Here is a 576,716-nt window from a genome sequence, read left to right as displayed (position 1 = left end):
TGTCAGGGGTCACAAAGTGTGTGAAGTTACCGTAACTAGAAAGAAGGTTCTTGGTAAACTGAAAAATCTGAAGGTAGATGCTCTTAGTCACCAGGATCTCATGATGTACACTCCAGGCTTCTGAAGGAGGTGGTTGGAGAGTTTGTGGAGGGTTTAGTAATGATCTTTCAAGAATCACCGGACTCTGGAATGGTTTCAGAAGACTGGAAAATTGCAAATGTCACTCCACTCTTCAAGAAGGGAGAGAGGCAGAAGGAAAGAAACTATAGGCCAGTTAGTTTGACCTCAGTGTTTGGGAAGATGTTGGAGTTGATTATTCAGGATGAGGTCTCAGGGTACTTGGAGGCACATGATAAAATAGGTTGTAGTCAGCATGGTTTCCTGAAAGGAAAATCCTGTCTGACAAATCTGTTGGAATTTTTTGACGAAATAACAAGCAGGATAGACAAAGGATAATAGGTTGATGTTGTGTACATGGATTTTCAGAAGGCCTTTGACAAGGTGCCGCACATGAGGCTGCTGAACAAGCTATGAGCCCATAGTATTACAGGAAAGATTTCAGCATGGATAAAGCAGTGGCTGATTGGCAGGAGGCAAAAAGTGGGAATAAAGGGAGCCTTCTCTGATTGACTGCCGGTGACTAATAGAGTTCCACAGGGAGCGGTGTTGGGACCGATTCTTTTTACGTTATTTGTCAGTGATTTGGGTGATGAAATTCACGGCTTTGTTGAAAAATTTGCAGAAGATGTAAAGGTAGGCGGAGGGGCAGTAGTGTTGAGGAAGTAAGGAGGCTACAGAAGGACTTAGACAGATTGGGAGAATGGGCAAAGAAATAGCAGGTGGAATATAGTGCCAGGAAGTGTATGGTCATGCACTTTGGTGGAAGAAATGAAAGGGTTGACTGTTTTCTAAGTGGAGAGAAAATACAACAAAACTGAGGCACAAAAGGATTTAAAGGTTAATTTGCAGGTTGAGTCTGTGGTGAGGAAGGCAAACGCAATGTTAGCATTCATTTCAAGAAGACTAGAATATAAAAGCAAGGACGTAAAGCATTATAAAGCATTGGTGAGGCCTCACTTGGAGTATTGTGAGCGGGTTTGCGTCCCTTATCTTAGAAAGGATGTGCTGACACTGGAGAAGGTTCAAAGGAGGTTCATGAAAATGATTCCACGATTGAATGGCCTGTCATATAAAGAGTGTTCAATAGCTCTGGGCCTGTATTCACTGAAATTCAGATGAATGAGGGGTGACCTCATTGAAACTTATTGAATGGTGAAAGGCCTTGATAGAGTGGATGTCGGGAGGATGTTTCCTCTGGTGGCAGAGTGTAAGACCAGAGGACAGAGCCTCAGAACAGAGGGGAGTCTTTTAGAACAAAGATGAGGAGTAATTTCTTTAGCCAGAGAGTGGTGAATCTGTGGATTTTTTTTTTGCCACAGACAGCTGTGGAGGCCAAGTCTTTATATACATTTAAGGCAGAGGTTGATAGATTCTTGATTGGTCAGGGCATGAAGGGATATGGGGAGAAGGCAGGAGATTGGGGCTGAGGAGAAAATTGGATCAGTCATGATGAAATGGCAAAGCAGACTCAATGGGCCAAATGGCCTAATTCTGCTCCTGTATGTTATGGTCTTATGGCATTTATTACGAAGACAAACATTTAGAGTGCTCCATAGTTTTCATGCAGTGTAAAAATTTCCTGGTCAGAGAATGGTTGGTCCATACAGCTGTTAGAAAATATCAGCGGGAATGTTGACCACCACCCCTGGGTGGCATCCATACACCCACCGCTTTCTGTGTAAAGAACTTACCCCTGAGATTCTCCCTAAATGTTCCTCCAATCACCTTACAGATATATTCCCTCATACCAGTCACACAGACAAGACTCGAGCAACTGCCCACAGATGTATGGTGGAGAGCGTTCTCACTGATTGTATTACTCTGTGGTTTGGACACGACAGTGTGCAGAATCAAACAAGCTTGCAGTGAGTTGTAAACTCAGCCAGCTCCATCACGGGCACAAGTCTAGGCTAGAATATAAAAGCAAGGCTTTATAAGGCATTGGTCAGACCACACTTGGAGTATTGTGAGCAAGGATATGCTGGCATTGGAGAGGGTTCGGAGGAGGTTTACGTGAATGATCCCAGGTGGACATATGGGGAGCATTTGATGGCTCCAGAGCTGTATTGCTGGAGTTCAGGGGAATTGGGTGGGGTGGGAACTCATTGAAATATATCAAATATTGAAAAGCCTAGATGAGAGTGGCCATGGAGAGGATATTTCCAACAGTGGGAGAGTCAAGGACCAGAGGGCACAGCCTCAGAATGGAAGAGAGTCCCTTTAAAATGGAGAGGAGAAGAAATTTCATTAGCCAGAGGGTGGTGAACCTGTGGAATTCATTGCCACAGGCAATGCTGTGGAGGCCAAGCCAATGGGTATAGTTAAAGTGGAGGCTGATAGATTCTTGATTAGTAAGGGCATTAAAGGTTATTGGGAGAAGGCAGGAGAACGGGGTGGAACGGAATATAAATCCGCCACGGTTGAATAGCGGAGCAGACTCGAAGGCTAATTCTGCTTCTACGTCTTGTGGTCTAAGCCTCCCCACCATCAAAAGGCAGTGCTTCAAGAAGTTGCCATCCATCATTAAGAACCCTCATCATCCAGGACATGCCCTCTCCTCATTAGTACTATTGGGGCAGAGGTACAGGATCCTGAAGACCCCTCAGTCAATGTTTTAGGAACAGCTTCTTCCCTCTGCCGTTAGAGTACTGAACGGACAATGAGCACATGAACACTACCTCACCAGTCCACTTTTGCACTCTTATGTTATTTAATTTTTGCAACTGAAAGCCATTTTTAGGTTTTGCACCGTGCTGTTGCCACAAAGCAACATCTCAGCAATAAGAAACATGATCCTGATTCTGATATAAATTCATTGGCTTTTGTCTACACCTGCATTTGAAACACTCCTATCAAAAGATCCCCAGTGACTGTGTGGAAAGAGGAGGCTGATGTGCTCCAGTGATAGCAGCTGGAAGGATTCTACTTCTTGGCAAGGAGTGCAAAAACAGTGCATCAACAACACTTTTATTTAAAAAAATAAATTCAGTGTGCTCCAGCACAGATAGATGGTTTGTCCTGAGCGAAACCTGGCAGAAATGCGAGGCTCAGAGTACAGAGAGGTCAGTGGTTGAAAAGGATGCTTCAGATGATTGTTCCCATTGATGCAAATGTTTTCAAGTTAGAAGAGATTGCTTGCTTATAGCAAAAAATCTATTCAGCAATATTGTCACCATTGTACGGCAGGAAGCACAGTAGCCAGTTTGCACACAACAAGCTCCTACAAGCACTGGGATCAGGGATCAAGGGTCAAAAATCAACTTTATTTGCCATATACACCATATAAAAAATAAACTTAGAGGTTAAAGTTCGGATATGGAATGAAAAATGCAGAAACACATAAATAACAGCATGTATACTGAAGCACCTTCAATAACTCCAAAAGACTGAAGTAGGGTAAATACTGAAAGGCTTTTATTCGCAGTAAAATATGACTTCCATGCTGAGTGTCTGCCCCTTGACTGAGGAGGAGGAGCAAGGCAAAATCACCTTTATTCAGGGGTCTGTGGGAGGAGTCATAGGGGCAGTCAGCAGAGGGGCGCGTCCAGACAGTTAACCCAGTTACAACATATATATGGTTTACCACATATACTCACTGGCAACTTTATTAGGTACAAGACGTACCTAATAAAGTGGTCACTGAGTGCACGTTCCTGGTCTTCTCCCACTGTAGCCCATCCATTTCAAGGGTGGACGTGTTGTGTGCTCTTCTGCACACCAGTGTTAGAATGCATGGTTATTTGAGTTTCTGTCACCTTCCAGAAGGATTTGGAAGCTTTAAAAAGGACGCAGAAGAGATTTATCAGGATGTTCCCTGGATAAGAGATTTATCTGGATGTTCCCTGGATTAGAGAGCATGTGTTATGGGAGCAAGGGCTTTTCTCTTTGGACAACAATGTTAAGAGGCCGAGACAGAGTGGGTTAGCCAGAGACTTTCTCTCAGGGTGGAAATGGCCAATACAAGGGGGCATCATTTTAAGGTATTGAGAGATGTCAGAGGTAGGTTATTTTTACACAGAGTGGTGGTGAAGGCAGATACTTTAAGGATATTTAAGAGACTCATGGATAGGCAAATAGATGAAAGAAAATGGAATATAATGCAGGAGGGAAGGGTTAGATTGATCTTAGAGTGAAGTTAAAAGGATGGCACAACATAGTGGGCCGAATGCCCTGGACTACACTGTAGAGATATTCTATCTCTTTGTTGACTAATACTTCGCTATATCCTGCAGGTTCTTTGTTATCCCAAGAGGTTTCTTTTAATCTGTTCAAGACGTTAGACAGTAGACTTAAACACAAGAAAGCCTGCTGACGCTGGAAATCCAGAGCAACACCCACAAAATGCTGGAGGAGCTCAGCAAGTCAGGCAGCATCTATGGAAATGAACAGACAGCTGAAGTTTCGGGCCGAGACCCTTCTTCAGGTCTGGAAAGGAATGGGGAAGACCCCAGAATTAAAAGGTGGGGGGAGGGGGAAGGGTGACAGCGGGAAGGTGACAGGTGGAGCCAGGTGATTAGGAAAGATAAAGGGCTGGAGAGGAAGGAATCTGATCAGAGATGAGAATGGATTATAGGGGAATGGGAAGGAGGAGAGGACCCAGGGGGAGGTGATAGGCAAATAAGAAGAGGTGAGAGGCTAGAGTGGGAATAGAAGAGGAGGAGGGGGGAGGGAATTTTTTTTAAATGAGAAGGAGAAATCAATACTTATGCCATCAGGCTGGAGACTATCAAGACGGAATTTAGGTGTTGCTCCTCCATCCTGAGGGTGGCTTCATCTTGGCACAAGTGAAGGCCATGGAGCGACATGTCAGAACAGGAATGGGAATTGGAATTAAAATGTTTGGCCTCCAGGACGGAGTGCCAAGACGGTGGATAGTTGAACAACTCATCTAAAAGCCAGCATTTCAACATTGCTGCATACCCTTAGCCATACCAGATTTTCTTGCTCAAGGTTCCTGGGTGGGTCTTGAACCCACAGTTCTCTGTTTCAGAAGCAAGAGTTCTGTTCCAGTGAGCCACAGCTGCAAGAGGAAACTACTCCCCACGTTAAAGCAAACCTGCTCCTTCAGCCCAGTGATGGAACTAGGGAGCTCCAGTTCCATGGGTCCATGGTGCAGCACACAATCCCATGGAACTAGTGGATGGTGAGCAACATGGACATTGTAGTTCACCATATCATTAGAACACATCTATTGATCTAAATGCTCTGATGAACTACCAGCTAGCTTCTCACTCTTCTGGTGTTACTCCCCAGTGTAGGAAGGTGTTTAGAGCTGGGCAATGACTTAAGCGTTTTCAAAAGTCACAAGTTCACACACTAACTCACAAATACACACCGATGTACAGAGGTAGGCAGGCTCCCAATGTCTTCACATACATAGTACAAAGACACCCTTGAAGTGAGACTTACAGAGATAGACATGCACAGACACAAAAAGAGATACAAAGACACACACATACATAATAGCAATGACTAGAAAAAGCTGGAAATAAGGTGAGAGAAAAAGAGGCAAAGTATTAGTTGATGGTCATTCATAACTTAAAGATTTAAAGATTAGCTTTATTTATCTCCCTCCAAGAGGACCGCAACCTCGTTGTGGTTTAGAGGCTTGCGTGCCTCAATGACCTGGAGAGCTATGCTGACTGGAGTCAGGACTCCATGCTTTGTCTCTTGGTAGGGTCACCCATGCCAAACAGGTCAAAGGGTAGAGGTTAGATTAAGATTGCTCCACTAGTCCTCCAGGTTCAGGGTCTCAGCTGAGGACTAACAACCCTGACTGGTAAAACAAAATTGTTACAAAAACAGCAGTGAAGAATCCTTCTACATCTGAGTGCAATGGTATTCCTGAGCCTCCACCCGGGACTTGCATAATTGAGAGTAGTGAAAACGGAGAGGAAGCTACAGACATGATGAAGGAAGCCCTGAACACCGCCAGAGCTGGAGGACCTTCACTGCTGCCCCAAATGCCAGCGCCTTAACGGACAGTAAGTTTACTTATCACATGTACATCAAAACATACAGTGAAATGCGTTGTTTGTGTAAATGACCACCACAGTCCGAATATGTGTGAATACCTGCAAGCGTCATATATTGGCGCCATCATTGCATGCCCACAACTTACTAACCCTAACCATACGTCTTTGGAATGTGGGAGGAAACCACAGCACCCGGAGGTAACCCACACGGTCGCAGGGAGAATTTATAAACTCTTTACAGATAGCAGTGGGAATTGAGCCCTAATTGCTAGTGCTATGAAGCATTTCACTGACTGCTGGCTACCATGCTGTTGTTAGTTCATAATTACGGAAAACAGAGATGTACAAGGACTCCTGATGCATAGATGAGGAAGGAGGGAATTAAAGATGACTTGTGAGAAGGTAGAAGGCAGGAAAGATTTCCTACCCACCTGGCTTCATCTATCACCTTACAGCTATCCTCCTTCCCCTTCCCCAACCTTTTTAGTCTGGCATCTTTCCCCTTCCTTTCCAGTCCTGAAGAAAGGTATCAGCCCAAAACGTCAACTGTTTATTTATTTCCATAGATACTGCCTGACCTGCTGAGTTCCCCCAGCATTTTGTGTGTTCACAGTATTATAATATTGTTTTAGAGAGACGATGATCTAAATTACCCAGGGCTGCCAGAATGATTTACTATTTCTTTTTATTAACCTTTGATTAACTAGGCAGGGGCTCTCTTTAATTTATAAAGGATGGTTAGGTGCGTTTCATATATTTATTAAACTATGTTTGATTAACTACACAGGGATCTTCTCTAAATTATAAAGAGTAGGTAGGTGTGATCCATGTATTGAAATAGGATAGGAACGGCAGTGGTCGGCACTCCCAAAATCCAGTTTTACCTTAACTCAGGAAAACTAGGTTTGTCTTCATGAAGGGATCGTTGAGATATCAGAAGGACCAGAATCAGAACCGGGTTTAATACCAACATACTGTATCTTGTGAAATTTGTTGTTTTGCAGCATCAGTCCGTTGCAATACATAATAATTTAAAGAACTATAAACTACAATATAAAAATAAATTAAATAGGTTGTGCGAAAAGAGAGGAAGAAATAGTGAGTTCTCGGGTTCATTGTCCACTCAGAAATTGGATGGCTGAGGGGAAGAAGCTGTTCCCGAATTGATGGTAGCAGTGAGAAGGGGGCATGGCCTGAGTGATGGAGTTCCTTGCATCTTTTTTGAGGTAATGTCTTTTGAAGAAGTTCTCGATGTTGGAGAGGCTATTGCCCATGATCGAGCTGGCTGAGTTTCTGCAGCTTTTACCGATCCTGTGCAGTGACCTTTCCTTACCAGATGGTGATGCAACCATCTCTCTCTATAATACTGTAGAAATTTGTACTAATCTGCAGTAACATACCAAGTCTTCTCAAAGTCCTAATGAAATGTAGCTGCTGTTGTGCTTTCTTTGTAATCGCATCAATACGTTGGGCCCAAAATAGACCTTCAGAAATGTTGACACCTAGGAACGTGAAAATGCTCATCTTTTCCACTGCTGATCCTTTGATGAGGATTGGTGTGTGTTCTCATGACTTCCCATTCCTAAAGTCCACAATCAATTCCTTGGTCTTAATGACACTGAGTGCAAGGTTGCTGTTGCAACACTACTCAACCAGCTGATCTATCTCACTCCTGTACGCCTCATCACCATCCAAAATTCTACCAATAATTGTTGTGTCATCAGCAAATTTATAGATGTCATTTGAGCTGTGCTTGGCCACACAGTCATGGGTGTAGAGAGAGTAGAACAATGGGCTAAGCACACATCTTGATGTGTGCCAGTGTTGATTATCAGCGAGTAGGAGATGTTATTTCCAATCTGCACTGACTCTGGTCTCCCAGTGAGGAAGTCAAGGATCCAGATGCAGGAGGAGGTACAGGGGCCCAGGTTTTGGAGCTTTCTGATTAGAAATGAGGGTATGATGTTGTTGAACACTGAGCTGTAATCAATAAACAGCAGCCTGACCTGGGTATTACTATTGTCCAGGTGACCCAAGGCCACATGGAGAGATGGTGAGATTGCACCTGCTGTAGACCTATTGTGGCGATAGACAAATTGCAGTGGGTCCAGGTCCTTGCTTAGGTTGGAGTTGACTCTAGCCATGACCAACCACACAAAGCACTTCATCACAGTAGATGTGAGTGCAACTGGGTGATAGTTGAGGCAGCTCACCCTGCTTGTCTTGAGCACTGGTATGATTGTGGCCCTTTTGAAGCAGGTGGGAACCTCCGATTGCAGCAGTGAGAGACTGACAATTCCCTGAACACTCCTGCCAGTTAGTTGGCACAGGTTTTCAGAGCCCTACCAGGTACACCATCAAGGCTTCACCCCTTGTGAGGGTTCACCTTCTTGAAAGATGTTTCGATGTCATCCTCTGAGCCAGAGATCACAGGGTCATCACATGCTGCAAAGATTTTCACAGCTGTAGTTTTATTCTCCATTTCAAAGCGTGCATAAGAGGCATTGAGCTCATCAGGGAGTGAAGCATCATGCCCATTCATGATGTTAGGTTTCACTTTGTAGGAAGTATTGGCCTATGCAGCGGGTTCCCCCTCTTCACGTCACTGATGTTGTCCAAGGGAAGGGCAAGTGCTGATACAGCTCGGCACCAGTGTTGTCGCAGAGGTTGCCAGAGTGAAGTTGCAAACAACATCAAACTGCCTTAGGGACCCTGGCTCCAGGTTTCTTCCTCAGGATTTACTCCTGAAGACTTTCCCGTAGGTGAGTGTGGCCACAAGGCAGTGGAGGTTTAAAATCAGAGTTTTCCTTCTCCTAGGCGGGCTAACGAGCCCCACCTGCCTGAAGCAACTGATTTTGAGGCACCAGTGGTCCACCTTTACCCCTTCTCTTGTCAGTAGAAACAGTTCCACCAGGCCAAGTAACTAAGCCACACGTGAAGGCCAAGAGTTGGACTTGGTTGTCAGAGGCTGTTGGAGACGCACGCCATTTGGAGTACTTTATAGGTAGTGGGAGCTTGTCCCCTCTACCACCCCCGGCTGTGAAAACCTTAGGGACCATGACTGCTCCAACAATGGCCATTCCGCTTGAGCCTACCCTCCTTTTATTTGCAGCTGTTTAAGACTTTGACGCCGACACTTTCAGCACCTGCGCAGCCCAAGAAGACTGGCCTTGCCCAAATCTGCTCCTTTTGTCCTCTCTCTCCTGAGTTCCATAGGGCTCTGACTATGACACACACACGCCTTGCACCTGAGCTGCCGAGAAAAGGAATATTTGATGATTCCGATCGGAGCTGCGTCGTGACTTATCGGCCCCACCTTCGGAATGGGATCCGTATCCCTCCATTCCCTGCATATTCATGTGCCTTACTAAAAGCCTCTTAAACACCACTATCTATTACCATCCCTGACAGTGCACACCACGCACCAATCACTCACTCTGCAAAGACGACATTTATGCCTTTGTATTTACTCCTCTGTATGTAATTCTGATCTTGGCCAGAACATAGATAGTTCTGCTGCATTGTGGCTGCATTTTACAATGTATATTTGCTTTGCCGATAGAAGAGGGAAGCCAAGTCAATTGATTTTACTGTGAACCACAGAGGAGAAAAGGGAACAGCACAGGGAATAGAGAGCTCCTGCTGCAGTGCTGGCGAGAAAACTTAATACTGAGCATTTCCTGGTATTTATTACATATCTGACGAGGGGTGATTGATCATTTTGTGGCCTAAGGTAGAAGGAGATGAGTTATTAACTTCAAACTTTCTGCATAATCACTCAAAAGAGTTGAACTGCATGTGCATGTGACGTGAGCTGTATAACTCATCTCCTTCTACCTTAGGCCACAAACTTATCAATCACCCCTGCTGTGGACACTTTCTGAAGGTCCAAGATCCGTATGCTCCACGACCGCTGGACTGAGTGTGTAAATGTAGGAGGGGACTATATTGAAAAATAAATGTGCTAGGTTCTCTAAAATTGACTCCTTCTACCTTAGGCCACGAACTTATCAATTACCCCTCGTATCTAAGTCTCTCTGCAGTCTCTTTGTTTCCTCAACACTACCCACTCCTCCAACTAAGCTCAATCACCCCTTGTATTTTGAAAATGCAGTACTAAGCTCTGTAGGGTTTTGAATGGTGTGGGGAAAAAGTAGGATGAAATCTATTTTTGAGAAGATACTGCAAAAAGGAGAATAATTTAGAAATATAATGGAAACATTACTCATAGAAGGTGAAGCTAACTGGTGGGGAACAATTTAAAGATGAAAAGATTAGAGATTAGTTTTATTTGTCACATATACATTGAAACACATTGGTGAAAAGTGTCATTTGCCTCAATGACCACTGTCCCAGAAGGTGCTGGGGGCAGTGTGCAAGTGTAATCATGCTACCAGCGCCAACATAGCATGCCCGTGACTTCCTAACCCTAACCCTACGCCCTTGGAATACGAGAGGAAAGCAAACCACCTGGAGGGGACGCACATGGAAACGGGAAGAAACAGGAGAAAATCTGCAGCTGCCAGAAACCCGAGACACACACAAAACTCCGGAGGAACTCATCCGAAGGGTTTCGGCCCGGAATGTGGACTGTACTCTTTTCATAGATGCTGCGTGGCCTGCTGAGTTCCTCCAGCATTTTGTGTGTGTTGCTCTTGAAAACGTACTCTGCTTGAAGGGCTCCCGTCAAAGCCTTTGACAATTCAAAGTTTGTCAGTCTGTGTGTAGGATTCGGTGGAAGATTATTTTAAGTCCAAATGACAACTGGCATTGAAACGCCAGATTTCTAATTTAGTTGTGCCTTTTCAACACTTCCCCATCTTCTTTGCGTTGTGTTTCAGTGTTCTGACAGCTCGCGGGGAACTACGCAAAGACACACTGCAATGTGCTGATGAAAGTTGGAAGCTCTGAAAACTGTTAGCACATTACAGAGCTCTGCTCTTTGATGTAAAGTTCAAAAAAGTTGCAGTGGGTGTTGTGGAAAATTTTCCAGCACAGCCTGAGGCCCCTGTGCGCTCTTCTTAGCATTAAAAATTTGTTCAGAAGGACCCCGTTTCTCTGTTTCCTTGTTGTCACCTATTGATTTTTCCCAGGTTACCTCTGTGCAGGAGGTAGTTTTACCAGCACTCATCGTCATTACATGCTGTATCATCATCTACAAGACCATGACTGTTCTCGGCAAATTTTTCTACCGAAGTGTTTTGCCATTGCACTCTTCTGGGCAGTGTCTTTACAAGACAAGTGACCCACAGCCATTATCAATAATTTTTTTTAAGAGATTATCTGCCTAGCATCAGGAGTCGCATAGCCAGGAGTTGTGATATGCACCAGCTGCTCACCCGACCAGGAGAAAAAGTAAGAAACAATAAAATTGAATAAGGGGAATTTCACTTATTACAAAGTTACTACAGTAACCTTAATACAAGAGATTCTGCAGATGCCGGAAGTCTTCAGCAACGCACACAAATTGCTGGGGGAGCTCAGCAGGCCAGGCAGCATCTATGGACAGGAATAAACAGTTGACATTTCATGCTGAGACCCTTCATCGGGAGCGGAAACGAAGATGAGAAGTCAGAGTAAGAAGGTGCGGGTGGTGGGAGAAGAAGTACAAGGTGGTAGGTGATAGGTACAACTGGGAAAGGGGGAGGGGATGAAATAAAGAGCTGGGAAGTTGATTGGTGAAAGGGCTGGAGAAGAGACAGTCTGACAGGAGAGGGTGGAAGACCATGAAAAAAGGGAAGGAGGAGGAGCACCAGAGGGAGGTGATGGGCACATAAGGAGATAAGATGAGAGAGGGAAACAGGAGTGAGGAATGGTAAAGGGGGGAGGGGCAAACATTGACTGTTTACTCTTTTCCATAGATGCTGCCTGACCTGCTGAACTCTTCCAGCACTTTGTGTGCATTGCTTTGGATTTCCAGTATCTGCAGATTTTGTGTTTCTGACAAATTTCATGTTATAGGTCAGTGATAATAAATCGGATTCTTATTCCGAATCCCTTCTCTGTGCTCTGCAATACTACCTCCTGCACGCAGCATCAGAACTTGTTAGAACTAAGTGTGGTCTAACCAGTCTTTTGAACATTGGCAAGTTCAAAGTAAAATCTATTATCAGAGTACATACATGTCACCACATACAACCCTGCATTTTTTTTCTGCAGGGATACTTATTATATTTCTATGATGGATCCAGAACAGGTCATCTGAGATGGTGACACACAGCAATTTAAAGTTAAAGAACATGCTTCACTGATGCATTATGGGTCATTCCTGGCACCCAAGGTCACTTTGTTAATGGAAGCTGTTTTCGTTGGAACCAATTTTCTTAATACGAGGACTCATTCATTGATAATTCTTCCAGGGAAAATGGCCACTGATTTAATTCCAGAGCTGAAAGAGACCCACTACTTCCGAGTTTTGGAAATGCAAATTTATTATGTCATAAGGACATGTGTACTAATTTTCCACGACATATATAGAACTTCTCAGTGTGGTTGAAAATATTATCTCTGTGACAATTCCATAATCCTCTGCAAATCCATTAAACAAGTAACTTAATCTAGCTGTCCTATGTATCATCAAAATCTAGATGCAAATATGCTCCGTGCAAAATGGTTATTCTCAGTAGAAATACTATTACTTTCATCTATCCCACTTCTTTTGAGGATCGTCACCTTGTCTTCGTGGGGATACTCGCGAGATCCTGAGACCCGAAGAGTGATGCTGCGTGGAGATTACCACGGTGGTAAGGTCAAAGGGGAGATTACCACGGTGGTAAGGTCAAAGGGGAGATTCCAGACGAAGTGCGATCCGACCAAGACTTCAGCAGTGGAGCTGGCAGAAGATGATGACAGTTGCAAAATGTAGAGCTGTAGGACTTCCTTGTGGATCTAATGTGTTGGCCCTGGAGAGGGTCCTGAAGATATTCACAAGAATAATCCTGGGAATGAAAGACTTAATGTTTTATGGCACTGGGCCTATACTTGATGGAATTCAGAAAGGTAAAGGTGGATCTCTTGAAACTTACCGAATATTAAAAGACCAGGAAGTGAGGAGGAGGCGATTTACTTATTGGTAAAAGAGTCTAGGATCCGAGGGCACAGCCGTAGTAGTAGTAGTAGATGAACCTTTAGAACTGAGAATTTCTTTAGCCAGTGGGTGGAGATTCTATGGAATTTGTTACCACAATCGGCTGTGGAGGTCCAGTTGCTGGGTATATTTAAGGCAGAGATTGATAGGTTCTTGATTGGCATCAGTTAAGGGTTACGTGGAGAATGGGGTTGAAGACAAAAATCAGCCATGGTTAAATGGCAGAGCAGACTCAATGGACTGAATGGCTTAATTCTGCTCCTATATCTTATGGTCTTATGATTTCAGGAGGGAGAGAAAACCAGTTCAACATCATACACAAAGTACTGGAGGAACTCAGCAGGTCAAGCAGCATCCACGGAGGTGAATAAATGTTTTGTGCTGAGACCTTTCATCAACATCACAAATGGATGACATAAAGCAGACTGATCAGGTCTGACACAGACAAGGAAAGTGAGTAACTTAAAGTTGCAGAATTAAATATCGAAGACTGAAACCAGTCCAGACAGAAGATGTTTCTCAGCCTCACACTGGGCCTCATTGTGATTCTCGCTACCTGCTACCATCTTGAAATCTCCCTTACTGTTTTCAAATAATGAGATGCTTGTAGTCTCAATTAAAACTTGAGCTCAGACAGCACAAACTGTAGAAGGAATAAAGCCAAAACATTCCTTGTGCGTGACAGTTATTTCGAGCAGGTATGCTGTACTATTTTTGAAATTGGCCAATTACTGGGACACGACTGTTGACAACTTGAAGCAAATAACTACTGTTTTGCAGCTGTTTGGATGAATTCCAAGAGGCAGAGGAGTAACAGAGATGCTAGCTTACATGGCCAGGATAGAAACAGGGAGCGACAAGCAGGCATGGGTTTTCTGCATAGCACCTCTGGCTCCCAGCCTTGTACATCCAATGTTCACTGAAAATCCAGGGTAATGCGTGTCCAGCGCCCTGGAACAATATCACCAAAAGGTCCTAATGAAAGATTTTGAGGATCAGCTGGAAGCACAGATGTACTAACACCATTATGACTAGCTCCATCATTGGCAATAGCCTCCCCAGCATCGAAAGGACCTTCTTAAGGTGATGCCTCAAAAAGACGTCATCCATAATTAACAACCCCCATCACTCAGAACAAGTTCCCTTCTTATTACTACCATCAAGGAGGTGGTACAGGAGCCTGATGACATACACTCAAATGTCTTAGGAACACCTTCTACCCCTCTGTGGCCAGATTTCTGAATGGGCAATGAATCAACCCATGAACACTAGCTCACTGTTTTTGTTATCTTTTAGATTTTTTTTAGATTATGAGAACACTCAGTCCTTTTATTGTCATTTAGAAATGCATACATCATTTCTTAATGTATACAATGTTTCTCCAGAGTGATATCACAGAAAACAAGACAGACCAAAGACTAACACTGACAAAACCACGTAATTATAATAACATACAGTTACAGCAGTGCAAAGCAATACCATAATTTGATAAAGAACAGACCATAGGTACAGTAAAAAAAAAGTTCTCAAAGTCCCGAGTCGATTGACTCCCAGGTCCCCGATTAGCAGGCGGCAAAAGGGAGAAACTCCCTGCCATAAACCTCCAGGCACCGTCAACTTGCCGATACCTTGGAAGCAGCCGACCCCAGCTGACCCCGAGTCCATCTGTCTGAAAACTCCGAGCTTCCGAGCAGCCTCTCCAATACAGCCTCCCGAGCGCCATCAACCCCTCCCTGGCCACTGAAACGTGCAAAGCCGAGGATTTCTGGGCCTTCAGCTCCAGAGATTCCGGTTACCACACAGTAGCAGCGGCAGCAAAGTGGGCATTTCAGAAGTTTTCCAGATGTTCCTCTGTGCTCTCACGTCCATCTCCATCAAATCAGAATTGTGCACGGTCCCCTACTTGACAGATAACAGATATTCATCACCGAAGTGGCAGTGTACGCTGTCGTCGCGCCGCCATCTTCTCCCCCCTCCCGGGAGGAATTTACACTACTTATCAAATATATTTTATCTACTTATTATAATTTATAATTTTTAATACAAAGATTCATAGCTTCAATGTATATTGATTATCCAAGTATATTTACAGAATACAACTCTGAAATTTGTCCTCCTGCAGGCAGCCACGCAACTAGGAAACACGTTGGAATCCACTCGAAAAAATATCGAACATCCAACGCACGAGAAAAGAACAGATTGCGCAAATGGCAAAAGGTAAGTGGAATATCAAACATCAAACCAGTAATCCAGTAGTATTCAGTTCAGTTCAGTCCAGCGTATTACACGGTACCATGGCTATGCTCTCTTCTTGCTGCTGCCATCAGGAAGGAGGTACAGGAGCCTCAGGATCAAATCACCAGGTTCAGGTACAGTTATTAACTCTCAACCAGAGGGGACAACTTCACTCACCCCAACACCAAACTGTTCCCATAACCTTTGGACTCAGGGCTTTCAAGTAGCCTTTCAATTACTCTATTTCCTTGTTTTACTTTGAATGCCCATAAGAAAATGAATCTCAGGGTAGTATATGGTGACATATTGTGTATGTACTTTGATAATACATTAGCTTTAAACTTTGAATAAAACAACAAATTTCATGACAAATGTCAGTGACATTAAACCTGCGCCAGTGCAATACGAGACCAACATGAACAGAATGTCCACCAAGATAAAGCCACACCAACTCCAACAGATAGGTCCTGTCATCTGGATGTCTAACTCACGACTTCTCTAACAGATCCTTTAGTCCCAGTTGAAGGCTAGCGAACCTCTGGTGGGCAAAGGAAACATTTCAAAGATAATATCAAAATCAGCCCGAGGAAATTCAACATTACAGCTAAAAACTGGGACGACATTGCGCTCAATAGAAGCACCTGAGGGAAATCTGTTCGAGAGGGAGCTGTGCTACATGACAGCAACCTCCGCTGTGCTGCAGAGAACAAGTGGCAGCTGTGAAAAGAGGAGACTGAACAACCAAAAGACCCAAACAGTGACCACAGCCACCACCTAATCATGTCCACATTGCACCAGAACTTGTGGATCCTGGATCCGCCTCTACAGACACCTGAGGACCCAACAATAGACATCCCTTCAGGAAAACATCGTACTCTACCCAAGTGATCATCCAACAACTACTACTACTACACAGATATTTCAGAAGCAATTTGTTTTCTCTGAATTAGTGTTGAACACTGAGAGGAGGACCAGCAGTTCCAAACACAAAATGCTACAGGAACACAGCAAACCTATGGAGAGGAATAAACAGTCAACGTTTCGGGCTGAGACCCTTCACCAGGACCTGGTGAATGTAGTGGAGTACTTAAACACAGAACACGGGCCATTATAGTACAGTATTGACCCTTCAGCCCAAGATATTATGCCAACCTTTTAATCCAACCCCACCCCCTCCACAGCCTTCCATTTTTCTTTCAAAATGGTGCCGCAGTAGTGGCAGCTTGTTGCAGTAGCTCCTGTGTTTTTAACGTTAAAGAATTTACGACTGTGGATCAATAAAGTACTTATTAGTATTTTTCTATCATCCATGTGCCTATCTAAGAGTTTCTTAAATGTCCGTAATGTATCTGTCTCTATCACAACCCCTGGTAGGGTGTTCCACACAGCCACCACTCTCTGTGTAAAGAACTTACCTCTAACATTCCCCCCAGTCACCTTAAAATTATGACCCTTTTTTTTTTAAAATTAGCAATTTCTACCCCTGCAAAAAAGTCTCTGGCTCTACTCGATCTACGCCTCTTATCATTTTGTATATCTCTAGCAAGTCTCCTCTCATCCTCCTTCGCTCCAAAGTGGAAAAACTGTACCTCACTCAACCTATCCTCATTGAACATGCCCTGTAATTCAGGCAGCATCCTGGTAAATCTCCTCTATCTTCTTGAAACTCTTGACTCTGAGTTTGGTAGTGAATTAGCAACTAAATGACGTATGGTGAAGGCGAATGTGAAAGAAAGAAATCAATGTTGATAGATTCAGAGAATCATTGAGCTATATGGTGTAACAGGCCCTTCAGCCCCACTTGACTCCGCTGACCAGGTATTGGTATTGGCTCAGTATTATCACATGTACCAAGATGCTGTGAAAAGCTTATTTTGCACATACAGATCAAATCATTGCACAGTCCATTGAGGTAGCCTCACTGAGTTCATCCAATTGCTTGCTTTTAGCCCATATCATTCTAAACCTTTCTTTTCCATGTAACTATCCTTAATGGTGTGTGTCAGAGAGAGGAAGAGTCTAAAGAAATAAGGATTGCAAGAAAGGGGCACAACTGATGTTCTCAATATTTTTCATTTCTTTATTATTATACTTGCACAGTTTGCCTTCTTTTACACAGTGGTCGTCAGTGTTTATGGAGGTTTTTTTTCCCATTGACTCCATCACATTTCTTTGTAGCTACTGTGAATGCCCACAAGAAAATGAATCTCAGCGTAGTATATGGTGATGTATACACACTTTTATAATAAATTTACCTTGAACCATTCTACTTTTATGAATAACATATCTCTTCTATGAACTAGTATAGTTTAGATGGACTGAATATCCTCATTCTGTATCTGTCATGAGCCCTGCAGGCATGTGTGATGAGTCGTGTAGCATTGAGCTCTGAGGCTTCCAGAGCACCTGTATTTGTTAATTGTTCCAAGGTTCTCTAGGTTGAAAAGGTTTGGAAGGTCTCCCACGGTAGTCAATGTTTCCCATGTTATATTCTATGAGCCTGAGTTATATGCAATGTTCCCGAGTTTACTAGCCCTGTCTTGAGAACATTAGCTCTGTCTCATTTATCAGCCTGGTCTCGAGACCTTCTGGTCAGTCTCAAGTTTACCAGCTGTGTCAAGAGACTATCAGGTCTGTCTTGAGTTTACTAGCCCTGATTTAAGTTCCCCAAGGCTCTCTTGGGACATCTGATACCAGCCATAGGGAGGGAGGTACTGTCATGTGCCCTGTAGGCCTGTGTGGTAAGTCATGTAGTGTTGGCTTTGAGGTTTCAAGAGCACTTGTTAATTGTCAAGTTAATTGCTGTCTTCACTTGAGTTGTTAAGCCTTTGTGCTTTCTGTTTAATCTTGTCAAGTTTATTGTGACTGGCATGGGTTTTCCCTGTACTGTGGTTATTTAAAGTGGACTCCAGATTAGCACTAATCGTTGGGGTCTTTGTTTTGAGAATGTTTTTCTCGTGGTGTTGCTTGGTCAAGCTACTGCTGTTCTGTTGGAATTTCTATGTAAAAACTCTCATTTCTGTCTCTACATGGGAGTCTATCTTTCCTCTGCACCTGAATTCAGTCATTGCCACGCACACTGTGATAGTATCATTATAACGATATTCACCACGTTCCTCTATAAGTGAATAAAAATCCATGAATCTCAGTCCAGGAAGCTCTAAATAACCCTCAAACATTGTTGGGTGAAAACTTCAGACATTTGTTTTCCCTCCTATTGAAAAATAATCCCGAATTTTAAGATTACATCCACGTAAATTTAACTTGCCTGCCAGAGGAAACACTTGTTATCTAAAACTTTGACAAACTTGTATGGATTCACAGTGGAGAGTATCCTGACTGGTTGCAACACGACCTGGTATGGAAACACCAATGTCCAAGAATAGAAACACCTGCAAAAAGTGGTAGATACAGCCCTCCCCACCATTGAGCACATCTACAAGTTGATGGAAAGCAACATCAATCACCAAGGAGCCCCACCATCCAGGCTATGCTCTCTTCTTGCTGCATCCATTGGGAAGGAGGTACAGGAGCCTCAGGTCCCATACCACCAGGTTCAGGAACAATTATTATTCTTCTTCACCCATCCAGCTCCTGAACCAGGGTGAACAACTTCACTAAATATGCCGCTAAACTGATTATTGAACACAACCAATGCACTCACTTTCAAGGATGTACAACTCATGCTCTCAGTATCATGCATCTATTTATTATTAGTTTCTTTTTTTATTTGCATAGCATGCCTTCCCTTGCACATTGGATGTTTGTCAGTCATTGTGTGTAGTTTTTCATTGATTCTATTATATTACTTTTTTCTACTGTGAATGCCTGAAAGAAAGAATCTTCGGGTAGTATTTGGTGACGTATATCATACATACTTTGATATCAAATTTAGTTTGAACTTGATCTACATTTGTTCCTCACATTTTAAGCACCTTGATCATGTCAGCCCCCATGAAGTGCCGTGCAGTTGCTAGATAAGAGGAATAGATAGAGTGGATAGACAGCGCCTCTTCCCCAGGGCACCACTGCTCAATACAAGAGGACATGGCTTTAAGGTAAGGGGTGGGAAGTTCAAGGGGGATATTAGAGGAAGGTTTTTTACTCAGAGAGTGGTTGGTGCGTGGAATGCACTGCCTGAGTCAGTGGTGGAAGCAGATACACTCGTGAAGTTTAGGAGACTACTAGACAGGTATATGGAGGAATTTAAGGTGGGGGGGGGGTTATATGGGAGGCAGGGTTTGAGGGTCGGCACAACATTGTGGGCCAAAGGGCCTGTAATGTGCTGTACAGCTCTCTGTTCTAAGTATCATTCACCTCCCTGCCCTGTCACTTTGAACATCAACCACATCTACACCAGACACAGACAGACGGTTCACATCTGTGCTTGTGAGCCATCTAACTGAACGTCTCCCTTTATAAAGCAAAGGTCTGGATATCCATTTTAGGAAATCTTGCAGGCGACTTGATGCGGAATGGAAAACAATGAAAATATTTGGATTGTCTACTGTAAATCTATAGCATTCAAAAACATTATTGCTTCCGGAAGATAATAACTTTGTTCAAATTCCCAAATTATCCGTGTTCTTTATATCTGAGAATATGCAGGCAGTTGTATAATGAGCGCTGTGAAATGCAGCTCAGTCTCTTGCAACCTTGTTCTCTCTGTCACTGAGCTGAGTGTCAAAGTCCCTTTCTAATAGCTTATTACAGAGTATCTCTTACACTGTTAAGTCAAATCTACCCAGCTTTCTCTTCACCTATTGGCTTATCTGAATATATCGTGTATTTAAAAGCAATTTAGTCAATCACAGATGACATCCACTGAGGAACAGAATGCATTGAGTCCTATTAAAAGCAAATTTTTTTTCTGTGTATTCAAGTGAATTTTTTTTCCCAAGAAGTATATCTTGCTTTGACTTTACATTCAAAATTATTTAATGTCACATCTAGGTACACAACTGTAAAGAAGAACAAATAATTGTTACTCTGGATCTGATGCAGCAGGAAAAAACCAATAAGATAAAGAACATGATAATAAAAAACAATAAATATAAATACAGATTGATTGTATGTCCATAAAGTGATGATAGCCACAGGAGTTCTGTACACAAGCTAACTCTGACAGGAAATGATAAAGCAGTGGTGGTTGGGGGTGTGGAGGGGTGGGTTAGTTGGAGGAGGTGTTGATCAGTTTATTGCTAGGGGAAAGCCACTGTATTTTCAGTCTGGTTGTTCTGGCGTGGATGCTATTTAGCATCTTCCCCGATGGGAGTGGGACTAACAGTCCATGAGCATTGTTGAGTGGGATCCTTCATGATATTACTGGCCTATTTCTGTATACACGTCCTTGAAGGTGGGTAGGCTGGTGCTGCGTTGCACAATTTTCACTGCTGGTTGTAGGGGCTTCCTATCTGCCGCAATACAGTCTTCGCACCACGCGGTGATGCAGCCATTAGAAAGCTCTCTACTGTGCACCTGTGGAATGACATGTGTATGTGTGCGTAGAGTCCAGCCTCTTGGAAAGGTAGAGGCATTGGTGAGGTTTCTTGACTATGTAGGATGTGTTCTGGGACCATGAGAGGTTGTGAGTGACATGCAGTCACAGGAGTTTGAAACTGCTTGCAGTTTCTACTGCTGTGCTGCTGATGTCAAAAGGGATGTGAGTGGTGCGACTTCTTCTACGTTGATAACTATCTCCTTTATCTCATTGACATTAAGGAAGAGGTTTTCTTTCCCCCTGGCACCAGGCCTCAAGCTCTTCCACCTCCTCTCTGTAGGCCATCTCATCATTGTTGGTGATAAGCCCCACCACCGTCGTGCCATCGGTGAACTTGACAATCTGATTCTTCAGCTTACATCGAAGAGCAGAAATGCATAGACAGAAAGTAATAATGCTAAACATGAAAAATTCTGCAGAGGATGGAAATCCAAAGCAACACACATAAAATGCTGGAGGAACTCAGCAGGTCAGGCAGCATCGATGGAAATGAGTAAACAGTTGATGTTTTGGGCCGAGACCCTTCTTCAGGACTGGAAAGGAAGGGGGAAGATGCCAGAATATAAAGGTGGGGAGAGGGGAAGGAGGCAGTAATAGTTTTGCAAGGGTGGACAAGGGGCATCCTATCAAGGGGCTGAGGAGTCATACCTAGGCCCTTCAGCCATCGAGCCTATGCTGACCTACTTACAGTACATCTATCTTATACTACCCCCATTTTATTCTCACCACGTTTACAGTATGGAGTCAGACAGCATGAGAACAGGCCTTTCAGCCCAACTGGTCCATGCTAACCATTTAATTAGTCCCATTTGTCCTTGTTTGGTCAATATCCATCTGAACCTTTCCTGTCCATGTGCTTTTAGAATGATGCTCATGTATCTGCCTCAACCACTTTGATCTGACACACACACAGGCACAGACACAAAATGCTGGAGGAACTCAGCAGGTCAGGCAGCATCGATGGCGAGGAATAAGCAGTTGACGCTTCAGGCTGAGACCCTGTGGTCAGCAGCAGAATCTCCTATCTAACTGGTATTGTATTTCCTATTCTTTGACTGTTCGTTGAAGGTCAGGGAAAACTTAGTAGGTGTGCACACAAGTATTTGGTTGTGTAAGTTCAAGTGCTCTTCCACTGAGACAGTAAAGGTATTTATCAGTATTTACAGATTCCCTCTGTGCCTCTCCAGCTCATTATTCCAAAGGGTGATTCTTGTAATGGAGGTATACAAAATGATGAGTGTTATAGACAAGGTAAATGCAAGCAGGCTCCCCCCCACCCCCCCACTGAGATTGGGGGAGACTAGAACTAGAGGTCATGGGTCAAGCATGAGAAGTAAAATATTTAAGGAGAACACAAGGGTGGCGGGAGTGCAGAACGAGCTGCTAGTGGAAGTGATAGATGCCGGTTCGACTGCAACATTTCAGAGAAGTTTGGATAGGGTCATGGATGGGAGGGTGTAGGCCAGGAGCATAGCTGTGGGACTAGGCAGAATAATAATTCAGCATGGACTAGATGGGCTGAAGGGCCTGTTTCTGTGCTAGGACTCCAAGTCCTGTTCTGGAGTTGTAGTTCCTGTCAGGCTCTGGCAGAATCAGGAAATGTCCTCCAGAGCAGAACTCTGCGGCACAATGAACAGGATTGTAAAGGCAAGAGGGGGGTAAAGCAATCTGCAGAGGGACGTGCCAAGAACAATCTTCCTGAACCATAAAGAATGTCCTTGCTAGCTCTTTTAAAAAGCCAAACAGTCAGCTCCCAGAGGGCGAAGACTGTCTCCTTTCCCAGCGGGTTGTAGCGTTTGACTCTGCTCACTGTCACTTGGCAGCACATTCCAGGGACATTATGTCCCTGCATTAACAAACACTTATTTTACCACCGCCTCGTTTGCCAAACAACTTGAATTTGTTTCACAAACTCAGACTGTTCACCCTTCTGTCAGAAAGGGCAGTTTGTTCCAATGTATTCAAAGCCCTCATGATTTTGACTGCCTCTTTTAAATCTCCTCTGCTTAAAAGCAGAACCCCCAGAATCCACATTGCCCACACCCTGCATTTCCTGAGATTGTATTTATCGTCAGAACTGCCTGGAGAAAGCTGTTAACATCCAGAGGAAGGTCAGAGAGAAGGAAAAAACAAAAATACAAAAGGGCGGAAAGGACAAGAACTTAGACGAGACAAGGGATGAAGGCAAGAAGGGACACCAAGAGATGATTGGGGGGGGGGGGGAGAGAGAGTAAAGTGGGAATAATTGGAATTTAAAACTGCTGAGCACTGCGTATGGATACAAAATGTTCAGTTGGAACATATATCCGAAAATGATAGCGAACTCTCAGGACAGCAGAAGAAAGGCCATTGGCTGCAGTCCACCATCACTTGTACGTATCCAGGTCAAAAAAATGAGGAGGAAAAGTCACTGTATGATGTTCAAAGTAAATTTATTATCTAAGTACATACAGTGCCTATAAAAAGTATTCACCCTTCTTGGAAGTTTTAACAGTTTTATTCTTTTACAACATTCAATCACAATGGATTCAATTTGACTTTTTTGACACTGATCAACAGAAAAGACTCTTTCATGTCAAAGTGAAAACAAATTTCTACAAATTATTCTAAACTTATTACAGTTATTAAACACAAAATGATTGATTGCATAATTACTCACCCCCTTCAAGTCAGTGTTCAGTAGATGCACCTCTGGCAGCAGTTACAGCCTTGAGTCTTGTCAACTTTGCACATCTGGATTCTTCTTTACAAAACTGCTCAAGCTCTGTCAGATTGCATGGAGATTGTGAGTGAACAGCCCTTTTCAAATCCAGCCACAAATTCTCAATTGGATTGAGGTCTGGACTCTGACTTAGCCATTCCAGGACATTAATTTTGTTGTTTTTTAAGTTAGTCCTGTGTAGCTTTGGCTTTACGCTTGGGTCATTGTCTTGCTGGAAAACAAATCTTCTCCCAAGTTGCAGTTCTCTTGCAGACTGCATCAGGGTTTCCTCCAGGATTTCCCTGTATTTTACTGCATTCATTTTACCCTCTACATTCAGAAGCCTCCCAAGGCCTGCTGCAGTGAAGCATCCCCACAGAATGATGCAGCCACCACCATGCTTCATGGTAGGAATGGTGTGTGTTTGATGATGTGTGGTGTTTGGCTTACACCAAACATAGCGTTTAGGCTGATGGCCAAAATGCTCAATTTTGGTTTCATCAGACAATAAAACCTTCTTCCAGCTGACTTCAGGGTCTTGTACATGCTTTCTAGCAAACTCTAGCTGATATTTCATGTGAGTTTTTTTTCCAACAATGGCTTTCTCTTTGCCACTCTCTCATAAAGCTGCAGCAGGTGAAACACTCAGGCAACAGTTGTTGTTGGTGTAGCCTCTCCCATCTCAGCCACTGAAGCATGACAATTCTCTTTCCTCACTGGTCTTGCACGGTCATTCAGTTTTTGAAGATGGCCTGTTCTAGGCAGATTTACAACTGTGTCATATTCTTTCCATTTCTTGGTGATTGACTTAACTGTACTCCAAGGGATATTCAGTGACTTGGAAATTTTCTTGTATCCATCTCCTGACTTGTGCTTTTCAATAACCTTTTCACAGAGTGGCTTGGAGTGTTCTTTTGTCTTCATGCTGTAGTTTTTGCCAGGATACTGACTCACCAGCAGTTGGACCTTCCAGCTACTGGTGTATTTTTACTACAATCAATTCAAACACCTTGACTGCACCCAGGTGATCTCCATTTAACTAATTATGTGACTTCTAAAACCAACTGGCTGCACCAGTGATGATTTGATGTGTCATATTAAAGAGGGTGAATATTTATGCAATCAATCATTTTGTATTTGATATTTGTAATTAATTTAGATCACCTTGTAGAGATGTTTTCACTTTGACATGAAAGAGTCTTTTTCTGTTGATCAGTGTCAAAAAAAACAAATTAAATCCACTGTGATTCAATGTTGTAAAACAATAAAACATGAAAACTTCCAAGGGGTGTGAATACTTTCTATAGGCTTTGTATATGGCACCATATACAACCCGGAGATTCATTTTCCTGTGGGTATACTCAATAAATAAATAACCACGATAGAATCAATGAAAGACCACACCAACCAGGTAGACAACCAGTATACAAAAGACAACACAAAAAGAAAGAAAAAAATAATAACAAATAAATAAATAAGCAATAAATATCGAGAAAATGTGAGTCAGTAAAGTACATTATGGGAACGGTTCAGGGACAGGGCAAATGAAGTTCAGTGACGTATCCCCTCTGGTTCAAGAAGCTGATGGTTGAGGGGTAATAACTATTCCTAAACCTGGTGGAGTGAGCTCTGAGACTCTTGTACCTTCTTCCTGATGGCAACAGTAAGAAGAGAGCATGAATTGGGTGTTAAGGGTCCCTGATAATGGATGCTGCTTTTGTGCTACAATACGTGTAGGTGTGCTCAATGGTGGGGAGGGCTTTATCTGTGATAGACTGGGCCATATCCACAACTTCTTGTAGGATTTTCTGTTGTAAGGCACTGGTGTTCCCATACTAGGTTGTGATGCAGCCAGTTAATATACTCTTCACAACACAGCTATAGATAGATTGTCAAAGTTTTAGATGTCATGCTGAATCTTCACAAATTCCTAAGGAAGTATGGGCACAGCCATGCTTTCTTCGTATTTGCACTTATGTGCTGGGCCCAGAACAGGCCCTCTGAAATGATACCATAGAGGAATTTAAAGTTGCTGATCCTCTCCACCTCTCTTCCCTTGATGAGGACTGGCTCGCGGACCTCTGGCTTCCTCCTCCTGAGGTCAATAATCAGGTAGTAAAACAAAAACTTCACACCATTTTTAAAGTTCCTTTCCCCCAGGCATTTAATCTGAACAACCATTCCAGTTAGTTCCCCACCCACCCATCCATATCCCCTGACACTGCAGTACAGTGTAACCACATTAAACCATTTTTTATAATGCTGTATACATTGCAAATACATGCTGGTATCTATATATTTACGCACATTTTATTCCATACAGTATTTGTATTTCTAATTTTAATTTTATATAATTCTTTATTTTTTATAATTGTGGAATGTGGCTGTTTTTTGTTGCTTGTCGTGCCAACACACTACAGCAAATTCCTAGTACACTCAGACCCCACATAACACCGTTTTTCAATTCTTTATTGAAATTTTTAAAAATGACAAAAATTCATTCTATGCAACACTTAAAACTTCTCAAGAGTGGCTGTCATTACAGTAAACATTCAATCAGCCAATGAGAGCTCTTTACATACGCTCCGAGCCACTCACAGCCAATCATGTATTAGTTCATACTCCGCCACCCGGGCGTGCGTAAACGTTCTTGCTCCCCCGCCAATTGATTCCATTTTTTTTCTCACGTAATGTCTGGAAAAGAGCCTGCAACTTCCAGTGAGGGTAGTACATCTAAGAATTCAGAATCAGGTTTATTATCACCAGCATGTGACATGAAATTTGTTAACTTAGCAGCAGCAGTTCAATACAATACATAATCTAGCAGATAAAGAAAAATAATAATCAATAAACAATAGAATAAGTTACTTATATTGAACAGATTTTTAAAAAAATGTGCAAAACAGAAATACTGTATATTAAAAAAAATGAGGTAGAGCCCAAAGGTTCAATGTCCATTTAGGAATTGGATGGCGGAGGGGAAGAAGCTGCTCCTGAATCGCTGAGTGTGTGCCTTCAGGCTTCTGTACCTCCTACCTGATGGTAACAGTGAGAAAAGGGCATGTCCTGTGTGCTGGAGGTCCTTAATAATGGACACTGCCTTTCTGGGACACCGCTCCCTAAAGATGTCCTGGTTTCTTTGTAGGTTAGTACCCAAGATGGAGCGGACTAGATTTACAACCTTCTGCAGCTTCTTTCAGTCCTGTACAGTAGCCTCTCCATACCAGACAGTGATGCAGCCTGTCAGAATGCTCTCCACGGTACAACTATAGAAGTTTTTGAGTGTATTTGTTGACATGCCAAATCTCTTCAAACTCCTAGTAAAGTATAGCTGCTATCTTGCCTTCTTTATAACTACACCAATATGTTGGGACCAGGTTAGATCCTCAGAGGTCATGATACCCAGGAACTTGAAGCTACTCACTCTCTCCACTTCTGATCCCTCTATGAGGATTGGTATGTGCTCCTTCATCTTACCCTTCCTGATGTCCACAATCAGCTCTTTTGCCTTACTGGCATTGAGTGCCAGCTTGTTGCTGCAGCACCACTCCACTAGTTGGCATATCTCACTCCTGTATGCCCTCTTGTCACCACCTGAGATTTCACCAACAATGGTAGTATGGTCAGCCGTTTTATAGATGGTATTTGAGCTATGCCTAGCCACACAATCATGTGTATATAGAGAGTAGAGCAGTGGGCTAAGCACACACCCCTGTGGTGCGCCAGTGTTGATCGTCAGCGAGGAGGATATGTTATCACCAATCTGCACAGATTGTGGTCTTCTAGTTAGGATATCTAGGAAAAGCATTAGCATGGATGTGAAACTGCAGGTGATATGGTGTTTGGAAGCTGGTGAGCATCAGGTTGAGGTAGGTGCCTCTTTGAAACTGGCTACATCGACAATCAGAACAATGATAAATAATGCGGACAAGAGAAAAGCTTCTGCAATAATGATCTCAAAGCTATCATCAATGATATTTGACTTCCTCAAGAAGCCACTTGCTTGAAAATAAAGGAAAATAGACTAGATATAAGGGTAGATGACCAAACACAATGAAACATGCCCCTAAGCCAACTGATAATAATGGAAAAGGCAAAAAGCATCTTCAGTCATATTCACGAAGAAGAAGAAGATATTTTTCTGCAAAAATTGGTTTGATAGATTTAAACAGTGCAGTAACCTGCATAGCATATGTATCTCTGGTGAAGCGGCTAGTGCAGACAGCAAGACAGTCCCAGAATTTTCCTGCAGCACTGAAGGTCGTAATCAAAAAGGACAATTATCCTTCTGAGCTTGTAATCAATGTGGATGAAACAGGCCTATTTTGGAAAAGAATGCCTTCTCGTACTTTCATCTCCTGAGAAGAGCAATAGGCATCTGTGTTCAAGGCCGCAAAGGATCGTTTAACTCTTTTGCTAGGAGGCAATGCTAAAGGTGACTTTAAGTTAAAGCCTATGATTGTGTATCTCTTTGAAACATCACGAGCAATGAAAGGCATTTTAAAGTCAAGCCTACTAGTGATTTGGAAATCAAACAAGACAGCCTGGGTGAGTATTGACATTTTCCAAAATTGGTTTGTTTCACATTTTTGTCCAGCAGTGAAGTGGTATTGACCTTGAGCATGACTTGAACCTAAAACATTGTTGGTGCTTGATAATGCCCAGGCCACCATGAGAACCATGACACGCTTTGGACCTGCATTCCTGTAGAAGTGGTTTACCTCCCACCCAACACCACTTCAACACTCCAACCAATGGATCAAGGAATAATATCGAATTTTAAAGCCTACTACATTTGTCGCACATTCAAGCAACTTGTAGAGGAAACAAAAGGTCAAGACAAACGATCCATTAGATAGTTTTGGAACAAACTACAATGTCATGAAAGCTGTAGATAATATCAGAGCAGCCTGGGACGAAGTTACTTCAAACTGCATGAACGGAGTGTGGAAGAAGCGATGGCCAGAAGCATACAACGACATCCTAGGATTTCGGGTGGAACCAGTCTTCCAAAACATCGTTGAACTGGCAAATGAAGCGGTAATAGAGCATGTTAATGATGGCAAAGTTGAAGAGTTACTGCATTCTCATGGTTAGAGCCTTAATAACGAAGAGCTTTGAGAATTGGCAGAGCAACGTATCCTGGGTGAATCTGAGGACATGGATGGAGAAGAGGAAACACCAGCAAGAAACCTCACCACAAAATTCCTCAGCACTAGCATCACATCACCACGCAAATCACGGACCAGTCCATCGATAATGACCCTGACTGGAAGCAAAGCAAGAAGGCAAAGAGAGGAGTTCTTGACATGATTTCCTGCTACCGAGAACTGCTTCATGAGAGGAAACTTGAGAAGAGGCAGTCAAATCCAAAGAAGCCAAAGTCAGAGGAGGACCCTCAGCCTCTAAGATGGAACCACTACCCGCTTCCCTTCTCTGGCGCTGCAATGTGTTGCCGGTCCACTGCTATACAGGTTAGGCCTACTTGCGTGTTTGTTACTCCACGAACTGCTGTGTAGACATAAAATAATATATCATATATCCTGGGGTTGATTGTTTTTATCAGGCACACACGTCCATGTACGTAACATTATAATGACCCCACATAGCGCTGATTTACATAGCGTTCTACCTCCAAGGGACACATCCTCAGCGTTAAGCGGGGTCTGAGTGTACGTGTAAATGAATATGTCTAGTGGTTCTTGGTTCTTGATAGGATGCTTTTCATTGAAATGATAGGATAAACCAAAGAAGAGGGAAGTTGGAGTGGGAATGAGACAGAGAATTAAACTTAAAGCCTGGATGTACCAGCTAGTTGAGTGGTGTTTCAGCAATAACCTGGCACTGAACGTCAGTAGGACCAAAGAGCTGATTGTTGTCTTCGGGAAGGGTAAGATGAGGGAACACGAACCAATCCTCATAGAGGGATCAGGAGTGGAGAGAGTGAGCAATCTCGGGTTCCTGGGCGTCAAGATCGCTGAGGATCTAACCTGATCCCAATATATCGAAGCTGCTATAAAGAAGGCAAGACAGCAGCTATACTTCACCTGAAGAGATTTGGTTTGCCACCTAAAACACTTGAAAACTTCTACAGATGTACCATGGTGAGTATCATGACAGGCTGCATCATTGTCTGGTATTGGGGGTTGCAGTTGGGGGTCCTACTGCACAGGTTTGAAAGAAGCTACAGAAAGTTGTAAAATTAGTCAGCTCCATCATGGATACTAGCGTCCGTAGCATCCAAGACATCTTCATGGAGCGATGTCTCAGAAAGGCGACATTCATTATTAAGGACCACAATCACCCAGGACATGCCCTCTTCTCATTGTTACTGTCAGGAAAGAGGCACAGAAATCTGAAGGCACACACCCAACAATTCAGGAGCAGCATCTTCCCCTCTGCCATCTGATTTCTAAATGGACACGGAGCCCATGACCACTACACTTTCTAATTATTTCTGTTTTTGTACTATTTTTAATTTAACTATTTAATATACATATATACATATTTACTGTCATTTACTTATTCTATATTATCATGTATTGCATCATACTGCTGCTGCTAAGTTAACAAATTTCACCACATACCCTGGTGATATTCAACCTGATTCTGACTCTCATTCTCAACTGTGTTGAGTTACAAAGCAAGCACTTAATTTAAGGACCCCATGCGCAAGTCATCCCATCTTGAAAGAAATAAAAACAATCTGATCGCCCCAATGAAGGGTTTTGGGTGAAAACATTGATTCTTTACTCCCCTCCATAGATGCTGCCTGACCTGCTGAGTTCTTTGTGTGTGATGCTGCAGATTTCCAGCATTTGCAGAATCTCTTGTGAGTATAAACCGTCGTCTGTTTAGTATGAGAGGAAAAGGGTTAAACTCAGATGAACAGCAAACAACCTTCTGGAGGAACTCAGTGGGTTGAGCATCAACTCTGGGGATGTGGGGGGTTAGTTTACTTGCCGGTCGAAATCTGCCTGTACTGTGCCGGTCATCGATTGGCCTGTTTGAAGGATGCAACAGCTCTTCCCATTGGTTGCCTTGTGTGTCACAGCACCAGTGTCCGATTTCAGGCACCTCTGGGGTATAAGAATAGGAAGTGTGGGAGATGGTCTTTTCCTTTCATCCCCAGGCACTCACTTTCACACCGAGGTCGCTGAAGAACATTGGGAAGGTCTGCTGCAGATATAGGGGAGCACAAACACACTCTTAGCAAAGTATCTGTTCGTCGAATACTTGGTTTTGTAGCTGTGGAACTTGGGGGGAATTAGATGCCTGGTGAATGCTTTACTGTTTGCAAATAAATGATTAATGTGCTTGTTCGTAATCAGTGTCTTCCGTCTTACTTAACAAGCCTGTGGACCAGCTTCCTTGTAACAGGGTGCTGAAGGAATTGTCGATGCTTTGGGTTGAAATCCTGCACGAGGAAGGGATTTCCATCCGAAATGTCAACAATTCATTACCTCCTCCAGATGCTGCTCAACATTCTGAGATCCTCCATCTGATTTTTTGATATTCCTCATCCCAGCATCTGCTGTCTCCTGCGTGTCAGTCGATGAACTCTTTTAGGAGCTTCCTAGTGAAGAGATGAGCAGATCTTAATTGGCAGGTGAATGTGGTGTGTTTGCTGGTTTGGGACATAGAGCGTAGAACGGTACAGCACAGGAAGAGGCCCTTTGTCCCATAGTGTTGTGCCGAAACAGCTAAAAATAAATCAAAAACTAGTCCCTCCTACCTACACAACATCCATATCCCTCCATCTTCTTCACATTTATGTGCCTATCTAAACATTTCTTAAAAGCCTCCGATATATTTGCATTTACCACCATACCAGGCAGTGCATTCCAGGCATCCACCACTCTCTGAGTAAAAAAACTCATCCCTCACATCCCCTTTGAACCTACCTCCTCTCACCTTCAATGCCCTCTGGTATTAGACATTTCTACCCTGGGAAACAGATCCTCCCCGTCTACTCTGCCTATGCCTCTCATAATCTAATAAACCTCATACAGATCTCCCCTCAGTCTCCGCCACTCTAAAGAAAACAACTGAAGTTTGTCCAGCCTCGCATAATAGCACATGCTCTTTAAACCGGGCAGCATCCTGGAGAACTTCTTCTGCACCCTCTCCAAAGCCTCAATGACTGTAGTCACCCTCTGAGTTATCTACCATCGGTAACTGTTATTGTTACATCATTCATGGCCAGTGTAGGTACTGTTGGATGCTGGTCATTGGCATTGAGGGAAGCCAAATTCAAGGAGCTTGTTCAGGTTTCAGGTGACGAGATATTTGGGAGGGGAGGAGAAGATGGCAGCGTGACGCAGCACGCGCGGCTGCTCCGAATTGATATCGTATTTGTGAAGTAGGATGCCATGCACAATCCTGATTTGATGGAGACAGCCATGAGAAGCACGGAGGAACATCTGGAGAAACTTCTGAAATGCCTGCTTCGCTGCTGCTGCTACTGTGCGATCAAGGATCTCCAGAGACGAAGGCCCCAAATTCTTGGCTTTGTCTTTTGTCTTTTGCCTGTTGCCGGGGTCAAAGCGCTCGGCAGAGATGGTGCTCGGTGCTCGGTGTCGGAGGGCTGGTTGGAGGCTCAAAGCTTTCGGACGGACTCAGAGTTGGACTGTGGTCGGGTGCTTCCAGGGTGCTGCATCGGCAAGTTCATGGCAGGAAGAGTTTTCTTCCTTCAACCGTCTGCGTGAGATGATGGGACTTTCAAGAGACTTTGAGACTTACTTTACCGTCCCCATGTTCTGTTCTTTATCAAATTATGGTATTGCTTTGCACTGTTGTAACTATATGTTATAATTATGTGGTTTTTGTCAGTTTTTTTAGCCTTGGTTTGTCTTGTGTTTCTGTGATATCATTCTGGAGGAACAAATTGTATCATTTCTTAACGCATGCATTACTAAATGACAATAAAAGAGGACTGCGTGTCCTCATAATGTAATCTAATTTGTTCCTTGAATTGGAAGTGGCCCGCAGTTCCCTTCATCTGGATATACCAGATATGTCTCCACACCACGGATATTTTCCCAGAACCGTGTGTGTACTTAAACCACAGTACTGGTGGTTTTGGCAAGTCTTTGATCAAGGATCAACTTTATTCACTATATATCATTACATGTGGTAGGAATTTGCTGTGATGTGTTGGCCAGGGCGTGACATTCAACAAAAAAAAACCAACACTCAACAATTATAAAGTATTATATGAAAAATAAACTTAGAGGTTAAAGTGCAGATATGGAATAAAATGTGCATAAATACCAGCATGTATTTACAATGCAAATAGCATTATGAAAAGTGGCTGAGGTAATAGATGAGGGGGCGGAGGTGGCTAACGAGAATGGTTGATCAGATTAATTGCCTTGGGGAAGATGCTTTTAAAATGGTGTGAAGTTTTCATTTTAATGACCCTATGGTGCTTTCCAGACGGGAGCTTTTGGGAAAGGCAGTTTGCAGTGTCTGCAGTAATTTTTTCCTATCCATCGCTTTGTCCCGGATGCCTAGAATTCCTGCAGTGACAATAGGCTGCCGCAATGGCCTCTCCTGCTGACCTGACAGTTCACTGTAGTTTCTGTACACTGTGAGAGGATGCTGCACCAAACCAGACAGTAATGGCTGATGTGAGGATGCTCTCTCTGAGGGCAGTGTAGAATCACCTGTGTTAGTTGCCTGTGGCTGGTGAACGGACTTGGAATCGCAATGAAGGGCAGGTGGGGTGAAATAGGACTAGTCAATCAGAACGGGCTTAAGGGTCAATCAAGGATCAATATACACTCATCCGGCACTATATTAAATGCCTCGTCTATCCAATAAAGTATCCACTGAGTGTATGCTCATGGCCTTCTGCTGCTGTAGCCCGTCCAACTTCAAGGTTTGGCCTAACACACGGTTATTTGAGTTACTGTTGCCTTCCTGTCAGTTTGAACCAGTCTGGCCATTCTCCTCTGAGCTCTCTCATTAACGAGGCGTTTTTGCCTGCAGAACTGTCACTCACTGGATTATTTTTTTGTCTCCCCAGAGATTGTTGTGTGTGAAAATCCCATGAGATCAGCATTTTCCTGGGATATTTATTTACTTATTTAATTTCTTAAGATACAGCAGGGAGTGGGCCGTTCGAGCTGTGCGGCCCAGCAAACCCCGATTTAACCCTAGTCTAACCACAGGGCAATTTACAATGACCAATTAACCGACCCACCAGTATGTCTTTGGACTGTGGGAGGAAACTGGAGCACCCGGAGGAAACCCATGCGATCACTCCTTACGGGCAGCAGCGACGGGAAATGAACCTGGGTCGCTAATTACTGTAGCGCGTCGTGCTAACCACTGTGCTGCCGTGCCACCCTACTCCAACCACCCCGCCTGGCACCAGCCATCATTCCACAGTCAAAGTCACTTAAATCACTTTTCCTCCCCCATTCTGCTGTTTGGTCTGAACAAGAACTGAACCTCTGGACCACGTCGGTGTGCTTTTCTGCACTGAGCTGCTGCCACATGATTGGCTGATTAGATATTTGCATTAACGAGCAGGTGGACCTGACAAAGTGCCCACTGAGTGCAGCTAAACCAACTCTCCTCCTGGAAAGGGATTCTGAATACTGATGTCATCTTTTTTCTTGACAGCCGTTTTGTTAACTGCAGGGCATCCTCTTTCCCTTTAGCTTATTTCAGTTTCAATAACATCAACAACCGACTGAGCGTGAAAATTGCCAGCACTAAAGAAACTGAGCGAAGCATGAAGGACTGGTGCATTAGCGAGCGAACCAGTTTGTGTGCACTGCAGTAATGATTCTAATGAGGCCTGCTTCCCGCTGCAGCCAATTACCGCATAAAGGCAATAGCCTTCGCAGCCTGTGGTTTTATAGCACCACTCTCTAATGAAGGTAGGACATGAAATACAGGGCGCAGGGAGGAGAGGTACACTGTGGGGAATTCAGAGAGCCAAAGAGCAGAGAAAAGGTCACTGGAGGCTAGAACTAGATTGGAGATGGGTGGAAATGGATCAGCATTGGTAATAATGCTTTAAAATTAGAACTGTGCTCATTGAGTACGTAAAGCTCCTTGCTTTCTTACTAGTTATCTACAAAATTTCTACAGAGCCTCCGATATTTCACTTTGTTGCAGAATTCCTAGGGTTATTTATTTAATTTTTTTACAGCTCCACACATATGGATAATGAAATGGGTTTAGAATTGGTCCAAGTTCAGAGCCTGGGAGGACGCGATTGCAGCCCAAGTTTGCAGAGATGCCTGGGGTCAAATTCTAATTGAAGCCCCGGGGATATCCCATTCTCTTTCACCGTCTTGTGCATGCAGTCCCTGTGTGAAGGAGCCAGCTGGAATGGAAACGCCAATGCCCAGGAGCAGAAAAGCCTCCACAAAGTAGTGGATGCAGCCCAGGCCATCACAGGAAAAGCCCTCCCCACCACTCGGCATATGACACCATAAGACCATAAGATATAGGAGCAGAAGTAGGCCATTCGGCCCATCAAGCCTGCTCCTCCATTCAATCATGGCCTGATCCAATTCTTCCAGTCATTCCCACTCCCCTGCCTTCTCCTCATAGCCTTTGATGCCCTGGCTAATCAAGAACCTATCTATCTCTGCCTTAAATGCACCCAATGACTTGGCCTCCACAGCCACTCGTAGCAACAAATTCCACAGATTTACCACCCTCTGACTAAAGTAATTTCTCCGCATCTCTGTTCTCAATGGATGTCCTTCAATCCTGAAGTCGTGCTCTGTTGTCCTAGACTCCCCTACCATGGGAAATAACTTTGCCATATCTAACCTGTTCAGGCCTTTTGACATTCGGAATGTTTCTATGAGATCCCCCCCCCCCCCCATTCTCCTGAACTCCAGGGAATACAGCCCAATAGCTGCCAGACATGCCTCATACGGTAACCCTTTCATTCCTGGAATCATTCTCGTGAATCTTCTCTGAACCATCTCCAATGTCAGTATATCCTTTCTAAAATAAGGAGCCCAAAACTGCACACAATACTCCAAGTGCGGTCTCACGAGTGCCTTGTAGAGCCTCAATATCACATCCCTGCTCTTATATTCTGTACCTCTAGAAATTAATGCCAACATTGCATTCGCCTTTTGCACCACCGATTCAACCTGGAGGTTAACTTTTAGGGTATCCTGCATAAGGACTCCCAAGTCCCTTTGCATCTCTGCATTTTGAATTCTCTCCCCATCTAAATAATAGTCTGCCCGTTTATTTTTTCCACCAAAGTGCGTGACAATACACTTTCCAACATTGTATTTCATTTGCCACTTCTTTGCCCATTCCCCTAAACGACGAGGGGTGATTGATAAGTTTGTGGCCTAAGGTAGAAGGAGTTAATTTTAGAAAACCTAGCACAGTTATTTTTCCTACATGTACACACTTAGTCCAGCGGTCGTGGAGCATACAGATCCCTTCTTTGTAGAAGTCGGTGGCTTGGACCTCCAGGAAGTGGTCCACAGCAGGGGTGATTGAGAAGTTTGTGGCCTAAGGTAGAAGGAGATGAGTCATTAACTTCAAACTTTCTGCATAATCACTCAAAGAGTTGAACTGCAGGTGCATGTAACAAGAGCTGTATAACTCATCTCCTTCTACCTTAGGCCATGAACTTGTCAATCACCCCTGCTGCGAACCACTTCTACAAAGAAGGGATCCGTATGCTCCAAGACCACTGGACTAAGTGTATAGATGTAGGAGGGGACTATGTTGAAAAATAAATATGCTAGGTTTTCTAAAATTGATTTCTTCTACCGTAGGCCACAAACTTATCAATCACCCCTCGTATCTAAGTCTCTCTGCAGGCTCTTTGTTTCCTCAACACTACCCACTCCTCCACCTATTTTTGTATCATCCGCAAATTTAGCCACAATTTCATTAATCCCATAGTCCAAATCATTGACATACATCGTAACAAGCAGCGGTCCCAACACCAACCCCTGTGGAATTCTACTGGTAACTGGCAGTCAGCCAGAATAGGATCCCTTTATTCCCACTCTCTGTTTTCTGCTGATCAGCCAATACTCCACCCATGCTAGTAACTCCCCTGTAATTCCATGGGCTCTTATTTTGCTAAGCAGCCTCATGTGCGGCACCTTGTCAAAGGCCTTCTGAAAATCCAAGTACACCACATCTACTGCATCTCCTTTGTCTACCCTGCTTGTAATTTCCTCAAAAAATTGCAGTAGGTTAGTCAGGCAGGATTTTCCTTTCAGGAAACCATGCTGGCTATATTTCTTATACACAGGGCCCCACCAACCCCTTTGCCTACTAACCTATCTTTCCAATAAGCCGTATATCCTTGGATGTTCAGCACCCAATGCCAGCCATCCTTTAGCCAAGTTTTAGAGATGGCCACAATGTCATACTTGCCAATCTGTAGCTGAATTTCAAGATCGTCCATTTTATTTCTTATGCTGCGTGCATTCAAATATAATACTTTCAGTCCAGTACTTGTTGCTTTCTGTTTTAACTGCACCGCGCCTGTATTGCCCTGTAACTCATCCCACTGACTGTGATTATGCCACATCTCCTGCCTGTCTTTTCTATCATCTCTGTTGCATGCTATCTTTGATTTATTTCAGTTTTCCTATTCCTCAGCCCTATCACTCCAGTTCCCATCCCCCTGCCAAATTAGTTTAAACTCTCCCTAACAGCTCTCGTAAACCTGCCTGCTAGGATATTGGACCCTTTTGGGTTCAGGTGTAACCCATCCTTTTTGTACAGGTCATACCTTCCCCTTTAAGAGGCCCCAATGATCCAGGAACCCGAAGCCCTGCCCCCCCATGCCAATCTCTCAGCCACGCATTAATATGCCTGATCTTGCTATTCTTGCGCTCATTAGCATGTGGCACAGACAGCAATCATGAGATTACTACACTGGAGATCCTGCTTTTCAGCTTCCTACCCAACTCCCTGAATTCTCTCTTCAGGACCTCCTCCCTTTTTCTACCTATGTCATTGGTACCAAGGTGTACCAAGACTTCCGCCTGTTCACCCTCTCCCTTCAGAATACTCTGCACCCAGTCCGAGACATCCCGTATCCTGGCACCCGTGAGGCAACTTACCATGCAGGTACCTCTATCAGGCTGGCAGAATCTCCTATCCGTTCCCCTCACTGTAGAATCCTCTATGACTACTGCATTCCTCATCTTCTTCTCTCCCTTCTGCACCACAGAACCAGGCTTAGTGCCAGAGACCTGATCGCCGTGGTTGTCCTCTGTCAGGTCACTCCCCCAACAGTATCCAAAACAAGATAACGATTACTGAGGGGATGGCCACAGGGGTGCTCTCTACTATCTGAGATCTTCCCATCCCTTCCCTGACAGTCATTCACTTAACTCCTGCAGCCTCGGGGTGACTAACTCCTTGTAGCTCCTGTCTAACTCCTGTTCACTCTCCCCAATAAGCTGTAGGTCATCAAGCTGCAGTTCCAGATCCCTAACACAGTCTCTCAGGAGCTGCATCTCGGTGCACCTGCCGCAGATGTGGACATCTGGGAGATTGGAAGATTCCCAGGATTCCCACACCTGACACCCAGAGCAAAGTATTAACCCTACAGACATGCTGTCTATTCCTCCAGAAAAAAAAATGCAAGGAGAAAACGTAGTCCACCTGCCCACTTACCTCGCCGAAGCCTGAATGAGCCAAAGCCCTACCACTCTGACTCAGACCACTCTGTCGATGACCGCTCCACTAGGCAGTGTCTTCCATTTTATCCCTGGATCTTCCCTGCTCTCCAACTCACAACTGGGTGCTCCTGGTTGTAGCCGAGTTCCCACGAAGCTTTCCCCCTTTAAACTTCACTCCTGGACCTGTACGCCGCCTCCTCTATGGTTCTCTCTCCATATCTACATGGAGTGCTGCCACAAGAAAGCAGCATCCATCATCAAAGATGCCCACCATCCAGGCTATGCTCTCTTCTCAATGCTGCCATCGGGAAGGAGGTACAGGAGATTTAGGTCCCACACCACCAGGTTCAGGAACAGTTATTACCCTTCAACCATTAGGCTCCCGAATCAGCATAAATACATGATTCTACAACTTTAAGATTCGCTTTCAACAGTCGAAGTGGAAAAATGTGTCTTCAAAGTCTTCCTGGTCCCCGTATTTTTGACCTTCCATCCCTCAGATCTGAGACTAACAGTGGCTGCATTCTGTTTGCTTTTAGTGTCAACTGTGACTCAACGCTGACGTACTCACCCTTGAGTCAGAAGGCTTTGTATTCAAGTCGCACTCTATATACTCACGACCAACTTTTAGGTTGGTGACGTCAAAGGACTCTGACACTGCAAAAGGGCTGCATTCTAGATGATGTGATGAACTCAGCTGTATCCTGTAACACACTCATTCCAGCACAGAATTGGCCACTATCGCCCTCTTTCTTTCTGGTGCAGATGGAGGGTCTGGACCTGATACATTCCCTTCACAGACGCTGCCTGACCTGCTGAGTTCTTCCAGCAAACACGAGGAAATCTGGAAATGCTGGAATTTCAAGCAACACACATAAAAATTGCTGGTGAATGCAGCAGGCCAGGCAGCATCTCTAGAAAGAGGTACAGTCGACGTTTCGGGCCGAGACCCTTCGTCAGGACTAACTGAAAGAAGAGGTAGTAAGAGATTTGAAAGTGGGAGGGGGAGGGGAAGATCCAAAATGATAGGAGAAGACAGGAGGGGGAGGGATGGAGCCAAGAGCTGGAAAGCTGATTGGCAAAAAGGGATATGAGAGGATCATGGGATGGGAGGCCTAGGGAGAAAGTAAGGGGGAGGGGGGAAGCCCAGAGGATGGGCAAGGAGTATAGTGAGAGGGACAGATGGAGAAAAAGGAAAGAGAAAAAAAAATAATAATAAATAAATAATGGATGGGGTATGAAGGGGAGGTGGGGCATTAATGGAAGTTAGAGAAGTCAATGTTTTCCAGCACCTTGCCCCAGTCTCTTGTGCCACTTTTGTCCTTTTGAGTTCAATAAGCCCCCATGTATATTAGACTCTTTATATTTCCTGCAGACTTCCATCAACTATTCTCAGATTCTACCACTTATCAACATACAATGGTCAATTAACCTTGCAACTAAAGAGAGATTAGCTTTATTTGTCACATGCACATTGGAACGCGCAGTGAAATGCATCGTTTGCGAGGATTATGCTGGTCAGCCCACAAGTGTTTCCATGCTTCTGGCACCAGCACAGCATGCCCACAACCCACTTAACCCTAACCATACATCCTTGGAATGTGTGGGAAGAAACCCACGTGGTCACGGGGAGAACGTACAAACTCCTTATGGGCTTCGGCGGGAATTCTTACAGAAGGTGCAGTAAAGCATTGCGCTAACTGCTACACCACCATGCTGCCTCAACTCAAAACATTTTTGGAAGGTGGGAAGAAAATGGAGTGCCAGAGGAAACGCGTGCATTCATCAGGAGTGCGTGCCAAATGTGGAAGTTGCAGCGCAGCAAGGATTAACATAATGTCCAGGCAAGGATAGATTGCAGATAGTGTGCAGGCAATCCTGGCATGAATGGCCTTTGAAGAGCTTCGCCTCCCTTTGCACAGCAGAGGGCCTGAGCCATCTGGCTTACCAAGATGAGATGAGAACATAATGGAAAGATTCAAGGAACACTCACCAAAATGAAGGGACAATTACTTTAATGACTTCAAAGTACCATTGTTTGTTAGCTTGTAGTTTTCATTTGACTTTTAACACCTGTATCGTGAATGATAATCAATCTTGCAAATAAGGAATTTGTACATACACAAGGTTAACAACTAGTCAATATCTGTAACCGCTAATCAATTCTGTTTAAAACAGCACTTCTGTTTAGAGAGTGCAGTGCTTTTTCCCTTGTGCACAAGTAAAATCAAGTGTGGTTGAGGAAAGAGTGTGAGTTTTCCGAGTCCAGCTGATGAACGATGACACACTGCACAGACAGCGCTGGCGGTCTGGATGGAACCCGGATCACTGGAGTTGTAAGGCAACACAACACAAGTTTCATGACTGTTCTGCATGTCTCAGGTGGTATCACTGACAGTGATGTTGGCATTATTTGAAAAAGAACAAGGAAACTCTCCCTGGATTCTTGGTCAATACTTCACCCTCAAACAATATCACTAAAAATAGTTGCTCAGTTTAGTTTCACATTGCAGTTTGTGGGATCCTGCTGTGCAGGGATAAGTGGGTAGCAAAGACCTTTGAGGTTGCTGGAAATTCTACACAGCACACATTAAAACCTTGCAACAGGTGCATTGGAATAAGTGGACTATTTCATCAACTCCAAACATTGTCCATTCTGGCAGCCTCCTTCACCACTTCTGAATCAGAGTCAGAATCTGGCTACAAAAATCCCACTGTGAACTACCTGAAAGGCAGGAAAAGCAGATTGGGATGTTTGGGACCTGACATCCTGTGGAAAAGTACGTTTGTTTGATTAGTAACCTCAAATAGGCACTCTGACAATTTAGGAAACAAGTGGTTAAAGTAATTGTAAAATAATTTGAGCAGCAATTTGAAGTCAAGGAAACATGCTGGTTGGATAAGGATTGGAATCAGGGTTATTGAAAGGCAATACATAACTGACCAATGTTTGGAAGGTATGCAGACAAATGTATAAAAATGAGCCTCGTGAGATAAGCAGCACCAAAACTTTGGACACCAACAACCGCAGAAGGAAGTGAGTCCTGTACCCTGCCACGATCAAGCCCCAGTCAGGTTCTTCGAGAAAGGCTAATATCGGAATACAAGTAACAGATTTTCAAAGTAACTACAAGAGTTGTGAAACTAAACAATGAATTAAGCGTTTGAAACTGTGCAGTGAATCTTTGAGTTGCCTGAAGTATGGACACTTACCTCTGCACGATCTGGTGGTTCTCCAGACGGTCTTGGATGCTCCCTCTCCACATATGGTAGTCAACGGGGCCAAGATTCCCAGGAGTCAGTGCAAAACTTTGCTGTTTTGCAAGGAGGGGCTTTGGGTCATCTTGGATATTTCGCCCTATCTTCCCGGTAGCCACTTGCCAGGAGAGAACTTGGATCGGAGCGCCTTTTGGGATTCTGGTGTGGGGTATAATCCTGCGAACGAAAGGGTTAAGTTTGAGGAGCGTCTGATACCTCGGAGCCTGTACTTGCTGGAGTTTAGAAGAATGAGAGGGGATCTCACTGAAACCAATCGAATATTGAAAGGCTTAGATAGAGTGGACGTACGGAGGATGTTTCCTTTCTTTGGGGGGAGGGGGTGGTCTCAGACCGAAGGTTCAAAGGTCAGGTTTAATGTCCGAGAAATGTATACAATATACATCCTGAAATGCTTTTCCTTCGCGAAACATCCACGAAAACAGAAAAGTGCCCCAAAGAATGAAAGGCGGTTAAACGTGAGAACCCCAAAGTCCGCCCCCCAGCTCCCCCCTCCCGCGCGTAAGCGGCAGCGAGCAGCGATTCCCGCTCCCCCCACCATCGGTACCGTCACTGAACCCAAGCGTGTGCTAAGCGATAGCAAAGACACAGATCTTGCAGTTACCTCAGGAGTTTAGCATTTCGTCTGAAATTCGACAACCCACAGGTTCTCTCCCTGGTAAGGGAGAGGGAGGTGTCCCCCATTGCTCAGAATAGAAGGATGTCCCTTTAGATTCGAGATGAGTAAGACTTTATTTATATATTTATTTATTGAGATACAGTGTGGAATAGCCCCTTCCGGCCCAGCCATCCCCCGACTTAACCCAAGCCTAATCACGGGACAATTTACAATGACCAGTTAACCTACCAACCAGTACGGCTTTGGACTGGGAGGCAACTGGTGCACCCAGTGGAAACCCACGTGGTCTCAGGGAGAATGTACAAACTCCTTACGGGCAGAGACGGGAATTGAACCTGGGACACCTGCATTGCCAAGTGTTGTGCTCCTGGGTTGCCCCGTTAGCTGGAGGATGGTGAAGCTGTGGAATTCATTACCACAAATGTCACTGGGTATACTTAAGGCAGAGGTGTATAGGCTCTTAGTTAGTCAGGGCGTGAAAGCTTATAGGGAGAAAGCAGGAGAGCTGTGTGAGAGGGATAATAAATCAGACATGGTGGAACGTTGGAGAAGATGCAATGGCTTAATTCTGCTCCTATGTCTTATGGTCTTTCACAAGTTAACATGGCCCTGACTGATACCACACCGGAGAAAGTGGTGCTATTGCCTTTTCAAATTGTTGCAGTTTGTGTGGTTAAAAGTGGTTGGATGCTGTTGTTTGGGTAGACTGGTCAATATTTTTACTCCTCCTCTCGTAGCTATCTCTCCAGACCTTTTATTTGAAGTGAACTTGAATGTTCAGTCTACAAACCCACATCACACTCACTCCTGTGAATTTTTAAAAGGATTTCTCAAGTTAAAAGACAAAGATCAGGAGCTCCTGATTTTCATTATTAAACAATGCTTTTTTCATTAGTGTATGTCTAGGAATAAAGAGGGAAAGTCCGGTGAAAAATTCTCAGTCTGCTCTACTTTGGCTGGAATTCTTAGAAACACCCTCCAAGAGTACCACGACCTTGCCGTAGGGTTTGGAGGTTAGCATGCCTCAATGACCCGGAGAGTTATGCTGGCTGGAGTCAGGGATTTATGATTTGGCTCTTGGTAGGTTCACGTATGCCAAACAGATCAAAAAGTAGAGGACAGACTAAGAGTGGTCCACTGGTCCTCCAGGTTCAAAGGTCCAGCTCAGGGCTAATATCCCTGACTGGTAAAACAAAATTATTAAGGAAACAGGAATGAAAAATCCTTGTACATCTGAGTGGCCAAGGACAGAGAGAAATGGAGGACCTTCATTGCTGCTTGAAACTCTAACAACGTAATGGGCAATAAGTAAGCAAGACTTAGGAACCTGATACAATCATATAGCTGGGAATCAGGTCTTTCTGAATCTGTGCTATCCCATCTCCAGTAATCTCATGTTCATTCATTCATTACTTGCCGTGTCATATGACATATGCGATCATGGTTTCCATGACCTGGATTATTCTTGGCAAATTTTTCTACAGAAGTGGTTTGCCATTGCCTTCTTCTGGGCAGTGTCTTTACAGGATGGGTGATCCCAGCCATTATCAATACACTTGTCTGCCTCGACTCAGTGGTCACACAACCAGGACTTGTGATCTGCATTATCTACTCACGTAACCATCTACCACCTGCTCCCATGGCTTCACGTGACCCTGATCCGGGGGCTAAGCAGGTGCTACTCCTTGCCCAAGGGAGACCTGTGGGCTAGCGGAGGGAAGGAGAATGTTACACCTCCTTTGGTAGAGACGTATCTCCACACCGCCACCCAAATCTCACTTTACTCTTCTCAAATCCACATCAATTGATCCCGGATTCTGCAACTCAGTCGGTGCTACATAGAGGGTAGTTATGTTGGTACATAGATTGGAAAGACTTAGAGGGATAAAGGCTAAATTCAGGGATACGTCAAGGTTGACAACTCAAGCGGCATAAACAAGTTGGGTCAAGGAAGCTGCTTCTATGCATTGGAACTCTACGATTTACCTAGACACTAGAGGTATTAGCTAATTTACATTAGCCCATTAATCTACTAATCTGTACATTTTTTTGGAAAGGGGCAGAGAAAGACAGCACTAGAAGTTAGGATTGAATCCAGTTTCCAGAGGTCTAGAATATAAGAGCAAGGATGTAAGGCTGAGGCTTTAGAAGGCATTGGTCAGACTGCATTTGGAGATTCATGAGCAGTTTTGGGCCCCTTATCTAAGAAAGGATGTGCTGGCATTGGAGAGGGTCTAGAGGTTTATGAGAACGATCCCTGGGATGGGAAGGGTTAACATACGAGGAGCATTTGATGGCTGAGGGCCTGTACTCGCTGATATCCCTGGGAATGAAAGGGTTAACATACGAGGAGCATTTGATGGCTCAGGGCCTGTACTCGCTGATATCCCTGGGAATGAAAGGGTTAACATACGAAGAGCATTTGATGGCTCAGGGCCTGTACTCGCTGAAGCGATGAGTTCAGCACAGGGAAACGGTAGTGCGATCACGCAAGTCGAGTATGATGTGCGCCTAAGGGGTCGTCTGCTGTTGGGAGTTCAGGTGGCTGGAGAGTTCGATCCAGGATCCACATATTCTAGTGCAGTGTGGGCAGAGTAAGCGGCTGTGGTTAGCAGTTGGGCCTTTTAGTTATTTCAGTCTCTCCTTTCGTAGCTCCGCTTGTTCTCTGCGGCAGAGCGGAGGTTGTTCTCGTGCAACACAGCTCTCTACTGAACAGATCAGCATATGGATATTAAGCTGTTTAACGATCCTTGAATGCCCGCCTTTGTGGTGAAGTGCACAGCTGTGCCTAGCTTGAAGGTTTTCTGTTTCATCATCCATAACAAGCAAACACACAAGCATCTGTTCCGTAATAGATCTGATCTCCCCACTGCTGGTCTCTCTGGACTCTTCCATTCCCTTTTACTCGCCCCCGTGCCTTACCCATTGCCACTCAGGCTCTTCTGCCTGATGCCCGTGAGTCTTAGAGTCCGGGGCCAAGGACTGGAGGCCTGGGGACGGCCTGTCCTGAGGTTGGAGATCCTGAATGTGTGTGTGTGTGGGTGGGAGGGTGGGAAAGGGCTTGTTTTGTTGTTGTTGCTGCATGTGTTGTTCTGCTGAGCATGGTGGGGAAGCAGTGTTAGCGCTGGAACGTGTGGTAAATCTTGCTGGCTGCCCCCAGCAATTCCTTGGGTGTGTGGCTTGGACTTCAACTACTGCACAGCGTCTTGCCATTTTCAGAAGTTTTCTGATGACTCTGCCATAGTTGGATGCATCATCAAGGGAGATGAGGCTGAGTACAGGGCTACGGTGGGAAACTTTGTCACATGGTGTGAGCAGAATTATCTGCAACTTAATGTGAAACAGACCAAGGAGCTGGTGGTGGACCTGAGGAGGGCTAAGGCACTGGTGACCCCTGTTTCCATCCATGGGGTCAGTGTGGACATGGCGGAGGATTACAGATACCTGAGGATACGAATTGACAATAAACTAGACTGGTTAAAGAACACTGAGGCTGTCTACAAGAAGGGTCAGAGCCGTCTCTATTTCCTGAGGAGACTGAAGTCCTTTAACATCTGTCGGATGATGCTGAGGATGTTCTACGAGTCTGTGGTGGTCAGTGCTATCACGTTTGCTGTTGTGTGCTGGGGCAGCAGACACCAACAGAATCAACAAACTCATTCGTAAGGCCAGTGATGTTGTGGGGATGGAACTGGACTCTCTGACGGTGGTGTCTGAAAAGAGGATGCTGTCCAAGTTGCATGCCATCTTGGACAATGTCTCCCATCCACTACATAATGTACTGGTTGGGCACAGGAGTACATTCAGCCAGAGGCTCATTCCACCGAGATGCAGCACAGAGCGTCATAGGAAGTCATTCCTGCCTGTGGCCATCAAACTTTACAACTCCTCCCTTGGAGGGTCAGACACCCTGAGCCAATAGGCTGGTCCTGGACTTATTTCCATCTGGCATAATTTACATATTATTTAATTATGTATGGTTTTATATTGCTATATTTATACTCTATTCTTGGGTGGTGCAACTGTAACGAAACCCAATTTCCTTCGGAATCAATAAAGTATGTCTATCTATCTATCTAACGCAGATGACACATTTCACTGTATGTTTCAATGTACATGTAATAAATAAATCAGAATCTGAATCTGTCTCCCACCTTGTTCGTTCATTTCTTCCCCCCATCCCTCTTCCATTCCTCATACTGTTTAAAACCCCTTACATCTTTTGAAGTCACTTTGAAGAACTCTTCATCTCATATTCTTGATACTTATTGATTATTTATTTATTTATTTTTTTACTCTCTCTTGTATTTGCAGTTTGTTGTCTTTTGCACATTGGTTGATTGTCAGTCCTGTTGGGCGTGGTCTTTCATTGATTCTATTGTGTTTCTTGTACTTACTGTGTATGCCTGCAAGAAAATGAATCTCAGGGTTGTATACGGTGACATATGTACTTTAGATAATAAATTTATTTTGAATTTTGAACATACACACAGTTTTCCAATTCTAATAAAAGAGCATGAAACAGGAACCTAGATAATACATTTACTTCGAACTTTGAACACCTTCACATTTTTCCATTTTAATTAAAGAGCATGGAACGAGAACTTAGATTCTCCCTTCTCTGATGCTGCCCGACCTGTTGAGCATTTCCAGCATTTTCTGTTTGTTATTTCAGATTTACAGCATGTACGATCTTTTGCTTTTGTTTTTCTAGCACCTTCTGTTTCTAATTACATGTAATTAGTAATTAACTGTAACTAGATTAACTGGTCATTTGTTTCTGCGCTACTGTGGCATCTTGCCATGTATTAGATTGATGTTGTGCTAGGCTCCTTGGCAACTGTTACTCTTTTCAAAGTTATTCATTGTCTGGGAAACTCTTCAGAGATTTGGTAAGAGCTTATATAAGTGCAAGCTTTTCAACACTTTCTCTACAGATGTAGCGGCCATATAACCAGGGGCTGGTTTCCAATGGCAACATGACATTATCCCTGCTTGGTTATATAGATTTTTATCTTTAACAATGTTGTGAACCATTTAAACGCACAATAAAAGCTTGGCAACAAAAACCCAAGATATGAATATTGAGGCATATGTTATCAGCTCTGATGTACTTTTCCTATTCAGATGCATTATTCAATGCACAAATCCAATTTTCAGCCTCACAAAGTAACTGAAAACAGAAGGCTAGGCTCTTGTTCACAGATATAAGAGGTGCTGGAAATCCACAGTAATATACAAATAATGCTGGAAGAACTCAACAAGTCAGGCAGCATCTATGGAGATGGCTTAACAAGTCTATGTTTCAGGCCAAGACCTTTCATCAGGACCGGAAAGGAAACATAAAAACATAGAAAGCCTACAGCACAATACAGGCCCTTCTGCCCACAATGCTCTGCCGAACATGTACTTACTTTAGAAATTACCTGGGGTTACCCATAGCCCTCACCTTTTCTAAGCTCCATGTAACTATCCATGAGTCTCTTAAAAGATCCTATCATATCTGCCTCCACCACCGTCGCTGGCAGCCTGTTCCACGCATTCACCACCCTTTGCATAAAAAAACCTACCCCTGACGTCTCCTCTGTTCCTGCTTCCAAGCACCTTAAAACTGTGCCATTTAGGCCCGGGAAAAAGCCTCTGACTATCCATATAATCAATGCCCACCATCACCTTATACACCTCTATCAAGTCACCTCTCATCCTCCATCGCTCCAAGGAGAAAAGGCCGAGTTCACTCAATCTATTCTCATAAGGCATGCTCCCCAATCCAGGCAACATCCTTGTAAATCTCCTCTGCACCCTTTCTATTGTTTCCACATCCTTCCTGTAGTGAGGTGACCAGAATTGAGCACAGTACTCCAAGTGGGGTCTGACCAGGGTCCTATATAGCTGTAACATTACCTCTCAGCTCTTATACTCAATCCCACGGTTGATGAAGGCCAATGCACCACATGCCTTTTTAACCACAGTGTCAACCTGCATAGCAGCTTTGAGTGTCCTATGGACTCGGACCCCAAGATTGCTTTGATCCTCCACACTCTCAAGAGTCTTACCATTAATGCTATATTCTGCCATCATATTTGACCTACCAAAATTAACCATCTCACACTTATTTGAGTTGAACTCCATCTGCCGCTTCTCAGCCCAGTTTTGCATCCTATCCATGTCCTGCTGTAAGTTCTGGCAGCCCTCCACACTATCCACAACACCCCCAACCTTTGTATCATCAGCAAGTTTACTAATCCATTCCTCCACTTCCTCATACAGGTATAAAAATCACGAAGAGAAGGGGTCCCAGAACAGATCCGAGGCACACCACTGGTCACCGGCCTCCATGCAGAATATGACCCGTCTACAACTACTCTTTGTCTTCTGTGGGTAAGCCAATTCTAGATTCACAAAGCAAGGTCCCCTTGGATCCTATGCCTCCTTACTTTCTCAATAAGCCTTGCATGGGGTATCTTATCAAATGCCTTGCTGAAACCCATATACACTACATTCTACTACTCTACCTTCATCAACGTGTTTAGTCACATCCTCAAAAAATTCAATCAGGCTCGTAAGGCACGGCTTACTTTTGACAAAGCCATGCTAACTATTCCTGATCATATTATGCCCCTCCAAATGTTCAAAAAACCTGCCTCTCAGGATCTTTTCCATTAACTTACCAACCACTGATGTAAAACTCACTGGTCTATAATTTCCTGGGCCATCTCTACTCCCTTTCTCTAAGGAGGGAACAACATCTGCAACCCTCCAATCCTCTGGAACCTCTCCTGTCCCCATCGATGATGCAGGAGGCTCAGCAATCTCCTCCCTCGCCTCCCATAGTATCCTGGGGTACATCTCGTCCAGTCCTGGAGACTTATCCAACTTCATGCTTTCAAAAAGCTCCTGTACATCCTCTTTCTTAATGTCTATATGCTCAAGCTTTTCAATGTACTTTAAGTCATCCCTACAATTGCCAAGATCCTTTTCCATAGTGAATACTGAAATAAGGTATTCATTAAGAACCTCTGCTATCTCCTCTGGTTCCATACACACTTTCACACTTGATTGGTCCTATTCTCTCACGTCTTAGCCTCTTGCTCTTCACATACTTGTAGAATGCCTTGGGGTTTTCTTTAATCCTGCTCATCAAGCCCCTTCTGGCTCTCCTAATTTCATTCTTAAGCTCCTTCCTGCTCGCTTTATAATCTTCTAGATCGCCAAGAGGTGAAGAAATCAGAATAAGAAGTGGAAGGAAGGAAAGGAGTACAAACTAGAAGGTGATTGGTGAATCCAGGTGTGGGGCAAGGTGAGTGGGTGTGGGGGGGGGATGAAGTGAGAAGCTGGAAGGTGGAAGAGGTAAAGCACTGGAGTCGAAGGAATCTGATAGGAGAGGAGAGTGGACCATGAGCGAAAGGGAAGGAGGCGAGGCACCAGAGGATTCCGTGTGTATTACCCTTGTTCACACAGCTTCTTAGAGGAGGAAAGAGGAGCAGCAGAAAGGTGTGGGGTTGGGGGGGGGGTGGTGCAGCGGCATAGGTAGTCGCCCGGCGGACTCACAGTACCAGAGATGCAGGTTCAATCTGTGTACAGTTTCCATGTTCCAATGTGAGTGTGTGGCATCAGTTTAAGGCAATCGGAGAAGAGTATAAGGGAGATGTCAGAGGTAGTTTTTTACATAGAGTAGGTAAACGTAGGTGCAGGGGGAACGTGCTGCTCGGGGTGTTGGTTGAGGCAGGTACATTAGAGACATTTAAAAGACTCTTTGATAGGCAGATGGATGACAGAAAAATGGAGAGCTATGTGAGAGGGAAGCATTAGATTGATTGTAGAGTAGGTTAAAAGGTCAACAAATGTTCAGGAACAGTTATTACCCTTCATCCATCAGGCTCCTGAACCACCATGAATAACTTCACTCATTTCAACTGATTCTACACAGCAATAACCTCTTACTCAATGTCAGCAAGACCAAAGAAATGATTATCGACTTCAGGAGGAAGAAACCAGAGATCCATGAGTCATTCCTCATCAGAGGTGGAGAGGGTCAGTAACTTTAAATTCCTTGGTGTTATCATTTCAGAAGATCTGTTCTGAGTCCAGCATGTAAGTTCCATTACAAAAAAAGCACAGCAGTGCCTCTACTTTCTGAGAAGTTTGTGAGGATTTGGCATGTCACCTAAAACTTTGACAGAAATCTATAGGTGTGTGGTGGAGAGTATATTGACTGGTTGCACCACAGACTTGACTGGAAACACCAATGCCCTTGTACGGAAAAGTCTACAAAAAGTAGAGGATATAACCCAGCCCATCACAGGTAAAGCCTTCCCCACCACTGAGCACATCTATGTGGAGTATAGTCACAGGAAAGCAGCATCCATCATCGGGGACCCCATCACCCAGGACATGCTCTCTTCTCACCGCTGCCATCAGGAAGAAGGTACAGGAGCTGCAGGACCCACACCACCAGGTTCAGGAACAGTTATTACTGCTCCACCATCAGGCCCTTGAACTAGAGGTGGAGGGGAGTTAGTGGGAAATTAGAGGACTGGGAAGCTCTTAAAAACCAACAGAAGGCAACTAAAAAGAGTCATTTGGAAGAAAAAGATGGAATACGAAAGTCAGCAATCCAATAATATTAAAGAGGTAGTCAAAACTTTCTTCAGATACATAAAACGTAAAAGAGAGGTGAAAGATAGTATTGGACTACTGGAAAATGATGCTGGAGAAGTAGTAGATAGGGGACAAGGAAATGGTGGATGAACTGAATAAATATTTTGCATCAGTCTTCACTGTGGAAGACACTAGCAGTATGTTGGATATTCAGGAGTGTCAGGAGTCAGAAGTGTGTGAAGTTGCCATTACTAGGGAGAAGATTCTTGGGAAACTGAATGGTCTGAAGGTAAATAAGTCACCTGGACCAGATGGTGTACACCCCAGGGTTCTGGAAGAGGTGGCTGAAGAGATTGTGGAAGCATTAGTAATGATCTTCCAAGAATCACTAGCTTCTGGAATGGTTCCAGAAGACTGGAAGATTGCAAATGTCACTCTACTCTTCAAGATTTGAGGGAGGTAGAGAAAAGGGAATTATAGGCCAGTTAGTTTGACCTCAGTGGTTGGGAGATGTTGGAGTCGATTATTCAGGATGAGGTCTCAGGGTACTTGGAGGCACATGATAAAATAGGCCGTAGTCAGCATGGTTTCCTCAAAGGGAAATCTTCCCTGACAAATCTGTTGGAATTCTTTGAAGAATTAACAAGCAGGATAGACAAAGAGAATTGGTAGATGTCGTGCACTTGGATGTTCAGAAGAGCCTTTGACAAGGTGCCACACATAAGGCTGCTTAACAAGATAAGAGCCCATGGTATTACAGGAAAGATTCTAGCATGGTTAAAGCAACGGCTGATTGGCATGAGACAAAGAGTGAAAATAAATGGAGTCTTTTCTGGTTGGGTGTCAGTGACTAGTGTTGTCCCATGGGGTCTGTTTTGGAACCACTTCTTTTTACGTTATATGTTAATTACTTGGAACTGATGGCTTTCTTGCAAAATTTACAGACAACACAAATATAGGTGGAAGGGCAACTCACACAAGATACTAGAGGAACTCAGCAGGCCAGGCAGCATCTACGGAAAAAAGTACGGTCGATGTTTCAGGCTGAGACTCCTTGACAGTCCTTTCAAGGACTCTACAACTCATATTCTCAGTATTATTTATTTGTTGTTATTTTTACTTGTACAGTTTGTCTTCTTTTGCATAATGGTTGTTTGTCAGTCTTTGTGTGTAATTTTTCGTTGATTCTATTGTATTTCTTTGTTCTACTGTGAATGCTTGCAGAAAATGAATTTAAGGTAGTATATGGTTACATACGTATTTGAGATACACTCTTTTCTGAAGATCATCACTTTGACGTGGTGAAAAGACACATAAGTTCCTAAGTTCCCGACAGCAATGCTGTCTGGAGTTTGGCCATCTGGTGCATAGCTCCTGGTAATGCTGGTAAGGTCAAAGGGGAGGTTCTAGACAAAGAACAATCCAACCAGGACCTCAACCGTGGAGCTGGTGGAAGGTTGTGACTCATTACAACAGCAGTGAAAGCGGAGGAAAGCTGTAGCAGTGAAGGGTCCCCAGTCACCTTGCATTCCAGGCCACTGGACCCTGACCCTCTGTCAAGGACCATGTGATGGCTACCCATGCATCAGCCTCCCCACATTAAACTGAGTCAAGCACAGGAATTCTCCATGAATGGAATCCAGAATGTATGGGTTCCCGAGCAGCCACTATAGCCACCTGAGGACTCACCAAACGACAACCCGTCAGGAGAACATCACACTCAACCCAAGTGACTGCACTACTACTACTACTACTACTTTGGCAATAAATTTACTTCAAACTTTCTCCTGGGTGATCTGGTTCCTCCCACAACCCAGTGACATGAGAATTGGTGGATCAGTAGTCCAGTATAAATAGCACCTTGTATGTAGGAGAGTGGTAGAAACTGGGATGAGCTGAGGGGAAAGTGGGAAGAACATAACCTATAAGACCATAAGACAGGAGCAGAATTGGGCAATTTGGCCCATCAAGTGTGTTCCACTCTTCCATCGTGGCTGACTTATTATCCCTCTCAACCCTGTTCTCCTGCCCTCTCCCCATAATCTTTGATGCCCTCACGAATCAAGAACCTATCAGCCTCTGCTTAAAATTTGACTTGGCCTCCACAGCCTTCTCAGTTGTGGTCTCCTGCCTTCTCCACGTAATCTTTAACACCCTTACTAATCAAGAACCAATTAATCTCCACTTGAAATTTGACTTACCTCCACAGCCACCTGTGGCAATGAATTCCACAGACTCACCACCCTCTGGCTAAGGAAATTTCTCTTCATCTATATGGACGTCCTTCTATTTTGAGGCTGTGCCCTCTGGTGCTTGACTCCCCCACTATAAGAAACATCCTTTCCACATCCACTCTACCTGGGGCTTTCAATATTCGATAGGTTTAAATGAGGTCCCCTTCTTTCTTCTTAGCTCCAGCGAGCACAGGCCAGAGATATCAAATTAGGTAAAGGAAGGATTAATGCGAGTAGGTGGTTGATGTTCAACATGGGCTCGATGGGCTGAAGGGCCTGTTTCCAAGCTGTGTTTCTCTGTGATTAAGTGCAGTTCCGGAGCTTTGTGTTGGGCACGTGTCCAAGTGGTTAAAGCGTTCGTCTAGTTATCTCAAGGTCGCTAGTTCGAGCCTCAGCTGTGGCAGCATGTTTGTGCCCTTGAGCAAGGCACTTAATCACACATTGCTCTAGTCTGTGCGAAGAGTGGCGCCCCACACAGGCTTCCAATCTGCGCCTTGTAAGGCATGAAAATGCCCAACGCAGGCCTCTCATGGTCTGAGTTGACGTTCCCTTCCCTCCGGAGCTTAGAGGCTTTGGGACTGAAAGAACAGTTGAAAAAGGATCTAGTGCTTTCCCGGCTTTTATGACAAATAAACTTTTCCTCGGGCTTCCAGCTGGGATACACGTATCAACTTTAATTGGTGAAGTTGCCTGTGGTGGTGTGATTGAAGTCAATAATGAGCTGAAGACCAGAACTGGTGGGTTGCAGACACCTCTGGAGCTTCTGAAGCTGAGGGATATGGCAGTGAAGTGGTTAGCATGACACTATTATGGCTTGGGGGGCGTTCTGGAGTTAAATTCCTGTGCATTCCTGTTTGTACATTCTCCTCATGAACATGTAGGTTTCCCCAGGTGCTCTGGTTTTCTCCCACCACCCAAATTACTAGGTTAATTGGTCATTGTAAATTGTCCTGTGATTAGGCTAGTGTTAAATAGGTAGGTTGCAACATTGGGTGGGAAGGGCCTGTGATGGATGGATGGATGGGTGGATGGATGGATGGATGGATGGATGGATATCAGACAATTGTGGAGAAATTAGCCAGTGTGCCGATTGGAAGCAGTCTTCCAAGATAAGACCTAAACATGCACTTATCACTGGGGCAGGTGAACAGAAATTCAGTGATTTGGTTGACATGACCAGCCTTTCATTGTCTCGAGTACGTAATGAGCAGCTGTTTGAAGCAAGTAGCAGCCGTCGCAGGCAGCTCTTGACTACCTTGAATAATTACCATCAACGGGGCCTCCAAGGTCTTTTATGATACAGCAGTGACATGTAGAATTACATCCAGTGTTGGTCACAGGAACATTTAATTCACCAATTTGCTGTCAACAGTAATTCATCCACACCGAGTTGCTAACACTGCAACCTTCCACCAAAAGCTGTAGTTATTCCGTTCAAATTCAGAGCATTTTCTTTTGTAGTGAAAAATATTTACTCAGGATCAGTGAGGTAAGATTTTTTTTATCGTTCAGAGGGCAATCTTCATCCTATATGTACAGCGTGTCAGTGGAAGACAATTGATTACTGGCTTGTTCGTTTTCTAAGATGGGCTGTTCAACTTGGCACAAACCAGTTTTGGAAAGAACTCTGATCATTCGATGCAAGACCCCACAAGCAAGAGATTGTCAACTGCGGTGTTAACATGGCAAAAGTGAGCAGTGTGGGTTAAATGAGCGGCCATCACTTATCCTGTATCTCGGTGGACTGTGTCAATAGTATGAGTAAAAATGAACATACCCAACCAAATTAGATTAAAGATAAATTAGAATTGCTAATTAAAAGAAAGACCTGGATTTAGATGGTGAGGGACTGAGTTACTGGGTGAGTTTGGGCAGGCTAAGACTTTGTTTCTTGGACCATATGGAGGTTGAAGGATAGTCTTATGGAGGTATGTAAAATCATGAGGGAGCATAAATGGGATGAAACACAAAGTCTTTTTCCCAGGGTCAGGTAATCAAGAACTGGAGGGCACAGGTTTAAGTTGAGAGGGGAAAGAACCAATAGGAGCTTGATGCAATTATTTCCACAGAGAACGTGGCACATACTGTACATAGAACAAGCTTCCATAAGAGCATAGTAGCGTAATGCTATTAGAGCACCAGTGACCCGGGTTCAGTTCGGCTGCTCTCTGCAAGGAATTTGTATGTTCTTCCCATGACTGCTTGGATTTCCTCCGGGTGCTCCGGTTTCCTCACACATTCCAAAGTCATACATGGTGGTAATTGGGTACCACGGGCTCGCTGGGCCAGAAGGGCTTGTTATCATTATTGTATCTCTAAATAAGTGGATGGATAGATAGATAGAAAGATAATAGACAAATAGATAGGTAGATAATAGATAAATAGAAATAGACAGATAGATACATACATATATAGGCAGATATATAAATGGCCAAGGCAGGCACAATAACAACATTTAAAAGTCCATCAGGCATGTCCATGAGTAGGAAAGGTATAGAGTAGGGGTCCCAACCTGGGTGCCCAAGGACCTCTCAGTTAACGGTAGGGGTCCATTGCATAAAAAGGTTGGGAGTCTGGTATAGAAGGATATGAATGAGATGTGGGCCAATGGGACTAGCTTAGATGGGCATCTTGGTCAGTATGGGTGAGTTGGGACGAAGGGTCTGTTTCTGTGCTTTGAGACTCCATGACTGAAAATAACAAATTCAGCATCCCTCAGAATATTTTCTCAGAATGTTCCCTGCTGCAAAGTTCTGCGTATCACAAGTTTCTGTGCGCAGCAATGTGAGAACAAGATACGTTGTTTTTGGGTTGCTTGTTTGAGGTATAAATGTGGGGTGTGGTAGTATCACAGTTAACTCACTGGGCTTGTAGGAGAGAACCCCCAGTGCTGGCAGGGGAATATAAACTCAAGTAACTAAACAAATGTGCATTTTTTTAAAGAAGTAAAGGTTCAGACTGTCATAAAATCCAGGGAAGAAAATCTGCCGGTAGATGAAAACTTCTTTAAAAAATTGCGGTTGGTGGTAATCTGAAATAAAAACAGACAATTCTGTAAATACTCAGCAGGTCAAGCAGCTGCAGGAAAACAGAGTTAACGTTATCAGGTCAGAACAGAGTAAGAGAGATAAAATATATAATTTGATGTGAAAGAGAAGACGGCAGGAGGAATGGAGAGGACAAAGGCAATATCTGCGATAGGGTGAGACCAGGTCAAATGAGTCCAGATTCAGGAAGAGTTATTATCCTACATCCATCAGGCTCCAGAACTAACTTCTTACCTGAATGTTCAACTGATTTCACAAACTTGCACTCACTTTCATGGACTCTACAACTTAAGTTCTTCAGTATTAATTATTTACTCCTTTATTATTATTTGAACAATTTGTCTTCTGCACATTGGTTGTTTGTCAGTCTTATTTTATATAAATTCTATTGTTTTTCTATATTTTCCTGTGATTGCCTGCAAGAACATGAATCTCAAGATAGTATATGGTAATATATAAGAATTTTGATAATAAATTTACTTTGATGTTTGACAATTCTTATTAAGCAGCCCAACAGAAGTTTGTCCTCTGAGTGTAGGAGACACAGCAACATTTCACTTGAACTCCACTTCTGGAATTCAGCTACAGTATTTGTCAACGTGGAGTGGAGTGGAGAGCGAGTTTGTAAATCAAGCAGGAGTAAAGGATGTTGAGAATGGTGAGGGTGGTGTGCCACGGGAGGGGTGTGGGACAGGTGGCAGAGAAGGAGTGCCAGGGGCGAAGGTAGTGTGGGTGCAGACACACCCAGCCCTGAGACACCAGGCAAGGTTATTTGACTCCAAAAAATTAGTTTATTGGTCATTACAGAATGTCCTTCTGGTGCTTCCTTCTCCATCCCCTCTCCCTTCCCCTTTTCCCAACCATGATTCCCCTCACCCTGCCCCCTTCCCACTCTCAGTCCACAATGGAGACCCAGATCAGAATCAGGTTTATCATCTCTCACACATGTCATGAATTTTTTTTTTTGTGGCAGCTGTAGAGTGCCTAGGATTCTTTGGCCATTGTTGGTATATGAAGTTTCAATTTCCACTGTCGAGAATCTAGAGAGGTCTGCAACTTTCTCCGAAGGTGGCTGGGATTGCCTGGGATGCTCAGCCACAGCAGCCTCTATGGAAAGAACACCAAACTGCGGCTGCCCTTGAAATCCTGGGAGGAAGAGTTCAAGGCGACAAGAGCTAGAGAGGTGATGCAGTACAGGGAGTCCAGCGACCCAAAGGTGGCCCAGGCAGCGGTCATGGTGAAGACCGGGAAGAAGAGGAGAGTGGAAGAGGCCATGCAGCAAGCTGAATCTCAGCTGTGCCACAATATCCTGGTGGGAGCGGTGACCCAAGGAAGAGCTGGCCGGGGAAGCTTCCCAGTCCCCAGGAGGAAGTTAGAGAAGCTGTGGATGAACTGAGGTCCACCAAAGCAGTGAGCAGAGCCACACCAAGTCAAGTTCCCCGTCCGGGCGGCGTATGACATTTTGCCCAGCCCAACCAATCTGTATGGCTGGGGGAAGGTTGATGCCCCAGCCCGTCTGTTGTGTGAGTCATGTCGTGGAAGCAATCTTCTTAAGAGTCAGTAACAGCAAATGAACTCAACCCTCCAATCGAGCTCCCATGATTGTGAGAGCTGGAGAGCAACCAGAAGCAAGAGAAATTACTTTAGTCAGTGGGTGGTAAATCTGTGGAATTTGTTGCCACGAGCGGCTGTGGAGGCCAAGTCATTGGGTGTATTTAAGGCAGAGATTGATAGGTCCTTGATTAGTGAGGGCATCAAAGGGTATGGGGTGAAAGCAGGGGAGTGGGGATGACTGGAAGAATTGGATCAGCCCATGATTGTATGGTGGAGCAGACTTGATGGGCCAAATGGCCTACTTCTCTTCCTATATCTTATGTTCTAAGCGTGAAGCCACTCATGACTGGCAGCTCATGACTGACTTGGAGAACCAATTAAAGTTCCCACAGCACATCGTCACGACCACCTTGAGACCAGACATCCTCCTGGTCTCGGAGGCAGCAAAACACTGCATCTTGCTGGAGCTGACAGTGTTGTGGGAGGAGGCCCATGAGTGGAAGCTTGCCAGATACAAGTGACCATTGGGGGCAGGGCTGGAAGGCAAAGTGTATTCCCGTTGAAAGGGCTTTGCTGGACAGTCTCTTCCCAGAGCCCTCGGCGCATTAGACTCAACTGGTACAAGGAGGCAGAGAAACATCAGCAACATTACCAAGGCAGCAGAGAAAGCCTGATAGTGTCTCTGGTTGGAGAAAGCAAGCCCATGGGGATCTGCAGCACATGCTACGTGAACACAAGTCGCGGTTTGATCAATCGTGGCTGGGTCGACTGGGTGAGGGTGTCTGATGTTAAAGCCCCGAAACACCCGATGACCTCAGGTTACATCGCTGATGACGTGTTTAGAGCATTGTGAGATGTATGGTTCAAATCAGTACAATACATAAAATGACTCTCTAGGTTGACATCCGTTGAAGGGAATATCAGCTGAATTGTTGAGATGCACTGTAAGGAGTTGGGACCAAAGTACCAAGCCCAATTGTACCCCCCACCACATCACATAGGTAGTCTATTTAACAATGGATTTCTACACTCAGCTAATTTTTGAACTTAAGAAAGGTTTGAGGGAATGCATGAGGAATAATATTTCCCCTGGTTGGTAACAAGGAACCATCAATATAAAAGAATAAAATTGCTGAGGATGAGCAAAGTTATAAATGAAATGGAAGCAGCCGTAGACTATTCAGCTTCTCCACCGCCTCTATGTTCTTTGATTCCCTTATTAAATAATATTATTAAGACAGACATCCTATACTTTATAAAGTGGCCACTGAGTATATGCTTGTGGTCTTCTGTTGCTGTAGCCCATCCACTTCAAGATGCATTCAGAGATGCTCGGTTGCACGCCACTGTTGTATTTCATTGTTATACGAGTTACTCTTGCTTTCCTGTCAGCTTGAACCAGTCTGGCCATTCTCCTCTGACCGCTCCCATTAATAAGGCATTTTGCCCACAGAACTGCCACTCACTGGATATTTTTTTGTTTTTCACACCGTTCTCAGTAAACTCTAGTGGCAGTTCTGCATGGAAATCCCAGGAGATCAGCGGTTTCTGAGATACTCAAAATACCCCATCTGGCACCAACAATAATTCCGTGGTCAGAGTCATTTCTTCCCCGTTCTGATATTTGGTCTGAACAACAAATGAACCTCTTGACCATCTCTACATACTTTTAAAGCACTGAGTTGCTGCCACATGATTGGCTGATTAGATACTTGAATTAACTAGTAGGTGTACAGGTGTACCCAATAAAGTGGCCACTGAGCATAGAAATCTGACGATCTTTGTTGTAAATTAACTTGATGACTGAACCTTTAAAGCCCTCTGGAATAGAGAATCCGAAAGATTCACCACTCTCCGCCTGAAGAAACTCCTCCGCTCAGCCCTAAATGTCCGACCCTGTATTCTGTGATTGTGATCCCTCCTTCTAGACTCCTCAGCCACATGAAACACTCTCTCTGCATCCACCCAGTCAAGCCCCGAAGAAACTTTATAAGTTTTAATGATATCTCCCTCCTTTCACTTTTATAAACTCTAGAGAATGTAGGCCCCGCCTACTCGGTTTCTCCTCATACATCAAACTAACCATTCCTGAAACAAGTCCAATGTATCTTCATTGCCTTTATGACAAGTACATCCTTTCCATGGGCATTATTATCATTCGGCCGCTCTGAATTGATATCATATTTGTTAAATAGGGGCCGTGCACAATCCTGATTTGATGGAGACGGATGTGAGAAGCACAGAGGAACATCTGGAGAAACTTCTGAAATGTCTGCTTCACTGCCGCTGCTACTGTGTGATCAAGAATCTCCAAAGGGGAAGGCCCCAAATCCTTGGCTTTGCCTATTGCCTGTTGCCGGGGCTGGGGTTGAAGCGCTCAGCAGAGATGGTGCTCGGTGCTCGGTGTCGGAGGGCTGGTCGGAGGCTCGAAGTTTTCGGACAGACTCAGAAATCAGACTGTGGTCGGGTGCTTCCAGGATGCTGCATTGGCAAGTTTGCAGTGCTGGAAGCTCATGGTAGGGAGAGTTTCTCCCTTCAACCGTCTGTGTGAGACGATGGGACTTTCGAGAGACCTGAGACTTTTTTTTACCGTGCCCATGGTCTGTTCTTCATCAGATTACGGTATTGCTTTGCACTGTTGTAACTACATGTTATAATTACGTGTTTTTTTTGTCAGTTTTTTTAAGTCTTGGTTTGTGTTGTGTTTCTGTGATATCATTCTGGAGGAACAAATTGTATCATTTCTTAATGCATGCATTACTAAATGACAATAAAAGAGGACTGCGTGTCCTCATAATCTAATCTAATCTAATGTGCCATGGTGAATGACATGGGCAATGATGGGCTCATGGCCATGATTGCTCTTAGCAAACTTTTCTACAGAAGTAGTTTGCCATTGCCTTTTTCTGGGCAGTGTCTTTACAAGACGGGTGACCCTCAGCCATTGTCAATACTCGTCAGAGATTGTCTGCCTGGCGTCAGTGGTCACATAACCAGGACTTGTGATATACACCCCAGCTGCTCACATGACCATCCACTACCTGCTCCCGTGGCTTCATATGACCCTGATCAGTGGGGGGGGGGCTAAGCGGGTGTTACAGAGGGAAGGAGCACCGTACACCTCCTTTGCTAGAGACGTATCACCACTCCGCCACCTGGGGTGGAAGTAAGGAGTCCAAAGACGTGCAAAGTATTAAGATAAGTCTCCCTAAGACCCAGTAAGATTGCCTTACTCCACAGAACTCTTTATACTCCTTAAAATTCCATGAAGCTCCTTTCTCAATAAAGGGAAACAAACCATTTGTCTTTCCAGTTGCTTGTTGCTGCAGAATATTGGATTTCAGTCATTTATGCACATATACTCCCAGGTCCCTTTTAACGTCTACACCAGTTTCTCACCTGTTTACAAGTTCATGGTCTGTTTTGTGCACCCAAGTGAAAGAACAGCTTTCATATCCATACCCACTATGTCCCTCTGAAGATTTTTTCTATATCCTCTCCTTATTTACAATTCCACCAAACCTGTGGCATCCCGTTCATCACCGTGAACTGGCAAGGGTCTGTTTGTTGTCTCTCAGTTCTCAATCTATGTCAGTGTATGCCCACCTAACCTTGCTTGACCAATCTCCTGTGTAGATCTTTGCTGAAAGCTTTCTGAGATTTCAAATATAACATACAGCAAAAGTTTGGGCACCCCAAGAGATTTGAGCTCTCAGATAACTTTTACCAAGGTCTCAGACCTTAATTAGCGTGTTAGACTATGGCTTGTTCACAGTCATCATTAGGAAAGGCCAGGTGATGCAAATTTCAAAGCTTTATAAATACCCTTGGAAGATCAAGAAAAGTTTCCGAGAGAACTGCTTGTAGGATCGCTAGAAAGGCAAATCAAAACCCCATTTGACTGCAAAAGACCTTCAGGAAGATTTAGCAGACTCTGGAGTGGTGGTGCACTGTTCTACTGTGCAGCGACACCTGCACAGATATGACCTTCATGGAAGAGTCATCAGTAGAAAACCTTTCCTGTGTCCTCACCACAAAATTCAGCGTCAGAAGTTTGCAAAGGAACATCTAAACAAGCCTGATGTATTTTGGAAACAAGTCCTGTGGACTGATGAAGTTAAAACAGAACTTTTTGGCCGCAATGAGCAAAGGTATGCTTGGAGAAAAAAGGGTGCAGAATTTCATGAATAGAACCCCTCTCCAACTGCTAAGCATGGGGGTGGATCGATCATGCTTTGGGCTTGTGTTGCAGCCAGTGGCATGGGGAACATTTCACTGGTAGAGGGAAGAATGAATTCAATTAAATACCAGCAAATTCTGGAAGCAAACATCACACCGTCTGTAAAAAAGCCGAAGATGAAAAGAGGATGGCTTCTACAACAGGATAATGATCCTAAACACACCTCAAAATCCACAATGGACTATCTCAAGAGGAGCAAGCTGAAGGTTTTGCCATGGCTCTCACAGTCCCCTGACCTAAACATCATCGAGAATCTGTGGATAGACCTCAAAAGAGCAGTGCATGCAAGACGGCCCAAGAATCTCACAGAACTAGAAGCCTTTTGCAAGGAAGATGGGCGAAAATCCTCCAAACAAGAATTGAAAGACTAAGCTGGCTACAGAAAGTGTTTACAGGCTGTAATACTTACCAAAGGGGGTGTTACTAAGAACTGACCATGCAGGGTGCCCAAACGTTTGCTTCGGGCCCTTTTCCTTTTTTGTTATTTTGAAACTGTAAAAGATGGAAATAAAAAAGTAATCTTGCTTAAAATATTAAAGAGATGTGTCATCTTTAACTTTATGCCTTTTGGAAATCAATTCATCTTTTACTCGCTTAGCTATTCACAGTAACAGAAATTTTGACTGGGGTGCCCAAACTTTTGCTTGCCACTTTGTATATTATTTCTGTTTTTTGCAGGATTTTTAATCTATTCAATATACATACAGTATACAGTACTGTAATTGATTTATTTATTATTATTATTATTATTTATTTTTCTTCTATATTATGTATTGCATTGAACTGATGCTGCTCAGTTAACAAATTTCACATCACGTGCCGGTGATAATAAATCTGATTCTGATTCTGAGCTTTGGGGATCTGTAATGTCACCCTGCTATTTGAATAACACACACCAAAGTTGCTGGTGAATGCAGTAGGCCAAGCAGCATCTCTAGGAAGAGATGCTGCCTGGCCTGCTGCGTTCACCAGCAACTTTGATGTGTGTTGCTTGAATTTCCAGCATCTGCAGAATTCCTCGTGTCTGCTATTTGAATGTCTCCTTTCCTCACATTGGCAGAATCGCCTTGTTTCATATTTCCAGTGTGTGTATTTGCTTTTGATCTTGAATGGTCTGTCACTCTCAGATTTATTTTTATTGTTTATTTAGAGATACAACACGGAACAGGCCCTTCTGGATCACCCAGAAACCCAGCTTAATCACAGGTTCCTAAGGTTGTTATGACCAGGGATGGTGGTGGGGATAAGCTTCCACTATCTATTAAATGCTCCCTATGGCTTGTGTCTCAAATAACCTCTGACAACCAAGTCCAGCTCTTGGCCTTCATGTGTGACCTAGCTACTAAGCCCGGTGGAACCATTTCTACTGACAGGAAATGGGGGAAAGAGAGGTTTTCTGTTCCTTTAAAACCAGTTGCTTCAGGCAGATCGGGTTTGTTAGCCATGGTTGGCTGTTCATTTAGGTCAGGGGTCCCCAACCTTTTTTGCACCGCAGACGGGTTTAATATTGACAATATTCTTGTGGACCGGCCGACCGGGGGTGGGGGTGGGGTGGATGCTGGGGGTGGTGGTAAACACGACCGGAATGTAGGTGCTAAGTCTACTATAAGTCACTTATAGCAACACTCACAACATGTTGGAGGAACTCAGCAGGCCGGGCAGCATCCGTGGAAAAGATCAGTCGATGGTTTGGGCCGGAGCCCTTCGACAGGACTGTTATAAGTCACTTATAAGTGGCTAATACACTCAATTTCATTTCTAAAGGGGTTTATCTAACGAACTTAATATTAAGCTCACAGCACATATTTTCCTTGCGTGAATATAGTGATAATTATAACAGTGGTCCCAAACCTCGGGGTCACAGACCGATACGGATGCGTCTTGGGTCACCGATGACCTCGTGTGCGTTAAAGTTCAATAGTGGACGTGACAGGGAATGAGGAAAGGTGTAGCTGACTCATATCGTTTCGTATCGCCGAATCATGTTGTTTCCTCGTGGCCCGGTGGTTGGGGACCACTGATCTAGGAGAAGGAGAACTCTGATGTTAAATTTCCACGGCCTTGAGGCTATACCCACTCACGGGGAAGGCTTTGGGAGTAAATCCTTGAGGAAAAATCCGCAGCTGGAGTCCCTAAGGCTGTCCAACTTTGAGTCAGTGCTGACTGGCAATTCTTGTGACGCCGCTGGAGCCAAACTGCATCAGTTCTCTGCTGTTCCTTGGGATTCATCAGCTGTGTGGAGTGGGGGAGCCTGCTATATGGGCAACAGCTTGCTCTCCATACTGTACTGCCCTGACTTGCGTATCAGGTAGACAACATCTATGGTCAGCCCCGACCGAAAGAGGGCCTCAGGAATTTACAATGACTAACCTGTGCGAGGAAACCGGAGCACTTGGAGGAAACGTATGCGGTCACAGGAAGAACGTACGATCTCCTTACAGGTGGTGCCAGAACTGAACTCCGAACTCCGGACGCCCTGAACTGTAATAGTGTCGGCTAACCGCTTCGCGACCATGGCGCCCAGCGGCTGTGGTCATGAAACCAAAATACTCAGGATGCTGAAAATCTGAAATAAAAGCACAAAATGGTGCAAGCGCCATTAGGTCAGGCAGCATCTGCGGAGAGAGAATTAACATTTCAATTCAAAAGAGATTGTACGACAAGGCAGCAAAAGCCATCAATGGTGGGAACGCAGGCATCAGCAAAGGAAGCTGAAAGGAGCGCTAGGAAACCGCACTGTGATATACACTGGGACTCTGAGGTTGAAAGGTGGAACAGATTTGACGGACCAGGTGGACTAATTCTGCTAGAGGGATAGATAGAAGAGATAAAGGACTGAAGAAGGAGGAATCAAATAGGAGAGGACAAGGGACAGTGGACCATTGAATAGAGTGAATTTTCAGGATCACCAGAGGGAGTTAATGGGCAGGTGAGGAGTAGAAAAGGGTGAGAGGGTAACTGGAATAGAGAATAGAAAAAGAGGGGGGTGGAGAGAAATGATCAGAAGTTAGAGCAATCTATGTTCGTGTCATCGGGTGGTGAGGTCAGATCTCCTCCTGGGACAAGCCTGTTGTCTGAGCAAACAAATTTCACCATAGTCCACAAAAGCCTCACACAACAGAAGTGACATTACTAAGACCATTAGGCCATAAGGTATAGGAGCAGCATTGGGGCATTTGGCCCATCAAGTCTGCTTTGCTATTTCATCATGGCTGAACGAATTGTCCTTTCAGCCCCTGTCTCCTGCCTTCTCCCCGTATCCCTTCATGCCCTGACCAGTCAAGAATCTAAACCAACTCCCAGTTCAGGTGAATATCAAAGATTGCACGGGGCTACTTATAGAAGAATAATGTGTTCTTCTGGTGTGCCGACTGAGATTCAACCCTGAAACAGAGGAGATCCACACAATGGTTCTGCTGTTGTTCACTAAACATTGTGGTCTGTAACTTAGCCTACAAAACAAGACATTAACTAGAGTTCAGCCAGTAATTCCAACACTGAAAAGTACTTTGAGATCTCCTGAGGATATATGCGAATGCAAAGTCTTTATTGAAAAAGGTTTGTGTCTCAGGCAAGATGCCAAAGCAGGGTGGAGAGAACTTTACTTGCTGTCTGAGCTGTGCTGGGAATAATGTCTTCTTGCAGGAAAGCAGCATCCATCATCAAGGACCCCCTCTATCTGGGCCATGTTCTTGTTGCTGCCATCAGGAAGGAGGTATGGGAACTTCAGGTCCCACACTACCAGGAACAGTTATTACCTTTCAACCGTCAGACTCCTGAACACCAGTGGGCTACTCATGTTGTAGATCGCTTGTAAGTGAGTCCATAGGTTGTGGAATCAGTTCCGTTTTGTGGTGAATGAAGTTATCTGGGCTGGTTCAGGAGCCTGTTGGTGGAGGAGTAATAACTGTTCCTGAACCTGCTGGTGTGTGTTAGATATATTCATTCTCCCTCTTATGTATTTGCACATTACAGCACAGCACAGAAACAGGCACTTTGGCCCATCTAGTCCTTGCTGAAACCATTTAAACTGTCTACTCCCATCGATGTGCTCCAGGACCGTAGCCCTCCATACCTCTACCATCCACGTACTATCCAAACTTATCTTGAATATTGAAATCGAGCTCGCGTGCAGCACTTGTGTTTGTAGCTCCTTCCTTCTGAGTGAAGAAGTTTCCCCTCATACATTTCACCTTTCACCCTTAACCCACGACCACTGGTTGTAGTCCCACCCAACTTCAGTGGAAAAAGCCTGTCTGCATCTACCCTATCTATACCTGCTGTGCAGGTTGACTCTGTGGTTAAGAAGGCATACGGTACATTGGCCTTCATCAATCGTGGGATTGAGTTTAAGAGCCGAGAGGTAATGTTGCAGCTATATAGGACCCTGGTCAGACCTCACTTGGAGTACTGTGCTCATTTCTGGTTGCCTCACTACAGGAAGGATGTGGAAACCACAGAAAGGGGCAGAGGAGATTTACAGGGATGTTGCCTGGATTGGGGAGCATGCCTTATGAGAATAGGTTGAGTGAACTCGGCCTTTTCTCCTTGGAGCGACGGAGGATGAGAGGTGATCTGATAGAGGTGTTCAAGATGACGAGAGGCATTGATCATTTGGATAGTCAGAGTCTTCTTCCCAGGGCTGAAATGGCTGGCACAAGAAGGCATAGTTTTAAGGTGCTTGGAAGTAGGTACAGAGGAGATGTCAGGGGTAAATTTTCTATGCAGAGAGTGGTGAGTGCGTGGAATGGGCTGCTGGCAACAGTGGTGGAGGCGGATATGATAGGGTCTTTTAAGAGACTCCTGGATAGGTACCCTGGAGCTTAGAAAAATAGAGGGCTATGGGTAAGCCTAGGTAATTTCTAAGGTAAGGACACATTCGGCACAGCTCTGTGGGTCGAAGGGCCTGTATTGTGCTGTAGGTTTTCTATGCTTCTATACCCCTCATAATTTTATATACCTCTATCAAATCTCCTCTCAATCTTACATGTTCCAAGGAATAAAGTCCTAACCTCTTCAATCTTTCTTTATAACTTAGTTGCTCCAGATCCCGTCAACATCCCTGTAAATTTTTCTGTACTCTTTCAACCTTGTTGGCATCTTTCCTGTAGGTAGGTGACCAAAACTGCTCACAATACTCCAAATTAGGCCTCACCAATGTCTTATAGAACTTCAACATAACATCCCATTTCCTGTACTCAAATACTTTGATTTATGAAGGCCAATGTGCCAAAAGCTTTCTTTACGACCCTAACTACTTGTGACGTCACTTTCAATGAATTATGTAACTGTATTCCCAGAACCTTTTGTTCTACCGCTCTCCTCAGTGCCCTACCATTAAGACCTACCCCTGTTACTCCAACCAAAGTGCAACACCTCGCACTTGTCTGCATTAAATTCCATCTGCCATTTTTCAGCCCATTTCCCCAGCTGGTCCAGATCCCCCTGCAAGTCAAAATAGGCTTCCTCACTGTCCATTACACCCCCAATCTTGGCTGCAAGGTAATGTTGCAGCTCCAAAAAGCCCTGGTTAAACCACACTTGAAATATTGTGCTCAGTTCTGATCGCCTCACGGGTTCTCCCGGTTTCTTCCCACAGTCCGAAGGTGGGTTAGTTGGTCATTGTAAATTGTCCCATGATTAGCTTAGATTAAATCAGGGGGTTGTCGGGTGGCGTGGCTCAAAGGGCTGGAAGGGCTTATTTTGCATTGCATTATAATAAAGAAAGAAAGAATGTAGAAGCTTTAGAGAGGGTGCAGAAGAGATTTACCATGCCGCTGCCTGGATTAGAGAACATGTTCTTCGAGAAAGCATTGTGTGTCCTAGGGCTCTTCCCTTTAGAGTGAAAGAGGACGAGAGGTGTTTTAATAGATGTATATAAGTTGATAAAAGGAACAGACTGGGAGGACAGCCAGAGACTTTTTCCAAGGACAGTATTGGCAAATACAATAAAGCATAATTTTAAGGTGCTTGGAGGAAAGTACAGAGGGATGTCAGAATAAGTTTCTTGACACAGAGAGTGCTGTGTGTATGGAATGCCCAGGGTGGTAGTAGAAGCAGATGCGTTAGGAAGATTTAAGAAACTCTTGGATAGGCACATGGATGAAAGAAATTAGAGGGCTCTGTAGGAGGAAAGAGTTGGATTGATCTTGGGGAAGGTTAAAACAGCATCATGGACTGAAGGGCTTGTACTGTTCTATGTTCTACCCCCACGAGATTGGACAATTGCGGCACACCGTCACATGGGTTGTCCATACTTGGGATCCTCCTGTGCCATGTCCCTTGAAGTTCCCTCACATCTGTGACTGATTTTCGTGCAACTGGGGGGGGTGGGTTCTGGTGAGAAAACTCTGTAAGTACAGGCAACACACAAAATGCTGGAGGAACTCAGCAGGCCAGGCAGCATCTATGGACTCCCGTTGAAGGGTCTTAGCCTGAAATGTCAACTGTTTACTCTTCTCCTGACCTGCTGAGTTACCTCCAGCATTTTGTGTTGCTTGGGTTTCCAGCAAGTGCAGATTTTCTCGTCTTTAAGCTCATATGCTCTTCCCAGCACAGAAACGATGGGGTGTGTACAGGTTCTGCACACAGCCCTGTCAGGAATCTTATGTTAGTACAAGGTTTTATATATATTAAACACCACAGCACTGCATTTTTGCCCAATTTCACAAATTTTGCAAAGGATCCCGTTGGGTGCGATTGCTACATGTGCTCTTGTTAATGGACTAATAGAAGGTAATTCCTTTTCCTTTCTAATAAAACCCATGACACATAGAGGCAACACTGCCAAACAAGAGAGTAACACTTTACATTTGTATTTTAGAATTTTAAATTTCATGTGCAAAAGTGATTTTCCTTAGCAAAAGAGAACAAATATAATCTAACCATATTAAAAAATGAATTAAAAGAAATTATGGTGATTTAATTAAACCAACGATAGATAGTTAACTTTGACCAAACTACGATTTCACACAGATCACAGTTCGCATTGTCACTGCAAAGCTTCTCTGCTATTGATTGAAGATGAACAGGCCAAACATAAACAACTCAATCTGAATCATTAATGTGACCATTAATGTAGGCTGCAAGTCAGCACACTAACTATTCCTGATGGATTACAGCTTTAACTCAAAGAGAGATGACTCATTAAAAAATCTGTTTAAGAGATATTCAGCCCAAGAAAATACACTTCTGCTTTCTCAGGCAAGGCATAACAGCCCAGAAATTGTGATTCCCTCCCCCGCCCCATTTTTAGTGCATTGAAGGAGTGCACTAATTGGGGATTACTAACAAAATAGCCAAGCTAGAACATCCTTGCTTTTAAAAACTGCTTTCGTGGTTTTCTTCCATTTAGCGTAGGAAGCCGATGGCCCCAGATTAACCATATAACCATATAAGAATTACAGCACAGAAACAGGCCATCTCAGCCCTTCTAGTCCATGCCAAACACCTACTCTCACCTTGTCCCACCGACCTGCACTCAGCCCATAACCCTCCATTCCTTTCCTGTTCGTATAGCTGTCCAATTTAACTTTAAATGACAACATCGAACCTGCCTCAACCACTTCTGCTGGAAGCTCGTTCCACACAGCTACCACTCTCTGAGTAAAGAAGTTCCCCCTCTTGTTTCCCCTAAACTTTTGCCCTTTAACTCTCAACTCATGTCCTCTTGTTTGAATCTCCCCCACTGTCAATGGAAAAAGCCTATCCACGTCAACTCTATCTATCCCCCTCATAATTTTAAATACCTCTATCAAGTCCCCCCTCAACCTTCTACGCTCCAAAGAATAAAGACCCAACCTTTCTCTGTAACTTAGGTGATGAAACCCAGGTAACATTCTAATAAATTTTCTCTGTAGTCTCTCTATTTTGTTGACATCTTTCCTATAATTCGGTGACCAGAACTGTACACAATCTGAGTGGATTCATTCAGATTCATTTGTCACACGTACATCGAAACATGCAGTGAAAAACATCGTTTGCGTTAACAACCAGCACAACCTAAGGATGTGTCGGGGGCAGCCCGCAAGTGTTGCCACACATTCCGGCACCAACATAGCATGCCGTCCATGCTTGGCAGAACAACACAGAACACAACAAGCAACAACAACAGCAAAGCAATCTCTTTTCCTCCCACACACCCACCCACTCACACTGTTGTGACTGTCAATTAAGTCACCACAGAGACACAGCTGGTAGATATAAAAGTCTCTATTTAGGACACACTTGAGCTGACAACCATTGGAATCACTCAAGCAAGGAGCTCTCTGATCCAAAATGACAGCATATTTTTATATGTTAAAGAAAAATTTCTATAGTTACGAAGTCCTCATAATGCTTTTGTTTTTGAGTTACACATAATTTTGCAAATCTCTGGATTTTTCCACCAATGTACCCAAAATGAGTTAATTACTGAGTCATATTCATGCAATGGGGTGTTGATTGCATTTCATGCATATGCAGACATCTCAGCCAATTGGATATATCCTGGTCTGCAATTTACTCTAAAATGTAGCTTCAGGAAGACCATTGTTCCAAGCTACATTTTAAATTTAATCTACATTCTACATTCAGATCTGAAGTTTGGTTGCTATTGAAATTAGTATTTGCTGTATAACCTAACACCAGAATATGCCCTAACAATAGTCAGCACAGACAGTCCTCCAACCGTAGAACAGGTCTTCGGTCCTCCTGTGGGCTCGTGGACCTGAGGTCAGAGCGGCCATTCAATACACATACTGTCCAATGGAGAGGGAGTAGTGCAGGTTTGCCTGGTTTTAGGGTTCTCCTTCTGGCACATGGGTTGGTATGGAGATGGTGGGAAACAAAGGGAGGAAGGAAAAACAAGAAGGGCTGGGGGACTATCAGTGTAAGGAGAAAGGATTGGGGGGCATTGTTGGGCAATGAGATAGACCCCACCTCACTTTGGAATGGAAGGATCAAACCCTTTGTCACAATCAGACCACAGAAGATTATGGTAATTTGAGCATCTTTGTGTTAGGCAGGATCTGTGGAGGCAGAGGGATGTTCAATGTGTCATTGAAACCTTACGCCAGGACTGGAAGGGGAAGGCAGATCATAAGACGATAAGATATAGGAATAGAATTAGGCCCTTTGGCCCATCAAGTTTGCTCTGCCATTCCATCATGGTTGATTCATTACCCTCTCAACCCCATTCTCCTGCCTTCTCCACATAACCTTTGATGCCCCTACTAATCAAGAACCTTTCCACTTCTGCCTTAAATTTATCCAGTGACTTGGTCTCCATAACCATCTGTGGCAATGGATTCCACAGATTATTCACCCGTTGGTGAAAGAAATTCTGCTTCATCTCTGTTCTAAAGTGGTGTCCTTCTATCCTAAGACTGTACTCTTTGATCATAGAGTCTCCCACTATTGGAAGTATCTTCTCATGCCACTCTATCAAAGCCGTTCAATATTCAGTAGGTTTCAGAGATACACCCTCATTCTTCTAAACTCCAGAGGCTACAGGCCTAGAGCCATCTCAAACGTTAACTATTCTTGTAAATGTCCTCTGAACCCTCTCCAATGCCAGCACATCTTTCCTCGTTATGGGGCACAAAACTGCTCTTAATACTCCAAATGTGTCCTGATTATAAGTGCATCCCTGCTTTTATATTCCAGTCCTCCGGAAATCAATGCTTACATTGCATCAATGTGGGTGCCGTTCAGTGAAAATAAAAATCAATGCTCAACCAGGGATTTTGTTTCATGTCTCCCAAAATCCTGCATGAAGAACAAAAGCAGCAAGTTGCGACTTTCTGACCAAATTTCTGTTGGAAAGCGAGACAGATCCACGCCAAGCATGGTGATGACATCATCAGCTGGGTGATGATGTCATCAATACCCACCCAGAATTAACTTATAATGTAACTAATTCCAATATCCCATCCGGCATGGTTTCTACTTTGGATGACATGTGCAAAATGTTTTTATTAAAAACCTAAAAGTTCTGTCAAGTTTCTAGTCAGACATTCGTTAGACAAAAGTTGACCATGGAACCCGATCAAAAGCTGGATACGGCTAGATTATTTTATGGAATAGAGCAGAGGAAAGAATCTCTGTCTCTCTGTTCCTGGCAAAACTTCAGCAAACATTGAGTTTATCTCCTGCTTTGGGAATTCATTATTGGGAACAAAGTTATTTTCTGGGCCATCTCAACAGTTTTCTATGTGAGCTGCATATTAAGGGGGTTGGGAGAACAGTCAGCACCTCTCTGTACATTAAAGGCTTTTTACAAGTCTCAAGGTTAGAGTGGAACAATCAGGCAGGAGTTTAGAGCCAAAATCTCCACTCAATAATTTAGTTCTTGCTCTCTCAGCAATTGGCTGATATCATTGCTGGGAGAGTCGGGATTTCATCCCAAAATGGTCCCGTGTTCTTGCGGTGAAACTGATCCATAGCTGAGCAGGCCCCGATGACGGAAACTCCGCAATGGCTGACCTGGAGTAAAGTACAGCCAGGCTGCCAATGCACTGTCCTCTCTGACCCCTGAATGGGTCTGCTAATGGACTTCAAAGTTCGAAGTAAATTCAGCATCAAAGTACATACATTTATGTCACCACATACTGCCTTGAGATTCATTTTCTTTTTTTTAGATTATGAGAACACTCAGTCCTCATTTATTGTCATTTAGAAATGCATACATGCATTAAGAAATAATACAATGTTCCTCCAGTGTTATCACAGAAAAACAGGACAAACCAAAGACTAACACTGACAGAACCACATAATTATAACATATAGTTACAGCAGTGCAAAGCAATACCATAATTTAATAAAGAACAGACCATGGGCACGGTAAAAAGAAGTCTCAAAGTCCTGAGTCGAGAGTCCCCGATAGCAGGCGGCAAAAGGGAGGAACTCCCTGTCATAAACCTCCAGGCACCGACAATTGCCGATGCATTGGAAGCAGCCGACAACAGCCGACACTGAGTCCGTCCATCCAAAAACTTCGAGCCTCCGATCAGCCCCTCCGATACAGCCTCCCGAGCGCCATCCTCTGCCGAGCGCTTTCGACCTCACCCCGGCCGCTGAAACAAGCAAAGCCAAGGATTCGGGGCCTTCTGCTCCGGAGATTCCGGTTACCACCCAGTAGCAGCGGCAGCGAAGCGGGCATTTCAGAAGTTTCTCCAGATGTTCCTCCGTACTCTCACGTCTGTCTCCATCAAATCAGAATTGTGCATGTTACCCTACTTGACAGATTACAGATATCATTCACTGGAGAGGCCGCGCGCGCTGCGTCGCACCGCCATCTTCTCCTCCTCCTTGCAGGCATTTATAGGAGTTTATGAAAAACTATACTATTTACAACTAGAGTTTATGAAACACTATATAAAGCAAAGACTGAAAAGCATCCAAACTGCAAAAGAAGGCAAATCATGCCAAGAATAAATAAAAAGTAAATAAATAATGCTGAGAGCATAGTTGTAGAGTACTTGAAGTTGAGTTCATAGGTTGTGAAATCAGCTCAGTTTTGAAGTGAGTGAAGCTATCCACACTGCTTCAGGAGCCTGATGGTTGGAGAGTAATAACTGTTCTTGAACCTGGTGCTGTAGGACCCAAGGTAGCGGTACCTAAATCCCAATGGCAGCAGTGGGAAGAGAACGTGGCTTAGATAATGAGGTCCTTTGATAATGGGTGGTGCTTTCTTGTGGCAGTGCTCCTTATAGATGCACTCAATAATGGAGAGGGCCTTTGCCTTTGATGGACTGGGCTGTTTCCACCACTTTTTGTAGACTTCTCCTGTGGTTAGGAATTAACACAACATTTATCAGTTAATATGATACCTCTCATGGTAACACTCAAATTCATTGTGTTCACTTTAGTCTGCAGACACTCTTTAGTTATGCATACAGATAGAATTAGAAACATATAAAACATACAGCCCAATACAGGCCCTTCAGCCCACAAAGCTGTGCTGAACATGTCCCTACCTTAGAACTATCTAGGCTTTACCCATAGCCCTCTATTTTTCTAAGCTCCATGTAGCCATCCAGGAGTCTCTATCGTACCTGCCTCCACCACCGTCGCCGGCAGCCCATTCCACGCACTCACCACTCTGCGTAAAAAACTTACCTCTGACATCTCCTCTGTACTTCCAAGCACCTTAAAACTATGCCCTCTGGTGTTAGCCATTTCAGCCCTGGGGAAAAGCCTCTGACTATCCACACCATCAATGCCTCTCATCATCTTGTACACCTCTGTCAGGTCACCTCTCATTCTCCATTGCTCCAAGGAGAAAAGGCTGAGTTCACTCAACCTATTCTCATAAGGCATGCTCCCCAATCCAGGCAGCATCCCTATTATAAAATCATAACTGATATAGCATGTAAAGAGATCATCTGGATCAATGAACTATTTCTATTTCTGCATCGTCTCAGAAACATTTTCCCTTCAAGCAGGAAAAGCATTGTGGGGCAGATAGTGAGGTTGCTACCTAACAGCTCTAGACACCCATGACACCACCCTTGCCAGTCCCTTTTCTCTCTTCTATCTTCTGGTGACATTCTTCATTAAGGACTCTCACTAACCAGGAATGCCCTCTTCTCATTACCACCAAGGCGGAAGTACAGGAGCCTGAAGGTTCACACTCTACATCTTAGGAACAGCTTCTTCCCCTCCGCCATCAGATTTATGAATGGACAATGATCCCATGAAGACTACCATGCTATTCCTCTTTTGCATGATCTATTTATCTATAGTAATTTTTATGTCTTTGCACTGTACTCCTGCCACAAAACAACAAATTTCACGATGTATGTCAGTGAAAATGAACCTGATTCTGATTCTCTCCTTAGCTGAATGCTTTTGTTGTAAACACCTGTCGCGTGAAGTCTTGCCTTATCTCTTCAGACCTGCTTCCTCTGTTTATGTCCCCTCAGCTTCACCATTAAAAGCCATTGTTCTTGAGAAAAGATAGCACAGAAAAGAAGCAGCAGATAAAAGAAAGAAACCCAAGATGAGAAGAAAGGTTTAAAATCGCTGTAAGCTTTTAATTAGAGCAGTCTGAAAGAAGTTGAAGATCAGATCGCTATGAGTGCCTAACATTTCAAAACTACTTTGCTGTGCATAAATCAAATCTGTGTATGGTTAAATTTGTGAATCAAATTATCTCCTCAGTGAATGTGGTATTCAATCATACACTTCTGGCAAACAATTTTAGAGCAATTCCTTCTTAATAAATCATAGGATATCGTACTTCACCCAGTTCAGTATATTGATCCATGGGTACCATTATTAGAAACAATGAAATTCTATTACAAAACATCTAGTAATCTACATTTCATAGTAGATCTGCATTGACCTATTCATTTTAAAGGTTGTTGTGCATGTAGGTCTTTTGTGAAATTTTATCTTGTATTGAAGGAGGCCTCTCCCCATCAGCAGGCCAAAGAAAAACACCAATCTTGGACATGGTTGTCAACAGGAGATCCAGACATTGAGAAGGAAGGAGAACGACTCCATCAACCTTGGGTGTCAGCCATTTGGAATCAATAGACAATAGACAATAGGTGCAGAAGTAGACCATTCGGCCCTTCGAGCCTGCACCGCCATTCTGAGATCATGTCTGATCATCTACTATCAATACCCAGTTCCTGCCTTGTCCCCATAACCCTTGATTCCCCTATCCATAAGATACCTATCTAGCTCCTTCTTGAAAGCATCCAGAGAATTGGCCTCCACTGCCTTCTGGGGCAGCACATTCCACACCTCCACAACTCTCTGGGAGAAGAAGTTCCTCCTCAACTCTGTCCTAAATGACCTACCCCTTATTCTTAAACCATGCCCTCCGGTACTGGACTCTCCCAGCATCTGGAACATACTTCCTGCCTCTATCTTGTCCAATCCCTTAATAATCTTATATGTCTCAATCAGATCCCCCCTCAATCTCCTTAATTCCAGCGTGTACAAGCCCAGTCTCTCTAACCTCTCTGCGTAAGACAGTCCGGACATCCCAGGAATTAACCTAGTGAACCTACGCTGCACCTCCTCCTCAGCCAGGATGTCCTTCCTTAACCCTGGAGACCAAAACTGCATAGTGATATAACTGAATCATAGTGTTAAGACAGGGAAAATGGGTCTTTTAGCCCAACTTGTTTATGCCGAGAAGTCGCCTTAGTGAGCTGCCCACATTTGCTTGCATTTAGTCCACATCCCTCTAAACCAGGGGTTCCCAACCTTTTTTATGCCATGGGCCAATACCATTAACCAAGGGGTCCATTGACTCCAGGTTGGGAACCCCTGAACTAAACCTTTCCAGTCCATATCCCTGTCCAACTGTCTTTGAAATATCACAATTTTCCCCAAGCAGTCAACTAATGGTTTACAGACCAGAGCAACTGCAGATGCTGCAATCAAAGTCAAGGCCAAAGTAAGTTTATTATCAAAGTACATATTTGTCACCATATACAATCCTGAGATTCATTTTTTGTGGGCATACTCAATAAATCCACAATAGAATAATAACCATTACAGAATCAATGACAGACTGCACCAATTTAGGCATTCAATCTGAAGAAACAAAATCTGCTGGAAGAACTCACCATTACTCCACCATTCCATCATGGCTGATTTATTTTCCCTCTCAACCCCATTCCCCTGCTTTCTCCCCGTAACCTTTGATGCCCTGTCTAATCAAAAACTAATCAACCTCTGCTTTATGTATAGACCATGGGAATATGATCCTTTACCTCAATGCCACAGATCCACATTCTCTCCTTGAAGGAAATTGCAGGATTCAGAGTGAGTGAGTTTGAAAGGAAGTTCAGCTTTTCTGTCACTGTGTTACTTAGGTAACATAACGGCTCTTGTTATCATGTAAAAATATTTAGATAAATATTCATAGATTGTTAAGACTTGGTTTAGTGTTTGATTTATTACTGTCATATGTACCAAGATACAGTGAGAAGTTTGCCTTCCATATTGTTCATGCAGATCAGATCTTTACACACAGCATTGAGGTGGAACAAGGTAAAACAATAACAATGTAAAAAGTGTAAAAAGTACTGAAAGAGGGCCGTGCAGATAAATGATGAAGTGCAATGTCATAATAAGGTAGATTGGGAGGCAGAGAATCCATCTTATCATAAAAGAGGTCTGTCAAAGAGAATCGGAAGCAGGTTTACCATCACCAGCATATGTTGTGAGATTTGTTAACTGAACAGCAGCAGTACAATGCAATACATGATAATATAGAAAGAAAAAAATAAATAAGTAAATCAATTACAGTAAGTCTATACTGTACATGTATATTAAATAGTTAGATTAAAAATAGTGCAAAAACAGAAATAATATATAAAAAAGCGAGGTAATGTTCACGGGTTCAATGTCCATTTAGGAATCGGATGGCAGAGGGGAAGAAGCTGTTCTTGAATCACTGAGTGTGTGGCTTTAAGCTTCTGTACCTCCTCCCTGACGGTAACAATGAAAAGAGGGCGATGTAAGAGTCTGGTAATAGTAGGATAGAAATTGTCTTTGAGCCCGATGGTGCATGTTTTCAGGATATTGTACCTTCTGCCCAACAGGAGAGGAAGAAGAGAGAATGGTCGGGTGGGGTGGGGTCTTTGATTATACTCTCTGCTTTACTGAGGCAGCGAGAAGTATAGACAGAGTCCACCTGATGTGCTGAGCTGTGTCCACAACTCTCTGTAGTTTCTCGCGGTCACATGCAGAGCAGTTGCCATAGCAAGCTGCTCTGCATCCAGAAAGGCTGCATCAATAAGGACTGGTAAAAGTCAGTGAGGATATGCCCAACTTCTTTAGTCTCTTCGAGATGACACTTTAAAACATAAAAATTAAGTTTTTTCTGGTGTGGCAAAATTGTCTGCTTAAAATCTAAGTGTTTTTTTGAGTGTATCAGGAGAATTTGCACAGCTGCAGATGGTTCTTGTGAGAATATTAGAGGGAGGGTGTGAAAGCTTTAAGGGGGGGATAGAAGAGAATTACAGGGAGACGCAAGAAAATGCAGATGGTAGAATCGGGACAAAAATGCAATGGTAGCATTCATTTCCAGAGGACTAGGATACAAATGCAAGGATGGGGCTTTATAGAGTATTGGTTGGACCACATTTGGAGTATTGTGAGTAGTTCTGAGCCCCATAAAAAGGACATGCTGACAGTCCTTCTGCTCTTCTTCTGCAGTTTTATGGTGGTTGGCAAACAATTTTAAGGTGCATTACTGCCACCTTCTGAACTGGAGTGTGGGTCAGGATATCTAAATCCTATTTATTTATATTTGTAGCAAGTTCTATAAAAAAAAGACCTGTATTCTTAAGGAACTGCACTTAATCCTTCTGTTGAATCCACACCCACTAGTTCTAGATCCCCCTTCACGAGGAAATGCACTCACTCACAGCTGGTTTATTCCATGGTTCAAATAGGGATATGAGAGACGTCCTCTTTGAACCATGTAAGATCTTGAAGTGGCTACTTTGGTTAGGAGCTGTGAGGGTATTTCCCCATACAGTTAGATTTGAAACTAACGGACGTGGATTGAACAGAAGGGCTGACCACTTCATTCCTGGGTGGGAAAGGAGTTTTTTTCTCAGTGGGTTGTGTACATATCCCAGAGGAATGTCGATACTGAGTCATATTATCAGTCGAACTAAAAATGCTAACCATGTGCCACAGGGCGATGTATGGATCCACACAGTTGTACCCGAGATGCCCTGCTGACAGCATGTGGGCAGGGTCCACTCCAACCTCACTCAGAGCAGATTCAACCTCTGCACCTTCAGCCCCACCACCACACAGCTGCTGTCTGCAATGCCACTCTCACACCTTCCGTGAATTGTAAAATAAAAATAATCTTTAACATTTAAAACTCTAACACTGCCTTAAAGTGGTGATGGCTAATTTAAATCAGTACAATTGTCTTAAATAGATAATGTAACAAGAACCACTCACCTTCTTGCACTCAGGTTGGAGGAACAACACCTTATATTCTGTCTGGGTAGCCCCCAACCTGATGGCATGAACATTGACTTCTCTAACTTCCGCTAATGCCCCACCTCCCCCTTGTACCCCATCTGTTATTTATTTATATACACACATTCTATCTCTCTCTCTCCTTTTTCTCCCTCTGTCCCTCTGACTATACCCCTTGCCCATCCTCTGGGTTTTCCCCACCCTCCCCCCTTTCCTTCTCCCTGGGCCTCCTGTCCCATGATCCTCTCATATCCCTTTTGCCAATCACCTGTCCAGCTCTTGGCTCCATCCCTTCCCCCCCCCCAGTCTTCTCCTATCATTTTGGATCTCCCCCTCCCCCTCCCACTTTCAAATCTCTTACTAGCTCTTCCTTTAGTTTGTCCTGACGAAGGGTCTCGGCCCGAAACATTGACTGTACCTCTTCCTAGAGATGCTGCCTGGCCTGCTGCGTTCACCAGCAACTTTGATGTGTGTTGCTTGAATTTCCAGCATCTGCAGAATTCCTCGTGTTTACACCTTCTTGCAGGCAGTTAATGTCTCCCATTCAGCTGAGTACAACAGATTGTGTGTGTGTGTGTGTGTGTGAGAGAGAGTGTGTGGTGTGTGTGTGTGTGGTGTGTGTATGTGTGTGTGTGTGTGTGTGTGAGTGTGTGTGTGTGTGTGTGTGTGTGTGTGTGTGAGTGTGTGTGTGAGTGTGGTGTGTGTGTGAGTGTGTGGTGTATGTGTGTGTGTGGTGTGTTTGTGTGTGTGTGTGTGTGTGTGTGTGATTCTGTGTGTGTGAGTGTGTATGAGTGTGTGTGTGTGTGTGAGTGTGTGTGTCTGATTCTGTGACTATGTGAACCACTGATGTTTTTAGGGTTCACTTTCATCAAGAAAATTCACCTTTAAATGTAACACACACAAAAAATGCTGGAGGAACTCAGCAGGCCAGACACCATCTATGGAAAGAAATTAACCCTTCGACATTTCCGGCTAAGACCCTTCATCAGGACTGTATTATGTCTTTACTTGTATTGGCCACCTTTGCCAAATTTGACAATGGAAGGTCACAACCCCAAACTAGCAAAAAGGTTTTCAAACTTTGGTGATGAAATATAAATGATTATTAATAATCTCTGCATTCCAGATCGGGGATGGTATGCTTGGAAACAGGGTCCAGAGTGAGTTACAGACCCACAGATGTGCTCAAAGGCAAACACAAAATGCTGAAGGAACTCAGCAGGAGAGGCAGCATAAAAGAACAGAGAGTTGATGTTTCAGGCTGAGACCCTTCATCAACACTGGAAAGGAAGGGAGAAGAAGGTGAGGAGAGGGAAAGGAAACAGATGATAGGTTTGACCTGCTGAGGGGAAAGATGGGTGGGTGGTGGGGAGAGGGAATGAAGGAAGAAGCTGGGACTTCATAGGTGGAAAAGGTCAAGGGCTGAAGAAGAAGGAATTTGATTGGAGAGGGGAGTGGACCGGACCATGGGAGAAAGGGAAGGAGGAGGGGCACCGGAGGGAGGTGATAGGCAAGCGAGGCAAACAGAAGGAGTAAGGTGGGAGCCAGAATGAGGAATGGGAAAAGAGAAAAGGGCAGGGGGTTGGAGAAATTAATGGAAAAGAAAAGAAGGGAGGAAGGAAAGGCAAAGAGACACAATTCAAACCACAAGGCATTCTAATACTCGTAGGCAGTTAGAAGAATAATTTAAGAATGTCGGGAATCCACAAACAACATAGAAAAGAAAAGTCAGTTTTTGGAGTGGTGTTCCTTTCAATCTAACCAAATCCTATTTTTTCAATTGGTGATAAATGTCCAGAAAGAAATGGTTTTATCTAGATTTCCAAGGAGATGGGATCAGTACTGAGCAAAGCTAGGCAAAGAATGCCTTTCAGCTTGTGAAGTGTTCTCTCATGGGGTAGGTCCAGCTGCATTCAGTGTTGTAGGGCAGTAACAGTAGGTAGATAAGGTACAGCACTCCTGCCCAGAGTGAGCAGAGAAATACTGAGAACATTGGAATTACACAGCAGGCCAGCTAGCTTCTGTGGTGAGAGCAATCAAGAATAACCCTCAAGTTGATTGGTTGGTGTGCTACAGACTCCCATGCCTGCACACTGCACTATGGAAAGTGTTAAGGGTCAGGTGTGGGGTACTTCTCAACTCATAACTCAGCCTGGGGAGTCATTCACCTTACTGAGCCAAGAGACCAGATATACACTGAACTGGATTCTTCAACCTTACACCAGCCATACTTTACATTATACTTCATTGTCACCAAACAATTGATACTAGAAAGTATAATCATCACAGCAATATTTGATTCTGCGCTTCCCGCTCCCTGGATTACAAATTGATAGTAAATATTAAAAATTTAAATTAAAAATCATAAATAGAAAATAGAAAAATGGAAAGTAAGGTAGTGCAAAAACACCGAGAGGCAGGTCCGGATATTTGGAGGGTACAGCCCAGATCCGGGTCAGGATCCATTCAGCAGTCTTATCACAGTTGGAAAGAAGCTGTTCCCAGATCCGGCCGTATGAGTCTTCAAGCTCCTGAACCTTCTCCCAGAGGGAAGAGGGACGAAAAGTGTGTTGGCTGGGTGGGTCGTGTCCTTGATTATCCTGGCAGCGCTGCTCCGACAGCTTGCGGTGTAAGTTGAGTCCAAGGACAGAAGATTGGTTTGGGTGATGTGCTGCGCCGTGTTCACGATCTTCTGCAGCTTCTTCCGGTCTTGGACAGGACAACTTCCATACCAGGTTGTGATGCACCCTAGAAGAATGCTTTCTACGGTGCATCTATAAAAATTAGTGAGGGTTTTAGGGGACAGGCCAAATTTCTTTAGTTTTCTCAGGAAGTAAAGGCGCTGGTGGGCCTTCTTGGCAGTGGACTCTGCTTGGTTGGACCAAGCTTTTGGCCTGTTCCACTTGCGCACCACCGATGTAAATGGGGTCGTGCGGTCCGCTACTCCTTCTGAAGTCAACAACCAATTCCTTCGTCTTGCTGACGTTGAGGGATAGGTTATTGTCTTTGCACCATGCCACCAGGTTCTTAATTTCCTCTCTGTACTCAAACTCATCATTACCCGAGATACGGCCTACAATTGTTGAGTCATCAGCAAACTTATATATTGAGTTTGATGGAAACTTGGCTACACAATCATGGGTGTACAGTGAGTACAGCAGGGGTTGAGTACACAGCCTTGTGGGGCACCGGTGCTCAGAGTGATTGTTGGGGAGAGCTTGTCCCCTATTTTTACAGCCTGGGTCCTGTCTGTGAGGAAGTTGAAGATCCAGCTGCAGATCTGAGTGCTAAGGCCCAGATTTCGGAGCTTAGGAATCAGTTTATTTGGAATGATGGTATTAAAGGCAGAGCTGTAGTCAATGGAAAGGAGCCTTACGTATGCGTCTTTATTCTCCAGGTGTTCTAAGGAGGAACGTAGGGCCAGAGAGATAGCATCTGCCGTTGACCTGTTTCTCCGGTAGGCGAATTGCAAACTGTTGAGGTTGACCGGTATGGCCGTGCCTCCAGGGGTTTGAGAGATGGGGGAAGGATGGGTCCAGTGTGATAAGGCCCGGAGTTTCATAGCCACTACTTAGCATGTGTCTGTTCCAACTCAAAGGATAGCACTTTTGCCTCATGCTTGTGTTTCTGGGTTCAAGTTCCACGTTGGAGACCCCCAGCACCAAAATCCTTGTAGTTGGATGAGATGCTAAAGTGAGGCCCTATTGGCTCTCCTGGGTCTACGTGAAAGATATCAAGGGGTTCTTTGTTACAACAGGAGGATGCCATCCATGATGTCTTAACCAATGTTCAGTTCGAACAGAAAACAAGCTGCTGGAGGAACTCAGCTGGTCAGGCAGCGTCTGTGGAGGCAGCGTTTTGAGTCAAGGACCAGATACAGTACTTCAGCCTAGCTGGTTGAGTGGGTGTTGTGACAACAACCTTGCACTCAACATCAGCAAAACAGAGCAATTGATTGTGGGCTTCAGGAAGGGGAAATCGAGGGAACCCACAGCGGTCCACATCAAGGGGTCAGCAATGGAAAGGGTGAGCAGCTTTAAGTTCCTGGGTATCAACACTTCTGAAGATCTATGCATATTGATGCAGTTATGAAAAGGGTACGCCAGCATCTATATTTCATTATGAGTTTGAGGAGATTTGTCATGTTACCAAAGACTCTGGCAAATTTCTACAGATGTACCATGGAGAGCATTCTAACCAGTTGCATCACCGTCTGGTATGGAGAGGCCATTGCACAAAATTGGAAAAAGCTGCAGTAATGTGTAAACTCAGCCAGCTCTATCATGGCACTAGACTCCCCTCCATCAATGGCATCTTCAAAAGACAATACTTTGAAACGACAGCATCCATTATTAAGGACCCCCACCATCCAGGACATGCCCCCTTCTCATCACTACCATCAGGGAGGAGGTACAGGAGCCTGAAGCCACACACTCAACATTTCAGAAACAGCTTCTTCCCCTCCAGCATCAGATCTCTGATTGGACAATGAATCTATGAACACTGGCTCACTATTTCCGGTCTCATTTTGCACTATTTATTTAATTTTTTATAAAGCATATATTTCAAATAGGTGCCAGGAGTAGGCCATTCGGCTCTTCGAGCCTGCACCGCCATTCAGTATAATCATGGCTGATCATCCAACTGAGAACTCTGTACCTGCCTTCTCTCCATACCTCCGATCCCTTTAGCCACAAGGGCCATATCTAACTCCCTCTTAAATATAGCCAATGAACTGGCCCCAACTGTTTTCTGTGGCAGAGAATTCCACAGATTCACCACTCTCTGTGTGAAGAAGTTTTTCCTCATCTCGGTCCTAAAAGGCTTCCCCTTCATCCTTAAACTACGACCCCTCATTCTGGACTTCCCCAACATCGGGAACAATCTTCCTGCATCTAGCCTGTCCAATCCCTTCAGAATTTTATACGTTTCAGTAAGATCCCCCCTCAATCTTCTAAATTCCAGCGAGTATAAGCCTAGTCGATCCAGTCTTTCATCATATGAAAGTCCTGCCATCCCAGGAATTAATCTGGTGAACCTATGATAATTTATAGTATATTTTATGTACTGCATTGTACTGCTGCTGCAAAACAACAAGTTTCATGATATGTGTCAGTAATAACAAACTGAATTCTGATTCTGATTGTTACTCACTGGAACTCCAGTCTAGTGTCTTACTGGACTTTGTTAAAAAGCAAACTTTTGAAATTGCAGTTGTGACGACAGACCAAGTTATCAGAAGATTGATGCTGATAAGAGAGATAAGAGAGAGACAATGGGGAAAAATTCAAAATGCTAATAAGTGAGAGACGAGAGAGATTAACGAAAAGAGACACAATTCCGAGTATTGACAGACCGGTTGCTTTGAACCTGGACTGTTTGAAGTTTGATGGACAGGCGATACCCCAGCAGGGGGATAAAAGGAACAGATTCGCTAAGGCAAGAGACACACCATGACACCATGAGATAACGAGACCCTGGAAATGCAGTGCCCCCCCCCCCACAAGTTGGTGGAAGCTTTGGAGGTTTGATCGCGGGAACCGACCATAGAGGCACAGGGTGAAAAGGTACGATCGGCGGGAACCTGGTGTGTGTGTCCGCCCTTGCCTGGGTGCTGGGTTCACTGCAGAAGAACGATCGTATCCGGAACGGAGGGGTCACAGTCGGTGACCTCAGAAGACATTACAAAGGGCTCGCCCGAAAGCTAACTGCGAGGAATATCAAAGGTCTGTTTGAATCCGATTTGAATATCATCATTCGCTCTCTCTCTCTCTCCCCAACGGCACAACAGCGATTACTGCGAACTGACTTAAACTGAACTGAACTCTGTGTCACTTGAGACTGATCATTTTACCCCTAGAGTGCGATAGAGCTTGATTGATCCTATTATCCTAGTTCTGTGTACATGTGTGTTTTATCATTGCTAACCTGTTGCATTTATATCCTTATGTTTAGAGTACTGTGTTACTTATTTCTTTAATAAAACTTTCTTAGTTCCAGTGATCCAGACTCCAACTAAGTGGTCCATTTCTGCTGTTTTGGCAACCCAGTTACGGGGTACGTAACACAGTACACACAAAATAACGGAGGAGCTCAGCAGGACAGGCAGCACCATGGAGGGGAATAAAGCTGACATTTTGGGCTGAGCCCCTTCATCAGGATTTACTCCTCTCTGTAGACACTGCCCGACCTGCTGGTCTCCAGCATTTTCTGTGCATTGTACACGATTTCCAGCATCTTCAGAACCTCTTGCATTTGTACTTTTGAAACTGCATTTTGGTTGCATGCCATACAATTCTTCCTTTTTCCAAAGTCCTCCAATAAATTTTAATACAGTGCTAAAATTGCAATTCAACTAGTGTTAAGATTTAACCTGATGCCTCTCACTTTGGCAGTCTTTGCATCCATAAATCTGAACATTCTGTCATGTATCCTTACTTAAAAGTTAGCTACAGCTTGTACCTACAGTGCATCGTGCTATTGATGTAAGGTGTTAACTTCCCAAAACATCACAAGAGCATTATCAATCAATCCCTTTGAGATGTGAGGGCAGATGACCAGAGAAAAATCAAAGTAAGAAAATGTAGGCCAGCTCAAGCCAGCCCCACCATTCAGGAAAATCATATTCAGACCCAAATACAGATTAATTTATTTATCACTTTTACATCAAAACATCCAGTGAAGTGAGTCATTTGTATTAACAACCAATAAAATGTAAGCATGTGCTGGGGGCAGCCCATTAGAGTCACAATTCTAGTGCCAACTTAGCATGCCCAGCATGTCCAGCAGAACAACAGCAATAAAACAACAACAGCAAAACAAACCTCATTCCTCCCCCACCCCATCCACCTACATACACAGATAGGCCTCTCCAGGCCTCCAGCCTCCAGTAGACTCACGTATTTGCAAATGTTAGGCCTTCGACTTCCCCAGTGGACTTTCAGACTTGATCTGGCCATCGGGATTTGACTTCTGGACTGCTGATCGACTTTTGGCTTTCAATCTTCGGTATCGACCCCAGGACTCACTAATGACGATGAATGAAGACCCTGGATGAGAACCATGAACTCCAGACTCTCCAATGACCAGGATCCCAAACACTAGGCCTCAAACTCCCATCTCGCCAACTTAATCATGGCAGTTCTGCTCAGTCTGCTGGTGCCTCATAGCCCAACAACAGTCTAGTCTTTCAAAACTGCATCTGCTTTCTCCATAAATATCCCAAATGATCCAGCTTCTGGGGTAGGAATTGCTGAGAAGTTCCTAAGCACCTCAGTTTTAAGTGACTGTACCATAATCTTGTAACAACTGCATGTCCACTCATTCAGGAGTTGGAAACACTTGAAAACATCTCAAAAACTACCTGTTGTGCTCCTCAGGATCCTAAAGGAGGGGAGGAGAAGATGGCAGTGCGACGCAGCGCGTGCGGCCGCTCCGAAATGATATCGTATTTGTTAAATAGAGGCCGTGCACAATCCTGATTTGATGGAGACAGACGTGAGAAGCACAAAGGAACATCTGGAGATGCCTGCTTCGCAGCTGCTGCTACTGTGTGATCGAGAATCTCCGGAGAGGAAGGCCCCGAATCCTCGGCTTTGCCTATCGCCTGTTGCCGGGACCGGGGTCGAAGCGCGCGGCAGAGATGGTGCTCGGTGCTTGGTGTCGGAGGGCTGGTCAGAGGCTCGAAGTTTTCCGATGGACTCAAGAGTCAGCTGTGGTCGGGTGCTTCCAGGATGCTGCATCGGCAAGTTTGCGGCGCTGGAAGCTCATGGCAGGGGGGGTTTCTCCCTTCTACCGTCTGCGTGAGATGATGGGACTTTCGAGAGACTTTGAGACTTTTTTTTACCGTGCCATGTTCTGTTCTTTATCAAATTACGGCATTGCTTTGCACTGTTGTAACTATATGTTATAATTAAGTGGTTTTTGTCAGTTCTTTTAATCTTGGTTTGTCTTGTGTTTCTGTGATATCATTCTGGAGGAACATTGTATCATTTCTTAATGCATGCATTACTAAATGACAATAAAAGGGGACTGCGTGTCCTCATAATCTAGTCTATACATTTCAGTGACATTAACCCCATTCTTCTAAACTACAAAGAATTTAGAATTTAATACCTAATTTAGGCATTACAGAGGATTTAAAGGTGGACAGAAGGATCATTGGATCTAAGGAGCGATGGCTGTGTGGAATTCCAAACTTGGGGCCCTGGCTGGTGAGTGCCACAACTGGAAGTGCACAGGAAAGAAGACAACTCGGAAAATTGTGGGGTACATAGGAGGTTCAAAACCAACTATTTTCCCTCTCCACTCTCAGTCCTACTGCAGGGTTTCGACCCAAAACGTGGACAATTCCTCTCCCCTCATAGATGCTGCTCGACACACTGAATTCAAGGTTCAAGGGTCAAGAATCATGGATCAACTTTATTAGCCATAAACATTTGCATGAATTAGGAATCTGCGACATATAACAAAAAAAACACATTCAACAACTATAAAGAATGAAGAATTATATAAAAAATAAAACAGAAGTACAGATATAGAATAAAATGTGCATAAATACATAAATACCAGCATGTATTCCAGGGCGGCATGGTAGCGTAGTGGTTAGCACAACGCTTTACAGTACAGGCAACCCGGGTTCAATTCCCAGCGCTGTCTGTAAGGAGTTTGTACGTTCTCCCTGTGACCGCGTGGGTTTCCTCCGGGTGCTCTGGTTTCCTCCCACAGTCCAAAGGCCTATCAGTTGGGAGTCGTTGCTGGACAGCATGGCTCGAAGGAGAAGAAGGGCTTATTCCGTGCTGTAGCTCAATAAATAAATAAATAAAGACATATGTACAATGTAAACAGCATTATAAAAAGTTGTGTATATAAAGTGTTTACAGTGCAGTGGGGTAATAGATATTTAATTTATTTAGAGATGCAGCACAGTAACAGACCCTTCTGGTCCAATGAACCCAGGCCACCCAATTACACCCGTGTAACCAATTAACCTACTAACCCATGTATCTGGAACGACACCAGAGCGCCCGGGGGAAATCCACACGGTCACAAGGAAAACCTACAAATTCCTTACAGATAGCACAATTGAACCTGGCTTGCTGGCACTGTGAATCATTCGATAACTGATATGCTATCATGCCATTTCAGAGGCTAACTAGAATAGTTGATCAGATGATCTGCCTCCAGCAGACTGTTTGTAGCTGCAGATTCCACCATGTGCAGTCTCCCTTGTCTCTAGAAGCTAGGAACGTATTAAGGTGCAGAAAGGGGGCAGGGTGGAGAGAACAAAGGGAATGTCTGTGATAGGATGGAGCTCGGGTGGTAGACAGGGTGCTGGTGTCAGCTGAGAGGGGGTGGTGAGGTCTTGCTTAATGATATGCTGGTGAGGGGCAGATGAGTGGGGGGCGGAACATTGCTGGAACTGTGAGATACACAGGAATCTTTGAGGTAGAATGCTGGGAATGCTCAACAGGTCAGGCAGCATCTGTGGAGAGAACAGAACAGTTTACATTATAATAAATAGACTTTCATCAGATCTGGCTAGTTTCCTATTTCTGATGAAGGGCCTATTAACATGGCTTCTTTCAGCACAGATGTTGCATGACCTCTGAGTACTTCCAATATTCTCTTATTTTATCTCACTTGTAGAAACATTGGTCATACGTGTGTCCAAGCTTGAGCACGTACGGTTTCCATCAGCAGCAGATTGCTTGCTTTTATTGAGCATACCTAGGGCCACAGATACAATGACTAGGATGATTAAAGATCATAAGAACATAAGAAATAGGAGCAGGAGTTGGCCATCTGGCCCATCAAGCCTGCCCCGCCATTCAATAAGATCATGGCTGATCTGTCCGTAAACTCAGCTCCATCTACCTGCCTTTTCCCCATAACCCTTAATTCCCCTACTATGAAAAATATCTATCTAACTGTATCTTAAATATATTTAGTGAAGAAGCCTCAACTGCTTCCCTGGGCAGAGAATTCCACAGATTCACCACTCTCTGGGGAAAAACAGTTTCTCCTCATCTCCATCCTAAATCTTCTTCCCTGAATCTTGAGGCAATGTCCCCTTGTTCTAGTCTCACCTACCAACGGAAACAACTTCCCTACTTCTACCTTATCTAGCCCTTCCAAAATTTTGTATGTTTCTATAACTTCCCCTCTCATTCTTCTGAATTTCAGAGAGTATAGACCCAGGTGACTCAATCTCTCCTCATAAGTTAACTCCTTCATCCCTGGAATCAACCTGGTGAACCTCCTCTGCACTGCTTCCAAAGCCAGTATATCCTTCCTCGAGTATGGAGACCAGAACTGCACACAGTACTCCAGGTGCGGCCTCACCAGCACCCTGTACAGTTGCAGCATGACCTCCCTGCTCTTGAATTCAATCCCTCCAGCAATGAAGGCCAACATTCCGTTTGCCTTCTTAATAACCTGTTGCACCTGCAAGCCAACTTTTTGCGAATCATGCACAAGCAACTCCCAAGTCCCTCTGCACAACAGCATGCTGCAATCATTCACCATTTAAATAATAATCTGCTCTTCTATTATTCCTTCCAAAGTGGATGATCTTGCCAACGTTGCATTCCATCCGCCAGACCTTGGCCCACTCACTTAACCTACCTATATCAGGTTAGCTTTATTTGTCACATGTACGTCCAAACACACGGTGAAAAGTGTCATGTGCTCCAATGACCAACATAGTTCAAATATGTGCTGGGGGCAGCCTGCAGGTATCGCCATGCTTCTGGGGCCAACATAGCAAGCCCACAACTCACCAACCCTAACCCGTACGCCTCTGGAATGTGAGAGGAAAATAGAGTGCTCAGAGAAAACCCATATGATCACGGGGAGAAAGTACAAACTCCTTACAGGAAGTAGATAGAATTGAATTCCGATCACCAGCTCTGTAAAGTCTTCTGCAGCCTCACTTGACGTGATGCCAGAGAAATTAAATTTATGCCTTGTTTTTGCAATGCTCTTCCATTAAAGCTCCATCGCATTTAGTTTTTGGAAACTAAAACAGGCACTGATTTATGGAACACACACAAAATGCTGGAGGAAATCAGCAGGCCAGGCAGCATCTATGGAAAAAAAAAGTACAGTCGACGTTTCAGGCCGGGACCCTTCAGCAGGGCTGGAGAAGGACTTTGGCAGGCTTCTTCACCTTTGCTTTTCTGCTTGGGGACCCTGGTAAAAGATTATCTTTGCTTTATTTATTTGTTGCATGTACATTGAAACATGAAAACAAAGAGTGAAATGTGTCATTTGCTTCAATAACAATCACAGTGGTGCCATGCTTCCAGCACCAACATAGCATGCCCACAGCTCATTATCACATATGACCATAACACCATAAAGCATAGGAGTAAATTAGGCCATTCAGCCCATTGAGTAGTTTCACCATTCTAGTATGGCTGATTTATTTATTTTCCCTCTCAATCCCATTCTGCCTTCTCCCCGCAAGTTGGAGAATAACACCGGATCTCGGGAGAAGGGCCCAGTAACTGGAGTGTTTGTACAGGTCTGTTCGACTGGTTCTGCCTGGTAAAGCTGCTAAATGTAGGTACAGCAGCTCTCAGTGGTTGGGCTTCTGTGTGTGCAAGAACTCTCAGAGTGTCAAAGGTTCTGGGGCAAAGGCAGGAGAGTGGGGTAGGCATCCGTTAGTCTTGCGAGACCATGGACCTGCGCCTGGAAAGTCTTCACTCTCCAGGACGCAGGCCTGGGCAAGGTGGTATGGAAGACCAGCAGTTGCCCATGCTGCAAGTCTCCCCTCTCCACGACACCGATGTTGTCCAAGGGAAGGGCATTAGGACCCATACAGCTTGGCACCAGTGTCGTCGCAGAGCAATGTGTGGTTAAGTGCCTTGCTCAAGGACACAACACACGTTGCCTCGGCTGGGGCTCAAACTCGCGACCTTCAGGTCGCTAGTCTAATGCCTTAATCACTTGGCCATGTGCCCACACACGTGCAGGAGAGTGGGGTACACAGGGATAATAAATCAGTTATGATGGAATAGAAGAGCAGACATGAGGTGCCAAATGGCTCTTTTGTCTTATGATCTTATGGCGTTATGGTAATCTTTGCTGCCCTTACTAATCAAGAACCTATCAACCTCCACTTAAATATACTGTGCCCAATGACTTGGCCTCCACAACTGTCTTTGGCAATGAATTCCACAGATTCACCACTCTCTGGTTAAAGAAACTCCTCTTCATCTCTATTCTAAAGGAATGTCCTTGGATTCGAGTATGTGCTAGACTCCCCCACTATAGGAGACATCCTCTCCACATCCACTCTGTCTCAGCCTTTCAAGCTAAAAACTGATGCCAAGAGATGAACTAATCCCAAACAAGCATAATACAAGATCATTTTTGATTGGAGTGTCCATCTCTCAGACCCAAGTAGAACCTTTCATTTAGTTGCAGTAATTCCTGGTTAACATGTTGAATAGTTTTAGATGATGCCTCTAATTAAATCCGGGCTTTGGAGTGTTTAGACTGCAGGCTGAGAAGATTAGATGAAAAACCTATCTTACGTGGTAAAAGTTGTATATCTTGCTTTTATAAATTTAATCATTGTGTTTTTTTATTGCAAGCTAAGCTAATACTTCAGGCAGTGTTTTCAAGGTTGTTTGGTGCAAGGATATTGGTTTCTGCCTGTTTGTTCTGCCACTTTTAATGAAAACCAAGTTTGTTTCATCTGGCTGCAGTTTGGCATCGGTGAACGTAAATCTTTGCCCCTCCCCCCCACAAAAAAAGGAAAGAAGTGCATTCGCAGTGTAATAAAATCAAAATAAAATGTTGGAAATACTCAGCAGGTCAGACAGCATCTGTGGAAGTAGAAACAGTTCAAGTTAGGTTTAGGTTCAGGAACCTGCATCAGAGCTGGTAAATTTAGTTGTCAGTAGCAGAGGAGGTGGATGAGGAATGGGTAGAACAAAGTTCAACATTCTTCTTTAATGTCTCTTCTTCCCTTTTAAAGGTGGCCGGGGTCCTGATGGAGTCCGTGATCTACAGCTGCACTCAGACTGTGGTTTTTCATGTTGCTGGGTTCGTGCTCTCGAAATTTGGGATCTCCAGGTGCGGCTTGGAAGACGTGCGCCTTCAGGGAGTGGCCCTGTGGACAACCCGCTTTCCCGCTGGTGCCGCCAACAGAGGCGTTGCGGGAGATTGAAACATCGAGACAGTAGTGCGCGCTGCTGTGGGAAGGTGGCCCTTGAGTCAGGGGAACTTGAATATCGCAGCGCAGCAGATTGTGACATTGGAACAGTGAGTTGTTGGTCTCCCTCTCATCTGCTGCAGGAGCGGTATCTGTCTCTCCCTCACTAGTGAGACAGAGAGAGCCTGTTTGAGACGTCAAGGTGTTGGGATGAACAGTAGTTTTTGATGGACTCTAGATCGTGGTCTCTGGGGGACTTTGCTATTGCTTACATGATGGGTGGTGGGGGGGGGGTTGATACTTTTGCTGGAGCAAGTGGGGGGAGAGGCCAGTGCTTTTGCTGCTGAATGTGTGTGGGAGGGGGAGGTGGCTTCGGGGTTCTAATGTTTTCTGTCATTCATTCTTTGGGTTTTTCTTCTGTTTTGTGGATGTCTGCGAAGAGTAAGAATTTCAGGTTGTGTACTGTATACCTTCTCTGATATTAAATTGAGCCATCAAACCATTCAAAGTTCAAAGCAGATTTATTACCAAAGTACACATACGTCACCAAATACTACCCTGGGATTCATTTACTTGCGGGCATTCACAGTCGAACAAATGACGTAGAATCAATGTAAAACTACTCAGAAACTAAGACTGGCAAACATTGTACAAAAGACAAACTGCAAATAGCAAATAGATACATACATAGACAAACAAATAAACAGATGGATAAATAGATATATAAATAGGTAAACAAATAGATCTACAGATTAATAAATAAAGAAATACATGTGCTCAGCACCCTGCTCTACTCGATTTATACTTATGACTGTGTGCCTAAGCACAGCTCCAATGCCATAATCAAGTTTTCTGACACCACTGTTGTTGGCTGAATCAAAGGTGGTGATGAATCAGCATGTAGGAGGGGGATTGAAAATCTGGCTGAGTGATGCCACAACAACAATCTCTCGCTCAATGTCAGCAAGACCAAGGAGCTGATTATTGACTTCAGGAGGAGGAAACCAGAGGTCCACGAGTCCGTCCTCATCGGCGGATCAGTGGCAGAGAGGGTCAGCAACTTCAAATTCCTCGGTGTTATCGACACGTCCTGGGCCCAGCACGTACTGTGTGCAATTATAAAGAAAGCACAACAGTGTGTTGACTTCCTTAGGAGCTTGTGAAGATTCTGCATGACATGCAATACTTTGACAAACTTCTAGAGATGTGTGGTAGAGAGCATATCGACTGGCTGCAACACAGCCAGGCATGGAAACATCAATGCCACTGAATGGAAAATCTTACAAAAAGTAGCAGATACAGCCCAGTCCATCACAGGTAAAGCCCTCCCAACCATTGAGCACATCTGCATGAAACACTGCCGCAGGAGAGCAGCGTCCATCATCAGGGAGCCCCACCACCCAAGACATGCTCTCTTCTCGCTGCTGCCATCTGGAAGAAGCTACAGGAGCCTCAGGACTCACACCACCAGGGTCAGGAACAGCTATTACCCCTCAGCCATCAGGCTCTTGAACCAAGTGGGATAACTTCACTTAACTTCACTTTTTCCATCACTAAACTGCTCCCACAACCTATGGATTTTCAAGGCCTCTTCATCTCATGCTCTTGATATTTATTGCTTACCTAATTATTATTATTTCCTTTTTTTAAAAATTTCTTTTTGTATTTGCTCAGTTTGTTGTCCTTTGCAAACTGGTTGTTCGCCCTGTTGGTGTGGGCTTTCACTGATTTTATTGTGGTTATTGGATTTATTGAGTATGCCTGCAAGAAAATAAATCTCAGGGTTGTATATGGTGACATATATGTACTTTGGTAATAAATTTTCTTTGAACTTTGAAATAATACTGAGAGCATGAGTTGTAGAGCCCTTGAAAGTGAGCCTATATGTTCGCAATGGCTCAGGAGCCTGATGGCTGGCGGGTAATAACTATTCCTGAAACAAAGGGAATATCACTGACAGGTCGAGATTAAATGTATTAATGTGGCAGTGTATTTAATGTGCCACTATATATCCTTTACTGCACCAATGTGTTGCCAAGACCGAGGCAGTGGTACATGCCAGCAGGCTAGACAATGATAATGAAAAGAGAAAAACTGAGCAAAAAGCCAGACTGAAGCAGTGAAAAATCACAAAAGTAACTTTATTGGTATAATTTGTCAAGAAGTGTTTAATATAAAGCCACAGAGTTAAACAGCATGCAACCGGGCACTCAGCCCAAATGGTTGAGTTCTATTTTCCCATCAAAGCAGGTCCCATTTTCCCAAGTTTGGTCCATATTTTTATTGTAACTGACGCCTCCTCTGTACTGCTGGCACAAAACATACCTAAGATCATTTGGACTAAAGGGATCAAAGGATCTATGGATCAAGCAGGGCACTTGACATGAGACAGAGGAAAGAGTAATAACAGAATGCAAAATATAGTATTAGTTATGGAAAAAGTACAGTGCAGGCAGACAATAAGGTGCAAGACCACGATGAGGAAGGTTGTGAGGGCAAGGATCCATCTTATTGTATAAGAAATTGTTTTAGCTTTATACCCCATGTCTCTTGTTGTACAATTCAAGGTCCTAAAAGGAGGTTAAATAATTCCTTTCTACAGTTGATGACTTTATAAACAAAAAGGTATGTAGGATGCCATGATATGCAGTGTTTAACGTGGCACTATTATGGCTTCGGGTGTCAGAGTTCAGAGCTCAATTGTGGTTTTTTCTGTAAAAAAGTTGTATATTCTTCCTGTGAGTGTTCCTCCCGGGTGCTCCAGTTTCTCACAGTCCAAAGACATACCTCTTGGTAGTGTGGAGGATCTAAGAGATCTTGGGGTCCGTGTGGATAGGACACTCACTGCACAGGTTGATGGTGTTGTTAAGAAGGCAGATAGTGTGTCGGCATTCATTAACCGTGGGTTTGAGTTCAAGAGCCGAGAGGTAATGTTACAGCTACATAAGACCTTAGTCAGACCCCACTTGGAGTACTGTGTTCAGTTCTGGTCACCTCACTACAGGAAGGATGTGGATACTATAGAGAGAGTGCAGAGGAGATTTACAAGGTTGTTGCCTGGATTGGAGGGAGTATCTTATGAGAATAGGTTGAGTGAACTTGGCCTTTTCTCCTTGGAGCGACGGAGAATGAGAGGTGTCCTCACAGAGGTGTTTAAGATGATGAGAGGCATTGATCGTGTGGATAACCAGAGGCTTTTTCACAGGGCTGAAATGGCTAACACGAGGGGGCATAGTTTTAAGGTGCCTGGAAATAGGTACCGAAGGGATGTCAGGGGTAAGTTTTTCACACAGAGAGTGGTGGGTGCGTGGAATGCACTGCCACTGGCAGTGGTGGAAACGGATACAATAGAGTCTTTTAAGAGCCTCTTAGATAGGTACATGAAGCTTAGAAAAATGGAGGGCTATGTGCTCGGGAAATTCTAGGCAGTTTCTAGAGTTAGTTACATAGTTGGCACAATATTGTGGGCCAAAGGGCCTGTAATGTGCTGTAAATTTCTTTGTTCTATACTGGTTAGTAGGTTAATATGGCTGGCAGGGTGGGGGGAGGTTTTGACAACAGAGATAAACAGGACACAGCTTCTAAAGAACAAATGTCAGAACCAGATGAGGATGCAGATAATGGAAAGGATCAACCTAATTACTGTTCCCTGTAAACATAGAAACATAGAAAATAGGTGCAGGAGTCGGCCATTCGGACCTTCGAGCCTGCACCGCCATTTATTATGATCATGGCTGATCATCCAACTCAGAACCCCGCCCCAGCCTTCCCTCCATACCCCCTGACCCCCGTAGCCACAAGGGCCATATCTAACTCCCTCTTAAATATAGCCAATGTACTGGCCTCAACTGCTTCCTGTGGCAGAGAATTCCAGAGATTCACCACTCTCTGAGTGAAGAAGTTTTTCCTAATCTCGGTCCTAAAAGGCTTCCCCTTTATCCTCAAACTGTGACCCCTTGTTCTGGACTTCCCCAACATCGGGAACAATCTTCCTGCATCTAGCCTGTCCAATCCCTTTAGGATTTTATACGTTTCAATCAGATCCCCCCTCAATCTTCTAAATTCCAACGAGTACAAGCCCAGTTCATCCAGTCTTTCTTCATATGAAAGTCCTGCCATACCAGGAATCAATCTGGTGGACCTTCTTTGTACTCCCTCTATGGCAAGGATGTCTTTCCTTAGATTAGGGGACCAAAACTGCACACAATACTCCAGGAGTGGTCTCACCAAGGCCTTGTACAACTGCAGTAGTACCTCCCTGCTCCTGTACTCAAATCCTCTCGCCATAAATGCCAGCATACCATTCGCCTTTTTCACTGCCTGCTGTACCTGCATGCCCACTTTCAATGACTGGTGTATAATGACACCCAGGTCTCGTTGCGCCTCCCCTTTTCCTAATCGGCCACCATTCAGATAATAATCTGTTTTCCTATTTTTGCCACCAAAGTGGATAACTTCACATTTATCCACATTAAATTGCATCTGCCATGAATTTGCCCACTCACCCAACCTATCCAAGTCACTCTGCATCCTCTTAGCATCCTCCTCACAGCTAACACTGCCACCCAGCTTTGTGTCATCCGCAAACTTGGAGATGCTGCATTTAATTCCCTCAGCCAAATCATTAATATATATTGTAAACAACTGGGGTCCCAGCACTGAGCCTTGCGGTACCCCACTAGTCACAGTCTGCCATTCTGAAAAGGTCCCGTTTATTCCTACTCTTTGCTTCCTGTCTGCTAACCAATTCTCCATCCACATCAATATCCTACCCCCAATACCATGTGCTTTAAGCTTGCACACTAATCTCCTGTGTGGGACCTTATCAAAAGCCTTTTGAAAATCCAAATATACCACATCCACTGGTTCTCCCCTATCCACTCTACTAGTTACATCCTCAAAAAATTCTATGAGATTCGTCAGACATGATTTTCCTTTCACAAATCCATGTTGACTTTGTCCGATGATTTCACCGCTTTCCAAATGTGCTGTTATCACATCTTTGATAACTGACTCCAGCAGTTTCCCCACCATCGACGTTAGGCTAACCGGTCTATAATTCCCCGGTTTCTCTCTCCCTCCTTTTCACTTTCTATAAAAAGTATAGAACTGCTTTGTTTGAGACATAAGATCGAAGCTATTTCCAGATGATACTCATGTGGAGATAGAACTTCCCTTGCAAGTAAGAAACTGAATGCACTTATAATTTGATTTACTCTGAATTTGTTGTAGTTTATTTCTGCATATTAGAAGAGGTAGCTGAATGGTACACTGCACTCCTAACGAAGTAAAGCCACTGGCGTGCCTTCTTCATGATTGCATCAATGTGTTGGGCTCAGGATAGAGCCTCTGAGATGTTGACATCCATGAACTTGAAGCTGCATGAATGAAACAGCAAATTTTTCTATAATCTCACTGAGTGATTATTACAAAAGCTGTGGCTTTGTGCAGCGTAAGATCCTTGGTTTCGTTGATCTGTCAGTTGAAATGTCAACATGGAACAATTCTCTCCTTGGATATGGATAGTTTCAATTCAGCGATGGTTGCTTTTGTATTTATGAACCTTATTATTGTTCTAATAATACGACTCCAAAGAAATCGAGAAACCAAGATAAGGTCACAGAGGAACAACTGCACTTATAGCAATTTCTGTTGTCAGTGGAAGGAATAAGTTTAATTCCCAATGGGAGGGGAGGGTTTCTCTTCAGGTTCTGCTAATACTGAGAGTCCACGAGGAAATTACACCTAAAGTTCACTCTGATAAGGAAGGTCTGTACTTAAATACCCTATAGAAGTAAGTTTTACTTAGGCTAATTGGTTCCTTAAGTTTGTCATAGATGGGAGGGATAGTGGGGATAAACTCCCACTACCTATAAAATGTTCCTAATGGCATGTGTCTCAAATAGCCTCTGACAACCAAGTCCAGCTCCTGGCTTTTACGTGTGGCTTAGCTACTATGCCTGGCGGAACTGTTTCTACTGACAGGTTAAGGGGCAAAGCTGGGTTACCGGTGCCTTAACACCAGATGTTTCGGACAGATGGAGCTCCTCAGCCACACCTGACAGCTCTTTTAGGAGAAGGAAAACTTTGATCTCAAACTTCCGCTGCCTTGCAGCTATACCCACTTATGGAGAAGGCTTCAGGAGTAAGCCCTGAGCTGGAATCCCTGAGGCAGTCCTACACTGAGTTCAATGCTGACTGGCAACTCCTGCAACGCCGCTGGTGCCAAACTGTATACGCACCTGCAGTTCCTTTGGATTCATCGATGGCATGGAGAGGGGGAGCCTGCTACATGGGCGATTGCTTGCTCTTCATATCATACTGCTCTGGCATGTGTAGGCAGCTAAGACGCAATATCCATGGCCGATCCTGATCAATGGAGGGTCGACATTGAGGCTAATTATATATTTTATAAAATAATTATTATTACAACTAGAATTGTCTTGTACATTTGCATCCTTAATGAATATAACCAAATGTAACAAACAGTGCAACTCTTCATTGATCCTCTGCTATTCTGAATTGCAGATGATGAAGTAACATCAAGGATCAAAGATCAACTTCGTTCACATATACACCTACATATATTAGGAATTTGCTGTGGTGTGTTGGCGTGACGTGCGGAGAAAAACAACATTCAACAATTATGAAGAATAGAGAATTATGTAACATGTAAAGTTAGAGGTTAACGTGTGGATATGGAATATTGATAAATAAACGCTGGCATGTACTTACAATGTAAACAGCATTGAAAGTGGTTTACAGAATTTACAGTGCAGTGACAGTTGTAATGAATTGAAAGGGGTAGGAGGATTGATTAGATTAAATGCCTGGGGGAAGAAGTTTTTTTAACATTGCATGAAGTTTTATTTTAATAACATTATAGCACTGTCCAGAAGGGAGTGTGTTTAAAAAAACAGTTTTGCAGGATGGCTAGTGTCCACAATGACTTTTCCTACCTGCTTCATTGTTCTGGACACTTACAAGTCCTGCATCATTGGTTCACTGCAGCCAATGACTTTTTTTGCCTTAGTTTTTGTGCAGAACTACATGAGCTTATTATTGAGGGTGATTGTTAAACATTTCAGTTTCACTAAACACTTTAATGCATTCCTTCTAGGGCACAAAAATAAACCAGTCCATTTAAAGGAACTACCAACAATTGGGGAAAGTTGGAAGTTCCATCCATTTGTACATTGCAATTACTAAGGATAAGGAAAATAACCGCAAAGAACTGACAGGTACAACATGAGCAAGAGGGGTGTTCACAAATATCAGGCTAAGGATTGGGTGTCAGGGACCATCTGTCCTGGAGGTCCTGCAGTAAAGATGGAACAGAGAGAGAATGAGAGGCAGAGATTGAGACAGAGAGAGAAGTAGAAAAAGAGAGGTGGAAAGAGAGAGGCAGAGAGAGAGAGAGAGAGAAAGAGGGAGAGAAAGAGGGGGGAGAAAGAGAGATAGAGGTGTAGAGAGGTAGAAGGAGAGAGACAGAAGGAGACAAGGGAGGTTGAAAGAGAGAGGGTGAGAGAGAGAGTCAGAGAGTGAGAGGCTAGAGGGAGGAAGCGAGAGAGAGGTAGAAAGAGAGAGAGGCGCAAAGAGAGAAGGATAGAGGCAGAGAGGCAAAGAGAGAGAGAGAGGAGGGATGCTGGGTGAGAGGCAGAGAGAGACAGCAAAGCAGAGAGAGGAAGAGTGAGAGGTAGAAAGAGAGTGAGGGAGTTAGAGAGAGATGGGCAGAGAGAGACAGGCATTCAGAGAGAGAGAGAGGCTGTGGAAGACAAGAGAGGGGGGCTGAGAGAGCGAAAGAGAAATAGCATCGCATTTGTTAAAAGCGTTTCACAACCTCTTCAAGTTATCCCGAGATGCTCCTCAGCCAGTGAAGTATTCCGAAGTGTGGTCATATTTGTAATCTAGGTAACTCAGCGCCAACAAGTGCAGAGCAAGCCCCCAGAAGCAGGAATGTAATAACGGCCAGATGGCCTGAACTTTCAGTGATGTTGGCTGAGGGTAAAATATTGTTGAGTACACCAGAGAACTCCTTTCCCTTCACCAAAGTTGAGATTTCTTTTTGCATATCTTACAACTGTTAACTAATTCTGCCATCTTTATGGCATTTGTGGCCATTTCAAGGTTTATTTCATACTTTGGAGACCTGTTTTTGTGAGCTGTTAACTGTTCTATTGAACATACAACATAGAATAGTACAGCACAGTACCCTTAAACCCTACCTCCCGTATAACCCCCCACCTTAAATTCCTCCATATACCTATCTAGCAGTTTCTTAAATTTCACTAGTATATCTGCCTCCACCACTGACTCAGGCAGTGCATTCCACGCACCAACCACTCTCTGAGTAAAAAACCTTCCTCTAATATCCCCCTTGAACTTCCCACCCCTTACCATAAAGCCATGTCCTCTTGTACTGAGCAGTGGTGCCCTGGGGAAGAGGCGCTGGCTATCCACTCTATCTATTCCTCTTAATATCTTGTATACAGGGAAAAGGGAATCCATCACATCTGTCTGAGGAAAGTGAGGCTCCCCCTCCCAGCCCCATCTTACCTGCATTTTATAGGAGCATCCTGACAAGTTGCACTTCCTTCTGGTGTGGGACTAGCAGAGCCGTGGACCGGAAGTCCGGACAAAGGACTGTGAGAACAGCTGGAAAGATCATAGGGATCTCCCTACCATCCATCAGGGACATTTATCAGGAGCACTGCATACACATGGCTCCTAGTATTGTTAAGGATCCCACCCATCCATCTAGCATTCTCTTTGACTTTCTACCATCAGGCAGGAGACTCCGATACATGAAAACGAGAACGGTCAGGATGAGAAACAGTTTCTCCCTCAGGCCGTTAAACATAGAAACGTAGAAAACCTACAGCACAATACAGGCCCTTCGACCCACAAAGCTGTGCCAAAAAAGTCCTTACCTTCGAAATTACCTAGGGTTACCCATAGACCTCTATTTTTCTAAGTTCCATGTACTTTAAAAGACCCTGTTGTATCTGCCTCCACCACCATCGCTGACAGCCCATTCCACGCACCTACCACTCTCTGCATAAAAAACTTATCCTTGACATCCCCTCTGTACACACTTCCAAGCACCTTAAAACTGTGCCCTCTCATGTTAGCTATTTCAGCCCTGGGGAAAGGCCTCTGACTATCCAGATGATCAATGCCTCTCATCATCTTATACACCTCTATCAGGTCACTTCTCATCCTCTGCTGCTCCAAGGAGAAAAGGCTGAGCTCACTCAACGTGTTTTCATAAGGCATGCTCCCCAATCCAGGCAACATCCTTGTAAATCTCCTCTGCACCCTTTCTATGGTTCAGCTTCTGAACTCCCTGCCACATCACATTTGAAGTGTCACTGGTTAATCTGTTTTGTACCTTACAATACTTAATTTATGCACTTTAGTTAGTTTATTTTTGTGTAATCCATCTGTAGATTTCATCCTAACTTTCATAAGTTATTATGTGTTATGCACAGTGCTTTACACCCTGGGCTGGGGAAATACTGTCTCGTTTGACAATATACATGTATATAGTTAAATGACAATAAACTTGACTTGACTTACTTGAAATAAAGTTCAACTAACAGTAAGGAGTGGAAACACTCTTTCCAATATCTAATTTGACAACTGTCAGATTTTAGGTGCATTCTGCAGCTTACAAATACAGAACATTTACCGGTTATATTCCACTGCAGTTTTGGAAACAGGGAATGAAACACATAGGAATCACAGACGATCAAATGTGGCATGAGAACATTGAACAGTACAGTTCAGCACAGGCCAGGCCCTTCAGCCCACTAAGCTGTACCGACCATAATGCCAGATTAAACTAAACCATCAGCCTGCATGTCCATGTGCCTCTTAAATGCCCCCATTATGTCTGGAAGAGGGGCCAGAGTGAACCCATCGTGTGGTAAGAAATGTGAGTGAAGGTATAATGTTCCGGTAGGCAGGAAACAGGAGTGGGGGCTGTACAAGGCAGGCTGGCCAGTGGATAGCAGTGGGAGGTAAAGATGTCTATGCTCTGGCTGTGCCCAACTTTCCATGTCAATTAAAATGCCCATCTAAGCTAGCTCCTTTGGCCCATGTTTGTCTACCCCTTTCCTACCCATGCATCTGTCAAATGTGATCGTTGTCCTTGCCCTGACTACTTTTTCTGGCAGCTTGCTTCATCTAAGTACCACCCTCTGCATAACAATGTCCTCCCTCAGGTCCCTGAGGGAGGTGGGTGTGGGGGGTGAGGGGTGGTAGGCTTTCTCCATGCTAGGTCCCTACAGCATGCGAAGTCAGCAGCTTTGTTAGCTTCTGGTTATGACTGGATATTGAATGCCTATCTCACAGTGTACTTTTAGTATGCACCTGGATTGAGAAGTCTGAGTCTCCGTAGGACCAGTGGTTTGCAGTGACACCATCCATTCTTAAGGACCCTCGCAATCTGGGATATACTCTCTTCTCATTACCCAGCGTCAGAGAGGAGGTACAGGAGCGTGAAGACACACACTCAGCGTTTTAGGAACAGCTTCTTGTGGTTCCATTCAAATGTGCATGCGGGCTCGATTTCAACATTTAAGAGAAATTTTGGTAAGTAAATGTATGGGAGGGGGTATGGTGGGCTATAGTCTAGATACAGACCGGTGGGACAAGGCAGAATGATAGTTTGGCACAGATGAGATGGGCCAAAGGGCCTGTTTCTGTGCTGTATCATTCTGTAACTCTATGAATCTGATTCTGATGGTGTGCTGTGAGCTTCTCAGTGCACAGACCAATGATGGCCATCAAGCTGAATTCTGAGGAAGCAGAACAAGATGGAGTCAAAGGACACAAACAAACAGTAAGGAGATGGAGTTGAGAAGGGGAGTCCAGTTTCTTAAAGAGCCTTTTTAAAAGATAAAAGTTAAGAAAATACACTTATGGTGGTGGCCACTTGCTCCCATTGAGGTCAGTTGGTTGTACAGTTTACAATGAGTGCAATTTCTGGATGGATTCCAAAAGAGATGCTAAGCCCCTCTTGCATCATTTCACAAAATCATTAAATCACCACTGGAGGCTATTCTGCCAGTCAAGTCCAGGTCTGTTTCTGCTGGGCAACAGTGAAGCTTGAAAGGTCATCTTGCCAAGTGTGCCCTTAGCCCACGCCAAGGTGTGAGACTATGTTGCTCGGGTCTGGAGAAACAACATTCATTTTCCATCCCATCCATCCTTTGTCTGCTGAGGAACTGTTACTTGACATGAAGAAACAAGTTAACCCCACCCCCGCCCCTCTTTCTTTCTTAGACACAAGTATCTCCATTCTGTCTGCAAGAAAAGGCAGGATCTCCCATTGGCTGCCAATTTCAATTTAACTTCCCATTCCCATTCTGACATTTCTGTCAACGGCATCCTCTACTGCCATGATGAGACCGAATTCAGATTGGAGGAGCAACATGTCACATTCCATCTGGGTAGCCTCCATCTTGATAGCATAAATATTGATTTCTCCGGTAATTACACCTTCTCTTTTTTCTCATTCCTCCTTCTGATTCTCCTCTCTTCTGCAGCCCATAAGCTCCCTTTGGTGCCCCCTCTCCTTCCCTTTCTTCCACAGTCCACTGTCCTCTCCTATCAGATTCCTTCTTAGTCAGTCCTTTATCTTTTCCACCTATCACCTTCCAACTTCTTACTTCATCCCCACCACCCCCTTCCCCCTCACCAGGCTTCACCAGTCACCTGCCAGCTTGTATTCCTTCTCCTCCCCACCATCTTCCTATTCTGGCTTCAGCTACTTTCCTTTCCAGCCCCGTTGAAGGGTCTTGGGCAGAAACGTCGACTGCTTATTCCCCTTCATGGACGCTGCCTGACTTGCTGAGTTGCTCCAGCATTTTACGCTTGATAACTTTTAATACAATTTTTCAGTAGGCCATCAATAAAGTGCCACATCTTCTGAGACGTGACATTTCCCCTACAGATTCTACATCCTGAAAGAAAGTGAAACTCCCTGGTCTCCTCGGCTGCGCAAGTCGAGGGAAGACAATCCCCGGCCGTGCCAAGCTCAGGAGATTGAGGCGCGCTCGATCCCACCCCAAACCCCAGTTTGTGTGGATGCTGTGTAGTTTGCTACCATGTTACAAATTAATAGCAGGCGATTAAAGGAATTATATTTATGAATCTTTAATAAAGGGTTAGTAAAGAATAACAAAAAGAAAAGGACCCATTCTAATTAAAACAGACAAATGTGAAGAAATTGGAGCTCATCTTGAACTTCTCTGTCAGTCACGCGCTGGGCCCTCGGTCAACGTGCACGCCCACACCACCTTCCGAACATCACTCGCAACCCAAATCGAACAAACGGGTCTCCCACCAGATCGTATGCTACGACCGGTTCTCCCCATCGTCTTCTCTATTCATCTCTCTTCGAACAAGAGCCCCAAGACCAACCTTAGTCTCCCTCACCAGAGAAACCTCCCCTTAATCCGACCGTCCTAATTGGATAGCACACACTTCTCCTCATCTCTTATCTTCCACAGTAACCCAAACAAGCACGAAAACAGAACAGGCTGCTCTCTCAGAACTGCCAAAATGAAACACATATGGCATGACAGTAAAAGTATGAACCAGGCCATTACAAAAGTTACGAGGAACAATTTTGGGGAGACAACAAAACAAAAACAGGAATATGAAATGCAGTGGATTATGAGATGTAATGCTTTTGATATTTCATCCCTGGTGTACAAACTGTAGGGTAAAATGTGTTCTCCTTTCAAAATGCCAACAAAAATGTCAAGGTTTAAAATGCTCTGACGCCCGAAAGGAAATGAAATGACTCTCTCTAAACTTTTGTGGGACTGACGGACAGTTTGGAAATCGAGACGCTCTCACAATAGCAGATTGTGAGAGAGTCTAGGTTTGAATTCTTTCTCATAGTTGCTGTTACTTCTGGGCTCTTGGCCAAAGTCACACTGAAGCACTGATTTTCGGTCTGCAGGACTACGCTGTTTCAGCATGTAATGTCATGCCAAGTTCAATATTTTATGCTGCCTATCAGATGTAATGCTCAAAGCATTAATATTTAAGTCTTTTTTGGATTGGGAAAAACAGCATATATTCAACACTGAATTGAAGTAAAGAAGTTTTTTTAATTTGGTATGTTTTGTCAACTGTAGTGCCGGAAAGTTTTAAGTACCTCAGTGACTAAGATCCATGTACAATTGGGCAGAGATGGATGATGAATGGCCTGTTAAAGCATCTGGTTTGTGCCAAAGAGAAGACATTTCAAGGGCAACAATTTCTGACAGAGTATAAGCCAAGTCTAATAATCAGTACAATGCAATGTTGTGACTTTAAGTCCCTCTCTTTACTGATGCGCAGGAAGAAATTCACAGGAGAGGGAAAAATTCATTACAAAGTTGGCCCTGCTCAAGAAAATTACAAAATATATTAAAAGGGGTGTGGAGTGGAAAATGGAATTCAATTCTACTAAGTGCGAAGGGATGCTGATAGTTAGAGGAAGCTTTAATTGTATTCTAAATGTAGTCATATTAAAGATATCAATTAAGGTGGATTAGACTGTTTAAAAAAGCCAATCAAATTCTAGGCCTTACCTGAAGAGAACTTAAAACATATGAGCCAGTTGGCCCATCGAGTCTGCTTTGCCATTCCATAGTGGCTGATTTATTATCCTTTCTCAATCCCCATTCTCCTGCTTTATCACTTTAACCTTTTACTCACCTACTAATCAAGAGCTTATGACCTCCGCTTTAAATATACCCAATGACTCGGCCTCCACAGCTGTCTGTGGCAATCAATTCCACAGATTCACCACCCTCTAGCTAATGAAATTTCTCCTCATCTCTGTCCTAAAGGGAGGTCTATATATGATAGAGACTCAAGTTATGGATAGCAGAAGGTAATGATAGTTTAGGTAAGACCTTATTAGTACTTCACAGTACCAGGCTTTGAGATACTGTGACTCTTCAGAGGATGCAGTTCAACAAACAGTCAATGCTTCAGACCAAGACTCTTCATCGGGACTGGAAAAGAAGAGGGCAGAAGGCAAGGGGAAGGGGAGGAGTACAGGCTGACAGGAGATATGTCATGCCAAGTGGGGACGGTGGGTAGGGTGGGTGAGGGAGGATGCTGGGAGGTGATAGGTGGAAAAGGTAAAGGGCTGAAGAATTGGGGATCTGATAGAAGAGGAGAGTGGACCATGGGAGAAAGGGAACGAGGAGGAGCACCAGAGGGAGGAGTTAACAGGCAGGTGAGGAGAAGGAATGAGAGGTAAGCAGAGAGGGGAATGGAAAAAGAGAGAAGGGAAAGTGGGGAGAAATCACCCCCCTTCAATTTGAAATAAGAGAGAGCTTAGATTAAAGCAGACTGGACATCATAATTCACAGATTGAGGGGGAATAGACAGTGAGAGATTTGAAAAACGGAGGGCAAAAACTTTGACATAGAGGCTGTTCAACTTATGTCTAGGGTCAGTGGTTGTAGCAACACCAAGTTAACGTTTACAATTACACTAGAGAGGCAGAGAAGGGAAAAGGAGTAGAAGGGATATGAGTGTGCAGTGGGAAGGTGTGATTGGAGAGATCTGCTCCAGTGATTCGTTGGGCTACATGTACTGGACTGTGCAAAAGACACCCTAGATTTTTATATGGTTTCAAATGGTATGGTCTCCACAGAGCCCTGATCTCAACATCACTGAGACTGTCTGGAATTACTTGGAGAGACAGAAGCAGGCAAGACCGCCAAAGTTTGCACAACTGTGGCAAGTTCTCCAAGATGCTTGTAATAAGTTACCACCCGATTTTCTTATACAACTGAAGAATGGAGTTGATGCCGTTTTAAAAGGGTGGTCACACCAAGTATTGATCTGATTTAGTTTTTTACTGTTTGCTGCTTTTTATAGTAATTTTTTTGATATTTAAAAACTTTTCATTTAATTATTTTTGAAAGCATCTTCTTTTACATGTGCACGGTACTGTATCTTTAATGAGGCCAGGAAAGAAACCAATCTCTGAGTAATTCACAGTTGATGCAGTTAAAGACCTATGCTGATGTAAAGAAAATTTGAATCAAATATACAGTAACGATTGAGATCACTAGAGAATTTAATCTTATTACCACCTTTGTTCCTTTTCATCCCTTCAAAACATGAACATTTTTAACGGATCTCTTTGACAATCCTCAGTACTGCAACTCGCATTATTTACACGTAATACATCCCCTTTACATAATGTATAAATGCTGTTGGCTTTCGTGCTTCATTTTTGCTGATTAGGGATGGTCCAGAGGCAGGCTTTCCTTGAAGGAGTCCTGTTAAAGAATGTGCATTGATTAAATCTCAAAGAACAAAAAAAATAATAGTCAATGCAAACTTAATCAAAACCAAATGATTAAAAATTCAAGTAAATTAGTTTAATTGTCTTGCTTTCAATTAAACCGCTGCTCTGTGAGGAGTTTGTACGTCCTCCCTGTGACCACACGGATTTTTTTCCGGATGCTCCAATTTTCTCCCAAGGTGGTAGGTTAATTGGTCCTTGTAAATTGTCCTGTGATCAGGCTAGGGTTAACTGATTGAAGTTTTGATTGACATACAGTGCAGAATAGGTCCTTCCGGCTCTTCCAGCTGTGCGACCCAGCAAACCCCCAATTTAAAACTAGCCTAATAACAGGACAATTTACAATGCCCAATTAACCTACCAACCGGTGTGCCTTCGGTCTGTGGAGGAAACTGGAGCCCCCGGAGGAAACCTACGCTGTCACAGGGAGAACATACGACATCCTTACAGACAGCAGCGGGAATTGAACCCGGGTAGATGGTACTCGGGTTCTAACCACTACACTACTATGCCGCATTAAATCAGGCGGTTGCTGGGAGGCGCAGCTCAAAGGGCCAGAAGAGCCTGCTCCACGCTGTATCCCGATAGATAATGAATAAACAATAAAATAAATATCAGCTGCAGTGGAACATATCTGTGAGGACTTTAATGTATAACACTGCTAAGTTAATCCTGAATTCTTCCTGAAGTGTCAATAGGTTTTAATATTGTAGTATTCCAGCATAAAGGCTGAAATGAATACAAGAATTGCTCTATTGTGGTGGAGAAACAGTTGCACCAAGGTTCATGTGAGTGTCCCAGAAAAATATAAGTATTAAGTGTAAGGTATAAAGCCACTGCTACCACTCAGTAAGATCTTGTTTGAATTGATTTTTGGCCTCGGCTACACTTTCTTTTCCTTGTTCCCCGTAACCCTCAAAGCACTGGAGATGCAAATCCACTTCAGGAGAAATATATCTCCTCTCCACCCACTCATCATAAACAACTCCACCGTACAGTTAGCATTGTTTCAAAATTCAGATTCCTGGCCATTATTACTTCACAGGACCTCATGTGGGAGAACCACATCTCCTTCACTGACAAAAAGGCTCGGCAGAGGACATACTTCTTGTGGCCGTTGGTGAGATTCCCTTTCCCCTGCGCGATTCTGCACTGCCACCCTTACCTCAGCCATTGCTGCCTGGTTTGGTGCGGCGTCCTCTCACAGTATACGCAAACTACAGCCAACTCTGAGGTCAGCAGGCTGCAGTTTACCATCACTGCAGGACTTGTGTGCACCCAGGACAAAGAAGAAGGCAGGAAATATCATTGCGGACACTACCCGCCCCCGCAAATGGCCTTTTCCAAATTGCTCCTTGTGGAAAGCTCTAGGAGGCTATCAAAACCTTCACTATCTTCAAAGTTTCTTTCCTCAGGCAGTTAATCTGATCAACCATTCTAGTTACCTCCCGCCCAACATCTATTACCCTTGTCACTGCACTGTAAACACTTTTTAAACTACTGTTTACATTATAAATACATGCTGGCATTTATGTACTTAAGCACATTTTATTCCATATCCTTACCTTAACCTCTAACTTTATTTTTATTAATTCTTTACCATTTATAATTTTTTTTTGCTTTCATGCCAACACACTGCAATAAATTCCTCGTATATGTAAGTGAATATGGCGAATAAAGTTGACCCTTGAAGTCAATCTTTAAGAGGCATAGTTTACTGTAGACAGCCGATATCTTTTCCCTAGGTTTGAAATGTCTAATAATAGAGGGTTTACATTGAAGGTGAGAGGGGGTAAGTTCAAAAGAGATGTGGGGAGGGGAAGTTTTTTTTTACACAGTATGATGGGCGCTTGGGAGGTGCTTTCAATGGTGGGAGAAGCAAGGTGTTTAAGAAGCTCTTCGATCGGCATGTGGATGTGCAGAGAATGGAGGGATATAGATGTTGTGTAGGCAGAAGAGATTAGTTAGGCATTCTATGACTAGTTTTATTAATTCAGCAGATGACCATGGGCCAAAGGCATATTCCTGCACTGTATTGTTCTGTGTTCCATGTTTTATGTTATTAGTCCGCTGTAGTTTTTGTGTATTGTGAGGGGGTGCTGCGCCAAACCAGACTGTAACGGTGGACGTGAGGATGCTCTCTATGATGGCAGTGTAGAATTGCACCAGAACGTTCTGCGGAGGATGGAATTTTTTCCCAACTGCTGCAAGAAGTACATAATCTTATAAACTCTCATACTCTTATAAACTTCTCCCCTCAGCCTCTGCCGTTCCAGTAAAAACAACCCAATTTTGTCCAACACCTCTTTAGAGTACATATCCTCTGTCGTTATCGCATACGTCCTCTAAGCTAACCACTGCAAAGTCTGCAGGTGGAAGAATGGCTCCAATAATGCTTTGGCACCAATTCTTTGCTACGTTTCGGGACAACCCTCTCACTCATTTGATTGTGGTGGGAACAGCCCCTCTGTTGTATTGTGTAGGCCAACGTTGCATGTAATTACAAAACGTACACAACAGTTTTGGGTCTCCCAGCACTTCAGCGGTCTCTGATCCGCAGATAGTTAATTGTAGCTTTGTGAGTCTTGCTGTAATAATCTAAAAAAACCATGAAATGTCTCCGTATAAATACTCCCATCACAGAACAATACGCTTTACTTAGAACATAAACATAGAACATTACAGCACAGTACAGGCCCTTCAGCCCACAATGTTGGGCCCATTTAAACCTACCTAAGATCAATCTAACCCTTCCTTACTACATACGGTACTGTGTAAAGGTCTTAGGCGTGTGCACGTGTGCGTGCACACACACACACACACATAAAGCTAGGATACTTAAAACCTTTGCTCAGTGTTGCAGTAATTTTATGTATTGCTCTGTACTGCTGCCACAAAAATAAAAACAAATGCCATGATATATGTGAGTAATGATAAACCTGATTCTGATATAGATTTTTATTGTGGGCCGAGAGTGGGAAGGGGGCAGGGAGAGGGGATTCATGGTTGGAAAAAGGGAAAGGGGGAGGTGAGGGAGTGGGAAGCACCAGAGAGACATTCTGTAATGATAAATAAACCAATTGTCTGGAATCAAATGACCTTGCCTGGTGTCTCAGGGCTGGGTGTGTCTACACCCGAGCCACCCACCCCCGCCCCCTGGCACACCTTCTTTGCCACCTGTCCGACACACTCCCTCACTATTCTCAACATCCTTTGCTCCTGCCAGATTTACAAACTTGCTCTTCACTCCAGTACTGGGCAAAAGTCTTAGGCACCCCAGCTATATACATGTGCCTAAGAGCTTTGCACAGTACTGTAGCTCTCTACTATTCTATCAACCATGTGCCTATCTAAGAGTTCCTTAAAATCCCCCAGCATCATTCAGGGAACTTTCAAATGCCTCTACCACCACCCCTGGCAAAGGATTCTAGGCAGCCACCACCCTCTGTGTGAAAAAAACTAACACCGACACCCCTCCACTATGTTCTCAAACTACATTAAAATTATGCCTTTCTTGTAATAGCCAAAAGAAGAACAGGGATGGCAAAAGACACCTGTACGAGAATGAAGAGTATACTGACCAACACTAAACTAGGCATGACAACCCGCCTCAGAGCACTGAAATGTTACGTTTATCCAGTTATGTTATATGGCTCAGAATGTTGGACAATATCTAGTAACATGAGGAAATGAATTGAAGCAGCAGAGATGTGGTACTTGAGGAGGATGCAAAGAATATCATGGACGAGACGAATATCTAACGAGGATGTCATGAACAGAGCAAGCACAAAAAGAGAAATAATGTATGAGATCATGAAAAGGCAACGTAACTTCATTGGGCATGTGATTAGGAAAGAGGAGTTAGAATGCACAGTAATTATGGGAAAGATTGAAGGGAAGAAAGCAAGAGGAAGACAAAGACAAATGATGATGGAGACAGCAGCCAGAGAACTGGAAATGAATACCAATGAATTGATCCGCTTGACCCGAAACAGGAGTGTGTGGGCCATGGCAGTCAAAGCTCAAACTGGGCACGGCACCTGATGATGATGCAATAGCCACTTCCGCCCTAGGAAGAAATCTCTGGCTGTCCACTCTGTCAGTGCCTATTATCATCTTGTACATCTCTATCTTGTCACCTCCCATCCATGTGTGAGACAGAATATTGTACTTAAGTTAAAGTTCTGTGTAACACAACCAGCTGCTGACCTCCCAAGATCAAAAATCCTAAATTCTGTGCGGAATGTTGTGGCGGCTGAAACTAAGAAATGGCATGAATGTCTAAGAATAGAAAAGAATAGAATATTAGTATTCATTTCAAGAGGATTAGAATATAAAAGTAATGCGAGGCTTCATAAGGCATTGGTCAGACTGTAACTTGGAGTATTGTGAGCAGTTTTGGGCCTGTTATCAAAGAAAAAATGTGCTGACATTGGAGACAGTCCAAAGGAGATTCACTAGAATGATCCCAGGAATGAAAGGGTTAAGGCATGTGTCGTGTATGATGTCTCTGGGCTGGTACTCACTGGAATTTAGAAGAATGAGGGGGGTACTCCCATTGAAACCCATCGAAAGATCTAGATGGAGTGGACATGGAGAGGACGTTTCCTTCCTAGAGAGAGGAGTCTAGGACCAGATGGTAAAAGGACAGCCATTTAGAACAGAGGTGAGGAGGAATTTCTTTAGCCAGAGGGTGGTGAATCTGGAATTCATTGCCACAGGCGGCAATGAATATTTAAAGTGGAGATTCATCAGTTCTTGATTAGTAAGGGTGTTAAAGATTACAGGGAGAAGGCTAGAGAATGGGGCTGAGAGGAATAATAAATCAGCCATGATGGAATGGTGGAGCAGACTCGATGGGCTGAATGGCCTAATTCTGCTCCTATGTCTTATGGTTCATTAGGACCTATGAATGGACCTGCTTTGTGCTTCTGGTTTCATTTCAGGCTATTCTGGTAACTTGAGATTTATTCCTGTTTACTCATCCCCCACTGCAATTCATAAAGTTCTCTAAAATCAGACCAGGTCCCTGAGCGCTGCATCAAATCTTCCACTGACAGACATTCCAACTCCTATCCTACTTCATTTACTGTAAAAAAAAATTCCTCAGTTCATGCTTAATTGATTCCTTATCAATAATTCAGGCCTACAACAAGATCTTCATGACTCGCTTTTTTTAAAAAAAGTATCAGAATAAGGATTGAACAAGTGAAAGCAGACATTGATGAGGATCAAAGACTGTTTGATCAAAAACAGTCACTGGAACAGACCCTTAAGGATTTCCTCCAACACCATTGCAGTGACGAACATGCAACGCCAGTGACGTCCAACTTGTGCATGTTAAGAACAAACATCATCTGCTATGACCTATTCTCCTTCGCTTTTCCATGGGAGAATCAGGCATATGTTTAAAACCGAAAAGAAACATGGGCTTTCATCTTCCTCCCACTCTTGTGCCAGCAGCTCATTATTATGTCAAGAGCAGCAGCTCAGTTTTAAAAGTGAAGATATCCAGGCACATGACGTGGATTTGACAGAAGCTTGCCATAATCTGTGGGTTTACACAATCCAAATTAAAGGTTATTTTATTGCAGCAGTACCCCACATTTGTTGAGAATACTTCCCCCTAGAAATGCTACTCAAACTTTATTTCAAAGCACCACTCCCCCATCTCATTTGTATTTAGTCTTTTTCTGAATATGCCCATCTTGCGCAAGTTAAAAACCTTAATTTCCTGTATCATAAATAACCATACTGAAAATTTGCAAACCTGATAAAGCAGAAGAAATAACAATCAAAGTTGGTATCTCTAATTAGCTTTTTTTCCAGTCCTCGACATGCAAATAATTAGAGCAGCTATCTCAAGAAAGGGGAAAAAAATGACTCTGCAGTATGCAAAGCTATATTAATTAGCAGATATATTTCTCATACCAATATTTCTGATTAATTAGTCTTATACCTCATTCCAAAGGGGTGTGAAGTATTACTGCCTCACTCTGGTGTGTTTAAAGTCAACTCAAAGTAAATTTATTATCAAAGTATGTATATGTTGCCACATACTATCTTAAGACTTATTTTCTTTCAAACATTTACAGGAAAGTTAAAGTTAGAGGCATCCGTTAGTTTTGCGAGACCATGGACCTGCACCTGGAAAGTCTTCACTCTCCAGGGCGCAGGCCTGGGCAAGGTTGTATGGAAGACCAGCAGTTGCCCATGCTGCAAGTCTCCCCTCTCCATGGCACCGATGTTGTCCAAGGGAAAGGCATTAGGACCCATACAGCTTGGCACCAGTGTCGTCACAGAGCAATCTGTGACTAAGTACCTTGCTCAAGGACACAGCATGTTGCCTCGGCTGGGGCTTGAACTCACGACCTTCAGGTCGCTAGTCCAATGCCTTAACCACTTGGCCACATGCCCACACTAAAGAAATAAAATAAAAGTTATGAAAACTACTTATACATGTATTATTTAGAGATACAGTGCAAAACTGGCTTTCTGGTCCAAAGAGCCCAGCAACCCACCTATTTAATGCTAGCCTAATCACAGGACAATTTACAGTGACCAATTGACCTTCTAACCAGCATGTCTTTGGACTGTGGGAGGAAACCGGAAACCCACGTGCTCATGGGAGAGATGCACAAACTTCTTGCAGAGATCTTCGGAAATGAACTCTGAGGCCCCAGGCTGTAACCGCTTCATGCTAACCACTGCACTGCTGTGGCACCCTGCAATTACGTAAGCAAAGACTGACAAACAAACAAGACATTTCGTGCAAATTAAAAAAAACAATACTGAGAACATGAGTTGTAGAGTCCTTGAAAGTGAGTATGTAGATTGTAGAATCAGTAAAGAGTTGAATTGAGTGAAGTTATCCAGGAGTCTGATTGAAGGGTTGAAGGGTAATAACTGTTCTGAAACCTGGTGGTGTGGGATCAAAATCTCCTGTACCTACTGCCTGACGGTAGTAGCAAGAGGAGTGCATTATGTTGTAATAATGTTCCATTATGGAGTCAGAGTTTTGGATTTCAACATGATTGCAGTTCAAAGTCAATTTATTATCCACATATATCTCACCATACACAACCCTGAGATTCCTTTAATTTAGAAGTTTTGTAAGTAGCCTGCAACACATCCCTGTGATTCACTAGCGTCATCTTGGCTAAATTGGTTTCCGCAGAAACAGCCTCTGATATCCTTGCAACACATGGCAGGGACTCCCTCCTGACTTGTCACTCGATATCCAACACTTACCAAGCACAAAACAGCAACACTTGCATCTTGCACCGACTGTCAGCTCATTGCAAGGTGGAATCTCAAACACTGGGCTGCCAGATATCCTTATTGCTGGAAGGAGGTGTATTTAAACTCCAAATTTCGCATTCATGTAAGGCAATGTTTCTAATCAAAAATGCGTTGGGTATTTGATGTTGGTCCCTAACTGGGCAAGGCTACTTGAGAAACAAGTACATAGCTCCAAGTCAGTGTGTGCTGGTGATCAGTGAATCACGTGGAATTTACAATGCACATCAGGTTTTTAATTCCACACCTTATTTAATTAACTGAATTTAAATGTCCCACCTGAAGTGATGGGATTTATTTTTTGTAGGAGCAGAATTAGTCCATTCAGCCCATCAAGTCTGCTTCATCATTCGATCACGGCTGATTTATCTTCCTTCTCATCCCATTTGGAATTTGAACTCATTTCCGGTTCAGTTGCCAAGGCACCTAGATTACAAGTACACTATTTTAGCATCCAGAATAGAGGTGTTGTCTTACCTTAACACTATAAAGACGCCCAGTTAATCAGCTGTTTTCACAACAATTCAACTAGATCAGGCATCGAGTGTTTGAAAGATTCCATTAAGGATGGTCCTAGCTTCATGCCAGGTCTGAAATTTTTTTTTAAAAACTGCAGGCCATAAACACTAGAAATTCTGCAGATGCTGGAAATCCAGAATAACCCACACAAAATGCTGGGGGAATGCAACGGGTCATGCACCACCTATGCAGGGGAATAAACAGTCAACGTTATAGGGCAAGACCTTTCCTCAGTCCTGAATCAACCTCCTGACAAACCACAAACTCTTAAAAGGCCTTTCATGTCTTTAACACATTTAAGCAATTAGAAACCATTTCATCCTTAATAGGAAAGGAGAGCCCATTATATGAGATGAATATTGAAAGGCATTTTGAACATTGAAAGGCCTGGATACAGTGGATGTGGAAAGGATCTATCCAATAGTGGGGTCTCTTGGACCAGAGAACGCAGCCTTAGAATACAAATTCAGCATGATCACACTGAAAGAATCTGTTGAATGTAATGAATACAGTTACTGAAGACTCCAACTGTGAGGGTACTAATTAATAACAGGGAGATTAAAAAAAGGAAAAATGACTGGTTTTCACCAAATGAGGTCAACACTTCCCTTCAAATTTAAAGTCCCTTCTAAAACTTATAGTGAGCAAGTTTATCTTGAGAACTTAAGCAAATGTTAGGAATAAAGTGCAAAATTTATTGAATTCCAGTAAACTATTCAGTGCCACAATAGTGCAATGGCTGGCATGACACGACTACAGCTTGGGGCGTTGGGAGTTCAGAGTTCAATTCTGATGACATCTGTAAGGAGTCTGTACGTCCTGCCCGTGGAATGTGTGGGTTTCCTCCCACAGTCCAAAGACGCACTGGCTAGTAGGTTAATTTGTTATTGTAAATTGTCCCATGATTATGCTCAGCTAAATTGGGGTTACCGGGCGTTGCAGCTCAAAGGGCTGGAAGGGCCATTTCCACGCTGTATCTCTAAATAAAATGATCAGCAGTAAGTTAAAGCCTCCAATCCCACAAAACCTACTTTATAATGCTGCAGCAATTCCTGCTTTCCCAGGTGAATTTATGATCTGTGTTGCTAAATTATTAATGTGCCGGTGGGGGTTTGCCTTTAGAACAGAGCTGAGAAGGAATTTCTTTATCCAGAGAGTGGTGAATCTGTGGAATTCATTACCAGACAGCTGTGGAAGTGAAGTCAATGGGTGTATTTAAAGCAGAGAATGATAGGTTCTTGATAAGTAAGGGTGTTAAAGATTGCAGGGAGAAGGCAGAAGAATGGGGCTGAGAAGGATAATAAGTCAGCCATGATGAGCAGACTCGATGGCTGAATGGCCAAAACCTGCACTTATTTCTTATGGTCTTCCTGATGCCTTCCATTGGTTGGGGTCAGCCATGGATGTTGCATCTCAGCTTCCTACGTGATATGCAAGCCAGTCCAGTATGAAAGCTGCTGCCCATGCAGGTAACAGGCTCCCCCTCTCCACGCAGCTGACGAATCCAAAGGAACCGCAGAGACCGATAAAAAGTTTGGCACCAGCGGCGTCACAGGAGTTGCCAGTCAGCGTTGAACTCAACCTTAGCGACTCCAGCTCTGGCTTTTTTCCCTTCTGGTTTACTCCCGAAGTCTCCCCCATGAGTGGGTGTAGCCGCAAGGCAGGGGAGATTAAAGATCAGAGTTATCCTTCTCCTAGGTGAGCTGCTAACCACGGCTGATGAGCCCCATCGGGCCGAAGCAACTGGTTTTAAGGTGCCAGTGACCCACTTTTGTCCCTTCCCCTGTCAGTAGAAACAGTTCACCGGGCTTAGAGGCTAAGCCACATGTGAAAGCCAGAGGCTGGACTTGGTTGTCAGAGGCTATTTGAGACACGTCATTGGGAGCATTTCATAGGTAGTGTGAGCCTATTGCTATTACCACCGCGCCCCCCTCCCCCCCAGCTATGACAACCTTAATGAACAAATGGTCAATAAGACCAACCTATGGTCTTATGTGTACTTTTGTCACAAAACAGTCCAGTGCACCATTAAACAAACACTGTGCATGATGCTTTATAATTAACTCAGTATTGTTATATAACCATATAACAATTACAGCACGGAAGCAGGCCATCTCGGCCCTTCTAGTCCGCGCCGAATGCTTACTCTCATCTAGTCCCACTGACCTGCACTCAGCCCATAACCCTCCATTCCTTTCCTGTCCATATAGCTATCCAATTTAACTTTAAACGGCAATATCGAACCTGCCTCAACCACTTCTGCTGGAAGCTCATTCCACATAGCTACCACTCTCTGAGTAACACACATCAAAGTTGCTGGTGAACGCAGCAGGCCAGGCAGCATCTCTAGGAAGAGGTACAGTCCACGTTTCCGACCGAGACCCTTCGTAGTAAAGAAGTTCTCCCTCATGTTACCCCTAAACTTTTGCCCTTTAACTCTCAACTCATGTCCTCTTGTTTGAATCTCCCCTACTCTCAATGGAAAACGCCTATCCACGTCAACTCTATCAAGCCCCCTCATAATTTTAAATACCTCTATCAAGTCCCCCCTCAACCTTCTACACTCCAAAGAATAAAGACCCAACTTGTTCAACCTTTCTCTGTAACTTAGGTGATGAAACCCAAGTAACATTCTAGTAAATCTTCTCTGTACTCTCTCTATTTTGTTGACATCTTTCCTATAATTCGGTGACCAGAACTGTACACAATACTCCAAATTTGGCCTTACCAATGCCTTGTACAATTTTAAATTACATCCCAACTAATTTATGACCTACTTCACAACATCAGCCCAAATGATCTGAAGTAAAATTCATCAGTTCATTTAAATGTAGGGCGGTTTTAATTGCATTGTGTCTGAAGATTTAGTTTGTATTACAAAATTTGCAGAAAAATAGGTTGCTGCAAATGCTTTCCTATCTAAAAAGCCACTTGGATTAGAAATTCTGCAAGTGATCACACGGAAAGAATCTGTTAAATGTAATGAATTTAATTACTGAAGACTCCTACTGTGAGGGTACTAATTAATAACGGGGAGATTTAAAAATAGGTAAAGTGATTGGTCTTCACCAAATAAGGTCAATACTTTCCTTCAAGTTACAAATCCCTTCTTAAAATTATAGTGAGCAAGTTTATTTTGAGAACATAAGCAAAAGTTAGGAATAAATTGTAAAATTGTAAAATTTAGTGAATTTCAGTGAAATAGAAACATAGAAAATAGGTGCAGGAGTAGGCCATTCGGCCCTTCGAGCCTGCACCGCCATTCAGTATGATCATGGCTGTTCATCCAACCCAGAACCCTGTACCTGCCTTCTCTCCATACCCTCTGATTCCTTTAGTCACAAGGGCCATCTAACTCCCTCTTAAATATAGCCGATGAACTGGCCTCAACTGTTTCCTGTGGCAGAGAATTCCACAGATTCACCACTCTTTGTGTGAAGAAGTTTTTCCTCATCTCGGTCCTAAAAGGCTTCCCCTTTATCCTCAAACTGTGACCCCTTGTTCTGGACTTCCCCAACATCCGGAACAATCTTCCTGCATCGAGCCTGTCCAATCTCTTTAGGATTTTATACGTTTCAATAAGATCCCCCCTCAACCTTCTAAATTCCAGTGAAATATTCAGCTCCAAGGTAGTGTAGTGGTTAGCATGATGCTATTGCAGCTCAGAGTTGGAGTTCAGAGTTCAATTCTGACCCCATCTGTAAGGAGCATGCATGCCCTCCCTGTGGAATGTGTGGGTTTTTTCCAGGTCTTCCAGTTTCTTCCCACAGTCCAAAGTCATGCAGTACCTGTTGGAAGGTTAACTGGTCATTGTAAATTGTCCCATGATCAGGCTAGGGGGTTGCTGGGCAGTTCGGCTCAAAGGGCCAGAAGGGCCTAATCAGCACTGTATCTCTAATGAAACGACTAGCGCTAAGTTATAGCCCCCAATCCCAGAAAACCTACTTTATAATGCCACAGCAATTCCTGCTTTCCCAGGTGAACTTATGGTCTGCTTTGCTAAATTATTAAATTGCTGGTGGGGGTTTGCCTTTTTGGTGTAAATAATATGCATCTTATCACACAGAAACATCTTTTATTTCTGAAAATTACATTAAACAGAGAATGTGGAAAATTACAAAGTGATAAACTAATTGTGGAGTTTGCATATTATAAGTAGCTGAATTTCTAACTGGTATTTAAGCCCCGAAATAATTTGATCCCCTTAGAATACTATAGCAACCATAAATCTGTATCTAAAGCAGTGATGGCCAGGGAGCTGCTAGGGGCCATGGATTTTGCTTTGGTTATTTTCTCTTCACCAGTAGTAATGTGCTTTGCTGGCTCTGATTGTCAATGTTCCATGGACAGAGCTCATGATTAAATCAACTGCCGCTGAGAAATATGTTAGGGATTATTATTTGGAGGGTGAATAGTTCTGGATAGCATAAAGATAGATGAAGTAAAACGAGGACCAGTCTTCAGAAAAAAAAACTTGTACACAATTTAACTTCCATCTGATACTCGAAGGTTTATTTTTACCTTCTCATTACTACTATCAGCAAAGAGCAACAGGAGCCTGAAGAAAAAAACACTCAGTGTTTTAGGAATACATTCTTCCCTCTGCCATCAGATTTCTGAAGGGACACTGAACCAACCTATGAAAAGTCCTTCACTATTTTCACTCTCTTTTTACACTGCTTATTTATTTTATATATATATATTTCTTATTGTAATTTATAGTATATTTTATTATAGTTGAATATATATGTTTATATCTATTTTATTGTAATTTAATTTATATTTTATGGACTACTGTGGCAAAACAACAAATCCAAATCCAACAAATCCAACACACTCAAAATGCTGGAAGAACACAGCAGGTCAGGCAGCATCTATGGAGAGGAATAAACAGTTGACGTTTCCGGATGAGACCTTTCATCCGAATTCACGATGAAAGGTCTCAGCCTGAAATGTTGGCTGTTTTATTCATTTCCATGGATGCTGCCTGACTTTCTGAGTTCCTCCAGAATGTTGTGTGTGTTGCTCTGGATTTACAGCATCTGCAGAATCTCTTGTGTTTATATTGAGCACATTCTCATGGTGCATTCCTGTAACAGTTCAGGACAGGTATATTTTTATCACTCAACCTTTCTGGTTAGTTGTACATCATGAAGACATCCTTCAACTCTTTAACAAAGGGCTATATTTTGGATATCTGGAGTTAGTACTCAGAAGCTTTTGGAACAGACACTAGTATTGTATATTCAAAGGGATTCTACTGGTCGGGATGTACTACCATTGTAATTACGTAATTTTGTAAATTTATCTGGCTACACTCCAAAAGTTAAGATGGTTCTTTAAGGTTGATATAGCTGGGTGTGGTAGCAGGGATAAGCTCCCTCTAACTATTAAATGCTCCCAGTGGTGTGCATCTCAAATGCCTCTGACAACCAAGTCCAGCTACCGGCCTTCACGTGTGGCTTAGCTACTAAGCCTGATAGAACCATTTCTACAGACAGGAGAAGGGCAAAGGCAGGCTACTAGCCTCTTAAAACCAGTCAGTTCAGGCAGATGGTTGGAAACCCATCTAGGAGAAGGAAAATTCTGATCTCAAACCTCCGCTATCTCACAGCTATACCCATTCATGGGGAAGGATTCGGAAGTAAACCCCGAGGGAAAAATCTGGAGCTGGACTCCCTGAGGCAGGCCTACATTGAGCTCAACGCTGACTGGCAACTCCTGCGACGCTGCTGGTACCAAACTGTATCGGTCTCTGTCGTTCCTTTGGGATCATTAGATGTGTGGAAAGGGAGAGCCTGCTACACAGGCAACAGCTTATTCTCCGTATCGGACTGCCCAGGCTTGCGTATCTAGACAGCTAGGACACAATATCCATGGTCAACTGTGACGGACGGAGGCCCTCATTCATGTATATGGCTGAATGTCAATAAACTTGAGACTGCAAGTTAACTCTTACAATTAACATTGTTTCAGCAAAAACATTTCATGGATTTGTATTAAATGTCCTCTATTCCTATTTTTAGAGATGTTGATCTACATTATATATTTATAGACCTCGGGAGTTATTTGGTTCAGTTCTGGGAAAGGGCTGTCTATTCAGCTTTAATTACCTGCTGTACATATTAAGAGTGGGAATAAGGCATTTCAGCACTGTCCACTAATCTATAAAGCCATCTGTAGAAATCTCAGTGTTACTTCCCCAATCCTTTGCTGCAGTCTCAACAGTAGCATTCTTGACCATCCACCCCAATTCAAATATGCACTTAGAAAGATTGTATGAAAATATACATTCTCTGTTACATTTCAAAACATGGAAATTAAGAATATTACCAATCTGTGTTGAAAATAGAAGACCATTTTGACCAGGTAATAATGTTTAAACAGTTAAACAGCCACATGGTTAGTACAATGTTCATTGTAGACACATCCAACACTGTGGTGGGTAGTGCTCGGTAAAGAATTTGAAGTATAATCTGCGATCCTCGGTCTGGACAATTAATGACCCAGGCAAGCGTGCTTAGAGTCTGAGGACAAACATCATTACTGGAAAATTAATGGCTTTTTTTCCCTTTTGAATATTCCGAGCAAGCAGTTCCAGAGGTAGAAGCGGCAGTTGTTTTGGTGGACAGTCCTTTCTTTCCGGGCTGGAAAAATAATGAAGAACACATATCAGAATTTCAGTCAGAACATAGAACATAGAACATAGTTGGTAGAGGGTCCAGCCAGAGATGAACAGGTTTAATCCTGAGTCAGGGCTGGTTTAACCAAGCCAGGGCAGCACCATAGCATAATGGTTAGCACAGTCATTTTACAGTGCCAATGACCACCGACTTAGGGTTCAATTCCCACTGCTGTCTGTAAGGTGTTTGTATGTTCTTCCTGTTAGCCCCTGGGTTTCATTAGAATGTAAACGATAGGAGCAGGCCATCTGGCCCACTAAGCCCGTTCTGCAATTTAATAAGATCACAGCTCACTGGGTAGTGGACTCAGGTCCACTTACATGTCTTTTCCCCATAAACCTTAATTCCCCTACCAAAAATCCATCTAACATGTATTTAATGAGGTAGCTTCAATCTACTGCTTCCCTGGGCAGAGAATTCCACAGAGTCATTCTCCCTGGGATAAGCAGTTTCTCCTCATCTCAATCCTAAATCTATTCCCCGAATCTTGAGGCTGCTTCCCCTGTATCCCTGCGGGTGCTCCGGTTTCCTCCCACATTTCAACGATGTAGAGTTAAGGTCAGTGAGTTGGGAGCAGACTATATTGGTGCCAGAAGTGAGGTGACACTTGGGAACTGCCCCCAGCACAAACTCCGAATGTCTTGGCCGTTGATGCAAAACGACGCGTTTCACTGCACGTTTCAATGCACGTGTGACAAATAAAGCTAATCTTTTTTTTAAAAAGTTGGCAGTCTGTAATTAGTTTTCTCTCAGAACAGGGTAACAGCGGGCAATGCCCACACATGACTCAACGATTCCTACTGGCAAATATGTGGGAATGCAGACATCACGGTTGTCAGTGTTACCTGGCCCTGTTCATAAGTAGCACTTATGAACAGGGCCAGCCTCAATTCTTCATGCATAAACTTAAGTTAACTGCACAATTTCAGGGGGATGAAGGATGACGGAATATGTGTCATATCTTCATGATTCATCCACATATCTCTGGACAATTCAAAGTTATGTTTTATTAAGAAGGATAATTGTCAACAATTTGAAATTTCACATATATGAAAAAATGGCGATGCAATATTTTTGAATGACTTTGAATTAAAAGTTGTCTGTGCTAGTTTGATCACGATACCTCCATTATACATATCATTACACTGATCCATCACAGGCAAAGTCCTCACCACCTTAGAGCTGCATCCATCAACAAGGAGCCACATAATCCAGGCCACGCTCTCTTCTCTATCCTACCATCGGGAGGGAGGTCCAGGAGCCTCAGGTCCCACACACTGAGTTCAGGAACAGTGATTACCCTTCAACCATCATGCTCCTGAATGTGTGGATAACTGCACTCAACTCATTCCACAACCTGTGAACTCAGTTTCAAGGACTCTATCTATCTATAATTTATTTATTATGTATTTTTAAAAATTATTTTAAATTTGCAGATTGGTTGTTCATCAGTCTTTATCTGTATGTAGTTTTTCATTGGTTCTATTGCATTTCTTCATTTGCCTGTGAATCTCAAGGTAGTACACAGTATATATATGTACTTTGATAATAACTGTACTTTGCACTTTTCTCAAAGAATGTTTTATATAATGAGCTTGTGAGCAAGATATGCTTCAACAGCATTCCTGATTTGACTTTAACCAGAATGGCTGGTGTTAGAACATAGAATAGTACAGCACATTACAGGCCCTTCGGCCCACAATGTTGTGCCGACCCTCAAACCCTGCCTCCCATATAACCCCCCCACCTTAAATTCCTACGTATACCTGGTGTTATTGGTGATCAAGACATCCGCTGCACCTACTACAATCTTTTCAGATTACTCTAATGTAAAGTGGCTAATGTGAGGCAGTTGGATTGTCATCTGTTCTGGCAGCAACAAATAAAGCTGCTGGATCAATGCCACACTAAAACAAGACAGACTTGCGAATCCTGCGATGACGCGGGCTGCAAAGAACTTCCTGGAATAAACACAAAGGCAGGTTCGATAAGGAATGTCAGGATCACCACCACAGGGCCCTGAGAGAAGGAAAAACACTGTGATGGATAACTTCACTCACCTCAGCTCTGAACTAATTCCACAATCTATGGACTAACTTTCAATGATTCTACAACGCATGTTCTCAACTATCTGTCTGTCTGTCCTTCCATCTCTCTATCTCACTTTCTCTCTCTTTCTATCTGTCCGCCTGTCTATTGATCCTACTCATTTATTTATTTGCACAGTTTGCCTTTTGCACATAGGTTGTTTGTGTGTAGTTTTTCCATTAATTCTACTGCATTGCCTTGCTTTACTGGAAAATACCTGCAAGAAAATGAATCTCAAGGTTGTATATGGTGACATATATGTATTTGTTAATAAAATTACTTTGAATGTTGATTCTCTTGAGACAATGTCGATTGAACAACAAATGACTATTAAAAGATTGCCACAGAAGGCACAACTCAACCTGCAGTCAAGCTCCTCCAAATGAGAACTGGGTTGATTTCTGTGAACTAAGAAAGTCAGATACGTTTTTAAATTTCATGCACAGAAATTATCGATGAGTTTCCTTTCAGTTGTTTCCACACACAACTGCACTGTATTACTGGAAAGGAAAGCAAGGAGTTGCATATCAGGTTTTTCTTTTACAACCTCAGGACATCGCAGATCACCTTACTGCCACTGAAGTACTTCTGAAGTGCAGATGCTGCGGGAAATGAAATGGCTTATTTGCGCACAGCATGCTTCCAAAAATGGTACGTATTGTGTTTTGGTGATGATCAGGGACAAACCTGGTCCAACAGATGCCACCCCCTGGTAAGGCATTGAAGTGTTCACCAGGGATGGAGGTCCTGAACTAAGCTTATTTTGATGGCATGGACAATCTGTTTTTAAATGGGTCATTTCTCCAATTAGCTGCCCTTTTCCTACAATGACCTTTTATCTTTAAAATATTGACTCTAGTATCTTGCTCAGAACTTGCACTACTGAAATTTAAATTTGCTTGTGTGCCGTGTGTGTGTGTGTGTGTGTGTGTGTGTGAACATAGAAATCTATAGCACGTTACAGACCCTTCGGCCCACGATGTTGTGTCGACCATGTAACCTACTCTAGAAACTGCCTAAACTCCCTACTGCATAGCTCTCTGTTTTTCTAAGCTCCATGTACCTGTCTGAGTCTCTTAAGCCTCTACCACCTTCACTGACAGTGCATTCCACACACCCACCACTCCCTGTGTGAAAAACCTACTCCTGACATCCCCCTTGTACCTGCTTCCAAGCACCTTAAAACTGTCCCCCCTCGTGCTAGTCATTTCAGCCCTGGGAAAAAGCCTCTGGTTATCCACACGATCAATGCCTCTCATCATCTTATACACCTCCATCAGGTCACCTCTCATCCTCTGTCGCTCCAAGGAGAAAAGGCCGAGTTCACTCAACCTGTTCTGATAAGGCATGCTCCCCAATCCAGGCAACATCCTTGTAAATCTCCTCTGCACTGTGTGTGTGTGTGCGCGCGCGCGCGCGTGAGTGTGAATGTGTGTGTGTGTGTGTGTGTGTGTGTGCATGAGTGTGAATGTGTGTGTGTGTGTGTGTGTGTGTGTGTGTGTGTGTGTGTGTGTGTGTGTGCGCACACGTGCAAGTTATTAAACTGCATCAACAACAATCATGGCTCCTGAATGTGCCAACCATAAAACTCTGGATATTCTTCTCTAGGTTGGCTGAGAGAAAGGTTAGAAAATGTATAGAAAGTTAGTTTCTACTTTAAAAGTTCAAGTTACCTTGATTTTCTTATGTGAGTAACATTGTGCTCTGCACAATGTTCTCTTCTGAACTCTGCTGTTATTGATTTGACAGCATTAGTAAGTAGTGGGTTGAAAATGCAATCCAATAAAATCTACATTTTATCCTTTGTCCTATATTTCAGCTGTACAATGAAGCACATTTAGTTAGAGATAATAAGGTTAACATCTAATTTTAAATATTTTACTCGAATTTCTTTAACCAGGTTCTTGTAATATCAAACTCTAGGGAATGCTTCTTTCCATAAATATGCTGTTTAAGCTCCGACAGATGACAATCAGAGGACAGTCAGCTGCTCTCATTTGTTTGATCTGCTCGTCCTCTGACCCGACCATATTTCAAATTATCCTTGGTGACACATAAGTAGGCGGTTTTACCTTAAGTGCCAGAGGTCAATGCCATCCAGTTCTTTTATGAAAGAATTTTAGAATTAGAATTCAATTGTTTGGTCCATTACTCTGAGTGGTCACTTTACTAATTACCTCCTGTACTGTACCTAATAAGGTGGCCACTGAGTTTATGCTCGAGGCCTTTTGCTGCTGTAGCCCATCCAGCTCAAGATTCAATGTATTTTGCAATCAGAGATGCTCTCCTGCACACTGCTGTTGTAATATATGGTTATTTGAGTTACTGTGGCCCTCCGGTCAGTTTGAACGATTTGGCCACTCCTCTCTCATTAACCACATGTTTTCACCCACGGAACTGCCATTCAGTTTTTGCGTCATTCTCTGTAGACCCTAGAAACTTGTGAGTAAAAATCCCAGGAGATTAGCAGTTTGTGAGATACTCAAACCACCCAGTCTCGCTCCAACAATCATTCCATGGTCAAAGTCACTTAGATCACATTTCTTCCTCATTCTGATGTTTGGTTTGAACAGCAACTGAACCTCTTGACCCTGCCCGCATGCTTTTATGCATTGCGTTACTGCCACATGATTGGATGATTAGATATTTGCATTAATGAGCAGGTGTACAGGGTGTACAGGGGTACCTAATAAAGTGGCCACTGAGTGCATTTTAAATATTGTACAGAGGAATTATCACCTTACGGTAAAATTTTGTTTAAGTCTGACTTCTTCCAGTTCTAATGGTGACCCATTAACCTGAAAGGATAAATATTCTCCCGTTTTGTGTTTTGCAATGAAACACTTAGACTGCAAAGCTTCTAAAGAGACAAAGGAAGATTTATTTGTCACAAACATATGCGTTCGTTTTGCATCAATGACCATCTCAGTCTGAGGATGTGCCGGGGGCAGCCTGCAAGTGTCACATGCTTCCAGAGCCAATATAGCACGCCCACAATTCACTAACTCTAACCCTAAGTGTACACCTTTGGAATGTGGGAGGAAACCAGAGCACCCAGAGGAAACCCACATGGTCACTTGCAGGATGGACATAGTTACAAGATAAAAGGTCAATTATTGTAAACAAAGAAGTGTAGGAATTTCTTCTCACTGGAACCTATGGAATTTTCTACCTCTTCATGGTCACAGAAGTTGGGTCAGTAGAGGTACTTAAAGAGGGAGCAGAAACATTTTTTGAAAAACAAAGGGTTGTATGAGGAGAAAAATGGAAAATAGAGGGAAAATAAAGCAGCCATGATGGAATAGCAGAGCAGATTCGATGGGCCAAACGGCCTAATTCTGCTACCATGTCTTGTGGTACAGAGTCCTTTCAGACAGTGGTGGGAATTGAACCCTGATTTGTGATGGCTGATTTTGTAGAGCAATGGTGCTAACCGCTATGCTACCACGCTGCTCAACGGGTAACACATCACACTGGAGACTACAGCAATCCTTGGATGGGGTGCAGTCCTCCGTCCTGATCTGCTACAGTGGCGGGAAGCTGATGAATGCCATCAGCGGGAGCAGGGGTCCGTCACTGATGATCGAGTGAGAACTAAATGGGTGGGTCCATATTGCTGCACGGCATAAGGCACCCCTCAGGAGGGCTGATAAAGTCACAATATATAAAATACTGTCATTAGTTACACTAAATCAATGCAAAACACCATGGTAGCGTAGTGGTTAGTGCCATGCCATTGCAGCTCGGGGTTTGAGAGTTCAATCCTGGTGTCCTCTGTAAGGAGTTGGTACTGTACATCCTCCCTGTGGAACGCATGGGTTTTCCAGGTGCTCCAGCTTCCTCCAACAGTCCAAAGACGGCCAGGTAGGTGAATTGTTTACTGTAAGTTGTCCCACGGGTTTAAATTGGGGTTGTTATGGGTTGCTGGGCAGCGTGGCTCTGAAGGCCGGAAGGGCCTATTCTGCGCTGCTTTGCTAAATAATAATAAAAATAACATACATAATGGCATCAATCAGAATTAATTTATTTTCACCGACTTTTGTGCCAGCAGTGCGGTGCAAAGTCATATAACTACTATAAATGACAAAATTAAATAAATAATGGGAACGGCAAGGTAGTGTTCACGAATTCAAGACCCATTCAGAAATCTGATGGAGGTGCGGAAGAAGCTGGTTCTGAGAGTTTTCAGGCTCCTGCACCCTGTAGTGAGAAGAGGGCACGTCTCAGACGATGAGGCTCCTTTGTGAAGGATGCTTCAGGGAGCCTCAAACAGGATTCTTCAGCTATTTTCTTTAGCAAGGGAGATCTTCAGTGCAAGGCAGTTCAAACCCAACAATGGATATGACTTACAATGTGCTCATTTTATTGAGAAAGCCCACACACCCTCGATTGCAGGCATTCAGGAAATCCTGGAATAGACAAGTAACCGCTATTGATCCTCCTCAACTTCTTTACTGATTGTTAAGTTCAAAGTAAATTTACTATCAAAGTTTGTGTATGTCATCATATTCGTTTACTGGCAAGCATTCACAATAGAACAAAGAAATACAAGCAAATCAATGAAAAGCTAAGCACAAAGACTGACAAACAACCGAGGTGCAAAAGAAGACAAACTGAAAATTTTTTAAAAAAGCAACAATAATATTTAAGTACACCACGGAACCATAGCGGTTAGTGTGACACTATTACAGCTCGGGGCGTCAGAGTCAGAGTTCAATTCCGATACTGTCTGTAAGGAGTTTTTATGTCCTTTCCTTGAAACACGTGGGTTGCCTCTGGATGTTGCATTTCCTCTCACAGTCCAAAAGTGTACCAATTAGTAGGTTAATTGGTCATTGTAAATCCTCCTGTGATTAGGGCTAGGGTTAAATCGGTGGGTTGTGGGTGGTGCAGGTTGATAGGCTGGAAGGGTTCTATGTTGCATTTCCAAATAAATAAAATATATAAATAAAAGTCACAGCCATAAACATGTATAACTGTGAATGATTGCTATTCTGAACAAGACTCCAGAAATAGAATAACACCAGATGGCAACTTATTTACCATTTGAGATTCAACTAATCCCCGTGATCTCTATTGTGCCACTTTCTATCAGGAGATTGCTCCGGTAATCTCAGTTTGCAGTGCAGAGACATAAATGAACAGGCATAACTCCCGCATCTAGGAGACGTTTGGCTGTGCAGTCATCCTCACACATTCAACCATAAAGCATCCTTGCAATCAAACCATTCCAGCTATCCCATCTAAGGCCCTTTATATGAAATAAAGGTAGAGGTTTTAGTCATTTGCAATTAAACCAAGACTTGAAAATCAGGCAATGCTCAACAAGTCAGGCAGCATCTGTGGAAAAAGAACCAGGTTAATCTTTCAGTTCCATGAACTGGATAGTATAAACTCTGAGTACTTTACCATTTTGTAGTTTTGTTTAGCTGTATACATGTGTATGACAGAATGATAATAAACTTGGACTTGCAAGATGATAATTGCTGTGTTTAATATTTAAAATGAGTACAAGAGGCTAACTATTTCTCAGTTACATTGGTGACATCAAAGGCTGACCGAGGACTGATTAATTTATTCTTTATGTAAGAAAGTGAGTGTAACAGAGCCATTAACTTGTCAAAAGTGTTACACCTGTCCAACTATGTCCTCCAGCTAAACTCCAGTGTGGCCAATTTCTAACACTACAACTCTGATACCTTTGGAAAGCTTCCCACTATTCAGGACACTTACAGAGACAGGCGTGTAAAAAGGGCCCAAAGGTTCATTGAGACCCAAGTCACCCCAACCACAAACTGTTCCAGCTGCAACCATCTGGGAAACGGTGCCGCAGCATAAAAGCCAGGACCAACAGGCTCTGTGACAGCTTCTTCCACCAGGCCATCAGACTGATTAATTCATGCTGACACAATTGCATTTCTATGCTATATTGACTGTCCTGTTGTACATACTATTTATTACAACTTACTAAAATTTGCACATTGCACATTTAGACGGAGATGTAACATAAAGATTTTTTACTCTTCCTGTATGTGAAGGATGTAAGTAATAAAGTTAATTCAATTTGTTATGAGGAGCAATAGGAACAGTGAATCAGTCAGGGACAGCAGGTAGAGATGTGGAGAGTGAAGTTATCACCTCTGGTTTACTACCTCTCAATCATCAGGCTCTTGAACTCCACTCAACTTCACTCACCCCATCACTGAACTGTTCCCATAACCTATGGACTCACTTCAGGGTCTCTCCGTTTTATGCTCTCGATATTTCTTGTTTGTTTGTTTATTTATTTATTTTTCTTTTGTATTTGCATAGTTTGTTGCATCTTGCATGTCGGTTGTTTGTCCATCCTGTTGGGTGCAGTTTTTCATTGATTCTATTGTGTTTCTTGGACTTACTGTGAATGCCAACAAGAAAATGAGGTTGTATTTGGTGAAGTATATGTACTTTGATAATAAATTTACTCTGAACTTGGAACTTTAAAGGTGCAGTGTCCATAACTGAAAACTGTCCATCAAACTGTTTCTGTCTAAAGGCATGACAAATTCAGTACAGAAACTGAATGATATACAGTTGCTCAGTTATGCTCCTCCTTTCTATGCAAAGCGTAAAACTAATTGAAAGATAAGCATAGGAAAATGTGTCTTAGTTTCGTTTTTACTTTAGGCGAGGCACGCACATATGACGTAGTGGCGTAATGACATTCACATACTTTTACATATGACCCATAATAAATTAAGTAAACAACAAAGAATTCTCAATCAAATATATTTACAATATTACTCAAATATTAAATACACAACATTCCTCCCTGCTTAGTTTAAACTCCAACTCAATATAGAAAACATCTCAACTTATACACTTACAGTACACTCTATAATTCAACTACTATACTGTATAGACATCCACAGCACAGTCAATTTTAAATGATCCCATTCAGGCCTGAAGATTTAATTAGCGAGACACTGTTGGCAGGTGAGACTTGTGGCTGTGAAAACATTCACAGGTTCTGGAGCCTCCTCCGTGATGGTTGTAAGAGTTGAATCTGAGACAGCAGGAAGTGGTTCTGATAGCGGTAGCCAACTTTCTTCTCTAACAATTGCGTCTGCTCTCCTCAACCAATCGATATGTTGTCTCCAAATGATATCAGACACAAATCCACTGTGTAGGAAAGCAGCCCAGTCCTATCCTTAATCCTTCGGAGTACTTACTTTTGATCACCTCTGTAGTTCCTCACCAGCAATGCTTGTCCCGGGGCGAAACACTGATTCTCACTGATTGAGGAGCCCTCAATTTGTCTCAGCTATTTGTCCTGCATCCTCCTTCCGAGATTGGATTTGACGAGATCGAAGCGTGACTGCAAGGGACAACCCAGGAACAGTATAGCCGGTGAGTTGTTGCATTACAATATGCAAGGAGGAAATTGGCAAGCTTCTGATCCAGTGTTAGTTTAGTGTGTTCCACTGACATTGTTCACAGTGTGTTCTTTAGACTTGGGACAAATCTTGCCACTAAGCCAGTGGTACAGTGCAGAAGTAAAGTGTCTTACTCCATTCATTTTCAGGAATGACTGAAACTATTCTGCAGCAATCTACGGTCCATTGTTACTGACTGAGTGTTCTGGGAATACTACTGTGCACTTTGTAGCTGCATCCACTTCAACCTGGAAATTTGTGCCCATAAATGGTCCAACAAAATCCACATGAATCCACCGCCAGGGCAATGCAGGCCTTTCCCAGGGATGGCAAGGCACTGCTCTTGGCATCAGCAGGCAGTATTGGCACCCCAGACAATACATGGCAAGCTGCTCGATCTATCCCAGGCCACCAGATAAAGCTTCAATCCAATGCTTTCATCTTGACCATGTCTCAATGACTGGTATATAGCTCATCCAACACTTTAGCTCTCTGCTTGGATGGTACAACAACTCTCAAGCCTCACATAAGGCAACCTCCATCAAGGGCAAGTTCATGCCAGTGCAGATAAAAATGGAGGAACTGGGATTTCTATTGCACATTCCAGCCACTTTGGGTTGCCATTTAGACCTGAGACAATATGAGTTCTTTTCTGGTTTTCCTTTGGATCATTCCCGCTGTAATAGGGCGACTTTCCGTTTGCATTAGGGAGAAGGCATCGAGAGAAATGTCCTCTTTTGCAAGTTTTTGAGATATTTCCTTTTCAAGGGTAAACAGGACAATCCAACAGCATTTCCATAATTAGCTGTCTTCTTAAATTTGATCTTGTAATCGTGTCCACCAAGAAACAGAGCCCATCACTGCATTTGTGCTACTACTGCTAGTGGAACACCCTTCTGTGGATTGAAAATGGACTCCAGTAGTTGACAATCAGTAAACTACTGATCGTCTCTCCCATACAGGTACTGGTTGAAACGTTTTACATCCCTAACCAGACTCAAGGCCTCTCTGTCAATCTGTGCACAATACTTTTTCTGCAGTGGTAAGGCAACAAAATGCAAAGTCTATGGGGCATTCTCTTCCATCACCTATGCCATAAGGCGAGGTGTCACAGGTAAGCTTCACTGGATGATGTGGATCATAATGTTTGAGTATAGCCTCTAATATCACCATTTCCTTTACCTTTTTGAAAGCCACCCCACACTGCTTTGTCCATTGCCATTTATTCCTAATCCATAGTAACGAGTTCAAGGGGTTGAGCACAGTAGCCAGGCTTGACAAGAACCTGTTAAAGTAATTGACAAATCCTAAAAAAAACACAACTGTGACACGTCCTTTGATCTTGAGATGTTCACCACTGCTTGAATTTTTTCAACTTACTTATGTAATCCTTGTGCATCAGTGGTGTGACCACAGTAGGTGATACTTGGTTTAAAGAATTCACACATGCCGCATCAAACTCTGAGCGCATAATCTTCTAATCTTTTTAACACTGTCTTGAGATTTTGGAGTTGTTCCTTATCATCCTTACCGGTAACAATGGTGTCATCCAGGTGACACTGAGTTCCTGGAAATGCCTACTCATGTTCAGGACATTCAATAATCTTCAGTGAACTGCCTGAACACCACCAGCTGTATTCATTAGAATCCCACTCATTCTACTGGATGTGTGCAGCCTGCCACCTCTTGGTTCAATATGGCTTTACACAACGAGGAAATATTCAGTGAGGTGGTCTGGTCTCAGCTTACAAGTGGCCGATATCAATATGAGCAAACTGGCTCATTGTTACACCTTCATGCAGAAGAAGGAGTGAGTTGGATCACAGTGTTTATTTCTTGCTTCAAAAGAGGCACTCAAACCCCATTTCACCAAGTGTGATAACTTCTCTTGCCCACTACAGTATTTATAGGCCCCCCCCTTTAAATCATTTCCACTGGTAAGTTTGAAAGATTCACTGCATCCATTGCAGGACTGCTCTCAGTTAGCGAGTTGGTCAGAATGTGTAAACAATAGAAGAGTGCCAAATTGTAGGCTTACATCTTTTATTACATTCGGATATATTGCTCTCGGAAGAATCGGGTGTTCTGTTGTTTTGTCAGTTCAGCAGTTTTCCACAAAGCAATACCTCTGTAATCATAAGGGATGATACTGGAAAGCTGTGAACAGAGCTCTCACTATTCCTATTTATTGCTCAAACATAACAGCGATGGATTGAAACAGATTTCTGGTTTGAGTCTGCAAAAAACATAATAAAGAAAATAGATTATATACTAGAAATTAAAGGATAAGGAAAGCCTAGAGGGAACAGTTTTATACTAAGTCCTCCTACGTCTATATAATTTAAAATAAAATTGAGGAATGTGTTTCCTGCCTACGAAGCTTTGACATTCAGAATTCTTTTAACGTTGACAGACCATGCTGAGTTAAGGGGGAAGGGTTAAAGAGCACTCAGGAAAAGCTCCACACAATTAATTGGAAGTTCAGTGATCCGGACTAGCATGACAGACCTAAACCAGATGAAGCATTGTTAACCTATCCTTTTCAGAAGTCGTCACTTAATTTCCTTCAGGGGTGTAGCTCAGTGGAAGAGTGCTTGCTTTGTTATGGATAAGATCCTTAGCTCAATGTCTGGCACCTCCACACTGTGACCATGAGTTTTAGAGGCAGCACGGTAGTATAGTGGTGGGCATTATACAATTACAGCACTAGCGACCCAGGTTTAATTCCGCCATTGTCTGTAAGGAATTTGTATGTTCTCCCCGTGATCGTGTAGGTTTCCTCCGGGTGCTCTGGTTTCCTCCCACATTCCAAAGGACTACTTGGTTAGTAGGTTAATTAATCACATGGGTGTAATTAAGCAGTATGAGCTTATTGGGCTGGAAGAATTGGTTACCATGCTGTATCTCTAAATAAAAAACAAAATACATTTTTCAGGTTACAATCCAGCTTTGAAGAAACAATTTTTTTTAAAATAAAGCAAAGATAATGCTTTTTTTTCTTTTTTAATAAACTTGTTGTAACTTACAGAAATTTCTTTATATACTGTTGCCACAGGACAACAAATTTCACGACTTATGTTGGTGATAATAATTCTGATTCTGTATCCGCATCTCCTGTCCGCTGCTGGTTCCAAGGGCTTCTCCCCTCAAGATAGTGCCAGTCAGCAGGAGAATGGGAGAAAGGGGTTTCCAGTCATAACTTGTCCTCTTTCAGCAAAGGAACAAGTTTTTGACCCATTGATGAGGGGCTCCACTCTAAAACTAGGCCTAATCCTTCTTGCTGTGGCTGTATTTCCAGATAGTTAACAACATTGGTGGAATTTAACTTGTTTGTGGTTGAAAATAGAAAAACAGCCCAGATCTTTCAAAGAAGCTTGATCTTCCTTGTAGTCTCAAAGAGGACACATGCCCTAAAGCACACTTAATCCCCTAAGGAAGGACAACAGTCAACAGAATGCAAGGAAAATGTTGTTGGCAGTCAGTGATTTCTTTAGTTCTAACTCACAATTTACCGATCGATTCTTTTCCTGTCTTGCAACACACATCAAAGTTGCTGGTGAATGCAGCAGGCCAGGCAGCATCTCTAGGAAGAGGTACAGTCGACGTTTCAGGCCGAGACCCTTTGTCAGGAATTTATTCTAGCCATGACCAACCTCTCAACGCATTTCATCACTGTAGATGCCAGTGCTACTGGACGATAGTTATTAAGATAGTTTACACTACATTTCTTACACATTGGTATAATTGTTGCCTTTTTGAAGCACATGGAGACTTCCAACCGTAGCAGTGAGAGGTTGAAAGTGTCTTTGAATACTTCTGCCAGTTGGTTGGCACAAGTTTTCAGAACCTTACCAGGTACTCCATTGGGTCCTACTGCTTTGCAAGGGTTCACCCTCCTAACATCGGCCTCTGAGACAGAGGTCACAGGGTCATCAGGTACAGCAGCAATCTTCAAAGCTGTAGTTATTTTATCCTCTTCAAAGCAGGCATAGAAGGCGTTGAGCTCATCTGGTAGTGAAGCATAGCTACCATTCATGCCACCTGGACTTGCTTTGCAGGAAGTAATGTCCTGTAAATCCTGTCAGAGTTGACATGCGTCCGATGTCGCCTCCAACCTCACTCGGAATTATCTCCCTTGAAGTAGCCCTCCACAAGTCATACCTGGTTTTCTTGTACAGACCTTAGCTTTTGGTTTGGGAATGAACAGCAAGTTTTCGTAGGCACACAATCATCCACTCAGGCTTTGATTTGATCTCTATGAACAGTATACAAGACAAGCTTTTCACTGAATCTTAGTGCATGTGACAATAGTAAACCAGTTCTACTTCCAACTCCAAATCAGCCTTTCGTGGAAACTTCCTCTAACAGATATTCTCTCAGTTGACCGTCTATCATCTTGTAATAATCTACCATTTGACATATTGGTGTAAATTAATATCCCTTTACAACAGCATACAATGCCAGTTCTGTATGTATTTGAATGATAAAATGCAAATAATTTTCAAGTTATGACAAAGCAATTGATAACACATTCCAAACTTTTCCATATTTATTCTTCAATATGATTTGAAGAATCTTTTATTTAATGATCTCTGAAGGAAGACTGATTTGCATGCTTTTGAATGCAAAGGTAATCCGATATGTTGACATTACAGCGGCACATCAGCGTATACTTAGATCCCAACAGAAGAACAAACGACAATGGAACAGTGCCAATTTCACTGATCAGAGATTTTAGTCTTATATCAAGCCCCTTAAAAAACAAGCCATTGAATATCACTGCAAAGGAACCCATTTGGCCCATCGAATCTGTAAAGGCTCTTTCAAATTAGTCATGCTCCTATGTCTTTTCCTTGCAATGTTTTCTCTGCAAATATACACTCAGTAGCCACTTTATTAAGTACACCTGTACACCTGCAAATACCTGGCTGCAACTCAATGCATAAAAGCAGGCAGACGTGGTCAAGAGTTTCAGCTGTTGTTCAGACCGAACATTAGAATGGAGAAGAAATGTGATCTAGGTGACTTTGACCATGGAATGATTGCTGGTGCCAGACAGGGTGGTTTGAGTATCTCAGAAACTGCTGATCTCCTGGGATTTTCACTCACAACAGTCTCTAGAACAGGGTTTTCCAAGCTGGGGTCCATGACCCCCTCAGTTCATGGTCAGGCTTATCGGCACAAAGAAGATTGAGAACCCCTGCTCTAGAGTTTGGAGAGATTGGAACAAGAAACAAAAAAAATCCCGTGGGAGTTCTGAGGGTGAAAACGCCTTGTTAATGAGAGAGGTCAGAGGAGAACGGCCAGATGGTTCAAACTGACAGGAAGGTGACTGTAACTCAAATAACCACGTGCTACAACAGTGGTGTGCAGAAGAGCATCTCTGAATGCACAACATGTTGAATCTTGAAGAAGATAGGTTTTTGCAGCTGAAGATGACTAACATACACTCAGTAGCCACTTCTTTAGGTACAGAAGGAGCATTGTAAAGTGGCCACCGAATGTACACCTTTTGAGACCACTATTAAAACTTTATCCTTCATCCTGTAAAGCAATGCATTCCAAATCCCAGCTACTCAAAGCAATGTAAGAACAAGAATATTTTTTCTTTGTGTGACTGTTTATCTTGCCAACCATCTGTCCCTTTGGGTTACTGACCTTTCAGTGCTTCGAAAGGACCTCTCCATATTCAATCTACGCTACAGGATTTGAAACACCTCTGTCATATCCCTCAGCCCTTCTCAGTTCTGAGAAAGCTTTGAACTAAGCAAGTGTAATCCCTCCTCCTTAAATGACTCTGGTAAATCTACTGTGGTCTTGCCAAAGTCTTCAAATCCTTCCTAAACTGTGGTGCTCAGAACCCGACAAAATACTCCAGATTGAAGGCTTTTTTTAAGACTTAGCATAACCCTCTGTCTTTTGCACTCTACACAGCTACTTATAAAGGTTTGCCCTTTCCTTTTTCTGGGCAGTGCCTTTACAAGACAGGTGATCCCTGCCAGTGTCAATACTCTTCAGAGATTGTCGATGTTTGCTGCTGCTTATGCGTGGGAGGGGGGAGTTGGGGGGAGGTTTGAGGTTTTAACATTTTTTACTGTCATTCTTTGGGGCACTCATCTGTTTTCGTGGACGTCTGCAAAGAGCAAGAATTTCTGGCTGTATATTGTACACATTCCCTAATATTAAATAGAACTACTGAACTAGTTGGAAAGTGTATGGTTATGCACTTTGGCAGAAGAAATAAATGGGCAGACTATCATTTAAATGGGGAGAGAATTCAAAGTTCTGAGATGTAACAGGACTTGGGAGTCCTCGTGCAGGATACCCTTAAGGTTAACTTCCAGGTTGAGCCCGTGGTGAAGAAGGCGAATGCAGTGTTGGCATTCATTTCTAGAGGAATAGAGTATAGGAGCAGGGATGTGATGTTGAGGCTCTATAAGGCGCTGGTGAGACCTCACTTGGAGTACTGTGGGCAGTGCTGGTCTCCTTATTTAAGAAAGGATGTGCTGATGTTGGAAAGGGTACAGAGAAGGTTCACTGAATGATTCCGGGAATGAGAGGGTTAACATATGAGGAACGTTTGTCTGCTCTTGGACTGTATTCCTTGGAGTTTAGAAGAATGAGGGGGTCCTCATAGAAACATTTCGAATGTTGAAAGGCATGGACAGAGTGGACGTGGCAAAATTGTTTCCCATGGCGGGGGAGTCTAGTACGAGAGGGCATGACTTAAGGATTGAAGGGCGCCCTGAGTAGCCAGGGCATCAAGGGTTATGGTGAGAAGGCGAGGGGAGTAGGACTAAATGGGAGAATGGATCAGTTCATGATAAAATGGGGGAGCAGACTCGATGGGCCGAATGGCCGACTTCTGCTCCTTTGTCTTATGGTCTAACTACTGACAACATTGAACTCATGTAAATTCATCAATAAACATTAATATTAATTAAATTAAGTCAAGACCAATTGCCTTTTTAATGAAGGCTGATGAATGCTTTCAGTGCTGAGACCAGTCTTCTATGGTATGGTGTGCAGGTATATTGGATGTGTTCTGCAGCTACACAGAAGTTCTGCACTAAGGCACCTTTCAGTGATCTGTTCCTTATTTTTCTGCTTACATCGGAACTGCTGAGTTCACCTGTTTCAGTTAACCCAGACCTTATTGGCCAGTTTTGTAGTAAGATTCTCCACCTGTAACATTAACTCAGTTTTTCGCTCTCCAGAGACGCTGCGTGATCTACTGAGTATTCAAGCATTCTCATTTATTTTAGCAATTGCGGTATTCTGCATCCCCAGTCCCAAATTAACATTGCTGCTTTCTTCTGTACTGACTCCTGTCTCTCCATTTACGCTCCATCATACTTGTTAGTTCTGATCAAATGGACAGAACCAAAAGCAACTGTGTCACCCGGCCAGCCTTGGTGTTCATCCTATCACAGACACCCCTGCCTCCTTTGTCTGCAACTTTTCAACTTTTGTATCCTCACTTTTCCAATTCTGACACTCGCTGACCTGAAATGGTAATTCTATTTTATTTTTCCCCTTCACAGATGCTGCCTGACTACTGAGTATTTTAAGTTCTGATTATGCCAAACCCGAACCTGAAGGAATTGCAGGGTGTTGGGAACGTGCAGGGAGATCCAGTCAAAGCCAAGATCGCAAAATGCATGATCTTGTGAATGAGAGTAAACGCAATGGGACACAAGGAAGAGATAATCATTAATACCGAGGTATCGCAGCTTTGACAGAAACCAGTTCTCATCATGCTGTTGTTAAGTGTTAAACTCAGCTGGTTCCCTGTTTGTTTTTGTTCCATGCCAATGTGTTTGGTCACGATTAATTAAGGAAACCATTCCAGCATTAAATAGAATTATGGAAGGCAAACAAAATGAGTCTCTCCAGTTGAGTTGAGAAGTAAATGCCTGAGTATTATTCAGTATTTGAAGCTGTCAAAGAAAGGGAGGTATTATTGTTGGATTGAAAAAGAGGGAAGTGGAATCGTTTTCATTTTATTTATTAATTACTTATTGAGCTGCAGTGAGGAGTAGGCCCTTCTGGCCCTTCAAGGCATGCTGCCCACCAACCCCTGATTAACCCTTGCCTAATCGGGGATGATTTAAAATGACCAATTAACCTACCAACCAGTACGTCTTTGGACTCCCATGCGGTCATGGGGAGAACATACAGAGAGCAGTGAGAATGGATCCACCGAACAGAATTGTTGACAAATAAATCAGACACTTACACAACAATTTGCGTGGGATAGACTTCGAGAGGTATGCGTCAAGCACAGGCAGATGGCATTAGCTTAGGTGGGCATCTTGGTTGGCATGCACAAGTTGGGCTGAAGGTCCTGTTGCCATATTGTATTACATCCTAACTCTATGTGGCCAACATCAGCTCCTATTTCGTATACTCTTAAAATGAGAAGTAGGCAGCAGAGAGCCTGGGGGTGGCTGGAAACAGAAACTATTGTGCTGGGATTGCAGTGACCAGATGAGCTCCATGCTAATATGTCCTTGTGCCTCTGCTGCTTATAACCTTCACAAACTGCTCACAAACAATATCCAACACTAGTGGCTACTCTGCATTGTATGAAAGGACAAAACACACCATAAAGTATGCAACAAAAATCCTCTAGCGAGTTCTACAACCACCCTTCATATCAGAGATATTCTTTTTGTTATTAAATTGAATCTTTTATTTTGTTTATTTCATACTTTTCCCTATATAGTGCCAGCAATGTGTGTTCCGCACGTGGGTGGTTTAATGTTGGTGATTTCTCTTTTCCTGTCATCGATGCAACCAACGTATTGACCCACTGGGTATCTATGATTTGATTATGATAGTAGTCTGAGATTATTGGCTAAAATAGCTGAATTATTCATTTTAATTTTTTTAACCATTTTTATATATTTAATAAATTCTTTTAAAGTAACTTCTATACATTTATTTTCCCTTCCTGTTGTGAGTATGTTTTATTTTCTTTTCTTTTTCAAAGATTCAAACTATATTTATTATCAAAGTACGTATGCAGTAACCTCCAAGAGGACCACAACCTTGTTGCTGGTTTGGTGCATGCACACCTCCATGATCCGGCGAACTATGCTGGCTGGAGTCAGGGCTTTATGCTTTAGCTCTTGTTGGGGTCACCCATGCCAAACAGGTCAAAGGGTAGAGGCCGGACTAAGAGTCGTCCATTGGTCCTCCAGGTTTAGGTGTTCAGCTCAGGGCTAACAACCTTGACTGGTCAAACAAAGTTGTGAGGGAAAACAGCGGTGAAGAATCCTTCTACATCGGAGTGCAACAGTATTCCTGAGTCTCCACCCGGAACTTGTCGTGAAAATCGAGAGGAAGCTACTGACGCCATGAACACCGGGAGGGATAGAGGACCTTCAATGCCTTCCTAAATGCCAGTGACGTAATGGACAGTAATTATTATTGGTGTTTGCAGGATGCAACCCTGAGATTCATCTTCCTGAATCTAAAGGAAATGATATTCTTTTCCTTTTGAAATTCTATTCAGCTGCCACGTCTAACACGACCATAAGATATAGGAGCAGATTTAGGCCAATCAGCCCAGCGAGTCTGCGCTTTGCCATTCGATCATGGCTGATTAATTATCTTGCCTTCTCCCTGTACCCTTTGACAGCCTTACTAATAAGACCATAAGACATACACACAGTGGTCACTTTATTAGGGTCAGGAGGTATCTAATAAAGTGGCCCCTGAATGTATTTTGTGGCAGTGGAGAACACTGAAATATTCACCCAGTATTATTTGTTTTTGCGTCACTCTCAATGAGTGGATGTTTGTGGTAATGTCAGCATTCATGGCCCATCTTTGAACTAAGTCTGGAGCTTTGGATACTCATCCAGATGTTTTCGAATTGCTCTGCAGTTTAGCAGTTAGTGTAACGCTGTTATAGTGCCAGTGTTCAGCGATCGGGATTGCATTCCAGTAGGAATTTTCACGTTCTCCTCGTGACCATGTGGGTTTCCTCCGGGCGCTCCATATTCCTCCCACGTGCCAAGGACGTACGGGCTAGGTCTGGTAATTTTCTATGTTAGCGCCAGAAGTATGATGTCATGAGGGCTGGCCTGGCGTATCTTTGGGCTTTGTTGGTCGTTGACGCAAACGATGCATTTCACTGCATGTTTCAGTGTTTTGATGTTCGTTCCTTACGTGCCATGTCATATGATGCAGTTGATCAAAATCTTTTCATGACCATGATTGTTACTGGCAAATTTTTTGACAGAAGTGGTTTGCCATTGCCTTTTTCTGGTTAGTGTCTTTACAAGACAGATGACCCCAGCCATTATCAGTACTCTTCAGAGGTTGTCTGCCTGGTGTCAGTGGTCACACAACCTGGACTTGTGATATACACCAGCTGTTCATACACCCATCACCCACCTGATCCCATGGCTTCCTGTGACCCTGATCAGGGAGGGTCGGGGCTAAGCAAGGGGCCCAAGGTTGATCTGCAGGTCAGCGGAGGGAAGGAGCGCCTTACACCTCCTTTGGTAGAGACATATCTCCACCCCGCCACCCGATGTATGTGTGGCAAATAAAGCTAATCTTTACTAGGACGGTTAGCACTTTGAAGTATTGCAGTTCTCTTGCTGGACCGCATCATTGTCAGAGAAATTCAGGATTCCAATCCAGAGAAGTGAAGGGCCAGCGATAGACTGGATGCTCACAGTAATTGTTCCAGGCTTTGGGGAAATCAAGAACTAGAGGGCATAGGTTTAACGTGAGAGGAGAGAGATTTAATAAGAACCTGAGGGGCAACCTTTTGACCCAGAAGGTGGCACATATATCAAACCAAATCCCAGAGGAAGTGGTAGAAACAGGTACAATGAAATCATTTACGGTATTTGCACAAGGTGTGGATAAGAAAGATTTGGATGGGTATCAGCTAAACATGGGCAGATGTGCATCTTGATTGGTATGAGTGAGCTGGGCTGTAGGGACCCTTTTTGTGCTCCATGATAGTGAAGGAACACAAAGTATATATTCAGTGTCAGCTTTATTAGGTACCTGCTGCACCTAATAAAGTGGTCACTGAGTGTATGTTTGTGATGATCTGCTGCTGTAGCCCATTCACTTCAAAGTTCAGCGTGTTGTGCATTCAGAGATGCTCTTCTGCACACCACTGCTGGGCGCGTGATTACTTGAGTTATTGCCGCCTTGCTGTCAGCTTGAACCGGTCTGGCCATTCTCCTCTGACCTCTCTCATTAACAAGGCGTTTTCACCCACAGAACCGTCACTCAATGGGTGTTTTTTTGTTTCTCGTACCATCCTCTGTAAACTCTAGAGACTGTTGTGCAAGGAAATCCCAAGAAGTCAGCATTTTCTGAGAAACTCAAACCAACAATCATTCCACAGTCTTTGCTCGTCATGGACTTGTACCTTATTGTCTGCCTGCACTGCACTTTCTTTGTAACTGTAACCCTTTATTCTGCTATTACTTTGCTTACAAGTTGGCTACATTGAAGTTAGCTCCTCGGTTGATATCTCACATACAGTGCCCCCTACTCTAAATATCACGATTTAGATCCAGGTTTATTTATCACATGTACATTGAAACATACAGTGAAATGTGTTGTTTGTGTTAACACCCAGCACAACCTAAGGATGCGCTGATGCAGTCAGCGAGTAGGAGGACTGTGTATGTGCCCGGGTGGGAGGGAGTTTTGCTGTTCCCATTTTGTTGCTTGCTGTGTTTGTTTTGTTGTGTTCTGTGTTGTTCAGCTGAGTGCGGTGGGCACACTACGTTGGCGCTGGAATGTGTGGTGACGCTTGGCCTGCCCCCAGCAAATCGTCAGGTGTATAGTACAAATAAACTTGAGACTAGGGATTATCTTTACTTGTCACTTGTACATCAAATCATTGAAACATACAGTGAAATGCATTGTTGCACTGTGACATGCTGGGGTGAGCCCACAAGTGTCGCCCTGCTTCCCGTGCCAACACAGCATGCCTGTGACTCACTAATCTTAACCGTACATCTTTAGAATGTGGGAGAAAACCAGAACACCTGGAGGAAATCCACCTGGTCACATGGAGAGCCCCTTTCCTTCCTTTGAATCCTGATCTTGACACACGCACAGTACTCCATCCCCAGGAAAGGCTGCCTCGAGGCCCCCTGCCTCCAGTAGGCTCACAGTTGCAGCAACAGACCCACAAGTATTAAAATAAGCTTAATAAACTTATTAAAGTTATTATTTTTAATTTTAAAAAGTTCTATTATTTTTTATAATTAAAAAGATTACTTGTGGGCCGGCTGGTGGCGCAATGACATCAGTGCCGGACCTGGGAGCGGAGGTTCCCAGGTTCGAACCCAGTTGGGTCCACTCCCGAGTACGCTTTCCATCCGTGCCAGGTTGAGTGTCGAGATCGCAACTCGACCTCGTAAAATAAAAGGGAAAATACTGCAAAAATGTCTGTGTGAGGAGTGGTGCGCCACACCGTCACTCTCTCGTTCCGTGCCTCGTAAAAAAGCCATGAAAAAGACATCATCACGGACGCACGTATGGACGCACGCACGCCGACGCACACGCCAGAAAAAAGATTACTTGCTTACTTTTATTGTTTCTTTGATTTGTTTTTTTTCCTGCACATTGGGTGTTAGACAGCATCTTTTTAATGGGTTCTATTGGGTTTCTTCGTTTGGTGGTTGCCTGTAAGGAAATGAATCTCAAGGTTGTATAATATATCCATACTTAGATAATAAATGCATTTTGACCTTTGAACCTCTTTAATCAGCCTCTCTGGCTTGATACTCGCAGCTATTGCAGTTCATGATAACCTGAGCTAGCGCACAGTTGACTGGTCTTACTTTTCTGCAGGCCTTCCCTTGGCCGACACACGTTATAATGTCGCAGTCTGTTTGAGGTTTGATAATTACTCCACCCGCCATTTCAATTCCACCCACTTTCCTCCCACTGCTCACTCCCTCTCCTTCACACCTCCCTCCCAAACACTTTCCTTCCCGCTGAGCTCCCAAACATCTCCTCGGGTGAAACTGTTTGTTCGTTCGTTCATTTTTTGTTTGGAGATGCAGCGTGAACCAGACCCTTCCTGCCCAACAAGCCGCACTACCCAGCAACCCATCTACTTAACCTTAGCCTAACCGCAGGACAATTTACAATGACCAGTGAACCTACTAACCGGTACATCTTTGGAATATGGGAGGAAGCCCAAGTCCCATGCACCTCAAGAGGAGGATGTTTAAACACCTTACAGACGGTGTCGGAATTGAACTCCAGACCCCAATGCCCCGAGCTGTAATAGCGTTGTGCTAACCACTATGCCACTGTGGCAGTGTAAGTAAACTGCCTTTCTCCAGTATTGATAGGGTTGCTTATATTTAAAGCACTTTAACTAATTGTATTAATTCATCCTTTTCCTGTTGACTGCATCATAATCCAGTGCTTTCTGCAGCATTACACATGGTTAACCTCACTTGCTCACATAATGCGATGATGGCAGTCCATTCTGGGACCAGATTTCAATGTAAATCCCACTAGTCACTCATCATGTCGGACCTACCGTGCAAGATTAACGTCTGACCACCGCGTATCCGACTGTCAGGATGCGTTAACATTTTTACGGATATATTCTCTGGACCTTATGTCAGCCTGAAATGCAAACAGGAAGAGTTGTGAGCACTGGAGAGACATTGAGGCTGGTAATATGAAGGTCATTATTTATTGTGATAAGCAGGCATTCTCCTGAAAACCCTCTCGGCAAAGTCCCACAATATCAATCTATCAGATTTTAATACCACCGAGATCAGAGGTAACAGCAGGTGATTCAATACAATTTCAATCGGTACAATGACATCGTTTACTCCAACATTTTGGGCTGACAGTGCTTCCTTTGAGTTACATGTCTACAGTGGGTGACACCTCTGAATGTTCAAACATCTTTGCTAGGACAAAGTAATTCACACAGACGTCCATTTACAATGGAGATGAGGAGGAATTTCTTTCACCAGAGGCTGGTGTATCTGTGGAATTCGTTGCCATGAGTGATCAAAAGACGATCTCCCCTCTCTAGCAGCAGAGTGATCCCGCCAGCGATCAAAACGCAGTCTCCCCTCTCCGGCAGCAGAGCTATCCCACCAGCAATAAAAAGCCAGGCAGCCCATTCGCCTCAATGTTTCAGTCTCCCTCTTTGCTTTAATCGGTGTACAATGGAAACCTTAATCAGCGAAATGGAATCAAACATCAGCTTGCGCCCCGCAGCCTTGTCGCCATGAGGTTCCCGCACACTGCCTCTGTCTCCCGGAATCCTCTCAGAGACTGTACAGCACTGAGACGCCTAAACAACATCCAAACTGCAAATCAGAGGCACCAACTGTTCCAGAATCAAATTCAAGATGAAAAACAAACCTAAAAACCATAAAAGAAGTGAAATATATGGTTTCATGATCTACTCAGAAGATATCGACTGAAGGAGTGTTTACTTAGGCGCCAGCTTTTGAATTAATATCTGTTATATTCACATAATTCCATCACTGCAGAATATTGCCTAACAGAGCATATCGAAGTGACTGAACCCAATGCTTAGGTGACAATTTAAGCGCCAGGCGAGATTGAGAAGGTCAGGGTGTTGGGGCCCGAGATGTGGGTCAGGTCAGTTCAACACACTGTTCCACTCTGCACTGAACTAAGGGTCTATGGACAGACTCTGAGGACTTCAGTTCAGAACACTATTTGCTTGCATTTATTTTTTGCGCAATTTGTTTTTCTCTCACTGTACAGTGGGTGTTTGACAATTTTTTTAAATAGGTTCTATTGGGTTTCTTTGTTTTGAGGCTGCCTGTAAGAAGACAAATCTCAAGGTTGTATAAAGTATACATACTTTGATAACAAATGTACTTTGAACTTCTGTCTGTAAGCAGTTTGTGCATTCTCCCTGCAACTGCATGGGTTTCTTTTGGGTGCTTTGTTTTGCCCCACATTCCAAAAACATAAGGGTTAGGGTTAGGATGATGTGAGCATGCTATGGTGGCACTGGAAGCACAATGGCACTTGTAGGTTGTCCCCAACACATCCTTAGACTGTTTTGGTCTTTGATGCAAATGATACTTTTCACAGAATGTTTCGATGTATGTGTAACAAATGAAGCTAATCTTTAATCACTCTGCTGACACGTAGATTCTCAGATGTCCCTTTTATGTCATCATCATTATGTGCCATGTCATATGACGTGGGCAGTTATGGTCCCCGTCACCATGATGTTCTTGGCAAACTTTTCTACGGAAGCGGTTTACAATACTCCAAGTGTGGTCAAATCAGAGTTTTTTAGAGCTGCCATATCATCATTGTGTGCCATGTCATACGATGTAAGTGATCATGGTCTTTCCATGACCATGATTGTTCTTGGCAAATTTTTCTACAGGAGTGTTTTGCCATTGCCTTCTTCTGGACAGTGTCTTTACAAATTAGGTGACCCCAGCCACTCAGAGGTTGTCTGCCTGGTGTCAGTGGTCACATAACCAGGACTTGTGATATGCACCAGCTGTTCATACAACCGTCCACCACGTGCTCCCATGGCTTCATGTGACTAAGCAAGTGCTACATTTCGCTTTTTATGTACTGCAGATAAAACGGTATTTCAACCAACGCATCTGTAATTCTGGTTACAACTGGAGTTACAATGACGCACTTGTTGCCATGAAAACAGTTATAGGAACACACATAAAAGTTGCTGGTGAACGCAGCAGGCCAGGCAGCATCTCTAGGAAGAGATGCAGTCGACGTTTCAGGCCGAGACCCTTCGTCAGGAAAAGGTTTGTTCACATGTGCTGTTTAACTCTGTTCCCCACCTACCAACTCTGCACCAAAATGATCAGGTAGTGTCCATCCAAAGGTGATTTAGCTCTGAGACGTTGAACGACATGCTTTGATTTCTTTGGAGTATTGAGGGCTGAGGGGAGACCTGCGAGAAGTATATAAAACTACGAGAGGCATAGATAGGGTCTCTTTCCCAGGGTAGATGTGTCAGATACTTGACAGCACAGTTTTAAGGTGAGAGGGGTCAGTTTAAAGGAGGTGTGCAGGATAAGGTTTTTTTTACACAGAGAATAGTGGTGCCTGGAAAGGGCTGCTCGGGGAGGTGGTGGGAGCAAGTAGGATAGTGGCACTTAAGAGGCATTGAGGCAGATCCATGAATATGAAAGGAGTGGAGGATATGGATCATGTATAGGCAGATAACATTAGTTTCACATGGCACCATATTTGTTGTGACTGTGAATGAAGTCACCAAAGAGATGCAGCTGGTAGAATTAAAGATCTTTATTTGGGATACACATGAGCTGACAACCCTTAGAGTCACTAGAGAGAGAGGCTCCCTGATCCAACATTAAAGCACATTTCTATATGTTAAAGGATAAAAGTAAAAGGACAATTTCTATAGCTTCTAATGCCCTCATAATGCTTCTTTTGAGTTCCTGGGTCTTCCGACCAACGCACCCAAAATGAATGTTAATTACTGTGGTCTCTGAGTCATAGTCATGCAATGGGTGTTGATTGCATTCATGCATATGCAGACATATATCAGTCATTAGGTGTTTCCTGGTCTGCAATTTACTCCAAAATGCATTAGGAAGACCATTGTTCCGAGCTGTGTTTTAAATTCAATCTACATTCTATATTCAGATTTGAAGGTCAGTTCCTGCTGAAATTAATATTTTCTCTATAGCCTAACTCCAGAATATGCCCTAACAATAATCAGAACAGATGTTGTGGGCCAAAGAGTTTGCTCCTGAAACACACATCTCTCCTAAACTGTGCTATATAGTTGTTTCATGGCACAATTTAGATTTTAAGCTCTAAAACACACAAGTTTAAAGTAGAGCCTGAAGACACACACTAGGAACAGCTTCTTCCCATAAGCCCATAGACCATAAGCCATAGGAGCAGAATGAGGCCATTCAACCCATCGAGTCAGCTCTGCCACTCCATCATGGCAATGTGCTGCTGCCTCAAACCAACAAATTTCACAGCAATATGCCAGTGATAATAAAACTGATTCTGATTCTGATCCAGACACTGCGTATAAAGGATTTGATCAAATTACTGTTGTACAGTGATCCAATTAAATGTAATCTTCTTACTTTTGCCACTATAATCATTCTAACTCTTTCTGACACGCCAAGGTGACTAAATTAATTGACTGTCAAGCTTATGAAAACATGGCTTATAACTATTTTTATCAACTGTATTTATTTCATAGGCAGCTCAAGCTCTTTGTCTGTTCTAATTTTAGTGAAAAACTAGATGTAAGCATGAGGCGAAGACAGCTTGAAAGGAAACCACTTGGCCGCATATTGCATGTTGATGACTGGGACCCTGCCAAATGCAGATTAAAAATCACTTAAACATGAAACAATTTTTGTTTGCAAAGAACATTAGTGATATCGCTCAGCAGTACTGGATAATGAAGCCTTATTTTATAGTTCGGGAGTCGTATCAAAAATTTTTGCTGGTTTCTTTAAGAATGAAGCAAGCAGTGAATGAGAGTGTTGGAGGATCACGGAGTATTGTGAGTGTTAAGGTGTATTCTGGAGTTAGAGTCTTTAGCAAATATTAACTCCAGCAACCAATTTTCAGACCTGAATATGGATTGTAGATTGAATTTAAAATGCAGCTCAGAACAGTATATTGCAGACCAGGAAACACACATTGAATTGAGAAATTGATGAATGCAATCAACACCCCATTGCATGAATACAACTCAGAGACCACAGTAATTGCCACTCATTTTGGGTGTGCTGGGGGAAGATGCAGGCATTTGAAAACTACGTGTAACTCAAAGGAGGCATTATGAGGGCATTGTAACGATAAAAATTGTTCTGTTACCTTTGTTCTTTAACATATAAAGATGTGCTGTAATGTTGGGTCTCTGTCTCTCTCTTGTGACTCTAAAGGCTGTCAGCTTGTACGTGTGCCCCGAATAAAAGACTATTTATCTCTACCAGCTGCGTCTCTCTGATGTCCCTGTTCACGTTACAACAGTAGGCATACTGCAAGAGCGTACTTATCGTGGAGTGATCGTTGGAAATGGAAGTCCATGACTCTCGACAGGTTTTGCTTCAGATGTAACACTAAACGCACAAAGACCGCAGAGAGAATTAATCTTCTGACGGTCAATGCTAGTAGACATCAAATGTGTCTTTTAAATTTAATATAATAGCCATAGGAGACGTCTCGGAATGAGCCACATTGTTTGCCAGTTAGCCAGTATAGTAGTTATTGCTCACATAAGAATTACAGCCTACTAGTTACAGTGGGAGTGAATCAACACAGTTCCAGTGTGCCTGCTTATAGAGTACTTGTAAAATGTATGCCTCTTATGCCTTGTGAAAGTCGCTGGTTGGTCGTATAATGGTCTTATTGCTTCGCACCCCCCAGGGTGGGCAACCAGCCAGATAATGAGTGGCTCCTTCCTCATTTAACAACAGTATAAAAGACCCACTGCATGTATCTGCATCAAATCCAGGAGATCCTGCAGGGTTTCTTCAGCACAAACTTCTATCGATGCACACCTGACTGACTGCATCATGGTCTGGTGTGGAAACACCAATGCCCAAAAACGGGAAAGCCTACGAAAGGTGGTGGATACAGCCCAGTCCATCACAAGAAAAGCCTCTCCCTCCACTGAGCACTTCTACGAAGAGCGTGGCCACAAGAAAGCAGCATCCATTGTCAAGGACCCCCATCATCCAGGCCGTGCTCTCTTCTCACTACTACCATCAGGAATGAAATACTGGAGCCTTAGCTAAACACAAGAGATTCTGCAGATGCTGGCATTTAAAATAGCACATGTGGAGGATCTATGGAGAGGAATATATGGGATGAGACCATTCATTAAGACTGGAGAGGAAGGGGGAAGAAACCAGAAAGTATTTAAAAGACATTTAGACAGGTACATGGACAGGAAAGGTTTAGAGAGATATGGCCCAAATGTAGGCAAATGGGACTAGCTTAGGAGAAGTTCTTAGTTGACCCAGGAAGTGGGCGGCAGGGCCTGTTTCCTTGTTGTACGACTCTTGGACTATTCACCAGGATATTCTTGAGAAGCAAAGACAACAGGACTTCCTTTTCCACCACAACTATGATTTTCAGTCTCTGTTCCCTTCCCTTTCATCCTTTACTTCCAGTCAAGGAGTTCGTGGACATCTAAGTCACAAAGAGCTTAGCCCATTTTTTCAGCTGATCTTCCCCACCCCCCACCGCGCCCATGCCTAGCAATTCATAGTTTCCTCTACAGGACCCTCCTCTAGTCCTGAACTTGTAACTCTCTTGAATTTTTCCTTCCATTTCCTCTCACACAAACAATACTATGAATGCCGCTGATCATTGTGTACCTTTAAACAATGAGAAAGTCTGCAGATGCTAGAATTCCAAAGCAATGCACACAAAATGATGGAGGAACTCAGCAGGTGAGGCAGCACCTACGGAAATGAATAAGCAGCTGATGTTTCAGACCCAGACCCTTCATCAGGACTGAAGAGGAAGGGGGAAAATGCCAGAGTAAAAAGGTGGAGGGAGGGGCAGGAGGTTAGCTAGAAGGTGATAGGTGAAGCCAAGTGGGTGGAAAAGATAAAAGCTGAAGAAAACGGAATCTGATAAGAGAGGAGAGCGGACCATAAGAGAAAGGAAAGGAGGAGGGGACCGAGGGGGGAGGTAATGCGCAGGTGAGAAGAGGTAAAAGGCCAGAGCGAGAAATAGAAGAAGAGGGGAGGAGAAGGGAAATCTTTGTAAAGTTTCCACTCAAGCTTGCATTACTACAAGAAAAACAAACCAACCTACTCCTCATAACTGCAACACTCTTCCCAGACAACATCCTGGTGATTCTTCTCAGCACCCTGTTCACTGCCATCATGTCCTGTCTATTAGTGTGGCCTCCAGAAATGGATATCACTCTCGAACTGTGGCCTGATCAGTACTTCATAAAATTGTACTATCACCTCCTTGTTTTTGTGATGGTCGTTGAGGCAGCCGAGGCATTTCTCTGTGTGTTTCAATGTTTCGACAAATAAAGCTAATCTTTAATCTTTAAAATTTGTTATATTCTATGCTCCGGAAACTAAAGGCAAGTATCCCACATACCTTCTTACTAACTTATCTACCCATACTGCTGCATGCAGTTTAGCAAAACACTTTACAACACCAGCTTTAAGATCGGGGTTTGATTCCAGCCATTGTCTGTAAGCAATTTGCATGTTCTCTTCATGATAACTTGGGTTTCCTCCAGGTGCTCTGCCTTCCTCCCACGCTCCAAACTTCCTAACGTGTTAACGAGCTGGAAGCACGGCGACTCTTACTGCTCAGTACAACTCTCACTGACTTGACTCAATGCAAACGACACATTTCACTGTATGGTTTCATGTGCACATGACAAATAAATCTAACCTTTAATCCTTGGACTTATCCCCTTGTTCTTCAAGACTGTCCAAGACCCTATGGTTCATTAAGTATGTTCTACCCTTATTAGACCCCCCGCCCCCAGCTGCATTATCTCTGACTTATCAGTATTAAATTCCATCTGTCATCGGTCTGCCCATCTTACCAGCTGATTATTAATATCTTTGACTATCCTCCTCACTGCATCATCATCATCATCAGGTGCCGTGCCCAGTTTGAGCTTTGACTGCCATGGCCCACACACTCCTGTTTCGGGTCAAGTGGATCAATTCATTGGTATTCATTTCCAGTTCTCTGGCTGCTGTCTCCATCATCATTTGTCTTTGTCTTCCTCTTGCTTTCTTCCCTTCAATCTTTCCCATAATTACTGTGCATTCTAACTCCTCTTTCCTAATCACATGTCCAATAAAGTTACCTTGCCTTTTCATGATCTCATACATTATTTCTCTTTTTGTGTTTGCTCTGTTCATGACATCCTCGTTAGATATTCGTTTCGTCCATGATATTCTTTGCATCCTCCTCAAAAACCACATCTCTGCTGCTTCAATTTGTTTCCTCATGTTACTAGATATTGTCCAACATTCTGAGCCATATAACATAACTGGATAAACGTAACATTTCAGTACTCTGAGGCGGGTAGTCATGCCTAGTTTAGTATTGGTCAGTATACTCTTAATTCTCATAAAAGTGTCTTTTGCCATTCCTATTCTTCTTTTGATGTCCAAGTTGCACCTGCCATCTGATGTCACCCAGCTTCCTAAGTAGCAAAAGTTCTGTACTTGTTTTATGTCTTCCCCGTTTATTCTCAGCCTGCAGAAAGGATTCTCCTTCTTTTTGGATATCACCATACATTCTGTCTTTTTGCAATTGATAGAAAGATCCATTTTTGCACTTTCTTCAACAATTATATCAATTAAGTTTTGTAGTTCTTCCTCCGTACTTGCAATTAACACAGTGTCATCTACATATCTGAAATTATTGATGTTTTCACCGCCAACTTTGATTCCCAAGATGTCTCTTATTTTTTGTAATATTGTTTCACTGTACACATTAATCAAGGGAGAAAACACAGCCTTGTCTAACGCCTCTCTTGATTTTCGTAAACTGACTCACTTCTGCATCTATGCTTACAGCGGCAGTTTGGTCCCAGTACAGATTTCCGATTAGGCGGAGGTAGTTGCAGCAGTTCAAAAAGGCCATCATCAACACCTTCTCGGGGACAATTATAATGGCTTAAATGCTGGCCACATCCAGACTGCATCAAATGAATACAGGCTGCTCCCGGGTAATAAACCGGATGCTGTTCTTGCAGGTTTCTTAAATTCATTTTGTCCATTCGTCAGGAAAAACACAAAAATCCCTTGATATGGTAATGATACCTCCACAGCTTTGCAATGAATAGCATTAAGAGGACATCAAAGTAATAAGAACAATTACCAAAAGCAGTGGGGGAGAGAGAGAGAGAGAGATGAAGTTAGCCCTGCCGTTCATAGGAAAGAACAATTTACCTTTAATAATCACATTATGGGAGCTCACTTGTACGTCGGGGTGTCCACAAGTCCGGCATTCTAAACTCATGGACAGGCTGTAAACAATTCTCCTTAAGCATAAAGTGCACCCATTTCAAAGTTCAAAGTAAATTTGTTATCAAAGTACATACGTGTCACCATATACGACTCTGAGATTTCATTTTCTTGTCAGCATTCACAGTAGGTACAAAGAAACACAATCAATTAAAAATTACACATAAGGACTTAAGGCATCCGTTAGTCTTGCGAGACCATGAATCTGCGCCTGGAAAGTCTTCATTCTCCAGGGCGCAGGCCTGGGCAAAGTTGTATGGGAGACCGGCAGTTGCCCATGCTGCAAGTCTCCCCTCTCCACGCCACCGATGTTGTCCAAGGGATGGGCAAGGGCCAATACAGCTTGGCACTAGTGTCGTCGCAGAGCACTGTGTGGTTAAGTGCCTTGCTCAAGGACACAACACGCTGCCTCGGCTGGGGCTCGAACTCACAACCTTCAGGTCGCTAGTCCAATGCCTTAACCACTTGGCCACGTGCCCAGGTAAGGATGGGCAAACAACAAATATGTGAGAGAAGAGAAACTGTGTGCAAATACAAAAAAAGAACAAATAATAACAAACAAACAAATAAATAATGAGAACAAGCGTTGTAGAGTCCTTGAAAGTGAGTCCATAGGTTGTGGAAATCAGCTTAGTGTTGAGGGGAGTGATGTTATCCACACTGGTTCAGGAATCTTGGTACTATCATCCAACTCACATTTTTGCTGAATTACATAATTACTGATGGAAAAATAAAATATAGCACTCCTCAGAGAGGGAAAAAGACACTATTTACACTCTCACAAACACAATACATTGCAATAAAACTGAATGAACAGTATTTTCCCATTACTGTAAAACACATGCTTGCGTTTGTACTTTAAAGCAGAACCTATTCATGGAACAAATTTGCCAATGGTGAGATTTTTAGTCAGTGTAAATGGTGAACATGCTGCAGTCAAAGACTTATATTTTTAGTCCTGATTTATAAAAAGAAATCAGTGTCTATTTTGATGCTCCTCTCAATCACATCCCCACTGCCTCTCCCTTGGTTGATTCATTTTTGTTTACTCTTAATGTTTTACATAGGAAATTGCTTCACAAAATAGTTTCTGCAACTTGCAACTCGCACCAATGCTGATCAAATACAGCTTGGATTATCCTGAGGAGAAGAAAGCGGTATCGTACAGTAATTCACTTTGTAGATGAATTGAGGGAGGGGAGTCTGAAAGATTTATTTATTTTCTTGTCAATGGAAGATTCATTAAAGGCTCTGTCCCAGATGATCTGATTTGGTAAAGGAGCCCTGAATGGAATATAAGGGATTACACACAGGGGAGGGTCGTTCAAAGGACATGGCAGGGAAATTTCTTTCTGACCCCCACTAGACTACTTGCTTATGATGTAAAAGATGGCAACAGATCTGGGGAAATGTGTACAGATTGCTTTCCCGCTCACCACCCACGTTAAGTATGAAAGGCACAGAGCCGGTTCTTGGAGTGGTACTGTCGTGCAGCAGCTCTGTGAATCACAATCAGAATCAGATTTATTATCACTGACTTAGATGATGTGAAATTTGTCCTGATGACGGGTCTTGACCCAAAACGTTGACTCTTTATTTCTCTACACAGGTGCTGCCTAACCTACTGAGCTCCTTCAGCATTTCGTGTGCTGCTCTGCAATTTCAGCATCTGCAGAATCACAGTCAGGTTTAATATCACCGGCATACGTTGTGAAATTCGTTGTCTTTGAGGCAGCAGTACAATGCAATACATAGTATATAAAAATGTGAATTACAGTAAATATATATATAAATAGATTAAATAACTAGTGCAAAAATAGAAATAAAATAGTAGTGAGGTAGTGTTCATGGGTTCAGTGTCCATTCAGAAATTTCTTGTGTTTATGATGTGAAGTTTGTGGTTTAGTGGCAGCAGTACAGTGCAAAGACATAAATTACTGTAAATGATAAAAATAAATATAGTGCAAAAGAAAGGAATAATGAGGTAGCATTCGCCCAAACATTGACTGCTTACTGCTCTAGGTAGCTGATGCCTGACTTGCTGAGTTCCTCCACCATCTTGTGAGTGCTTATAGACCAGGAATCTGATGGTAAAGAAGCTGTTTATGAATTATTGAGTGTAGATCTTCAGGCTCATGTACCTCCTCCTTGATTACTCAATGTATTACATGGCATGGCTCACCTAATGACATACATACAAAAATATTGCATGGGAGATCAGAGTGACTTTACACAGACAAGACTATCCAGTATGTGGCACCTACACCAAGTTTGGTATTTTCTCTACCAAACTTATGCCGCTGACGTTTAGGGCAGCAATGGAAGGTCCACCAACTCTCCTGGTGTTTAGAGCTTTCTTTATCATGTCAGTAGCTTCCTCTCAGTTTTCACTACTGTCAGTCAAGCAAATCCCAGGTGGAGACTCAGGAATACCATCGCACACAGATGTAGATAGATTCTTCATTGCTGTTTCCGTAACAAATTTGCTTTACCAGTCAGGGTTGTTAGCTCTGAGCTGAACACCCCTGAACCTGGAGGACAAGTGGACCACTCTTAGTCTGACCTCTACCCCTTGACCTGTTTGGCATGGTTGACTCTGCCAAAAGCCAAAGCATAAAACCCTGACTCCAGTGAGCGTTGCTTTTCAGTTTACTGAGGCACGCAAGCCTCCAAACCATGTGAAAGTTGTAGTCCTCAAGACTCTAGCAAATTTCTACAGATGTATCATTGAGGGCTTTCTAACTGGTTGTATCATCATCATCTTGTATGGAGAGGCCACTGCAGACCATCGGAAAAAGCTGCAGAGGGTTGTAGGGTTAGCCAGCTCCATCTTGAGCACAAGCCTCCCCAGCATTGAACCATCTTCAAAGGGTGATGTCTCAAAAAAGCGTCATCCATCATTAAGGCGGCATCCGTCATTCCCATCACCCAGGACATGCTTTCTTCTCATTATTACAATTAGAGAGGAGGTACAGAAACCTGAAGGCACGTACATTTTAGGAACAGCTTCTTCCCCTCCATCATCAGATTTCTAGATGGACAATGAACCCTGGACACTACCTCGCTATTTCTTATTGTAACTTAGATTGGATTCCAGTTCATTGGAATAAATCAGGACCAGCACATTTTGGCCCAATTAAGCAGCTGCCCCAATTATCTGAAGTTTCATGGAAATAGTTAAAAATGTATAAGAAAAACAAACTACTGTTTAACAGAGTAACAAATTAGAACACTATCAATACTACTACAGTACTAGAAACTGTGTACTAGTTCCTCATAGTCAGCGATGGAAGAATTCATCCAGTGAGCACTGTCATGTTCTTTTAATTGACTGTAAATGAACAAAGTCAGTGCAGACACCTAGTGCAGGTAATGGACTGCCTTCATACAATTTTTTTTGATGACTGCATCCCCCAAATCTTCATTTTCATTTTTACATTCAAAATGATTGCTTCCTGACAAAGGGTCTCGGCCCGAGACATCGACTGTACCTCTTCCTAGAGATGCTGCCTGGCCTGCTGCGTTCACCAACAACTTTGATGTGTGTTGCTTGAATTTCCAGCATCTGCAGATTTCCTCATGTTGCTTCCCCCAAATCTTCATTTTCATTTTAACATTCAAGATGATTGCCGATAACCTCAAATTCTTTGCAGTTCCTAACTTGTTGAAGTTTCATTTTCATTCCTAGCTGTTTCTGGCATCTCCAAGCCTGAATGCTTGAAACTGCAGTGAGCAAAACAGTTCTGAAATATCTTACTGCTTATTTCTCAACAACTATTAGTGACAAAAATCACTGGGTTTTGAACAGACACACACACACACACACAACTGATGCTATTTAAAACTGTTTGCTCTAGACATGGTGTAGTGTCTTACGGCTGCACAAGTGCATGTAATTAACGCTGGTTAGAAAGGCACCCATTAGTCTTGTGAGACCATGGATCTGCGCCTGGAAGGTCTTCACTCTCCAGGGCGCAGGCCTGGGCAAGGTTGTATGGAAGACCGGCAGTTGTCCATGCTGCAAGTCTCCCCTCTTCACGTCACCAATGTTGTCCAAGGGAAGGGCATTAGGACCCATACAGCTTGGCACCAGTGTCGTCGCAGAGCAAGGTGTGATTAAGTGCCTTGCTCAAGGACACAACACACGTTCCCTCGGCTGGGGCTCGAACTCACAACCTTCAGGTCACTAATCCAATGCCTTAACCACTTGGCCATGTGCCCACACAACGCTGGTTAGAAACTATTTATTTATTGTTTATTGAGGTACAGTGTGAAATAGGCCTTCCTGGCCCTTCAAGCCACGCCGCCCAACAACCCCTGATTTAACCTTAGCCTAATCATGGGACAATTTACAAACACTAATTCACCTACCAACCGGTACGTCTTTGGACTGCTGGAGGAAACCAGAGTACCCTGAGGAAATCCATGCAGTCACGGGGAGAACGTACAAACTCCTTACAGGCAGCACTGGGAATTGAACCCAGGTCACCTGTAAAGTGTTGTGTTAACCACTACGCTCCTGTGCCGCCCTATTGAGCAACAAACTGTTCGGCAATGGTCTCCTGTTGCAATTAAGTGCTATACTATCTGTGAAGAATGTAAAGGCATTGAACGGTTTATCCTTGTAAATAATTTTATTGTGAATAAAGTTTATTTTGTTATTTAAAAAATGTCCCAAACAAAGAAAGGGAATCCTGGAAATTTTCTCAATTAGCTTTTGTTCTTTAAGGGTTGTCCCAAGTAGACGGCTGCCCCGAATAACCGATGGCCCAATTAACCAGAATTCACTGCATTTTATGTATTGCACTGTCCTGCTGCTTCAAAACAACAAATTTCACAACATATGTCAGTGATAATAAACCTGTTTCAGATTCTGATTCTACTCTCTGGTAAACACAGCAATGGAATGAAATCAGGTCGTTGTGCCAAGCTGCTGCTTCAGTTCCCTGGTAACGTCCGTCGTTCATGTGAAATACACGTGGGAATAAAACCGACCAAATTCTCCAGCTGATTTTGAAGCTAACCTCAGCCAACCGCAGCTGGGATGTAAGAGAGGAAACAAATACCTCTAACCACTGTCTGTACAGTAAACGCAGATGTCCGATTAACGGGGTGTGTGGGTCTGACATTGCCTTCATAGGTCTTAGGCACCAGCTGCCCTTGTAGTTTGCCAGCAATATGTGCAGAAACAGTAGGGAGACTGTGGGCAATATCGTGCTGGTGCCAGCTGATCTTCCTGGCATGCCTTCTTTGCCTTTTAGCTTGGAATCCCATGGGGTGAGTGTCTTTAAACAGACACCTCACGTTTAGGAAAATCTACAGAGATACTTTAACAGCTTGTTAGCACACATGCTCATACTGGTGGCTTTTAACAGCCACCTTCACCAAATGCTTGATTCACAGCAGAGTGGCACGACAGGTAGAGCTGCTGCCTCTCAGTGCCAGAACCCAGGTTTGAGCCTGGGTGGCACAAAACACTGAAGTTACTCAGCAGGTCAGGCAGCTTCTACTGAGGGGAATAATCAGTCGACGTTTCATGCTGAGACACTTCGTCAGTACTGGAAAGGAAGTGGTCAGAAGCCAGAATAAGAATGTTGGGGGAGGGGAAGGAGTGCAAGCTGGCAGGTGATAGGTGAGACCAGGTGAGGGGGAAGGTGTGTAGGTGGGGGAGGAGGGGATGGAGTAAGAAGCAGGGAGGTGATTGGAGAAATAGGTAAAGGGCTGAAGAAGAAGGAATCTGATAGGAGAGGACAGTGGACCATGGGAGAAGGGGAAGGCCATGATTCAACCACTCCACAAATTCAACTGCCCATCTACAGAAACTTATCTAAGTTTTAAACATCTTCACAAACTTCTAAGGAGGTAGCGACACTGCTTTGTTTTCTTCATGATGGCCCCTACATGCTGGGCCCAGGACTAATCCTCTGGAATGACAACACCAAGGAATTTAAAGTTGCTGACCCTGTCCACCTCTGATCCCTTGATGGACCTGTGGATCCCACCTCCTGAAGTCAACAATCAGCTCCTTGGTCTTGCTGACACTGAGCGAGAGGTGGTTGCTGTGCCACCACACAGCCAGATGACAGTGGTGTTGTCAGCCAATTTAAATATTTTTTTAAGTTTAAAATACTTTAAAGTTTAAGTTTAGACATTAAAGCTTAAGGGAGATGGGGAAGAAATCACTGGAAGTTAGAGAACGCAATGCTCATGCCATCAGGTTGGAGGGTACCCATATGGAATGTAATGTGTTGCTCCTCTGACCTAGGTGTGGCCTTGCCGCGGCAGCAGAGCAGCCCATGGACTGATAGGTCAGAATGGGAATGGGACGTTGAATTGAAACGGGTGGCCACTGGGAGATCTTGCCTTTTACAGCGGGCAGAGCAAAGATGCTCGACAAAGCAGCCCCCCCAATCTGCGTCGGGTCTGTACCGTGAGCCCCGGCCACAGTAGGTGACCCATCCATAGATACAGCCTGACCTGCTGAGTTGCTCCAGCATCTTGCGTGTGTTCCTCTTCACACTGGCACTCCCACATCTCCACTCTCAGTCCCGATGCAGCGTTTCTACCCAAAACATTGACAATTCTTTCCTTCTCACAGATGCTGCTCGACCCAGTGAGTTCTTCCAGTGGATCATTTGTTACAACTTCTTGGGTATTCTCTTTGAGCTGGGAGATGGCGCCTATTTCTTCTTATTCTTTGGCTAGCCCTTGGGATCAAGGATGGTTTGCTTCTGCTCTAGTTCTATGCTACTGAATTAAAGTCATACAACCTGAACAATCAGGGCAGTAAAGAGAAGGCATTCAGGCTCATCAATGCAGAACTAAAGCAGATCAGAATAAGCGGAGTACTTAACCATTTTTCAATTATTCAAAGTGCATGTATTGTCTAAGTATGTATTCAGAATACAACCCTGAGATTTGCCTTCTCACAGACAGCCACAAAATTGTAGGCCGTTATCTCGGGTAATGATGAGTTTGAGTACAGAGAGGAAATTAAGAACCTGGTGGCATGATGCGAAGACAATAACCTATCCCTCAACGTCAGCAAGACGAAGGAATTGGTTGTTGACTTCAGAAGGAGTAGTGGACCGCACGACCCAACTTATATCGGTGGTTCGCAAGTGGAACAGGTCAAAAGTTCCTCGAGGTCAATATCACAAATGACCTGACTCGTTCCAACCAAGCAGAGTTCACTGCCAAGAAGGCCCACCAGCGCCTTTACTTCCTGAGAAAACTAAAGAAATTTGGCCTGTCCCCTAAAACCCTCACTAAATTTTATAGATGCACCGTAGAAAGCATTCTTCTAGGGTGCATCACAACCTGGTATGGAAGTTGTCCTGTCCAAGACCGAAAGAAGCTGCAGAAGATCGTGAACACAGCCCAGGACATCACAAAAACCAATCTTCCGTCCTGGGACTCACTTTACACCGCACGCTGTCGGAGCAGTGCTGCCAGGATAATCAAGGACACGACCCGCCCAGCCAACACACTTTTCGTCCCTCTTCCCTCCGGGAGAAGGTTCAGGAGCTTGAAGACTCGTATGGCTAGATTTGGGAACAGCTTCTTCCCAACTGTGATAAGAGTGCTGAACGGATCCTGACCCGGATCTGGGCCGTACCCTCCAAATATCTGGACCTGCCTCTCGGTTTTTTTGCACTACCTTACTTCCCATTTTTCTATTTTCTATTTATGATTTATAATTTAAAAATTTAATATTTACTAATTTTAACTATTTTTAATATTTAATATTTGTAATCCAGGGAGTGTGAAGCGCAGAATCAAATATCGCTGTGATGATTGTACGTTCTAGTACCAATTGTTTGGCGACAATAAAGTATAAATAAAGAAACACTGTGGAACCCATACAAAGAAAGCTTCAAACACCCAATGCACAAAAACGGGAAAAAAATCACACAAATGGCAACAAACAAGTGAAAAACCCACAATATAAAACATTAAACCACAGAATCGTTGAAACAGTCTAGGAATGTTCAGCTCAGTTCATTTAGTGCTGTGCCATTTGTTGACTGGAAGCCGCAGGGCTGGTCTGCCTTGGTCAAAATCACACCGAATAGCAATAAAAAAGAGGAGTAAGCAGAAACCAGAAACACATATAACATGAACTGCAAAGTCGGTGGTGTGGTACTGAAATCCTTGCAGAGGCTGGCAGCACAGCACGGACTCGCTGTAATTCTCCGGCAGCTCTGCCAGCAATCTGACCGGAGAAAGTGTGTCAGAAGCAGACAGCCCACACATCTCAGTGCAGTGGAACAGATGCGAGGTATTACGATTCATGATTGCTTATCGACATTCTTCAGTACATGAGGGTAAAGGAGAACAAAATGATTGCTTTTCAGGATCTGCTGCAGCATTATAAAAATACAAAAAGCAGAACAAACACCATCAATATAAAAACAATCTTACAAACCATAATGTTTAAGTGACTGTAAAGCTGCAGTGTATGAAGGGAGGGATCAAGGGTGCTGAGGGATTGTGGAGGAGTGGCTGATGTGTAGGTAGTGGCGTTGGTGGGTGGGTTATTGGGTGGAGGTGTAGATCAGTCTGATGGCTTGGAGGAAGTAATTGTTCCTGAGTCTTAGCGTGGATGCCTAATAGCTTCTTTCCTGGAGGAGTGGGACAAACAGAATATTTATCAGTTTTTTAAAAGTCAGGTTTAGTTAAATACTTGTGGTTCCTTCATCTTTTTCCAGTTTTTTGAATTTTTCACTTTGTTTGATTGGCTGATGGCAGCAATCTTTGAAAATATTCATTGATATGCTTGACAGCCAACTAAGCTGAGTCAGCTGTTGATTTTTTTTTCGATGCGGTTGTCCCTAGTTTGCCTAGCCTTGTTGTGAAACCATTAAGACAAGCAGCAAGTCATTACCAGCAGACATGGGAAAGGTAGGTTTACACATATTGCAAAACATAGACTGCATCTATGGAGAGGAATAATCAATCAGACGATGTTTCCTGCTGAGACCCTTCATCAGGACTGGAAAGGAAGGGGGCAGAAGCCATTTAAGAATGTTCAAGTCAAGTCATGTTGCTTTTTATTGTCATTTCGACCATAACCTGCTGGTACAGTACACAGTAAAAACAAAACAACCTTCCTCCACGACCATGGTGCTACAAGAAACAACACAAAACTACAGTAGACTAAGTGAGACAACATAAGGCTACACTAGACTACGTAAGACAACACAAAAACTACACTAGACGACAGACCTACACAGGACTACGTAAAGTGCACGTAACAGTGCAGGGCAGTACAATAAATAATAAACAAGACAATAGTCACAGTAGAGGACAAATTATAATATAATAATAAATGATGTAGATGTCAGTCTAGTCTCTGGGTATTAAGGAGTCTGATGGCTTGGGGGAAGAAACTTGTACCGTCTGGTCGTGAGAGCCCGAATGCTTCGGTACCTTTTGCCAGATGGCAGGAGGGAGAAGAGTTTGTATGAGGGGTGTGTGGGGTCCTTCACAATGCTGTTGGCTTTATAGATGCAGCATGTGGTGTAAATGTCTGTAATGGCGGGAAGAGAGACCCCGATGATCTTCCCAGCTGACCTCGCTATCAGCTGCAGGGTCTTGAGGGATAGGAAGGAGTACAAGCTGGCTAGTATTGTCTACGTGTCATTGCTCCCTGAACTGTTAACGATCAATAATTATCAATAACACTGCTGGATCTGCAGTCACATGGACTGGACTGGGTAAGGACAACGTAAAACCTTCTCTGACTTACGTTAGTGAAACAGGTAAGACATTTTTTTTTAACACAGTCTGATCTTTTCAACACTGGCTTTCAATTCCAGGTTCATTTGATTATTTGAACTTACATTTCCAAGCTCCTCTGGTGAGATTCAAGCTAATGTCTTGGAATCCAAGCCTTGGGTAACTGAATCATACTGGCATAACATAAAATAGGAGCAAGAGATGAATTGTGATTCACAGAGTATTCTCTTTTATTGAGTAATGTCAAGATTGATCCTCAGTTCTCTCCCCTCCTGTCTGATCTCCATAGCTACTGATATCCCTCTCAAAGATCAATCAGTCTCAGCCTTGAACTTGCTCAGATTGTCTATCAACTGAGATAAGAAACCTTTCACCTCACCTTAGTCCTGAGTAGTCAATCACTTATAGTGTGATTATGAGCCTCTTTCTGAACTCACTCTCCCCAGTTTTCAATCCCTTTGAGAACTTTACAATGAAATCAACACTCACACCACTTTGTCAATCATCTTCACTCCAGCTGCCACAAGCAGGATTTCCTGGTGGCCAACCATTATAATTCCAACCCTTCCCATTCCATTCCGACATGTTGGTCCATGGCCTACTCTACTGCCATGATGAGGCCGATCTCAGGTTGGAGGAGAAACACTTCATATTCCACCTGTGTAGCCTTCAACCCTATGGCAAGGACATCAATATTTCTAATTTCTGGTTTTCTTTCCCCTTCCTTCTTCTTCCATTCTCCACCTTGGCTCCTTTCTTACCTCTTCTCTCCTCCTCACCTGCCTATCACCTCACCCTGGCACCCTTTCTCCTTACCTTTCTCCAAAGGTCAATTCTCTTCTCCTTTTTCTTCAGCCCTTTATCTTTTCCACCTATCATCTCCTAGCTTCTCACCTCATCTCCCCCCCTCCCCACCCACCTACCTTCCCTCTCACTTGGCTTCACCTACCATCTGCCAGCTTGTATTTTTTCCACACCCCCAACCTTCTTATTCTGGCTTCTTCCCTGTCCCTTTCCAGTCCTAATGAAGGGTCTCTGGCAGGAATGTTGACCATTTACTGCTCTCCTTAGAAACTGGCTGATCTGCTGAGTTCCTCCAGAATTTTGTATGCATTACTCTGGATTTCCAGCACCCGCAGAATCTCTTGTGTGAGGTCTATTCCCCTTGGAGTTTAGAAGAATGGGGGGCAATCTTATTAAAACAAAAAAGACCTAATGGAGTATGCCAGATTATACTTCTCCAGCATTTTGTATGTATCAGCCACCTGTCTGGGTTTGTCCGGTCTCACTCTCCCACTCATTCCCTGCTGCAGTAGGGAGGTGCCTGTGTTTGACTGGTCTCTCTCTCGCTCTTGTTCGCTGCTCATGGAGGAGTGTGTCTGTATCTGACTGGTCTCTCTCTCTCTCTCCCTCTCCCTCTCCCTCTTGTTCGATGCCGCCAGAGGATGGTGCTGGAGTCTTGGGTCTTGGACAAGGTTTAATCGATGTGGTCAGTGGATTAGTTCACGTTATGATTTGTTTCCGGTTACTCCTTTTTCATTTGCTATTTTGATCAGGGCACACTAGCTCTGCGACCTGCAGTCAATGAACAACACAGAACAAAACTGAACTGAACTGAACCTTCCTAGACTGTTTCAATGACTGTGGTTTGATGTTTTATATTCTGTGTTTTTCGCTTTGTGCAATTTGATCTTTTATTTTTTGCGTGTTGGGTGTCCGATGTCTCCTGTGAACAGGTTCCATGCTGTTTCTTTGTTTTGTGGCTGTCTGTGGGAGATGAATCTCAGGGTTGTATACCACATGCTTACTTTGATGATAAATGTACTTTGAATCTTTGAATTATTCTAAACAAGGCCTGTCCTGCTCAATTTCTTCACACAGGTCAAATTAGTTACCCCAGTGATCAAACTAGTGGATCCACCTCCAACACAACAACATCCGTTACCAGGACTGGTCCATTGTAGGTTGTCAGCTAAAGAGGGAGATGACTAGAAGGCAGTGTTCTTTCTTTTAATATGCAAATATCTCCTTATAATTTAATTGGGGCATCTTTGTCATGCAACTCTAAAGCCTTAAATGGAAGCAACTGATGTTTCTAAAGATGACAGCAAGGAAAATCCCAGGTGGAAGACATCCTAGAAAGAGGTGTGGGTTCTGTTTGACAATCCTTGTAACTGTGGTGTTTCCCTCATCCCACAAGGAAACCAGGAATCTCTCCTGTCCAAACATTAGAATCAAAATCAGAATAAGGTATACTATCACTGACATACGTCATGAAATTTCAAAGTTCAAGGTAAATTTATTATTAAAGTATATATTTGTCACCATAAACAAGTCCAAGATTTGCTTCCTTGCGGGCATACTCAGTAAATCCAAGAAACATAATAGGATCAATGAAAGACTGCACCCAACAGTTACGACAAACACCAATGTGTCAAAGACAACTAACTGTGCAACTATGAAGGAGAAAAACAATATAATAATAAATTAATTAACAATGAAAATCGAGAACATGAGATGAAGAGTGTCACTGAAAGTGAGTCAGTAGTTTGTGGGAACAGTTCAGTGATGAGGTGAGTGAAGTTGAATGAAGTTATCCCCTTTGACCATTCAGAATCTGATAGCAGAGGGGAAGCAGCTGTTCCTAAGATTCTGAGAGTGAGTCTTCATGCTCCTGTACCTCCTCCCTAATAGTAATAATGGGAAGAAGGCATGTACTGGGTGGTGAGGGCTTCTAATGACGGATTCCTGAGGCATCGTCCTTTGAAGATACAATCAGTGGACGGGAGGCTAGTGCCCATGATGGAAAACTTCCCTTTTCCTCTCCCATCTCTCCCTAGCCCTACTCACTCCTGCCTTCTGTTCTTCCTAAATACTTCCTAAATCTTCATAGACTTTGTCTACACTTCTCACTGCGTCAGTAAAACAGCCAATACATTCAAGGACCCCACCCATCCTGTATATTCTCTCTTCTCCCCCTGGATGCTGGGGTCCTTGCTGATGGATGCTGCTTTCCTCTGTAGATGTGCTCACTGGTTGGCAGGGCTTTACCTGTGATGGACTGGGTCATATCCACTACTTTTTGTAGGCTTTTCCATTCAAGGGCCTTAGTGTTTCCACACCAAGCTGTGGTGCAACCAGTTAATATAGCCTGCACTACACATCTTTAGAAGTTTGTCAAAGTTTAAGATGATGTGACAAATCTTCACAAACTTCGAAGAAAGTAGAGGTGCGACCATGTCTTCTCTGTACTGGCACTTACATGCTAGACCCAGGACACATCCTCTGAAAAGATAATGCTGAGGAATTTAAAGATGCCTTTCCACCTCTGAACACCCATGTGAACTGGCTTATTAGCAGCCTGGTTTCTTTCTCCCGAGTCAATAATCAGCTCTTTAGCAAGTGAGGGAATTGAGGTATTGAAACCTTGGTCTTGGAGCTTATTGATTTATTTTGAGGGGAGGATGGTAGTGAATATAGAGCTGTAGTCAGTGAAGAACATCCTGATGTATGCATCCATATGTTCCAGGGCTGAGTGGAGAACCAATGAAATGGCACCCGCTATTTAGCTGTTGTGACAGTAGGCAAACTGGAGAGGACAAGTCGCTCCTTCGGCGGGAGCTGATATGTTTCATCGCCAACCTCTCAAAACACTTCAACATCGTGGGTGCAAGTGCTGCTAAACGACAGTCACTGAGGCAGTTTACCATGTTCTACTTGGTCAGTCTGTACACTGAACAACTAGTTGGCTGAAGGTAAACTTTTATCTTTGTTAACACGACGATTGACAAATCACTTAACTGCAGCATTTGCATTTCTCTGCATATAGCAGGACAAGATAGCTTTATTTGTCACGTGTACATCGAAACATCAAAACATGCAATGCAATGTGTTGTTTTGCATCAACAACCAATGCAGCCCGCATTCGTCACTATGTTTCCTGGGCCAACAATTTACCAACCCTGATTCGCACACCTTTGGAATGTGGCAGGAAACTGGAGCACCCGCAGGAAACCCACGTGGTCATGGGGAGAACGTAACAACTCCTTACAGAAGGGGGCGGGTATTGAACCCCGAGCACAATCGCTGGGTGCTCGGAAGTGATTGTGCTAACCACTACTCTAGGTGTCGTTTATCAGCTTTTTTTGTCCAGACCACCGCAATGTTTTACACTGACCTTGCATTTAGTGCTGGGAAGACTGAATGTTATGACTGCACACCACAAAGTAAACATTGCCACAGTAGTCCTCCTATTTACATACAGTAAGTATAATTTATTCCGATGTTCTCTGATTTACATACAGGACGTATAATTAACTCAAATAATTAAAAGCACTGGAGTTAAAAAATGAACTACTACATGAATTCAGAGGGTCAGGCAGCATCCGTGGAGAGAAATGGAGAGTTGATGTCTCTTCATCTCGATTGTCCAGTTCCCACTACAGATGCTGTTTGACGCACTGAATTTCCAGCAACTCACTTTTTGCTCGATTCCAGAATCTGCAGTCTCCGATGTATTCACTTACAAAGCACTGCATTAGAATGGAAAATCATTGCTTTTCCTACAACTTTCTAATCTGGTCTAGAACTGTCTCTAAACATCTAAATTAAGTAACTTACATGCCCCAGTTGGAATACAACGAGCTTTTCACTTTCTCTTACTTCTAGGTTTCCATACATTGATTCACAAATAGGCTAGGTTTCCCTTACTGAAATGATCCATTATAATCATGTGGTTGGCTAGCTCCAAGATTTCCAGGTCATGCAATGTGTGGGTTGGGGGGAATAGAAGAATGAAAGAGTTGTTCTATCCAGTATGGCAAAGGAAATTACATCTATATTACACACAAAATGCTGGAGGAACTTAGTAGGTCGGGTAGCACCTAAGGAGAGGAATAATGAGTTGATGTTTCAGACCAAGATCCTACATGAGGACTGGAGAGGAAAGGGGTACAAGGCCAGAATAAGGAGATGGGGAAGAGAAAGAATGCAAGTTGGTGGAGAGCATCAGAGATCTGAGAGGGGGAGCAATGAGGGTAGGTGGGAGTTTATTGGGCCAAACCCTCTCTCCTGCTCAGTGATCTCTCTTGCTCTCTGACAAATTTTACTCCTTCTCTTACCCACATTCTTATTCTGGCTTCTTTCCCCTTCTTTTCCAGTCGTGATGAAGGGTCCTGGACTGAAACGTCGACTGTTAATCCCTCTCCACAGATACTGCCTAAACTGCTGAGTTCATCCAGCATTTGGTGTGTGTGTGTTACTCTGGATTTCCAACACCCACAGAATGTCTTGTAAGATCTCTTGAAGATCTATACTCTCTGGAGTTTAGAAGAACGGGGAGCGATCTTATTGAAGGATAGAGGACCTATGCCAAATTATCCATCTCCAGTGTTTTGTATGTATCACTCATTCTTCTAAACAAGTTCTGTCCTACTCAATTTCTTCACACAGGTCAAACTGTGATCAAACTGGTGGATCCACCTCCAAAACAACGACGTCCGTTACAAGGATGGCCCATTGCACATTGTGAGCTTAAGAGTGACATAACCAGGAGACAGCATTCTTCCTTTTAGTATGCAAATATCTCCTTATAATGTAACTGAGGTCTCTTCATCATGCAACTCTAAAGCCTTAAATAGAAGCATCTGATGTTTCTGATGATGACAGCAAGGAAAATCCCAGGAGGAGGACATCCTTAAAAGAGGTGTGGGTTTTATTTGACATTCCTTGTAACTGTGGTGTTTCCCTCATTCCACAAGGAAACCAGGAATCTCTCCTGTCCAAATTTCAGAATCAGAATCAGTCAAGGATTGTGCTGGGTCAGCCCACAGTTGTCGCTATGCTTCCTGCACCAGCATAACAGCCCACAACTTACTAACCCTAACCCATCTGGCCATGATGAGAATGTACCAGTTCCTTACAGACAGCAGCAGGTATTGAACCCCGATCTCCATCGCTGGCACTGTAAAGTGACCTTGTATTGTTTTACATTGACCTTGTATTTAGTGCTGGGAAGATTGAATGTTGTGACTGCACACTACAATGTAAACATTGCCACAGTAGTCCTCTGATTTATATACAGTAAGTATAATTTATTCTGATGCCTTTTGATTTACATACAGTAAACATAATTTATTCAGATATCCTTTGATTTACATAGTATGTATAATTTATTCAGATAATTAAAAGCACTGGAGCTGCTACATGAATTCAGAGGGTCAGGCGGCATCCGTGGAGAGAAATGGAGAGTTGATGTCTCTTCATCTTGGTTGTCCAGTTCCCACTACAGATGCTCCCTGCCCCACTGAGTGTCTTCAGCAGCTCATTTTTTGCTTGATTCCACCATCTGCAGTCTCCAATGTATCCACTTACAAAGCACTGCATTAGAATGGAAAATCACTACTTTTCCTATAACTTTCTAATCTGGTCTAGAATTGTCTCTAAACATCTAAATTAAGTAATTTACATGCCTCAGTTGGAACACAACGAGCTTTTCACTTTCTCTTACTTTCAGATTTCCATACATTGATTCACAAATAGGCTAGGTTTACCTGGCTGAAATGATCCATTATAATCATGTGGTTGGCTAGCTCCAAGACTTCCAAGTCAAACAACGTGCAGGTTGTGGGGGGGGGGGGCGGATTTAGAAGAATGAAAGGGTTGTCCTATCCAAAATGGCAAAGGAAATTACATCCATATTACACACAAAACTCAGCAGGTCAGGTAGCATCTATGGAGAGGAAGAAAGAGTTGATGTTTTGGACTGAGACCCTTCATCAGGACTGGAAAGAAAGAGGGAAGGAGCCAGAATAAGAAGGTGGGGGAATGGAGGGAGAGCATCAGAGATCATGGAGAAGGAACTGTGAGGTGGGTGAGAGTTCAATGAGACCCTCTGAACTCAGGAGTGATGGAGACATTTTTGAAAAATCGGTGAACTGAGGTCTCTGGAGGACTGACACAAAGGAAATGAGGCATGGGGTTGATCAATCGCAGTCACATTGAACGAGGGGCAGGCTTGTAGGACTGAGTGTCTCCTCCTGCTGCTATTTTCTTCTTATTCTGGTTTCTTCCTCCTTCCTTTCCAGTCCCGGTGAAGAGTGTCGGCCCAAACATCAGCTCTTTAAATCTCTTACTCGCTCTTCTTTCAGGTAGTCCTGACGAAGGGTCTCGGCCCAAAACGTCGACTGTACCTCTTCCTACAGATGCTGCCTGGCCTGCTGCGTTCACCAGCAACTTTTACGTGTGTTGATCGACTCTCTACTCTTCTCTTGCTGAGTTGTTCCAATATTTTGTGTGTTACTCCTATTTTCTGCTGTTTAATTTTTTTTTAAAGATTTTGAAGATTAGCCTCATTTGTCACATTGAAACAATGTGTTGTTTGCATTGAGGATGCTTTTGGTGTCAACATAGCACACTCACCTCAAGCTGGCGCTGTAAACTGATGGGGTAACTGCTACACTGTTCACTTCTTACTGCTTGTAGAGACCTAGAGATCCTCGTAAAATTCCCTGAGGTCATGGAGACTCCAGGTCACATATAAAGAGTTTTCAGATATTCCTAATCCATCACTGGGCGTTTTCAAATCATTTCGCCCGTCAAGAAAGAGCTGGTCTTACTACTGCCTGGTCAAGTTGAGAGGGAGAGATCAGTAACAATCTCAGCAAATTGACTTCAGATCTACACTCACTGTCTTTATGCAGACAACACACATCAAAGTTGCTGGTGAACGCAGCAGGCCAGGCAGCATCTCTAGGAAGAGGTACAGTCGACATTTCAGGCCGAGATCCTTTGTCAGGAATTCCAGCATCTGCAGATTTCCTCATGTTTGTGTCTTTATGCAGAGCAGTGTTTGGTACTGATTGGGTTAAGGGAGCACTGCTGGGAATCTCACTGCAAGCCTACTGACATCACTAATGCACAGAGAGCTGGTTCCACCAGGACACACGTACATCACTGCATTTCATGTATTATTCAGACTAAGCCGGAAGATGTTGAGCTCAACAAATTACTTCAACTGCTAGTGTTTCAGAAATGGGTGATAAAAATATAAACAGCTGGGTAAAAACCAATTGGATCCATTAACCTCTGGGTTGTAGATTTGCACATGATTGCTTCTGTCATGTGGATCCGTGTTTTATTCACACGGGAAATAGTAGATGCAGTGTTGGACTGCAGTGATCTTGACCAACTCTGCATCATTACAAATGACTTTATTTCTGCTTAAGTTTCCAACACGGACTAATTTCCAAAACATGACTAGAGTGCAGTTGCTTTGCAAATATTAATCACCTATTTTTCTTTCTTTACACCTTCCTTGAGTTCCTGTAAATTGAACAGACTGCTGGCTCAGTTGGGGGGGGGGGGGGAGAATCAACTTGAGGGGGTGGTGTTCCGGGTCCACCACACAACAGAACAGCTGTTTTTCTTTACTTTGCTCTCTCCCTCTGTTCTCACTGCTTGACACCTCATTTGTGACTGGGACTTGAGCAGAGAAGCATATTCCCAGTCTATGCCTTCTGAGCATGGTCCTTTCTTCCATCACGATGCCTCTCTACTGATTTACCCAAGGGCGAATCTTGAAACGGAACATTTTTGGAGTGCTTCAGTGGCAACCTACATTTCAGTAGTGATTGTTGCATACAAGAAAATTAGCTCTGAACTTCTTGACAGTAGAGAGGGAGGAAGGATTGAGGAAAATTCAGCTAAAACTCTGCTTCACACTCTTCTTTCTCATCTCCCTTTTGCCCAAACTGGGACAGGAGGTCCCTATCACTACTTTTTTATACCCAATCTCTGGCTCTTACGATGGTGATGGTGGCTGGTTCTTCGCTCGTGAAGATCAGGAGGGAATATCTCCATCGCTGTAGGACTTTTCTTCCCGCCTGCGCTGCATAGGTTTACAGTGAGGATCCATTCCACTTTTTAGGCCGGGGGGATGTTCTACAATGGCACAGCGAGCTGCGACGACTGCGGCGACTGCAAGGAGTACTGGAGTTCTCCTTCTCCGAGACAGACTGCCTGGTGAGGCTAACCAGTCCCACCTACCTGGGTTTGAAACCGGAGTTGTTCTTCTCCTAGGCTGGCTGCCAGCTGAGGCTGATGAGCCCAGCCTGCCCGCCCAGTTATATCGCTGGGCACTCAGTCGTGCCATACACAGCAACCTCAGGAAGAACAGGGACGCCACGTGAGGGTGTTGCTATGGGTGCAGTTGTGTACGAGGGGCCATATGCGAGTGACCTCCTTCATGGCAAACCAAGCAGTAGTCCTGGGTGAATCAATACACCCGGAAAGGAGAGGCTATGGAAGACACTTTACCTTCCTTAAGCAAGCAGGACATTCAGCTCTCCCCTATGGCTCTTATAATTTTATACAAATCGCATAAATGAATACAGTGCACTAGAGAACTGGGCAATTGGAATATTTTATTTATCCACACCATAGCGGTGCATTTACTATTTCACCAGAGCCAAAGTGACTGGATTTTCTAACAGGGTTTGTACAAGCATAGCAGCACCAAATTGTACAGAGGTGACCATAGCAGTAGCTATACCACACTTGGAATATTATGTCCAGTTCTGGTTGCCTCTGAATGGATACTGCCTGGATTAGAGAGTGTGTCTTATGAGGGTAGGTTGAGTGAACTGGGACTTTTCCCTTTGGAGATACGTTGGGGGTATTTAAGATACTCTTAGATACGCACATGGATGGTAGGAAAATGGAGGGCTATGTGGGAAGGGTTAGATTGATCGTAGAGTAGGTAAAAAGGTCTGCAGAGCATCATGGGCTGAAGGGCCTGTATTGTTCTATGTCCTATGTTCTGGGCATGAGCTCTCCTCATTTAACAACCAATGTCATTCTCTCAACGAACAGATTATTAACAGCTCAACCAGAGAGTCAAGAGCTATGAATGTTTGTCTTTGTTTAATTGGACTTTGTTATATAGTTGTATAATACAGTAAAGTGAATCAGCGATAAATGGGCCAATCATATCCTAATGAATTTAAACACTCAATACTCTCGTCCTCTGCTAAGTGATAATTATGCAGTAATGATGATCTCTGATATCTGGCTGGTTTAGTAGCTGGCTGGGAAGTTCCCTTCATAGCACTGGGATTAGTTCATAGGGAACATTTTTAAAAATCTATTTATTTCTAAAACACGAGAATATCTGCAGATGCTGGAAATCCACAGCGACACATGCTGGAGACACTCAGAGGTCAGGCAGCATCAATGGAAGGGAGAAAACAGTCAACGTTCTGGGCCGAGGCTCTTCATCGGGACTGGAGAGGTAGGGGAGAAGTCAGAATAAGAAGGTGGGGGGGGAGGGAGGAATAAGTATTGGGTGGCAGGTGAAAGGTGAAAGCGGGAGAGGGGGAAGTGGGAAGTAAAGAGCTGGGAAGTGTTGATTGGTGAAAGAGATAAAGGGCTGAAGAAGGGGGAATCTAATAGGAAAGGACAGAAAACCATGGTAGAAAGGGAAGGGGGAAGAGCACCAGAGGGAGGTGATGGGCGGGCAGATCAGGTGAGAGAGGGAAACAGGAATGGGGAATGGGGAATAGTGAAGGCGGAGCAGTTACCAGAGTTAGAGAAGTCGATGTTCATGCCATCAGGTTGGAGCTACCCAGACAGAATATAAGGTGTTCCTTCTCTAATCTGACTGTGGCCTCATCACGGCAGTAGAAGATGGCCATGGACTGAAATGTCCGAATGGGAATGGGAAGTAGAATTGAAATGGGTAGCCACCGGGAAATCCTGCTTTTTGAGGTGGATGGAGCAAAGGAGCTCAACAAAGCGGTCTCCCAATCTATGTCGGGTCTCACTGATATACAGGAGGTCACACAGAGAGCCCTGGATACAGTAGACGACCCCAACAGACTCACAGGTGAAGTGTCACCTCACCTGGAAGGACTGTTTAGGGCCCTGAATGGTAGTGAGGGACGAGGTGTAGGGTCAGGTGTGGCACTTGCTCCACTTCAAAGGATAAGTGCCAGGAGGGAGATCAGTGGGGACAGACGAATGGACAAGGGAGTCACATAGGGAGCGATCCCTGCAGAAACCAGAAAATGGGGGGGAAGGAAAGATTTGCTTGCTAGTGGGATCCCATTCAAGATGGCAGATGTTACAGAGAATTATGTGCTGGACACAGAGGCTGGTAGGCGAGGACATGAGGAACCCTATCTCCAGCTTGGCGGTGGGAGACTGGGGTGAGGACAGATGTGCACGAACAAATATTCATTTCTATCTTTACATTGAAAAGTAGAGTATAAAGCAGGCCCTTTTGCACACTATATTGTGCTGAACTAATTAAACTAATAATTAACTCTCTGAATTCAAGACAGCAGCTCAGGGGCAAAACTGCCCAGGAACATAAGGATAGAAGCAGGAGTAAGTCACCTCCCCCCTTAACCTTGTCTGCCATTCAATCCAATCATGGCTGGTCTACCCTAGGCTCTAGCTCCTCTTCCCTCAGCACTCAACTATAAGACCATAAGACATGGGAGCAGAATTAGGCCATTTGGCCCATTGAGCCTACTCCGTATTTCATCATGGCTGATTTATTTTAAAGTTCTTTTCCATTTTTCCTCCATACAAACCCATTTTCAAGAGTTTTTCCACTCCGTATTTAAGTACGTGCAGTGACCCGACTTCCATGACTATCAAGCAGTAGAGAATTCCCAAGATCCCAGTGAGTAGATATTCCTATGCTCCTTTGTTTCGAATAACTGACCCTTTACCTTGTAACTTTGTCCCTGGTTTGGGACACTCTTAGCCTCAACTCTTGCATGACACCTTATCTAAAACATGTTTCAACAAATTATTTCTCATTCTTCTAAACTCCAAACAATGCAGAGATAGCTCCAGTGTCTTTACTGTATGCCAGAAGCAAGAAGCCATAAGACCATAAGATATAGGAGCATCATTAGACCATTCAGCCTGTCAAGTCTGCTCCACTATTCAGTCCTGGCTGATTTATTTTCCTTCTCAATGCCATAACCTTAACACCCTTACTAATCAAGAACATATCAACCTCTGTTTTATACATATCCGATGGCTTGGCCACAGCTCTGGTGGCATTAGATACTTCCATTAATGAGTAGGTGATAATGAATTCCACAGATTCACTACCCTCTAGCTAAAGAAATTCCTCCTCATCTCAATTCTGAAGGAACATCCTTCTATACTGGTCTTCTGGTTTAAGATGGCGCTGGTGAAGCCCAGCAACTACTTACTGGTGGCAAACAAAACAAAGGATACGAGTAAACACTTTGTTAATAACCCCCCCCTTCTTGTAAAATGTATGATAAGCAATCATCACAAACAATGGAGAGGTGAGTGAAGGTGAGGTCGAAGGGGGCGGGTGCGAGGTGAAGCTGAGGCGAGGTTGACACATGCTCGAGGCAAAGTCAGGGCAAGGTCGAGGCATTTTACGGCAAAGACAGTGGAGGAGAGGCAGATTCGAGGCCTGTCCACCTAAACTAAGAGTGATGTATGATCGATCTAAGTGCCAGGCCAATGATTTGGGAAGGTCGGGTACAGGCTGAAACATGGCACTGGGGTCCAGGCCCAGAACATATCGATGCGACGGGGCCTGGGTCCGAGTGCATGGAACGACCTGATGTTTGGACAATTAAAACACCAGACCAGTTGGATTGAAAAGGCAGAGAGTCAGGACGAAAGGTGAGGGTCGGGCTGGTTCTGCTGGCTGCTCCGCGACAGTTATTTGGCTCTGCGCTAAACCGAGACTGAGGCTATGGCCTACTCCGGCTGCTCTGTGTCTATGGACTCACTTTTATTCTGAATATTATTTGCTCAATTTTACTGCTTGCACGATTTGTCTTTTTTCTCGGTTTAACGGTCTTTTTATTTACAGATTCTTTTGGGTTTCTCTGTCTTGTGGCTGCCTGTAAGGAGACGAATCTCAAGGTTGTACAGTATAATGTACTTTGAACTTACACTTTATACTTTATTGTTGCCAAACAATTGGTACTAGAACATACAATCATCACAGCAATATTTGATTCTGCGCTTCCCGCTCCCTGGATATCAAATATTAAATATTAAAAATAGTAAAAATTAGTAAATATAAAAATTTAAGTTATAAATCATGAATAGAAAATAGAAAAATGGAAAGTAAGGTAGTGCAAAAAAACCGAGAGGCAGGTCCGGATATTTGGAGGGTACGGCCCAGATCCGGGTCAGGATCCGTTCAGCAGTCTTATCACAGTTGGAAAGAAGCTGTTCCCAAATCTGGCCATGCGAGTCTTCAAGCTCCTGAGCCTTCTCCCGGAGGGAAGGGGGACGAAAAGTGTGTTGGTTGGGTGGGTCATGTCCTTGATTATCCTGGCAGCACTGCTCCGACAGCGTACGGTGTAAAGTGGGTCCCAGGATGGAAGATTGGTTTGTGTGATGTGCTGCGCCGTGTTCACGATCTTCTGCAGCTTCTTTCGGTCTTGGACAGGACAACTTCCATACCAGGTTGTGATGCACCCTAGAAGAATGCTTTCTACGGTGCATCTATAAAATTTAGTGAGGGTTTTAGGGGACAGGCCAAATTTATTTAGTTTTCTCAGGAAGTAAAGGTGCTGATGGGCCTTCTTGGCAGTGAACTCTGCTTGGTTGGACCAAGTCAGGTCACTTGTGATATTGACCCCGAGGAACTTAAAGCTTTTGACCTGTTCTACTTGTGCACCACCGATGTAAGTTGGGTCGTGCAGTCCACTACTCCTTCTGAAGTCAACAACCAATTCCTTCGTCTTGCTGACGTTGAGGGATAGGTTATTGTCTTTGCACCATGCCACCAGGTTCTTAATTTCCTCTCTGTACTCAAACTCATCATTACCCGAGATACGGCCTACAATTGTTGTGTCATCAGCAAACTTATATATTGAGTTTGATGGAAACTTGGCTACACAATCATGGGCGTACAGTGAGTACAGCAGGGGGCTGAGTACACAGCCTTGTGGGGCACCGGTGCTCAGAGTGTTCGTAGAGGAGAGCTTGTCCCCTATTTTTACAGCCTGGGTCCTGTCTGTGAGGAAGTTGAAGATCCAGCTGCAGATCTGAGTGCTAAGGCCCAGGTTCTGGAGCTTAGAAATCAGTTTATTTGGAATGATGGTACTAAAGGCAGAGCTGTCGTCAATGAAAAGGAGCCTCACGTATGCATCTTTATTCTCCAGGTGTTCTAAGGAGGAATGTAGGGCCAGAGAAATAGGATCTGCCATTGACCTGTGCTCCGGTAGGCGAATTGCAAAGCGTCGAGGTTGACTGGTAGGCTGAGGTTGATGTGTGCCATAACCAATCTCTCAACGCACTTCATAGCAATTGATGTCAGAGCCACAGGTCGATAGTCATCCAGGCATGCCACCTTGCTCTTCTTCGGCACTGGGATTATTGTTGCCTTCTTAAACACGAGGGGACCTTAGACTGAAGCAAGGAGCAGTTGAAGATGTCAGCAAACACTCCAGCTAGCTCGCTTGCACAGGCCCGGAGAACTCGTCCTGGGACGCCATCTGGGCCCATTGCTTTCCTTGGATTTATCTTCAGGAAGGCCCTTCTAACATCCTCCTCGGTGACGATGAATCTCGATGCCACCAGGTCCAGTTCATCCGGAGGGAGCGGGACGCTCCTCTTCTGTTCGGATCTTGCGTAGAATACGTTAAGTTCCTCAGGAAGAGAAGCGCCACAGTTATTGATATTCCAAGCCTTTTCTTTGTGCCCAGTGATCTCATTTAGACCCTGCCACAGTCTACTGGCATCTCTCTGGTTAGCCTGGGCTTCCAACTTGGCTCGATATTGCCTCTTGGTGCCCTTAATGGCTTTCCGAAGTTCACGCCTGGATTCCGTGTAGCGACTGGTATCCCCGGACCTAAAAGCCGCAGCTCTAGCCTTTAAAAGGGACTTGACCTCATAATTCATCCAAGGTTTCCAGTTAGGGAATACCCAGATCATCTTGCGAGACACACAGTCCTCTGTGCATTTCCAAATAAAGTCTTGAACTTTGAATCTCCCACTGTTGGACACATCCTCTCCATGTCCATGTCAACATTTCACGGAAACACAGCATCTTTCCATGTGTTTCCCTTACAAATTGTCGTGTCGGTTGTACAGCAGTTGCTATGTGACTATGCGAGTTCTCTTACATCTTTTCTCCACGCCTGAGAAGAAGACATAGAATTAAACAATCTGAAGGTCAGGATCTATGAAATAAGGCAAAATTACACTGAGGTTAAGTCGCCAATCTCAGGTTCAAAATGATCATTAATAACATATTCATGAAATCTGTGTATCGGGAGAGGTTATTTTGTTGGCTGACCATGTGAATCAGTCATGAATCAGAAGGTCAGAAGGATGAGACCCAGGGGAGGGCAGGGGCTAAATTTCCTTGCCTTGACTGATCGAGTTTAATCAGTGTTGGGCTGCAGTGCTAAATAAGACAACATATCATCTGCCGTGCCACACCTCTACAGATAGCAGAGAAAAATGGTTGCCTGGGGATTGCGGTAATTTGCTCTGCTGCAATTGCACCTTCAGAGAACTGATTAAGACGTACAATCACAGAGAGTGAAAGAGAGATATCACAGGCCCTGCCGATGAACTGTAGCCTGGTCTACAGAACATACAGTGTATACAAACCACATCACCCCAGAGAAAGCAACTCATTTCTTATTGCTATTCATGTCACACTGAGGAGCAAGAGGAAAACAATAAAGGCAATGCAGTTAGTGTAATATACATGGGAAATCTACTGTAATTAATTTAAGAAACAGGGAAGTTAGTGTATGAAACACAGGTATTGGGTACGAGCTTTTCTATAGCCTTGATGTTAATGACTATGAAGTAAGCTTAAAAATACTACAAGAGTTCAAAGTAAGTTTATTATTATATATATATATCACCATATCCTACCTTGAGATTTATTTTCAATAAAGATATACAACAGAAATTATGAAAAACTATACATAAACAAAGACTGACAAACAACCAATGTGCAAAAGATTCAAGATTGTTTATTGTCATTCTTCAGTCATCATCATTATGTGCCGTGTCGAATGGCGTGGGCAATCATGGTCTCCCTGACCATGATTGTTCTTGGCAAATTTTTCTACTGGATTGGTTTGCCATTGCCTTCTTCTGGACAGTGTATTTACAAAAGCGGTGACCCCAGCCACTATCAATACTCTTCTGAGATTGTCTGCCTGGTGTCAGTGGTTTCATAACCAGGACTTGTGATATGCACCGGCTGCTCATATGACCGTCCACCACCTGCTCCCATGGCTTCACGTGACCCTGATTGGTGGGCTAAGCAGGTGATACACTTTGCCCAAGGGTGACCTGCAGGCTAGCGAAGGGAAAGCAGCATCTTACACCTCCTTTGGTAGAGACGTATCTCCATCCTGCCACCCACATTCTTCAGTACACGAGTGTAAAGATCAAAATAATTGTTACGCTGAATCCGATGCAGCAAAATACAACACAATAAACATAAAATTACAATAATATACATAAATATAAAAGCAATACTGTAAAACACAATGTACGAGTAATTGTAGAACCATAGAAAAGAAAAAAATGTGCAAGTAATGAAAAGAAGTAAAACTGACAGTTGTAAAGTCCTTGGAAGTGAGACTGTAGGTTGTGGAGTCAGTTTGCGAACACTGAACACCGTGTCCTTTTTGATGTAACATTTATTCCCTGCTGAACCTCATGCGCTAATGAAGAGAACTGGCAAATACATTTCTCCTAGAGCTCCATGTACACTGCCCTGCTGCCAGCTGGTAGACGTGTGAGTTTAGGGTGGGCTCTCTGTGTCTGCATATTGCTCTGTAGCTCTAAGGAGTGCTTGCTGTTCTCTGCCTGCAAGGGGGTGTAGAGCAGAATGCTGTAACACAGGATGTGAGCATTTTAACTTCAACAGATAGATCGAAACACATCCCTGCGAACAGCAGACGAGTTGGCCCACACAGTGATATTTACACTCCATATGGGCTTCCTCTTGACTCTTTTTAGCTAATCATAACCATAAATGGATCAATTCACTCGCAGGAGAGCTTCATGTTCTAAACATGAGCAACACAGACAAGATGCTGGAGGAACTCAGCAGGTCAGGCAGCATCTAAGGAGAGGAATTAAGCAATTGATGTTCTGGGCTGAGAGCCTTCATCAGGACTGGAAAGAAGGTGGAGGGAGAGGAAGAAATACAAGTTGATAGGTGATAGGTGAAGCTAGGTGACCCCCTTCAGGTTCCTTTAAACATTTCACCTTTCACCCTTAGCCCATGATCTCCAGTTCTAGTCTCACTCAACAAAAGTGGAAAAATCCTGTTTGCATTTATCCTATCTATACTCCCTCATAATCTTGTATACCTCTATCAAATCTCCCCTCATTCTCCAACACTCTGTGGAATAAAGTCCAAACCTATTCAATCTTTACCTATAACTCTAAGTTATAGATTTAAAGAAAGGTTCAAAGTTCAAAGTAAATTGATTACAAAGTACATATATGTCACCATGTCGCCAACTCTGAGATTAATTTTATAGTGGGCATCCAATGTAGCACAAAGAAACCCTGTGGAATCAATGAAAAGCTACACACAAGGATGGACAAACAACCAACGTGCAAGAGAAGACAACCCGCGCAAATATTAAAAAAGAAAATATGATAAATAAGTAATAAATAATATTGCAAGCATGAAGGGAAGAATGAACGGAACAGAGGTTTGTTTAATTTTCCGTTTTGCCATCGCCAGAAATTTCTTATTCAGTTCCTGCCATTTTTTCAAGTTTAAAAAAGAATAAATCATCTGAAAGCTGAACAGACAGCTAGAATATTAAACATGACAGATGCCCCATTGACAGCAGTGCCTGATTTATCCTGTTCCGTGAACAAAGCTCAGAAGTGACTAATCTTATCTCTGTTTGAACTGCAACCCTGATAAGTGAATGATCTTGGTGAGGTTCTGCCTATTATTTAATTCCAACACTGAAATGTCATGATGCATATTTATGAAACTGCCTATGAATTTGTTTTTCCAAACTGAAGGATTAGTCAGTTAATAGGAAGCAAAAAAATTAAAATAAACAAGACAATTATAGTCCTGACAGAAAAATTGATTAAAATTAAATATTTATAATAAATATGAACAGATCTATATTAAATGCTACCTGAATGATCCAAGATTGGTGATCAGGTTGAGTAATTTAGCAATAAACACTCAATGACCACTTTATTAGGTACAGCTGTACACCTGCTCATTTATGCAAATGTCTCATCAGCCAATCATGTGGCAGCTACTCAATGTATAAAAGCATGCAGACATGGTCAAGAGGTTCAGTTGTTGTTTACATCAAACATCAGAATGGGGAAGAAATGTGATCTAAGTGACTTTGATTGTGGAATGAATGATTGTTGGTGCCAGATGGTGTAGTTTGAGTATTTCAGAAACTGCTGATCTCCTGGGATTTTCACGCACAACAGTCTCCAAGGTTTACATGGAATAGTGTGAGAAACAAAAAGCATCCAGTGAGCAGCAGTTCTGTGGGTGAAAACGCCTTGCTAATGAGCGATGTCACAGGAGAATGGCCAGACTGGTTCAAGCTGACAGAAAGGCGACAGTAACTCAAAAAAACGTGTTGCAACAGTGGTGTGTAGAAGAGCATCTCTGAATGCACAATACAATGAACCTTGAGTGGATGGGATACAGCAGCAGAAGACCATAACAGACAGGAGGTACCTAATAAAGTGGCCACTGAGTATATGCTAATGGATGAAGACTGTCTTTTGAGTTCCTTCTTTGATCATTAAACTGATTGTTAATCAAAACAACACACATCAAAGTTGCTGGTGAACGCAGCAGGCCAGGCAGCATCTGTAGGAAGAGGTGCAGTCGACGTTTCAGGCCGAGACCCTTCGTCAGGACTACTTATCAATGCAATAAAAGTGTCGACTCTGTGCTTCTCAAGGTGAGAGCATGAGAATCAAGCTCCAGTGACCCCCCCCCCCACCCCCCGGGATTGCCAGTCCATGAGGCTGGCGTTCGAGGCCTAGTGTCTGGACCCCATCATCGACAAGTCTGGAGTTTGAGGCTTAGTGCTCAGTAATTGGTGTTTGCTGGGATTAATACCGAGGATCGAGGCCCAAGGGTCTGGAAATCAAGGCCCGTTAGCCAGAGCTGAGCCCATGAATCTTGAGTCTGTTCAGGAGTCGAAACCCAATTTCTGCAAACCCAAGTCTGAGTCCAAGTCCGCTGGAGGCCAAAGAAGGCAGCCTGTCCTGGGGTTAAAGGACTGTGTATCTGCATGGGTGGGAGGGAGGAACGGGGCTTGTTTTGCTGTTGTGTTCTGTGTTGTTCTATTAAAATAAAAAAGATTGTGGGCATGCTACGTTGGTGCTGAAATGTGTGGTGACACTTGTGGGCCGCCTCCAGCACATTATCGAGTGTGTTAGTCGTTAGCGCAAATGATACATTTCACTGTATATTTTGATGTATACGTGACAAATATGCTTGAATCTTGAATCCTCTATGCCTGTACCATGATGTATATTGCTTTATATTTCCAGCATTAAGTGGTTTATGGTGTGGGCATTCCAGGTATAAGGTAAGACACCTCAGCGTACACAATGTGCCTGAGTCCCAAGCGGAGTACAGTAGTTTCTGTGAAGCAACAAACAAAGGAACTGTCATTGCCTCGGTGCTTCGAACACCAACAATCTTTTTCCTTCCACGGAACCTGCTCGACCCACTGATTTCCCCAGCAGACGGTTTTGATGCTACAGATTGCAGCATCTGCAGTCTCTTGGGTCTCCGTAGATACTGCTGCAGCATCTTTTCACTTCCTTCATCAACATCAAGTCTTTCTCAGGAATACTGTCATCTCCCTTCCATTCACGCAAGAGATTCTGCTGACGCTGGAAACTCAGAGGAATACACACACAATGCTGGAGGAACTCTGCAAGTCAGGCAGCATCTGTAGAGGGGAGTAGATAGTCGACATTTTGAGAAGAGACCCTTCAGCAGGACTCACTGCCAATGTGGGCAGCATTGTGATTAGAATCAGGTTTAATATCACCGGCATATGTTGGGGAATGTGTTAACTTTGCGGCAGCAGTACAATGTAATACATAATAATAGAGAAAAAGCTGTTAATTACAATATGGATATTTATATTAAATAGTTAAATAAGTAGTGCAAAAATGTAAATTAAAAAGTAGGTCGTGTTCGTGGGTTCAATGTCCATTCAGAAATCGGATGGCAGAGGGAAAGAAGCTGTTCCTGAATTGTTGAGTGTATGCCTTCAGGTCTCTGTACCTCCTTCCTGACGGTAGCAATGAGAAGAGGGCATGTCCTGGGCGTTGGGGTCCATAATGATGGACACTGCCTTTTTGAGGCATCGCTCCTTGAAGATGTGCTGGATACTACGGAGGCCAGTGCCCATGATGGAGCTGACTGAGTTCACAACTCCCTGCAGCTTCCTTCGATCCTGTGCAGTAGCACGTGCACCCCCCCCCCCCACATACCAGACGGTGATGCAACCAGTTAGAATGCTCTCCACGGTACATCTGTAGAAATTTGCAAGTGTTTTAGGTGACATACCAAATCTCCTCAAACTCCGAAGGAAATATAGCTACCAGAACTCATTTCCTGTCAAACTTTCACAGTCCCCTAAATCATATGCTTTCTTGATGCAAAGCTGCGTGCAATAATATTAGACCGTTGTGGTCATTTTTCAAAGAAACAGATCAAAATTTTCCACTTCAGTTACCTAGCATCTCCTACTTCTACTTAGTCAGTCTCATGGGATGGAGGGCGATGAGCCACATTGGTTCTGCGGTTTCTGAGGGAATCGATGAGGGAACCTCAGACTCTTCCTCAGATGAGGCAGAAAGTACTCGAGATGGGCGTTCCTTCCACTTATGCAGAGCTTCTGTGTGCTTCCAATGCAGACTCATGGTCCTGAACACCATCCCGTGTGGCTCGTGAAACTTCACTTGCCCCATCATTGAAATGTTGCAACCAATGGACTTAGTTTCAAGGACTCTAGGTCTCATGTTCTCGATATTTTATTGCTTGCTTGCTTGCTTGCTTGCTTATTTATCTATCTATTTATTTATTTATTTCCTTCCTTCCTTCTTTTTGTATTTGCACAGTTTGTTGTCTTTTGTACACTGGTTGAGTGTCCAGGTGGGTGCGGTCTTTCATTGATTCTGTTATGATTGTTATTCGAGAGAATTATTGAGTATGCCTGCAAGAAAATGAATCTCAGAGTTGTATATGGTGATATGGATGTACTTTGTGAGAGTAAGAGTTCGGCATGGACTAGAAGGGCCGAGATGGCCTGTTTCCATGCTTTTATGGTTATATGGTTATAAATTTACTTTGAACTCTGAAACAGTCATTTCCAAGACTGGCAAAGTGGCAAGAAATGCAAATGCGATGTTAGCATTCATTTTGACTGAATATAAAACCAAGGGTCTAATGCTGAGGCTCTATAAGGCATTGGTTAGACCACACCTGGAGTATTTGAGCAGATTTGGGTCCCTCAGATGTGCTGGCATTGGAGAGGGTTCAGAAGGGGTTCACGAGAATGACCTCAGGAATGAAACGGTTAATGTATGAGGTGGGTTTGATGGTTCTAAGCCTGGACTCGCTGAAGTTTAGAACAATGGGAGGGGAACCTCACTGAAACCTATCAAATATTGAAAGGCCTAGATAGAGCGGACATGGAGATGATGTTTTCTATAGTGGGAGAGGCTAGGGCCAGAAAGCACAGCCATAGAATACAAGGACACCCCTTTAGAACAGAAATGAAGGGGAACAACTTTAGCCTGAGGGTGGTGAATCTGTGAAATTTCTTGCCACAGACACTGTGGAAGCCATGCGATTAGGTATATTTAAAGTGGAGGTTGACAGGTTCTTGATTATTAAGGGCTTCAAAGGTTACAGGGAGAAGGCAGCAGAATGGGGTTGAGAGCGTAATAAATCTGCGAAGATGAAATGGCAGAGCAGACTCAATGGGCTGAATGGCCTAGCATTGCTCCTATTTCTTATGGTGTGTAGGTAATCCAGGTTTCAGAAACATAAGGGAGGGCAGGATTTACTGCTATCTGGTTGACCATGAGTTTTGTGCCAGATGTATCTTTAAATACATTGTTCCTTAATTATTCAAAGGCTATTCTGCTGCCCCAAAGGCAGTGATGAATCTCAATCATTGATACCATTCTTTGCTGGACAGCCTACAACAAACTTCTAAGGGAGGTGGTCTGTGTCTTTCAGGGTCTCGCCGTGAACCTTTACATCTTTGCATGATTGAATAATGTTTAAATCTTGTGGTCATATATTTTCAAAGAATGTAGGCCACAAGTTTCATAAATACTTACCTACAAAAGAATGTAATCTATGAAAACAAAACTTTGTGAGACATCACAAGGTTATTGTGTTTATGAATTTTACATATTCGTACAGTACCTTATGAAAATATGCAAGAATTAAAAATGCAAGGACTTGCTAAGTGACTGATGCTGAAACTTAATGTATTTAGATTGTTGAGAATATGATTTTAATGAGTTGATTTTGCCCTAAGTTCAAAAAGATATATCTATTTTATTGAATGCACTAAAATCAGTCTGTCTTGAAGAAGAAATTGGAATCATCATACACTTCTGGATTTATGTTCAGTATTTTTATGAGATTAACAATGTTATTAAATATTTATATAGCTTAATAGTGCAGCAGAAAATACTGCACTGCCCTCTTGTGGCCAACAATGTGCCATCTCCTTACAATAAACCATCTACTGGCAGAACTGAGTGAACTGAGCAGCCTCTCTGGGAGGAAAGAAACTGTCAATATTTCAAGCCGAAACCCTACATCAGGACTCCAAATTCCAGCGTCTACTGACTCCTGTGTCTCCAATATGACTCGTGCTGCTCTGAGTGTATTTTGTATTTGCATAATTGTTGCCTTTTGCACATTGGTTGTTTGTCTATGTGTATAGTTTTTCACTGATTCTATTGTGTCCCTTTGTATTTACTGTGAATGCCTGCAAGAAAGTGAATCTCTGGGTAGCATATGGTGCACTTTGATAACATATTTACTTTGAAATTTGAATGGGCAATTTTCAATGTGCTCCACTCCTACTTAAGAAGCCACTAACTCTTAAGTTCTTAGGTAATGCTTAAGAAACAGAGGGAGAGAAACTTCCTCAGCCCCAAGGCTGGAGATGCAGTGGGATTGGAATTTGACAGAGGGGTATGGGGGGGTGCATGAAGGACAGTTTTCAACTGTTTAAATTATGGTATGGAGAGAGATGGTCCAGAAAACATCAGAACCTAACCTTAAGTTAATATGAAATTAGCAGCTAAACTGGGAGGGTCATGCCAGACTGTGGCTAGACTGGGTATCCCCTTTTTTGGAAGGACACAGACTTGATGCATGTTCTTCTGTTGTAAATTTTTATTGGTTTTATAATGTTAATCTTGATGCTGGGTCTGTGTCCACTAAATCCTGCAGCCACAAGGCTCTTCATATTCAAGAGTATCCTTTGTTGTTGGAAACGTCTCTCAATAATAAACTAAAATAGAGAAATACAGGTGATTCTGCTACAATGTGGCAGTTGTGCTCCTTATAAACCTTGCACTATATAAAATTACATTATAAAAACAGTTGTGTGAAAGGGAAAAATGAGATTTGGAGCTAGAGAGTTTCAGACTCAGTAATAGTTATTTTTCCTATGTGATCTTCAAAAATAAATGTGTGTTTAATAGCTATAACTTTATTTTCAGCTGTGCATTGAACGTATGAACACGATCTCATTACTTCTCATTTTGCTCTACTTACTTCAAAGTTTCAAAGGTTCATTTTATTGTCGAAGTATGCATGTAGAATATAACTCTGATATTTGTGTGTTGGTGAAAGAAAAGACATCAGCTTGATCAGGACGAAACAGAAAAGAAACAAAACTTGCAGACCCCAAAATGACCCCTCCCCCACAGCAAAAAACAGTCACAATAACTTTCACCGACCCCCTGCACATAACAATCCCCAACCCCCCCTCACTCGTAGAAAGAAACAGTGACAGTAACACCAAACCTCCAACCCTCCCCCTTCCACACAAAAACTAACAGATCACCCACCCCCCCCCACAACTGTTCACACAGGAAAAAACACCAAAAACCTGAAGGAAACCAACGGTACAGTCCAATAATCATATAGACCTCAGAAATGGGAAACTCCTTTTCGTCTGCATACAAGGAGAGCAGCCGCTCAAACTCAGTCCTCCATAGAGAGTGACTGCCAACCGGAGTCCTATTGCCGCTGACCTGGGGACGGATGCGCCAATGCAGCTGATGACCGTCTTTGCTGAGAGCCATCGCTGACCCCTTTCGCATTCACCTCAATGCCTCAATCTACCTGGCCACTTCGAGATGGAGTTGCACCTCGCCGCTGGTCTTTTCCATGAGTCAGCTTGTGTTCTCAGACCTTTTTGACCCCCCATCTCCGATCTCCACAAGACAGCTCTCTGGACGCAGCATAGTGCTGGATCCTTCAATCGAGTTCTGAACTGTACGTCACTGGCTCCAACAGTTTCCGTAACACAAACAAGACAAAAAGAAGCAGAAGGCGAAGGACAAGTGAAATAATTGGATAGATTTGCTATCTGAAAGATGTTGCCCAAGGAATTGTTTGCTGGTGCCATCTTGACCGGAAGTCATTATTAAAAACCTATTTAATTTAACTGTTTAAACATATGCATACTTCTTACAATAATTTTCAATTTTATTATGATATATTTCATGACATATGCAAGTGATAGTAAACCTGATTTTGATTCTAAAGAATACTCAATGCTGTATGTTACATTTTATGTTAAAATGGCCTTGCATAAGAGTCAATAGAAGCGATAGCTTGTCAACTCCCAATGGCCTCTAATGGTGAAATTGACAGCCTGTGTTCTATAGAGACAACAGTATCTGATACTGCCTGTGTTCTATAGAGAACGGTACCTGATTACTGCCTGTGTTCTGTAGAGACAACGGTATCTGATTACTCTCTCTGTTCTATAGAGACAACCTTTGGTCCCCACCTGGCACTCAGCTCTCACCTGTGGCTCCAGTAGCTGTTTGCATGTGACAGCGGCCACACCCCGGGCAACGGCTTTGACAAGCCGACTAAACCAGGTGAGGGTAGCCGACGGGTCTCAAACCCTCGGTGAGATAGGGAGTTGTCTATCCCAGCATGTGAAGACAGACTCCGGCGGATTGAGCGGACGAGACCTATGGAAGGTCCAACGGTCAAGAAGGCGGTCTCTGCAAGCGTTGTGGAACGTGTAGAGCAGGACAAGACACAGAAGACGTCCCGGTCATCCACTGTGCCTAGTCCCGTCTCCAGCCGTCTAGACTCTGTCTTGCCACTGGATCCAGATGGGAATTGGGAAGAGAGAGTGAGGCTGACGCTGCGCAACTCTCCCTCACTTAAATCCAAATCACGCGCTAGTCTTGACACCATCATAATGGTGTCGAGGTCCTCATCGACGTCAACGATGGACAAACAACCAACCAACCAACCATAGAGAACGGTACCTGATTACTGCCTGTGTTCTATAGAGACAACGGTATCTGATTACTCTCTCTGTTCTATAGAGACAACAATATCTGATTACTCTCTGTGTTCTATAGAGACATCGGTATCTGATTACTCCTTGTGTTCTATAGAGACATCAGTATCTGATTACTGCCTGTGTTCTATAGAGACAACAGTATCTGATTACTCCTTGTGTTCTATAGAGACATCAGTATCTGATTACTGCCTGTGTTCTATAGAGACAACAGTATCTGATTACTCCCTGTGTTCTATAGAGACAACAGTATCTGATTACTCTCTCTGTTCTATAGGGACAACAGTATCTGATTACTGCCTGTGTTCTATAGAGACATCGGTATCTGATTACTGCCTGTGTTCTATAGAGACAACAGTATCTGATTACTGCCTGTGTTCTATAGAGACATCGGTATCTGATTACTGCCTGTGTTCTATAGAGATAACAGTATCTGATTACACCCAGTGTTCTTTAGAGACAACGACATCTGATGACTGCCTATGTTCTTTAGAGACAATGGTATCTGATTACTGTGGGAAGTTTCCTGTAATTAGTTTTATTCCCAAAAGACAGCTTTTCTTTTGCTTGTCAATTTACAAAGTAACTCTTAAGTGGTCCTCTACTTCCTGATGGAAATCACATTATAACCAATTCTGCCTATGTAGTACAAATAACATTCCCTAATTCATCTATCGTACTCTATCCACTTCTTATTATGAGAGGAGCTAGAAAAGATGGCGTCAGCAGATTTTGCAGACCTAGACGACTTCTTCCAGTTCTTCCGTGAAACAGATTTTTTTATCATACCTTTCCTTTCTTTTCAAAGTGGCTGGGGTCCTGTCAGAGTCCATGCTACAGCTGCAGCTCATACTACGGTTCTGCACAAGTGGTGAGTTCTTGGACTTGCTGTACGGCCTGACGTTTTGATATCTCCAGTTGTGGCCTGGAAGGTGAGCACCTTGGAAGACCTGGTTCCTCGCCAATCTCGCCGACTGAAGCATCGCGGGGACTCAAACATCGAGACAGCAGGTAGTGTGCGCTGCTGTCGGAAGAAGGCTCCTGCACCAGAGCAGTCACCTTCTCTGTCTCTCTCTTTTAGATGGTGAGCGAGACCCTGCCCATCCTTGAGTCAGGGGACTCGGAGAAGCAACACAGAAGGTTGTAACATCACCAGAGCAATCCGCCGATCTCTGCTCTTGTTGTTTGCAGGAAATCTCTCTCTCTCTCTCTCTCTCTCTCTCTCTCTCTCTCTCCCTCTCTCTCTCTCTCGCTCTCTTGCTAGTGAGAAAGAGTCTTTCTGAGATACCAATGTGGTGGGATGGACTGCAGTTGTTGATTGACTCCAGATCATGGTCTTTTTGGCAGCTTTGCTATTGCTTGCATGCTGGCGGGAGTGGGAGGTGGGGGGAGGGATCGGCGCTTGTGCTGGTGCAAGTGAAGGGAGGGTCAATGCTTTGGCTGCTGCTTGTGCATGGGATAGCTTTGGGGTTCTGATGTTTCTGTCATTCATTCTTTGGGTTCTTCCATTTCATGGATGTCTCTGAAGAGTAAGAATTTCAGGTTGTATACTGTATACATTCTCTGATATTAAATTGAACCACTGAAAACATGCATTGGAATAGAAGAAGAAGAAGAAAGCCCTTAACTCCGAGTGGAGTCATCGGAACGCCGTCATGATGGCGTTTTTTAAGCAGGCTTTCTTATTTTTACCAGGCCGAGTTGCTAGCTCGACGCTCAACCCAGCACGGATGGAAAGCGTGCAAGGGAGCCGGCTGGATTCAAACTCAGGAGCCTTCGCTCCGAAGTCTGGCGCTGATGCCACTATGCCACTAGCCAGCCAATGCACTGGAATAGAACTACCTGTATTTCCTACAACCTGGGTGAGAAGTAAATATTAAATTGACAGCTCTGAATCATACCCAATCTAATCACTAAATCTAAATGTTATTTCAGTGGAATCAGTTCCATTTTGGCTTGGAGAAATATCTGTGGAGTAAAATCCCAGGGATATTTAAAATGTACAGTGCGTTTGAAATTCCTATAATAACCTGCCTCACAAATTGTATCTGAGTAATAGACTTATCATTTTACAATAATGCTCAATTTAACTTTAAATCAAAACCATCATGATTTAGCCAAACATTTTTTTGCCCCAAATTCAGATTTGACGAAGTTTTACTCTAATTATGATCTTGAAAGTTTGGTTGCCAGGGATATTTCACGATAGAAAAATGCAGCAACTTAATTACACTTGCACAATATTCTAAGCCACTGTTGAACCCGACAGCCTTAAATACATCCACGCTCCTCAACTTATGACAGTTGCAGAAGCAAAGTTGTTTGGTATGGTATTCCAAGAGAACCACTAATGAATCGCTCCACCTTCACTGCCTGCAGCTGTTGCTTTCTACCCAGTGACAAACAGCAAACAAAAGAAGCAGAATTAAACTCAGAAGCAAGAGTCCTCTATTGTTTGGACGTGTACAGTAGCTCGATGGAATCAATGCATCAGTTTCAGCCTCAGATTGGTTGCTGATTTCCTTATATCACTGTATACTACGAAGTGGCCACTTTATTATGCACCTCCTATACCTAATAAAGTGGCCACTGAGTGTATGTTTGTGGTCTTCTGTACTTTATTGTTGCCAAACAATTGATACTAGAACGTACAATCATCACAGCGATATTTGATTCTGCGCTTCCCACTCCCTGGATTACAAATCGATAGTAAATATTACAAATTTAAATTATAAATCATAAATAGAAAATAGAAAAATGGGAAGTAAGGTAGTGCAAAAAAAATCAAGAGGCAGGTCCAGATATTTGGAGGGTACGGCCCAGATCCGGGTCAGGATCCGTTCAGCAGTCTTATCACAGTTGGAAAGAAGCTGTTCCCAAATCTGGCCATAGGAGTCTTCAAGCTCCTGAGCCTTCTCCCGGAGGGAAGAGGGACGAGAAGTGTGTTGGCTGGGTGGGTCATGTCCTTGATTATCCTGGCAGCACTGCCCCGACAGCGTGCAGTGTAAAGTGAGTCCCAGGACGGAAGATTGGTTTGTGTGATGTGCTGGGCTGTGTTCATGATCTTCTGCAGCTTCTTCCGTCTTGGACAGGACAACTTCCATACCAGGTTGTGATGCACCCTAGAAGAATGCTTTCTACAGTGCATCTATAAAAATTAGTAGCCCATCCACTTCAAGGTTTGATGTGCTGTGCATTTAGAGGTGCTCTTCTACTCAGTGCTATATTACCCATGACTACTTGAGCTTCAGTCACCTTCCTGTCAGCTTGAACCAGTCTGGCCATTCTCCCCCGACCTCTCGCACTAACAGGTGTTTTCACCCACAGGATTGTCGCTCACTGGATGTTTTATTGTTTCTCGCACTACTCTCTGTAAACTCTAGAGATTGTTGTGGCATGAAAATCCCAGGAGATCAGCAGTTTCTGAGGAAATTAAACCGCCCTGTCTGGCACCAACAATCATTCCATGGTCAAAGTCACTTTGATCACATTTCTTCCCCATTCTGATGTTTGGTTTGAACAGCAACTGAACCTCTTGACCTTACCTGCATGTTTTTATGCACTGGTTGCTGCCATGTGATTGGATGATTGGATAATTAGCACTAATAAGCAGATGGACAGGTGCACCTAATAGCCACTAAGTGTATATTACTGTAGTAAATTTAGAAATATCAACTAGTCCTGAGAGCATGGGAGATGATTCGTAAATATGAGTCATAGTCATACGCAGGCCATTTAGTCCAACTTTTCCAAGCCAACCAAGATGCCTCCTGAGGAAGTAGAGGCAATGGTGAGCTTTCTTGATGGTGGTGTTTAAATGGTTGGACCAGGATAGGCTACTGGCAATGTCTACTTCCAGGAACTTGAAGCTCTCCACCCTCTGTACTTCAACACCACGGAGGTAGACAAGGACATAGGCACTGCCCCCACTTCCTGAAGTCAATGACCAGTTCTTTTGTTTAGCTGACATTGTAGGAAAGGTTGTTTTCATGATAGAATCAGAATCAGGGTTATACAAACGTACATACAGCATATTGTGAAATCTGTTGTTCTGACAGCAGTATAGTACAATATGTAAAATATAATAAGAAATATTAAAAAATAAACAAGTAGGGCCGGCTGGTGGTGCAAAGACATCGGCGCCGGAGCCGGGAGCGGAGGTTCCCGGGTTCAAAACTAGTTGGGTCTGCTCCCGAGCACACTTTCCATCCGTGCCGGGTTGAGTGTCGAGATTGCAACACAACCTCGTAAAACAAAGGGAAAATACTGCGACAATGTCTGTGTGAGGAGTGGCACGCCACACAGTCTCCCTCTCTCTCTCTCACTCTGTGCCTTGGAAAAAGCCATGAAAAATCCATCATCACGGATGCGCGCACGGACACGCAGATGCACACGCTCAGACTCGCACGCACGCAGGCACACGCCAAAAAAGAAAAAAAAGAAAAGAAATAAACAAATAGTGCAAAAAGAAAGCAGAAAATTAACGAGGTAGTGTTCATGGGTTGGTTCACCGACCATGCAGAAATCTGACAGCGGAGGGGAAGAAGCTGTTTTGAAAATGTTGAGTGTGTGTCTTCAGGCTCCCGTACCTCCTCTCCGATGGTAGTAATGAGAAGGGGCCACGTCCTGGGTAGTGGAGGTCTTTAATGATGGATGCTGCCTTTTTGAGGCATTGCCCTTCGAAGAAGTTCTCGATGGTGGGGAGGCTAGTGTTCACAATGGAGCTGGCTGAGTTTACAACCCTCTGTAGCTTTTACCAATCCTGTGCAGTGGTCCCTTCATACCAGAAGGCGATGCGACTAGTTAGAATGCTCTCCACAGTACATCTGTATATGTTACTAAGTTCTCTGTCTCCTTCCTGTACTCCGACTAATTATAACATCAATAAATATGCCAATTCTGAGTATTCTGATTTCACATAAATGTATCTTTCCTCCCGATTTGACATATTGATCCAGCTAAAACCGGATTTTTACCAGACGGCTTCACAGAAGCTGGGTTGAACCCAAAAGTGCATACATCTTAAAGGACTGGTAAGCATTTCTCTGAAATAATATGGTTGCTTTTAAGGCAGTCAAACTCAGCAGTGGTTTGGAATATACAGCACAGTCAGATTAAATTGCTGCATTATTATAGTTCTGTCAGAAAATGTAATATGTGCAATTTATAGCAAGAATGTTATAATCCCAGGTGTGATTAAGATACAAATGATATTATTAAACATCAAAGAAAATGTAGTATGTTCATTACATTAATATTACATTTCAGTGCAGTTGTTTTGCATTTGTGCTACTCTGTATTCTAAAGAGAGTATGTAAGAGGAAAGCACAAATTACACAGGATATATACAGTACAGTAACAGACCATTTAGCCCAACCAATCCACCCTAGGAATTATACCGCACTCAAATTACTTCCCTTTTCTCCTTTACCAAATCTCTCTGCATAATCCCTCTCTCTCTCTCTCTTTCTGATGGAGAGTGAGAGCCTGCCGGTCCTCGAGTTGAGGGGGTTTGGAGAAGCTACGTTGGAAGATTGTAAGATCGGAACAGCGAGTTGCTGGTCTCCCCTCACGTTGCTGCAGTGGAAACCTCGCTCTCCCTTGATGGGTGGGGGGGAGTTTGAGGGAGAAAGCCTCTCTGAGGTATCGAAGTGTTAGGTTACGAACTGTAGTTTTGATAGACTCTAGAGCAAGGTCTCCTTGGGGGGCCTTTTGCTATTGCTTGGGGGGGGTGGGGAGTGTGGGGTTCGGTGCTTCTGCTGTCACTTGTGCATGGGAGGGGGAGGGGGACTTTAGGGTTGATCATTCATACTATGGGGTTTTGTTGATGTCTCTGAAGGGTAAGAATTTCAGGTTGTATACTGTATACATTCTCTGATATTAAATTAAACCACTTGAATTGAACCACTTAATCTGTTATTTCCTTCTTTCATACACTTTTCCAGACTGCCTTTAAATGCATCTGTAATATTTCAAAGTTCAAAGTAAATTCGTGATCAAAGTATATATGTTACCACATACTACCCTGAGATTCATTTTCTTGCAGGCATTCACAGTAGAACAATGAGATACAATCGAATCAATGGAAAATACACATAAACAAGCAACTGGTTCACCAGTAATAAATACGTAAATACCAAAAACATGAGTAGTAGAGCCCCTAAAAATGGTCCATAGGATGTGGAATCAGTTCAATGTTGAGGTCAGTTAAGTTACCCACACTGGTTCAAGAGCCAGTTGATTGAAGGGTAATAACTCTTCCTGAACCTGGTACTGTGGGACCTAAGGCTCCAATACCTCCTTCCCAATGGCAGCAGTGAGAAGAGAGCATGGCCTGGATAGTGGAGGTCCCGATGATGGAATCTGCTTTCTTGTATCTATCACTTCCTGTTCCACATTCATCTAACCTCTCAATTAAATTACTTTGGTCACTGTCTTATATCATGATTTCCAGTTATGTTTTTCCTGACAAGAAAAAACATTCTTTTTTACGTACTCCATCAAGGCCATTCATTATTTTGAAGAAGGTGACAATTTCTTGTAGGCAAAGCAGTTAACCACAGAGAGTTGTGGACACAAGTCAGCACATTACAGAAAGCGTCTCCCTCCATGGACTCTGTCTACATTTCACACTTCCTCGGTAAAGCAGTCAGCATACTCAAAGGCCCCACCCACCCCAGACATTCTCTTCTCTCCTTCTTCCCATCAGGCAGGAGATACAAAAGCCTGAAAGCACATACCAACAGGCTCAAGGACAGCTTCTACCCCACTGCTGTCAGTCTCGAACAGACCTCTTGTACGGTAAGATAAGACTCCTGACAGTCTACCTCATAATGGTCTTGCACCTTACTGCCAACCAGCGCTGCACTTTCACTGTAAATGTAATGTAAGGTAATGTGACAGATGACATACATTATTCATAACAGAAACTATTCTACATAATTCACAAACACCATCATTGAGTTCTTGTGTTTACTTTAAGAAACGGTGTCTGACGTAATGATGTCAGTGCAAGGCAACTCTTTTTTTGGTTTGTTCAGAACGGAAAGGGCTGCGGATTTGTTCAAAATCCTACAGTAACACATTATTCTGTATCCTACCATTGTTTTCCCTTCCTCAATCCACAATTGCAATGAAATGATCTGTATGGACGGCATGCAAAACAAGTTTATCATTATACTTGGTTATTTGATAATAATAACCAAATTTACCAATTTACCTTCACAAGCGAAGAGGTATGGACTAGATGGACCAAGGGGCCTGTTTCTGTCCTGTAGTGTTCTACAACTCCATGTCTATAATATTGAAATTCATCTGTTTTCTATACAAATTCATATACTTTTGCTCTCAAACATTCCACATTAAATGTGGAATGACAGCAATAAATCAGAGAATGTGTCATGCTCTTGAATCAGATGTATTTCAACATGATCTGAAAAGTGTTGCTTCAGTCTTAGGTGAGCAAAGACATTGCTGCTGGTAAATTCCAATTTAAATCCTTTCCAGGCAACATAAAGTCTCTGGGTTTTCTCTTCCTGAGCTACTGTGCAGCAGTGATGAGGCAATATGCTGCCTTTTCATTTTGACCTTCACTGTTCTTTGGCACTGCTTTCAGAATTCACAGTAAGGGGCAAGACCAAAGCTCTCCATGAACATCAAACATCAACTCTCTAAGCATAAGCCTTTGTATTTTTTATTAGGGATAGCGATATAAGGTGTTCCTTCCCTCCACTAACCCGCAGGTCACCCTTGGGCAAGTTGTAGCACCTACTTATCCCGCTCCCCACCCTCGATCAGGGTCACGTGAAGCCATGGGAGCAGGTGGTGGATGGTCGTATGAGCAGATGGTTCACATCACAAGTCCTGGTTTTGCGACCACTGATGCCAGGCTGACAGTCTCTGAAGAGTATTAATAATGGGTGGGGTCAGCTGTCTAATAAAGACACTGCCAAGAAGAAGGCAATGGCAAATCACCCCTGTAGAAAAATTTGCCTAAAACAATCATGGTCATAGACCATGATTGCCATGGCATATGAGACAGCACATAATGATGGTGATGAATATCTTAAAGAAGCCAACTTTAACCGTGAATATTACAAAGGAACTTAGCACCTCTATGTTTTAAGTGATGCTTGTTTTCTCATTGGAGTGTAGGAGAGGAGTATTAACATACAGTAGCCGTCAACCATTTCTGCTCAATTACAATTTCATTTCAGATTCAGATTCATTTATTTATCACATGTACATCGAAAAAGACAAAGAAAAGTGTCATTTGCATTAATAACCAACACAACCTAAGGATGTCACCGAACATTCCAGTCACAACAGTATATTTTATGAATTACACCACATACATTGAGATTTATAACTTACAATGTCCAAAAACAGCCAAGATCCTGACATCATAATTACAGTGTGTATCAGCAGCTAATGTCCTTCATGAGTCCTGATGAAGGATCTCGGCCTGAAATGTCAACTGTTAATTGTTGCAATGATCTTTGCAAGGTAGTTAATGATGGTAGCCAGAAACTGGAAAATATCCAATTTGAAACACACACACACAATCCTAGAGGAACTCAGCAGGTCAGGCAGCAGCTTTGGAAAGGAATATTGAGTCGATGTTTTGGATCAAGAGCCTTCATTAGGTTCTATTCCTTTCTGAAGAAGCTGCCTGTCCCACTGAGTGCCTCCAGAATTTTGTGTGTGTTGCTCTAGATTTCCAGCATCTGCAGAACCTCTTGTGTTCAATTTGAAAATGTATTTTCAATGAATCGACAAAAGAATGAAAATTGATTTCAGATGGGAGTTGGTATGAAAGTGTTCAATACATTAATGGAAGTTGTTTCAAGTTAGGACTCACATGTTGACAGAATATCAACACAAGTATTGAACTGAAACAGTCATCGTGTTACTGCAGGGATAGCTTCCTGAATTAACATGGCCTAATTCTACAGAACTGTAGGCATTTTTACCAGTTCTTATATCATCTTTGGAATATCCCTAAAGCAGCAGAAGTCCATGAGATTCAAACTGGCTTTAACAAAGTAAAAACCTCTTTATGTAGTTATAGCTTATGCTGGGAACTCACTGCAATTATGCTGGAAATGTGTCGCTTCACTGTGTGGACTCTGATCCCTGGTTCGGGAATTGCCCCTGGGTGTTGCTCTCCACTCAGGATCCAGCATCCAACTGACTGAAGGGATGTAGTGCTCTGTCAATGATGCACGCTGCTCCTGGACTGCTCTGATGGCTAGTGAGCTCTTCCCTCCAGGGTTACTGGCTGTCAAACTGAATGCCTTTGACGTTCACACATGTTCAAAAAGGGACTGGCACTATTAGTTCATGGCAGTGTAGGTGGGTAGCATGGTAGCATTATTGGCCTAATAGTTAGCGCAATCATTTTACAGCACCAGCGATCACCAATTGGGGGTTCAATTCCCACTACTGTCTGTAAGGAGCTTGAACTTTCTCCCCGTGACCGCGTGGGTTTCCCCCCACAGGGATAGTCAGCTGTGACTGGGCACCTTGGCACAGGAAGCATGACAACACGTGTGGGCTGCCCCCAGCATAACCTTCGGACCGTGTTGATCATTGATGCCAAACACTATGTTTCAATGCACGCGACAAGTAAAGCAGAATTGATACATGTGCACCACAAGGCACATGTGGTTAGCCTTCTGCTCTTATTCATTTTATACTTAAGACTGTGAAGCTAAACACAACGTAAATGCCATATTTAACTTTGCTGATGACACCACTGTCATCGGCCAAATCAAAGGTGGTTTTGAATCAGCATATAGGGGGGAGGTTGAAAAACTCGCTGATGGGAGCCACAAACAACTATTCAAGTCCGCTAGACCAAGGAGCTGATTGTTGACTTCACGAGGAAGAATCGACAGGTCCATGAGCCAGTCCTCTTCGAGGGATCAGACGTGGAGAAGGTCAGCAACTTTAAATTTCTCGGTTATCATTTCAGAGGATCTTTTCTGGGTTTGGCACATAAGTGTCATTATACAGAAAGCAGGGCAGTGACTTTACTTTCTTCGAAGTTTGAAAAGATTTGGCTTTTCATCTAAAACTTTGACAAACTTCTATAGGTGTGTGGTGGAGAGTATATTGTCTGGTTGCATCATGGCCTGGTATGGAAACACCAATGCCCTTGTACGGAAAAGCCGACAAAAAGTTGTGGATACGGTCCAGTCCATCCCAAGTAATGTCCTCACCACCAATGAGCACATCTACATGGATTGCTTTTGCAGGAAAGACACATCCATTATCAAGGACCCCCAACATCTAGGCCATGCTTTCCTCTTGCTATTACCATCAGGAAGGAGGTACAGGAACAGTTATTGCCTCTCAATCAATTATCAGGCTCTTGAACCGGAGGAGATAACTTCACTCAACTTCACTTGCCCCATCACTGAAATGTTCCCACAACCTATGGACTCACTTTCAAGGATTCTTCATCTCATATTCTTGATGTTTGTTTGTTTGTTTATTTATTTATTTATTTCTCTCTTTTTGTATTTGCAGAGTTCGCTTTTTTTTCCAAATTGGCCACTGTATGTCCTGTTGGGTGTGGTCTTTCATTGATTCTGTTGTGTTTCTTGTATTTACTGTGATTGCCCATGAGAAAATGAATGTCAGGGTTAAAAATGGTGACATATATTTACTTTGTATTAATAAATTTACTTTGAACTTTAAACTTAATCTTTAATCTTTATTATTGCCATATCCAGAAATAGTGATATATTTTGTCTGTGTGTCCTCTAGATAGATCATTATACATACATACACTCAGTGTCCACTTTATTAGATACCTCCTGTACCTAATAAAGTGGTTACTGAGTGCATGTTTGTGGCCTTCAAAGCTTGAAGTGCTGTGTGTTCAGAGATGCTCTTCTGCACACCACTGTTGTAAGGCATGGTCATTTGAGTTACTGTCCCCTTCCTGTCAGCTTGAACCAGTCTGGCCTTTCATCTCTGATGTTGCTCATTAACAAGGCGCTTTCACCCACAAGAACTACCAACAGTTTCTGAGGTACTCAAACCACCCCTTCTGGCACCAAAAATCATCCCATGTTCAAAGTCACTTAGGTCACACCTCTGCCTCATCCTGAAGTTTGGTATGAGTTGCTGCCACACGACTGGCTGATGAGATACGTGCATTAATGCGCAGGTATACAGGTGAACCTAATGAATTAGCCACTGAGTATCAATACATTGAACTATGTAATTATATATTAAAGAAAACAAAATGCAGAATAGTGTTCTGTCTACAGAGAGAGTGTAGTCCAGATAATCAAGTAAGTTAAAATTAGTTATTTAAGAATGTTAAAAGCACTACAATGTAATTAAAATCAGTTTTTCAATCAAATAAAAAGGCTTGTGGGCACGCAGGGTTGGTGCCAGAATATGCAACGACACTAGCAGGCTGTCCCAAGCACACGAGTGTGTGTTTGTTGTTAACACAAACAATGCATTTCACTGTATATTTCTATGGAAAAGAATAAACAGTTGACACCTTGTCCCAAAACATCGATTGTTTACCCTTTTCCATAGATGCTACCTGACCTGCTGAGTTCCTCCAGCATCTTGTGTGTGTGTGTGTGTATGTTGCTTTGGATTTCCAGCATCTGCAGATTTTCTTGTGTTTGTCACTGTGTGTTTTGACGTACACGTGATAAATAAACCCGAATTTCGAAACTTGAGGAATTAACTTGTGCTCCCCTTTCTCTCCAAAGCTCTTTCTTTCCATTGAGATCAATGGCCTGCTGGACTTGAACAAGGTTAACCCGGTGCACAGCAATCAGGGGGATCACATGCTGCCTCACTGGCACAGCATAATTGACCCCGAGAGCAGTGCTTATGGCTGAGCAGAAGACTGGGCTTTGGCATGCACTTCAGAGAGCTGAACTATACCCAGTTTTGCAGATCCTAAAGGAGAATTCTGGCCATTTTAACCATAATTTGTACTCACTCACAGGGGACAGCCTGGCAATACTCCAGTGCGATTATCTTCATACCAGCTCAGCATTTCCACGTAACTAGTTAAAGATGCACAAAATGTTCTCCACAGGAAACAAAATTGCCTACAGTGGCCAGTTTAATCAATCAGAATGTTATCCCCTCTGATTAGTTGATTCCAATACAAACCTTTGACTTCTAGCATTTCACCCAAGCGGCTGGCAGACGCAACCACATTTTCTGGCTGTTCTTCATTTCGTCCCATATGTTCCCTTGTCCCTTTGCTGCCAGACATTTAAACACAAGGGGTTCTGCAGATGCTGGAGATCCAGAGTAACACATATAAAATACTGGAGGAACTCAGCAGGTTAGGTAGTTTTCATAAATTCTATTGTACAGTGGATTCTGGTTAACTGGGCCATCAGTTAGTTGGGGAAGCCGCTTATTTGGGAATTTCTTAAAAAACAAAAACTAATCGAGAAAATAGACGGGATTCCTTTTCTTTATTTGGGACGCTATACCGCTTAATTGGGACAGGTGGTTGCTGCTGAAGAGTTTCTAACTAGCATCAGTCATGTGCACTTGCATGGCTGTTAGACACTACGCTGTCATTAGAGTAAGCAGTTTATAAATAGTGTTCAAAAACAATGATCTTTGTCAAGATACTTGATGGGAAATAAGCAGAAAGATGATTCAGAACTGTTTTGCTCACTGCAGTTTCAAGCATTGAGGTTTGGAGATGCCAGAAATGACCAGGAGTAAAAATGAAATGATTTCACTACTTCAACAAGTTAAGAACTACAAAGAGTTTGAAGGTATCAACAGTCATCTTGACTGTTACAATGAAAATGAAGATTTGGATGATGCAATCATTGAAAGCATTGTAGGAAGGCAGCCAATTACCTGCACAATTTTTCGGTGCTGATTTTGTTCATTTACAGTCAATCAAAAGAACACAGCACCATACACTAGAAGAATTCCTCCACCGATAACTATTGGGAACTAATACACAGTTTTAGAGAACTGTATTCTTTGTATTGGTTGTATTCTAATTTATTCTGTATTTCATTTAAATACATAATTTGTTACACAGTAAACAGTAGTTTGTCTTTTTTATACCTTTTTAATCTATTTCAGCCGGCTGGTGGCGCAGTGGCATCAGTGCTGGACTTCGGGGCGGAAGGTCCCGAGTTCGAATCCAGCCGGCTCCTGTGCACGTTTTCCATCCGTGCTGGGTTGAGCGTCACGCTAACAACTTGACCTCGTAAAAAAGAAATTGCCTGCTGCAGAAACATCAACAGCAAAAAGTTGATGGCCTATGCTCTCTCGTGAGTTTAAAGGCAATTTCTCTCTTCTTTTTTTTAACTATTTCCATGAAACCAGATAATTGAGGCAGCCGCTTAACTGAGCCAAAATATACTGGTTCCAATGTGACCCAATTAACCGTAATCTACTGCATTTCTTTATTTTCCTGTGAATGCCTGCAAGAAAATGAATCTCAAGGTAGTATATAATGACATACTATATACATACTATGATAATAAATTTACTTGAAATTTTGAAAATTGTTCACAATATTCCAGATGGGGTCTGACCAACACCTTACAGTTTCAGTAGTACACCCTTACTTTTACATTCATGTCCTCTGGAAATATAGCACAGCAAAGGTTGCAATTTAACCTTCCATGGTAAAAGATAGGGCAGCTGACAGTAATGTTTCCCACTCTAGTGTTCCAATAATTAAATGATAACATTCTTTCATGAATTCTGCTGATTTAAATCTTCTTGCTGGATATCTACGCAGCTGGCTGTTTGAAATTTAAATTGGACTGAAGTTAGGAGGCCAGGTTGCCATTTAGATATCACAGCACAGTATAATGCACTTTCTGTTAGCTCATATGCCACTCTGACACCACTGTGGCATTTAAATAGTAGCACTCACTTATAAAGTCAGGCTTTATCTCAAACACCATAAAATGCAACTTTTTTCTCTCAAATGTACCTAAATTTTACACTTGTGTACAGATATCCCCCACTTTTCGAAAGTTCACTTTATGCCACTTCGCTTTTACGAAACACCTACATTAGTACGTGTTTTCCAAAGAGGATTTTCACTTTTACGAGTAAAGGTGAAAAGCAAAAATAGCGTTCAGCGTTTTGTTTTGCAGCGAGCCGTTATAGAGGCAGCGCGCACCCCGAGCAGTGAGAGTGGTGCCACCAAGCGCCTTCCCCAGGAACTACACTCAGCATCTCAGCATCAAGCCGCCATAGCTTTGAACTGTGTCTGTGGGCATCTGTGCTTTATCTTGATTTATCTTGTGCATCCGTTAGCAAGATGAGTCCTAAGGTATCAGAAAAGCCTAAGAGACCTCATAAGGATGTTACGCTTAGCATAAAACTGGACGTAATTAAGCTTTTTGATCGTGGTGAATGAAATAAAGACATTGTGCATGCGTTGAACTTGCCTGCGTCCACCATTCGTACTATTTACACGCAGAGAGAAAGAATCTTGAAAGCTGCCGATGTTACTATTGGTTCTGCTACTAGCAAAGTGGTCTCTTTTAGTTGGCATCCAGTAATGGATAAAATGGAAAGTCTATTGCTTGAGTGGATTGATAGGTGTACAAAGCATGGTGTTCCGTTAAGTTTTCCCCATTCTGGTAAGTGAAACTACACTGTACATACATTATTTCTACTTTATATAGGTTGTGTATTTATCATATCATTCCTGCTTTTACTACATGTTAGTGTCATTTTAGGTTTTATGTGTTATTTGGTATGATTTGTTAGGTTATTTTTTGGGTCTGGGAACACTCAAAAATTTTTCCCATTTAAATTAATGGCAATTGCTTCTTCGCTTCACGCCATTTCGGCTTACGAACAGTTTCACAGGAACGCTCTACTTTCCGATAGCGGGGGAAACCTGTATATATTTAGCAAGCAATATCACTGGGTATTCACTCCAGTTGTTTGGTGCCGAATCTAGTGTTTCCTCCATTTAATTTTTATTTAGAGATACAGCAAGGTGCCAGGCCCTCCCCACACCGCCCATGTGATCAATTAACCTATCAACCTATTAACCTATCAACGTCTTTGGGATGTGGGAATAAACCGGAGCACCCAGAGGAAACCCACACTATCAAGGTGCAAACTTACAAACTCCTTACACACAGCAGTAGACTTCGAACCTGGGCTTCTGGCATTGTAATAGCATTACACTAGCCCCTATTCTACTGTCCAATCCCTCCAGGATTAATAACAACAGTTTCTCATGGCAACTGTATAATGATTTATTACAGATTATGTGCACCTTCCTAAATTTCTCTGTGTTGCTTGTCACGTGCAGTACAACTGGTTCATTTTCAGAAATATCCTTTGTTTACGACTTTAACAAACGTATTGTAAGCAAGATGCTGGGGAACTCAGTGCCTGTGGAGGGAAATGAGGAGCTGGCATTTTGGCTGGAGGCCCTTCATCTGGACTGGGAGCATCAAGAAGGGACTGTTGTGATTGTCAACCAATCACCAGAGAAGCGCTGAAGCTGATGATATAGAACACCTTATTCCACACAACAGAGAATCTAGTTCTCCTCTTCCCCACAGATTTCATTTCAGTTTTAATTTAAAGATACAACATGGTAACAGGCCCTATCAGCCCCACAACCCCACAACGCCAATTACACCTGCCGATCCATACACCTTGGAATATGGGAGGAGACCAGAGCACCCGGTGATGAGGAGAACATTCAACCACCTTGCAGGCAGTGGCAGGAACTGAACCCAGATATTAGAATGTTCATATTAGAATTAGAATGTCGCACACCTGATGAGTGGTTTCAATAGTCTTCAAGCGTCAGTTTAAGTTAAACTGTGAACAGGTTTTATTTGCCGAAGACTGGTTCCCATTTTAATTTATCCATAATTATGCTATCTATTATTTCATAATCCAGAATAAACCCTAAGAGGGGCACCGTAGCAGAAAGGAGAAAAGGAATATTCTTCTGTGAGCCCCTTCCTCTAGTTTTACACTGAACTACGGATCATCTGGACTGGATCATGTCAATGTCCATTTTCTCTACTGCCTGACCAGGTGAATTTATCTAACGTTTTGTGTGTTGCTCCAGATTTCAGCATCTGCGGTTTCTTGTATCTAAAACATAGTTCTAACATGACGGAGGCCCATACTGCTAAAGATTATGTCTGACTGTTTGTTTCTCTCTCTCTCTCTTGATGTACTGCAGAAAAAGTGCAGATAAAATAAGAAATGATTAAAAGAGAGCAGCAGCAAGTTGTCCAACGACAATTTATTACTCCATTACTAAATATCAGCACACAAAGGGACGCCAACCTGCAGCTTAATGCTTCACACCATAGCCAATGGAAACAGATTGCTCACTTAGCTCCGAAGACGAAGAACATTATGTAATGGCAGCTCTTGAATTTGTATGGCAAATAGGTTTTGTTTTCAGCCGAGAACAGAGCACACCCCAATGGAAAAGGAACACCACAAAAGAAATATCTTAGAGTAAAGCACTGAAACAGGTAGCTTGTCAACCCCTTCCTCAGTAGCATCACTGACAATGTACATGTTGGTGGTGGGGCATGGTGGCTTTTCATACTGTGGGGGACATTGCAGCAAAAGGAGAAGCTCTCTGGCCCACAATATCGTGCTGTATTAATTAAATAATTAAAAGCTGACTAAACTAGTCCCTTCTGCCCCATGCAAGTCTGTATCTTTCCATTCTCTGTCTATTCATGCACTTATTTCTTAAACATAATTGCCTCTACCACCACGCCAGACAACGCATTCCAGACACCTACCACTCACCGTGTAAAATAACTTGCCCACCCATCTCCTTTGAACTTATCTCCTCTCCCCTTAAATGCATACCGTCCAACATTAGACATTTCGACTCCCGGGAAAAAGACGCAGGCTGTGTACTCTATGACTCTCATAACCTAAGTTTCAATCAGGTCTTCCCTCAGTCTCCACCACTCCAAATCAAAGCAATCCAAGTTTGTCCAACTTTTCTCCATAGCACATGTCCTCTAATCCAGCAAGCACCGGGTAAACCCCTTCTGCACCCTCTCAAAGCCTCCACATACATCCTGTAAAAAGACTAGAACTGAACCCAATAATCCAGAATGTGGCCTCACCATAGTTTCATGAAGTTGCCCAGGACTTGAACTCAGTGCTTGAACTAATAACGGCAAGCATGCCACACACCTTCTTTGCTGCCCTGTCAACTTGTGCAGCCACTTTCAGGGAGCACCGTACATCAATAATGTGGTCTCTAGCAAATACAAAATGTTTGCTATCCAACCCCTTACTAAAGCAAACGAAGGAATGATGCACTGTGTCAAAGCTAATGTAATGTCACAACTCTAATGTGTTTTTAAACATTTTTTCATTTTTTAAAATTTTTTTTACATTTCTAATGTGGTTGGGGAGAGGACAGAAATGGCATCAGAAACTAGTGAAGGAGCAAGTGACAGCTGGACAGGCCAGATGAAGGTTTTAGCATCTCACATTTTGGTTGCGTTGAGGTGTTCTCTGATCTTGGCAATCCATTTGCAAATGTTTCGTCACCATATGAAGAGACATCATCAGTGCGCTGTTAATTTGTGGTGGGTCTTCTTCTTCTTCTTGTTTTGCAGCGGTTGGCTCCCAGCTTAATGGTGCATTATCGCCACCTTCTGCTCCGCAGTGTGCAATAGACTTGCATTCCAAATTCCTTCACCCAATCATACACACACATATACCCTAACTTACATTTTATCCTCCCATCTTTGGCCATCCTAGTACCCTATTCCTGCTTATTCATCATATCCTAATAAAACCCCTGTACCCCTTAAGGAAGCTAAAAATACCCTGACCTGTGCTCTCTCACCCATGCCCAGCAACCCTTTCAATGTGAGTTCCTGCACCCCCAATTCCCTTAGATTGATTATCATCATCTCTCTCTGTATCCCATACTTCCTGCAATTCAGAACTACATGTTCTACTGACTCCTCTTCCTGACATTCCTCACACAATCCTGTCTGCTGTTTCCCTGTCATTTTCAATGTTTTGTTTAACATACAGTGCCCCAGCCTTAACCTAGTCCACATGCTTCGCCTTTATACACTTACGAATCAGCGGATTGGTTGTCACTATGGAAACTCAATTGTGACATAGGGAGGGGGTCTCACTGCTGATTGGTTGCGTGGCAAACTCTTGTGCATTGCCTGGAATGTTGCCTGTATTGGCTTATAAACAGGATCAAGGTCTGTTTACAGGATTGATCACGGAAAATTATGCTTCTAAAAATTCTCTTGTATGCTACGTGTTTGCTTGCACCATGACTTTCACTAATACCCAGCCAAATCTGAGCCCCTTTTGGTCTGCACGAGTAGAGACTAGGGAGGGTTAGTCATGCCATTTTACAGCCAGTTGATGTTCATGGATCTTTGCGGATAGTTTTCTCCCAGTCTGGCCACCAATACACTTGCTGCAGTGTCCACATTGGATTTTGTAGGTCACATTGGTCTTGTCCAATAGCTTGGTTTGTACTTTTGGTCTGCAGAGTACTCTCCTCAATGTTGCTGTTGGCTTATGCAGAACCGAAACATTTTCCAAGTTATTTCTAGCTCACATTTTGTACCCCTGCCATCTCAGTATTATTTCCTGTAAATTTATCTTTCTTTCTTTAATAGTTCAATCAGAAGTCACTCTATTCTTTATATATTTTGTTCTTTAATATTTCCTCTTTGCTCGAATGGCCCATAACACTTTACCAATCACACCTCACTGTCTTTTGCCACCAAATCCTTCCACGTTGCTTATACATCTTTCTCTTTAGATGCAGAGACATTATTGTTTATCTGTGCTGTTAAGTAATGATAGTTTCTTCTTATACTTTCTATTTTAGAGGAACAGATTTCTGTTGTATTCCACTGACTTTCAATAATGATCAATATCAATCTACTTGGCTACCATTTAATGTTTCCCAATTTACCTTCAATAATCCCATTTTCATTTACGCATGGTGGATTTTACATGGCTGATTACTTTGGTCTTTGAAGTTCAAAGGTTCAAAGGTACAATTTACTGTCAGAGAAATGTATACAATATACATCCTGAAATGCTTTTTCTTCGCAAGCCATCCACAAAAACAGAGCAGTGCCCCAAGAATGAACGACAGTTAAATGTTAGAACCCCAAAGTCCCCCCCAGCTCCCTCCCTCCAGCACGTAAGCGGCAGCGAGCAACAATCCCTCGCCCACCAGTAAAAATAAAGCACACCTGCTACCAGCACTCAAGCGTGAGCAAAGCAATTGCAAAGATATAGACTTGCAGTTACCCCAAAGACTACATTGTTCACCCAATAATTCGACATGCTGCAGGCTCTCTCTCTCTTAATAAGGGAGAAAGAGGTGACTCCATTTTCCAACGAGCGGGGAGACATAACAAACAACTCGCTGGTTTACGATTTTAAAAGTCCATTACGTTGCTTTTGTCGAGCTCTGTGCCTGAAGATCGCAAAGATCCTGGGTCCCCAGGCACACAGCAGATGATCTGACTCCCCCAACGACACACAGGTCTCCTGCGGCGACACCGACCCTTGATTCGCCCGTCTCCAGTTCCTCGAGATCTCAGGCTTCTGAATCCGTGCCGAAATCATAGGCCGAGACTTTGGCATGCCGAATAGCAGCCGAATGTGGAACCCCAAGAGTTCAAAGTAAATTTATTATCAAAGCGTGTATAGTATATGTCACCTTATACTACCCTGCGATTCATTTTCTTGCAGACATTCACAGTATACACAAAAAACACAATAAAATCAATGAAAAACTTCACACAAAGATGAACAAACAATGTGTGAAAGAAGACAAACCATGTAAACAAACAAGCAAATACATGGATAAATAACTAAACAGATGGATGTATGCCTAATAACTAACTAAATAAAGATACATAAATGAACTGATAAATAGACAGATAGATCAATCATACTGAGAACATGTGTTGCAGAGTCCTTGAAAGTGAGTCTGTAGGTTGTGGAATCAGTTCAGTGTTGAGGTGAGTGAAGCTATCCACACCTGTCAAGGAGCCTGATGCTTGAAGGCCTGGTAGGAAGTATATCTCATCACCCATTATTTAAAACACTGTGAAGTGGTGATCACTCCCAATCTTCTCTGGCACTTAATCCCCGCAATGACTTATTGCCCATGAGTAGATGTAGCCATATTTCACCCTCACTGGACTTTTTGTATGATGGGTGCTCTACCAAAGTAAAACCTCTGGGCTCTCTGACTCTTTTGCTGCCTCTGAGGGAGCTGAAATCCCTTGCAAGTTATAGTCATATTCTAGATTTTCAAACACTTCCTTTCCACGCTTAAGGATTATCAACATTTGGTGTTATCATCTACAATGCCACATTATTTGGTAACACACACACACACACAGAAAATGCTGGAGGAGTTCAACAGGTTAAGCAGTATCTATGGAGGAGAATAAACAGACCCATCATCAGGAGCTGATTTCCAGTATTTGCAGAATCTCGTGCCTAAAATTTGGTTCATTTTCTGTTATTTCCAATGCAAGTATGTAAAATGTGAATTGGGTGCAATGACTTAAGAGTACAACAAACTAATCTGCATTGAAGTTTCCTGTCAGCTATTTGGTGTGGTCTTTGAAGTACATACAATCAATGGCCACTTTATTAAGTACAGGAGGTTCGTGGTCTTCTGCTGCTGTAGCCCATCCACTTCAAGGTTCGACTTCTTGTACGTTCAGAGATCCTCTTCTACGCACCACTGTTGTAGAAGTGATTATTTAAATTGCTGTCATCCTCCTGTCAGCTTGAACCAGTCTGGCCATTCTCCTCTGACATCACTCGATAACAACGGTCCTTTGCGGGAATGGCACTCGTTCTCAGGGCCTCACGACCGGCCGCTTTTCGATTTCCCAAGGATGCGGCCTGGAAGGCAAGTTCGCCCTCAGGGTTCTTGATTTCCGTGGCCCTGGAGACGTGCTGATTCAAGGCTGGTGCTGCCGCCTGATGCGTCCTGGAAGAACACAGAAGATCAAAAGTAGCGAGCTGCCTGCTGGCTATGCGCCCAGAGACCTGAGTTCTTTGGGCACAGGGCTCGGAAAAAGCGATGCAACAGACTTTTAACATCATAAGTCAGCAAATTGTTTGTTATATCTCCCCTCTCGCTGTGAAACGGGAACACCTCTTTTTCCCTTACTAGGGAGAGAGCCATTGGTATGTGGAATTACCAGGTGAACAAGTAGTCTTTGGGGTACTGCAAGTCTGTGTCTTCATTGATGCTTTGCTGCACGCTTGAGTGTTTGGTGGGGGGGGGCACTGATGCTTTTTTTTTGCTTGTGGGGGGGTCATTGCCTTACTACTGCTTGAGTGTGGGAGGAGGTGGCTGGGGGGGACTTTGGGGTTCTAACAATTAACTGTCATTCATTCTTTGAGACACTCCTCTGTTTTCGCGGATGTTTGCGAAGAAAAAGAATTTCAGGATATATATTGTATACATTTCTCTGACATTAAATGTACCCATTGAACCTATTGAACAAGGTGTTTTTGCCCACAGAACTGCCACACACTGGATGTTTTTCTTTCACACCATTCTCTGCAAACTCGAGAGACTGTTGTCCCAGGAGATCAAGTTCCTAAATACTCAAACTACCCTGTCTGGCCCCAACAATCATTTCACAGTTCAAGTTACTTAGATCACATTTCTTTCCCATTCTGACGTTTGGCCTGAACAACAACTGAACCTCTTGACCATGTCTGCATGATTTTTTGCATTGAGTTGCTGCCCCATGATTGGCTGATTAGTTATTTCCATTATCAAGCAGGTGTACAGGTGAACCTAATAAAGTGGCCACTGATTGTAGTTGCCCTAAGATTGCATTGGTTCTTTGTCAAGACTTAAATGCAATATTTCATGTAAGTTATATAATGTGGTGGGGTGGGACTAGAACTAGTTAAGTTTTAAAGGTGAATTATTTAAGGGGAACCCGAGGGAGAACTTCTTCACTCAGAGGGTGAACTTCCCTTGCCCATCGTTGAAATGTTCCTGCAACCAACGGACTCACTTTCAAGATGCTTCATCTCAAGATATTGATATTTATTGTTTAGTTATTTATTTATTTCCCTCTTTTTTATTTACACAGTTTATCTTTTGCACACTGGTTGAATGCTGAAGTTGGCGCGGTCTTTCATTGATTATGGTTATTATTTTATGGATTTATAAACTATGCCCACAAGAAAATGAATCTCAGGGTTGTATATGGTGACGTATATATTGTTTGATAATAAAGTTAGTTTGAAGTGCATGACTAGTAAGAGGTGGCGTGAGTGTGAAACGAGCTGCCAGCAGAAGTGCTGGATGCGGGTTCAATTGCAACGTTTGGATAAGTACATGGATGGGAGTGGAACAGAGGGCTTATGGTCCAGGTGCAGGTCAAGGGTGCTAGGCAAAATAACATTTCAGCATCAGCTCGATGGACAGAAAGACATGTTCCTGTGCTTTAGTGCTTATGGTCTTACAAATAGGCTCAACACCCTAATCTAACACAAATTTCCCTCTCTCTCTCTCCATAGCCATTGATTCACTTATTGTACAAGGATGAGGACTAGAAATATTGCTCGTATTATAATAGTAAAATAGCAAACCAAGCAATGACGTATAACTTAATCATAAAAGCTGGAAGCCAGTGGTGTAATGAGATTCGGCTATGTGCAAGTAAAATGATAAAAGCACAAGGTAATTCAAACCACCTTCTGAATCTTGGAATGGAATTACTGACTATCGTTCATTCCTCAATACTTTTTATAAGAAAATTGCATACGCTTTTCAATCATGGTTCCTCACTAAAGCATTTACATTCATTTTACATGATGCTGTAATATTGCCAATGGAAGGGTACTACGCAGAAATTAAGTAGTTGTAAATGTTCCTGATGTTTGCTTCTCCGAGGATTGTCACCTGTTAGGGCATATTCTGGAGTTTCGGGAATTTAGCAAGTATTAATTTCAGCAGCAACCAAACTTCGGATCTGAATGTGGATTGTAGATTGAATTTAAAATGCAGCTCGGAGCAATGGTCTTCCTGCAGCTGCAGATTTGGGGTTGAAACACCAATTCACTTGATGTCTACATGTGCACTGGGGGGGGGAGAGAGAGAGAGGGGGGAGGGGAGGGGAGAGAGAGAGGGGGAGGGAGGGGGAGGTGGAGGGGAGGGAGAGAATGAGAATGTTGATTATCATTCATTTTAGGTGTCTGGAGTGTGGGTGTGAAGACGGTGTTTGAAAACTATATGTACTTCAAGGAAAGCATTATAGATAGTACACTGCAACTATCAAATATTCCTGGTATTACCTTTGATCTTTGGCATTTAAAAATGTCATGTAATATTGGATCAGGCAGGCCTCTTCTTCCATGGGTGGCTCAAATATGATACCTGTATACACGTTTTGCTGGAATAAAGGCTTCTATAACCACTATCAGTGTCCCTCTGGTGACTTTGACATTTGTATTAATGAGCAGATATACAGGTGTATCTAATAAAGTGGCCACTGAGTGTATACATTTAAGCATTTCTTTTGAAATATACCAGGGCATAATTTCAAAGGCAACATGACTGATTTCTTCATTGTTATAAGTTTGTGAGGGAAAGAACATTCAGATCCTCACACTGAAAGCCTAATTTTGGATTGTTACTCCTGCAAGGGCTTCTGATGTAGGCAGCATGCTAATTTTTGTGTTGCCTGCTAATTAACATGATTTCATCGTATAACCAGTGCTGACCATGCTGTTCAGCTACTGCACACGTCAGCAGGGTGTCCAATATTGTGACTCGCCTGCCCTACTTAAAGCTGCTCTGCCCTGTTCAAAAGCAGCACCGGCATCACCTAAAGAGGCAGCACTTTGTGGAACCACCAGGCAGAAGACGTGCTGGTTTGAGCTTCGGTGCCGGGAACATCAGATGAAGGAAGAACGTCCTTGATGAGACAGACGTCACGTGGTACTGGCAGATCATCAACTCAGTGAAAGTCGCCCTTCGGTCTCACCCGAAACTTGTTGGTCTGCTGTCCAGACTTCAGGAGTGTGTGATGAGGCTTGTTGCAGCCACCGCAAGGGCTTGGTGGGGAAGGACCACAGTGTAGGGTCCTTCTGCTACTGGACAGGGAGGGACCAGGTTGGGTGAGGAAGCCCTCAATTACTGCAGTAATGCATCACCCCAGGGGGCCACATGAGTGGCAAAATTGCCATTGGTTTTAAATAATGTAATTAAACACTACGTACGTAATGCATCGCCTATGAATGTAAGAATGAAAAGGCATTACATGGCTTATTCTTGTATTTTTTCATTATGAATAAAGTTTATTTTGATATATAAAAAAGTAATTTATTGCTTTACCTGCCAAATGATTTGAGGAATCACTGGAATGATTTCAGTGATAGCACCTTAGCTGAAGTGTTAATAACTCGTATACTGGTTCTTGTTGAGATCCAAGTAGAGGAACATTTTCACAGATGGCTGTGGTCCCTTACTAAGAGACCTTCTCACTCTCATCCCCCTTTTTAGTAATCTATGCTATTACTCCTCATAGACCGCTGTAAAGATAAAGAATTTCAGAAAACACAAAACAGTCGGAAAATTGAAGCAGCCAGTACTACTCAGTTAGCAACTGCCCTGACAGGAAGCTGATGATCCTTTCAAATGGTTCAGCAGTGTGTGACAAAGGCAGGGTGTTGGCTGGACGAAGATCCATAGAAAGCATCCGATCAGGATGCTTAACACCTTGGCAACTGCACAGGACTACATGAAACTGAAGATTGTTAGAAGGGTCTCATTGACTGTTTGTTCATTTCCATAGATACAGTCTGTCCGCTGAGTTTCTCCAGCATTTTGTGTACGTAGACTGCAAGGAACTGCACAACTCTGCTTTCTTTTTTGTTTTTTTGGCGGGTGCGTCTGCGCGCGTGCATCCATGCATGTGTGCGTCTGTGTGTGTGCGATGTTGGCGTGATGATGTCTTTTTCATGACTTTACAAGGCGCAGAGCGAGAGAGAGATTGTGTGGCGCGCCACTCCTCACACAGACATTTTGCAGTATTTTTCCCTTTATTTTACGAGGTCGAGTTGCGATCTTGACACTCAACCCGGCACGGATGGAAAGCATACTCGGGAGCAGCCCCGACTGGGTTCGAACCCGGGAACCTCCGTTCCAAAGTCCGGCGCTGATGTCATTGCGCCACCAGCCGGCCCTGCACAACTCTACTTTGTGGACACAGCTCAGCACATCACAGAAACTAGCCTCCACTCTATGGACTCATCTATACTTCTCATTGCTTCAATAAAGCAGCCAGCACAATCAAAGACCCCACCCCAGACGTTCGATCTTCTCCCATCTCCCATTAGGCGCAAAATACAAAAGCTTGAAAGCACGTACCATCAGGTGCAGACAGGTCTTGTCAGTTTCCTGAATGGATTTCTGCAATGAGATAGACTCCTGACCTCACAATCTACCTCATTAGGATCTTGCACTTTATTGTTTACCTTCAACGTACTTTCTCTGTAACTGTTACATTTTATTCCAGCATTGATATTGTTTTACCCTGTTGTACGTCAATGCACTATCTGTATGAACAGTATACAAGACAAGCCTTTCACTGTATCTTGGTACATGTGGCAATAATAAACCCATAAACTAATACCAAACAGCAGCTTTGTTCTCAGATCAGCATTGCTCACCAAATATCATTATAATCTGCAAACATCTGGTGAGGTTTACTGCAGTTCATTCTAATTCCCGCACTAACAAGACAAATCCCACACACAACAGCACTACTCGATGTCGCAGTGAAACGAAAATGACATCCACTGAGGTGACAGGTCAATTTCACAACACATAATCCTCGTAATTATTGGCTAACGCCTAGGTGTGCAAGCCAGCCACTGGAACATACCTGTCGAATTGGTTCTGGTACTCTGTATTTACAGCAGGAATGAGTCAGGCGTGTGGCAGTGTCCAGATTAATCCTGTGGCCCACAGACACATAAATTGGTTTTGTGCTTTTCTCACAGCTTTTAAGAGCCTGCCACATGTAAAGAAAGGTATTTATATTAGAGCAGGTTCAGTATCATCCACATGCCGATCTTAAATGCCCCTAACGTACTTGCCTCTACCACCACCCCGGCAGCACATTCCACACACCCACCACTCTGTGTAATAAACCTACATCTGGTATCCCCCCTCCCTTACACCTTCTTCCAATCACCTTAAAATTATGCCCTCTCATGTTAGCTGCTTCCACCCTGGGAAGAAATCTCAGGCTATTTACTCAATCTATGCCCCTTATCATCTTGTACGCCTCTGTGAAGTTATCCCTATCCTCCTTCATGCCAAAGAGAAAATCCCTAGCACACTCAAACCAATCTCATAGAACCCGCTCCCTAATTCAGGCAGTGTCTTGGTAAATCTCCCCTGCATCTTCTTGAAAGCTTCTACATCCTTCCTATAATGAGGCAACCAGAACAGAGCACCGTAATCCAAGCGTAGGATAACCAGTGTTTTATAGAGCTGCAGCACTTCTTTGTGGCTCTTGAACTCTGTCCCCTGACTAATGAAGGCCAACATGCCTTCTTAACCACCCTAATCTCCTCTTGAAACATATCTCGGTCATTCATCACAAATTCGTATTTACTTGACACTTGCTCTGTGGTATCCATTAGACCCGACTACCAGTGCTGTACGTGCTGCACTCAATGGGTTGTTTGCTGGTCAGTGTATTTCAGAGTGGGGGGGAGTGACAAAAGTGGAAGACGCACCAACAGAACCAAACTTGTCCTGTCGATCTAAGCACTGTAGCTTCAAACTGCACATCCTATTAAGCTTTCTACAGGTGCTTTTCATAACTTTTAATCTCACTTTTCTACTCCAGGTTCAAATTCTAAGAATAACAACTTATCATCTATTAAAATAAATTTAAAATATGGTTTCCAACATCGAAGAAAGGATGCACTTGCATTGGGGAAGGTCCAGTGGAAGCTCACAAGTATTATCCTGGGAATAAAAGGGTTAACGTATGAGTAGTCATATGATGGCTTTGGGCCTATATTAGCTCAAGTTTAGAAGTATGAGAAGTATGAGGGGAGAAGTATGAAATCTGTCAAATATTCGAAGGCCTAGATAGCGTGAATGTGGGAAGAATGTTTCCTATAGTGGGGTAATGTAGGACCAAAGGGCACAGCCTCAGAATAGAACAGAGGAGTGGAGCAATTTCTTTTGCCAGAGAGTGGTGAATCTAAGAGTGCTGTGGAGGCCAAGTCATTGGATATACTTAAAGCAGAGTTTGATAGCTTCATGATTAGTACAGGCATCAAAGGTTACAGGGAGAAGGCACGAGAATGGATTTGAGGGGGAGAATAAATCAGCCATGATGGAATGGCAGAACAGTCTCAACGGGCCAAATAGCCTGATTCTGCTCCCGTTGTATGTCTTGTGGTCTTCCCTTCCTCTGAGGTGAGGTGAGGGGAGATACTGAGGTGAGTATTGCTCTATCGTTAACCATTAAAGACAAAAGAAAACCTTTTTTTCAAGGCCCATCCTGCTATTACAATTGAATTTGGGAAAGAGCAGACCATCTATCAGAGTAGCAGTTTGCAGAGGAGATTTACCAGGATACTGACTGGATTAGAGGGCATGCCTTATGAGGACAGGCTGAGTGAGCTAGGGTTTTTCTCTTTGGAGAAACGAGGATGAGAAATGACTTGATGGGGGTGTACAAGATGATAGGAGGCACAGGTCGAGAGGATAGAGACTTTTTCCCAGGGCGGAAGTGGCTAATTTAAGGAGATATTATTTCAAGGTGATTGGAGGAAAATATCAGGGGAATGTCAGAGGTAAGCTTTTTACACAAAGAATGATAGGTGCATGGAACTCTCTACTAGGGTGGTGGTAGAGGCAGATACATTTGGGATATTTAAGAAACTTGTAGATAGGTACATGGAGGATAGGAAAATGGATAGTTATGCAGGAGTGAATGGTTAGATTGATCTTGGAGTAGGTTAAAAGGATGGCACAGCATCATGGGCCAAAAGGCCTGTACTGTGCTGCAATGCTCTATATTCTATGTAACCCTTCTATTAACAGGGTGATATGGTCTGAAGAACGAATGCAGCATCTTAGTTACACTGGAATATGTGAGAAAATTATAAAACAGAACAAGGAGCCTATCAGTGATTTCTATTTATTCAGGAATAGTAGAAAGTTATCGTTTACAATATAGAGAGTCATATTCATAGAATTATAAACAATGGAACCATGCCCTTTGGCCAACTTGTCCATGCCAACCAAGGTGCCTTCCTGAGCTAGTCCCATTTACCAGCATTTTTCCAATATCCCTCTCTAAACCTTTCCTACCCATGAACCAGCCCAAATGTCTTTTAAGTGTTGTACACGTCTCTACCACTTCCCCTGGTAGCTTGCTCAATATGCCACCCTCTATGTGAAAAGCATGCCCCTCTGGTCCACTTTCAACCTTTCCCCTCTCACCTTAATCCTACACCCTCTAGTTTTAGAATTCTCTATCCTGGGAGAGAAAATATTGACCATGCACCTTACCTCTGCCCCTCAAGGTTTTATAAACTTTCTTACAGTCAACTTTCAACTTCCTTCATTACATGGAAATCAGTCACAGCCTATCCAGCCTCTGCTTCTGACTCAAGCCCGTTGGTCCCAGCAACATCTTTCGTGAATCTCTTCTGTGTCCTCTCTAGCTCAATCACATTCTTCCTAAAGACTGATGGTCAGAACAGCACACAATATTCTCGGTGCGGTCTCACCAACGTCTTGTACAGCTGTAGCATGTCGTTCCCAATTCTTGCAATCAATATCCTGTCTGGTGAAGTGTGCTGCATGCCTTCCTCATCACCTTGTTCAAGCATGTTGACACTTTTGGGGAGCTATGCATGGGCAATCCTAGGACTTTCAGGACTCTGTTACTCACTGTGAATGCCCTGCCCTAGTTTAGCTTCCCACAATGCACTGGTCTGAATTAACATTTCATCTGCCTTTCCTTTGTCCACTTTCCCAGTTGATCTAGATTCTGTTGTAACTGTACACAACCTTCTTCACTGTCCACCATGCCCATCATTTTCATGTCATTGAAATGTGCCATCTACATTCTCATCCAAATCATTAATACATGTGGCAAAGAACAGGGAACCTAGCCCTGATGTCTGTGTCACACCACTGGTCACAGGCCTCCAATCTGAAAAAACAACCCTCTGCTCCCATCTCTGACTGCTACCACCACGCCAATTTAGATTATGAGGACACTCAGTCCTTGTTTATTGTCATTTAGAAATGCATACATGCATTAAGAAATGATACAATGTTCCTCCAGAGTGATATCACAGAAAAACAGGACAAACTAAAGACTAACACTGACAGAAGCACATAATTATAACATATAGTTACAGCAGTGCAAACCAATACCATAATTTGACGAAGAGCAGACCATGGGCACGGTAAAAATAAGTCTCAAAGTCCCGATCGACTCCCGAGTCCCCGATAGCAGGTGGCAAAAGAGAGAAACTCCCTGCCATAAACCTCCAGACACCGACAACTGCCGATGGATTAGAAGCACCCGACAATCGCTGACACTGAGTCCGTCCATCCGAAAATTTCGAGCCTCCAACCAGCCCCTCTGATACAGCCTCCCGAGCGCCATCCTCTGCCGAGCACCTTCGACCTTGCCCCGGCCGCTGAAACAAGCAAAGCCGAGGATTTCGGGGCCTTTTACTCCGGAGATTCCAGACCACACAGTAACAGCGGCAGCGAAGTGGGCATTTCAGAAGTTTCTCCAGATGTTCCTCCGTACTCTCACGTCTGTCTCCATCAAATCAGAATTGTGCACGGTACCCTACTTGACAGATTACAGATATCATTCACCGGAGAGGCCGCGCGCGCTGCGTCACGCCGCCATCTTCTCCTCCTCCTTCAATTATGTATTCAATCGGCTGGATTGCATGTGATCTCACTGTCCAGGTCAGCCTACCAGGCAGGACTTTGTCAAAAAAGCCTTGCTAAAGTCCATGTAGTCAATGTCTACTGTCCTGCCCTCATCAATCCTCTTAGTGACCTCATCACGATCCTCCATCAAATTCATGAAACATAATTTCCCACACATAAAGCCGTGCTGGCTATCCTAATGAGTCTTTGCTTTTCTAAATGCAGATAGATCCTATCTCTGAAAATCCCCTCTGGTAACTTTCCTATCACTGACGTTAAAGCTCACCAGTCTGTAGTTCCCTAGATTACCCATTAACAAGAACTTTCATTTATATAGCAGCAATTGTAGCCTCAGGACAACCTAGAGTGCTTTACAACCAATGAAGTGAAGTTATTGTTATATCGTCTATTTGTGATTTGGTGACTTGCTACATTGAGTGTGCCCGGGAGTTTTTGCTTCAATAAATAAATGTTTCTAGTCACCAGAAAGCAAAACTCATTCCTGAAACATAAGCAAATGAGTTTCTAAGCAGTCTATAATAATTTCAGATCATTTGTTTGATCCCAGCATGATTGCACTCTGGTCCACAAGTGCACAGTTATAACACGATCCTTAAAACTATTTGCATCGAAGTATATCTTATAAGCAAAGACGTACCATACCCAAAACCTTCCCAGACCTTCCAGTTAGTGTAAAGGTGTTTCCTCTTTCATGAAGGTCTTTGATCTGCAAGACAAATGTGAGAGTTTACATGAAGCAATATCAATTATATAATTATGTTACTGACTGACTTAAGAAATAACCAATTCTCTTCTTGTAACATTAATACCATTTCTGATAAATGCACAAGTCTTGCTATTCATGCATTCATAGTCATAGAGTTATATAGCACATAAGCAGGCTCTCTGGCTGATTCGACCAAGGTGACTCCCTGTGCTAGTCCCATTTGCCTATATTTGGCTCATATCCTGCTAAATCAGAATCAGAATCAGGTTTAATATCACCAGCAGATGTCGTGAAATTTGTTAACTTTGCAGCAGCAGTACAATGCGATACATAATAATGTGGAAAAACAACTGTGAATTACAGTAAATATATATCCAGTACATTAAATAGTTAAATTAGATAAGTATTGCAAAAATAGAAATAAAAAAGTAGTGAGGTAGTGCTCATGGGTTCAATGTACATTCAGAAATCAGGTGGCAGAGGGGAAGAAATTGTTCCTGAATCGTTGAGCATGCTTCTGTAGCTCCTTCCTGATAGTAGCAATGAGAAGAGGGTATGTCCTGGACACTGCCTTCTCAAGGCATCACTCCGTGAAGATGTTCTGGAAACTACGGTTAGTGCCCGTGATGGAGCTTACTAAGTTTACAACTTTCTGCGGCATACTCCAATCCTGTGCAGTAGATCCCCCTACATCAGATTGTGATGCAGCCAGTTAGAATGCTGTCCACGGTACATCTGTAGAAATTTACGAGTCTTTTAGGCGACAAACCAAACCTCCTCAATCTTTCTTTCCCAAGAAGCTGTCCAATTTTCTTTTAAATGTTCTAATTGTACCCTTCCTCTGATAACTCGATTCACATATCCATCGTCCTCTCGGTGAAAAACTTGCCCCTCAGGTTCTCCTTAAATCTTTTTCTTCTCACCTTAAATTTATGACCTCTAGTTTTAGATTCTCCTATCCTGGGGAAAAGATGGTGAATATACACCTCTGCCAGTAATAGTCATAGTCATACTTTATTGATCGCAGGGGGAAATTGGTAATGAAGAGATCAATAATAAAATAATGCTTCAAAATTCAATTTAATAGAACTTTCCTTTCACAAATGACAGTCACTTCACTTCCAAGAATTCTGTCAATCATGAACAAGGGAATGTCATTCAAGATCTGCTTTAAAACACAGAAAATAATCAGTAATACTGTCATAGATAAGGTACAACAGGTAAGCTCCCTAACTCCCTCTGAATGTTTAGGAGAGAGTAAAGAATTTACTGAGTTAATGCTAATACAAAATACTAACAGGACTCACAAGAACACAAGAAAATAGGTGCAGAAATAGGCCATGATGTCCAGCCATTCAATGTAACCATTGCCAATCTACACTGGCTTCACCACCTCTTCCCTGCCACTTCTCTATAGCCCTCTATTCTTCAATCTATCAAACATTTATCCATCTCCACCTTAAATAATTCTCTCACTTTACACCGCACGCTGTCGGAGCAGTGCTGCCAGGATAATCAAGGACATGACCCACCTAGCCAACACACTTTTCGTCCCTCTTCCCTCCGGGAGAAGGCTCAGGAGCTTGAAGACTCGTATGGCCAGATTTGGGAACAGCCTCTTTCCAACTGTGATAAGACTGCTGAACAGATCCTGACCCGGATCTGGGCCGTACCCTCCAAATATCCAGACCTGCCTCTCGGTTTTTCTGCACTACCTTACTTTCCCTTTTCTATTTTCTATTTATGATTTATAATTTAAATTTTTTTACATTTACTAATTTTTACTATTTTTAATATTTAATATTTGTAATCCAGGGAGTGGGAAGCACAGAATCAAATATCGCTGTGATGATTGTACATTCTAGTATCAATTGTTTGATGACAATAAAGTATAAAGTATATGAAGTATAAAGTATAATTCTAGTGATCCAGGTTCTACCATCCACCAGGATAGAGAATTCCAGAGATTCACTACCATCTGCAAGAAGGGATTTCTATATATCTCAGTTTTAAATTACAGGCCCCTTAACTTGTACTTATGTCCCCTTGTTTAAGACTCTCTCACTAGCGAAAACATCCCTACATCTACCCTTTAAGATCTTATGTTTGAATAAGATCACATTCATTCTTCAAGATTCAAGATTGGTTATTGTCATTCATCAGTACACAAAGGTAAAGGAGAACAAAACCAGTAGGCTAGACAAGGGAGATGTAGTGGATGTTGTATATTTGGATTTTCAGAAGGCCTTTGACAAGGTGCCACACATGAGGCTGCTTAACAAGATAAGAGCCCATGGAATTACAGGAAAGTTACATACGTGGATAGAGCGTTGGCTGATAGGCAGGAAACAGAGAGTGGGAATAAAGGGATCCTATTCTGGTTGGTTGCCGGTTACCAGTGGTGTTCCACAGGGATCAGTGTTGGGGCCGCTTCTTTTTACATTGTACATCAACGATTTGGATTATGGAATAGATGGCTTTGTGGTTAAGTTTGCTGACAATACGAAGATAGGTGGAGGGGCCGGTAGTGCTGAGGAAACGGAGAGTCTGCAGAGAGACTTGGATAGATTGGAAGAATGGGCAGAGAAGTGGCAAATGAAGTACAATGTTGGAAAGTGTATGGTATGCACTTTGGCAGAAAAAATAAACGGGCAGACTATTATTTAAATGGGGAAAGAATTCAAAGTTCTGAGATGCAACGGGACTTGGGAGTCCTCGTACAGGATTCCCTTAAAGTTAACCTCCAGGTTGAGTCGGTAGTGAAGAAGGCGAATGCAATGTTGGCATTCATTTCTAGAGGAATAGAGTATAGGAGCAGGGATGTGATGTTGAGGCTCTATAAGGCGCTGGTGAGACCTCACTTGGAGTACTATGGGCAGTTTTGGTCTCCTTATTTAAGAAAGGATGTGCTGACGTTGGAGAGAGTACACAGAAGACTCACTAGAATGATTCCGGGAATGAGAGGGTTAACATATGAGGAACCTTTGTCCGCTCTTGGACTATATTCCTTGGAGTTTAGAAGAATGAGGGGAGACCTCATAGAAACATTTCGAATGTTAAAAGGCATGGACAGAGTGGATGTGGCAAAGTTGTTTCCCATGATGGGGGAGTCTAGTACGAGAGGGCATGACTTCAGGATTGAAGGGCGCCCTTTCAGAATAGAAATGCGAAAAAATTTTTTTAGTCACAGGGTGGTGAATCTATGGAATTTGTTGCCATGGGCAGCAGTGGAGGCCAAGTCATTGGGTGTATTTAAGGCAGAGATTGATAGGTATCTGAGTAGCCAGGGCATCAAAGGTTATGGTGAGAAGGCGGGGCAGTGGGACTAAATAGGATAAAATGGATCAGCTCATGATAAAATGGCGGAGCAGACTCGATGGGCCGAATGGCCTACTTCTGCTCCTTTATCTTATGGTCTAAAATGATTGTTACTCTGAATCCAATGCAAAAACACAATAAGCATGAAAGCACAATAAACATAACTGCATTAGATTAGCTTATATACATAGACTGTATGAATAGAAAGTGATGCTAGCCACAGGAGTGTCTGTATATAAGGTGATTGACAAAATGGTAAAGTATTGGTGGTGGGTTAGATGGTGGAGGTGTTGATCAGCCTTACTGCTTGGGGGAAGTAACTGATTTTGAGTCTGGTGGTGCTGGCGTGGATGCTGCATAGCCTCTTCCTTGATGGGAGTGGGACAAACAGTCCATAAACAGGGTGGGTGGGATCCTTCATGATGTTTCTGGCATTTTTCCAACACCTTTCAGGATATATGTCCTTGATAGCAGGTAGGCTCTTGCCGGTGATGTGTTGGATAGTTTAATTACTTAGTTCTAAGCTCCAAGGAGAACAGGCCCAAACTGTTTAGTCTTTCTTGGTGAGACAGCTCTCTCATCCCCGCAATTAGCCTCCTTATGCTGCCTCCAAAATTCGTATTTTTTTATTGGTCAAGGGACGAAAACTGTATGCAGCTCTCCAGCTGATGCAACTGCACAACTGTACAACTGCAGCGAAACCTCGCTATTCTTGAACTCCAGGTGCTTGGCAATGAAGACCAAAATACAGTTTACCTTCTCATTGGGCCTGCTAGCTTTTTGAATGACATACCTAGATCTCTCCATACCTCACTCATTTTCAGCCTCTCTCCATTTAGATAATTTCCCTTGACATTCCCTTCAAGAGGGCACTTAGAACTAAGGGTCAAGGTGCACAAGGTAGAAACACCCATTTAGTTCAAAAAGTTCAAAATTCAAAGTGTATTGATTATCGAAGTATGAATACAGATATGTATGTATATACCTTGTTGATCCATATATATACATATAGACATGGATATACGTAGATAAATATATTAAAAATGTATAAAATGTGTGTGTTTCTGTCACGATGATTGCTCAATTTCTGAAAATACTTTCAGTCTGGCTTATGGTTCATAATGAACAGCTCAGTGATGTTGCTACTTATCAACAAAGACTAAGTTAAACCAATCCTGTCAAAGGGCTTGCAGAGAAACTCATAACTGAGCAAAACACAGGGAATAAATAAAAGGTCTTAACTGAAGCTGGCTTGAGAATGTGAATTGACAGGTACTCTGTGAAGGTTGGCCACTAAGAGCGAGTGTTCTTTTTCCTTTGCGTTTATATTTATCTTCTATTATTCAGCTGAAGGCTTGTGGAGAAAATACTCTCAGATCCATACATCACTACCGCTCACTTACTCATCTCAAGCACCAGGTGACTTTATTCATACAGATCATGGCAGCACAAGTTTGCAAAATGTGTTGTTAAATACAATCCAGATGCCATTCTCCTCCCTGGAGGATTTGTAAGTAACTCATGTAATAACCTCTGTGCAAAAATAACTAAGCTGGTGACAGGTCATTAAACATCTGAAGCAGAAAAAAAACTGGAATACTTAATAAAGAATGGAATAATCAAAAATTCAAAGGGATGGGAAGAGTTCTGTGAGGAGGTGGTCAACACTGCTGGTGGATAACATGCATTTAGTGTGGTATTTAACGTTCCAAAATCAAAGTAAATTTATACTCAAAGTATGTATTTATCACCATAGGCTACCTTGAGATTCATCATAAAGCCTGGTATGGAAACATCAACACCCATGTGAGGAAAAACCTACCAAAAGTAGTGGATGCATCCCAGGCCATCTCAGGAAAAGCCATCCCCACCAGTGAGCTCATCTACCAAGAGTAATGCCACTAAAAAGCAACATCCACTATCCAGACCATGCCATCGATGTGGAAGTACAGGAGCCTTAGGTCCCACAGCGCCAGGTTCAGCAACAGTTATTACCCTACAACCACCAGACTCCTGAACCAGTGTGGATAACGTCACTCACCTCAAACAATTATATCACCTATAGAAGAACTATGTAACTCACATTTTCAATATTATTCTTGTTGGTTTTTTTGCAATTGCGCAATTTGTCTCCTTATGCACATTTGTTGTTTGTCTGACTTTCTGTGTAGTTTTCCATTGATTCTGTGTGTTTCTTTGAATCTACTGTGAATTTCCACAAGGAAATGAATCGCAGGGTAGCATATGGTGACATATACGTACTTTGATAGTAAATTTACTTTGAACTTTGAACTGATTCCACAACCTACAGACTCACTTTCACAGGCCCTAAAACTCAGTTCTCAATGTTATTTACTTATTTATTATTAATATTTGTTATTTTTGTATTTGCACGCTGTTTCTTCTTTTGGACATTGGTTGTTTGGCTGTCTTTGTGTGTAGTTTTTCATTGATTCCATTGTATTTCTTTCTACCTACTATGAATGCCCACAAGAAAATGAAACTCAGGGTAGTGTTTGGTGACATATACGCACTTTGATTATAAATTTACTTCAAACTTTTGAACTTTGATTTTCTTGCAGGTGTTTACATGAGAATAAAAAAATGCAATAGAACTTACAAAAAAATTATACAAAGACCAACAAACAACCAACATGCAAAAGAAGACAAATTGTACAAACAATTAAAAAAAGTAAATCAGTAAAACGGAGTGCATGAGTTGCAGAGACCTTGAAAGTGAATAGTATTCAATGGCCTTCTGAAAGCCTTTGAAAAGTCATCTGACAGGAAGGTATTGGTGGACATAATGGCAACAAGAACAAAGGGATGATTAAAAGCTGGTAAAAGGGAGGAAATGAAGGAAGCTATTGATAGCTTCTCAGCACTTGGAAGTGGGTGGCTATTCTGTGTTCAGTAGGATACTATTCTGTCTAACGCATAAATAAATGATTTGGACCACGAACCGAGCGATTGACTGGGGAAAGAGTGGTTCCAAATATGTCAATGGCACTGAAATAGAAGGATCAGTAATTAATTCTGATGCCCCAGAAAAGATTCTGATAAGTACGGGAAAAGGGCTGACCTATAAAAATCAATGGCAGGAAATGTGAGATGGTTTTGAGGTTTTTGAATACACCATCTGAGAAGCGTAATGTATGAACACTTGACCAGTTGGGACAAATGACTGAAAACTGCACTGTAATTTCTATGACAACCAGGTTTAAATATTGATTCAAAGATTCCTAAAGTCAAAGTACATTTATTACTGAAGTATGCATACAGAACACAACTTTGAGATTCGTCCTCCCACAGAATGCCACAAAACAAAGAACACCATGGAAACCGTTCAAGAAACTATCAAACACCCAAACATGCAGAAAAAGAACAAGCAACACACATCAAAGTTGCTGGTGAACGCAGCAGGCCAGGCAGCATCTGTAGGAAGAGGTGCAGTCGACGTTTCAGGCCGAGCCTGAAATGTCGACTGCACCTCTTCCTACAGATGCTGCCTGGCCTGCTGCGTTCACCAGCAACTTTGATGTGTGTTGCTTGAATTTCCAGCATCTGCAGAATTCCTGTTGTTTGCGGAAAAAGAACAAATTGGGCAAACGGCAAAAGACGAGCGAACAACATATAGATATCACACATCAAACCGGGAGTCCAACAGTACCCAGTCTATCAAAATTAGTCTTCCAAAATTCAACAAGTCAAAGTAAATATGTAATTTTGATTCACGCAGACATGATACAGCAACAAGAGCTTAGACTGAATTTTATATGGAGCTGCCTGTATTTACTATTGGTGTGCAGAAGTGCCAAGTCTGGTGGTTAAGCTCCGTCAGTGATTCCCTGGTGGCTGTCCATCACAAGATTGCACATGGAATCTAATGCTGGAGTTCGAAGAGTCAAGATTCATGTTTATTGATCACCTGTACATCGTAATGTACAGTGACTGCGTCGTGAGCGTTACCAACCAACATCTGAAGGTAAGCTGAGGGGGACAGCTCGCAAGTGTCGCCACACATTCTGGCGCAAACGTACAGGAGAGAACGTGCTCACAATGCTCGACAGAACACAACAAGCAACAAAACAATGACAGCAAAACAAGCCTTGATCCTCCCTCCCACGTGCATACACTGTCCTTTAACCCCAGGACAGGCCTCCAGCTGCAAACTCCAGTGGACATAGACTTGTGCCTGCACACACTGGGCTTTGACCTCCTTAGTGAACTCGCAGAGATTCATAGACTAGGATCAGCCAATAGGCCTTGACTTCTGGACTTCCAATTTGACCCTCAGGCCTTGATCCTTGACATCGATCGCCGAACATTATGCCTCAGGCTCCGCAATTGCCTGAACTTCGGTCTCTCTGAATCGTGAACGCAGGGGGTTATTGGACCTCATTCCTCTTGCTCGCACGGAACTCCAACTCCGGCACCCGCTGACAACTCACTGACCTTGTGGGCCCTCGTCCTCGTTCTGCCAGCCCAACATCTGATCATGGACATTGCATGTCTGTGTCACTGGTCTTTTATAGCAGAGCAGAGACTTACTGACTTTTATTCCTCCTCATCCTATCCTTAAACCCTAACCTGACCCCTAAGTCCCCTCTCTATCCCCCAAACCACCTTTACAAACCTAAAAAACATCTAAACCTGAGCCATGGCTCAATGGAGATAGAGCTCAGCACCATCTTGTAGACTTGCTATGAAGGAGGGGGAATCGGCTCACTTATTGTAAGTTAGGTCAGAATCTGCAAGCCCAACCACTTCAATGGAGATTTTACAACTGCGACCAAACGAAGAAAGTGTAAATTATATCACAGACAAATGTTGTGAAATTTGTTGCTTTGTGGCAGCAGTAGAGTGCAATACATATAAAACCACAAATATCAATACAAAGTATATATACTTTATTGTCCCCAAACAACTGATACTAGAATATACAATCATCACAGTGACATTTGATTCTGCGCTTCCCGCTCCCTGGATTACAAATCGATAGTAAATATTAAAAATTTAAATTATAAATCATAAATAGGAAATAGAAAAATGGAAAGTAAGGTAGTGCAAAAACACCGAGGGGCAGGTCTGGATATTTGGATATTTTATATTATTAAGTAATCAAATTAAATAAATAGAGCAAAAAGAAAGAAAAAAGATTAAGTTGGTATTCATGGCTTGGTTTATTGACCATTTAAAAATTTGATGATGGAGGGGAAGAATTGACTTTGACTTTATTTATTACATCCTTTATGTACATGAGGAGTAAAAATATTTACATTACGTCTCCATCTGAATGCACAATGTGCAAATTATAGTAATTTGTAAAAAGTAGTATGTGTAGTAGGATATACAACAGAGCAGTCAATATAGCTTAGAAATACAATTGTGTAAGGGTAAATTAATCATTCTCATGGCCTGGTGGAAGAGGTTGTCCCGGAGCCTGTTGGCCCTGGCTTTAATGCTGTGGTATCATTTCCTGGATGGTAGCAGCTGGGACAGTTTGTGGTTGGGGTGACTCAGGTCCAAAATGATCCTTTGGTCCTTTTTTACACATCTATCTTTGTAAATGTCCTGAGTAGTGGGAAGTTCACAACCACAGATGCGCTGGGCTGCCCACACCACTCTATGCAGAGTCCTGTGATTGAGGGAAGTACAGTTCCCATACCAGCTGTTCCTAAAACAACGAGTGTGTGCCTTCAATCTCTTGTACCTCCTCTCCGATGGCAGAAATGAGAAAAGAGCATGTCCTAGGTGGTGGGGGTCCTTAATAATGAATGCCGCTTTTTTTGCGGCATTGCCTTTTGAAGATGTCCTTGATGCTGCGATAGGCCAGCACCCATGATGGAGCTGACTGAGCTTACAATCTTCTGCAGTTTTTCCCGATCCTGTGCCATAGCCCCCACCCCCACAAAATGTTGTTTATGCAGCAATGTTTAATTGTTTAAAAGTGCTTTCAGGTGATTCTAACTTTTTTAATTTTGCTGACTATCAAATGCACCAAAAAAATCTTGATAACCTTGACTGACTGCCAACGTGGGGCTGGGACTTTGTAGCCAATCAATGTTGCTTTCGGAGGATTTTATTGCAGGACTTGCCAACAAGAATTACTTTTGTCACTCAAGGTCCCAGTGCCAGGATGGGACTTGTCACTCAGCTTCAGGTCAGAGACTGCAAGATGCAAGTCAGGGATCACAACTGAAGCGTTTTATGTGCACGCAATAGGAAGGATGAGACTGCACTGGAGAGGGTGAAGAGCAGGACATTGTCTAAAATGTAACAGTTCAGACAAGTTGGGCTTGTTTTCCTTAAGAGTAGAGGAGGATGGGGAATGGGAGCTGATAAATGTATAAAAAGTTATGAGAGGCATTGACAGGGAACTTTACCCCATAGTAAAAGTATCTAAAGACGAGAAGGCATAGGTTTAAGCTGAGGTTCATAGGGGATCCTATGAAACAACTCAAAGGAGATGGCAGCAGGTATCTCACAATATCTAAGAATCACTAAGATGAGAACCTGAGCTGCAGAGGCACAGAATACTTTGGACCTAGTGCTAGTGAAGATGAGCTTAGGCAGATACTTGACGATCAGTACTGGGCAGCCCCAGTTGTGTAGCAGTTAGCACAATGCTTTACACCGCCAGCGATCACCAGTCAGGGTTTAATTCCCGTTAAACTTGAATCCTAGGGGGGCCAATATCCTGGCAGGGAGATTAGCGAGGGCTACTGAGGTGACTTTAAACTAGAATGGTTGGGGGGTGGGAATCAAATTAAAGAGGCTAGGCGAGAGGAGGTTAGTTCACAACAGGGGGATGGAAACCAGTGCAGAGAGACAGAGGGGTGTAAAGTGAGGGTAGAAGCAAAAAGTAGTAAGGAGAAGAGTAAGAGTGGCAGGCCGACAAATCCAGTGCAAGCATCAAAAAGGGCCACTTTTAAACATAATTGTATAAGGGCTAAGAGAGTTGTAAAAGAGCGCCTGAAGACTTTGTGTGTCAATGCAATGAGCATTCGTAACAAGGTGAATGAATTGAAAGTGCAGATTGTTATTAATGATTATGATATAGTCGGGATCACAGAGACATGTCTCCAGGGTGACCAAGGATGGGAGCTCAACGTTCAGGGATATTCAATATTCAGGAGGGATAGACATGAAAGAAAAGGAGGTGGGGTGGCGTTGCTGGTTAAAGATGAGATTAACGCAATAGAAAGGAAGGACATAAGCCGGGAAGATGTGGAATCGATATGGGTAGAGCTGCATAACACTAAGGGGCAGAAAACGCTGGTGGGAGTTGTGTACAGGCCACCTAATAGTAGTAGTGAGGTTGGAGATGGTATTAAACAGGAAATTAGAAATGTGTGCAATAAAGGAACAGCAGTTATAATGGGTGACTTCACATCTACATGTAGATTGGGTGAACCAAATTGGTAAAGGTGCTGAGGAAGAGGATTTCTTGGAATGTATGCAGGATGGTTTTTTGAACCAACATGTCGAGGAACCAACTAGAGCAGGCTATTCTAGACTGGGTTTTGAGCAATGAGGAAGGGTTAATTAGCAATCTTGTCGTGAGAGGCCCCTTGGGTAAGAGTGACCATAATATGCTGGAATTCTTCATTAAGATGGAGAGTGACATAGTTAATTCAGAAACAAAGGTTCTGAACTTAAAGAGGGGTAACTTTGAAGGTATGAGTCGTGAATTAGCTAAGATAGACTGGCAAATGACACTTAAAGGATTGACGGTGGATATGCAATGGCAAGCATTTAAAGATTGCATGGATGAACTACAACAATTGTTCATCCCAGTTTGGCAAAAGAATAAATCAAGGAAGGTAGTGCACCCGTGGCTGACAAGAGAAATTAGGGATAGTATCAATTCCAAAGAAGAAGCATACAAATTAGCCAGAAAAAGTGGCTCACCTGAGGACTGGGAGAAATTCAGAGTTCAGCAGAGGAGGACAAAGGGCTTAGTTAGGAAGGGGAAAAAAGATTATGAGAGAAAACTGGCAGGGAACATAAAAACTGACTGTAAAAGCTTTTATAGATATGTAAAAAGGAAAAGACTGGTAAAAACAAATGTAGGTCCCCTACAGACAGAAACAGATGAATTGATTATGGGGAGCAAGGACATGGCAGACCAATTGAATAATTACTTTGGTTCTGTCTTCACTAAGGAGGACATAAATAATCTTCCAGAAATAGTAGGGGACAGAGGGTCCAGTGAGATGGAGGAACTGAGCGAAATACATGTTAGTAGGGAAGTGGTGTTAGGTAAATTGAAGGGATTAAAGGCAGATAAATCCCCAGGGCCAGATGGTCTGCATCCCAGAGTGCTTAAGGAAGTAGCCCAAGAAATAGTGGATGCATTAGTGAAAAATTTTTCAAAACTCGTTAGATTCTGGACTAGTTCCCGAGGATTGGAGGGTGGCTAATGTAACCCCACTTTTTAAAGAAGGAGGGAGAGAGAAACCAGGGAATTATAGACCGGTTAGCTTAACGTCAGTGGTGGGGAAACTGCTGGAGTCAGTTATCAAAGATGTGATAACAGCACATTTGGAAAGCGGTGAAATCATCGGACAAAGTCAGCATGGATTTGTGAAAGGAAAATCATGTCTGACGAATCTCATAGAATTTTTTGAGGATGTAACTAGTAGAGTGGATAGGGGAGAACCAGTGGATGTGGTATATTTGGATTTTCAAAAGGCTTTTGACAAGGTCCCACACAGGAGATTAGTGTGCAAACTTAAAGCACACGGTATTGGGGGTAAGGTATTGATGAGGATAGAGAATTGGTTAGCAGACAGGAAGCAAAGAGTGGGAATAAACGGGACCTTTTCAGAATGGCAGGCGGTGACTAGTGGGGTACCGCAAGGCTCAGTGCTGGGACCCCAGTTGTTTACAATATATATTAATGACTTGGATGAGGGAATTAAATGCAGCATCTCCAAGTTTGCGGATGACACGAAGCTGGGCAGCAGTGTTAGCTGTGAGGAGGATGCTAAGAGGACGCAGGGTGACTTGGATAGGTTGGGTGAGTGGGCAAATTCATGGCAGATGCAATTTAATGTGGATAAATGTGAAGTTATCCACTTTGGTGGCAAAAATAGGAAAACAGTTTATTATCTGAATGGTGGCCGATTAGGAAAAGGGGAGGTGCAACGAGACCTGGGTGTCATTATACACCAGTCATTGAAAGTGGGCATGCAGGTACAGCAGGCGGTGAAAAAGGCGAATGGTATGCTGGCATTTATAGTGAGAGGATTCGAGTACAGGAGCAGGGAGGTACTACTGCAGTTGTACAAGGCCTTGGTGAGACCACACCTGGAGTATTGTGTGCAGTTTTGGTCCCCTAATCTGAGGAAAGACATCCTTGCCATAGAGGGAGTACAAAGAAGGTTCACCAGATTGATTCCAGGGATGGCAGGACTTTCACATGAAGAAAGACTGGATGAACTAGGCTTGTACTCGTTGGAATTTAGAAGATTGAGGGGGGATCTGATTGAAACGTATAAAATCCTAAAGGGATTGGACAGGCTAGATGCAGGAAGATTGTTCCTGATGTTGGGGGAGTCCAGAACAAGGGGTCACAGTTTGAGGATAAAGGGGAAGCCTTTTAGGACTGAGATTAGGAAAAACTTCTTCACACAGAGAGTGGTGAATCTGTGGAATTCTCTGCCACAGGAAACAGTTGAGGCCGGTTCATTGGCTATATTTAAGAGGGAGTTAGATATGGCCCTTGTGGCTACGGGGATCAGAGGTTATGGAGGGAAGGCTGGTGCAGGGTTCTGAGTTGGATGATCAGCCATGATCATAATAAATGGCGGTGCAGGCTCAAAGGGCCGAATGGCCTTCTTCTGCACCTATTTTCTATGTTTCTATGTTTACTGTCTGTAAGGAGTTTTATTTATTTATGAGATACAGCGCAGAATAGGCCCTGCGAGCCATGCCAACCAGCAATCACCTGATTAACATTAGATTAGATTATGAGGACACTCAGTCCTCTTTTATTGTCATTTAGTAATGCATGCATTAAGAAATGATACAATGTTCCTCCAGAATGATATCACAGAAACACAAGACAAACCAAGACTGAAAAACTGACGAAAACCACATAATTATAACATATAGTTACAACAGTGCAAAGCAATGCCGTAATTTGATAAAGAACAGATCATGGGCTGTTTTAAAAAAATTCTCAAAGTCTTTCGAAAGTCCCATCATCTCACGCAGACGGTAGAAGGAAGAAAAACTCTCCCTGCCATGAACCTCCAGCGCCGCAAACTTGCCGATGCAGCAGCCTGGAAGCATTAATTATGTGACTAATCACTGGCTAATCACAGGACAATTTATAATCTGCCAGCCAGTATGTCTTTGGAATGTGGGAGGAAAACTGAGCACCCAGAAGAAACCCACGCAGTCACGGGGAGAACTTACAAACGCTTTACAGGCAGTGGCGGGAATTGAACCCAGGTCGCCTGTACTGTAAAGTGTTATGCTAACCACTACGCTACAGTGCCACTACCGTGTTTTCCCTAAGAGCGCGTGGGTTCCTTCAGGTGTTCCGGTTTCCTCCAAATTCCAAAGACAGATGGTTAGGATCGGTGAGCTGTGGGCATGCAATGTTAGTGCCGGAAGTGCGGTGACACTTGTGGGCTGCCCTAGCACAGTCCTCGGACTGCCTTGGTTGTCGACGCAGGCAATGCATTTGTTTCATTGTACATGTAACAAATACAGCCAGTCTTTATCTTTAAACATAGTGGCTGAAGCTGTTTCTTTACTGCATGGTTCTAGTACTCTATGACAACGCAAGAGTTTAAAACCTGATGTCCAACGCAAGAGTTTCTGTTCAGCAAATCCAAGCTAATATGTTAGCATAATAATGCATTTCCTTACATCCTTTATATGATGAGTGTTGATGAGTGTGTCTTTTAATGCAGACAAGTTTGAAGTGTTGCACTTTGGGAAGACAAACCAGGCCAGGACTTAGACAGGGAACAGTAGAGTACTGAGGAGTGAGGAAGAACAGATGCATCCGGGAATATAGGTCCATAATTCCTTGAAAGTGTTATCTCAGGTAGATAGGGTCGTAAAAAGAGTTTTTGGCACATTGAACTTCATAAATCAAAGTACTGAGTACTGGAGCTGGGATATTATGTTGAAGTTGTATAAGATATTGGTGAGGTCTAACTTGGTGTATTGTGTTCAGTTCTGGTCATCTACTTACAGAAAAGGTATCAATAAGATTAAAAGAGTGCAGAGAAAACCTGAAAGATGTTGCTGGGACTTGAGGACCTGAGTTATAGGAAAAGGTTGAACAGGTTAGAACTTTATTCCCTAGAACACAAGAGAATGAGGGGAGATTTGATAGAGGTACATAAAATTATGAGGTTGGGTGAGACTAGAACTAGAAGGTCTAGTGAAAGAGTGAAAGGAGAAATATATAGAAGGCAAATATGAGGGCATACATCTTCACTCAGGGGGTGATGAGAGTGTGGAACGAGCTGCCAACCGAAGAGATGAATGCAAGTTTGATTTCAGCATAAATGAGGAATTTGAATAAGTAAATGGATAGGAGGGTTATGGAGGCTGATAGTTCAGAAGCAGGTCGATGGAACTCGGCAGAATAATCATCCGGCGTGGACTAGACAGGCGGAAGGACTTGTTTCTATAACCTTATAACAAATTCTGAAAAGTGCTGTATAGTGAACATTCTATTGCTAGCATATGCCTAAACAATATGTTGATACAAGTGAGGCATAAAATCTTCGTAACAACTTGTGTGTTGACAAAATCAATTATAGTGCAGTGCAATTTCAGTAGGAAAAGGGAGAGAAAAAAATAGCACAACAAAATAACTAGAATTTAAATTAGGTTTAAGAATTTATTCTGGCAGTCTTCCCTTTCCTCCTCCTCTTCCTCCTCCTCCTCCTCACACTTCTAGTTTATCACACAATATTATCAGATTAGATCCATATAGAGTAGAGGATATGGAAGAGTAAGGCAGCGGGCTGATGTGGTTGGCAGTTCCAGCAGAACTGATGATGCTGAGTCTTACGCAGACTGTTGAGTCTGAGATGAGCTCAGTGATAAACAGCAGGTCTCACTCTATTTCGTCATTGGGCTACAAATGGACAATTCTTTTCTAAACACTAGAGATTCTGCAGACACTGGGAATCCAGAGTAACACGCATACCTGGAGGAACACAGCAGGTCAGGCATCATCGATGGAGGGGAATAAAGAGTTGATGTTTCGGGCCGAGATTCTACAATAGGGACTCGGCCCAAAGCAGTGACTCTTTGTTCCTCTCCATAGATTGCTGCCTGACTTGCTGAGTTCCTCCAGCATTTAAAGTGTGCAATTCTCTCCTACTGGGTTTCCCCAGACCTGATAAGAGGATCTGAATGGAAATGTAGATTAGAAGGAAAAGGTACTTATAGAAAATACAATTTTTAAAATCATTTTTAAAATTTAAATGTGCTTTTGTCTTAAGGAGTTTTTGAAGCAACATTGAAAGATATTAAGGATCTGAGCATCAGAAGCATTGCTATGGCCAATATTTTATTACAGCTCACTGCCCGACTCCACAGGAATGGCTTTAACTGTTTGGATCTGTCCAGATTAAAGATGGCGGCATGGACTGCTGGCAGCAAGTCCAGGAGGTGGGGTAATTATAACTCAATGTGACTAAGAGCTATAAGCTCAAAGCAAAATCGGCAACATGCTGAAAACGTTAAAGAACTATGTTAGAAATAATACAGGTCACTGCCTGTGGATGGAGATGTAGGTAATATTGTGTTTGGTTGCAGATTTTAACTCAACCACTGATCTTCAAAGTGGGACCCTATCAAGAACCTTCTGAAGAATTTAACATAAGACTTTCTCCAGTCCTTCACAGCCATATCCATTTAAAAGAAAATTGGATGAAAAAGACTCCTTCTTGAGCCAACATTTCCTTATTTTATCAAAATTTAAATGTCCAAATGCTCCACCACAGCAAGTCCTTTCACATTGTCTAGATCTGCCAATAATTTGGCTGCAGTTTCTATGGATGCTGCCTCATACTTCTTCAATGATTTGTGTTACATTTGTCACTTGCCAAAGGAAGGAATCCCTAATGAAGAATAAAATATTCCAGATAGAGTTTCACAAGATCCTGTAAAACTCACTGATTTCTCATATATATTTATTTTTAAATATAAAGTCTAACCTGTTTCTGAATATTTTTGTATCATGCAGATGGTGCCCAGATTTTCCTCAAAGTCATGGAATCTGATCTCAGACTGTAGCTCACCTTCACGCATTTCCTCTGTTCAGATGCAAAGTACCATTTTATCACTCTTTACTGACATTGTCCCTCAGTTTTAGCGACCAGTTACAGTCTTGTGAATTGTAGGCATCTGTTAGTCTCATGAGACCATGGATTTGCACCTTGGAAGGTTTCCAGGACGCAGGCCTGGGCAGGGTTGTATGGAAGACCAGCAGTTGCCCATGCTGCAAGTCTCCCCTCTCCACGCCATCAATGTTGTCCAAGGGAAGGGCATTAGGACCCATACAGCTTGGCACCAGTGTCATCGCAGAGCAATGTGTGGTTAAGTGCCTTGCTCAAGGACACACACGCTGCCTCAGCCAAGGCTCAAACTAGCGACCTTTGAATCACTAGACAAACACCTTAACCACTTGGCCACGTACCAACACTTGTAAATTGCACAAGATTTTTGTCAGTGTTCAGTGGGTGGTCTTGCTAAGATTCCTTAGAATTATGGATGGGTAGACTGTTCCCTGAGAAAACAGTGCGTGTCAAAATCTAATGGATGGAGCTCTGCAGTTCTCACTTAGAATGTAAGAGAGCAATCCAGCTTGGGTAAGCATTCATGGTATTGTAGATTAAACATTAGGTTTGATTGCACAGGTTGGTACAGTTTTATCTTGGGTTCTCAAAAGAAATGATGTGAAGCAACATTAGAAATACATTCTGGAGAAAACACCTATTAAAGGCTGATTTATACTTCTGCGTCAAATGTACGCCGTAGGTACGGCGTAGCTGTGTACCTACACTGTACACTACACTGAACCCTACATCGTAGCCTAACGCGCACCTCTCCCAAAATGTAACTACATGTCGCGGCAACGCAGACCTCAACAAGTGTGATTGGTCCGCTTGGGAGCATCGCATTTCCTCCTACGCTGCAATAGCTTCCCATTGGGCGACTGAAGGGCAGGGAAGGAACTCTGGCTGCAATGCTTTCCATAAAGCTTTACAGACCTCTGAAATTATGGAGGACCCTGTGCTTGATGCCAGTTTGTAGCTAGCTGCTACAGCCTGCTGACTTCCACCTGAAGGTAAAACTTGAATAGTGATTGCCAGTCTCTGAGTATGCTGTGCGTACACTGATGCAAAATAAATTGTTGGAGATGATAAACTAAATCGTCAAATCTACCTGCCAACATCCGAAAATATTTGGAATGTATTTCCTTGTCCATGTCTCTCAGTGGCCGGACAAGCATAGAAAATTCACCCTCCTTCAGCTTCAGTCACCGTTGTTTGAAGTTTGAGTTTCTTCGTGTTGAGTTTCAATGTGAAAAAACTCAACACAGTGGCACAGAAGCCCCACCGCCAACTCGCGTTTTGGCGGTGAATTGCAGAGCAACGCACAAGTATAAATGCTCACAACGGCGTGGCCCACTTGCATAGGCTACGGCGTAAGCTAGTACACACAAGTATAAATCAGCCTTAATTCTCAATTACTTAATCTAATCAAACAATGTATTTAAACTGTTGCAATTGGCATTTCGGTGAGACAAAAATGGTGTCAGACCTACTGGTAGCACGATCACCTCTGCGAATACAGAAGTTTATATGTTCAAGCTACAGCTGAGCAGTTGCTCTACACAAATTGAACTAGAGCAGTAGAGGCCATTCAGCCCACAATGCTGTGCTGACCCTTTAGTAAGATCAATCTAGCCCTACCCTCCCCCATAGCCCTCCATTTTTCTTTCTAAGAATCTCTTAAATGTCCTTAATGCATTTGCCTCTACCACCACCCCTGGCAGAGCGATCCATGCACCCACCACACTTTGTGTAAAAAAACACCTCTGACATTCCCCCTATACTTCCCTCTAATTACCTTAACATCATACCTTACTATATTAGCCATTTCCACTCTAGGAAAAAAGTTTCTGGCTGTCCACTTTGCCACTTATCACCTTGTACACCACTATCAAGTCACCTTTCATCCTCCTTCACTCCAAAGAGAAAAGCCCGAGCTTGCTCAACCTATCCCCTAAAGCATGCTCTCCAATCCAGGCAACATGCTGGTAAATCTCCTCTGACCCCTTTCCAAATCTTCCACATCCTTCCTATAATGAAGGGACCAGAACTGAATACAATACTCCACGTGTGGTCTAACCAGAGTTTTTTTTTAGAGCTACATCATCGTCATTATGTGCCGGGTCGCTTGACACGGGCGATCATGGTCTCTGTGACCATGATTGTTCTTGGCAGGTTTTTCTACAGAAGTGGTTTGCCATTGCCTTCTTCTGGGCAGTGTCTTTTTACAAGACAGGTGACCCCAGCTGTTATCAATACTCTTCAGAGATTGTCTGCCTCTGATATGCATCAGCTGCTCATACGACCATCCACCATCTGTTCCCATGGCTTCACATGACCCTGATCTAAGGGTGACCTGTAGGCTAGCGGAGGGAAGAAGCGCCTTACACCTTCTTTGGTAGAGACGGTAGAGACATACAGTGGTATGCAAAAGTTTGGGCACCCCAGTCAAAATTTCTGTTACTGTGAATAGCTAAGGGAATAAAAGATGACCTGATTTCCAAAAGGCATAAAGTTAAAGATGACACATTTCTTTAATATTTTAAGCAAGATTACTTTTTTGTTTCCATCTTTTACAGTTTCAAAATAACAAAAAAGGAAAAGGGCCTGAGGCAAAAGTTTGGGCACCCTGCATGGCAGTACTTAGTAACACCCCCTTTGGCAAGTATCACAGCTTGTAAATGCTTTCTGTAGCCAGCTAAGAGTCTTTCAATTCTTGTTTGGGGGATTTTCGCCCATTCTTCCTTGCAAAAGGCTTCTAGTTCTGTGAGATTCTTGGGCCGTCTTGCATGCACTGCTCTTTTGAGGTCTATCCATAGATTCTCAATGATATTTAGGTTGGGGGACTGTGAGGGCCATGGCGAAACCTTCATCTTGCGCCTCTTTAGGTAGTCCATTGTGGATTTTGAGGTGTGTTCAGGATCATTATCCTGTTGTAGAAGCCATCCTCTTTTCATCTTCAGCTTTTTTGCAGACGGTCTGATGTTTGCTTCCAGAATTTGCTGGTATTTAATTGAATTCATTCTTCCCTTTACCAGTGAAATGTTCCCCATGCCACTGGCTGCAACACAAGCCCAAAGCATGATCAATCCGCCCCCGTGCTTAACAGTTGGAGAGGTGTTCTTTTCATGAAATTCTGCACCCTTTTTTCTCCAAACATACCTTTGCTCATTGCGGCCAAAAAGTTCTATTCAAAAGGTTCAAAGGAACATCTAAACAAGCCTGATGCATTCTGGAAACAAGTCCTGTGGACTGATGAAGTCAAAATAGAACTTTTTGGCCACAATGAGCAAAGGTATGTTTAGAGAAAAAAGGGTGCAGAATTTCATGAGAAGAACCCCTCTCCAACTGTTAAGCACAGAGGTGGATCAATCATGCTTTGGGCTTGTGTTGCAAGCCAGTGGCAAGGGGAACATTTACTAGTAGAGGGAAGAATGAATTCAATTAAATACCAGCAAATTCTGGAAGCAAACATCACACCGTCTGTAAAAAAGCTGAAGGTGAAAAGAGGATGGCTTCTACAACAGGATAATGATCCTAAACACACCTTAAAATCCACAATGGACTACCTCAAGAGGCGCAAACTGAAGGTTCTGCCATGGCCCTCACAGTCCCCTGACCTAAACATCATCGAGAATCTGTGGATAGACCTCAAAAGAGCAGTTCATGCAAGATGGCCCAAGAATCTCACAGAACTTAGAAGCCTTTTGCAGAAGAATGGGCGAAAATCTCCCAAACAAGAATTGAAAGGCTCTTAGCTGGTGTGACAGGGTCCTGAATTACCCCTTATGAACTGTGTTTTTGAAAAGAGAGAGAGAGAGTTATTTAACACCGACATGTTGTTTTGAAAAGAGAGACAGAGATGAAGACTAACTTTTGGACTGTCACTTTAAGGCACGAGAATAACTTTTGGATTTCTGCTGAGTTAGAGAGAGAGAGAGAGCGCGCACCGGGCAGCTCGCAAGTCGCTATGGTGATCGAGGGCGGTGTTATTTGATGGACAATCAATGTTATAGTTTCTCTGGAGTATGTTTATACTTTCTCCAAGGACATTTGCCTGTTTGTACATTTCTTACACAGACAAATGAAGGAGGAGTTATTTGAATGGCAGTTGGTAGTCAGTACAGTGAGATAAATAGGAGGTCAGATGATAGACCTCAGGCACATGTTTTTGGGACACTGAATGAGCTTTGTTGTGCCCACAGAAAAAGTGGGTTTTTGGAGGATCAACCAGGCGGATCGATCAGTGGCTCTTGCAGTGAGAAAAAGGAGTGACCGGTGGGGAGTTGTCCATGTGTCCAACCTTTGCCTGGGTTGATGATTCCACCACAGAAGAACGGTCCCCTTTATTGTGGTCACAGTCGGTGACTTTTAAAGGATTTTGGACGACACAGGAAAATCCATGGCGTCAGCTCACCTGAAGACTCAAATGTCTCTCCCTCTCTCTCTCCATCACTACTCAACTCAAAACCACGGACTGAACTGAACTTTACTCATCATCGTAAGACTGTATCTTTTTACCCCTGGACTTTAAAAAGCTTGGTTTTTCATATATATTTCCACACTTACTGATATACTTACTTATATATAATCGTTGCTAACCTGTTTGATTTATCTACATTTATATTACTGTATTGCATAGTTACTAATAAATATTATTAGTTAATAGCAATACTGGACTCCAAAGTGTTTTCCATTTCTGCTGGTTCTTTAACCCGTCACGGGGTACGTGATACTGGCTACAGAAAGAATTTACAAGCTGTGATACTTGCCAAAAGGGGTGTTACTAAGTACTGACTGTGCAGGCAACACACATCAAAGTTGCTGGTGAACACAGCAGGCCAGGCAGCATCTCTAGGAAGAGATCCTTCGTCTTGGCCTGAAACGTCCAAATCTTCCTAGAGATGCTGCCTGGCCTGCTGCGTTCACCAGCAACTTTGATGTGTGTTGCTTGAATTTCCAGCATCTGCAGAATTCCTGTTGTTTACTGACTATGCAGGGTGCCCAAACTTTTGCTTCGGACCCTTTTCCTTTTTTGTTATTTTGAAACTGTAAAGGATGGAAATAAAAAAGTTGTCCTGCTTAAAATATTAAAGAAATGTGTCATCTTTAACTTTATGCCTTTTGGAAATCAGTTCATCTTTTACTTGCTTAGCTATTCACAGCAACAGAAATTTTGACCAGGGATGCCCAAACTTTTGCATACCACTGTATCTCCACCCCAACACTGCAATGTTACCTAAATTGGCTGATGTGGTTTCCAAAGAACCAAGATTCACTGAACCTCATTGAACTTTACCTCACTGTCATCTTTTCAAAGTCCCTTTTCTCTTCTGGAGAATGATTATGAATGCTGGATTCCCCTAAACATCAAGTTTTTATTTCAAACAAAGGTGTAATCACTCATCTTTTTTACAATCGCAAAACACTGCTGTATATTAAGAACATCAAGCTCAGCAGATCTACCCTATCAGCAAGTTGCTCGATGGCAGTGGAGCTGGAATTGTTGTGTGCCATGCTGCCGCCTGTTACAGCCACTCAAGGTGATGTGTGATCCAACAAATGGTGCAAATGATTGTCTTGGATGTTTTTCTTGTGGTCAAAAGGCCCTGTTGAACATTGGTAATGCAGAATCCTGCAGATGATACTAAGATATGTGGCGTTGTGCATAATAAAGTAGGTTTTCAAACCTTGCAGAGAGTTTTGGGCCAGTTAGAAGAGTGGGCTGAAAGATGGCAGATGGAGTTTTATGCTGATAAGTGTGAGGTGCTACATTTTGGTAGGACTAATCAAAATAGGACATACATGGTAAATGGTAGGGCATTGAGGAATGCAGTAGAACAGAGGTATCTGGGAATAATGGTGCATAGTTCCCTAAAGGTGGAATCTCATGTGGATAGGGTGGTGAAGAAAGCTTTTGGTATGCTGGCCTTTATAAATCAGAGCATTGAGTATAGGAGTTGGGATGTAATGTTAAAATTGTACAAGGCATTGGTGAGGCCAACTTTTGAGTATTGTGTACAGTTCTGGTCACCAAATTATAAGAATGATGTCAACAAAATAGAAAGAGTACAGAGAAGATTTATTAGAAATTACCTGGGTTTCATCATCTAAGTTACAGAGAAAGGTTGAACAAGTTGGGTCTTTATTCTTTGGAGTGTAGAAGGTTGAGGGGGCACTTGATAGAGGTATTTAAAATTATGAGGGGGGATAGAGTTGACGTGAATAGGCTTTTTCCATTGAGAGTAGGGGAGATTCAAACAAGAGGACATGAGTTGAGAATTAAGGAGCAAAAGTTTATGAGTAACAGGAGGGGGTACTTCTTTACTCAGAGAGTGGTAGCTGTGTGGAACGAGCTTCCAGCAGAAGTGGTAGAGGCAGGTTCAATTTTGTCATTTAAAAAAAAATTAGATAGGTATATGGACAGAAAAGGAATGGAGGGTTATGGGCTGAGTGCAGGTAAATGGGACTAGGTGAGGGTAGGCATTTGGCATCGACTAGAAGGGCTGAGATGGCCTGTTTCCGTGCTGAAATTGTTATATGGCTATATGGTTATAAGTCCAGTTCACTGGCTCATTGGCGAAACCAATGATGGGGGAGCTGCGTGGCCTTAGTTACATGGACCAGGTGCCGATGCCATGGAGGCAGTGTGGTGTGGCAGGTGTTGGGGCTGAGTTGGGGGCTGGTCCCTCAGTTCAGTGCTGCCCTCCACTGTTCACTTGGTGGAAGACAAGCTAGAGTACAGCTGCACTAGCCCGTGATAAGGAACTGATGTGTATTTGTTTTGCAGAAACGTGGCTCCAGGACAATCATCCCAAGCATCATCAATCTACAGGCCATGATACTCAGGGACCTGGGCTATATTAATTTTTGTGTGTCTGTATGTTTTACTGCTATTGTAATTATTTGTGCCTTGTGCTGTGTATGACTGTTAGTACTGTGTTTTGCATCTTGGTCCCGAAGAATACTGATTAATTTGGCTGTATTCATGCATGGGGTTGAATGACCAATTAAACTTGAACTTGATTCACTTTTTATGATTATATCCATCACATCCAGACCACATGAAGGAATCTACACTAAATGTTTTTAAATTTATTTATTCACTTTTTAGGATCTGGATATTCATCCTCAACTGGCCCTGTGACAGCAAACTTCTCGAATGCACCCCCCTCCACCTCCACCTCCACCTCCACCTCCACCTCCACCTCCACCTCCACCCCCCAGAATCTGTTTGCTGTTCCAGTCAGTAGGTAGGCAAGTGATAACTCAGTGGCTGATGAGCTGTTTCCACCCCCCACCCCCAGAGTTCAACTCCACACTTATGATTTTTAAGCAATACACACAAAATGCCAGAGAAACTCAGCAAATCAGGCAGTGTGTACAGAGAGAAATAAATAGTCGATGTCTTGGGCTGAGACCCTTTATCAGAACCTAGCTCAAGACTTCTAACATCTGCAGAATCTCTTGTGTAAATGATTCTTAAGCTACATTCTTACATTGTCAAAAAGAAATCCCAAATGCAGCACAATGAACATTCCTTCTCTCACTTCACACTAAGTTCTCTTTTCAATTCCCACCTACAGGTGAGAGTGAAAATTCAGCCCCAGGCTTTTATTGTCAAAATATGCTATTGCATCCTGCTATTACAATCTAGTATAATATCTAGAATCCTAACAATAAAAACAGCAGTATGTTCACGTGTTTAATATTTGACACCAGGTATTCATACCTAGAACCAGTTTCCTACAGACTTCCAGCTGTCACTGATCAGAAACCATCAGGAATTTGCTGCATAAAGCACTGAACAGGATTCTTTCACTGGCACTTCCAGCCTGGTCACAAACAATCATAGCTGACTGTTCAATTGCCATGCAGGGACTGTCATCCTTATGAGGAAGTCCTGTCTTAGAACATAGAATGCTACAGCACAGTACAGGCCCTTTGGCCCATGATATTGTGCTGACCTTTTAACCTGCTCTAAGATCAATCTAGCCCTTCCCTCCTGCATAGCCCTCTATTTTTCTAACATCCATATGCATATCTAAAAGATTGTTTAAAAACCCCTAATATATCTGCCTCTATGCACCCACCACTCTCTGTGTAAAGAACTTACTTCTGACATTCTCTCTATACTTTTCTCCACTCACCTTCAAATGATGCCCTCTTGTATTACTAGCTCTTCTTTCAGTTAGTCTTGACGAAGGGTCTCGGCCCGAAACGTCAACTGTACCTCTTCCTAAAGATGCTGCCTGGCCTGCTGCGTTCACCAGCAACTTTGATGTGTGTTGCCCTCTTGTATTCGCCATTTCCACCCTGGGAAGATGTCTCTGGCTATCCACTCAATTTATACCTCTTGTCATCTTATACATCTCAATCATGCCTCCTCTCTTCCTCCTTCGCTCCAAAGAGAAAAGCCCTAGCTTGCTCAATCTATCTTCGTAAGACATGCCCTCTAATCCATGCAGCAACCTGGCAAATCTCCTCTGTGCACTCTCTAACGCTTCCACATGCTTCCTACAATAAAACAATCAGAGCTGAACACAGTGTTCAGAGTGTGGTCTAACCAGGGTTTCATAGTGCTGCAACATTACCTCACAGCTCTTAACATAGAACATAGAATAGTACAGCACAGTACAGGCCCTTTGGCCCACAATGTTGTGCCGACCCTCAAACCCTGCCTCCCATATAAGCCCCCACCTTAAATTCCTCCATATATCTTTCCAGTAGTCTCTTAAACTTCACAAGTGTATCTGCCTCCACCACTGACTCAGGCAGTGCATTCCACGCACCAACCAGTCTCTGAGTAAAAAACTAATATCTAATATCCCCTTTGAACTTTTCACCCCTTACCTTAAAGCCATGTCCTCTTGTATTGAGCAGTGGTGCCCTGGGGAAGAGGTGCTGGCTATCCACTCTATCTATTCCTCTTATTATCTTGTACACCTCTATCATGTCTCCTCTCATCCTCCTTCTGTCCAAAGAGTAAAGTCCTAGCTCCCTTAATCTCTGATCATAATTCATACTCTCTAAACCAGGCAGCATCCTGGTAAATCTCCTCTGTACCCTTTCCAATGCTTCCACATCCTTCTATAGTGAGGTGACCAGAACTGGACACAGTACTCCAAGTGTGACCTAACCAGAGTTTAATAGAGCTGCATCATTACATTGCAACTCTTAAACTCTATCCCTCGATTTATGAAAGCTAACACCCCATAAGCTTTCTTAACTACCCTATCCACCTGAACTCAAACTCAAAACTCAAACTCTTGAACTTAGAGGGTTAATCTACACCTGACTATCAAATTCCCAAATATAACTGGTTAACAGTGAATATATATATAAAATGGTTAATTTTATAGCCTAATAAGGACAAATTAAAACATCTGTTCCAATATACTTAGCAGTTCTATTTGGGGATAAGGTACCAACAGACAACACTTGAAACACAGGCAGGTGTTTCAAATGAGGAAGTTTAGTTTTTGAGTCACAGCCAATGCTGAAATGTGAACCCAAATTGTATTTAGTATCAAGAAGCGAGGAAATGCCCTTGCAGCAATGTAATCTGAACCTTGTGTGAGAAAATATGACTTTATTTCTGTAGTTTTCAGACCACAGGCGTGGTATGAAGAATGCTAGAAGATTTCTTCATTTGTTATATTCTTGGAACAAACTGAAAAAAAAATGCAGAATGATTATATTATTAATGTTGGTGCCAAAATCCTTCCTTCAGTATTTGGATTTATTGTTCCTTACGGATATCAACGCTGTCACACTTTTCAAAGAACTACTTTCTTTTGCACAGCTCCAGCATCTATAAAAAATGCTGGAGTCAGATTGAATTCAAATTGAAATTCCTGAATGGATGGTTTTAAGATATCCAACTTCAAGAGCTATAACAAGTTGATTCATGTTATATTTCAATGCCAATTACAAAGGTGTGCGTCGGATAGTTCACCATTACCTTTTCTTTCAGCAGGTCCTTTGTTTCCAAGCCGTCCACATGCAGGAGGTTTTTAGCAACCCCAATACAGGGCAAGTCTACCAGGACACCCAAATGACAGGCAACACCAAATTCTGTTATTCAATAACAAAAAGGTAATAAATAACATAACTTTTTGTTTCAATTGTATGTTCAAGAATAATTAACTCTGCCATGGATGGTCCCAAGCCCGGCTGCAAAAGGAGGACGGTTAGTCATGGTGCTAGCAGCCCTCTCCTGTAAAAACCCAAAGCTACAGTAACACCAACAGAAGCTCCAAAGACCTCATCCCTGGACAAGGAGGGGTCTTCAGTGGGCTACACCTGGGGACAACTTGAAAGACTGGCCCAGGACAGAGGGCACTGGTGAGCTGCTGTTGGCGGCCAATGCCCCAGTGTAGGCTTAAGGAAGTAAGTGGACCTACATTTATACATGGTTAGCATATTAACCATTTGGAGTTATTTCATTAGGAGTTGAGGAGATTTGGGCTGTCACCTAAAACACTTGAAAATTTCTGCAGATATACCGTGGAGAGCATCCTGACTGACTGCGTCACCATCTGGTAAGAGATGGCTACTGCACAGGACTGAAAGAAGCTACAGAAAGTTGTAAAAGTAGTCAGCTGCATCTTGAGTACTAGCCTCCGTAGTACCCAAGACATCTTCAAGGAGCAGTGCCGCAGAAAGATGGCATCTATCATTAAGGATCGCCATTACTCAGGACATGCCCTATTCGCATTGTTACAGAAGCCTGAAGACACTCAACAATTCAGGAACAGCTTCTTTCCCTCTACCATACGATTCCTAAATGGACATTCAACCCATAAACACAACCTATTTTCCTCTCTTTTTGCACTATATATTTTTGCATATATTCTTAATGTAATTTATAGCAATTATGATATATTGCACTGTAATGTTGACGCAAAACAACCAATTTTACGATAATCAATCTGATTCTGATTCAGTACAAGTTCTTTGAAAGAGATATACAATATATTTCACCCTCCCCGCCCCATATTAAGTATTTCCTTGAAGTCTTTCTCCAATGCCCCACTGAATCTTCTTCCAGCATGATTTCATGCATTGCTTCTCAGTTTTTAAAACAAAACAGAGGAACGGCGCATGCTTTTTGCCTCTTTTCCTTAAATCCATGTCTAGTTCCTGCCCATTTTGTCCCTTTTCCTTAAATCCGTGTCTAGTTCCTGCCCAATTTGTCCTTTTCCTTAAATCTGTGTCTTGTTCTTGCCATTTGGCCCTTTTCCTCAAACTGTGTCTAGTTCCTGACCACTCGACCTCTGGAGAAACTTTCATTTTGTTCACTAACACAATCCTTCACACATTGAACACTTTTGATAAGTTCCACCTTCAGCCTCTCTGCTCAAAGGAGAACTGCGGTTCCCCCATACTGATGACATCATAACTCCCTGCTACAGTTCTGATAAATCTTCTTTGCTGCTCATCCTAATCTGCAGTGTTTAGAATGGAATGCTATATTCCATCTGGGATTTGAACAAAAAACTTAGCATACAAAGCCAAGAGAGGCTTATTGTGCATCTATTTAACCCCACAGGATCCTAAGGGGTTTTTAAACAATCTTCCCATTATTCTATCCTCACTAAAGAATTATGTACATCCATATCAGCTGCACCCATTTTTGCATCGTTTAGTTCACACAGTCTTTCCCCAATGGTACCAAAATGCTATCAATGTGTCTCCAAGTTGCCAATAGCAGATCAGCAAATCGTGCCATTCTAAGTCTTGATCAGAATATTAAAATGACTCATTTCATTAAGAGGAAGAAGAGGACAAGTAAAGTTGTTTCTTTTTGTGTTTAAGGTAACTGCCATCGGAGAATCAGCCGTGGGATTAGCAAGCACATCCATTAAAAACCCAGAGCCACAAAAATGCCAACAGAAGTGAGGAAGACCTCATCCCTGGGGGAGGAAGTAACTTCGATGGGCTACGGCCTGGGGACAACTTGAAAGACTGGGCCAGGACAAAAGACTCTGGCAAGCTGCTGTCTGCGGCCTATGCCCCAGTAGGGGTGATGTCTTAAGTAAGTATTTAAGGTGAGTGGATGCACACAGCAGCAGGGAGGGTCGCTATGACCTTCCATTTTCAATCAAAACAGTGTTATAGAAATGCAGAGTGGTTCTGACTTTTGCAAGCAGATGAAAATCCACACGCATTTTTCATTTCCAAGTACAATCACTTTATGTGGGGGAGAAAACAATCCTTCAAAACTGTTCACTGACTGTTCAAAGTAACAGTAAATCTTAGCAGTCCTATGGAGATCCACTACCTGAAATTGAACTGAATTTAAGAAAACTTGGGCATTGAAACAGCTTGCAACTGGAATTTTAATGTTAATAATGTTTAAAAAGGAGAAACTACACTGATCATGTATGTTCATTAAACCTAATCGAGTCATTCAGGGGACGGCAATACGATCTACATACTGGTAACGTTTAAGGTCGAAGACCTTTCCTCAGAACTGAAAGTAAAACCATGATCCTCTCATATCCCTTTTGCCAATCAACTGTCCAGCTCTTGGCTCCATCCCTCCCCCTCCTGTCTTCTCCTATCATTTCGGATCCCCCCCTCCCCCTCCCACTTTCAAATCCCTTACTAGCTCTTCCTTCAGTTAGTCCTGACGAAGGGTCTCGGCCCAAAACGTCAACTGTACCTCTTCCTAGAGATGCTGCCTGGCCTGCTGCGTTCCACCAGCAACTTTGATGTGTGTTGCTTAAAACAAAACTAATTCAGTTGCAGAGAGCATGGGAGAAGGATGGATTGGGCAAAGGGAATATCTCTGATAGGGCTAGGCATGTCTCGCCACAGCGATTTTGCTGTGTATGCAGGGAGGGTTGAGGTTCTCTGACCCTCACCTTTCACACAACCAGCCCGTAAAAAGTCCAAATCTTTTCAAATGCTTGTAATTTTTGTCCCTAAGAACCTCACTTACCACAGATTTAAGCTCTCTAGCTTATAGTTTCTGGTTAGTTCCTATTGCCCTGCTTAAATACAGGAACAAAATTGGCTGTTCTCTGGTTTTCTGGCACCTTGCTCATTGTGAAGAGGACAGAAAGATCTCTGTTAAGTCCCCGGCAATTTCCTCCCTTTCTTCCCTCAGTTTCCTGGGATAGATTAATGATTATTTAAAATTTTTAAAAAACCCACTGAAATTGATTGAATACCAGTATGCAGCAGCTAATGAAAGCAGGTAAATGAGCTAGGCAAAAATATTTTATTAATTTTTTAATTAATGTACTAATACTTCATACTTTAGATACACTTGAGTGCAACAGGTTCTAGCATGTTCATTTTTAAAATCAGCCAACTGCCTGTGTGAAGTAAATGTTAGTGCTTAAATTTGTTTAAAATAAAAATAAGTTTCTAATCACTAAAGAGCTAAAGTTGTAGCTATCATGAATTATTGTACAATAGATTGCAAATAAATAAGAACTAAGAAGTGAACGTACCTCTGTGATGTAATATTCCATTTCCATCTGCAAAAATGACCTGGAATATTAATAATGTAGATTAAATATAATTATCGGGCACTTCTGCAGTTTTATATTAATATCTGTTAAAAGATCTACAAGAAAAAAAGTTAGAAACAAAATTAGCATAAAAGTATACTGAAAAGTTACCAGAATTCATGCTGCACATTTCATCTACTATTAGTCATTTTAAACAGTTCATTTCTCTCTTTAATTGCCACTATAAAACATTTTCTTTTCTAAAATCATTTGATCACAAATGAGAACTTTATTAAACATTATTGAATGTAATTGACCTGAAATAATACCTGTTCCTCTCTTGACAAATGCTACCCGACTTGCTGAATACTTCCAGAATCCCACATTGTTTTTTGAACCATGAAAGGAAATCTTTGTGACTATATAGTAATGTATGCAATATTAATGTTCCCATGAGATATACTAATAAAAGTAGCTTGTTAATAGTGTGGGCCCTCTTCAATGGATACAGTAAACCTTCAGGTCTTGTCAGGTAATCAATAGCAACCTGTCACAAATCATTTTTTACAACTTCAAACAGCATCATAAAACATCCACATCAAAAAATAGAATGAGAACAGCAGAGCATCAGTTGAAAGAGACTTTGAAACATAATTCTGCTTTATATTTTGTATTAATTATGGCATATACTTCTGGAGATTTTAAGGCACTATCCCAATTTCAGGGTGTATGTGACATTCTTGAGCCACTACGTGTTACAATAACTCTTCAATGATCCAATGCTTTCCAACTCAGTTTTCTTTTTCTAAAAATTTTTTTCCTTACAGTTAAAGCTGATCTCAGAATTTCATTTTAATGTAATCCCTTTGATCATTTAATTGCTGATGAGTCCATTTCCTTCCAGCAAGTTAAAATAGAAGCAGCTTTAGCTTGATGCATCCTGCATGCCCCCAATCAATGCTGAAAGTTCAAAACAAATTTATTATCAAAGTATATATATATATATGTCACCATGTACAATCCTGAGATTCACTTTCTTGTGAGCATACGTAATAAATCCAAAATAGAATAATAACCATAATAGAATCAATGAAAGACGGTACCGTCATGGGTGTTCAACCAGAGTGCAAAAGACAACAAACTGCAAACACAAATAGAAAGAAATAATAATAATAATAAATAAATATTGAAGACATGAGATGAAGAGTCCTTGAGAGTGAGTCCATAGGTTGTAGGACCATTTCATTGATAGGGCAACTGAAGTTATCCCCTTTGGTTCAAGAGCCTGATGGTTGGGGGATAATGACTGTTCCTGAACCTGGTGGTGTGCATCTTGAGGCTCCTGTACCTTTTTGCAGATGGCAAGAAGAAGCGTGTCCTGTGTGGTGGGGGTCCCTGATGATGGATGCTGTATTCCTGAGACAATGCTTCGTAGAGATGTGCTCAGTGGTGGGGATGGCTTTATCCATCACGGACTGGGCTGTATCCACTACTATTTGTAGGATTTTCTGTTCAAGGGCATCATGTTTCCATAGCAGGCTGTGATGCAGTCAGTCAATACTCTGCAACACACAGCTATAGAAGTTTGTCAAAGTTTTAGATGTCATGTCGAATCTTCGCGAACTCCTAAGGAATCCTTGCCCAATTAAGGACATGTACCATTGTAACTTCGCTCACCTCAACACTGAACTGACTTCTCCACCTACAGACTCACTCTCGGGGACTCTGCAACTCGTGTTCTCAGTATTATTTATTTACTTTTTTTGCATGATTTGTCTTCTATTGCATGTTGGTTGTTTGTCAGTTTTTGCTTATGTACAATTTTTAAATAAATTCTAATGTATTTCTTTATTTCCCTGTAAACATCTGCAAGAAAATGAATCTCTAGGTAGTATATGGTAATGTAATTTGATATTTAAATTAGAGATACAGCATGGTAATAGACCCCTCCAGCCCAAATTTCTGCACCACCCAATTGCACCCATGTGACCAAATCACCTAATAACCTGTAAGTCTTCGGAACGTGGGAGGGAACTGGAGCACCCAGAGGATACCCATGCAGTCAATGGGGAGAACGTACAAACTCCTTGCAAACAGCGGCAGTAACTGAACCCTGGCCGTTGACTCTGTAATAATGTTAGGCAATCTGCTATGTTACCGTGAAGCCTCTGTATAAAGCACATATTTGTACTTTGGTAATACATTTACTTTGAAATTAATTTTGAAATCAAAACTGCTTTTAAAATGCAAACAGAGATAGCTTTCAAATTTTACCATATGCTAGGAATTCTCTAAACTCAACTTTTAGTTATAATATGATGTGCCATTTTGTAAGGACAATATCAAATTAGTGAAATCTAGTAAGTGGCAGTGTAAACAATAGCTATCAAAATGACTTTCCCAATGGATTTCAAAAGGTAAAGGTAAGACTGTTAGCTATTTTAAATCTTTTGTAACTTGTATGTGATTCAAAGTAAAATTATTAAAATTGGGTTGGTTTAATGCTTTAGAAATTCTATTCTGATTGTGGTTACCACTCTGAGAAGCATTAAATGCAGCAGTTGTTTTAAAAAGGAAATTATATAACTTTGCTATTTTGGAACTATTGTGTTAAGGGGATCTGCTTCAGACAGTTCGATCAAGGATCACATTTCTAACAAGCTGATTTTACCTGAGGGAGAAGGCTCGGATCTTTGTGCTGCAGTCTTTTCACAGCTTCTTCCAAGAAAGGTGTCTCCCGAAAAGCCAAAAAGCCAGGGATATAAGGGGCAGTCAGACAAACCATTTGGCACTCTTCATAGACTACCTGAGCAGTACAAAGAAAAAACAAACTTGAAATGGCAACAATGAATATTGAATGTTTGAATAAATTTTTTTTAGATTAGATTATGAGGACACTCAGTCCTCGTTTATTGTCATTTAGAAATGCATGCATTAAAAAATGATACAATGTTCCTCCAGTATGATATCACAGAAACACAGGACAAACCAAGACTAAAACTGACAAACCACATAATTACAACATACAGTTACAACAGTGCAAAGCAATACTGTAATTTGATAAAGAGCAGACCATGGGCATGGTAAAAAAAAGTCTCAGGTTCTGATAGCCCCATCATCTCACGCAGACAGTAGAAGGGAGAAACTCTCTCTGCCATGAACCTCCAAGCGCCGCAAACTTGCCGATGCAGCACCCTGGAAGCACCTGACCACAGCCAACTCTCAGTCTGTCTGAAAACTTCGAACCTCCAACTAGCCCTCCGACACTGAGTACTGAGCAGCATCTCTGCCAAGCGCTTTGACCCTGCCCCAGCCACCGAGCAACAAGCAAAGCCGAGGACTCGGGGCCTTCCCCTCTGGAGATTCTCGATCGCACAGTAGCAATGGTAGCGAAACAGGCATTTCAGAAGTTTCACCAGATGTTCCTCCATGCTCTCACGTCTGCCTCCATCAAATCAGGATTGTGCATGGCACCCTACTTGACAGATAACAGATATTCATCACCGGAGTGGCCACTGCGCACTGCGTCGTGCCACCATCTTCTCCTCTCCTCTCCATGTGACTCTTCCTGCATTTTTGTTCACAACGTTCATAGAGGCACATGCACTTTAACAAAACAGTCTTAAAACATTGAATGTAGAATGAACAGTGAAAGTTCAAGGAGACATCTCTTCAACAAATAACAATCAATGCTGCTCGAATCAGAATCTGAAGCAAAATCAGGTTTATTATCACTGGCATACATCACGAAATCTGTTGTTTTGCAGCAGCAGTATAATACAATACATAATATTTACTATAAATTATAAAAAGAAATATATAAAAAAATAAATAAGCAGTGAAAAAGAGAACAAAAAATAGTGAGGTAGTGTTCATGAGGCCATTGTCTGCTTAGAAATCTGATGGCAGAGGGGAAGAAGCCATTCCTAAAACGTTGAGTGTGTGTCTTCAGACTGCTGTACCTCCACCGTGATGGTGGTAATGAGAAGATGGCACCTTCTAGGAGGTGGGTGCCCTTAATAATGAATGTCACCTCTTAGAGGCATTGCCTTTTGAAGATGTCCTTGACGATGGAGCTGGCTGAGTTTACAATCCTCTGCGGATTTTTCCATCCTGTGCAGTGGCCCCTCCATGCCAGACAGTGATACAACCAGTTAGAATGCTCTTCATGGAGCATCAATAGAAATTTGCTAGGGTCTTTAGTATCATACTGAATCTCCTCAAACTCTTATTGATATATAGCAACTGTAGTAGTATAAGTGTTAGCAGCAAAGGTTATTTGGAACTTTTAATTGTACTGTAGATATTTTCTTCACTGCTTTTCATGTAAAATTAATTATTTCAATGTCAAACACTAACTCCACGATTTCTTTCATCTGCATTACCCTGTAGAATACAGTATCTTTGAGGAATTTTAGTTAATTTGAGCATGGCCCCTCATGCAGGGAAATTCAGCGATTCACTTTCACGGAGTGCTGGTGTTTTTTCATTTCACAGTGCAGCGTCAGTGTACAATTTCCTTCATAAAACCTTCACTAAAGAGAGGATCATAATAAGAAACAGAAACTGTAAAGTATGTAAATGCAAAATAAAAGCAGAGAAAGCTTGATCAGTGAGCATCTGTAAAGTTCAAAGTCAATTTATTATCAAAGTACATGTATGTCACCACATAAAACCTTGAGATTCATTTACTTGCAGGCAATCACAGTAAATACAGAAACACAATGAAAAACAACACACAACATGGACAAACAACCAGTGTGCAAAAGCAACAAAATGTGCAAATACAAAAAGAGGGAAAGAAGATCGTAAATATCGAGAATATGAGTTGTAGAGTCCTTGAAAGTGAGCCCTTAGGTTGTGGAAACATTGCAACATAGCACTGACTGAAGTTGAGTGAGGTTATCCCTTCTGGTTCTAGAACCTGATGGTTGAGGGGGAAAAAATCTCTTCCTGAACCTGATGGTGTGGGTCCTGAGGCGCCTGTACCTCCTTCCTGACGGCAGCAGCAAGAAGAGAGCATGCCTGGATGGTGAATTCTTCAATGAAATGTCACAGCTTATCTTTTCTCTTTTAACTCTCTTTTTTTTTGGTTTTCAGTTAATTATTAAGTGTAATTAAAAAAGGTGATTATGCTGCCTAGGCAATATAGAAATATGTGGTAGATGTTTGCAATATGATTCTGCTCAGAATTTTAACAATGGCTGGAATAAATAGCACGATAAATTTTTTGAAATGAACTACTTTGAAACTAAAACCAGTGCCTATTCTATACTTACTCACTCCTTAAATCCAAATGAACAGTATCCAACGAGACCAGTGAAGGAAGAAAACGCTGAGAAGATATAAATTGTTCCTGCATTTCTAAAATTTGTTGCCACCTACTGCTGGCTTAGATGTAACTGCAGATTTCAAAAGGGACGAAAGAAAATGGAGATGTTTTATATTAACTCGATAGGATTCCTATGTTAGCAACCTCAGTGGCATATGCTCATACTACTGGTCTCTGAGAAGCAGCACGCGATTTGATCTAAAATACCATATCACAGACAGAAGCAACCAGCCTCAAAGTTTAAATTTCAAAATAAATTTTATTATCAGAATGCATATGTGTCACCACATACAACCCTAAGATTCATTTTTCTGCAGGTATATTCAGCAAATCTATAGAATAGTTACTATAACTGGATCAATGAAGGTCAAGTAGAGTGCAGAAGACAGCAAACAGTGTAAATGCAAGTAAAAATAGCAATAAATGAGAAGATGAAATAACAAGATTAAGAATCCTTAAAGTGAGATCATTGGTTTATGAACGTCTCAATGGATGGGCAAGTGAGTGTAGTTATCCCCTTCTGTTCAAGAGCCTGATGGTTGAAGGGTAGTTGGTTAGCATTCGTCTGTCTCGAAGGACAATGGGTGATGATGATCATTATCACAAGCCTGGCCGGAAGGTATGCAGATCCTGAGGTCCTCAGGGGTAGTACCTGTTCTTGAACATGGTGGTGTGAGCCCGGAGGCTCTTGTACCTTTTACCCCCTGGCAGCAGAGAGAAAAGAACACGGCCTGCATGGTAAGGATCTCTGATGCTTTCCTATGACAGCATTTCATGTAAATGTGTTCAGCGGTCGGGAGGGCTTTACCTGTGATGTACTGAGCTGAATCCAGAACCTTTTGTAGGATCTTCTGTTCAAAGGCTAGTCAATACACTCTCCACAACACTACAGCCTCCGCTCTGTCTCGCACCTTATCATTTACATTCACTGCACTCTTTCGGTAGCTTTTACACTTCATTCTTTATAGTTATTGTTTTATCTTATTCTAGCTTGATGCACCGTGTAATGTTTTGATCAGTATTAACAGTATACAAGACCAGCTTTTCACTGCATCTTGGTAACTTCTGACAAAATATAAACCAATACTAGCACATGTACTTATACGATTACTACAAACAGGTCAACTTATTACATAAAAATAAGAAAAGCAGCCGATTCTGAAATGAACAAAAAATGCTGGAAAGACTAGGGCCTCTTTAACCTGAAAAGCTTACGTTGTTTCTCTTTCTACAGATACTTTATTCTGCTTTATTTTCTGAGTCTTTCTCATGAAAAATCACATTTTGAGAACTTGTTTCTAAAATGTTTGATTCATCGTTTTTCATCCTGATTTATAGCTAGCCAAGAGTATTTCTCATCTTCTCCCTTTCCAGTTATCTCAGAATTATGTGTACAGTCGGAATTAATTCCTTCCATCTAATAGTGAAGAGAAAAACATCTGTACGGTCCAATGACCCTCTTTAATTAATTTATCATGTAATATTTTCTGATACTTAGATGGTGAAAATTAGCTTGGATACCACATGCCTTTGTATTGGAAAAGCTAAATATGTTAGAGCAATCTCTTGTGAATTATTAATTTTTTCTGCAAATAATTCCAATGAGCTATAGAGCTGATGTTAGAAACATCTTCCCAGAATGACGGCTCCTACTGGGATTAAATATATGTCCCACTTGCATGCTCTCCCCAGTTCGCCTACCAGCCCCGACTAGGAGTTGAGGATGCCATTGTCTACCTGCTGAACCGTGTCTACGCCCACCTGGACAAGCCAGCGAGCACTGTGAGGGTCATGTTTTTTGACTTCTCCAGTGCGTTCAACACCATCCGCCCTGCTCTGCTGGGGAGAAGCTGACAGCGATGCAGGTGGATGCTCCCCTGGTATTATGGATTCTTGAATACCTGACTGGCAGACCACAGTACGTGTGCTTGCAACACTGTGTGTCCGACATAGTGATCAGCAGCACTGGGGCTCCACAGGGGACTGTCTTGTCTCCCTTTCTCTTCACCATTTATACCTCGGACTTCAACTACTGCACAGAATCTTGTCATCTTCAGAAGTTTTCGGATGACTCTGCCATAGTTGGATGCATCAGCAAGGGAGATGAGGCTGAGTACAGGGCTACAGTAGGAAACTTTGTCACATGGTGTGAGCAGAATTATCTGCAGCTTAATGTGAAAAAGACTAAGGAGCTGGTGGTAGGCCTGAAAAGACTAAGGAGCTGGTGGTAGACCTGAGGAGAGCTAAGGTACCGGTGACCCCTGTTTCCATCCAGGGGGTCAGTGTGGACATGGTGGAGGATTACGAATACCTGGGGATACGAATTGACAATAAACTGGACTGGTCAGAGAACACTGAGGCTGTCTACAAGAAGGGTCAGAGTCGTCTCTATTTCCTGAGGAGACTGAGGTCCTTTAACATCTGCCGGACAATGCTGAGGATGTTCTACGAGTCTGTGGTGGCCAGTGCTATCATGTTTGCTGTTGTGTGCTGGGGCAGCAGGCTGAGGGTGGCAGACACCAACAGAATCAACAAACTCATTCGTAAGGCCAGTGATGTTGTGGGGATGGAACTGGGCTCTCTCACGGTGGTGTCTGAAAAGAGGATGCTGTCTAAGTTGCATGCCATCTTAGTCAATGTCTCCCATCCACTACAAAATGTACTGGGTGGCCACAGGAGTACATTCAGCCGAGACTCATTCCACCGAGATGCAGCACAGAGCATCATAGGAAGTCATTCCTGCCTGTGGCCATCAAACTTTACAACTCCTCCCTTGGAGGGTCAGACACCCTGAGCCAATAGGCTGGTCCTGGACTTAATTCATAATTTACTGACATATTTTACATATTACTATTTAACTATTTCTGGTTTTATTACTATTTATTATTTATGGTGCAACTGTAACGAAAACCAATTTCCCCCGGGATCAATAAAGTATGACTATGACTACTATGACTAATTATTAATCTCATCACTCACGTCTGTAAAGCTTTCAGTCTTTCCAATATTTAAACAGTTATTTTTGAACAATAAATTGTTGTTGTAGTGGTGTGTACTTGTGTTCTTTTGTAGTTGTAAGAACAACTCACAAGACGTTTAAAGTAATATCATTAATTTTCCATACACAGTTAATGTACAGCACAATTGTCTACCTTAGCTGGCGGATGGTGTAGTGGCATCAGCACCGGACTTATAGGCGAATGGTACCAGGTTCGAATCCAGCCAGCTCCTTGCACGCTTTCCATCCGTGTTGGGTTGAGCGTCGAGCTAGCAACTCGGCCTCATAAAAAGCAGCCAAAATGCTGAAGGAACAGCAAGGTTGCCACCCAATGCTCCACGAAGTGCAGAGAGGAACAGCAAACAATTGTCTACCATGCAAACTGATCCAGCTTAAAGAGCAGGTTATTTCGGTGGCTACTCCAGGATTAGAATAAACCTACCCCATGATTATTCAGATGGTAGAGATGCCTGAAACAAACTAATTCCAATCTTAATTTATCAATCCAAATATTTCATCTTGTGGACCAATCAAAGGCAAAATATTCATTACCTTAATATCTAGAGTCCTAGTGCTATTCCAACTAACAAACCATAAGAAAGGATTGCAGATTCAATAGGTAGAGCTAACTATATAATTGTTGACACAGCAAGATTCTGATTGGCTGAATGCTAACAGTATGGATCAAGATGACAGGTTGCTGTAGCAAATTAACAATGCAGGATGTTCTGATCAATGTTGTTCTAAAGGCTCAGTACTGAGGTACTGATGTTCCAGAGTTGTAACTCTGCCTGGAAAACCTTAATGTGGAGGATATTTCCAGAGTTTGAAAGGGAAACATAAGCTTCTCTGGTCAATGTGCAATTGTTCAAACTCAGTGGACTTACCACATCTTCACATACTGTACCTCTCAGTAGCAGATAGATGAGGGATTAATGGCTAGTGATTCTAGCTAATGGTTAAACTATCACTCAGCTACCATGATCATCTTATTTTGCTCACTTCTGTTAAGTCATTCAGCATCAAGGATGAACTTTATTTGCCATAGACATTTACATGCATTCCGAATTTGCTGTGGTGTGCTGGACAGAGTTCGGCATGCGACAAAAACACAGTTTTCAACAGTAATAAGAATAAAGGAATTATATACAAAATAAATGTAGCAGTTAAAATATGGATATGGAATAAAATGTGCATAAATACATTTATGTACTTACAATGTACATGTTATAAAAAGTGGTTTAAAGTGTTTACAGTGCAATGCAGTGACTGAGGTGATAGATTGGGGAGGGGAGAGTGGGGATGGCTTATTAGAATAATTGATCAGATTAACTACCTGAAGGAACTTTTAAATTGGCATGAAGATTTTGTTTTAATAGCCAAACCAGACAGTAACACAGTCCAATCAGATCAGCAGAGCACTCAAAATATGCCAATTGCTAAGGTATCCTTCTACACAAAATTATATAAAAGGTAAATGCGATAATCAGAAGTAAAATCTAGGTAAATAATGTTATACTGCACTTTATTAACTGAAGTGGATCCAGCTTCTTTTTTTTTTGTTCATTGTAGTTGCTCTGACTGGATCTGTGCACGCTGCCTTCCCATTGCTACCCAGGCTCTGACCTACAACATTCTGGAGCTTTCATCAAAGTTCAAAGAAAATATATTATCAAAGTACATATACTTGGGCACCACAGTACCACAGCTGGGGACGTTCCAGAGTTTAGAGTTCAATTCTGGCGCTGTTCTGTGAGGAGTCTCTGTCCTCCTCCCTGTGGAATGCGTGGGTTTTCCCTGGGTGCCCTGGTTTCCTCCCACAGTCCAAAGAAGTGCCAGGTAGGTTAAATGGTCATTATAAATTGTCCTGTGATTAGCTTGGGGTTAATTGGGGCTCTGGGGTTGATGGAGTGGCGTGGCTCGAAGTCTGGAAGGATCTACTCCGCACTGTATCGCTACATGCATCATCATATACTACCCTGAGATACATTTTCTTGTAGGCATTCAAAGTAGAACAAATAGAATCAATGAAAAACTACACACAAAAATTCACAAACAATCAAAATGCAAAAGAAGACAAACAAGTAAATAACACTGAGTGTAAATACTAAATAATTAACATTGAGAAACATAGAAAACCTACAGCACAATACAGGCCCTTCGGCCCACAAAGCTGTGCCAAACATGTTCTTACCTTAGAAATTACCCAGGCTTACCCATAGCCCTCTATTTTTCTAAGAACATGAGTTGTAGAGTCCTTGAAAGTGAGCTAGTACATTGTGGAATCAGTTCACTGCTGAGGTGAGTGAAGTCATCCATGCTGGTTCAGGAGCAATGTTCCCTCTAATTTTTGGTAGTCAGTATGCGCAAAACTCTTATGTTGTGCAAATATTTTTCCTGTGACAAAGGTATGTGCGCGCTGAATGCACACATGGCACATTTTATGTAGGTTTACAAAATATTTGACATAAAACTGCACAGAATAACAACAAAATATTTTTTCTGTCTCCTGTCTTTGGCATTTACCCATTCTTTGTAAATCTATCTAGACTAATAGAACTTCCATCCAATTGATAGCTTTTGATTCTCATTAACATATCCAAATGACATTCACCTAGACGGTTTCTCAGCTTGGTTTTGAGTTGATTCATCAGGCTAAAACCTCGCTCACAGTCCGCACTAGGTACAAGAAAGGTTCCCCCAATGTCCATCAACTGTGCAAGGTCGCAAAACTGTTCATTTTGAAGTACAAATGCCACCATTTGAGCAAAGTTTGAAATCAGTTTGGATTTAATTTTTTCTTGCATGGAAAATTTGAAATCATTAAACTGTCTAACTATTACAGTATTTTCAGCTAGAAAATCATGATATATTAGACATAAGGCATTAACTTGTTCATCGCCAAATGTGAAGTCACAATCTGCAATTGCAGAGAAATCAGAAGCTGACCATTCTTGTACCTCAACTTTGACCTCCTCTGGGTTTGATTGATTTCGCTCTTGCTCATCTGCACTCAACCGTAACATGTGTAGCACTCCTGTAACGGGTAATGACGGGTTCTGTTGCCTGAGCTTTTGTACACCGTCCAAATGCGATTTACTTGCCAAATGACGCTTCAAAAAGTCAAGTTTCCAAATATCATCCCACTTCTTTCCACTAGCAAATTCTCCAGCAACTTTCGCATCACGACAATACAAATAGATAATTTCAGTTTCCAAATCATACATTAATACATTAATATTTCTTTTGGCTGAACGTTCATGACCTCATGAGCTTTAGGTGCAGCAGTTTCTACTATTTTGTTAAGCCATTCAACTTTAAACAAACTTACAGTTCTTTTGCGCTTCACGCCCTTCGCTTCTTCTGAATTCGACATAGTGAATCAATATTTTTTTCAATAAAAACTTAGTAAACTATCTACAGGATTTGAAACAGATCTTTGTAAACTTTATGATATGAACACTGTCCGCCAAACATGGCTGCCACCGTGATGCAGCTGTACAAACTGGAACAGGAAAGGTGAGGTGATGTAAATTAGTGACGTGCATTGTGGTATTTGAAAAACTGACTAACTGGTTAACAGAAGCAGTTAGCTAAAAGATTATTTTCAATAAGTATAATATTAATTACTACATTATTTTAAGTAACTAACCTTTTGTGCGCACATTAATTTCCTTTGTGCACTGGTTGAAAAATGTGTGTGTGCACGCACACGCACACAGCTTAGAGGGAACTATGTTCAGGAGCCTGATGGTTCGAGGGTAAAAACTGTTCCTGAACCTGACAGTGTGGGACCTAAGGCTTCTGTACCTTGTTGGTCTTGTTGGTCACGTTAGTCACTTCCTCCCTTCCTCAAAACCATTTGCCTTCTCAGCTTTATCCAAACCTTCCAACCATCAGTTTCTCCTCCTGTGACAGGCATCGGCCAGCAACCTTGCCGTTTCTTTAGCATTTGTCTGTTTTTATTTTTACGAGCAACTCAATCGGGCACAAGATGGAAAGCATGCAAGAAGCCGGCTGAATTCGAACCTGGGACCACAAGCCTCGAAGTCCGGTGAGGATGCCACTGTTCTGCCAGCTGGCTAGTTGTGAAGAGCATGGGGTGCTTAAAGTGTTAAAAGCGCTGAAGAGGTGCAAGTTGCTGCTGCCACCGAGAATGGGACGGGCCTTTGCAATGAATGACAACACGTGACAGCTGGTGCATGGATCAATTACAACCTTCCCAGGTTTAATCCTTCATTTTACCTTGAGATCAGGATAACTGAGAACCACTAACGAAGCACAAGCATTAACTTCATCTTCCTTGATGAAAGATAGATCCACTCCTCCGACACGCTCTAACCCTTCAAAGCCGTCGTTGCTCTGCCAATCCTCGGTGTTGTAGTCAATCACATGCTTCTTTAGTTCTACCTGCTGGCTGCCAGAAGGAAATCAAAGTCAATATTTAAGCAACAAAGAAAAACATGTAAATAATTTATAATAATAAATTTAATCAAACGTCATAGATTCTGAACCTAGCAAAATTAGTGAGCCAATGATTGGACAAGCCAATACAGAGATCCTTTACTTGCATTTATTGTTCATGGGAATCCTCAGTATGGTACAATTACTCTACTTTAATCATTTGATTCTTGAACCAATCTGCACAATTCTAATCACTACCTCCGTACAGTGACACTTTGCACCACATTATTTTTAGTTCTAATTGTGCTCTTCCTTGTATAATTTACGTTTAGAAGCAGCACAGTAAAGGGCTAACCTTTTGAGATTAATTCTGACCCTTCCCTCCTATGTAATCGTCCATTTTTCTATCATCCATGTACCAATCTAAGAGTTTCCTAAATGCCTCTACCACCACCCCTGCCAGAGCGTCCCAAGGACCCACCTCTCTCTGTGTACAGAACTTACCTCTGACATCCTCCCCCCCCCCTTAATTTCTCCCAATCACTTTAAAATTATGCCCCTTGTATTAGCCGTTTCTGCTCTGGAGAAATCTCTGGCTATCCTCTTTGTCTAAGCCTCTTATCATCTTGTACACCTCTAACAGGTCAGCTCTCATCCCCCTTTACCCCAGAGAGAAAAGCCTCAGCTAACACAAGTTACCATCATAAGACAATTTAATGTATGTTTTTCTTGTGAATGTTGTGTCTCGTATGTCTCCTGCCTGTGATGCTGCAGGATTTAAGTTTCTCTTTGCATCTTTATGTACATGTACTTCCTTAGATAAGAAACTTGATCTGAGCTATCAGAAAGATGACTCTAAGACAAACACTGTGTCTTGCTCCTCATTACTTATTTAAAAAAAGTAGCCTTCATTCTGGCTTCTTCCCTCTTTCCTTCCAGTCCTGATTAAGGGTCTTGGCTTGAAACACACAGTGTTTATTCCTCTCCATAGACGCTGCCTGACCTGCTAAATTCCTCCTGTGCTTTGTGTGTTTTGGCCTACAGCATTGGTTGTGCTAAGTCTTCATTCAATTTTATTTTACCTTGTCTGCCCAGCACTATGGTTAACTCTTAACTCCTTGGGGAAAAAAAAGCCCAGAAAGCTATTCAGCTCACAAGACACTTGGGATTAACAATGAAGGCTGAATTTGTCAAGCACATCCACAGGCAACAAATAGAGAAAGTGTCAGTCTGTACTGTCAATAGCATCTCAGGTTCAAAGTCAATGTGATTCACCAAAGTGAAATACTCCAAGTCATAAACTCAAGAGATTCTGCGATGCTGTAAATTCAGAGCAACGCACACAAAATACTGGAGGAACTAAGCAAGTCAGGCAGCGTCTATGGAGAGAAATAAATAATCGACATTTTAGCCAAAACCCTTCATCAGGATGGATATCAGGTCTAACTTTTCTTGTGACTCTTTGTTCTTTGTAATTGTGGAATGTTGTCGTCTTGTGTTGCATGTCGTGCCAACGCACCACAGCAAATTCCTAATACATGTAAATGTTTATGGCGAGTAAGGTTGATCCTTGTTGGAGAGGAGCCGACTAGTGCTTAACAGTGGATTTGGCCAGTTCAGTATTTTTAAGTAAGGTCTTAAATCTAACGTAGAAAGCCACATACCAAATTTCTCTGCAGTCAATCAGGCAGGTGACACTTGGGCAACGAAGGAGAAGAAACAGAATTACAAAGGTGTAGCACAAAACCAAAAGTATAATCACAGAAAACAGCTTCTAATTTAGTAAACTCTGAAGTTGTCTGTTTTATGGCAAGAATAATGTGGGACAGAAGCCACAACACTGTGGTAAAAAGCCCTGGTTAGGCCACACCAGGAACTTTGATCATTCCTAGGCACCACATACATTTGAAAGATACATTAGCCTAGAGGAAATTCAGCGCAAATATTCAGATGAAATGCGGACTCCTACAGTTAAAACAAGAGAAGATTTAAATAAACTAGGGCTGCATTTGCTAGACTCTAGAGGTTTAAGGATGCCTGAGGCAATAATGGATTGGGATTAAGGAGCATTTATAGCACACCAAACCAAACTGGGGTTGTTGAAAGACAAGGTTTCAAATGATTTAGCAGCATGCGGTTGTCATAACTAACACAGATGCTTCAGAGCAAATAAAAATAAATAAAAGCAAAGAATGTGTAAAGCATTTGTTAATCTCAGAGTGGTAACATCTGCTGTTTAGTGTCTTTTCACTAAGATCAGTGCACCAGCCCTGGAGTGCACAGGCCTTTCTGGAACCTAACAAACAAAATCAGATCGGAATCAGGTTTATTATCACTGTTATATGTGGAGAAATGTGTTGCTTTGCCACAGCAGTACATAAAATATACTACAAATTACAATAATAAATAAATAGATAACTAAATAAATAAAGTGAATAGTGCAAAGAAAGTAAAAATACTAAATTATTGTTCATGAGTCATTGGACTGTTCAGAAATCTGAGGGCGGAAGGGAAGAAACTTTTCTAAAACCTTGTGTGTCTTGAGGCTCCTGTACCTCCACCTTGATGGTAGTAACAGGAAGAGAGCATGTCCTGGGTGATGGGGGTCCTTAATGAAGAATGCCACCTTTTTGAAGCATCGCCTTTCGAAGGTATCCTTGATGCTGGGGAGGTTAGTGTCCATGATGGAGCTGGATGAACTTCCAAACCTCCGAGCCTGTGCAGTGGCCCCTCCATGCCAGACGGTGATGCCACTAGTAGAACTCTCTCCGCAGCACACGTGTAGAAGTTTGCAAGAATCTTTGACGTACCAAACCTCCAGAAACTCTGAATGAAATACAGCCTCCAGCACGACGTACACCTCATATCTGCATATTACCTCATACCATATGTCTTCTGGCACTCTCTGTTAAACCAGGGTTGATCCACTGTTGAATGGAGAAGATGCCAGGCTATGAGATTATGCATTGTATGGCCTCTGTTTAGAACTGCCAGATCTATCTGAATCCAGCCCATTCAGCACAATGCTAGTGCCACACAGAATGACAGATTGGAATTGGTTTATTATTACCACATGTGAAAAGCTTGTCTTGCATACTGTTTATAGAGGTCAAATCAATACACTGCGCATTGAGCTGGAAAAAAATGTAAAGCAATACAGAATGGCAGAATGAAGTGTAAAAGCTATCGAAAGAGTGCAGTGCAGGTCAATGATAAAGTGCAAGGTTATAACGAGGTAGATTGTAAGGAAAGAGAATCCATCTTAATGACTAAGAGGTCTGTTCAAGTGTCTGATAACAGTGGGATAGAACAAAAGAGATTCTGGAGATGCTGCAAATCCAGAGTAACATACACAAAATGCTGGAGGAACTCAGCGTCTATGGAAAGGAATAAAGTCACTGAAACCTTTCATTAGGATGAAGCTATCCCTGAGCCTGGCAGTTTGTCTTTTCAGGTTTTCTCTTCGCTTCCGCCCAGTGGGAACAGGAGAAAAATTCACAATAAATTTATTATTAATGTACGTTTATGTCACCATATACAACCCAGAGATTCATTTTCTTGTGGGCATTCACAATAGAGCAAAGAAATACGACAGAATCAATTAAAAACAACACAAGTGACTGACGATCAATGTGCAACAGAAGAAAAACTGTGCAAATCTCTCCCTTTCTCTCTCCCACACATTGTCCACACTAATTTAGGAGGCTGATGGTTGTAGGATAATAACTGTTCCTGCACCTGATGGTGTGTGACCTAAGGGTCCTGATGGCAGCTGCATGAAGACAGCATGGCCTTAATGGTGGGAGTCCTTGATGATGGATGCTACTTTCTTCTGCCAGTGCTCCTTGTAGATAAGCTCGCTGGTGGGGAGGCCTTTTCCTGGGCTGTATCCACTTTTTGTCGGATGGCTTTTCTGTTCTTGGGCATTGGTGTTTCTATACCAGAGAATCTCTGGGGTGGGTGGGGTCTGTAATTAATCCACTCGCGCTATTGGGGCAGCGAGAAGTATGGACAGTGTAGATGGTGAACTATAGATAGTGGCCAGTAGACTCTTCACATGCATCTCGAACAGGTAAGGTGCTGAAATCAAGATCAACATCATCCCCCATGTTCATGCTTCCACAGATTCAAGTGGCAGGTACATCCTTCAAGACTCTTTCAGCTCCATCAGTACTTGTGCTGTTAGTCACTGGAGTCCTCCAACCAGTGGTGGCAGTATTGCGGGAACATTCTGGGTCGTTGCTAACTTTGAGAAATTCGTCAGCAGCTGAGGGCAGTAATTAGGAGGCTTCTCTGTCCACCTTTGACCTTGATGCACTGAGGCTACATGGGGTCCATAATCAACACTGAGTACCCCAAGGGCTACACCTCTATACCTGTGAACCACAAGACTTCTTTCCCTAATGGACATAGGCCTACCTTGATGGAGGCGTCCAGCATGTTGTCTGTAACCAGGGTTGCCAACTTTCTCACTCCCAAATAAGAGACAAAAGTAGCAGTCAAATACGGGACAGTGTTTACCCCGAAAAAGACTACCATGACCATGAAGCCTTGCGCAGGCACCTGTGTGCGCATGTGTGTGCGTGCCGATTTTTTTTCTGCAAATCAGTTTTGGCCTAATCTTCTCGATTCTGTTCAGTGAAACTATACTGTACATACATTATTTCTACTTCATATAGGCTGTGTGTTTATCATATCATTCCTGCTTTTACTATATGTTAGTGTTATTTGGTAGGTTTTATGTGTTATTTGGTATGATTTGGTAGGTTATTTTTGGGGTCTGGGAACACTCAAAAATTTTTCCCATATAATAGACATCCATTAGTCTTGTGAGACCATGGATTTGCGCCTTGGAAGGTTTCCGGGGCGCAGGCCTGGGCAAGGTTGTATGGAAGACCGGCAGTTGCCCATGCTGCAAGTCTCCCCTCTCCACGCCACCAATGTTGTCCAAGGGAAGGGCATTAGGACCCATACAGCTTGGCACAGGTGTCGTCCCAGAGCAATGTGTGGTTAAGTGTCTTGCTCAAGGACACACACGCTGCCTCAGCCAAGGCTCGAACTAGCGACCTTCAGATCACTAGACTGACGCTTACCACTTGGCCACGCGCCAACTTTCCCATATAAATTAATGGTAATTGCTTCTTTGCTTTACGCCATTTCGGCACGAAAGGTTTCATAGGAACGCTCTACCTCAGCGGCGGAAATACAGGACAAGGGCAGTCTCATATGGGACAAGCCAATTTAGCCCAATGTACAGGATGTCCCAGCTAATACAGGACAGCTGGCAACCCTATCTGTAACGTACGACTCTGAAGGACAGGAAGCTGGTGCTTAACAACTCCTTGTGATAGCTCTCTGAAAGCTAGTATGCAAATCTTATTTAAACAATTCACACAGGCCAGCACACATTCTTCAATATGAAGGTTAGGACCTGGAATAGCAAGACGCTCATGGACAAACCCAGCAGTGACAGACCCAAGGATCACTTTAGTAATGTAGCCCCGACACTCAAACAATGACAGCATTGCCCCGAGAGAGACAGGACAGAGAGGAAACAGGGCTCAGAGGGCTACAGATCGAAGTGGAGCGCGTATGCAAGCCCATTCATGCAACTCTGCACTTTATTCATTCAGGATCTGAGCTTCATTGACAGAACCAGAGCAGCACACACAAAATGCTGGGGGAATCTCAGCGGGTCAGGCAGCAGCTACGGAAATGAAAGCCAGTCGACGTTTCAGGCCGAGACCCTTCATCAGGACTGGAAAGGAAGGGGGAAGACGTCAAGATTAAAAAGCTGCGGGGATAAGGAGGAGGAGGATAGTTAGAAGGTGAAAGGTGAAGCCAGATGGGTGGGAAAGGTAAAGGGCTGGAGAGGAGAGTGGATCATAGGAGAAAGGGAAGGAGGAAGAGCACTAGGGGCGTCTGCAGAATGTCTTGTGTCATTGACAGAACCATTCTGTACTGCCTGTACCCAATGGCCCTACAGGAGGTGATGAGAGGCTCCCTACAGCTGGGTAGAGATTAGGTATTTGAAAATCCATGTGGTGCGACTGGAGTCACATACCATGCAGAATACTTAAAGATGGCAATTTTACCCCCACCCCCAAATGATCCTGGGAATTAAAGTATTAACATACCAGGAACATTTGATGGTTCTGGTCCTGTACTCGCTGGAGTTTAGAAGAATAAGGAGGGATCTCATTGAAACCTATTGAATATTGAAAAGCCCAGAATGGGGGGAGGATGTTTCCTATACTGGGAGAGTATAGAACCAGAGGACACAGCCTCAGAATAGAGGGATGTCCATTTAGAACAGAGATGAGGAGGAATTTGCTTAGCCAAAGGGTGGTGAATCTGTGGAATTCATTGGCAGAGACAGTTGTGGGTATACTTAGAGCAGAGGTTGATAGGTTTTTGATTAGTAAGGGTGTCAAAGGTGAGGGGCAAAGGCAGGTTTGAGAGGGATAATAAATCAACCACGATGGAATGGTGGAGCAGACTCGATGGGCTGAATGGCCTAATTCTGCTCCTATGTAAATAGTCTTATATTAATCAATGAAATGAATTTTTATGACAAAATGGTTGTCATTGTGGTCAACGTTACTAAGATAGATTGTTTTTTTTTAATCTCCCACAAATTCCAGGTTACTAACTGAATATAAATTGCATCCAGACCATCGTTCTGGTATTTTTAACTGCTATACTACCACAGTAACGGTGCTGTTCCCGTGGATATGGGAAAATTTACTGTGGAAGCTCGACTTTCAGGAAGAACTGGGAGCTGTTGCTTCCAGTTTGTTCGCACGCTCTTCCCAGCCAATATTCTCCATTAATTGGTGGTGTCTGTTTATTAAATTGTAAGGTCTAAAGTGCATCAGTTGAGTGGGGAAGGTCTAAAAGAATATGTGAGGACCAGGTATTTTTTCTAAACAGAGGGTGCTGTCAGTGGAAATGACAGAAGCAGAGACAAGAGCAATGTTTAAAAGACATTTAACCAGCCACATGCACAGGAAGGGTTGGAGGGATGATGGCCATCTGCAGGCTGGCAGGAACACAGCATTCTGGGAGATATAGTCCTTGCCCCTCACTACAGTTCCCAGAATGCACTGCGATCGAAGGCCCTCCCACCGGCCCTAGCTCTTGACGCTTTAAACAGACGTCTGCCGGTCGCCGTGTGCGATCTTAAGTGGGGAGGGGTATATTATTTTCTGTTCCGTGGCGTTTAAACGAAAGCGTTGCCTGTACCTCTCCCAGTCCCGGAGCAGCTGCTCGTCGTGATCCGGACCCCGCGGGGACGCCGACATCGAACCCGCACCCGTCCCGCGGCTGCCGCGGCGCGCATGCGCACCAGGCCCCGCGTGTCTCTTTCCGGGAGGTTGGGTTGTTGTTGGAACTTGTGATGCCCTCACTATAACTAGTTATTTACATGCACTGCAAACCACCGATTCTCCACATCAAACGGTCGAACCACCTTAAGAATAGTAAAACTTGCAACCACTCGAAAGCATGTCTTCAAAACAAGCCACATGAGTCCAAGTGGACCCCCTCTCATCCCCCCACCACCACAAAATCCACATCAGTCACTCTTCCCTTCAGCATCCTTTATAACCCATCCACTGACACTTTACACTTCATACCTCCACCCCACACCTCATGCCTATACTGACACAGTCTCTGTCCTGTGTTTGCACCTGCCCTGCGACTACCTCGACGAGTTCCTCTTGCCAAGAGTCCCTTTTGTCACTTTATTATTACCTATCTGTCACCTTAGGTACAGATATTCCTGCATTTAGTGTCTCTTATGTACTTAGGATCGGTCTATGTGTGTAGACTGATTCTAAGTGTCTTTCTATGTGTCTTCACCTAAACGTTAAAAAGACAGAGCACATGGCATTTAACTGCGACGAAGGTACTCTCAAGACCGTTGAGAATGATACCATTAAGAAAGTCTTTGACTACAAGTACCTCGGGTCAAGAATGATGAGTTCAGAGGAGGACATAAAGATACGGAAGGCACTGGCGTGGAGGTCTATGAACGACATGAAGGAAATCTGCAAGTTGAACCTGACCAGAGGGCTTAAAAAGAGGATTTTCATAACAGTCGTAGAGTCCATTCTCATGTACGGATGCGAGACGTGGACACTCACCAAGATTATGCGAAAGTCTCTAGATGGTTGCTATACACGAATGCTCCGGATGGCTCTTGACGTGAGTTGGCAACAGCACATGACGAACGTCGAGCTCTATGACGACCTACCGATGCTCTCCACTAAAATCGAGGCGAGAAGACTGCAACTAGCGGGGCGCTGTCTACACCACCCCGAGCTATCTGCCAGCCTAGTCATCGTATGGGAGCCCAAGCACGGGAGGATGAACCCTGGGCGCCCTCCCAAGACTATGGTCAACATGCTCCTAGAAGACAGCGGCGCGGCAAATGTAGATGAACTGCACACTGATGAGGGAGAGGGAGACGTGGAGAGTCCGTCATCGTGCCGGATGCCGGCCCCCTAGGCCTGAGTCGACGTAGTACTAGTAGTATGTGTATAGACTGATGTCAATATCTCTGAGGTCCTAATCTGGACGCAACATACTGATGCAGCTTCAAAGAAGACAAGACCCTGGCTATATTTCATTAGGAGTTTGAGGAGATCTGTCTGTCAACTAAAACACTCAAAAACTTCTACAAATGTACCGTGGAGAGCACTCTGACTGGCTGCATCACCACCTGGAAAGGGGAGGGGTCGCCTACTGCACAAGGTCAAAGTAAGTTGCAGAAACATGTAAAATTAGTCAGCTCCATCATGGGTACTAGCCTCCATAGTATCCAAGACATCTTCAAGGAGTGGTGCCTTAGGAAGGCAGCGTCCATCATTAAGGACCCCCATCACCCAGGACACGCCCTCTTCCCACTGTTACCATCAGGAAGGAGGTACAGAAGCCTGAAGGCACACACTCAGTGATTGAATCCATGAAACCTGTCTGACTATTATTTATCTTTTCCACTACTTATTTTAACTATTTAATAGGAAAGTAACTCAGGTTTTTCTCTATACTGTATTTATTTATCATGCTTTTCATTGTACTGTTGCCGTAAAGTTAACAAATTTCGCGACATATGCTGGTGATTTTAATTCTGATTCTGATAAGCTAATCTTATGTGTACTCAACCACTCTCAACAGTCACTTGCACATTGTGTTTTATACGATGGCTTTTATATTTATTGTCTTTTTATGCTTACTGTGGTTTTATATGCTGCAGTGGATCTGGAGTAACAAACATTTCCTTTGTCTTTACACTCCTGTACTGAAGAATGACTATAAACAATCTTGAGCCCTCCCCACCATTGAGCACATCTACACGGAGCACTGTCGCAAGAAAGCAGCGTCCATTGTCAGAGACCCCCACCACCCAGGCTATGCTCTCTTCTCACTGCTGCCATCAGGAAGAAGGTACAGGAGCCTTAGGACCCACACCGCCAGGCTCAGGAACAGTTATTATTCCTCAACCATCAGGCTCCTGGCCTGGAGGGGATAACTTCACTCGCCCCATCACTGACTGTTCCCGCAACCTATGGACTCAGCTTTCAAGGACTCTTCATCTCATGTTCTCAATATTTATTACTTGTTTATTTATTATTTCAATTCTTTTGTTTTCTCTCTTTCTTTTTGTATTTGCCGTTTGCTGTCCTTTGCACACTGGTTGTTGTCTGTCCAGTTGGGGCGGCCTATCATCGATTCTATTGTGTTTCTTGTATTACTGTGAATGCCCACAAGAAAATGGATCTCAGGGTTGTGTATGGTGACATATAGGTATTTCAATAATACATTTACTTTGAACTCTAACCTTGGAGGCGCAAGGGAATACAAACGTCGAAATCTGGAGCAACAATTAATCTGCAGGTCAGCAGCATTTGTGAGGGGAAAGAAATTGATGGTTGGAGGTACAGGAGCCCAAGACTCACACTCTACATTTTAGGAACAGCCTCTTCCCCTCCATAAGACTATAAGATATAGGAGAAGAATTAGCCATTCGAGTCCGCTTTGCCATTTCATCATGGCTGATCCATTTTCCCTCTCAGCCCCAATCCCCTGCCTCCCCCCCCATACCCTGACTAATCAAGGATCTATCAACCTCTGCCTTAAATATACAAAAAGACTTGGCCTCCACAGCCACCTGTGGCAATGAATTTCATAGATTCACCACCCTCTGGCTAAGAAATTCCTTCTCATTTCTATTCTGAGGCCATTCCCTCTGGTTCCAGAATCGCCCACCATAGGAAACAATCTTTCCACATCCACTGCATACTTGCCATCAGTTTTCTCAAAAGTCCATTAGCTCTGCCACATTATTTTCTTTTGCCATATTTTCTTATTTATTTATTGTAACTTACAGTAATTTTATGTCCTGCTGTGGACTGCTGCCGGAAAACAACAAATTTCACAATATATGTGTGCGTTAATAAACCCATTTCTGATTCTGCCTGTGTACTCTCAGTCCTGATGTAGGGTTTTGACCCCAAACGCGATATTTCCTCCCACAGATGTTGTTTGACCCATTGACTTCTTCCAGCAGATTGTTTGTTGCTTCATATTAGAAGGTTTACTGTCATAGAAACAAAACTTCAAGAACTACTCACTATAGTGGCAGCAGAAAGTAATCGCTGAGGCCTCTCAATCAACACCAAGAAGACAGAAAGCATGGTCATCTCCAGAAAGAGAAACATCCCACAATGTGTGATCGAGATCGGAAATACAAACATCAAACAAATCAACAAATTCAGATATCTTGGCAGCCTAATAACAAGTGATGGCAGGTGTGACACAGATATCAAATACAGAATAGCAATGGCAAAAGAAGCTTTCCAAAAAATGAAGACCATATTAACAGACAGAAAGATGAGCACGTACACTAAAAACAGAATACTGCAGTGCTACATTTATTCTATCCTGACTCATGGAAGTGAATGCTGGACCATTTCCCCAGCAATGGAAAAGAGACTAGAAGCAGCTGAATTATGGTTCTACAGGAGAATGTTAAAAATATCATGGACCACACACACATCAAATGAAGAAGTTCTCAGAAGAGCCCAAGCAGTTCGATCACTCGTACCAACAATAAGAGAAAGACAACTCAGATTTCTAGGACACATCATGCAGAAAGATGAACTAGAAAAACTCATGCTCTCTGGAAAGACCGAAGGGAGCAAACCTAGAGGAAGACCTCGGCTTATGTACATCAAAAGCATAGCCAGGTGGCTACACATCGAGGAAATGGAAGTCATCCAAAGATTGAGGGATAGAGCTGTATGGAAAACCATGGTTACCAATGTCCGCATCGGATATGGTACCTAGACAGACAGACTGTCATAGGGGTACAAACCCGAGGTCGTCATCATCGTGTGCTGTGTTATATGCTGTGGACGATCATGGTCTTTCCATGGCCATGATTGTTCTTGGCAAATTTTTCTACAGAAGTAATTTGCCTTTGCCTTCCTCTGGCCAGTGTCTTTACGAGACGGGTGACCCCAGTCATTATCAATACTCTTCCGAGATTGTCTGCCTGGCGTCAGTGGTTGCATAACTAGGAATTGTGATGTGCACCAGCTGCTCACATGACCATCCACCACCTGCTCCCATGGCTTCACGTGACCCTGATCCAGGGTTGGGGGTAGTGCAGTTAGGCGGGTGCTACAGCTTGTGAGCAGGTCAGAGGAGAATGGTCAGACTGGCTCAAACCAACAGTAACTCAAATAACCATGCATCACAGCATTGCTGTGTGGAAAAGCATCTCTGAACACACAGCACATCACACCATGGGCTACAGCAGCAGCAGACTATACCAGGTTCCACTCTTGTACTGAGCAAAGTGATCACTGAGTGTACAAACTTTCCAGTAGATGGAGGAGAAAGTAGATAAGGCAAGAATGCTGTAAGGGGAATTAAAGAAAGATCTCCCTTTAAAATCTTTTCACAAAATTACTTTTGGAAATGTATGTGAATTACTAAAGCCAAAAAAAAAACACAGTAAAACTCTAAACTTATTAAATGTTTGAACAAAAAACTGCTGATGCTGAAAATCTGAAACATCCATATTAACAATCTATATTGACTGTTGTAAACACAAAATGATTTTACAGATGCTGGAAATCCAGGAAGGGTTTCAACTGCAACACACACAAAATGCTGGAGGAACTCAGCAGATCAGGCAGCATCAACGTTTCAGGCCAAGACCATCCATCAGGACTGGAATGGAAGGGGGAAGATGCCAGAATAAAAACATGGGAAGGGGGGAGAGGGGAAGGAGCACTAGTTAGAAAGAGATAGGCGAAGCCAGGTGAGCAGGAAAGGTAAAGGGATGGAGATGAAGGAATCTGTTAGGAGAGGAGAGTGGATCATAGGAGAAAGGGAAGGAAGAGGTGATAGGTAGGTGAGAAGAGGTAAGGGGCCAGAGTGGAAATAGAAAAAGAGGGGAAATGAAGGGAATTTTTATTTATTGGAAAGGGAAATTGATATTCTTGCCATCAGGTCATGGCTACCCAGATGGAACATAAGGCATTGCTCCTCCACGCTGAGGGTTGCCTCATTGTGGCACAAGAGGAGACCATGGATAGATATGTCAGGATGGGAATGGGAATCCGAATTTAAATGTTTGGCCACCAGGAAGTTCCGCTTTTAGCGGACGAAGTGGGGGCGCTCAACGAAGCAGCTCCCCAATTTACAATGGGTCCCACCAATGTAGAGGAGGCTGCATCAGGAGCACCGGATTCGAAAGACGACCCCAGCAGATACGCAGGTGAAGTGTTTGGGACCCTGAAATGGAGGTGAATGAGCAGGGATCTGTGCCTGGAAAGAGATAATTAGTGGGGATCGTCAACAGCTGTTTTCAAGCTTCTTCGTGTGGTTCTACTGCCATCTGCTGCATCCTAGCTGTATTACAACATTGTTTTATCCTCAAAAAGTCTATTTACTTTCTGAGCAGTTCAAAGTAAATTTATTATCAAAGTACATATATGTCACCATATACAAACCTGAGATTAATTTTCTTGCAGGACATTTGCACAGTATTGCAGTAATTTTATGTATTGCACTGTATTGCTGCCGCAAAAAAAAGTCACAACATATGTGTGTAACGCCCTGGTAAGAGTTTTACTGCTGAAGTTGTAGGGTATTTCATGTAGTGGTCTTTCTGTAGAAGCAGTGTGTTCTGCTGGCATTGCTTGGGTTACATTAAAGATAAGGGGTGCTTAGGAATACAGTATGTGTCACCCAATCAAGATAGTGGAACTGGGAGCAAGTTTTTGTGACAAACACTGAGGTGGCTTGAAGTCTTTGTTCGACGGGAGATGCGGAAAGAAAATGCTGGAGAAAACCAGCCGTAGGATTCAATCCAATGGAAAATGCAATTTGATGGACCCCATGGTGCAGAGGTCTACTGAGGATTGGTGAATATGGCTTTTGGAAGATTTGAGCTCCAACTTGTGCAACTGTTCAATTATAGTGGGCCTGTGTTGCCGTAAAGGCATTTATTTGACTTTGTTGGGTCTACGTTTTAAGTGATTTGTTTGTAACTATTTTCTAGTTAAAGTTTGATAATTATGTTACAGTCTAACAAAGGTAAATTCATTGTCTATGGTATACTGCGGCATGTGATGACGTCACCTCCGGTTCCGGAAGGTGTGAAGGTGGGTGCCATGCGTACAGCATGATCATGAAGAGCTCCATGTCTACCCACAAAGAAACATTATAGAAGCAACGCCGTAAGTTCCTATGAATGTATTTGAAGTAAAAATATTAACGCGGTTTCTGTTAGGGAAGCGGCGGTTAGGGCGACGCGTGTGCCGGCTTTTCAATTTGAAATGCGGGGTGGGCTTGGGCCCGGCAGTGGTTTGATGAGACCCCCTCGCCCGCTACTCGGGGCGGCTGGAGACACTCACTAAAAAAAGAGAGCGTGCGTGAACAGATGCTGTATATGTTTGTATTTTTTTTATCAACAGTTTTCACCATACGTTAATGTGGAAGAGTGAACAGTAAATGGTTAACCTTACTACGACTCTGTCTTCATTGGCTCCGGTTTAACTTGGTGTTTAGTCAGAGTTTCAACACACTGCACAAGAACACTACAAAGCCCTTTTTGCTTTTTTGCTTTTTTTTTCTTTACTAACTCTTTGGTTAAATTAACATTCATAATTATACTTCCTTTATACTTGTATGCAGTGTGCGATCTGTTGTTTTATGTCGACGAGCGATTGCAGGGAGCAGTATATCACACAGCATGCATGGAAACCTGGGTATAGGTGGGCGAGACATCCCAATCTCATGGATTTGACAGGACCAAAGGCCTATACATCCTGGGCATACAAGGCCTGAGAAAGGTGGGTTTCCTTGCTGTGGAGTCCAGTGGCTGTTAGCGAGGTGCTAATGAGCCATTTCTAGAGATGCCTAGTAAAAAGGGGTTTCGTTGTCGGGGCTCGTCCAGGATTGAATTCATTGAACGCGGTGTGATTACCCTAAAAATTGATTAAGTGGGTTTGTGTTTAAGCCTGTGTTAAACTATTGTCCTGGAAAATGAAATACATGCTTATGGATGCTGTAGGGATTGAATATTGGTACGATTCAAAGGGATTGCCCGTTACTAATGCTTGTGTTCTGAACGGGGTGGATATCCACAGCCCAGATGAGTTGTTGATTAGGGTTTTAAGTACTGTTAAAGAATTAGGTAAAGTGACGATCATGGAGCGACAGTTTGACAAAACAAAGAGCAAAGATTTTGTTTTAGTTCAGGCTAGCGCTGACATAATGGGAGTGGATCTTCCTGGTACCATTGGAGTACCCGGAGAGGAGGGGCCATGGGCCGTCCATACTTTCAGAGAAGAAGGATGTATAGGCGAGGATACCAAATTGGAGGCGGAGTTTCCCATCGCTGAAGGCAGAGACTTTAAAGAGAAGTTGCTCTTGTTTCTGCAGAGCGAGGCGAAGGAGTGATCCGATGTGGAGGTTCTAATGAGTCCTCCAGCAAGGGGTGAAAAGTCTGAGTTGGTATCAGCCCTTACGACCCCGGCGGATAAATAGCAAAAGTGCACAGGCAGGGGGTCAAAGTTACCATTGGCTGAAAACGATACTCAGAGTAAAGGCCACCCCCGATGGGGAGGAGGAATACGAGACTTGACCGCTCAGATGTTGGATGAGTGACAGTGCTCTGATAATGCGAAAGGACAGTGACTGGTAGAAAGTCTACAAGGTCTGGCTGCTGAAGTAGTGAGGTCCTTAAAGACAGAGAGCCTGTTTGCTACTTCTGCGGGCTACATGCAAGTGCTAGAAAGCGTTTTTGGCCCGATGGGAAGCCCAATGGAGCTAATGATAGGGTTTAGAAGCTTGTTTCAGGAGAAAGGGGAGAAACTCCCTGCCTATATTTTTCTGCTCGAGAGAGAGAGCTGAGCTGCTTGCAGCATAAAGGAGCCATTCAACTGGCTGAGCTGAATCAATTAAGGATGGGAAAATGGAGAAGGGTGCACAGTCACAGGACATGATCACCTCAAGCCTCCGAACGTCCCATAAGACGTGCCCTCTCCCTCGTTTGGTGAGCTGCTCAGAGAAGTAAAGAGAGGAGGAAAACGCAGTGGAGGAAAGGGAGGCTTCTGTCAGCAAGGTACACTCCTCGGTAGCAGCCCCTGTTGCCGAAGTGACCCTGATGTCTCACAGGCGGGGTTGTTACAGGAGTTCATTACAGATTGTAGAGCTGAGGTATCACCAAACATGACAAAGCCAGTAGGGAGTCAGACCCACTGATGGGACGAACTAATAAGCAGAGATCTGCTATTTAATGGGGTGCCTGGAAAAGGGGAGCGAGCGGTATTGTCTGTTACAACTGTGGTGAGGAGTGTGACGGACGGAAAACCTTTGGAAAGTGAGCCCACAGTTACTTAAGCAGAAGGGGAAGTCAGGAAATTTTGGAGAGACCCAGTGAGGGAACTGCTTGGCACCTCGGGGGGAGCACGTTTCAATCAATGTATCAAGGAAAACGCTAAACTGGAAAACTCTATTCCTGAAGATTTAGTGAGGCCAGTCTCCAGCGTATCCCTACGCATCGAGGATACTTATGCTATAGACATATTTGACACAGGTTCTCAGGTTACTCTGTCGTACAGATCACTCCACAACCGGGATTTGATGCATTTACCATTGACACCACTCAGTGCCCTAAAGCTCTGAGGCCTTAGTACTGATGACGACCCACATGATGGTTACTTGTCATTGAAACTGCAGTTTTCGGAGGCAAATATAGGAGTAGCTGAGGTCCCTGATGCATTAGTGTTGGTTTGTCCGGACCCGGTCAATAAGGGTAAAGCTTCAATTCTTGAGGAACAAATACTTCTATTATGAGGAGGCTATTGGCAGCCTGCAAGGAGGAAATCAGAGAGATCTTTCTTGAAACCTTGTCCATTTGCCCTGTGTTCAGAGATGTTTTTGAGGAAGTGTACGCCCATCGTAGGCTGGAGGATGAACATAAACGAGGAACTGTGTGGTATACCTAGTCCAAGCCCGTCGTATTACGACCTGGGGAAGTAGCTAGAGTGATGGGAAACCCCAAATTTCCCAGAATGCCTGATGCCGAGGCCCTCCTGGTGGATGGTCCGGAAGACCATGAAGAGGAGTCATGCTTACTTGCTGGGGTACAGGTGGGGCCTGACCTGCAGAAGCCGTTGGTTGTACAGGGGAAGAGGATGACAGAGATTGTCAGGACTACCTCGGAGAGGGAGGTCACCCTCAGGCAGGGAATGCCAATGGCAGACATTTTTCCAGTGACTGTAATGTATAGTTTTCCCGCGAGACAAGCAGGAGATAAATCGTCTCCTGGAAAGGGAAAGTTGTCAGCCAAGTCATTCAACTTTGGTGACTCCCTGGCACCTGGAGGTTGGGAAAGGAGACTGACGGGGAAGATGTTGAAGTTCGAAGATGTCTTTTCTACTGATGAGTTTGATGTGTGTTGTTCCAAGAGTACTTGCCACACCATCCGAGTGACGGAAGATACCTCTTTCAGAGAAAGGTCTCGGCAATTGGCACCCATCAAGATGGAGGACGTTTGGTAGCATGTGTGGAAGCTGAAGGAAGCTGGGATTATCACTGAGTTCAGGAGTCTCTATGTGTCACCCATCGTGGTGGTGAGGAAGAAGAATGGGAAGGTACGAATGTGTGTTGACTATTCGACACTGAACCGATGTATGGTCCCTGACCAGTTCCGCAGATCGAGGATGCACTGGCCTGCCTGAGTGGAGTGAAGTAGTTCAGTGGACTGGACCTGAAGAGTGGATACTGTATTATCAGATACCCATGAGTGAGGCTAACAAGGAGAAGACAGAATTCATATGTGCACTTCAATTCTTTCAGTTTGAAAGGATGCCCCATGGCTTATCAGGAGCCCTGCTACTTTCTAGCATGTCATGGAGAAAACTGTTGGGATATGAACATGCTTGAGGTGCTGGTTTACCTGGATGATCTCATAGTGTTCAGGTCCACCCTGGAAGAGCACGAGGTGAGATACTGAAGGTATTAGGCTGCCTGAAAGCTGAAGGGTTAAAACTGTCACGGGATAAGTCCCAGTTCTGCAAGATGTCCGTCAACTACGTTCTTCAGAACCTTTTGGAGCAAGATGGGATGCAAAATGTGAAGAGGCCTTTCAGTTGCTGAAGGAACTGCTGACGAAAGCGACTGTGTTGGCTTTTGCAAACTCCCAGTTGCCGTATGTATTGCAGACAGACGCCAGGCAAGTGGGCTTAGTGGACAGGCAGACTTGTGGCTGGACAATGAAGGGAGGCTGAGCTCTAAAGTAACTGGGAATGAAGCTGAGCTCAGCCAAGTAATGGAAGTTATGAGTGAGAAACAGGGGAGGCCTCTCCATGTAGACAGGAAAGATCCCAAGGAGTATCTTCAACTGAAGCAGTAGATGGGATAACCAGGTCTCAAAGAGTCAGGAAACTCCCAGATAGGCTAGTCCATGTCGCACTGGAGGAACAGAATGTTGTGCCTATCCCTCTCGTGCGATATGTCACGACCATTTACAAATGAATTGGAGGTCCTGACGTTATGAAATTCCTTTGCAAACTGTGTTATTAATGAGAGGTAGATAAATTTCAAGGTCATGAGGATATGATTATCTTTGATGGGGAAGGGGAAGAGTAAATGCATTGGCAAAGGTTTTATTGCTAATGTATTTCATATAATGGTCTTTCTGTAGAAGCAGACTGCTCTGCTGGCAGTGTTTGGGTTCTGTTAAAGATAAGGGATGCTTCGGAATGTGTGTCACTCAATCAGGAGAGTGGAACTGGGAGCAGGTTTTTGTGACGAACACTGAGGTGCGCCGTGGTCTTTGTTGGGAGAGAAGGAGAGATGACGCTGGAGAGAACCTGCTGTAGGATTCGAACCGGTGGGAACCGCAGTTCAATGGAACCCAAGGCACAGATGTCTATGAGGATCGGTGAACAAGAAGATGATTTTATATCTGAAACATATGTTCTTTTAAGGTTGGGGAAACCACAGATCAAGTTACTTCTTTGCAAATGATATCTGTTCAGTCTGCAAGTGACCTAGTGCTTTCTGTTCCCTGCCACTTCATTTCACTCCCACTCTGGCTCCCTCTGCCTTTGGCTTCCTGCACTGTCCACTGAAAGTTGACGCTTAGTTGTCGGAACAGTACCCTCTCTTTGGGCCAGGCACATTACTTGTAAATTCTTCAAACTCAACACCAAATTCAACAATTTCCATAACTTGCCACTCCAACCTTGTATCTCACAGTCCCAGCATTGCTTCCCCCCCCCCACCTCTTCTTTCTTCTGGCAACTTGATTTAAATCTTTCCCAGATGTGCTTATTCTCACTCAGACTCTGCCCACCATTGTTACTTAGGTTTCTTGTCAAATCCCCTTCAAAAATGCTATTCCCTTTTCTCAGTTTCTTCAGCTGTGCACCATCTGTTCCCAAGATGCAGCTTTCCGTTCCACGACATCAGAAACGCCCCCCTTCTTTAAAGAACAGGTTTCCCTCCCTCCACTGTTGATGCTGCCCTCACCTGCATCTCCTCCATTCCTGTACATACATGCTCACCCCATCTTCCCACTGCCTTAAGTGATAAGAGTTCCTCTTGTCCTTACCTATCAGCCCATCAGCCTCCGCATCCAACACATCATTCCACACAACTTCCGACATCTCCAAAGGGATCCTACCACTAAACATATCTTTATCCCCCCCCCACCCTACTAATCTCCCTCCTTGCACTTAACCTGCAAGCAGCCAAAGTGCTACACCTGATGATACACCTCCATTCAGGGAGTCCTTCCAGGCGAGGCAACACTTCACTTGTGAATTCTGCTGGGATCGGCGAATGTGGCCAGTGCTCCCAATGTGGCCTCCCCTACGTTGGCGAGACCCGTCATTAATTGGGGGACTGCTTCATCGAACACCGCCGCACCATCCACCTAAAGCAGAACTTCCCAGTGACCAAATATTTTAATTTCAATTCGCATTTCCATTCCGTGGCTCCTCTTGTGGCAAAATGAGGTCCCCCCCAGGGTGGAGGAGCTCTGAGTAGCCTCCAACCTGATGGCATGAATATCTATTTCTCCTTCTGATAAATAAATTCCACCCCCTCCTCTACTCCCCACTCTGATCTTTTACCTCTTCTTACCTTCCTATTACTTCCCCTGGGTCCCCTCCTCTTTCCCTTTCTCCTATGGATCACTCTCCTCTCCAATCAGATTCCCTCTTCTCCAACTCTTCACCTTTTACACCCACCTAATTTCACCTATCACCTTCCAGCTATCCTCCTTTCCCTCCCCCCACCTTTTTATTCTGGCTTCTTCCCCCTTCTTTCTCAGTCCTGAAGAAGCGTCTCAGCCTAATATGTCAATGCTGCCTGACCTGCTGAGTTCTTTCGGATTTCCAGCATCTTCAAAATTACTCGTGTTGATGTTACTCTTGCCTCTTTTCCATTCTATCACAGATTTTCCCTCTTTGAAAATGATACTGTTTCCAGTACAACCCGATAATGTCTCACTTTCAAAGAGTTTGGCAAAATTGAATACTGTAGAATCTTTATTTCAGATTACATTCAGATTCAGTTGAATCTTACAGCAAGTAAACTTAAAGCAAAGATTGAAAAATCTAGTAAATCTTGTAAACAAAGAAAAAGCATTTGTAAAATCACTTTCATTATAGAAGCCATTTTTAAGCAGCTGCTTTGATAGGCAGAAAGGCACTACAATGTCTGTCTGACATTTTAAAATAAAATAAAACTTTATAATTATAGAGGTTGATCAAAAATATATTGGGCACTAAGTAATAAATGGATGCATTTTTAACATAATTTGTAATTTGTATTTTTAAGCAGAAGTAAACTATTAATGCTGTAGCTCTTCAAATTTATCTTGTAAACTTTAATTGTTCCCGTTTGAAAGCTACAGCTGCTTTCCAGGTCTCCACACCCTGTGACATCAAAATTGCTTCTGGGAAGCTCTCTTCAAGTTCTGGCAGATTATCCACTTCCTTCACTTCCATAAATAATCCGAGCGACATTTTCAAGCTGAAAATATAATAAGTTATCATGATTGTGTTCTTAAACATTTCAAGTTGGTTTCAACTAAGAAGCAGTGGCTCCTGCCTTCTCCTCTTCAATTATAAAGCCATCAACATCATTTCAAACTTTTGGTACTCATATAGTGTAGATTACAGGCATTCAGATTGTTTTATAATTGAGGAGCCACTGCTTCTTATTAAGACAAATGCTTTTAAAAGACCACTGACAGAGCACTGACAAGTTGTTCCATTTTAGCACAGGTATTCCTCAATTTATAAATGTTTTGTTATAATGCTATTGTGGTAGGATATTGATTTGTAATGTTTTCTTATTACCTTCACCTATAGTGTATTCCCTGTAGCACCTACTCCCTTGCCATTTTGACTTCACTCCTGCTTTTTCTCAAGATTCATCAGAAGTTATTCCTGTGCTTCCTTCATAATGCCCTAGCTATTGAGGATAGGACCTCATTTAACAAATCAAGGCAAGTTTCAAATTTTATTACTCTTGTTAACTATATCAATACTGGTTAAAAAAAAAGCGAACATTTGGTGGATATCAGCTGTCTGTTATATCTTGGAACAATGCAACTCAGATCAAACAATTCTTAACAAAATAAAATACAAATAAATGTTTGTGTTATAGGGACTCCTTAATTTCATTAGGCAGAATTCACCCAGACCGTTAAGGATTAAGTTCGCCATGTATGTTACGTGTTATGTTGTACGTTATTACATTTTGGGGGTGGGGATTTTTCTTATATATAGTTGCTTATATACTGTGTGTGTATGTGTATATATATATATATATATATATATATATATATATACACATACACACACACACACACACAGATACATACATATGATGCTGCCATTTGTTGGCTGTTTCAATAAAGTGTACATTGGAAGTAATTGCACTTGTGTTGAATCTTGTTGACACTCCTACATTGGTGACCCTGATTCTGGAGTGATTTTGCTCATTTTACAATCATGACTTGCAAGCTCCCTGAATTCTAGCAGGAACACGCTGTCATTTGGTTCGCTCAGGCAGAGGTCCAGTTCGCAAAGTGGGGAATCTTGCAAGATGACACGAAATATTATGTTGTCACAGCGTTAGACAGCTCTATGGTGACCATAGTGATGAGCGTCCTACAGCACCCCACCCCCACCCCCCGGAAGTCGGTAGGTACGAGACCCTTAAGCGACTCCTTTTAGAGACTTTCGAACTTTCTGAACCTGAACGTGCCCGTCGGCTCCTCTCACTGCCCAGCTTGGGTAACTCCAAGCCTTCAGAGTTGATGGACCACATGCTAACCCTCCTTGGTGGACATCAGCCTTACCTCATCTTCAGAGAACTTTTCCTGCAACACCTAACAGGCGAGGTGCGGTCGGCTCTGGTTGGCTCTCCGCTCAAAGAATTTTGGGCTCTAGTGGGAGAGGATGACAAGGTGTTTTCTGTCACCAGGAGGGCCTATGCAACATGTGGCTGGCCGACTTCACCACCACCTGAACTTGAGACAATCGCTGTGGCTCAACGATGTTTTTCTACCTTGCAAGGCTTGGGCCATGAGCTAAGAAGTGTCACCCTCCCTGTGGGTTCAAGGAGTCAGGAAACGGAATGGCCAGTGCCCGTTAGCTCCTATGAGCATTGGCATGTCAGGCAGTTTGTTGCTCGTTACAAACATTTTTGTCGATACTCCTACAGCATCCAAAATATTTCCTCTGGAAGAGCACTACACATGATGAAGGTTGGATATGGGTTATAAAGGAGAGTATTGAAAAGCAGTTAAACACATTGTTGAAAGGTCAGAATGAACAGCATTCATTCTTTTCCAGGGAAAAGTAATATCATTATGGTATGGCTTGAAAGGCCATGAGGGGTTATAGATGTTTTGAAAGTGCTGATAACCTTGAAAATCAGTCATGGCTGGTCTGAATGCTTAAAGAAATGTGCAGACCTGAATGATATTTGTATTGTGGAGGAAGACAATAAGTATGGACACCATTCTTCAAAAACATAATTAGACAATATGATAATTATGTAACTAACTGAGGTCAAAAGCTATAGGAGCAAAATTAGGCCATTTAGCCCACTGAGCCTGCTCCAACATTTCATCATGGCTGATCCAATTTTCCTCTCAGCCCCAATCTCCCGCTTTCTCCCCATATTCCTTCATGCATGTCCTGATCATCAAGAATCTATCAACCTCTGCCTTGAATATACATAAAGAATTGGCCTCCACAGCTAATGCGCAAAGAATTCTACAGATTCACCACTCTCTGGCTAAAGAAATTCCTCATCTCTGTTCTAAGAGGGCGTCCCTCTATTTTGAGGCTATGTTTTAGACTCTCCCACCATAGGAAACATCCTTTCCAAATCCACTCTATCAAGGCCTGTCACCATTCGATAGGTTTCAATGAGGTTACCCTTCATTCTTCTGAATTCCAGTGAATAAAGACCCAGCGCCATCAAACACTCTTCATATGACAAGGCATTCAATTCTGGAATCATTTTCATGAACCTCCTTTGAACCCTCTCTAATTTCAAAAAATCCTTTCTGAGGTAAGAGGCCCAAACTGCTCATAATACTCCAAGTGAGGCCTCACCAGTGCTTTATAAAAGTTCAACATTACATCCTTGCTTTTATATTCTAGTCCCCTTGAAATGAATGCCAACATTGCATCTACCTTCCTCACCACAGACTCCACCTGCGAATTAACCTTCACTATGATTTCCAAGTCGCTTTGCACCTCATTTTTTTGTATTTTCTCTCCATTTAGAAAATAGTCAACTCTTTCACTTCTTCTACCAAACTTTGGGCTACTGTTCCAAAATGTTTGACTTCGAAGACTCTAGTTCAGATGTTATGATTCAAATAGGTATTGATAAAAACCGATACATCAATATATCAAATGTTCACCAAAGGATAATGAGCCAAATTTTGAATCCTATCATGACCAGGTAGATTTAATAAGAATTATTAGTAAGATTACAGCACAGGAAATTTGAACCATCATATCTAAGCCAGATCTTTACAAGGCAACACCAGAGTTCCACCCGTTGGTCCTTTATCCATAGCTTTCTAAGGTTTCTCTTCAACATATATTTATCCAATTCCCTCTTGAAGGCCACAATGAAACCTGCCAACTAGACAGTACATTCCAGATTCCAAATACAGTCTGCACAAATTAATAGTTCCTCATTCATTCTCAATTCACTTCAGTCGGAACTGCTTCCTGTTATCCACTCTGCACATATTCTTTACATGACTTTTATCTGACTCCTCATCATAGTCCAGGAAGTTACTCAAGGTCAGTTAGGGATGGACATTAAACATTTGCCGAGTCAGCTACACCTCCATCCAATGAAGGATTATAGGTGGAAGATCATAGTACTGCAGAGGTTACAGAGAGGCAAGACTATGCACTAAAAACTAACCCAATGATGTGCTGTATTTAATTTTATTTTCACTTAGAGATAAAATATGGTACCAGGCCCTACAGCTCAATGAGCCAGTGCAGCTCAGTTACATCCATATGATACATTAATGCTCTAACCCAACATCCATATGATGCATTAATACTCTAACCCAACATCCACATGATACATTAATACTCTAACCCAACATCCACATGATACATTAATACTCTAACCCAACACCCACATGATACATTAATACTCTAACCCAACATCCACATGATACATTAATACTCTAACCCAACATCCACATGATGCATTAATACTCTAACCCAACATCCACATGATGCATTAATACTCTAACCCAACATCCACATGATGCATTAATACTCTAACCCAACATCCACATGATGCATTAATACTCTAACCCAACATCCACATGATACATTAATACTCTAACCCAACATCCACATGATACATTAATACTCTAACCCAACATCCACATGATACATTAATACTCTAACCCAACATCCACATGATACATTAATACTCTAACCCAACATCCACATGATACATTAATACTCTAACCCAACATACACATGATACATTAATACTCTAACCCAAATGTTTTTAGAATGTGGGAGGAAACTGGAGCATCCAGAGGAAACTCATGTAGTATATACTCCTTACAGACAGTGGCAGAATTGAAACTGGGTCACTGGCGCTGCAATAACGTTACATATATGCAAGCTTATGTTTTATAACAAGTGTTCCTACCTCCAAGTTGGGTTGAAGGTTTCTGATGATTGAACATTTTTACATCTGAGAGTCAGCAGCTCATGCAATTCCAGTATAAAAGGATCTACTCTTGTTTGGATGAAGAAGGCACGTAATTGTTTCTTTTCTTCCTCATTGAGGGTTTTCTTATATTCATGATTAATCCCTGAGAAAGGATCCTGAAAACACATACATTAAAAAAAAATGTAGTTTAATTGGGATTTTTTTTTACTCTGGACTCAGGAAAGATATTGTCCTCTGGGGAATCAATCCTTTACTGCTCGTTACGACTACGAACCCTATTATATCATTCATTTTCATAATATGAACTGCAGCATTCATATTTAATCATTCAACATTGATATTGGTATAAACTGACTCTGGCCCTCAGCACTGCAAATAGTCAAATGATGAATTACCTGTTGACAAATTTACACTTATTATGATTGTCAACCTTGTAGCAGAGGATCAGGAAATGACAGTGTGAAAGCCCTTGTATATCCCCTTTGCTATTTAAAGAAATTCCTGTCCATCACGCTATTCTTTAACTATCACTGAAGACAGCTTGCTTCCTTCACAACTGAAGAGCGCAACACTTTGGAGATCAATGTTATCCAAGACCGTAATCAAAATTTATTCTAAAAAATTGAGATGTTTCCTGAACCTTAGAATCTGGATTTTTGATTGTAATCACACTCAAGTCCTCTTATTTATCTGTAATAATTGTTTAAATATTCTTAAGTGTATTTGTTCACAAATTATTATCTTGTATTTTATCCTGTAACCATTTATTTACCTATTAACCTTTGCTGGGAATATGATTGACATTTAGTTCTCCCAGTTTTTAGTTTAACTACAGGGCCATTAAGAAGCATGCCTTCAGGCACTGTCTAACTTTGCCCTCCGTGAAGAGATACTCAAAACCGCTTCTCTGGAGTTCCAGACTGTGGACATGCTGAAACTGTGAATCAAGAGATGGGAAGTAAGTAGATTAGTATATTGTCTGTTTTCAGGCATTTTGCTCTTTAGCGCTTACACAACATTGTTTCAACAACTCAATCAGCAATCAACTAAAAACAAATACATTTCAAAGCCAGATTTTTCAGTGAGCTAAGGCATTAACCAAATTGAATCTAAAAGGTTGTGTGATCTCTAGGGTGTGGGCATCTCCTTTTCAAACACCAACTGTTATCTGCTGTCAGTGCTGTCCTTGCTGCACAACAATATTGTTGCTAGTTTGACGAAGCAGCCAATCACAATGAAGAACTCCTATAGATTGGAGACAGAAAGTAACCAATGCGCTCACTATTTTCCCTGACCTCACAGAAAGTGAAATTGAACTTGGGTCATAAACATGAGCTTCAGAGGAAAGTCAGAATCATAGGCTTAAAATATTTTTTAAAACTCCATCATATTCTGAGATATCTATCAGAGGCATTTACTATTACTGTAAAAAATAGCTTCCTAGGACACGAGGTCCCGCTAGCACAGTAACAGTTTCAGTGTATTTTGAAACAGAAATATAGACAGCTGGTATTTACACAATTCACACAACAGCACTTGGAAAAGTTGCAAAAAATAACTTGCAGAGAAGCAGGAAATCAATAAAATCAACTCTTAACTTATGCTACTTATATGCACTTTAATTTTAAAGGCCATCATTATATTAACATTCCCAAACAGGATAAAAATCTGCAGTTACCAGAAATCCAAGCAATAGATACAAAATGCTGGAACAACTCAGCAGGCCAGGCAGCATCGATGGAAAAGAGTAAACAGTTGACGTTTCGGGTTGGGACCCTTCATCAGGATGGATGAAGGGTCTTGCCCTGAAATGCCGACTGTTTACCCTTTTCCATAGGAGCTAGCTTGCCAGCTGAGTTCCTCCAGCATTTTGTGTCTGTTGATAATATTAATGTTGGCTGTTTCACCATCACTTCAGGTGTGAAATCTGGGTCTTAATTATAGTGGAAGAATAATTAAATATCCACAGCCATTTAGAATTATGTAAATACACTGATACATTGATGAGTGAGCTACAAAAATGCCCAGGAAGGCCAGAACCATCCAATTTAAAAAAGAAGCTCTGGTATTGAATTTAACATTCATCCATTCTATTCACCTACAGCAAGCTAACTTCTAAAACATCAGCCAAGATCTACATCCTCTTTCAACAAAGGTAACTGGTTAACAAACATATATTAAAACTATTTGCAAATTGTTGCCTAACCACGTAGAATCTCGATGCCTGTTAAACTCTCACAGCATCTCATTTCACTTCGTTGTTGCCGATCGTTGGACGCTAACGTGTGAAAATATAAGAATTTTTAATTCAGGTCCTGATGGAAAACAAGCGCAGGAGGTATAACATTCAGATCACTAGTTTTTTGGTGGGCAGGAAAAGGGTAATAAATATCACCTATGCTACAAAAGCCACACACGCTAATTTGAGCTAATCCATTCATACCCTATTCAAATGAAGTGAACATTCTGATTTTCTTGCAGAAAGGAGCTGCCAGAGTGCTTGGATGTGCTTCAAGTTGCATCGTCTCAATGTCTAGAACAAAATAACAGAAAAACATGACATGTAGAAAAATATTTAATTCTGTTCACCATACAATCCAAGTATTTCACATGAATATTTTTAAACAACACAAATCATTAAACTTGAGCATGCCTGCTTCACTAACATGAAGTGCGAATGGTGTGTCATTTAGAAACACAAGCACATTGGGTCCCACAGGAATTCTGCATTTTACAGGGTGTTATTCTCAAGGTTGTTCTCAGGAAGAGTAGAAAAGGGACTTTGCTAGATGATTAGCAATCTCAGAGGCAAACCCACTGAGCTGTTCTCTTTGTGGCCATATAGTATCATTGGCTGGGTAGGAGCACTCACTTGTAATGTAGGGAGTATCTTAACTCCAAAACCAAATTTAGAAACAAAACTTTTGGCGCCTGTTATTGAAATTTCTAACTACCCAGCTGATGTTGAAAATTTTACTGGAACGAAAACTTTAACTCCGTTCAGAAATTATAATGTACTATCACTGCTAGATTTAACGGGTTTAAAATTTTTGACTTATGTAGAACCTCATCACTTACCAATTTAATGCACCATTATAATATTGAAGACAAGTGTCTGTGTTAAACATCCCCAGCTTAAATTAGGTTAGGGGTTCACAACCTTTTTTATGCCATGGACCCCTACTATTAACTGAGGGGTCTCTTAACTGCAGGTTGGAAAATTCTGAATTAGATGAATTATCAGCTCATCATATTTTGCTGGTGTTGGATGGGCATCTCAATTTTAACCTGGACATTACAAAGAATCATAAAGTCATTGAGTTATACAGCATGGAAAGGATTTTTGAGCTCCGACCAGCCACCAATCAGGACATCAGAAGTTTGGGAGGAGGTGATTTCGCTCTGGTCCACAGACTGAGTAGAACAAGGCAGCAGCGGAGCATGGCAGCTTATTCGAGCTATGACCAGTGACCAATCAGCATTTGGGATTGATTAGCAAGTGCAAATTAAAGGAATACAGGGCAAGCGCAGCAGCCACAGTCGGAGGGACAGAGTTAGAGTGGGGAAGCTTTAGCTCTTCACTAGTGGGGAGGCTTCAGTCAGAGAAGGCAGAAAAAAGAAAGAAAAGCTCTGAGTAAAGCAACACACACAAAAAGTGGTGGAGAAACTCAGCAGGCCAGGCAACATCTATGGAAGAGTACAGTTGGTCGGGTCTCTGGCACTAAGTCTGCCTCTGTGACTCAGAAGGAAAGGGAGGAGAAGAGGTGAGGCGTGCTGATAGGGGATTCATTAATTAGGGGAATGGGCAGAATGTTCTGTGGTCGAGAATGAGATTGTCCAATGGTATGTTGCCTCCCGGGTGCCAGGGTACGGGACATCTCGGATCGAGTCATCAGCATTCTTAAGTGGGAGATTGTCCATGTAGGGACCGATGATATGGGGAGGACAAGTGACAAGCTTCTGCATAGGGAGTTCAGGGAGTTAGGTGCTAAGGTAAAGGGCAGGAATTCCACGGATTGTGATCTCAGGATTGCCACCCGTGCCACATGTTAGTGAGGCCAGAACTAGGAAGATTATACAGTTTAACACGAGGCTCAGGAGTTGGTGTAGGAGGGAGGACATAAGATTTTCCAATCATTGCGCTTTCTTCCAGGGATGGTTTACACCTGAACTGGAGGGGGACTAATATCCCAGTGTTAATGCTGCACAGTGGGGTTTAAACTACAGCTGCAGGGTGATGGGAACCAGAGGGCCAGAACAGTTAGTGGAAAGGTTGTGGAGAGAGATGCTGGTAAGACCTCAGACAAAGTCAAAAAATGCTGAGCATGATGCAGCATGTTGAGCTGTGTACATTTCAATGCAAGAAGTATTGTAGGAAAGGTGGATGAGCTCAAGGCACAGATCAACACCTGGAATTATGACGTTGTAGCTATTAGTGAGACTTGGTTGCAGGAGGGGCAGGACTGGCAACTCAATATTCTGGGGTTTTGTTGTTTTAGACATGACAAAGAGAGGGGGATTAAAGGAAGAGAGGTGGAGCTACTAGTCAGGGAAAATGTCACAGCAGTGCTCCGTCAGGACAGACTGGAGAACTTGACTAGTGAGGCATTGTGGGTGGAACTGAGAAATAAGAAAGGTATAACCACGTTAATGGGGCAGTATTACAGACCACCCAACAGTCCTAGGGATCTAGAGGAACAAATATATTAAAAGATCACAATCTGCTGCAAGAAACATAAAGTTGTTATAGCAAGTGATTTTAATTTTCCACACATAGACTGGGAATTCCATACTTTAAAAGGACTAGATGGGATAGAGTTTGTATTCAAGAAAACTTCCTTCATCAGTATGTAAAGTCCCAATGAGACAGCATGCAATAATGGATCTGCTATTAGGGAATGAGACGGGGTAGGTGACAGAAGTTTGTGTACGGGAACACTTTGCATCCCGTGACCACAATGCCATGAGTTTCAAAGTGAATATGCAAAAAGATAGGTCTGGTCCACGGGCTGAGATTCTAAATTGGAGAAAGGTCAATCTTGATGGTATTAGCAATGATCTGGCAAGCGTAGATTGGGACAGGCTGTTTTCTGGCAAAAGTGTACTTGGTAACTGGAAGGCCTTCAAAAATGAAATTTTGAGAATACAAAGCTTGTAAATGCCTGTCAGAATAAAAGTTACAGATAACAAGCGTAGGGAACCTTGGTTAAGAAACAAAAAGGAGATGCATAGCAGGTAAAGGCAAGCAGGAACAAATGACGTGCTTATGGAGTGTAAGAAATGCAAGTGAACACTTAAAAAGAAATCTGGAAGGCCAACAGAAGGCATGAAGTTGCTCTACCAGACAAGTTGAAGGGGTATCCTAAGGGATTCTACAGATCTGTTAAGAGCAAAAGGATTGCAAGGGACAAGATTGGTCTTCTGGAAGGCTAGAAAGCTAATCCACGTGTGGAGCCAAAGCAGACGGGGGAGATCTTAAATAAATTATTTGCATCTGTATTTATTCAGGAGACAGAGTCTATAGAAGTTAGGCAAAGTGGCATCAACTTCCTGGACCCTGTACAGATTGCACAGGATGTGGTGTTTGCTACCCTGAGGCAAATCAGGGTGGATAAATCCCCGGGGCCTGACAAAGTTTTCCCTTGGACCCAAATGGAGACGGGTGCAGAAATTTCCTGGTCCTGGCAGAGATATTTAAGTCACCCTTCGTGACACGGGAGGTACCAAAGGATTGGAGGATAGCCAATGTTCTTCTGCTGTTTAAAAAAGGTCTAGACATAAACCAGGAAATTATCCGGTGAGTCTGACATTAGTTCTGGAAAAGTTAATGAAAGGTATACTAAGGGACTGGATATGTAAGTACTTGAATACACATGGACTGATTAAGGATAGTCAGCATTGATTCGTGCATAGTAGGTCATGTTTAACAAATCTTAAAGAGGTTTTTAAGGAAGTTCCCAGGAAAGTGGATGAAGGCAAGACAGTGGATGTTGTCTATGTGGAGTTTAGTAAGACATTTGACAAGGTCCTGCATGGGAGGCTGCTCAAGAAGGTTCAGTCATTCGGCATTCAGGATGAGGTAGTAAATTGGCTTTGTGGGAGAAGCCACAGAGCGGTAGTAAAGGGTTGCCTCTGACTGGAGGCATGTGACTTACGGTCCGCAGGGATTGGTTCTGGGTCTTTTGTTATTTGTCGTTTATATCAATGATCTGGATGATAATGTGGTTGACTTGATCTGCAAATTTGCAGAGGACACCAAGATTGGGGGTGTAGTGGACAGACAGGAAAACTGTTATGGCTTGCAGAGGATCTGCATCAGCTGGAAGAATGAGCTGTAAAATGGCAGATGGAACTTACTGCAGACAAGTGCAAAGTTTTGCACTTCGGTAGGACCAATCAGTGTAGGCCTTACGCAGAGAACGTTAGGGCACTGAGGAATGTGGTAAAAAAAAAAAGGGATCTGGGAATACAGGTCTATAGTTTATTGAAAGTTACATCAAAGGAAGACAGGGTTGTAAAGAAAGCTTTTGGCACAATGGCTTTCACAAATCAATATATTGAATACAGGGGACCGGATGTTATGTTGAAGTTGTATAGGATGTTGGTGAGGCCTAATTTGGAGTATCATGTGCAGTTTTGGTCACATACCTATAGGAAAGATATGTGTGTTGGCGCGTGGCCAAGTGGTTAAGGCGTTCGCCTAGTGATCTGAAGGTGAGGCAGCGTGTGTGTCCTTGAGCAAGGCATTTAACCACACATTGCTCTGCGACGACATCGGTGCCAAGCTGTATGGGTCCTAATGCCCTTCCCTTGGATAACATCGGTGGTGTGGAGAGGGGGGACTTGCAGCATGGGCAACTGCCGGTCTTCCATACAACCTTGCCCAGGCCTGCGCCCTGGAAACCTTCCAAGGCACAAATCCATGGTCTCACGAGACTAACAGATGCCTATATATAGGAAAGATGTAAACAAGATTGAAAGAGTACAGAGAAAATTTACAAAGGTGTTGCCGGGTGTGGTGGACCTGACCTATAAGGAAAGATTGAATAGGTTAGGACTATATTCTTTAGAAAATTCAGAGAAGATTTGTTAGAGGTATACTAAATTATGAGGTGTATAATTAAATTATGAGGGTGAATGCAATCAGGCTTTTTCCACTGAGGTTGAGTGGCTCTACACCAGAGGAACATAAGGGGAAACTTCTTATCACTCGGAGGGTCATGAGAGTGTGGAATGAGCTACCAGCACAAATGGTGCATGCAAGCTCGATTTCAACGTTTCACAGAAGTTTGGATTGATACATGGATAGTTGGGGTATGGTGGGCTATGGGCTATGGTCCCCGGGCAGGTCGATGGGGGTAGGCATTTTAAATGGTTTTGGCATGGTCTAGATTGGCTGAAGAGCCTGTTTCTGTGCTGTACTTCTTTATGACTCTATGATCCTATTGTTTCCCTAGCCACCTGAAATCTGAAGTTGCCTGAATGGACAATATCTTTTTGTCAGCATCTCTGTGCTGTCAAGGAACTAAGTCATTGTTCACTGTTGATCTGAAAAAACCTCAACTTAAAACCATACTTATATATAGGCATCCATTAGTCTCGTGAGACCATGGATTTGCGCCTTGGAAGGCTTCCAAGGTGCAGGCCTGGGCAAGGTTGTATGGAAGACTGGCAGCTGCCCATGCTGCAAGTCTCCCCTCTCCACACCACCGATATTGTTCAAGAGAAGGGCATTCGGACCCATACAGCTTGGCAATGGTGTCGTTGCAGAGCAATGTGTGGTTAAGTGCCTTACTCAAGGACACAACACGCTGCCTCAGCCAAGGCTCGAACTAGCGACCTTCAGATCACTAGACGAATGCCTTAACCACTTGGCCACGCGCCCATAAAACCATACTAGTCCCTCAGTATTACACTGACCTATATGTTTAAATGCTGCACTTGCCTCATGGAGCAGGACTTGCACTTAAAGTCTGAGCCAAAAAAGAAAAATTTTATAAATGGAGACAGATTGACAATTCACCAGGAACCATTGAGAATCCATGTGGATATCTGCATTTTTGTGCACATCATTTTTATCTTGAAACTTCCCTTGTAGAATTCATACATACATTAGAATACTTTACAATGGGTTCAAATGCAAAATATCACTATCAGATTGATGCTGCAATTTATTATATAAACAGGATAAATTATATACTCACTTCCATTACATGAGGTGCTATTTGTGCTTCCATCTGCAATACTTCCTTCAAATAGACAACCAGTTCTAGATCAGGATCCCCACCTGACATGGCCAAAAATCCTGAAGAGACTTCCACAGCAGTGAATGCTTCACATACCTCATTGTATGACTGTAGCTCAACACTTATGGCATTAATAACAGAGGCTGACAGTGATTCCTAAGAGAGAGAGAAAAAAAATCACTAATGTTCTTTGCTGTTATGACTGTTTGGTTTTTTTCCCTCCAACTTATTCACTTTTCTGTAAATAATATTACCTTTCTCCTTGCATCATCATCATACTGTCATTAAGTAACCTATTCTTTTCCCCCTCACTTCCTCTCCCCAGGCTCTGCATTTGCTTATTAACAATCACCTCGTTCTGAAGCAACATTATTGGCTCCTCCAGAAGAACAAATGCAAAATAACCTTTGAAATGTATTATGAAATAACAAAATGGGTACCTGAGCAATTCTGTTCTTTATATCTTTAAAAATGATTTCATAATTTCTGTCTTGTCTGCAAATCACAGTAGGTATTCCCTGAAAAATGATGAGGAATGTCCACTTAGAGCACCACACTGATATGTTTCACAAGTTCCATTATTATGAAATTGTTTCTCACAGTTAATGCTAGTTTGTGCGGATTTATTTATAAAATTAAATACCAAGAATCACTCTCGTTTATGGTGACTTACTTTTATGCTAATAAGTGGCTTTCCCTTTAAGAATCTGTTAGTCAGTTGTTGTTCCATTCTCTTGAAGTCATGGTCAGTCACAATTTCTTTTCCTTTTTCCATTGAGTATTGGCAGTTGGATGAAAAGAGAGGAATCAGATCTTTTCCAATTTCATATCTGATTACGTGCAAGTCTGATACATCCTGGGGAGTGACCACGTATCTAGAAAGGTCATAAAATTTTCAGATAGAGAAACACAAAATTAAAAATTACGCTTATGTTTGACTTGTAGTTAGGTGTTTGCAGTGTATTTACCTGTGTTATACACTTGCAATACAAAGCAACTTTGAAGTTACATTAAATTTTAATTCAGTGAGCCACAATGTAGAGTTACAATTTTTGCAACGTGTCATTGCAACCTTCCACGGTATTTAAATTTTCAGCAACTAATTCCAAATTGAACATTACCCTTTCTTTTGTAGAAAGCTGAAGTCATAGCCATATGAGAAACATTCATAATGATCTTGAACTTTAACAGTTTTGTTTTCCACAATGTATATGGATTGTCCTGAGTAATTTCAGCAACTTTTGTTTTCATTTCAGATTTTTTGTCTCTGCCACTGTTACAAAATAGTATTAATTTTGACAATTTGAACACCATGACATTGAAAAGCCCTGACAGGATTCATTATATTTCACTTCAGGTGAGTGTTAGATGCTCTCAAATGAACAGGCAAATAAACATCGAATCTTCTTCTTTCCCTTAGATTTAGGTTTAAGACCACATGACAAAGGAGCAGAATTAGGCCATTCAGCCCATCAAGTTTGCTCTGCCATTCCATCATGGCTGATCCCAGAGCCCACTCAACCCCATACACCTGCCTCCTCACCATATCCTTTGATGCCCTGACCAACCAGGAAACGATCAACCTCTGCCTTAAATATGCTCATGGACTTGACCTCCACTGCAGTCTGTGGCAAAGCATTCCAAAGATCACTACTCTCTGGCTAAAAAAATTACTCCTTAACTCAGTTCTAAAAAGTCACCCCTCAATTTTGAGGCTGTGCCCTCTAGTTCTGGATAGGAAACAGCCTCTCCAAATCCACCCTGTCTAATCCTTTCAACATTCCAGAGGTTTCAATGAGATCCTCTTGCATTCTTCTAAATTCCAGTGAATACAGGCCCAAAGCTGCCAAATGCTCCTCATATGTTAACCTCTTCATTCCTGGAATCATCCTCGTGAACTTTCTCTGGACTCTCTCCAATGACAACACATCATTTCTGAGATATGGGGCCCAAACTGCTGATAATACCCCAAGTGCCTGACTAGTGTCTTATAAAGGCTCAGCAATATCTCCTTGATTTTATATTCCATTCCCCTTGAAATAAATGCAACCAACCAGGAAAGGCCCCTTTTATTCCCACTCGCTGCCTCCTGCCTGTCAACCATTCCTCTATCAATTCCAGTACCTTTCCTGTAACGCCATAGGATTGTATCTTGTTAACAACCTCATGAGTGGCACCTTCTCAAATGCCTTCTAAAAATCAAAATAGATGACTTCCACTGCCTTTCCTTTGTCCACCCTGCATGTTACTTCCTCAAGGAACTCTTTAACAGATTTGTCAGGCAAGATTTCCCTCTTCATAAACCAAAGTTATTTTATCATTAGTCTCCAAGTACCCCAAAACTTCATCCTTAATAATAGACTCCAACACATTCCCAACCACTGAGGTTAGGCTAACTGATCCATAATTTCCTTTCTTTTGCCTTCCTCCCTTCTTAAAGAGTGGGATGACATTTGCAATCTTCCAGTCCTCCGGGACCATGCTAGAATCAAGTGATTCTTGAGATATCATGACCAATGCATCCATTATCTATTCAGCAACTTCTCCCAGGACTCGGGAGTGTAGTCCATCTGGTGTAGGTGACTTATTCACGTTAAGACCTTTGAGTTTGCCTTGCACTTTTTCCTTTGTAATAGCAATGGCATTCAGTCTTTCTCCCTGACACTCACGGACCTCTGGCGCACTGCTGGTGTCTTCCACGGTGAAGACAGATGCAAAGTACCCATTAAGTTCATCTACCATTTCTTTATTCCCCATTACTACCTTACCAGCATCATTTTCCAGTGGTCCAATATCAACTCTCACCTCCCTTGTACTCTTTAAATAACTGAAAAATCTTGTTGGTATTGTGCTTTATATTACTGGCTAGTTTGCCCTCATATTTCACCTTTTCCTTTCTTAGAGCTTTTTTAGTTGCCTTTTGTTGGATTTTAAAAGCTTTCCAATCATCCAACTTCCCATTCACTTTTGCTACCTTATATACCCTTTCCTTGGCTTTTATGCAGTCTCGAACTTTCCCTATCAGCTACTATTGTCTACCCCTGCCATTTGAGAACAACTTTTTTCTGTGGGACATATCCATCCTGTGCCTTGTAAACTATCCCCAGAAACTTCAGCTATCTCTGCTCTGCCATCATCCCCACCAGTATCCCCCTCCAATGCACCTGGGCAAGCACCTCTCTCATGCCTCTGTAATTCCCTTTAATCCATTGCGATACTGATACATGTGACTTATGCTTCTCCCTCTTAAATTGCAGTACGAATTCAATCATATATGATCACTGCCTCCTTAACATTAAGCTTCCTAATAAGATCTGGATTATTACACAGCACCCAATCTAAGAAAGCCTTTCCCTGCGTAGCCTCAAGCACAAGCTGCTCTAAAAGTCCATCTCATAGGCATTCAACAAATTCCCTCTCCTGTGATCCAACACCAACCTGATTTTCCAATCCCTTTGCATATTGAAGTCCCCCATTTCAACTGTGTCATTAGCCTTTTTACATGCCTTTTCCAGCTCCCTTCATGATCTCAACCCCACATCTTGGCTACTATTTGGAGGCCTATATATGATTCCCATATGGTTTCTTTTTTTACCCCCGTAGCTTCTTAACTCCACCCACAAAGAGTCGACAATCTCTGACCCTACGTCACTTCTTTCTAAAGATGTAATTCCATCTCTTACCAAAAAAAACCACACCACTGTCTATGCCTTCCTGCCTGTCCTTTCGATACAAAGTATATCCTTTGATGTTAAGCTCCCAACTATGGCCTTCTTTCAGCCACGACTCAGTGATGCACGACTCAGTTTCTCCATATTTATTTGCCTTTTGTCAAACTGGATGAATATTTTTGATTTTACATTGCTGAATGGTAATGTAATATAACAAAAAATGGAATTGCAGGCCAAAGGCAGGTAGAAATAAAACACCAAACATAAAAATAAACTCACGGTTCAGATTCAGTAGTGTACTTCTCCACTGTATAAACAAAGTCATTCTGTAGAGCAATGAGGTAGCTGACTAATGCAGTAGAGCACAAACCAAGACCTTGTCGTCGGGGAAGGAGAACTTCAAGCTGACAGTTTAGCATGTCCAAATCTAAATCACAATAGTCTTTAGGAATCTTAATTTCACCTGTAACTTATAATTTACAACAAATAATTTCATCACAACTAGAAGTGAAAATCTTCAAACATATACATTGTAGTTTTATATTTTTTAGATGTTATTCGTAATTTCATTCCAGTATTATCTACCTCAGGAGCTAACACACTTTATTAGTGTACACTGCTTCAACTACATGATGTGGTGCCTCATTTATGAGTTACAAACAAGTACAAATTATAAAATTACATTTATTATTTCTGTACTCCCTTTTATACATCTAATGGAAAAATGTAACTTAGCTTTAAAAAATACTTTAAGGTTTTTACAAATGTTTCAGACTGTTTTATGTATTTAAGCATCATTGGACAGATTTTTTTGGAAAAGTTTTTGAATGCCACAGGATCATTCAGAATATTTTGGATTTCTGACAGATGCCACAGAGTAAGGGGCTATTGATCAGTCTGCTCTCAGAGATTTTTCTTTCACCTCCTTGCAGAGACGGTTTGTTTAGCTACTCCATAACCTCCCACTCTGGTGCAGAGGGCCTTAACAAGCAAAATCTCAGCTTCCTGCAGATTAGTCCCACTAGTATCTGATGTGCACCTTGGGACGACTGCATCGTGTAGGTTTGAATACCTCCTTTGAAGTTCAGCACAAGTGGCTCACCACCGATCAAAAACTTTATCCTGATTAACACACAAAAAGCTGGAGGAACTCTGCAAGTCAGGCAACATCTATGGAAAGGAGTAAAAGGTCAATGTTTCATGCTGGGGCCCTTCATCAAAACTCATCGTGTTCTACTCTGATATTCTGTGTAGGAATGGAGACACAAGAGACTGCAGGTGATAGTATCTGGAGAGGAAAATGAGCAGCTGGAGCAACTCAGAGGGTCAGGGATCACCTGTGGAGAGAAATGGACAGTCGACCTTTCGAGTTGAAACTCTTTATCTGGACTGAAAGAGTAAAGGTAAGACAAGCCAGTGTACAGAGGTGAGAGGTAGGGATCAGGCAAAAGCTAGTAAGGAATAGGCAGTTCCAAGTGAGGAGGGGTTCACTGCCAGATAGAGTTAGGTCAGAGTCACAGCGTCAAACAGAATGGAAACAGGTCCTACAGACCAATTGGCCCAGCTAACCAAGATTAAACTTGGATCAGCCAGATGAAATGGCGGATCAGTCTCAATGGGCCAGATGGTCTAATTCTGCTCCTATATTGAACTGAATTGACTTTATTTCTTACATCCTTCACATGCATGAGGAGTAAGAATCTTTACATTACGTCTCCCTCTGAATGTGCAATCATAGTAATTTATAATAATTTATAATAAATAGACCAGTCGATGTAATATAGAGTACACTCAAATCAGCATGAGTTCATCAGTCTGATGGCCTGGTGGAAGAAGCTGTCTCAGAGCCTGTTGGTCCTGGCTTTCAAGCTGCGGTACCGCTTTCTGGATGGCAGCAGCTGGAATAGATTGTGGTTGGGATGGCTTGGGTCCCCAATAATCCTACGGGCCCTTTTTACACACCTGTCCTTGTAAATGTCCTGAATCATGGGAAGTTCACAACTGTCCCACCACTGGGACGGTGGGCTGTCCACACCACTCTCTGCAGAGTCCTGTGATTAAGGGAGGTACAGTTCCCCTACCAGGCAGTGATGCAGCGAGTCAGGATACTCTCAATTGTGCCCCTGTAGAAAGTTCTTAGGATTTCGGGGCCTATACCAAATCTCCTCAACCATTTGAGGTGAAAGAGGTGCTCTTGTGGCTTTTTCACCACACAGCAGATGTTCACAGACCACGTGAGGTCCTCAGTGATGTGGATGCCAAGGAACTTGAAGCTGTTTACCCTCTCAACCCCAGATACATTGATGTCAATAGGGGTTAGCCCATCTCCATTCCTCCTGTAATCCACAACCAGCTTCTTTGTTTTTGCTACATTAAAGGAGAGGTTTTTTTTGACACCACTGTGTCAGAGAAATGACTTCTTCCCTGTAGGCCACCTCTATATTGTTTGAGATAAGGGCAATCAATGTAGTGTCGTTGGCAAATTTAATCAGCAGATTGGAGCTGTGGGTGGCGATACAGTCATGGGTGTACAGGAGTAAAGGAGGGGACTCAGTACGCAGCCCTGAGGAGCTCCTGTATTGAGAGTCAGAGGGTTGGAGGTGAGGGAGCCCACTCTTAATACCTGCTGGTGATCTGACAGGAAGTCCAGGATCCAGCTGCACAAGGCAAGGTCAAGGCCGAGGTCTCTGAGCTTCTTGATGAGCCTAGATGGAGCCATGGTGTTGAATGCTGAACTGTAGTCCAAGAACAGCATTCTCACATAAGCATCCTTGTTCTCCAGATGTGTAAGGACAGCATGTGCAGCAGTGGCTATTGCGTCATCTGTTGATCAGTTGTATCGGTAGGTGAACTGTAGGGGGCCCAGTTTGGGTGGTAGCAAGCGGCAAGTGTAATCCTTGACCAGCCTCTCAAAGCATTTACACCTTATGGTCTAAGATGCCTGTTCAAGCTAGTCCCATTTGGCTGCATTTGACCCATATCCTTCCAGACCTTTGCTTTCCATATAACTGCCCAAGTGTTCTTAAATGTTGTAAATGTACCTGCCTCAACCTCTTCCCTGGCAGGTCATTCCATATATAGATCATTCTCTGGGTCAGAAAGTTGCCTTCAGGATCCAATTAAATCTCTCCCTTCTCACCTTAAACCTATGTCCACTAGTCCTTCATTACTCAACCCTGCAAAAAAGACAGTCCATATACACCATATCATGATTTTGTACACACCTATAAGATCACACTACGATAATGAATAAGGTCCCAACCTACTCAACTTCTCTCTATAGCTCAGTGCAGGCAACATCCTCATAAATCTTTTCTCCACTTTTTCTAGCTTCATGGTAGCAGAGTAACCAAAACAGAACACAATATTCCAAATGTGGCTTTACCAACACCTTGTACAACTACACCCAAAAACTAGTGGATATAGATTTAAGGTGAGAAGGGAGAGACTTATTAGGATCCTGAAGGCATCCTTCTAAGTGATGAAGGCAGCATGCCAAAGCTTTCTTCTGTTTTCCTATTATGCCACTTTCAAGGAACCTTATATGGAGGGAGGAGATGGCGGCACGACACAGCTCGCAGTGGCCACTTCACTGAATGATATCTGTTATCTGTCAAGTAGGGTGCCGTGCACAATCCTGATTTGATGGAGATAGACGTGAGAGCACGGAGGAACATGAAACTTCTGAAATGCTGTTTCGCTGCCGCTGCTACTACGTGATCCAGAATCTCTGGAGAGGAAGGCCCCGAGTCCTCGGCTTTGCTTGTTGCTTGGCGGCCGGGGCGGGGTCAAAGTGCTCGGCAGAGATGGTGCTCGGTGCCGGAGGCTCGAAGTTTTCAGATGGACTCAGAGTCAGCTGTGGTCAGGTGCTTCCAATGGTGCTGCATCGGCAAGTTTGCGGCACTTGGAGGTTCGTGGCAGAGAGAGTTTCTCCCTTTTACCGTCTGCGTGAGATGATGGGGCTATCAGAACTTGAGACTTTTTTTGACCGTGCCCATGGTCTTCTCTTTATCAAATTACAGTATTGCTTTGCACTGTTGTAACTGTATGTTATAATTATGTGGTTTGTCAGTTTTAGTCTTGGTTTTTCCTGTGTTTCTGTAATATCTTTCTGGAGGAACACTGTATCATTTTTTAATGCATGCATTTCTACATGACAATAAATGAGGACTGAGTGTCCTCATAATCTAATTTATACTTCCAAGTCCCTCTGCTCTGCAACACTCCCAGGATCCTACTGTTCATTGTGAAAATCCCATCTTCATTTTCCTTCCAAAAAATCTAATACCTTGCATTTACCTGAATTAAACTTCACTTACCATTCCTTAGTCTACTTACTGATTCATTCTTATTCAAAGCAAAAGTTAGTGGGAGACAGAGGATTGGTAAGTTTTTAAAAACCTACAGAGAGTAACTAAAAGAGTCATTGAAATGGAAAAGGTGAAATATGAAAGCAAGCTGGCAAATAATATCAAAGTGGGTAGTAAAAGCTTTTTCAAGTATGTAAAAAAAAAAGAGAGAAGAGTGGATATAGGACTGCTAGAAAATGAGGCCAGAGAAATAATAACGGGGGAAAAGGAGATGGCAGATGAACCAAACAAGTATTTTGTATCAGTCTTCACTATGCAAGACACCAGCAGTGTGCCAGCTGTTGTAGTGTGTGATGGAAGAGAAGTGAGTGCAGTTTCTATTACAAGGGAGAAGTTGCTCAAAAAGCTTAAAGACCTAAAGGTACATAAGTCATCCGGACCAGATGAACTGCGCCCTAGGCTTCTGAAAGAGGTAGCGTTAGAGATTGCAGCCGCATCAGCAATGATCTTTCAAAAGTCATTGGATTCTGGCATATTGCCAGAGGACTGAAAAATTGCAAATGTCACTCCACTCTTTAGGAAAAGACAAAGGCAGCAGAAAGGAAATTATAGACCAGTTAGCCTGACCTCAGTGGTTGGGAAGATGTTAGAGTCAATTGTTAAGGATGAGGTGATGGAGTACTTGGTGACAGGACAAGATAGGACAAAGTCAGCATGGTTTCCTTAAGGGAAAATCCTGCCTGATGAACCTGTTGGAATTCTTTGAGGAGATTACAAGTGGGGTAGATAAAGGGGATGCAGTGGATTTTGTATATTTGGACTTTCAGAAGGCCTTTGACAAGGTGCCACACACGAGGCTGCTTACCAAGTTGACAGCCTGTGGTATTACAGGACAGTAACTAACATGGTTAGAGCATGGGCTGATTGGAAGGAGGCAGTGAGTGGGAATAAAGGGATCTGTGTCTGGTTGGCTGCTAGTGACTAGTGGTATTCCACAGAGGTCAGTGTTGGGACCATTTCTTTTTATGCCGTATATAAATGATTTGGATGATGAAATAGATGGTTTTGTTGCCAAGTTTGCAAATGATACGAAGATCGGTGGAGGGGCAGGTAATGTTGAGAAAACAGGTAGGATGCAGAAGGACTTAAGGCAGATTGGGAGAATGGGCAAGAAAGTGGCAAATGGAATATTATGTTGGAAACTGCATGGTCATGCACTTTGGTAGTAAGAAATAAATGTGCAGACTATTTTCTAAATGGGGAGAAAATCCAAAAATCTTAGATGCAAAAGGACTTGGAAGTCCTCATGCAGAAGACCCTAAATGTAAACTTGCAGATTGAGTTGGTGGTGAGGAAGGCAAATGCAACCTTAGCACTCATTTCAAGAGGTCTAGAATACAAGAGCTAGGATGTGATGCTGAGGCTTTATAAAGCACTGATGAGGACTCACCTGAGTATTGTGAACAGTTTTGGGCTCCTCGTCTTAGAAGAGATGAGCTGGCATTGGAGAGGGTCCAGAGGAGGTCCACAGGGATGATTCCAGGAATGAAAGAGTTACCATACAAGGAAATTTTGATGGCTCTGGGTCTGTACTCGCTGGAATTTAGAAGGATGAGGGGGGTATCTCACTGAAACCTTTCAAATGTTGAAAGGCCTAGAAAGAGTAGATGTGGAAAGGATGTTTCCCATGATGGGAGAATCTAGGACAAGAGGGCACAGCCTCAGGATAGAGGAGTATCCATTTAAAACAGAGATGTGGAGAAATTTCTTTAGCCAGAAGGTGGTGAATTTGTGGAATTTGTTGCCACGTGCAGCTGTGGAGGCCAGGTCATTGTGTGTATTTAAGGTTCTTGATTGGATACGGCATCAAAGGTTACAGGGAGAAGGCTGGGAAAAGGGGTTGAGGAGGGTGAAAAAAAAGGATCAGCCATGATTAAATGGTGGAACAGACTCAATTGCCCAAATGGACTAATTCTGCTCCTATGTCTTATGGTCTAATGGAATAAATACTTACTCATTCCTCAGTATCTGAGAAGAACATTATGGCTAATATCTACCTCTGATACTAACCACCTTCAGCATCTACCACACAACCTATTTTAATGTCATCTGCAAACTTATTAACCATGCATTTTATATTCTCATTCAAGTCATCGATATAGATGACAAATAACAATTGGCTTAGTACCGGCTCCTAGGGAACATCACTAGTCATGGCCCTCCAGTCCAAGATGCAACCTACCACCATCACCCTTTGCTTCCTCCTATCAAGCCAGTACTGTACCAGTTAGCTAGCTCGCTCTGAATCTGATGCGATTTAACTTTCCATAGCAGCCTACCATGCAAGAACCTCATCAAAGGCCTTACTGAAGTCCATATACACTATGTCTACTGGCCTGCCTCACTGACCTTCTTGATTACTTCTTCAGACAGCTCAGATTCATGAGACATGATCTCCCATACACGGAGCTGTGCTGTTTATCCTTAATCACACCTGTCTTTCCAAGTACATATACAACTTATCCCTCGCAATATCCTCCAGTAACTCACCTATCATGGACGTTACACCTACTGGTCTATAATTCCCAGTTTTTCTTGCGGCACTTGTTAAATAAAAGCACAACATTAGCCATTCTCCAGTCCTCTGGTACCTCATCTGTTGCTAATGATACATATATCTCAGGCATTTTTCCATTAGCTTCCCACAGTGTTCTTGGATTATACTGTACCTGATCAGGCCCCAGAGATTTATCTACCTTCATATGTTTTAAGACACCTGGTACAACCTCTGTTGTAATGCAGAATATAATCAAGATATTCCCATTAACTATCTTAAATTCTGAAGTCCAAGTTCTACAGTAAAAATATTAATTGAGGGCCTCAGTGTCCTGTAGCTCCATACATTGATGTCCAGTTAGGTGTTGGAGGGGCCCTGTTCTCTCCCAAGTTAGTCATTTTTCCTCAATATAGTTAATTTTTGTTTCTGGATCCTCCCTCACCTTCTCTGCCAAAACTATCTCCTACTCACTTTTTGCCCTACTGATTTTCTTTTCAAATATATGCCTGCATCCCTTCACTTGATCTCAGCTGCCCATACCTGATCCATGCCCCCACTATGTAACAGACACGGTGGACACATGGAGGAAAAGTGGCAGAACAGAGTTGGGAGTGTACTATGAGGAGCGTGTGTGTGATGAGCAGATGGACAGGGTGAAGTGGGGAAAGAAATCAGGTGATAGGGGGCCGGGCTGGAGCAGTGTCTGGAAGAAAGTGTGTGTGTGTGAGAGTGAGTGAAAGAGAGGATCTGGATGGATCAAGAGAGAGAAAGGGACAGGTGGGGTGTAGATAACCTGAAATTGCTTATTCAGTGTTTTATGTCATTGGGATAGAGACCATACAGGCAGAATACAAGATGATCTTTTATTTTGTACTTGGTCTTACTCTAGCAGTGTAGGAAGCTGAGGACAGGCCAGTGTGGAAATGGGAAGGGGAATCAAATTGGCTTGGAACCAGGAGCTCCAGATAGCCATGACGGTCAGTGTGCACAGATACTTTGCAAAGCAGTCACCAAGTCTGTGCTTGGTCTCACCGATGTACAAGTAGACGAGGCCATAATGAGAGCTTCAAATGTAACAGACAAGCTTAGAGGAGGTGTATATGATTAACTGTGTTACTATGTAGAATGATTTATTTCCTATTAGAGAATTTAGCAAATGATTTAATAGATCCGGTGATACAAATAGCTTAAAGTATATTCTGGATTTACTGTATCTATTAAGTAAATAACAAGTAATGCTTACCTCCAGTAACAAGGAATGTTCGAAGCTGGTTCCATACATTTAGAAAGCATGAGATTCGAGATTTAAATGTATTCTTTATTGGTTCTAAAAAAATGAAAGCATATCTGGGCTTAACATCAAATATACTTTTTCCCCACCAAAAAAAAACCTGACCACACACTATGAAAAATACTTACCAGCACTGAAGTTCTGAAGAAAATCATGAACAGATTGCTTCGGTACTTCCGTTGCATTCTGAAATAGTTTCATCAAGTCATACTGAAGTGCCAGTAATTCTGGCAGGTACCTCACCAGCCTTAACTGTGCTTCCTACAGATCAGGAGATTATTAACAGGTTACTGAAGTGCCAAGGAACACAGTCACATTACAACCTGCATCACTAAGTTACAGCTCATTACTTTACACTCAAAAATAATTGTAACCACTAACAATATGAGCAGAGATACCTTGATGAAAATGCAAGACGAAGCAGCATTTGTGGGGAAAGAGAGAGAAAGAGAAATAACATTAACATTTAACTTTGAAAACACGAGAAAATCTGCAGATGCTGGAAATTCAAGCAACACACACAAAATGCTGGTGGAACGCAGCAGGCCAGGCAGCATCTACAGGAAGAAGTACAGTTGACGTTTCGGGTCGAGACCCTTCGTCAGGACTAACAGAAAAAAGAGATAGTAAGAGATTTGAAAGTGGGAGGGTGAGGGGGAGACCTGAACTGATAGGAGAAGACAGGAGGGGAAGGGATGAAGCCAAGAGCTGGGAAGTTGATTGGCAAAAGGGATACAAGGCTGGAGAAGAGGGAGTATCATAGGACGGAAGGCCTTGGAAGAAAGAAAGGGGGAGGGGAGCACTAGAGGAAGATGGAGAACAAGCAAGGAATTATTGTGAGAGGGAAAGAGAAAAAAAAAATAGGGATGGGGTAAGAAGGGGAGGAGGGGCATTAATGGAAGTTAGAGAAATCAATGTTCATGCCATCAGGTTGGAGGCTACCCAGACGAAATATAAGGTGCTGTTTCTCCAACCTGAATGTGGCTTCATCTTGACAGTAGACGAGGCCATGGATTGACATATCAGAATGGGAATGGGACCTGGAATTAAAATGTGTGGCTACTGGGAGATCCTGCTTCCTCTGGCAGACAGCGCGTGGGTGTTCAGCGAAACAGTCTGCCAGCCTGCGCCAGGTCTCACCAATATATAGAAGGCCACATCGGGAGCATCGGACACAGTATATCACACCAGCAGACTCACAGGTGAAGTGTAAGGGCAGGTGTAGCACTTGTTCCGCTTACAAGGATAAGTGCCAGGAGGGAGATCGCTGGGAAGGGATGGGAGGACGAATGGACAAGGGAGTCGCGTAGGGAGCGATCCCTGCGGAAGGCAGAAAGTAGGGGGGAGGGAAAGATGGTGATGCTTGTTGGTGGGATCCTCTTGGAGATGGCGGAATTTTAACATTTAACATTGATAAACTTTCATCAGATGAAAAGTGATCAACCTCAAGTATTAACTGTGATCCTCTCTCCACAGTTGCTGGCTGACTTGCTGACTATTTCCAGTATTTTCTGGTTTCATTTTATATTTCTAGCATCTGCATTAATTTTATTTTGGATACTTAATTGAGAACAGTGACAAGAATATTTGAATTATGCTCTCCTGTACAAAAATCATATGATCTTATTAAAATTCTTGTTCTAATTCTTTCAAATAAACCAAATAATGTCCTTCCTAGTCCTCTTGTTCATTAGCCTCTATATACTCTAATTTTCTTAAAATTTGTATTTATTTATTTCTCAGGATCTGGATATCGCTAGTAAAGCTAGCAACTATTGCTCATCCCTATTTCCCCACGTAAATTCTAATGAAGGTGTACTTACACTGCTGCCACATAGGGATTTTGCAGATTTAAGCTCAGTGACAACAAAGATTGGCAATACCTTTCCAAGACAAAACACTGTCTTTTGACTGAAAGGGAAATTTGTAGGCAGTGGCTTTACCATGTAATTGAAGCATTTGCCCTTCGTTATGATAGAGATCGTGGGTTTTGTAGCCACGAGGAGTAACCTCAGTGCATTTTGAAGTCCCGTGTCAATGTATGAGAGAATGCCTGACTTGTGATTTTGTAGATGGTGAAAAGGCTTTATGTTGTCAGAAGGTGAATCACTCATTGCTGGCTGCACAGCCTTTGATCTGCTCTTATAGCCACAGTATCAATGAGACAGGTCTGGTTGAGTTTCTGGGCAATGGAGGTTTCTCAGGGTTTTGATGGTACAGGATTCAGCAAAGACAATATCAATTAGCATCCAGGCCAGCCGGTTAAACTCTCATTGGAATGTTCTCTCCCTGGCATTTTTGTGCTGTGAAGTTTACTTGCTAATTCCCTGCCCATGCCCGAAGATTTCCCAGTTTTTATTGCTTGCAGGCATGGATAGCTGTGTTTGCTCAACAGCTGCTAATGGAATTGAACATTGTGACTTTGGACCATCGGAACGTATAATGGAAGGACAGTCATTGATAGCTGGATCGGTCTAGAGCTCTGGTCTATTTAACGCCTCCACTGATATCCTGGGGCTTGTGACCCCAAAGATTTTCTTTTACATGCTAAAGGTAAGAGATTGAAAACTCTTCATATGTTCAAGAAACAATATTTAGCTGGAATACAGAAGTTAATTAAGTAAATCATACCTTTTTCAGAAATCTCTGCAGGATGGGTACATCATTCCTTTCTCCCAGTACGTGTCTCAAATAGTCAATAGACATTCTCTTTCTACAAGTCCATATAGTAGAGCAGTGCAAAGCATTCTCTTTAGGTAGTTTAAGGATGGTTTGGGGGTCATCATAAACAATTTTGACGATAGGATCTTCAGCTATTCTTTCATCCTGACTTATTTGCCTATTGGCATCCTTGTGTTTCCTGTCCAGATTCTGTTAAAATAAATGTTCACGGGTAAATTTATGATTTCTTGATAAATTCATCACAATTTATAACTACATTTATGCACATTCCCATGTAACACTTCTTAAAATATTTCCAAGAAGAGATGAATGAAAACAGAACAAAAAGAATGTGTATTCACATGATGGTTTGGTCGCGCTCCAAACTGCTTTCTTGTCCATGGAACCGTCGAACACTACAGCACAGTACAGGCCCTTTGGCCCTCGATGTTGTGCCAACCCACATAATCCTTAAAAAAAGTACTAAGCCCACATTACCCTGTAACCCTCTATTTTTCTTTCATCCATGTGCCTGTCCAAGAGGCTCTTAAATACCCCTAGTGTTTTAGTGTCCACCACCATCCCTGGCAAGTCATTTCAGGCACCCACAACCCTCTGTGTAAAAAACTTACCCCTGATGTCTCCCCTAAACTCCCCTCCCTTAACTTTGTACATATGCCCTCTGGTGTTTGCTATTCGTGCCCTGGGAGACAGGTACTGGCTATGCCTCTCATAATCTTGTAGACCTCTATCAAGTCCCCTCTCATTCTTCTACGCTCCAAAGAGAAAAGTCCCAGCTCTGCTAACCTTGCCTCATAAGACTTGTTTTCCAATCTAGGCAACATCCTGGTAAATCTCCTCTGCACCCTCTCCACAGCTTCCACATCCTTCCTATAATGAGGTGACCAGAATCACCTGCCAATAAACATCTTTTAAATAGTGTCATTTTTATTTGGATGTAAACTTTATTGATGAAGTATCAGAACATCTGTGGTTAATGACGGACCTTAGTGGATTTTAATTTTAAAACATCCTCGAACTAATCTGCTCATGGAATTTTTCACAATCTTTCCTTGAACATTCCACTACATTAATCTATAGGCAGCATTTAATCTATTTTTGGCCTTGCCTGGTGTTAGGATACAAGAATTCAACTTGTGGCTCTTAAAGTTGGTACAGTATTTAAGCAGCAGAATAATAAATCATGTACTTTGCGTCATAGTTTTAAAATACCAAAATTTTCAACATTATAATAAGATAAAAATAGCTGTTTTTGATTGAGTTTATTAATCTCTACTCAGACACTACAATCTCTCCCTACGCTACCTCCTAGAGCTAGACTACAATACTACTTATGGCTTTATTTTCCTAGTCAGGTCAAAACCAGTAAAAAAATAAATACATCTTTGAAATATTGACCGATAATGTATTTAGTGAGAGGAAAAATAAAATATTAACAGAATAGACATCTTTGAAGAATTAAAGTGCTTGTTCCACATTCGCTTATATGGAAATTTGCTTATATGGAAAATCTACTGGCCTTCATTTTCAGTTAAGTTTCTGTTAAGAGAACCCCTTTAGATTTCTATTTCAAGATCCAAACACATGATTGTGGTGCTATCGTTGAGTAACTTTGTAAAAATACTTTACAATTTCTTTCTTGTGGTCACTTTCCATTTTCACATCTCAGCTTCATTCACTTCCTCACCGCAGCATTGTCTTACTTATCATTATCTTTGCTGTGAAAGCACCACCACTATTAAAATAGATTTACCACTTTCAGAACAAATATGATTTTATTGAACAAGAGCCTCTTCCTAAAGGTTTCTTGTCATTAGTAAATGATAGGTGACTATTAATATATACTTTTCCCATTTAAACTGAGTTCTAAAACAGTTTGGATGTACCGATTCACAAATATCGAAGCCATCTGAATTTAAATAACACACACAAAATTTATTGAGTTACGCCTTAGGATCAGAACACAATATCCTTTGTGAAGCTGAGAAAAGCAGCAGCATCCAGATTGCTGGCACACTTATCACTGCACTAAATCCTGTGAAGCTAAGGTGTACTGATTCAATCATATAACCAAAAAAAAACAGACAACACAGTTGGTAAACATATAAAATAATCTTAATGTGAATAAGCCCACCCACCTACCTTCCCCCTCACCGGGTTTCACCGATCACCGTCTAGCTTATCCTCCTCTCCCACCCCCAGCATCCTGGCTTCTACCCCCTTCTTTTCCAGTCCTAATGAGGTGTCTTGGCCCAAAATATTGGCTCTTTATTAGTCTCCATTGATGCTGCCTGACCTGCTGAGTTCCTCCAGTATTTTGTGTGTGCTACTCTGGATTTCCAGTATCTGCAGAATCTCTTGTGTTTATGAGAATAACTGTTATGAAATGCTGGGGTTTTCAGACCTGAAGTCAAATGTCAGCAAATAAAGATGAATAATTTATTGAATTTGATTTTTTTTTAAAAAGCAGAGCTACTACTGAGCAGTGAGCTTGCATGTCCAGGTTGTCCAGTAGTTTTAAATATGGCTGCAATATTGCTTCAAATAAATTTGTATAGTTTATACTTTCAATGGCATATTATTGAAACATTAGTCTAACAAATACAAACGGAAAGAAATTAGATCTCACCTCCACTGCAGGAGTTATCACTTCTTTTGAAATGAAGATCTCCCATTTATTTCTTTCCTGTTTACTGGAGAGGTTTGTCGGTGTAAATGAATGGACTAGAATTCGAACATGAAAAAAAGAGATAAGAGAATTTCAGAGGCAGAGATAAAAATGCAATTTGAAATACTCGTTAACCTTACTTTGCTCCTTTACTTGAAAGCAAATACATACACTGTTTTTGTTTAATAAGTTGGCTAAGAATGAGATGAACAACTACGGCAGTTTCATTAGTATTTGTTGCCAGTGATTTCTCCAGCTGTTCTATGTCTTTTTGGATATGACTCCAGAGAAAGTTCCTTGGATCTTGAACACGTGGTTGTATCATATCTTCAATTGACTATGGAGAAGAATGTAGTACAAGTTTTATTCTGGTTTGTTAATGAAAAAAACATATCTACATTTTAAAGTAATCTATCAATTTCAGAACAAGTTAAGGTGATACACTGTTTGGAAACCTTTGCAATCTACTCCTACTTCTACATCAGTTGGCATTGTGCCATATTAAAACAAAAGTACACACAAGTTATATATTGTCGTTTTTTTTTTATAGAGTTGCCAAGATGGGACTGGCATCCAGAATTTCGAGGAGGAACTTAATGTACATTAAATTCAGTACATTAGACTATGTACTCTCCATTTTCATTTTCAGTCCTGATTTGATTTTCATTAATCTACGTAGAGTATATTTTTCATGGATGCACCATTACCAGTCTTCAAAAATCATGCAGTTTCTCTAGTTTTCCGTAAAGTGGTCAGAATTTACAACACAAAAGTAAATAACTTCTGATTTACTTCAGCATATCCTTTATCATGTTCCACTTGTATCAATTTTGATATTCAAGCAGGCTTTCTCAAGAACAAAATTGGCTCGGGTGTCTATACAGGAGGAAGGGAGAAGATGGCGGCACAACGCAGCGCGCGCGCGGCCGTTCCGAATGATATTGTATGTGTAACTAGGGGCCGTGCACAATCCGGATTTGATTGGAGACAGCCGTGAGAAGCGCAGAGGAACATCTGGAGTAACTTCTGAAAATCCTGCTTCGCTGCCGCTGCTACTGTGTGATTGAGAATCTCCAGAGACGAAGGCCCCAAATCCTCGGCTTTGCGTATCACCTGTTGCTGGGGCCAGGGTCGAAGTGCTCAGCAGAGATGGTGCTCAGTGTCGAATAGGTGGTCGGAGGCTCGGAGTTTTTCGGATGGACTCGGAGTCGGACTGTGGTCAGGTGCTTCCAGGATGCTTCACCGGCAAGTTGGCGGCGCTGGAGGTTTACCGCCTGCATGAGATGACGGGACTTTCGAGCGACTTTGAGACTTTTACTGTGCCATGGTCTGTTCTTATCAAATTACAGTACTGCTTTGCACTGTTGTAACTATATGTTATAATTATGTCGTTTTTGTTAGTTTTTAAGTCGGTTTGTCATGTGTTTTTCATGATATCATTCTGGAAAAACATTTTATCATTTCTTAATGCATGCATTACTAAATGACAGTAAAAGGGGACTGCGTGTCCTCATAATCATAATACAACACTCTGATAATGGTGTTAAAGTAAGTTGCAGCAAGTAACGCATGACAGTATAGATATAACTGTGTAACTGATATGATGGATTACGTCAGACAGTATTAAACCAAACCAAAATACTGATAAATACCTTGGTATCCTCTAATGTTCCCAAGAACATAGCCACATGTGTCATCAGACGCACAAGTAAAAATGATACTAAAGACATCTGTCTGTCAGGAGCCACAACTGCTTCTCTTTTGCTGGGATCACCTAGGATGTATCCTGATTGTGTTCTGTCCGTCCTAAAAATCAGATAAGTTGCCTGTAATCATTTCATCATAATTACTGGGAATGTACAAAAATGCTTTAGATAGGAGAAAGCGCAGCCATTCTTTTACTTAGGTTAATACATTTCACTGGTAGCACTAAATAGCTGGAATCAGCAACTCCTTATAATCATTGTGGTTCAGAATACCAGACTGTCTGATGCTCATATTTGGCAAACGTCCCTAAAAAGATGTGTATTAATCATTGACATTAACTGAGTGTGAGCTTTTGAGTGAGCAGACTATTTAACATCATTTAGGAAACCATCTACCGTTTCTTAAAATAATTAACTTATGGAATGTGATCATCATTGGAAGACTAACATTTAATGCCCATTTTTAATTTTCTTTCATAAGGTAGTGATTACGTGCATTTGTAAACAGCTGCAGTCTCTGTGGTGAATGTACTCCCACAGTACTTTTGCTTTGATTCTTCCAATATACCGGATAAGAGATGGCAAAGGAGTAGCTAAATCTTTCTAATGATAGCATGCTCTTCAGAAGAAAACTTTCAAATGGTGGCTTTAGAATGCACCTTCTGCTATTCTGCTTCAATTAACTGCAGATTTTGGAAAGCCTGGAATAGACATCTTGACAAGATGCCTTGAGATCAATACAGTTGTACTGGATCATGTCATGAAACCTCCAAACTTTAACATCTACTGTACTGTTCAAAAATCAAGAGAAAGATTACAGAAGATATCCTCCCAACACATTTACAAATTTGCTTACAAAGAAACAACCAGAATTAAATAGGGCTTCATCTTCAACCATCATCGATTATGTCAATTTATAATTCTGGATGACTCAGTTTTTAACAGAATCTAGTGATCTTCCTCATTGGATAGTTTGTAAAACAGACACCAAACTAATATTACAAGTTGAAACAAAATCATTGTATCCATTGCATTCAAGCATTGCTTATGTGTAACAGTTTGATTAGATTTAGGTAAGAATATTCTTATCTGATCAGTATGAAAACGTTCATACGTATGAGCTTCAGTAAATCCATCAACTGGCTTGTGATTAGCTCCTCCAATTTCAGTTTTGCATTCAGGACATAACGTTTTTTCCATAGGTCGACCACACTAGAAATAGAAACCAGTAGTACATCTGGTTCATAGCCATGCTTAACATAGTGAGTATTTAATATATTTGCTAGTTTAAAAAGAAACACAGAAAAAAGTAGAACAGATTTTACCGCTCCTACAATACAAGGATGTCCGTTTTTGCATTCTGGGTAGAAAAACAAAGGCATTTGTTAATGATTGCTTAAATTAAAATATTTAAAAGTATAACTGCACGCAAAGACTGAACTGGTTACTTACCATACCACTTATGATGCTCCAAAATGCCCCATTCCTTAGCTTCCATGATCATATCTTCAGGCATTGTTGGTAGGAATGCTTTCTAAATGTACATTGGACAAAAAGGATTAAATCAGCAAGTGTCCTTTCGGCAGAGTTAAACATGATTGCAATTTATATCCCTGCAAGGCGAATCTTTCGATCATGCTTAATTCAGAACAAAATGCTTTGCACATGATAAATTCACTGGTAAAAATGGACAGATATCCTAAGAAATGCTCAGGTACTTCCCTGCAGTGCTGGAAAGGAGTTCAAGACTGGACCCTTCACTTGTTCGACTTTTAGTACGCAGTTTAAAAGTATTAGAACATAGAACATACAACATAGAATAGTACAGCACAGTACAGGCCCTTCGGCCCACAATGTTGTGCCGACCCTCAAACCCTGCCTCCCATATAAGCCCCCACCTTAGATTCCTCCATATACCTGTCTAGTAGTCTCTTAAACTTCACTAGTGTATCTGCATCCACCACTGACTCAGGCAGTGCATTCCACGCACCAACCACTCCCTGAGTAAAAAACCTTCTTCTAATATCCCCCTTGAAATTCCCACCCCTTACCTTAAAGCCATGTCCTCTTGTATTGAGCAGTGGTGCCCTGGGGAAGAGGCAGCGGCTATCCACTCTATCTATTCCTCTTATTATCTTGTACACCTCTATCATGTCTCCTCTCATCCTCCTTCTCTCCAAAGAGTAAAGCCCTAGCTCCCTTAATCTCTGATCATAATCCATACTTTCTAAACCAGGCAGCATCCTGGTAAATCTCCTCTGTACCCTTTCCAATGCTTCCACATCCTTCCTATAGTGAGGCGACCAGAACTGGACACAGTACTCCAAGTGTGGCCTAACCAGAGTTTTATAGAGCTGCATCATTACATCGCGACTCTTAAACTCTATCCCTCAACTTATGAAAGCTAACACCCCATAAGCTTTCTTAACTCCCCTTCTACTTGTGAGGCAACTTTCAGGGATCCCTCTGCTCCTCCACACTACGAAGTATCCTGCCATTTACTTTGTACTCTGCCTTGGAGTTTGTCCTTCCAAAGTGTACCACCTCACACTTCTCCGGGTTGAACTCCATCTGCCACTTCTCAGCCCACTTCTGCATCCTATCAATGTCTCTCTGTAACCTTTGACAACCCTCCACACTATCTACAACACCACCAACCTTTGTGTCATCTGCAAACTTGCCAACCCACCCTTCTACCCCCACATCCAGATCGTTAATAAAAATCACAAAAAGTAGAGGTCCCAGAACAGATCTTTGTGGGACACCACTAGTCACAACCCTCCAATCTGAATGTACTCCCTCCACCACCACCCTCTGCCTTCTGCAGGCAAGCCAATTCTGAATCCACCTGGCCAAACTTCCCTGGATCCCATGCCTTCTAACTTTCTGAATAAGCCTACTGTGTGGAACCTTGTCAAGTGCCTTACTAAAATCCATATAGATCACATCCACTGCACTACCCTCATCTACATGCCTGGTCACCTCCTCAAAGAACTCTATCAGGCTTGTTAGACACGATCTGCCCTTCACAAAGCCATGCTGACTGTCCCTGATCAGACCATGATTCTCTAAATGCCCAGAGATCCTATCTCTAAGAATCTGTTCCAACAGCTTTCCCACCACAGACGTAAGGCTCACTGGTCTATAATTACCCGGACTATCCCTACTACCTTTTTTGAACAAGGGAACAACATTCGCCTCCCTCCAATCCTCTGGTACCATTCCCGTGGACAACGAGGACATAAAGATCCTAGCCAGAGGCTCAGCAATCTCTTCTCTCGCCTCGTGGAGCAGCCTGGGGAATATTTCATCAGGCCCCGGGGACTTATCTGTCCTAATGTATTTTAACAACTCCAACACCTCCTCTCCCTTAATATCAGCATGCTCCAGAACATCAACCTCACTCATATTGTCCTCACCATCATCAAGTTCCCTCTCATTGGTGAATACCGAAGAGAAGTATTCATTGAGGACCTCGCTCACTTCCATAGCCTCCAGGCACATCTTCCCACCTTTATTTCTAATCGGTCCTACCTTCACTCCTGTCATCCTTTTTTTCTTCACATAATTGAAGAATGCCTTGGGGTTTTCCTTTACCCTACTCGCCAAGGCCTTCTCATGCCCGCTTCTTGCTCTTCTCAGCCCCTTCTTAAGCTCCTTTCTTGCTTCCCTATATTCCTCAATAGACCCATCTGATCCTTGCTTCCTAAACCTCATGTATGCTGCCTTCTTCCTCCTGACTAGATTTTCCACCTCACTTGTCACCCATGCTTCCTTCACCCTACCATTCTTTATCTTCCTCACCGGGACAAATTTATCCCTTACATCCCGCAAGAGATCTCTAAACATCGACCACATGTCCATAGTACATTTCCCTGCAAAAACATAATCCCAATTCACACCCGCAAGTTCTAGACTTATAGCCTCATAACTTGCCTTTCCCCAATTAAAAATTTTCCTGTCCTCTTTGATTCTATCGTTTTCCATGATAATTATAAAGGCCAGGGAGCGGTGGTCACTGTCCCCCAGATGCTCACCCACTGAGAGATCTGTGACCTGACCCGGTTCATTACCTAGTACTAGATCTAGTATGGCATTCCCCCTCGTCGACTTGTCCACATACTGTGACAGGAATCCATCCTGGGCACACTTAACAAATTCTGCCCCATTTAAACCCTTGGAGCTAATCAGGTGCCAATCAATATTAGGGAAGTTAAAGTCACCCATGATAACAATCCTGTTATTTTTGCACCTTTCCAAAATCTGCCTCCCAATCTGCTCCTCTGTATCTCTGCTGCTACCAGGGGGCCTATAGAATACCCCCAGTAGAGTAACTGCTCCCTTCCTGTTCCTGACTTCCACCCATATTGACTCAAAAGAGGATCCTGCTACATTACCCACCCTTTCTGTAGCTGTAATAGTATCCCTGACCAGTAATGCCACTCCTCCTCCCCTTTTTCCACCCTTTCTATCCCTTTTAAAGCACTGAAATCCAGGAATATTGAGAATCCATTCCTGCCCTGGTGCCAGCCAAGTCTCTGTAATGGCCACTACATCATAATTCCATGTATGTATCCAAGCTCTCAGTTCATCACCTTTGTTCCTGATACTTCTTGCATTGAGGTACACAGTTCAGCCCCTCTACCTTACTGTCTTTACACCATTTATTCTGCTTCTCTTTCCTCAAAGCCTCTCTGTATGTTAGATCTGGCTTTACTCCATGCACTTCTTTCACTGCTCTATCGCTCTGGGTCCCATCCCCCTCGCAAATTAGTTTAAACCCTCCCGAACCATGCTAGCAAACCTACCGGCAAGGATATTACTCCCCCTCGAGTTCAGGTGCAACCCATCCAATCTGTACAGGTCCCACCTTCCCCAGAAGAGATCCCAATGATCTAAAAATCTAAAACCCTGCTCCCTGCACCAACTCCCCAGCCACACATTCAACTGCCATCTCCTCCAGTTCTTACCATCACTGTCACGTAGCACTGGCAGCAATCCTGAGAACGTCACCCTTGAGGTCCTGTTCTTCAGCCTTCTGCCTAATTCCCGAAACTCACACTTCAGGACCTCATCCCTCTTCCTGCCTATGTCGTTGGTCCCAACATGTATCACAACTTCTGGTTGCTTTCCCTCTCGTACCAGGATGTCGTGCACCCGGTCAGAGACATCCCGGACCCGGGAGGCAACAAACCATGCGGGTGTCCTTCTCACGTCGCAAAATCTCCTGTCTGCTCCCCTGACTATAGAGTCTCCAATGACGACAGCTCTCCTCTTCTCCGTCCCACCCTTCTGCACCACAGGGTCAGACTCAGTGCCGGAGGCCCTGCCACTGTGGCTCACACCTGGTCGGTCGTCCCCGCCGACAGTATCCAGGACGGTAAACTTATTTTTCAGGGGAATGGCTGCAGGGGTGCTCTGCACTACCTGTCTGCTCACCTTCGCTTTCCCCCCTCTGACTGTCACCCAACGACCTGCTTCCGACAGCCTAGGTGTGACTACCTCCCTGTAGCTCTCATCTATGACTGCCTCATTCTCCCTTATGAGTCGAAAGTCATCCAGCTGCTGCTCCAGATTCCTTACACGGTCTTCCAGGGAAATCCCTAGACACATCACCAAATGCTTGATAAGGAATTCATAAGAAATGGACATTGATAAAAGGAAAATGAAATCAAAACAAGGATGAAAGTTCACCACAGGTTGGGAGACCCAGAATCTGTATTAAGTGCCAATAACTGCCAGTTACAGATGTTCAAACCAGATACTTTGTTCACCATGCAGCTAAGAACGTGCACAATCCATATGTTTGCAACAATGGATTCAGCTTTTACTGAATATATGATTAAGATCACAAGAAATACTGCAAATACTGGAAATCCAAAGCAAAATACACAAAATGCTGGAGGAACTCAGCATGTCAGGCAGCATCGATGGAAATGAATAAACAGACAATATTTCAGGCTGAGAATCATCTTCAGGACTGGAAAGGAAGTGAGAAGACACCAGAGTAAAAAAGGTTGGAGGAGGGGAGGAAGGTTGGCTAGAAAGTGACAAGTGAAGCCAGGTGGGTGGGAAAGGCTGGAGATAAGAAATCTGATAGGAAAGGACAGTGGACCATAGAGAAGAGGGAGGGAAGAGGGACACTGGGGGAGGTGATAGGCAAGTGTGAAGAGGCATGAGGCCTGGGTGGGGAATAGAAGAAGAGGGGAGGAGGAGGGATTTTTCTGAACTGGAAGGAGAAATTGATCATTGAAATTGGAGGCTACTCAGACAAAATATAAGGTGTTGCTCTTCCACTCTGAGGATGGCCTCATCATGGCATAGGCCAACATGTCAGAACAGGAATGGTAATTAGAATTAAAATGTTGGGCTACCAGGAAGTTCCACTTTTGGCAGATGGAGCACAGACAGTACTGCTCGACAAAGCAGTCCCCCAACTTATGACAGGTCTCACCAATGTAGAGGAGGCTGCTTTGGGAGCAACGGATACAATAGTTGACCCCAGCAGATTCTCAGGTGAAACGTTGCCTCACCTGAATGGAGGTGAGAGAAGAGGTGAATGGGCAGATGTAGCACTTTGGCCGCTTGCAGGGATAAGCGCTAGGAAGGAGATTAGTGGGGACGGACAAATGGACAAAGGAATCACAGAGGGAGAGATCTCTGCTGAAAATGGAGAGTGGAGTTGAGGTAAGGATGTGTTTAGTGGTCGGATCTGTTTGGAGATGGTGGAAGCTGTGGAGAATGTTGTGTTGCATACGGAGGCTCATGGTATCATAGGCAAGGACAAGAGAAACACTATCCCTGTTAAGGCGGCAGGAAAATGGGGTGAGCGCAGAGGTCTGGGAAATGAAGGAGATGCAGGTTAGGGAAACATCAGTGGTGGAGGAAGGAAAGACCTGTGTAATGCCCTGGGAAAGGTTTCATTGCTAATGTAATGGTCTTTCTGTAGAAGCAATGTTTGGGTTATGGTTAGAGATAACAGGTGCTTTGGAATGTGAGCCATCCAATGAAGGGAGTGTGTTTTCGTGCTGTGTGCCTGACACTGAGGTGATCTGGGTCTTTGGTTCAGCAAGAGATGGAGGGAGAAGATGCAGGAGAGATCGTAGGATGGACTTGGAGTGGGGCTGGGAGTTAACGAACCTCAGGGAATTCGGTGAAGGGGAAACAGTGAGCTCCAATTTGTACACAAAAGACTGTTTCATTAAAATGGGCCCTTTTCTTTTTTGCTTTTTATTCACTAACCTTGTAGTCAAATCAAGAATTATAAAGCTAAATTGTTTAATTGTATGCAGTTTACTGTCTGTATATTGTGGTACTGATTTGTAACAGGGTGACAAATCACTCAGCATCCACACAGACAGGGAGGTTTTGGGGTGGACTCGCATCACAATCTCACCCGTTTGGCGGGGCCAGAGATTGTCTTCCCTACACTTACACAGCTGACAGAATCTGAGGGTTACAATTGTGGGGGCTCATCTGGGATTGATTTCGTTGTATGCAGTGTGATTGCCCTGAGTACTGAACCAGTGGGTTGTGTGTTTAAGTCTGTGCTAAACTATTATCCAGTAAAGTGATTACAATACGTGGGTATGGATACTGCTGGGGTTAAGCAGTGGCGTGAATCCATGGGGTTACTGGTAACGAATGCGTGCATGTTGAGTTGAGTAGATATTCGTACTCCTGATGAATTGTTAATTTGACTTTTAAGTACTGTTACAGCCATAGGGAAAATTATGATTATGGGGCAGAGGTTTGATAAAATGGCAGGCATAGACTTTGTTTTAGTTCAGACTAATGCGGATGTAATGGCAGTGGAACTGCCTGGTACTACTGGGGCCCCGTGGACTGTTCATACTTTTTGGGAGGAGCAGCGTGTAGGGGAGTGGACCAGATTGCAAGTCTGGTCTCCCATAGCTGGAGGCGGAGACAGACAGGGTTCTCTCGTTTCTGCGTAGTGAGGGGAAGGAGTGGTCTGATTTGCAATGTCTAGTTAGCCCCCCCCCCCCCAGCTACGGGAGTGCGTTGGTAGCAGCCCTTACCTACCTGGCAAATAAATGGAAAAATGCCCAGGTTCAAAGTCCCAGCTATGGTAGGCTCCACCTGTTCTCAGGAACAAGGCCCACCCCTAAAGGGAAAGAGGAGTATGAGACTTGGGCAGAGCAGACCTCTCAGCTGTTAGATGAGTGGCAGTGCTCTGATGACTTAAAGTGACAGAGATTAGTTGAGAGTTTGAGCGGGTGGGCTGCTGAAGTAGTGAAGTAGCGAGAGCAATGGGAAACCCTAAATTTCCCAGAATGCCTGAGTGTGAGGCTCCGAAAGACCACGAAGAAGAGTCGGGCATGCCTGCTGGGGTATTGGTGAGGCCCGAACTACAGAAGCTCTCAGTTGTACAGGCCAATAGAATGGCAGTGATTGTCAGGGACACGACGAAGAGGGCGGTCACCTTCAAGCGGGGGATGCCCCTGGCGCATCTTTTCCTGGTGACAGTAATATCTAGTGTGCCTGTGAAACTATCTGCAAAAGGGGGAAAGTTGACTGCTGAGTCATTCAACTTTGGTGACTCCCTGGTACTTGCAGGTTGGAAGAGGAGGTTGATAGAGAAGATGTTGAAGCTGGAAGGTGTCCTTTCCACTGACAAATTTGATGTGGGTTGTTCCAAGAGCACTCATCACAGCATCCGGGTGACTGAGGATATCCTGTTCAGACAGAGGTCATGGCGACTGACCCCTGCCAAGGTGGAAGACGTTCAGCAGCATTTGTGTAAGTTAAAGGAACCGGGAATCATCACTGAGTTCAGAAGCCACTATGCATCCCCAATAGGAGTGGCCAGGAAGAAGAATGGAAAGGTACGATGTGTGTGGACTACAGGTTCCCCCGCCATCCGAAGTAGAGCATTCCTATGAAACTGTTCGTAAGCCAGAATGTCGTAAACGGAAGAAACAATTACCATTTATTTATATGGGAAAATTTTGTGAGCACTCGCAGACCCAAAAATAACCTACCAAATCATGCCAAATAACACATAAAACCTAAAATAACAGTAACATATAGTAAAAGAAGGAATGATATGATAAATACACAGCTTATAAAGTATAAATACTTTTCCACAATCATTGCCTGAACTGTTCTCTGTAGTGAAAATCTCACGCAAGCGCCGTTGGCAAAAACACGGCACAAATGCTCTCCAGTAACCTTTAAGCTATGAAGCTGCCAAATCATACCAAATAACACGTAAAATTACTTCATTCACCACGATCAAAACGCTTAATTATGTCTAGTTTTACGCTAAGTGTAACACCCTTACGAGCTCTTTCAGGCTTTTCTGATACTGTAGAACTCATCTTGCAAACGGCTGCTCACAGGCACGTGTTTAAGCAATGCCAGTGAGAATGCAGTTCCGAATCGGGGGTGAGCGGCTGCTCGGGGCGCACGCTACTTTTTTTTGCGCGCTGCTTTTTTTGTAACAGTGAAAACACCTTCTGTTAGCAAAAACAGGGTAGTAATGTAGGTCTTTCGTAACAGTGAGGTCTCGTAAAGCGAATGTTCGAAAAGCGGGGGACACCTGTATAGGACCCTGAACAGGCGCACCGTCTCTAACCAGTATATGGTCTCAAAGATCGAAAACGCACTGGCCTATCTGAGTGGCGCGAAGTGGTTCAGTGTGCTGGACTTGAGGAGTGGATATTACCAGATCCCCATGAGTGAGGCTGACAAAGAGAAGATGGCATTTATATGTCCACTGGGGTTCTTCCACTTTGAGAGGATGCCCCAGGGCATATCGGGAGCCCCTGCAACCTTCCTGTGTGTCATTGAGAAAACAGTGAGGGATATGAACTTGCTTGAGGTATTGGTGTATCTGGATGACCTCATAGTGTTTGGGTCCACCTTGGAGGAACATGAAGCAAGGCTACTGAAGGTACTGGGCCACCTGAAAGCTGAGGGGTTAAAACTTAGCCTGGACAAGTGCCATTTCTGCAAGATGTCTGTCAGCTATGTTGGGCACATAGTCTCATGATGGAGTAGCTACCGATCCACCTAAGATAGAGGCGGTGACGACATGGCCAAGGACCCAGACTGTGAGAGCTATGCGCTTGTTCCTTGGGTTCTGTGGGTACTATTGGAGGTTCATGAAGGGCTACATGAAAGTAAATCACCCTCCCTTGGGGAAGAAAGGGAGGAGGACAAAAGGTAAGGAGGGTAAAGGGTATCTTAGCCCTTCAGAGCCTTTTGGACCGAGGTGGGGTACGAAAGGTGAAGAGGCCTTTCAGTTGCTGAAGGAGTTGCTGACCCAGGCGCCTGTGCTGGTGTTTGCAAACCCCCATTTGCTGTATGTACTGCAGAGAGGGCTTAGGGGGTGTCCTGTATCAGGATCAGGGCACCGGGTTGAAACCTGTTACAATTGTCAGCCGGAGTCTGTCGCCCTCTGGGAAAAACTATCCCACGCACAAGTTGGAGTTTCTGGCGTTGAAATGGGGGTGTGGTATATGCTGCCTTTCGCTAACTCCCTACTGATTGAGGAAGAGATTCCCAACCCTTCTCACGCTAAGTCAGGTGAAATCTGGAGGGGGGGCTATCTGTGGACAGACTGGGTTTCAGTGGGACCCTGAAAGCGATGAAGTGGGGCTCAGCCAAGGGACAGAGGGGTCCCAGTTGCAGGACAGCACGAGTGATAGACCGGGGGAGGCCTCGTCATGCAGACCAGAAGTATCCCAAGGAGTGTTGGAACTTGAAGAAGTAGATAAGGGGGTAAGGAGGTCTCAAAGAATCAGGAGACCACCGGATAGGCTGGCCTATGTAGCACGGGGGAACAGAGTGTGGCATCTATTGCCTTGGGGAGCTATGTCACTGCATTTTCCACCTGGGTTGGATTTTGTGCTTTGCATGAAGGGTTGGCAAATTATCTAAATGTCATGAGGACATGATTAATTTTGGTAGGGGGGAAAGAGTGTAACACCCTGGGAAAGGTTTCACTGCTAATGTAATGGTCTTTCTGTAGAAGCAATGTTTGGGTTATGGTTAGAGATAACAGGTGCTTTGAAATGTTAGCCACCCAATGAGGGGAGTGTGTTTTCGTGTTGTGTGCCTGACACCGAGGTGATCTAGGCCTTTGGTGGCAAGAGATGGAGGGAGAAGACGCAGGAGAGGAGAGATCATAGGATGGACTTGGAGTGGGGCCGGGAGTTGACAAGGCCTGGTGAATTCGATGGAGGATCAGTGAAGAGCAAACCATGAACTTCCACTTGTGCACAACAGACTGTTTCATTAAAATGGACCCTTTTCTTTTTTGCTTTTTCTTCACTAACCCTGTAGTCAAATTAAGAATTATAAAGCTAAATCGTTTAATTGCATGCAGTGTATTGTCTGTCATTTCGGGGTACTGATTTACAACAGGGTGCCAAATCACTCAGCATCCACACAAACAGGGGGGTTTCAGGATAGACTTGTATCTCAATCTCACCTGTCTGGCAGGACCAGAGACAGTCTTCCCTAGACTTACACAGCAGACAGAACCTGAGGGTTACACCTGTTTTTAGAAGTAGGAGAGTATCTCTGAATTCCTGGAAAGGAACGCCTCATTCTAGAAACAGCGGAGACAAAGGAACCGAGATTCAAAGATTCAAAGTACACTTGTTACCAAATTGTGTATGCAGTATTCAACCCTGAGATTCATCTTCCCCACAGACAGCCACAAAACAAAGAAAAACCATGAGATCTGTACAAAGACAAACTTCTTTCAGACAAAAGAAAGGCGAGGGAGGTGTCAGAAATGCACCAAATGAACTTAAGAGCAGGGTGGAAGTTGGAGGCAAAATTGATAAAATTGATGAGCTCAGCATGGGTGCATGAAGCAGCACCAATGAAGTCACCAATATAGTGGGCAAAGAGTTGGGGAGCATTACTATGGAAGGCTCGGAACATGAACTGTTGTATATATCCAATGAAAGGGCAGGCATCGCTGGGGATCATGTGGGTGCCCATGGCTAACCTTCGAGTCTAGAGAAAGTGGGAGGAAATTATGATTACAATTATGACTCTCTCAGCCAAGAATCTGAGAAACATCAGTTCAGGGATAACTAACCTGCAACTAAACTACAATCTGGAGAATGATATTTGTACTTTGTTTTGTGCAGATTCTTGTCAGTTTGGGCATGTGGACAAGTGGTTAAGGCATTCGTCTAGTTATCTCAAGGTTGTTAGTTCGAGCCTCAGCTGTGGCAGCGTGTTTGTGCCCTTGAGCAAGGCATTTAACCACACATCGCTCTAGTCTGTGCGAGGAGTGGCGCCCCACACAGACTTCCAATCTGCGCCTTGTAAAGCATGAAAATGCCCGACGCAGGCCTCTCATGGTCTGAGTCGACGTCCCCGCCCCTGGTCATTTTCACTTATTGTTTACAGGTGAAAAATCAAAATCATTACTGTTGTTGAATGCATTTTTTTTTCCAATTCCATACAGCACTGATTTGAAGGCAAGACTGCTTACCATCATCTTACTGTAATTTTTAAGAGAAAGGCAGTTTCTTGATACAAAATGAAGTGCAACACAAGTAGATAGAGTGATAAAGGCACACACATGCATGCCTTCATTGATCATCAAGGCTCCGTCTAAGTAGACAATGGATGTGCCTGTTCCAGGGCGCGGACCTGGACGAAGAATATGGAGATCCTGGGCTGCCCAGATATCAAGATCCCCCTCTCGGCCTCGCGTATGTGGTCCAAAGGAATGCGAAGCAGTACATTTGGCATCAGTTTGGCTGCAGGAGCTGCTGGGAGGTGACATGATATGTCATCCAATCGCCTTAGGGGCTCCACTCTGGATTTGTGTCGGGTTTACTCCTTAGCCTTCTCTCCTCCTGAAGATGCCCACAAGACAGTGGGATCCATAACCCTGGATAGGGGCCCATACCGGGTACCGTTAGCCGGAGCCAGCTGAGCCCGGGACTCGTGTAACGCAGGGTCGTCACGCCCTGTAGTAGTGACATATGGAGCCACTACCCACTACCCATTGATCAGGGCACTGAGTACAAGAGTCAAAAAGTCTTGTTGGAGTTGTATAAAATTTTGATTATGTGCATTTGAAATACTATGTGACGTCCTGGTCACCGTATTAAAGGAAGGATGTACAGAAAGGGTGCAGAGGTTATCCACTTGGATGTTGCCAGGATTAAGAAGTATTAGCTATAAGAACAGGATCGTTCAATGCAAGAAAACTTCATTTGTTGTAGGATGAGCAGAGACTTGAGAAGAGCTATGAGAGCATCAAATGGATAATCAGAATTTTTTCCAACATACAAATCAAAAACTAGAGGGTATAGCTTTAAGCTGAGAGGGGGAGAGTTTAAAAGGTATGAAGGGTAAATATTATTTTACAAAGAGATTGATAGGTGACTGGAACATGCTGTCAGGGTGATGATGGTGCAGATACAATTGTGGTTTCTTTTGAGGGGTATGCAGGAAACGGAGACTTGTATCATGGGCAAGAATGGAAAAGGCTACAGAAAGTGCTGTTGCCCAGCCCATCACAGGCAAGGCTCTCCCAAACATTTGAGAATATCTCCATCATTAAAGACACCCACCATAATGGCCATCCTTCTTTTTGCTACTACTATGGGGCAGGAGGGATGGAAGCGCTAGGTTCAGGAACAGTTACTACCCCACAACCATCAAGCTTCTGAACCGGTGTGAATAACTTCATTCATCACTATTCTGAACTGATTCTATGACCTACTGACTCACTTTCAATGACTCTTTACAACTCCTGCTCTCAGTATTATTGTTATTTGCACAATTTATCTTCTTTTGCATGTTGGTTATATATATGGATTTTCATAAAATTCTATTGCATTTATTTTTTCCCTGTAAATGTCTATGCAACAAAATGAATTTCAAGGTAGTACATGATAATGTTGATAATAACTTTACTTTGAACAGATGTCAAGGGCTGAGAATACAATTCCTGTATTATATTGTTCTATATTCTATGAACAGCTAAGGGCATACAAGGATCTTACACATTCAGCCAATATTCCTACACTGATTATTCCAATGGAAACATTTGTTCACTCATTGAATGTAAGACAGAGATAACCTCTTGCAATAATAGACAAAAGACAGTTATGCATATGATCTCTTTCATATTATTGACAACCACTTCATGGCAACATATAACTCATATGTCCTAATTCACTAAAATCAACTAGAAGTATATTTCTTTATTCTTGTGTTTCTATGTATCAGATAATGAACAGATTTGTAGTGTATCAAATCAACCATTAGCAGCAACTGTGTGAAAATGATTTAGAAGAAAAGGCAAAATGTTACATTTTTGTTTATAAACACATCAGTAGGCATAGCTGATTATGATAGCAAGAACTTGGATCTTACAGATTTGGATCCAAAAGTTATATCAAGTTAATCCAACACAGTTCTGGACAAATAGCCCAACAATCATCCTGTATGCATATCAAAGTGTCGAGCTTAAGAGGACAATGGCGCCTACTGGCGACTCCTTCGCTTGCATCTTTGGAAACAGCTCTATTCCAATCCTTAATATCTCTAATTTTCCCTTTCAGGGTTCTTTTGAAGACCCTGACCTGGAGTTACACGCGGACTTCGGTTCTTTGTGGGAATGGGACCCGCACTCGGGGCCTCACGACTGGCCGCCATTCAATATACCAAGGATGTGGCCTAAAAGATTAGTGTGCCTTCAGGGTTCCAGGATTTCGTGGCTCTCAAGGCGGGCGGACTCGAGATTGGCGCCACCGCCTGATGTGTCGCAGGAGTACACGGAAGATTGAAAGCAGCAATCAGGCTGCTGGCTGTGTTCCCAGAGACCAAGTTCCTTGGGCACAGAACTCGGAAAAAGTGACGCAACAGACTTTTAACATTGTAAATCAGCGAGTTGTTTGTTATGTCTTCCTTCTCGCAGTGAAACGGGGGCATCTCTTTTTCCCTTATAAGGGAGAGAGAGAGAGAGAGCTTGTGGTATGCCGAATTACCGGGTGAACGGGTAGTCTTTGGGATACTGCAAGTCTGTGTCTTTATCGATGCTTTGCCGCATGCTTCAGTGCTCGGTGGGGGGTGCTGATGCTTTTTTTGCTGGTGGGGGAGGGGGGATTGTTGCTTTGCTGCTGCTTATGCATGGAAGGGGGAGCTGCGGTAGGTTTTGAGGTTCCAGCATTTAACTGTCATTCAATCTTTGGGGCACTCCTCTGTTTTCGTGGATGGTTGCGAAGAAAAGGAATTTCAGGATGTATATTGTATATATTTCTCTGACATTAAATGTACCTCCGAAATCTTTGAAACCTATGAAATCTGAGCCCAGGAAGATGGTGCCTCCAGGAGAGAAGCAGAACAAAAGTATTGGAGAGAAGAGGACTAGTTACAAATTAAGAATGTGAAAAGATGGGAAACCCTATTAAGTTCGTTTTGCTGTAAAGTTTTTTCTTCATAAAATACAAAATATTTTCATTTGTATTCTAAAGATTTTCAGTAGTGTTTGTAACTTCAAGGGCAATTTGCATTGTGTCAAATGTAAGCGTTAGAATTCCAGAGAAAAGATTATTTTCACTTTTAACAAGCTAACCAGTAAAAAAGATTTTGTGAAAATGATTGCTTGTTGAAGCATTAATTCAAACAATAAACAAACATACCACCATATCAGAAGGATGAAAAGATAGATTTTTCAGCGGAGTCAGGATTTTATCTTTCTGATAGAACAAGATGACAGCTGCTACGTGAATGAATATCTCCATTATTGTCTTCTGCAGCCTATTTAGCTCTGGATTGATCTCAAGTCCAGGAATTTCATTCTTGAGTAATCTAATGGCAAAGTTCTTGCACATGGCAGAGTCAAAAAGCTTTTCATTCTCTATGAACTTTTCAATAGCATCACATTGCTGAAAAACACAACAAATGAAATTCACTTGTGAAACTGAAAAATGGAACACTGTGTTAGTGAAAAAATGCAAAATTCTAAGGAATAAAGACTGAATGACATTTTTAAATGTCCAGGAAATCAGAATTTGGCAATTAAAACAGAAGTGTGCATACTAACCTAATTTCTGATTTTAGCATTAAGATCAATGTTAATTCATAAAACATACATAAAATAAGAGAAGTATTTAGTTGCATAGTGCTATAAAATTCTAACTAAATAGAATGTAAATTAAAACTATATTTCTCCCTTCTATGCACCATAATAGAAATTAGGAAACAACTTCTCCCAGCCTTTGGTAATATTCAAATCCTTTTCAATGACAAATGTAGTTAATTCCTGCAAGGCTTCATACTTAAAAGGCATCTTTTTTTTAAAAAAATCTATAAATCCTGCACTTGCATAGAACTGATATGGTAGATCTGGCCACAATATAGCAAATTTCATAATAACTATGACTGAAGCAGAAGGCCAATAACTCAATGAAAGCACTACACAGAGTTTCTCAAAACACTCTTTCAGCAGTTCCTTATTTAAAAAAAAAATGGTCAGTGACGAAGTCAGCCTTTATGAGGCAATCCAAAATTTTCTTATGATAACAGCTGTTAACCAAATTTTTTTGAACTGTTATAAATTGTGAAGATACTCTGAGCAATTTCAATGGTAGGGATTTTTTTTAAGAGTTTTGAGAGAAAGATGATGACAGAACAAAGATATATTTATAAATTAATGTGCAAGTTTGAAAGAGTCTTGTAGACGATGGTAGTCCCACGTACCCTTGGCCTTGTCCATCCAGATATTCCCTCAACTGCATCAACCAACAGAATTTGAAAATATAAATTCAGTATTTATTAACTTTGATCATAAAGACCTGAAAATATTGCTTCTGAACAGGTCTGTCTTTTCACTGCATCATTTTGAATAAATGGTATACTGGAGTTCTTATTTTTATAGTTCAGACTATGCTAAAGTAACTTGTTTATTTTTTTTATTTTAGAGATATAGCATAGCAACAGATGCTTCAGGTCCAGTGAGCCCGTACCACTCAGTTACACCCATGTGACCAATTAACCTATTGACCAGTATGTATATTTTGAATGTGGGAGGAAACCAGAGCACCCGGAGGAAACCCATATGTCATGGGGAGAATGCAGAAATACCTTACAGACTACAGCAGGAATTGAATCCCGGACCCTGCGGCTATAAAGCATTACACTAACCACTATACTTCTGAATGTATTAGAACTCCGTCCCTTGCAGATATGGCATTGAACTCAGCCTAAAACTGAGGGCCAGAAGACTGATAAATAAATCTAAGCAGTTTGAAGTATATTTAAACTGGAATCAATTCTGATGAGCTAAACAACAAAACAAAACAAAACATTATTCTTGGAGAAAATGCAAAGATGGTGCACATTAATGTGCATTTCTGAAGATTATTAGTGTTTACTTCATATCCAGTTATGCTACACTGGAACTTGGATCAGTTACTACTTACAAAAGTGGAGAACACTTCTCTTGCACTGATGTCTTTTGAGCGTAAACATCTACAAGTATCTTGGTTCAGGCATTGTACTGAATTATTTTTAGAAATTATTTTTTTAAAATCATTATCCAGACTTACATCTTTGTTTGGATGGACACTGGGGTTGCTGGATGTGTATAGTAAGATGATTTCCCAGAATATTGCAAGGGTTATATAAATACCTTGCTCACTGGAGGAGCATCTGCAAACCTAAAGTAAAATTATTTTGGTTAATGTTACATTAAATCAGAATATCCAATTACATATACAGCAGAAATAACCAATAAATAATTCATTTTTCACTGATCCTACTGATGCTGAGATATATCTGCACAGTGAACAGCCAGTGAAACCTCTACACCCCACCTCTATAGGCTCGCATTGTGCTCTTCACCCCTGCCACTGGCACTGCTGTACCAGATCCTGGCACCTGGCTTTCTTACATTCAAATGCCTCCTCAATCCGGTCTCCTAACAAACTGTCAGTTCTACCATGACCACCTGCTTCAAAGTTTTTGACGGAATGGCTTCAGGGATGATGATGCAATGAAGTCAAGGAACTTCAATTGCTCGTTAAGATATATTTTCAGTTGCCAGTCAGATGGCATGGCCAGCAAGCCTGCTGGTGGTCTGGTCTGAAGCTGTGGTTGGTCTCCAACTTTGACAAAGGCCATCTTGGCAGAGGTGCCTACTGTCATTAATGGCCAAGGAGATAGTTTCTGCCACTATCTTCAGCACCTGGCCATAGCACCAGTGGTATCGGCCTTCTCTCAGGGCTTTTGGGCAACTGCTAAGGGTTCCAGGGTCCCTCTGCCAGGGCAGAGAGGATATGATGGTGCCTCATTTTTCCCCAATCAAAAAGGTTTGGTGGACTGTTGAGGACGTCATACACAGCCTGGATCATGAATTTCATGTGCTGAGATTCTACCTGGCAGATGTTAGACCAGGAGATCTTCTGCTTCCTACCACCCTGGTGGTATGCACTTCCCCGACAGCTGCTTGCACCTCTTCGTGGACAAGCTTGTGTCTGTCCCTGGTCCCTGCCCTAGGCTCTGTCGAAGTGGGTTGAAGGGAAGCTGCCCAGCCCCACCTGATGAGAGAGCACTGTCCACACAAGATCCCTGTACCTCGGACGTGACTCAGCCATCTCCACTGCATCCTTGGCCTTCAAACATAGGAACGTAATAAATAGGAGGTGGCTATTCAGTTCTTTGAACCTTCTCCACCACTTAAGGCTGATCTGATCTTTGACCTCAAGTTAATTTCCTGCCCAATTCTATTGTGATCCTAAAATCTACTGTACCTCAGCCTTCAGTACCTTTAATGACTCAGATCCACAGATCGTATAAGAAAGATCAATCTAGATGTTTAACCTGACACTATTCTTCTTGTTCTAGATCTTTCCAAAGGATACACTGTAAAACCATCCATTGCATTATGCCATTTCTGAAGATGATTCTTCAGTGAGATCACCTCTCATATTTGAAAACCCAGATGGTACCGACCCATTCTGCTCAATCTTTCCTCATAGTACAACTCCCTAAACAGGAGTCAATCTAATGAACCTTTCCTGTAAAAACTCTCATGTATGTATATGATTTCTTGACACTATATAAACTAAATATCTCTATATATGAAATTGCTCATTGACACCTAGTCTTTGGGAGCATTGAACTCCAGATTTATGTGCTCTTAACTAGTTCACTTCAATTTAATGTTAGTCAATTCTGTCCTTTTTTTTAAAAAAAAAGATATCCTGGCTTGTACCTTTTGAGCTTCTCCAATGCTTTCAAGCTCACAATAAACAAATGCTTTGGCAACTGCATCACGAAACATTTGATAATCTTTGCCACATGCAAGATAGCGATCAATTTGTCCAATATGACGTCTCTGAAAACCGAAAAAGATAAAGCAATTTTCTTGAATTTATGCAATAGTTTTTCATTTTACATTTCTACATTTTGTCCATTTAATTATGATTTCTCTCTCTCAAAGGCCACTGATTGCTGCTCATAGAAATAATGGAAATACATTTCCACGAGCGTCAATTGCAGAGCAGACTCAATGAACTGAGTGGCTTAATTCTGTTCCTGTGTCTTATGGTCTGTGGTCTTAAGGGTTGACCAGAACCTCTTCAAAGTGGCAACATATTATCTTTATCACTTTTAGCATGTTATCTGTTCATGAGCCACATATCATATTTGTAATTATTCCTCTGTGTTGGTAGTGATAGCAGAATCAATGGAAACATAAGGAGCAAGTGGCGAAAATAGGTTAAAGGGCCACAGTGAATTAAAAGGGAAATAAAAGGGGAATGTGAATAATCGGGCCATTGTGTTGGAAGGTGACATGGATGTTCTGGGCTTGATTGTCTCCTTCTTTTGATGAAGTATATGTGATGAAGTATGATGAAGCATCAAGTATACAAATATACTGTTTCAAACTTTTCCCTCCATCAGCAAATCATTTCACATCAAGTAACTGACTACTGAACACGAGTACACACGAGATTCTGCAGATGCTGGAAATCCAGAGCAACACGTACAAAGTGCTGGAGACACCCAGCAGGTCAGGCAGTGTCTATGGAAATGAACAAACAGTCGATATTTTGGGCCACAAACCTTCATCAAAACTGAAAGGGAAGAGGGATGATGTCAGTATAAAAAAGTGGGTGGAGGGGAAGGTGGATGAGTTAAAGATGATAGGTGAAGCCAGGTGGGTGGGAAAGGTAAAGGGCTGGGGAAGAAGGAATATTTCATCAAATTTGCGTCCAACTTCCACCTGCCCTTTTATTTCACCTAGTCCATTTCTGACACCTCTCTCCCCACTAATCTGCCTCCTGGCACGTAACACTGCCAGCAGCCAAAGTGCTACACCTGCCCATTTACCTCCTCTCTTACTTCCATTAAAAGGTCCCAAACAGTCCTTCCTGGTGAGGCAACACTTTATCTGTAAACCAGTTAGGGGTGACTACTGTATCCAGTGCTCCCAATGCGGCCTCCTCTACATTGGTGAAACCCGATGTAAATTGGGGGACTGCTTTGTCAAGCACCTCCCCTCCATCTGCCAAGAATCAAATTTCCTACTGGCCAACCATTTTAATTCCTATCCCCATTCCTGTTCCAACATGTCAGTTCATCGCCTCCTCTTTTGCTACGATAAGACCACTCTCAGGATGCAGGGGCAACACCTCGTATTACATTTGAGTAGCCTGCAACCTGATGGCATGAACATTGATTTCTCCTTCCAGTAAAATTTTTCCTTGCCCCCTCCCTCTTCTCCCATCTCCCACTCTGGGCTCTTACCTCTTCTTACTTGCCTAAAACTACCCCCGGAGCCCCTCTTTTTCCCTTTCTCCTTTGGTCCACTCTCCTCTCCGATCAGATTCCTGGGGGCATCTTCCCCCTTCCTTTCCACTCCTCAAGAACAGTCTTGGCCTAAAATATTCACTGTTTGTTCATTTACATAGATGCTGCCTGGCTTGCTGAGTTCTTCCAGCATTTTGTGAATGTTGGTACTGAACATGAGTGTTGTTTTATTATAAAGCAGTCCAGGATTCTATGTTGTAATTAAAGAAACTATAGTAAAATTTATTGAAAGGATCAATATCTGTATGTTTTCCAAAGACAGTTCAAATTACCTGGATAAATTCCAACAGCTGTGATAACAAGGAGGTTGATGTAATCCTAATCTAACAGATACAATTACCTTTCCCTCTACAACAATGACGTACTTTCATGGGGAAACCACTCTGGAATGCCGATCAGATACAAGTTAATTAAAGAAAGAATGAGGTTTTGGAAGATATTAACGTTTGTATGGTAATCTACTTATGTTCAATGTACATAGGGAAAAGTTCTCCCTCTTGGGATAGATAAGCATTTTTTGTACTATGTACAACTAGAATTTTTCATAAGCAAAATCCTAAAAATGGAGTAAAATAGCTTAAAATATACAGGTTTCCCCTGCCATCCGAAGGTAGAGTGTTCCTATGAAACAGTTTGTAAGTCGAAATGTCGTAAAGCGAAGAAGCAATTACCATTTATTTATATGGGAAAATTTTGTGAGCATTCGCAGACCCAAAAATAACCTACCAAATCATGCCAAATAACACATAAAACCTAAAATAACAGTAACATATAGTAAAAGCAGGAATGATATGATAAATACACAGCCTATATAAAGTAGAAATACTTCTCTACAACGATTGCCCGCACAGATCTCTTTAGCGAAAATCTCACGCAAGCGCTCTCGGCTGAAAATCTCACGCAAGCGCTCTCGGCAGAAAATCTCACACAAGCACTGTTGGCATAAACGCGCTCTCCAGTAACCTTTAAACTATGAAGCTGCCAAATCTACCAAATAACATGTAAAAATACGCAGCTGATATAAAGTAGAAATAATGTATGTACAGAGTAGTAATGTTGGCGCAGATCAGAGGCAATTGCCAATTGCATCGCCTTTGATCTGGGCCGACAATTACGTGATAGGCGGCACCTAATTAATTAGCATGTTTATTTCGGCTTTTTTCTTAAAGATGTGCTGTGTGCCTCCCGGCTACCACTGCATTCTCCACGAATCGGTACAGTATCTGTCCGGGGCCCGGGGGTTGGGGTGGTGGGACACGGGGGTGTCATCTCATCGTCGATCAGGGCAGGCAGCTCATCTTCTCCTATGACTGCCCACCTCGATGTCGAAGGTCGAGGTTCGTCGTCTGCTGTGGCTGATGTGGAAGGCTTGCTTGACTGCTAAGCCTCGCGCATTTTTCTATCATACAGTTGTTTGTAAGCACTCAAACCATCCTGCAAATATCCCCTAAACCTATGTACCCTTTGAAAATTAAAGTCGTACTTTATCATTGCAGTGAAAGTCTCATGCAGTTGCTTCACGTTCAGTTCGCTACTGCATTCTGTTTCGATTGTTATCCTTTCCTCTTCCAATTGCAACAGCTCTTCATCTATCAGTTCTTGGTCATGGGATGCCAAAACCTCTTCAACATCATCTTCGTCAGTTTCCACAAGCCAAACTCACTTTGTCCTTGCTTCGTTCACCACGATCGAAACGCTTAATTATGTCTAGTTTTAAGCTAAGTGTAACAACCTTACTCTTTCAGGCTTTTCCGACACTTTAGAACTCATCTTGCTAACGGCTGCTCAATGCAACGTGTTTAAGCAATGCCGTTCCGAATCCGAGGAGAGCGATTGCTCAGGGCGGGCGCTGATTTTTTATCGTGCACTGCCTTTCTTCGTAACAGTGAAAACACCTTCTGAAAGCGAAAACAGGGTACTAATGTAGGTCTTTCGTAACAGTGAGGTTTCGTAAAGCGAACATTCAAAAAGCGGGGGACACCTGTACTTCCAAGGGCACCATTTTAATTCAAAAAATGATGTCCTTCAATTTCACTTAACAGCTCTGGCCTTGGAAGGAAACAGCTTAACTGCGGACACTCATTGTGGCCAGTAATAAATTATTGTAAGAAAAAGTTAAAAATGTATTCTTTTACAGATTTTTTCCATGTGTTTTTTCTTTCTGTGCAATCCCCTTTTCTCTATGCTTTTTTTCTATTTTCGATTTGTTTCTCATTCAATACATTTGCTTCTGTGGCATTCCTGCTGAAATCTCATTAGCTGAGAGAAAAAGGCTACATGGCTAATGATGAATAAAGTATTATTTGTACCTCCTGAATAATTTTCTTGGGAAAGATCCATGAAAATTGGTCATCCTTCAAAAGCTCTTGGACAAAATCAATTCCATTCAAACAGAACAGCTTTCGCACAAGGTAAATCTTGAACCAATCATTTCCTCCATTGAGAATCATACACTTAATCCTTTCCAGGAAAGTTTCTTTTGCACGTGCATAATTTGAATCCTCAGCTGGAAGTACAAATCAATAAAAGGTTTAACATGACTTGTATATCAAACTAAGAATATATTTATGCTTACCAATTATTTTCATTCTTTATTACAGGTGTTAATAAGTAGAAATTTGCATTGTTATCAGTCAGTCAGTGGGTGCCGTCCCGAATCCGGGGTTGGTGGCTATGCACCTCCATCTTCTTCGATCTTGCGCTCTTTTTCTGGCCTCAGCATAACTCAACCCAGTCCATTGCCTCACATTATCATACCGAGTGGTTCGCTGCCTTCCTCTTTCCCTTTTTCCTTCTATCATCCCTTCCAATAACAATCTCTGCAGTCCACCACCTCTTAACAAGTGCCCGGCATATTCCAGCTTCCTTTTCTGCACATTCTTCAGCAACTCCTTTTCTCTCCTCACTCTCTTCAACACTTCCATATTACTGACCTTCATCACCCATCTAATTTTCTGCATTCTCCTTAAACACCATATTTCAAATGCCTCCAGTCGTCGTTGCGCTTCCTTGCATAAGGTCCATGACTCGACTCCATACAATAGACTGCTCCAGACGTAGCATTTCCAAATTCTACAACGCAGCCCGAAGTCCAACCTCTTGCCACACAGCACCTCACGTCACTGTCCCAAGTACACAAACATCTTGACTTGCTCTATGCCTACGCTGTTAATTTTGATACTGATTTTGGGGACTTCTTTCTTCCGTGATACTACCATCATCTTCATCTTTACAGCATTTATTTTCATTCCAAATCGTTCACCTTCAGCATTTATCTCATCTACTATTCTGAGTAACTCATCCTCAGACTCGGCTAACAACACTGAATCATCTGCATACCGGAAGTTGTTCACTGTCACTCCACCAATTTGGACACCAGCTTCATCATTCAACACCCTGAAGATTACCCCTGAGTAAATGTTAAATAATAAAGGGGAGATAATGCAGCCCTGGCGAACCTCTTTTTGGATCTCAGCTTCCGGTGAATTCCCACCACTAGTTCTTATTACTGCCTTCTGATGCCAGTACAGATTCGCAATCAGTCGAACATCTTTCCCATCCAGCCCCAATGAGTTCAGGCAATTGACCAGCTGTTCATGATTGACTCGGTCAAAAGCTTTTTTTGTAATCCAGGAAGCACATGTAAATGTCTTTTCTTTTCTAGACCTTGTTCCATGATCATTCGCAAATTGAAAATCCCTTCACGGGTACCCTTGCCCGATATAAATCCGCTCTGGCACTCATTAATTTCATTAAGAGCTGTCTGGACTAAACTTGACCAAGTATTTTTCACCATGTTTCATTGGCAAATTACTGCAGAAGCCAGAAGTCTGAAAAAAAAAGGCTAAAAATCTAAAAAATATTCAGATCAGGCAATATCCACACAAAGATCAATATCCCCTTTCCACACATTGCACACCTGTTGTTATATTTCCAACATTTTCCTTTTTACAGTCGCAAATTATAATATCATGGCTGTCAGTTAGAACTGACCTTATCCTAAACGAAATCAACAAAAGCTGGAGTGAACAGAAGTATACTTTGTCCAGCCCACACATTTACAACTTTATTACTGTTACTGCTTTGCTAACTGATATAAAGTAACTAAGACATCCCACAATACTACATTGTGGAGGTCTGTACTGATGGATTGATTTACTAATAGAGCCCAGTTTGTAAACTTGCGGAATACTAACCAGCCAATTGAACACAAATTTAATTGCAATAATCTGTTGAATACAGATCAAATCAGAATAAAGATGATCAAATCATTAAATATGGGTTCCATACAAACACTACTTTAATTTTAAAAAACAGTATTACCCAATGTGCCTTGTTTTTCACAAAGAAGTTGGGAAACAGCATCAAAACAGAGGCGAATTCTGGCAACAAACTGTAAGGTTTCTATCGTTGGCTTTTCACACTTGTGCTGAATGTGCATCTGAAGGAATTCTCCCTCTTGAGCCAGGTAAGCAATCTTTTCTTTCACTGTGCACAACTGGGATTTTTCATACATAGAATCCTAAAAATTAGTAAAATCAATTATTAGTAACATGTATGAAACTCTGATGGTGAATTCATCTTAGATTGTTCTGAGTAAAAACTGAAGAAAAAATGAAAAAGTTGCACAGGTTTTCATTGATTTAGAAATGTTTGATAATGACATAGAAAGCAGTTAATGGCCAAATGCTCCCCATGAAAGTGTACCAGGTATTACAACAAGGGAAATGTTAGAATGCCCTACAAGAAAACAAAAATACAAGAAAATAGGAAAAGGTGTAGACCACCAGGCCTCCTAATCCTGATCCACCATTCAATTTGTTCATGGCTGATCTATGTCGGACTCAACTTCTTTCTGTGCCAGTTCCTCATAACCTTCAAATCCTCAATCCTTCAAATATTTGAGTGCACCTCTATCTTAATGTACAAGGCCTCTACTATTGTCAGGGTGGGGAGAAAATTTTCAAAATTCTCTACTCTCAGAGAAACAAAGTTTCTATATAACTCCGTAGGGGAACTGGGGGAGGGAGAAGACCAGATTTCCGAACATCACCTTCCTATAATCATTAGGTCCTTGAACTGACCTGCTTCTACCAGCTTTTGAGGAAGAGGGTTCCATTGCATCATGCCCCAGTAAAATAAACAAAATCACCTCATCATGATCTTAGAAGTAGAACTGGGGTGGCGGTGGGTGGGGGGGGGGGGGAAGAGCTAGACAATCACCTTCACCTCTTCTTTGAAATGTTTCGTCAAAATTCCTCAGAATCCCAGTTGTTTTACTTTGTGAGTACCTTTAAAGTGGACATGATAATTTAACTGTCAATAAAATAGTCTTTTTGCTATTTCAATGTAATGTGTTAATGCATGTTTGGACATACTGACTGAAATTTTTGAGCTCTGGTAGACAATCAGGGTTTTTACACTGAAACTAATGAGAACCACTTCCCGATTTACAAGCTTTTACTTAATGCAACATTTGTTGGAATACAGCTCCATCATTAGTTGAGGAATATCTGTATTTATAATATACCCTCACAAATTCAGATTATGGCAGAGTCTCTTACAGACCAAATGAGATAAGAGATAGGAGCAGAAATAAGACTCTTGGTCCCTCAAGTCTGCTCAGACAATGAAGGAATTATGGCAGATTATTTGCAAAGAGCAACCTCCAGCAAAATGTGGCAAAACCAAATAAAACATTTTGATGATGTTCAATGAAAGAAAAACTATTGCCCAATGTTCTCCTCAAGCTCAAGTTTAATGTCATTCAACCATATGCAAATATACAGCCAAATCAAACAATGTTCCTCCAGACCAGGGTGAACAACACCTTGATTGGCCTTGTTGTAATGTGAGCTTTATAAAAATAATACTAATTAGGATAATGGTAATATAGCAATACTCCTGCTAGGGGAAGTTGTTTGTAAAGAGAGGCTGGTTCCGGGGTTGAGGGGGTTTTACTTCCGTTTTTCTCTGGTGTGCGTGTGTATAGTTTCTCTGCCATGCAGTATGGTTCAGTGAAAGCCTCTGTATGTAAATATTGGTTTTGCCATCCCAGATAAAGTTGTTCTTTCGGCATGAAGTTGTCGAGTGGTCCTTTTTCAAAGTAGAAGTTACCACAGGCCTAATCTCAAATAATAATGAGGCAGCCTACAGAGAAGTCATCACCCTAACACAAGAAAGCAACTTCTCCCTTAATGTCGCAAAAACAAAGGAGCTGGTTGTGGACCACAGGAGGAATGGAGACAGGCTGACCCCTATTGACATCAATGGATCTGGGGTTGAGAGGGTGAACAGCTTTAAGTTCCTCGGCATAAACATCACCGAGGATCTCATGTGGTCTGTACGTACTGGCTGTGTGGTGAAAAAGGCACAACAGCGCCTCTTTCACCTCAGACGGCTGAAGAAGTTTGGTATGGGCCCCCAAATCCTAAGAACTTTCGATAGGGGCACAGTTGAGAGTATCCTGACTGGCTGCATCACTGCCTAGTATGGGAACTGTACCTCCCTCAATCGCAGGACTCTGCAGAGAGTGGTGTGGACAGCCCAGCGCATCTGTAGATGTGAACCTCCCATCATTCAGAGGACATTAACAAAGAAAGGTGTGTAAAAAGGACCCGACAGATCATTGGGGACCCGAGTCACCCCAACCACAAACTGTTCCAACTGTTACCATCCGGGAAACAGTACCGCAGCACAAAAGCCAGGACCGACAGGCTCCGGGACAGCTTTTTCCACCAGGCCATCAGACTGATTAATTCACACTGTCACAACTGTATTTCTATGTTATATTGACTATCCTGTTGTACCTACTATTTATTATAAATTACTATGAATTGCACATTGCACATTTAGTTGGAGATGTAACGTAAAGATTTTTACTCCTCACGTACATGAAGGATGTAAGTAATAAAGTCAATTCAATTCACCATTCTACAAGCCACTCTAGCTCTTCTCTGTATACCATCTCATTGTCGTTGTTGGTGAGACCCCAATCACTGTCATGTCATCAGTGAAGTTGATGATTTAGTTTGAGCTGGATCCAACAGTACCAGTCATGCATTAGCAGCGTAAACAGCAGCAAACTGAGCATGCAGCTAAGGGGGGCACTGGTGCTCAGCATGGTGGAGCTACAGATGTTGCTGCCAACATGGACTATGGACTTTCTATCAAGAAGTGTAAGATTCAGTTAGAGAGAGAGGTGCTGAGCCCCAACGAGGACGGTTTATCCACCAGCTTCTGAGGGATGATCATATTAAGTACCCAGCTGAAGATAATAAACATCACTCCTGCTTAGAATGCTAGAACTGTTCTAGAGATCCACTTATGGACTATTGTGGGATATTGTGTAGTATTGTATTATATATTGTGCAATATCTGGAGATGTTGTGTGAAGAATAACTTCAACAGTAGTAGAAATCATGTAAGAGTCATGATATCAATGGTAATAATTCTAGACAAACGTACCTCCAAACAATTCAGAAAGAATGCATAAAGTTCAGCCTCGTTTTCTTTACCAAGGTTTATTTTTTGTACTTTGGACAGATAACTCTGCAGGTAATCCTTAATGTCAGCAAAACTGAAAGGAAGACATTTCACTTAATTAATTAAACACTAAAAGCTGGAATTTATAATTAAAATATCAAAAAAATCATTAGCACATGAAAGGCTTAAAATTATCATACCAATCTTAAATGGAAAGGAAGGACACCATTACTTCATGAGAATGACCTTTAGTCATGAATAAAAAGAAATCACATCATGGCATGCTTAAACATGGATCTGACATTTTCAACTAAAAACATTTAAACAAACTCATTCAACAGAAGGTGAATCAAAAAAACAAATCATATTTAACTCATCCTGGATTTTCCCTGGAACAACAAATTTTTGGGAAACCAATTTGGCAGAAGCAACAAAACCTTGTAATCTGCAGACAATCTCCACATCCTTCCTACAACAAGGTGACCAGAACTGCACACAGTACTCCAACAGCAGTCTGACTAAAGCCTTATTCAGCTGCAGCATGACTTCTTTACTCTTATAATCGACACCCCTACCAGTGAAGGCAAGCGTGCTATAGACGTTCTTTATCACATTTTCCATTTCTGTGGCCATTTTTACTGAGCTATGGCCTTGGACTCCAAGATCCCTCTGTACTTTAATGCTGTTAAGAGGCCAACCACTAACTGTCTCCTTTCACTTGACCTCCCAAAGTGCTATACCTCACACTTGCCTAAATTAACCTCCTCTGCTACTTCCCTGCCCATATCTATAACAGATCTGTATCCTACTGATTTCTTTCATACTCCTTCACACCATACACAACTCCACCAATCTTGGTGTCATCTGAAAACTTGCTAATCCACCCAACTACCCTTCCACCCTACTCTCTGTCTTCTATGGGCAAGCCTGCCTTTCTGAATCCAAACTCATAACTTACTCTGGATCCCATGCATCTTTATCTTCTGAATCAACCTACCACGGGGACTTTGCCAAAGACATTTATGTAATGTCCACTGCTTTATGTATGTTATATAATTTCCACTGCTTTATTTTCAAACTCCTTTGTCGCTTTCTAAAAAATCTGAACTAAGTTTGCAAGTAATTTCCTGCCCTGCACAAAGCCTTTCTGAATGATCCTAGGTAGGCCATGCATTTCCAAGTGTGCTTAAATCCTGTCCCTGAGCACCTTCTCCAATGGTTTCCCTGGAAGAAAACCCTTGGGAAAAAAATTCCACCCTGGGAAAATGACTCTGATTTTGTATAACATCTATGCCTCTCATAATTTTATATTCTTATATAAGTTGCCCCTTAGTGTCCGATGGTCCACAGAAAACAATCGAAGTTTGTTCAGGATCTCTTTTTGGCTCGTATTCTCTAATGCAGACAATATTCTGCTGGAGGAACTCAGCAGGTCACGCAGCATCTATGGAAATGAATAAACAGTGAACGTTTTGGGCTGTGGTCCTTCTTCAAGAGTCAAGAAGAATCTCAGCCCAAATGTTAACTATTTATTCATTTCAACAGATGTGCCTGACCTGCTGAGCTTCTCCAGCATTTGGGGTTAGTACGTTAGTTTTTCAGCATCTGCAGAATTTCTTGTGATTATAATATCCTGGAGAGCATTTTCTGCAGCCTCTTGAAAACCTCCAGATCATTCTTGTAGTTCAGCGACCAGACGGTACCAATACTCTAAATGTGCCCTAACCAAAGTTTTAAGACCACAAGACCATAATATATCAGAATAGAATTAGGCCATTCAGCTCATCGAGTCTGCTCCACCATTTCATCATGGCTGATTTATTAACATCATTATTCATAGTCATAGTCATACTTTATTGATCCCGGGGGAAATTGGTTTTCGTTACAGTTGCACCATAAATAATAAATAGTAATAGAACCATAAATAGTTAAATAGTAATATGTAAGTTATGCCAGTAAATTATGAAGTAAGTCCAGGACCAGCCTATTGGCTCAAGGTGTCTGACCCTCCAAGGGAGGAGTTGTGAAGTTTAATGGCCAGAGGCAGGAATGACTTCCTATGACGCTCTGTGCTGCATCTTGGTGGAATGAGTCTCTGGCTGAATGTACTGTATTATATTATACAACGGCAACATGTCTTCCCAATTTTTATACCCAATACCCTGACAATATACCTTCTTTACAACTCTATTTACTTGTGTTGCCACTTTCAGGGAAGTGTGCCCCAAGATCTCTCTGTACATAAGGGCCCCACCATTTACTGTATACTTCCCTCTTACATTTGACCTCCTAAAGTGTAAAACTTCACACTTGCCTGAATTGAATCTATCTGCTATTTTTTCACTCATTTCCACCATGTTGCATCTTTGACAACCTTTCTGACCACCCACAATTCTGCCAGTTTTTGTGTTGTCTTAAAGTTGCTAATCAGTCCAATTACACTTCTGTCCAAATCATTTCTATTTAGCACAAAGACAGTTCAGTGCTGACTTCTCCAGTCAGAATAACATCCCTCCAATGCTAATCTCTCTTTTCTCTGGCCAAACCAATTTTACTGTATCTCCATGGATCTCAAGTGCCTTAATGGATACACTAAGGGGGACATAATCAAAGAGAAAAGATCCGTCCAGTCTGGTGATAGATACACTGAGCAGAATCTCAACACTCACTCATCTGAAATATTAAGAAATACTGGCAACTATAGTAGTAAAGTCACAACAAACACTGTTAAATGAAAACAATGCAAAAGCACAGGTAAACAGCACAATGTTTTTGAAGCAAGTTTCTTTTGTGAGATTTTCTGATGTGTACTAAATAAATCTGAATATCTGAATGCTACCTCTTTACTATATCCCCAACTGAGTGGCCACTGTTCTCAAAGATATCATTTGATGTTGGAAATTGCAGTGAAGTAATTGGAATGAAAGTAAAATATTAATATTTAAATACCACTTCTCTTTCATAACTCCAGCTTTACAACAAATGTGCAGTATTATGAAAACTAATCAATAGATTGTACCTGTACTTTAACAGCAGCTTAAGAACAATGGAACGAACAACAGGATTTCGATCAACTGCTTCATCAAATGGTGAAAGATTATTGGTAAAGTACTGATCTGTGGAAAAAGAAAGGGCAACTGATGTAGAAAGGAAAAGTAACAAATGTTATACTTGAGATAAATGTGCAACTTAGAAGATGGTTTAGAATACCGGTAGTGCATTTTAGTGAAAACATTTGTAAGTTCCCAGCAGGAAGAGACAACTAATGTATGTACAGTCATTTGACAACCCATTTGAGAAGTACCCATGACAGAAAACATTGTCAGAGTATCTCCACAGGTACAAACATTTGTAATATCAAGTTTATAACAATATACTTACTACGAAGAGCACAATTTAAAAACAGATCAGATTTCATTCTGCATTTTGAGTACAGGTGATTATTGATTATTCAACCAATGGATACATTTTTAAGACCAGGGAAGTTTTAAAAAAAGATCTTCCCAAGAGCTGATCAACTCACCCACTTTTGCCTAGTCAACCAACTATTTCCCCTTAATTCTAGCTGAAGAGTGCCTTAACTGAGTCACAGAACACACCTACTGGGCTACCAGATCAGCTAAAGCAGATAATATTAATAGTTTCCATTCAGTAACCAAGCGTTATATTTCAGCTCCAACTCAGACATTCATTCACCACTTACATTCCCACTTCTCAATCCAATGTTTTAGACTCACTAAAAGTTCTAATTCTAATTCGAAAGGGATACCACATGAAACTAAAGACATTACTCATACAGCCTTAGAACTTCTAGTGAAGTCTAATGAAATATATACATAACTACCTGATTAAATTGCTATGAAAATATTTTGCAGACGATCAGGGTTGCTTGAATTACAAAGCAACATTTTCATTTTGTCTGAAGACAAAAGAGACTGCAGAAAAACAGAATGCTGGGAGAACTCAACAGTTCAATCAGCTCCTCTGAAGGCAAAAGATGTAAATCAATGCTTCAGAATGAACCTTGCACCAGGACTGAGAGGGAAGAGAGAAGATTGCCAGATTATAATAGTACAAGGTTGTGGGGAGGTGGGGGGGGCATTGGGCTGGTAGGTGATAGCCTGGGTGAGGATGATGGGCAGATGGAAGCAGGTATGGGGACACATGAGAAAAATTAATAAAGGGAGAAGAAAACTAGGTTTAAGTTAATGCATACTCCCAGTTTTATTTTCCCTTTGTTCACCCTTCCCATATCTTCCTCCATTCGATCTGTCTGCTTAACAATCTCAGTCCGTTTGCTTCCACCTGTCCCTTATCACCCTCTTTCCCAGCCTCTCTTCTTCTGCAATATCTCCTTCCCCTTTCCAACCCTAATGCAGGGTCCCAGCCCAAAATGCCTCCAAAGATACTGAGTGACTTGCTGACTTCTTCCTGCAATCTATTTTCTCCCTTTTGCCACTAACACACATCTGACAAGCTAATGCCTGGAGACATGTGTACTGGGAACAACGCGCAGTACTATTTCCATGACTTCCCAACGTGCACAGGCAACCCGCAGATGGTTCAGGTTATGCATAAAGAGGCACGTCTTCACTACCCGGAAAGCTGCTTCCAAGGCGATTGGGGGGGGGGGGGGGCGGGTGTGACGCGAGTAGTAGCAGTACTCTCAATGGATATGATTAAATAGTCTTGTTTCAGCCTGATACTGCTAAAAAGCACAACTGCTTCCAAAGTCAGTGCAGTCAACAAAGATGGCTTAAAGCGTTTAAAAAAAACTATCGCTGCTTAAAACTGATGGAAACAACCCTGATTGTGGACAGAAGTGCCCACGGAGGAAGCGTGACTGCAGATCGCGGTTACAAGTGCGTTTAAGGAAAAGGGGGTTTTAAACTCCCAATACCGACTATCTTGCTGGCAAATGTGCAGTTTCTGGTGAATAAAATCGATGATCTCAGAGCTAGGGTGCTGACTCAGAGAGACATGAGGACTGTGTATGTCCTTTGTTTCACAGAATCCTGATTAACCCCTTCCGTACCGGATGCAGTGATTTAGATAGATGGGTTTACTATCCACCATCAGGATAGATCTATAAACTCTCCCAAAAGCAGAGGTGGAGGAGTTTGCCTCATGATCAACTCTTTTTGGTCACAAATATATCAGTGCTGTCCCAATTCTGCTCACCAGACCTGGAATATCTAGCAGTTAAGTGCCGTCCTTTTTACCTACCACAGGAGTTCTCCGGGGTCATTTTGGTAGCAGTTTACATTCCACCTCAGGCCAATGTCAATCAGGCTTTAGATGATCTGAGCAATGGGATCAACATGCATGAAACAGTGCATACTAACTCCTTCACCATCGTTTTGGGAGATTTTAACCAGGCCAGTCTGAAAAAATCACTAAGTAATTACCATCAACAGATCACTTGCAATACCAGAGGAAACAACACACTGGATCATTGCTATACCACCATCAAAAATGTCCACGCCCTCACTTCGGGAACTGTAATCACCTGGCTGTACTTCTACTCCCTGAGTATAGGCAGAGACTGAAGACTGCAGCACCAGCAGTGAGGACCAAGGTGGTATGGACAAGGGAAGCACAGGAGCGCCTACAGGACTGCTTTGAATCAGTGGACTGGACTGTATTCAGGGATTCATCTTCAAACCTGGATGAGCTGGATGAGTATGCTGCAGTTGTTACTGACTTCATTAAAACCTGTGTGGAGGAGTGTATGTCTACAAAGACTTACTGTACATTCCCAAACCAAAAACCGTGGATGAACCAGGAGGTACGTCGTCTGCTGAAGGCTAGATCTATGGCATTCAAGTCTGGCGATCCAGGCCTGTACCAGAACACCAGGTATGATTTGTGGAGGGCTATTTCAAGGGCGAAGAGACAATTTTGAACGAGATTGGAGGTGACATCGAATGCACGACAACTCTGGCAGGGCTTGCAAGACGTTACTTCCTACAAAGCAAAACCCAGTATCATGAATGGCAGCGATGCTTCACTACCAGACGAACTCAATGCCTTCTATGCTCACATTGAAAGGGAGAATACAACCACAGCTGTGAAGATCCCTGCTGCACCTGATGACCCTGTGTTCTCTGTCTCAGAGGCCCATGTTAGGCTGTCTTTAAAGAGAGTGAACCCTCGCAAAGTGGAAGGTCCCAATGGAGTACATGGTAAGGCTCTGAAAATCTGTGTCAACCAGCTGGCGGGAGTATTCAAGGACATTTTCAACCTCTCACTGCTATGGGTGGAAGTTCTTACTTGCTTCAAAAAGACAACAATTACACCAGTGCCTACGAAGAATAACATAAGCTGCCTTAATGACTATCACCTGGTAGCACTCACATCAACAGTGATGAAATGCTTTGAGCGGCTGATCATGACTTCACTGAGCTCCTGTCTCAACAAGGACCTGGACCCATTGCAATTTGCCTATTGCCACAATAGGTCAATGGCAGACGCAATCTCAATGGCTCTCCACGTGGCTTTAGACCACCTGGACAACACAAACACCTCTGTCAGGATGCTGTTCATCGACTATAGCTCAGCTTTTAATACCATCATTCCCACAATCCTGATTGAGAAGTTGCAGAACCCGGGCCTCTGTACCTCCCTCTGCAATTGAATCCTTGACTTCCTAACCAGAAGACCACAATCTGTGAGGATTGGTGATAACATCTCCTCCTCACTGATGATCAACACTGGTGCACCTCAGGGGTGTGTGCTTAGCCCACTGCTCTACTCTCTATATACCCATGACTGTGTGGCTAGGCATAGCTCAAATACCATCTATAAATTTGCTGACGATACAACCATTGTTGGTAGAATCTCAGGTGGTGACGAGAGGGCATACAGAGTGAGATATGCCAACTAGTGGAGTGGTGCCGCAGCGACAACCTGGCACTCAACGTCAGTAAGACGAAAGAGCTGATTGTGGACTTCTGGATGGGTAAGACGAAGGAACACATACCAATCCTCATAGAGGGAATCAAAGTGGAGAGAGTAAGCAGTTTCAAGTTCCTGAGTGTCAAGACCTCAGGATCTAACCTGGTCCCAACATATTGATGCAGTTATAAAGAAGGCAAGACAGCGGCTATACTTTATTAGGAATTTGAATAGATTTAGTATGTCAACAAATACACTCAAAAACTTCTATAGATGTACTGTGGAGAGCATTCTGACAGGCTGCATCACTGTCTGGTATGGAGGGGCTACTGCACAGGACTGAAAGAAGCTGCAGATGGTTGTAAATTTAGTCAGCTCCATCTTGGGTACTAGCCTACTAAGTACCCAGGACATCTTCAAGGAGCGGTGTCTCAGAAAGGCAGTGTCCATTATTAAGGACCTCCAGCACCCAGGGCATGCCCTTTTCTCACTGTTACCATCAGGTAGGAGATACAGAAGCCTGAAGCACACACTCAGCAATTCAGGGACAACTTCTTCCCCTCTCCCGTCCGATTCCTAAATGGGCATTGAACCCTTGAACACTACCTCACTTTTTTCTAATATATAGTGTTTCTGTTTTTTGCACGATTTTTAGTCTATTCAATATATGTATACTGTATAAAGTCTACTGAATAAGATTATTATTTTTTTCTTCTATGTTATGTAGTGAATTGAACTGTTGCTGCTAAGTTAACAAATTTCACGTCACATGCCAGTGACAATAAACCTGATTCTGATTCATGTAGATTCTCCGAATTATATTTTTAATTCTTGTGATGGTTCTCCCTCAGGGCACATTGCCCCCTTCAATTAGCTGACACATTGAATCCAGTCAAACTCTGAAACCTTGAACATACTCTAATAATCATTGAATTTCTCTCACACAAGGTTAGAAGTGTCGAGGAGAGCCAAACACACTGTGCAATCACTCCACTTAAAGAAGTAAAAGATACATAACTCTTCAAAGTAATCTGACCTGTCTGTGAGTCATTAGAATGTCCCGCCTTTTCAATAACTAGTAGAGAGAGAAGATCACCAATCACTTCTTTTGTTGGTGGCAATTCATCTTTGAAGCAGACCATGGAAACCAAAGCTACGAAAAATGCATCACATCTCTTGCGAAATATGACTAATTTTCCTACAGCTTCACTGCAATAAAAATGAACACACATTAATGACAAATCCAAGAAATGGTAATATTCCTTTGGAAGCTGTAGCATTGCAGAGTTATTTTCCTTCAGATCACTTGTGAATTATAACTGCACACATGGACTAAGTGATTGTTAAGACATAGTGGTAAGATGAATATATACAGTATATTGCATTTAATGGACACAGTTCTGCATTATATCCAGGTTGAGTCGGTGGTGAAGGCGAATGCAATGTTGGCATTCATTTCTAGAGGAATAGAGTATAGGAGCAGGGATGTGATGTTGAGGCTCTATAAGGTGCTGGTGAGACCTCACTTGGAGTACTGTGGGCAGTTTTGGTCTCCTTATTTAAGAAAGGATGTGCTGACATTGGAGAGGGTACAGAGAAGATTCACAAGAATGATACCGGGAATGAGAGGGTTAACATATGAGGAACGTTTGTCCGCTCTTGGACTGTATTCCTTGGAGTTTAGAAGAATGAGGAGGGACCTCATAGAAACATTTCGAATGTTGAAAGGCATGGACAGAGTGGATGTGGCAAAACTGTTTCCCATGAAGGGGGAATCTGTAAGACAGGGCATGACTTAAGGAATGAAGGGCGCCCATTCAGAACAGAGATGCGAAGAAATTTTTTTAGCCAGAGGGTGGTGAATCTATGGAATTTGTTGCCACGGGCGGCAGTGGAGGCCAAGTCATTGGGTGTATTTAAGGCAGAGATTGATAGGTATCTGAGGAGCCAGGGCATCAAAGGTTATGGTGAGAAGGCGGGGGAGTGGGACTAAATGGGAAAATGGATCAGCTCATGATAAAATGGCAGAGCAGACTCGATGGGCCAAAAGGCCGACTTCTGCTCCTTTGTCTTACGGTCTATATATTAAATGAGGAATGATCAAAATGTCAATTTGAATTATAATTTATTATGAATGATAAGTTTCAATATGGATATACAGCGTCATTTCCTTCTGTAAACCAAACGGGGGACATTTGCAAGGATGGCAGGCCCTTCCTGCAACTATTTTTTATTGTGCAGATGACGAAACAGCAGTAACATAGTTAGAATGGTGCCTTGAGAAGAAAACCACTACTTACTGCAAGTTTTGAGTTTAGGCTCTGGCTTACCATTCCAAATCTTACAACAAATAGTTTATCATGAAAGCTTAATCCACAAGTATCTTTGTATTAATGCTTAGATCTGTTGTTCTGTCAACTGCTTTGCACAATAAAAAATAGTTACAGGAAGGGCCTGCCATCCTTGCAGAAGTCCTCCGTTTGGTTTACAGAAGGAAATAATATTGTATCTACATATTGAAACTCTTCTCATGTTGAGATCTAGTTTATTGCTTTCAATTTTTAATTGTTTTAATAGATTGAAATCATACAGTTTCTTAACAGCATAGAATACCTTATTTCTTCTTCTACCGCTGGTGCATAATCATCATCTAGAGAAGTACGGCACAGTGGGCAGAGTCGTTGTCCTGATTCAAGCCACTGCCTTATACATTTTAAACAGTAAAGATGATCACATGGAAGCAGGATGGGTTCGTTGAGTTCTCCAAAGCAAATTGTACATCTTTTCAGATTATACCTATAACCAAAGAAAGGACAACAGTAAAATTAAATTAAATGTAGGGCTATAGAGAACTGTTAAGATAATAATCAAGGAAACTTCACTTTTTTGTCTCTTTCAATTATTAGTTGCAATACAAATACCAATATTTTATGTCCTGTCATTGTTCTCTATGTAGCCTGAAATCCAAATTTATCTCCTGATTTGAAACAAATTGCTTCAAGGACATACAGTACATTCTCTACATGCACTGTCCAGTCCAAATATGTGCAGTTCTATTTAAACTCTGGTATCTCTGATCATCATTTAAAAATACAAGCATCTTATTGATCAGCTTGTGAAATTATTACTGAGGAAATTAATTGGAATTTTTCTTCATTTATTTATTTTATCCCACATGTTGATAGTATGAAAACCCAAATCAGAAGCAGCAGGATAATTTTGTTTTGAAGGAGAAAATCGGTGCCACTAATTTCTATTCAGCTTCCTGATATTATACAAGAAATGTCTGATTATTCCAAGATGAATCTTCCGTAATTTCAGGGAAATTCCAAGATTGAAATTATCCACTTAGAATCAGCTCCTAAACTTGGCCAACCTTGGTCATTCATGTATACCATGTGAGACTGGCATCAATTGGCTTGCAGTTACTTGTAGAATTAAAGCACATACTTCTTAATTATCATACAAAATCTCTTACCTGAAGAACAGACATCCTGCACTATTTTTACAGTCCCTGAGGACCCGAATCACAGCCTGAAAGGGCCCTCGGAATCTCACATCAGAGTTACTGTTCAAACTCTGTAAACAAAAATAGAATCAAATACCATCATAACAATTTAGCCTTTTTCAACTGACTTAAAGAAGCTGAAAGTTATAAGACCTTAAGATAAAAGAACAAAATAAGACACAAGAACAGTTACTACCCCTTAAATATCAGACTCTTGAACAAAGGGGGATAACTACACTCATTCTATTCCTGGTGTTGCCATAACCGATGGATACTTTATCTTTATTTCACGGTCTCATTATTTATTACTATTTATTTATATTTGTATTTGCAGTTTCTTGTTCATTGATCCTGTTTACAGTTACTGTTCTATAGATTTGCTAAGTATGCCTGCAGAAAAGGTATCTCAGGGTTGTATGTGGTGACATGTATGTACTCTGATAATAATTTTTCCTTTGAAATTTGAATTAGACCACTTCACTCATCAAGTTTGCTCTGCCATTCCATCATGACTGATTTATTATTTGTCTCAAGCCAATTCTCCTGCATTCTTCCTGTAACCTTTGACACTGTTACTAATCAAGAATCTATCAAGCTCTGCTTCAAAGAAATTCAATGACTTGGCCTCCCCAGCCATCTGTAGCAAGGAATTCCAATTTCTTTACTGTCTCGTTAAAGAAGTTCCTCCTCATCTCTGTTCAAAAAGGACACCCCTCTATTCTGAGGCTGTGCCTATTGGAAAATATAAACACATACATTGTATTTTCTATATTTACTATATATGTATTACAGTATTACTCAACAGTATTTCAGTATTTACTCGAATGCACACATTATGTTTTCTATACTTACTATGTAACCACTGCTAGCTGAATAGAGGGTATTCACTATGTAGCCATGGCTTTTGACCTAATCACTATTAATTCATGAAGAGAACTAGAATGAAACCAAGTAGAAAGATAACAGTGGCGAGTAAGGTGATGAAATATGTGGCAGTATGTCAAAATAAGACTAATTAAGAAATAACTGTGGTTAGGGATGAGGGGACACCTGGTCTAAAATGTAAACTAGGACATAATTAAATTGGGGAGGAAAACAATAGTGGAAAGTCGAGAGTGGGTATATTGATGATATGGGATCACAGGCCGACTGGATATGATAATGTAGCTAAGATAGGAAATTGTTATAAAAAATATTGTATACAAGCCTGGATGGGCAGTCAGCAACTAGCTTTCTGATTGTCTCAGCTTTGATTTGCAAATTAAAGTTTAAAACTTCTTGAAGGATTTTCTGCGTCTCCTTGTCGTTTGTGAGAAACGAGAAACCACGACAAAATTGGCGTCACGAACAGGATCAGATAGAGACCCGCGAGGAAGGGAACGGCAGATTGGGACGCTTCCCGGTCCCTCGGGGACCCTCACGGGGCTAACAGAATTAAGGGTGCACCCAAAGTAAAAAGGTGAGCGCTTTTTGTGATAATTCAGACTAAGAATTCTGTTGGTTTTGGGGCGTCTCGGGGACTCAGAAGTGTGAAGCAACTGCTGAAGGGTCTCTCCGATCCAAAGAATCTGGCAGAATTGGGGATAAAAGGCTCAGAGGATTAATCAAGAGCACGGCCGTGGGGGTAAGTACGAATAAAGTAATAATAAGTTAAGTAAGAAAATTCCACGTGGTGTTGTTAAGTCCCTGTGGATACTGCTTCGCACGAAACGAAGGGCTGAACAGGCAGGGAAGGAGAATTAAAAATCCTCGTGAATACCGCCTTAAGAAGTATAAGGGGCTGCATAGGCGAGGTGTAAAAGGAAAAGGTTCTGTGGGTAACGCCCTAAGTAGGGGTCTGCACGGGCAGAACGTAATAAGAGATAAAGATAGTTTAATAGATAATTCAGACGCTGGTGAGATAAACCATAAGGCTAGGCATAGAAATAGAGTTAGAAAAATAGTACTATTAAATAGGCAAGTTGTGAGATTCTAAAAATACCATAATAGAAAAAGGAAAAAGAGAACAACATGACAGAGAAAGGAACAGCAGTAGAAATATTGAGCAGAAAATTCCCGATGTGTCAAGGTAAGGTCGCGGAAATTTCAGAAAAATGGGAAAAAAAGAACTAAAGAACTGGTTACGAAATGGCCAAGAGAAGGAACATTTGATGTAAGCTTATGTGAGGAAATGGAAGCGCTAATTAAAAATCACAAACCCAAAGATAAATCTAAGAAAAGAGAAGGAAAAAGGGAACAAGAAATGGAAGTGTTAAAACTCTTTAGGACGGAGGGAGAAAGATTAAGAAAGACGGAAGGTATATTAATAGTAAGTAAAAAAGACACTGAGAAACGAAACGAGCAGTCTGATAAAGAAAAGGAAAAGCATAACAGGGAGTTGGCTTCGGCTCTATACCCAGACCTGAAAGACGTAGAAAAACCTCCTCCCTATTATGAGAAAGAAACCCTTAGTGCCCGATGATAACAGGAAGAGTGGATCTAAATGGAGAAATTAAAGTCTGGGATACCAAGGAGGGAAGAAAGAATCACGAAAAGGAGCAGGAGGAACTACGGGAGGTAATAGAAGAAGACAGGGCAAAGATAGAGCAGGAGAGAAGGGAAATAGTAGAAGAGATCAAAGGGTTACAGGAATTAAAAGCGAAAAGGGATGAAGAGAAATCTTTGTTATATGGGCACGGAACTGAACAGGCCAGAGTAGAAGGAGACTTGTCGGGAGAGCAAGAGTTAAGTAGCGAAGGAGAGGGTACGAGAGAATGTAGGCAGAGGATAGGAGACAGGAGCCTTGAAGGGGAAAAAGAGAGAGTGAAAAGGCAGATATTAGAAACAGAGGGAGAGATTAGGGAATTACAGCGGAGACTGAATTTCCAACGAGAGTTTGAGGATTTTGCATGGGCCAAAGCAAATGCTAGCTCAAGGCAGAAAGGAAGAACTCCATGAGGAGGCCAAGGGCGAAAGGAAACCCCGGAAAGAATCATGTGGCAGCCAGTGAAAACGTGCTCAGAAACAGATGGGGAGTCAGGCGAGGAGGAGAGTCAGGAGATGTGGGAAAGAAAAGGGAGAATGATGCCGTTGTTAGTAAAAGGATTGGGACAAGTATAGTATATTCCTTGGGGATCCCAGGACCTGGAAGGGCTGAAAAACACCCTGCCCAGCCTACATGAGGGTGCAGGGAAGTGGATTAGGGCCTTTGAGGAAGAGACCACGGGACGAACGCTGCCTATGGGAGATTTGAAGGTGCTGCTGATAAGGTTGATGGGAACCTCCAAACTACAAGAGCTGATGGAAGTGGCTGGCATACAGAATGCGGACAGCACACTGATTGATGGGGCCAGATTTGACACAGTGAGGCAGAGGGTATGGGGGGCCCTCAGGGAGCTCTATCCACCCAAAATGGACCCCAAAGCCATGAAAGGGGATCCACTGGGAGACACTGAAAATCCAGCAGCCTATATAGAAAATCAGTTGAAAAGGTGGAGACTGGAAACTGAACAAGAGGTGGAAGGCAACCTATTTATGACCTGGATGTTCCGAAATGCTGTTTTGGATGCGATGCCTTCCCAAGTTAAGTCTAAACTTGAGGAAGTGGTTGGACTGATGTCAATGACCCCACAGGAATTCAGGGACCACGTAGTCCATGCGGTCGAAAAATATCGAAAAGACAAACGAAAGTTGACTAAGCAGCAAGAAGAAGCGCAAAGAAAGCTGATACAAATGCAGCTAGAAGAACTTAAAAAGAAGGAAAAAGAAAAAGGCAAGAAGATGCTGCCAGCAGTGACTGATTTAAGCACAGCCGTTGAAATGAATGAAATGCCATTATATGGAGGGACCGGTCGTGCCGTAAGACAGAGCCCAGAAAACCCCATGCCAATAATAAACGTCTTTGGGGGAGCTTTTCCACAAATGCCCTATCAGAGACAGGATAAATTTAAATAGCAGCCCAGACAGGACTGGAAATCCCAAGGAAGGGGGCAGAGAGGTTATGGGCAGGAAGGACCAGGAAGGAAACAGGGGGGAAGAGAGATACAGAGACTGTGCTGGGGATGTAACCAGCCAGGACATATAAGAAGGGACTGCCCACTTAAGCCATGGGCTGTCACATTCCAGCCGGAACCAATGAGATGGGAATCACCGTCTAGCCAAGGACCAGACCCCGCAGGGCCGAATGGACCTGTGAACCCCTATGCAAGACATTAGGGGTGCCCAGAGAACCCAGGTGGGAAGGGACACTACCCAGTGATAACAAGGGAGGCAGAGGAAGAACCCATTGTTCAGGTTGTGTTAGAAGGGCAGCTGACACCAATGATGATAGATATTGGAGCCACGTATACTTGCATACAGCCGCAGTACGCCCTTCATCTTCCCATGTCAGGAAAATTTATTAAGACTGTAGGGTTCTCGGGAAAAACACAGTTGACACAATGTACAGCTCCAGTGAGATTAGGGATGGGCAGCAAAGGAATAGTTTTGCCGATATTAGTGTCCAAAGGAAACGATGCAGTAACAAAGGGAAATCAAGCTGCAGATGAAGCAGCCAGGAAAGCGTATGGGTGTACATCCGCTGTTTTTGCACCTCAGGTAAGCCTAGAGCTGGAACCTATGGTAGAAGACCTAACTGAAATACAGGGAAAGGCAACTTTGGCAGAGCAAACACTGTGGAGACAAGGGGGGGGGGGCCAAGCAGAACTCAGAAGGCCTATGGACCACGGAAGATGGCCTACTGGTAGCTCCCACCCCTTTACTGACTATCCTGATCTCAGAAGCACATGGGATGGATCATTGTGCAAGGGGGGAAGTAATAAGGAAAATAAAAAAGGATGGATTTTGGTTGCCTTATTTACAGGCTTCAGTAGACCATGTGTTGTCACAGTGCGAGGTATGCGCGCAGGATAATGTTCGGAAAGGAATTACAATCCCAATAGGTCATATACCCGTACCTGAAGGGCCATTTAAACACCTAGTGATTGACTATGTAGACATGATAAAAACAGTAAGAAGGAAAAGATACACGTTGGTGGTAATCGACAGACTCAGCAGATGGGTAGAGGCAGTACCCTCGAAGGATCAAGGGGCAGGAACAGTGGTGAAATTCCTGACAAACGAAGTGATCCCAAGGTTTGGGATACCGACAGAAATTAGCTCAGACACTGGTTCAGCTTTCATCCAGAAAGTGGTCGTTAATACTGCAAGCACTGAGAATAAAGCAAAGATTTAGATGTGTGTATCACCCTCAGTCGCAGGGTATGGTGGAAAGAATTAATGGGACCTTAAAAGCCAAACTAAACAAAATCTGTGCAGATACTAAACTCAACTGGGTCGATGCACTACCATTAGAATTAATGAGTTACCGCATGCAGACTAATCGGATGACGTGTCTAACACCACATGAAATGCTAACCGGAAGGCCCATGCCAGTGCCCCGGTGGAGAGGACCATATAAAGGGGCTAGTTTGGAACAATTGGAATTGGAATTAAAACAATACATGCAACAATTAACTATGATACATGAGTCTATTTATGCACATGAAAAACAGAAAGAGCCAGAGATCGATCAAGGGGAAGGACCAATGAAGCCAGGCGATCAGGTCTACGTGCGAGTGTTTCGAAGAAAGTGGAACGAACCCAGAAGGGAAGGGCCTTTTACAGTAACCAAAGCATCACCCACCGCAGTTTAAGTGGAAGGACGCTCCACCTGGTATCATCTCAATCACTGCACTAGAGCAATCCTGCAGGTACAGTCAGGTGGGCCACTCAAGGTAAGTGGTGAAGAGGAACAAACAGACAGGTACTAGACTGGCTATTGTCAGAGAAAGGAGGAGTTTGTGTAATGTTTGGGGAACAGTGCTGTACTCTTACACCGAATAACACTAGTCCGGAGGGATCGTTTACCAGAGCAATGAATAAACTGAAAAATCTAAGAAAGGAAGTCAAACAAAATGCAGGGTTTGGACACCAGTTCTTTGACTGGTTAAACAGTAAACTAGGAGGATGGGGAGCATGGCTGACCAAGATTGCAGTAACCATTGGTATTGTATTGCTGAGCTGTGCGGTCATTCTGTGCTGTTTTCTTCCATGCCTCAAGTCGCTTGTAGTGCGTGCTACAATGAAACGGTTTCCGATGCTCCTGGAAATTGTTGGGTCGAGCCCTATGGAGAAGGAGGCACCGATGATGTATTCCTACAGTCTACGAGACACGCAAGACGAACAGGAGAGAGATGAAATATGTGGGGATTAGGCTGTGAAGGCTCCTGAGTCTTTTTCCCTGTCTCAGATACGAAGGGACGGGTTTTTGGCTCAGTGGCCTAGAGAGGCAGGGAGAGAACACTTTGAGTCTTAAGCGCAGGAAACTATAGTTTAACCCAAATTTGGGAGTAAATGCGTGGCTTTATTTGAGCTTTGTGCATAGACTCTCAGTCCTCTCTCTCTGTATGAGACCCTGTGGGTCTCAAATGGAGGATTGTATACAAGCCTGGATGGGCAGTCAGCAACTAGCTTTCTGATTATCTCAGCTTTGATTTGCAAATTAAAGTTTAAAACTTCTTGAAGGATTTTCTGCGTGTCCTTGTCGTTTGTGAGAAACGAGAAATCACGACATGCCCTCTTGTCCATAAGACCATAAGATATAGGAGTAGAATAAGGCCATTTGGTCCATCGAGTCTACTCTGCCATTTCATCACAGATGATCCAATTTTTCTCTCAGCCCCAATCTCCTGCCTTCCGCCCATATCCATTCATGCCCTGACCAATCAAGAATATATCAAACTCTGTCTAAAATTTACATAAAGACTTGGCCTCCACAGCTGCCTGCGGTAATGAATTCCACAGATTCACTACCCTCTTCTTAAAGAAATTCCTCCCCATCCCCATTCTAAATGGACATCCCATTATTCTGAGGCTGCGCCCTCTGGTCCAAGACTCCGCCTCTATAGGAAGCATCCTCCCCATGTCCACTCTATCCAGACCTTCCAATGTTCGATAGGTTTCAATTAGATTCCTCCTTATTCTTCTAAATTCCATTGAGTACAGGCCTAGAGACATCAAATACTCCTCATAGGTTAACCTTTCAGTCCCAGAATCATTCTCCTGAATCTCTTCTGGACCCTCTCCAATGCCAGCACATCTTTTCTTAGATAAGGGCCCAAAACTGCCCATAATACTCCAAGTACAGTCTGACTATTGCCTTACAATGCCTCAGCATGACATCCTTGCTTTTATACTATAGCCCTCTCAAAATAAATGCAAGCATTGCATTAGCCATCCTTATCACCAGCTCAACCTACAAGTTAATTTTTAAAGAATCTTACACAATGAATCCCAAGTCCCTTTGCAACCCAATTTTTTGTATTTTCTGTATTTAGAAAATAGTATATGCCTTTATTCCTTCTCCCAAATTGCATGACCATACACTTCCCTACACTATATTCCAACTGCCACTTCTTTGTCCATTTTCCTAATCTGTCCAAGTCCTTCTGCAGATTCACCTCTCTGCTTCCTCAGCACTACCTACCCCTCCATATATCTTCATATCATCTGCAAACTTGGCCACAAAGCCATCAGTTCAGTCATCAAAATCATGAACATATAACGTGAAAAGAAGCAATCCGAAAATGAGCCCCTGCAGAACACCTCTAGTCACTGACAGCCAATCAGTCTCCTCTTATTCTCACTCATTGGCTGACTGGCAAGAGGCAGTTTCTATCCATATAGTATCCTTCCTGTATTATGATTGGATCTTATCTTGTTAAGCAGCTTCGCATGCGGCATCTTGTCAAAGACCTTCTGAAAATCAACATCTACTGACTTTCCTTTGTCTATGTTGCCTGGTATTTCCTCAGAGTTCCAACGGATTTGTCAAGAAAAATTTCCCCTTGAGGAAACCATGCTGACTTTGGCCTATTATATCATGTGCCCCCAAGTACCCCGAAACTTCATCCTTAATAATACACTCCAACATCTTTCCAAACACTTAAGTTAGGGTAACTGGCCAATCATTTCCTTTCTTCTGCCCCCCTCTCTTCTTGAAAGACCATTACTAATGCCTCCACAATCTCTTTAGCTACCTCTTTCAGAACCCTGAGGACTACTAACTCCAGACCTTTCAGCTTCCCAAGCATGTTCTCGTTAGTAACAGCAACTACATTCACTTCTGCTCCGATACCCTTGAATTTCTGGCATACTGCTAGTGTCTTCCACAGAGAAGACTGAAGTAAAATACTTAGTAAGTTCATCCACTATTTCTTTGTCTCCCATTACTACCTCTCTGGTATAATTATCCAGCAGTCCAATAACCTTCACTTTAATTCTTTATATATTTGAGAAAGCTTTTGGTATACTCTTTTATATTATTGTCTAGTTTACCTTCATATTTCATCTTTTTTCTCCTTCTGGCTGTTTTAGTTTCCTTCTGTTGGTTTTTAAAAGCTTCCCAATCCATAATTTCCCACAATTTTTTGCTATATTATATGCCTTCTCTTTTCCTTTTATGTCATCTTTTACTTCCCTTGTCAGCCATGATTGCCTCATCCTTCCTTTAGAATATTTCTCATCTTCGCCTTCCAAATTGCCCACAGAAACTCCAGCGAATGCTGCTTTACTGTCATCTCCGCTCGTGTCCCCTTCCAATCAACTTTGGCCAGCTACTCTTTCATGCCTCTGTAATTCCCTTTACTCCACTGTAATACTGATGCATTTGACTTTAGCTTCTCCCTCTCAAACTTTACCTTAAACTCCCTAATCAAAACTGGTTCGTTACACAACACCTAATGCAGAATTACCTTTCCCCTGGTGGGCTCAACTACAAGATGCTCTAAAAAGCCATAACGTAGGCATTGCATAAATTCCCTCTCTTGTAATCCAGCACCAACTTGATTTTCCCAATCTACCTGTAAATTGAAATCCCCCATCACCATCATAATATTATCCTTTTTACATGCCTTTTCTATCTCTCATTGTAATTTGTATCTCACATCCTGGCTACTATTTGGAGGCCTGTATACAACTCCCATCAGGGTCTATTTTTACTTTTGCAGTTTAACTCTACCTGAAAGGATTCTATATCATCCGATTTTGTGTCACCTCTGAGGATCTGATTTCATTTTTTAATCAGCAGAACCACCCACCCCCTCCACCTACCTGACTGTCCTACGATCAGGTATGTTAAACTTCAAACTTGGATGTTAAACTCAAACTATGATCTTCTTTCAGCCATGGCTCAGTGATGCTCACATCTTCATACCTGCCAATCTCTAACTGCACTACAAGATCAGATATCTTATTCCATATATTGTGTGCATTCAAATATAACACCTTCAGCCCTGGTTTCACCACCCTTTTCAATTTTGCCCCTATATTACACATTAACTCATCCCACTGACTGCAACTTTGCCCTATCATCCTCCTGTCCTTCCTTACGGTCGCACTACACACTGCATCTACTTGTATACTATCTGCCCCATCCCGATGGTTCACACTATCCCCCTGCCAAATTAGTTTAAACCCTCCCCAAAATCTTGAGCAAACCTGCCCACCAGGATATTGGTCCCCCTCAGGTTCAGGTGTAACCTTTCTTTTTGTACAGGTTATACCGTCCTCAGAAGAGATCCCAATGATCCAGTAATCTAAAACCCTGCCCCCTACACCAGTTCTTCAGCCACACATTCATCAGCCAAATATTCCTATTCTTCCCCTCCCTGGCACATGGCACAAGCAGCAATCCAGAGATTACTAACCTGGAGCTCCTGCTTTTCAGCTTTCTATCTAACTCTCTACATTCTTACTTCAGGGCCTCCTCCCTTTTACAACCTATGGCATTGGTACCTCTATGTACCTCGACTTCAGGCTGCTCACCCACCCCCCTTTAGAATGTTGTGAATCTGATCCGCGACATCCCCAACCGTGGCACGTGGGAGGCAAAATACCATCCAGCTTTCTTTTTCACAGCCATAGAATCTCCTGTCTGCTCCTCTATATAATCATCTATCACTACTGTACTCCTCTTCCCACCCCTTCCCTTCTGAGCCACAGAGCCAGACTCAGTACGTGCTGTGGTTCCTCCCTGGTAGGTCATCCCCCCCAACAGTATCCAAAGCAGTATACTTATTATTGAGGGGACCAGCACTGGCTGCTTATTCCATTTCCCTCTCCTGACAGTCACCCATGTACCTGCTTCCTGTAACTTGGGGGTGACTACTTCCCTATAGCTCCCATCTATCACTACCTTATTTTCCTGTATGATTTGAAGGTTATCGAGGTGCAGCTCCAGATTTGATGTGTAACATTAGACAATAGACAATAGGTGCAGGAGTAGGCCATTCAGCCCTTCTAGCCAGCACCACCATTCACTGTGATCATGGCTGATCATCCACTATCAGTATCCAGTTCCTGCCTTATCCCCATAACCTAATGAAGTATAGTCACTGTCTTGTCTTCTTTATAGCTGCATCGACATGTTGGGACCAGGTTAGGTCTTCAGAGATCTTGACACTCAGGAACTTGAAACTGCTCATTCTCTCCACTTCTGATCCCTCTATGAGGATTGGTATGTGTTCCTTCGTCTTGCCCTTCCTGAAGTCCACAATCAGCTCTTTCGTCTTACTGACTTTTTGGTATTCAGTCATGTTAAACATTGTATCACCACTGAAATGATACTGTGCCTTTACTGAATACCAGAGTTTTTAGATCAGTAGGTTCTCAATGTGAAGAATGGTTCGCATCAAACTATCACAGCTACTACACAAAAACTGAAACTGCGGGTATGTAAACGTGATACATAAAAACAGCAAGAATGATACATAAAATATAACTGATACCTTTTCAAGTTGACCAGCATAGGATGCAACCTTGTCCTCCAATTTATCATGTATTTCTTTAACTCCCAAAATGATGTGTTCCACAAAAAGTGACAGTGAAAATATTCTACGCCATCCAGATCTGAAATACAAGCATGAGCACTTAAATGTATACAACTGGTGAAATATTGCACCATAAATATCTTCCAATAAACATAAGATGATATTCCACGTCATTGATTCATTATTTTTTCAATCTGCCCTTCACCTCAAAGACTTTAAGAAATAGCAAATTTAACTTAAAATATGTTGATAAATCACAGGCATAGTTTGCCATAACCTATTAGTGCAGAAAGCTAGAAGTTTTCTCTCAAACATGCCATGCAGTTTTGAGATATTCAGGAATAATTAACATTCACTGTCACTGCTCCCTCTAAGCTGTGTGGGTGCATTGCCATGCGGTAACTGAAAAGCCTCTGCGCAGATTGCCTTTTCTTGCTGCGCAGCCTTTATTTCTTTTATATAATGTTAATTTAAAATACCGCGCAATTTTCAGGCTGTGTAAAAATTTCCTGCTCAGAGCAATGGTTGGTCTATTAAAAAAAATTATAAGGAATGTTGTTCACTCTTCTGGTAACTACATCTATATACTACTAAAACTCTCATGCTCTGTCTGTCCGTTTGTGACCTCCAATTAGCGCAAATGGTGCATTACGGTGGCACTTTTTTTGGCTAAATCGAATTAAAATGCGCTTACAGAACGCAGGCAAAGTTCAGGGTTATATATTCGTATAAAATTGCTCATTCGCCAAAAACAACAGGCTCGCTTTGACTCGAGAGCCGATCCGCCTTCATGGAAATCGGAACGCGACAGCCCGAAGCATGCGCACGGCCAGCCTCAGCAGTGACACCTACTGGAGCAACAGGGAAGGGCAGCTCTATTTCGAGGGCTCACATTCCACTAATCACCATCTGTTATTGATGGGCGGCAGTTCTGTCAGGATTGGGACAGGACTGCCACCCATCAATAAGAGATAATTAAATCTTATTGTAATGACGTACTTTGAGACACCCACAAAACCCTTTGCTGCAGTCAAAGGGCAGCTGTGACTATATCACATCTATTTAGGGGAGCGCCAACCACATCATCAAGAATAATCAGCATCCTTTGATGTTACTGCTTCGTATCTTCTATCCAGCATTAGGGTAAAAAAAAAGGTCAGCCTAATTATGCCTCGTGGAAAGGGAAGGGGGACATTATGGTCAAGAGATGACGAACTTCTGCCTGCTGCTCAATGGAGTAATACATAAATTTTGCGGCTGCCTTTCATTCCTCCTTTTCCCAGTTTAAACCTTGAATTTTTAACTTTTATTTCTCGGATCTTAGAGGGAAATAGTTGTCATTATGTCATATCCTTTAAGAAGTGAAAAGTTGCCTTTTGAATCCAGCAATGGAAAGAGAAAAACTTTGAAAGAAAAATAGGAAGATATGCCTATCTGGGTTGAGCGTTTGGAACGTGCGTTGATAGCTCTCGACAACAAAATATACAATAACACTTCTGAGTTGAAGTCGTTCCGACAGAGTTTTCAGACTATTGAAGAAAATATTAGTTTCTTCAATACTGAGTTTAAAGAATCAAAATGTCAGATTGTGGATATTTCAACCCGCTTGGAACAGGCTCAATGTAAAATTGTCGATTTAGAGGCAAAGTCTCATCGGAATAATATACAAATTATCGGACTCAAGGAAGGTTCTGAGATTGGGAATTTATTAGACTATTTTGCCAATTTGTTTCAATCTTTGTGTCTGGATATTCTACCTCAACCTCCCGATATTGAAAGAGCTCATAGAATTTTCATATCGAATTCTCAGACCTCAGGTAAATCTCAGCCTATTTTGGTCAACTTTCTTCACTTTAAAGTTAAAGACCAAATCATAAAATGTACAAGGAAACAGAGAGTTTTTAAATTTAACAGTTCCGAGATCCGTTTTTACAAAGATTATCCACGAGAAATTATGGAGCAGCGGATCAAATTTGCCCCAGCGATGAAAACTGCTTATGAAAAGGGACTTTTTCCATCGCTTCACTACCCCACAAGATTAAAATTATTTCCTAAGGATTCTACACCTCGTGTGTTTTCGGATTCCCAAGCAGCATTGGACTTTGTTAACTCTATCGTGGAGTCGGCCGACGCATGAAGGATATTTCGGTTGCTGAATAATTTTCTGAAAGAAAACAGGCTTTGAAGATTTTTGATATGCTGAAGATTTCCTTTGATTGATGAACTATTTAAAGAAGAGGTGAATTTCTTGGTTTGACTAATGAATGACTTTTTTGAAGTCTGTTTGGTATATGGAGTGAACTAACACAGTGGACAGATTATTAACTGGTTTGATTATCTGCTTTCTTTATTTTCTTTTATTAATTGTGATAGTTTTGATAGTTTATATAGACTCTTATATAGTGAGGAGCGTTTAGGATAGGTAATTAGCTTTAGTTTTAAACTAAAGGAATAATGATGTCTTTTTCTTGTTTGAGAATGTATTGTTTAGGTTTAATAGCGTTGTTTTGACGCCTCTGGAAACTGTTTTTGCATTCCTAGTTTACTTTCAATGCTTAACTATAAACATTTTTTTGTTTCTCTGCTGAGCTTGCTTATCTTAGGGTCACGTGATTTCTTTGTAAAGGGGAGGGGGGAATTAGGAGAAAAACTTTTAAATCACTATTTATATTGAGCTGCATGAGGAGTTCTGCTTTTCTCTTTTCTTTGGGGAGGCATTCTGGCTTTTTCCTTCCCTTTTGCTGGATTTCTACCTTTTGAGGATGGGGTTGCTTTTTGCATTTTGGGGTTTATTATAGGATTTCTTTTTTAGGTTTTTTCCCCATTATGGAGCTCTGGAGCATGCGTGTTTTCCATATGGTTACATTCATCACCGCCATCTTTGATTAGCCCACAATGGTATGCGTGCATTTTCGTGTTTAAAACAAGATTCTATGGTTATTAAACAGATAAACATTATTAGTTGGAACGTACATGGCTGGAATCACCCTATTAAGCAAAAGAAGACTTCTAAAATTATTAACCGATTCCAGCCCGAAATAATTTTTGTTCAAGAAACACATATCAGAATGGGCGATCAAAATAGATATTTTAAAACGTGGAAGGGCCTTCAATATAATGCTACTTGCCAAAATAAAACAAAGGGAGTATCTATTTTTATTAAAGCTAATATTTTATTTATCCAAGAAGATATTGTCTGAGATATCAATGGTATATTTTTAATTATTAAAGGAACAATTTGTAATAGAAAAATTGTCTTGGTTAATCTATATGGACCTAATGTAGATCCTTTTTCTAAAAATGTATTTGGTTTATCACCAGACTTAAATGAATATATGCTGCTGATGGGAGGTGACTTCAACTGTTGTTTAAACCCTTTGATTGACTGTTCAACCAATCAGCAGCTTCTGAGTTGTTCAGCATCACTTATTAATTCCTTTTTAATTGATTATGGTTTGATAGAAATCTAGAGAAATCTATATCCTAATGATAGAGATGATTCTTTTTATTCACAAGTCCATAAAAATACTCGCAAATTGATTATTTTATAGCTGATTTCCGATTTTTGTCCAAAGTCCAGAAATGTGAATATGATGCTATTGCTGTCCCGGATCATGCACCTATAAGCCTAACTTTTGAATTGAATGATGTTAGAAATGTAAACTTGCCTTGGCGTTTTCCAGAAAACTTATTACAAAGTTTGGACTTTGCCAAATTTATAGAAATTCAAATAAAAGGTTTTTTTCTTTTTAATAATACAGAAGATATGTCAAAATTGATTATATGGGATACATTTAAAGCGTATTTGCAAGGTCGACTGCACCTCTTCCTACAGATGCTGCTTGGTCTGCTGCGTTCACCAGCAACTTTGATGTGTGTTGCTTGAATTTCCAGCATCTGCAGAGTTCCTGTTGTTTGCATCCACCATGGGTTTACTTGGAATTGAAAGCTGTGAAACAATTTTACTTAAATTCATTATTAGGAGCTTCTTTACCTGTACAACTAGCCAAAATTTCTATTTTAAATACTAATCCTATGATTAAGCAGTTATTATGAATTTGGTACCAGTTTCGTAAGTTTTTTAATCTTAAAAAATTTAACCTTCTTAGTTTAATTTATCGAAACTATTTATTTAGACCTTCATTTAGTGATCCTACCTTTTCTCTTTGGAGGAATAAAGGAATTTATTCCTTTATGGATTTGTTTCAAGAAGGTCGATTGACGTCCTTTGAGAAATTAGTAACTAAATACTCTCTCTCGTACTCATATTTCCTTCAATATCTTCAGGTCAGACATTTTTTACAAGAATATTTAAGTAATTTTCCATATATACATGATTCCCACCTGTTAGACACTATTTTAAAAATCAACCCTTTAGTGAAAGGTTTTATTGGGAAAATTTATAATTTACTATTACAACAGGATAATTATCCTCTATTTAAGATTAAGCAAGATTGGGAAAGAGAGCTTAACATGACCTTGATAACAGAGGATTGGTTGCAAATTTTGAAGTTGGTTAACTCTTCTTCAATTTGTGCCAGTCATTCTTTGATTCAATTTGAAATTGTACATCGTTATTATTTGACAAAAGAGAGACTGTCTAAAATATTTCCTAATGTTAATAGTCAGTGTGATAGATGTAAAACTGAGATAGCTATATTGACACATATATTTTGGTCGTGTTCTGTACTGAAACAGTTTTGGAAATCTATTTTTTCTACAATTTCTAAAGCTTTAAAAATTAATTTACAACCTAATAAATTGTCAGTTTTGTTTGGAATAATTCCTCAATATATTCATGGTATTTCTATATCAGACCAATATGTAATTGTATTTGTCACATTATTGACTAGAAGGGCTATTTTATCAAAATGGAAACATGCTTCTGCTCGAACTTTGATACAATGATTCTCTCAGGTGATGCTATGTCTTAATTTGGAAAAAAAATCAGAAGTTGAACTTTTGATCCTCGATTTGACTGTGAGAAAAGATGGGGCTCTTTTGCCTGCTACTATCATTTGATTTGAGTTAATTAAGATGGTTCCCTTCTGATTCTTGGGTAAATGGATTTGGTTGGCGGATTGATGTCTTTTTTTTATAGAAGCTTGTATGGTGTATAGCTCCAGTTTTGTGCTCCAAATGGGTTTTTTTCTCGGTTTTTTTTTGTTTGTTAGCTGGTTTTTTTTTTTGTTTTAGTTAGTAGGGGTTCTTTTTTCCTTTTTTCAAAACAATAGCTTTAATATTTTGTTTTTTTTAATATTGATATACTGTTTAGTTTGGTTAATAGTTTGACCCTTATACATATTGCTATATTGACTTGATTATTTTAATGTATTTTTTGCTGTCAATTTTCAATAATAATTAATAAAAAGATTTAAAAATGAAAAAAAAAGGAGATAATGCCAAACGTCGCCGGGAAGTGGCAAGGAGAGGGAGAGAACAACAATCGGATGACGCCAGGGCTGCACGACTCCAGGATCAAAGAGTTAGGACAAAAAAAGATGAGAGAAGAAGAGACAGAGGAGGAGAGGCATGCATGCATGTCTCCAGGATCAGAGACACACATCAAACAGCAGAAGAGATGAAGAGACGGGGGATGAAAGGACTGCATGTTTCCAGAATGACAACGAGAAGCACAAGGGTGGCAGATAAACCAGAAATGATGACATCAAAAGTGTCCTTTGTTAAATGAGGAGAACCTATATTTGCTTTGCTATGCATCGTTCTTCTTTAATCCTTGTCCTTCATTACAGAGTATTTCTCAGGTGTTTTTCTTCCGTCTCTTCTCCATCAGATTTATTAAGTTACTGGCTTGGACAACAAAATAGTTCACAGAGAGGTGCACAGAAGCCATTCAATAAAATATTTCAAAGAAATGCTTCAGAGTATTTGAAAGATGGAACATAGAAAAAGTAAGGAAGGAACTCATGAAAACACTTATAATTGCAAATTATAAGTTTTTATAAAAGTGAGGCAGAGGAAATGAGATGAGAAGGTTAATCTAGTTTTGGGAGAAAATTATAAAATTGAGAACAGGAACCAGAGTATCAGCAGCCTCATGAAGTGAAAAGAAGTATGATCTGGTCGATAAGGTACAAGTTGATAGGAGGAAATTGCTCATTATGGCACTAGAACAAAGTTTACTGGTCAGTAATTCTATGACACTCATTACATCAAATCATATTTAATCTTAATCCAAGACCTTGGTATGCAATGATTACAAATCTTTAATTTACTTTATAATTTTCATTTGTTTTTAAAAAAAGCTATGCATTTTCAGAAATACAAACATAATACATAAAATTCTTACCGGATATCATTTGCAAGAGCAAATTTGCTTCCTTCACCATGTGCTAAGACTTCTGCACAGACAAGCTCAATGGGCATTTGTAGAGTGTTCACCATCTGAAGCCACCTCTGATTCGATAACTTAGTGCGTTCAACTTCCAGCATTTCAATACAGGCAGCTGCTGCATAAATATCTATGACCTGCATTAAATTACAAAGATTAATAGTCTAACCATTTTCAAATAGGTGAAAAAAATCAGAAACTATCTCAAACAGTGCTGTGTAAACCATTAAGCATGCAACATCTACCTATCAAAATACATGCTGGGGCCACTGGAAGTTTTATTAAATTAGCCATGCACCAATCAAAATGTGTATGAAGCACAGAAAACAAACGGAAATAGCTACTGTAGCTATGTGTAGATATTCAGTTCTTCAAGCCTGTTCCAATGACTTGTCTTCTAATGTCTTCTGTGGTAGAGAATTCCACAGTCCTTGGACACTCCAGTCATCAGAAACACCCTCCCTGTTTCAAGATTGTTCAATCATTTTCATTTAATTTTACATGTTTCTATGACATCCACTCCCATTATTCTAAACTCTAGTGAACATAGCCATAATCAATCCGACTGTACCTCAACTTCAGTCCTGCTATCCTAAGGTTCAATCTAGTAAAACTTGCCCATGGCAAGACCAAACTAGCATGCAAAATTCCACCTAGATCTCAACAAGGACCAGTAGCTAGGCATCAAGGTGTCTTTGCTCCTCTCGCTACAAAGGCTAATGTAGTGTTAGCTTACTAAACTATTTGCTGCGCTCAAATTTTTGCATTCTGTTTGGTATAAAAGGACACCTGGGTCTTGTTGTACGAACATTTTTCCCTAATACATCTTTCATCATTTTTTTTTTGATTTTAGATCAAAAGCAAATAATCTCACATTTATCCCTGTTAAACTGCATCTGCCAGTCATGTGCCCTCTCACCCAACTTGGCTAAATCACCCTGGAGCCACTCTATATCCTTCTTACAGCTCACATTTTTCTCTATTTGTTTGCCCATCACCCTCCAACCCCAACACACTCTTTCAGTTGACCACAAACTTGGAGATATTATATTTAGTTCTCTTATACAAATCACTGAACTATAATATGAATTTTTGAGGCCCAAGCACTAATTGGCGCAGTCCCCCACTAGTCAATAATTGCCACTAAGAAAAAGACCCCTGTCAACTAGTTATAACCATAATACTATATACAACTTCATGTGCTTTCATTGATGATGGATGGCTCTTCACTTGTGAAGATCAGGAGGGACGAATCCTCAGGAGTGACGGCACGATCGTCGGTGACTGTGGAGGCCAATTCTGGATCTGCAGACTCTGGAGGAGCAGCTGGGATGCAGGTGCTTGAGTAGTAGGATCATTCCTGCGTCTCTTCCCTTCAGCAGCTGCTTTCCTGGATTCCTCAAAATTCTTGGCTGCTCCATGGATCAGCATTCTCCAGTAGTCTCTGTCACAAGCCAGCTGCTGCCACTCGGTAGCCTGGGTATTTGTCTGAGAGAACTGCTGCTTAAGTTGATCTTTGAACCTTTTGTGCAGGGCACCATGATCTCTCTTGCCCTGAGAGAGTTCTCTGTAGAGTATTGCTTTTGGTAACCTGGAATTGTCCATGCAAGACATGTGGCCTGACCAGCTGAGCAGCAAAGTGGCTTCAATGCTTGCAAATTAAGCCTTCCCTAGGACGTCGTTGTTGGAGAAATGATACTGCCTGCTTATACCCATAATAGAGCAGAGGCAGCACTAGTGGAAGCCTTTGAGCAAATGGATTTGCTTGTGGTACAAGACCCACGCTTCAGAGCCATATAGCAGTGTTATGATAATAGTAGCCGTGTATTCCTATATTTTTGTGGACAGGCACAGCTGGAGGTTCTTCCACACATGTTTCTGGAGGCACCTGAAAGCACTGCTGGCTCTGGTGAGTTGGTTGTCAGTGTCCTTTACTGCAGAAGCATCATTGGAGATGACACTGCTCAGGTAGGTGAACTGCTCAACCATGGTGAGAAGGTGGTCATCAATGGTGATCTGAGGTGGGCTGTAAACACCACATAGTGGCTGATGGAGGATCTTTGCTTTTTCAGACTGACTGTTAACCCAAGATACGGCTGTTGAGGTAGTTGGGTACTCCTCATGAAGAAACAAGGACTGGTTTGCTGAAAATGACACTGAAATCTGGAATCTGCTCCAGAAGAAACGCTAGTATCATCAAGTGGTGCTGTCCATATCCAACCACTGAGCGGCCAAAGCAGAATACAGAGCTGCATGCAACACCCACCAAGCCAAACTGAGAAAGATGTAAAACGATTGGTGAACTGCCCTAGCAGAATGAACGCAACATTATGCAGACACCGGCTATACTCAAGCCTTCAACGAACCGCTGCATGTAGTGTATGATCCAACTGGTCAGATTCAAGCCCCTCTGTACTCATCTGACAGCTCCAGCCTGCTGACAGACAAGGAAGCCATCATGAGGTAATGGGCATAGTACTACTAGAGTCTTTTCATGGATAATCGTCAAGTAGAAGTAGCATCCATTGAAATGATCCCCCCCAGCATAGGTCAGGTTTAAGCTTGATGGCCCGCCAACTCTGGACGAGGTCAAAGATGCTATTTCCAAGTTGAAATGCCATGAAGCCCCAGGTGTTGATGGGATCTCAGCTGAAGCGTACAAAATAGGTGGAGACGTTCTCCTGAGCAAACTCACAAACTTGTTCATCTCTGCTGGGAGAAAGGATCAGTCTTAAATGACCTACACAACGCTGATAATTGTCTCCCTGTACAAGAACAAAGGGGAGAAATCAGACTGCTCAGACGACAGAAGCATTACCCTACTGTCCACCGCCAGAGAGATCCTCGCCAGAATTCTCTAGAAAAAAATCAGCCCCACCATTGCCAAAAGCAATCTCACAGAGAGTCAGTGTGGATTCAGAGCGAACAGAGACACATCCAAAATGATCTCCATTCTTCACCAGATATAGGAGAAGTGTCATGAACAGAACATGGGACTGTACCAATCACAAATCATATTAATGATTTAGATGAAGGGATTAAAAGTAACATTAGCAAATTTGCAGATGACACAAAGCTGGGTGGCAGTGTGAAATGTGAGGAGGATGTAATGAGAATGCAGGGTGACTTGGACAGGTTGGGTGAGTGGGCAGTTGCATGGCAGATGCAGTTTAGTGTGGATAAATGTGAGGTTATCCACTTTGGTGGCAAGAACAGGAAGGCAGATTACTATCTGAATGGTGTCAAGTTAGGAAAAGGGGAAGTACAACGAGATCTAGGTGTTCTTGTACATCAGTCACTGAAAGTAAGCATGCAGGTACTGCAGGCAGTGAAGAAAGCTAATGCAATGCTGGCCTTCATAACAAGGGGAGTTGAGTATAGGAGCAAAGAGGTCCTTCTGCAGCTGTACAGGGCCCTGGTGAGACCACACCTGGAATATTGTGTACAGTTTTGGTCTCCAAATTTGAGGAAGGACATTCTAGCTATTGAGGGAGTGCAGCGTAGGTTCACGAGGTTAATTCCCGGGATGGCGGGGCTGTCATATGTTGAAAGATTGGAGCGACTGGGGTTGTATACACTGGAATTTAGAAGGATGAGAAGGGATCTGATTGAAACATATAAGATTATTAAGGGATTGGACACGCTAGAGGCAGGAAACATGTTCCTGATGTTTAGGGAGTCCAGAACCAGAGGCCACAGTTTAAAAATAAGGGGTAGACAATTTAGAACGGAGTTGAGGAAAAACTTTTTCACACAGAGGGTTGTGGCTCTGTGGAATGCTCTGCCTCAGAAGGCAGTGGAGGCCAATTCTCTGGATTCTTTAAAAAAATTAGATAGAGCTCTTAAAGATAGCGGAGTGAAGGGATATGGGGAGAAGGCAGGAAAAGGGTACTGATTGTGGATGATCAGCCATGATCACAGTGAATGGTGGTGCTGGCTCCAAGGGCTGAATATCCTACTCCTGCACCTATTGTCTATTGCCTATTGTCAAACAAGAGAAAATCTACAGATGCTGGAAATCCAAGCAACACACACAAGATGCGGGAAGAATCTATGGAAAAGTGCACAGTTGGCGTTTTGGGTTGAGACCCTTCATCAGGACTTGAAAAGAGGAATCAGAGGAAGAAAGTGGGGAGAGGGGAGGAAGAACCACAAGATGATAGGTGAAACCGGGAGCGGGGAGGGGTGAAGTAAAGAGCTGGGAAGTTGATTGGTGAAAGAGATTCAGCAGGGCTGGAGATGGGGGTATCTGATAGGAGAGGACAGAAGGCCATGGAAGAAAGAAAAGGGGGAGGAGCACCAGAGGGAGGTGATAGGCAGATAAGAAGTTAAAGTGAGAGAGGGAAATGGGAATGGTGAAGAGTGGGGGGGGGGCGCGGCACAATTACTGGAAGTTCGAGAAATCGTTGTTCAAGCCATCAGCTTGGAGGCTACCCAGATGGAATTTCAGGTGTTGCTCTTCCAGCCTGAGTGTGGCCTCATCACGACAGTAGAGGAGGCCACAGACTGACATGTCAGAATGGGAATGGGGTGGAATTAAAATGGGTGGCCAATGGGAGATCCCGCATTTTCTGGTGAACAGTTCATGGTTGGTGCTTGGTGAAGTGTTCTCCAATTTATGTTGGGTCTCGCCAATATACAGGAGGCCACTCCAGGAGCACCAGATACGGTAGATGACCCCAACAGACTCACAGGTGAAGTGTCGCCTCAACTGGAAAGACTGTTTGGGGTCCTGAATGGTAGTGAGGGAGAAGGTGTAGGGGCAGGGGTAGCACACATTTCTCTTCCAAGGATAAGTGCCAGGAGGGAGATCAGTGGGGAAGGATGAATGGATGAGGGAGTCATGTTGGGAGCGATCCCTGCAGAAAGCAGAAAGCTGGAGCGAAGGAAAGATGTGCTTTGTGGCAGGATCCTGCTGGAGATGGCAGAAGTTACAGAGAATTATGTGCTGGACATGGAGGCCAGTGGGGTGGTAGGTGAGGACAAGAGGAACCCTATCCCTGGCGGGGTAGTGGGAGGATGGGGTGAGGGCAGATGTGCATGAAATGGAAGAGATGTGGTTGAGGGCAGTATTGATGGTGGAGGAAGGGAAGCCCCTTTCTTTGAAGAAGGAGGACATCCCCTTAGTTCTGGAATGAAAAGCCTCATCCTGAGAGCCGATGCAGCTGAGATGGAGGAACTGACAGAAGGGGATGGCACTTTTACAAGTAACAGGTTGGAAAAACATAGTCCAGGTAGCTGTGAGAGTCAGTGGGTTTATAACAGACGTCAGTATAGAAGCTGTCTCCAAAGAGAGAGATAGAGAGATTGAGAAAGGGGAGGGAGTGTTGGAAATGGACCAGGTAAATTTGAAGGCAGGGTGGAAGTTGGAGGCAAAGTTGATGAAGTTGACGAGCTCCGCACGGGTGCAGGAAAGAGCACCAATGCAGTTGTCAATGTAGCATTGGAAAAGTTGGGGAGTGATACCAGTGTAGGCTTGGAACATAGACTGCTCCACGTAGCCAACAAAAAAGCAGACATATCTGGGACCCATATGAGTGCCCACGGATACACTTTTTGTTTGAAGGAAGTGGGGGGAGCCGAAGGAGAAATTATTGAGAGTGAGCACCAGACAGAGTTGAGTGTATTGGAGGGGAACTGGTTGGGTCTGATGTCCAGAAGGAAGTGGAGAGCTTTGAGACCTACCCGTGGGGGATGGAGGTGGATAGGAAGTGGATATCCATAGTGAAAATAAAATGATCAGGACCAGGGAACTTGAAATCATTGAACAGATCAAGAGCACATGAAGTGTCAAGGATATCAGTGGGAAAGGACTGAACCAGGTGGGACAAAACTAAGTCAAGGTATCCAGATACAAGTTCAGTCGGGCAGGAACAAGCAGAAACAATGGGTCTACCTGGACAGGAAGGTTTGTGGATCCTGGGTAGGAGGTAGAAATGGAAAGTGCAGGGTGAGGGTACTATGAGGTTCCAGGAGAGGTGACACTTCACCTGTGAGTCTGTTGGGGTCATCTACTGTATCCGGTGCTCCTGGTGTGACCTCCTATACATCAATGAGACCCGATGCAATTGGGGGATTGCTTTGCTGAGCAGTCATCTTACATCCCTCCTTCATCAATCACCTTGGTGTCCTATCTCACCACCCCCCCCTCCCCTCTTTATAATAACAATCTTGCCTCTTTACTGTCCAAAAAAGTGGGATCTACCCGATATAGAATGGGAGACTGCCTTGCTGAGCACGCATGCTCCATCCCCCAGAAAAAGTGGGTTCTCCCAGTATCCATCCATTTCAATTCTACTTCCCATTCCCATTCTGACACGTCAGTCCAGGGCCTCCACTACTGCTGCGAAGAGGCCACACATGTTGGAGAAGCAACATCTTATATTCTGTCTGAGTAGCCTCCAACCTGATAGCATGAACACTGATTTGTCAAACATCCGGTAATGCCCCTCACCCCTCTTCACCATTCCCCCTTCCCATTTACCTCTCTCACCTTATCTCCTTGTCTGCCCTCTGGTGCTGCTCACTCTTGTCTTTCTTCCATGGCCTTCTGTCCTCTCCGATCAGATTCTCCCTTCTCCAGTCCTGTATCCCTTTCATCAATCAACTTCCCATCTCTTTACTTCGCCCCTCTCCCCTCTCAGATTCACCTATTGCCTTGTGGTTCCTCTGCCCTTTCCCCAACTTTCTTATTCTGACTCATCTTTTTTTCCAGTTCTGATGAAGGATCGGCCCGACATGTCGACTGTACACTTTTCCATAGATGCTGCCTGACCTGCTCAGTTCCTCCAGCATTTTGTGTGTGTTTTTGGGACTGTACACAGCGTCCATTGACCTGACCAAGGCCTTTGATAGAGTCAGCCATGATGGTCTCTGGTAGATTCTGTCGAAGCTCAGCTGTCCACTGAAATTCCTCACCATCCTGCAGCAACTTCATGAAGGTCAAAGCAGTCAGGTTAAACAGAACAGCGACCTGCCTGACCCATTTCCCATCAGTACAGGCGTGAACCAAGGCTGCATTTTGGCACCAATGCTCCTTGCCATCTTTTTCAGCATGATGCTACGGGAAGCGAAAGAGACCACCTCGGAGAGGATCTACATTCATTTCTGCACTGACGGAAATACCTTCAACCTCTGCTGCCTTCTCGCCCGAACAAAAACCGTGCAAGAGCCCATTCTCGAGCTACTATATGTGGATGACTGTGCTCTTCTCATGCACACAGAGGATGCGCTAGAGGTTGCAGTCACTCTGTTCCTCGAGGCTGCAAGGGCTTTCAGGTGCTTTAATTACTGCACACTAAGTTGTTATATGTGTTCTTATTAAAAGCCTTCTGAAAGCATAAATTCATCCACAGGATATTTTGTTTACAGTTACATCAACAAAAATCTACAATAGATTTGTTAAGCAGCACAAAATCTGCTGAAGGAACTCAGTGGGTTGAGCAGCATCTGTGTGATGAAAGGAATTGCTGAGATTTTGGGTTGAAATCCTGCATCAGACTGACAGTGGAGAGGCAAGATGGGCAGTATAAAGACGGGAAGGGGAGTGGTGATATAGGACACCAAGGTGATTGGCGGAGGAGGGATGTAAGACGACAGGTGGCTTGTACCAGGTGGGCAGGGTTAGCAGCACTGAAGTTATGAGCCAGTGGCAGGTGAATGATAGACAAAGTGAGGGAAAGAAGATGATATTAAGAGGCAGATAGAGCAAGGTGGCAGAAGGGGAAAGGATAAGGAGATGATAATGGGAACCATTTGGAGAGAGATGAAGGGCAGTTGGAACGATGGCATGGGTGGGGTGGGGAGGAAGAAAATCTGTGGATGAACTTTGCGTGTACCGGGTGAATGGAACCAGAAGGTGGAGGGGGATGAAGATAGGTTGTTGGAGGTTCGGTAGGTGAAGACTAGGGTATTGAGAGAAAGAACAAATACAGGAAGACCAAAGGAGGGTCAGAAGAAGAGGGAAACAACCTGCTGGAGGAGAGGATGAGTCAAGGTTGGAAAATTCTGTGCCCATACCACTATGTGGTAGGCTAGGCAGCCAAAATATGAAGTGTTGTTTCTCTAGTTTGCATTGGACATCATCCCAGCAGTAGAGAAGGCTGAGAATGAACAGGTCAGTGCTGGGATGGAAGGGGGGAATTCAAATGGCACGAAACTGTGGAGCTCAGGATGGCCATTACAGACCAGGCGTAAGTGCTCTACAAAATGCTGCCCAATCTGCACTGGTCTTGAGCACGTCACAACCGCAGCACCAAATAAAGTGGATGAGGTTGGGGATGGTGAACGTGAATTTTTGCATCACCTGCAAGGACCATTTTGGTCACTGGTTGGTGGTGAGGGAGGAGGTGTAAGGACATGTGTTACACCTCCTGCGATTGCCAGTGATGTATGGAGAGCGATTAGTGCACCGGCAAGTCACAGATCTACAGTCTCTGTGTCTCCAGCGGATTTGTTACAGCACAGAAACAAGCTCCTTGGTCCAATGTCAATCAAGTTGTCTACCTGAGCTAGCCCTATATAACTGTTTTTGGCCTATATCCCTCTGAACATTTTCTATTCATGTATCTGTATAAATGTCTTTTAAACACAATTGCACCCATGTCCACAACTTCCCCTGGAAGCTCATTCCAAACCACCCTCTCAATGAAAATGTTGCCCCTCAGGTCCCTTCTTAAAATTTTCCCCTCACCTTAGCACTAGACTTCCTACTCTAGGACAAAGAATGTGATGATTTACCTTGTAACCCTCCTTATAACTCAAGCAGTCTTTATAGTAACATTCTCTTGAAACCTTTCTGCACCCTTTCCAGCTTAATGACATTCTACCATAGCTCCTTGATCAGAACTGCACACAACATTCTTGTATGCTCTCACCAACAACTTGCACAATTGTAACATGATGTCCCAATTCCTGTACCCAATTCCAGGCTTTATTGTCATGCACAAGTACATGTAGGCACAGGTGCAATGAAAAGCTTAATTGCAGCAACATCACAGGCACATAGCATCATATAAACAGCATTCACAAGAAAAGCCCTGACTGTTGAAGGCAACCATGCCAAATGGCTTCTTCACCCCAATTTTGACTCAACCTTTAGGGAAATATGAACCTGTACCCTTAGTTCTTTGTTCTACAGCTCTCTTTGTTTTACTATTTACTCTGCAGGCACTGCCCTAGTTTAACTTACCAAAGTACAACACCTTGTATTTATCCGAGTTAAATTCCATCTGCCATACTGTGGCCTACTTCCCCAGTTGGTCTAGATCAGCTGTCCCCGACCACCGGGCCGCAGAGCATGTGCTGCCGGGCCGCGAGGAAACGATATGAGTCAGCTGCACCTTTCCTCATTCCCTGTCACGCACTGTTGAACTTGAACATAGGGTTGCCAACTGTCCCGTATTTGTCGGGACATCCCGTATATTGGGCTAAATTGGTTTGTCCCATATGGGACTGCCCTTGTCCCGTATTTTCTCCGCTAAGGTAGAGCGTTCCTGTGAAATATTTCATGCCGAAATGGCGTAAAGCGCAGAAGCAATTACCATTAATTTATCTGGGAAAGCTTTTTGCGCGTTGCCAGACCCAAAAAATAACCTAACAAATCATACCAAATAACACATAAAACTGAAAATAAATTACACTAACATACAGTAAAAGCAGGAATGATACGATAAATACACAGCCTATATAAAGTAGAAATATTGTATGTACAGTGTAGTCGGGAAGCTGAAGGCAAAACTGATTTGTGGGGGAAAGAGAATCAGTACGTACACGCATGCGCACATCACATGCGCACACAGGTGCCCGCGCAAGGCTTCGTGGTCATGGTATTCTTTCCTGGGGTAAAGTGTCCCGGGATTTGACTGCTACTTTTGTCCCTTATTTGGGAGTGAGGAAGTTGGCAATCCTAACTGTAAAAGACATGTTGAGGTGAGTTTAACCCTACTTGAACAACCCCCCCCCCCGCCACCGGTCAACCGGTACACAAGAATATTGTCAATATTAAACTGGTCCATGGTGCAAAAAAGGCTGGGGACCCCTGATCTAGATCCCACTGTAATCTTAGATAACCCTGCTTTACTGTTCACTATACCACCTATTTTAGGGTCACCATAAACTTACAGATCACACCAACTACACTGTCATGCAAATTGTTAATAGACTTAGCACAAATCTCTGCGGCCTACCACTGGTTACAGGCCTGCAATCTGAAAAACAACGTTCCATTGCCTGTAGCCATGCTATCCTGGTCCAATCCTATTCATATTTCCCAAGTGTTCCATTATTCCTCGGGCCACCTTCTTTAGTTATTCTGGAATGCAGATTTTCAGACCCAGCAGATCTGCAATCCTAAATTTTATTAATTTCCCCAGTGCTATTTCTTTACTAATACAGATTGTAGCCTTGGTTCTCTAGCAGATATATGGAAGGTTATTAATATTCTGTTTTGTTATGAAAGACAATAAAAGGCATTACTTTTATTTACAAGTCAATGTGCATTATGCATTACTTTTATATGCTGTTATTAAAATACCCACTTGATCACAAGGTGCTCAATGCAGAATAGCATTTTTTTCTGCCAGTCATAAACATAATAGCTGATAACAGAACAGTATGAGATTAAGAAAATCATGTGATTTAGGATATCCAGCACAATAATTAGGTATTATGTAAATACAACATTTTCTCTTCTTAATGGCTATAAAATAATCAGGTTGACAATTATTTTGCAATTGAATCAAATTATTCAGGAATATTCTCACCATATCTTTTTCTTCAGCTTTACGTATTTCATCTTTCATTTTCTGTAGCAAAGTCCGAACCGAGGGATACACTACAACAATTCTTGAAAAATTCTGCAGACGGTTTTTGAAGTGTTGATATGCAAAGTGCACCCAAGACAAAGATACATCATCTCCAACATTATATTGTATTTTTAGCTGATTTATACAGGAGAGCAGTGCTCCTTGAAGGAACTAAAACAAAATGAAAACAAAATCTCAAATTAGCAAACACCAGCCATGTTTCATAAATGTTTCCACAATATTTCTCGGGCTCACAACAGAAATCAGTTCACTGCTAAAACACACATGCCTGAAAACTGAGTTTGATAATGAAGGAAAATATCCTGGAACAACTTCTTGTGAACAAAGTTACTGAAAGGAAACTTGGTGTGGCCAGGATCAGGCATCCTTGACAGCCTCCTATGCAAAATTTGGATGCTTTTTTGGGTATAAAAATGGCCAAGCAATTCTTTTTCAGGCAGTCTCTTCAAAACTGAATAAACAAGAACAGGACAGGACCAGGTGGTGTTTATTAACTGCTGTGGTCTAAGTGACAGCCACAAAAGATGAGGTAAGCAGCTGGATATTCATCATTTATCAATGAGCGGGCTGCCTGTAGAGATTCAATGAACAAAGCTTGTTCAGTTAATACTAATGATGCTCAGAGTTTTGTATTTGATCAGGCACAGGCCTGCAGGTCAGGTTTTGGATGCAGTGCATGGTGTCCATTTCAAAGTCCAAAATTTCAATATTTCAATCATAACTACTAAGTTTTACTTTCCTTGCATTTCAATCTTTAAATATTTTATAAGACATGAGAACAGATTTTCATTTCATTTCTTGCAGACAATACAAAGTGGAAAATCACATGGCTTCCATTACAAATGTGAAATCTTTTTTGCTGGATTATTTTCAATATGTCACTCCAGGTTGCAAAGATCAGAATTATTTTCATGGTATATTTGAAACTGTTTTCTTCTATGAAAAGCATCAAGTTTAATGATGATTCAACCATACATGATAATCCATGGCTACAGCAAACAAAACAGCATTCCTCTGGGGCCAAAGTGCAAAACAAAGTACCAACCGTCATACATAGCACAAGGCATATATAGCACATATAAGTCCGAATCCAAGGATGCCGTCAGCAAGAACAAGCCTGCAGCAGTCTGCGGATGAATACAATCCAACTTGTCTTTCAAGGTTTCAAAGTGCATTTATTATCTAAGAATGTATAAATTATACAACCTTGAGATTCGTTTGCTTACAGTTTTTTCGCAAAGCAAGGAGCCTGGAAGAACCCAATTTTAAAAAAATAAGACCAACCCCTGGTGCCCATAGAGAGAGAAAAAAACACAAAACAAATCAGCGAAATGATAGAAGTGAGTGACAATAGCATTCCGAACCAAATTGAGTCCTTAGATCCAAATTCCAGGAGCAGAAGTAGGCCCAAAGCCTCAGTATTCAGTTTATTATATTAGCAGGGCAAACTGCTGCAAGGTTTGCAGACATGAGGCACAACAGCCGGGAGGCAGTCTTACAGTCTTTGTGTCTTAGAGAGAGAAGCCTCAAGACTATCTGGCTAGCATTTAAACTGTCCGAACCTTGCATTAGGGCCTGGCCTTGCTGTCAGTGAATTGCAGACATCCCACCTCTCCCGGAAGTTCCGGGAGTCTGCCGCATATCGATAGTGGCTCCCTGACACCCGGAGGTTATATACAATATCCCGGAAATAGATTTTTTTGAGTGGGAGAGGGAGAGGGAGAGCGAGCATCCTGATTGGTCTCTCTTCGTGCTAAGAGTGGTGTTAAGATATGAAACGACATGAGTCAGCTGCACTTTTCCTCATTCCCTGTCATGCACTGTTGAATTTTAACACACGCGAGGTCATCAGTGACCCAAGACGTGCAAAGGAATGGGTCCGTGACCCATTTGTGAATGTCCCCGGTGAATCATCCATATCAGAGCGGGAAAAAGATCAACTCCTCCAGCTTGCAAATGACTTAAAATGTTATGATGCCATTAACGTATAACTGACATAATTCAGTGGTCCTCAGCCTCCGGGCCGCAAAGAATACAGTGGTGGCCGGAACACACCCAGCACATCTTTAAGAAAAAAGCCGAAATAAACAAGCTAATTAATTAGGTGCCGCCTGGCACGTAAATGTCGGCCCAGATCAGAGGTGATTGCCGATTGCGTCGTCTCTGATCTGGGCCGACATTTACGTGCCGGGCAGCACCTAGTCATTTAGCTTGTTTATTTCGGCTCTTTTTCTTAAGGATATGCTGGGTTCGTTCCGGCTACTGCTGTACTGCTGCATTCTTCGTGGTACGGAGGTTTGGAACCACTGTTATAATTGACTTATCACTACACTCATGCGAGGAAAATATGCGCTATGTGTTTAATATTAAATTTGTTAGATAAACCCCTTTAGAAACAAAATCGAGTGTATTAGCCACTTACAAGTGACTTATAGTTGACTTATCACCCATATTCTGGTCGCGTTTAACACCCACCCACACCGCCCCCCCCCACCCCCAGTTGGCCGGTCCGCAAGAATATTGTCAATTTTAAACCGGTCCGCGGTGCAAAAAAGGTTGGGGACCCCTGATTTAAACTAGCTGGCTAGCTGCCAAGGAGCTACGCTATTGATGTCCTACGTGATGAGGCCAAACTCCCTGCAGACTTGCTTAAAGTTGTAATAGAATAAACATGATAATATAATACAAGTACATACTTTAATGTCACATTTGCTGTATATACCCAACTTGGTTTACAGATTAGACAAAATCACTAAACAAAGTATTACATACACCCTTGGAGGTCAACGGGGGAGGAGGGATATGGGATTGCGGTGGGTGGGGCTGCTACCTCCCTGAAATGAGCTTTTGCAGGGTGGGATGTCTGGAATTGCTAGCCTAGATTTTGCTGCTGAAAGAGCCATTCTTGACCTCTCCAAATTGGCTTGCTGCTTAGAGCAAACCACCCTCATACCTGGGTTAGTTGGACAGGCAATGGAACTTTGATGGAAAAATGGAAGATCAGATTATTATTTAAATGGTAAAAAACTGCAGCATGCTGCTGTGCAGAGGGACTTGGGACTGCTTGTGCATAGATCACAAAAGGTTGGTTTGCAGGTTCAGCAGGCTATCAAGCAGGCAAATGGAATGTTGGCTTTCATTGCTAGAGGGATGGAATTTAAGAGCAGGGAGGTTATGCTGCAACTGTACAGGGTGCTGGTGAGGCCGCACCTGGAGAACTGTGTGCAGTTCTGGTCTCCTTACTTGAGGAAGAGTACACTGACTTTGGAGGAAGTGCAGGGGAGATTTACCAGGTTGATTCCTGAGATGAGGGGGTTAGACTATGAGGAGAAATTGAGTCGCCTGGGACTGTACTCACTGGAATTCAGAAGAATGAGAGAAGATCTTCTAGGAACATATAAAATTATGAAAGGGATAGAGGCAGGGAAGTTGTTTCCACTGGTAGATGAGATTCGAACTAGGGGATTTCAGGGGAGTAGATTTAGGACAGAGATGAGGAGGAACTGCTTTTCCCAGAGAGTGGTGAATCTGTGGAATTCTCTGCTCAATGAAGCAGTGGAGGCTAGCTTAGTAAATATAGATAAGACAAGGTTGGATAGATTTTTGCATAGTTGGGGAATTAAGGGTTATGGGGAAAAGTCAGGTTGGTGGAGATGAGTCCATGGGCAAATCGGCCATGATCTTATCGAATGGTGGAGCAGGGTCAATGGGCAGATAGCCTACTCCTACTCCTATTTCTGATGTTCTTATGTTTAATGAGTCCGATCTACAACGGAGGCAGCTCCTCTGCTGTTGGGCTCGCCAATAAAGCAGTGAACCAGACCTGCGGTATTCTACATCATCAATATCCAACAGGGTCTTGTGATCACAAGGAAAACGTCCAAGACAATCACTTGCTGTTGGACTGCACACTGCCTTTGCGCATTGACTCTGAGCCTTTCTGCAGCAGGCAGCAACGCGGTCCACACCAAGTCCAGATCCTCCACTAATGAACAACTTGCTGGTCAGGTAGACCTGCAGTACTTGAAATTCTTAATGTCCAGCAGTGTCTTAGGATTGTAAAAAGAGATATTTAAAAATACAACAGCTTCAGTTGGCTTCATAGAGGCCACCACATCTGAGCTCGCTACCATCTTACCAGAAGTTGTCATATTACCTCAAATTCAAGTTCAGATGAAATGCTCATGGTCATCAGCAGGAAATCATCCAAGTATCTGAAGAAAAAATTCTGTCTCCATTCTTCATTCACATCTGAAAGGTACTTTCCAAATCCAGTTTTGTTAAATATTTCATTCAGCTTTCGCTCAGCTTGCCCTGTTTCTGTTTTGAAAATAAAACAAGTAATATCATGAATTACTCAAGACTGCCTCTCTTTAGCTCTATTTCCCTGCATTTATTATTCACAGTATGAGATAACAGCATTGAAGTAACAGAGAAGATGATTTTGTGTGTCTGGTATCGTAGCTTACCATGGGCTATTAGATTAGTTCAGTCCAGGTTACTCTTCCTAAGATTTGAAACTATTGAATGGAACATAATGATGGAGATAGTTATGTGGCCAAAAAAAACCAGTTTAACCCAACTCAAAAATGATTGATCTGTAGCCTTTTGGATTAGAGAACTAACTACATATTGAAATTCCTGCATATATTACTCTTTCAGGCAATAAATACCAGACAGACTTTTTGTAAAAAAAAACCCTCAGATATCCACTAATCTTGCTATTTTTTAAACCAAGGCTCATAATTATTGATCTAAAGGAGAAAAGATCCTTTTAATTCATTATAATTTTAATGATCTAATTTAAGCCTTCCTGTTCCAAGCTTCCCTCACAATATAGTTTCCATAACTGACAACATCTTCAAATCTCCTATAAAACATTTCATACAATAACACACTTGTATGTGGTGAATTTATTTGTGTGTGGTACACTACTTGAGGCTTTGCTATTGTTTCTTTTCCCCAATCTAGATTAACTTTCTTGCCTTAGATAACGAATTGAAAGAATTTACTGGAGTTATCTGTCCTTTCTTCAGAAATATGTGGGTCTACACTCTGAAGATTGCCTGTTCCTCAACTTTTCATGATTGTACAATTACAGTAAAAGATCAGATATCCAGCATTTTCCTAATCAGCATGCTCTATTAAGGGCAGATATCGGGTCAGTGAAAGAGCACCCAGGCCAATTGAGGACAATGCTTCAAAGCATCTGCGGCTCAGACTGATATCACTTAAAGGACATCTGTCATATCAAGCACGTCAGAGAATAGAGCTTTTAGAGAATTATGTATTCCTATATCTTTTTGCCTTTCCCAAAAGATTTCATTTTGCATTTTCTAAATGTAATTCTATTTGCTAAATTTCTGCCATCTCAACCATCTCAACAGCTTTAGTCCTCACAACCAGTCACACCCCAACCCTTGTATTGCCTATAAGCTTCTTGATCGTACACAAATTTTAAGTTTAAATCATTGATTAATACTACAAAATGTAAGAAAATAATACTAAGTCCTACAGAAGCCTAAAGCTAACAGTCCTCCAGCAACAAAAACACTGTTGATCATTGCCCTCTGCTTGTGGCTACGAAGACAATTTTGTTTTCAATTTGTCTCCTGGATCCAATGGGATTCTGATCCTTTGACGTAGCTATGTCAAATGTGCTGTCACTATTGTTTTCTTAACCTTTCTTCTCACTAGCTCTACAGATGAACTGCCTGTATTCCCATTGATTAGTCTCTAGACTACTGAACAATAAAGTCTCTGTCCTCTCCATTTGTCAGAGCTGAATGTTCAATATGTTCCTTTTAATTTCAGTCTCATGGATGCAGTGCAGTGCAGCCAAGTAGTGCTCCTGCTCTGAAACTTGGAACATCAATTGTCCAGTTGACAACACTTTCTGAATAAAGAGAATTCTTATGGTACTTTACCTATTTCCACTGGAACACAAACTGCTTCACAGTACAAGTAGATAGGAACCATGAAATACAAGAGTAACAACCTTGATTGTTATGTGATACTTTATTTCCATTTTCATTTTTAAGGATTGCACAACATTTTTGGAGATACCTTGGGTTGGGCGAAACTGGAACTAGAGGTCATAGGTTAAGGGTGAAAGGTGAAATATTTGAAGGGCACCCGAGGGGGAGCTGCTTCACTCAGAGGGTGGAACTAGCTGTCAGTGGAAGTAGTGGACACAGGCTCGATTGCAACATTTATGAGAAGTTTAGCTAGGTACGTGAATGGGAGGAGGATGGAAGGTTATGGTCCAAGCGTGGGTCAATGGCACTAGGTAGAATAACAGTTCAGCACAGAAGAGCCTGTTTCTGTGCTGTAGTGCTCAATGATTCCATGTCCTCCAGTTACCTATATTTAATACTATAATAACACTGGTGCAAATTTGGGTGCACTCTCACATGAATAAAGCATTGTTAATAAATACCTTCAATGTACTGGGCTTGAACCCACAACTCATCCAGAAAGTCCTTTATTCTCCAACTGAAAGGAAGTCTGTTGCCAATTTTCAGCATGTTCACTTTTATGTAGTTGTGGACAACAATTTCTGATTGTGGACTGTCAAAAGAATAAATAAAAGCTTTTATTAAATAAAGAATTAATAAAGAAACACATTCCTAGGTTTACACAAATTCTAATCTACTTTGACACTAGATGAAATTCAGTCCAAGTGAGGTACCTGTAGTTAAGGAAAATATACAACTTTGGAGAAAAGTAAGTAGCTTTGGAGGAAAATATAGGTGGGGGGGATGTTGTCAGAGGATACGATTTTTTTTACAACACATAGGGTTTTACTTCAGGAATGTCATGGGAATGGCAATCTTGTGCAGCACAGCTGAATGGATACGGCTAAATATTCCAGTTTCAGCCTGATACAGCTGAGCATCACAACTGCTTCCAAGGTCTGTACAGTTAATAAAGATAACTTAATGTGATTGAATAAATAATTGCTGCTTAAAATCGACGGAAACTATGCCAATTGTGGCCATACATCTCGTTAGTTTCCTCATAGGAAACGTGGCTGCAGATTAGGGATACAGGTGTGTTTAAGAAAACGGGGCATTAGACTCCCAATACTGACTGCCTTGCTGGTAAATGTACAGACTCTAGTAAATAAAATCGAAGATCTCAGAGCTAGGGTGCTGTATCAGAGAGACATTAGGACCCCATGCACCTTTTGTTTCACAGGACCCTGGTTAACCAGTTCCAAACTGGACGCAGTGATCCAGATTGATGGATTCACTATACCCCATCAGGATAGGACTGTTGAGTCTCTCAAAAGCAGAGGTGGGGATGTATGCCTCATGATCAACTCCTCTTGGTACACAAATGTATCAGTGTTGACCCAATTCTGCTCACCTGACCTGGAATATCTCGCAATTAAGTGCCATCTATTTTACCCGCCTTTGGAGATATCTGTGATCATTTTGGCAGCAGTGTACATTCCTCCTCAGGCCAATGTCAAACAGGCTCTAGATGAACTGAACAATGGGATCAAAACCGTGCACCCTGATGCCTTCACCATCATTTTGGGGGATTCTAACCAGACCAGCCTGAAAAAGTCACTAAAAAATTACCATCAACAAATCACTTGTTGTACCAGAGGAAACTACACACTGATCCACTGTTACACCATCATCAAGAATGCCTACCGTGCTATTCCACGCCCTCACTTTGGAAAATCTGATCACCTGGCTGTACTTCTACTCCCTGAGTATAGGCAAGACTATAGCACCAGTAGTGAGGACCAAGAAGGTATGGACAAGGGAAGCACAGGAGCACCTACAGGACTGATTTGAATTGGTGGACTGGAATGTACTCAGGGATCCATCTTCAAATTGGGATGAGTATACTGCAGTTGCTACTGATCTCATTAAAACCTGTGTGGATGACTGTGTGCCTAGGAAAACTTGCTGTACGTTCACAACCAAAAGCCGTGATTGAACCAGGAGATATGTCATGAACCAGGAGGTACAACATCTGCTGAGGGCTAGATCTGTGGCATTTAAGTCTGGTGACCGGGTCTGTACAAGAAAACCAGGTAGGACTTGCAGAGGGCTATTTCAAGAGTGAAGAGACAATTCTGAATGAGGTTGGAGATGACATCGGATGCACATCAACTCTGGCAGGGTTTGCAAGACTTTACTTCCTGCAAAGCGAAACCTAATAGCATTAATGGCAGCATTGCTTCACTAGCAAATGAGCTCAATGCCTGCTATGGCCACTTTGAAAGAGAAAATATAACTACAACTGTGAAGATCCCTGCTGCACCCAATGTGGAGGCCGTTGTTAGGCTTTCTTTAAGGAGGGTGAACCCTCGCAAGGCGGAAGGCCTCGATTAAGTATTTAGTAAGGCTCTGAAAACTTATGCCAACCAGCTGGCAGGAGTATTCAAGGACATTTTCAACCTCTCACTACTACAGTCGGAAGTTCCCACCTGCTTCAAAAAGGCAACAATTATACCAGTGCGTAAGAAGTGTAGTGTGAGTTGCCTTAATGACTATCACCCAGCAACACTAACATCTGCAGTGATGAAATGCTTTGAGAGGTTGGTCATGGCCAGAATCAACTCCTGCCTCAGCAAGGACCTGGACCATTGCAATTTGCCTATCGTCACAATAGGTCTACGGTCAGTGGCTCTTCATACAGCCTTAGATTGACTAGTCAATACAAACACCTGTCAGGATACTGTTCAATGACTATAGCTCAGCATTTAATACCATCATTCTCACAGTCCTGATAGATAAGCTACAGAATCTGGGCCTTTGTATCTCTCTCTACAGCTGGATCCTTGACTACTACCCAGAAGACCACAACCTGTGATAATATTTCCTCTTCGCTGACGATCAACACTGGCGCGCCTCAGGGGAGTGTGCTTAGTGCACTGCTCTACTCCCTCCATACCCACGACTGTGTGACTAGGTATAACACGAGTACAATTGAGAAATTTGTTGATGTTACAACCATTGTTGGTAGAATATCAGATGGAGATGAGAGGGTGTACAATAGACAATAGGTGCAGGAGTAGGCCATTCGGCCCTTCAAGCCAGCACCACCATTCACTGTGATCATGGCTTCTCCCCATATCCCTTGACTCCACTTTCTTTAACAGCTCTATCTAACTCTTTCTTGAAAGAATCCAGAGAATTGGCCTCCACTGCCTTCTGAGGCAGAGCATTCCACAGATCGACAACCCTCTGTGTGAAAAAGTTTTTCCTCAACTCCATTTTAAATGGCCTACCCCTTATTCTTAAACTGTGGCCTCTGGTTCTGGACTCCCCCAACATGTTTCCTGCCTCTAGCGTATCCAATCCCTTAACAATCTTATATGTTTCAATCAGATCCCCTCTCATCCTTCTGAATTCCAGTGTATACAAGCCCAGTCACTCCAACCTTTCAACATATGACATTCCACCATCCCTGGAATTAACCCAGTGACCCAAGAGAGATATATAGGAGTGAGATATACCAGCCAGTTGTGTGGTGTCACAGTAACAACTTTGCACTCAATGCCAGTAGGGTGAAAGAGCTCATTGTGGACTTCAGGAAGGATAAGACGAGGGAACATGAACCAATCCTCATAGAGGGATCAGAAGTGGTGAGTGTGAGCAATTTCAGTTCCTGGGTTTCAAGATCTCTGAAGACCTAACCTGATGCCAAAGTATTGATGCAGCTTTAAAAAAGGCAAGACAGCGGCTATATGATTTAGTCTGTCAAGTAAAACACTTGAAAAGTTCTATAGATGTGCCGTGGAGAGCAATCTGACAGGCTGCATCACTGTCTGGTATTGGGTGGAGGAGGGGGGGGCGGGCATGGCGCTACAGCACAGGACCGAAAGAAGCTACAGAAAGTTGTAAAATTACGTCGAGACATATTGAAGAGTGGTGCCTTAGAAAGGCAACATCCATTATTAAGGACCCCAATCACCCAGGGCATGCCCTCTTCTCATTGTTATTGTCAGGAAGGAGGTACAGAAGCTTGAAGGCACATGCTCAGTGATTCAGGAACAACTTCTTCCCCTCTGCCGTATGATTCCTAAATAGACATTGAACCCACGAACACGACCTCACTTTTTATAAAAATATATAATATTTCTGTTTTTCCACTTTTTTAATCTATTCAATATACACATATATACTTAATGTAATTTATTTATTCGCATATTCCATTTCTATACTATCATGTATTGCACTGAACCACTGCTGCTAAGTTAACAAATTTCACGACACATCCCGGTGATAATAAACCTATAATAAAAGTTGTGGGGCAGGGAGGTGGTTGAAACATGAGGAAAATGCTCTTAAGTTTGTATGTTCATGAAACAAAAACCGATAAATATATATCTTAATCAACAATGCACCATTACAAACAGTTAATTTACTTTAAATATAAGTACTAACTTTAAGATATCTTCATTGTATGGAATGCTCAACAAATTTGAGTCATTAAAAATATTCATCCATAGATTCCGTACAAGTACAGGGGTATCATCACTTAACAAGTCCAGGTTACAGTCCTGGTCTATAACAGAGATTATCTGTGCCAGGAGAGGTGTTACTACTGTTTGAATTCGCTTCCAAAGTGTGTGCCTGTGAAACAGAGTACAAAATAATTATTATTATAAAATATGAATTCCAGACCTAAGATAACCTGAAGAATATTAAGCATAAATCTGTGATAAACAAGGGGTTGTTTTCAGGTGAATCCAGTCTTCTGTGAGAAAACCCTGTAGATTATTGGGGATAGCTGGTGTGGAAGGTATATGATAGAGAAAGGATAGATACTAATATTATTCTATTGCTTATCAGCAGCAATGCAAATTGACACAATAAAGTGAAATCATGAATTTAAATAGAAATTTAAATCAATAAGCAAAAATTTACAATGAGTAAATTGATTGAAACTGCTTGGATTTCACAATATTTGTAACAAAATTCCACTCATCTGCCTGAGGAGCTTCCTTTCAACTTCCTGGCATCTTTTTAACTTAACATTTTCATCCGTACTCTCAACATTGGCATTTATACAAGCACAATAATATAAATTAATGTGCTGGTAAAGAGAAGTGAAGAGAAATGAAAATAGGACAAAAATAAGTGATAATATGGTACTTCAGCAAAATGTGAGACCTTCAATTACCTGATGTAACACTAAATTGCAAGTAAAGATTCTTAAAACTACAGGCAAACAGGTAGTTTACTGATCCGTTTTTCCTACAGAACAGCTGCATTTGAATGGAGAAACTAGTTGAAGAAAGGGCCAATGGTGTTAAATACCCAATCTACTTCTGACTTCAGCATCATACTGGGTATGTAGGATTGGTCGATTGAAATGAACTTATTGCATGGAACTCTATTCCATTGCTGCACAGCTGGTATTAGAACATAGAATAGTACAGCACAGTACAAGCCCTTCGGCCCACAATGTTGTGCCGACCCTCAAGCCCTGCCTCCCATATAAGCCCCTACCTTAAATTCCTCCATATACCTGTCTGGTAGTCTCTTAAATGTCACGAGTGTATCTGCCTCCACCACTGACTCAGGCAGTGCATTCCACGCACCAACCACTCTCTGAGTAAAAAACCTTCCTCTATTATCCCCCTTGAAATTCCCACCCCTTACCTTAAAGCCATGTCCTCTTGTATTGAGCAGTGGAGCCCTGAGGAAGAGGCGCTGGCTATCCACTCTATCTATTCCTCTTATTACCTTGTACACCTCTATCATGTCTCCTCTCATCCTCCTTCTCTCCAAAGAGTAAAGCCCTAGCTCCCTTAATCTCTGATCATAATGCATACTTTCTAAACCAGGCAGCATCCTGGTAAATCTCCTCTGTACCCTTTCCAATGTTTCCACATCCTTCCTATAGTGAGGTGACCAGAACTGGACACAGTACTCCAAGTGTGGCCTAACCAGAGTTTTATAGAGCTGCATCATTACATCGCGACTCTTAAACTCTATCCCTCAACTTATGAAAGCTAACACCCCATAAGCTTTCTTAACTCCCCTTCTACTTGTGAGGCAACTTTCAGGGATCCCTCTGCTCCTCCACACTACGAAGTATCCTGCCATTTACTTTGTACTCTGCCTTGGAGTTTGTCCTTCCAAAGTGTACCACCTCACACTCCTCCAGGTTGAACTCCATCTGCCACTTCTCAGCCCACTTCTGCATCCTATCAATGTCTCTCTGCAATCTTTGACAATCCTCTACACCATCTACAACACCACCAACCTTTGTGTCGTCTGCAAACTTGCCAACCCACCCTTCTACCCCAACATCCAGGTCGTTAATAAAAATCACAAAAAGTAGAGGTCCCAGAACAGATCCTTGTGGGACACCACTAGTCACAACCCTCCAATCTGAATGTACTCCCTCCACCATGACTGCCTTCTGCAGGCAAGCCAATTCGGAATCCACCTGGCCAAACTTCCCTGGATCCCATGCCTTTTAACTTTCTGAATAAGCCTCCGTGTGGAACCTTGTCAAATGCCTTACTAAAATCCATATAGATCACATCCACTGCATGACCCTCATCTATATGCCTGGTCACCTCCTCAAAGAACTCTATCAGGCTTGTTAGACACGATCTGCCCTTCACAAAGCCATGCTGACTGTCCCTGATCAGACCATGATTCTCTAAATGCCTATAGATCCTATCTCTAAGAATCTTTTCCAACAACTTTCCCACCACAGACGTATGGCTCACTGGTCTATAATTACCCGGACTATCCCTATTACCTTTTTTGAACAAGGGGACAACATTCGCCTCCCTCCAATCCTCCGGTACCATTCCCGTGGACAACGAGGACATAAAGATCCTAGCCAGAGGCTCAGCAATCTCTTCTCTCGCCTCGTGGAGCAGTCTGGAGAATATTCCGTCAGGCCCCGGGGACTTATCTGTCCTAATGTATTTTAACAACTCCAACACCTCCTCTCCCTTAATATCAACATGCTCCAGAACATCAACCTCATTCATATTGTCCTCACCATCATCAAGTTCCCTCTCATTGGTGAATACCGAAGAGAAGTATTCATTGAGGACCTCGCTCACTTCCACAGCCTCCGGGCACATCTTCCCACCTTTATCTCTAATCGGTCCTATCTTCACTCCTGTCATCCTTTTTTTCTTCACATAATTGAAGAATGCCTTGGGGTTTTCCTTTACCATACTCGCCAAGGCCTTCTCATGCCCCCTTCTTGCTCTCCTCAGCCCCTTCTTAAGCTCCTTTCTTGCTTCCCTATATTCCTCAATAGACTCATCTGATCCTTGCTTCCTAAACCTCATGTATGCTGCCTTCTTCCACCTGACTAGATTTTCCACCTCACTTGTCACCCACGGTTCCTTCACCCTACCATTCTTTATCTTCCTCACCGGGACAAATTTATCCCTAACATCCCACAAGAGATTTCTAAACATCGACCACATGTACATAGTACATTTCCCTGCAAAAACATCATCCCAATTCACACCCGCAAGTTCTAGCCTTATAGCCTCATAATTTGCCTTTCCCCAATTAAAAATTTTCCTATCCTCTCTGATTCTATCCTTTTCCATGATAATGCTAAAGGCCAGGGAGCGGTGGTCACTGTCCCCCAGATGCTCACCCACTGAGAGATCTGTGACCTGACCAGGTTCATTACCTAGTACTAGATCTAGTATGGCATTCCCCCGGTCGGTCTGTCCACATACTGTGACAGGAATCCGTCCTGGACACACTTAACAAACTCTGCCCTATCTAAACCCTTGGAACTAATTAGGTGCCAATCAATATTAGGGACGTTAAAGTCACCCATGATAACAACCCTGATATCTTTGCACCTTTCCAAAATCTGCCTCCCAATCTGCTCCTCTGTATCTCTGCTGCTACCAGGGGGCCTATAGAATACCCCCAATAGAGTAACTGCTCCCTTCCTGTTCCTGACTTCCACCCATATTGACTCAAAAGAGGATCCTGCTACATTACCCACCCTTTCTGTAGCTGTAATAGTATCCCTGACCAGTAATGCCATCCCTCCTCCCCTTTTTCCGCCCTCTCTATCCCTTTTAAAGCACTGAAATCCAGGAATATTGAGAATCCATTCCTGCCCTGGTGCCAGCCAAGTCTCTGTAATGGCCACTACACCATAATTCCATGTATGTATCCAAGCTCTCAGTTCATCACCTTTGTTCCTGATACTTCTTGCATTGAGGTACACACATTTCAGCCCTTCTACCTTACTGTCTTTACACCGTTTATTCTGCTTCTCTTTCCTCAAAGCCTCTCTGTATGTTAGATCTGGCTTTACTCCATGCACTTCTTTCACTGCTCTATCGCTCTGGGTCCCAACCCCCTCGCAAATTAGTTTAAACCCTTCCGAACCATGCTAGCAAACCTACCTGCAAGGATATTGCTCCCCCTCGAGTTCAGGTGCAACCCATCCAATCCGTACAGGTCTCACCTTCCCCAGAAGAGATCCCAATGATCTAAAAATCTAAAACCCTGCTCCCTGCACCAACTCCCCAGCCACGTATTCAACTGCCACCTCCTCCAATTCTTACCATCACTGTCACGTAGCACTGGCAGCAATCCTGAGAACGCCACCCTTGAGGTCCTGTTCTTCAGCTTTCTGCCTAGTTCCCGAAACTCACACTTCAGGACTTCATCCCTCTTTCTGCCTATGTCGTTGGTCCCAACATGTATCACGACTTCTGGTTGCTTTCCCTCTCGTACCAGGATTTCGTGCACCCGGTCAGAGACATCCCGGACCCTGGCACCCAGGAGGCAACAAACCATGCGGGTGTCCTTCTCACGTCCACAAAATCTCCTGTCTGCTCCCCTGACTATAGAGTCTCCAATGACGACAGCTGTCCTCTTCTCCGTCCCACCCTTCTGCACCAAAGGGTCAGACTCAGTGCCGGAGGCCCTGCCACCGTGGCTCACACCTGGTCAGTTGTCCCCGCCAACAGTATCCAGGGCGGTAAACTTATTATTCAGGGCAATGGCTACAGGGGTGCTCTGCACTACCTGTCTGCTCACCTTCGCGTTCCCCCCTCTGACGACGACTTGCTTCCGACAGCCTAGGTGTGACTACCTCCCTGTAGCTCTCATCTATGACTGCCTCATTCTCCCTTATGAGTCGAAGGTCATCCAGCTGCTGCTCCAGATTTCTTACACGGTCTTCCAGATCGCCCAGCCGTATGCACTTCTGGCAGATGTGACTCTGCGGGAGAGGGGAGTTCCCCCAAGACTGCCACATCTCACATGAGAGGCACATCACTGTCTCAGGAGACATTGTAAAAACTAACTGTAAGCTAGCTTCTCGTCGAAGCCTCTCGAGTCAAAGCTTCAAAGCTCCACTCCTTCACTGGCCCACTCACGCATTGGCCGCTTTCCATATTGGTGTATTTAGATATTTTACCCAAACAGCACAAAATGATTCTTCCATTTAGTATTAAATGCAAAACTTGTGGCTTCTTTAACTACCAGTTTACCTGAAAGTACCACCTTCCTGAAGTGCTTCAACATTTGAAGCTACCCGTACCATCCATTCAGATGCATTGAAAGACATCTCATCACACTTTAGTAGCAGGGAGTACAGCCTTTGCTTCATCAGTGTCAGAAATGAAGCTAAATGACAAAAGTAAGAACATAAGAGTTAATTACTGAGACATATTACTATTCCTTTGTACAATGTAAATATCTTCTAATTGCTTACAGCAGGACTGCTCATTATAATGGAAGATAATAATGCATAACTTCTTGTGAATCAGTATAAGGCTAATTTCAAAAATATTGGATATCTGAAAGATGAACATTGCATCAGATTTCTACATTTAATCGCTAAACATATAAGTGATGAAGTAGTTTGAGAGGTTAGTGCTGAAACACATCAACTCCCGCCTGAGAAGCAGCTTGGATCTGCTCCAATTTGCCTACCAGCACAACAGATCCACAGCAGATGCCACTTCATTGGCTCTTCACTCAATCCTGGAATATCTGGACAGCAAAGATGTATAAAACAGGATGCTCTTTATCATTTAAACACTATCATCCCCTTAAAACTAATCAATAAGCTTCAAGACCTTGGCTTCAATACCTCCTTGTGCAATTCAATCCTCAATTTCCTCACTTGCAGACCTCAGTCACTTTGGATTGGCAACGGCATCTTCTCCACATTCTCCTTCAGCCCAGGTTGTGTGCTTTGCCCCCTGCTCTACTCGCTTTACACTTATGACTGTGTGGCTAACCAGAGCTCCAATGCCATATCCAAGTTTGTTGATGACACCACTATCGTAGGCAGAATCAAAGCTGGTGACAAATCAGCATATAGAAGGAAGATTGACAATCTGGCTGAGTGGTGGAATCAGAGGTGGAAACGGCCAGCAAATTTAAATTCCGTGGTGTTAGCATTTCAGAGGACCTGTTCCGGGCCCAGCACATAAGTACAATTATGTATAAAACACGGCAGCGCCTCTACTTCTTTAGAAATTCATAAAGATTTGGTATGACAGCTAAAACTTTGACAAACTTGTATAGATGTGTAGTGGAGAGCATAGTGACTGGTTGTATCACAGCCTATATGGAAACATCAATGCACTTGTACAGAAATGTAGTGGATATGGCCCAGTCCATCACAGATAAAGCCCTCCCCAAAATTCAGTACATCGACACAGAGCAGCATCCATCTTCAAGGACCTCCACCCCAAGTAATGTTCCCTTCTCACTGTTGCCATCATGCAGAAGGTACAGGAGGTTCAGGACTCACACCAACAACTTCAGGAACAGTTATTACCCCTCAAACATCAGGCTCTTGAACCAGTGGGGATAACTTCATTTGTCCCATTACTGAATTATTTTCACAACCTACAAATTCACTTTCAAGGACTCTTCATCTCAGGTTCTTGATATTTATTTATTACTATTATATGTTTGTTTCTTTTGTACTTGCACAATTTCTTGTGTTTTGCACATTGGTTGTTTCGCTGCCCTGTTGAGTGCCATCTTTCATTGATTTTATTATGGTTCTTGGATTTACCACTAGAAAACGAATCTCAGATTGTATTTGGTGATATTCAGAACATGTACTTTGATAATAAATTTACTTTGAACTTTGAACTTCTAATGCTTGGCCACACCCTGTAATGCTGTTAACCTGTCATGACTACAAATCAGGGCCATGATGCTAATTATGAAGTTAGTAAAACTTGAATCAATGTAAAGACATTAACAACAAACCTTTGAATTCATTATCTTCTCTTAACAGTGAAAGCAGGATTTCAACTCGTGTGGTGCTACGACTTGAACTCTGATGCTGGTCCCTCAGCATGCTAACAGCAGACTGCACACAATTCCTGATGAGGGAGGTTGTATCCAGTATCTTTGTCCTATCCTGATATAAAAATATATTTTACAACCAATTTATAAATTTGTATACTCAGACCATAAGACCATAAGATATAGGAACAGAAGCAGGCCATTTGGCCCATCGTCGGCTCTGCCAGTCGATCGCGGGCTGATCCACTTCATCCAGTCGTCCCCACTCCCCTGCCTTCTCCCCATACCTTTTGATGCCCTGACTAATCAAGAACCTATCTATCTCTGCCTTAAATGCACCCAATGACTTGGCCTCCACAGCCGCTCGTGGCAACAAATTCCACAGATTTACCACCCTCTGACTAAAGTAATTTCTCTGCATCTCAGTTCTAAATGGACGTCCTTCAATTTTGAATTTGTGCCCTCTTGTCCTAGACTCCCCTACCATGGGAAATAACTTTGCTATATCTAATCTGTTCAGGCCTTTCAACATTTGGAACGTTTCTATGAGATCCCCCCTCATTCTCCTGAACTCCAGTGAATACAGCCCAAGAGCTGCCAGACGTTCCTCATACGGTAACCTTTTTATTCCTGGAATGATTCTCGTGAATCTTCTCAGAACCTTCTCCAATGTCAGTATGTCCTTTCTAAAATAAGGAGCCCAAAACTGCACACAATATTCCAGGTATGGTCTCACGAGTGCCTTATAGAGCCTCAACATTACATCCTGCTCTTATATTCTATACCTGTAGGAATGAATGCCAACATTGCATTCGCCTTCTTCACCACTGACTCAACCTGGAGGTTAACCTTTAGGGTATCCTGCACAAGGACTCCCAAGTCCCTTTGCATCTCTGCATGTTGAATTCTCTCCCCATCTAAATAACAGTCTGCCCGTTTATTTCTTCCACCAAAGTGCATGACCATACCCTTTCCAACACTGTATTTCATTTGCCACTTCTTTGCCCATTCCCTTAAACTATCTAAGTCTCTCTTCAGGCTCTCTGTTTCCTCAACACTACCTGTGCTTCCACTTATCTTTGTATCATCGCAAATTTAGCAACAAATCCATTAATCCTATAGTCCAAATCATTGACATACATCGTAAAAAGCAGAGGTCCCAACACCCACACCTGTGGAACTCCACTGGTAACTGACAGTCAGCCAGAATAGGATCCCTTTATTCCCACTCTCTGTTTTCTGCCGATCAGCCAATGCTCCACCCATGCTAGTAACTTCCCTGTAATTCCATGGGCTCTTATCTTGCTAAGCAGCCTCATGTGTGGCACCTTGTCAAAGGCCTTCTGAAAATCCAAGTACACAGCATCTATTGCATCTCCTTTCTCTGCCCTGCTTGTAATTTCCTCAAAAAATTGCAGTAGATTTGTCAGGCAGGATTTTCCTTTCAGGAAACCATGCTGGATTTGGCCTACCTTGTCATGTGCCTCCAGGTACTCAGTAATCTCATCCCTAACAATCGATTCCAATAACTTCCCAACCACTGATGTCAGGCTAACAGGTCTATAGTTTCCTTCTTGCTGCCTCCCACCCTTCTTAAATAGCAGAATAACATTTGCAATTTACCAGTCATCCAGTACAATGCCAGAATCTATCGATTCTTGAAAGATCATTGTTAATGCCTCCACAATCTCTTCAGCTACTTCCTTCAGAACCCGAGGGTGCATTCCATCAGATCCAGGAGATTTATCTACCCTCAGACCATTAAGCTTTCTGAGCACCTTCTCAGTCATAATTTTCACTGCACATACTTCATTTCCCTGACATTCTTGGATGTCTGGTATACTGTAGATTTCATCCACTGTGAAGACTGATGCAAAATACGCATTCAGTTCCTCTGCCATCTCTGCGTCTTTCATTACAATATCTCCAGCGTCATTTTCTATTGGTCCTATATCTACCCTCGACTCTCTTTTACCTTTTACACACTTAAAAAAGCTTTTCGTATCTTCTTTGATATTAGTCACCATCTTCCTCTCATAATTCATCTCTTCCTTCCGAATGACCCTCTTAGTTTCCTCCTGCAAGTTTTTAAAAGCTTCTCAATCCTCTATCTTCCCACTAGTTTTTGCCTTCTTGTATGTCCTCTCTTTTGCTTTTACTTTGGATCTGACTTCACTTGTCAGCCACGGTACTGTCCTTCTTCCACTCAAAAACTTCCTCTTATTTGGAATATATCTGTCTTGCACTTGCCTCATTTTTCACAGAAACCCCAGCTATTGCTGCTCTGCTGTCCTTCCTGCTGGTGTCCCTTTCCAGTCAATTTTGGCCAGTTCCCTTCTATGCCACTGTAATTTCCTTTATTCCCACTGAAATACCGACACATTAGATTTTAGTTTCTCCTGCTCAAATTTCAATGTGAACTCGATCATATTGTGATCACTGTTTCCCAAGGGTTCCCTAACCTTAAGCTCGCTTATCATCTCCGGATCATTGCACAGCACCTAATCCAGCACAGCCAATCCCTTAGTGGGCTCAACAACAAGCTTTTCTAAAAAAAAACATCCCTTAGACATCCTTCAAGTTCTCTCTCTTGAGGTCCAGCACTGACCTGGTTTTCCCAATCCACTTTCATGTTTAAATCCCAAACGATTATCATGACGTTGCCCTTCTGACATGCCTTTTCTATCTCCTGCTGTAATTTGTAATCCACATCCCAGCTGCTGTTTGGTGGCCTGTATACAACTGCCATTAGGGTCCTGTTACCCTTACCCTTTCTTAACTCAATCCATAGAGACTCTACACCTTCCGATCCTATGTCAACCCTTTCTAATGATTTAATATTATTTCTTATACACAGGCCCACACCACCTCCTCTGCCTACTAATCTATCTTTCCGATATACCATATAACCTTCGACATTCAGCTCCCAATGGCAGCCACCCTTCAGCCAAGTTAGAATCAGTTAATAAATTTAAGTATATTTAAAACCAGCTTTTAAATTAGTTAAAATATATAAACCTATTTCATGCACTTTCATTTACACTTTAATTCGAAACTATTTTTTCTTCTGTACTGTTTTGTGTTTATTCCTCTCTCCTGTAAATTTGAAATGCCAAATCAAACCTGCTGAAGTACGTTTTTCATCGTTTTTTGGAAATTTCCAAAAAAGTTCAATTTCAAACTTTCCAGAGACATTGACAATATACAATACTGTCAGCACTGTTAATAATAAGAGATTCCAAGGCAAGGTTCTTCAAAAGAATTGAAACACTTACAAAGCTCTCCTTGTCCTGGTCATCACTCATGGCTGAAACACAAAAAGATATTTGACAACTTTATGAGCTTCATTCTTACGAAGATATTTTGAATAAATTAGCACGAGGTCATTTTTCAATTAATCAACCATCAACCCAAAGGCTTTCCACTGAAAATAATAAACAAATCAGGAGTGTGTCAAGCTACTCTCTGTACAGTTGACTGCAGCTTAACAAACACCATAAAGGATAAGTCAATTCATTTTATGGTGTTCTGATGCAAGATCATCAACATGAAAAGTTAACTCTGTTTCTTCCTCTGGACACTACCTGCCAGCTGAATATTTTCAACATTCTCTATTTTTATTTCACCTGATTGACATCTCATTCACTATTTAAAACATTGATCATTGTTTCCACAGTGTGCCATTTACAAAATGGCTTAGCAGCAACTTGCTAAGGATTCTTGGACAGCATCTGTAAACTCTCTCCTCATATACATTACCTCAGTGGAGTAACTTTCATTTGGCATTTTTCTGCTCGGTGAACCAAACCATACATATCTTTGTACAATCCCAAGCTTTTCTCCTCACTGTCAGCTAGAAAGCTAACCTCTGTATCATATTCAAGCTCTGTATCGTGCTCTTTACTTTAGGGCCTTAATCATTTTTAAAACAAAAAGTGTGGGACCAAATTCTGAATCTGGTGGAATCCCACTGTTAATAGTTCTTCAGGCAAAATCACCTAGTTACTTCTTGTGACTGAGTTAGATTTGGATTTAATTCACCGCTTTCCAATGGATCCCATGAACTTTTACTTTTGACCAGTCTGTCATATCTGACCTTGTCAAAACCTTTTCCAAATCCACTAAGACTACTCTGATCAACCTTCATTGTATTCCAGGTACTGACCACTCTCTGGGTGAGTACCTGAAATACCCTCTCTGGACTTCTACCTCTTTACTGTAAATCGATGTCCTCTTGTTTTTCTGTCTCTGACATGGAGAAAATTTCTCTACAATCTACCCCATCTATACCCCTAACAATTTTATGAACATGTTCCTCTAAACCTTATTCGCTCCAGAGAGAACAGAGCTAACTTCAGTCTCTCCTCTTAACCTAAACATTCATTTCCCAGGCAACATCCTGGTCAACTTCCTTTGCATCCTCTCTATTGCTACATTGTCCTTCCTCTAGTGTGGTGGCTAGAAAAGCACACAATCAAATAAGTCAAATACAATGATGCAGGGTTTAGACTCGAAACATCAAAAAATATTTTTGCCTTCCCCTTCCCTACTACACAATCTACTGAGTTCCTCCAGGATATTGTCTGTCACTCCAGACTCCATGGACTGATTCTCGTCTCCTAGTCATACACAAAATTACCTTATCACATTCATGCTGGATTTCCTTGATTAATCTGTTTTCAAACTGATATTGTTCCTTAGGATGCTTTCCAATAATTTTCCCAACAGCAAAACTAACTGGTAATTTTGGGACTACCCATGATGATATGAAGGCCATAATAAAGAGAATGACATGGATAAATAATGACACCAATCTACTGTACATCTTCAGTCAATATCCATTTTCCCCTGGTCTTCACCTGTTACAGACATTCCCTTTATTCTTTCCAACTCTCCCATTTCTCAGCAACTTAAAATACATCTTCTAGAATTTTCCCATTTCCCACCAAAGGTTTAACTACGCTCAGTAGCCAACTTATTCGGTACCTCCTGCACCTTATAAAGTGGTCACTGAGTGTATGCTTGTGGTCTTCTGCTACTGCAGTTCATCCACTTCAAGGTTTGATGGGTTGTACATTCAGAGATGCTCTTCTGCACACCACTGTTGTAAACAGTGGTTATTTGAGGTACTGTCACCTTCCTGTTAGCTTGACCCAGTCTGGCCATTCTTCTCTTACTTCTCTCATTAACAAGGTGTTTTCACACACGGAACTGCCATTCATTGGATTTTTTTTTTTGTTTTTTGCACCATTCTTCCTAAACTAGAGATTGTTGTGCATGAAAATCCCAGGAGATTAGAAGTTTCTGAAATACTCAAACCACCCCATCTGTCACCAACCGACATTCCACAGTCAAAGTCACTTAGATCACATTTCTTCCCCATTCTGATGTTTAGTCTGAACAGTAATTGAACCCCTTGACCATGTCTGCATGTTTTTATGCACTGAGTTGCTACTACATGATTGGCTAATTAGATATTTGCATTAACAAGTGAACTTAAGTATACTTAAGTGTACCTAAGTGGCCACCGTGTATAATTCCCTCTCTATGCCTCCTGACCATTACAACAAAAATGCTCTCCCACTGCTACTTCCTCCATTGCCCAACCTCAGTTCCAAAAATTAAATCCAGGCTTCCACCTCCTTGGTGTGAGTTACATTATACTTTACACTGATTGTATTCCAGTATGCACTAGGGTAATTGAAATCTTACAGAAAATTTGTTGATGGGAGCTAAATATGGTTCTAAACAAAACTAAAAGAAATATTAAACACGTACATTCATTCTCCCTTGGGTCGCTGCTAAATAGTTGGCTAATAGTTATGTCTTTGAAAGCTGACACATCTGCAATCATGCCTTTTGATTTCCTGAGGTCATCTATATGAGCAGACTGCCATGGGTCTGAAAAAAAGATAAAGTATATTAAGGTGGAGCTACAATTCACTCCAACTTACTTTGTATCAAATGTACAGATACATAAATATTTTGATAAATCATGGAATGAAAATGAGGAAAAAACTGTAGAAGCTGACATTTGAAATAATAGCAGAAAATGTTGGAAACACTTAACAGCTCAGTCAGCTATGGAAACAACATGCATCACAATTCAGGTTTAACATCAATCATCAGAAATAGCTGAAAGGATGTTTGATCAGAAATATTAACTCTACCTTTCTTCCACAAACAAAGCCTAACCTGCTAAGTGTTTCCGAGATTTTCCGTTGATTAAATATTACACAGGTTTAACGTAGAAGGCACAAAAACAGTAAATCACTTTTTATTATTTCTATTTTCAAAGGAAACACTCTGATTTCATGAGTTTTCTTGGTCCTTACATTATCAAAATTCAGTAGTTGTGAAAAAACTAATAACTTTGCTCACTTACAAAAAGTTGATCACGGTTGTTCGATGTGATCACATGTGACCATATGTCCGACTGTGATACTTTGAGACTCCTTAGCCAGGAGCACAGAAATAAACAAATAGGTGCAAGGATTAGCGGGAGCTCAGTGCTATTCTCTCAAACAGTGGGGGTTTGGAGATCTGGAACTTACTGCCTGAAGGGGCTGAACAGACAGAAACCCTCATTTGATTCAACAAAAAGTACACGGAGGACCAAAATCTAGAATCAGCCCTTTTAGAAAGGAAATTAAGAGAATGTTTTATGTCCAGGGTTTGACAGATCCATAAACACAAAATGATGGATAGATTTTTGATAGGGAATGATTTTAAGGGATGTGGGAATGGACAGATGAAAAGTGAATAAATGAAATATGGTCACAGATCAACCATCCCATGGACTGAGGGGCCAAAATTGTGTCACTATTCCTTTCAGAATCTATCAAAGCAAAAACTCCAGTGATTGGTTAAGAGGGTATTAGTACCTGGAACCACTCCTCCACAACTCAAAATTAAAAATAAAAACAGCAAAAGACCTTGTGACAAGTTTTATAATCATGCCTTCTGAAACCTCCAGTATTGGAAAAGTGAGGTGCGAATCCTACACTTTATTGAATGAATGGCGAAAGTGTGGTCAAGAATGAGAGAGCACAAGCAAGACGTGACTGAGTATTCAAATTTTTCAGCAACAAATTCTCAATAGTGGAATGCGGCAGGATTCAGAGTAATGTGATTAATAGCTTGTAAGATCAAAGGAGTTGATGAAATAAATTTTGATGAAATTTCAAAGTTGATGTAATAAGACAAATCTTAATTAAATAAATTTCACTCGATAAAGTCCCTAATAAAATTACTTATGCCATCAGTTAGTGTTGACTTGTGAATTATCTCGCATGAGACCAATTTAGGCTCCGCAGAGACTAGCTTTGTTTTAAATTCTAACTTAAAATACAAAGAAAAATAAACAAACTGCTTTGAAGTATTATTTTTGTACCTCCACAAAATCCTGTATATGCTGATCCACCTTGTATTCTCGGCAGTTTAGTGAGGAAATACACGATGACTGTTCTATTGTTACCTTTGAACTTGTTGACTTCATTTAAGGTGGAATACCTACACAAAGAACAGAAGTTGTAGTTGAGTACTGACGACATCTTGGACAGTTTACTTTCTTCTCAAGTTGTGAAATGTAGCCAAGTCATGAACTTCAGCATCAAGATCACAAATAACTATAAAAATCAGCCTAGATGGAAAGCTTTTATTTTTCTGCCTCTACAATATTACAATTGTACAAAGTTGCCTTGTTTCTGGCAGATGTTTTCCTGCAGGTTCTCTCAGCATCTCTTGCAAACTTCACCGGTTCACCAGGATGTGATTCAGTAGAAGCTAACATAGCAAATTGTTTCCTTGTTTAGTATAACAATGTAGTTACTCATCATCTTCTGTTGTCCAAGTCTCAGGTTGATGCCAACATTTAGCAAACTACATTTGGATGAATTTTCAACCTGTTTTATAATCTATGCTCACTGCTCTTGCCATTATTGCCAGCTGAAATTAGAATCAATGCTTCTGTCGTCCAAATGGAGTTTTAAATATTCTCCTGGCTGTCTTGCCACTTCACACCTACTATAAACTCCTGTTTATCAAAACAGATCTCTGTAGACAGTGTAATACCTAGTCCCTCAACCGTTACTCTTCCCTTACCAACCAATATTGGCTTCTGGTCTCTCAAAACCTCCAATTCAAATTTCTTTGGCATTCGGCTTTCTTTATGTTTCATCCCTTCCCATCTCTGAACTCTGCAACCAGATTAGGTATCGTGTTTACACGTTCTCAAATTCAAACCCATCTTTTCCACTTCCCTCATCATGTTTATTTATGCAGTTGTCTACTAACACTTAGCAAATGAGTTTCAGTAACTAAAATTTAGATATTTCTTACTGTAGCATTACTCTTTAAAGGATGCAAAGTATGTCTACAAGACAGCAAACCACACTGACTTGTTTGCAGTAACAGTAACTATGCTGGTAGACACAAGACCTCATGAGTAGGCTTAATTTTTATCAAACAAAAGTAAAATAGAATATAATTGACATAAAGATAGAACATAGACAAGTACTCACTTTGCAGAAGCTATCAAATTTGCACTCTGTGAACTGTTTTCAAAATCTGTTTGTATGAGCAAGATTATGTTTCCGTGGCTAGAATCAATACAGTGCCTAGAAATAAAATATTTACAGAAATTTAACTGACCAGCACTTGTTTACATTTGAATCATGAGTAAAAATTATGATGTATTTATTTAGATTAAATTTTGATTAATTCATTTATTAATCTGGATACACCTCACCAGTATGAGAAAGAAAACAATGATTACAACTTGTCTCATTGTGAGTCTTTATGCTGCTGGGGAGTTATCAAAACATTTCAATTTATTTCAAACTTATTGAAAGATATTTCAATATGATATTTAGAATTTGCTTCCAACAAATTATTTTAAGAAAATCCAAAATAAAATCAAAAAATATTGGATACATTCAGTTGGTCATGCAGTGACTGTGAAAAGAAAATCTGTGTTGTCTGAGGTGCTACATGTTTCAGAACTTTTCTGTTTTGATTGCTTACATTATATTCTGACATTCTCAAGTTCCTTTCTTGATGTTGCTCAATAAAGAAATAGCATCTAAACAAAAAAGTACTGAAACCAGGTTTAAAAATTTAGCTCCATCACAGCACAGCTTCAAGAGGTAGCGCCTCAAGGAGGCTGCATCCATCAATACGGATCCTCTGGAACATGCCTCTTCTCATTATTACCATTGCGGAGGAGGTATGAGAGTCTAATGACCCACATTCACTGATTCAGAAACAGCTCCTTCTCCTCCGCCATCAGATTTCTGCAAGGTGCATAAACCATGAACAATGTCTCATTATTCCTTTGGAGTATCAAACAACCTGCTGGAAGAAATCAGCAGGTCAAGCAACATCTGTGGGAGGAAATGAATTGTCAACGTTTCGGGCTACAACCCTGCACCAAGACCAATACCTTTCTTTTCCTTATTCCTTTTTTTTGTGTCTCGATATTCCTATTTATACACGTTATATTTTTGTAATTTATAGTAATTTTATGTCTTTGCACTGTACTGTGGAAATAAAACAATAAATTTCACGTCATGTAAGTCAGTGATAATAAATCTGATTCTGATTCCGAAAAACTCAAAATGACTTCACACACTGTGTGCAGAATAAAATTTTACCTTATAATACTGGTGCAAAAACAGTCTTTGCTGTCTTTGACCATCATTACTTACAGAAAACAACAAAATAGCCACTGAAATTTAATTTCAAATTTGAGTATTAACTGACCTTATCTTCTTCAGAAATGAATGCTCAGTGTCAAACTGCTGCAGTGAGAAAAGAAAGATATTTCCAACACTGCCACTTAATTCTCTTTTCAAGAATTCAATGTCAGAAGCAGTTAGAAGCCGTGAATATGTTGTAACCTAAAACAAAGAATAACCAGTTCTTTATTATGGATAAATAAAACAGCAACCAAAAGATCCTCTTTCTGTGTTCTTACTAATGTAATTTAACATTGCTAAATTCAATTTCAGTTGCAGACATAGCCATCTGTACGAAACAGAAATTTGGGACAGTTAAGTGAAAGTCATAAAGTTATACAGCATGGATACATGCCCTTCAGCCCAACTTATCCATGCTGACCTCAACTAGACCCACTTGCTTGATTTTGGCCCATGTAACTGTGCAAATGTCCTTTAAAGATTGCAATAGTACCCGCTTCTGCTACTCCTTCTCGCAGCTTGTTCCATATCTCACCATCCTCTGTGGGGAAAAGTTGCTCCTCCAGTCTCCGTTAAAAGTTTCCCCTTTCACCTTAAATATCTGCTCTTTAGTTGTAGACTTCCCTATCCTTTGGGGGTAAAAAGACTGCCAATTAACCCTATCTATGGCTCTCAAGATATTATATACCTCTAATGGTCACCACTCAGCCTCATACACTGCAAGAAAAAAAAAGCCACAGCCTATCCAGCCTCTCTTAACAAATTAAGCTCTCCAGTCCCAATAACGTCCTTATGAACTTTTTCTGTGCACATTCCAGCTCAAGGATATCCTTCCAATAATACTCCAAGTGTGGTCTTACCGATGTCCTATTCAGGTGTAGTATCATCTCCCAGCTCTTGTTTTCATTACCCTGACCGATGGAGGTGGGCATGCCAAACACTTTCTTCATCACCATCTGTACCTGAGTTGACACTTTCAGAGAACTATATATTTGCACCTTTAGGTCTTTCTGTTCCACAACAATCACCTGAACCTTGCTATTTACTCTGCTAGTCTTGCTCTGGTTTAACTTACCAAACACAACACTTTGTTCTTGCCAGTGTTGAATTCCATCTACTGCTTTCTCACTTGAGGTAGAAGATCCTTCTATAATCTCAAATTACCCTCATCAGTGTCCATTATGCCACCAATTCCTGTGACATCCACCAGCCATACTGACTACATTCTCATCGAAATCATTAAGTGATGAACAGCAGTGGACCTAAAACAAATCTTTGCTGTATCTCCTGGATCAGCCCACCATGCAGGATCTTGTCAAAAGCCTCAGAAAAGTCTAAGTAGACAGTGTCCGCTCCTCTTGGTCACCTCTTCATAAAGCTCCATCAAATTTGTGAGATATGATTTTCCATACACAAATGCATGCATGCAGACTATTTCTATTCAGACTTTGCCTTTCCAAGTTTCCATGAATTCCCATGCCTCTGGTTCCAAAGTGCTCACCCAATTAAAAGTTATATTATCATGAAATCTAGGCTTCTTCTGCCAGAGAAAATGAAAATCATATTCCAAGAGCAAAGAAGGATTCTAACTTTTAAGCTTGCTTAGAGAAACAATTATCTCAAAAGTCATTGTAAATGGATTTCTCTGCAGATCTGTAATATGACTAAAGATGTACACTAATCCAGTAATCTAAGTATTAGCTACTTTTATAGCATAAACGAACTATGTCATTAAAAAAGTTAGAGTACCTCAGTGAAAACTGCCCAGGACTGAACTCCAGATTTGATATGAGAATGGATGAAATCTGCAAGAGAATCATGATGTTGTTCTTCAAAGTACTTCTGCATAACCATGTCAGCCGCATGTGTGGGAAGTTCAGAATTAGTTAAACGAACCACAGAATCCGGGGTGGCACAGTTCAGCAGCACCCACCGTGCTTCATTGCGTATATCCCCCCAAGATCTTTGAGTCTGTTTCAACCTTTGTGTTATTTGTAAAACAACAGACGCACACGTGTCAGAGTGATAACCAACAAACACATCCGATGGATCATATTTCTGTTCTGTACCATGGACTGAAATATATCTGGATCTAACTCCTGTGAAATTTTGCACCCACTTTTGCAAACACTTTACAGTACTCCTTTGATCTTTGTCAAGGACTGTGTTAATATCAAGATAATGTTTCTCAAGCCTATTGATCAGAGGAATCGGAAACTCATTGCAAACTACTTCCTTCTCCTCTATAACTATCAGTCTGAAATTTGGATGGACTCTGCATTTGACCCTGTGAGTCCCCAGTCCTAAATCCACATACTTCTGTCCTCCAAGGTACACATAATATTGATTCAATGCATCATACAGGCTTTCATAAAGATTCTGCAGATTTAACAGAACTACCATTTGCCCAGTTTCCATGCAAGTCTTAACACGGTTGATGTTTCTGCAAATCTGAGTATAATCTTGATCTTTAGGGAAACTAGACCCAAAGATTATCTCAGGTTGTTGTTGTTTGGAGAAAAACATTTGCTGAAGTATTTGAAGAGCTGCAAAGTTTTTAGTAAGAATAAGAAGATACCGACACTCCAGATCATTAGAATCTGCATAAATGTTGTATTTAATCAGATCCAAAGTGTTGATACTATCGTAAGAAATATTCTTGAGTACAAACTTGAAAATGTCCATAACTCTAACATCATCACTTCCACTAAAGTTACGCAGCACAATCTCGGCTAATTGCTCAGGAGTTGGTTCTTTTTTGGAGGTTTTTGAAAGTGAAAAGACCATTTTTATTAAACTGTAATAGTCTCGTAGTCCAAAAAATTCCTTACTTTGTTGTTTACAGATTTCTAGATAAGCTTCTGCAAAGTTTTCAAATGAACCTTTCACTTTTGTTTGGATCATATGATCAGAAGAAGTGATACCTTTGGCACTTTCAATCAATTCTTTTTTGTCAGGAACACCTCGCGATACAAAAATTCCTCTATTCATTTTGGCAGGATCTAGAGCCCAGTTGGATATTCCAACGAAACCAACTTTCCTATGCTTAAGAGGGTCATCGTCAATACATCCATCTTCCAAGAGTGGATGAAGAGCTTTCAGTGGCATTTTTGGGGAATCTTCAGCAAGACCAATTTCATCCAAGACCACAACAGAAACATATTCGTCAAGGTTCTTCCCTTCTTGGAAACGTGCACACTGCTTAAACGTATTAATGATTCCTTCAGAGGTGGAATGAGGACTGCACTGAAATGACACTAAATGGATCTGTTTTAGGTTTTTATATAATTCTGAGTGAGCTGCTTGCCCCTGCATGGCATCTGCTACAATTGTTTTTGCCAGAGATTTGGAGCTACCAGGCTTTCCAACCAAGAATAGCGGGATTTTAAGTTCAATGCAAATGACCATCATGAAAACATTTTCTTTCAATGCAGAATTCTTCGCAATTGTTCCTTGCAGTGGTGCACCACTTAGTAAAAGATCTTGGAAGAGCTCAAGTTGCTGTAAAATTTTGGAAGGGTCATTATACGGAGAAGGGAGATGCTGGCAGATATGTTTACGATAAGCAACCTTCTTTTCCAAACACGCATGATAACAAACGCCAAGTGCCAGCACAAAAGGCAAGATGATGTCATCGCTCGATGGAATGGATTCTTCCTTGTTATTGTCTTCTAGAAATTGTTTCAAATTGTTTAACAGCATGTTCTGATGGCTGTAAAACCAAACAAACACTTTCATACACCTCTCCACATCTCGAAGGCTTACAAAACTGCACTCATCTTGCTGGCATCTCATGAAATTTTGTGAAGCTGACAAAGTATCCACCATGCACTGAATATTGACAGAGGGTACTGAAATGGACTGAGTCAACCTTTGGACAATTTGCTGGATGTACAGCTTCTCTGTGAGGTTGTCAAGTTGCCCGAAATCCCACACTAGTGGTATCATACTCGGTGGTAAAGCTTGTACGCGATACACAAGTTGTCTCAAAGGAATGGATCCCAATTTATCTTCTGTTTCATCTGCTCGGACACGGTAGCCTAACCCAGCTGATTCTAAACGCTTTACCATCTCATCTGTGTGTTTTCTGTAAGGGTTGCATGCTGCAATTATCTGCAAACCTGTATTGGGAGATAAAGGTATCCCTTCAATCATCTGGTCACAAACGACTTCCTTAATGCAACTAACAGCTTCGGTTGTATTGGCTTCATCAAAAAATAGAACAGTGTCAAAATCATAATTTTGCTTGTTGTATTTCGCAAGAGCTTCTGCTTCTTTAATTTTTGAATAGATTATATCTGCAGTTGTTCCGCCATGCACTTTCACCAGTTTCAAATTCTCCGTATTTGCACCAGCTTTCCGTAACTCACACAAGAATTTGATCAACCTTGTTTTACCACACCCAGTCTCCCCCATGATGATCACAGGAATGCCACATCTAAATCTCATGTGAATAGCAAGTACTTTTAAAATATTGTCCGTGGTCAACTCATAGGTTTCATCAGGATCAGTTGGCCTCTGAATGCCCAGCATTGTGCAGAGCCTCTCAATCTTTTCACACCGTGGAAGCTTGTCAAAATCAATGTTGAATGGGACCCTTTGTAGCTGCAAACCTTGATAGAGCCTATGGGTCATTATATCTGATTTAATAATCTTGCCATTTGATGGGTTAATGGCATCAATGCCACCACGTGCATTTTTTTGGACATGGAAACCAATGAAAGTCATAGATATATGATCATCATTAAAGAAAATATAAGGATGTGGCTCAGATTCCCACTTCTTTCTTATGAGAAATGGTGCCATGTCAGCTTCTGAAACACCACCAAGGTTTGTAGTTGGAATTCCTGGGCTCTGGTCTGAAATGTCAAGAGATGGTGTTGCAAAATCTTTTGCCATCAAAATCATGAAATTAACAACAAACCCTTTGAAGCCTTGCAAAGTATCTTTGATAAAATCAAAGTGACAAAACACAGAAGTTTCACAGTCTCTCAACTGCAGGTTAAGAAACCAAGCAAAATTCCGCAACTCAGACCAAGAAGGATCTATTACCCCACAATAGATCAGAAACATCTGCAAGCACTCTGCATGGCTGCCTTCAACAGTTCCTTGGTAAATAAAGGTATCCAGGTTTTCATTCTTCTGCAACTTTCTGAGATATTGATATGGTCTTTGAAATGCTTCACTGCGAAATTCTTCCTCATCCATGAGAGGATCAATACCATTCCATGTCGGGGTTTCAGATTTCCTTACTTCTTGTTCAAGGACTTCTTTAGGTGGTCTACAGTATACTTTTGGGAAGATGTCCAGAAAGTTATGGCTCGGCATTTGTACACCCTGAAATCATATAAAAAAAACAATGGAATCAAAAACAACACACACAAAATGCTGCTGGAGAAACTCAGCAAAATCAGGCAGCATCTGTGGAGAGAAATAGACAGTTGATGATTTGGGCTGAGACTCTTCATCAGGACCAGAAAGGAAGGGGCAGAAGATAGATAAGAAAGTGGAGAGAGGGGTAGGAGTATTGGCAGGTGATAGGTGAGACCAGGTGAGGGAGAAGGTGGGTGGGGGAGTGGGAGATGAAGTAAAAAGCTGCGAAGTGATAGGTGGCTGAAGGAAGAATCTCATAGGTGAAGTCTGTGAGACTGTGACAAGAAGAACTGGAGGGAGGCGATAGGCAGGTGAGGACAAGAAAAGGGGAGAGAGGGTAACCAGAATGGGAAATGAAAAAACGGGGCAGGGTTGGAGGGACAGTGATCACTGAAAATTATAGAAACCGATGTTTACGCCATTAGATTGAACGCTACCCAGACAAAAAATGAAATGTTACTCCTCCAAGCTGTGTAGTATTATCAAGTACTGATTAAAAGTATTTAAAGTTGAACTGAATCGATTTTTGGACTGTAGAAGAATAAGCTATTTATTGAGATCAAGTGGAAAATGAAATTGAGGCCCACAAACAGGGATCCCTGATGAAAATGGCAGAGTTTGTCATCGAAACATCAGTTAAAATCAATACCTGTACCCAGCTGGAAGCCTGAGAGTTTGTCTTTTACGCTGGGAAAGCACTAGATCTTCTGTCAGTGGAGAGGACTGTCTTTGTGCATATGTGAGTGGATGGGAGGGAGTGAGGGAGGAAAGGAGCTTGTTTTGTTGTTGTTGTTTTGTTGCTCATTGTGTTCTGGTTTGTTATGATCTACGTTGTTCTGCCGAACACCCGAACTTGCTATGTTGGTTCCGGAATGTGTGACAATACCTGCGGGCTGCTCCAGGCACATCCTTAGCTGCAGGTATGTTTCAATATACATGTAATAAATAAATTAATCTGAATCTGATGCAAGCGTGTTAAGGCTGTAAGGTTAATAACATATGGAAAATCAGGCCAAATGTTAAAAAACAACAAGAAATGAACGAAGGGGGTAAGGGCAGAAAAACTGTAGAAGCAAAGATGAAGGCTATTATTAGAAATAATCCAAATGGTCCTCTATGGGCATAGTAACAGCAGAATATATCCAAAAAGAGTGACAGAGTTGATTTGAGAACAAAAAGAAGTGATGTTGTAATACCTGTAGATTTTAGAAATGAGGATGGAAGAAAGTACCTTGACCATCTTGGAGAGGGAGAAAATTTGGTTTCAATACATAAATACAAGGAATAGACTTTACTGTTGATTTCACAGCAAAACAATTTTGCTACCATGGTTTCAAATATAAAAACTTCTAAAGAACAAGCTTGATTCCATGTGAATTGTGAAACACCTTCACTGCCGTCACCAGCTGCTTCTGCTAGTACAACTTGACCAAGTGTCTGACTGAGGGAAGATGAGTTGAAATAGGTGGGAACAAGTTGTCTGAGCTTGGCAATGTCATATAAAAACACTTGCCTTCTCCCCAACTGCTCAAATTGGCTAACAATAGACTTACCTGCAAACCAGTTCAAAGCAAAGCGTGCCAGCCTCATCAAAATATTTATTTAGCCAACTAGGTGCATTACACAGAGGACAAAAACAGTATATACAATCAGATGCTTGGACAGGAACAGCAAATAGTCCAATAATCATACAGGGACTTGCATTCATATAGTATCTTTAAAATATAAAATTGAACCCAAATCCATCACAGGAATGTAATCAGACAAAAATTAAAACCAAACTGACTAAAATGAGGAAATATTAAGAGTAATGACTGGAGTTTTACTCCAGAGATGAGTAACACGAACAAGAAATAAGTCTTAAAGAGAAAGGAAGAGAAGCAAAACAAATCGAGTTGTTCAGTATAAGCATACATTCAGAACCACAATCACAAGTACCTTTCACATCGGAAAAATGTCCAAAACTGCTTACACAGTTGCTATCAGATTTTTTTTTTGCCAGACTGCTTTAGGACATAGTCCTTGTTCTCATTGTTACCCTTAAAAAGGAGGTACAGAAGCGTGAAGGCACACAACCCGGTTCCTTGTTGATTTCGCCGACCCAAGCATCGTGGGTGATTGAAACATCAGGACAGCAGGTGGTGCGTGATGCTGTCAGAAGAAGGCCTCTATACTCGACCAATCCTTCTCTCTCTTTGATGAGAGCCTGTCAGTCCCCAAAATGGGTGGAGGGAGGGGCAGGGGCGGGGGTTTGGAGAAGTAACAAGCATAAGCTTGTAATGTCAGAACAGCAAATTGCTGGTCTTCACTCTCTCTGTTGCAGGAGCAATTTCTCTTTCTTTCTCCCTCGTTGATGAGAGACAGCCTGTCTGAGATAATGAAGTGCTGGGTTATGAATTGTATTTTTGATGCACTCCAGATCAAGAAAGTTAACTTGGAATTAATGGAGTTTTTTTGGCTAGAATATGGAGTTTCTGGTAGTTGAGATGTTACTTACTCACTATACTTAATACTTACTCGTCTTGTTTGCTTTCTTGGAGGAAGTCCAGTTCCCTCAAGCATTTCTACAATGTACAAATGCCTCTGACTGCACTTCCACATTTTTTCATCAGTGCCCATCAAATATTGTAAGATAAATAGTTTGAAAAGAAATTCACATAATCCTTTCTGCACCTGTAAGAAATATATTTCTATTAGTAAGCAAAACTACTTTTCAAAACAAAAATATATACATGCTTGAAGCACCTTCAATAACTCCAAAAGACTGAAGTTGGGTAAAATACTGAAAGGCTTTTATTGGCTGTACAATACGACCTCCATGGTGAGTGTCTGCCCCCGGACTGAGGGGGAGGGGCAAGGCAAAATCACCTTTATTCAGGACTCTCTGGGAGGAGCCACAGGGGCAGTCAGCAGAGGGGCATGACCAGACAGTTAACCCAGTTACAACATATATATGGTTTACCACAATGCTTACGGTAAAAAAAAATTCTAAAGTAAATCAACACTATTTGCCTGCCTTTGATAACATTATTCATTTAACCATGATTTGAAAAATCTGTTTTGAGGCTGAAAAAGTATTCATCCCTTTTGTATTTACTATGCTAACTTCCCACAGGTACAATACTGAATGCAGTATTACCTTACCAACTCACCCAATTTGTTGATGTAGAAAATCAAACGATCTAGTCAGAGTTCTGGCCTTAACCCAACAAACATCTCTGACAAGACATCAAGATTGTTGTCCACAGCTGCTCCGAACTAACTTGGCACAGCTTGAGCAATGTTGCAAGGAGGAATGGGCAAATCTTGCTCCATCATATTGTGCAAAGCTAATAGAGACTTATCCAAAAGGACTACTGGCTGTAATAGCTGCAAGAGCTAGATCAACTAAGTGCTGAGTGAGCAAAGGGGAATGAATACTTTTGAACTGCTGACATTTCAGTTTCTGAATTTGTACTTTTTCATGCTTTACAGTTTTCCATTTTTGGGTCCGACTATTAAAAAAAAAACAAGCATGTAATTCACAAATAAAATTTCTCAGTTAAATTGATCAAAATCCTTGGTTGTAACATTCATTTATGTGAACAAAGCACTGGGGCCTGAGCACTTTTACAAGGGACTGTATGCCTCTCATAAATTTATAAACTTTTATCAGGTCTCTTCTCAGCTTGACAGTCCAGAGAAAACAATTCAAATTTGACCAATCTCTTCTTACAGCTAATATTCTCTAATCCAGGCAGTATCCAGCTGAACTTCCTCTACACCCTCGCCAAAGCCTCCACATACTCCCTGTAAATGAGGCGACCAGAATTGACCACAATACTCCAAATGTGGCCTGACCAAAGTTGTGCACAGATGAAAGCAAACATGTTATAAGTCTGCTTTACTATCTTCTCTACTTGTGTTGCCACTTTCAGGTTATCCATGGACTTGGAGCCTCAGATCCCTCTGTAAATTGGTCTATTACTGTCATATACAGGTGTCCCCCACTTTTCGAATGTTCGCTTTACGAAACCTCACGGTTACGAAAGACCTACATTAGTACCCTGTTTTTGCTAACAGAAGGTGTTTCAACTGTTACGAGAAAAGCAGCGTGCAAAAAAAATCAGCGTGCACCCCGAGCAGCCGCTCTCCCCCGGATTCGGAACAGCAATCTCGCCGACATTGCTTAAACATGTGCGTGTGAGCAGCCATTTGCAAGATGAGTTCTAAGGTATCGGAAGAGCCTTGAGTGCATAGTGAGCAAAGTAAAGGGCTGAGGATGCAGTCCTGTAAGGAATCAATGTTGAGGACAATCATGACAGAGGTGTTGTCACCTTTCCTTACTGATAGCGGCTGGTCAATCAGGAAGTTCAAGATCCAGTTGTCAAGGGAACTGTTAAGTCCCAGGTCTATTAATTTGGTGATGAGTTTGCTCGGAATTATACTATTGAAGCCGGAGCTTTAGTCAATAAACCAATAGTCTAATTGATGCTATGAGTTTTGTCATTACTGTCCATGTTCTCTTTACATTTGACCTCCCAAACTGCAACATCACACACTTACTAGGATTAAAATCCATCTGCGATTTCTTTACAATATCTACAACTGATCATTATCCTGTTATCCTTTGACAGCCTTCCTTATTTCAGGTAGAGGATCCCATGACTGGGAATTGAGTTAAAAAATAATATTTTGTATCTCATATCTGCCAGCTTTTATTACGGATGTTTAACCTGAAACATTAACTGTTTCTCTTCTCACATCACAGATGATACCTGAACTTCCAGCATTTTCTTGTTTGAAAGTAATGTTACAAATTACTTGCAACAACAAAGACTCCTGGCTTGTCAACTTTATAATTTTGCCTACAATTTCCTCGACCAGAATATGATTACTTCACTGTTGTAGAAATCATGAAAAGTTAGTCTATTTTAAGCTGTAGTTTAGTATCTATTGTTGATTCAAATACCAAAACTTACACAGAATTTGTCAAAGTTATCACAAAAAAAATCTGTTAGATAAATTCAGGGTCAATAATGACAAATGGTCCTTACTTAAATAAGCATATTCACAAAATATTAAGCAAATATTATTACAGTTTCAGTTTCAGAAGCATTGTTGTAAATGTGAGCTTTCTAACAAAAACACATCACATTTGCAAACATACAACCACACTATGTAAAGCAAAACTTACAGAAGAGGCGACGTCAAAGTGAAATATTAGAGGTTTGCTCTCATTTGATGGTTTTATACATGATAAAAGAGCTCGGAGAACTTTATTTTCATCCACCCGTGGTTCTAAAAGACGTATTGTTTTCAACAAATTATCTTCTCCAGTTTTTTTCTTTAACATTTCATGTAATCTCTTCACAAAAAGTGATTTTCCTTTAGAAAAAAAGGTGTTTTAAAATAAGTCTCAATTTAAATGAGAATCAAAATCTATCGAGTTGAAGTTACTACCCAGTATAAGCCAATGAAACTATCTCAAGCTGAACAAAATCATCACCGACAATATCAGGCTTGATACTGTACTTGTAAAATAAACTACATTGGTATGCACTAGATGTTAACAATTTATTGTTCATTTCACACAAGTATAGACAGGTTTGGGTAAGTACATATTCATAGGTTCAATTCATTTTTTGTTATTTTTTTGGACTGTGTTCATGGAATTCTTGACTTTTATTGTTATCCAGAAGGCTGTAGAAATGGGATGACAAGATAGGAATGGAGATCATCTGTTGTGAAAATATCCAAGGGTGAAACTACAGTGAACAACAGTATTCCACCTGCATAATTTATAAACTTCTTTCAAGGGGAATACTATAATAATTTAAATTGATATATCCCACAATTCCCGTATATTTTCTTTTGGAGTTTTAAAGGGGATAAATGAAGGTAGGGCAGTGTATGTTGTCTATATGGACTCGAGTAAGGCATTTGACTGTTGCAAGGACGCGGCTGGGGATGAACCCAAGTGCAGAACACAGATGCTGAGGCAGAGTCGTTAGGCATAGCACCTCCGCAAACGGGGAGCCGATATCCAGGAGACGATGCGAAGCTTAGAACTAACAGTTCTCAGGAATAGGAAACAAGGTTTACTCTCACAAGAGTCAACCAACGAACTGGCAGCTTCTTGCTGTGGTCACAGGGTTTTTATCCTGCCATTTGATGGGAAGCAGGTGCGTGTAGTTAGTGGTACCTGGGAATGATTGCAATCTAAATGAGGTGATCGAGGCCCAAATCTTGAGGCAAATGGCAAGGTGGGGGATTGCCAGACGGGACCATGACATTGACATAGTGCCAAATGCCAGGCTGGTCTAGAAAGCTTAGGCTTGCTTGGGATTCAGGGGGAGCTTGCAAGGTGCATTTAGAACTGGCTTGATGATAAGAAGCCGGGTGGTGGTTGAAGGGTGATTCTCCAGTTGAAGGCCTGTGACTAAAAGTGCCCCAGTGGTCAGTGGCGATATCTCTGTTATTTATTATTTATGTAAATGGTTTGCATGGCACAATTAGCAAGTTTGCTGATGAAAGATACTAAATTAGGGGATCTTGTTAATAGTGATACAAGTTACAACGAATGCTTTGGCGCATGGCCAAGTGGTTAAGGCACTCGTCTAGTGACCTGAAGGTCGCTAGTTCGAGCCTTGGCTGAGGCAGCTTGTTGTGTCCTTGAGCAAGGCACTTAACCACGCATTGCTCTGTGATGACACCGGTGCCAAGCTGCATGAGTCCTAATGCCCTTCCCTCGGACAACATCAGTGGCGTGGAGAGGGGAGACTTGCAGCATGGGCAACTGCCGGTCTTCCATACAACCTTGCCCAGGCCTGCGCCCTGGCACACACATACAATGAATTACAAAGAAATCTTAATCATGTAGGGAGATGGACTGAAGAATGGCAAATGGATTTCAACTTTGATAAGTGTGAAGTGATGCATTTTGAATATTTTTTAACAAAAATGAACCTTTCTCATAATAAAAAAATATTTACAAGAATAAATTCAAAACCTTTTCATTCTTACATTCATAGACTTGATCAATTTCATTTCTTATAATTGATAGTACTGTAGCCATTCATGAGGCCCCTGGGGCTTCAATTACTGCTACAATAATTGAGGGGCTTCCTCACCTAACCCAGACACAGCCCCCCCCCCCATCCAGTAGTGTACAAATGCAACATTTGTGAGGCATATGGACAGCTACATGGAGTGGAAGAGCTCGAAAGCTTACAGGCAAAACAGTATCAACTGGGACTGGCAGGAAGAATGTTGTAGTCAGCATGGACCAGTTGGGCCGAAGTGCCCATTTTGGAGCTGTATTATTCTATGACTGTTAAGTTTTTACTTCTGTTTATGTGCTAGACAAGCAGCTCCAAGAAAGGAATTATTCATGAGAATAAGTTTGTCTACATTTGTCAATTAGCTTTTTAGTGTGAACTAGACAACACGGTGACCCGTTGGGGCACCCTTTGAGAGAAAGGTAGTGCAGTCTGATGTGATGTGCTTTGGAAATTAAAGAAGAAAAACTCAGTTTATTAAAGAAGAAAGATGTGCAGCAAGACAAATATAGCTCCTCCTCGTTTAACAAAGGACACTTTTGATGACAACATTTCTGGTTGATCTGCCACCCTTCAAGAATACTCAAACGTTTTCATTTCTTTTTCCCCGGCTTAAAGCCACATACAGCTGACCATGCTGGAATACCGGTTTCTCCAGATAAGTCAACACATTCTCCACGGTTTGGCCTTGTGCCTTATGTATAGTCATAGCAAAGCATGACTGTATCGGGAACTGGCTCCTCTGGAGAGGGACAACTTCCCCTTCCGATAAACTGACAGTAATTCTTGGGATCATGACAATGTCATTTTTAAGTGCACCAATGTTTATCTTTGCTACGATGAGATTGTCGTGCAGTTCTTCCACCATCATTCGCATTTCATTGCAAAGCCTTGGTGGATCCAAGTTCCTCACTGAAATGATAGGAGATCCCCTCTTCAATTCCAGTTTATGTGGTGGCAATCCAGGGAGTTCGACCGAATCAAGGAATTCTGTCGGAAAATGAGTGGCGTTAGCTCCTTCACTTACGGTATGGAAGGAACAGTATTCTTTCATGATTCCAGGGAAGCGTCTAATGCATGTGAAGTTTATTTTTCGCATCATTTCATTGAGAGGAACCAAGATAGAATTCCTCGAGAACAGTTCTGCAGGAATGTTGAATGTCGAGTAGATGAAATCAATGCATGCTTCCATAGTTTTTGCTGGCAGTTAATTCGATTTCATCGTTTTCATTTTTCTCAATCTTGTCTTCTCCAACATCCAATAAGAACTCAGAATATCGTCCTTCTCCATCACTCAATCGCATGTTTCTCTTCAATTGAAACCTGATGAAGCTTCTCCATAAGGAGGAATTTTTTAATCTATGAATTCTCCAGATCAGCATCATTTCTGCGTTTCACAGCTGCTAGAAGCTGATGGAAATCGCCACAGCAAATGGTTACAATACCCCCAAAGGCCTCATTCTTGCTGCGTACATAACGAAGAGTCCGGTCCACGGCTTCGAAACTTCTTCCTCCTAATCGTGGGGCACTCATCCCAGACAAAAAGCCCTGCATTTTGGAGTATATTTGCAGTATTGGTGTTTTTATCAATGTTACAAAAGGCATCTTCATTGACTTTGAGGGGTATTATGAATCTTGAATGCGCTGTCCTACCACCAAGCATCAATGTTGCTGCAATACTTGATTATGCTGCAGCACTAGCAACACCTCCATCTCCCCTAACTTTAGCGAGGATCAAGTTGATGATAAATGTCTTGCCCATTCCTCCTGGTGCATCATTGAAAATCATTGAATAGAGATTCCTTTCCAAGCAGTTGCACACATATTCATATACTTCTCTTTGCTCATTATTCAATAGGGTACTCTTTGCCACATATTCTCGAGTTGATCTTTCCTATTCTCCTTTTGTCTCTTCCTTTCTCCTCCTTCTCTGCCTGTTTTTGTCATACTGGAGACGCGCAGCCCTTTCATCCTTCGTCTCTTCATCTCTTCTACCATTTGTTCTTTCTTCCTGATCCTGGAGTCATGCAGCCCTGGCCTGAACCGATTCTTGTTCTCTCCTCCTTCTGTGCCTATTGCTGTCATTTTGGAGACGTGCATGCCTCTCCTCCTCTGTCTCTTTCTCTCTCATCTTTTTTGTCCTGACCCTTTGATCCTGGAGTCATGCAGCCCTGGCCTCATCCGATTGTTGTTCTCTTCCTCTCCTTGCCGTTCCCTGACGACGTTTGGCATCATCTCTTGACCATAATGTCCCCCTTCTCTTTCCACACGGCATAATTAGGCTGTCCATATTTTTTACCCTAATGCTTGATAGAAGCTATGAAGCAGTAACACCAAAGCCTCCAGGATGCTGATTTTTCTTGATGATGTGGTTGGCGCTCTCCTAAATGGACGAGATAGCCCTTCCCTTTTGCTGCGGTTGGCGTCGCTGCTGTGAGCTTCGTTGAGGCGCTGTTGAGGTTGGCCATGTGCATGCGTTATGGTGTCGTGTCGGCGTTTCCATGAAAGGTGGAATCAGTTCTGTGAGTATCGTGAGGCGATGCTGAGGCTAGCCGTGTGCATGCGTTGTGGTGTCGTTTCGGCGTTTCCATGGAAGGTGGAATCAGCTCTGTGAGTATCGTGAGGCAATGCTGAGGCTAGCCATGTGCATGTGTTGTGGTGTCGTGTCGGCGTTTCCATGGATGGTGGAATCGGCCCGGGTTGTGGAAAGCGGGGCCTGTTGATTGACCAGTGAGCAATTTTATACAAATATATAACCCTGAACTTTGCATGCATTCTGTAAGTTAGCGCATTTTAAGTCGACTTAGTCAAAAAAAGTGCCACTGTAATGCACTGCTTGGGCTAATTGGAGGTCACAAACAGACAAACACAGCATGAGAATTTTAGTAGTATGTAGATTTTAACTTTGGCCTTATGGGTTAAGTTATTAGTACTTTCAGGTTACAGATACACAACTATCCAGCAAAGTGACTATACTTGCAGCTTTATAGCTAGGAAAACTGAAGAAATCATCAACATGTTTAAGCATACCTCTCTTATTTAGAACTTACCAACGCCAGCTCTCTTGGAAGATATGATCCTTACAAACATTCCATCTTTAAAGGCAGTGGCTGCTGATGAAACAGTTGAAATTTTGTAATGACTTTCAAGATAACTCTGGATTTTCTCTGGAGGTTCTTGTGGAATCATATGAAGCTTGTGTTGACTGAACGCAGTTGGAATATAGCAGTGTTCTCTCTCACAACTGCATAATATCACCAGTCTATAATCTGACTGAAATTTCAACTGCAGGCTTTTGAACATTTCTTCAAATCTCACACTCACATCATAAGTGAGCTCATCAGCATAGAGTAGAGAATATATCTTGGAATGGGTGCTGCCAGCAGTCAGGCATCGCCTCAAGAAAAGTTCTACTTGCTCATAGGTAGTTTCTGCTGTACACAGAAGTACTTCATCGTAAGCAGGCAAAGGCTGATTACTGGAGTGCAGGTAAACGCACAAAGCAGACGTAAGCACTTCAGAATGGGGACAAACAACAAGGTTAGGATAACCTTCCTGAAAACCAGGTGGAAGTGCTCTTGCAACAGTTTGTTTCATGTCAGCAACATTTTCAAGAAGTTTACCAAGGGTGCTGACATCAATGCAGCCAGACAGAAAATAAGTCATATTTTCCATATAACATTCCCACACCAAATCCATCTTTGCTTCCATGGGTACATCATGCATATCTACTTGTCTCAGCTTCAGGTTGGCTAATGGCCGAGTTCCTTTGCTTATATCTCCATCAAAAAGTTTCTGCTGAGCTACTTGTAGGTCTTCGGCAGTACAGTTGGGTTTAATGAAAGACAGCATCATCAGGACATCTAGTCTGGCACAGTTACGATCAAATAATTGGGTGCCGAGGTAAACAATTTGTTCAGCTGTGTAGAAGTTTAAATAATAATAGCGAGATCTTTGCTGATCCATATACCGCTTCCATACTTCTACATAGTCTTCTATCTTTTTACAGAGAATGGGAAGCTGCTCGGTGACATTTCCACTAACTTTAATAACACCCACTTCCTTTAGATTGAAATCTATTACCATACAAGCCTCACAATTCCTTGAGCAATATACTTCTCCTTTCCAATTCCTAAATAGCATGTTGCCAGCAGAAAACAGGCTGATGAAGGATGTTGCAAGTCTTTGGACATTGGAAAATACCTGTACACAAAACAGAAATTAATTGAGATCCAATAGTATTGTCATACTTTCCTATGTAATGCATAGCTACATCAGTTTTAACATGTCCTATTGCTGTGATTATGGTCTGCCATGATAAGTAAAATTACACGGACACAAGCAAAAATGTTACCCCTCCTTCACTTAAAATTTAGAAATTTTGGTAAATATAATTAATGTATTAACAAAGTCTCTCAGCATAAATGCAAGTGAATGCTCATTTTTCATGTTTGACATTGTGGCGGAGAATCTGTGCTTCAAGTTATGAAGCTATACTCAAGACTGTAATCATTTAAAATGTTGTTGCAACTTTTTAAAAACAAATCTAGAGGAAAGGATAAGAAATGTTTCATGTAAAGTGCATTTGAATTCAAGGAATAATGAGTATATCACTGCCAAGCTTGCCCAAATAGATAAACTGAATACTTTAAAGTAGCCATTTACCTCTACAAATCTGTCCACTTCTTCCCGGCCATGGTCTCCCTTGCCCGACATCAACATGAGTTTATTCTGCAGTTCTTTCAGGTCTTCGAAAGTGTGACTTCGCAGCTCCTCGTTGTCATCATGACTTTCTGGCAATTTTAATATGATGGCTGACCCCAAAGAAAGCTGAGCAAAACATGAAAATTATTAAGTACAATCCACAAGACGTACGAGCAATATTAGGCCACTTGGTCCATTGACTGATTTCATCATGGCTGATCCATTTTCCCGCTCAGCCCCAATCTCCTGCCTTCCTCCTGTATCCCTTCATACCCTGACCAATCAAGAATCTATCAACCTCTACCTTAAATATACATAAAGACCATGGCAACGAATTCCACAGATTCACTACTCTCTGGCCGAAAGAAATTCCTCATCTCCTTTCTAAAAGGACACCCCTCTATTCTGAGGCTGTGTCCTCTGGGCTTAGATACTCTCACCATAGGAAACATCCTCTACATCTCCACTTTATCAAGCCCTTTCACCATTCGACAGGTCTCAATGAGGTCACCCCTCATCCTTCTGAATATCAGTGAACACAAGCCCACAGCCATCAAACGCTCTTCATATGACAAGCTGTTTAATCCTGGAATTTTCGTGAACCGGGATCCAGGGAAATGATTTAGCATTGATGTTGGGATTTAGGCACCATGATGAGATTCTTTATCAGAATCAGGTTTAATATCACGGGTGTATGACTTGAAATCTGTTAACTTTATGGCAATAATACAGTTAAACACATGATAAATAAATATAGAGAAAAAGTGAATGACAGTAAGTATATATATGTCTATTAAATAGTTAAGATAAGTAGTGTAAAAACAGAAATAAAGAAGTAGTGAGGTAGTGCTCAAGGGTTCAATGTCCATTAAGAAATCGGATGGCAGAGGAGAAGAAGCTGTTCCTGAATCGCTGAGTGTGTGCATTCAGGCTACTCTCCCTCCTTCCTGACAGTAACAATGAGAAGAGGGCATGTCCTTGGTGGTGGGGGTCCAAGGTACATTCGTAGATATTTTCGAGTGTTTTAGTTGACAATCCAAATCTCCTCACACTCCTAATGAAATCTCGCCGCTGTCTTCCCTTCTTCATAGTTGCATCAATATGTTGTGCGAGGTTAGGTCCTCTGAGATACCGACACCCAGGAACCTGAAAACGCTCACTACTGATCCCTTTATCACGGATAAGCAAGATTTACTTTCCCAACTTTTTTTTCAGTGCACCGTCAAAATCATCCTGTCTGGATGCACACAGTTTTCTATGGCAACTGCAGCATCCATCATCAGGGACCCCCTACCACCCAGGACATGCTCGCTTGTTGTCGTTGCCATCAGGAAGACGGTACAGGAGCCTCAGGACTTACACCACCAGGTTCAGGAACAGTTACTACCCCTCACCCACTGGAACGAAAGGGGATAACTTCACTCAGCTTCACTTGTCCCAGCACTGAAATGTTCCTATAACCTATGGAATCACTTTCAAGGACTCTTCATCTCATGTTCTCGATACTTATTCTTCTTTTATTTATTAATATTATTCCTTTCTTTTCGTATTTGCACAAATTGTTGTCTTTTGCACACTGGTTGTACGCCGAAATTAGTGTGGTCTGTCATTGATTATATTATGGTTACTATTCTATTATGGATTTCTTTAGTATGCCTGCAAGAAAATTAATCTCAGGGTGACATAAATTTGCAATAAATTTACTTTGAATTTTGACTTCCAGTGATAGAAATGGCTGTTGAAACAGAACATAGCTCAGTACAGCACAATGACAGTCCCTTTGACCTACGATGTCTGTGCCAACCGTAATGCCAATTTAAATTAATACCCTTCATTCCCTATCCGTTCATATGCTTATCTACATGGCTCTTAAATACTGCTATGATATCCACTTTCACCACGTCCAGGCATCTACATGTGTACGTACATCTATTGATGCTTCTGGACACATCTGCAGTGATGTTCCTGGAATCATCGGGTGTTTCGGGTCTTTCAACATCATACAACCTCCTCCAGGTGACCCAGCCGGGGCTGATCAGACCCCAGCTTGTGCCCAGATGGCTAGCTACTTATGACTCCATGGCTCCCCTCTTTTGAGCCACAGCCATCTTGAGGCCCTCTCTGCTGCATCGGTGGTACTGCGGATGGCTCTCCTCTTCCCCTCTCCCTCGATGCCCAAAATGCTGAAGCCTCTAACTAAAGAACGGGCTATGAATCCCCTACAACCAACCTCCACTGTGATACTAACAATAATTGTTGTCATGGCTTGCAGCTTCCTATCAACCCCTCCCTTCGCCGTTGCCTCCAGAATTTGGTTAACATCGTCATCAAATTGCTTCCACAGTGAAGTCATGTTAGCTGCAGGCCATTTGATCCGCCTCCTGTTAGACTTCATGTTCGAGGGATTAGTTTGCAACACTTGGAGGTTCCAGGCACTATGGGGTGACTCCGGGCCTGGCCCCTCCTTCGTCTCACCAGGTTGGACACCTGCGCGTTGTGCTGCTCCTGCTCCCACCAAACACTTCATCCTCGCTTGGTGGATCTTCAAGCCGTGATCGTTCTTGCAGACTTTGCCACATGCACACTGCTTCCTCATCGTCGTTTGTTCATTGCCTGGGTCTGATGTTGTTGTGTCCATTCGACTGGGGTGCTCATCCTCCCCCCCCCCCCCACCTCGGGCACCCATGGGGGTATCTTTTCCTTAGATTCTTTGTGCTTTTGTGGGGGTCCTCCTCTCAGAGGACACAGATTGGGTTGCCAGCCCGTTCTGTCCTGGTTGCCGTCTCTCCGGGCTGTCACTGACTCTCCAGTCGTCACCACTCTTTTTGTGGTTGTCACCCAATCTTTCCTGGTTGTCACTGATTAACTTGGGGTGTAAGCTGTGCACATACATCTATTGATGCTTCTGGACACATCTTCAGTGATGTTCCTGGAATCATCGGGTGTTTCGGGTCTGTCAACATCATACAACCTCCTCCAATCTATGTAAAAAAGATTGCCTCTCATATGTCCTTTAAACTTTCCTCTTCTCATCTTAAACCTGTACCTTCTACTATTTGACATTTCTACGCTGGGAAAAAAGTCACTGCTTATCTACCATCACTTTATATATTGCTATTAGGTTACCCTTCAGTTCTCAGCACTCCAGAGTAGACAATCCAAGTTTGTTCAACCTTTGTTTTGACCTGATATCCATAAATGCAGGCAACATCCTGGTGAACCTCTTCTGTACCCTCTCCATCTTTACTTCATTAGACAGTGTTAATATTTTTAAAAAGGGAAATTGTTTTTATAATTCAGAATTTTTTAAGCAGCAATGGATGTGGCTTATCAAGAGATGAATTTTATAAGGAAACACATAAAAAGAAAGTAAAGATCAGAAAACAGAGTTGGAATATATCAGGCCAGGCAGCATCTCTAGGAAGAGGTACAGTCGACGTTTCAGGCTGAGACTCTTCGTCAGGACTAACTGAAAGAAGAGCTAGTAAGAGATTTGAAAGTGGGAGGGGGAGATCCAAAATGATAGGAGAAGACAGGAGGGGGAGGGATGGAGCCAAGGGCTGGACAGTTGATTGGCAAAAGGGATATGAGAGGATCATGGGACAGGAGGACTAGGGAGAAAGAAAGGGGGGGAGCCCAGAGGATGGGCAAGGGGTATAGTGAGAGGGACAGAGGGAGAAAAAGGAGAGAGAGAGAAAGAAGCTGTATATAAATAAATAACAGATGGGGTTCAAAGGGGAGGTGGGGCATTAATAATTTCTCCTTTGGCTCCTCCCACTTCCTCCAAGCTAAAGGTGTAGCTATGGGCACCTGTATGGGTCCTAGCTATGCCTGCCTTTTTGTTGGATTTGTGGAACAATCTATGTTTCAAACCCATTCTGGTATCCGTCCCCAACTTTTCCTTCACTACGTCAACGACTGCATTGGCGCTGCTTCCTGCACGCATGCTGAGCTCGTTGACTTCATTAACTTTGCCTCCAACTTTCACCCTGCCCTCAAGTTTACCTGGTCCATTTCCGACACCTCCCTCCCCTTTCTAGATCTTTCTGTCTCTATGTCTGCAGACAGCTTATCTACTGATGTCTACTATAAGCCTACTGACCTCTCACAGCTATCTGGACTATTCCTCTTCTCACCCTGTCTCTTGCAAAAATGCCATCCCCTTCTCGCAATCCCTCTGTCTCTGCCGCATCTGCTCTCAGGATGAGGCTTTTCATTCCAGGACGAGGGAGATGTCCTCCTTTTTTTAAAGAAAGGGGCTTCCCTTCCTCCACCAACAACCCTGCTCTCAAACGCATCTCCCCCATTTCATGCACATCTGCTCTCAATCCATCCTCCCAACACCCCACTAGGAATAGGGTTCCCCTTGTCCTAGCCTACCACCCTACCATCCTCCGGGTCCAACATATTATTCTCCATAACTTCCGCCACCTCCAACGGGATCCCACCACTAAGCACATCTTTCCCTCCCCCCTCTCTCTGCTTTCCACAGGGATCGCACCCTACGTGACTCCCTTGTCCATTCGTCCCCCCATCCCTCCCCACTGATCTCCCTCCTGGCACTTATCCTTGTAAGGGGAACAAGTGCTACACATGCCCTTACACTTCCTCCCTCACCACCATTCAGGGCCCCAGACAGTCCTTCCAGGTGAGGCGTCACTTCACCTGTGAGTCGGCTGGGGTGATATACTGCGTCCGGTGCTCCCGAGGTGGCCTTCTATATATTGGCAAGACCCAACGCAGACTGGGAGGTCGTTTCGCTGAATACATACGCTCTGTCCGCCAGCGAGAGCAGGATCTCCCAGTGGCCACACATTTTAATTCCATGTCCCATTCCTATTCTGATATGTCTATCCACGGCCTCCTCTACTGTAAAGATGAAGCCACACTCAGGTTGGAGAAACAACACCTTATATTCCGTCTGGGTAGCCTCCAACCTGATGGCATTAATATTGACTTCTCAAACTTCCACTAATGCCCCACCTCCCCCTCGTACCCCATCCGTAATTTATTTATATACACACATTCTTTCTCTCTCTCTCCTTTTTCTCCCTCTGTCCCTCTCACTAATGCCCTTGCCCATCCTCTGGGTTTTCCCCCCTCCCCCTTTTCTTTCTCTCTGGGCCTCCTGTCCCATGATCCTCTCATATCCCCTTTGCCAATCACCTGTCCAGCTCTTGGTTCCATCCCTCCCCCTCCTGTCTTCTCCTATCATTTTGGATCTCCCCCTCCCCCTCCCACTTTCAAATCTCTTACTAGCTCTTCCTTCAATTAGTCCTGACGAAGGGTCTCGGCCCGAAACATCAACTGTATCTCTTCCTAGAGATGCTGCCTGGCCTGCTGCGTTCACCAGCAACTTTGATGTGTGTTGCTTGAATTTCCAGCATCTGCAGAATTCCTCGTGGTTGGAATATATGCCTTTTTCAAGTTGGCAGTCCAAGTTGTTGCCAAAAGATAGTTCCACATATCTCAACTATTCTTAATTCATATTAATGATATAGAAATGTAACAAGTCAAGGTAGGCTGATAACGGAAACTTTGGTGGAAAAGTGAAGTGCAAGGAGGTTTTCAAGAACATACTGAGTGTAGAAACATAGAAAATAGGTGCAGGAGTAGGCCATTCGGCCCTTTGAGCCTGCACCGCCATTCAGTATGATCATGGCTGATCATCCAACTCAGAACCCTGTAACAGCCTTCCCTCCATACCCCCTGATCCCTTTAGCCACAAGGGCCATATCTAACTCCCTCTTAAATATAGTCAATGAACTGGCCTCAACTGTTTCCTGTGGCAGAGAATTCCACAGATTCACCACACTCTGTGTGATGAAGTTTTTCCTAATCTCGGTCCTAAAAGGCTTCCCCTTTATCCTCAAACTGTGACCCCTCGTTCTGGACTTCCCCAACATCGGGAACAATCTTCCTGCATCTAGCCTGTCCAATCCTTTTAGGATTTTATACGTTTCAATAAGATCCCCCCTCAATCTTCTAAATTCCAACGAGTATAAGCCTAGTTCATCCAGTCTTTCATCATACGAAAGTCTTGCCATCCCAGGAATCAATCTGGTGAACCTTCTTTGTACTCCCTCTATGGCAAGGATGTCTTTCCTCAGATTAGGGGACCAAAATTGCACACAATACTCCAGGTGTGGTCTCACCAAGGCCTTGTACAACTGCAGTAGTACCTCCCTGCTCCTGTACTCAAATCCTCTCGCTATAAATGCCAGCATACCATTCGCCTTTTTCACCGCCTGCTGTACCTGCATGCCCACTTTCAATGACTGGTGTGTAATGATACCCAAGTCTCGTTGCACCTCCCCTTTTCCTAATCGGCCACCATTCAGGTAATAATCTGTTTTCCTGTTTTTGCCACCAAAGTGGATAACTTCACATTTATCCACATTAAATTGCATCTGCCATGAATTTGTCCACTCACCTAACCTATCCAAGTCACCCTGCATCCTCTTAGCATCCTCCTCACAGCTAACAGTGCTGCCCAGCTTCGTGTCATCTGCAAACTTGGAGATGCTGCATTTAATTCCCTCATCCAAGTCATTAATATATATTGTAAACAACTGGGGTCCCAGCACTGAGCCTTGCGGTACCCCACTAGTCACTGCCTGCCATTCTGAAAAGGGTCCGTTTATTCCCACTCTTTGCTTCCTGTCTGCTAACCAATTCTCTATCCACATCAATAACTTACCCCCAATACTGTGTGCTTTAAGTTTGCACATTAATCTCCTGTGTGGGACCTTGTCAAAAGCCTTTTGAAAATCCAAATATACCACATCCACTGGTTCTCCCCTATCCGCTCTACTAGTTACATCTTCAAAAAATTCTATGAGATTCGTCAGACATGATTTTCTTTTCACAAATCCGTGCTGACTTTGTCCGATGATTTCACCGCTTTCCAAATGCACTGTTATCACATCTTTGATAACTGACTCTAGCAGTTTCCCCACCACCGATGTTAGGCTAACCGGTCTACAATTCCCCAGTTTCTCTCTCCCTCCTTTTTTAAAAAGTGAGATTACATTAGCCACCCTCCAATCCTCAGGAACTAGTCCAGAATCTAAACAGTTTTGAAAAATTATCACTAATGCATCCACTGGGGCTATTTCCTTAAGCACTCTGGGATGCAGACCATCTGGCCCTGGGGATTTATCTGCTTTTAATCCCTTCAATTTACCTAACACCACTTCCCTACCAACATGTATTTCCCTCAGTTCCTCCATCTCACTGGACCCTCTGTCCCCTACTATTTCTGGAAGATTATTTATGTCCTCCTTAGTGAAGACAGAACCAAAGTAGTTATTTAATTGGTTTGCCATGTCCTTGCTCCCCATAATCAATTCACCTGTTTTTGTCTGTAGTGGACCTACATTTGTCTTAACCAATCTTTTTCTTTTCACATATCTATAAAAGCTTTTACAGTCAGTTTTTATGTTCCCTGCCAGTTTTCTCTCAATCTTTTTTCCCCTTCCTAATTAAGCCCTTTGTCCTCCTCTGCTGAACTCTGAATTTCTCCCAGTCCTCAGGTGAGCCACTCTTTCTGGCTGATTTGTATGCTTCTTCTTTGGAATTGATACTATCCCTAATTTCCCTTGTCAGCCATGGGTACCTTCCTTGATTTATTCTTTTGCGAAACTGGGATGAACAATTGTTGTAGTTCATCCATGCGATCTTCAAATGCTTGCCATTGCATATCCACCGTCAACACTTTAAGTGTCATTTGCCAGTCTACCTTAGCTAATTCACGTCTCATACCTTCAAAGTTACCCTTCTTTAAGTTCAGAACCTTTGTTTCTGAATTAACTATATCACTCTCCATCTTAATAAAGAATTCCACCATATTATGGTCACTCTTACCCGGGGCCTCTCACGACAAGATTGCTAATTAACCCTTCCTCATTGCTCAATACCCAGTCTAGAATGGCCTGCTCTCTAGTTGGTTCAAAAAACCATCCTGTATACATTCCAAGAAATCCTCTTCCTCAGCACCCTTACCAATTTGGTTCACCCAATCTATATGTAGATTGAAGACACCCATTATAACTGCTGTTCCTTTATTGCACACATTTCTAATTTCCTGTTTAATACCATCCCCAACCTCACTACTACTGTTAGGTGGCCTGTACACGACTCCCACCAGCGTTTTCTGCCCCTTAGTGTTATGCAGCTCTACCCATACCGATTCCACATCCTCCCGGCTAATGTCCTTCCTTTCTATTGCATTAATCTCCTCTCTAACCAGCAATGCTACCCCACCTCCTTTTCTTTCATGTCTATCCCTCCTGAATATTGAATATCCCTGAATGTTCAGCTCCCATCCTTGGTCACCCTGGAGCCATGTCTCTGTGATCCCAACTATATCATATTCATTAATAACAATCTGCACTTTTAATTCTTCCACCTTGTTACGAATGCTCATTGCATTGACACACAAAGCCTTCAGGCGCTCTTTTACAACTCTCTTACCCCTTATACAATTATGTTGAAAAGTGGCCCTTTTTGATGCTAGCCCTGGATTTGCCAGCCTGCCACTTTTACTTTTCACCTTACTACTTTTTGCTTCTACCCTCATTTTACACCCCTCTGTCTCTCTGCAATGGTTCCCATCCCCCTGTTGTGAACTAACCTCCTCTCTCCTAGTCTCTTTAATTTGATTCCCACCCCCCAACCATTCTAGTTTAAAGTCACCTCAGTAGCCCTTGCAAATCTCCCCGCCAGGATATTGGTCCCCCTAGGATTCAAGTGTAACCCATCCTTTTTGTACAGGTCACGCCTGCGCGAAAAGAGGTCACAATGATCCAAAAACTTGAATCGCTGCCCCCTGCTCCAATCCCTCAGTCACGCATATATCCTCCACCTCATTGCATTCCCACTCTCACTGTCATGTGGCACAGGCAGTAATCCTAAGATTACTACCTTTGCGGCCCTTTTTCTCAACTCCCTTCCTATATTCTCCTTTCAGGACCTCTTCCCTTTTGCTACCTATGTAATTGGTACCTATATGTACCACAACCTCTCGCTCCTCACCCTCCCACTTCAGGATACCTTGGACACGATCAGAAATATCCCGGACCCTGGCACCAGGGAGGCAAACTACCATCCGGGTCTCTGGACTGCGCACACAGAATCGCCTATCTGACCCCCTTACTATCTAGTCTCCTATTACAACTGCCCTCCTCTTCCTTTCCCTACCCTTCTGAGCTACAGGGCCGGACTCTGTGCCGGAGGCACGGCCACTGTTGCTTCCCCCAGGTAAGCTGCCCCCCCCCCAGTAGTACTCAAACAGGAGTACCTATTGTCAAGGGGCACAGCCACCGGGGTACTCTCTATTACCTGACTCTTCCCCTTCCCCCTCCTAACCGTGATCCACTGGTCTGTCTCCCGTGGCCCCAGTGTGACCACCTGCCTGTAACTCCTCTCTATCAACTCCTCACTCTCCCTGACCAGACGAAGGTCATCGAGCTGCAGCTCCAGTTCCGTAACGCGGTCCCTTAGGAGCTGCATCTCAGCGCACCTGGCACAGATGTGGACGTCCCGGAGGCTTGGAGACTCCAGGACCTCCCACATCCGGCACCAAGAACAAACTGCCCTCACACTCATACTGCCCCACTCCTCAAATAACAACAAAAAATGAATACTAAACCTTCCTCACCTCACCCGTTTCTGCCTAAGCCCAGTGAGCCGAAGCCCTTAAGCCTTCATTCTGCTCCCGGCTCACTCCGCAGCCCGCAAACGACGCTGCCCGCTGTATAAGGCTCTGTTCCTTTTAAATCTTCCGCGCTTCACTGCCCGATGTCACACGCCTGTGCAGTCCCGCTTCTGAACACCGATGGAAAAAAAACTGAAAAATTCAAAAATAGCTTCCTCTGCACTCCCACTCCAATTCTCAGACTTGCTTCTTCGAATTAAACCCGAAGCAGGATTTCTGTCCTTTTAAATCTTCCGCGCTTCACTGCTTCACTGCCCCCGCCTGCGCAGTCCTGCCTCTCTGAACGCCGATGGAAAAAAAACTGAAAAATTCAAAAATGGCTTCCTCCGCACTCCCACTCCGATTCTCAGACTTCCTTCTTCGAATTAGCAAATGATTTGAGTACAAAGGGATCTTGATGTGCTTACTTATACAGGACATGGGACAACAGAAGTTTTAAAGTCTTGTGGAGACTCGTCCGAGCTTTAATGAAACATCATTCAGAGAAGCATGTGTAATTCATTTTTCACAGCCAGAGGTGGATATACTTGGCTTGAAGTCAGTGAGGCATAGATTCACTAGATTCTTGGTATGACCGGGATATCCTGAGGAGGAATTGACTAAGGTTGGTCTATATTTATTGGAGTTTAGAAAGGGTAACCCCATTATGGTATACAAGACTATTAGAATGATTGGCAGTTTAAATGCCAAGAGTATATTTACTGCAGGTGAAGGTTTGATAACCAGAGACGCTATCAGCCATTGAGGACACAGGATGTGAAAACACATTATCTGGACTTTTTCTCAGGTATTTGCTGCTTCCTCCTGTTAAGTAATGCTATAGAGCATGCTATGAGGTCACCATATCAATTGATGTGTACTATGATACTTCCCCAGTGGAAATGTGAGTTTGACAGGCCAATACTTCACTACTGTTTGGTCATTCTACCATTGCAGAAATATGCTTAACGCGAGATGTCATGAGAGCATTTGTTTTTCAAAACTCAGACCTCATGTCCATTAAACCAATCAGGTAAAAATCAACTCTGAAATAATGAAAACATAGAAAACATAGAAAATAGGTGCAGTAGGCCATTCAGCCCTTTGAGCCTGCACCGCCATTCAGTATGATCATGGCTGATCATCCAACTCAGAACCCTGTAACAGCCTTCCCTCCATACCCCCTGATCCCTTTAGCCACAAGGGCCATACCTAACTCTTAAATATAGCCAATGAACTGGCCTCAACTGTTTCCCATGGCAGAGAATTCCACAGATTCACCACTCTCTGTGTGAAGAAGTTTTTCCTAATCTGGGTCCTAAAAGGCTTCCCCTTTATCCTCAAACTGTGACCCCTCGCTCTGGACTTCCCCAACATCAGGAACAATCTTCCTGCATCTAGCTTGTCCAATCCCTTTAGGATTTTATACGTTTCAATAAGATCCCCCCTCAATCTTCTAAATTCCAACGAGTATAAGCCTAATTCATCCAGTCTTTCATCATATGAAAGTCCTGCCATCCCAGGAATCAATCTGGTGAACTTTCTTTGTACTCCTTCTATGGCAAGGATGTCTTTCCTCAGATTAGGGGACCAAAATTGCACACAATACTCCAGGTGTGGTCTCACCAAGGCCTTGTACAACTGCAGTAGTACCTCCCTGCTCCTGTACTCGAATCCTCTTGCTATAAATGCCAGCATACCATTTGCGTTTTTCACCGCCTGCTGTACCTGCATGCCCACTTTCAATGACTGGTGTATAATGACACCCAGGTCTCGTTGCACCTCCCTTTTTCCTAATCGGCCACCATTCAGATAATAATCTGTTTTCCTGTTTTAGCCACCAAAGTGGATAACTTCACATTTATCCACATTAAATTGCATCTGCCATGAATTTGCCCACTCACCTAACCTATCCAAGTCACCCTGCATCCTCTTAGCATCCTCCTCACAGCTAACACTGCCGCCCAGCTTCGTGTCATCTGCAAGCTTGGAGATGCTGCATTTAATTCCCTCATCCAAGTCAGTAATATATATTGTAAACAACTGGGGTCCCAGCACTGAGCCTTGCGGTACCCCACTAGTCACTGCCTGCCATTCTGAAAAGGTCCCGTTTATTCCCACTCTTTGCTTCCTGTCTGCCAACCAATTCTCTATCCACATCAATACCTTACCCCCAATACCGTGTGCTTTAAGTTTGCACACTAATCTCCTGTGTGGGACCTTGTCAAAAGCCTTTTGAAAATCCAAATATACCACATCCACTGGTTCTCCCCTATCCACTCTACTAATTACATCCTCAAAAAATTCTATAAGATTCGTCAGACATGATTTTCCTTTCACAAATCCATGCTGACTTTGTCCGATGATTTCACCGCTTTCCAAATGTGCTGTTATCACATCTTTGATAACTGACTCTAGCAGTTTCCCCACCACCAATGTTAGGCTAACTGGTCTATAATTCCCTGGTTTCTCTCTCCCTCCTTTTTTTAAAAAGTGGGGTTACATTAGCCACCCTCCAATCCTCAGGAACTAGTCCAGAATCTAAAGTGTTTTGAAAAATTATCACTAATGCATCCACTGGGGCTATTTCCTTAAGCACTCTGGGATACAGACCATCTGGCCCTGGGGATTTATCTGCCTTTAATTCCTTCAATTTACCTAACACCACTTCCCTACTAACATGTATTTCCCTCAGTTCCTCCATCTCACTGGACCCTCTGTCCCCTACTATTTCCGGAAGATTATTTATGTCCTCCTTAGTGAAGACAGAACCAAAGTAATTATTCAATTGGTCTGCCATGTCCTTGCTCCCCATAATCAATTCACCTGTTTCTGTCTGTAGGGGACCTACATTTGTCCCACTGACCATGAGAAATTGTTGTGGTCAACTACTGATGAAAGGTCAATTTCCTGATCTTTCACAAATGTATCTATTTCCTCTTTAGATACTGCCAACAACCAAAATTCAAAAGATTAATCACACATTGTGGAATAAGTTAGTTACAAATAGAGAAAGCTTGCAGACAGTGCGAGAGGGAGGATAGGCAGGTGAGGGAGAAGGGATGCACTCAGTCAGATGGTTTGAGATGTGTCTATTTTAATGCAAGAAGTATTATGAACAAAGCGGATGAGCTTAGAGCATGGATCAGTACTTCGAGCTATGATGTTGTGGCCATTACAGGGACTTGGATGGTTCAGGAGCAGGAATGGTTACTTAGAGTCCCAGGCTTTAGATGTTTCAGAAAGGACAGGGAGGGAAGCAAAAGAGGTGGGGGCGTGGCACTGCTGATCAGAGATCATGTCACAGCTGCAGAAAAGGAGGAAGTCATGGAGGGATTGTGTACTGAGTGTCTGTGGGTGGAAGTTAGGAACAGGAAGGTGTCAAAAACTCTACTAGGTATTTTTTATAGACCACCCAATAGTAACAGGGCCATAGAGGAGCAGATAGGGAGACGGATTCTGGAAAGGTGTAATAATAACAGGGTTGTTGTTGTGGGAGACTTTAATTTCCCAAATATTGATTGGTATCTCCCTACAGCAAGGGGTTTAGATAGGGTGGAGTTTGCTAGGTGTGTTCAGGGAGGTTCCTTGATACAATATGTAGATGACCCTACAAGAGGAGAGGCTGTACTTGATCTGGTATTGGGAAATGAACCTGGTCAGGTGTCAGATCTCTCAGTGGGAGAGCAATTTGGAGATAGTGATCACAATTCTATCTCCTTTACCATAGCATTGGAGAGGGATAGGAATAGACAAGTTAGGAAAGTGTTTAATTGCAGTAAGGGGAAATATGAGGCTATCAGGCAGGAACTTGGAAGCATAAATTGGGAACAGATTTTCTCAGGGAAATGTAGGGCAGAATGTGGCAAATGTTCAGGGGATATTTACATGGACTTCTGCATTGGTATGTTCCAATGAGACAGGGAAAGGATGGTAGGGGACAGGAACCATGGTGTACAAAATCTGCTGTAAATCTAGTCAAGAAGAAAAGAAAAGCTTACAAAAGGTTCAAAAAACTAGGTAATGTTAGAGATCTTGAAGATTATAAGGCTGGCAGGAAGGAGCTTAAGAATGAAATTAGGAGAGCCAGAAGGGGCCATGATAAGGCCTTGGCTAGCAGGATTAAGGAAAACCCCAAGGCATTCTACAAGTATGTAAAGAGCAAGAGGATAAGACGTGAGAGAATAGGACCAATCAAGTGTGACAGTGGAAAAGCGTGTATGGAACCAGAGGAGATAGCAGAGGTATCATTACAAAGTATTCATTACAGAAAAGGATCTTGGTGATTGTAGGGATGACTTACAGTGGACTGAAAAGCTTGAACATATAGATATTAAGAAAGAGGATGTGCTGGAGCTTTTGGAAAGCATCAAGTAGGATAAGTCACCAGGACCAGACGAGAAGTACCCCGGGCTACTGTGGGAGGCAAGAGAGGAGTTTGCTGAGCCTCTGGTGATGACCTTTGCATCATCAATGGGGACGGGAGAGGTTCAGGAGGATTAGAGGAATGCAGTTGTTGTTCCTTTATTCAAGAAAGGGTGTAGAGGTAGCCCAGGAAATTATAGACCAGTGAGTCTTACTTCAGTGGTTGGTAAGTTGATGGAGAAGATCCTGAGAGGCAGGATTTATGAACATTTGGAGAGGTATAATATGATTAGGAATAGTCAGCATGGCTTTGTCAAAGGCAGGTCGTGCCTTACGAGCCTGATTGAATTTTTTTGAGGATATGACTAAACACATTGATGAAGGTAGAGCAGTAGATGTAGTGTATATAGATTTTAGCAAGGCATTTGATAAGGTACCCCATGCAAGGCTTATTGAGAAGGTAAGGAGGCATGGGATCCAAGGGGACATTGCTTTGTGGATCCAGAACTGGCTTGCCCACAGAAGGCAAATAGAGGTTGTGGACGGGTCATATTCTGCATGGAGGCCGGTGACCAGTGGTGTGCCTCAGGGATTTGTTCTGGGACCTCTTCTCTTCATGATTTTTATTAATGACCTGGATAAGGAAGTTGAGGGATGGGTTAGTAAATTTGCTGATGACACAAAGATTGGGTGTGTTGTGGATAGTGTGGAGGGCTGTCAGAGGTTACAGCAGGACATCGATAGGATGAAAAACTGGGCTGAGAAGTGGCAGATGGAGTTCAACCCAGTTAAGTGTGAAGTGGTTTATTTTGGTAAGTCAAATATGATGGCAGAATATTGTATTAATGGTAAGACTCTTGGCAGTGTGAAGGATCAGAGGGATCTTGGGGTCCGAGTCCATAGGACACTCAAAGCAGCTGCGCAGGTTGACTGTGTGGTTAAGAAGGCATACAGTGCATTGGCCTTCGTCAACCAAGGGATTGAGTTTAAGAGCCGAAAAATAATATTGCAGCTGTGTAGGACGCTGGTCAGACCCCACTTGGAGTACTGTGCTCAGTTCTGGTTGCCTCACTACAGGGAGGATGTGGAAGTCATAGAAAGGGTGCAGAAAAGATTTACAAGGATGTTGCCTGGATTGGGGAGGATGCCTTATGAGAATAGGTTGAGTGAACTCAGACTTTTCCCCTTGGAGTGATGGAGGATGAGAGGTGACCTGATAGAGGTGTATAAGATGATGAGAGGCATTGATCGTGTGGATAGTCAGAGGTTTTTTCCCAGGGCTGAATTGGCTATCACAAGAGGGCACAGTTTTAAGGTGGCTTGGAAATAGATACAGAGGAGACGTCAGGGATAAGTTTTTTTTACCCAGAGAGTGGTGGGTGCTTGGAATGGGCTGCCGGAAACGGTGGAGGTGGCGGATACGATTGGGTCCTTTAAGAGACCCCTGGATAGGTACTGTACATGGAGCTTAGAAAAACAGAAGGCTATGGGTAACCTTAGGTAATTTCCAAAGTAAGTACATGATCGGCACAGCGAAGGGCCTGTATTGTGTTATAGATTTTCTATGTTCTGAAAAAGGTTACCGTGTACTTCAGTTAAGAAATACTTGAGGCTGTTGAGGACAGTCTTCATGGCATGTGCAGTTGAGGTTGTCTAAAACATGGGGAATCAGCAATGCCAGCAAATCCATGTGCACCCAATGGAAAAATCAAACTTGTTTTAATGTGACATCTCTAACACTGTAGTAAGCAACAACAGATGTCAGCAGCAACTGCCTGGAATGATCCAGAGGCTATGAAGGTGACAGTTACCATGGCATTGACTGTGGCAGCAACAGCATTTCCGACAGCAGGTAATCCTGAAGAATGTCACATATCTAAGTGATGAAAACGTGAGCCAATATAAGAGTAACTCTTTAAAGAGGCAAATTAGGATCTTATGTCTGTAAAGTCTCTGTGGATAAGATGTTTGTACCTTTGCGCTTCTGTACCTATTGATCTTTCAATAATTTTTTGATTTCTCTAGTGCCTTCAATACAATCCAGCCACTTCTGAGTGAGAAGCTGCAAAAGGATGGGCATAGACAAAGCCACTATCTCCTGGATTACTGACTATCTGACAGATAGATCCCAGTTTGTACAGCCGGGCAGTTCTCTGTCTGAGGTGGTGACGAGTGCCACTGGAGCACCTCAAGGGACTATCCTGTCTCTGTTTCTGTTCACACTGTACACTACAGACTTTCAGTACAACTCTGGGTCTTGCCATTTGCAGAAGTTCTCTGTTGACTCTCCAGTGGTTGGGTGTATCAGAGATGGGCAAGAGTCGGAGTACAGAGGACTGGTGGACAAGTTTGTCGAGTGGTATGTGAGGAATCACTTGCTCCTGAATGTGGCTAAACCAGGGAGATGATGATTGATTTTAGGAGGAAGAGGAGTGAGGGAGATGATGATTGATTTTAGGAGGAAGAGGAGTGTTTCAAGCCCTGTGTGCATTCTGGAAGAAGGAGTTGTAGTGGAGTAGAGTACAAATACACTGGTGTTCACCTCAACAACAGACTTGACTGGAAAACCAACACCTTGGCTGTGTACAAGAAGGGGATGAGCAGACTCTGTTTTCTAAGGAAGCTGAGATCCTTCAATTTGTGCAGCAAGATGTTGGAGATCTTTTAACAGTCTGTTGTCACGAGTGCAGTCCTCTTTGCAGGTTTATGTTGAGGGAGCAGCGTTGGTCCCGGTGATGCAAAAAGACTAAATAAACTCATCAAAAAGACTGGATCCGTCCTTGGCTATGTCTTTTGAGTTAGTGGTGGAGAAGAGGTCACTAAAGAAACTGTTATCCATTATGGACAATCTGGCACATCCTCTCCATGACCTACTCAATAAGCAGAGAAGCACCTTTTTGAACAGACTCATTCAACTCCGTTGTCACAAGGATCATTACAGAAAATCTTTCCTACCAAGTGTAATAAGCATATACAACAGTTTATCTCTGTGTGACAGGAGAACACACATCACAGTACAATAGTCTCTGTTTTATTATTCTGTACATTATTATTGTGCATTATTGCACATTGGTAATTATTATCATCATTATTCTGTACTTATCATTAGTTAAATCTGCACACAGCTAAATGTGTTTTTAAATATTGCTGCTGTAACCAAAGAACTTCCCATTCAGGATTAATAAAGTACTTATTGTTATTACCCTGAAAACACAACTATGTGTTTTCAAAGGTCCAATTTAATGTCAGAGTCATGTACAATATACATCCTGAAATGCTTTTTCTTTGTAATCATCCATGAAAACAAAGGAGTGCCCCAAAGAATGAATGACAGTTAAACGTAAGAACGCCAAAGTCCCCCCCAGCTCCCCTCCCTCCCATGCATTAAGCAGCAGCAAGCAACAATCTCCCCTTCCCCCTGCCGGCAACAGAACTTCTTTTTTTAATCTTTAGAGTTCTCCAGTAGAATGATGTGGATGCTCAGCCATTAAGTTCTAAGATGACAGATCTGCCCTTGAAGGAAAACATGAATGTGGGATTGGGCAGGGAAAGTAGATGAGGCACAGGATCAGCCATGGTCTTAATAGTTAGATGTAATATGCACAAGGGATTTATACCCTACCATTGTCAATTTATTATGTTCATAAGAATCATCTTAGAAATTGCAACTTGTACCATTAAAAGGAAATGAATATACAATTTATATACATGCATGTTATCGTAAAATGGGGAACACTTTACTTCAATGCTTCTATATTACAGTACCTTGCTTTTTCCATGAGAACTGATGTTATAAATTCCACTGCTATTCATGGCTGAAGCCAGTGAAAGGGATGACTGCTCTACAGATCCATGGCTCTCTTTCACAGTTTTGAGCCATTCCAAATGCCGAGCTGAATCTCGCTGAAAGTGGAGGAAAAAAAGTCAATTACCTTCAAAGCCTATTTGCAAACATTAAAACGTGAGTAGTAAAATACGACCAATCTAGAGTACTCTTCCAAATTTCTATTGGTGTCCTTAAGTACTCGTCAGTAAAATACACAAATCAATCTCCATCTTCAAAGAGAAAATCAGCCATAGTTTTCTCTTACACCTCTTCCGCTGATGTTTGTGATAAACTACTCAAAAACTGAAGTTTGGCCATCTGCCAGACTTACTTAAATACTACACTACTGCACTGATAATACTTCAAAAAGTATTTTACATTTTAAAGACATATTATGAAATTGATGAAGGATTGCATTATTCTTTAAAATTGCTAATTATTTGAAGAAGTTTTAGTACCAGTCATGAACTCAGAAAAACTGGCAAGAGAAATAGAAAGACCAGTGAAAGCTGTGGCTACAATGAGTATTGAGACAAGATAGAAAGGTAGCTTCATCAAGCATTCGACTTCCCTGATCTTGGTCTAGTTATTAAAGTACTCTGATCTACAGAATTAGCTCAAAATACTACTTCAAGCTACTATTCCTAGGAATGTCAATACACATTTATATTTGACACAGGTATAGTTTATAAGACATCACAGAAGTATTGGTGGTACTGATATTCCCACACACAAATACCAGCTCAACTCAAAGAAATTCTGATGGAATTTAGCACTCCTATAATTCAAAGAAAAGAAATTATCTTAAATAGAATTCAAAATGCTTGAAGCAACACACATCAAAGTTGCTGGTGAACGCAGCAGGCCAGGCAGCATTTCTAGGAAGAGGTACAGTCGACGTATCGGGCCGAGACCCTTCATCAGGACTAACTGAAAGAAGAGCTAGTAAGAGATTTGAAAGTGGGAGGGGGAGGGGGAGATCCAAAATGATAGGGGAAGACAGGAGGGGGAGGGATGGAGCCAAGAGCTGGACAGTTGATTGGCAAAACGGATATAAGTTGACTTCTCAAACTTCCACTAATGCCCCACCTCCCCCTCATACCCCATCCGTTATTTATTCGTATACACACATTCTTTCTCTCTCTCTCCTTTTTCACCCTCTGTCCCTCTCACTATACCCCTTGCCCATCCTCTGGGTATTTTCCCCCCTTCCCCTTTTCTTTCTCCCTGGGCCTCCTGTCCCATGATCCTCTCACATCCCTTTTGCCAATCAACTGTGCAGCTCTTGGCTCCAACCCTCCCCTTCCTGTCTTCTCCTATCATTTTGGATCTCCCCCTCACCCTCCCACTTACAAATCTCTTACTAGCTCTTCTTTCAGTTAGTCCTGACGAAGGGTCTCGGCCCGAAACGTCGACTGTACCTCTTCCTAGAGATGCTGTCTGACCTGCTGCGTTCACCAGCAACTTTGATGTGTGTTGCTTGAATTTCCAGCATCTACAGAATTCCTCGTGTTTGTGTTCAAAATGCTTGAGATTATATTTTGAAAAAAAAACTCTCCCTGTTTACACTTCTATCTAAAACAAGAAGTCACTTGTAAACCAAATTGCTTAATGTATTAAATAGGTTTCTCCGTTTGTACAATAAGCAACTATCAATTACAGTGAAATTTAAACTTAAGATTTACCAGCTTCTTAGTAAGATCTGGGTCATTACTTAAAGCATTCCTCAACTTCTGCAGAGATTGCATGAAGTCAACAAATCCAGCATTTGGCTGAAGTTCAAAAAGTAACGATGAGCAGCCTAATACAGCATCATGAAAGCAAGCCACACGATCAACTTCAAGATCATTTTCACCAGCTGAGATTGAAGCCAGGTCAACGAACACCTTTAGTTCAGTTACATCTGGTACAGAAGAACAAAAAGAAAAAAATTGCATTGAAGTCTTTTGCACTGTTCACCAAAGAAAATTAAGCACAGTTCAACAGCATAAATATATGTTTTTTTAAACAAAAAATTAATGAAATCAAGAAAAAATTGCATTTACTTTCAATTCACATTACATTATTCATTTTACTTATTTCACTCATCACTTTGTGCCAGGTTTGGACCATAGGCACAAACCTGCTCTTTCTTCTTGAAACATCCTTCTTTTCTTTTTAAATCTTTTTATTAATTATTATTGAAAATCAACGACAAAGAAAAATACATTAAAATAATCAAGATAACATATCCATGTATAGAGTAAGAGTTAAACTACCAACCAGGCTGAACAGTCTATCAATAATAATCAAAAAACAAAGTATTAAAGCTTTTTTTAATAGAAAAAAGGAAAGAAAGAAGAAAAAAAGAACCCCTACTAACTAAATAGAGAAAACCCCTAATAACTAAAAAAAAGGAAAAAAAAAACCCATTTGGAGCACAAACCCGGAGCTATACGCCATACAAGCTTCCATTAAAAAAAAGACATCAAACCGCCAACCGAATCCATATAACCAAGCATCAGAAAAGGACCACCTTTATTAACTCAAGTCAAATGATAATAACGGGCAAAAGAACCCCACCTTTTCTCAAAGTCAAATCGAGGATCAAAAATTCAACTAATTTTTTCCAAACTAAGACATAACATCACCTAAGAGAACCATTGTATCAAAGTGGGAGCAGAAGCATCTTTTCCATTTTAATAAAATAGCCCTTCTAGCCAATAATGTGACAAATGCAATTACATATTGGTCAGATGTAGAAATACCGTGAATATGTTGAGGAATTATAGCAAACAAAACTGTCAATTTACTAGGTTGTAAATTGATTTTTAAAGCTTTAGAGATTGTAGAAAAAACAGATTTCCAAAATTGTTTCAATACAAAACACGACCAAAACATATGTGTCAATGTAGCTATCTCAGTTTTGCATCTATCACACTGACTACTTACATTAGGAAATATTTTAGACAATCTCTCCTTCGTCAAATAATAATGATGTACAATTTTAAATTGAATTAGAGAATGTCTGGCACAAATCGAAGAAGAGTTAACCAGCTTCAAAATTCGCAACCTCTGTTATCAAAGTCATATGAAGCTCTCTTTCCCAATCTTGCTTAATCTTAAGTAAAGGGTAATTATCCTGTTGTAATAGTAAATTTTCCCAATAAAACCTTTCACTAAAGGGTTCATTTTTAAAATAATGTCTGACAGGTCAGAGTCTTGTATATGTGGAAAATTACTTAAATATTCTTGGAAGAAATGTCTGACCTGAAGATATTGCAAAAAATGTGAATATGAGAGAGTATTTAGTTACTAATTTCTCAAAGGACATCAATCGACCTTCTTGAAACAAGTCCATAAAGGAAAAAATTCCTTTATTCCTCCAAAGAGAAAAAGTAGGATTTGAAACATCCTTCACATGGCTCCCAACCTCCAAGATTGTGCCTGAAGCCAAAAACACCTCACCATTGCCTCCGTCAAGATGCACTAAACATTCAGTTATTAGTGCTGCTGCTGTTCACTGAGAGGGATTGGGGAGCCAGTGGCAATTGGGCTGCAGATACTGGTAATCAAGCAACTGCCCTATTGACATTTTGACAGCTTATGGTGTCAGATAGCCTTTCCATTGTTACTAAATGATATTTGATCTGATACACTTTGGAAATAACTGAAAACTATCTAAACAATTTTGAGATATAATCTAAGTAAATTATCACCCAATAATGAAATTCAAAAATAAAATTGACATGGCAACTGAAAACATTATTGAAATAAATTTTAAAATATCAAGTGACTGACTTCGTAGTGAATGTCAGTGAATGCATTCAACTGAATGGGCTCCAGTACATTTACTTCTCTGGAAGCAGCAGAGTAACCAAATGCAAAGTGCAAAGAGCTCTTTAAATCAGTTAAGGTATAGGAGCAGACCACATGAGCAAAGGTCTCCCTCTCCCTCTCCCTCTCTCTATCTCTCTCCCCCCCCACCCCCCCCCAATAAGTCATAGACAGACTGAATTGTTTACAGCATATCCTTAGGACATCCCTGGCATTCTCTTTAAAAGATATTCACTTTATCTTATCCATCCTTGCAAGTTTGAAATAAATCATTACATCTGTTTTCTTTCCACTGACATTGCTTCATCTGTGAAGTACAGGGAATACTGGTGGTGAACCCCAAAGAAACGCGAGATGAGGAATGTTAGGATGGATGATCCCAGGTAGCTTGTTTGACTAGTTACACACATTTGAGATGCTGTCACAGCATAATGCATTATATACAGCTCTTCTCAGGGGATGAATACAGTGAAAATTCAAAACCAGAAGTGCAGGTATAATGGCTCCATTAAAATAAATAACAGCCAGTTTACTTTAAAAATCAACTGGCAACAAAACTTAAAATTGAAAACTAGCTTCCAAAACCAATTTTCAATAATGAAAAAATAATTAAACAATTCCTTCAGCATAGTTTGCAAAATCTTTTGCGTATTTACTTTTCATAGCCTCTTTGATCCATTGCACAAATTGTTGCCTTTGAGTAAGCTCCTTCAAAGCTTCCATAAGAGATTCTGTTATTTTCACAAGTTCGTTCTTGGCTTGTATAAGCTGTTCATCTATGCAGTCCAGACTTACATTCCTGTAGGACTCCCCTGTCTAAAAGGAAGAGTAAAATTGCACATCATCTTATTTTAAATTAAACTACATATCCTATTTCGTCTTTTTTTTATTGGCAGGCAGTAAGGTAATTTACAATCCAGAGCATAAAATTAGGATAAAGCAGTTTTGCCAGAACATATCAGAAACAGCCAAGCAAAAGTTCCAGAACTAGTCAAAGTCATTGCTCCTATTTTTTGGTTCTAACCCAATCACAATACTGACTCCCCTCAATTCTTTTTCACTTCCGTGATCAATCATCTAATTTCTTCGGGACCCTGGTGCGTTATCAGTTTTGTTAAAAAACTAATGAAGAAAAAAATAAATGCACATTAATCATGGGTTTAATGGCAATGTAAAGCAATATTATAATACAAATCCCTCTCCGAATAAATGATAAGATTACTTCTCTTCTCTCTTTCTCCCACCTCCTTACTTCTCTCTCCCTCTCTTTTTCAACTCTTCTAACCATTGATATCCTGAAGAAATTCAAGATTGTAATGTGAAACCTAAATGTTAAATTTAGCAATAAAGACAAGCTTTTGTTTTGTTTTCCAAATGTGTTAAATCTGATGGTTTGCTATTTGTTTCAAATAAAAGCATAAAAGGTTGGAGATACTCATCTGGTCAGGAAACAATGATGTTGACCTCTAAATATCTCCAGCATTTCATGTTTTCAGTTTCAATTTCCAGCATCTGCCATTTTGTTGTGGCAACTCCAAGAATTTGTCTCCTTTGTGTATTTATAATTGAGAATCACTCCACCAAGCTTCGAAATCCAGCCATTGACAGCCCTTCATCATCATGACAGATTGTCCAGTCAACTTCATAAATCTCATGTATTATCCTGAAAGCTTCAAATTAACTCTTAAAAGCTAACTTCCTTATTTTTTTTCTTCATAAATTAAGACACACTTGAATCACTCATCCTACACCAATGGATCACTTAGAAAGCTACAGTTTATTACAACAGTGCTATTATTGTTATGACAGTCACTGCCAGCAGGTATTTTGGCTTAAGAATAGTGGGTTTTGATTTGATTTCAGAGAGAAAGAGGTCCTATGAAATCTTAGCCCACACAAGAGTGAATACCTTATGAAGAGAAGAAATTAAGAAGAAAATAACTTAAATAATTACACTTACCACAGTTAGTAATGTTTCCAGAACAGTGAAATTTCCGGTAAGGTTAAAAATACTCTGGATTTTTGCAATTAATTGGGCAGATTTAACTGCCAAGTGTACTTCATTGTATTCCTTAATTTGTCGGACTCGCTCTTCTATCCAGTTGTCTTCATTATCCGTGTCTATTCTACACATAATTTTTAAATCATTCCTTAGATCATCATATTTACCACGATAGTATTTAAAGAGGTTATCAACCTCTGCAAAAGTAAGACTGGCCTCCTTTACTTTTGCAAAAATTCTTTTGTACTGGTCAAAACATGGATCCCAAATCTTGGTACAAACATTTTCAAGGGATAATGGTGGTTCTTCTTCATTTGTTTCACTTTTTCCACAAAAATTCCGTGCCTGCTTTTCCCAGAACACTTGAAAAATATAGCTTTCTTTAAATCGGTGAATGTTTCTTGCCATTTCTTTTATCTCTTCACTTAACAAGAAGGAACCAACCGTTGGGGAGAATGGTGCTGAATATTCAGTACCCATCTGCTTTACAGTCACTACATCACTTAACTTCATTGATCGAACATCATCTGCAAGCAATTTTTCAGGTTCACCAGTTTCTACTACAATTAAAGAGAAAATCAAACTAATATTTTGCAGAAATACAAGTTTTCATCCTAAAACAGAACTTAAACATTTTGTAAAACTACCTTTTTGGTCACAAAAATCACACAGCAGGTGCCTAGATCAACAATGGCTTCCTTTTGTCACTCCCTCTCCATATACAACAGCTAGAGTGCAAAACCCTTAATCCAAACTTGAAAACATTTTACGATTTAAATAAAGGTAATATCAAAAGTGATACCTTTCACATATTCATAGATTTTTCTACACATTTGCAAAAGACTTTCCACCCAATTTTTCTCTTCAACGTATTTATCAAATTCTTCTTGTCGCCAAGTCAACACTAGATTTATGTCTTTGAGTGATTCATCTTGTTCTGCCAAAATATAAATGCATATAAAAACCCATACATTTCTTTCAGTTATTTTCATATGGAGATACCATTTTATGATATTGGAACAGTCGAACCAAAACATCTTACTTGTCATGTGTAGAGACATAAAGCTGTTCTTCTTTTTTAAGATACACTCTAAATGTTTTATTTGGATAGAGCCATCCAAAAGTTTGCTTATCACCTCACGCAATACATCTTCTGCCAATTCCATCAGACCTTTAGCTTTACTCGACAGCTGTTCAATGACTTTGTTATTCATTCCTATTCAAAACAGACAAAATTGTATCAGGTAGAGGAGATATGAAATCAAAAATTTAAAGATAATTTCAGTTTATAACAGCAACTTAAAAAAAACTCAGGAGGATTGCACATATTGCACATTCATTTTTGCTCAGGAATAAGGGAACAGTACAGTGCAGTGCAGACTCAATGGGCTAAATGGCCTAATTCTGCTCTTGTATTTTATGGTCTTATGGAAACAATCTTTGGCTCACAGTGTCTAAACTGACCATAATGACAAAATCATGGCATTCTGCTTGACCAATGTGTTTTCGGAAGAAACCCGCACTTGCTAATGTTTAGTAAAATAAGCACTACTGTATATGCGTAATAACATCTAAGGCCACTCTTTTTAAGACTACTATAGCCCCATGATCAGAAAAGTTAGCACATCCATTAGAGATATGCATTTATGTGAACATCCTAACTCAATCACCTCCATTATTAAAATCCAACCAGCTCCATGTAGATTTGTACACAGCAGATTGAAAAGCAACAACTTAGTCAACTATATTTCAGCGACTTGGACGTGAGAACAAGTATTTTCAAAGTGATGTAGATACATTTTGATCACTGAATGAGGATTAACAATTAGGGTGTAAATGAATTAGAGCATAATATCCCAAAATCTGAAAAGCTATGGTGCTTGAAGAATGGTAGAAAATTTGAGCTTTTAACTGAAACCAGTCTCAGTAGAAGCTCTGAAGAGCTGGAAGAGGTGACAATGGCGTAGAGGTGAGCATATAGTGGGAAAAAAAATAACATTGTAAAAATTTCTAAATCACAACAAGCATTATGCCCCATTATACAACTTTTGATGGATTTATTAAGGAGGGGGACAGGTAGTGAAACAAACCTCAAAATAAAGTTTTCAATTTTATAAAGTTTCAATTAAAACAAAACTTGTATCATTCAAGACTTGATAATTCAGAAATAGTTCTGTAAAGAACATCATCGCAGCAGTCAGAGTCTGAATGGGAAGAGTCATAGTGGTGATCTTAAGGCTTTAGCTCTTCGAGGCTTCAGTCAAAGAAAGCAAAGAAAAGAAAAGCTATAGGTTAACTTTTTTCCCCCTTCTGTTCTTTATAACTTCTCAGCTAGGACAGTAGTGATGCCAGGCAGGATAGTGGAATGCTCCTCTTGCAAGATGTGAGAAGGCAGGGAGACCTCCAATGTCCCTGACGACAACTGCAAGATGTGCATCCAGCTGCAGCTTCTAACAGCCCGCATAAAGGAGTTGGAGCTGGAACTAAATGAACTCTGTAACATTCGGGAAGCATAAGGGGTGATAGACGGGACATACAGAGAGATAGTTATACCCAAGGTGCAGGACACAGGAAACTGGGTGACAGTCAGGAAGGGGAAAGGAGTTAAGGAGCCAGTGCAGAGTACCCCTGTGGCCATTTCACTTTGGATACTGTTGGGGGGGTTGACCTAATAGAGGAAAGTCACAGTAGTCAGGTCTCTGGCATTGAGTCTACCTCTGTGACTCTGAAGGGAAGGGCTGGGGGCGGGGGGGGGGGTAGAAGAGGCATTCTGTGGTAATAGGGGATTCGTTAGTTAGGGGAATGGACAGGAGGTTCTGTGGGTGAGAACGAGATTCCTGGAAGTGTGGGGGGACACTTTGCATCCAGTGACCAGTTTTTTAGTTTCAAAGTAAATATGCAGAAAGATAGGACTAGTCTGCGGCTTGAGATTCTAAATTGGAGAAAGGCCAATTTGATATTATCAGAAATTATCTTGCAAGTGTGGATTGGGGCACGCTGTTTTTCTGGCAAAGGTGTACTTGGAAAGTGGAAGGCCTTCAAAAATGACATTTTGAGTGTACAAAGCTCTTTTTGAAATATTGCGGAATATTGGTAGTTCAGGTTGGCTATTTGGAAGTTTGCATACTGATGATTGCTTCTCAAATGGAGCCAAAGCATCTGTAAACATTTTGCCAAGCTCAGTGATCAACCAAACTTCCAAGTACAAAGCTTGTATGTGCCTGTCAGAATAAAAGGTAAAACTAACAAGTGTAGGGAACCTTGGTTTTCGAGAGATATTGAGACCCTGGTTAAGACAAAAATAAAGGTGGTACATAGCACGTATAGGCAAGTAGGAACAAATGAGGAGCTTCTGGATTACAAGAAATACAAGAGAATACTTAAGAAAGAAATCATGAAGGCTAAAAGAAGCCATGAGGTTGCTCTCACAAACAAGGTGAAGGAGAACCCCAAGGGTTTCTATAGGTATGTTCAGAGCAAAAGGAATGCTAGGAACAAAATAGATTATCTGGAAGACCACAATGGTAATCCACGTGTAAAGCCAAAACAGATGGGGGAGATCTTAAATGCATTCTTTACATCTGTATTGACACAGGGGACAGATACAGAGTCAATAGAAGTGAGGCAAAGCAGCATCAACTTCCTGGACCCTGTACAGGTTACAGAGGAGGAGGTGTTTCCTACCGAGGCAAATCAGGGTGAATAAATCCCTAGGGCCTCACAAGCTGTTCCCTTGGACCCTACGGAAGACAAGTGCAATGATCAAGGGAGTCAAGTACAGCAGAATTCCATAAAAGCAGTGCTTACTCCCCATTATACATCTGCTTAGTACTATTGAATACAACAGTCTAGGGTGCAGTTGGGTTGAAACGAGGACTCATACACAGCAGCAGATAAGGGAACACAATATTGCAGTACAATAGTCAATATGAATCTCGGCAGTGAAAAAACAAGTTCAGAAATTTAAAGCGAGTCTCTTGGAGGTGGCGGGCATAAGAGCTGTTTCAATGAAACCAGAATGGTACAAGGCAACAAAGATAGAATGATAAGCTACACACACAAAATGCTGGAGGAACTCAGCAGGCTGAGCAGCATCTATGTAAAAGAGTAAACAGTCAATGTTTCGGGCCAGGACACTTCTTCAGGACTGAAGGGTGAAAGGACGAAACTTCTTCACTCCGAGGGTGAAGTGTGACAGTGTGGCATGAGCTGCCAGCACAAGTGGTGCATGCAAGGTCAATTTCAACACTTAAGCCAAGTTTGGATAGCTACATGGATAGGAGGACTGTGGTTTGGGTGCAGGTCAATGACACTAGGCAGTCTAAATGGTTTGGCACAGATAGATGGGCCCAAAATTCTGTTTCTGTGCTGTAATTTTCTATGACACTATGACTCTAAGGACAGGAATTTCCCTACTTATTAAGCTAATCAGGCACAATAGGTGGATAAAGAAAAGGCTTTTTGAAAAAGAATTGTTGAAAGAACTTTCCTTTTACTTTGAGCTTCCTGGGGAACCTTTCCTTACCAGAATGAAAGTCAAAAAATTAGCTTTTAACTAAATTGTGTTTAAAATTGTAACACCACTTGCCTCCTATCTTGTTTTTCAACCCCTTCACAATTCTTTATTACTCTGAACCTACTATAATAATTTCCCAATTCCCCTCCTCCTTTGTCCCTTTGTTCTTGGAGATGGCCATCTATACGCCACAAAAATGCAATCCTCTTTCATTCTCTGTTTTAGAGTATGATGACCTTTTATCAGAATTGGAAGAAATAGAAATAGAACTGGTTTAAGTGGTTCATTGACAATTCTGCTCTGATCAACACACATTTAACAGCCATAAGCAGATGGCAAAATGGTCCCTGAGATATAATGATCTGAATGAACGGCTGTACCAGTGTCAAGGCATGATTTCTTACGTTTAACTAAATGTATAAAATATACTAAAATTGTTACCATACCAGGTAATTCAAAGATAGTTTGTCCAGCTGACCAGTTAAGTAAATGATTGAGAACTGAATCTGTATCTTCCAAAAACATTCCACTGTAATCTTTTTCCCAGGAATTTTCAATTATTGTTGACAATAATTTTCCAAATTTGCTTAGATCATAATTCCACAATGTATTTATAAGATGAGATTCAGACTTGTTCTGGAAGGGTAAATTTATAAAGTATGAGTCTGTTTGTAAATGGATGAATATTAGCTAAGATTTTAAGAACAGTTTTACAATGACAATACCTGGCATATAGTACGCGTAGCATCAAGTGCACATTTCTCAAAGCATTTTGCAATCAAAGGCTGCTGATGGTTTAATTCCTCAATCTTTTTGCAGTAGATTTCAATCTGATGGATTGGTTGTTCCTGATGGGAAAAATTGTTATTTTCTTATTTAATCTAATAGATGATTACAATCTCAAAATTAACAAAATGCGGAACAAGTGGGGTGCAGCGTATGTCAAAAAAGTAAAGAAACTGCTTTCAGACAAAATATATTCTAATAGAATTACATTACTTGTTCTAAGAAGCCTTTGTATACATTCTTCAATAGAAAGCAATCACTCACTTTGCAGACTATTAATGTACAGTGGCAAATTTTTGTTAATAATTTATTTTCATTTCCAAAAACGTGTTTCTATTATGCAGATGTCTCAGAAAATAATCAGAAAAATTATTTTGTGGTGCATTTACCAAGAATACATGTGCATTGTTATCTGGTTTGTACAATAAATGAAACATTACCTATGACCACATTTTGATTTCATTTTCCACTCAGATATTCTGTGGGGAAGTGCACATGAAATGTACAAACGACACCATCTTTTCCTCACTGCTACAGGTGAATAGGCTGAACACATTCTCTTGCCATGAATGTACCAGGGCCGGACAATAGGTTTGATAAGAGCAATTAAATGTTACCCCAGTGTTTAGCAAAGATTGAGTGAAGCTGATAAATACTGCTGTTTTAATAGATTATATTCATGACATCATTTGACATCATACACTACCTTCTTCATTCGTCCTTCTAAGTCACTCAAGAGTTCTTCACTCCAAAAAGAAGCCCATTCATCATTTCCAAGGTCTAAGGTTATAAAGGTGGTCCATACCTTTACAAGTGGAAGATTAGAAACACATAATTTTATTTCCATGTGGTTTAAATCAATCAAATTCATCAAGTGGCATCAGATTGCATAAGTAAGAGGAGCTATTATCTGACAACAGCAGCTAATATTTATGTTACACAGAACATAGAATAGCACGGCACAGTACAGGCCCTTCGGCCCACAATGTTGTGCCGACCCTCAAACTCTGCCTCCCATATAACCCTCCACCTTAAATTCCTCCATATACCTGTCCAGAGGTCTCATAAATTTCACAAGGGTATCTGCCTCCACCACTGACTCAGGCAGTGCATTCCACACACCAACCACTCTCTGAGCAAAAAACCTTCTTCTAATATCTCCCTTGAACTTCCCACCCCTTACCTTAAAGCCATGTATTGAGCAATGGTGCCCTGGGGAAGAGGCGCTGGCTATTCATTCTATTTATTCTTCTTAATATCTTGTATACCGCTCATGTCTCCTCTCATCCTCCTTCTCCCCAAAGTGTAAAGCCCTAGCTCTCTTAATCTCTGATCATAATCCATACTTTCTAAACCAGGCAGCATCCTGGTAAATCTCCTCTGTACCCTTTCCAATGCTTCCACATCCTTCCTATAGTGAGGCAACCAGAACTGGACACAGTACTCCAAGTGTGGCCTAATCAGAGTTTTATAGAGCTGCATCATTACCTCGTGACTCTTAAACTCTATCGATTTATGAAAGCTAACACCCCATAAGCTTTCTTAACTACCCTATCCACCTGTGAGGCAACTTTCAAGGATCTGTGGACATGTACTCCCAGATCTCTCTACTCCTCCACACTACCAGGTATCCTGCCATTTACTTTGTACTCTGCCTTGGAGTTTGTCCTTCCAAAGTGTACCACCTCACACTTCTCCGGGTTGAACTCCATCTGCCACTTCTCAGCCCACTTCTGCATCCTATCAATGTCTCTCTGCAATCTTCGACAATCCTCTACACTATCTACAACACCACCAACCTTTGTGTCGTCTGCAAACTTGCCAACCCACCCTTCTACCCCAACATCCAGGTCGTTAATAAAAATCACTAAGAGTAGAGGTCCCAGAACAGAACCTTGTGGGACACCACTAGTCACAACCCTCCAATCCGAATGTACTCCCTCCACCATGACCCTCTTCCTTCTGCAGGCAAGCCAATTCTGAATCCACCTGGCCAAATTTCCCCGAATCCCTTGCCTTCTGACTTTCTGAATAAACCTACAGTGTGGAACCTTGTCAAATGCCTTACTAAAATCCATATAGATCACATCCACTGCACGACCCTCATCTACATGCCTGGTCACCTCCTTAAAGAACTCTATCAGGCTTGTTAGACATGATCCGCCCTTCACAAAGCCATGCTGACTGTCCCTGATCAGACCATGATTCTCTAAATGTCTATAGATCCTATCTCTAAGAATCTTTTCCAACAGCTTTCCCACCACAGACGTAAGATTCACTGGCCTATAATTACCCGGACTATCCCTACTACCCTTTTTGAACAAGGGGACAACATTCGTCTCCCTCCAATCCTCCGGTACCATTCCAGTAGACAATGAGGACATAAAGGTCCTAGCCAGAGGCTCAGCAATCTCTTCCCTCGCCTCGTGGAGCAGCCTGGGGAATATTCCGTCAGGCCCCAGGGACTTATCCGTCCTAATGTATTTTAACAACTTCAACACCTCCTCTCCCTTAATATCAACATGCTCCAGAACATCAACCTCACTCATATTGTCCTCACCATCATCAAGTTTCCTCTCATTGGTGAATACCGAAGAGAAGTATTCATTGAGGACCTCGCTCACTTCCACAGCCTCCGGGCACATCTTCCCACCTTTATCTCTAATCAGTCCTACCTTCACTCCTGTCATCCTTTTGTTCTTCACATAATTGAAGAATGCCTTGGGGTTTTCCTTCACCCTACTCGCCAAGGCCTTCTCAGGTCCCCTTCTTGCTCTTCTCAGCCCCTTCTTAAGCTCCTTTCTTGCTTCCCTATATTCCTCAATAGACCCATCTGATCCTTGCTTCCTAAACCTCATGTATGCTGCTTTCTTCCACCTGACTAGATTTTCCACCTCACTTGTCACCCATGGTTCCTTCACCCTACCATTCTTTATCTTCCTCACCGGGACAAATTTATCCCTAACATCCTGCAAGAGATCCCTAAACATCGACCACATGTCCACAGTATACTTCCCTGCAAAAACTCCAACCCAATTCACACCCGCAAGTTCTAGTCTTATAGCCTCATAATTTGCCTTTCCCCAATTAAAAACTTTCCTGTCCTCTGATTCTATCCTTTTCCATGATAATGCTAAAGGCCAGGGAGTGGTGGTCACTGTCCCCCAGATGCTCACCCACTGAAAGATCTGTGTCCTGACCCAGTTTGTTACCTAATACAAGATCTAGTATGGCATTCCCCCTAGTCGGCCTGTCAACATACCGTGACAGGAATCTGTCCTGGACACACTTAACAAACTCTGCCCCATCCAAACCCTTGGAACAAATCAGGTGCCAATCAATATTAGGGAAGTTAAAGTCACCCATGATAATAACCTTGTTATTTTTGCACCTTTCAAAAATCTGCCTCCCAATCTGCTCCCCAGTATCTCTGCTGCTACCAGGGGGCCTATAGAATACCCCTAATAGAGTAACTGCTCCCTTCCTGTTCCTGACTTCCACCCATACTGACTCAGGATCCTGCTACATTACCCACCCTTTCTGTAGCTGTAATAGCATCCCTGAGCAGTAATGCCACCCCTCCTCCCCTTCTTCCCCTCTCTCTATCCCTTTTAAAGCACTGAAATCTAGGAATATTGAGAATCCTTTCCTGCCCTGGTGCCCAATGTATTTCACAAAATGGAGGGCTAAAACAGTGCTGAAAGTGGAATTATTGGAAAGGAACAGCTCAAAACTTGTCTCACGAAGTGTGTTTTGATGGGATGTGGTGTGGTTTTGGGAAGGAATTTGAACAGATTTGACCATAAGCAATTGTGTAACAATGGTGTGCCAAAGTAATATTAAAGGTCAGTATAAAGCAATTGACTGGAGTGAAACAATTATAGAAATAGAAAATAGAGGCTATAAAGGTAGGCAAATTGTCATGCAAATAGCAAATTTGAGGCAAATAAAGGTCATGAGCCAATAGTTCTCAGAGGTCAGTGTTAATATGAGCAAGGTTGCAGACAGGAAAAAGTTCAAAGGTTTAGTTTATTGTCAAAGTATGCATGTGCAACCAACTCTGATATTTGTCCACACTTAGATAGCCATTAAATACAGAAAGACCATGTGTGTTGATGAAAGAAAAGACATCAACTCTCCCCACGAAAAAGAAACAAGATTCACAAACCCCTTACCTACAGCAAAAAAGTGCCCAAATTGGACAGCATTGTTAAGACACTGGAGTGACAAAGGTACTTTTAGCAGAATATAGAAACATAGAAAACCGACAGCACAATACAGGCCCTTCAGTCCACAAAGCTGTTCCGAACACGTCCTTACCTTAGAACTACCTAGGTTTACCCATAGCCCTCTATTTTTCTATTTTTTTTTCTATAGATGAAGATAGTAGCAGATACAGACAACATTACAGAAATAGAAATAGGCTGCTTTTGTAGTTTGCAGTTTGGGCAACTTGGCTCTAGACTGAATAGAAGATAGCATCTTATGAGTCAGTGGAGAAGGAAGAAAGATACTGGGGAAGCTTAGTTTGGTAACATTAATATATCAATAGAATCAACTTTCATCAATAATTCAGGTGAGTATGAAGATGATTATTAATGTATGGGTTGGGAACCTATTCAATGCAAATAATTGCTATGACGTGACAGATTAACTGGAGTTCATTGCTGTTAATCCAGTTCAATTGACTAGGTAATTACTTGAGGATGAAGGCATACTCATCATGCTGACCTTGCGTTGATTATTTGGCTGGAATGATGTAAGTATTTTCATACAGCACCTATCATCAAAGAGCGCAAGCTGGCATCAGCAGGATTATTTAATTAATAGATGAGCTGTGTATTTAAATTACGAAACATGGTGAAGTGCAATAAATGAAGTTACATTTTACGTAGCTGCAGTGTTAAAACTTTGTTACTTGCATGGAAAGATACTGACTCAATGGTAGGACCTACCATTCAGCTCGTCCACATTGTCACTGGATAGATTGATCTCATTGGTCGGAAAGAAAGATTTTGTTGGCAGCTTCAAACTAACAAAGGCCTTGGTGGCAACTAAGCTTTCCTGTGAAGTTCAAAAATTCTGAGCATCTTACTGCCCAAAATTAATCTCAAGTTTATAATGTCAAATCAGACAATCACCCAACTACTACAAAAAGGAGCATCGACAAGCCAGTGAATATCTGGCATATTAATACTCTATGGACCTCTGCCTGCTGCCTAATGGAGTAACACACAATTTGTGTGGCTGCGTTTAATTCTTCCTTTTCCCCAGTTTAAACTCTGAATTTTTAACTTTTAATTGTCGGATCTTAGAGGGGAATAGTTGTCATTATGTCACAATCCTTACGAAGTGCAAAGGCAGCTTTCTGAATCCAGCAATGGAAAGGGAAAAACTTCGAAAGAAAAATCAGAAGATATGCCTGTCTGGGCTGAGCGTTTAGAACATCCGTTGATGGCTCTCGGCATGAAAATAGATAATAACACTTCTGAGATGAAGTCATTTCGACAGAGTTTTCATTTCCTACAGGAAAATATTATTTCCTTGAATTCTGAACTTAAAGAGTCGAAGCAGCAGATAGCGGATATTTCAGCCTGCTTGGAACAGTCTCAATGCAAGACTATCGATCTGGAAGCTAGATCTCGTCAGAATAACATTTGAATTGTTGGACTGAAGGAAGGATCTGAGAGTGGGGATTTATTAGATGATTTTGCTAATTTGTTTCAATCTCAGTTTCCAGATATTTTACCTCAGCCTCCCGATATTGAAAGAGCACACAGAATTTTCACTTTGAAATCTCAAGATCCGAATAAACCAAGGTCAGTTTTGGTCAGCTTTCTTCGTTTTAAAGTTAAAGACCAAATCATAAAATATGTAAGGAAACACAGAGTTTTTAAAGTCAAGGGGTCCAAGATTCGTTTTTATGAAGACTATCCACCGGAAGTTACGGAACAGCGGTTCAAATTCATTCCAGCTATGAAGATAGCCCATGATAAGGGATTATTCCCATCACTTCGCTATCCAGCCCGATTAAAATTATTTCCTAAAGATTTGACTCCATGTGTGTTTTTCGGATCCCAATGCGGCATTGGACTATGTTAATTCTATTTTGGAGGTGGCCGAGGTTTGAATGATATTAGGTCTGCTGAATAATTTTCTGAAAGAAAACAAGCTTTGGAGATTTCTGATATGTTGAAGATGTCCTTTGATCAATGGGCCATTTAAAGAAGGTGTGAACTTCTTGATTTAACTGATGAATGACTTTTCCGAAATCTGTTTGGTATACTGAGTGAATTAAAACAGCCGACAGGTTGTTAACTGGTTTGATTATTTGTTTTTATCTTTCCTTTTCTTCTTAATTAAGTGATAGTTTTCATAGTTTATAAAGACATATAGCGAGGAATGCTTAGTAAATAGATAATTAGTCTCAGTTTTTCTTCTAAAAACAGTTTTTTGTTATTGGGCAGTAAGTCAAAGGGATAATGGCGCCGATTTTTCTTCATTAGAGACTACATAGACATTTTTCTTTTTGTTTAGGTTTAATTTTATTGTTTTGACATCTTTGGAGATTGTTTTTGCATTCCCCAGTTTATTTTTAATGATTAAGCATAAATATCTTTTTTTTCCTCTGCAGGGCTTTCTTATTTTAGGACCGTGTGTTTTTTTTTGTAAATGGGGGGGGGCGCGGAATTAAGGAAAACTTTTAAAATCACTATTATAAATTGGGCAGCTCACGGAGTTCTGTTTCTTTTTTCTTTTTCTATCGGGACGCATTCCAGCTTTTTCTTTTTCTTTGCCGGATTTCTAGCTTTTGGGATGGTGGGAGGATTGGGGTTAGTTTTGAACTATAGGTTTCATTGTAGGATTAATTTCAGTTTTTTTCAGTTTTTCCTTATTACGGAGCATGCGTGTTTTCTATATGGTTATACTTATCACCGCCATTTTTGATTAGCCCGTGTTGGTATGCGTGTATTTATGTGTTAAAAAAATATTTTACGGTAGTTAAACAGATAAACATTATTAGTTGGAACATACGTAGCTGGAATCATCCTATTAAGCGAGAGAAGACTTTTAAAATTATTAATCAATTCCAACCTGATAAAATTTTTGCTCAAGAAACGCATATCAGAACAGGCGATCAAAATAGATTTTTTAAAATGTGGAAGGGCATTCAATATCATGCCACTTGTCAAAATAAAACAAAGGGAGTATCTATTTTTATTAAATCTAATATTTTATTTATCCAAGAAGACATTGTGTCAGATATTAATGGTAGATTTTTAATTGTCAAAGGAACAATTTGTAATAGAAAAATTGTCCTGGTTAATCTATATGGACCTAATGTAGATGGTCCTTTTTTTAAAAACGTATTTGGTTTATTGCCAGATTTAAATGAACATATGTTGTTAATGGGTGGTGATATTAACTGTTGTTTAAATCCTTTGATTGACAAGAGTTCAACCAATCAGCGGTTTCTGAGTTGTTCAGCATCACTTATTAACTCTTTTAAAATCGATTATGGTTTGATCGAAATCTGGAGACATCTACATCCTAATGACAGAGATTATTCCTTTTATTCACATGTTCACAAAACAAATTTGAGAATCGATTATTTTATAGCTGATTTCCAATTTTTGTCCAAAGTCCAGAAATGTGAACATGACACTATCGTTGTTTCGCATCATGTGCCTTTAAGCTGAGGTTTTGAATTGAATGATGTCGGTATTGCAAACTTGCCTTGGCGTTTTCCAGAATATTTATTACTAAGCTCAGACTTTGTGAAATTTATTGAGACTTAGATAAAAAAAATTTTTCTTTTTAACAATACGGGAGATGTGTCGAAATTGATTATATGGGATACATTTAAAGCATATTCGCGAGGTCGGATAATCTATTTAGCTAAGCTTAAGAAACAGACAAAAATAGAGTTAGATAAGATTTCAAAACAAATTTAAGACTTGGATAACATTTATGCAATCTCTCCTAACATTGGTTTATTTAAACAAAGGGTTGAACTTCAATCACAATATAATTTACTATTAGCTTATCCCATTGAAAGAAATTTGCTTAAACTGAAAACTCAATTTTATGTGTTTGGAGATAAAAAATAATAAGCTATTAGCATCCCAATTAAAGACAGCTAGAGCTAAAAGACAAATTTTAAAAATTTGTAAGGGAGACGGTAGTTTAGCTTGTAATTATGAAGACATTAATAAAATTTTTCAAGACTTTTACATTGAACTTTAAAAATCTCAGTTTCCAGTTGGTCCTTCTAAAATGAATGCCTTTTTAAAAAAGATTGATTTAACGGGCTGGCAACCCAATCTGTGTCGTCTGAGAGGAGGACCCCCACAAAAGCTACAAAGAATCTAAGGAAAAGATACCCCCATGGGTGCCCGGGGGGGGGGGGGAGAATGAGCACCCCAGTCGGATGGACACAACGACATCAGACCCAGGCAATGAACAAACGACGATGAGGAAGCAGTGTGCATGTGGCAAAATCTGCAAGAACGATCGTGGCTTGAAGATCTACCAAGCGAGGATGAAGTGTTTGGTGGGAGCAGGAGCAGCACAACGCGCAGGCGTCCAACCTGGTGAGACGAAGGAGGGGCCAGGCCCGGAGTCACCCCATAGTGCCCGAAACCTCCAAGTGTTGCAAACTAATCCCTCTAACATGAAGTCTAACAGGAGGCGGATCAAATGGCCTGCAGCTAACATGACTTCACTGTGGAAGCAGTTTGATGAAGATGTTAACCAAATTCTGGAGGCAACGGCGAAGGGAGGGGTTGATAGGAAGCTGCAAGCCATGACAACAATTATTGTCTGGATGGAGAGCGAGGTGTCTCACAGTGCAGGGTGGTTGTAGGGGATTCATAGCCCGTTCTTTAGTTAGAGCCTTCAGCATTTTGGGCATCGAGGGAGAGAGGAAGAGGAGAGCCATCCGCAGTACCACCAATGCGGCAGAGAGGGCCTCAAGATGGCTGTGGCTCAAAAGAGGAGAGCTATGGAGTCATAAGTAGCTAGCCATCTGGGCACAAGTTGGGGTCTGATCAGCCCCGGCTGGGTCACCTGAAGGAGGTTGTATGATGTTGAAAGACCCGAAACACCCGATGATTCCAGGAACATCACTGAAGATGTGTCCAGAAGCATCAATAGATGTATGTACACAGCATTTTCCTAGAATATCTGTTGAAGATCAACAAACTCTTGATACTCCTATTACTGAAAAAGAAATTCAGAAAGCTATTCTTTCAATGTAATCTGGTAAAGCTCCTAGATTGGATGGTTATCTGTGGATTTTATAAAAAAATTTGAAAAATTGCTTTCTCCATATATGTTGGAAATGCTTAAAAGATTCTTTTTTGTTAGGAGAGTTACCTCTCACGTTTTATGAAGCTTCTATTTCTTTAATTCTTAAGAAAGATAAAGACCCTACTGATTGCACTTCATATAGACCTATTTCATTATTAAATGTGGATGCTAAAATTCTTTCAAAAATAATGGCTAATCAACTGGAGAATATTCTAGCTAAAATTATCTCTCAGGACCAAACAGGTTTTGTAAAAGTCTGTTATTCCTTCTCTAATACTCGGAGACTGTTAAATGTTATATACTCATCCTTTTCTAAGACTCCCCAATGTGTTGCTTCTCTTGATGCTGAAAAGGCATTTGGTAGAGTTGAATTGAAATATTTATTTAACGTTTCAGAGAAATTCAACTTTGGTACTAATTTTAATAAGTGGATTAGAATGATATATAAAAGCCCCATTGCTACTGTTATTACTAATAATTGCAGATCTCCTTTTTTCCGACTTTCGCGGGGTACGAGACAAGGATGTCTGTTAAGTCCCATTATTTAATTTGGTGTTGGAATCCTTGGCCATTGCACTTCGTGAAGCTAAAGATATCTATGGAATTTCTATAAATGGGACTATTCATAAGATCTCCCTTTATGCTGTGTTGGGCACGTGGCCAAGTGGTTAAGGCGTTCGTCTGGTTATCTCAAGGTCGCTAGTTCAAGCCTCAGCTGTGGCAGTGTGTTTGTGCCCTTCAGCAAGGCATTTAATCACACATTGCTCTAGTCTGTGCGAGGAGTGGCGCCCCACATAGACTTCCAATCTGCGCCTTGTAAGGCATGAAAATGCCCAACGCAGGCCTCTCATGGTCTGAGTCGACGTTCCCCTCCCTTTATGCTGATGATCTCTTAGCTTATGTTTCGAATCCTGAAGAATCCATTCCTAGTTTATTGAAATTATTAAATGAATTTTGAAAGTTTTCAGGATATAAACTAAACCTTTATAAAACTGAATTATTTCCTCTAAATGATTCTGCTTCTATATATGATGACATTCTTTTTAAAGTTATGGACTCTTAAATATTTAGGTATTATTATCACTAAAAATTAGAGACCTTTATAGAGCTAATCTGGTTCCTTTAGTGGATTTTACGAAGCATTATTTTGTAGATGGAATCCACTTACACTTTCGTTAGATGACTGAATTCATGCAGTTAAAATTATGATTTTACCAAAATTTTTATATGTATTGTGAATATCACAAATGACCTGACTTGGTCCAACCAAGCAGAGTCCACTGCCAAGAAGGCCCACCAGCGTCTTTACTTCCTGAGAAAACTAAAGAAATTTGGCCTGTCCCCTAAAACCCTCACTAATTTTTATAGATGCACCGTAGAAAGCATTCTTCTAGGGTGCATCACAACCTGGTACGGAAGTTGTCCCGTCCAAGACCAGAAGAAGCTGCAGAAGATCGTGAACATGGTGCAGCACATCACACAAACCAATCTTCCATCCTTGGACTCACTTTACACCGCGCACTGTGGGAGCAGTGCTGCCAGGATAATCAAGGACACGACCCACCCAGCCAACATACTTTTCGTCCCTCTTCCCTCCGGGAGAAGGCTCAGGAGCTTGAAGACTCGTACGGTCAGATTTGGGAACAGCTTCTTTCCAACTGTGATAAGACTGCTGAATGGATCCTGACCTGGATCTGGGCCGTACCCTCCAAATATCCGGACCTGCCTCTCAGTTTTTTTGCACTACCTTATTTTCCATTGTTCTATTTTCTATTTATGATTGTAATTTAAATTTTTAATATTTACTATCGATTTGTAATCCAGGGAGTGGGAAGCGCAGAATCAAATATCGCTGTGATGATTGTACATTCTAGAATCAATTGTTTGGTGACAATAAAGTATAAAGTACAGTATATTTGCACAGTTCAGATACAGTTTTGAACTCCACACTATAGGAAAGATGTGAGGATTGCTGGAGAGATGGCAGCGGAGATTCACTAGAAAGTTGCTTGAGAAAGAATGTTTTCAGTTATGAGGAGAGACTAGGAAGGAAAGGAAGCTTTTCCCTAGAACAAATGAGATAAAGAAGGGATATAATAGATGTATGTAAAATTATGGTGGGTATAGATAGGGTAGTCTGCACAAAACTTCTCCCCTTATCAGAGGTGAATAAAACTACAAGGCTTCAATTAAGGGTAAGGGCTATAAGAGATTTAGAAGGGATCTGAGGGGTGCCCTTTTCATTCAGGAGTTGAGAGTACTTGGAATATACTACTTGAGAGAGTGGTGGATTAGAATTGAAGATAAGCACTTAAATTACCTATCCATAAAAGGCAACAGGTTGGCATGACGTGGTGGGTCAAATGGCCTGTTTCCATATGGTGTATGACTCAATGACTCTTTGAATGATCAAAATGCAACACATCAAATACAAAACACCAACTAAGTGTCCTTCAGTCCCATTTGGTTAAACTCATACAGTTAAACTTATGTAGTTTATTACAAAACTGCTTACTTGATATTCATCCTGATTGAGAGAAATATTTCGGACTTGTAGTAATTTTGAAGTGAGGACAGTCTTTAGCCATTCTCTTGTTGTCGAAGTCAGTTTTAAGAACATAGTGCTTATTATTTCTTGACCTTCCTTGTCTTGAGATTTCTCACTTGCAACCTAAATTTTTTAAAAAAGCTTCATCTTTGTTGTCCACTGGTTACTTAAAGCACTATTATATTAAATGTGCAATGAAATGTAATTATCATCATTTATTTTATCTAATCTCAATTTATTGTTCTAAAAATGGTTTGCTCTCCAATCCATATTTGTGTAAATTTAAAATCGATTAAAACCTTCAAGTTTTACACAAAATACACCAATATTACACACAACTTTTAAGAAAACAATTCTAACTCCAGAAAATAGTCAATAATATTCAATACATTTAATTCAGAAGTTATTATAATGGCAAACAATGATTTGTTTTTATTGATACCTTTGCTTTTTTTAATTTAGCTAGTTTGCTCATCAGCAAAATTGACGCGGCAATTGTTTCTCTAGAGGTCACTTTTTTCAGAGATTTACAAATGGTCTCATGGATTTTCAAGCTGGCTTTTATACATCCATTTAAATATCCATCACAGATTTCCCTAGATGCAGAAATACATTAAAATTTATACTCATTATCAAATACCTATAAAATTATCACTGTAAACATATTAGAAAGCTTCATCAGTTGGAAAATTTCTAATGATTAATTATACATATCAGATTTCCAGAAAAGTACATGCAATAAATCAACTATATTTTTACTGTCAGTGAATGGAATCTTGCTTTTTAAAGTAGTCACAAAATCAACTGGTGAACAATTTTATCTTTGATATCTCCAAAATGCACAGAAATCTATATATTGAAATTAAGAACAATCTGGTTTTTATTTTCTGAGTGAAGCTGGTTATGCTGGGCATCAAGATAAATACAAGAAATTCAATTAACCACTCTAAAGTTCCCAGTTAGAATCTGTGCCTCATGGTTAAACATATACTGAAATTAAATTAAGCATTTATATTTCTATAGACATTCAGCTATAACTTGGATTTAAAGGAGAACAGAAATTGTGTACCTGTTCTGCTCACTGTACACATTCCCTTCTGCAAATTTCAAAACACAATCCAATATCTATAGGAATCCAGCAACATGCAAATAAATAGAAAAAACAACTAATGATTATGACATCAAAAAGTACTTTTTATAAGATACCCTTCACAATAAGATACAAAGTTATAATCATTTACAAAGTAAAACAAAATCTGAAAATATTTACCAGATAAAGCAACATTTATAGAATGTTTAGAATGCTTCCCCTCATCAAAACTTCATTTATTTGATTTGTTTCTCATAACTACAAATCATTAACTGATTCTCACCCCACAAATTCTACTCAAACTGCAGAATATATCCGGCAATTATTGTTTAAATTGGCATTACCATATCTACAGATAATAGTTCGTAAAGTCTTAAGTTTGTGATAAGCTCAATGCTTTTACGTTGAATACAAGAAGAGTTGCAAGATTTAAAATAAGTTATTCACATTAATTTGTTCTTGTTAAGAACTAGTCTGGATGTAACTGCAAGCGATGATGACAAGCTTTGATCAAATAGATTGGAATGACTACTTTAACAAAGTCACAAAGATGATAAGAAGAGTAATGAAGATGGAGCTTTTAAATTAACATGTGCCAGTCCTTGAGAAGGAGAGATACATGCTATTGAACCAATTTGTTGATATAGCATATTTGTAGTCCATTTAATTTAGCATAAACACTGATCACAAATAATAAGTATCTGTGCATAAAGATAAATTCCTTGGCAATAAGAACTGATCTTCAGGTAAAAAACATATAGAAAGTAGCTAGTTACAGATGCAGAAATAAACTGATGTCAGGATAAAAGGTAAACAAATGATACATGATGATAACCCAGAAAGACGATAAGTGCACAAGATAGAAGTGCTATTAGGAATAAAAAGGTCAAGATTTTGGACAAACACACAAAGTGCTTAAGGGCGCAAACACGAGGAAATCTGAAGATGCTGGAAATTCAAGCAACACACATAAAAATGCTGGTGAACGCAGCAGGCCAGGCAGCATCCATAGGAAGAGGTACAGTCGACGTTTCGGGCCGAGACCCTTCGTCAGGACTCAGCAGGTCAGGCAGCATCTGTGAAGGGAAATGGACCATTGACACTTTGGGTCGAGATTCTTCATCTGGACTGGAAAGACAATGGCTAACATAAATAGATGGAAGGAGGGGGTGGAACAAGTGCTGGCAGGTGACAGGTGGGGTAAAAGGCAGACAGGGTAGGAAGAATGGCAGTTTAGTTTATCTGATTTTATATCTCAGCCTGATTTAAAATTTCGAGCCTGTAGGACTTTGAGTTTGTAGGGTTCAGTCAACAAGAAACAATAAATGACCATGTAAATTAGTTGAAAACATTAAAGTAGCCCAAAACTGTGTAGGTTACTTGAGTAGAAAACTACTTCCTGTGTCCTGATAGTGCTTCCATTAAGGAAAATTCTGTTATTTTTTAACCCTATTTTTGCAGATGATTGAATCATCCATTTTAGACAAGACATGCAGATTTTGATTTAGAGAAGAGTGTTTAGTTTCCATAGATTAAAAAAAAATCAAATTAAGTATTTCAGGAATGCTTTAGAAACAAGTCACATTATTCTGGATCTTCAACTGAGCTTCAAGTTGCTCAGACTTGCCAGAGACCCGCCAGCTCACCCTATTCTAACATGGAGGGGGTACCCTAGGCACAATTCTCTTCAGATAACTGACCAATGAGGTCCTGGGCAAAGCCTTGCTTAGCAAATGGCTAACATTGCCCACAGTGACTAAGTTTTGAACAAGAATCACTGTTCACAAGTAGGCAAAATCAGGAAGAAATTAGTACCCATGAAACCCACAATGTTAGTAAATGGAAAATCAAGCTTGGTCAGAAACCGGTACCTTTTTACACTGATGAATCGATCCTAATTCTGAGCCCAGCATAAATTAAAACCAGAACAATGAGCCAAATGAAATATTGCCAAAGATCTAGAGAAAAACAAGAGAAAATCTGCAGATGCTGGAAATCCGAGCAACACACACAAAATACTGGAGGAACTCAGCAGGCTAGGCAGCATCTAGGAAAAGAGTACAATCCGCATTTTGGGCCAAGTCCTGCCGAAGGTTTTCGGCCCGAAACATCGATTGTACTCGTTTCCTTGATGCCTGGCCTACTGAGCTCCCCCAGCATCTTGTGTGTTGCAAAGATCTAGAGAAAACCAGTTGCTACAAGTTTACCTGCAAAGACTGTAAAAGTTTGTAATCAATTATACAAATTATATACATTGCTTTAGAACTAGAAGCAGTTGATCAAGACCCAATTTAAAAATAAATGAGTTACAGCTCAAAGGGACATCATAATGTCCGATACGTTTTCACTGCATGTGGAGGCTTGGAATTTCAATTCATTTTCATTAGCTTGCTCTGAATATTAAGCAAAATAGTTTTCCACAAACACAGACCTTTTCATGTGGAATCCATCTATCCTTCAATCTGTGAACGATTCCTTGCAGAACATCAAGCAAATCAGGAGTGATCGTCAAGTAATGTGGCAAAGCTTTCCATGGTAATAAGCTGAACCAAGAACGAGCTAAAAATCTATCTACTGACATCAAATGCTTATTTTTGTTCATCAATTTAAGAAGCTCCCTGCAGAAAATGATTTGTAGGTTAAATACAACATTCCTTGTACAAAGCACCTTGAAAACACGTGTACACATGAAGAACAAACCCTCCAATTAAACAAAATGTCAGAGAAGAATTAATATTGTTTTCTTATATCACACATTTTTAAATTATGGATATTACTGTCACAACAAAACACTATTTAGTTGTAAACATGACAAAGACTTTCATATCCTCATTTGGAGTAATATACAGTGGATTCCAGTTAATTGGGACACATTGGAACCAGTATATTTTGGCCCAATGAAGCAGCTGACCGAATTAGCCAAAGTTTAATGGAAATAGTTAAAAAGATATCAAAAAGACAAACTTAGTCACAAATTATGTATTTAAATGAAACACAGAACAAATTAGAACATTACTAATACTACTGCAGTACTATAAAACTGTATTAATTCCTAATAGTTATTGCTGGAGGAATTCATCCAGTGCACACAATGAACAAAATCAGTGCAGTCATCTCATGCAGATAATGGACTGCCTTTATACAATGTTACTTATGATTGCATCCTCTAAATCTTAATCTTCATTGTAACATTCAAGATGACTATAAATTCCTCGTAGTACCTAACTTATTGAAGTAGTGAAATTGTTTTACTTTCACTTCTGGCCATTTCAGGCATCTGCAAGTCTGAATTCTTGAAACTGCAGTGAACATCAGTTCTGAATTGTCTTGCTGCTTATTTCTCACCAACTATCAGTGTCAAAAAATCACTTTTTTTTTAAAAACAGCACAAAAATATGCAACTGCCACTTAATTAAAAACTGTTCACTCTAAGCACAGTATAGCCTCTAACAGCCACACTGTGGTTCAGAATCAGAATCAGAAGCCCCAATAAGTGGCATAATGTCCCAAATAAACAAAGGGAATCCTGACAATCCTGACAATTTTTCGGTTTATTTTCATTAAGAGTTGTTCCACATAAATGGCTGCCCCAATTAACTAGAATCCACTGTACTGCATTAAAATCTGATACATCTATTGCCATACAGGTAACTCAAAAAGTACTTACTTTTGGGTGCCATAATTTATTCTTTCCCTAAAAGAAACAATTGCAAACCCATTAAGTCCAGCCCAGCTATCTTCTGACTGACTAAAATCTGGGCTCATTCCAATAGATGGAAAGTGGAATAGATGGAAAACAGGAATCAACAGCACCCATTTTATTATTTTGGTGTCAATACATCTGTGCATCATTGTCAATAGCATCTCCACAATCCTATAAATAAAAAAAATCAGTTAGGATAGGCAGCAACAGCTCTGCCATGATTACTCCAAACATTGGTTCTCCACAAAGTTGTGTCTTCAACAACCTATTCTACTCCCTGCACACTCATGACTGTGTGACCAGATTCTGCTCTAACTCCATCTACAAGTTCACATTTATTTTAGAACAGTACTCCTCCATCATTTTCTCTGTCTTTTACTGTAAAAACAGATGTGAGATCTGTCATTTTCTAGCCTTCAATATAACTTTTCCTGTTGCAATCTGTAAGGCATACAGATTAACTTCTGCAATTCTTTTAATTCTTCTTATTGTCATAAACTTTTACAGTTCTGATTTTATGTTTTTACACTTTCCCTTTCCTTATCAACACCTTGTTCAATTACTGATTTTTTGTGAATTGTCTAGTTAACTACTTATTGGCATTGTACCTATTTAATTGTGCCCTGTAAGAAAATACTATCTTTACCTTCTCTTGATAGCCAAAGAAGGTCCACTTATCCTGCTGGGTTCATTACGCCCAGAAGGGACATACATAACTTGTAAATTATGAATCATTCTTTTAAACGTTAGTCATTGTTTGTTTTCTGACAAACGTTCACACCTGATTTCCAAATACGCTATTGCTAAATGATATATTGTGTCTTTATATTTGCTTTACTCAGATTTAAATCCCAAGTATAAGAAGAAACTAAATTATTTTTAGTCATTATATTAAGTTAAATCATATCATGATCACCCCTCTTTTAAATGAGATTTACTATAACATCAAAAAATCTTTTCCAAATGTATAGCACTAGTTCCACAATTGCCAGTCTCCTTGTTGGCCCGTCAATATACTGCACTGGAAAACCAGCTCTTAGTAATTGCTGCAACACACATAAAAGTTGCTGGTGAACGCAGCAGGCCAGGCAGCATCTCTAGGAACACACATAAAAGTTGCTGGTGAACGCAGCAGGCCAGGCAGATCCTAGAGATGCTGCCTGGCCTGCTGCGTTCACCAGCAACTTTTATGTGTGTTGCTTGAATTTCCAGCATCTGCAGAATTCCTGTTGTTTGCGTTCTTAATAATTGCTGATTTTGTTTTCCCACTCTGTATGCAGATTAAAGACTTGCATGATTATTGTATTAACCATGTTGTATGCACCTCTAATTTGCAGATTCTGCTAAACATTACCATTACTGTTTGGGTCCCACATACAACTCTTACAGATGTTTCCTACTCCTTGACAGTTCTGTTAACCTTCACTCAAACTGTTTCTACTTATTTCTTGATCTAAGACCCCTCCTTGCTACTAACTTTACCTAATTCTCTAATATCAGGACTACCTCATGATAGATAAATATTATATTTAATTCCCAGCCGTGGTCACTTTCAAGTCATGTTTCTGTAATAACTTTTAAATTACACCTATTTATTTGTGCCATTAATACACCTACCTTGTTACAAATGCTATGTATTGCCTGATACAGGGTCTTTAATTTTATCTATGTATTATTTTTCTCTTTCTCCAACTCTAATTAGAGATATAGTACATCCTCATGTTTGCGTTCACTGTCCCATCCTGGCTCCTCTGCATGCACAAACTAACAGTAATAACTGGGGAAATGTAAACTTAACTCTGCAAAATCTCAATTATTTAAGCAACTTTAAGAGTACTCATGTAGAATGGCAAGATACATATTTAAATGCTTTTGAATAATTTATACAATCCTTACCTATCCCTGAAATAGAAGCTTTCTTTAAGAGTCTCGAATTCCTTGATGATGTTATTTGCTGGTAAATTGCGAACACTGAAAGAGTCACAAATTGTAGCCAATGCAGAATTTGGCCATTCAATATCATACGTGTATGAGAGGTACAATATTAGTAAGCCAGTTCTTAGGCAGCTTTGTACAGAATTTGCCTCCATTTTTGAAACTTGATTACGTAGATCCTCAGCCATTGTTTCGAACACTGCTTTTAGAATATCCTTAACCTAAACAATAAACATAATTATCTGAAACTATTGTCAAATGATGTTCTAGCCAATATGTAGAGCAAGTATTTAACATGGATTTCAACATGGTAATGATCTTACTGGAAACTGTTTTCTACGAAATAATGCCCCAACTCGAACTTCTGCATTCAATCCAGATACCTTGTCTATGGAATCCCAAGTTTATCCAACTTCTAATAAGTGTTTATTTGATACTCCCTAGCAAGAATATTCTTCCAAATGATGGTGTAAAGAAATTTGGTGTAAAGAGATTACTCATAGTGTTGTGTTTATATCATGCAAGGGACAGATGAACTACATAGATTTGCAGTGAGTTCAAATCCAATGTTAAACATTTTCTGTAATTTTTATTGATGCTTTTTTTTTAAACAGAATTGCAAAATAAATGTACCATTTTATTCCAAATGCATAGAGTAAATCCCTTTACAGTGTACATATATTTAGTCTTCACCACTTCTAAAGAGTACGCCATATAACAGGAGAGATGAACTAGCAAGCAGGCAGATTTTTTTTTAACTAATACAAGGAGTGAAAACCTTTACCTGTATTTGACATAGTTGTGCATTTGATCACACAAAGACATGCTCCTGGCATTGTTAATAACTGGAAATGTCTTGGGGCTTAGCTGCAGCAGGGTGGGAATGCTTTGATCAGTCTCTCAAATGTTTTAGGTTTTGCAATGAAAATATTTTAAAATTCGTACCTTTGTTTTTTTTTGCTTTAGCAGCAAGAGTTATTCACAAAGGAGGCACTACACACATGTTAAAGGTTACAAAGACATTATGATGACATGAAAACTACTCATTAGCCACTTCAATAAACTACAGAAGAATACAAAGAATACTAATTAACCCCTCAGTGAACTGATCTACACAATGCCAGAACTCCAGTCTGACAGCTGTCTCTACTGTTCCCTCGCTCTCTGTAAATCTGCCTCTGAGGACTAGTCGCAATTCCAGCAAGATTGTTCCTGCACAAAGACATCACCCTTTTTATACCTTTAAGAACCCCTCCCCTCCTCTTGTATTTTTCCATTCAGTCATAGTACCAAGTTATACCTGCATTTCCACATCATTCTCTTCACAAAAGAGCATGTTTTTCATCTTTATCTACCCTCAAGCCCGGTACTCCTACTTTCTCAAAACATTCCCACATTCTAAACTGACACCATTGTGACGTACAAGCACTATTCTGTGTTAGACACTTTTACACATACTAAGAAGGAAATAAATATGACTTCTGGTAAACGTAACTCTTTCGTTAAGGTTTGGAAGAATTTGAAAAGTGAAATTGTAGTATCTCACAAATGTTGTTTCAGCATAAGGTATAGCTCACTCCCAGATTCTTAACATCAATCCATTGTGAAGGTATCTGGGTTGGAATGGAAAATGGCAATTATGGAATCCAATTTATCATAACATTTGAGACGTGATCAAGGCTGTTTGCAAATACCAGGTTTTACGTTCTGTAACAAGTTTCATTACAAGAAGAAGACTTGGTAGCACTGTGAAGCCTTAGGAAAACAGAGTTTCCTAAATCAAAACATTCATAAAATGAACACAGCAAACTTCAGAGTCCTGTGCATGGCTTTCTTCAGGGCAGAAACTGACTAGATATAGAACCTAGAAAAATACAACATAGGAACAAACCCATTGGCCCAATATATTATGCCGAACTAATTATATCAGTAATCAAATACACAACCAAACAAATCCCTTCTGTATATACAATGTCTATATCCTTCCATTTACTACATATTTATGTGCCTATCTAAGAGCCTCTTGAAATAGGTCAAATTCAGCATGGTTTCATTAAGGGAAAATCTTGCCTGATAAATCTGTAGAATAAATAACAAGCAGGATAGACAAAGGAGAATTGGTGGATGTTGTGTACTTGGATTTTCAGAAGGCCTTTGACAAAGTGCCACACATGAGGCTGCTTAACAAGTTAAGAGCCCATGATATTACAGGAAAGATACTAACATGGATAAACCATTGGCTGATTGACAGGAGGTCATTCCGGCGGCCCAAGCTGTGGTGGGAGCAGCGCAGAGAGCAGTAAATAAAAATACAGGAGGGACAAGCATAGCGACCATTGTTGGGAGTGGGCCAGTCATGAGAGTGGGGGTGTCAGGCTTTGGCTCAAAGGAGGCTTCGGCTCAGAAGAGGCATTGGCTCTGGTTAAGTTGTCCAGGTAAGTTTTTGATAAGTTTCCTTTTTTCTTACTGTGTCAGGGGTACTTATGTAGCTTAAATGGCTGTTGTGTGTTCTTCAAGCCAGATGTTGGAGTCCTGGGACACCTAAAGTCTCCCAGAGAACTACATCTACGTGAATTGTTTCCGGCTGCAGCTCCTTAAAGACTGTGTTAGGGATCTGGAGCAGCAGCTTGATGACCTTCAGCTTGTAAGGGAGGGTGAGGAGATTATCAATAGGATTAACAGGGAAGTAGTCACTCCTATTTACAGGAGGCGGGTAGCTTGGTGACTGTCAGGAGAAGGAATGACAGTTTGCGCTGAGCACCCTGGTGGCCATTCCCCTTAACAATAAATATACAGTTTTGGATACCGTTTTGGGGATGACCTCCCAGGGGAATGGCACGGAGACCAGGATACTGGCTCTGAGCATGGGTCCATGGTGCAGAAGGGAAAGAGGGAGATGAGGGGAGTGGTAGTGAGAGGGGACTCGACAGTCAGAGGAACAGACAGGAGATTCTGTGGACGTGAACGGGACACCCAGGCAGTATGTCCTCTCCCAGGTTCCAGGGTCAGGGACGTCTCGGATCGCATCCACAGCATTTTGGAAGGGGAGGGGGAGCATAAGAACATAAGAAATAGGAGCAGGAACAGGCCAGCTGGCCCATTGAAACTGTTCCACCATTCAATAAGATCATGGCTGATCTGGCCATAGTTTCATCTCCACCTACCTGCCTTTTCCCCATAACCCTTAATTCCCCTGCTGTGCAAAAATCTATCCAACCTTGCCTTTAATATATTTACTGAGATGGCCTCCATTACTTCATTGGGCAAAGAATTCCACAGATCCACCACTCTCTGGCAAAAGCAGTTCCTCCTCATCTCCGTCCTAAATCGACTCCCCCGAATCTTGAGGCTATGTCCCCTAGTTCTAGTCTCACCCATGTAACGAGAATACACATAAATTAAGATGTTTGCTGGCCTGGGCTAGCACCAGTGGCATCAGCAGTTGGTCTGCCACCTGTCCTCAGGGGAGGGAGAGATAAGGAACACAATGAAGCAGCATTTGGAGATGTTAATGAAGGAGCCATCAGTCTGGGTATTGTCAAGATCGGCTCCCCCTTTGAACCCTGAACTGTTTGAAGTGATGGACAGGCGATTTGGAGATGTGTAATGAAGGGACGGGAGAGAGAGCTGTCTAGAGCGGCTCCCCCTTTGAACCCTGAACTGTTTGAAGTGATGGACAGGCGATACCCCAGCAGGGGGATAAAAAGGGACAGGTTCGCTAAGGCAGGACACACACGACACCCGAGGTAACGAGACCCTGGAAGCGGTGCGCCTCTCACAAGTTAGTGGGAAGTACCGGGCCATAAACGCACAGGGTGGAAAGGTACGATCAGCAGGAACCCGGTGTGCGTCCACCTTCGCTTGGGTGCCGAGTTCACTGCAGAGGATCGACCGCATCTGGAGGAGGGGTCACAGTCGGTGACCTCAGGTGTCATCACAAAGGACTCGCCCGAAAGCTGCTTGTGAGCAATATCGCAGGTCTGTGTGTGGAAGCCGTTTTGAATGATCATTCGTCCTTGTTCTCTCTCTCCTTCCCCCCACATTGTCCATCGCCATGGCAATGATTACTGCGAACTGAACTAAATTGAACTGGACTTTGTGTCACTTTGAAATTGGTCATTTACCCCTAGACAACGATAGAGCTTGATTGATCCTGTTATCTTAATTCTGTGCACATGTGTGTTTATCATTGCTGAACTGTTGTATTTATTATCCTTTCGATTACTGTGTTGCTTGTTTCTTTAATAAAACTTTCGTAGTTCTAGTAATCCAGACTCCAACTGAGTGATCCATTTCTGCTGGTTTGGCAACCCAGTTATGGGGTACGTAACACCCACCAGTGGAAACAACTTTCCTGCCTCTATCTTATCTATCCCTTCCATAATTTTATACATTTCTAAAAGATCTCCTCTCATTCTTCTGAATTCCAGCAAGTACAGTCCCATGTAACTCAATCTCTCCTCATAGTCCAACCCACTCATCTCTGGAATCAACCTGATGAACCTCCTCTGCTCCACCTCCAAAGCCAGTATATCCTTCCTCAAGTAAGGAGACCAGAACTGCATGCAGTACTCCAGGTGCGGCCTCACCAGTACCCTGCATAGTTGCAGCATAAACTCCCTGCTCTTAAATTCAATCCCTCTAGCAATGAAGGCCAACATCCCATTTGCCTTCTTGATAGCCTGCTGCACCTGCAAACCAACCTTTTGTGATTCATACACAAGCACTCCCAAATCCTTCTGCACAGCAGCATGCTGCAGTCTTTTACCATTTAAATAATAATCCGATCTTCGATTTTTCCTTCCAAAGTGGATGACCTCACATTTACCAAAATTGTACTCCATCTGCCAGACCCTTGCCCACTCACTGAACCTATCTACATCTCTCTGCAACTTCTGCACAATTTGCTTTTCCACTCAATTTAGTGTCATCAGCAAACTTAGACACACTACACTCAGTCCCCTCTTCCAGATCATTAATGCATATTGTGAACAGTTGCGGGCCCAGCACCGACCCCTGCGGCACACCGCTCACCACTGATTGCCATCCAGAGTTACACCCATGTATCCCAACTCTCTGCTTTCTATTAGTTAACCAATCCTCTATCCATGCTAATACATCACCCCCAACTCTATGCATTCTTATCTTATGGATAAGTCTTTTATGCAGCACCTTATCGAATGCCTTCTGGAAATCCAAGTAGATTACGTCCACTGATCCCCTCTATCCAATGCACTCAAAGAACTCTATGAAGTTTGTCAAATAGGACCTGCCTTTGCTGAATCCATGCTGCGTCTGCCTGATGGATTCATTTCTTTCCAGATGCCTCGCTATTTCTTCTTTAATAATAGCTTCAAGCATTTTCCCAGTTACAGATGTTAAACTAACTGGCCTATAGTTACCTGCATTTTCCCAAAGCCATATTTTGAACAGTGGCGTGATATCCACCATCTTCCAATCCACCAAGACCTGCCCAGAGTCCAGAGCATTTTGGTAAGTTATCAACAAAGCCTCTACTATAACTTCTGCCATTTCTTTCAGTACCCTGGGATGCATTCCATCAAGACCAGAGAACTTATTTATCTTCACCTTTGTGAAGGGCAGATCATGTCTAACAAGTCTGATAGAGTTCCTTGAGGAGGTGACCAGGCATATAGATGAGGGTAGTGCAGTGGATGTGATCTATATGGATTTTAGTAAGGCATTTGACAAGGTTCCACACGGTAAGCTTATTCAGAAAGTTAGAAGGCATGGGATCCAAGGAAGTTTGGCCAGGTGAATTCAGAAGTGGCTTGCCTGTAGAAGGCAGAGGGTCATGGTGGAGGGAGTACATTCAGATTGGAGGGTTGTGACTAGTGGTGTCCCACAAGGATCTGTTCTGGGACCTTTACTTTTCGTGATTTTTATTAACAACCTGGATGTGGGGGTAGAAGGGTGGGTTGGCAAGTTTGCAGATGACACAAAGGTTGGTGGTGTTGTAGATAGTGTAGAGGATTGTCAAAGATTTCAGAGAGACATTAATAGGATGCAGAAGTGGCAGATGGAGTTCAACCCCGAGAAGTGTAAGGTGGTACATTTTGGAAGGACAAACTCCAAGGCAGAGTACAAAGTAAATGGCAGGATACTTGGTAGTGTAGAGGAGCAGAGGGATCTGGGGGTACATGTCCACAGATCCCTGAAAGTTGCCTCACAGGTGAACAGGGTAGTTAAGAAAGCTTATGGGGTGTTAGCTTTTATAAGTCGAGGGATGGAGTTTAAGAGTCACGATGTAATGATGCAGCTCTATAAAACTCTGGTTAGGCCACACTTGGAGTACTGTGTCCAGTTCTGGTCGCCTCACTATAGGAAGGATGTGGAAGCATTAGAAAGGGTACAAAGGAGATTTACCAGAATGCTGCCTGGTTTAGAAAGTATGGATTATGATCAGAGATTAAGGGAGCTAGGGCTTTACTCTTTGGAGAGAAGGAGGATGAGAGGAGACATGATAGAGGTGTACAAGATAATGAGGAATAGATAGAGTGGATAGCCAGCGCCTCTTCCCCACGGCACCACTGCTCAATACAAGAGGACATGGTTTTAAGGTAAGGGGTGGGAAGTTCAAGAGGGATATTAGAGGAAGGTTTTTTTACTCAGAGAGTGGTTTGGTGCGTGGAATGCACTGCCTGAGTCAGTGGTGGAGGCAGATACACTAGTGAAGTTTAAGAGACTACTAGACAGGTATATGGAGGAATCTAAGGTGGGGGCTTATATGGGAGGCAGGGTTTGAGGGTTGGCACAACATTGTGGGCCGAAGGGCCTGTACTGTGCTGTACTATTCTATGTTCTATCTGAAATTTCTGCAATAAAGCTAGAGGTTCCACACAAAACAGTTAACTCTTAAAACCGTACTACAGCTCAGCATTCTTCACAAGCATACTGGATTTGCCTACCGATTATAACCATTCTCATTCCAACTGCACTTCAACATTAGACCTCCCCAAAAGTGCAATTTTCCACAAGCTCCTGTTTAGCCAGTCCTTGTGCTGACAGAAGAGAAAATTTGCCGAGGTTCCATTCAAGTAAGAGCAGTGTTAGTGGGTTGGAATACAAGACCAGTGAGACAGTCTAAGGAAATTCAGATCTTAGTAGATCCTTACTTCCCAAGATTATGACAGAGAATGCGACTCACACTGTTCTTCATCGTGAGCAGATTCTGACAGAGATTGTACAGACAGCTAACTCCAAGAAGGGGAGTAAAGATAGCAGGGACGGGAATGAAACCAGAAGAGGCCAGAAAAGATCAACAAAATGGCACCATCATTATGGGCCGAAGGGCCTGTACTGTGCTGTACTATTCTATGTTCTATGTTCAGGCCCACAAGTTTGCTCAGCACAACCTCTCTAGTGAGAGCTGTTGTAGCTAGATGCCTTAGTACATATTAGTAACAATGACATAAAAAGCAGAAGCAAAGAGGTCCTGAAGAGAGAATTTAGATAGCTAGGCAGGAAGCCGAGAAGCAGAACCTCCAGTGTAGTAATTTCTGGATTGCTACCTGTGCAACGTGGTAGTTAGTGTAGAAACAGGATGATTTGACAGAATGATGAATGTTTGAGTAGCTGGTGCAGGATGCAAGACTTCAGGTTCTTGGATCATTGGGATCTCTTCTGGGGGAGGTATGACCTATATAAAGGGGGCAGATTGCACCTGAACCCAAAAGGACCAATATCCTTGCGGGCAGGTTTATTAGAGCTGTTGGGGAGGGCTTAAAATAATTTGGCAGGGGGATGGGAACTGGAATGAAGGGACTCAGCATAGGCAGATGATAAAAAAGCAAAGAAAGCACGCAGTCAGACTGTCAGGAAGGGCAGGTAGATGATAAGACATAATTGCAGCCAGTAGGGTGAGATCAGTGCATTAGGGATGCAGAATCAAAAAGCGTAGCAAGTACAGTACTTGAAGTATTATATCTCAATGCACGAAATAAGGTGGATGATCTTGTTGCACTTTTACAGATTGTCGGGTATTATGTTGTGGCTGTCACTGAATCATGGCTGAAGGATGGCTGTAGTTGGGAGATGAATGTCCAAAGGTACACATTGTTTCAGAGGGATAGGAAGGTAGGCAGAGGGGTGGCGTGGTTCTGCTGGTAAAGAATGGCATCAAATGGTAAAGAAGGTGAATAGACAGTTAACGCAGAGCACCCCTGTGGCCATTTACTTCAATAATAAGTATACTGTTTTGGGTACTGTTGTGGGGGATGACCTCCCAGTGGGATGCCATGGAGACCAGGATACTGGCTCTGAGCATGGGTCTGTGGTACAGAAGGGAAAGAGGGAGGAGAGGGGAGTGGTAGTGAGAGGGGACTCGACAGTCAGAGGAATAGACAGGAGATTCGGCAGATGTGAACAGGACACCCAGATGGTATGTTCCCCTCCAGGCGCCAGGATCAGAGATCGCATCCACAGCACTTTGGAGGGAGAGGAAGAGCAGCCAGATGTCCTGGTACCTATCGGTATCAGTGTTACAGGCAAAGCAAAGAGGTCCTGAAGAAAGAATCTAGAGAGCTAGACAGAAAGCTGAGAAGCAGGACTCCCGGGTAGTAATTTCTGGATTGCTGCCTGTGCCACGCACCAGTGAGGGTAGAAACAAGATGATTTGGCAGATAAATGTGTGGCTGAGAAGCTGGTGCAGGGGGCAGGGCTTCAGGTTCTTGGTTCATTGGGATCACTTCTGGGGGAGGTATGATCTGTACAAAAGGGACAGGTTGCACCTGAACCCGAGGGGGACCATCATTCTTGCAGGCAGGCTTGTTAGAGCTGTTGGGAGAGGTTTAAACTAATTTGGCAGGGGGATGGGAACTGGTGTGAAGGGACTCAGGATAGGACGCATGGTAAGAAAGCAAAGATAGCGGCATGCAGTCAGACAGTCAGGAAGAGCAAGCAAATGATAGGACAAAATTACAGCCAGCAAGGTGAGTATCAGTACATTTGGGCTGCAGAATCAAAAAGGGTAGCAAATACGGTACTCAGAGTGTTAAGGTTTCCCCCGCCATCCGAAGGTAGAGCGTTCCTATGAAACAGTTCATAAGCCAGAATGTCGTAAAGTGTAGGAGCAATTACCATTTATTTATATGGGGAAAATTTGTGAGCGTTCGCAGACCCAAAAATAACCTACCAAATCATGCCAAATAACACATAAATCCTAAAATAACAGTAATATATAGTAAAAGCAGGAATGATATGATGAATACACAGCCTATATAAAGTAGAAATATTTTTCCACAATAATTGCCTGCACTGTTCTCTGTAGCGAAAATCTCACGCAAGCGCTCTCCAGTAACCTTTAAGCTATGAATCTGCCAAATCATACCAAATAACACAAAGATACACAGCCGACATAAAGTAGAAATAATGCATGTACAGTGTAGTATCACCTACCGGAATTGGGAAAGCGCCGAGCACACTGATGATGGTGTGTTAGACTGAGTCGCCGGAGGTTGGGGTGGTGCAGTGGCCCCCACCCTCCGGGCAGCGACCCAATACCGATCCGTGAAGAATGCAGGGGTCCAGCGGTGGCCGGGACACATTCAGCACATCTTTAAGAAAAAAGCCGAAATAAACGAGCTAATTAATTAGATGCCGCCCAGCACATAAATATCAGCCCAGATCAGAGGTGACGCAATCGGCAATCGTCTCTGATTTGGGCCGACATTTACGTGCCAGGCGGCACCTAATTAATTAGCTTGTTTATTTCGGCTTTTTTTCTTAAAGATGTGCTGGGTGCCTCCCGGCTACCGCTGCATTCTCCGCGGATCGGTATCTGTCTGCGGCCCAGGGTTTGGGGTGGTGGGACACCGGGGTGTCATATCATCGTCGTCTGTTTCCATGAGGGTAGGCAGGTCATCTTCTTCTATGTCTGCCTGCCTCGATGTCGAAGGTTGAAGTTCGTCGTCTGCTGTGGCTGATGTGGAAGGTTTGCTTGACTGCTTAGCCTCGCGCATTTTTCTATCATACAGTTCTTTGTAAGCACTCAAACCATCCTGGAAATATGCCCTAAAGAGACGTATCCTTTCAAAATTAAAGTCGTACTTTATTATTGCAGTGAAAATCTCACATAGTTGCCTTACATTCAGTTCCTGGATGACTTCACTTTCGGTCCGTTCGCTACTGCATTCGGTTTTGATTGTTATTCTTTCCTTTCACAATTGCATCAGCTCTTCATCTATCAGTTTTTGGTCATGGGATGCCAAAACCTCTTCAACGTCATCTTCGTCAACATCCACAAGCCAAACTCAGTTTGTCCTTATTTCGTTCACCACGATCGAAACACTTAATTATGTCTAGTTTTACACTAAGTGTAACACCCTTACGAGCTCTTTCAGGCTTTTCCGATACCTTAGAACTCATCTTGCAAACGCTGCTCACAGGCACGTGTTTAAGCAATGCCGGCTAGAATGCAGTTCCGAATCCGGGGGAGAGCGGCTGCTCGTGGCGCGCGCTGCTTTTTATCGCACGCTGATTTTTTTGCGTGCCGCCTTTTTTTCCGCGCGCTGCTTTTTTTCGTAACAGTGAAAACACCTTCTGTTAGCGAAAACAGGTAACTAATGTAGGTCTTTCATAACAGTGAGGTTTCGTAAAGCGAACGTTCGAAAAGCGGGGAACACCTGTATATCTCAATGCATGGAGCACAAGGAATAAGGTGGGTGATGTTGTTGCACTTCTACAGATTGTCAGGTATGATGTTGTGGCCGTCACTGAATCGTGGCTGAAGGATGGTTGTAGTTGAAAGCTGAATTACACATTGTATCAGAGCGATAGGAAGGTAGGCACAGGGAGTGGCGTGGCTCTGCTGTTAAAGAACGGCACCAAATCATTAGAAAGATGTGACAAGGGATTGCACGATGTTGAATCGTTGTGGGTTGAGTTAAGAAACTGCAAGAGTAAAAGGGTCCTGATGGCATTTATTAACAGGCCTCCAAACAGTAGAAGGCATGTGCACTACAGATTACAATGAGAAATAGAAAAGGTGTATCAAAAGGGCAAATTTATGATCGTCATGGGAGATTTTAACATGCAGGTAGATTGGGGAAAATCAGGTTGGTAATGGATCTCAAGAGAGTGAATTTGATGAATGCCTACGAGGTGGCTTTTTAGAGCACCATGTTGTTGAGCCTACTATTGGATCAGCTATATTGGAGTGTGTGTTATGTAATGAACCGGAGGTGATTAGGGAGCTTATGGTAAAGGAATCCTTAGGAGCTGTGATCACAAATGATTGAGTTCAACTTAAAATTTGTTAGGGAGAAAGTAAAGTCTGACACAGCAGTATTTAAGTGGACGAATGGAAATTACAGTGGTATGAAATAGTAGTTGGTCAAAGTAAATTGGAAGGAGATGACAGTTGAGCAGAAATGGCTTGAATTTCTGGGAAAAATGAGGATGGTGCAGGATAGATGTATTCCAAAAACAAAGAAATACTCAAATGGCAGAATAGTACAACCATGGCTGACAAGGGAAATCAAAGCTAATGTAAAAGCAAAAGAGAGGGCATATGACAGAGCAAAAATTAGCAGGAAGATAGAGGATTGGAAAGCTTTTAAAAAAAACCTGCAGAAAGGAACTAGAAGAATCATTAGGAGGGAAAGGGTGAAACATGAAAGCAAACTCACAAACAATATCAAGGTGGATAGAAAAGGCTTTTTCAAGTATATAAAAATAAAAGAGAGATGACAGTGGATATGGGACCACTAGAAAATGAGGTCTGGCATTTAATAATGGGGGACAAGGAGATAACAGATGAACTAAATGAGTATTTTGCTTCAGTCTTCACTGTGGAAGGCACAAGCAGTGTGCCAGGTGTTGAAGGGGGTGAGGGAAGTAAGGGCAGATACTATGACAAGAAAGAAGATGCTCAAAAAGCTGAAAGGCCTAAAAGTACATAAGTCACCCGGACCAGATGAACTGCACCCTAGGGTTCTGAAAGAGTTAGCATAGAGATTATATTAGAGAAGGCATTAGGACAGTCGGCCCTCCGTATCCGTGGGTTCTGCATCTGTGGATTCAACCAATCGCGGATCGGGACCGAGAAAAACCCGGAAGTTCTCTCGCTTTCTTCTTATTCCCTAAACAATACAATGTAACAACTACTTACATAGCATTTCCATTGCATTAGGTATTATAAGTACTGTAATCTAGAGATGATTAAAAGTATTACTCATTGTTTGAGCATTGTTCGCCTCGCGTCTCGTTCGTTCGCTATTTGTGTTGTGAGCGAGAGGAAGGAGTTTAAGGCTAATAAGGGATGGCTGGCTGGCTACATAAAGTGCTACAGCCTCAAGAACTTAAAGATCTCGGGAGAATCGGCATCGGCTGACGCCGCGGCAGCATCAGCGTTCCCAGAAGAGCTACGATGGTTGCGTCTGTACTGAACATGTACAGACATTTTTTTCTTGTCATTATTCCCTAAACAATACAGTATAACAACTATTTACATAGCATTTACATTGCATTTGGTATTATAAGTAATCTAGAGATGATTTAAAGTATACGGAAGGATGTGCGTAGGTTATATGCAAATACTACACCATTTTATATACGAGACTTGAGCATCCGCGGAATTTGGTATCCACGGTGGGGGGGGGGGGGGGGGTGTCCCGGAACCCCCACAGATACGGAGGGCCAACTGTAATGTTCTTTCAAAAATCATTGGACTCTGGCATGGTTCTGGAGAACTGAAAAATTCAAATGTCACTCCACTCTTTAATAAAGGAGGGAAACAGCAGAAAGGAAATTATAGACCAGTTAGACTGACCTCAGTGGTTGGGAAGATGTTGGATTCAATTTTTAAGAATGAGATTACGGAGTACTTGCTGACACAGGACAAGATAGGACAAAGTCAGCATGGTTTCCTTAAGGGAAAATCTTTCCTAAAGAATCTGTTAGAACTCCTTGAGATTACAGGTAGTAAAGAGAAAGGCGATGCAGTGGTTGTTGTATATTTGGATTTTCAGAAATCCTTTGACAAGATGCCACACATGAGGCTGCACACCAAGTTAAGAGTCCATGGTATTACAGGAAAGTCACTAGTATGGTTAGAGCACTGGCTGATTGGTAGGAGGCAGCGAGTTGGAATAAAAGGATCCTTTACTGGTTGGTTGCCAATGACTAGTAGAACCGCAGGGGTCAGTGTTGGGACCACTTTATTTTATGCTGTATAGCAACGACTTAGATGATGAAACAGATGGCTTTGTTGCCAAGTTTGCAGATGATACGAAGATTGGTGGAGGGGCAGGTAATGTTGAGGAAACAGGAAGGCTGCAGAAGGACTTGGAAAAATTAGAAAAATGGGCAAGAAAGCGGCAAATGAGATACAATGTTGGAAGATGCATGATCATGCGATTTGGTAGAAGAAATAAATGTGCAGACTATTTTCCAAACTTGGAGAAAATCCAAAAATCTAAGATGCAAAGGGACTTGGGAGTCCTTGTGCAGAACATCAAAAAGTTAACATGCAGGTAGAGTCAGTGGTGAGGAAGACAAGGTAGTTTTCTGAGGCATTCTGCCACGGAGAAAAAATGATATCCATTTTCAAACACAACATTCCTAACATGACTTACAGCATTATATCTGTCTGCGTGATGAAAAATGCCATGCATTTATACGAGAGCTTTTTCAGATAAAGGAGAACTATCCTGATATCCAATGACACCTGCTTTAAGTCTTGGTCATCAGCCATCCAATAGCAATCATGGGAAGAATCCTCATTATCAATAGTACAAACTCTTGTCAAGCTCTGCACCACCACCATCGAATCATCTCTGACAACTTTTTCTCTCACTCTCTCACCTTGTCTGCAACCACCTCAGCATGCAAAACCACAAAGTAGAAACAGGGAAAGATTATCTGACCAGCAAGTCTGGTCCACTATTAATTTAAGTTGTGACCAATCCAAATGCAAACTCAAAATCAATTTCCCACCTGCAGAGATGGTCCCCTTTCACCTCCCCCACCCCTCCTCTTGATTATCAATAATCTGCCTCAAAGGTGGTTTGCTTAGGACAGGAATCATATTAGGTTCCTTCTTCTCCAGTCCTTTATCAGTCTTACTCACCTCAGCTTCACCTATCACTTTCTAGTTATCCTCCACCTCCCTCCACCTTTTTATTCTTGTGTCTTCCCCTTTTCTTTCCAGTACTGGAGAAGGGTCTTGACCAGAAACATCGACTGTTTATTCATTTACGTAGGTGTTGCTGGATCTGCTGAGTTCCTCTGGCATTTTCTGTGTGTTTGGATTCCTTCTCCTTCTCGAGTCTGCTCTGCCATTCAAGCATAGCTGATTCATTTTCCCCTTCCTCAGCCCCACTCCCCAGCCTTTTCCCTGTAATCTTTGATGTTGTAGCCAATCAACAACCTATCAATCTCTGTCTTAAATACACCCAATAGCCTGGCCTCCACAGCCGCTTGTGGTAACAAATTCCACAAATTGTCTCGTGCAGTGCACACAGAACTGTTGATCCAGGGTTTCAGGTTTGGATAGACCCTGAAGGATTTCTGGAGGACAATGACCTCGATGTACTTCCAGGTGCTCATGACCCCTTCCGTGAACTCAAAGATATCCTCATCATGAAAGACATTCCAGTTGGCGCCATCAAAGCAGTCCTGCAGCAGGGAAACAGACTGGTTGGACCAACAGTAGACGGTTATAACTATGGCCACCTCTTGTTTCAGCTTCTGCCTGTTCATGAGCAGAAGGAGGATGGAGGAGTGGTCAGACTTTCCAAACAGTGGATGGAGGAGTGCTTTGTAAGCGTTGCAGAAGGGAGAGTAGAAGTGGTCGAGTATGCTTTCTCCCCATGTGCTCCCCTGGATGTGTTGACAAAACTGCAGAGAGACTTTAGTCAGCGATGCTCAATTAAAGTCTCCAGCAACAATGACAGCGGCCTCCAGGTATACAGTCTCCAGGGTGCTGATGGTCTCATACAGTTTCTTGAGAGCCAGGTCAGTATCAGCCTGCGGCAGAATAAACGCAGCTGTGATAATAACAGCCGTGAACTCCCGAGGCAGCCAGAATGGTCCACACAGCAGCACAAGGTACTCCAGACCTGGGGAACAAAAGGATTTGAGGGCATACACATTTCGGGGGTTGCACCAAGCATTATTGACCGTGAAGCATGCCCCACCTCCTTTACTCTTCCCAGAGAGGTTTTTACACCCATCTGCCCAAAACAGGGAGAGCCCAGAGGGCTTGATGCCGTGATCCGGTATTTCCTCCATCAACCAGGTCTCCACGAAGCACAAAACATTATATTTCTTTGTTTCCCGCTGGTAGGAGATTCTGGCTCTCAGGTCGCACAGCTTGCTGTCCAGGGACTGAACGTTAGCCAGGTGTATGCTAGGGAGCGGTGACTGATTAGCACGCTGTCTCCACCTCGCTAGGACATCGGCCCTTCTCCCTTGCCACCGGTGCCGCTTCTGAGGTAGCGACGGTGTAGTAAATGAGCCTCCCATGGATCGTGTAAGCAAGGCTTCCCCATGTAGAAAAGGCGACGCACAGTGGATAAATGCTATCTGCCTGATGTTCAGAAGAGTCAGTCAATCATATCTCATGTGACTATCAGCTTTTTGAACAAGAAATTGCAGAAATTAGCAGTACACTGTAAAGTTGGTACAGAGCTCGCAACATGGCTGCCGTATGCAGCGCCATCTTGGAATAAATGATGTGATAAATGACATGATATAATCCTGAAAGAGCAGCTTCTATTATCAGGCCATTTTGTAAAATTGTCGCATCACTGAAAGATTGAATAGCTTTTCAGGCTCTTGATGTCACAGCCACGGATTCGGCAGCGCAGCAGATTCGGCAATTGCGTTCATGAATATGCACTTATCAATTAATTATTTTATTGTGATAGTATTTAATTCCATTCATTCCATCATAGTATTTGCTGAGACTTGGACACAGCAATGCTTTGCTCCCTGCTTGCTTTCTGCCTTGTCTGAGAAATTGGACTGTCAAGTCAACTGACTCTGAAGACTAGCGGTATTCGTTTTATTCTTAGTTGTTCAGTTGCAGTGTAGTCTTCGTTTTCCATTTGAGAGCTTTAGTTAACGGCCCTGTTTAGCCTAGCACTTGTTGTTTTCTTTTCCCTTTAACACTGTTCACGTTAAAGTCTGTGAACTATCGACCTAATTCACTGTTTCTCACTCCGCACTTGGGCTATATCCGCACCAGGTGACACTTGAGTTCTCTAATCGACTGAAACGTATAAGCTAACGCTCACTCTCAGCATTACCTCAAAAAGAAGGCATGGTAGCATAGCAGTTAGCTCGAAGCTATTACAGCTCATAGCATCAGAATTTGGAGTTCAATCTCTGCATACTATGTAAGGTGTATGTACATTCTCCCTGTGGAACATGTGGGTTTTCTCTGGGTGCTCTGGTTTGCTCCAACAGTCTAAAGACGTACAGGTTAGGAAGTTACTCGGACATTGTAAATTGTCCCATGATTAGGCTACAGTTAAATCCGGGATTGTTGGGCAGTGAAGCTCAAACCACCTTTTCTCCACTGTCTCTTAAAAAATAAATAACTAAAATACTTGGCTGCCTTGAAACCTGAAGCAGTTTTCACATTCCTCAGAGTGATTGTGCATAATGGTGTCCTCTTCCAAAAAGGGCTTCATTTCATTTGTGCCAAACATACTGTGTTTTTAGGAGAGTAACTATCTTGCTCAATGATATAGTTTTCATGGAAATAAGTTCTGCCACCACAATATCTGCAATTGCTATCTTCCCCTCAAAGGAAATAGTAGATAACTTTGCCTGCTTCTTCAAATTTTCAAACCAGTCATAACCATCCATAAATAGTTCAGCACTTTCAGGAGATACAGGAGCTCTTTACCAAAACTGGGAAAAGTTGGAAATCAAACATGCTTTAAATTTCAGAGAAGATGAGGAGAGAATTGGAAAAAAACAAAAGCAATGTTTGTAACAGTGTGAGGCCAAGAACAACTGAATGACACAGGCAGAAGTAATCAATGAGAACATAGAAAGGGAGAGAAAAAAAATGAATTAATTACAAAACTTTAGTGATGCAAAACTCTGCAGATCCCAGAAATCTTAAATAAAAAGTGTTCGAAATATTCATCAGCATCTAAACGTGTGTTTTTGCGCAAAGTCAAATCAGCGAGGATTGTGCTACACAAAATACTCTGCAGGTGCTGGGGTCAAAGCAACACACACAACACGCTGAAGGAACTCAGCAGGTCGGGCAGCATCCGTGGAAACGAACAGTCAACTTTTCGGGCCGAGACCCTTTGTCAGGACTGACGAGGGAAGGGGCAGGGGCCCTATAAAGAAGGTGGGGGAAGGGTGGGAAGGAGAAGGCTGGTAGGTGCCAGGTGAAAAACCAGTAAGGGTTTTAAGGGGTGGGGGAGGTGATAGGCAGGAAAGGTGAAGAAGGAATAGGGGAAAGCACAATGGGTAGTAGAAGGATGTGGAACCATAAGGGAGGTGATAGGCAGCTGGGGGAGGGGGCAGAGTGAAATTGGGATGGGGGATTAGATTAGATTAGATTATGAGGACACACAGTCCTCTTTTATTGTCATTTAGTAATGCATGCATTAAGAAATGATACAATGTTCCTCCGATGTGATATCACAGAAACACAAGACGACGAAGACTGAAAAACTAACAAAAACCACATCATTATAACATATAGTTACAACAGTGCAACAATACCATAACTTGATGAAGAACAGGCCATGGGCACGGTAAAAAAAGTGCAAAGAGAGGGGAAGGGAATTACCAGAAATTGGAGAATTCAATGTTCACGCCAAGGGGCTGGAGACTACCCAGACGGTATATGAGGATTGTGCTTGGCAGCCCACAAGTGTCACCATACTTCCGGTGTAAACATAGCATTCCCACCACTGACTAATCCTAACTATACATCCTTTAGAATGTCAGAAGAAATCAGAACACCTTGAGGAACCGCACATGGTCACGGGGAGAAGGTACAAGCTCATTACAGAGAGTGGTGGGAGTGGTGGGAATTGAACCTCAATCAATGATCACTGGCAGTGTAATAATGTTATGCTAACCGCTATGCTACAGTGCCACCCAATGTTCAGAATAAGAGTAAACTTTACAAGTGATTAGTTTCCATCAGAACTGGCCAGTTGCAAAAGGCTGTGTATCTGAAATTGTTGAATTCAAATTAAACTCAGAAGGCTATAACATGATGAATAGGAAGACAAGAAGCTGTCCTTCAAACTTAACACCGGGCTTTGTTGGAATAACTTAAGAAGCCAAAGTCAGAGAGGTCAGAGTGGGAGTAGAATGGGGAAATGTCAGGCTGCCTGTTGTCTGGCTAATTCTGATAAAAGATCACGAATCAGTCCCATTGTGACATGTCAGTCCATGGCCTCAACTTGACAGCCCCTCAAGATGGAGGAGCAACACCTTATATTTCATCTGAGTACCCTCCAACCTGATGGCATGAATATCAATTTCTCCTTCCATTTAAAAAAAAATTCCTTCCCTTCCCATCTTCTTCTATTCCCCACTCTGGTCTCTTACCTCTTCTCACCTACCTATTACCTCCTCCTTCCCTTTCTCCTACGGTCCACTCTCCGTCTCCTATCAGATTCCTTCCTCTCCAGCCCTTTATCTTTCCCACTCACCTGGCTTCACCAATCACCTTCTAGCTAGACCTCTTTCCCTTATCCCTACCTTTTTATTCTGGTGTCTCCCCCCTTCCTTTCCAGTCCTGAAGAAGGGCCTCAACCCAAAACATTGACTTTTTATTCATTTCTAAGAAGATGCTGCTTGACCTGCTGAGTTCCTCCAGTATTTTGTGTGTGTTGCTTTGAATTTCCAGCATCTGCAAATATTCTTGTGTTCAGAGTTTTCTTTCTTGAACCTCTTTTCTCTGGCCATGGGATTGACCTTGTCACCAGCTATTGCAAATATCTACATGGAGGACTTTGAGGAGAGGGCCCTGAGTTCATCACCCATATGCCCCAAATGCTTCTTCAGATATATCGATGATACCTTCGTAGTGTGGCCTCATGGACTCCAGCCACTCCAGTAGTTCCACGACCATCAGAAACCCACTCACACTAACTTATACGTCAACAATAACAGCCACCACCGTGCCTCCCAATATAGAGCAGTTCTTTCTATGTTGATTAACCATGCAAAAACTACTTCGGACTTGGAGAGTCTCCCTGAGGAAAGAAGACGATTGTGCACAATGTTCCTTCAGAATGGATACAAGGTGAAGGAAATAAAAGGGCTGAAAGGAAAACCAGGAAACCTAACAATGAGGAGGAACCTGTCGCTACCACCTGACTTCCCTATATTTCCATGGTTTCTGGAAGGAGCGCCAGGATGCTAAAGAAATAGCAGATTAATACGATCCACAAGCCTGTAAGGAAGCTCACATCACAGTTTATGCAGGTCAAAGATGACCTGGGATTTAAGTCGGCTGGTGTTTACAGGATTCCCTGTGAATGCGGAGCAGCGTATATCGGCCTGATGGGACACATGGTAGAAACCCGCATCATGGAGCACAGGAGGTATATCCATTTGGTTTACCTGGAGAAATCAGCGGTAGCAGAACACTGCGTTCACAATGGCCATAAGATTGATTTCGACAGTACAAAGCCACTGTACCATGCCAATTGCTTTTGGGACCGCCTGGTAAAGGAAGCCATTGAAATAGAACTAGAGGAAAAGAATTTTAACAAAGATGAAGGTCCTGCTCCAAGTAAAAACTGGAATTCAATGTGAGCAAGGTGGGAGAGTGGCAACCTGATTGGAAGAGAGGGACTGACTAAGGGGGTATAAATACCACTAGACTAGACATACCCAGGCATCATTCCTGAAGGAGATGGCAGAGTTTGTCATCGAAACATCAGTTATAATCAATACCTGTATCCAGCTGAAGAGTTTATTCTGTTCTTTCCTCTTCTACACTTCAACTTCTACCTGCTTCTCCTCAGACATATCAGCAATGATTTACAAACTTTCATGCTCTCTCAGATGGTGCCATCATTAAGTGTCTTTCAGTATCACTTGAGCTACAATCCATCACAGATGCTCCCTTTATTCTCTTCACGCTTATTTTCTCAGTTTGATGAAATGTCACCAATCTGAAATGTTAATCCATTTATCCCCTCATAGATGTTATCTGACTTGCTAAGCATTTCCAGCATTCTTTTTGATTTGTTTCTGATTTTCAGTACCTGTTGTTTATTTTTACGTTCGGAAGACAAAGGCAAGCTGACTGAATGTGTAGATAGACGACTGGTGAAATTTAAAAGAGAATAGTGAAGTGAAATACTTTGCTAAAATAAGCCGGAGGCAATATCAGCTAAATACCACAGCTTTTAAAGAGAATGCAAGAACTGCAATGGGGATGCATTTATGCATTAATTCTTGAAGAGTAGCAAAACATGTTGAAGGACACAAACAAAGGTAGAAAATTTATGGTAAACCTGTATAAAACAGTGGTCAAGCCAGAAGTGACGTGCTGTGTCCAATTTTGCTCATTTAACCTTAAGAAAAATGTAAAGGACCCAAAACACTTAGCAGGATGACTCCAGTAATAAGGGGATTTTAGCTATAAAGTTTGAGCTATAATGACCCGGATCTGGGCCGTACCCTCCAAATATCCGGACCTGCCTTTCGTTTTTTTTGCATTACCTTACTTTCCCTTTTCTATTTTCTATTTATGATTTATAATTTAAATTTTTAATATTTACTATCGATTTGTACTCCAGGGAACGCAAAGTGCAGAATCAAATATCGCTGCGATGATTGTACGTTCTAGTATCAATTGTCTGGCGACAATAAAGTATAAAGTAAGTTACATTGGAAAAACTGGAATTATTTTCCCTGCAGCAAAAGAATTTGTGAGAAGATTTTACAGATATAGGATCTTAAGTGTCTAAAAATAGAAGACAGTACAAAACTCTTTGAATAACAAGTGATTCAAGAATGATATAAGGGGGTTAAGAAGAAAAATTTCTTTCCTTCTTATGATCTAGAATTCGTTGCCAATAAATGTGAGGGAATAGAATCAAGGTTTCAGATGAAAGTTGGACAATATTTGAAAGGGAATAATTTACAGGGCAATAATGAAAGATCAGGGAAATGGGAATGAAAGATGTGTTCTACTTTAATTCACTATGGATTCAGTAATCCAAATGGTTCCCTATGCCATTAAAAAAATCTATATTTTAATAGTACTACTCATAGAAATAGAAATTGTTGTTGATGTGTTCTGCTATCAAAGTAAAAGGATGTGATTCTGTTCAGGTAGAAAAAGATGAAGCACTTCAACCAGCTTTAGAATGTTAGAAACTGAAATACAGAAGCAGATATAGACCTGCTCTCCCTTTCAATAATGGCTAATTTTCCATATTAATAATATTCATTTCATGTATTATGGATTTTTCTCAACACAAGCCTCCATATTAAAAACACATAAATCATTGGTATATCGCTGATGAGAACAAGTCTCTCCAATCATTGGTCATTTTACTTACTTGTTTCTCTCCAAAGGAAAGGGAAGTCCAGGGAACTGGCTTTCTTTCAAAAACCATCGGTTTTTTATAAACTTCAAAGAAATGTTGTAGTTGTTTTAGGAAAACCTTCAGATTCCTATTGTTCCATGTTTTAAGGGTATCAAATATTGACTTCACCATGATTTCACCTGCTAGTTGTTTTCCATGTTTTATATCCCTTTCTGCACTTCTGAAGATATTCGGTAAACCCCAACCTTTTGCATTAGGCGCACATATGATATCATCGTATTGATGCCATTCTGAGTAAATCAAAAGCATTCAGTTAGAAATGAACAAATATGTAAGAATACTAAAACTGATCAGAAGTTTTCACAAGTTAAGTCTGTGTTTGTTTACTCTTTCTTTAAACAATTAAGTGGGCTTGCCATATTTTGCTCACTTTAAAGGAATTGTTCTTAATTTTTTCTCACACTCCAAAAATTAAAAAGTTTGTGCTGATAATTATGCATAAATACAGCCTCCTTTACATAGGCATGACCTGACATAGATTGGGGAAATCGCTTTGTTGAGCATCTTTGCTCCAACCACAACAAGTTTTCCCAGAGGCCAACCATTTTAATTAAAATGCCCATTCTGAAATGTCAGTCCATGCCTCCTCTACTGCCATGATGAGCCCAGTCTCAGATTGGAGGAGCAGCACTTCATATTCCGTCCGGGTAGCCTCCAAGTTGAAGGCATGAACATCCATTTTTCTAATTTCTGCTAAATCCCCTTTCCATTCCCTCTTCTTCCATTTCCTATTCTGGCTGCCTTCTCATTCCTTCTCCCAACCTGCCTGTCACATCCCCCTGATGCCCCTCCTCCTTCCCTTTTTCATGGTCCCCTCTCCTCTCTTATCAAATTCCCTTTCTTTCAGTTTTACCCTTTCCACGTATCACCTCCCAGATTTTCACTTCAACCCCTCTCCCCCAACTCCGGAGACCTTCCATGCTCAGCCACAAAACTCATAATTCCCACACCCTGCACTGCTCGGTTCTACCTCCTCCCCAAGATCATAAGCCTGACTGTCCCGGTAGACCCATAGTTTCTGCCTGCTCCTGTCCCATCGAACTTGTATCTGCCTACCCGGACTCCATTTTGTCACCCATAGTTCAGTCCCTCCCCACCTACATCTGGGATACATCCCATGCCCTCCACTTCTTCAATAACTTCCAGTTCCCTGGTCCCGACTGTTTCATTTTCACTATGGATGTCCAATCCTTATACACTTCCATTCCCATCAAGAAGGCCTCAAGGCCCCCCGCTACTTTCTGGACAATAGACCTCACCAGTTCCCCACCACCACTACCCTCCTCCGGTTGGCAGAACTGGTACTCACACTTAATAACTTCTCTTTTGGCTCTTCCCACTGTCTTCAGACCAAGGGTGTAGTTATGGGCACTCGCATGGGCCCCAGATGTGCATGCCTCTTCGTTGGTTATGTGAACAGTCTGTGCTCCAAACCTATACTGGTACTGCTCCCCAACTTTTCCTTTGCTACATTGACAAATACATTGGTGCTGCTTCCTGCACCCATGCTGAGCTCGTCAATTTCATCGACTTTACTTCAGACTTCCAGCCAGCCCTCAAATTCACTTGGTCCATCCCAGACACTTCTCTCCCCTTTCTCGATCTCTTGGTCTCCATCTCTGGAGACAGACTGTCCACTGACATCTTCTATAAGCCGACTGACTCCCATAACTACCTTGACCATACTTCTTCCCACCCTACCACATGCAAAATGCCATTCCCTATTCCCAGTTCCTCTGTCTCTGCTGCATCTGCTCCCAGTTTGAGGCTTTCCATTCCAGGACATCTCAAATGTCCTCTTTCTTTAAGGATAGTGGTTTCCCTTCTGCCATCATCAATGATGCCCTCACCTGCATCTCCTCCATTTCTGGCACTTCAGCCCTCACCCCATCCTCCCGCCACCACAACAGAGACAGAGTTCCCCTTATCCTCACCTACCACCCCACCAGCCTCCAAATCCAGCACATTATCCTCCACAACTTCCGCCACCTTCAACAGGACCCCACCACTAAGCACACCTTTCCCTCTCCACCCCTCTCAGCTTTCCGCAGGGATCGTTCCCTCTGCAACTCCCTGGTCCACACGTCCCTCCCCACGGATCTCCCCCCTGACACTTATCCCTGTAACAGCAAGTGCTACACCTGTCCCTACACCTCCTCTCTTGCCACCATTCAGGGCCCCAAACAGTCCTTCCAGGTGAGGCAACACTTCACTTGTGAGTCTGTTGGGTGTTGGGGTCATCTATTGCATCAGGTGCTCCCAGTGCGGCCTCCTCTACATCGGTGAAACCCGACGCAGATTGGGGGACCGCTTCGTTGAGCACCTCCGCTCCATCCGCCACAACAGACAGGATCTCCCGGTTGCCACCCACTTCAACTCTGTTTCACATTCGGATATGTCCATACATGGCATCCTCTACTGCCACAATGAGGCTAAACTCAGGTTGGAGGAGCAACACCTCATATACCGTCTGGGTATTCTCCAGCTCCCTGGTATGAACATTGAATTCTCCAACTTCCAGCAATTCTCTCCCCCTCCCCCAGCTGCCTATCACCTCCCTCATGGTTCTGCCTCCTTCTACTACCCATTGTGCTTTCCCCTATTCCTTCACCTTTCCTGCCTATCCCCTCCCCCACCCCTTTACCTTTCCCCTTACTGGTTTTTCACCTGGCACCTACCAGCCTTCTCCTTCCCACCCTCCCTCCACCTTCTTTGTAGGGCCTCCCTCTTCAGTCCTGACGAAGGGTTCCAGCCCAAAACGTTGACTGATCGTTTCCACTGATGCCACCCGACCTGCTGAGTTCCTCCAGTGTGTTGTGAGTGTTGCTTTGACCCCGGCATCTGCAGAGTATTTTGTTTACCTCTCCCCCACCCACCTACCTTCCCCTTCACCTGGCTTCACTTGTCACCTTCTAGTTCGTCCTCCTTCCCCTCTCCCGAAGCCTTCTTATTCTGGCTTCTTCACTCTTCCTTCCCAGTATTGATGAAGGGTCTCAGTCTGAAACATTGACTCGATTCCTTTCCATAGATGCTGCCTGACCTGCTGAGTCCCTCCAGCATTTTGTATCAAAGACAAGACAGTAAGGGTTGTATAGGGATTGGGAGAATGATATCTGCATAATAAAGTATCTGAGAAAGGAGTTACCGAGGTCACATTTTGTTGCTGCAATCCTACCTTGGAATCAGAAAGTACAGAAGTAAGAGCCCACACCAGGTAATTCCAGTAAATAAAAAATGGAGTTTAGACACAATTCTAGATTGTCTTCTAGTGCAGTGCTGAAATCCAGGGTGTCCTGATGTGCCTTTATACCCTATGGTTTGTGGAAACTCAAAACCATGTACTGTATGTATTAGTCATTGTATAATTTAGTATGAAGATGGAACCAAGTGAGTATGGCTGCTCAGGCCTTTAAGTCTGCAAGACCGCAGTCAAATTATTCTTTAAAGGTTAACTTTTAAGATGTGAAAATCACCATCTGAAAAGTGGAGAGAAGCAAAGAGAAAGAAAAGACAGTGACAAACAGCAAAACAAACATACAGGTTGAGCAACCCTCGTCTGAAATGCTTGGGGCTAGAAGTACTTTAGATTTTGTATTTTGGAATATTTGCATCTACATAATGAGAGAGCTTGGGGTTGGGACCCAGGTCTAAACACGAAATCCATTTCCATTACACTGGCGCTAACAAGGCGCCAATCAGGGTAGGTGAGATCACTTCTCCAAACTGACTGTGGTGCGCAGAGACCTGCCCATCACCTGGGAACCTTCCCACTGCCTTGTGGCATTTTCCATCTGTGGTGTCATATCAGCGCTCAAAACTGTTTCAGATTTTGGATTTTCAGTTAAAGGGTGCTCTACCTTTACTAGGAGATAGCAGTCAAACTTTGAAACATTTGAGATACAAGGGAAGGGGAAAAGATGAACCTTTTGCACAAATCACAACAGGCCTGTGGGGAAATGTATTATAATTCAGGTTTCCTGATTTTGTTTTTGATCTGCATTAATAGCAAAAAGATCTGTTAGAAAAGCAGTCCAAGCTTCACAGGATCAAAATATATGTACTTTTATTCAAGCCAAATCAGACTATCACACCTCAACTATAGAACATAGCATGAGAAATTATGCAGGATGTCTATTACATACTACTCTCTTCTCCAAAGTAACTTCAAAACTGTAATGAGTAAAAACACTGACATATTCAAGGTAATAGGCACAGAGGAACAGTATGCAATTTAGTGAAAGATCACGGCATATTGAGATTGAAATATGAATTGAGAGGGTCAAAATATCAAGAGATGACTGCATATGCCAACTTTAAGAACAAAGGGTGTTTTAAATTTCTATTTCCTTGTGTAAGTGTAAATATTGGACAGTAATATAGTATCATTTTGAAGATGAGACTGGTTATAAAATTACTGGTAAGAAATTTAATTGTGCTTAGCTACTTACCACTTTCAGAAAGCAAATCTTTTTTTATATGTAAGCAGCGGTTCACAACACAATCATTTGGCCCATCCGACTTATAAATGGATTCAAACACTAATCCATTGTCATTTACAACTGCATACTTATAAGGATGCACTTTTCCAATGATGTTTTTATGAGCGTAAAGGCATCCCTCAATGAAGTATCCATGTTCTCCTAAACTCCTGTTGATGCGAAGCAAAAATTTCAAAATAATTGGCCTAAATAAGCTATTAATGTAAACATAAACAAACCCTTTATTGGAGTTACAAGTATAAAACAGAAAGCAATAAAAGATTAGACTGCACAGAGCAAGTATCCAAATATTTAGGTGAGTGTGAGCATATGATAGAGACAAATTGCTCTTTTTGACCTTAGCGCTTAGTACTTTGAAATTAAGGCAGCAAATGTTTTGAAATATAGTTAATTTTTCTATATTTCAATTAAAAATAAATTATTGTGCTTTCTTAAATGGTTCAGTTATTGTAATTTATTTTTACTTTTCCAGTATCATCCATTTAATGTGTTAAGTATATCCTAGATCCAGTAATATCAATGCTCAGTGGCTGGTCAGAAAGATAATTTTTGGTCTACAAACCAGGACAACAGTGTGCACTGTTAAATGTGATATACAGTGGTGCTAGAAAATTTGTGAACCCTGTAGAATTTTCTCTATTTCTGCATAAATATGACCTAAAATGTGATCAGATCTTCACGCAAGAACTAAAACTAGATAAAGGGAAGACAATTTAATAAATAACACAAAAATATTATACTTGTTCATTTAAAAACACAAACACCAGGAAATCTGCAGATGCTGGAAATTCAAGCAACACACACAAAATGCTGGTGGAACGCAGCAGGCCAGGCAGCATCTATAGGAAGAGGTACAGTCGACGTTTCGGGCCAAGACCCTTCGTCAGGACTTGCTCATTTATTTGTTGAGAAAAATGATCCAATATTACATGTATTTGTTGGAAAATGTCAGCAACTTGGTGATCTGGTTAGCCTAACAATCAGTAATATAGACAATACAAGATTGGATGAAGGGTGTTGTAACATGGTGCCCAGAAATCATATATTTAAGCAAAGTCAATATGGTTTTATGAACATGAAATTAATGTTTGACAGAGCTTGAAGATGTAACAAGCATTCCAAACAAATGGGTTTTCAGAAGGAATTTGATCAGATTTGGTATCTGAGGTTTGGAACAATGGGTCAGATGGAACTGACTGACAGAAACAGTTCAGCCAAATGTAAAAGTCTAACATTCACCATCCAGTTCAGACTTGGGACATGAACAGGCTGAGGAGCGAAACTAATAAGAACTGACACTACATTGAAAGGCATCACCAATTCTGAAAAAAGGTAAGGTGTCCTTGGTATTTCACTTTAAACTTGTTAATTAATTGCTGGCAGTCTTTTTTTTTAACTTAAGCTTCATTTTACTCAACTGCTTCCTGCATTCCACAACTCTTTTAGTCTCTAACTTCCATACAAGCAAAGCCAAGTCTGAGATAAGCTGGTCAGAATCCAGTGCAGATGATGTGTTTCTCACCCAATGCACTTACCATTAAAACAAGCAATTGAGCATCCAGTGTACTAAGGAGAAAGGCTGAACATACTTTAACTCCACCCAGCAGTTGGCTAACATACAAATGGCAAATTTACTCATTTGTGGAACTGAGACTGGAATAGGTAAGTTGATTTAAATATGTTTTAATTATCTGTCAGCATTTTAAAGTATATATTTATTTGCATTTCAAATACGAATAACATTTTTGCAACTATTTAGATTGCTTTTAACCATCTTTATCAAAGGCATTTAAAAACAGTACAAAAGCTTTAAACAGTAGGCTGTCAAAGGTAGACTAAATGCTCCAGAGATGTACACCACCTGAAACCTTCTTGCTACTCTTTTGACCATCCACTCTGGAAAGGTTAAGTCCCGGCAGATAGGCAACATGAGCAAGTCTAGACAGCAATTAATTCTGAAAATCTACTTTGTGTTCCCTCTCACACTGAAACCCTCTCGCTGCCCCCCCCTCTGTGAGGAGTTCAGTGAAACCCTCTCTCACTGCTCCCCCCATGATCTCTGCTGTCCTTCGACTCTTTGAAAATGTGCTCGCCCAGACCTGCTACCACAGCACAGGAGTTCACTGAACATCTATTTCATTATTTTAACAAGGACTGAGAAATAGTAAACCAACGAAACAGAGTTTGAGTCACCAGTTTGTGTTTGGAATGGCAGGTTACATTTGTGAAGTGCCTCAAGGATTATCAGCTGAGCCTCAGCATACTGCCAATATGTATCCCTGTAGATGCTTGCAAGTTTTGAACTTTATCACAAGCATATCCAATGTGGAAATCTCAAACTTGTTGACAGATCCAAAGATGGCTAACATATAACTATACAGTTGGCCCTCCTTATCCGCGAGTTCCGCATGCGCGAATTCAACCAACCACGAATCGAGAAAACCCAGAAGTGCTCTTCCAGCACTTGTTGTTCAAACATGTACAGACTTTTTTTTTCTTGTCATTATTCCCTAAACAATGAAGTATAACAACTATTTTACATAGTATTTACATTGTATTAGGTGTTATAAGTTATCTAGAGATGATTTAAAGTATTCCGGAGCATGTGCGTAGGTTACCATGGATCAGGACCGAAAAAAACCGGAAGTTCTTAGTAAGTCAGATCAGGTACATCCGGTATTATTTAGTATCAGTTAGTCAAACGTTTGTCTTAGTATATAGTATATATATTATCTTTCTATGCATATAAAACACTCTTAAGAAACGTATGTTTCAGCGCCAGGCTCGGGAACGGAAATTCCCGAGTTCGATCCAGTGACAGACCGCTCCTGAGCGCTCTCGATCCCTGCCGGGTTGATGAGAAGGATCAAAAACCCAAAACCCAATAATTAAACCACTGCGTTGCTTAGTAATAACTGTAGCTTTAATCAGGGCAGGGCTTTTCTCACTTTATCCTTTAAAATTGTTCCAATCGTTGACTGACTGTAGCCTAATGCTTTCCCAATGACCGATGGTGTTTCACCTCCTTCCGATCGCTTTATTATTTCCACTTTATTTTAAATCGCGATCGTGATTATTTTCGTGAACAGAAACACTGTGGATTCAAAGCTCTGCCGCCGGGTCCTAATATCCACCACACTGAGACTAGTGAAATAAGGTTCGGGGTTCCGCTGGGTCCTAAGGTCCACCGCATTTAGACAGATTGAATAAGGGACTTGAGCATCCGCGTTTTTTGGTATCCGCGAGGGGTCCCGGAACCAATCCCTCACTGATAAGGAGGGCCGACTGTACTATGTCAAATTAATGAAATTCCACGTGAAAATCTGTTCAAGAATCCTCTATCAGCCATTTCATTTCAAAAGAGAAAACAATAGCTGCAAGCACAAAAGGTCAGAATTACGCTGTTTTAAAGTTCAAAGTATATTTATTATCAAAGTATGTATACTATATACAACCTTGAGATTCGTTTCTTTTACAGGCAGCCACAAAACAAAGAAACCCAATAGAACCCATTATAAAAAACCGTCAAACACCCAATTGTGCAGGAAAAGAAAATAATTAATTTATCTCTGAGATCAATTTTAATTAGAAATTATTTTATATTTAATAGCTTTAATATGTGAATTCATTTCTAATAGTTTTTTTGAATGCTTATGAAGATCAGTAACATTCTGAAGCATTCTAAAGTCTTGATGGTTTGACAGATAACTAAGCTGTGAAGATGTGTTTTTTCCTCGCTGCTAAAGGCTTTCTCAGTACTTCCCAGTCAAGGCTAAGCAACAAGGTCACTGCAAAGCTCTGTTGCTCTCGTAGCTCTAGGATACTCTTGACTGGCAAATTTAACCTTTTCGTGTGAATCAGATAAATGTGAGTGTTGTGTATTCTGCAGAAAACTTGTGTATTCTGCAGAACCACTGGCAATTAAATGGAAGACAATTTTCACGTTGATGTCTTTTCAGAAACAATTCTCAGCTTAATTGATGATAACATAAGATCAAACATGACAAAAGCAGTTCTTTCAGTGGGGTTGTGTAATGCAAGGCTAAATGTGCAAATATATTCTTCATTATTCTAACATTCAAGATAAATGCAAGCAAAAACAAAACATTGCTTGAAAACTTTTAACCAAATGTAAAAACTTACTTGATTTTAGTCATTTCACATACGTTTGTGCCCCAGTCTTGAGCAAGACTCCCAGATCTTATAAATACTTTATCTTTATCTGGATTGAATGTAAAATCCTTTGACAATATTGCATGGAAGTAAACAGAAACAGTTTCTTCAGGTTTTAAAGCTGTGTAACTGTAGATTTAAAACAACATTATTAAAACAAATACACAATGATCCTTGGGAAGTCTGAAATATGTGGTGTTTCATATTAGAATTATCTCACCTTTATACAACTTGCATTCCATTTATAACAGTATTTTAATACAAGAAATATAACTGATATTATATAACCATATAACCATATAACAATTACAGCACGGAAACAGGCCATCTCGGCCCTTCTAGTCCGTGCTGAAACCTTACTCTCACCTAGTCCCACCGACCTGCACTCAGCCCATAACCCTCCATTCCTTTCCTGTCCATATAACTATCCAATTTACATTTAAATGACAACATTGAACCTGCCTCAACCACTTCTGCTGGAAGCTCATTCCACACAGCTACCACTCTCTGAGTAAAGAAGTTCTCCCTCATGTTACCCCTAAACTTTTGCCCTTTAACTCTCAACTCATGTCCTCTTGTTTGAATCTTCCCCACTCTCAATGGAAAAAGCCTATCCATGTCAACTCTATCTATCCCCCTCATAATGTTAAATACCTCTATCAAGTCCCCCCTCAACCTTCTATGCTTCAAAGAATAAAGACCCAACTTGTTCAACCTTTCTCTGTAACTTAGGTGATGAAACCCCAAAAATCAACTGTCTAAACTCTATTGGTCATATTTGTACCAAATTTTCAGAGTGGTAAGCAACAGGTAAGACTAGAATTCTTTTAGCTGGGAACAGTCATATTTTAATGAACAAATAGCAGTTTCACATGATAAAGACATATTAAACAGAGAGGATGGCTGTAACAACCAGTGAAGGAAATGAAAGAAAGCAGATGTAACTAAAGTGAACAAAAAGAGCTGATGAGATGCTGCTCACAATAAAGCAAGAATTAATAAATTAAATGGGTCAGCTGTAGGCACACACGTATGGAAAAATAAATTAAACAAAACTACAAAGGCTGAAACACATGAGAGAAAAGAAATGGGTAGCCCAGAAAGAAGGAAAATTATAAGAGAAAAAACAAAGTGCAGAAATTTCCCTCATATGCTTTCTACTGACAAATGTGTAATCACACTAACACAACCTGACTTTAAAAACGTCTACTAATCAAACTTCAAGACAACAGTATTCATGATTATTCAGCCAGCTAAAGCCTAGCAAACTTAGCAACTGAATCTCTCTCATGACTTCAAATACATGATATCTCATTCGTGTTTTCCCCACCTTGGTTCAGAAGGCTTTTCTTTTGATTGTTTTTCTTGTTGCTGTTTTTCCTTCCAGCTTAATGGGTTTTTATCTTCATCAGCACTTTTGTTGCTTGCTGTTGAGGCAGTCAATTGGCTGTTACTTTTCTGTTCTGGGCTTTCTAATGGATTTTCAGCCCATTTTTGTTCCATTGTTTTGGAATCATGCCCCAGTCCTTTCTTCTCACTCTTCTGAATGGGATTTTTTTTATCATCTGTTCCTGAATATCCACCCTAGAGGGCACCAAAGACAAGAAAAGTAACTTGAAAATCTCTGCCTTCAATGTTTTCAAACTTACATTTTACTTTTTATTTGTTATTTAGAGATACAGCGCAGAACAGGCCCTTCTGGCCCAATGAGCTGTGCCACCCAGCACCCCACCAATGTAACACTAGCCTAATCACAGGATAATTTACAATGACCAATTAACCTCCTAACTGGTACGTCTTTCAACTGTGGGAGGAAACCAAAGCACCCAAAGTAAACCCACGCAGTCTCAGACAGGAAGTACAAACTCCTTACAGACAGTACCAGAATGGAGATCTGAACTCCAATGCCACAAACCGTAATTGTGTCACACTAAATGCTATGCCACCTTTTTATACTGTAATCAGTTGCTTTATCTGTCTGTCACTTGAGTTCCCGAAAGTAAATTGGTTTATTATTGTCATACATACCAGGGTACAGTGAACATATTTGTTTCAAATATTTGTTATGTACGCCATCCATACAGATCACTTCATTACATTGAGGCAGTACAAGGGAAAATAATACAATGCAAAATAAAGTGTTACAGTTTCAGAGAAAATGCAGGGCAGGCAAATAATTAAGGTGCAAGGATATAACAGGGTAGATTGCGAGGTCGAGAGGTAATCTCATCATACTATCAGAATCAGATTTAATATAACTGGCATATGTTGTGAAATATGTTGTGTTGAGATAGCAGTACATTGCAATACATAATTATAAAAACATGAATTATAATAAATATACATAAAAATTAAATACTGTAAGAAGTGGAAAAGAGAGCAAAAAGTCTGAGGTAGAGTACATGGGTCCCTTATTAATTCAGAAATCTGATGGCGTATAGAAAGAAGCTGTTCCTGAAACATTGAATGTGTGTCTTCAGGCTCCTGTACCTCCTCCTTGATGGTAGTAATGAGAACAGGGCATGTCCTGGGTGATGGGGGTCCCTAATCATGGATGCTGCCTTCCTTGAGGCATTGTCTTTTAAAGGTGTCCTCAGTGCTGAGGAGGCAGGTACCACTATAGAGCTGGTTGTTTTTACAACTTTGTGTAGCTCTTTCAAACCCTGTGCAGTGGTCCTCCCTCCATGCCAGATGGTGATGCAACCAGTTAGTATGCTCTCTATGGTACATTTGGAGAAACTTGCAAGAACCTTTGGTGATATACCAAGACTCCACAATCTATAATGAAGTATAGCTGCTGTCATGCCTTCTTCACAATTGCATCCATATGTTGGGCCTAGGATAGATCTTCAGAGGTGTTGATAACCACAAACATGAAACAGCTCACCCCTTCCATGCCAGATCCCTTGATGTAGACTGGTGTGTGTTCCCTTGACTTCCCCTTCCTGAAGTCCACAATCTCCTTGGTTTTACTGACATTGAGCAACGCCACTCAACCAGCTGACCAATCTCAATCCTGTACGCCTCCTCATCACCATCTAAAATTCTGCCAACAACAGATGTGTCTTCCGCAAATTTATAGATGCTGTTTGTGCTGTGCCTAGCTACACAGTCAGAGGTGGAGAGCAATAGACTAAGTGTGCATCCTTGAGATGTGCCAGTGTTGACTGTCAGCAAGGAGGAGATGTTATTTCTGATCTGCATTGACTGTGGCCTCCCAATGAGGAAGTCACAGATCCAGAGGGGGTACAGAGGCCAAGGTTTTGTAGCTTGTTGATTAAATCTGAGGGTATGATCGTGTTGAACACTGAGTTGTAATTAATAACAGCAGCTTGATGTAGGTATTGCCAGGGAATCGTTCAATACTTTTGCAGCAACATGTTAAAAATTGTCCAAGAACCTGATGGACAGGTTTTTGTATCTTCTGCTCAACGGGGGTGGAGCAGGGCAGGGAGATAACAGAGTGTCCAGGGTAGGTGGGGTCTGTTGGCTACCTTATCAAGGCAACAAAAGGGGTAGACGGAGTCCATGGAAGGGAACCTGGTTTCTGTGCAGCAAGTTAGGACGTTTTTCATTGAGCATAGGAAAATGTGTTGGCACGTGGCCAAGTGGTTAAGGCATTCGTCTAGTGATTTGAAGGTCGCTAGTTTGAGCCTTGGCTGAGGCAGTGTGTGTCCTTGAGCAAGGCACTTAACCACACATTGCTCTGCGACGACACCGGTGCCAAGCTGTATGGGTCCTAATGCCCTTCTCTTGGACAACATCGGTGGCGTGGAGAAGGGAGACTTGCAGCATGGGCAACTGCTGGTCTTCCATACAACCTTGCCCAGGCCTGCCCCCTGGAAACCTTCCAAGGCGCAAATCTATGGTCTCATGAGGCTAACAGATGCCTATATATATAGGAGAATGAGGGGTGATCTTATAGAGGTGTATAGACTTATGAAGGGCATATATGAGGTAATTGAGCAGTCTTTGCCCCAGGATTGGGAAATCAAGAAACAGAAAGCAGAGGTTTCAGGTGAGAAGGTGGCGATTTGACAGGAACCTAAGGTGCAGTGTTATCATGCAGTGAGTGGTCAGTATATGGAACGAGCTGTCAGAGGAAGAGGTTGAGGCAGGAAGATTAATATTTAAAAGGCACTTAGATAGATAAATGGATGGGGAAGGTTTAGAGAGATACGAGCCAAAAGCGGGTGAGCGGAACTAGCTTAGATGTGAATCTAAATTACATGAACCAAATGGGTCAAAGGGCCTGTTTTCATTGTGCCTCCTTTCATTAGGTAGGAGGAGGAAGCTAGAGCTGAGTGGTGGATGGAGTTAATGGTAATACAATTTTTCATGAGAAAACATTAGCTTCACTAGAGGATTCTTAAACAGAAACCACCAAACACAGCAATCACATGCAATATTCCAGTTAAGGTCTGACCAAGGTTTTATAAAGTTAGAGTATGATCTCCTATTTCTGTATTCAGTGCTCCAACTAGTGGGCCTGCATGCCATATTCCTTTCTAACCATGTTAACCATTTTTGTTGTCACTAAAGGATCTATTCCAAGAGCTATTTGTTCCTCTACACGCCCTAAGAGCCTTCCATTCATCGTGTATGTCCCAGCCTCATTAGTGGTCCCAAAATGAACTACCTCATATTTGTCTGAATTAAAGCTCCATCTGCTACTTTTCAGCCCTGTTCTCCAACACATCACTATTTCCCCACAACCTATGACTACCTTCCATACAATCAACAAATTCCACCAATCATTATGTCATCCATGAACTTACTGATCATGCCTCTCACATCTACAACTAAATCCAAGTAATTCAGGTACATTACAAACAGCAAGGGTGCCAGCAGGAATGGGAGCAGCATGAGTCACAGGCATCCAACCCTGTACCATTACTTCTCCTGTTGCCAACACAAGTGGGTTGAAATTATACTAGAGTTAAACAAATCACACCTGGAATGTTGTTAGGGGAGAGTACATTTTCCTTCATTGTTAGGTAACTGCTGCTGGTCAGCCAATTAACATTAAAAAGATAAATTTGGGATCTGCTGGGGAAATATTCAAATAACATAGAACAGTACAAGGGCAGGCCCGACAGTCCACAATGTTGTGCCGAACCAATTAAATTAGTAATCAAGTGACTAATAAATCTCTTCTGCCTACACAATGTCCATATCCTTCCATTTCCATCATATTCATGTGTCTAGCTAAACGTCTCTTAAAAGTCTCTAATAGTTCTGCCTCTACCACCACCTCAGACAGCGCATTCCAGACATCTACCACTCTGTGTAAAGAAAAACTTGCCCCTCACAGCTCCTTTGAAATTACCACCCCCCCCCACACACACACACCCCTTAATTGCATGCCCTCTGGTATTAGAGATTTCAACCTTTGTAACAAGGTATTATCTGTTTACTCTACAGTATTTATGGCTCTCATAATCCTATAAACCTCTATCAGATGCCCCCTCAGACTCTGCAGCTCCAGAGAAAACAACACAAAGCTGTCCAACCATTTATTTTAACACATGCCCTCTAATCCAGACAACACTCTGATAAACCTGTTCTGCACCTTCTCCAAAGCCTAGGCACTATTATGGGGGACCAGAACTGTTTACAACATTCCAGATGTGGCCTACTAGAGTTTTATAAAGCTGCAACATCACTCCCTGACTTTGGAACACAATGCCTCAACTAATAAGATCAAGCATGCCATTTGCACTCTTAAACACCCTATCAACCTGTGTAGCCACCTTCAGGGTGCCGTGAACTTAGACCCCAAGATACCTCTGCTTATCATTACTGTTAATAGTGTACTGTCTCCATGCATTTGATCTACCAAGGTGCAATACTTCACATTTGGTCAGGTTAATCTCCATCTGCAATGTCTCCAACCATATCAGCAACTGATCTATATCCCATTGTATACTTTGTTAGGATTCTATGCTATCCACAACACCACTAATCATCATATCATCTGCAACTTCTGAAGATCAGAAAGAACGGCTTTCACTTCCTGATCTGTGGTAACTGGCAAGACAGTGATGGGATAAGCTCTAGTAAGATAGGTGAGAACTTCTCCTATTGGTCCATGCAATCAGAAGATTAGATTTGCTCATCAATAACCTGCCAATAATCATTGGATAGTACTGTATGTTTTATATTTTCTTGTGTTATATAAGTAAAATTATCCTCCTGCGTGAATAGTAGATTAGGTGATACAGCAAAACGTAACTGGCATTCCTCGAGCATGCCTCACCAAAGATAAGATGAAAAGAGAATATATTCTCCATTGAGACATCTGGACAGCTCAAAACATAAGACATTGCAGAATATTGTTCTTCTCATTTTTGAAACTTTTTATCATGCTTTTTGCAATTATATTAGGTTACTGTTAATGTTTTAAAATGGCATCATTTTAAAACGTAGTATCGTGATAAAGACAACTTATAAATACATGTTATTACCTTGAGTGGAGTGGTTTCCTTCTTCTTCAGGTCCCGTTGACTGGGAAACTTTTTATCACTGGATCTTGTATTGCTCTGTTCTGCTTTACCATTAGCTTCTGATTTGCCTAGATTACCTTTCTTTGCAAATTTAATCTCATCATTGCCACTCCTTTGTTTTTCTGTGGCTAAAATTCTATCTCCCATTGATTTGGTTGATTTGTTCTTATAAGGGTCAGGCACTGGATTCTCTACAGTAGCTCTGGCACCATGATCTTTGTCCTCAGTAGGTATAATGTCATGTTCGGGTGATACTAAACTTTGATTTGCACCAAGTTTGACTGGAGTGTAACTACCTGGCACTTGATCCTTTTGTGTTGATCTGGGATCGAGTCCATCACCCATAGCACCCTGTATATCAGCATTTTCACTGGTAGATTTTAGGTCATGGGTCCCATCATAAGCAACAGCAGAAAAACCATAACTTTCATTTCCAACTTTGAGTTGCACTGGTTTAGTGCCTGTATGATCACTTTCCGAATACAACCGGTCGTGCTCAGAAGTGGAAGTAGTTTCTTTACATGTATCAGCTGCACTCTGTTTCTTCTGTCCTTTTCCTCTCTGTTTTTAAAAGAAAGATATAACAGTCTGAATATACCAATGATTGCAAATTAGTTAGTCTCCTGGATTTTAAAATTCCACTCTTCCTTCCATCACTCAGCTGCAAAAAATAAACTTTTCCAACAATATTTTTGATTTAAAAACTACACAAATTAAACAGTGTAAAATGTTTGTATTTAGTGCATCTTTGATGCCACCATTATGCAAACAAGATATCTGGATATACTGTGAATATTTTTCCATTTTGCTCCAGTCCTTTATTTTGATAACTTTGTTGTACAACTTCAAGAATACAAAAAACTTTGGACAAGATTTGAGTGAATAATCCATACGTAATTTGCAGAGCTTATATTTACTGTCCAATTGCAATTTATTTGAAAGAAACAAGAGTTTCAATACATTGTTAAGTACCTGACCATCAATGTTGCTTGTGAATAGGTAGATGAGGTATTGTTGAATTCTAAACATAAAAGTTTATTCAATGCTAATTTCAAATTTAAAGTAAATTTATTATCAAAGTGCATATATGATCCAAAATACTACTTGAGATTCATTTTCTTGTCAGCATTTATAGGGAAAAAAGAAAAAAAATTGCTTTATTATAAATAGAAATCTAGTAATTCAATTTTTCAATTGAATAATCCCATTTTAATTTTTTTAATCTGGGCATCACTGGGAAGGTCAGTAGTATTGCCCAACCTAACTGCCTTTAACTTGCTTGGCCATTTAAGACAGTGGTCCCCAACCACCGGGATGCATAGCATGTGCTACTGGGCCGCGAGGAAACGATATGATTTGCGATATGAGTCAGTTGCATCTTTCCTCATTCCCTGTCACGCACACTGTTGAACTTGAACACATGCAAGGTCATTACCCACGCGTCATCCATGTCAGGCGGGAAGGAGATCAACTCCTCGAGCTTGCAAATGACGGCGGGCTGAAAAGGATGTTTGACATAACATCTCTGCCGGCATTCTGGATCAAAGTCATGGCTAAATATCCTGAGATAGCCACGGAAGCACTGAAAACATTGCTTCCATTTCCAACATATCTCTGCGAAGCAGGGTTTTCTGCAATGAATGCAACGAAAACTAAATCGCAGAATAGACTGGACATAAGGAACCTCCTTCGAGTATCGCTGTCTCCCATCACCCCTCGATAGGACCATCTTGTTGCAGGAAAACAAGCCCAGGGCTCCCACTGATTCAGCAATATTGGTGTGTTGCAATGATTTTATATGTTCATATGAGGAAAGTATGCGCTGTGTTTAATAACCAAATGTTACTTAAAATGTTATGATGCAATTGACTTATAATTGACATATCACTATATTCATGCAAGGAAAATATGCGCTGTGTGTTTAATATTAAATTCATTAGACAAACCCTTTTAGAAATGAAATTGAGTGTATTAGCCACTTATAAGTAACTTATAGTTGACTTATCATCTATATTCCGGTCCGGTCGTGATTAACAACCCCCCCCCCCACTAGGGTTGCCAACTGTCCCATATTTGCCGGGACATCCCGAATATTGGGCTAAATTGGTTTGTCCCACACGGGACTGCCCTTGTCCTGTATTTCCCCGCTAAGATAGAGCGTTCCTATGAAACCTTTCGTGCCAAAATGGCGTAAAGCAAGAAGCAATTACCATTATCATACCAAATCATACCAAATAAGACATAAAACCTAAAATAACACTAACATATAGTAAAAGCAGAAATGATATGATAAATACACAGCCTATATAAAGTAAATAATATATGTACAGTGTAGTTTCACTGAACAGAATTGCCAAAACCGATTTGTGGAAAGAAAATCAGCACTTGCACACATGCGTACGGCACGCATGCGCACACAGGTGCCCGCGTAAGGCTTCATGGTCATGGTAGTCCTTCTCGGGGTAAACACAACGAGAAAGTTGGCAACCCTACCCGCCCCCCCCCAAGTCGGCCGGTCCGCAAGAATATTGTCAATATTAAACCGGTCCGCAGTGCTGATTTAAGAGCCTGGAATCACAAATAGGGCAGACTACGCAAAGACGGAAATCTCCTTCAATGATGGACATCAGTGAATTAGATAGAAACAATCCAGTAGTTTTATTCTCTCGTACTTACATTAGACTTCATCTTATAGTCTGGATCAGGGGTCCCCAACCTTTTTACCGCAGACCGGTCTAATATTGACAATGTTTTTGCAGACGGGGGGGGGGGGGGTTGTCAAGTAGGGTTAAACTCACCACAACATGTCTTTTACAGTTAGGATTGCCAACTTTCTCACTCCCAAATAAGGGACAAAAGTAGCAGTCAAATCCTGTCAAAGGGTTCCGGCCCGAAACGTCGACTGTACCTCTTCCTATAGATGCTGCCTGGCCTGCTGCGTTCACCAGCACTTTTTGTGTGTGTTGACGGGACACTTGTGTTTACCCTGAGAGACTACCATGACCATGAAGCCTTGCGTGGGCACCTGTGTGCACATGTGTGTCGTGCACATATGTGGCATGTACGTATGTGCCAATTTTTTCCCCACAAGTCGGTTTTTGGCTTAATCTTCCCGACTACGCTGTACATACATTATTTCTACTTTATATAGGCTGTGTATTTATCATATCATTCCTGCTTTTACTATATGTTAGTGTCATTTTAGGTTTTATGTCTTATTTGGTATGATTTGGTAGGTTATTTTTTAGGTCTGGGAACACTCAAAAATTTTTCCCATATAAATTAATGGTAATTGTTTCCTTGTTTTACGCCATTTTGGCACGAAAGGTTTCATAGGAACGCTCTACCTTAGCGGGGAAATACAGGGCAAGGGCAGTCCCGTATGGGACAAACCAATTTAGCCCAATATACGGGATGACCCGGCTAATACGGGACAGTTGGCAACCCTATGTTCAAGTTCAACAGTGCGTGACGGGGGATGAGGAAAGGTGCAGCTGACTCATATTGTTTCCTCGCGGCCCCGGTAGCACATGCTTTGCGGCCTGGTGGTTGGGGACCGCTGGTCTAGATTACATACCAAATTTAAATTCCACAGTTCCATGGTAGAATGTGAACTAGTCCAGGCTTCCAGTACCACAGCTATACACCAATTTCAAATTAAAATCTCAATTAGTGCTTCAGAATGCTGCCTGTATTTTTAAACAAATAAAAAACTGTTAAAAACTGATCTGAGAAAAATGAACAGAATTAGCTTAGTGCAAAGAGATACCTAGATAGTCATTGCTATCATAACTTACAATTGTTCTTTATTCCTATGATCAAGGTCCAGCTGAAGAGATGAAATAGTATACTTGAGAGATGGGCAGAGTTGGATCAAGGACCAAATTAAGAAGAGGACAAGTACTCGAAAGGGGAGTTAAAGTGGAGCCACAGCTTTCTAAAGCGAAATCCAGGAAATCCTGGAATCAGAACTTCCTTTACTAAATATGACTTGAAACTACTTGGTCACAATCCTAAATGATCTTAGCTAACTAGCATTAAGTAATTTGCATATGTACAGTGTAGTATCACTTACGGGAATCAGGAGGACAGCGAGCACACTGATGATGGTGTGTTAGGCTGAGTCATCGGAGGTTGGGGTGGTGGGACACTGGGGTGTCATCTCATCATCGTCTGTTTCCATTAGAGCAGGCAGGTCATCTTCTTCTATGTCTGCCTGCCTCAATGTCGAAGGTTGAGGTTCATTGTCTGCTGTGGCTGATGAGGAAGGCTTGCTTGACTGCTGAGCCTCGCGCATTTTTAGATCATACAGTTCTTTGTAAGCACTCAAATCATCCTGCAAATATGCCCTAAACTGACGTACCCTTTCAAAATTAAAGTCGTACTTTGCTGCAATCATTGCAGCAAAAATCTCACGTAGTTGCTTCACGTTCAGTTCCTGGACAACTTCACATCTGGTCCATTCGCTACTGCATTCGGTTTCAATTGTTATCCTTTCCTCTTCCAATTGCATCAGCTCTTCATCTATCAGTTCTTGGTCATGGGATGCCAAAACCTCTTCAACATCATCTTCGTCAGCTTCCACAAGCCAAACTCACGTTGTCCTTGCTTCGTTCACCACGATCGAAACGCTTAATTATGTCTAGTTTTACACCAAGCGTAACACCCTTACGAGCTCTTTTAAGGCTTTTCTGATACCTTAGAACTCATCTTGCTAACGGATGCTCAAAACAAATCAACATAAAGCACAGATGCTCACAGGCACGTGTCTGAGCAATGCTGGCTATAATACAGTTACGGGAATGAGTTTGGCTGCTCGGGGCGTGCGCTGCTTTCTATCGCGCGCTGCCTTTCTTCACGACAGTGAAAACCCCTTCTGTTAGCGAAAACAGGTAACTAAAGTAGGTCGTAAGTAAAGGCTGGTTTATACTTCAGCGTTAACTAGACGCCGTAACCTACGCGTAGCCTATCGCGCATTGTGAGCATTTATACGTGTACGTGGGTGTGTCTGCGTCGCTCGGCAATGCACGCAAGTCACGCATGCGCACTCACCTGCCCACGCAAGGCTTCATGGTCATGGTAGTCTTACTCGGGGTGAACAAGATGCGAGCGTCTTTTTTTCGTGCGAAGTGTGTCCTCCGTAATTTCAGAGGTCTGTAAAGCTTTATGGAAAGCATTGCAGCCAGAGTTCCTTCCCTGCCCTTCAGTCGTCCAATGGGAAGCTATTGCAGCGCAGGATGACATGCGATGCTCCCAAGCAGACCGATCACAGTTGTTCGTTCTGCGTTGCCGCGACACGTAGTTACATTTTGGGAGAGATGCACGTCGCAGCAACGCAGGCTCTCGCGTAGGGTAACACGAGTAATTCTGCAGATGCTGGAAATTCAAGCAACACACATCAAAGTTGCTGGTGAACGCAGCAGGCCAGGCAGCATCTCTAGGAAGAAGTGCAGTAGAGGCCGAGACCCTTCGTCAGGACTAACTGAAGGAAGAGCTAGTAAGAGATTTGAAAGTGGGGGGAGGGAGGGGGAGATCCAAAATGATAGGAGAAGACAGGAGGGGGAGGGATGGAGCCAAGAGCTGGACAGGTGATTGGCAAAAGGGATATGAGAGGATCATGGACAGGAGGCCCAGGGAGAAGGAAAAGGGGCGGGGGGGAACCCAGAGGATGGGCAAGAGGTATAGTCAGAGGGACAGAGGGAGAAAAAGGAGAGAGAGAAAAAGAATGTATATAAATAAATAACGGATGGGATACGAGGGGGAGGTGGGCCTCTCGCATAGGGTTCCATTTCGGCTTTGCGGCGACGCAGACCTTACGGTGTCGTATTGACGCAGAAGTATAAATCTGCCTTAACAGCAAGGTGTTGTAAAGCGCACGTTCGAAAAGCGGGGGACAAAATATATGGTCTTACTCTCTATGGGTATTTCACATATCTTGTCGGGCAGCGGTCCCCCGGCCTCGGGCCACGAGGAAACGATATGAGTCAGCTGCACCTTTCCTCATTCTCTGTCACACACACTGTTGAACTTGAACATAGGGTTGCCAACTGCCTGTATTAGCCGGGTCATCCTGTACATTGGGCTAAATTGGTTTGTCCCATACGGGACCCTCCTTGTCCCGTATTTACCCTGCTAAGGTAGGGCGTAAAGTGAAGAAGTAATTACCATTAATTTATATGGGAAAAATTTTTGAGCGCTCCCAGACCGAAAAAATAACCTACCAAATCATGCCAAATAAGACATAAAACCTAAAATAACACTAACATATAGTAAAAGCAGGAATGATATGATAAATACACAGCCTATATAAAGTAGAAATAATGTATGTACAGTAGAGTGGGGAAGATTAAGCCAAAACAGACTTGTGGAGAAAAATCGGTACATACGCACATGCGCATGGCACATATAATCGCGCATGCGCACACAAATGCCCACGCAAGGCTTCATGATAGTCTTTCGTGGGGTAAACTCAAGTATCGGAATCAGAATCATTTATTATCGCCAAGTATGTGGACACATACAGGGAATTTGATGCCGATTTCCCTGAGCTCTCACTGTACAGAATCAAAAAGCAAACAAAATAGTGCAAATAATCGTGAACTATATACAATGAGGTATACGTGTGTATGTACAGGTGGACGGTTTATAATAGCAGACATCCCACTCTGCAAAAACTAATTTCAGGGAGGTAGCACCAACACTTTGCGGGAGACTTCCAAGAGAGGTGGAATGTCTGCAATAGAGTAGCTCTTTAGCAGCTGGCCAGCTAGTTTAAATAATGTTAGCTACGCTAATGAACGAATGACATAGAAACATAGAAACATAGAAAATAGGTGCAGGAGTAGGCCATTCGGCCCTTCGAGCCTGCACCGCCATTTATTATGATCATGGCTGATCATCCAACTCAGAACCCCGCCCCAGCCTTCCCTCCATACCCCCTGATCCCCGTAGCCACAAGGGCCATATCTAACTCCCTCTTAAATATAGCCAATGTACTGGCCTCAACTGCTTCCTGTGGCAGAGAATTCCACAGATTCACCACTCTCTGAGTGAAGAAGTTTTTCCTAATCTCGGTCCTAAAAGGCTTCCCCTTTATCATCAAACCGTGACCCCTCGTTCTGGACTTGCCCAACATCGGGAACAATCTTCCTGCATCTAGCCTGTCCAATCCCTTTAGGATTTTATACGTTTCAATCAGATCCCCCCTCAATCTTCTAAATTCCAATGAGTACAAGCCCAGTTCATCCAGTCTTTCTTCATATGAAAGTCCTGCCATCCCAGGAATCAATCTGGTGGACCTTCTTTGTACTCCCTCAATGGCAAGGATGTCTTTCCTCAGATTAGGGACCAAAACTGCACACAATACTCCAGGTGTGGTCTCACCAAGGCTTTGTACAACTGCAGTAGTACCTCCCTGCTCCTGTACTCAAATCCTCTCGCTATAAATGCCAGCATACCATTCGCCTTTTTCACTGCCTGCTGTACCTGCATGCCCACTTTCAATGACTGGTGTGTAATGACACCTGACACCTGTTAAACTCACCTCAACATGTCTTTTACAGTCTTAACCCACCATGGGCAATAGAAAAGTCACTGTTGCAAACAGCGCAGCGAGCAACACTGTCATTATTTTGACCCCTATTAGGCAGCGGTACACTTTATTGTAGTCTGGGGTGACGTACGTTTTTTTTGGAACACACTGCAATGGCGCGCGCTCGCTCTCTCTCTCGTGGTCGCTCGCGCGCTCTCGCTTTCTCGCTCTCTCTCTCTCTCTCTCTCTCTCTCTCTCTCTCTCTCTCCCTCTCTCGCGCGCTCTCGCTTGCTTTCTCACTCGCGCGCTCTCTCTCGTGGCCGCTCGCGCGCTCCCCGCTTTCTCGCTCGCTCTCTCTCCCTCTCTCGCGCGCTTTCTCGCTCTCTCTCTCTCCCTCTCTCGCTTTCTCGCTCGCTCTCTCTCCCTCTCTCGCGCGCTCTCGCTTGCTTTCTCACTCGCGCGCTCTCTCTCGTGGCCGCTCGCGCGCTCCCGCTTTCCGCTCTCTCTCTCTCCCTTTCTCGCTCGCTCTCTCTCCCTCTCTCGCGCGCTTTCTCGCTCTCTCTCTCTCCCTCTCTCGCTTTCTCGCTCGCTCTCTCTCCCTCTCTCACGCGCTCTCGCTTGCTTTCTCACTCGCGCTCTCTCTCTCGTGGTCGCTCGCGCGCTCCCGCTTTCTCGCTCCCTCTCTCTCCCTCTCTCTCTCTCGCTCGCGCGCTCCCGCTTTCTCGCTCGCTCTCTCTCCCTCTCTCGCGCGCTCTCTCGCTCACTCTCAAAAAATTGATTTCCGTGATATTGTATATAATTTGCGGGCATCAGGGAGCCACTATTAATATGCGGGAAACTCCCGGAAGTTCCGGGAGAGGTGGGATGTCTGTAATAGACTAAAATTCAAGTCCCAGGATTTGACTGCTAACTTTGTCCCTTATTTGGGAGTGAGAAAGTTGGCAACCCTAACTGTGAAAGACATGTTGAGGTGAGTTTAACCCTGCTTGAATACCCCCCCCCCCCCCCCCCCCCCCCGGTCGGCCGGTCCGCAAGAATATTGTCAATATTAAACCGGTCTGCGGTACAAAAAGGGTTGGGGACCGCTGCTGTAGGGCATTATGTATCCCACTCCAATAGTCTTTGATAACGGGGCATTCCCAGAAAATATGATAATGGTTTGCATTTTTATTTCACAATTTCTCCAGCAAGCAGAGGGGTTACTATTATAATGATATTTCTGAGAGGGTGTAATAAAATATCTTATCAAGTTTTTTCCACTCGAACTCCCTCCATTTCTGTGAACTGGTACACTTCCATTGATACCTCCATATTATTGTCCAGTCTTCCTCAGATATTATTATCGCTCCTTCCTTCTCCCATTTTGTTTTAATGTATGAAGTTGAATGTGTTTTAAGATTTGACAAACCCTTATACATGCTTTAAATTATTCTACTACCATTGTCTGAATTATATGCTTTTCTAAATAGCTCTATCAGACATGTACTTGCCTTGGTTACGTTTTTAACCCTCCTATTAACATACTGTTGCATCTGCTAATACCGGTAAAAGTCTTGTTTTTCTAATAAGTGTTTCTTTTCGAGCATTTCAAAACTGAACAGTGTTCCTTCTTTCATTATATTGCAAATAGTTGCTATTCCTTTGGCTGTCCAGTCCTTAAATCTAGCATCCAGTTTATTTGGCGTAAAATCCGAGTCATATGCACACCATTTAAGAATTGCAATGTCTCTCTCTAGTTTATATTCTTTTATAATAGTTCTCCATATTTTAAGAGTCCAGTTCACCCACTGGTTGTCAACATTATTTATGTAACTTTGTAGGTTGTTATCAGCCAAAATTGCCTGTATGGGGATGGAAAGTATCCTCTCAATGTTTTTCCATTGAGCGTCATATGATGGGTTGCACCAGCATATCACAGCTCTCAACTGTGCTGCAAAATAATAATCTCTAAGAGAAGGTAGCATCCCCCCTTTTCCTTGGCTAATTGCAAAGTTTTGAGACAAACCCTAGGCCTTTTACCTTGCCATATATATATCTTGATAGCACCTTGTTCCATTCATTGAATTGATTTTGGTTAATCTCTATTGGAAGGGTCTGAAAGAGATATAGTAGTCTGGGCAGTATATTCATTTTAATAGATTCAATCCTTCAACCGAGACCAAGAAAAGGAATTAGGTTCCATCTTGTTACATCTTCCTTAATTTGTTTATATATAGGCTGATAATTGCATTCTTATCATTTTATCAAATCTTTTGGCATAACAATGCCCAAATATTTGACGGACTCTGTTTGCCATGCCCAAGGATATCTACTTTCGATTTCTCTTGGTGGGCTATAGTTATATGAAAGTAGTTGGGTTTTACCTATGTTGATCATGTATCCAGATAATTGGCCATATTGTTCAAATGATTGCATCAATTTAGGTAAAGAGTATGTTGGTTGCCCTAGATAAATCAAAATATAATCCGCGTAACAGGCCAATTTATGCTCTGTCCCTTTAATAGTAATTCCCCTGATATCTTCATTTTGTCTGATGTATTGAGCTAATGATTCCAGATATAATGCGAAAAGTTGCAGTGACCATGCACAACCCTGTCTCATGCCCCTTTCTAGGGTAAAACTATTAGATAAATATCCATTGATTTTAATCCTAGCAGTAGGGTTGTCGTGTAGTGCCTTTATAGTTCTAATAATTGTCATGTAGACCAAATCTATGTAAAACTCTGTAAAGAAAATTCCAATTAACCGAGTCAAATGCCTTTTCAGCATCCACACTTATCACTATTGCTTCAATTTAATTTTTTTTATATGATCCATAATGTGAAATGTCCTTCGTATATTGTCTTGTGTGTGGCGTTGTTGTATAAAACCTGTCTGATCATTATGTATCAGTGTGGGTAGAAACTCTTCTAATCGTTTAGCCTGATGGAGGTAAATATTTATAATCCACATTAAGAGCAGATATTGGTCTAAATGACACACATTCCATTTTATCCTTGCCTTCTTTTGGTATAGCTGAGATTATCGCCTTCCAGCTGAATGGCTTTTTCAGTTGGCTGGATGAACTCAACAGGTCGGGCAGCATCAATTAGAAACGATGAGTCGACGTTTCGGGCCGGAACCCTTCGTCAGGACTGAAGAATGAAAGATGGGGAAGGATCTGAAGAATACCTGTAGCGTCAGTTGAAAGACCGGTAATTTGAAAGACAAAGGGGTGGGGGAGGGGAAGCATTGACGTAATAGCCCTGAAAACAATGGGTGGTAGAAAAAGGAGGCAGAACCATGAGGGAGCTGGGGGAGGGGGTAGAGTGACATAGGGATAGAGGAAGGGAGGGGGAGGGAAATACCAGAAGTTGGAGAATTCTACTTTCATACCAAGGGGCTGGAGACTACCTAGACAGTATATGAGGTGTTGCTCCTCCAACCTGAGTTTAGCTTCATCATGGCAGTAGAGGAGGCCATGTATGGACATATCTGAATGGGAATGGGAAGCAGAGTTGAAGTGGGTGGCTACCGGGAGATCCTGTCTGTTGTGGCGGACGGAGTGGAGGTGTTCGACGAAGCAGTCGAATGAGTGGCATTTGCGCCTTTCTTAGGGCCCAGTTAAGTGTGGGGAGTGAAACAGGAATTAACTCACTTCTAAACTCTTTATATCACCCTGCCGTATATCCATCAGATCCTGGTGACTTGCTTAATTTAAGCCTACTAATTGCAGTTTTTAGTTGAGGTTCAGTTATGTCAGCAGTCATCGTTCTATTTTGTTCTTTGCTTAAAGTGGGTAACTCTAAAGAATTCAGGAAGGTGTCGATTTCGGTTATGCTTCTCCTTGGAACTTTGGAATATAGAGTTTTGTAAAGCATTTCAAAAGCTTCTTGAATTTCACTTAGCTTATTTTTTATCAGCAACACACATCAAAGTTGCTGGTGAATGCAGCAGGCCAGGCAGCATCTCTAGGAAGAGGTGCAGTCGACGTTTCAGGCCGAGACCCTTCGTCAGGACTAACTGAAGGAAGAGTGAGTAAGGGATTTGAAAGTTGGAGGGGGAGGGGGAGATCCAAAATGATAGGAGAAGACAGGAGGGGGAGGGATGGAGCCAGGAGCTGGACAGGTGATTGGCAAAAGGGATACGAGAGGTTCATGGGACAGGAGGTCCGGGAAGAAAGACGGTGGGGGGGGGGGAGACCAGAGAATGGGCAAGGGGTATATTCAGAGGGACAGAGGGAGAAAAAGGAGAGAGAGAGAGAGAAAGAATGTGTGTATAAAAATAAATAACAGATGGGGTACGAGGGGGAGGTGGGGCATTAGCGGAAGTTAGAGAAGTCGATGTTCATGCCATCAGGTTGGAGGCTACCCAGACGGAATATAAGATGTTGTTCCTCCAACCTGAGTGTGGCTTCATCTTTACAGTAGAGGAGGCCGTGGATAGACATGTCAGAATGGGAATGGGATGTGGAATTAAAATGTGTGGCCACTGGGAGATCCTGCTTTCTCTGGCGGACAGAGCGTAGGTGTTCAGCAAAGCGGTCTCCCAGTCTGCGTCGGGTCTCGCCAATATATAAGAGGCCACATCGGGAGCACCGGGCGCAGTATATCACCCCAGCCGACTCACAGGTGAAGTGTCGCCTCACCTGGAAGGACTGTTTGGGGCCCTGAATGGTGGTAAGGGAGGAAGTGTAAGGGCATGTGAAGCCACACTCAGGTTGGAGGAACAACACCTTATATTCCGTCTGGGTAGCCTCCAACCTGATGGCATGAACATCAACTTCTCTAACTTCCGCTAATGCCCCACCTCCCCCTCGTACCCCATCTGTTATTTATTTTTATACACATTCTTTCTCTCACTCTCCTTTTTCTCCCTCTGTCCCTCTGAATATACCCCTTGCCCATTCTCTGGTTCCCCCCCCCCCCCCCCGTCTTTCTTCCCGGACTTCCTGTCCCATGATCCTCGCGTATCCCTTTTGCCAATCACCTGTCCAGCTCCTGGCTCCATCCCTCCCTCTCCTGTCTTCTCCTATCATTTTGGATCTCCCCCTCCCCCTCCCACTTTCAAATCTCTTACTCACTCTTCCTTCAGTTAGTCCTGACGAAGGGTCTCGGCCTGAAACGTCGACTGCACCTCTTCCTAGAGATGCTGCCTGGCCTGCTGCGTTCACCAGCAACTTTGATGTGTGTTGCTTAAATTTACAGCATCTGCAAAATTCCTGTTGTTTTTATTTTTTATCACTTTTGTTCTTGGATCCCTAATTCTATGAATTGTATTTTCTGGTTTCTTTTTTTCAGTTTCCACGCCAGTATTTTCTTAGATTTAGATCCACTTTCATAGTGTCTTTGTTTCAGAAACATTTATTTTTTTTCTAATTTCTTGTGTAGCCAAACTATTAATTTTGTTCCTAATTTTTAAATTTTACCATAGTGTATCCTGTGCCAAACTCAATTTGTGTTTTTTTCTAGTTCCTTAAGCTTATTTTGTAATTCCACTAATGTTTTATTCCTTTTTTTTTCTTATATGAAGATTTCGCTATAATTTTCCCTCTTAAGACAGCCTTCAGAGTATCCCATAGAATGGGAGGTGAAACCTCTCCATTATCATTGAATTCTAAGCAAAGACCAATTTCTTTTTTATTTTGCTCCCTAAAATAGGGATCATTGAGTAGACTTGAACTTAGTTTCCAAATAGTATTCTTTGGTTGTAGGTCAAAATCAACAGATAAATATATAGGTGCATAGTCACTTACATCTATTGTCCCAATTCCACAGGTGATTATTTTGTGTCTATTTTTTCCAAATGTTATGAAATAGTCTATTCTTGTATATACAGAATGGGGGGCAGAACAATGAGTGTAATGTCTTTTGTCGGGGAAAGGTCCCTCCATATATCAATTAGACCAACATCCTCAAAAAGAGTGTTAACTTTCTTATGTAAGAACTTTGTTTCATAAATTTTTCTATTGGAAGAGTCTAACTTTGGTTGTAATTGTAAATTTAAGTCTCTCCCACATATCAAGAGACCTTCTGTTTCCGTTACCATGATATCAGTAATTTTCTGGAAGAAACTAATATCATTTCCTGGGGGTGAGTATCTTATTCAATGAAGTAACTGGATTTCCATCTATGTTCCCCCTTACCAGAATATATCTGCCCTCCTTATCTCCGATTTCGAATACTTTTTCAAAATTTATCTTGCTTGAAATGAGAATATCAACTCCTCTTCTATATCCTGATTTATATGAGGAGAAAAGCAAATTAGTGAAGCCCATTCTCTTTAATTTTCCATGTTCATTATCACTTAAGTGAGTTTCCTGTAAATATACTACATGGGCTTGTTCTTTTTTCATTTTTGAAAGAATTTTACTGCGCTTGACTAGACTCAACAGCCCATTGACATTAAAAGAAATGAATTTTACTTTGTCCTTAGCCGTGTGTATTTATCTGTTAGTATGCAGAATATAACTTAATTGATCTTCTCCCTGAACAAATAAGAGCCAAGAAACACGAATAATTTTAAAAAAAGGTAACGAAGGTGTGATTCCAAGGCTGGGGTCTCTAGATGACCCTGGGTTGAGCTAGAAGAAACATCTAGCTGTGGGGGATAGCCCCTCCTACCTGTGAGTTGAGGGCCCCTGCTGCAGTACCTATAAAAGTAAGTCAAAAAAATCTATGTCTATTACACAGAAATGATTTCCCTCTGTATTCCTCCCATGTATACATTCTCATTTAGGTGGGGGAAAAGGAATGAATGAATTTAAAATAATTGAGTAATATAAAATCCACATTATAATACGTATTTCTCGAGATAGGTATATCACCATCTATTTTTGCTTCTGTTTAGTTTATCAGCACTTTTAAAGTTAGCCAAACCTTATGGCTCTTCTGGAGGAGGTGAGGTCTGTCCTCAGAGAACTTACAGTCTCTTCCTGATATCCTTCTCTGGTCCTGCTCCCATCCCCTGCCTTCTCGGTTCTCTTACTATTTCCCAAGCAGATGGGATAACTGCTCAACCAGACTTTCCCTTGATTTGATCACACTAATGGGCAGTCCTCTGTTGTTCATGTCTGTAGTCGCCTCTTCCACCGTCTGATATAGTCGTATCCCTTCTTGGTAAAATACCCTCAGTTTAGCAGGGTACAGGGTTTGGAATTTAATCTTTTCTTGCTTTAATATTCGTTTTGCTTCATGATGGAAGTATATTAACTTCCTGTTCCAAAAAACCCTCTTCTTACCCCAGGTCCTTTGTAGAATCTCCGCCTTGCTCTTCAATCGAAGGAATCTGGGTACTATTGAGCACGGCTTACTTTCTCTGTCTCCGGGAGGCTGCGGGACGAGCAAATGATGCGTCCTCTCAGTTTCAATCTCCATAGTCGGAGGAACCTCCAGCGCTTCCCGCAGCAGCTTGTCTACAAAGTCTATCATCGGTAATCCCTCTGCTCCTTCGGGAACATTATAAATCCTGATGTTTTTCCAACACTATCTTCCCTCCTGGTCAAGCAATTTACTTTCCTGTTGATTCAATATTTTTATCGTCTTACTTAGTATCTGTTCCACGTTTTGCACGCGATCTTCCACCTTCTGAATTCGAGTCTCTGCCACTGCTATTTTCTAATTGACGTTGGCGAGCTCTGACTTCATATCATTGAGTTGCTGTTTCATATATTTTTGGAGTTCCCTTATCTCTTCCAGAATCTTTATCATATTTGCCGCTTCGCCTGTATGAAGCCCAGCGTCAGCTTCGCTGCCACGCACACATGTAGGAGAGCCGCGCGGCGCACCTCTGTCGTCCATAGGCTCCGCAGTGGTGCTTTCTAATCTCCATTCTTCTTCCCCATTCTTGCCCCCCTTATCAATTCAGATATTTTCAAAAGATCCTGTGGCGACCCACTTTCTAGCACACACGAACCGGCTCACGAAACAGCTCGTGCAGACAGAGAGGCTGGCCCCAAAAAAGGGCGCCAGGCCATCTCCACCAGCAGGGGGAAAATCCCACGCGTGGAAAGGGTCTGGGAATATGCATTCCCCACAGTAGTCCCGCCCAGGGAGGGCGGGAACGGGAAGGCTTTAAAGCAGGCCGCGAAGTTTGAATAAATCTCTTTCATCGCAACTCTAACTCACCGACTACGTGTGGTTATTGTAGCGCTGTGTGTAGCACACCGCTACAATTGGTGACCCTGATGGCCCAAACGATATTTGGACCAGAGATGACCGATGCCGCTTCTGTTCATGCAGTTTCGTTAAAACTGCCAAGCTTTTGGCCGCTGCGACCCCGTCTGTGGTTCAAACAAGCAGAACCTCAATTCCACATTCGGCAGATAACCTCGGAGTCCACTCGCTACTACTACGTGCTGAGCTCTCTCGACCAAGAGACTGCTGCACAAGTTGAGGAGTTTATAGAGTCGCCCCCGGAGGACGGCAAGTACACAGCATTCAAAGCCCTGCTCATAAGGACTTTCGGACTCTCACTGTGCAAACGAGCACGCCGCTTAATGCACCTGGATGGTTTGGGAGACAGGCCGCTGTCAGCATTAATGAATGAGATGCTGGCCCTGGCTGAAGGACACAAACCCTGCCTCATGTTTGAGCAGGCATTCCTAGAGCAACTGCCCGAGGACATATGCCTGCTGCTGTCCGACGCAGATTTCAGCAACTCCCGGGAGGTGGCGGCCTGGGCAGATGCGCTGTGGAATGCCAGGAAAGAGAGAGGGGCGTCCGTCGCACTGATCACCAAGCCGCGTGCCCAATGGCAGACCAGACCAGGCCCGGCATCAGAGCCTACAAAACCCAGCGATGGGAGTGAGGAGCCCAACGAACAATGGTGCTTCTACCACCAGCGGTGGGGCACAGAGGCCCGCTGCTGCAGCCCACCCTGCAAATTCCTGGGAAACACCAGGGCCAGCCGCCGCTGATGGCTACGGTGGCTGGCCATCAGGACAGCATCCTGTACGTCTGGGACAAGCAGTCGGGATGCCGCTTTTTGGTCGACACCGGAGCGGAGACCAGTGTCTTACCTCCAATGAGTTACGACACCAGCAACAGAGAACCGGGACCCACCCTGAGGGCCGCAAATGGCAGCACAATATGAACCTATGGCACCCGTACGGTGCGGCTATAGTTAAGCTCCAGCCGGTTCACGTGGGACTTCACACTGGCCGCCATGGCCCAACCACTCCTGGGGGCGGATTTTCTACGAGCCCACATCCTGCTGGTCGACCTGCAAGGGAAGCGATTAGTCCACGCCAAGACTCTTCAAACATTCTCCGTGTGAAGCGAAGTTGCCAGCCCCACACCTGGACTCCATCACACTGTCCGACGACGAATTCACCAGGGTCCTGGCAGATTTCCCATCAGTACTGACACCGCAGTTCACGGCAGCTATGCCCAGACACGGAGTACAGCACCACATCCTGACCCAGGGACCACCCCTCCATGCCCGTGCTCGAAGGCTTCCCCCGGACAAGCTCCGATTGACAAAGGAGGAGTTCAAGAAGATGAAGGAATTGGGGATCATACGACGGTCCGACAGCCCATGGGCCTCCCCCTGCACATGGTGCCCAAGGCAACAGGGGGGCTGGAGACCATGCGGTGACTACCGCAGACTGAACGAGGCTACAACGCCAGATCGCTACCCTGTGCCGCACATTCAAGACTTTGCAGCAAACCTACACGGCGCAAGGATCTTTTCCAAGGTAGACCTCGTCCGGAGATACCAGCAAATCCCGGTACATCCAGACGACATCCCCAAAACAGCACTCATCACCCCGTTTAGACTTTTTGAATTCCTTCGAATGCCATTCGGTCTAAAGGATGCGGCACAGACATTCCAGCGGCTAATGGACGCAGTGGGACGCGATCTGGACTTTGCATTCATCTATTTGGATGACATCCTCATAGCCAGCAGTAGTCGGCAGGAGCATCTGTCCCACCTCTGCCAGCTCTACTCCCACCTGAGCAAATTTGGCCTTACATCAACCCAGCCAAATGCCAGTTCAGACTCGACACCATCGACTTCCTGGGCCACAGGATTACTAAAGACAGGGGCAACCCTGCTGCCCTCCAAGGTAGACGCGGTCCGCCACTTCCCCCCAGCCCAACACAATCAAAGGCCTGCAGGAATTCATGGGTATGGTGAATTTCTAGCACCGTTTCCTCCCCTCAGCAGCCTGAACCATGCGCCCCCTGTTCACTCTGATGTCAGGTAAGGTCAAGGACATTACCTGGGACGAAGAGGCCGCAGCCGCTTTAGTTAAAACCAAAGAAGCCTTGGCAAACGCCGTGATGCTAGTGCACCCCAGAACGGACATTCCTACTGCCCTCACGGTGGACGCATCCAACACAGCAGTCGGTGGAGTGCTGGAACAACTCATCGAGGGTCACTGGCAACCCCTGGCGTTCTTCAGCAAACACCTACGACCACCCGAACTCAAATACAGTTCTTTCGACCGGGAGCTATTGGCACTATACCTGGCAATCCGGCATTTCAGGTACTTCTTAGAAGGTAGGCCCTTCACCGCGTTCACAGACCACAAACCACCTACCTTTGCGTTCACAAAGGTGTCCGACCCCTGGTCGTCCCACCAGCAGCGACATCTGGCCTACACCTCAGAGTACACGACGGACATCGGGCATGTCTCGGGAAAGGACAACGTCGTGGCGGACGCACTATCCAGACCTACCATACAGGCCCTGTCCCAGGGGGTGGACTATGCAGCGCTGGCAGAGGCACAGCAGGCAGACGCTGAGATCCCTAGTTACAGGACTGCAGTCTCCGGTTTGCAGCTCCAAGACCTCCCCGTAGGCCCAGGTGAGAGGACCCTACAGTGTGACGTAGCTACTGGCCAACCCCGCCCCGTTGTCCCGGCAGCCTGGCGCTGGCGGGTTTTCGAATCCATTCACAACTTAGCGCACCCCTCCATCAGGACAACCGTCCGGCTGGTCGCCAACAGATTCGTGTGGCATGGGCTTCGTAAACAGGTCAGTGAATGGGCTAAAACGTGCACGCAGTGCCAAACGGCCAAGGTACAGCGGCACACCAAAGCTCCGCCGCAGCAGTTCGAACCCACCCGCCAGAGGTTCGAGCACATTCATGTGAATATCGTGGGGCCCCTGCCAGTGTCGCGAGGAGCGCGGTACCTCCTAACTATGATAGACCGCTTCACCAGATGGCCAGAGGCAGTCCCGCTCACCGACACCACCTCCGAATCCTGCGCCCGAGCACTGATCGCAACCTGGGTAGCACACTTCGGGGTACCGGCCCACATTACCTCCGACAGGGGCGCCCAGTTCACCTCCAGCCTGTGGTCAGCTATGGCCAACCTTTAAGGATCGCAGCTACACCGCCCAACTGCCTACCACCCACAGTTGAACGGACTAGTGGAGCGTTTCCATCGTCACCTGAAGTCGGCTCTCATGGCCCGCCTGGAGGGGCCTAACTGGATGGATGAGCTTACCTGGGTCCTGCTTGGAATCCCCACGGCGCCCAAAGAGGATCTGCACACCTCGTCGGCCGAGTTGGTGTACGGCGCACCCCTGGTCGTCCCAGGAGAGTTCATACCAGCCCGAAGGGGGCAAGAGGAAGAACCCACAGCAGTCCTGGACAGACTACGGGAGAGGCTCGGTAAGCTGGCCCCCGTACCGACTTCACAGCACAGACAGATCCCAACCTGCGTACCCAAAGACCTGTCCCAGTGGCCACACATTTTAATTCCACATCCCATTCCCATTCTGACATGTCTATCCACGGCCTCCTCTACTGTAAAGATGAAGCCACACTCAGGTTGGAGGAACAACACCTTATATTCCGTCTGGGTAGCCTCCAACCTGATGGCATGAACATCGACTTCTCTAACTTCCGCTAAGGCTCCACCTCCCCCTCGTACCCCATCTGTTACTCATTTTTATGCACACATTCTTTCTCTCACTCTCCTTTTTCTCCCTCTGTCCCTCTGAATATACCTCTTGCCCATCCTCTGGGTCCCCCCACCCCGTCTTTCTTCCCGGACCTCCTGTCCCATGATCCTGTCGTATCCCCTTTTGCCTATCACCTGTCCAGCTCTTGGCTCTATCCCTCTCCCTCCTGTCTTCTCCTATCATTTTGGATCTCCCCCTCCCCCTCCAACTTTCAAATCTCTTACTAGCTCTTCCTTCAGTTAGTCCTGAAGAAGGGTCTCGGCCTGAAACGTCGACTGCACCTCTTCCTACAGATGCTGCTTGGCCTGCTGCGTTCACCAGCAACTTTGATGTGTGTGACCTGTAGAATTGTAAGTTTCTTTTTGTACGACGGGGCGGACACTGGGCATCGCTACAGCAGCCCTACGAGGGGCCGTTTAAGGTGATCAGGAACAACGGGTCCATGTTCGTGCTGGACATTGGGGGGAGAGAGGAGGTTTTCACGATGGACCGACTCAAACCGGCCCATGTGGACTTGGTGCAGCCGGTCCAGGCTCAGGCACTGCGGCGCAGGGGCAGACCTCCCAAACAGCGCGCGCAGGCAGAGAGGCCGGCGCCAAAAAGGGCGCCAGGCCATCTTCACCAGCAGGGGGAAAATCCCGCGCGCGGAAAGAGTCTGGGAATATGCATTCCCCACAGCAGACCCGCCCAGGGAGGGCAGGAACGGGAAGGCTTTAAAGCAGGCCGCGAAGTTTGAATAAATCTCTTTCATCGCAACTCCAACTCACCGACTACGTGTGGTTATTTTAGCGCTGTGTGTAGCACACCGCTACAATCTTATATTTGTTGGATTAACGGGGCAAAATATGCGTTTTTCCAGAGGAGCTGTTGATTTAAGCTGCCATTCTGAATGATGACGTCATTAGATCCGGTCTTCTGTAGCTTTTTAAAAGCTTCTCAACTCTGCTAATTTTTGTTTTTTTGTATGCCCTCTCTTTTGCTTTAACATTAGCTTTGATTTCCCTTGTCAGTCACCATTGTACTATTTTGCCATTTCAGTATTTATTTCTTTTTGGAATACATCTGTCTTGCTCGTTCCTCATTTTTCCCAGAAACTCAAGCCATTTCTGCTTACTGTCATCCCTTCCAATTTACTTTGGTCAACTCCTCTCTCATACCACTGTAACTTCCCTTTACTCCACTGAAATACTGCTACATCAGACTTTACTCTATCCCTTTCAAATTTCAAGTTGTTCTCAATTATATTGTGATCACTGCCTCCTAACGGTTCCTTTACGTTCACCTCCAGTTCATTACACAAAACCCAATCCAGTACAGCTGATCCACTAGTAGGCCCAATGACAAACTGTTCTAAACAGCCACCTTGTAGGAATTCAACAAGTTCACTCTTGAGATCCATTACCAACCTGATTTTCCCAATCTACTTGTATTTTGAAATCTCTCATGACTATCATAATATTGCCCTTTTGATACGCCTTTTTTTAGTTCCCATTATAATCTGTAGTCCACATCCCAGCTACTGTTTGGAGGCCTGTATATAACTGCCATCTGAGTCCTTTTACCCTTGCAGTTTCTTAACTCAACCCACAAGGATTCAAGATCTTCTGACACATTTTCCTACAAACAAGAGAAAATCTGCAGACGCTGGAAATCTGAGCAACACACACAAAATGCTGGAGGAACTCAGCAGGCCAGGCAGCATCTATGGAAACAGTACAAGACTGAGTCCTACTGAAGAGTTTCGGCCCGAAACATCAACTGTACTTTTTTTCCATAGATGCTGCCTGGCCTGCTAAGTTCCTCCAGCATTTTGTGTGTGTTGCTCACATCTTTCTAATGATTTGGTGCCGTTCTTTAACAGCAGAGCCACGCCACTCCCTGTGCCTACCTTCCTATCGCTCTGATACAATGTGTAATTCAGCTTTCAACTACAACCATCCTTCAGCCACAATTCAGTGATGGCCACAACATCATACCTGACAATCTGTAGAAGTGCAACAAGGTCACCCACCTTATTTATTATACTCCATGCATTGAGATATAACATTTTGAGTACTGTATTTGTTACCCTTTTTGACTCTGCAACCCTAATGCACTGATACTCACCCTACTGCTGTCCTATCATCTGCTTGCCCTTTCTGACTGTCTGACTGCATGCTACCTTTGCTTTCTTACCATGCGTCCTATCTTGAGTCCCTTCACACCAGTTCCCATCACCCTGCCAAATTAGTTCAAACCTTTCCCAACAGCTCTAACAAGCCTGCCTGCGAGAATGTTGGTCCCCCTCAGGTTCAGGTGCAACCTGTCCCTTTTGTACAGATCATACCTCCCCCAGAAGTGATCCCAATGATCCAAGAACATGAAGCCCTGCCCCCTGCACCAGCTTCTCAGCCACACATTTATCTGCCAAATGATCTTGTTTTTACCCTCACTGGCATGTGGCATATGTAGCAATCCAGAAATTACTACCCTGGAGTCCTGCTTCTCAGCTTTCTGACTAGCTCTCTAAATTCTTTCTTCAGGACCACTTTGCTTTGCCATTCTGTAACATTGATACCGATAGGTACCAGGACATCTGGCTGCTCTTCCTCCCCCTCCAAAATGCTGTGGATGCAACCTCTGATCCTGGCACCTGGAAGGGAACATACCATCTGGGTGTCCTGTTCACGTCCACAGAATCTCCTGTCTGTTCCTCTGACTATTGAGTCCCCTATCACTACCGCTCCCCTCTTCTCCCGCTTTCCTTTCTGTACCACAGACCCATGCTCAGAGCCAGTATCCTGGTCTCCATGGCATCCCACTGGGAGGTCATCCCCCACATCAGTACCCAAAACAGTATACTTATTATTGAGGTAAATGGCCACAGGGGTGCTCTGCGCTAACTGTCTATTCACCTTCCCATTCCTTCCCCTGACAGTCATTCAGCTACTCGCCTCCTGCAACATAGGGGTGACCACTTCCCTGTAACTCCAATCAATGATCTTCTCACTCTCCTGTACAAGCCAAAGTTCATCCAGCTGCAGTTCCAGATCCTTAACGCAGTCTTCAAGGAGCTACAGCTGGATGCACTTCATGCAGATGTAGTTCCCTGGGAGACTCCGGGTCTCCCAGGATTCCAACATCCGGCATGAAGGACCATTGAAGGAGGTTGCTCACAGGTCAGTGGCATTCATTTAAATAGAGAGCTTTGCGGGTGTTCGGTGTCATTCCAGTGGCCCAATCAGCATTGGGAGCAGCACACAGCGAGGAAGTTACTCGCAGGTCAGTGGCATTTGTTTAAAAGGAGAGCTTTGCGAGTGTTCGTTGTCATTCCAGCGGCCCAATCAGTGGTGGGAGTAAATAAAAGTACAGAAGGGACAATTGGAGCGGCCATTGTTGGGTGTGGGAGTATCAGGCCTTGGCTCAAAGGAAGCTTCAGCTCGGAAGAGGCTTTGGGTCTGGGTAAGTTGTCCAGGTAAGTTTCTGTTAAGTTTCTCTTTGTTTTTACTGTGTCAGTGGTACTTAGTGTAGTTTAAGTGACCATTGTCTGTTCTTCATATACGTGCCTAAGACTTTTGCACAATATTGCAAGTACCTGGAACCTGCTGCTAGAGGAAGTGGTAAAAGGAGATACAACAGCAACATTTAAGAGGCATCTAGACAGAAGGACACTGACCATGTGCAGACAGTTAAGATTAGTTTAGACTGATATCATGGTCAGTGCAGACGTGTACCAGTGCCAAAGGGACTGTTCTATATAAAACTGACATTGACCATTGAACAAGGGGTGAATGGAGAAAACTATTTGTTATAATACAGGTGATGAATTCAAATTTATGGAAGTGGAAGATAGAAGTTTAGTTACCACTGGTCAAGTCACAGATAAAGTCAAAAATGCATTCTTCAGTAACGCACAACCTGAGTCAAGGTCCAGCAAAGACTCAACTCACCAAGAAAATTCTCAAATTCTTTTAGTTCTTATATCATATAACCATATAACAATTACAGCACAGAAACAGGCCATCTCGGCCCTTCTAGTCCATGCCGAACCCTTACTTTCACCTAGTCCCACCGATCTGCACTCTGCCCATAACCCTCCATTCCTTTCCTGTCCATGTATCTATCCAATTTAACTTTAAATGACAACATCGAACCTGCCTCAACCACTTTTGCTGGAAGCTCGTTCCACACAGCTACCACTCTCTGATTAAAGAAGTTCCCCCTCATGTTACCCCTAAACTTTTGTCCTTTAACTCTCTCATGTCCTCTTGTTTGAATCTTCCCCACTCTCAATGGAAAAAGTCTATCCACGTCAACTCTATCAATCCCCCTCATAATTTTAAATACCTCTATCAAGTCCCCCCTCAACCTTCTACGCTCCAAAGAATAAAGACCTAACTTGTTCAACCTTTCTCTGTAACTTAGGAGATGAAACCCAGGCAACATCTTAGTAAACCTCCTTTGTACTCTCTCAATTTTATTGACATCCTTCCTATAATTCGGTGACGAGAACTGTACACAGTACTCCAAATTTGGCCTTACCAATGCCCTATACAATTTCAACATTACATCCCAACTCCTATACTCAATGCTCTGATTAATAAAGGCCAGTATACCAAAAGCTTTCTTCACCACCCTATCCACATGAGATTCCACCTTCAGGGAACTATGCACCATTATTCCTAGATCCCTCTGTTCTACAGCATTCTTCAATGCCCTACCATTTACCATGTATGTCCTATTTTGATTAGTCCTACCAAAATGTAGCACCTCACATTTTTCAGCATTAAACTCCATCTGCCATCTTCCAGCCCACTCTTCTAACTGGCTTAAATCTCTCTGCAAGCTTTGAAAGCCTACCTCATCATCCACACCGCCACCTATCTTAGTATCATCTGCCTACTTACTAATCCAATTTACCACCCCATCATCCAGATCATTAATATATATGACAACATTGGACCCAGTACAGATCTCTGAGGCACACCACTACACACCGTCCTCCAATCTGACACACAGTTATCCACCACTACTCTCTGGCATCTCCCATCTAGCCACTGCTGAATCCATTTTACTACTTCCATATTAATGCCTAACGATTGAACCTTCTGTGTGGAACCTTGTCAAAGGCCTTACTGAAGTCCATATAGACAACATCCACCGCTTTACCCTCATCAACTTTCTTAGGAACCTCATCGAAAAATTCAATAAGATTTGTCAAACATGACCTTCCACACACAAATCCATGTTGACTGTTCCTAATCAGACTCTGTCTATCCAGATCATTCTATATACCATCTCTAAGAATACTTTCCATCAATTTACCCACCACTGACGTCAAACTCACAGGCCGATAATTGCCAGGTTTACTCTTAGAACCCTTTTTAAACAATGGAACCACATGAGCAATACGCCAATCCTCCAGCACCATCCCTGTTTCTAATGACATTTGAAATATTTCTGTCAGAGCCCCTGCTATTTCTACACTACCTTCCCTCAAGGTCCTAGGGAATATCTTGTCCAGACCCAGAGACTTATCCACTTTTATATTCCTTAAAAGCGCCAGTACTTCCTCTTTTTTAATTGTCATACTTTCCATAACTACCCTTCCTGTTTCCTTTACCTTCCACAATTCAATATCAATCTCCCCCATCTCTTTTGGCTCCACACATAGCCGCCCACTCTGATTCTCCAAGGGACCAATTTTATCCCTCACTATCCTTTTGCCACTAACATAACTGTAGAAACCCTTTGGATTTATTTTCACCTTACTTGCTAAAGCAGCCTCATATCTTCTTTCAGCTTTTCTAATTTCTTTCTTAAGATTCTTTTTACATTCATTGTATTCCTCGAGCACCTCATTAACTCCAAGCAGCCTATATTTATTGTAGATCCCTCTCTTTTTCCGAACCAAGTTTCCTATATCCCTTGAAAACCATGGCTCTCTCAAACTTTTAACCTTTCCTTTCAACCTAACAGGAACATAAAGATTCTGAACCCTCAAAATTTCACATTTAAATGACCTCCATTTCTCTATTACATCCTTCCCATAAAACAAACTGTCCCAATCCACTCCTTCTAAATCCTTTCGCATCTCCTCAAAATTAGCCTTTCTCCAATCAAAAATCTCAATCCTAGGTCCAGTCCTATCCTTCTCCATAATTACACTGAAACTAACGGTATTGTGATCACTTGACCCGAAGTGCTCCCCAACACATACCTCCGTCACCTGCCCTATCTCATTCCCTAACAGGAGATCCAGCACTGCCCCTTCTCTCGTTGGTACCTCTATGTATTGCTCCAAAAAACTATCCTGCACACATTTGACAAACTCCAAACCACCCAGCCCTTTTACAGAATGGGCTTCCCAGTCTATGTTTGGAAAATTAAAATCTCCCACAATCACAACCTTGTGCTTACTACAAATATCTGCTATCTCCTTACAAATTTGCTCCTCCAGTTCTCAGTCCCCATTAGGTGGTCTATAATATACCCCTATAAGCATCACAACACCTTTCCTAGTCCTTAATTCCACCCAAATAGCCTCCCTAGACCGCTAATATATCCTGCCAGAGCACCACTGTTATATATTCTCTGACAAGCAATGCAACACCTCCCCCTCTTGCCCCTCCTATTCTATCACACCTGAAGCAACGAAGTCCTGGAATATTTAGTTGCCAATCACACCTCTCCTGCAACCACGTTTCACTAGTAGCAACAACATCATATTTCCAGGTATCAATCCATGCTCTAAGCTCATCCACCTTTCTTACCATGCTGTTAGCATTAAAATAGATGCATTTAAGAAACTCTCCACCTCCCACTCTCTGTTTATCCTTAATGGAGCAAACTTTGTTATCTTTTTCTTCCTTTTCCCCTACATCAACCTTCCCTCTCTTAGTCTCCTTAGTTTGATTCCCTGCCCCCAACCATTCTAGTTTAAAGTCACCTCAATAGCCCTCGCAAATCTCCCCGCCAGGATATTCGTCCCCCTACGATTCAAGATCAACCCGTCCCATTGTACAGGTCACCCCTGTGCCAATAGTGGTCCCAATGATCCAAAAACACAAATCCCTGCCCCCTGCTCCAATCCCTCAGCCACACATTTATCCTACATCTCGTTGCATTCCTACTCTCACTGTCGCGTAGCACAGGAAGTAATCTTCTCAAATAATCATCTCAAGTAATATCAGTCATCTCAAATCTCCATCTTCCAATTACTGGTCCATCTGCCAATTTCTTACTACCCAATTTAACAAGAAACCAATATTATTTTAAATTTTCCCTTTGCTTTTTCCTGATCTATGAAGAACAATTTATTTTGTGTACACACACATTAAATCCCTCACATGCGGCATCATATAAATGGTCCAAGCATCTTCTAGAGCAAGGATTCCCAATCTGGGGTCCACAGACTTTACATGGCCTATCGGCGGTGTCAACAGAGCTTTACCAACAGGGTTTTCTCACAGGTCGGCAACAGTTATTTAAAAAGGGAGCTTCGAGATTTGTCCATTGTACGTGGCCTATCAGCAGCTATAACCAGTGCACCAATCGTGAGTTGGAGAGCAGGGAAGGTTCAGGTATAAAAGGGAGATACTGCCTAGTGGAGCGGTCATCAATGGAGTGGCCTGAGGCAGAGTGATAGGACTTTGGCTCATTTGGGCTTCGGTGAGGTAAGTGGGTAAGTGGACTTCATTTTTTTTTTCCTTGCATTTTTTTTGAGGAGTAGAGGGCATGTCTGTAGGGTTAGTACTTTGCTCTGGGTGTCAGGTGTGGGAATGCTGGGAATCTTCCAGTCTCCCAGATGTCCACATCTGTGGCAGGTGCACCGAGATGCAGCTCCTGAGAGACCGCGTTAGAGATCTGGAACTGCGGCTTGATGACCTACAGCTTATTGGGGAGAGTGAACAGGAGATAGACAGGAGCTACAGGGAGTTAGTCGCCCTGAGGCTGCAGGAGTTAGATAAGTGGGTGACTGTCAGGGAAGGGAAGAGAAGAGCTCAGATAGTAGAGAGCACCCCTGTGGCCATCCCCTCGGTAATCATTATCTCGTTTTGGATGCTGTTGAGCGGTTGACCTGACAGAGGACGACAATGACGATCAGATCTCTGGCACTGAGCCTGGTTCCGTGGTGCAGAAGGGAGAGAAGAAAATGAGGAATGTGGTAGTCATTGGGGATTTCATAGTGAGGGGAACAGACAGGAAGTTCTGTCAGTCTGATAGAGGTACTCGCATGGGGTGTTGCTTCCCAGGTGCCAGGGTATGTAAGGGATATCTCGGATCGGGTGCAGAGTATTCTGAAGGGAGAGGGTGATAAGCCTGAAGTCTTGGTACAATGACATAGGTAGAAAAAGGGAGGAGATCCTGAAGAGAGAATTCAGGGAGTTGGGTAGGAAGCTGAAAAGCAGGACCACCAGGGTAGTAATCCAAGGATTGCTGCCTGTGCCATGTGCTAACGAGCGCAAGAATAGCATGATCAGGCATATTAATGCGTGGCTGAGAGACTGGTGTAGGGGGCTGGTTTTCGGGTTCTGGATCATTGGGGCATCTTCTGGGGGAGGTACAACCTGTACAAAAAGGACAGGCTACACCTGAACCCAAAAGGGTCCAATATCCTAACAGGCAGGTTTAAGCTAATTTGGTAGGGGGGTGGGAACTGGAGTGATAGGGCTGAGGAAGGGGAAAACAGAAATAAATCAAAGATAGCATGCAACAGAGATGATAGAAAGGACAGGCAGGAGATGAGGCATAATCACAGTCAGTGGGATGAGTTACAGAGCAATAGGGGCATGGTGCAGTTTAAACAGAAAGCAATAAACACTGGACTGAAAGTGTTGTATTTGAATGCATGCAGAATAAGGAATAAAATGGACGATCTTGAAATTCAGCTACAGATTGGCAAGTATGACATTGTGGCCATCTCTGAAACTTAGATAAAGGGTAGCTGCCATTGGGAGCTGAACATCCAAGGATATACAGTGTATCGGAACGATAGGTTAGTGGGCAGAGGGGGTGGTGTGGCTCTGTGTATAAGAAATAATATTAAATCATTAGAAAAGGATGACATAGGATTGCAAGGTGTAGAACCTCTATGGGTTGAGTTAAGAAAGGGCAAGGGTAAAAGGACCTTAATGGCAGTTGTATACAGGCGACCAAACAGCAGCTGGGATGTGGATTACAAATTACAACAGGAGATAGAAAAGGCATGTCAGAAGGGCAATGTCACGATAATCGTTGGGGATTTTAACATGAAAGTGGATTGGGAAAACCAGGCCAGAACTGGACCTCAAGAGAGAGAATTTCTAGAATCTTTAAGGGATGGCTTTTTAGAACAGCTTGTTGTTGAGCCCACTAAGGGATCGGCTGTGCTGGATTGGGTGTTGTGTAATGATCCGGAGGTGACGAGAGCTTAAGGTTAAGGAACTCTTAAGGAACAGTGATCACAATATGATCAAGTTCACTTTGAAATTTGAGAAGGAGAAACTAAATTCCAATGTGTTGGGATTTCAGTGGAATAAAGGAAATTACAATGGCATGAGAGGGGAACAGGCTGAAGTTAACTGGAAAGGGACACTAGTAGGACGGACAGCAAAGCAGCAATGGCTAGAGTTTCTGCGAATAATGAGGAAGTGAAAGGCAGATATATTCCAAATAAGAAGAAATTTTCGAATGGAAGAAGGACACCATCACGGCTGACAAGTGAAGTCAAAGCCAAAGTAAAAGCAAAAGAGAGGGCATATAAGGAAGCCAAAGCTGGTGGGGCGATAGAGGATTGGGAAGCTTTTAAAAACTTGCAGAAGGAAACTAAGAAAGTCATTAGGAAGGAAAAGATGAATTATGAAAGGAAGCTGGTGAATAATATCAAGGAAGATACTAAAAGCTTTTTAAAGTATACAGTATAAAAGGTAAAAGAGAGTTGAGGGTAGATATAGGACCAATAGAAAATGACACTGGAGATATTGTAATGAGAGACACAGAGATGGCAGAGGAACTGAATGCGTATTTTGCTTCAATCTTCACAGTGGAAGACATCTGCAGTATATCGGACATTCAAGAGTGTCAGGGAAGTGAAGTATGTGCAGTGAAAATTACAACTGAGAAGGTGCTCAGGAAGCTTAATGTTCTGAGGGTGGATAAATATCCTGGATCTGATGGAATGCACCCCTGGGTTCTGAAGGAAGTAGCTGGAGAGACTGCAGAGGCATTAACAATGATCTTTCAAGAAATGATAGGTTCTGATGTTGTACCGGATCACTAGAAAATTGCAAATGCTACTCCACTATTTAAGAAGGGTGGGAGGTAGCAGAAAGGAAACTATAGACCTGTTAACTTGTCATCAGTGGTTGGGAAGCTGTTGGAATCAATTGTTAGGAATGAATTTACAGATTACCTCGAGGCACATGACAGGAAAGGCCAAAGCCAGCATGATTTCCTGAAAGGAAAATCCTGCCTGACTAACCTACTGCAATTTTTTGAGGAAATTACAAGCAGGGTAGACAAAGTAGATGTAGTAGATGTGGTGTACTTGGATTTTCAGAAGGCCTTTGACAAGGTGCCGCACATGAGGCTGCTTAGCAAGATAAAAGCCCATGGAATTATAGGGTAGTTACTAGCATGGTGGAGCATTGGCTGATCGGCAGAAAACTAAGAGTGGGAATAAAGGGATCCTATTCTGGCTGGCTGCCGGTTACCAGTGGAGTTCCACAAGGGTCGGTGTTGGGACCGATGCTTTTTATGATGTACGTCAATGATTTGGACTATGGGATTAATGGAGTTGTGGTTAAATTTGCCAATGATACAAAGATAGGTGGAGGAGTGGGTAGTGTTAAGGAAACAGAGAGCCCACAGAGAGACTAAGGGGAATGGGCAAAGAAGTGGCAAATGAAATACAGTGTTGGAAAGTGGTATGGTCATGCACTTTGGTGGAAGAAATAAACGGACAGACTATTATTTAGATGGGGAGAGAATTCAAAATGCAGAGATGCAAAGGGACTTGGGAGTCCTTGAGCAGGATGCCCTAAAGGTTAACCTCCAGGTTAAGTTGGTGGTGAAGAAGGCAAATGTAATGTTGGCATTCATTTCTAGAGGTATAGAATATAAGAGCAGGGATGTGATGTTGAGGCTGTATAAGGCACTCATGAGACCACACTTGGAGTATTGCGTGCAGTTTTGGGCTCTGAATTTTAGAAAGGATATACTGACATTGAAGAGGGTTCAGAGAAGATTCACGAAAATGATTCCAGGATTGAAAGGATTACCATATGAAGAACGTCCGGCAACTCTTGGGCTGTATTCCCTAAAGTTCAGGAGAATGAGGAGGGATCTCATAGAAGCATTCCAAATGTTAAAACGCCTGAACAGATTAGATATGGCAAAATTGTTTCCCATGGTAGGGGAGTCTAGGACAAGAGGGCACGACTTCAAGATTGAAGGACGTCTATTTAGAACTGAGCTGCGGAGAAAATACTTTAGTCAGAGGGTGGTAAAACTATGGGATTTGTTGCCATGATGGCTGTGGAGGCCAAGTCATTGGGTGTATTTAAGGCAGAGATAGATAGGTTCTTGATTAGCCAGGGCATCAAAAGGTATAGGGAGAAGGCAGGGTAGTGGGGAACTGGAGGAATTGGATCAGCCCATGATTGAACAGCGGACCAGACCTGATGAGCCGAATGGCATACTTCCGCTCCTATATCTTATGGTCTTATAGTTAATGGTGGAGGTCCATGGCATAAAAAAGGTTGGATACCCCTGTTTTTGGAAAGTAAAAGCTATAAAAAGAACATCACCCATTAAAACTTTATACAATTTACACAATTATACAATAACTTCATACTGTCTGAGTACCTCTTATCTAAAAATCCAAACTCTGAAAAATTTTTGAGCGCTGACATGACATCAGAAATACAAAATTCCACAAGGTGCTGCGAAGGTTCCCAAGTGATGCTCCACTGACAGTTCTGAGAAGTAACCTCATGCATGTAATGAGAAAAAGTTAGTAAAAAATAGGACAACACTGCGTGATGTGAAAAATGAAGATCTCGATTGTGTATTGAAAGAGTGGATTCGTCAGTGGAGTGAACATATGCTGCTTACCAATATGCTGATTGTGAAACAAGCAAAGATCTATCATGACAAAGTAAAAATTGAAGGGAATACTGAATATTCAGTAGGCTAGTTACAGAAATTTAACAAAAGGCACGGCATTAAATTTTTAAATATTTGTGGTGATAATGCATCTACTGATCGTGAAACAACAGAGAAATTATATTGTTTGCCAAGATCATCACTGATGGAAATCTAACTCCAGAACAAGACTACAATTCTGATTATTTTTATACTTTACATAAAACCTATAAAAAAGTGAAGTAGAGATAGAATATGCTGAAAACTCTTAATCAAAACACAGCACCATAAGTGTTGACCTTAAGCCTGCAGCTGTTAGTCAACAGCTGATTCAGGCATTCTCCCAATGCTGCTATTGTTACGCCACACATATATTTTTATTACATTAATGGTATGTAATAATTTTTATTGCTAAGTACTTACATGTGATGAACAAGTGTCAGACAAAGACTACTTCATAGTAGCAAATAAATTCAGAGTCAGACATAATGGCAGTCCCAAGCTATTTCATTATCTATTCCAAAATCTGAAGAAACCTGAAATCTGAAACACTTCCGGCCCGAAATATTTCAGATAAGTGGTACTGCGGAAATTGTGAATCTAATTATGTGCTTAGCTCCCTTACCTTCTGCACCACCCTGGAAGTTTCATTTTCATTTGCTCCACTGACTGGCAAAACTGGGTTTTGGTCACACTGTACTTTATAAACTGTCTTCTGTGAAGATTTTTCACTCTCGCTGGCATCCAGCTGAATAGAGGACAGCACCTCCAAGTCACGATTTCCTGATGTTACTGATTTTGGTGCTTTCTGCTTCCCACCTCTCTGAGCCATTCCCTAAATTAATGATTAAACATAGTTAAGAAGATCCAGGCACAAGTACATCTGAATTAAAACCTAGTGTGCTTAACATTTCAAGAAATTTTCCCAATTTAATGAATAAAACAAATAAAAATAAATGGATAAAAATAAGAAAAATGTTTCATGGTTAGAATTTGTTTTCACATCAGAATATACATTTAATCTCTTAGAAACCCCTTGCTGGGTGGCCTGCACATAAAGAATGACACAGCACTGGAGTGAACTGCACTGATTATGTCTGGACTCTTCAGATGACTTTTGTAGGTTCAATGTTTCTTGCTCCTTTTTTGTCGTTTGTGCAATTTGTTTTTTTTTTGCTCGTGTGGTGGGGTGTGTTCGATGTTTTTTCTTGGGACAGGTTCCATGGTTTAGTTTTGTGGCTGTCTGTGGGAAGACAGATCTCAGAGTTGTAACTGCATACATACTTTGATAATAAATGTTCTTCACATCTATACATCCAGAATCACAAATGACCCTTTTCACTGTATTCCAAATACCAATTTATTATACTAAACCAAAATAATTATCAATTGTTATTCCAAAGAGTGAACACAAAGTGCTGTCTGTGTCAATAGAACACACAACTCAGATTAACATATATTCACACCACAAAACTTACATACGCAGCAAATATTACTGATTCATTTTCTCAAATTGCTATCAATTTTGTTTGGCAATCTTTATCATCTCTGGAATTATCTTTTACCAGTCTGGCACTGGAAGGGAAAGAAGAGGGGAAGGGAGCAGGACTAAAGAAGTGAAGGGGGAAAATATGTGAGGGAGGGGAGGGGAGGGGAAGAAACATGAGCACGTGAGGGAAAGCGTGTTTAGGAAAGAATGAGCTGGGGTTGACTGGGAGAGTAGCTGTGCCAGGATGAGTTGGGTATGTGAGAGGTGTGTGGAGAGTACGAGGGAGATGCTCGGGAGAGTGGGAGTTGTGAGGGAGAGATGGGGGTGAAGGTGGTGGAGGAGGAGCAACACATAAAGTGCTGGAGGAACTCGGCGGGTCAGGTCAGGCAGGAAGGGGTAAGGTCTGTGGAGGAGGTGGGGGGGTCCGTGGAGGAGAGGGGGTGAGCTTCATGGAGGGGTGTTCGAGGAGGGGAGACAAGGGGGGAGAGTGAGAAGGGGGTGTGAGCAAGGGAGATGGGGGAAGCGAGAAGTGGGGAAGGAGAGGAAGTGAGGAAGGGTTGAGGGAGAGGGAGAGGCAGAGCGAGGATATGGGTAAGGAGGGTGTGTGTGGACTGGGTCCAGGAGGGAGGGGTGAGGAGAGGAGTGTTGAGGAAAGGGAAGTCGAGGAGGAGTTGTCAGAGATGAAGATTAAGAGGAGGTGAGGAGACACAGGCTGAGGCAGGGTGAAGGAGGGGACAGTCGAGGAGAGTTTGTGTCGGGGAATGGAGTATCAGGGAAAGTGCTTCCAGGTGGGTGGGTTCGAGGGAGGGGGGTTTGTGGAGGGTTGCATCAAGGACTGGGGACACGGATGGTGAACGAGGAGGGGAGGGTTGAAGACTGGTAGTCAAGGGAGTTTTGGGGGAAGTTCTAGGAGGGTAGGGTTGATGAGGGACGGTTCAAATATGGGGTCGTAGAGGGGCCATTGAGAAGGGTTGGAGGGCAGAAGAGCAGGGGGAGCGAGGAGGAGGTATGCTGAGAAGTGAGGGGGTGTTGGAAGGGGGAGTGAGGAGAGGGTATGAAAGGCTGAGAGGAGGTGGTGTAAGGAGGGGGACCGATGAGAGTGTAAGGGGGTGAGGGGTATCAAGAATGGGTGAGGTGGGGTTGAGTGAGGTGAGGCATGTAAGGAGAGGGGTTGAAGACCTTGAACTCCACCTCTGAGGCAAAAGCCAAATTGAAGCAATTGTCAGGAATATTTCCCAGTGATGAGCAGGTCGTTCTCCTTGGTGACTTCAGTGCCAAAGTGGGAGCCGATAACGATTCCCGGCCGTCTCATGGGGGATGCACTCACTGAAGGAAAGTCTGTTGCAGTCTGATTCATGCAGAAGAGGAAGTTGGGCAGAATAAAAATTGTGACTGACCTGTACCGGAGAGCCCGGCTCCTGCAGGCTCCTGGCTGGATGCAGGAGTTGCCCAGGGATGCTTCTTCCTCCGCCGTGTTCAGGAGACTGACTTCACTCTCCCTGCTTCTGCTACTCAGCTTCCTCCTTTAACCGGTGACCAAATCTAAATTCAGTTTTCACTTTCAAAGTGACGTTTCCGAGAAATCACATGGTTTCATGCCGGCAAACAAAATACATGTTGCAAATGAATAGAAATTCTGGCCACACTTGTGGCAGCAGATAAAAACCCAACAGAGTTAATATTGATGGCAATGGCTTTACTGTTTTCAAGTTTGCATCTTGTTCTACAAATTCCAACACGGGTGTAGTTTGACTGCATTCCATTCGCATTTTAAGTCCTGCAATAATGGGTTGTTCACACACTTTTATTGTTGCAATTTCTATTGTTGAATATACCTCAGTGGATTTTAATCAAACTAACTCTGGAAGAAATAATGAAAATCAAACTAAAACACTGGGATCTTCGTGAGCACGGAGAACACTTCCGGCAGTACATCGGTGGCAAGGAACTGGGGACCTGTTAAAATCAGCAGGAGTGAAGCTACAGACCAAACAATTTCACGTTGATCGAAGGGGAACATTAGACCAAGTTCAAAGTACATTTATTATCAGTGTATGGTCAATGTACGACACTGACATTGATTTTCTTGCAGGCATTCACATGGGAACAAAGAAATACAACAGAATCAGTGAGAAACTACACCAACACAAAACCAACGTTTAACAGAAGAAAAACTCTGCAAATGCAAAAATAAATAAGCAAATAAATAATACTGTGAATACGAACTGTAGAGCGAGACACACAACATGCTGGAGAAACTCAGCAAGTCAGGCAGCGTCTATGGAAAACGAGTACAGTCATCGTTTCTGGCCGAGACCATCAGAACTGGGAAAAAAAGATGAGGAGTCAGAGGAAAAAGTGGGGGGAGGGGAGAAAGAAGCACAAGGTGATAGTTGAAACCAGAAGAGGGGGGAGGGTTGGATTAAAGAGCTGGGAAGTTGATGAAAAATATACAGGGCTGGAGAAGGGGAATCTGATAGGAGAGGACAGAAAGCCATGGAAGAAGGAAAAGAGAGGGGCTTAGATGATGGGCAGGTAAGGGGATAAGGTGAGAGAGGGTGTGGGGATTGGTGCAAGAAAGGGGGGGTCGACATTATCATAAGTTCGAGAAATTAATGTTCATGCTATCAGGCTGGAGACTAACCAGATGGGATATAAGCTATTGTTTCTCCAACCTGATTGCGGCAGTAGAGGAGGCCATGGACTGATATGTCGGAATGGAAACGGGAAGTGTAATAAAATGGGTGGCCACTGGGAGATCCCACTTCTGGCGGATGGAGTGCCGGTGCTCGGCGAAATGGTCTCCCAAACTGCATCGGGTCTCACCGATATACAGGAGGCCACTCGGGAATGGTAGTGAGTGAGGAGTGTAAGGGCAGGTGTAGCACTTGTTCCACTTGCAAGGATAAGTACCACGAGTGAGATCATTGGGGAGGGACGAATGGACAAGGGAGTCGTGTAGGGAACGATCACTGTGAAGAGCAGTAGTTGGAGGGAAATATGTGCTCGGCGGTGGGATCCCGCTGCAAAAGGCATAAGTTCTGGAGAAATATGTGCTGAACGCGGAGGCTGCTGAGATGGTAGGTGAGGATAAGAGGAACCCTATCCATGGTAGGATGGAGGGAGCGTGAGGTAAGAGTAGATGTGCGTGAAATGGAAGAGATGCGGTTGAAAGCAGCGTTGATGCTGGAGGAAGGCAAGCCGGATTTTTTGACAAAGGAAGACATCTCCTTCAGGCTGGAATGATAAACCTCATACGGAGTGCAAATGCGGTGAGGATGGAGGAATTGAGAGAAGGACGAGGCGTTTCTACAAGTGGCGGGGTGGAAAGAACTATCGACCAGGTGCTGTGAGAGTCCATGAGCTTATAATGGATATTCCTAGATAAACTGTCTCCAGAGATAGAGACAGTGAGAACGAGAAAGGGGAGGGAGGTGTCAGGAATAGCTCAGGTAAATTTGAGGGCAGGGTGGATGTCTGAGGCCCGAAACATGGACTGGCCTTTTTTCCAGTGGTGCTGCGTGGCCTGCTGAATTCCTCCAACGTTTTGAGTGTGTTCCTTTGATTTCCAGCCTCTGCAGATTTCCCCTTGTTAGAGATTTTAGGGAGCTAGGTAGAGCGTGGAAAAGCAGGGTCTCCAGAGTAGTAATCTCTGGATTGCGGACTGAGCCTCCTGCCGGTGAGGGTAACAACAGAAGGATTTGGCAGGTCAATGCGTGGCTGACGAACTCGTGCAGGGGGCATGGGTTCAGATTTATGTGGATTGTGCGAGGGATTGAGAAACATAGAAACATAGAAAATAGGTGCAGGAGTAGGCCATTCGGCCCTCGAGCCTGCACCGCCATTTATTATGATCATGGCTGATCATCCAACTCAGAACACCGCCCCAGCCTTCCCTCCATACCCCCTGACCCCCGTAGCCACAAGGGCCATATCTAACTCCCTCTTAAATATAGCCAATGAACTGGCCTCAACTGTTTCCTGTGGCAGAGAATTCCACAGATTCACCACTCTCTGTGTGAAGAAGTTTTTCCTAATCTCGGTCCTAAAAGGCTTCCCCTCTATCCTCAAACTGTGACCCCTCGTTCTGGACTTCGCCAACATCAGGAACAATCTTCCTGCATCTAGCCTGTCCAATCCCTTTAGGATCTTATACGTTTCAATCAGATCCCCCCTCAATCTTCTAAATTCCAACGAGTACAAGCCCAGTTCATCCAGTCTTTCTTCATATGAAAGTCCTGCCATCCCAGGAATCAATCTGGTAAACCTTCTCTGTACTCCCTCTATGGCAAGGATGTCTTTCCTCAGATTAGGGGACCAAAACTGCACACAATACTCCAGGTGTGGTCTCACCAAGGCCTTGTACAACTGCAGTAGTACCTCCCTGCTCCTGTACTCAAATCCTCTCGCTATAAATGCCAGCATACCATTCGCCTTTTTCACTGCCTGCTGTACCTGCATGCCCACTTTCAATGACTGGTGTATAATGACACCCAGGTCTCGTTGCACCTCCCCTTTTCCTAATCGGCCACCATTCAGATAATAATCTGTTTTCCTATTTTTGCCACCAAAGTGGATAACTTCACATTTATCCACATTAAATTGCATCTGCCATGAATTTGCCCACTCACCCAACCTATCCAAGTCACCCTGCATCCTCTTAGCATCCTCCTCACAGCTAACACTGCCACCCAGCTTCGTGTCATCTGCAAACTTGGAGATGCTGCATTTAATTCCCTCATCCAAGTCATTAATATATATTGTAAACAACTGGGGTCCCAGCACTGAGCCTTGCGGTACCCCACTAGTCACCGCCTGCCATTCTGAAAAGGTCACGTTTATTCCCACTCTTTGCTTCCTGTCTGCTAACCAACTCTCCACCCACACCAATACCTTACCCCCAATACTGTGTGCTTTAAGTTTGCACACTAATCTCCTGTGTGGGACCTTGTCAAAAGCCTTCTGAAAATCCAAATATACCACATCCACTGGTTCTCCCCTATCCACTCTACTAGTTACATCCTCAAAAAATTCTATGAGATTCGTCAGACATGATTTTCCTTTCACAAATCCATGCTGACTTTGTCCGATCATTTCACCGCTTTCCAAATGTGCTGTTATCACATCCTTGATAACTGACTCCAGCAGTTTCCCCACCACCGATGTTAGGCTAACCGGTCTATAATTCCCCGGTTTCTCTCTCCCTCCTTTTTTAAAAAGTGGAGTTACATTAGCCACCCTCCAATCCTCAAGAACTAGTCCAGAATCTAACGAGTTTTGAAAAATTATCACTAATGCATCCACTATTTCTTGGGCTACTTCCTTAAGCACCCTGGGATGCAGACCATCTGGCCCTGGGGATTTATCTGCCTTCAATCCCTTCAATTTACCTAACACCACTTCCCTACTAACATGTATTTCACTCAGTTCCTCCATCTCACTGGACCCTCTGTCCCCTACTATTTCTGGAAGATTATTTATGTTCTCCTTAGTGAAGACAGAACCAAAGTAATTAATCAATTGGTCCGCCATGTCCTTGCTCCCCATAATCAATTCACCTGTTTCTGTCTGCAGGGGACCTCATTTGTCTTTACCAGTCTTTTCCTTTTTACATATCTATAAAAGCTTTTACAATCCGTTTTTATGTTGCCTGCCAGTTTTCTCTCATAATCTTTTTTCCCCTTCCTAATTAAGCCCTTTGCCCTCCTCTGCTGAACTCTGAATTTCTCCCAGTCCTCAGGTGAGCCACTTTCTCTGGCTAATTTGTATGCTTCTTCTTTGGAATTGATACTATCCCTAATTTCTCTTGTCAGCCACGGGTGCACTACCTTCCTTGATATATTCTTTTGCCAAACCAGGATGAACATTTGTTGCAGTTCATCCATGCAACCTTTAAATGCTTGCCATTGCATATCCACCGTCAGTCCTTTAAGTGTCATTTGCCAGTCTATCTTAGCTAATTCACGTCTCATACCTTCAAAGTTACCCCTCTTTAAGTTCAGAACCTTTGTTTCTGAATTAACTATGTCACTCTCCATCTTAATGAAGAATTCCACCATATTATGGTCACTCTTACCCAAGGGGCCTCTCACGACAAGATTGCTAATTAACCCTTCCTCATTGCTCAAAACCCAGTCCAGAATAGCCTGCTCTCTAGTCGGTTCCTTGACATGTTGGTTCAAAAAACCATCCCGCATACATTCCAAGAAATCCTCTTCCTCAGCACCTTTACCAATTTGGTTCACCCAATCTACATGTAGATTGAAGTCACCCATTATAACTGCTGTTCCCTTATTGCACACATTTCTAATTTCCTGTTTAATACCATCTCTGACCTGACTACTACTGTTAGGCGGCCTGTACACAACTCCCACCAGCGTCTTCTGCCCCTTAGTGTTACGCAGCTCTACCCATATCGATTCCACATCTTCCCGGCTTATGTCCTTCCTTTCTATTGTGTTAATCTCTTCTTTGACCAGCAACGCCACCCCACCTCCCCTTCCTTCATGTCTATCCCTCCTGAATATTGAATATCCCTGAACGTTGAGCTCCCACCCCTGGTCACCCTGGAGCCATGTCTCTGATCCCAACTATATCATAATCATTAATAACAATCTGCACTTTCAATTCATCCACCTTATTATGAATGCTCCTTGCATTGACACACAAAGCCTTCAGGCGCTCTTTTACAACTCTCTTAGCCCTTAAATTATGCTGAAAAGTGGCCCTTTTTAATGTTTGCCCTGGATTTGTCGGCCTGCCACTTTTACTTTTCTCCATAGTACTTTTTGTTTCTACCCTCACCTTACACCCCTCTGCCTCTCTGCACTGGTTCCCATCCCCCTGTAGTGAACTAACCTCCTCACGCCTAGCCTCTTTAATTTGATTCCCACCCCCCAACCATTCTAGTTTAAAGTCACCTCAGTAGCCCCCGCTAATCTCCCTGCCAGGATATTGGTCCCCCTAGGATTCAAGTGTAACCCGTCCTTTTTGTACAGGTCACGCCTGCGCCAAAAGAGGTCCCAATGATCCAAAAACTTGAATCCCTGCCCCCTGCTCCATTCCCTCAACCACGCATTTATCCTCCACCTCATCGCATTCCTACTCTCACTGTCGCGTGGCACAGGCAGTAATCCCGAGATTACTACCTTTGCGGTCCTTTTTCTCAACTCCCTTCCTAGCTCCCTATATTCTCCTTTCAGGACCTCATCCCTTTTCCTACCTATGTCATTGGTACCTATATGTACCATGACCTCTGGCTCCTCACCCTCCCACTTCAGGATATCTTGGACACGATCAGAAATATCCCGGACCCTGGCACCAGGGAGGCAAACTACTATCTGGGTCTCTGGACTGCGTCCACAGAATCGCCTATCTGACCCCCTTACTATCGAGTCCCCTATCACAACTGCCCTCCTCTTCCTTGCCCTACCCTTCTGAGCTACAGGGCCAGACTCTGTGCCGGAGAAGAGTGTGGGGGTGACGAAAATGTTGTGGACTGAGGAGAAGGAAGGGAACGGGTGTGAAATTTTGGGTCATGCACGCGGGTTCTGCAAGGCCGCGGCAACACTGAGGGAAGGGGTAGAGGGTCTCTTTGGCTTGGGTCAGGATGGTCGGAGCCAACAGCACCATTCACTCCTTAATATAGGAGACGCCCACATCTCGTGGGGGTTGCATTCACTGAACAGAAACCTATTGCAATTTGATTCATGCAGAGGAGGAAGTTGGGCGGAATAAAAATTGCTGAATGACCTGTACCGGAGAGCCCAGCTCCTGCAGGCTCCCGGCTGGATGCAGGAGTTGCGGAGGAATGCTTCTCCCTCCGCCCTATTCAGGAGACTGACTACACTCTTCCCGCTTCCGCTGCTCGGCTTTCTCGTTTTCCTGGAAACCAAATCTACTTTCAGTTTTTACTTTCAAAGTGTCATTTCTGAGAAATCAGACCGTTTCATGCCGGCAAACAAAATACATGTTGCAAATGAATAGAAATTCTGGCCACACCTGTGGCAGCAGATAAAAACCCAACAGAGTTAATATTGATGGCAATGGCTTTACTGTTTTCAAGTTTGCATCTTGTTCTACAAATTCCAACACGGGTGTAGTTTGACTGCATTCCATTCGCATTTTAAGTCCTGCAATAATGGGTTGTTCACACACTTTTATTGTTGCAATTTCTATTGTTGAATATACCTCAGTGGATTTTAATCAAACTAACTCTGGAAGAAATAATGAAGATCAAACTAAAACACTGGGATCTTCGTGAGCACGGAGAACACTTCCAGCAGTACATCGGTGGCAAGGAACTGGGGACCTGTTAAATGCAGCAGAAGTGAAGCTACAGACCAAACGGTTTCACACACCACCACAAAACTAATGTTTAACAGAATAAAAGCTATGCAAATGCAAAATCCTCCTCTCCCGGTTTCGCTTACCACTTGTGGTTCTTCCTTCCCTCCTCCCACTTTTTCCTCACCTTTTTTTCCAGTTCTGATGGCCTAGGCTGGAAATGTTAACTGTACTCTTTTCCTGTAGATGCTGCCTGACCTGCTGAGTTCCTCCAGCATTGTGTGTGTTTTGCTTTGGATATCTTGCTTCATACACTGGGGTGCTCTCTGCAGTTATCTAATGAGGTCACTGTAGCCTTTGGCCAGGAGCAGATGTCAGGTGGTGCCCAACCTTCACAGGTGTTTCGACCCTTAACTGCTACACTCTCCAGTTGGTGGGCCAGCAAAGGTGGACATGTCACTGTCCATCTGCTCCCATCTTTACTCCTGTTACCTGCTCTATATCCAGAAAGAGGCTCTTTCTGTTTACCTCCCCCATCACCCGTGATGCGAGCTGCCTGGTTCTTGCTCTTTTCATCGAGGCCCAGCGCAGGCAGCAACGTCCACGCTAACCTTGCCGCAGTCTGCTGCAGACTGCCAAATCGTGGGAGATGAGGGCTGATGTGGGGAGGAAGCTGCAGTTCCCAGAGATGCGACAAACCACATTTCGACCAGACATCGTACTATGGTCCATCAAAGACGAGAAAATCATCCTGGTGGAGCTCACAGTACCATGGGAGGAAAGATGTGAGGAGGCTCACGAGAGGAACTTAGATAATAAATTTACTTTGAACTTTGAATATTAACTCTTTCATTGCCAGACAAATCTCTGCCTGTACTGCAGTTACATACACCTGATATCAGGATGGCACTCGCTCTCAGCTGCCTCAGCGGGAATGCTTGCAAGTTGTCTTTGTTGACATACGTTACACTGACACTTCATTGCACACTGATTTTTTGCAATGCAAGCGACAAAAAATAATCTCCAATAAAATGAAGAAAACTCTATTTTGGTAGTAACTTGCATAACTTTTTTTGGTTCTCTTTCAAGGTGTTGAAGGATCTTTTACCTTTACTACTTTAATGTTAACTCTTTCTCTTTCCATAAATGCTGCCTGGCCTGCTGAGTGTTTCCTGCATTTTCTGTTTATCGCCCAGCGGATTTCATTGTATATTCATGGGCCTATGTTGCGCCACTCTATGGCAGGTTTGCCTTTGGAAAGGCAGTGTTTGCCGGCATACACACTCAGAGGGCTTGAAGAAAATAACTTTTCTAATTCACACTTCACTTTTTCTTTGTATGCTCAAATATAGTGGTTTGTATTGAATAGTTTATAGTAGTAGAGTCCTGTGCTAAAGTGACAGGCACATGTATATAACTAGAGTGCCTAAGCCTTTTGTACAGTATAGTAACTGTAAACACAGAGTGGAGAGCGAATTTGTAAATCTAGCAGGAGAAAATGATGTTGAGAATGGTGAGGGTGGAATGCGGGGGGGTGGAGGGATGTACGACAGGGAGCAGAGAAGGAGAACAAGGGGGATGACGTGGGTGCAGACACACCCAGCTATGAGACACCATGCAAGGTAATTTGATTCGAAAAAATTGGTTTATTGATCATTACGGAATGTCTCTCTGGTGCTTCCCGCTCCCTCCCCTCTCCCTTCCGCTTTTCCCAGCCATGATTCCCCTCTCCCTGGCCCCTCTTCCCACTCTCAGCCTACAACAGAGACCCAGATCAGAATCAGGTTTATCATCACTCACGTCATGAAACTTGTTTCTTTTTTCTGCAGCAGTACAGTGCAATACATAAAATTACTACAGCACTTTGAAAAAGTCTTAGGCACCCTAGTTATATATATGTGCGTAAGACTTCTACAGAGTGCTATATAGAGTTCCTCTTGCTAAAATTCACTTTGTTACTTTATCATTTCCTGTCAGTTACCTTATCTACAGATACTCCTGCACCCAGTGTCACTTTACGTACATACAGTTAGACTATGTATGTAAGCTAATCTTATGTATATATAGCCAAACTCAGTTATGTGTACATTGTTTTTATAGGATTACTTATATACTTTTATTTATTGTGATTTTATGCTTATTGTGTTTTTTATGTTGCATCTCCTCCTCGCTGACGATCAACACTGGTGCACCTCAGGGGTGTGTGCTTAGCCCACTGCTCTACTCTCTATATGCCCATGACTGTGTGGCTAGGCATAGCTCAAATACCATCTATAAATTTACTGAGGATACAATCATTGTTGGTAGAATTTCAGATGGTGACGAGTGGGCATACAGAGTGAGATATGCCAACTAGTGGAGTGGTGTTGCAGCAACAACTTGCCACTCAGTAAGATGAAAGAGCTGATTGTGGACTTCAGGAAGGGTAAGATGAAGGAACACATACTAATCTTCATAGAGGGATCAGAAATGGAGAGAGTGAACACTTTCAAGTTCCTGGGTGTCAAGATCTCTGAGGACCTAACCTGCTCCCAACATATCGATGCAGTCATAAAGAAGATAAGACAGTGACTATACTTCATTAGGAGTTTGAAGAAATTTGGTATGTCAACAAATGCACTCAAAAAATTCTATAGATGCACTGTAGAGAGCATTTTGACAGGCTGCAACACTGTTTGGTATGGGGAGGGGGCTACTGCACAGGACCAAAAGAAGCTGCAGAGTTGCAAATCTCGTTGTAAATTTAGTCAGCTCCATCTTGGGTACTAGACTACAAAGTACCCAGGACATCTTCAGGGAGCAGTGTCTGAGAAAGGCAGCGTCCATTATTAAGGACTTCCAGCACCCAGGGCATGTCCTTTTCTCACTGTTACCATCAGGTAGGAGGTACAGAAGCCTAAAGGCACACACTCAGTGATTCAGGAACAGCTTCTTCCCCTCTGCCATCCAATTCCTGAATGGGCATTGAACCCTTGGACACTACCTCATTTTTAAAATATATATTATTTCTGTTTTTGTATGATTTTTAATCTATTCAATATATGGATACTGTATTTATTTATTTATTTATTTATTTATTTATTATGTTTTTATTTCATTTTCTTCTATATTATGTATTGCATTGAACACCTGCTGCTGTTAACAAATTTCACAGCAGATGCTGGTGATAATAAACCTGATTCTGAGTCACAATCATTTTGTTCTCCTTTACACTTGAGTACTGAATAATGACAATAAACAATCTTGAATCTTGATTATAGCAGGAAAGAAGCCGTTCTTACCTTGGTGAGAGAGTTCTCAGGTTTTTGTATCTCCTGCCCAGTGGTGGGGAGTGCATGTAAGTGAGTGACCGAGGGGGGAGGGGATCCTGGATTATTTTGGCTGCTTTACAAACACAGCAGAAAATGTGGGCTGTCAGTGAAAGAGAGCTGGTTTGCCTGTGCACTGTGCTGGGCTCATCACTCTCTGCAAGTTCTTGCGGCCTCGTACAAAGCAGTTGTATCAAGCTGCTCTGTGTCCAGATGCAATCGATGGTGTGTCTGGGGCAATTGGTGAGGGTTGTCATGGAATTTCCTCCGCTTTCTGAGGAAATAGATGCACTGGTTTGCTTTCTTGGCCATGGTGACTACTTGGCTGGTTTAGGACAAATGGTTGGTGAGATTTACCCCTAGGAACTAGAAGTTCTCAACCATGCCCTCGTTAGCACCACAGGTGCAGACCGGGGAATGTTCTGCAACCCGTTTCCTGAGGTCAAAGACCAGCTCTTTAGTTTTGATGTCATTGAGGGAATGGTTGTCTTAACACCACGCCACTAGATACTGTATTTCCACCCTGTATAGAGGAATTCCCACTGAGTGCATCACAGGGAAGGTCTTCATTAAGAATTTCAGAATCAGAATCAGGTTTATTATCACCGGCATGTGACGTGAAACTTGTTAACTTAGCAGCAGCAGTTCAATGCAATACATAATCTAGCAGAGGGAGAGAAAAAAATAAATTAAATAAAACATAATAATAAATAAATAAGTAAATCAATTATATATATTGAATAGATTATTAAAAATGTGCAAAAACAGAAATACTGTATAATAAAAAAAGTGAGGTAGTGTCCCTTTTAAAGCTTCAATGTCCATTTAGGAATCGGATGGCACAGGGGAAGAAGCTGTGCCTGAATCACTGAGTGTGTGCCTTCAGGCTTCTGTACCTCCTACCTGATGGTAACAGTGAGAAAAGGGCATGTCCTGGGTGCTGTAAGTCCTTAATAATGGATACTGCCTTTCTGAGACACCGCTCCCTAAAGATGTCCTGGGTACTTTGTAGGCTAGTGCCCAAGATGGAGCTGACTCGATTTACAGCCTTCTGCAGCTTCTTTCAGTCTTGTGCAGTAGCCCTTCCATACCAGACAGTGATGCAGCCTGTCAGAATGCTCTCCACGGTACATCTATAGAAGTTTTTGAGTGTATTTTCTCAACAGCTTCTTCCCAATGGCTATAGGTTCACCACAAGTCTTTAGAAGCATAGTGGACATGAGTTTTGCTGCATGTTAATCCCAAGAGAAATGCAGGGAATAGCATCGATTACCAGTATGGCTATTTTTTTTTGACCTCACATTGAAATGCAGAAACTTCAAGTCAGGTCGAACTTATTGTCCTGTGCACAAATACAGGTAATGAATAAACTTACCTACAGCAACATCACAGGCACATTATATCAGAAAAACAACATTCCCAAGAAAAACATCAATTAACAACATAAATTATACACAATTATATCAAATTAGAACAAATAAAAAATTAATTTTACTGCAAAGTGATCATAGTTTTGCTAAAATGTGCTAACAAGGGTTTTGCTAGTTGGTTCACGAACCGAACGGTTGACAGGAAGTAGCTGTTCTTGAATTTGATGTGGGACTTCAGGCTTCTGTACCTCCTTCCCAATGGGAGCTGTGAAAAGATGGCATGGTCCAGATGGTGGAAATCTTTGATGATAGGTGTTGACTTGTTGAGGGAACACCAATATGGAGAGGGATGGGCCACTGCTCTCTGAAACTTCTTACATCTCTGTGCATTCAAATCACCATAGCTAACACTGATGCAATGAGGCAGGACACTTTCAATGCAACATCCATAGAAGTTTGTTAGAGTGGTTGGTGACAAGCTGAACCTCCTTGGCATTGCATCAATATGTTGGGACCAGGACAGATCAAGCAATATGTTAACAGCCAGGAATTTACAACTGCTGAATCTCCACCATGATCCTCCTATACAAACTGGTAAATGTTCCTTCTCTCTCCTAAAGTCTCCTATAGTTTTGCTGACATTGAGTGAGATGTTGTCCCATCTTGCTCTAGTAAGATGGCCCATTATCACCCCTCGTGATACTTCTGAAGGCACACATAACCTCTTAAATAAGCACGTACCCATCCCCATCAAGCCACTCTCATCCCAATTGTGGTGTTGTTTGTGGCTCCCACATTGGTCTCATCACTACACACAGAACTGGAATATCGTCCTTGACCCTGAGGGAATTCCTGAGATGAGGAAGGCCGATTCCTGAACCAATGACAGCTCCAGTCAATGGTGGAAAATATCTGTTCTTTGAATTACTCACGTCGTCAGACTCTGGTGTCCTCATTCACAGTGTTCTTGAATTCAGAATATGGCTATGTTTATTAAGTACAATGTTTCTTTGTTCCTTTGAGGATACTGCTGGAACATCTTCAAAACTCCAACTGCTACACCCAATGCCTTTTAGGGAACGAATCGTAACTTGACCTGAAAGCGAGTCTCACGTCAATATAGTTTACTGTTATCTACCTCCGAGAGCATCAAGTAAACCTTTCATTAAAACAATTCACTATGAGTGGATAAGAATAAAATACTTGCCTCCAATCTAGACATCAGATTTGAAAAGAAAGAGACACTTACATTGATAAAGTGCCTTTCAGGATAAAATGTGATCTGAGATGGCGTGGTGAAGATGTATGCTGGGTCTCATTGACTGAAACGCTCACATCACTTATGTTCAGGGAGGCCTCAAAGTTGGAAGACCCATTGCAAAGCTTAATATATTCATATTCACCAAGCCATAATGGTCAGCAAATATCCCACACTGTCCTATCATCTTAAGCAATACACATAAAATGCTGGAGGAACTCAGCAGGTCAGGCAGCATCCATGGAAAAGAGCAAACAGTCAACATTTTGGGCCAAGACTCTTCATCAGGACTGGTGTTTGTGTCCTATCATCTTTCTTGATTGTATCCTGTTCCTGCTCTATTGTTGAGTCAGAAAGACTTTGAATGTCCACAGTGTCCTTAGGTCTCACAGCTCCAGGTTTGGGAATAGTTATTACCCTACAACCATCAGGCTCCTGAGCCAGGATGGATAACTTAACTCACCTCAACTCTAAGCAGATTCCATGACCTAAAGCCTCATGTTCAATGACTGCAATTCATGTTCTCAATAGTATTTATTTGCTTATTTACTTACTAGTATTAAAAGGAGACATCAGAAGGAGAAAAAGACATGGTTTTCAAACCATTGACCATAAGACAGGGGATCAGAATTAGGCCATTTGGCCCATCAATTCTGATCTGCCATTCCATCATGGCTGATTTATTATTCCTCTCTACCCCATTCTTCTGTCTTCTCACTGTAACCTTTGATGCCTTTACAAATGAAGGACTTATCAACCTCTGCTTTAAGTATATCCATGGACTTGGCCTTCACCATCATCTGGGACAAAGAATTCTACCCACTCATCACCTCCTAGCTAAAGAAATTCTTTCTCATCTCTGTTCCAAGGTGATGTCCTTCTATTCTGAGACAGTACCCTTTTGTCCTAGACTCCCCCCACTATAAGAAACATCTTCTCCAAGTCCACTCTATCTTTGCCTTTCAATATTTGATAGATTTCACTGAGATTCCCTCTTCATTCTTCTAGACTCCGGCAGCCAGTAAGCATTCCTTATTCATTAACCCTTTCATTTCTGGGATCATGAATTTTATGAAGTATCTTTAAAGAGAGAGAGAAATCAAGGGGCAGAGAGGATTACAAGGGAATTCCAGGGTTTAGGGTCTTAACATCTGGAGGTATGGTCTCTATTGTTTGGATGACCAAATTTAGAGATGATCAAGGGGTAGTGTTAGACAAAGGATAATATCTTGGTTATAGAGTTGGCAGAAAATATACATAGGTTATACTAATTGTTAGGTTATTTACCCTGTATAATTTTCTTCTGGAGTTGGTGACTGGTAGGAGAATCAAGGTGGATGATGTGCCTGTGAGAGAGAATGAGCCTAATGGAATTATCCAGAGAGCTGGCATGGACTTGATAGGGTAAGTGGCCTCCTTTTTTGACATAGAAAAGTATGAAATTAAATATGAGATATGGTGGGGGTGAGACCATAAAGGTATTTAAACAAAAGATCAGAATTTTGAAAACAGAGTCTTCCACAAGATACCCTCTCCATAGTTTGGGATGACATTGTTTATGGAAGTAAGAAAATTGAGGGCAAGGAGAAAGTCACTGGAATTGTCAAGTCTAAAGATAACTGTGACGTGAACGTCTCAGAAAACAGATGAGCTGAGCTAAGGTTCAATTTAGACACCGTTACAACAGTGAAAGAGGAAGATTAATACTTGAGGGAAACAGTAGCATTGTGGTTAGCGTAATGGTTTACAGCGCCAGTGGTAACTGATTGGGCTTAAATTTCTGCCACCGCCTGTAATGAGTTTGTACGTTCTTCCTGGGACCGTGTGGGTTTCCTCCGACATTCCAAGAACATATGGGCTAAGCTTAGTGACTTGTATGCATGCCATGTTGATGCAAGCGTAGTGACACTAGTGAGCTGTTCCCAACATATCCTTGGACAGTGTTGGTCATTGACACAAATGACTCATTTCACTGTATGTTTAGATGTTTTGCTGAACATGTGACAAATAAAACTCATCTTTATAAATCTCTTTATCTTGAGTGATTTTAAGAGGTTTCACAAAGGGATATTTAAATATAAATGTAGAGACAGACAAGGCAGAAGAAGATAGGAAGAGAGCAAAAATATAATCAAGAACATGGACCTGAAGAGAAGAATGACGAGAAGGAATGACCTTTGTCGAATTGAATTTACTGTCATGTGCACAAATATGAGGGGTAATTGATATGTTCGTGGCCTAAGGTAGAAGGAGTCAATTTTAGAAAACCTAGCGCATTTATTTTTCCTACATTTACACACTTAGTCCAGCGGTCGTGGAGCATATAGACCCTTCTTCGAAGAAGTCGGTGTCTTGGACCTCCAGAAGTCCAAAGCAGGGGTGATTGATAAGTTTGTGGCCTAAGGTAGAAGGTGATGAGTTATTAACTTCAAACTGTCTGCATTTTCACTCAGAAAGTTGAACTGCATGTGCATGTAACGAGAGCTGTATAACTCATCTCCTTCTACCTCAGGCCACAAACTTATCAATCACCCCTGCTGTGGACCACCTGGAGGTCCAAAACGCTCTCGTTACCATGTAGGGAATTGATTCCTTCTATCTTAGGCCACCAACTTATCAATCACCACTTGTATGCTAAGGTGGAAATACAATGAAAAGCTTGCATACAGCAGCATTGCAGGCACATAGATACAGACAACACAGGATATTTTACATGTTATATAAGACAAGAAAAACAGAGAAAAGGAAGATGAAGCATGGAAAAAAACAGTATGGGAGATGCCAGTGATGGTGAAAGGGAATATCAACAGGAAATAGAGAGAGCTGTACATTACAAGTCAAAGAGAGGGCATATAATTGAGCAAAAAGTAGTGGGAAGTCAGAGGATTGGAAGCTTTTAAAAACCAATAAAAGCCATTAAGAAGGTAAAGATGGAATATGAAAGTAAGCTAACTAATAATGTTAAAGAGGATACCAAAAGTTTCTTCCAATACACAAGGTGTAAAAGAGAGGTGAGAGAGGATATCAACTGCTGGAAAACGATGCTGGAGAGGTAGTAATGGGGAACAACAAAATGGCAGACGAAATGAATAAGTATTTTTAAAAAAATCTTTTTATTAATTATTTTTGAAAATCAACATCAGAGAAAAATACATCAAAATAATCAAGATAACATATCCATATGTGGTGTAAAAGTTAAACTATCAACCAGGCTGAACAGTCTATCAATAATAATTAAAAAACAAAGTATTAAAGCTTTTTTTATGGAAAAAAGGAAAGAAGGCAAAAAAAAAAGAACCCCTACTAACTAAAACAGAGAAAAAACCCCTAATAACTAAAAAAAAAAGGGGAAAAAAAACATTTGGAGCACAAACCCAGAGCTATGCGCCATACAAACTTCCATAAAAAAAAGACATCAAACCGCCAACCAAATCCATATAACCAAGCATCAGAAAAGGACCATCTTTATTAACTCAAATCAAATGATAATAACGGGCAAAAGAACCCCACCTTTTCTCAAAGTCAAATTTAGGATCAAAAGTTTGACTTCTCATTTTTTCCAAACTAAGACATAACATCACCTGAGAGAACCATTGTATCAAAGTGGGAGCAGAGGCACCTTTCCATTTCAATAACATAGCCCTTCTGGGCAATAATGTGACAAATGCAATTACATATTGGTCTGATATAGAAATACTGTGAATATGTTGAGGAATTATACCAAACAAAACTGTCAATTTATTAGGTTGTAAATTGATTCTTAAAGCTTTAGAGATTATAGAAAAAATAGATTTCCAAAATCGTTTCAATACAGAACACAACCTAAACATATGTGTCAATGTAGCTATCTCAGTTTTACATCTATCACACTGACTATTTACATTAGGAAATATTTTAGACAATCTCTCCTTCATCAAATAATAACGATGTACAATTTTAAATTGAATTAGAGAATGACTGGCACAAATCGAAGAAGAGTTAACCAGCTTCAAAATTCGCAAGCAATCTTCTGTTATCAAGGTCATATGAAGCTCCCTTTCCCAATCTTGCTTGATCTTAAGTAAAGGATAGTTGTCCTGTTGTAATAGTAAATTATCAATTTTCCCAATAAAGCCTTTCACTAAAGGGTTCATTTTTAAAATAATGTCTAACAGGTCAGAATCTTATATATATGGAAAATTACTTAAATATTCTTGTAAAAAATGTCTGACCTGAAGATATTACAAAGAATATGAATATGGGAGAGAGTATTTAGTTACTAATTTCTCAAAGGACATCAATCGACCTTCTTGAAACAAGTCTATAAAGGAAAAAATTCCTTTATTCCTCCAAAGAGAAAAGGTAGGATCATTAAGTGAAGGTTTCAGTAAATAGTTTCAATAAATTGAACTAAGAAGGTTAATTTTTTTAAGATTAAAAAACTTACAAAACTGATACCAAATCGTAATGATTGATTAGTCATAGGATTTATATTTAGAATAGGAATTTTGGCTAATTGTACAGGTAAAGGAGCTCCTAATAACGAAGCTAAATGAAATTGTTTCACAGTTTTCAATTCCAAGTCAACCCAAGATGGTCGTTCCTTTTTATCGGTCCAATACAACCAAGAACACGCATAACGTATATTAACCGCCCAATAATACATTCTTAAATTAGGCAAAGTAAGACCTCCATCCTTTTTGAATTTTTGTAAATGACATTTTCCAATTCTTGGTCTTTTATTATTCCAAACAAAAGATGAAATAGTAGAGTCAACTTGATCAAAAAACTTCTTAGTTAGAAAAATAGGAATGTTTTGAAATACATATAAAAATTTTGGTAAAATCATCATTTTAACTGCATGAATTCGACCTACTAAGGAAAGTGTAAATGGATTCCATCTAGAAAAAAATTGCTTCATAAGATCCACTAAGGGAACTAAATTAGCTCTACAAAGGTCTCTATAAGAGCAGAATTAGGCCATTTGGCCTTTCAAGTCTGCTCCACTGTTTCATCATGGCTGATCCAAATTTCCTCTCAGCCCAAATCTCCTGCCTTCTCCCCATTTGGTATGGGCCCCCAAATCCTAAGGATTTTCTATAGTGGCACAACTGAGAGCATCCTGACTGACTGCATCACTGCCTGGTATGGGAACTGTACTTCCCTTAATCGCAGGAATCTGCAGAGAATGGTGTGAACAGTCCAACACTTCTGTAGATGTGAACTTCCCGCTATTCAGGACATTTACAAAGACAGGTGTGTAAAAAGGGCCTGAAGGATCATTGGGGACCCGAGTCACCCCAACCACAAACTGTTCCACCTGCTACCATCCAGGAAACAGTACCGCAGTGTAAAAGCCAGGACCAACAGACTCCTTCCACTGGGCCATCAGACTGATTAATTCACACTGACACAACTGTATTTCTATGTTATATTGACTATCCTGTTGTACATACTATTTATTATAAATGACTATAAATTGCACATTGCTCATTTAGATGGAGATGTAACATAAAGATATTTACTCCTCATGTATATGGAGGATACAAGTAATAAAGTAAATTCAATTCAATATTCCTTAATGCTCTGACCAATCCAGAATCTATCAATCGCTGCTTTAAGTATACATAAACATTTGGTCTCCACAACTGCCTGTAGCAAAGAATTCCACAGATTCACCACTCTCTGACTAAAGGGTGCCCCTCTATTCTGAGGCTGTGTCCTCTGGTCGTGGACCCTCATTCTTCCGAATTCTAGTGAATACAGGCCCGGAGCCACCAAACACTTATCATGTGATAAGCCACTCAATCCTGAAATCATTTCCATGAAGCTCCATGGAACACTCTCCAATTTCAGCACCTCCTTTCTAAGATGAGGGCCCCAAACCTGCTCACATATTCCAAATGAGGCCTCACCAGTGCCTTATAAAGTTTCCACATTACATCCTTGCTTTTATATTCTAGTCCTCCCGAAATGAATACAAACATTACATTTACTTCCCTCACCACAGACTCAACCTGCAAATTAACCTTTTGGGAATCCTGCACAAATCCCTTTTCACCTCAGTTTTTTGTATTTTCTCTCCATTTATAAAATAGTCAACCACTTTATTTCTTCTACCAGAATGCATGACATATACTTCCCAGCACTGTAGTCCATCTGCCATTTTGTTGCCCATTCTCCTAATCTGTCTAAGTCTTTCGCTAGCCTTTCTACTTCCTCAAAACTATCTGTCCCTCCACCTATCTTCATATCATCTGCAAACTTTTTAACAAAGCCATCAATTCCATTATCCAAATCATTGACATATAATGTGAAATGAATCAGTCCCAACACAGACCTCTGTGTAACACCACTAGTTACCGGCAGCCAACCAGAAAAGGCTCCATTTATTCCTACTCTTTGCCTCCTGCCAACCAGCCCCTGCTTTATCCACCCTAGAATCTTTCCTGTAATACCATGGGCTTGTAGCTTATTAAGCAGCTTCATGTGTGGCACCTTGCCCAAGGCCTTCTGAAAATCCAAGTACACAACATCAACCGATTCTTCTTTGATTATCCTGCTTGTTATTTCTTCAAAGATTTCCAGCAGATTTTTCAGGCAAGATTTTCCCTTGAAGAAACCATTGTGACTACAGCCTGTTTTATCATGTGCCTTCAAGTACTCTGAGACCTCATCCTTAATAATTAACTTTAACGTCTTGCCAAGCACTGAGATCGAATAACTGGCCTATAGTTTCCTTTCTTCTGCCTCTCTCCCTTCTTGTAGAGTGGAGTGACATTTGCAATTTTCCAGTCTTCTGGAACCATTCCAGAATCTAGTGATTCTTGAAAGATCATTACTAATGCCTCCACAATCTCTTCAACCACCTCTTTCAGAACTCTGGGGTGTACACAACCTGCTCTGGGTGACTTACCTACCTTCAGACCTTTCAGTTTCCCAAGACCCTTCTCTCTGTATATGCACCAGCTGCTCATACAGCCATCCACCAGCTCCTCTCACGGCTTCACATGATGCTAATCGAGGAGGTGAAGCAGGTACTACACCTTATCCAAGAGGGACCTGCAGGCTAACGGAGGGAAGAAGCATCTTACACCTCCTTTGGTAGAGAGATGTAGCTCCACCACGCCACCTATCTTTGGTACGATTATACTTCAATAAAAACCTCTCCAGATTTTTATCTTATGCCGTTCAAATGACTTACAAATCAATTTCATCAGCTTTCAATGTCGTCTTGAATAGCAGTGAGCTCTATCTATTGAATAACTTTTCTATGATACACACTCAGTGGTCACCTTGTTAGACACACCTGTACACCTTTTCGTTAATGCAAATATCGAATCAGCCAATCGTGTGGCAGCAACTCAATTCATAAAAGTATGCAGACACGGTCAGGAGGTTCAGCCACTCAGACCAAACATCAGAATGAGGGAAGGAATATGATCTAAGTGGCTTTGATCATGGAATAATTGTTGGTGCCAGACAGGGTGGTTTGAGTATCTCAGAAATTGCTGATCTCCTGGGATTTTCATGCAAAACAGTCTCTTGAGACTTACAAAGAATGTTGCAATAAACAAAAACATTCAGTGAGCAAACTCTGTGGGCAAAAACATCTTCTTAATGAGAGAAGCCAGAGGAAACTGGCCAGTGGTGTACAACAGTGCTACAACAGTGGTGTGCAGAAGAGCATTTCTGAATGCAAAACACATTGAACGTTGAAGTGGTTCGCAGCAGGTTTCACTCCTGTGGCCACTTTTATTTGGTATATTCCTACGTACAGTCAGATGCATATTGGTACCAGTGACATTAGAAGGAAAAGCAATGAGGTCCTGAAGAGAGAATTTAGGGAGCTGGTCCAATAGTTGAGAAACAGGACCTCCAGGATAGTAAGTTTTGGATTGCTACCTGCGCCACTCACCAGTGAGGGTAGAAACAGGATGATCTGGCAGATAAATGTGTGGCTGAGAAGCTAGAGCTGGGGGCAGGGTTTCAGGTTCTTGGATCATTGAGGTCCCTTCTGGGGGAGATATGACCTGTACAAAAGGGATGGGTTGCACCTGAACCCGAGGGGGACCATATTCTCGAGGGTAGGTTTGTTAGAGCTGTTGGGGAGGGTTTAAATTAATTTGGCAGGGGGTGGGAACTGGAATGAAGGGACTCAGAATAGGACGGATGGTAAAAAAGCAAAGGTAGCGTGAAGTCAGACTGTCAGGAAGGGCAGGCAGATTTAGGACAAAATTGCAGCCAGCAGGGTGAGATCGTTGCATTAGGGACGCAAAATCAGAAAAGGTAGCAAATACAGTACTCAAGAGTGTTATATCTCAATGCACAGAGGAAAAGAGACAAGGTGGATGATCTTGTTGCACTATTACAGCTAGTCAGTAATGATGTTGTGACCATCACTGAACCATGGTTGAAGGATAGTTGTAGTTGAGAGCTGAATGTCCAAGGTTACACATTGTATCGGAGGGATAGAAAGGTAGGCAGAGGGGATGGTGTGGCTCTTCTGGTAAAGAATGGCATCAAATCAGTAGAAAGATGCGACAGGGGATCAGAAGATGTTGAATCCTTGTGGGTTGAGCTAAGAAACTGCAAGGGTAAAAGGACCCTGATGGCAGTTATGTACAGGCCTCCCAACAGTAGTTGGCAGGTGGACCACAGATTACAACAGGAAATAGAAAAGGCATGTCAAAAGGACAATGTTATGATAGTCATGGGAGATTTTAACATGAAAGTAGATTGGGAAAATCAGGTTGGTAATGGATCTCGAGAGACTGAGTTTGTTGAATGCCTGTGAGATGGCTGTTTAGAGTAGTTTGTGGTTGAGCCTACTAGATGATCAGCTATACTGGATTGGGTGTTATGAAATAAACTGAAGGCAATTAAGGAGCTTAAGATGAAAGAGCCCTTAGGAGCCTGTGATCATAATATGATTGAGTTCTATTTGAAATTTGATAGGGAGAAAGTAAAGTCTGACATAGCAGTATTTCAGTGGAGTAAAGTAAATTACAGTGGTACAAGAGAAGAGATGGCCAGAGTAAATTGGAAGGAGCTGCTGGCAGGGATGGCAGCAGAGAAGCAATGGCGTGAGTTTCTGGGAAAAATGAGGAAGATGCAAGACAGATGTATTCCAAAAATGAAGAAGTATTCAAATACTAAGATAGTACATCTGTAGATGACAAAGGAAGTCAATGCTAATCTAAAAACAAAAGAGAGGGTATGCAACAAAGCAAAAATTAGTGGGAAGATAGAGAATTGGGAAGCTTGTAAAAACCTACAGAGAGCAACTAAAAGAATCATTAGAAGGGAAAAGATGAAATCTGAAAGCAAGCTAGTAAACAATATCAAAGTGGATAGTAAAAGCTTTTCCAAATATGTAAAAAAATAAAAGAGAGATGAGAGTGGATATAGGACCACTAGAAAATGAGGCCGGAGAAATAATAATAACAGGGGACAAGGAGATGGCAGATGAACTAAATGAGTATTTTGTATCAGTCTTCACTGTGGAAGACACTAGCTGTGTGCCAGATGTTGTAGTGTGTGAAGGAAGGGAAATGAGTGCAGTCACTTACAGGTATTACAAGGGAGAAAGTGTTCAAAAAGCTGAAAGACCTAAGGGTATATAAGTCTCTTGGACCAGATGAACTGCACCCTAGGGTTCTGAAAGAGGTAGCAGTAGAGATTGTGGAGGCATTAGCAATGATTTTTCAAAAATCATTGGACTTTGACATAGTGCCAGAGGACTGGAAAATTGCAAATGTCACTCCACTCTTTTATGGAAGGAGAAAGGCAGCAGTAAGGAAATTATAGACCAGTTAGCCTGACCACAGTGATTGGGAAGATGTTGGCGTTAATTGTTAAGGATGAGGTGATGGAGTACTTGGTGACACAGGACAAGACAGGACAAAGTCAGCATGGTTTCCTTAAAGGGAAATCTTGCCTGACGAACCTGTTGGAATTCTTTGAGGAGATTATAAGTAGGATAGATAAAGGGGATGCAGTGGATGTTGTATATTTGGATTTTCAGAAGGCTTTTGACCAGGTGCCACACATGAGGCTGCTTACCAAATTAAGAGCCCATAGTGTTACAGGAAAGTTACTAGCATGGTTAGAAATTTGGCTGATTGGAAGGAGGCAGTGAGTGGGAATAAAAGGATCCTTTTCTGGTTGATTGGCAGTGTCAAGTAGTGTTCTGTTTCTTTTTATGCTGTATATAAATTATTTAGATGATGGAATAGATGGCTTTGTTGTCAAGTTTGAAAATAGTACAAAGATTGGTGGAGAAGCAAGTAGTGTTGCAGAAACAGGTATGGTGCAGAAGGACTTAGATTAGGAGAATGGGCAAGAGAGTGGCAATTGAAATACTATGTTGGAAATGCATGGTCATGCATTTTGGTAGTAGAAATAAATGTGCAGACTATTTTCTAAATGGGAGAAAATCCAAAAATCTGAAATGTAAGGGGACTTGGGAGTCCTTGTGCAGAACAACCTAAAGGTTAACTTGTAGGTAGAGTCGGTGGTGAGGAAGGCAAATGCAGTGTTAGCATTCATTTCAAGAGGTTTTGAATATAAGAGCCAGGATGTGATGCTAAGGCTTTCTAATATACTGGTGAGGCCCCACCTTGAATATTGTGAACAGTTCTTGGCTCTCTATCTAAGAAAAGATGTGCTGGCATTGGAGAGGGTCCAGGGGCAGTTCACAAGGATGATTCCGGGAATGAAAGGTTTATCATACGAGGAACGTTTGATGGCTCTGGGTCTGAAACTGCTGGAATTTTGAAGGATGAGGGGGAATCTCATTGAAACCTTTTGAATGTTGAAGATCCTAGACAGAGTACATGTGGAAAGGATATTTCCCATGGTTGAGGTGTCTAGGACAAGAGGGCACAGCCTTGGGATAGAGAGGTTTCCATTTAAAACAGTGATGCAGTGTCATTTCTTTAGCCAAAGGGTGGTGAATTTGCGGAATTTGTTACCACAGGCAGCTGTTTTGGGTGTATTTAAGGCAAAGATTGTTGGGTTCTTGATTGGACATGGCTTCAAAATTACACGGAGAAGGCTGGGGAATGGGGTTGAGGAGGGGATAAAAGGATCCATGATTGAATGGCCTACTTCTGCTCTTTTGCCCCATGGTCTTATTATGGTCTTGGATAGACAAAGGAGAATTGGTTGATGTTGTGTACTTGAATTTTCAGAAGGCCTTTGACAAAGTGCCACACAAGGCTGCTTAAACAAGCTATGAGCCCATGGTATTACAGGAAAGATTCCAGCATGGATAAAGCAATGGCTAGCTGGCCGGAGGCAAAGAGTGGGAATAAAAGGAGGGAGGAGAAGATGGCGGCTCCACGCAGCTCACAGCGGCCACTCCGGTGGTGATGTCTGTTATTTGTCAAGTAGGGTGCCGTGCACAATCCTGATTTGATGGAGATGGACGTAAGAGCACGGAGGAATATCTGGTGAAACTTCTGAAATGCCTGCTTCACTGCCGCTGCTACTGCTTACTGTGTGATCCAGAATCTCCAGAGGGGAAGGCCCCGAGTCCTCAGCTTTGCTTGTTGCTCTGCGGCCGGGACCGGGGTCAAAGCGCTCAGTAGAGGATGGTGCTCGGTGCTTGGAGTCGGAGGGCTGGTCGGAGGCTTGGAGTTTTCGGACTGACTCAGAGTCCGCTGTGGTCGGGTGCTTCCAATGGTGCTGCATCGGCAAGTTTGCAGCGCTTGGAGGTTCATGGCAGGAAGAGTTTCTCCCTTCTATCATCTGCGTGAGATGATGGGCTATTGGGACTTGAGACTTTTTTTTTACCGTGCCCATGGTCTGCTCTTTATTAAATTACAGTATTGCTTTGCACTGTTGTAACTATATGTTATAATTATGTGGTTTTGTCAGTTTCAGTCTTGGTTTGTCCTGTGTTTCTGTGATATCTTTCTGGAGGAACATTGTATCAATTTTTAATGCATGCATTTCTAAATGACAATAAACGAGGACTAGATGTCCTCATAACCTAATCTAAAAGGAGCCTTTTCTGGCTGGCTGCCAGTGACTAGTGGTGTTCCGCAGGGGTCTGTGTTGGGTCTGATTCTTTTTGCATTACATGGCAATGATTTGGATAATGGAATTGATGGCTTTGTTGCAAAGTTTGCAGATGATATGAAGATAGGTGGAGGGACAGATAGTTTTGAGGAAGTAGAGAGGCTACAAAAGGACAGGCAGATTTGGAGAATGGACAAAGAACTGGCTGATGAAATGTAGTGTCAGGAACTGTATGGTCATGCACTTTAGAAGAAATTATTGTGCCCATGGTCTGCTCTTTATCAAATTATGGTATTGCTTTGCACTGCTGTAACTATATGTTATAATTATGTGGTCTTGTCGGTGTTAGTCTTTGGTTTATCCTGTTTTTTTTTGTGATATCACTCTGGAGGAACATTCTATCATTTCTTAATGCATGCATTTCTAAATGACAATAAATGAGGACTGAGTGTCCTCATAATCTAAAAAAAAAAGGGTTGACTATTTTCTAAATGGAGAGAAAATACAAAAACAGATGCAAATGGATTTGGGAGTCCTTGGGAAGGTTAATTTGCAGTTTGAGTCTGTGGTGAGGAAGGCAAATGCAATGATAGCATCTATTGTAAGAGGACGAGAACATAAAAATCAGGATATAATGTTGATACTTTATAAAGCACTGGCGAGGCCTCACTTGGAGTATTGTGAGCAGTTTTGGGCCCCTTGTCTTACAAAGGATGTGCTGAAACTGGAGAGGGTTCAAAGGAGGTTCACAAAATGAATTCAGGGACGAATGGCTTGTTATATGAAGAGCGTTTGATGGCTCTGGGACTGTATTCACTAGAATTCAGAAGAATGAGAGGTGACCTCATTGAAACCTATCAAATGGTGAAAGGCCTCGACAGACTGGATGTGGAGAGGATGTTTCCTATGGTGGGAGAGTCTAAGACCAGAGGACACAGCCTCAGAATAGAGGGGTGTACTTTTAGAATGGCAAGGAAGGAAATTTCTTTAACCAGGGAGTGGTGAATCTGTGGAATTCTTTGTTGCAGGCAGCTGTGCTTGCCATGTCTTCATGTATATTTAAGGAGGAGTTTGATAGATTCTTGACTGATCAGAGCATGAAGGGATACAAGGTGGGGGGGGGGCGATGGTAGGAGATTGGGGCTGAGAGGTAAAATGGATCAGCCGTGATGAAATGGTGGAGCAGACTTGATGGGCCAAATCTCCTAATCTGCTCCTATATTTTATGGTGTTCTTTATTCCCGGGTTTTGTTAAATTGTCTGATGTTTACCAAGAGGAACCGATGATATTCTGGGGTGAGTACAAGTCTTCAATCCAATTCAAATGTAATTGTCATTCAACCATATTGAATGTTCATACATCACTGTCTACAATGGTGGTGGGGGGAGGGGGGGGCTACTGCTCATTGAAAGAAGTTACAGGACGTTGTGAAATTAGTCAGCTCCATCATGAATACTAGCCTCTGTAGTATCCAGAACACCTTCAAGGAGTGGTGCCTCAGAAAGTCGGCGTCCATCATTAAGGATCTCTACCATCCAGGAATGCCCTTTTCTCACTGTTACCATCAGGAAAGAGGTACAGAAGCCTGAAGGCACACACTCAGCGATTCAGGCACAGCTTCTTCCCCTCTGCCATCTGATTCCTAAATGGACATTGAACTTATGAACACTTCCTTACTTTCTTATTATTTGTTTTTGTACTATTTTTAATTTAACTACTTAATATACAGTGCCTATGAAAAGTATTCACCCCACCCCAAAGTTTTCATGTTTTATTGTTTTAGAACATTGAATCAGAGGATTTAATATGGCTTGTTTTGACACTGAACAACAGAAAAAGAACTCTTTTGTGTCAATGTGAAAACAGATCTCTACAAAGTGATCTAAATTAATTAAAATTAATTACAAATATAAAACACAAAATAATTGATTGCATAAGTATTCATCCCCTTTAATATAACACACCAAATCATCACTGGTGCAGCCAGTTGATTTTTGAAATCACATCATAAGTTAAATGGAGATCACTTGTCTGCAGTCAAGGTGTTTCAATTCATTTTAGTAAAAATACACTTGTAGCTGGAAGGTCCAACTGCTGGTGAGTCAGTATCCTTGCAAAAACTACACCATGAAGACAAAATAACACTCCAAGCAACTCCACAAATAGGTCATTGAAAAGCACAAGTTAGGAGATGGATACAAGAAAATGTCCAAGTCACTGAATATCCCCTGGAGTACAGTTGAGTCACTCACAAGAAATAGAAAGCATATGGCACAGCTGTAAATCTGCCTAGAGCAGGCTGTCCTCAAAACCTGAGTGACCGTGTAAGAAGGGGACTAGTGAGGGAGGCCACTAAGACACCTATGACAACTCTGGAGGAGTTACAAGCTTCAGTGGCTGAGATGGGAGAGACTGCTCACACAGCCTGGGTGCTTCACCCATCACAGCTTTATGGGAGAGTGGCAAAGAGAAAGCCACTGTTGGAAAAAAGTTCACAGGAAATCTTAGCTAAGAGTTTTCCAGAAGGCATGTGGGAGACTCTGAAGTCAGCTGGAAAAAGGTTCTATGGTCTAATGAAACCAAAATTGAGGTTTTTGGTCTTCAAATTAAACTTTGCATAAACTTTGCATTAAGCATAAGCCAAACACCGCACATCATTAAAAACTCACCATCCCTACTGTGAAGCATAGTGGAGGTTGCATCATGCTGTGGGGATGCTTCACTGCAGTAGGCCCCGGAAGGCTAGTGAAGTTAGAGGGTAAAAAGAATGCAGCAAAAGACAGAGAAATCGTGGAGGGAAACTCAATGCAGTCTGCAAGAGAACTGTGACTGGGGAGAAGATTTGTTTTCCAGCAAGACAATGGCCTCAAGCATCAAGCGAAAGCTACATACGATTAGCTTAAAACAACAAAGTTAATGTCCTGGAGTGGCCAAGTCAGAGTCCAGACCTCAATCCAATTGAGAATTTGTGGCTGGACTTGAAAAGGGCTGTTCACTCACGATCCTCATGCAATCTGATAGAGCTTGAGCAGTTTTGTAAAGAAGAGTGGAGGGAAATTGCTGTATCCAGATGTGCAAAGCTGATAGAGACCTATCCACACAGGCTGTAATCGCTGCCAAAGGTGTATTTACTATATACTAACTTGAATGTGGTGAGTAATTATGCAATGAATTATTTTGTGTTTAACAATTGTAATAAATTTTGACCAATTTCTAGAAATTTGTTTCACCTTGACGTGAAGGAGTCTTTTCTGTTGATCAGTATCAAAAAATCCACTATGATTCATTGTTGTAAAACAATAAAACATGAAAACTTCCAAGGGGGTGAATACTTTTAGTTGGCACTGTATATACTTACTGTAATTTACTTACTTTTTTTTCTATATTATCATGTATTGCATTGTACTGTTGCTGCTAAGTTAATAAATTTCACGACATGTGCTGGTGATATTAAACCTGATTCTGATTCTGATAAATACAGCATTACTCTGGAGTCAAGGTGCAAAACACAGTACCGACAGTCACATACAGCACAAAGCACACACAAGATAGCAAGCAGAAATGTTATCACAATCACACAATAAAAGAGTCAAAACCTCCTGCCATCAAACGTTGGGGGTGGGGGTGGGTGGCAGCACCGACTCTAGCCTGGATGCCGTGCTACACTGCTCCCGGTGGAGTGCACTGGCCCCCAGCGACACTGCACCCTGTCCCAGTTCTCGCACATACAGTAAAATACAATGACGCAGAATACACATGTATATAGTCAAGTCCTCCACCCCCTCCCCCAGCACATTGAAATCTTCAGTTGACCACAATAGGGCTCATCTCCTGTCAAACAAAACACTGGAGTGGGTTCCACCGCTCCTGGTAGACCACACTGGCCCTGTTGCCTCACTGTTTCAAGAGGCCTAGTCTTTGCATTTACAAGGTAAGCAAACGGATATAGAACATCAGCAAAATACACCTGTGAAAAATATATATGTATATACTTGACCCTTCAGTCCATTGAAATCTCTAATTGATCACAGTAGAACTTGTCTTCTGCTGAGTGAAACATTTGCAGATAATGAGGATTTAGTTACTTATCTTCCCTTAAAATGTTTAGAGGCTGACAATTGTTGGTCCACTGTATTATTAAATATCTTTGATATTTTGAGGACATTGAAGAACTACTACAATTGCTTTAGCAATTTAGAACATAAAATATGTTAACAAAATAGAAGAATTTTAAACACTATCAAATGCAAAATAGTTATTCCTCAATTTACGACGTTTTCTGGCCATTAATTCCTTATGGGTCAGCCGGCTGGTGGCGTAGTGGCATCAGCGCCGGATTTCGGAGTGAAGGCTCCCGAGTTCGAATCCAGCCGGTTCCCTTGCACGCTTTCCATCCGTGCTGGGTTGAGCATCGAGCTAGCAACTTGGCCTCCTAAAAATAAGAAAGACTGCTAAAAAAAAACAAAAAAACCGTCATGACAGCATCCTGATGACTCCACTCGGAGTTTTGAAGAGCTTTCTTCAAAAGAAAATAGATTCCTTAGGGGTACATATCTCTGATTCAGGAAGTTATTACCCTGCAAACATCAGGCTGTTAAACCAGAGTGAATAACTTCACTCACCACAACTCTGAACTGATTCCACCAGCTGTATAGACTCACTTTCAAAGACTTTACCATTCATGTTTTCAATATTACCTATATTCTTTTTATTATTTGCAATAATTTCTCTTACACATTGGTTGTCAGAAACACAAGAGATTTCACAAATGCTGGAAATCCTGAAGGGTCTCAGTCTAAAACGTCGCTGTTTATTCATTTCCAAAGGCGCTGCCTGACCTGCTGAGTTCCTCCAGCATTTTGCGTCAATTGTTTGTCAGTCTTTGTTATAGTTTTTCATAAATTCTATTGTATTTATTTTCCTGTAAATGCCTGCAAGAAAATGAATAACAAGGCAGTATATGGTGATGTATGCATACATTTATAATGAATTTACTTTGTATGTTTTTCGCGATGTACCTTTGTCCAGACAGGAACATAACACTAAAGTACAATATTGCACTTCACACAGACTTTTTGATTTACAAAATGTCACAAACCCACACTTTTGGCAAAGCATCTGGTTGATAAATTGACAAATAATTGTAAGTCAAAACATTTAACTAAATATGTAAGTAGATTACCATTTTCCTTCTCATTTTCATGCAAGTCATTGGGGACTCTGAGCCTTTGCTCAGTTTGACTGGTGTAGGAAGGGGAGAGGCAGATATGTAAACATCATGCTGGCCTATGGTCTTATGCTCCACAGTTAGTTGGTAGAATCAGAATCAGATTTAATATTACCAGCATATATCATGAAATTTATTAACTTTACAGCAACAGTACAATGAAATACCAGATAAATTAATATAAAGAAAGAACTGAATTACAGTAAGTATATATATGTTTATTTAAAAGTTAAGAAAAATAAGTAGTGCAAAAAAATTTTTTTAAGTAGTGAGGTCGTGTTCATGGGTTCAATGTCCATTTATAAATCATATGGCAGAGAAGAAGCTGTTCCTGATTCACTGAATGTGTGCCTTCAGGCTTCTGTACTTCCTTCCCAATGGTAACAATGAGAAGAGAGGATGTCCTGGGTGGTGGGGATCCTTAATGTTGGATGCCATCTTCCTAAGGCACCACTCCTTGAAGATGTCTTGGAAACTACAGAGGTTAGTGCCCATGATGGAGCTGACATGCTAGAGATAACTGACATCAGCTCTCTCTCATTTATTAACATTGCTCAAAACTAGCTCCCAACTCATTGTATTGCTTATAAAGTGGCCACTTTCTTAAGTACATGAGCTCGTTTATACAAATATCTAATTGCCAATTATGGCGCAACAACTCAATGCATAAAAGCATGCAGACATAGTCAAAAGGTTCAGTTATTGTTCAGACCAAACATCAAAATGGAGATCAGATGTGGTTAAGGTGACTTTGACCATGGAATGACTGTTGGTGCCAGACAGGATAGGTTGAGTATCTTAGAATGCTGATCTTCTGGGATTTTCACACACAGCCGTCTCTGGAGTTTACAGAGAATAGAGTGAAAAACAAAACATCCATGAGTGGAAATTCTGTGGGTGAAAATACCTTGTTAATGAGAGGTCAGAGGAGAATCACCAGACTGGTTCAAACGGAAAGTAACTCACATAACCGTGCATTACAACAGTGGTGTGGAGAAGAGCATCTCTGAACGCACAACACATCAAATCATGAAGTGGATGGGCTACAGCACCAGAAGACCACACCAGGTTCTACTCCTGTACTTAACAAAGTGGTCACTGAGTGTACCAAATTTCCAGTAGACAGAGGAGAAAGTAGCAAGAATGCTGTAAGGGGAATTTAAAATAAAGGATGTTCTGGACATAGCGAAACAGACTCAATGGGTTGATTGGCCTAATTCTGCTCTTTTGTCTCATAGTATTATTTTGCAAAACCTCCCTTCAAAATCTTTTCACAATGTTACTTTTGGAAAACACAGTAAAATTATAAACTTATTAAATGTTTGAACAAAAACCTGCAGATGTTGAAAATCTGAAACATCTATATTAATAATCTATAGTGAATATTGTAAACACAAGAGATTTTACAGAGGCTGGAAATCCAGGAAGGGTTTCAACTGCAACACACAAAATGCTGGAGGAACTCAGCAGGTCAGGCGGCATCTATGGAAGTCGATATTTCAGGCTGATAACCCTTCATCAGGACTGGAAAGGAAGGGGGAAGAAGCAAGAATAAAAGATGGGGAGAGGGAAGGAGGACTAGCTAGATGATGATAGGTGAAACCAGGTAGGAAGGAAAAATAAAGGGCTGGAGATGAAGGAATCTGTTAGGAGAGGAAAGTGGACCATAGGAAAAAGGGAAGGAAGAGTGGGTCCCAGGGAGAGGTGATAGGCAGATGAGGAAGAGGCAAGAGGCCAGAGTGGGGAATACAAGAGAAAGGAAAGGGAATTTTTATTTACCGGAATGAGAAATCAATATTCTTGCCATCAGGTCATGGCTACCCAGATGGAACATAAGGTGTTGCTCCTCCACCCTGAGGGTTGCCTCATTGTGGCACAAGAGAAGACCATGGACAGATATGTTGGAATGGGAATGGGAATCAGAATAAAAATGTTTGGCCACCAGGAAGTTCCACTTTTAGTGAATGAAGTGGAGGTGCTCAACAAAGCAGTCCCCCAGTTTACGATGGGTCTCACCAATGTAGAGGCGGCCACATTGGGAGTACTGGGTACAAATGGCGACTGCAGCAGATTTGCAGCTGAAGTGTTGTTTCACCTGGATTGAACTGTTTGGGCCTTGAATGGAGGTGAGGGAGAAGGTGAATGAGCAGGTGTAGCACTTTGGCCACTGGCAGGGGGTAAGTGCTGGGAGGGAGATAATTAGTGAGGAGTTTCAACTGCTGTTTTGAAGCTTCCTTCTGTGGTTATACTGCCATCTACTGCATTCTAACTGTATTACAACATTGTTTATCCTCAAATGTACAGTATATTTATGTTTCAAGCAAAGTCCAAAGTAAATCTATTATCAAAGTACATGTATGTCACCATATACAACCCTGAGATTCATTTTCTTGTGGAACAGATACTCAATAAGTCCATAATAAAATTAATAAAAGACCACACCAACCTGGGCGTTCAACCGGTGTGCAAAATACAACAAACTGTGCATATACAAAAAGAAAGAAATAATAATAAATAAATAAGCAATAGTATCGAGAACATGAGGTGAAGAGTCCATAGGTTTTGGGAGCATTTTAATGATGGGGCAAGTGAAGTTGAGTGAAATTATCCCCATTGCTTCAAAAGTCTGTTGGTTGAGGGGGGTAATAACTATTCCTACACCTGGTGGTGAGAGTCCTTAGGCTCTTGGACCTTCTTCCTGATAGCAGCAGTGAAAGAAAGGCAAGATACCTGGGTAGTGGGGATTCCTGATGATGGCTGCTGTTCTCTAGCAACAATGCTTTGAGCAAATGTGTTTTGTGGTGGGAGACCTTTATCTGTGATGGACAAGGCTATGTCCACTAATATTTTGCAGGAATTTCCATTCAAGGGCATTGGTGTGTCCATACTAGATTGTGATGCAGCCAGTCAATATACTCCCCAACACACATCTCTAG

General features: G+C 42.4%; 3 protein-coding genes across 16 annotated transcripts in view; 1 reads left to right on the top strand and 2 right to left on the bottom strand.

Moving 5' to 3' along the window:
• The window catches only part of LOC140187167 (uncharacterized), a 99,191-nt gene extending 557 nt beyond the window's left edge, over positions 1-98,634 (top strand). Inside the window, exons 2-6 of one of the 6 annotated variants that reach the window (XM_072242184.1) lie at positions 13,471-13,545; positions 15,305-15,399; positions 48,432-48,538; positions 91,776-92,062; positions 98,481-98,634. In XM_072242184.1, the coding sequence (XP_072098285.1) occupies positions 13,471-13,545; positions 15,305-15,399; positions 48,432-48,538; positions 91,776-92,062; positions 98,481-98,492 (576 nt within the window). In that variant the 3' untranslated portion in view covers positions 98,493-98,634. Of the gene's footprint in view, positions 1-5,776; positions 6,105-7,242; positions 7,322-13,470; positions 13,636-15,304; positions 15,400-30,383; positions 30,453-48,431; positions 48,539-91,775; positions 92,220-98,480 lie in introns of those variants that run through there. The other 5 variants (XM_072242186.1, XM_072242183.1, XR_011883023.1 and 2 more) reach the window with 5 other exon arrangements.
• Positions 98,635-107,069: 8,435 nt separating this feature from the next.
• LOC140187120 (endonuclease V-like) lies at positions 107,070-269,566 on the bottom strand. 9 transcript variants are annotated; one of them, XR_011883002.1, is made up of 10 exons: positions 269,459-269,566; positions 262,055-262,226; positions 252,151-252,285; positions 249,480-249,519; positions 245,978-246,090; positions 219,305-219,373; positions 214,598-214,726; positions 121,435-121,748; positions 114,862-115,008; positions 107,070-107,257 (listed from the first exon to the last, which is right to left on the bottom strand). XR_011883002.1 is itself a non-coding variant. In XM_072242087.1 (9 exons), the coding sequence occupies exons 1-8, from the start codon at positions 269,515-269,517 to the stop codon at positions 144,872-144,874; spliced, it is 768 nt and encodes a 255-aa protein (XP_072098188.1). In that variant the 5' UTR covers positions 269,518-269,566; the 3' UTR covers positions 121,661-121,748; positions 144,834-144,871. The 9 variants fall into 9 exon arrangements, 6 of the variants coding, with proteins under 6 accessions (XP_072098186.1, XP_072098191.1, XP_072098188.1 ...); XR_011883003.1 differs by lacking the exons at positions 107,070-107,257; positions 114,862-115,008 and adding exons at positions 143,866-143,962; positions 144,834-144,922 and having other exon boundaries at positions 121,672-121,748; XR_011883004.1 differs by lacking the exons at positions 107,070-107,257; positions 114,862-115,008; positions 121,435-121,748 and adding exons at positions 133,468-133,520; positions 143,866-143,962; positions 144,834-144,922.
• A 12,865-nt stretch (positions 269,567-282,431) lies between these two features.
• Positions 282,432-543,807, bottom strand: LOC140187263 (E3 ubiquitin-protein ligase rnf213-alpha-like). The gene is made up of 60 exons (XM_072242396.1): positions 543,722-543,807; positions 541,461-541,670; positions 509,264-509,863; positions 504,127-504,380; positions 502,767-502,925; positions 498,573-498,772; positions 494,077-494,354; positions 454,665-454,763; positions 453,898-454,020; positions 453,619-453,808; positions 449,699-449,872; positions 449,459-449,593; positions 448,615-449,216; positions 447,311-447,470; positions 444,524-444,741; positions 442,778-442,915; positions 424,912-425,076; positions 423,297-424,449; positions 418,383-418,573; positions 415,713-415,879; positions 409,583-413,153; positions 407,898-408,034; positions 406,658-406,753; positions 405,529-405,647; positions 403,914-404,036; positions 399,944-400,002; positions 398,097-398,250; positions 396,353-396,488; positions 391,284-391,472; positions 387,311-387,441; positions 385,028-385,191; positions 380,809-381,021; positions 370,004-370,182; positions 363,652-363,772; positions 352,817-352,917; positions 351,952-352,134; positions 350,375-350,547; positions 345,461-345,557; positions 342,424-342,535; positions 339,280-339,478; positions 337,266-337,462; positions 333,356-333,478; positions 331,689-331,799; positions 329,777-330,026; positions 315,583-315,660; positions 315,456-315,490; positions 315,245-315,342; positions 314,077-314,230; positions 312,596-312,761; positions 312,386-312,480; positions 309,706-309,945; positions 307,203-307,335; positions 307,027-307,110; positions 299,196-299,385; positions 295,919-296,120; positions 295,686-295,763; positions 295,204-295,401; positions 289,443-289,532; positions 286,976-287,154; positions 282,432-282,784 (listed from the first exon to the last, which is right to left on the bottom strand). The coding sequence occupies exons 2-60, from the start codon at positions 541,665-541,667 to the stop codon at positions 282,625-282,627; spliced, it is 14,331 nt and encodes a 4,776-aa protein (XP_072098497.1). The 5' UTR covers positions 541,668-541,670; positions 543,722-543,807; the 3' UTR covers positions 282,432-282,624.
• Between the last annotated feature and the right edge of the window lie 32,909 nt (positions 543,808-576,716).

Source organism: Mobula birostris, chromosome 24, assembly GCF_030028105.1.
Source record: "Mobula birostris isolate sMobBir1 chromosome 24, sMobBir1.hap1, whole genome shotgun sequence".
In the NCBI taxonomy this organism is placed as follows: domain Eukaryota; kingdom Metazoa; phylum Chordata; class Chondrichthyes; order Myliobatiformes; family Myliobatidae; genus Mobula; species Mobula birostris.
This window is presented reverse-complemented; position numbering and strand designations above follow the sequence as displayed.

Coding starts and splice junctions, on each gene's coding strand:
- LOC140187120 (XM_072242085.1), bottom strand. CDS start 269,517: ATGTCGGCGTCCCCGCGGGGTCCGGATCACGACGAGCAGCTGCTCCGG. Junction 249,520..252,150: donor ATCCGAGCCTTCTCCCTCAG/GTAAAATCAGCT, acceptor TTAATATTCCAG/GTCATTTTTGCAGATGGAAA. Junction 219,374..245,977: donor AGGACCTGCTGAAAGAAAAG/GTAATGGTGAAC, acceptor TTTGTCTTGCAG/ATCAAAGACCTTCATGAAAG.
- LOC140187263 (XM_072242396.1), bottom strand. CDS start 541,667: ATGGCTCAGAGAGGTGGGAAGCAGAAAGCACCAAAATCAGTAACATCA. Junction 415,880..418,382: donor ACTTTGACGTCGCCTCTTCT/GTAAGTTTTGCT, acceptor TATTTCTTACAG/GTGCAGAAAGGATTATGTGA. Junction 289,533..295,203: donor TAGCACCTCATGTAATGGAA/GTGAGTATATAA, acceptor ATTTTGTTCTAG/ACATTGAGACGATGCAACTT.